General features: G+C 41.3%; 1 protein-coding gene across 1 annotated transcript; it reads left to right on the top strand.

Annotated features, from left to right (window-relative positions):
- The first annotated feature begins 92,702 nt into the window (after positions 1–92,702).
- On the top strand, positions 92,703–495,677 carry TMTC2 (transmembrane O-mannosyltransferase targeting cadherins 2). Its single transcript, XM_030548615.1, has 12 exons — positions 92,703–93,206; positions 244,033–244,603; positions 314,967–315,795; positions 339,447–339,561; positions 363,210–363,295; positions 364,425–364,609; positions 366,745–366,823; positions 383,767–383,888; positions 416,290–416,371; positions 442,674–442,788; positions 454,005–454,068; positions 492,820–495,677. The coding sequence occupies exons 1-12, from the start codon at positions 93,124–93,126 to the stop codon at positions 492,997–492,999; spliced, it is 2,511 nt and encodes an 836-aa protein (XP_030404475.1). The 5' UTR covers positions 92,703–93,123; the 3' UTR covers positions 493,000–495,677.
- The last annotated feature ends 18,746 nt before the right edge of the window (positions 495,678–514,423 follow it).

The following is a 514,423-nucleotide window of genomic DNA, read 5'->3' as shown; positions in this document are numbered from 1 at the left end:
TTTGGATCAAAAGCAGGGACCCCTTTTGCCATTCAGGCTGGCCTGTTATACCACAAGCTCTTTCTTTGTCTCCTGGGTGTCTTGCATCCAGTCTGTAGTAGTATATGTAACTCACCTCAGTGGGTGATATTTCTCTGGAGCTATTTACCTGTGCATCCCCCACTGATCTTAGTTCATAGGGGAAGCTTGGTAACGCTGTCCCATGGAGCTAGACTACAATCCCTAATTTCCAAAAATACATATAACACGTATAGTTACAACAGTTTATTACTAATCCTGGTGCCTATGGCGTCTGGCACATCTCACTATATTAGTCTTTTGAAGTTTCCATGCTTCCAAGGTCTTGCCTCCCTCAGAAAATATTATACTTTAATCCCATACTTACTTACTTCCTGAATGCTGCAAAGATCTATTTAAGTGATCCATGTATTACAGCAGATCTTACAAGTCACGATCTTGATTGATACCACATTGTGCTAGGTGCTATGTAGACACATAAGAAGAGACAGCCTCTGCCCCAAAGAGTTTGCAATGCAAATAGAAGAGCTAGACAAAGGGACTATTATTATCTATACTTTTGCAGCTAGGAAACTGAGGCACAGAGAAATTAAGTGACTTGCCTTTGATTGCACAGGGAGTCAGTTGGATATATGAGAACTGGTTTCCTGAGTCTCAGTCCAGTGCTTTAACCACAAGCCTGTTCTCCCTATCTAGGAGACATATCTTCTAATACCACTGATGGCTGACATGAGCAGCATTAAACTGGCCTGAGTCATGTCTGTGATCCAGGCATATTTACCTTCTATGCTGCTTGATTCAAACAAACAATCCTGTATTTTTTCCTATAAGTTAATTCAGGCCAGGTCTGTATTACTAGTGATGCAATTCCCTAAATTATGTTGACCTAAGAATCCTGTGGGGGTTGCTTTACAGGAAATGGGCCAAGTGCAGAACTTAGGTGATTAGATTTAAGTTGTTTTTTTTGATTATTCAAAGTTGTTCTCTGTAGAGCTTTGTCTCACCTAATTTTAAATGCCCAAGTACTGGGCCTTCAATCACTTGGGTCTTCCACTTGCATAGTTTAAGGACAGAGAATCAGGGACCCATCCTGAGGGCTAGACAAGCTGTGGACCAGCAAAGAACCCAATGGAGTGGAGGAAAGATGACCTTTGCACTTCCCTAAGATTGCCAGGGGCCAGTTCACATCTGGTGCAAGTTAAACAGCCTCAGCACTGCTCTAATGCCAGATGGTAACTGTCCCCAGATAGTTATTGTGTTGTGCAGTATTCTTGACACCCTGTACCCCCAAGTTATGCTTGTAGCTCTAAAAGATCGTCGCAGAGGGCCAGGTATGTTGCCTGTACTCCACCAGGGGACTTTCCCAAGGATAATTCTCAGCTGTTCTCTTAGGGTAGCTGTATGGCCCCTTTGTTCCACCAAAGTGGAGTGTATCAGGGGCCATGATCAGTCCTGAATGTGCCGTGTATAAACTGTGACTAAGTTGAATCTTCCCCAAACTCCTCAGGCAGTTGTACTTGGCTGATGAGGCCATTGGCTGCATGTATGGGAACTTATTTGTTGATGTATTTATCTCTGTGGGTTGCCTCATTAAGTTTGCAGATGTACTGTCAATGTTAAATGAGTGAAAATTTTCTATTTTAAGACTGAGTGGCTTTTATTAGAATTTTCTAGTGCACGACACCATATGAGTTTAATATGTTACAGTGCATAAAACACAATTAATTAAATTACCCATATATAAGAGAAATAGACAAACAAACAAATAACAGACTGTAGTATAATAAGTAAAATGAAAGGGGGAATAGGAAAGTGGGAACTGGAGGTTAGGCTGGGTAGAAGTGGGAATAAAGGAAAACTTGCCTGATACTAATCGTTTTTGACAACTGAACCAAATACAGTGACAGCCATAAGAGTGTTTTTAGAGCTGAGAGAAAGTAATCTCAGCTCTGTGTATGTCTGCAAACATTATCTGAATGTGTGAATTAGACAAACCCTCTTAAACCATTCAAAAAAGAAAAATAAGAGGTGTCTTTCCAACAAGCCAAGTCTGTCTTCCATGGTACATATGGGAGAGATGTGAAGGTGTTGTTTGTTCTAGTATTATCTTTAAGCTGTGACTCCCACAGCACATATGATCCTCATTAGGTTTATGGAGTTAATCTGAGCTCCTCATGTTCCTTTTGGTCCCTGGAGTTTCAACCCCTCAGAGCTGCTGAGCACATGCAATTCCCATGGAATTTAATGGGAACTGTAATTGTTCAGAATCTCTCAAGAGCAGGATAAGAAAGAGAAAATGGAGCATTCCACGTGTAAGACTGTATGGGGAGTACTAAGGAACCTAATGAGCTGGTTGATTCCTTCCCCAGAGAGGAGGAATAGAGATGATAAAACTCTTTCTTTCACCTCCTAGCAGCTGGAGGTAAGAAAACAATATTATGTCCAGTATAATTTGTGCTATAAAATAATTGTTGTTGCATCGTGATATTGCATTGTGATGCTGCATCAGTATATGTTGACCAATCATGCTGGTGAAATGTAATGGTGCTGTCATGATCACATCACAATTAACTAGTTCTATATGACTCCTTTCAGAGATGAATTGGTTGTCCCGCTTTTCCAGGCCAAGAAACAGAAACACATGAGATATGTACCCAAACAGGGAACCCACAAATAGTCAATGTCTTGCACTCAAGACTGGTGCTAAAGCTACTACACCAGTGTTAAGAATATCCCGGAAAGGCCAATGTACATTAGACTCAGGAGGCCCAGCCCAATTCAGTGTGAACGGAGTTAAAACTCTACAACGGATGCTGCAAATGTAATTAATTTTGAAAAATTTAATGTGTAAAATTCTGACAAAGTTCCAAGCATAGTTGGTTGTTATATAAAAGGCCATTGGAACTAACTCAGAATAGCAGGCACAATCTCTAACATTAGCCCCAAACAAGGTCTGAATAAATTTTCATGAGCTCCTTATCAACTTCACAGGCTCTTTCAGTAGTCAGGCACTTTGTAGTCTATGCAGACAAGGACGGAGGCAATGTGCTTCTTAGAATAACAACTCTTTCATAAGAATTCTGTCAGATGTTCACAGTCAGAGAGGTCATCAGAAGGTTGATCTCAATACAGTTTTTAAGCTTCAGATACCTGAATACCAAGGAGAGGGGGAAATTTCATTAAGACCATCACGACCATTTTCAAGGATTCTGCCATTAGGAAAACAGTGTCTCACATGTGATGAGATCTTTTCAAGTTTTATTACTGAAAAGATTACAGTGAAAAAATGGCTATTTTCCTTTCGCTGCCACACAATGTGCCATGTTCATTCATATACACTACTTCAAGAACTGTTAGAAATACCTGGTCTTTCTTCCAGTATTTGTCTGTGTGAATCATGGTGCACATGTGCATTGTTTGTGAAGGCATGGAACATCTTGGCTAGTATTGTCCATTGAGGTTCCACCTGAATCCTACCTATCCTTGTGCCCCACCACTCAAGGATATTTGAGTATTGCAATCCCAACAACATCTGAGTTTCCTCTTACTGCCTTTGGCAATGGATCAGAACTCAGAACCCTGCAGTATAAATCTGCGACCTCGTAGCACCTTTCCTCACGGAAAAAAAAAAGATAGTAAGGTTATAACATTATAGTTTTTGTTATAGTTTTGATTAGATATTAGGTACCCTGGATTTTCTGCTATGTGGACAGCCACCCATTCCCCCCCACCCATCTTGGATAGATGACCAGCTGGTTGATGCCCCATGCTTTTTTCTAGATTTCATCTGCCTCTTCCTCAAGGCTGGCTGAGGTCTCTCTGTCAGCCCAGCAGAAATCACATGGACATTCATCTCACAGCCCAGTGATGATGCAGTCCTCCTGGACTGGGAGAGAGCCAGTAACAGTTGGCAAAGGAGTCCTATCTGTTCTCCCCTTCTTATAGGGTCATTAGTGACAGATGCATCCATGCTGGGTTGGGAAGCACAACTAGACCATCTACAGACACAAGGCCCATGGGCTTCCCAAGAATCCATTATCCCCAAAAATGTTCTAGAGCTCAGAGTAATATGGCTATCTTGTAAAGTCTTTTTTCCCCCACTGAAAGGAGTCGCACTTCAGATACTACATCAACAGTCAGGGAGGGGCGTCATCATGCTCTCTGTGTCAGGAAGCAATCACGCTCTGGAAACACCAAAAAACTCTGCCATCTTCCAATTGTAAACAACTATTTAGCAGACTACCTCAGGATACATTATTTGGCTATCATCCTAGAGAGATCTGAATAACTGTCTTGAAACCCATATTCTACAGCTGGGGCTTTCTCCTAATATATCTGTTTGCCATTGACCAAAACAACAGATGCTCATTGTCCATCTCCAGGGGAAGAGGGCAATATTCAAGATACGTTTTTTCCTTTTTTGATCAAAGGTCTTTCTTCAGTATGTCTTTCCACCAGAATCCATGAGTCTCACAATCATCAGGAAGGTCAGACAGAATGCAGCCTCAACAATATGTATAGTTCTATCATGTACATATCAGCATTGTTTCACAGACCTGTTACACCTATCTGAACAACCTCCAATCCTGCTTCCAAATTTCTCAGGATCAAGGATGAATTCTCAACCTCTTAACCCCATATCTCTACACCTGACCAGCTGAATGTTGGCTTGATGAGTGGAACAGCTAGTTCAGTGGAGGTGCAGGATATCCCTATTCAGAACAGAAACCTCCATGAGATCCAGCTACAGAATTAAATGGGAGAGAATACATAAGTTTGACCTTTTGGAAACTCCTGTTCCCAAAATTAGGCTACTTTTTCCATCACAAACAAACAGGCTCAGCATAGTCCAGGTCCATTTGCCTGTGATATCTGCATACTTCCCCTTTCTACAGGTGTATACTGTGTTTTCACACTCCACTATTACTACATTTCTAAGAGGTTCAGTCAGTTCATGTTTATCCCTCATTTCAAGAACTCCCTTCCTCCTGAGATCTCAATGTGCCTGGGACCTCCCTCTACTTTGAACACCTAAAAGATTGCTCCCTCTACCAGTTCTTTCAAGACTGTTCTCCATTAACTCAACAAAGAGGGTTAGTGAGAATCAAAGTCTAATGATAGATTCTCCCTCTACAGTTTCCCATAGGGATAAAGTGGGGCTGTGACCCTATCCCAAATTCCTCTCTACAGTGGTGTGTGATTTCCATCTAATCCAACCTATTAATCACACTGTCTTCTTTCCCAAAGTCCACAGAAACCAAGGGAAACCCAAATTACATATCCCAGATGTCTCAAGGAAACTTTATTACCTAAAATAGGATGAAATGCATCAGGAAATTGCCTGCTTATTTGTTGCTTATGCAGAAGCTATTTCCACTCAAAGATTATCTAAGTAGAGCAGACAGCGCATTAAAGTTTACTAAGAATTAGCAAGCTTGTCCCTTCCTTCAAGTATCAGACCCCACTCTACTAGAGCACAAGCATCTTCTTCAGCATGCCTGAGGAATGTCCACCTACTGAAGATTTGCAGAGCAGATACATGAAACTCAGTCCACTTCTTAAAAAACATAATGTCCTAGACCTGATTTCATGGCCTTATGTTAACTTCAGGCAAGCAGTTCTGCAATTTCTCTTTAGCTAGGACTCCTCAGGCCCTCTCCAGTCTATCAGGGAACTGCTAGCTAATTTTCCTGAGTGGCTTCACATGAATAAATACCCAAGGGATCAAGAACTGTTACTGATCTTACAATACATGTGGTTCTGAGATGTCTTATCTGTGTGGATCCTCCATCCTGTTTCTTTGGAGACCAGCCCTCTGCTGAGATTCTGGAATAGCAAGGGAACTGAAATTGGGGTTGCACAACCTTATATACCTTGCCTATGGGAGAGGGGAGGATCAGACGGAAGTGCAGGGTACAGGTATACCCCCACAGATATTGATGGCCAAAATTTTTGGAGCCTGCAGACACAAACACCATGAGGAATGTCCCCATGGACAAAACATTTCAAAGTACCCCATCTATCATAAAGTAAGTCACCATTTTTATCAGTTGTTGAAAAAAGTCTACTAGTTCACTGGAAACACCAGATGGGAAAGTATGAACTTCCTGCAAGTAGCATGGAGGTCAATATTTTTAAATGGCCCAGCAATCTAGAAACCAGTTGCAAAAGTGAAGAGATTTTTAGGTCTACAATCCAATTTCCTATTAAACCCAGGAAATCAATTTATTTTCCACTTAGTATTTATTATTTCTTAACTTCTAATAATCTATTGTTTCGTCTTTTACTGCACTTTTTGATTGCTTGATAGGTTTATCATTCAATTACAGACTTTCAGGCTTGTATCATTACCCTAGGATTAGTCACAGACTAGGACAGCAAATACATAATAAGTAAGGGACTTCCATTTTCCTAACTATGGGGCATGTGCCATAAATTTTAAAGCAAAATTCTCCATTTATTTCAGTGGACAGTTCAGTTTAAACAACGATGGTGCAATTCTGCTCTAAGAATGTTCAAAGGTAGTAGTCTACTTTTAAACTACTAAACAACTGCAAAACAAACCATTACACATTTGTAAATTACATGTGTAGTGCAAACTCTTAACTTAATTGGAATCAAACTCTTCTCAGTTTTTAACTAAATCTTTGCACCCAAACTATGTTTTTTATGTTGATAAAGGTATTGTCAGGGCAAAGGTATTGGGTTTCACATGGAATTTATCAAGCAAGTCAAGACACAGTAAATCTACCCAGTTAACAAATCAGGTTGTTAGACGGAAACTCAAATTGCATTAACATACAAGCCGACAACTCTTTCACAAATCAAGGATGAAAAGAGTAGTTGTCTCCTTATTGAATAACTCAGTAGTGTCTGGCATCGAAAGAGGCAATTCCAAATCAGAAGAAGTAATGATCACCTCTTCTGATTATTTAAATCTTCACAAACAATAATTAAAATGTACAGTTATAAATCTACACTGTTTATTACCTCCACTATTATTAGAGCCACAAATGAAAACTGACAGTGCAAGCTGCCATGCTGGTTTTTTAACTATAAATTCTATATTCAGTTGTTAAACTTGAAAAGGCTGAAGTCATCAAGAGGACACACAGATGTTAGAATGTATAAAACACAGTAAGAGCTGCACGTTATTCAGATGAATGTGTCAGTTGTTATCCATTCAATTCTCCAATGCATCGCTCAAAGAACAGACCTCAGAAGACATTAAGGAGATGACATATAAACCTAATTTTGTTAATTTCAAGCTCTTGGACTGTAGACCAAGAGCTGACTGGCTAATGTTATAATAAAAAGGTATGACTTCATGAAAGTGGTGATATCAACAAAATTGTTGCCATGTTATTAAGAAAAAAAAACATACACACATGCACCAAAAAGTGTTGAATAAAAAAAATTTAAAAAAAATTGTATAATGCAATGTAGTTGTAGCTTAGAATACATGCTAACTACTTATGCTAAACAATCTGATCCACTTTCCTTTTGCTGTGATGCTGGGAGTACCTTTCCCAACCCCGAAGAAGAGCTCTGTGTTTCTCGAAAGCTTTTCTTTCACCGACAGAAGTTGGTCCCATAAAAGACATTACCTCACCCACCTCGTCTCCCTTTCCAAAAATTATAATTCCTCCCTTGTCTCTACAACCTTAGTTTTGATTTATTTAAGATCAAGAAGAAAGAACCTTTTTTTCCAAAGTAGTACCCTTAGTAGTGTGTGTTATTCAGATTATTCACAGACTGGGTCAGGTTAACTAATTATTTTCTGGCCAGAAAATCATTAGAGAATTCATTATTTGTTTTCTGTACAGTTGTCCTTTCACTTTTTTTTCTGACGGCTTTAGGCCTGACAGCACTGTGGTCCTTGATTAAGCAAATTTTCATTGAGCTTCTTTTTAAAATAATGTTTTCAAATGAAAATTTTTGACCAGCTTCAGTATGAACGTACTCATCTTTGTAGACAAATCTATAGAGATGGAGTCTAAGAAGTGTTTGAAAGAACAGCTTTTGGATGGGCATTCCAAGTATATGGGTCAAGCAGGAATTGAGATAGTTGAGGTTGAGAGTTGGCAGGAAGACAGATAAACCTCAGTTATCCAAATCCCTGCTATCTAAATTTCAAGTGATCTGAAAACAATTTTATCTCCTAAATCTGCAATTCAAATAGAAATCAAAATTCAACGCGGATTAACAAGTTTTCTAATGTTTACAGAAATTGGGGTTTATCTGTAGCTGAAAAGTGGAAAATTCCAGACTTTCAGCATTATACAGCATCATACTGTGCAAAAAGCTCATAGGGGAGGCTTTGGAAGCATAGCTGAATATTAATCAGAGGCATTTTATTATAGATGGTTATGTAGGATGGGCCTGACTCTGCCTTATTTAAGTCCATGGGAAAACATTCAAGTGATTTATATGTGAGCAGGATTGGGTTCTGAGGAATTTTTTTTTAAAGAAAAGCAATGGGATTATTAATGTATAGTTGTACCTAATAAAGTAAAATTTCCATTTGTGAAGAAAAGGAAGGGTTTTGAAAATTTTATTTCTTGGTATTTTGGGTTACATATAATAAGACATTACAATTATTTCGTCTTTACACATATAGGTACCTATCTTAGTGTAGAATTAACAATATTAAGAAACATATTATATATTGAACATATCTTGTTTTATCATTAACATTTCCCATTTATTTTTCAGAATTATATAAACACAACCTTTATATTAATAGGTGGAGAGTTAGGGAGGTAGGGTGTGTGTGTGTGTGTGTGTGTGTGTGTGTGTGCGTGTGTGTGTGTGTGTGTGTGTGTGAATAGACAGAAAGATAAGTGGAGAAGGGGGAATTTAATTCAGTTATTATCCTCTGTGTATCTCCTTCTTGACTGTCCTATAAGTATAGGATTACCATTCTGTATCAAAGCATCTCGATGATTTCAGTAAAGAAGAGGGTGTTGTGTACTCTTCTCCTTTTTTCCATATGGAAGCTGAGTGGTATATCTGTTCCTGTGAGCTGTGGCTTAGTCACTGAAATATTTTTCAAATACACTGTGGCAAGCTTCGGGCAGTATTTTGTTTGGGTTTTTTTCTTATTACTGGTAGCATCTTTTTAAACCCTTCCGAGTCTTTTGCTTCTGTTTCCTACTCAGTCTTTTACCAATAATTAGAGGCATTCAGTGTTTTTAAGAATAAATTAAATGAAAATATTAAGCACCACAAGCTGTGCCTGATTCCACTGAAAGCAACAGCAAAATGCCCATCAACTTCAGTCTGATTATTCTCAGGAATAAAGCAAGCAGGATTTGACCATAGTTCTTAAAAACTAACTTCTGTTGAAGTCATTTCCTCTCAAACACCATCAAACTGAGAATTGACTTCTATCTTGTATAAATGGTGTGATCTTCCCCCTATTCACCATCTCTATCAGCCCTTGGAAGGCAACATGTCTCTTATTTATGACCTTATATGGTAAAGTAAGAGAAAATAACATTACAAATACCTACTTTATGCACAGACCAAGAATTCAATCCAGAACCCATAAACATAGAAAATGAGCCATAAATTTTCATTGATTTTAAAATTCCATTTAAGTCACTACTGCTCAGATGGATTCCCAGGGAAAATATTTTAAAATATCGTTTTATTGAAAATTGTTTCCATGAGGACTTGAAAGTTATATACTTGGAGGTAGATTTTCAGTGAAATGCCTGAGAAATTAAAATGATATTTCAGGTTCTCAGTATGAAAAGATTTTGAATTTTTTTCATTATGATGATGTATTATTTTAGTTTACAACAAACTTAATTGTCACAGATTTATCAGAAATATTAATTTACCTCTACTGTCTTACTGAAATGTTTCTATTTTATAGGCTGCTCATTTATTTTTCTTTAGTTATACTGTACATAAGGTTCAGCAAAGGTGCTTTGTTAGCCTAGGAACATTAATGTTTTTACAAAGTAATTTTATTGAATGAAATATAAGTATTGTGAGATGGTAGGTTAAGTCATGTGATGTGTTAGTTCTCCATTAAAATATATTCACTATAGCTGTTTCAAATATGGTTCAGCCAAAATAAATTCTTTCTAACACATGCGGTAAGAGATCATAGAATATCAGGGTTGGAAGAGACCTCAGGAGGTCATCTAGTCCAACACCTGCTCAAAGCAGGAGCAACACCAACTATCATCCCAGCCAGGGCTTTGTCAAGCCAGGCCTTAAAAACCTCTAAGGAAGGAGATTCCACCACCTCCCTAGGTAACCCATTCCAGTGCTTCACCATCCTCCTAGTGAAATAGTGTTTCCTAATATCCATCCTAAACCTCCCCCACTGCAATTTGAGACCATTGCTTCTTGTTCTGCCATCTGCCACCACTGAGAACAGCCGAGCTTCATCCTCTTTGGAACCCCCCTTCAGGTAGTTGAAGGTTGTTGTCAAATCCCCTCTCACTCTTCTCTTCTGCATACTAAATAACCACAAGTCCCTCAGCCTCACCTCATAAGTCATGTGCCACAGCCCCCTAAGTATTTTCGTTACCCTTTGCTGGACTCTCTCCAATTTGACCACATCCCTTCTTTAGTGGGGGGACCAAAACTGGACATAATACTCCAGGTGTGGCCTCACCAGTGCCAAATACAGGGAAATAATCACTTCCCTCAATCTGCTGGCAATGCTTCTACTAATGCAGCCCAATATGCCAATGGCCTTCTTGGCAACAAGGGCACACTGCTGACTCACATCCAGCTTCTTATGCACTGTAATCCCCAGTTCCTTTTCTGCAGAACTGCCGCTTAGCCAGTCCGTCCCCAGCCTGTAGCAGTGCATGGGATTCTTTCTTCCTAAGTGCAGGACTCTGCACGTGTCCTTGTTGAACCTCATCAGATTTCTTTTGGCCCAATCCTCCAATTTGTCTAGGTCACTCTGGACCCTATCCCTATCCTCCAGCATATCTACTTCTCCCCCTAGCTTAGTGTCATCTGAGAACTTGCTGAGGTTGCAATTCATCCCATCATCCAGATCATTAAAAAAGCTGTTGAACAAAATTAGCCCCAGGACCGACCCCCTGGTGCACCCCGCTTGATACCAGCTGCCAACGGGACATCAAGCCGTTGACTACTACCCATTGAGCCTGACAATCTAGCCAGATTTCTATCCACCTTATAGTCGACTCATTGAATCCATACTTCTTTAACTTGCTGGCAAGAATACTGTGGGAGACTGTATCAAAAGTTTTGCTAAAGTCAAGATATATCACATCCACCACTTTCCTCATATTCACAGAGCCAGTTATCTCATCACAGAAGGCAATCACATTGGTCATGCATGACTTGACCTCGGTGAATCCATGTTGACTGTTCCTGATCACCTTCCTCTCCTCCAAGTGCTTTAAAATGGATTCCTTGAGGACCTGCTCCATGATTTTGCCGGGGACTGAAGTGAGGCTGAGCAGTCTGCAGTTCCCCAGGTTCTCTTTCTTCTCTTTTTTAAATATGGGCACTATATTTGCCTTTTTCCAATCATCTGGGACCTCCCAGGATCAACATGGATTTTCAAAGATAATGGCTAATGGCTCTTCAATAACATCAGCCAACTCCCTCAGCTGATGTATTAGATCTGGACTTGTGCATGTCCATCTTTTCTAAATAGTCCTTAATCTGTTCTTTCACCACTGAGATTATAATTCCCAGCATGCACTTAATTTGTATATCAAACTAGCACCAGGACTGGGTGATAGCTTAATTCACTGCCTTGTACCAAACTGTAAAACCAGCAAAGAATCCTGTGGCACTTTATAGACTAACAGACATTTTGGAGCATGAGCTTTCATGGGTGACTACCCCCTTCGTCAGAATACGCACTTTGTGCATCTGACGAAGTGGGTATTCACCCACGAAAGCTCATGCTCCAAAACGTCTGTTAGTCTATAAGGTGCCACAGGATTCTTTGCTGCTTTTACAGATCCAGACTAACATGGCTACCCCTCTGATACTTGTACCAAACTAGGGTTTTTGAGCAATTTCAGGGTCCTTACTGTCCAGTTCTAGAAAGGGAGTTTGAGGTGCTGGACTGGGACTCAGGTGATTTGAGTTTAGTTCCCAGCGCTGCCACAGATTTTTGAGTTTGAGTTTGAAGCACTGGAATGGGTTACCTTGGAAGGTGGTGGAATCTCCTTCCTCAGAGGCTTTTTAAGGCTTGACAAAGCCCTGGCTGGGATGATTTAGTTAGAGATTAGATCCTGCTTTGAGCAGGGGGTTGGACTAAATGACCTCCTGAGGTCCCTTCCAATCTTGATATTCTATGGTTCTATAATTCTATGATTTAATCTCTCTGAGCCTCAGTTCTTCATGTGTCAAATGGGGTTTGTAATTCATTCTTTCACTCACCTTTTGTTTGCCTTGGCTATTTGGACCGAAAGTTTTCTCAGACAGGGCTGTTTTACTATGTGTATGTTTGGCACTTGGCAAAAGGGAGCTCCAGTTCTGGCTGGGGCATGCAAGCAATACTGTAAAACGAATAATAACCAATAATCCATTGGCTAAATCCTGCTTATCTTTCTTAGGTGACTTTAGTAGAACTACTCTCTTGGGCCAGGTAAAAAGATTCAGCTCCAATGGCCAAAACAACAACAACAAAACACTATTCTAATCAAATAACTTCCTTTGTCTTGCTGAGGAGATATATTGTATTTTATTATTATTTCTTCCAAGTATATATGGGAGGTGATAGGGTTGGTAAACCCTGCCAGCAAAGCCAGTCTCAATAGGGGCTTCTAAGCATTCCTATTGCTGCTCTCATTTCCTTGTAGCGCTCCTGAATTTCCCTCCTCCATGTTGGTTTCTGCTGCACTTATCCCCCTGGAGGGTTAATCCCCTTTGGATTATCATGACCACTGCTATGTCAGGAGTTGGGAGAAAAAGTCACTGTTTGTAAATGTGAAGCTCCTGAATCCAGGACTGCAGGCTCTGGGGTTACTGCCACTTCCATAGCACCGCCTGACAGCTCTAGTAGTGACTAGAGAATTGGGAGCCTTAAGGCCTTACACTTCACTAAAGTTACTGACCACAGGGACCTGACTGGAGGAGCTTTCAAGGCCCTGATTGGGCAGGGTACAATATGTATGCCTGAAAAAGACACAGAAAGTTGTCTGGGCTAAAAGGTGGATTCTGGCTTGCTGAGGCTATAGATATCCTGCCATTTGCTACCTGATTCCCAGCCTCATCTGTGATTTTGACCCTGCCCTTTTCCCGCCTCCTGCCTTCAGCCTCGTTCCAGTCCCTGAATCCTGTGGCCCTGGTTTCTGATTGCTCTGGCTCTAAATCCTAGGCCTTGGCCCTTTAGCTTCCAATTTAGTGCTGAACCTTGGTTTGGTTCCTATTTTCTATCTGACTCTGGCTCCAGCTTTCATCTCCAACGCTTGGATCTTGTCTTTGGACTGACCCATTGGCTTCTGGTTCCTGAATATGATGCTGACCACCACACCAGACTGCCCCCCCTCCTGCCTGCTGGTATCAGTCTTTCAGAGACCCTGCTAGTAAAGCAGTTTGACATTCTCAGATGAAAGAAACTCCAGAAAGGCAACATATTATTTATTCACTAGTAATTTATTACTAACAATTAAGAGACGTGTGTGGAGTGGCTGTCACTGTGCAAAGATCTTGGTGTGGCTGCAGACACCACAGCTGATTCTCCATTTTGGAAGGCAGGCTCTGGACTGCAGAGGGTAGACTGGGGTGCAGGTCCTGCTTTCTGTGCTCTGTAATGCTTTAAATCAAAATAATACAGTTGTTAAATGCAACATCTAATTGGTTTAATCTGCAGAACAACACACATTGAATTCCAGCTGTTCAGTTAAGGGACACCCAAACCATTAAGACGCTTGTCAGCCCTCTTCCTCTTTTCATAATAACTATTTTATTGTACCAGAGAATCGCCTGCAATCTGGCAGTAGATGTTTTCAGCTGCAAGGAGTAGAACATCTTTCATTTGCTCCATTTGTTTTTTCCTTCCTTCCTGAGGAAGTCAGTATGCGACTGCACTTTGTCTCCTAGGAAATGTACAGTGAGCTTTGGATCAGGCCCTAATTGCTGTGCTTAGTATTCCCCAGCGTACTGACTGGCTTTCAACTGAACTGCAGTGACCGCTCCTTAGTCTGATAATCCGTACTATTGTCCCTCAGGGGACTAGAGAACACTCTACAGACAAAGAAACAGTATGCATTCAGAAAGCTGCTCTAGATATTGTAGATGGATATGTAAAATCATAAATATGCCTACCTATTAGTGGAAAAGCCCCTTAGCTGTACACTGTCTGCACTATCACTGCATTTCTATTCTGATATGGTACTTCTCAACTCTGAGTGTTCTTAAAAATGCTGAGAGGTTGACCTTAGCTCTCAAAGATCTCCTCAGGCAAGCTACCCTATTGTACTAAAAAGACAATCTTTTATCCTTAATGTTTAATTTCCCATGTACTTGACTTCACTAAGCTTTACCCCTGGGGTTTGTTTTCCAGTGGTTATACTGAACAATGGAGCTGTGGGGAGATTGTACCATTTTACAACTGAAATAAAAGTTTGAGACTAACATTTTCATGTAAATTAAATAAGAAAGCTACAGTCTGGACCTTCTTACAGAGCACTAATTTGTCATCCTTATATGAATGCTGGAAATGTGCCTGACTATTCTGAGTAGCTTTTTAGTGGTAAAATTCCAATGACCCACCAGTATTATTCATACACTCTGTCATCTCAGTTCTGGCGGCATGGCCTATGAACAATGCACAGAATAGCATGATTTGCAGGGGCCACCACGCACTCCTACAAACTGAAGAAAATGACAGGTAATTTTATATAAAACAAAAACTTGGTCATATTCTGGGAAATTTAACAATTTCAGAAATTGACATTATTTTAATTTTACATTTTATCAACGAATACTTTGTTAAAAGTTAGTTTTTTATATAATGTTGCCATCTAGCTTCTGAAAAGCTGTTTATGTGGCCATGGTCTCAAAATGTCAGTTTTGCATCTAGTATCAGAGGGTAGCCGTGTTAGTCTGGATCTGTAAAAGCAGCAAAGAATCCTGTGGCACCTTATAGACTAACAGACGTTTTGGAGCATGAGCTTTCGTGGGTGAATACCCACTTCCTCAGATGCATGTAATGGAAATATCCAGGGGCAGGTATATATATGTGTGCTAGCAAGCAAGCTAGAGATAACGAGGTCAGTTCAATCAGGGAGGATGAGGCCCTGTTCTAGCAGTTGAGGTGTGAAAACCAAGAGAGGAGAAACTGGTTCTGTAATTGGCAAGCCATTCACAGTCTTTGTTCAATCCTGAGCTGATGGTGTCAAATTTGCAGATGAACTGAAGCTCAGCAGTTTCTCTTTGAAGTCTGGTCCTGAAGTTTTTTTGCTGCAGGATGGCCACCTTAAGGTCTGCTATAGTGTGGCCAGGGAGGTTGAAGTGCTCTCCTACAGGTTTTTGTATATTGCCATTCCTAATGTCTGATTTGTGTCCATTTATCCTTTTCCGTAGAGACTGTCCAGTTTGGCCGATGTACATAGCAGAGGGGCATTGCTGGCATATGATGGCGTATATTACATTGGTGGATGTGCAGGTGAATGAACCAGTGATGGTGTGGCTGATCTGGTTAGGTCCTGTGATGGTGTCGCTGGTGTAGATATGTGGGCAGAGTTGGCATCGAGGTTTGTTGCATGGATTGGGCACCCGCATGGCCCCACAATATGCCAATATCTTCATGGCCGACCTGGAACAACGCTTCCTCAGCTCTCGTCCACTCACACCCCTTCTCTATCTACGCTACATTGATGACATCTTCATCATCTGGACCCATGGGAAGGAGACTCTGGAAAAATTCCACCATGATTTCAACAGCTTCCACCCCACCATCAACCTCAGCCTGGACCAATCTACACGGGAAGTCCACTTTCTTGACACCACGGTGCAAATAAGTGATGGTCACATTAACACCACCCTATATCGAAAACCCACCGACCGCTATGCCTACCTTCATGCCTCCAGCTTCCATCCCGGGCACATCACACGATCCATTGTCTACAGCCAAGCACTGAGGTACAACCGCATCTGCTCTAACCCCTCAGACAGAGACCAACACCTACAAAATCTCCACCAAGCATTCTCAAAACTACAATACCCGCATGAGGAAATAAGGAAACAGATCAACAGAGCCAGACGTGTACCCAGAAGCCTCCTACTGCAAGACAAACCCAAGAGAGAAACCAACAGGACTCCACTGGCCATCACATACAGCCCCCAGCTAAAACCCCTCCAAAGCATCATCAAGGATCTACAACCCATCCTGGACAATGATCCCACACTTTCACAGGCCTTGGGTGGCAGGCCAATCCTTGCCCACAGACAACCTGCCAACCTGAAACATATTCTCACCAGTAACTCCACACCACACCACACCATAATAACTCTAGCTCAGGAACCAATCCATGCAACAAACCTCGATGCCAACTCTGCCCACATATCTACACCAGCGACACCATCACAGGACCTAACCAGATCAGCCACACCATCACTGGTTCATTCACCTGCACATCCACCAATGTAATATACGCCATCATATGCCAGCAATGCCCCTCTGCTATGTACATCGGCCAAACTGGACAGTCTCTACGGAAAAGGATAAATGGACACAAATCAGACATTAGGAATGGCAATATACAAAAACCTGTAGGAGAGCACTTCAACCTCCCTGGCCACACTATAGCAGACCTTAAGGTGGCCATCCTGCAGCAAAAAAACTTCTGGACCAGACTTCAAAGAGAAACTGCTGAGCTTCAGTTCATCTGCAAATTTGACACCATCAGCTCAGGATTGAACAAAGACTGTGAATGGCTTGCCAATTACAGAACCAGTTTCTCCTCTCTTGGTTTTCACACCTCAACTGCTAGAACAGGGCCTCATCCTCCCTGATTGAACTGACCTCGTTATCTCTAGCTTGCTTGCTAGCACACATATATATACCTGCCCCTGGATATTTCCATTACATGCATCTGAGGAAGTGGGTATTCACCCACGAAAGCTCATGCTCCAAAACGTCTGTTAGTCTATAAGGTGCCACAGGATTCTTTGCTAGTTTTGCATCTCTGCAGTTTGTTGCGATGAAAATGCCCAAGATACACACAAGGCAACAAGTTGCCTGTTATAACAGAAAAAGGAATGTCAGAGTAATCATTGTCATCTGTAAAAGAAAAATAAGATTCTCACCCTCTGTAGTGGATGTCATTTCTTCTGCAGAAACAGTATCTTTTATCCAACATGTCAGTGCCTATCACAAGAGCAGGAAAAATCTTGTGACAAATACTTTGCTTAAGTTGTCTTCTTAGTCAATTTGGATAAAATTCACCACTGTGCAGAGGATGCAGACACCACTTAAGTCCAATTTAAGCCTTACTTTAAGGACCTTAGCTGACCTTAAGTTTGATGGTGGCTCTTTAGCTAGTGGTGAGTTTCACTGTTTCTGAATTATTTAATAGCAGATCTTACTTTTTTTTCAAATGTGTGAGTTGTTCAAAAACCTTCACGAATTTCTTCAGGGAATAATTCTTGGCGTACAGACTGTTCACAAACAGTTTATAGCAAATACTTAATTTTTCCATTGCTTTGTATCCTGATTGGATGACTAATTTAACTAACTGGGACCCCAGTCCTGCAAACAGTTAAGCACATGCTTGCCTTTACTACCGTGAGTTGTCCTACTAAAGCCAATGGGACTGGTTATGATAGTAAAGCTAAATGAATATGTATTTGCAGGTTTGGGGCGCAATGCAATACAAACTGAAAATTGAAAAGGAGGAATTTGATGGCAGAATGTAATATATGAAACTTGTTTTAGACACATATTCAAGCATTTGATCAAAATTAACTTTTGTAAATATCCTCTAATAAGGATAACTTGCTAGAAGACATATGGAAAGTAGACACAAGCGGCAGAAGCACCCCAAATGTATATTTGCGGTACATATTTTTGTAGTATTTCTCCAGGACACTTTTTATGTATGTTTAAACACAATTAATATTTATATTTGTACCGTGACTGAATTAGTAAGCCATAAACCAAGGACAGAGATGAAAAAAATTGATGCCAGCTACTATATACAGAGATGCACAGAATGAGCATAAACACATGAAAAATAGCCCGAATACGGTGGATCAGACATACCACAAGATGTTTTGGAAACATAGAAACATGAAAACTTTTTATACTCTATTTAACTAAAGCAGAAAACAAATTAATTGATGAAAAAAAGATGCTGACCGTTTTAAACAAAGCAAGCTTTGACCACAATAATTGAATAGAATGCAAACAAGAATCACTTCCAGTTAAAGTAGTTACTTTTACACGCAATATGTTCTATACAGTGTTTTATAAATAGTTGTCCATAATGGGGAAAGTCTAAGCCAGGGGTGGCCAACATGAGCCAGAGAAGGAGCCAGTATTTACCAGTGTACATTGCCAAAGAGCCACAGTAATATGTCAACAGCCTCCCCATCAGCTCCCCACATCCCACCCCCGATGCCTCCCACCTGCTGGCAGCCCCACCAATCAGCGCCTCCCTCTCCCTCCCCATGCCTCCCGTCCACCTCGATCAGCTGTTTCACAGAGTGTGGGAGACTCTGGGAGGGAAGGGGGAGGAGTGAAGGCATGGCAGGCTCTGGGGAAGGGGCAGGGGCCTTGGGGGAAGAGATGTAGTGGGGTCAGGACCTGGGGCAGAGCCAGGGGTTGAGCGTGAGCACCACTGGCACATTTGGAAAGTTAGCAGCTGCAGCTCCAGCCCTGGAGTCAGCACCTATGCAAGGAACCACATATTAACTTCTGAAGAACAGCATACGGCTCTGGAGCCACAGGTTGGACATCCCTGGTCTAAGCTAAATAAATGGATGTTAAAGGCTTGAGGCAACTTGCTAGATAGTGGTGGGATAGAGCTATTCCTTATACAAAAATGATCATGGTTGTTCTATCAATATATACTAATCTTATTACTGGGTACTTTTATCAGCAGTGAGATGCTCTTTTTTTCTTTTTCCTTTCCTTCCCCCCACCCCCCACCTTCAGGACCAGATGATATAAATTTCCGATTGAACTTGTCAAAATTTTCCAAAATGTAATTGAATTTTTTGATTAAATTTTAAATTTAGCTAAAGATAACATTAACAGAATGTTCATGAACCTTTTAAAATGTTTTCTGACCAGCTCCAGAGTTGGTTAAATAAATTATATTTCAATAATTTCTCCCTAAATGTTGATAATTTTTTACTCCAAATTCAAATTTTCACTTTTGTTTTGCATTTTCAAATTACTTCTCATTTCAAACTTCATATGAATCCATGGCCCATGAAACCCTGATGTTTATATGCAAGGAATAGCTTGGGGCTGATGGTGTGGTGTTACAATCAATGCTATAGAGCTAAGCATCATTATGCAATAGCTTTGCTTTTTCCCACAGTTTTAGCACCAAGAAGATTAAAGAAAGGACATTCTGAAATCTCATTTTAGGCTTTGCTAGAAGTTCTCTTGTGTCTGTTGTTGTTCCTTAGAGCTCCTTTAATAAATCAAGGGGCAAACTGTGAACGCACCTTCAGTGGCTGTGCAGAAGAGAAGCTGTATGAGGATACCTCCCACAGTCACTCCATTATGTGCCTCTGAAAAGCCACACACAATGGAAATGTCTGTGTGCAGGGATTGCTTGCCTCGACCCCACCCACACCCACACCATTGCCAAGTACAGCTAGTCAAAAGTCATGAATCAGGCTTTAAAAATCATGGGACTAAAAGGTGCTGTGTCCTTTTCAAACATCTCCACAAACATGAGGGCTAGAAAAGTAGTGTGTTTTTGTGTGTAAACAGTCTCCCAATCACTTGACTCCAGGTGTTTAAGAATAACACCAAGTATTATGAGACTTTTGATAAAATCATGAGGTTTGGAAACACTGCTTCTCAGAAGGCAAATCATATGCACAGGGGCTGCGAGCAGGTAGGGTTGGCATCTCTGACATACACACAAACCACTATGAGGCCACTCCCCACCAACAAAAAAGTCTTGCTGCAGACTATGGCTAATTATTACTAAAATATTTTAGAGTACCGTTTTACACACACACAAAATTACCCACAATGTGTGTATTTTTCGGGTTGTTTTTTTTTAATCTCATCCTAGCATAGTGCTGCAGTCCAAACTACAGGGTTGTGAACTGAAGGTCACTTTAATGTGTCCAATGTGAAAAAACAACAACAAAATACAGCACATGAAGTCTTTAAACTAGGGCAGACTAGTTCAAAAACCTACTAGGATGGTGAAAATCCAGCCACGTGGCAGCCCTTAGAATAGGTCATGACCTTATACCTCTGCACTTCCTTGTGCAACAACCCCTGTGCACTGGACGGCCCAAGATGCACCTTTCAAATGGATGGAGCAAAGTGCACTGGGGAACTGGAAGAGACTGTAACTTCTGAGGCACAGGTAATCCTGCAGGGAAGGGCAGCTTTGCATTGCCCCCTACGCAGGCCTCTGTGCAAAATGCTATCTTGCTCCAAATGTGTGCTTGCATAGCTGCAAGGGCCTTTCTTAGGCCATGGCTACACTTAGGCCATGGCTACACTTACAGTTCTGCAGCGCTGGTAGTTACAGCTGTGTTCGTACAGCTGTGTAGGGCCAGCCCTGCAGTGTGACCACACTGACAGCTACCAGCGCTGCAGTGTGGCCACATTTGCAGCACTTGCAGCGCTGTTGGGAGTGGTGCATTGTGGGCAGCTATCCCACAGAGCGCCTCATCCCATTTTGGCGCTGTGGCTTGTGGGAAGGGGAAGGAAGTGTGCGGGTCTTTCCGCTTCCTGTTCCAACGCCCCGTGGTGCTTTGCTGCACATTCCAAGCAGTTTGGCGGCATTGTGAGTCTGCAGCGCGATTTCTGAGATTTCTGTTACAAATGGAGCCTGAGCTGCTGAGGACCTTGCTGATGAACGTTGCCAGCACATCACTCATGGCAGCGGAGCTATTCCTTCAGCTGCAAAGTGACAGTGAGGAGTCAGACGATGATATTGAAACGCCTGACGCTCAAGACACTCAATTGCTTGTGGCAGTAACAGACGTGCTCAGCACCATGGAACGGCGCCTTTGGGCTCGGGAAACCAGCACTGAGTGGTGGGATCACATTGTCCTGCAAGTCTGGGATGACGAGCAGTGGCTGCAGAACTTTCGGATAAGAAAAGCCACTTTCATGGGACTGTGTGCTGAGCTCGCCCCTACCCTGCAGCGCAGGGACACGAGATTGAGAGCTGCCCTGCCAGTGGAGAAGCGGGTGGCTATTGCAATCTGGAAGCTGGCAACTCCAGACAGCTACCGATCGGTGGCGAACCAGTTTGGAGTGGGAAAGTCCACCGTTGGAATGATGCTGATGCAAGTTTGCACAGCCATTAATCGCACGCTGCTAAGAAGAACTGTGACTCTGGGGAACGTGCAGGACATTGTGGATGGCTTTGCACAAATGGGTTTCCCTAACTGTGGAGGGGCAATAGATGGGACGCATATTCCTATTCTGTCACCACCCCACCTGGCATCAGAGTACATTAATCGCAAGGGGTATTTCTCTATGGTTCTGCAAGCGCTTGTGGATCACCGTGGGTGTTGCACTGACATTTACTCAGGATGGCCTGGAAAGGTGCATGATGCACGCATCTTTCAGAACAGTGCCCTGTTCAGGAAGCTGAGGGCCGGGACTTTTTTCCCAGACTGCAAGATCACAGTAGGGGACTTCGAAATGCCCATTGTGATCCTTGGAGACCCCACTTACCCCTTAATGCCTTGGCTCATGAAACCGTATACAGGGAAGCTTGACAGGAGCAAGGACCAGTTCTACTACAGGTTGAGCCGGTGCAGAATGACTGTGGAGTGTGCTTTTGGCCGTTTGAAAGCCTGCTGGAGGTGTCTTTATGGGAAGCTAGATTTGGGGGAAAGCAGCATCTCCACTGTTATATCCGCATGCTGTACCCTCCATAATATTTGTGAAGGGAAGGGTGAAAGATTCAGTGAGGAATGGACCTCCGAGGTTCAACGCCTAGAGGCTGAATTTGCACAGCCAGAGAGCACGGCTACTAGAGAGGCCCAGGAAAGGGCTTCAAGGATTAGGGATGCCTTAAGGGAGCAATTTGATGCTGAGAGCCAACAGTAATGTTTGGTGCCTTTGCTGTGCTCCTTTCTACCTTGGGGTACAGTATTTACCTCTTTCTGCAATAATAAAAAGTATTGTAAAAGCCATAAAATCCTTTATTCAAAGTACAGTACATAAAAGGCCAGGGGGATTAGGGTGGTGGACTGTACATTCAGAGGTTTGAATATGTCCTGTTTGGATTGCTGTTCAATGTCTGCTGCACTTCAGGATTACTATGCGGCAGAGTAATGGGGGTGGAGTGCACAGGGTAAGGATTGTAGTTATCAGGGCTGGTAGGTGATCGTACAGGTGTTGGGGGCAGCTGGGGGTAATAAGAAACTGGCTGCTGGAGAAAGGTGTTTTGTGCAAATACTGGGGAACAAGAAAGAGACCTTTGGGAGGGTTGTGGGTTACCATGGTACAGATCTGCCTGCATGGCTACGAGAGACTCCAAAGAGTCAGTTTGGCAAGCCAGGAGGCTTATCATGTGCTTTGAGGTTTTTTTGGTAGCCAATTCCTTTCTCCTGCTTTGCGTTTGCCTCCACTCATACATTTTCTCTCTCCATTCCTGCGTCTTCCTACTTTCTCTGTTGTAGTGATTCATAACTGCTTTGATCAATTCTTCTTTTGATTTTCGCGGATTTTTTCTCAAGTTCTGCAACCGACGTGAGGCCGGTGATCCAGCTGCATTAGTCAAGGTCACTAAAAAAACCATAAATAGAAACATGTAATACACAGAGGCTACATTGTTTATTATCACACAGTGAAGGAGTTTGTAGACTTTTTGTAGCATCATTCCCACATACCTAACATAACACAGAGAGGCCAGGGAAGCGAAGGCATGGCGAGCAATGGGGTGAGTGTTTCTGCCCCGACTTCACCTGGGAGGGGGAACTGACTGATGGCTCACTGGGGTTTATCTGCACTGGGTAGAGGAGGTAGCTGGTGGCCTGCACAGGGGACAGTAGGGAACATGAAGCTGGCAACCTGCTGGCGGGGGGGCGCGGTCCGCGGAACTGCCGGCCTGCTGGGGAGTGGGGGGGCGGAACACACAGCAGTGCTGGCTACCTGCTGGCTGGGGGGTGGGGAGACCGGAACGCACGTGGTGCTGGCTACCTGCTGGAGGGGGCGGGAGGGGAGACCGGAAGGCATCACTTTGCTGGCTACCTGCTGGCAGGGGGGTGGGGAGACCGGAACGCACCGCGGTGCTGGCTACCTGCTGGCAGGGGGGTGGGGAGACCGGAATGCACCGTGGTTCTGGCTACCTGCTGGTGTGGGGGGGGGGGGCGGAACGCAACGCAGCGCTCGCGACCTGCTGGCGGGGGGGGGGGACCACGAACCTGGCGCCCTGCACTGAGTAGTATCCCTAAATTCTCAACAGGGTTTCCTACTGCCAGAAATATCACTGCTGCGTGTTACCTGGGAAGAGAGAGAGGGTCTTCTACAGCAATGTGGATTCCACCCTGGCCCCTATGCAGCTTGCCTGGGTGCAGCCATGGTCCCCCCACCCCTCGCTGCACAGTGGATTGGACGATTTAGCCTGACCGGGACAAGGACCACAGTGGCTCTCCCTATAAACTTGCGAAAGCACATTGCCCACGCTTTGGCTGCAACTTTTCAAGAGATTACCGAGGTCGATTACAGAGACGTGATAGAGCAAATCAATGGGCTATTCCACGTTTAAGCATGCATGCAGGCAGCCATAACCCAAACCATCCTCTCCCAAAACATAAAATCTGCTTACCCCGAGCACACTCCTCTGCTCCTTCTTCACCAGGAACTTCCCGCTGCTGCGACTGGCTATCCTCCTCCTGGCTTGAGAAGAGCTCCTGGCTGCATGCCTCCTGGGACTCCGGAGTGTCTCCCTCCACCCTAGTAGCCTCACTCTCGGCTTCCTCTACACCCTCCCCCACTTCTCCCTGCTCTGAACTCTCCATCGTGCTCCTAGGATTGGCAGTGGGGTCACACCCAAGTATGGCATCCAGCTCCTTGTAAAAACGGCAGGTCATGGAGGCAGCTCCTGAGCGGCGATTTCCCTCACGGGCTTTGCAATAAGCACTGCGCAGCTCCTTAATTTTTACCCTGCACTGCAACGCATCCCGTTCATGGCCCCTTATCAGCAAGGACTGTGATATCTGCCCATAGGTATCATAATTTCTCCAGCTGGAGCGCAGCTGTGCTTGCAGAGTTTCCTCATCCCAAACACTGATGAGGTCCTGCAGCTCGGAACTGTTCCATGCTGGGGCTCGTCTGGGGCGTGGAGGCATGGTCGCTGATTGATTGATTGATTGCACTCCACACCTGGCTGAGCAAACAGGAAGGGGATTTTTAAAATTCCCGGGGCATTTAAAGGTGGGATCAGCTGAGCCCAGGGCAGTGGAGTGTGCAGGATTACCAGAGAGGCTTAAAAGGTATGCTGGGATACCTCCTTATACCCCGGAGGTCAATAAAAGCGCTGGTGGGGTCCACACTTGCTGACCAGCACTGGATCACCAGCGCTGGAATCGCTACACCCGAGGCACGACCGGGTGTACAGCCAGCACTGCAACCAGGGAGTTGCAGCGCTGGCCGTGCTTTGCAAGTGTGGCCACATCCTAAGTTGCAAAGCTGTAACCCCCTCACCAGCGCTGCAACTCTCTAGTGTAGCCATGGCCTTATTTCATTTGGGAATGTAGGTAGCAAGAAAGTTGAATTCCTTAATTCAGTTGCATCCTGCAGTTGGATAATTGCAGTGATAGCAGTTTTAGAAGCATGGAAACATTTATTTTAGGTAATTATTTTCATATTCCTCTTAATGAGTTCTCTATAGTTCTCTCTAAATATTCTTAGCTTTTCCTGTGTTAGGGTAAGACTAACCACCAACAAAATGAAGTTCACAAAATAAGACCTACATTGTTTGTATTCCTATTTGCCTGGGGCTTCTCAGCAAAGCCAATGCACAAAGAAGGAGTAAAAGTCTGGTTGAGTTGTTGCCTGAATCCAGCTCAGCGTGTTGTGGTAGGATCCCCACTGACCTGTTGGCAGAACCCTCCGCCATTATTAGCACCCTGGTCTGGGACCCAGTGGAGTAGGTTGGGACCAGGTCCCCCTACCCTCTGCTGCCAACCTCACCCCTGGGTAACAGCCACTCCACCTTAGACCAAGAGGCCTACGTTTGTCTGCCCACTGCCAGAGCCAGGATGTCAGACTATATGTTGTTTGCTCTGCCCTGCCTGGAGCTTAAGCTCCTAGTATCTTTTTTGGCTCCACCCTACCTGAGAATTTAAGCCTTAAGACTCTTTGTTGGCTCTGCCCTGTCTGAGGGCTGAAACGCTAATCCCTGATAGGGGGCAGCACCCCAGAGATGTAGTGAGACAGAGTGGCCTCCCACTGAGCTGGAGGGGGAAGGACTGCCGTTAACCCACTACAGCATGCAGTAAGGACACCAGTGATTATTTTCCTATTATAAAGCTGGCTATTAGCATTTTCCTCCTACACTTTCCAAGAAAGTTAAAATAAAGAATACAATTATTGATTGCAAATGTTTTTTCTTTATTGTAATAAGTGAAAGGTAGAAAATCATCCCTTTGGCCCAGCTGGCTTTTCAATCTATGAAAAAAATAAATGTGTAATGTCAACACATCAAGCCTATCAGGCAGAAACCACTGAAGTGGTCACCCCACATTAACTATATGTTACTTTTGTTCTAGAATAAATGCAGGATTCCTACCTCAGTCAAGTAAAGAACCGTATATTCTATATGTTAAGGTTTTTATGACATTTGTGTGTCTATGTGTGACTGTGTGTGGGATTATACATTTTTATATATATATTTTTTAAAGTCCTATCTCAATTTTGAAAATCTTACTGTAAAAGAAACTTAATTGCAAACTGTTGAACTAATACTCACACTTTGGAAATTTTGTTCAAATTCACTCTCAAGATTCAGGAAGCCCATTAATACATCCTGAGCTTGCTCCCAGTTCAAAGAACTGTCTATAATTTTACAGTCTTCACTTAAATTGCAGTGCTCAACACAGATGTGACAGTATCTTGGTATGAATTCCTACCCCCCGCCCCCGAGAAAACTTAGATCAGGTAGGTCCGCAGCAATTGTAGACTCCACAAATCTTTCCTCTTTGGCAGTATGACAGCATTGTCTTGCCAGTCATCTGGCAAGTTTGTAGTCTTCCATGCTAAAGACCTTGCGAATCCATTTAGCTTCCTACAAAATATAGATTTTAGGATCTGTGGGTGGATTTAGTCCATAACTAGGAAGCTTCCTGTTCACAGAGACAAAAATCCTCTCTCCAACACCCAGCCAGAATAACTATGCTAGGTGCTGAGGAACATTGCAGAACTCTGCTGTGATATTAGGGGATAAATATCCCCACCTCTCCATCTCCCTCTGCCATGATGTGGAGGGAAAACAGCTGTTCTGTGACTGTTAATTGGATCAGGGGGAAGGATCTTTGCAATGGTGGCTAATTCAACATGAGCCCCACCCCTCCTCCATCTCACCTCTTCCCCTTCTTGGCCCATCTGGATTATCCCATAGAGATCTCTCATGGAGCAGCATGTCCCCCTGCAAGACCTGCTCCAAATCCTATTCACAGTAAAATCTCAGCAGCATAATATCTGAGCACCTCATAAACATTAATGAGCTGAGTCTCACAGCCACTTGGATAAAAAAATCTGCTGGGCTGTGAACTGAGTATGAATATGATATGTGATAAACACTGTTCTCAGTTAACTGGATGTAAGTCTGGAGTTACTTATTAGACTTCCAGTATAGTTTTCCTGATTTTTTTTTTTAAATTTGCAACAGCAGCCCCATGAGAGGGAGTTAGCACTGGAACTGTAAGATGTACTGTAGGCATTTGTCACCATGCCTCAGTGGGTCACAGCTGAGAATACCAGATTCAGGACAAACTGCTGAGAAATAGGGCAGCCTCACCCCAAACTGGTGGTTATTCTTCCATAAGATATACCAAGCCAAACTTTTGTCTCACCACACTGGTTAAAAAGAAGTAAACAAAGCAGTTTCCTTAGGCATTATCACCCAGACTCTAGACTACATGATGAGTGGTTAAAGAAAATCAATTTAATCAAACCAAAGGGTTCTTCTGCTCTCAAGAGATCAGCCGCATACCCAAGTCAATATGTAACTCAGATCTTACCCAATAATCATGCTGGTGCCACTCATTTAATAGTTAAAATTTAAAGTTTTATTTTTAAGAGAAAAGAGAGTTAAAATGGTTAATAGCTCGTTTACAAACAATCATTGCAAAATTTTTGTATCAAATTTGAAGCAGTGACGGAATAAACTGCTAGTTTGCAAAAGTCTCTCTGGAAATTACCCAGACAGCTTGGAGGTCATCAGTCCTTGTGTATAGCGGCCTTGTTAGAAATCCAGTCCAGAGAAATGAAGCAAGAAATGAAGACAAAATGGAGATGTTTCCAGGGTCTTTTATACCCTCTCCCATGTGGATGGAATTTTACTGTCCCAAACAAAGCTCTGAGACTCATTTTGTGGAAAATCATAGGCACAAGATGGAGTCCAGGGTCACATGAACGAGTTACATGCCCTTACATTGCTTTGATGACGCACCAGAGAAGTCATTGCCCACTTGGAGGTTAAGGTGGCCCCAGTAAGACATTAAGTCCCTTTTTGAGGGCCTGTCCCAGCCATCTCGACTTTTTTTTTTGACATAACTGGGCATTTGGCTTGTTGGCTCTTGATCATCAATTGGCAAGAGACTGGACAAATGCCCAGTTTGTCAAAAAAGTGGGGTGGGCCCCCCAGCAGGGCATGGAGGAATGGGTTGGGGATGGGGTGAGTGGCAACGCCAGCACTGTGCTAGAGGCATGCCCCACGTGCAGGGGGGAGAGAGGGGCCTTAGACGGCTCTGCACATGGGCGTGCAGCAAGGAGGGTTGGACCACCAGTCCCAAGCGTGGGCGTGCGGTGAGGGGGTTTGGATCACCAGACCTGCACATGAGGAGGAGAAGAGAACGTTCAGACCAGCCTTACACTCAGGGGGAAGAAAGGAGTCACGGTGGGGAGGGGAGTGACAGGGGCTGGCAGGTGTCTCGAGTGGCCTCACGCTTGGGAGGGTGGCAGGAGGGGAGGAGGAATTCAGCCCAGCCCCATGCTGACAAGAGGCAGGGAAGTCTTGGGCCAGCCCCATGCCAGGGGAGAGGAGGGAGGCATCAGGTGTCACCCTAACTCTGACCCTCTGCAGGTGACTGGGGTCAGATTATAAAGTCTAGTGCCCTACCAGCACTCCTGTGTTTCACACTAATATTAGGACATCATGCAGAAGGATAAGGTGTTTCCACTGATTGCTAATAGGAGAATTCCAAAGCTTTATCTAAAGTAAAGAAAATACACAAATATTTGACAAATGCTATGTGTTAATTTAGAAATAATCTCAAATGCACAATCTAAATGTAGCTCCTACCAATGTTTTTTGACAAAGGCTTTCCTCCTTTCCCACTCTCCCCAGTAAAATTAAGGAATTATCTGGCTAAATTAATAATCACTCCTCCATTCAACAGTTTACCGTACATGATCTTGGTTGATTTCAATGGAAGGGCATAGAAACATATGACCCCTCCACTGTTACAAAAATATTTATCCTTAGCCTGACTTTAAGAGTAGCATAAGAGTTAGATTTTGCTTGTGATACAAGCCATGGATCTTTTATTTAAAAAAGAAAAATGTTTAAGAGCCCGTGGCCAGTCCAATTTTCACTGTGGGGAAGCCCAGAGAGCTGAATCTACGGAACACTTAATTTAATTTTGTGAAGGATTTCAGAAATAATCATTGTCTCCTGCTCTGACACATCCCATTCAAAATAAAACCCAAGTGAGTTATGTTTCAAAAGCTTCACTTTTTATGTTCAGGTTGGAAAAAGTAATCTTCACTCTGGCAGACCTTTTATAGCTTCCCAGTCCCTTTGCAGAGCATTTCTGACTTCTTCTGCACTATCTGAGGAAAAAGTGAAGCTGGAAGATAGTGCCAAGATAGCTGACCGTATGGATGACCCATTTGAAGTTGCTTCTTCCTAGCTTCTGGCCCTAGGCATAGGTATTTCCCCTCTAAAATGTGTTTCCAAACATGCTTTTTAATGAGAGAACCAATGCAAGTGTAATATGCTGTGGTCAGTAGAAGAAAGCTGAACCAAATCCTGCCTTCCATATATTTTGTTCACTTTGAAGATATCTATCTTTCTGTTTTCATGAAAGTCTCTTGCAAATAAAACATTCTTTCGTTCATCCATTTTCCTCTCCCTTCTTTGCAGCAATTACTTCATAAACAGAAACTACTACAATGTAAACTAAAACACTCATCACTGTATCTTATGACAAGGAGGGGGTAAATCATTAATGTTTAAAGAGTCTCTTTAATATTATAATTTAACAAAATTAGCCCCTGGACAGAAAGCAGCCATCTACCCAGTGTGAGTAGACAGGTCAAGACACAAGAAATGCACCCTGTTAATTTCAGAAAACACAGGAAGCTTCAAAAGTTGTTAAAGGTAAGAGATATTTTTTCCAAATCAGTGTATAATTTAGCTGTCTCAGTCACTGCTGTTCCCTTTCAAAGTATAAAGAGCTAAACACCTTTTTAAAAGGACCTTTCAATTTCTCTTAATTATTTTATCCTTGTCAACAATTATTTTTATCTTTAACAAGAACTTAGTAGTTTAAAACTGAAGCTCCCCTCTGTTAAACTGCTTTTGCAAAATAATTCTTTATTGCTTTCTATGGCTCCTGTATCTGATTTGTGAGCACAGAATGCATGCTTCATTAGCCCTTTTCACAGGCTAAGTATCTGTTGTTCCAAATATAATGTAAAGCAAATCACTTTTTAATGGTCAAGTTGACTAGATAGGAAATGTCATAGCTCTAACAAAAGCTTGCAGTTAATTAAGCCAATTAGCATTTGATATAGGTACCTCTGGAAAGCTAAAACCTAGGAATAGCTCTCAGGAGATGGCAGGAGATTTTTTTGTAGACAGAAATGTTATGGAAGGGAAGGGAAACAGGAAGAAGTTTAAAGAGTGTCAGAGTGTTTTAAAATGTGTTCACTCTTTTTCTAGCATACATCAGTCTAAAATTGCACTTCTGTGTTTAGAAACAAAAACCAAAACATAGTATGTCTTTGTTTGAGAAGACAAAGCTGGACTTTTAACTCAGAAGACTAGGAATAAGACTTCTACCAAGATCCTGCTGATCTTGTGAAATTAACTGAACTGTTAATTGCACTTTTGACTGCCTTCCAAAAGAAGATTTTTGACTGCATGACACTGTTAAGACATAGCAATTCATTCTATTCTCTACTGACCTTTCAGCAGAGTGCAAAAAAAGAAAAAACGTTTCTTGAGCCTTCAGAATGGAAAAGCACCAGATTGTCTCTACAGTCAGTTTCCCAAAGAAATGAGTAGCCCTGGGATTTAACCATGTGATAGCCCATGAGATATACAAGGTATACACAGTCTCAGAGCAGAAGTTGTTCCAGTTTTCCAGAGGTTCTACTAAACTTGGTTCATTCCTGTGTATTTAATGAGACACGATGTATCTGTTATAATACTTATTTATTTCAGTCTACATGATATTTGGCTTTCATTTGTGAGGAATTTCTGAATGTTTTATAAAGATGAAATAATAAATCCTTTACAGTCAGTCTTTACATATATTTGGACTTTAGCACTTGTTTACCATATACTTGTTCTGTGTTTTTTTGTTTTTGTTTTTTTAACTCTGAAGTGGAAAGTTACTCTCATTGATCCAAATAAAGTAGATTTAGATTATCACAGTGACTTATATAATGTCTATCAAAAGTGATTTTCTTTTATTTAAAAACAAAGAGCATATGCATGTAGGGGTGAAGTGGGATGGTGTCCAACCTACTGAGAGAAAATTAAACAAATGGGAAGGGGCTTTTTGGCTCTATTCTTCCTTTTGTGCTCACACTGGGAAATAACTAACTACAAATGAAAAGTTCAGTCTAGAAAATTAACATCCTTTTCACTGTTTTTTCATTTCCCTCCTCATGGATATGTTGCAATCTTTTCATTGGTGTTCATGCCCTGTATATTGCTCTATCCCTCCCTCGGCTGGTTTCAGAAAGCAAAATTTAGGCCCTGATCCTGCAGTCAGCTCTGCAGGGCTGGATCCTTGTATCCTCATGGACTCTCATTTATTTCAGTGGGGCTATGGATGAGTGCAAAGGTCCACATGCATTAACACCACCTGTGGGGCAGGGAAGGAGCTTCTATCTACTTGATCCCTTACATGGGGCTTTGTGTGGGGAAAAGGAAAGAATATGGCTTTTACTTTCATTAGAAAGGACCCTTCGCTCCCCACGAGGAGGTCTGAAGCCTTGAAATTGTTGTATATGTTTATATTGTAAAAGTCATAGTCTACAATAACACGCTTAAAACAACAAGAGAACATCATAAAACTCAATAACTATACAGGAGAGAACCTTGCTAATTCTCACTTCACATATCTAAATGCTTGATAACTCTCTCCAAAAAATGTGGACACTTTCATGAACTTCTAAGTATAGAAGTCACAGCAGGGAGTTCTAATGAGTTCTCGTATTATTAAGACTTCATTACTTTAGCAAAATATTCTACAGCCCAAGTACTAAGGATGAAATCCTGGCTCCCCTGAAATCAATGACTTTATTAGGGTCAGGATTTCACCTTTGTAGGTAGTATTATAAGTAATTTAAAATGAGCGACACGTCAAAATAAATAAAGTTCATATTGTGATGCTGTATGTTTATCTTAGGGGGGGTTTCTTCACAAATGACTAAGTTCTGCAAAGTGCTAAATACCCTCAACTTCTATTATCTACATCTGTCTGTTGACTGTTGCCTTAAACTTGGACTGTAAGCTCCTAGGGGCATGAAATCTCTTTTTTTGTGTTGTGTTTGTACCGTACCTAGCAATCTTTGTCCATGTCTGGGTCTCCTAGGCACTATCATTATACAGATAAATAATTATAATTAATATTGACTTCAATGGAATTGCAGGCACCCAACATTTTTCAGGATCAGGGCCAAAATTTGGTCATTCATAACTGGTCTCTTAAGCCTTGTTTACAGGCACAAGTGGCACTGGTTTTAGCTAAAATTGTTTATGTTGATTTCATTAAACTGGTGCAAATCCTTGTGTGAACACACTTAAATCAGTTTATAACGGGCTTATATCAAGTTAAATTCAGTAACCGTTCATCAGTAAGAATTAGTGAGGCTCTAATGCACTTTTCATCACTAAGATATCTACAAGATAAAGTCTTCTCATTTTGCAAAGCCTACAAAATACTGAGTTCAAATTCTATTCTCTGATAAGGACTCACACAGTTGTGACTGAGGGCAGAGGTTTTACTCCTGGTGTTTTTGTGTTCCCTTTCTGGCTGCAAAACATGATGCTATAAAAGACTGTCCTCATCGTTGTGCTAACCTCTGATGATGATGGTGCACAAAGATAGACGATTTGGAATGAGAAGGACCTATATGAACCAACATTTTAAAAAAATATCTTCCACGTTAATATTAGCTTCAGTTTAAAATACAGGTAAATAATTAAGGAGGAAGTCAGTAAGGAAGAAAATATTTCAAGCTACCGAGTGGGAAAATAGAATCAATACAAAGTAAAAAACAAACAAACAACCCACATATGTTAAAAACTTTTACTTATTTATTTTAACTCTATTGCACATTTACTCCATTGTTTGCTGCTTCTAATACCACCTACTCTCATTCCCTATTGTCCTAGACTATTGTGCAGCTGCTTTACATCTGGATCTGTTGCATGTTAAGGATCCTATTTGGCAGGTATAGGGAGGGTAGATGGGTTTATCCCTATGGATTTGCCTCTATTTGCTTCCTTGCCAGCCTCAAAGGCCCTACATTGCAGTGATACTACTGATCGTCTGAGGAGGAACCCATCCACACCACTTTGAGCATCAGCCAGAGGGAAACTGCTCAAGAATTTTGTGCAATAGCCCTTGGGAACTGGTGCCCCAGGACTCCCAACACCTGTTGCTTTGTGGGAGCTTGGAGGCTGAATTTGGATGGCTCTTCTGCACAGCAGTGCTAACACCGCTGTGCTGCCATTAAATTACTGGCTCTCTTTTCATATTGACTGACTTTAGAGGTCAAAGGTTGAAATGAACAAATGTTTCATTCCATTGTGGCTTACACCATTATGTTATCTTTATTTCCAGATGTCTGGATTTTCTAAAGCTTCCCATCTGCCATGAATCTTTTTATCCAGCTTTCCAACTGAAGGGGATTTGAGTCAATCTAAAATGTGGATGCAACAAGATAACTGGGGCTCTGCTGCTGTTCATATCATATAGTTCTACCTATTAATGAATGTATATTGTGTGGTGGAGGAACACTTAAGGGCCAAGAGAAGACATAATATTCCATCAAGGCCTACCTATCTTATCTGCACAGGGATTGAGATGGGCTAATTTTGGAATATGATGCAGAAGTTTTGTTTTATTTAAAGTTTGTTTAAACACGTTGGCAACATCCTTAATTCAAACAGAGGGGGCCCTTTTAAAAATGCCTTAATGTTTATTCCAAATGAAGGAGTCTCCCTCCAGATGAGTTTGACTCGAATGGTCTTCTGACTGCAGGATTTCATGGTGGACCACAGTAAAGCAAGGCATGATTTTAATTGAAAACATCCAAGGTGGTAATTTTATCACATTAACACACATCATCATGCAATACAATTACAATGATCTCATTACCCTAATGGACATTACATACTGTCTTTATGTCTACTCAAATGTCGTTGCAGAGGATTGTGTTCTACAGTGTTATTTTTGTCAGGTACTTCACGAAACATTCATCTACAGTACATCATAATTCCACTTTTTTCATGTCCATTGAATCCTTGAGCTCCCTGAACTCCGAGCCAAGAAGCGTGCCAGTTAAGACGCCTCCTGGGAATTTGACCTGAGACTACCAACTCAATTCAGGTAGGCTATTAAATTGCTGTAAAACGGTAACAAAGTTAGGGCTGAATTTTAACTCTTCCTTGACCTCTCTGAATGACTCTCTAAGGTTAGAGACCTGAAACATCAAACTCTTGGTGGTGGACAATTAATATTCTAGACCAGACTGTCTGCCATCTGGCTGAGATTTAACATGCATTTATATATACTATAACATTTTTTTAAGTCAAAGAAAGCGAAGCAATGGGGAACAGGAAAAGATTTTTTGGAATCCAGTTTCTGCACACGGATATGGAGTAGAGGATATCTACAAATTACTAGAGAAGGGACAACATCTAGAAGAGAATGTATTGGTAATTAATAGTGCTGCAGATTTGTCATGACATTTTGTGTCAAAAATATCACAAAGCAGTCACATTAAAAATAGCAGGTTTTGGGGAAATCGTGTGCAAAATCACAGCATCACCATTTAAAGTGTGTGGGGCACATGGGAAGGGGAATCTTTTCCTGTCCCTGGGTGTGAGACTCTGAGGAGGGCAAGGGGGAGAGGGTTGCAGTACAAGCCCTCCCTGCACTCACCCCATACCCTCAGCTCCTGTGCCATAGGGCTGTCCTGGCTCTGTTGGCTTCTACCACAGTGGACAGGTAGGGCTTTTCTCCTAGGATGCTTGAAACCTCCCCTTCCTCACCCCAATGCAGCTGGATCACCTGTCTTGAGCTGGGCTGTGTTGGCAAAAGTGGTTAGACATGGCCTGGGTGAGCCCCACCCCCCAACTCTGTAGCCTATGCGATCACAGACACAAAGAGAGAGCTGCAGCTGTAGTACTGTAGTGTAGAAATTTATTACAGCAATGAAAGGAGTTCTTCCATCATTATAGTAAATCCACCTCTTTGGCCTGTGATCTAGGAAGGAGTTAAGCTAACATACAGAAAGGAGAATGTAACAGCAATTGTACACAATTTGATCAGTAGCCTCGCACAGCAGGGTTTCTCCTTTGCCTCAGCATTTTTCCCTTGGGTGGCGGGGAGCCTGGAGTAAATCTGTCTGACTCTGGAGGATTTTTCCTCTTCACTCAGGTTTTATTTTTCGGTATTTATATGGTGGGCCTCAGGGTAGGCCCAAGACATTCTTTTAAGCAAAACACCCACACTTCAAACTCAGAACACAAACAGAAAATTTTTTCCCTGCACCCATTCCAGGGTCTTACCCTAGTATGCTGGCTCCTAGTTGCCAGTCCTTCCCCAAGCAATTGTTAACTTGGGGCAGGTCTACACTAGAAGCACTACATCATCACAACTGCTCCACTGCAGCTTCACTATTGTGGTGTGTCTGGTGAAGACACTTTAAGCCAATGGAAGAGTGCTCTCCCATCAGCATAATTACTCCACCTCCACAAGAGGCGGAAGCTGTGTGGATGCTCTCCCACCAACATAGCGCCCGTGTGGACAGCGCTTAGGTGACTGTAACTTGCATCATTGGGGGGAGGGAGGGTGACTTTTTCAAACCCCTGAGTGATGCAAGTTAGATTGATTTAAGCAGCAGTGTAGATCTCCCTTAGTTTCTTTCAGTGCAGGGAGGGAGGACAGCCTTCCTCCCAGTGGAAGCCTTTCCTTCCTGCTGCTACCACCCCTGCAATAGCTTGTTTCTCATCTCTCTCCTCCTCTCTCACACCAGAAGGTGTTTTTTTTTAAAAGGTCACTGGCAGCCCTTAAGTGCTTTAGGTGTCTCTAGTTTACCAGAGGTAACCTTTTTTCAGCTCATAGGGAACAGAGCCGTCATCATGCTAGGGCTGACGTATTTGCCCACCACCACTCTTATATTTGTCAGTTCTAACTGTCAGACTGGTTATAATTACATTATTGCATCCTATTCTCCACCTCTAACCCTCCACGTTCAAAGTAAATATAAGTTAATACTGCAGTGAACCACTTTAACTTCTGCTTTTCTGCAGTGACTGTTGCCATGGGAGCATTTCATGATCATTTTCTTCCCAGTTGTGCCACTGCTCCAATCCAACATGTCCTTCCCACATTCTTCTCAAAACCCAGGCACTAGAGATCCCAAGTGTGCAGTGTCTATATGTCTATGTGTGAGCCCAGAGCAGGAAGGAACACAACAAAAGCACTACCTCCTTCCTCCTCTACCCACTTTATGAGGTTTGGGGTCATTCCATCCCATTTTGCCAAAGAAATATTTCATTTTATTTCAAAATGTGAAATTCCTCCACCCCGCCATTACTCTGTCTCAAGGCCCGGGACCTGTGTATAAATACTGTCGCCTTTTTTTGACATATGCAGCTAGTCAAAACTTTGGGCCATGTGGATGTTCCAGTTGGGAGTAGAAATTGGTAGTAGTCAGGTATTTCTTTGATTCAGTTTTATTTATTTACAATGAACATTCAAAGTATGCTTGCTCACCTCAGATGCTAAAATGTCCTAGTTACGGCTAAAGTAATAGTAATATTTGGAGATATACCAATCTCCTAGAACTGAAAGGGACCTTGAAATGTCATGGAGTCTAGCCCCCTACCTTCACTAGCAGGACCAAGTACTGATTTTTGCCCCAGATTCCTAAATGGCCCCTTCAAGGACTGAGCTCACAATCCTGGGTTTAGCAGGCTAATGCTCAAACCACTGAGCTATCCCTCCCACAAGCTCTGCCAAGAACATGCTTTTCAGTCTACACTCCTGATCCAAGAACATCTTCCAAGGTTTCAGCTGTTCCTTCAGGCTATCTGGCTGCCTCTCAGTCTCTCTCCATTTCTGTCCGTTCTGCCTACACACACATCCCTGGTCATGACTCCATTTCCAGTCAAACCCTGTACCCACAACATGGTGTTAGTTAAATTCCTAGGCAGACTGTATTAGGCCTTGTTTTAGATATGGCCCTGTGACTGTGGGGGCTTGTCATAGTATAATTCCCAATTCTGAACCTTAGCATCTGAAATATGGGTACTAGTATGAATTCCCCTAAGCTTAATTACCAGCTTAGATCCTGTAGTGCTGCCGCCAATCAGGACTTAGAGTAGAGTGCCTGATAAACTCTGGTCTCCCCCAAAACCTTCCCTGGGGACCCCCAAGACCCAAATTCCTTGAGTCTCACAACATAGGGGAATAAACCATTTCCCTCCCCTTCTCCTCCCCTCCAGGTGTTCCCTCCCTGGGCTTCTAGAGAGATATACAGATTCAAGCTCCGTGAATCTAAACAAAGGGATTCCCCCTTCTCCTTTCTTCCTCCCAGATCTTTCCCGCCCCAGGTACACTAGGAGATCACCGTGATTCAAACTCCTTGAATCACAACACAGAGAAATCAGGTGGGTTCCCTCTCCTTTCTCTCCCCCTCCCTTCTCCTTCCCTGTTAAGTACAGACTCAATTCCCTTGAGCCTTAACAAGGGGAAAAAATCAGACAGGTCTTAAAAAGCAAAACTTTTAATAAAAGAAAAAAAGAATAAAGAAAATGACTGTAAATTCAAGATGTAATATTACAGGGTCTGTCAGCTTATAGAAACTGGAAAAAAAGCCTCCTCCAGCAGAAATACAATTTAAAATACTTCCAGCCAAATACACATATGCAAATAAATAAAAACAAATAAAAAGACTATACCGCCTTTCTACCTTTGTACTTACAAAATTGGAATAGAAGATTAGAGAGCCTGTAGGTACACGTGGTCACTCTCAGAGTCCAGAGAGAACAAAGCAAAACCCAAAAAACACAAACAAAGGCTTCCCTCCACCAAGATTTGAAAGTATCTTGCCTCCTGATTGGTCCCCTGGTCAGGTGTTTGGTTCCCTGTTTGTTAACCCTTTACAGGTAAAAGAGACATTAAACCTTAACTATCTGTTTATGACAGGGCTCTGTTCACCATTAGGACAGCACCATCTCCTAGCAGTTCTGAGTTAGCTTACCAAGGCTGCCACCTCTTCCTGTGGTTGTACTCCGCCACACTGTCTCTTTTGCCATCTGCAGCCCCTCTCCCACTCCAGGAGCCTCTGCCTCCTCTTTGTGACTCGGTCCTCCAGCCAAGTCATTCAATGTGTTTTCCTTTCCTGGGATGTCAAAGTCTTCCAGCACGAATTGTCCCTGACAGTCTGCTTTCCTGGCACTTCTGATCTGTGCCACTTCCCCAGTGGCTTTTAGGGGAACCCGGGCCCACCTTCTACTCTGGGTTCCAGCTCACTTCAGCAGCCAAGGTCTGCCCTATCCTCTGCTGCTTTTCCTCTGAGCCTTTCCTACCTTTCAAGCTCTCCCCCCATTCTGGGTTTGCCATCCTAAACTCTCTACCTCCAGGAAGTAATTATAGGCTACCCTCCAGAGTCTCAAAGACACCTCCCTTCTCCCAGAGAGTGACTGCAGACTACCTCCCTGCTGTCCCCTGTGACACTGCACCCCATGTTCTTCATAATGATATTATTATGATATGATTATGACATAACTATGATGTATTTTATGCAAGATATGACATCTCAAATGACTTTGGAAAGGTTATGATTTGCTGAATATGATCATCCTATTTGTATGCATGTATCACTTTTGTATCTGAAGTTATGAATATTAACTATATATCTGTATTTCACATGTAGTTACACCTGGGTAATGTGCACTAGTCAAGATGTTTTCATTCTAGACAGGGGGTGGGGAATGGGCCATTAGGAAAACAATAGGCCTTAGAAAAAGCTTATCTCCCATCTGCGGAGCCTTCCTGTGCTACGGACAAACTCAGAGTAACAGCTGATATGACTCTATAAAGTCATGTGATGTAATCACATCTCTAAACTCCATTTTGGGATGTCAGTGATTTTCTACAGACTGGTCTGAGAACCAAACATTGAAGCAAAGGGTTCCTGCCATATGCCAAAGCTATATAAGGCAGGGAGTGGCATCATCTGGTGTTCTTTGCTCCCTGCCCAAGAAGACTCCTGGAAACACTTAAGGAACAAAGACTGAACTGGGGGAAGTGCTGGACCCAGGCTAAAGGGATTTTTAGCCTGTGAATGGAACACCTGGGGATTCCAAGCTGTAAGCAAATGCAGCTTGCCCTTAAGAATCTGCAACCTGCTTGTATCATCACTTAGAGTGAGTATCTGCTATTCATATCAATCTATTTAGTATATTAAGTTTAGTTTGCATTTTTTGTTTATTTGCTAGGTAATCTGCTTTAATCTGTTCGCTATCACTTATAATCACTGTGATACAGCATGGCCAGAGGGCAGCAGAAGAGGGTTAGACGGGATCATTATTCCCTGTAGAGGGAAGAAAGTTTGCTATAGATTAATTAAAACATCTGAAGCCAGTCACCTAATTAAAAAAACCCTGCTTCAATCAGACAAGGGGAGGAGAACAGTTTGGAGAAGTGCTGTGGTGGGCTAAGAAGACCAAGACCCTAGGTAAAGGGACACCTGGCTTGTGCAGAAGGAGGGCAGGAAGCCCCCACTAACTGAAGGGCAGGAGAGGTAAGTAGCCCTGGGGAAGGAACTGCTAGCTCAAGTGGTTTACCGCTATCCCTAGGGCCCCTGGGCTGGGACCTGGAGTAGAGAGTGGGCCCGGGTCTCTCCCTCTCCATTCCCCTCCTCTGGGACACTAGTGGGACAGTTAATATCCCAGTTCAGGGGCAAGAAATGGTGCCCTGAACCCCTCCTTCCCCCAAGAAGAGAAAGCATGAGACCCATCATAGTAGTGCTGATAATTTGCCACATCACTTGAAATCTCTTTTGTAGTTAATACACTTATTTTTGCTTTATCTAAACCTGTGTGTGTGTGAATCATAATGCAGGGGCAGAAGGCTGATGCATATTCCTCTCCACATTGAGGGAGGGGTAAATTTTATGAGCTTACATTGTATACTTCCCTGTGCATCATAATTTTGGGTTTATACTCCAAAGGTGGTGCTTGCCTGAGGAGCTGGCTGTTGCACTAGCTGTCACCTTCCTATGCAGGCACTCGTCAAAGCACCTGCATATAACTGCAGCTGGGTTTGTCCCCATCCCTACCTGTATCTATGCTGGTGAAAGTGCAGGCTGAAGCGTGGAGGGCTTTGCAGCTTGTCATAGCAGTACAGTGTAAAAGGGAGCCCAGACTGGTGAGTTGGGGGGGCTCTATGATAACCCAGTGGGCAGAGGCAGCTCTAGACATTTCACCACCCCAAGCACGGCGGCATGATGGGGGGAGGGGGAGGCCTCTGCCAGTTGCCGGTCCCGCAGCTCCGGTGGACCTCCCGCAGGCTTGCCTGCAGAGGGTCCACTGGTCCCACGGCTTCGGTAGACCTCCCGCAGGTGGACCTCCACCGGAGCCGTGGGACCAGCGGACACTCTGCAGGCATGCCTGTGGGAGGTCCACTGGAGCCGCAGGACCAGGGGACCCTCCTCAGGCAAGCCGCCAAAGGCGGCCTGCCTGCCGCCCTCCCAGCGACCGGCAGAGAGCCCCCCGTAGCATGTCGCCCCAAGCACGCGCTTGACGTGCTGGGGCCTGGAACTGCCCCTGCCAGTGGGGAACCCTCACCTCCCACATTGATTCAATCCCTGCTCTCTGGCTCCTCCTCCAGGTGCAGCCTGGGGAGTTAACTGGCCCATCTGACCACCTTAACCCCTTCAAGTCTTGTGTGGGGCAGACACCCCATCAGGCCCTTTAAGTATTTCTTATAACTGTCTTAAGTGAAGGGTATGTTCGGACACCAGTTTGAGCTAGGTTTTAACCCAGCTCATAACAGCACAATGGAGATTCTGTCTGTGGGTCCCCAAGCTGTCTGAGCCTGCTGGGAAAAGCTCAGAACTAGCATCTATTCCAGATAGCACCTTCTATCATTGACTGGAATTTAAAGCAGCAGTGTGTCTGGGGAGGGTGGCAGTGATACTAGTGCCTGTCTTGATCAGGATGAATTTCTGCTCTCTACTACCCTGTCCCTGCAGGCACAAAGAGGTGAAAATTGCAGCTATGTATCTGGAAATCTGGCCCATTATATCACCTCCCAGATTTGTATTGACTATTGTTTTGTCTTATCTCAAAATTGGAAAGTTATTTTCTTTGGGCTTTCATAGATTTGTGGATTAACATTCCGCTACATTTTGATATTTCTTTATTTAAAATGTTTTGATCAGACTTATTTAAAAGTACACACAAACACTCTGTCTCTCTCTCACAGACACACAACTCCCCCCTACTTTCCAATGTATATCGGAATCTTTGAACATTTTAACCTTATGAAATTTAGAATTAAAAGTGATAGTAAATAGATGTAATATTTTTGCTAAAGAAATAAATTGCAGATACCATAGTTCTACAGCATATTCCAAGTTTTGTCTCCATAAATATCTGAAGCAGACAAACATCTGGGGTTACAATAGAGACAGCATTTTAGCTGAAATTATATAGTGTCATTTATAAATCTTTGAACGAGACACACACTTTGATACGCAGTATTATTTCTTGAAGTAAGGGTATTATTGTGTGTGTAAGCAGCTGGTTAAGAGACTGTCTGTAACTAGTACTAGCTACCACTTCTAAAACAATACCCTTTTGTTCATAACTCCACCATAAACTACATAATATATGGAGTAATTGCAATGCTTTACTTTGTTGAAACTGTTGTTTGCTATAGCATGAAACAAGCAGTAGAGGTCACTATCGCCCATGTTCCATCAACTTCCAAAACGATCCAACTAGGAGATTGACTGGATAACAGTTCAGATAAAACAGATTTAAACCAAAGCAAAACATCATGAGTTGTTGGTAGTAAATGGCTGTGTTTGGGTAAAAGCATATTAATAGCACATATTAATGTAATGCTTCAGAGAAAAGAATACAAATACAAATAATCCTGATGAACTAATCAGTTCAAGATGTTTGATATTACTTTAAAAGGGGCATTTCTTAAACTCTATGCAAACTCTCTCTGCTTGTTTCAGTACCCTTTGCTAGTCCCTATATTATTCCATTACCAGTGAAAGAAACAATCTTAGTGTATTATGGATGATCAACACCCCAAAAGCCACATAGTCCCTTAATGGAAATTGAACTCCTAATTTTTAGACATTCAGTAAAGCCTGGTCTCCACTATGGAATATTACTGTATCTGAACATGGTTATGAACAATAGTGTGAACTGACATGGCACTGAACACAGCGTAACAGTCAGTGACGACCAGAGTAAGCCATGATGTCAGCTAACAGCCATTAAACCTCATGGCTTGTCCTGATCTATGCTAACCACTAAGCTGCATTCAGACATGGTAAAAATTGTTTAGCTGTTCTGTCAAATAAAATAGAGTGGACTAGGCATAGCAGTGAGCTTAAGACCTACAATACGGTGCAAAGCTACTGGTTAACTGCACTAGTGCATGCCTTCCATCATACAGTACGGTTTAAGATACTATGTGATATCCTAAATAATGCAATAAACATATAAATTAATGAATTATACCTATAGGGTGAAATCCTGGCCCCACTCTAGTCAATGGAAACTTTACCATTGACTTCAATGAGGCCAAGATTTCACCTTACTCTCTGTATGGATATGCATCTGTAAAAAATCATTCTTCTTCTACTGTCATTATGGCAGTGTCTTTGTTTCCCTAAATGGATGGAAAAAATATGCTCCATATATCTGACTAAGTCTTGGCATAGGAATGAATTCACCCCTCCACCCCCAAATAGATAAAATAATTTTGGCCATGTTTTAAGCAATAAGACTACACAATAATTTGTAAAGGTTAAGCCATTACAGAAGCTTTTCTAATTCTCTCTGTCTTATATGTAATACACAAAATGCCTGTTTCTGAAATTATGCCAGTTATTAGTCTATAGCAGGGGTAGGCAACCTATGGCACTCATGCCAAAGGTGGCACCCGAGCTGATTTGCAGTGGCAGTCGTACTACCTGGGTCCTGGCCACCGGTCCGGGGGGCTCTGCATTTTCATTTAATTTTAAATGAAGCTTCTTAAACATTTTTAAAACCTTATTTACTTTACATACAACAATAGTTTAGTTATGTATTATAAACTTGTAGAAAGAGACCTTCTAAAAACATTAAAATGTATTACTGGCAGGTGAAACCTTAAATTAGAGTGAACAAATGAAGACTCGGCAACCACTTCTGAAAGGTTGCCAACCCATGGTCTACAGTGTGCAATGTATTCCTTTCATTATGGTCTGTTGAAAAAAAAGGATTGTTTGTTAAATGATCACAACCTGATTTAAATAATGGCAGTAATGGTTGTGAAGACATTGCATTGTTTAAGTAGTATTCTAAAGCTTGTGTAAGTTAAAAGCATTTTACGTGTGATCTCTGCTACCATTCACTTATATTAAAGGGTCTTTATTTTTTAAATCAAGCTTAAAATAAGAACAAGAAAAATCAGACTCAACAGTTAGTCAAGGTGTGGCTTCAACTGATAAAAATGAGGAGATTTAAAGTTAAGGCTGGAACTCTGTCCTTAGATCATGTTATGCTTAGACGCTGATACAGCCTTCATGCAGCAACCAGGGCCCCTGAGAACAAGGAATGACCCTTTGAGCATCCATAGCAAGACTTAAGGTGACTGAAGGGCTACATTTCAGCCTTAATTCTGCTAATTATAGCAGCCTTAATTCTTAATTTTACGGATGCTATAATCTGAAACAGACCCTTACAGATATTTAAACATCATTTGGATGTGTGATTTTTTTAAAATTATAAATAGTGACTTTTATATTTGTATTGTTAGAGAGCAAAAGGATGCAAAGATGAGAACAGTTCACTTTCAAACACTGAGATCCACACCTCCCTAAACGCTTCTATTTTGCTGTTACAAAAACCTTATTTTTCACTCTACTGGAGTGTTCCTTTCAGTGAAAGTTAAAGCTAGTACCAGTGTAGAATCTGTTAATAAACATTTTATATTTGTAGTAAACAACTGGTGAGATCCTTCTCTCCAGAATTAAAGCTAGAGGCATGTCCAGAAGGGTCCCTAGATCATGCACAAGGGGACCATCCAGACATGCACTTCCTTCCTCCCAAAATGAAAGGTCTGTCCCCCACCTCTCTTGCTTGGGTCTTAGGAGGAGGTGGTGGTGTGGGTCCTAGATGGGAGAAGGAGTAGAGATGGATGGGTGAGGGGACAGCAAGAGTGGTGGGGTGGGGTTTGGGGAGCACACATGATCACTCATTCATTCCTGCAGATTCTCAGGAGGGCAGCCTGGGGCCATATGAGTTTTTAATTCTGAACCCCCCTGGAGGTCTTAGGGTCAACCGGAGGGAATCCCAGGTAGCACAGCTACAATAGAGCCATGCTGCCAAGGACCACAGTTTATCTGGGGCTAGAGCCAATGAGGCTAAACCAGATCTGCTGCAAATTTCCAGGAATCTACAATGAACTCATGGATGATATTGTGTCCTTTTTTGCATGGGAGCTTACCCTGCCCTTCCTGTGTGTGTGTGTGTGTGTGTGTGTGTGTACACACAATATCTTCATAGAGATTTTTTCCACTAGGACCCTCTCCCATGGGCTTTATCACAAGAGGCGATGATCTAGCCCAGCAGTTGTAAAATACTGCCTTCTAAAAATAAGTCCTTTTGAATTTAATAGGAACAAATCTAATGGGATACTATTGAAATTAAACAGGCTTCTATCAAAATTACTCTTTAACATCAATTATTGGAATAATTTCCACAGAATTTTTACATCAACCTCTAGGTTTTAATAGAGAAATGTATCAATGCTGTTAAAAAAAATCTTTATTAAATTCAGTATGGCTTTTCCATAAAGGGAGAAGAAAGGTAATTCACTTCTGAAATGATACAATCATGCTTCAGCATGATGACAATGTTGATAATTATTTAAATTTTTTCCAGGAATGGACCTCGTACCCTCAAACCAGTCAATATTAATATATTCTATGTGTTCACTGATATGTAAGTATGTATGTGCATATGCTGTATTCCCCTAACATTCTAAAGTTTCAAAGTCAACAAAGAGAAACAAAAGTAGTGACATAGTAAAGATTAAAAAGAAGATGCAAATTCCATACAGAAAACTGTAAAATTTTACACCTCACAGCTGCCAGTTATAATCTACAAGGAGCCAGAGTTCTTAGCTATTCATTGCAGGAATATAGACTGGGCTCTCTTTTAACAAGCATTCTTGTCCCCTTCAATTTAATAAACCCTCAGATGTAGAAAACTTCATGCTGCCTGCTGAAGAATTATTTCGTTCTTGTGTTTGAAAGGATTGTAGTGGCTTGATTAGATCTCTTCAGATTACATTTTGCTTGTTATTACAGTTTTTATATATAAAGTCTGAAATGTATCATGGAGTGTAAGGCAGACTAAGCCTGTGTCTGACTGGATTTCTATAATGTGGAGTTTACATTAGAAAAGGATAAGATGAGGTTTTTGGTTCTTTGTAATTTAAATCACATTATCTTCTAGTTAGCACTATTATTTAAAGCATGTTTCATTACTAAAATAAATTATATTATTAAAAATATAAAAAAATGCATTTTACAAAACTGGAAAAAAAAAAGTCCCTGTTAAATTTTAAGGAATTAACAATTTAAACAGTTGCAGCACTACAATTAAGATTGCCCCAGTCACAATCAACAGCCTGTGTTATACTGAGGCTACAAAGACTTCTGAATATACAGGTAAATCTGACACATACCAGGAGTTGAGCAGTAACACTACTTTCTTGAGGCTGTTCGGTGTGGCAGCCCACTTCCGTTTAGGCAAAATTAAGTCACAATTAAATGTGGTAAGTGGGAAAAAATTGAAAACCTCTGCACAAGGACTAGACCTCATACAAGCTTGGGCAGTGCCAGCGGTTTCTAGGAGTCTGATGACCAATGGAATGGTGAGAGTTGGTATGACTGCAGCACTTGTGGGGAGGAGGGGAGTGTAAGAGAGAGACAGACAGACATAGAGAGAAGAAACAGCAGACAAGCTGACAAAGAAGTGTTAGAGAGCCAAAGAGACAATCAGAACAAGCATTGTGAATGTGCCCCTGAGAAAAAGCCTAGAAAGAGAGTGCTTTGGGGGCTGACTTCTGGCTGAAGGGGGCTTGAAACTATAAGCAAAGAAACTGTCTCTTGCTGTTTGAGACAGGGCTTTATGTACCTTCTTTGGTCATGTCACTGGATTTACTCAGTTGAGTACAGTCAACCGAGATGGACCACACGTGCTGGGATGTGTTCTAGAGTCAACTTGCACACACCAGAAATTCCATCTTATTTACTTTCTTTGTTAAAAGATAATATAAAAACACTTAAGCAGAGTGAAGTGAAAAATAAATCCATCCACTTATCTGATATAGAACACTGTTTTGTCACACTGCAGATCCAGATTTAAGAGCCAAGACTTAAACGTTTTGCCTGAATGGGAACTGAGTAACAGCTGAGGACCACATTCTTATCTATCTCAGCAGTGTGACCCCATGATGTCAGTAGAATTCATCTGGATTTAAACTGACATAACTCAGGCTCAGCTCTTCTGCCCAGTCTGTGGTCTTTTCCACAACTGCACCCCTTTCCTGCACTCTCTGACTTCTTTCAAGATGCAAATAGCTTGTGAGTAAGACTGTACTTGTGCAGAGAAGGTGCATGCTCTCTGAACAGTCCACTTGTCTGACAGAACCACATCAGCTCTGCAGCCAGGAAAGCCTTCACACCTGCAATGGAGTGGCTGCCCATCAGAGCAGAATTTGATATAAAATATTGCTGGAAGGACACCAAGTCTATTCAGAGTGCCATGCTATATGATGCCCAACACTGCAGGTAAAGTTCCACTGTTGAAGTGCAGTAGCAGTTCTTTTCAGAAAACAGATTTTTATACTTGTTTCCATTATTCCCAAGAGTTTTGCCTAATGTGGATGCTAAAATAGATTGTACAAATAATAGGGGGGGAAGAGGGATAGTTCAATTTATCAATGTACCTTTCCCTAGAAAAAGTTCATTTAAAAGAAACCATCTGTCAAAACATCATTTGACTCGTATGTTAAGGCTGACTGCTCAGAAGGAAGAATCTTCTGACAACAGTGGAAATAGATTCAGCCCAGAACCCAAATCTATACCTGAAATTCTGAAAGAGTTCAGAATGCTTGTGCTCCTCGAATTTTAATCTTTTCTGACACAATAGGGGAAAAAAGAATGCCTTTCAATGTTGAATTTTCCATGACAGGAAAACTGTATACAGCACACTCTTTGTCCTATAACCAGAATATTACATCACCTGTGGAGGTACTTTAAAGTGCAGCCATTTGTACAATAAGCAATTTTTCCACTTATTCATCCACTGGAGTAAGCTTAGGAAATTGTTTAAACCATTTCTCTTTGAAATCATTTTTTGATAAGAAGTTATTTATGTTTTATAGAACCCATTTTCCAACAAATTAACTCGAGTTGTGAGGGCTTTGGAAAACAGGCTTTTCTTAATGTTTGCCAAGCTTGCTAGTTTAGGGAGAGCTAAATATGTTGTTGCTTTAATAAACGACCACTCCTGCTTCATTGTGCTGTCAAAGAGGGAAAAATGTAACATGCTTCAAAATGCATTCTGTCCGTTGGAAACACAGGATCCTTTATTATCTCAGTCAGCACAAATATACATAAAACCCTTATAACATAGGGCAGAGACTCAGAAGTCTGCACAAAAACAGAGTCCAAAACAAAATATCCACCACCCCCATACTACAGAAACCCCAGCCAGCAAGGGCAAGGAGTGTCTAAAAATTACCACCTCTGGGTAACAAAGTGTGTGTGTAGGAGGAGGGATGTTGAAAAATTTAACTGTGCACTCCCTTCAGGGTAGGCTTTACATGCCTCCCTGGCAGGATTATGTAGTGTCCCAGCATTTCCAGCATCACAGGTAAGTCTTGTTTGGTTGTACTGCTTTTATTTGGTTCCAACATGAATTAAATTTTGTCCTATCCAGGGACCAAGACTTTTGGTGTCTTCGGTTTGATTTTGCATCACAAACTTATTGTGTAATGACTGAGATACACCTATATTTCAAATTAACCATTTAACTATGACAAGATCTCTTAAGCAATTCATTCTAGCATATATACCATTGGACCTAAGTTCATAGGCACTAAATATTCTGATAACTGGTACACTGGAGACACAGCCTCAGGGGGACTAACCAAAATGCTCTTTGGGTTCTTATGCTGGTAATTTGGGGTCCCAAAATAATCATTTGTGAACTTCCTCCATTCTTTCCTCGTACTGATGGGCTGATGGCTGTTAGTGTTTGCCTGTTCCAGTACTAGCACTGATTCCTTTGACCCATATCCATGTGATCCCTCAGCACCTCTTTAGAATCACCAGCAGTCCGGGAGCCATTTTTAATAGTAAGTCAATAAGCAGCAGTTTTCGGATTTAGTGAGCTGGTTATTATAGGTTGGCTGCCCTCCAGATGTTGTTCACCCATGTTAACAGGCACAGTTTTATTCTGAGGCTTAAAGAATTGAATCTGTATGTCGCCGTCTGAATTGTCAGAGTCTTGTTTCTGGGAAATTGGAGAACACGTGTCACTATTTTCACTTTTCTTGAGTTTCTTACTGTTGTTGAGCTATCAATAGGAAAGTAATCACGGGGTATTAAGATATTGCAAAGTAATACCCTTGCTTTTCCCTGCTGATTCTCTTGAACCACGTTGTACACTGGATGACTCCCCATTTTTCTGGTAACAATGTGGATCTACTTTTCCCAGCAGCCTTTTAATTTTGCTGGTCCCCCATGCTCTGACAAATTCTGGACAGGGACCCAATATCCTGGGAAGAGAAGGGCGCTTGTTTCTGGCAGCTGATTTCCTGGAGTTTTCAGTGACTAAATCAAAACCTTCTCTCATCTGCAGTGATTATGTGAAAAAGTAGAAAGCACAGTTCTCCACCGATTCCTGATTCCCCATTAAACTATATATAAAGTCAATTGGCAAGCCAAGAGATTTCCCATACCAAAGGTAAAATGGAGAAAATCCTGTTGTTTCATTACCTGTACAGTTATAAGCATATATGAGCTTGTTTAAAGACTCTTTCCAATTAGATTTCTAGTCTTCAGGGAGAGTTTTCAGCATTCCTAGTAGTATTCTATTAAACCGTTCAGTTTGCCCTTTTCCCTTGGGATAATATGAGGTTGTTTTCAACTCTGCAATCTGGCAGTACTGCTGCAACCTATGGAACAGCTGGTTTTCACATTCACCACCTTGGTCATGATGAATTTGTTTACATTTTAAAACAAAATAATTAAAAATGTCAGTTGCAGTTTCCCAGATTTATTCCTTGTGGGCTAAGCCTGTGCAAACCGGGTACAGTGGTCCATAATAATCAGGATATACTTATACATCCCACTGCTTTTTTCAAGATGAAGAAAATCAATTGAGACTAGTTCAAATGGTTCTGTGATGTTGATAGGATGTAACTGGGCTTTGGTATGTTGGTTCAGTCTCCTCCATTTCAGACACCAATAGATCTGAGTTACATAGTGTTCAATATCTTCCATATGGGGCCAATAGAATCTGCCTGTAGCAAAGTCAATAACTTGGTCAGCACCTAGGTGACCCATGTTTTGAGATGACTGCATAGACTAGTCTGTGGTACCTTTCAGGTACTACCAATTGACTATGAGTAGTGATTTTGTGATAAGACACCATTCTTGTCAAGGTACAGTTTAACACACTCATGCCATAAAGCAGAAACCTGTTTAGGGCCTGTAGCTTTTCCTTCCTGGTGGCCCTGATCCTTTAGCCTTTGCTTCAAGAATTGCTTCCTAAGGGTTGGGTATAGGTGATGAAGATGGATTTATTAGCTCAGCTCCTATGTAGCAGCATCCACCCCCTTCAAAATACACATTCCCCCCCATTAGTTAAGCATGCTGCTTTGGTGTCAATGAACAATTACCTTCTAGCAGTAAGGCTCAGTGGACCTAGAACACAACCCTTTACAGCTTCTAGGCAGTCGACTTCTCCATGCTGCCACCCAGTAGCACTTGTAACTAGTTTGCACTCCACTACCCATGATCCGATGTAGACACAGCCCATAGACTCATAGGGTTAGAATGGACCGCAAGTTCCACCACATGGGATCTGACAGGCAGCAGCCTCATGGCTCCTGATTGGCTCCCCAAAGGGTCATTCCAAGAAGACTCCAGGCAATGGTGTGGATTTTCTATTGCTGCCAAGATCATCCCTGCTCCTGAACCCTGGGCCTTCACCTCAGCTTAATTTTGACTTTGCCTCCTGACCTGGACTCCGACCTTTGGTAATACCATGACTTGGAACCTGACTACACACTCCAACTACTTCCAGCCTCAGATTTGACCCTGCTCTGACCCTTGCTCCTGACTGCTCTTGTTATGATCCTGTCAGTATCCCTTCAATATTATAATTATGCTCAGAATTTCTATTTCTCTGTTCAAGTAAATCTATACAAGATTTTAACATGTCTAGTTGAACTAATCCCATGGATTTCTCAATTTCTTGGTGTGTGGTGTTTTTTTAAAAATTATTTATTTTATTTTATTTTTGTTTGTTGGCAACTGTCTCTCTGTGGGACCTTTGGGGCTGGTGGGTCATTTGAGATCCCTTTGGACTGACTAGGTGTAGTTTCCCTTCTGGCCCATTCCTTGGGGCATCCTGATGAAATGACGTCTAGACTGGTAGTATTCTTCACTCCCACGCCAAAAAAAAAAAATGATGCTAATATCACCTTTTGTCCTCCAGGACATCCTCACCTCTAAGGAGCTCTCTGTGGGCTGGATTGGAGTTGTTTCCTTCCATCATGGTGGGGTTCCCTCAGAACTTCTCTGATAGGACCATTTTTAGCTCTTTTATTTCTGCTTAACTTGTCTTCAGTTCTCCAATCTCATTCATCAGGTTTATTCCACATAAGAAGTTTCTTCTTTTTGGTGCTGTTACCTCGTCAGTCTCTGGCTCACCAATAACAGGAGTCTGTAACATGACATTAAGTTTTGCAGCTTTTTCTCATGTCTTCTTGTTTTTTTGTGCTGTTTTTCTGTTTCCCAGTCAGTTACAATGTTCAGTCTCTCTAACAGAGTTTCATCTGTGACTGAGCTACCTCAAAGATAGGTCGATATCACATTTTGAACATTATCACTTTGTAGACCAGAAGAGATTAAATGGAGGAACATATTTTGCACTGAGAGTGGATTGTAACTTCAGATTGGAATCACCCTGCCATGACACAAACAGTACTTTTTGTCACAAATCCAATGCACATACCAGAAAATTTCCAGGTGTTTCTTTGGGACTCTGGACTGTTCTGGCAAGATTATGATACAGTTCAGTTGCATCCTTCACTGGATAGGAGGATCTCAAAATTCTCTAAGCTTCAGTAATGTCATGGTATTATTTTCTTCTGTCTAGCTCTGCATACTCCTTCCAGAGCAATTTGCTTTAATGCCTCCATTACTTCAGGTTCTAATTAGCCACTTTATAGCAGGTGTGTAGCCATGGCCCACCCACTTAGCATCCAGGCCCATGCCAGCAGCCCCAGCTCTGCTCCTGTCCTAGCGCTTGGTTCGCTCTGCAGGCACTCCAGCCAGGGAGCAGAGGTCAGGGGCTTGCCCCGCTCAGCCCGCTCTACCCGGCACTCCAGCCAAGGAGTGAGGTCAGGGGCCTACCCCACTCTGCCCGCTCGGCACTCCATCTGGGGAGTGGGATCTTGCCCCACTTTGCCCACCTGGCACTCCAGCTGGGGAGCAGGGTTGGGGCACAGGGGCTTGCCCTGCTCTGCCCGCCCGACATCCCTGCTGGGATGTGGGGTTGAGGACTCACCTTGTTCCTGCCTGCCTGCCCCGCACTTCAGACAGGGAGTGGGGTCAGAGCACAGGGGCTTACCCCGTCCTGGCACACCTGGCACTCCAGCTGGGGAGTGGGGTTGAGAACTCACCTCGCTCCACCCACCTGGCATTCTAACTGGGGAGCAGGGTTTGGGCACAGGGGCTTGTCCATCTGCAAGCCTCTGCACCCCAACCCACTCTCTGGCTGGAGCTCTGGGTGGGCGGGCAGAGTGGGACAAGCCCCCATGCCCCAACCCCGCTCCTCGGGTGCACAGCTGGGCACTGGGGGGACCCTGGTCAGCATGTCCATTGCCCTCCTGCAAGACCAGCAGAAGAGGGTGGGAAGGAAGCGGCCCCAATACCTTCTGTCCCCACTCTCCTACCCCCATCATTGCCCACCCACCCGAAGTTGAGGCCCACCCAAGTGTCCTATCCTGGCCACTGCTTTACAGTTCTGTTTCCATCTGATGGACCAGTCCATTCTTCCGGTTCAAACCTCCAAACTGTCCTGTCACTTCAAAATCCTTCTTCAGCAGGGATGCACTATACAAAACTCGTACTGCTGCTGTTTCTCTCACTGGGATTGTAGTCTCTCCTGTCTTCATCCCTAGTGCTGAATTGGTTATCTGCCCCATCCTGTTCCTTAGATCCAGCAACAGAAAGATACTCTAATCTTCCATACTAGCAACATCTTCACCGTTTAAGTGCTGATTAATTACCTAATTAGAGCTAACCAGGTCTTTCCTATAACTTTGCTTCAGTTCTCTCCTTAAATCTTCAAATGATCACAAATAATGTGATCTTTACTCGTTGGTAAAACTGCCCCCTAACTGTATGTGTAAATTTTTCCAGCTCAGCATCAGGCATCTTTGTTTCCTGCATTCAGTATCCTCCCCTCCCCACACACACACCACTCACAAGTGCAGCTGCAGGGGTTGTTTTCCAGTTTCAGGGACCAGCAGTTCACAACGCCACTCCCCCCCCCGGCTGGCTCGCCAAATATAATATGCTTCAAAACAGGGATCCTGTCCTCCAAAAACCCAGAATTCTTCATTTTATCAGTCACTGCATAGGTACCGCACACACTCCTATCACAGAACAGAGACTCAGGGGTCTGTGGAAAAAAGCTCCAAAGAAGCATCTACCCTTTCCATAACACTGTAACCCCAGCCACCAAAGGTGGGGAGTGTCTAACAATTACCATCGCTGGGGAACACAATGAGGGGTTGTCCAAAAAGTTCAACCACTATTCACTCCCTTTTGTGTCACTGTGCACTCCTTTTTGTGTATACCATAAAGAAGGTCATTATATTTCAATTCTCGTACCTTCTGTCTCTCAAATGCAAAATTATATCTCAATCCGTGTTTAATAAATTGATTTATATTTATTTATTTATTTATTCGCATTCTAGAAATGTCTAGAAGTCTCAACCAGGATTGGGGCCCCATTAATCAAGGCCTTATCCCTGCCACAAGGGGCTTACAATCTAAATAGACAAAAGAGATGAAGGGTGTGGAGGAGGAAGAAGTAACATGAAAACAGAGTGTTTGGAGTGATGGGTTGGAAACATTTTTTCCATTAATATTTATTACTTTATGTGATAAATATATAATTTAGGGCTAAATCTGGTCAAATAGTGCTTCCCTTTTGTCTGGCCCCTTTGAAACATAATCTCATCCCAAATGTTTTAAATTTAGCAGCAATAAAAAGCTTTACAAATATTCTGGTCTTATTTTCCAGATCCCTGAAAACTGATTTAACCATGAAACCTCAACAAAATTAATCTAGTTCACATAAATAATTTATCGCATATGTACTATTATGCACATAACCATGCCATCTATTTCATATCTTCTAGTCATTGTTGATGAAGAAAACAATATTAAGGAGGTGAGGAATAACATGGAATTTCACAATGGTGAACATGAGAGGGAAATTGCAAAAAGGACATGAGACCCTAGAGAAAAAGGGGCTCAGAGTTGGCTCTCTACCCTGTTAAATGATCTTTTCCAAGGATTCCCAAAATGTGATTGCCTTCTTCATCCATGAAGTTGAGTATGTTTTCAGGTGAATTTGAGAATACGATCCTTTCTTTCACCTTTCCCAAGGTTTCTTCCTCAGTATTTTGAGAGATTGCCCTGTCTTTTTCAGTTTATTTTATAACTCAGTGGAACAGACTGCTCTAATTGGTTTCAGGAGATTTGCAGGATGATCATACATTCGTTTTCACAGTCCTGAACACTTCCACAACTGGGCACAGTCAGCTCAGGGATAACATAGCTCGCATGTCTATCATGGACATCTCCCCTTTCTGTGGTTCTGGGTCTCCATTCTCAGCCCTGCCATGATCTGACATTTGCAGCTCCATAACTCTTTTTTTGCTTCTTTTTCACCATGTATCATTTCCAAATGCTTCACAGATATGCTGCGCAATCTTTCTTTTTTTGACACTTATTGCATTCAGCTTCTTAGGCTACGCACGTTTTCTATAGCACTGGGGTGTTTTATAGTATCTTCCACACTTAATTTCCCCCCTCGTTTTCACCTGTCCCCAAAGTCTTCAGCCACAGTGGCTCAAGCATCCTTCTTCAAGATGTTTTTGTGGAGGTTCATTACACAGAAATTTGTATCCTTATGTATGTTCTCCTTTGATATTTTCTCCTGGGTGGGAAGGGTTCCCAATGGAATGAACTCCAAAGAGTTTGTTTAATGTTTCAGATATATTTTGTGGAGGACGATATGAGAGAGAGGTCCTGGAAATGAACTTTAAGTAACTTGTGAAAAGTCTTTAGGCTGCTCCAGTTTTATCCTCTAGGGGAAAAAAGGGCAGTTAGAAGCACTGTTACAGCTGGAAAGGAGAACTTCAGGGTCTACTTATGTGGATGATGTAAATGAGAAAGGTTTAGACACTTTTCTATAGCCCACAGACATTATTACATCCTTTTCACCACCCAGGCTCTTTTTAAAAAAATCACTTTCCTACTCTACTCTTCTCTCCCTCTCTTCCATTTCAGTGAGAGCTTAATTCTCATTTACACTAAGGCCTCTTTACGCTGGTCTGACAGAGTGTGAATGAAAATCAGGTGATGAATGAATGTGAATGGAAGAGAGAAGGAGAGAGATAAGTAAAGATAAAGATGGGGAGGAGAGAGAGAGAGGAGGAGGAGAGAGAGATAAGTAAAGATAAAGATGAGCAAAAGAGAGAGAAAGCATGCAGGACATGGGAAAGTGGGAGCCTTGTAAACATTTTCTGCTTCCACTTAGCTGATGGCATGGCATTGGAAGAGGGAGCTTTGGAATACTGCCTGCTGGCTGAAGGCACTGGAAATGGTCTCAGGAAGGGAGAGTCCTGGAATTCATATCCCACTGGCTGGTAGCACTGGAAGACAGGTGCCCTGCATCCTGCTATCTGCTGTGCATGCTAGTAGGATGTGCCACCAGACAATTTAAAGGAACTCTGGAGTACTGTGCCTCTCCTGCTATGATGTGTTCAGCTCTAGTTCCCCCATCTCAATGAAGACATAGCTGAATGTGGTGTATTACCCCGTTAAGGGACAGCCTGAGGCTTACCACCAACACAATCTGAGCATAAATAAGAAGCAACCCAACACACCCTTGAGACTGGATTATATAAGCAAGAAAAGGAAACTGGGCAAGAGAAAGGAAATGAAAAGTTTTGCTGGTGGCTGAGGATGCTTTTGTGTAAAAGAGTTTCATATAATTAATATGATAGATCTATCCTATTATTCTGCTATTAGGGTGGAACATTAAAAAATGAAATATATTTTTTAAAGGAAAATGCAGAAGGCTATACTGGATTTAGATACACTAATTCTGTTCTATAGATACTTGTATTGTTCAGTTTAATTACAAGTGATGAGTCTGCTAATTTTGTTTTGTTAAACAATTTGCACTGCATAAATCTGGAGAGATACTAATGAAAACGTTCCTTTCCCACCAGAAACAAAGTCTGTAATCAAGAGACTTTTCAAAAGACTTTTTTTTGAGGGGTTGAGTCATCTAAGAAGAAGCAAATAAAAAGAAATGATGATCTAGAAGCCATATTTTATTAATTCCCAAAGGAACCATAATCTTCTTCACATTGTCTTCCTTTCCTTTGCATATGTGAAAGTGTAGATCTTCTGAATTAGACACGCTCAGGATGCAAAGCAAGCAGTGCATGGTAACATAACATATTGTTATGGACATATACAATAGGGAGAAAAGCTTTAAATTATATGTGTGGAACAATGTTTTAAAATATCAAACAGCAAGACTCCAACCTTAAACAATGACTGGGAACACTCTTTTATGTCCCCCTCTCCCCCAGCAAAAAGCAGCCCTATGGTATAAGAAGCCAGAGGAGGATGCCACAGGAAAGTGGTAGCCTTGGAAACGCTTTCTGACTCCATACAAGTGGTGGCATCAAATGGGATGCCTGGGGAACCTTGGATTACATCCCAACTGGCTGGAGGCAATGGAAATAGTCAGGAGAATGAAAAGCCCTGGAGCTCTGTGACCCAGGGAAGCCCTCAGAACCAACTGGCAAAGGGTACACCATACCACAACTCACATCAGGCATGATGCACTAATTGCCCCAACTCACTGTCATAATCTGTATTTAAAAGTTGTTATGTAAGGTACCATATGCAAACTAGTAGCATGCAGGGCATTAATATTATTGTATGATCTGTGTACAGGAGGTGTAAAGAGAATTATAGATGTGTTCTGGAAATATATTTTTAAAAAGTGTTTGTCAAGCAGTGCATACCCCCATCAGGCCCTAGACAAAGGATTGTTAAAAGTGCCTAAAAACAATCAGAATAAATAATGAAATTCCTAATTCATATGCTGGTCTTTCTTCTATCCAGTGAAGAAATAATTAAGGATTCTAGAGAGCCTCTGGGCCACAATGAGATGTAGGGGAGGGGGGCGAAATGCTTAAGTACAGAATCACATATGGATCTATGCCTATAGATGAAACACTGATAATGTCTGAAAGAAGCAACTGTAGGATAATCCTTCCCTCTAATCAAATCTGCACAGGAGTTTGGAAACAAAAAGATAGAATTTATCATACTTCCTGCAGTGTTTGCTGTGAGCTGAGACTCACCAGCATATGGAAAGTATGCACACAAAGCATCCAAACAGTAATAATCCAGCTCTGAACAATGCAAGTAATAGTGAAAGCCAACTTTTACTAATTAAAACAGGTTTCACTTTTGAAGTAATCAGCACAAAGGTAGAGTAATTCCACTCAGCTATTCCACTGGACAACATGAACGTGATGTGTGATAGCTGAATAAGATGTTCATACTAGGTGCAAGTGACAGCCACAACAGGCATGATGGCAGATTGAGAGCTCTTGAAGATCTCAACAGGAGGGTCAATTTATTAAGGGCTTCACTACCTCCAGCTGTTACATGTCAGCTGATCTGCTTTGTTAATAGACACTGTGGTACTTTCTGTGATTTTGTTACTTTGTCTTTACATTTTTGCATGTCAGGTTGATGAGGTACTGGGAAGATAGTTGAAAAGCTTCCTGTAATGTAGAAACTTAGCAGTGACCTCAACTGACATGTTGCTGTACAATTTTCTGTTCTTGTCATTCGTACTGGGGCAAATCCTCTCCCTGGTGTCACCTCTGTAGGCTGAGCAAGAGGAAGGCTTCATGAGGAAGGGTCAATGAGGAGGCTGTATATTCGTGTGGTATTACAGAGTCCCCATTCCACATGAACTCCCTGTGCAACAGTGATCAGAGGCAGGAGGGAGTTGGACAGGACTTGGGTGGGCTGCTTCATGAATCCTCCTGTCCTGGATGGCTGTGTAAGGATTTGGGGCAGCTACGCCAGCCACCAGGTTGGTGTAGTCTCCGGGGAGTAAAACCATAGGTGGGCTGCTGCATGAATCTGCTTGTCTTCCCTTGGGATGTCGCCTTGTCAGGTTCCAGGGAAGCTTCCAGCCCCTGGGCTGTATCAGTCTCAGGGCAGTAGTTTTGCAGCCTTGAGGGGATGAGCTTCCAACCACAGAACACTTGAAAAGTGCCTGGCCCAGTAATTTGGGCTAGGTGCTGGGCAAAGCACTTTCTTCATGGTGGTTAACTAAACTGTTCTTAGTAAAATTTAGCCGTAGCAACCACGGCACAAGAGCTAGTGTAGTGTGAGCGTGACACTGTAGCAACTGATGCAAAATTGGCTTTTAAAGTCATTTTAGCTCAGAGTATCTTTCTACTGCAATGCCACTTTTTATTTTTAATGAAACGAGTGCTCAAGGCGAAGGATACAAAATCCCCTCAGCCACCATGTTGTGTAATCCCTCAACTACTCCTATTAAAAAGCAGCAGTTCATAATTAGGTCTGGATCTGCAATCCTTGCTCCTGGGGGTAATTGACATCACTAGGAGTACTCACAGCGGTAAGGATTACTCTTGAAAGATGCAAGGGGTGCAAAATTAGGCGCTTATGCAGGTATCAAAGAGGCACTAAGTTTGTAACATCTCTAATGAATGGGAAGAATTACTATTTTATATTTTTATTTTTACGGAAGCAAGAACCCTAGAAGCAGGCACATTAGAGGACCAAAATAAGCTTGTTATGTATGAGGACATGAGAAAAGTTACAACCATTGGCACAGTGCTGGACCATCTTCATCTCAGTCTCTCCGCTGTGGGCATTGGTTCTTAGCTTTGTCTCTGGCCTCCAAGAAGCATTTATACAGCAAGTCACTCATGGTTAAACAGGAAACAATTTTACAGGAACTGCAGTACATAATAGAGTCCTTTCTCTTTTGTTTCAAAAATTTATTTCTTCTGGGAAGGAAGTGTTTCTGTTTTTCCATGCACAAAGAGCAATCCTACACTTTCAGTCTGAATGGCTTCAGGCTCATTTGTGCTATTTACACATGGAACAGCACTGAAGGGTGGTGCAGAGATGTCTCATCCTGCCTCAAAGACAATATAAAAGAGGCAAATAGTATCCTGTAGCTCCTAAGTGCTGCACAGCCACTGCACAGCCACTGCTACACACACACACACACACAACCCCGATATGAGAAACCTTCCTATTCCATTTTGTGCCTCTCCAGTTCTGTCATCCTATGCATAGAGGGAGGGAAGAGAGCCAGAGTCATGCCTCTGGATCTAGTGCCTCAAATTCCCCTTGGCCATTAGCTAAATCTTTAAAACAGGAAAGGCAGAGGGAAGTGGTGGCTGCTCCCCTGCCTATAGTGTATTTGTAGACAGGGCCCCTTTAATCTGAGCATTAAGGAAACAAAACAAGAAAGAACAAAAGAAAACTCTCCAGGAGACAGCACACTGTGGGTCTCTTCTAGTGTGCTGCATCCCCTTGAACTTCCACATAGAGGTCCTCAGCACAGACACGCAAGCAGACTGCTTAGAATGATCAAGGTGCAGCATATAAAAACCATCCTAGTTGCATAGCTTTATATACAACAGTAAAAATTAGAACATAGTTGTCATGATTCTGCCAGCCCTTTGTGTACAGAACTCCCATGACTTCAGAGGGAGTTCTGCACAAGAGATCAGGCCCCATATGTTGTTATGCTTTCCATGTTGATGATGGAAGTAGGTGTAACAAAGGAATATGCACAAGACCTGCTTTCTCTTCTTTGTAATGTATAAAATGTCTATTAACTGAAGACAATAGGACCACACGTGTGTAAAGTCCATGCACACGTGTTTGTTTTAGTTACTTTTTAAGGGCCTGATCCAGAAAACATACTAGGTACATTTTTCCAAAGCAACTTAATGAATGGATTAGGGTCTAAATTTAAATTTCAGAAATGACTTAGGCACTTAGTTACCTATGTCTCATCAAAAGTCAATGGGACAAAGGTTCCAAAGGGTCTAAGGCTCTTTTGAAAATGAGATTTAGGCTTCTAAATCATTTAGCTGGTTTTGAAATTTTACCCATGCTGTCTTTTCCAAAAAATCTGACTGTTAGCACTTGTGTGAGTTTAAATATGCTTAATAGGGCTGAGTATAGCCAGTGTAATTGTGGTTCAGAGTATCTGAGTCTATTTTGTTAGGCTTGCAAAGTCCACCAATCTTTGCTTTCATACTGAAACCATGTTCTTGCACAATGATTCTATTTAAAATCCCCTTTCTAGCTAAAGTGATGCTTGTGCTATGTTAGAGATAGAAGGACAGTCTCCCAAAACTAGACTGGTACAAATGGATGCTGCATATAAATAAATATGGTATTTTTAATAGATTTTTTTTTAAATCTCTGCCCATCTCTTCTCTTTTTTTGATAAGCTCTGTTAAGTTGAATGGGAAACCAGATAAAGCCAGGAACTTTCAAACACAAAGTGGTATGGTTGAAATTAAGCAGAATGAGTTCACCCATCCTTAATGTTATGCGCCTTTTCAATGTCTAGTAGACAGCTTCGCTTTTATAAAACTTGAGGTTTTGTCAACAGTGAGAGTAGAGTATAACTGAGTCACAGTCATTGTTGCTTGTTTTAAGGACCTATTTACTGTGCATGTCCATGCACAAGACTTTTCCAAACAAAATGTCAAGTATTTGTTTTATGTTGATCCAGGGATCTCTTCTAATCTCAAACTAATCTCCAACTGTGCACAAGCAGAGCAGAAGTTCCTGAATGGACTGTGTACAGTGATCCACGCCTGCACGTCTGACATTAGAATAATGCACTTTGGGTTGGATCCAGCAGAAAGTGGCCTCTGTGACCGATGACTCCTGGAAGTTTCATGGGCCTCCTGGCTCTATAGTAAAGAAGGCTACTTTTGATTCTGATGGGAAAAAAACTTTCCTTCTTCTACAGCTGCAGAATGTCAAACGCTGCATCCCATGCTGATGCCCCTTTCCTGACTGGCACCATGTAGCAGAGAGAGTTGTGGATTTCACTCTTCATCGCTAGAGCCAACTTGGTGTGAAAGATTAATAAGTAGATGACTCAGAAGTGAACATAAGGTTTCCATAAGGAAATGTATACAAGAAGAGAGCTGTTGAATGTTTTCCCTTTGTGTACAGTAAATCAGAAAACTGGTACCAGGCATTTGTTCAAGGGCTTTTGTTTTCCCGTAAATCACCCCTGCAATATTTGAAAATGAAATTGGCCATGGCAAGCCAACTTTTTGAGAATGACACTGAGTGGACTCCAGTAAGCATGCTCAACAATGACATTGTTATCCTACCCTGGCCATTGCAGTCAGCCAGGGACGAAGTCTGAAGGAAAACTACAGTGGAATAAAACAGTTTCCATGCACATGATTAATGTAAAACATGACTAAAACTGTAATAATTACTTATTAATAACACCATGTATATTAAAGGAAAATTACTTAAATGAAGTGGAAAGGGAACATATTGTCAGCCTCATGACATACATCAAAATAGGAAGGTCATATCTGCAGCCAGAGACTAAGGGTATGTCTACACAGCAAAGAAAAACCCACAGTTGGCCTATGCCAACCAATTCAGGCTTGTGGGGCTCTGGCTGTGGGGCTGTGTCATAGCCATGCAGGGTCCTAGAGCCTAGGCTCCAACCTGAGCCTGGAAATCTATACACCAATGAAACAGCCCCGCAGCCCAAGCCCTGCAAGCTGGAGTCAGCTGGCACTGGCCAGCTGCAGGTTTTTCTTTGCTGTGTAGACATACCCCCCGGAAAGAGCAAGGAATTTCCATACTTTGCAGATACCCCCAATGCTGCTGATCCAGGTATAGATTAGGGTTCTGATTCAGTGAAACACTTAAACAGGTGTTTTAGCCTCCATAAATTCAAAGAGACTTAAGCAAGTACTTAACTTTAAGTATATGCTTTACTGAATCTATGGCCTTGATCCTACTCCCACAAAAATCAATGGTAAAACTCCCATGGCTTTCCATGATGCAGGATCATACCCTTAGTCAAGATCCACAGATTTACTGTATTAGTCAGATCTCTGAACTTTGACCAAGTTTGGATCCAAGGATCCATGCTGGACAGTGGGAACACTGCCATGTCAACAATGTGTGTATTGAAACAGCAGCAAGATATTCAATAAACTACTGGGTCCAAAACAGGCTCTTTAGAAATCTTCCAAATTGATTAATATGTTATCTCCTGAAGAAAGATAGGTCCTGATTCAGCAAAGCACTTAAGCTTGTGCCTGACTATAGGTAGGCACGTAGTCCCATTAAAGTTGATGGGGCTGAAACGCATGCTTTGCTGCACAAGGATATGATTATTCATGGGCTTTAAATTAAACCCAGTTAAGTGCTTTGCTGAATCAGGACCAGAAGGAGGGAAATCTCCAGTATTGCCAGTACAGCTTGCTCCCCCGATCCTAGCTGCCACTCTGCTGTCTGCTGATTCTTTTGTAAATATACACTGTAGGTTATTATATTAATTAATAAGACCAAATGGTCCATATGTTATAGCCCTCACTTAGAGAAAATTTCCATTAATTTGAATGCAATATTTGACCACAGTCTGTCTCTTTTTCTCACACACACACACACACACACACACACACACACACACACACACACACACACACACACACACACACACACACACACACACACACAATCATGCAGGAGGGGGGAAAAAGTGATTTCAGAATGTATCACATAGAGCCATGACTGTATCACTCTATATTGCCCTAAACAAATTGGTGTGAAAGATTAATCTGCAGATGATTTGAAAGCAGGAATAACATGTCTATGGGGAAACATGCAGTAGAAACCTTTTCTGTGCGTTTTCTTCTGTGTACAGTAAAGCAGTTAACTTGTCAAATCCTTTATCAGGAATTGATTGAAAATTTTTTGTTTTACCTTAAAAAAGTCTCATAGCATCTAACAAAATGGCATACAGTTGTGCACAGCAGATCTCTTATTAACAGATTTGTTCATTTAATGAGTATGGTAATAATTATTAATCTGATTAATCACACAAAAGACTTGTGGCCACATCAAATTATTTCCTCCATTTAAAAATAAAAAATGCAAGTTATAGTGTGGAATCTCTGTGTGAAGCAGGAAAAATGTCATATGCTTGTATTTGACACAAAAGAACCAATCACATGATTAGGATCTGGAATTCATGGCACATAAATTCTACAAATCATCATTGTTTTTTATATTCCCCCAGCAGCTTCGAACTGATGTTACTGAGATATAGACAGCATTTTTTTTAAAAGTATTTGATTCTTTCTCCCTCTTGTGTGCAGATCTTGCTAAGAAATAACCAATATTATATGTGAAAGTGACTTGCACATGGGGCATACTGTAATTAAAAATTTAAGAGTCAGCGCTTTGTATTTATTTTTGTAAGTTCTAAAGATATGATTGTCATGGTATAATTCCCCACTCTGAACCTTAGCGTCCAAAAAGATGGGGTAGCAGCATGAATTCCTCTAAGCTCAATTACCAGCTTAGTACTTGTAGTGTTGCCACCAACCAGGAATTCCAGTGCCTGGTACACTCTGGTCCCCCAAAACCTTGCCCGGGGACCCCCCAAACCCAGTCCCTCTGGATCTTAACAGAAGGAAAGTAAACCCTTTCCCTCACCATTGCCTCTCCCAGGCTTCCCCTCCCTGGGTTACCCTGGAAGATCACTGTGATTCAAACTCCTTGAATCTTAAAACAGAGAGGAAAATTCACCTTCCCCCCTCCTTCTCTCTCCCCCTCCCAGACTCTTCCTGATAGAGACAGTAATCCTAACACAGAGAGAAAATTAACCTTTCTCTCCCGCTTCCCTCCTTCCTCCCCACCAATTCCCTGGTGGATCCAGACCCAGTCCCCTGGGGTCTCACCAGAATAAAAAAAAATCAGGTTCTTAAGAAAAACTTATAATTAAAGAAAGAAAAAACAGTAACAGGGTCTTTCAGCTATAGACACTGGGAATACCCTCCCAGCCTAAGTATACAAGTACAAATAAAAATCCTTTCAGCAAAATACACATTTGAACTCCTTCCAGCCAATACACATTTGCAAATAAAGAAAACAAACATAAGCCTAACTTGCTTTATCTACCTAGTACTCACTATTCTGAACTGATAAGACCCGGTATCAGAGAGATTGGAGAGAAACCTGGTTCTACGTCTGGTTCCTCTGAGCCAGAGTGAACAACAAACAAAAACTAACAGCACACGCATAAACTTCCCTCCCTCAAGATTTTAAAGTATCCTGATTGGTCCTCTGGTCAGGTGACAGCCTGGCTCACTGATCTTGTTAACCCTTTACAGCAAAAGAGATATGAAGTACTTCTGTTCCATTAACTCAACTATCCGTTTATGACAATGATGCACTGATAAGACATAGTTGACTGAGAGTTTTAAAGTATATTTTATTCATTGTTTGATACACATGGGCATTTGATCTTGGTAATTGAAGAAGTCAGACCAGAACAGACAAAATCTGATTTTTTTTTTTTTACAATTTTTAAAAAATTTAAACAAAAATAGTTTAGAAAGATTTTAATAGTGAGTAATATGTGTTGTCTAGTAGTTAAATCACGGGATTGAATCAGGAATCCTGAATTCTTTTTGAGACGCTATATAACTTACCTGCTTCTCTGGTTGTCCAGCTTGAAAATGGTATACTACTGCTTGCTTTCTCCATAATAGTGTTATAAGACTTAATTAGAAGTCGTAAAGTGTTTGGACATCTTCAGTGAAAAGTTCTCAGGGTTCTAATAACCCAAAGTTTACCAGTGAATAATTATGTAGCCATCAGCAAACCATATAAAGTCTCTCATTAATGCTTGCAGAGCTTGTGTCAATAGGTACACCTCAGCTACTTGATTATGCAGTTTGTTAACAGCATATTATATGGAGATATACCTATCTCATGGAACTGGAAGGACCCCTGAAAGATCATCGAGTCCAGCCCCCTTTCTTCACTAGCAGGACCAAGTACTGATTTTGCCCCAGATCCCTCAGTGGCCCCCTCAAGTATTGAGCTTACAAAGCTGGATTTAATAGGCCAATGCTCAAACCACTGAGCTATCCCTCCCCAAAGGTACAAATGAACACTAGGGCTGAACTTTTATAAACCTGGCCCTGGTTGGTCCATGCACAGGACATGCAATGGACTGAACTCAGGTGTCTCAGAACTGCAGCCTCCAAGACACCCTATATCCCCCTCTATCACCAAGACAGCCTCCATCTGCCATCTCCTCACCTGTAGAAAAACCCTCCTCATTGAGCCCTTGATTCCCTCCCTAAGGTCTGCTGGGGGGGTCCCTGTCTTCCTTCAAGGGAGATTAACCAGGCAGGGACAAAGACACCTCTTACACACTCTATAATGGGTGTTATCAAGATTAGGAGGCATCCTGGCCAACCATAACAGGAAATCTGAGCAGCAGCTGTGCTGTAGCCTTGTGCTACACAAGGGTCAGGGGCAGTAATGTCCTAATAGCCATAGGATACATATACACTGAAGTTCAAGGTGTGATTGCAGCACAGGTAGACATATCACCTCTAGTTTTACCCATAGCTAAAAATAGCAGTATAGATGCTTCAGCACCAGCTAACAATGTGAGTACATACCCAGGGTACACGGTGTGCTTCTACAGCCTGCGCTGAAACCCACACTTCCTTGTCTTCACTGCTATTTTTAGTCCTGCTAGCAGAGGTAAAGCTAACATGGGTATGTCTAGTTGTGCAGTCACACCTTGGACTGCAGTGTAGACATAGACTCATAGACTTTAGGGTCAGAAGGGACCAATATGATCATCTAGTCTGACCTCCTGCACAAAGCAGGCCACAGAATCTTACCCATCCACTTCTATAACAAACCCCTAACCTATGTCCGAGTTATTGAAGTCTTCAAATTGTGGTTTGAAGACCTCAAGCAGAGAATCCACCAGCATACCATCCATGTGACTGCTAGGGAATGTTGCCCTTCTATCCCTGCATCCCAACCCCTTTGTATAGACATTTTCATGTAATGTATTGCTTGGGAAAATTGCCAGACTGATACCGTAGGAGACCAAAAAGGTCTGTCTCCAGAACAGGCACAGCAGCAGTACAACCATCTTCATTTTGCCCTAACATGTGCCTCAGTCCTGATCTGGAAATGTCTCCTCTAGGGGTGAGGGAGGGAGGTTATTCAGACTAGATAAGATTTTCTAAGTCCCTTGACTAGCACTGTAAAGATTGAGGACACCACTGATCAATATTTCATACTGGAATGTGAGAAAGTGTGATTAATGGAACTGTTATATTCTTTTGCTTCTAGCAAGGACCTGAAGCTGCATTTTCGCAATATTAAATTTTTTATCCAGTGGAAGTATGCTCCTTAATTTTGTTAGGAACTTTTACCCTAGATTTGCATAGGCATAGTAGAAAACTGTGTCATATTGTCAGCAAAATTGTTTGACTATGATCTTGTATTCACATATCTTGTGGCACTGAGGCCCTGACTCACCAAAACACTTAAGCATGTGCTGAATTTTAACCAAGTGCTATGTCTATTCTTATTCAGCAAAGCACTGAGGCACACGCTTAAATGCTTAACTGCTTTTCTGAATCAGGGCGTTAGAAAGCATGCAAAGACGTTTGGTGCTTATCTAGGAGTGATCCTGAGTGATTAATACCATTAGAGAGAAATTTTAGTTATCACCACAAAATACTCTATATTTTGATAATAATAATAAGAGGAGGAAAGGGAGCTTTTTATCCCAAACCCCATGCTTTTTAAGTATCATGCAGTTTTCAAACTGAAGTACACTATTCTCTTTCTCAAGCTCATTTTCATTTTTTGGTAGTTCAGTAAAATGAACATGTAAATATTTTTCAGTGTATTCCTGCATTTTCCCCTCAGATCAATAATTTTCAGCATCCTGTGTTAGGGCCTGAACCAATTCCCATTATAAAATCAATTGAAAGATGCCCATTGACTTTAAAAGGAGTTGGATAAGGCCCTTGATGAGTCATTCAAAGCATTGCATGCAGGTAGAAAGAGCAAGATACATGCTGATGCACTGCTCATCACTTGATGATTACCTGTTCTGTTCATTCCCTCTGGGGCACCTGGCACTGGCCACTGTTGGCAGACAGGATACTGGGTTAGACGGACCTTTGGTCTGACCCAGTAGACCCATTCTTATGGAAGGGCACAAACTTTCTTTCTTCACCCCTATAATGCAAGCAGCAGGTCAAGATCTCTCACTAGAGGCTTAAGAAAAACCTAGACAGGGAAAACCACTTCCTTGCTAGTCCTCATACCATGGACCTAAAGGGATATGCAGATCATGGCATTTGTCTATTCCTCTTATCAGACAGTGCTCACACTGTGATCAGCAGCATGTGCTAGTTGGGAGGAAGAGGGTCTCAGGTCTTGCCTGACATCAGTCCACAATGCCCACCTTGCCCTGGCAAGTGGTAGACCTGGACACAAGGGGCATCTGCCAGAATCTCTGCTTGCCTCAGCAATGCTGACCAGCAGATGATTTACCCCCACCGCCTTTTGTTATATTATTTGTGTATCAGTCTGTTCAACATACTAAATGGACTGTCTCAACAATTAATTAGCTGCTTTACCTGCAATACCCTGTACTATTTAACTCCTACTATGACTTATTAACAAACATAATGGAAAATTGATTCCCCCCCCCGCTTTAAGGAGAGGGGGAAAAATCAGTGCTGATTAAGAACAGGGTAAACAGGGTAGAAGTGAAGAAATCAGAATGCTATACACAAATTCCACTGGACCAGAGAGAAAAAGCAACACTATGTATCCTAAACTGTGAGGACATACAGTCTTTCTAAAGCCTCCTAAGTCTTTGAATTAGTAGACTAATCCCTTGCTTAAACTCTAAAGCAGATTTAAAAGATAAATGGTATGTCTATAGATGTGAAGGGAGACAGTTGCATCTCCACACCTGTTAAGGAACACGGTCTCTTTTTGTTATGAAGTGTCTGGAACTTAAAATACTGTCTCAAATTAGAACCCCATCAATTCATTAAAATATTCTTTACAAGCATTTTGGAGCTATCACTAAATTAGCCATTTTATTGTAGCTGCTTATCTGTGGTTTTGGCAGAGAGAATGTTTGCTACAAAATGTTCTTTTAAATAAGTTAGTCCCTTTCAAAGCTCCTATCCTTTAAAGAAAACAGTAGGAGACATTATGCTTCTCGTTCTGGGCACACTGTACTGTTTACATACCGAGCAGGATTCAACATTGTAGCACTGTCGTATTGGGAGGAAGGGGGTAGCACTGCCCATCGGGGGCTGTAGAAGGCATTGTATTAAACTAATTGTTCAATCTTGTATTTGGCTGTGGCACTCTCAGTACCTTTCCCTGACCTGATGAAGAGCTCTGTGTAGCTCAAAAGCTTGTCTCTCTCTCACCAGTGGAAGTTGGTCCAATAAAAAGTGCCTCACTCATCTTGTCTCTCTGTGCTCCTTAGGACAGTTCATTGTGCACTGCCCTCTATGCCTGATTTGTCCTATTGGCTAATGCAGAGAACAGACATTCATGCCCCCTCCTCTTCCCAGACCCTTTCTCCCTCTTTGCAAAGGTTAGCACTGACAGCAATGCTAGCCCTACTGAGTCTTTGTGGTATTTATGCTCCTTTCGCTCCTAGGATATAGACAAATATTCTTCTTTTTGAAGTTATGTAATCACTTCTGCTTGTTCCCAGTCTCAAAAACAATGGGATCTAATCAGTGCAGATCCAAGAGCAGCTCACCACCCACTGAAGGACACTTGAGTGTATAAGTGTTTCATCATGAATTGTTGGTCATGGCATCTGGCTCTGCAACTATTCTCAGAACACCCTCCACCACCTTGCCACAGCCATCTCACAACATCTTCTGCAAAACTACAGCACAATCATTTCTTAGTCGGGTAAGTATTCCACCTGGCTTCCATTTTGAGAACAGAACTAAGAAATGGTGCCATAGTTTCGCTGGGCTCCCCATAGGAATTCAGAAACCTGTTCAAAATCTCCCAGAAACCATTGCTACAGCAAGCTGAGAGGGGAACTTTGGGATTGGTCTCCAAATAGCAGTGCTGCTCTGGAGTACAGGCTATTATTTGGACACAGGACAAAACTGCAGCTGGTCTTCACTGAAACAGTGTGAGTAGTGTGGACATACAGAACCACTGGCACTTACACTGCAGCTCTCTTCTGTTATCATTGAGTCAGGTCTCTGGTGTGTACAAGGCACCAGTTTCTTTATTTATATGTGTTGTCTGATACCCTTTCTGGGATTTTTTTTTGTATTCGTCCATTGATGACAAAGTTAGAAAATCAAAGAAACTTTAGATAATTCTATAAACTCCATCTAAAACATTCAACTTGAAAAAGTTCAGTAAAAAAAACCCCAATCAGTAGAGAGTATGAGCCAGATAAATATGACCCTTTGATGAGCAGTAATTTATTTGTATTTTTATAGGGAAACAAACTTATTTTTGCATGTTCTTTGCCCCTAAAGGTTGGTATTTGAAAATGTTCTTCATAAAAAAGAATGAGAATCTTTCTCTAAACACTAGTTCAAACATAACATGACAATAAAGAATCAGAAAAAATGTTTATTTCTCTTTTGCATAAATAACTTTAAAGCAACATTCCCAAGAAGAGCTGGGCAAATAGTGGGAGATGAAAATACTTGCCAATATCATGGGCCAGCTCCTCAGCTGAGATAAATCAACATAGTGCCAGATCCATATAAGTCAATGGTGCTAAGCTGATTTATGCAAGTTGAGGAACTGGTCCTGTGTTCACAAAAATAAGATTCATAATTCAACCCAACCTTGCTGTTGCCTTTTATTAAACAGATATTTTTTGACTAGTTCTTGTTTGCATGAATTTCTGGGGAGCAGCTGTTATTTGTATGAATACAGGTATTCATGCCCAAATGAGCATATACATGCCAAAAGTGCTCTCCTGCCCAGCACTCATAAACTGCTCTGTGTGCTGGGGAGAAACATTAGGCATATTGCACAGCATTTTAAAATCAATGGCTTTCTCAGACAAAATAAATACAACGTCAGCATGTGCAGCAGTGAGGAATGAAGGGAAGAAAGGGGGTAAATGCTCAAGTAGTGGGAAAAGATCCATTGCCTGGAGACACTTGGAACATGTGTCCTTCCCTGGAACAAGTGTCTGTAGTGTGGCTGGGAGGGAGTCAGATGGAGAGGGTGGAATAGTGGGAAACTCCTGGCAAGAAGGTTGGCATTAATGCATTTAGTATGAGACAAAATGGATATGGGAACTCCCCCATTGCAAACAGCACTACACATTTGCATGTGTTTAGTGGCTGTGAAGTAACAGCCTGATGCAAAATGAAGATCAGTGGATTCAAAGCAAACTTTTGGAAGGTATAGGAAAGAGTGTTCAGTGTTACACAGGGGATGAAAAAATGCACAGAAGCTCCCTGAAACTTGGTCAGAGCATGATCATCAGAATCTGGTTGCAGCCTTGCATGATTAGGACCATGCATATGCACATATGCACACAGTTACATGGTATGATTGTAATAAGAGAAAATTAAGTATAAAATCTTTCAGAAAGCCAATAATCTTGGTTTATATCTTTCTCTCTCCACGAGGCAGAAAGAAGGTGGCTTTTTAAAAATAATCTGGGATCCATTTACATAGCCAAATGTAATGCTCTTACTTGCAAAAATAGGGCAGTAAAACATTTAAAATGTCTCAACATTCCCTAAAGTAGGCCGGCAGGTCTCAAAATGTAATTGTAAATAGGGATTCATCATTAAGCATGTGTGTTTCTAGTGGAGTTCTGCAGGAATCGATTCTTGGCCTTATGCTATTAAATATTATCAGTGCCCTGAAGAAAACAAAATCATTACTGATAAAATTTGCAGATGGCACAAAGACTGAGGATGTAGTAAATAGATAGGACAAGTCACTGATACAGAGAGCTCTAGATCATTTGGTAAGCAGGGTACAAGCAAGCAATATATGTTTTAATATAGCCAAATGTAAATGTATACATCCAGGAACAAAGAACATAGACCATACTTCAGGATGGAAGTCTCTATCCTGGGGAGCAGCGATTCTGAAAAAGACATCGGAGTCATAGTTGAAAACACAAGCTCCCAGTGTGATATTGTGGCCAAAAGGGCTAATACAATTCTTGGATGTGGCGAGATTCAATCGAGCAAAAGTAGGGAAGTTAGATTACCTCTATTTAGTATTGGTGCAGCTGCTCCTGGAATACTGTGTCTAGTTCTATTGTCTACCATTTGAGAAGGATGTTGATAAATTGGAGATGATTAAGAGAAGAACCATGATAAATGAAAAAAGGGTTGGATATGCTCTAGGTTCTATAATTAATTCTTGATACTAAACATGATTTGCACTCGTCAATGCTGAGCGGTCAGTCATGGTCAGCATCATATTAGCTAATCTGACTCTTCACAACCAGGTTTGTACAAAACAAAATTTTGTAACATAGGCAAGACTACTGTAGTCTCCCTCCTTCATACAGGAGAGCCATACCAGTTCCACTGCAAGGCCAGGAAAACATCATGCTTGTGCCAGAGGAAGGCAGGATTTGCACCCAGGTAAAGGAGTGATATAGGCCAGGGATCGGCAACCTTTGGCACATGGCCCATCAGGGAAATCTGTTGGCGGGCCAGGATGGTTTGTTTACCTGCAGCGTCCGCAGGTTCGGCCAATCACAGCTCCTACTGGCCACAGTTCGCTGTTCCAGGCCAATGGGGGCTGTTTGAAGGGACATGGTCTGAGGGATGTGCTGGCCAGTGGGAGCTGTGATTGGCCGAACCTGGGGATGCTGCAGGTAAACAAACTGTCCTGGCCCACCAGCAGATTTCCCTGATGGGCCACGTGCCAAAGGTTGCCGATCCTTGATATAGGCTATTCCAGGGAGAAGGATGAGAAGATGCAGATCCTGTAGACTTTCTCTTAGAAGGTCTCCAAAGAGTCAGATGGAAATTATACTTGGATCTTTGGCTGGTTTTGTTTTTCTGGGCGCTGAAGATTACAAGCATGCTGCCATGGGAATGAATCATTATACTTCCTGAGCCACATGTTCAAGGGAAAGATGCAGTAGAAATGAACAGACATGGACTGGAATTAAGCTGTCTTTCAATCTGCATCACAATGGAAATGCTACTGATTCGGTTCCCTGAAAAGCACAGGGCTGATTGACAGCATGATGACTCAGTTGTTTTGCTGGGATGGGAAGTGACAAGAAACAGACTCAAGTTGTTGCTAAAACTCTTCCATCTACTGGACAACACAACTGCCATGAAATGATGAGAGACAGGGTATGATATACACACACACATACTCTCTGTCCCTCCACTTGCATGACAGCCAGACTACACACCATAGATTTGTTGATACTGTTGTGGGAAGCCATCTCTTGTGTCAGGGTACCATTAAAAGCAACTAAATATAAAAATCCTAAAATGGAGACATCCCTCAGATTACATTCACAGGAAAATTTCTAATTAAGTTTCTTTGCGATGATTCACAAACAAAACTGAAATTTGAATGAAAAAACCTATGTTTAAAGATGACATATTGATATTAAAGAATCATCATGTTTTTCATAACTCCCGATCTAATTGATTAAAGATAGCACAGAATAACATATGCTGACATACCAAACTTTTAAATATAAAATGAAGACTTGTCAATGATAAAATTAAGAGCTTTAATAGCTATATTTTAATAATTTGTAATTATGACTAGTGGATGGGTACAGATAAGGTAACACAGGCTAAGCCTCTGGTGGCATGTGTGGTTTTGCCAATTCTTCTTTTACACAGAATTCTAACTGCTTAAAATGTGTTTGCTGATAGAACAAAGGTAACATATCATGATGGAAGATGTAAGTAAATGATAAATAAGACCCTCCCCCACATCCTTTTTCTGGGAAGACCCAGGGCAGGGTGACACAAAACAACATGACCCAGAAACTGCAAAACTAACAGGAAAAATACTGAAGTTGGGTAACTGAAGTTTGTGAATGTGTAATATCTGGGTTACCTAAAATCCAAAGGGTTGATATGCTATAAACCAATTGGATAAAGATTAATCTGTAATGTAGATATATATAAAAGACCAAAGTGAACATGGGCCCAAACTGGAGAAACACCAGATCAGAAACAGAAGAATGGGATTGAAGGACCAAGGGATCAGAGACGTCAATGACTATCATGGAAGGTAGAAGAATTTCCTGATCCTCCAGAACGTAGTAACAAGGGCCCCTTTACCGATTCTGTCTTGTCTGTTATTTGTCTGGCATAAATATATCTCAAGACACTATACATGAAAATTATTCTTTCTGAATTTGTATAGATAAGGCAAACGTTGATTAAGCCTAAATTAGGTGGACTTGTGACTCAGTTTCCCAGCTTAACCAAAATGTTGGTGCGTCAAGCCCACCCAGGGACACCATTTTGGGAGGTTATGTTCTTGATATTTAGTTACTTTCAATAGTTCCCCAACAATTGTGTAGGGACCATCTTAGAATGAAACTGCTAGGACAGATTCATCCCTGAGTGAACTCCACTGTGGTTTGTGAAAGGGAAATGCCAATTACTATGTGTGTAAGGATGATACTATAACGAAAAAAATATGACTAGGAGTCACAGGCAGAAGATGCAGATTCTGCTTCTACTGTGCCACAGACTAATGTGTGATTTAGAAAATTCTCTTTACCACTGTGTCTCAGTTCCCACTATGAGAAATAGGTCTAGTACTTTCCTACAGCCCAGGAGTGTGGTAAGCATTAATCAATTCATGTTTGTAAAGTGTTTTGAGATTCTTGGAGGAAAGGTACTACAGAAAACTGTTATTATTATTTGGTTAGCGTAAATAATAAACTAAGGGTGTGAAGAACTTAGGGTCACCAGATGTCCCAATTTTATAGGGACAGTACTGATTTTGAGGTCTTTTTCATACATAGGCTCCTATTATCTCCCACCCCCATCCTGATTTTTCACATTTGCTGTCTGGTCACCCTAGAACAGTGTTTCCCAAACTTTGGATGCCGTTTATTTAGGGAAAGACCCTGGCGAGCCGGGCCAGTTTGTTTACCTGCTACGTCTGTGGGTCCAGCCGATCGCGGCTCCCACTGGCTGCGGTTCGCTGATCCAAGCCAATGGGAGCTGCTGGAAGCAGAGCAGGCCCCACTCCAGGCCAATGGGAGCTGCTGGAAGTGACGGACAGAATGTCCCTAGGCCCATGCCGCTTCCAGCAGCTCCCATTGGCCCGGAGCAGCAAACAGTGGCCAGTGGGAGCCGCGATCGGCTGGACCTGTGGACACGACAGGTAAACAAACCGGCCTGGCCCACCGGGGGCTTTCCCTAAACAAGCGACTTCCCAAGTTTAGGAAACACTGCCCTAGAAGAACTACATCATTTGTGAGGTGACAGATTGATATATCTGTGTAATGAAGTTGCCATTCAACACCGACTTGCCTTCTTGGGTCTAGGTCAGGGACTGTAGCTCTTGCTGCATTGGTTGCTCTCTTGCTGCTTGTTCCTCACTCTGCAATAACTTTTCTTCTGGTAATTTGGCCTTCTGGCTGGGTCACCATTTAGTTCTTCCCTTCTGGGGTTACAAAATCCAACAGGACAACTGTTCAAATGCTGCATTCAGCTTAAGGGACTTGCCACAGCACCCAGGTGCCCACTTCCCTTAGAGTGAAGATCCAAAGATATATTGTCTTGTGCCGTATAGAAGAATCTGCACAGTGCAAGCTCATAAAAATTTGCCTTCTTCCTCACTATGGAGAGATATGCATCCCTTCTTGCCCCCCTCCCACCAGTTAGAAATTACAGAAACTGGGTTTAATAATAAACAAAACAAATTTTATTAACTATAAAAGGCAGGTTTTAAGTGTTTAAAGGGATAGCAAACAGAACAAAGCAGATTACTAAGCAAATAAAACAAAACACTCAAACTAAGCTTGATTCACTAAAGAAACAGGTTGCAGAATGTAATTTCTCACCTTAAGTGTTGAAATAGGTAGGATGCAGTTTCTGTAGCTCAGGGTTCTAGTTATTTCTTCTTATAGACTGGATCCCTGTCTCAGTTTGGACTCTCCCCTGCCTTTCCCTTCAGGTTAGTTCTTTTGTCCCTTCAGGTCATTTCAGCAGTCCTTCTTCTAGGATAGGGAATGGAGGAGAGTCCCGTTTGCCTTCCACCCTGCCCTTAAATAAGATTTACATAAGGAGGGAATCATTTCTTTCCCAAACTTGACCCCCCTCTCCTTTTAGTGGAAAGTTACAAGAAGTCAAAGATAATGTTTAGTATCAGGTGACAAGATCACCTGACCTAGTAGTGTCACAGCTATATCCCAGGATGCCTCCCAGGAAGGAGAGAGATTAGTATCTTCACTGTCTTGTTGTTTCTTCTTAATGGCCCATCAAATCTGATGACCTGTTATCTGATGGGTGTCTTCCCAATACACACCCAGTTGTAATTGTTACATACTCCATATTCCTAACTTTAGATACAGAAATGATACATGCACACAAATTGGATAATCACATTCAGTAAATCATAACCTTTTCAATTACATCTTACATGAGCCATCTTGCACAAAACATACCTTAGTTATGTCATATTCATATCATAAGCATATTTTCATAAATACTATGGAGTGCAACATCACACCACCATGGAAGTGAGTTTTTATTTTGGGGGTATTTCAATATCCTAAGTATGGTTACAGTAACTGCTGCTATTAATCCCTTTATTAAATTGACATTGAAATTCTCTCTGTCATCACTCACACTATGATTATTCACAAATTCAGTACATTTACTTGCAAATAGGTCCCAGTCAGCTTTCTTAAAATTCCAGTTGGGTAATTTTCCATTACCTTCAACTTTACCTTTCTCTTGAACCGTAATAAGTAAAGGGAAATGTTCACTCCCCTTCCTTCTTCCTTATATATTTCTCAGTTGCATTTATTTGCAATATCGGCTGTTTTAATTCCCAGATGAAAACAGGAAAAAATACTATTTGTTGCATTAAATCTAGTTGGGGTGTCCTCATTTAAAACCACTAGATTATTTTCATCTATTAACTTTTCTAAGCATGTACCATTTTTATCAGTTTTCTTACTTCCTCACAATTTATTATGACAATTTAGGTCATGGCATATAATATATGGTCTTTTAGCATTCTTCATTATTCATAGTAGCACCAAACTTTCTTGTTTTCCAAATAAGTTATAGATATTATAAATCCTGAAAGAAATATTACTCTTCTGAATTGGGATCTCGACAGCATTATATTCTAGACTTACTTCTTCATTCTCTACTGCGATATAGTTTGCCTCCTCCTCTTCCTAGTTTTCAGTCTTGCCTAAAGGCAATATAACATGGAATTTTAAAAGTGAGCTTTTCAATCAGCCATGTTTCCTGGATAGATGTCATCTGGCTTAGTTTTCATTTCTAGGATATTTTCTTTTAGTTCTTGACCACGTGCTATCAGACTGTGCTTATTCCAACAGAAGACTAAGATCCCCATACTAGTCAGATTCCTCCATTAACTTCATTCCAAATTGCATGAATACTTTCCACTGACAAGTTGCTAATGTACAAGTAGTTTTCCACTGCCCTCGCTTCAATTTTCATTTTTTTCTGATTTTTTCCCAGTTTGTGATGTATAATGTATCACTTCAATCATAAATGCAATAAACCTTTCTTTTTTCATTACCAGTATATCATCACCTATTCCTTCTGCAGTGTTCTTTATAGAATGAGGTTATATCTACAGGTCCCCTTTTCCTGTTCTGATTGTCTCTTCCCTCTCCACCTGATCCTTTGAGAGTCTCCTTACAGCTTCCACGTAAGATATAACAAATTTTGTCATCTGTATCTCTTTAGCTTGCCTTGCAGCAATACACCCTCTATATGCCAAACTGTGATTACCATCACAGTTACTACTTTGATCTTATCCCTTCTACACAATTTTTATAGGAATGCTCTCCCCACAACATTTACCACATCTTTTCCCTCTGCATGTGTCATAACTCTCCTACTCAGAGCTGAACCTTAGAGTTCAGAACATGAGAAGCTAGCATGAAACCTCCAAACTTAATTACCAGCTCGGATCTGATATCGCTGCCACCAGCCAGAGAATTCCAGTGTCTGGCTCACTCTGGTCTCCCCAAAACCTTCCCTGGGGAACCCCAAGACTCAGATGCCCTGAATCTCACCACAAAGGGAAATAACCCTCTTCCCTTCCCCCTCTTTACCTCCTCCCAGATTTCCCCGCCCTGGGTACTCTAGGAGATTCCCTGCTTCAAGTCCTTGAAACACCACACCGAGAAATCAAATATTTCTCTCCCCTCACCCAGAGGTTATGCAAATTCAGGCTTAGTAAATCTAACACAAAGAGATTCTCTCTTCCCCCCGTCTTCTTCCTCCCACCAATTCCCTGGTGAGCTGCAGACTCAATCCCTTTGAGCCCCCACTAAAAAAAAAATCCAACAGGTCTTAAAAAGAAAACTTTATATAAAAAGAAAGAAAAAGACATAAAATTGGTCTCTGTATCAAGATGACAATATACATGGTCAATTGCTTAAAAGAAAAAATGAATAAACCGCCTTATCCAAAAAGAATACAATTTAACACATTCCAGCAACTACACACATGTAAATACAAAAAAAAAAACAATATAAACCTATTGTCTTACTATCCTTGTACTTACAACTTGGAAACAGAAGATTAGAAAGCCTGGAGATAGAGAGATTACTCTCAGAGCCGAGAGGGTCACCGATCCAAGACAAAGAACAAAGAACTTACACCCAAACTTCCCTCCACCCAGTTTTGAAAGTATTTTGTCTCCTGATTGGTCCTCTGGTCAGGTGTTTCAGGTCACTGTTTGTTAACCCTTTTATAGATGAAAGAGACATTAACCCTTAGCTAACTGTTTATGACACACACCCCAAATTGCAGACAGTGGGGAACCTCACTGGCGGCAATTTCTTCCTAGAACTTTAAAATAAACAGATTAATACAACACATGCACCTTTACATATACCACTAAGTATATAACTACCAGACTTTTACATTTTATGAACACTTTTTAACTACTGGATTCTGGGAAACTTTCACGAGAGAGTGCATCAGCTACTTTGTTAGAGGCCCCTGAAATGTGCTGAATTTCAAAATCAAAATCTTGGAGAGCTAAACTCCAACGAAGAAGTTTCTTGTTGTTTCCCTTTGCAGTATGAAGCCACTTTAGCGCAGCATGGTCAGTTTGTAGCGGGAACCGCCGTCCCCAAACATATGGGCGTAGCTTTTCCAGGGCGTACACAATGGCATAGCATTCCTTTTCACTGACTGACCAGTGACTTTCCCTCTCAGACAGTTTCTTGCTGAGAAACACGACAGGATGGAAGTTGTGATCTGTTGCTTCCTGCATGAGAACTGCTCCTATACCACACTCAGATGCATCTGTGGTTACTAGGAATGGTTTGTCAAAGTCCGGGGCCCTGAGCACAGGGTCAGACATGAGCGTTGCTTTAAGCTGGGTAAAGGCTTTTTGACACTCATCAGTCCACTTAACTGCATTCGGCTGGGTCTTTTTGGTCAGGTCGGTCACTGGGGCAGCGATTTGGCTGTAGTGTGGTACAAATCACCTGTAGTATCCGGCCAAGCCTAAGAAGGATTGGACCTGTTTCTTTGACCTTGGGACAGGCCACTTTTGGATAGCATCCACCTTGGCCTGTAGGGGGTTTATGGTTCCTCGACCCACCTGGTGCCCCAGGTAAGTCACTCTGTTTTGGCCTATTTGACACTTTTTGGCCTTAACAGTTAGTCCGGCCTGCCTGATGCGCTCAAAGACCTTTTCCTGGTGTTCTAGTGTTCGGGCCAGGAATCAGAAAAAATGGCCACATCATCAAGGTAGGCAACTGCATATTTGCCCAGTCCTGCTAGTAGACCATCTACCAGCCTCTGGAAGGTGGCAGGTGCATTTCAAAGCCTGAAAGGAAGGACATTTAATTCATACACCCCCGCATGGGTGATGAATGCTGACCTTTCCTTGGCAGGTTCATCTAGCGGTACTTCCTAGTACCCCTTGGTTAAGTCTATTGTAGAGATGAACTGGGCACATCCCAACTTCTCCAATAGCTCATCGGTGCGTGGCATTGGATAGTTGTCCGGACGAGTTACCGCATTTAGCTTACAGTAGTCCACGCAAAAGCGTATTTCCCCATCTGGTTTGGGTACCAGAACCACTGGAGATGCCCATGCACTGGTAGATGAGCATATTATACCCATCTGTAGCATGTTTTGGATCTCCCATTCTATAGCAGCTTGGGCATGAGGAGACACCCGGTAGGGTGGGGTTCTAATTGGGTGAGCATTACCTGTGTCAATGGAGTGGTATGCCCGTTCAGTCCGTCCTGGGGTGGCTGAGAACAATGGGGCGAAGCTAGTGCACAGCTCCTTGATTTGTTGCCGCTGCAGACGTTCCAGGGTTGTGGAGAGGTTCACCTCTTCCACGCCACCGTCTTTTTTCCCTTCATAGTAGACACCTTCAGGCCACTCAGCATCATCTTCCTGGACTGTAAACTGACAAACCTGTAAGTCTCTGGAATAGAAAGGCTTGAGAGAATTAACATGGTACACTCTGGGTTTTAGAGAAGAATTGGGAAATGCTATGAGGTAGTTAACAGCTCCCAGGCGCTATTGGACCGTGAATGGTCCTTCCCATGATGCTTCCATCTTATGGGCCTGTTGCACCTTCAAGACCATAACCTGGTCTCCTACCTTGAAGGAACATTCTCTGGTATGTTTTTCATACCAGGCCTTTTGCTCTTTCTGAGCATTCTTTAGGTTTTCTTTAGCAAGCGCTAAAGAGTGTCGGAGCATGCTCTGTAGGTTGCTTACAAAGTCCAGAATATTAGTTCCTGGAGAAGGTGTAAACCCCTCCCATTGCTGCTTCACCAACTGTAATGGCCCCTTAACCTCATGACCATACACAAGTTCAAATGGTGAAAACCCTAAACTGGGATGTGGTACAGCCCTGTAGGCAAAAAGCAACTGCTGCAACACTAGGTCCCAATTATTGGAGTGTTCGTTGACGAATTTATGTATCATGGCCCCCAAAGTTCCATTAAACCTTTCGACCAGGCCATTGGTTTGATGGTGGTACGGGGTGGCAACCAAGTGGTTCACCCCATGAGTTTCCCATAGTTCTTTCATGGTCCCTGCCAGGAAATTAGATCCTGAATCTGTAAGGATGTTGGAGGGCCAACCTACCCTGGCAAAAATGTCAGTTAGGGCCTGGCACACAGCTTTAGCCCTGCTGTTGCCTAAACCTACTGCTTCCGGCCATCTGGTAGCAAAGTCCACGAAAGTCAGTACGTAGTGCTTTCCTCTGGGTGTCTTTTTTGGGAAAGGACCCAGAATATTCACAGCTACTCACTGAAATGGGACCTCAATTATGGGGACTGACTGGAGCGGGGCTTTGACCTGGTCTTGGGGCTTTCCCACTCTTTGGCATACCTCACAAGACCGGACATACTTGGCAACGTCCTTGCCCATCCCCTCCCAGTGGAAGGACTTCCTCAACCGGTCCTTGGTTCTGTTCACCCAGCATGGCCACTGGGATGATCATGGGCTAAGCTTAAGAGCTTTTCCCTGTACTTAGTTGGAACCACCAACTGTTTTTGTGGATGCCAGTCTTCCTGGTGTCCACCAGAAAGAGTCTCCTTGTATAAAAGTCCTTGTTCTACAACAAACTGGGATTGATTAGAAGAGCTGAGAGGCGGTGGGGTGCTCCGTGCCACCGCCCAAGCTTTCTGAAGGCTGTCATCTGCTTCCTGCTCTGTCTGGAACTGGTCCCTTGATGCTGGAGACACCAGTTCTCCCTTAGATGTGGACTTGGGTTGGTCCCTCTGGAAGCGATGTAGGTGATGGGGTTGTTTCTGTTGCTGGTGAACCGCTCTCCGCTGGTGCACCAGGGGGTATTTCAGGCTCTGGCTGAGCCTCTTGGGTGTGGTTGTTTGCTGCTTCTGCCAGTTCAGGCTCGCTGGCACCCTTTGGCATTGGGGTTGAAGATGGATTTGCAAGCACTGTCGTAAGTGCTGGCACTGGTTCTGGTGCTGGCTGCTTTTTCAGTTCCTGGTCTGGGACTGGAAGCACTGTGGCTGTTTCCATTGTTGGCATGGGATCCGGGTCCACTACCTCTGTCTGGGTCTCTGGTAACACAGACGGGGCCTCAGTGGACGGCTCAGGAACAGGAATGGGTCGGGAAGCTTGCCTGGTTTGGCTGTGTGTAACCATTCCCACCCTCTTGGTCCGCTTCATCTGGTTGGCCAAGTCTTCCCCCAGTAGCATGGGGATGGAATAATTGTCATAGACTGCAAAAGTCCACCTTCCTGACCAGCTTTTGTACTGGACAGGCAGTTCAGCTGTAGGCAAGTCTACAGCTTGTGACATGAAGGGGTAAATTGTCACTTGGGCCTTTGGGTTGATGAATTTGGGGTCAACGAAGGTTTGGTGGATAGCTGACACTTGTGCCCCCGTGTCTCTCCATGCAGTAACCTTCTTTCCGCCCACTCTCAAATTTTCCCTTCGCTCCAAGGGTATTTGAGAGGCATCTGGGCCTGGTGATCTTTTAGGTGATGGTGGTGTAATGACTTGCACCCAGCTAGGGTTCTTTGGGCAGTTGGCCTTTATATGTCCCAGTTCATTACACTTGAAGCATCTTCCAGCTGACTGGTCACTGGGTCGAGGTGAGTTACTGGAGACAGGTGAGGTGGAAGAATAGGGTGTCTGTGGCTTTCCTTGGGTTGTAGGTGGGGTCTTGGGTTGCCCTCGGTTGTAGGATTTATTGTTGGTGTGCCCTCTGGGGTATTCATTCCCCTTGACAGTAGCTTTCTTGCTTTCTGCCACTTCCATCCATTTGGCTCCAATCTCCCCCGCCTCGGTGAGATTTTTGGGTTTTCCATCTAGTATGTACCGTGTTATGTTCTCAGGAACACCATCCAAGAATTGCTCCATTTGTATGAGGAGGTGCAGTTCATCCAAGGATTTAACATTGTTTCCTGATATCCAGGTCTCATAATTTTTCCCAGTGTAGTAGGCGGGTCTGGGAAATGACACATCTGGTTTCCACTTTTGGGTTCTGAAACGCCGACGGGCATGATCCGGGGTTATCCCCATTCTGAATCTGGCCTTGGTTTGAAACAGTTTATAATCATTCATTCTGTCCTTTGGCATTTCAGCCGCCACCTCTGCTAAGGGTCCACTGAGCTGTGACCTCAGCTTTACCATGTACTGGTCTTCAGGGATGCTGTACCCAAGAGAGGCTCTTTCAAAATTTTCTAAGAAGGCCTCAGTGTCATCACCTGCCTTGTAGGTGGGAAATTTCCTGTGATGTGGAACAATCATTGGCGCAGGATTGTTAGGATTGGCTGGAGCATCCTGCCTGGCCCGCACCAAGCCCATTTCATGCTTTCTCTCTTTTTCCCTCTCTTCACTCTGTTTTTGTTGTTTTCCCAGTTCTTGTTGGTGGGCTGCATCTTTGGCTTCTTGTTCTCTTTTATGGTCTGCCAGTTTGATGTTTTCTTCCCTTTCTTTCAGCTCCACCTCTTTTTCTCTTTTTTCCATTTGTCGCCTGTGGTCTGCTTCTTTGATTTGTGTCTCTGCATCCATTTTTGCCTGGAAGTCATGGTTCCTGTTTTCTTGTGTTGGGGTGCCCTCTGGTGTTTACTGTTGGAAATGCTGGCTCTGTGTTGTCTCCTGGGGTCAGCCTAGCAACAGTGCCTTTTTTTTCCCTCTCTAGCTAATCTTTTAAATGTAAAGTAAACCAGAAAAACCACTTTATTTGCATGTGTGTTGTGCTGGGTACTTGACTCTCAATCGGAGAGCTATAGTTTAACAAAAGACCCTTTGTCAATCTTAATAGTTCCTTGCTCAATATGCAAGCCAAACTGCAACCAAAGAACAGAAAAAAAAATTCTCTCTGGCTCTTTTTAAAACCATCCTTTCTCTCTGCATAAAAGCCCTAGCAGAGAAAAAGAAAATAATATTCCTACTGGCTTCTGGATCTTATCTTTCCACACCGCTGCCAACCATGTCATAACTCTCCTACTCAGATCTGAACCTTAGAGTTCAGAACATGAGAAGCTAGTATGAAACCTCCAGGAGACTCTGGAAAAATTCCACCATGATTTCAACAGCTTCCACCCCACCATCAACCTCAGCCTGGACCAATCTACACGGGAAGTCCACTTTCTTGACACCACGGTGCAAATAAGTGATGGTCACATTAACACCACCCTATATCGAAAACCCACCGACCGCTATGCCTACCTTCATGCCTCCAGCTTCCATCCCGGGCACATCACACGATCCATTGTCTACAGCCAAGCACTGAGGTACAACCGCATCTGCTCTAACCCCTCAGACAGAGACCAACACCTACAAAATCTCCACCAAGCATTCTCAAAACTACAATACCCGCATGAGGAAATAAGGAAACAGATCAACAGAGCCAGACGTGTACCCAGAAGCCTCCTACTGCAAGACAAACCCAAGAGAGAAACCAACAGGACTCCACTGGTCATCACATACAGCCCCCAGCTAAAACCCCTCCAACGCATCATCAAGGATCTACAACCCATCCTGGACAATGATCCCACACTTTCACAGGCCTTGGGTGGCAGGCCAGTCCTTGCCCACAGACAACCTGCCAACCTGAAACATATTCTCACCAGTAACTGCACACCACACCATAATAACTCTAGCTCAGGAACCAATCCATGCAACAAACCTCGATGCCAACTCTGCCCACATATCTACACCAGCGACACCATCACAGGACCTAACCAGATCAGCCACACCATCACTGGTTCATTCACCTGCACATCCACCAATGTAATATACGCCATCATATGCCAGCAATGCCCCTCTGCTATGTACATCGGCCAAACTGGACAGTCTCTACGGAAAAGGATAAATGGACACAAATCAGACATTAGGAATGGCAATATACAAAAACCTGTAGGACAGCACTTCAACCTCCCTGGCCACACTATAGCAGACCTTAAGGTGGCCATCCTGCAGCAAAAAAACTTCAGGACCAGACTTCAAAGAGAAACTGCTGAGCTTCAGTTCATCTGCAAATTTGACACCATCAGCTCAGGATTGAACAAAGATTGTGAATGGCTTGCCAATTACAGAACCAGTTTCTCCTCTCTTGGTTTTCACACCTCAACTGCTAGAACAGGGCCTCATCCTCCCTGACTGAACTGACCTCGTTATCTCTAGCTTGCTTGCTAGCACACATATATATACCTGCCCCTGGATATTTCCATTACATGCATCTGAGGAAGTGGGTATTCACCCACGAAAGCTCATGCTCCAAAACGTCTGTTAGTCTATAAGGTGCCACAGGATTCTTTGCTGCTTTTAATAATCTCATGTACTCTGTCCGGCTTTATGAGATGCCACAGCAGCTGCCTCCTCATAGCATTGCAAACCTCTAGGCATCAGCCCCAGAAATCAATTTACCAATATCAAACTGGTTCGTTATTGACCAGTAGTAATCAGTGGTGGTGAACTTCTGGATGGTGATGGCACCATGCTTCTCCATGCTGAAGGAAACTCTCATGCTTGTGTTTGGCCAGGATGAACTCTGTGTAGATTTCTAGGAAAGTGGCCTTTGTCATCCTGCAGTTCTGCTGTCGCTGCTGGTCATCCCAGTTCTACATCACTGCTCTGTCCCATCACTCTCTGCTAGTTGACCAAGCTTAGAAACAAATAAAGCTGCTCTAGATAAATGCTTTGTAAAACTAACTGTTCAGTTGCCTCTTCCTCCATTAGCTATGCTGCCACTGTATAAAAAGGCCTATGGAACCACCAAGCCAAATCCATCTGCCTGTGTGACTGCAAAAGACATATGCATCATTCTGTTTGTATTGATGACTGTCATGATCACAGATCACAGAAGTGTGTTCCCTATACTGCCTGACAGCAGTTCAAAAATGGCATTAGCAAAGTTAATGGATGCCAAGAGAGAAATCATGGAAGTTTGCTAGTTTGGCAGATTTTCTGTAGTTCCCAAAGTGCACTTTGAGAAAAATCACAGAGAACAGAGCTTAGCAGTAGAGTATTGCACCATGGTATATCTGCCCTGAATGCTGAGTGGTTACTTTGAACAAGTGGAGGGCTGTATGGATGCAATGATTAATAAGGAAAGTTCCTTAAGCTGGCAAAGCAAAGTGGTATGGATGCACTTCAGTTTGATATAGTTAAATCACTCAACTGAGAGAGAACAAACAAATTGGTGTAATATCCTTGTGTGGACATGAACTATGTGAGGATAGTGAGCGTAGTGAACTTGAGAGTCATGTGAGTATCAACAGGCCCCAAATGCTACATTCTCTCCTATGAGTGTTCACACCAAAAATATATGCATTCGGAGAGGCATGATTCCTCCAAGGGGAAGTAATCTGCTACTTGCTCATGCCACTAGCAGATTAGCAGTCCTACTGCTTCATCTCAGCCTTGGTTCTATGCCTTCTCTATACCCACATCTGTGGAATGGAAGCACTGAGCATGCCACCGCTGCTTCTGCCTCTATGTGTGCAGCAGAAATGTGAGGAGGCCACACCAGCTTTTGAGGATGAATGTCTTAGCCCCCCTTATGCTTAGACCAGGCCAGGATGTAGCTTTTAATAATTTTACCCCACCTTGGAGTATCTCCTAAATCCACACAGTCTTCCTGAATTCTCAGAACAATCCTTTATTTAAATATGCTAATTAAAGCTGTTAGTTCAAATTTAGGCTATGATCTTGCCCTTCATTTTCTCTCCATTGACTAGTTAGACTATGCATGTGAGTGGAGTAAGTTTCAAGATTAAGCCAATGGCTGAGAAGATATTTTAAGTGACTCAATTGTAAGGACTTCCTGAAAATTGTATTTCCTTCTGCATGTTATAACTAGATCAAAAGGGATAGATTCCCAGGTGTGGTGAAACTTTAGAGTACTTCAGTCAAGAATCCTTGGTACATAGGATCATGTGGTTTACACATGGTCTAGCGTAATTTTGAGACGGCTAAATAATTAGAAATAGCACATTTCTGAGGATATAAAGTATATTGAGAAAGGGAAATATCCTCACCCAGATTTTAGCTCTCTGTGTTAAAATATCTTCAGGTTGTATTGTGTTGTAGCTATTAGAATGAAATAAATAGCTAATCAAAAAGAAAAGCTGACACATGAATTATTTAGAATTTTCAAACTGAGAAACTTACTAGGGTTGCAGCAAATAAGGCCCAGACCCACAAAGGTGGATAAATCTTGGGCGTAGGTGTCTAAGTCCCAGTTTCAGCTCCGCTACAAACCACAAAACTCCTGCCAAACCCTACAGATGCCTAAACTCATGCAGCACCTAAGTTTTCAAAGTAAAAATTTGTTAGGTGCCTATTTTTCCATCTCTGGGCATGTGCTCTGCTGCCTGTTTTTGGGCATCTGGATGCCTATTTCCCATTTAAACGTCAGAAAGATTCACAAATTGAGGAAGATAGGTGTATGGCCACCTACATTGTGTGTAGGGCCCAATCCAGTAGGTATGCTACTGGATCAGATTCCATTCAAAATCATGTCAGAAAAGGAGGTGACAGTGTTGACCTTATAACTTTTACATCAGTGCTTAGCTCACTTGCCTGGGAAGTGGGAGACCCAGGTTCAATTCTCCCCTTTCTGCCGGGGGAGGGAAAAAAAGATTTGAATGAAGGTCTCCCACTTCTCAGGAGAGAGCACTAACCACTGAGCTATGGGATATTTTGATGTGGGCTTTCCTTGGTCTCTCATGTTGAAGCTATTCCACTGTGGATTGGATTGGGGGAACTGGACACAGGGTCTCAAACCTCCCATGGGAGGGCCTTAAACACTAGAGTCATTCTCTCTCTCTCACTCTCTTTGGCCCAATGGCTGTACTGGTCCTGTGCTTGGTTCCTGTTTGTGGATCACAAGTAGAGATAGATATCTCCCTGCTACCTGGATGTAGGTCAGTACCTGGCTCTGAGAGAGGGGCAGGGCTTAGCACACAATCCTCTGGTAGGCATCTCCCATTGGTTAATTTAGGTGGCTGCACACCCAGTGTGCTGTCTTTTGTGGATCACATTCTTAGGTACCTATCTCTCCTCACTCATTGTATAGGGAGCTAAAACATCTAACTCAACTTTGTGGATCACAGTGTTGTTTCTGTGATTTTCTGGGTGCTTAAAAGTTAGGTACACTCAGCATTGCAACACCTAAGTCCCTTTGTGAATCCCAGCCTAAGTTCCTATTTTTCAGTAAAATAGCTACTCATTTTTCTTCATAGTTGTTAAGAGCTAAAACTTCTGGATTATGGATTGATCATCTAATCTAATCTATTATCTATCTGTCTATCTATCTATCTCTAAAGAGGCAGAAACCTGCCTTTACCACTGTTGGTTCTTACCAGAGAGGGCAGAGTGAAGCTGCATGATTGTGTGTAATTACATTATCTAAAGCTAAAAATATTTTTTCTCTCTCTTCTTCCATGAATGTATCAATTCTGCAGCAATACTCTAGCTCCACTGACTGATCTAAAGAAGGAATTGGTGTCTCCAGGAAATATGCTTCCTATAAAAGTTACTCTATTGAAATCCTTGCTGAATCTCTTTCTGTTATTAATATAAGTTCATTACATGTTTTGTTTATATAGATGGCAATTTACACTGTCCTTTTTCTTACAGATTTCCACTGATTTTACTGTTTTATTGTTGTGAAATGGATTTGCTTTTCTTAATAATTTTATTATTACTATTACAGAACGGTTAAAAGAAGAAAGACAATGAAGTTGATTCCTTTGAGAATGAATGGGATCCTGTCAACATGTCAGGAAGCCACATGCTAAGACATGCCTCCCCCCGAAAAAAAAAGTCCATAAAATTAAGCAGCTCTATATCTGTGAACCCCTGAGTGATTTTGAGAAAGGTATTTGATTAAAACTGTTTTCCACACTCCATCTTTTTCTGTAGGTAAATTAAGGGCCAGATCATGAATCTGTCGCTCACCTCAATAAACAATTTCTGACAAAAGTAATTCCATTGGTGTTAATGCAATTGCTTGTGAAGTGTTCACAATCTGGTCCTAAATTTTGATTATAGTAAGTTTAGCAGTCCCTCATCTTACTTGATCTAGCTAATTTGTATAGCGTTGTAATTTTTCAGTATATTCACTCCCCAATTAGCCAATCAATGGGGGGAAAAGGTATTTTATAAATCCCTAAAATGATTAATTCCATTGTGTGAAATGTAAAGAGATTTTTAGAACTATTACTCAAAACATAACCAATAAATGGTTTATTTGATTTGGACCACAACTGCCCAGAAATATAAATCTACTTCTTTATCAATGGATGGAATGACTGAAAGGGGAGTTGTGAAGGTTGGGAAGATGTACTACTTATTTGCACATGAGACACAAATTTCAGACATGTTTGTACCTGAATACTTGGATGCTAATATCTAAACCGTATCCTTAAATTTATTGACCCAAATTTGGGTTATTGCTGATTATGCACTATATGTATCTTATGACTTTAAAAACAAACTTTGTATTTGTGGATAAACTAAGCACTATACCCAGATGTACAGACACTCTTTTCTTAACCTGTGTACTATATATATTTTTTAACATTAGCTTTAATGAGAGAGAATTACAAAAACATTAAATGATTTACTGACAGTGTTCCAAACTTCCCAGTACACTCCTTCACTTAAGTGTTCCAATTAATGTGGTTACTTTTTTTAGAACAATCTATTTATCATTGATGTTAAATGGTAATAACACAGCTGAGTGGTATGCAAACTACACTGTTGTTCAGAATTATGCATAATATGTTGCAGCACCTAATTGTCTGTGCATGGGTGTAACAACTGATAAAATACGGATGTAGACACATTTTGACAATATTTGTATTGTCGTTTAATACTTCAACTTTTCCATTAAATGCAAAATCATTAGAACTTTTCAGGGCTCAGTCTTTCTATTCTTTCTCTGCCCCAAAGGAATTGGCACAGATATTTTCTGAAAGCCATTGTTCAGCATGTTGTGTAGACTCAGAAGTGTCTATTCAAATCTTTCTTTCGTTTTATACCACACTCATCACCATGGTATCAAAGTCAGTGACCAAATAACCAAATCTGTCACTGCGACAGGCTTGTGCTTTTCTACATGCTGTGCCCCAGCTTTATCTTCCAGGCATGGTTTAGGTGAAATATATTGAAACACAATGGCCCAGAATCTTTTTACATTTTATCGGAAGACAAGATTTCCACATTGGTGCTAAAGCTGTTAAATTAATTGTGCTCAACTGTATTCACAATAAAACATATAAATGTGCCTACTAAGCTATACAATAGAGTATTTTTTAGGTTACATAACTCATCTTCACAATTACTGTTATTAATATGTGTTGTTACAACCTTCTTCTTCTCTTCCCCATGATAGCAGAGTCTGTGACAATGTGAATTTCTTGAAAAAAAAAAGTTATTTTGGAAGTGGCTGCTTGGTGTCAGAAGTGAATTCCTAAATTACCTTGCCAGATACCTTTTGATTATCATGTCACATAGTAAGCCTACTGTGAGTCAGAATGAATTATCTGACATTTCCTGATCATATGGTAAAATATATCAGAATGTAATTAATAACATCAGTGCATTCACTATTTTTAACCAACTCTCCTAGCACTCTATCCACACTATTTCTCTTCCTCAGGGTTATTTCCTGAGTTAGGCAAAGAGCCTATGTCTTCAAGTAGAGTCTTGTAGAGCCCTGTAGCAAAGTCACTGCCCCGGCTGCTTCATCTGCTGGGCCACAGCATTTTCTTGTGTGTGGAATCCTGTAGCTGACATGACATGTAAAGCTTCAGGTGTCAGACACATTCAGCTGTGTGATTGTGTTAATCACATTTCACTCAGCTAAGAAAACTCTTTACGATGGTCCTTGTCCTTTATTGGTACAATGGTGCTGTGGAAAAGCAAAATGCCTTCCAGTTGCACAGAGAAGGTGGGTGAGGTAATATCTTTTATTGGACCAACTTCTGTTGGTGAGAGAGACAAGCTTTAGAGCTACACAAGACCTGAAGAAGAGCTCTGTGTAGCTCCAAAGCTAGTCTCTCTCACTAACAGAAGTTGGTCCAATAAAAGATATCAGGGGGTAGCCATGTTAGTCTGTATCCTCAAAAACAACAAGGAGTCAGGTGGCACCTTAAAGACTAAACAGATTTATTTGGGCATAAACTTTCGTGGTAAAAACCCCACTTCACGAAAGCTTATGCCCAAATAAATCTGTTAGTCTTTAAGGTGCCACCTGACTCCTTGTTGTTTTTATGGATACACACTAACACGGCTACTGGTGCCACTGGATTTCTTGTTGTTTTTATGAAAGATAGTACCTCACCCACCTTCTCTTAATACCCTGGCACCCACACAAGTACTGCACTGCATTCCAGTTGCATAGGCATCATACGTCCTTGTAAGTGCAGTGGGGGGAGGGATAGCTCACTAAACACAGGGTTGTGAGTTTAATCCTTAAGGGGGCCATTTAGGGATCTGGGGCAAAAAGCTGTCTGAGGATTGGCCTTGCTTTGAGCAGGGTGTTGGACTACATGACCTCCTGATGTCCCTTCCAATTCCACTCCTGCTAAGTAGGGGATGAAACCTATAAAATCTCAGCGGGAAACTGTGCACTTTCAGGACAGATGCAGCCTACTCAAAGGTTGGCAGCTTTTTATGCTCCTTCTGCCACTGAATTATCCAGGCTGTAGCTTTAGTAGTAACTCAAATAAAAATTAGAGATCAACCTCAGCAAAACTTTGTTTCCAGGCTTGGTTGTTCCCAGGGTTTCCTTGCAGGACCTCCTCTCTTCCAGCCAATAGTCCTCCCTGCCTCTTTGGCAAAAAATCCCACCATTCATATATCCTTCCTGGATGGAGTTGACATGATGTTTCTGCTCTTATGGCCCAGCAGCCATTACCTTGTCTTTTATGCAGGATTTGTTGGAATGGTTCACAGAGGAGCTGGGTCTGAACTCAATCATCTTGTTACAGAGGTATACTATGTAGAGCTGACCAGGATTGTCTGGGCAGGTATATAAAACAGGTTCCCAGATGAGTTTTGAAGGCAAGGTTCTTGCTGGCAGCTGAGCATGCAAGATCTATCCTAGGAATAGGCAACCTATGGCAAGCATGCAAAAGGTGACCAGGGGCGGCTCCAGGCCCCAGCACGACAAGCACATGCTTGGGGTGGCAAACTGCGGGGGGCGCTCTGTCGGCACCGCGAGGGCACCAGGCAGTCTGCCTTCCGTGGCTTCCCTGCGGAGGATCCGCTGGTCCCGCGGCTTCAGCGGACCTTCCGCAGGCACGCCTGCAGCAGGTCCGCCAAAGCCACGGGACCAGCGGATCCTCCGCAGGCAAACCGCCACAGGCAGCCTGTCTGCCGTGCTTGGGGCGGCAAAATCCATAGAGCTGCCCCTGAAGGTGGCACACGAGCTGATTTTTAGTGGCACTCTCACTGCCCAGGTCCTTTGTTTATTTTATATATAACAATAGTTTAGTTATATATTATAGACTAAAGAGACCTTTTAAAAACATTAAAATGTATTATTAACAGGCAAAACTTTAAATTAGAGTGAAAAAAAGGACTCCTCACGCCACTTCTGAAAGGTTGCTGACCCCTGATCGAGGTGCTGTACTCTGAGGGGCAGTTGGACCTCTAATCCCTGGTAGCTCCCAGTAGTGAGTTCAATAAGGCCCGCTCAACGCTTTAATATGCTGTACGGCGCGCAGCATACCCTCACGTCTGCAATGACTGCTCCCGGTGGTACCGACACGCCTGCAGCGAAGCCGTAGGGATGTTTGAGACACAGCGGTAGGCTTCACAAGAACACCTCAAGCACAGCCTCTGAGAAGTGTTAATGGACTTAATCCATTGGGAGGCTGGAGAGAACTGCGTAAAACAATGACAGAGGGGGAATAAAACTTGTTCAAAGCTCCCCAACATATTGCATACGGCTGGATGTGCAGCTTCCCAGTCCTCAGGGACCGCCTGATGTGCCACTTCCTGGAAACCTTTCAGAAACACACTGAAACGGGGGATCGATCGGTGTCAAACAGAGGCAACGTTAGCAAACCCTATGCAGACCCGCACCCTTTTCATGTTGCCATCGCTCCCTGTTCCGTGAATGATTGAAGAGCGTTTCCGTGCATGACTTCTTGCCCCCCGCCCCCCGCCGGGTTCCCCGCACAGCTAATGTCTGATTTCCACTCCCGCCGCACCCCTCCACACGTGCGCGCAGCCTGCTAGGGGACTTTCTCTAGGGCCATCATTGTTTTGCAGTTTTAACGACAAGCAGAGCGTGCCGCTAAACGTTACCCGCACACAGCGCAACCCCGAGCGCAGGCTCCTGGGTGCATCCCGGAGACCCAAGTCAGGCCGGTGAAAGCTAAAGGATCCGCCTTCACTTCCCCCACAAACGGCCCAGGCTCGCTTTCTATTGTTGCATTTCCAGCTTATTTATACTGCAGGGTGCGGGAGGTTGTGGCAAGCTTGTACCAGCCGAGCCAGCCTCTCGCCCTAGACGCTCCGCCAGCCGCGCCCTCGCTGTCTCAGCGTCTCCCAATGCGAAACTGAAGGTGAAAGGAGAGTGGGGCGGGCAGGGGAGAGAGGCGGGGAGGGGGCGGGCCGGAGGAGGGGAGCACGCACGCGCGGTGGGAGCTGGGGGAGAACCCCACGCGGGTGCTCCCGGAGCCTCGGCAGCGGCTCTCGCAGTTCAGCAGCGAGGGGGGCTTTGGCTGGAGCCAATGAAGAGTCACTGAGCTGCGCCCGGGTTGGCGGCACAGGCACTCCGGGCGGAGGAAGAGCAGCGGCCGCTCCGGTTCCCGCTCCCCGAACTGCCATGGGTTAAAGGGAGAAGCGGAGAGCGAGGAACAATAAACCTGCGGCTGCCGCCGGTGCGGAGCGCGGCTCCAGCTGCTGCCCGAGGGCGAGGCGGAGAAGGAGGATGCCGGGCGCGCCGAGCTGAGCCCGGAGCCGAGAAGTGGCCTGAGCCTGGCGGGGAGGAGGAAGAAGTGAGGCGAGCGAGGGGTAGGGGGGGTGGATGCTTTTTGTCGCTGCCCCGGTGCCGGAGCAGCAGCAGCAGCGGCGGCGGCGGCTGCAGGGGAAGGAGGCGGAGGAGAGATGATCGCAGAGTTGGTGAGCGGCGCCCTGGGGCTCGTCCTGTATCTCAACACCCTGGGGGCGGATTTCTGCTACGATGACAGGTAGGTGATGCGGGGGGAGCCGTGCAGCCTGGCCGCGCCGGGAGCCCCGGGAGAGCGCGGGGGGTCTGGGAACAACTTGGGCAGCAGCCCCCGCGGCTCAGCACTGGCGGAGCCTCCTCTGCTTCCAAGCGCCTTCCGCGGGCGCGGACACGGCTCCTGTCCGGGCTCCCCGGCGGGGATGAAGCGGAGGGGACGCGCTCACCTGTTGATGGAAGATCCTTAGTCGGCGGCATCTTCAGAGTTAAATGCATCCCTCGCCACTCTTTTGCCTAGCTAGCATTGCTCGGTGCCTGCCATAGACCAGCCCTCCAATGCCCAAGCTGCCCCGCTGTCAGGACTCGTGTAGATCAAGTTTGTTTATTCTAAACAGGGAATTAAACAGCAGCAAGAAGAGAGAACAGAAAAGCGGTGCGGGCGGCGGGCGAGGCGAGTTGCTGTGTGTCCAAACCACTGCTACTTTCTGTGCTCCCGGTTTGCAAGCGCTTAAGTTTTGGGGAACGGAAATCTCTGTTCGGTGGGCATTGAGTGCATGAACGTTGTGTGTGTGTGTGTGTGTGTGTGTGTGTGTGTGTGTGTGTGTTTGCATGTGTGTGTATATAGTTTGCTTAGTATAACAAAAACCCATTAAACGATGTAGCGTCTTGGCTGGATTCACCCCCCAGGTCTCCGTAATAGATCTCTTCCCTCCAGTGATTCCTGTTGTTTCTGTGACAGTCTGATTTCCGGAGCATATGACAGTTCACACACACACACACACACACGCAGAATAGAAATCGCTGCTTTAACTTTGCACTGTACTTATTGCAAGTGCATACTGCGTGTGTGTACAGTGCCTGCTGAAGATCTGATGAGCAGCTCTTCTAAACGCATTTAGTTTTCATTTTCATTGTTCAGCTTTAGTTTGTGTGTTCAACATTCCTTTATGCTAATTAGCAAAGATGAAGTCCCTGGGGCTTGAAGTTGTCTTTTGCATTCGGGTTAGTTTGGGCAGCTAATGAGACCTGAACTGTGTTGTCAAAGAAACTGTATCGATTGCTGGAAAATGTCATGGTTGTGCTAGTGTCTCTACCTATTTCTTTCCTAAATGTACTTGTGTTTAGAAACTGATGAAAAGCTCCATTAGCAATTAGGGAATATTCCAGTTTGTGCCTTTTCCGGTGACTTAATTTGATTACAATTAAAACACATGCATAATTAAAATATATTAGGGAGAACAGCATGCCTCGCTAAACTTATTAACTGTCCTGGGGTGTTTCATGCTCCATTGAAATTGAACCATCCAAAAAGTGAGCATAGATTTACTTTGACAGCTTTTCATCAGCCTCTCTCTGCTTTGGAAAGTGAATTAATCCTCAGGGTTAGGGTGAGCTGGTGATTGGGATTCTGCAGAGTGGATTTATGTGGAAGCAATGCCACTTGAATCCTCCTATCTAGTAGTAACTGGCCACTGCAGTATGTCTGAGTCCTAGCCAAACTTAAAAAGTGAATATGTGTGTATATAACGAATAGGTCAGAGATTCATGTTTCATATGCACATTGAGTGGCAACAAACATTTCTAGCTGGAGTCTAAGGGTATTAATCTTTTGGAGCTTTCAGTTAGCTAGGGTGTGTGAGGGGCAAGATTGAGAGGGGGAAATGACTAAGGCAGAGCTATTGCTAGATAACTTGTTCCAAACTTTCAGGCACATTAATGGGAAAGGAAAGGATCAGTCATGGCTTTGATTAGTCAACTGCCTTGGGAAATAGTCTCTGTACTGGAGTCAATTAATTACTGAATTTGGAATTTTCTTGCATTCTCTTACGCAGTGTAACAGTGCACCTGCCATAGCTAAGATCTACCACGGTTTCCAGAATAAACCCCCTTTTTTTTTTTTGAGGTTTCTTAGTATTCTATTGAAACTGAATGCCAAGTTTCAATTGTGATCCAGCATCTTAGCCCTGGAAAAGTTTACTTTACAGTTTGACTGTAAGCATTCAAACTTTAATCCTTCAAGTCAATTACATGTATTTGAAGAAGGTATGTGAGGTAGTTAAAATATTCTAGTTTGTCAGCCCTCCAGTTTTATATAGTGCTTCTTGTTTGTTTTAAAATGCCTTTAAAAAAAACACACAGAAGAAAAATCTTCTATTTTAAAATGTAAGGTCTGATTTAGATCAACTGAAAATGGGGACACACTGACACTATCTGAACCCATCTTGTTACACTTAAGAACTGTAGGAATTTTGGAATAGTGTATTTATGTGAACTTAAGTAGCATGTATTACAAAACTGTATTGTTTAAGGACGTGGTATAAATCTTTGCTTCTACTGGCTAGTCCAAATTAGCTAAGATTGCAATGTCATTTGAAATACTACTTAGCATTATTGATGTGGTGGTCATGGTCTCTTGATCCTACCATAATTGTGCCTTAATACCATTAGAAAATATTAGTGATGTTTAATCGCAGGCCATCTCTGAAAGAATGGAAAAGATAATCACATGGTATCCTCTTAACATTAATCTCACACTGTTTAAATTAAATTCTAAAATACAGGATTGTTTATGTCTTTAGCTTTTAAATAAATTAAACACTTTTCTAGTAGTTGTAACTAAAAAATAACAATTCACTGGGGTGCACTGAACTGCAATTAATGACATTTCTGTACAATAGATCATCTAATTAGCACATTTACAACTACCACACTGAAAGGGACAGGAAAAACAAGTGTTGCAAGATAGTAATAGCTTTTCCTAGCTCATCAACATGTTTAAAAATGGGATTCTCAGACCTAAAATTTTCTTTTAACTGTAATCGCAGAATGGTACTGCCCTACAGGAGCCTTCTTGAAAAGTAACACTAATAAGGAGGTCAGTGCTGGAACCCCATGTGGGAGATGGATCATGCTTCTAACTTTAAGTGAATCAAGATTGTGCATTTAAGCTTGGAAACTGTAATGTTTGTTTCAGGAGGGCATCATGTTACCGTAACTTTTTCTATTTCCTTTTCCACTACTTTGAAATTATATCAGAATCTGTTCTTTATATATTATAATGATCAAGCTTACTATATAAAAGGTGTCTGTATTTTCTTTCTGTATTTTTTTAATGTAGGTTGGTTAAGATTAAGTGGCATCGTAAAAACTTCTTATAGCAAAATCAATTTCCCTGTGGTAAAACTTAATATTTTAGAGACTTCATGGCACCATATTGAAAACTGTGCATGATGGAGATATAACAAACTTACCTAGTCTAAGCTTTGTTTTATATCAAAGGGCTCAATATTTCTATTTTTCTCTCCCTCACTCCATTCATCCAGTTAAATTGAAATGGATTTAATTTAAAGTCTTTGGTTAAGAAATATAATAAGAAAATCTGTACATCCCATCCTTTAATCATAAATCCATATGATTTATGTGAGGTGTACTTGAAAGCTATACTTGTCTGTGGAATATTAATAAGGAGAAGGAACACGTGTTGGGTTTCTTATGGTTCAGACTGTGTATTGAAAACTTTGAATTAAGTAGGGGCAACTAAACCAAAGTTCAGTATAATGGAGGGAGTCCCACCATTTTTCTGTTTCCCTCTAAGCCCAGAAATTTCAAATGATGCGTACAGAATTTACAAAAGCAAGTTTTTTTTCCTCCCCTCTGCTGTAATTTTCCTAAAGGGTCTTGATGTTTCTATATTGTATGCTGAGATCATGTGGAAAGATTCCCTCTCTTCATCTAGAAAACAAGGTAAATATTTTTTCCAATTATCTCCCTATTTGGACAGATGATCATTGGAAGATAGTAAGAAAATTATATGAAAGAACAAGTTAAATAGGGAGTATAATACTTAAATGTTTGTGATATACCGCATTGAGCTGACATTCCTGGTTAACACAGGTTTAGCTGAGCAAAATCAGTTGGAACTGATACAGCTGTATTGGAGGAATGTAATTTCCATGACTGGGCTGTGTTGAAGATTTTCTTGCTGTTTGTTGCCATGTGTTAAATCCAATTTCTTTCCCAATTAAGGGGGCTAATTTCCAGTCATGTACATGAAATTCTTATTCACGGTAATGAGAACTGCACTTATGTACCAGTATGACAGAGAAGATGTCTGCTGCTGTAGTTAGACTATCACACTTGCACAATTGCTTTTGCTTGTCCACTTGTGCTTGACTTTAAATTGCAGTTTTTGTTTAACTGGCTATTGGGTGCTTTGTTGTGATGGTGTAGTCCTTGGTGTAACTTGTGCTAGGTCACTGTCAGTGTACAACTAGGGTTTGCAAGATTTAGTGCTTCTGGTACCTATGCACCAGAAGGGGAAGGAGGGGTACCTCAGTGGTTTGTGCATTGGCCTGCCAAACCCAGGGTTGTGAGTTCAATCTTTGAGGGGGCCATTTAGGGATACAGGACAAAAATCTGTTGGATGATTTAATTGGGGATTGGTCCTGCTTTGAGCAGGGGGTTGGACTAGATGATCTCCTGAGGTCTGTTCCAACCTTGATATTCTATGATGCCTGAGATCATACATAGCCTAAAGTGACCATCTCAAAAACACCTCCTCCACTGAAGTATTTTTGCTCTTCTACCAAGTACTGGAAGAAAGGCTAATTTTAAGATAGTATTAGTATGACATTTTGACATTAGTGATAATCCTGTAGACCCTTCATAAAACTGATGCATTTGAAAATGCCTACAATTTTTTTTTAAATAGATGTCCTTTGCATAGACAGATGGAATTCCATTGTTCACCCTTACTGACCGTAGTTCTCATAGACAAATGTAGACTGCAAGCTATTACCAAGTTTTACAATCTTGATTTATAAATTAAGAAGTTAAAGTGAATTACATGAGAAGAAATTATTTGTGAGGTAACCTTTTTATGAACTAATCGCTTGGGGAAAACAGCAATTTATATGAATAATAGAAGGTGTTTCCCACCTTTATTGCGTAGGAGGTTTATTCAATCAAATAAAATACAATAGACCATATTTTTAGTGTTTGCTCTATTCTGTTTAGTAAGCACAAACTGAACTGCCCTGCTGATGGGAAATGATTTCAAATAGCTCTCTTCCATAGTTTTCTGCTTAATGCTCCAACCTGTGTCAAATCTGAGTACACATTTAAGATATTTATTATCTGAAACTATTGCTCAGTTTAAAATTATGTTGAATCCATACACTGTTGCACTGTACCTCTGTTGGGCTTGCCACATGAGATTTAATCTAGCAAGTGACCCAAATACATGCACAGGAAGAACAAGTATAAGTACACTGGGGAAAACTGCTTGCCATCTGTGTCTTAGTTGATCTTTATGATATTTGATTATTAATTTACATTTATGATTTTTAAAGTCCTTTATCTTGTCATCTACACTTAATTTTTCAGTTCTAATGCACTTTCCTGGAAGCACTGAGGTTCCTGCTGTTATAATTGTCAAATTGGTGAAACCTGTCATATTCCAACAGTGGGATTAAGACATGGGAAGTTGTATAGTTTATCTTCCTAACCCCTTCTTTTCTCCCTGCTGCTTGGCATTCTAAATGTACTTAATTTAAAATGGTCATGATGATAGCAGTTATTTGAACACATTGATAGAGGAGAAAGTACTCCAGAACAGATGCCTGCATAATCTCAGCTAAGGAGGCTAACTATTTTCAAGCAGTATAATTAAAAGCAACCAAGCAAACAAAATACCTGATCACGAAGCTTGATGAATCTACTGCATTGACATTTCTCATGTTATTCCATTTCCCAATGCAAACACACAGTGGGTGCCATTGTAATACTTCTTGTTTGTTTGTTTTTCAAGCATTATGCATTGAATGAGTCAGCTTTTGTTGCTTAATCAATATAGATATTCTTCATCCAGAAGAATGACATTCGTGACTCTTTAGTAGGAATGCCATAGTATAGACTCAGAAAGTCGATTTCTGTTTGGCATTCCTATACATCACAATGTAAGAGGCAAACTTTCAGGTTCTCAATGAATGTACAGAAGTCAAGTAAAGCATGAATCCTGTCCCCCTCTAATGTCTAGTCCACAGTGGATAACTATTTGTTTCTAGAGTTGATAAGACTCTCTGTATTGGAGTCATTGGCTAGTTACCTGGATCACTTTATTATTACCTGTTCTGTTAATTCCTTCTGAAGCGCCTGGCACTGGCCACTGTCAGAAGGCAGGATACTGAGCTAAATGGACTGACCCAGTATGGCCATTCTTATGGTCTTACGTCATCTTCGGGAAGCTCATCCTGCTCATGATAGATTTCCAAATTCAAGTGCTTTATGGAATATTAACATCATATTAGCTTACCAGAGTGGAAGCCATTCATAAGGCTCAGAAATCCCCTCTATTTCTTGAACATCTGATTTATCTGTAAGAAAGGAGTGCCAATTTAGAACTACCTGTGCCACTTCTCCTTCCCCACCTTTCTCTTTTATTCCTCTTCTAACTTTGAGGTCTCTGAGGTTGTTTTGAGGGTAAGATTTGTTACGGATTAATGGAATTATGTCTCTTTCTTACATGTGCTTGCTGCTGAAGCTCTGGGTTCAGTGCACTTGATAACTTGTGGTAGTGATTGTTACAAACATACAATCAAACTTCAAGTAGCAGGTAAAATAATTTTCAACATGGAGGAAGCTCTTTCACTTGTTTAACTCGTGCATCATTTGCTTAAAGCATGCTGACACCCATTAAAAGTCAAATCCCTACTTTGGTAGCATGGTCATTGAGCTTGTTAGCTTTGCATTTCCCCATTATATGTGTTTTACAGATTTGTCTGAATTTTTATCCCTTAACATATAAAAAGTATCTATATATCTGCCTATGTTTTCAGTTTCCCTCAGTATTTAGAATACTTGTATCTTTATGTGGAGTTCAGATTTTATATTGGTTGTCCTACATTTTTGGTCATGGACATCCTGGCCTCTAGCATGCTGAAATGGTTTTGGAATGCTTCTTGATTGTTGATCTCTATTGCTGGCCTTTGCGGTTTGGCAACCTTTTGAACGGCTTGTGCTCTCTTAACTTGCATCATGAATGGTCACATGTATTCTGCTTATCTGCCTTCAAAGATCTGAGCACATTCTGCGGGTGAGTTGTTTATGTCAACAAGACACCATGCAGTGCTGCAAGGTATCAGTCCACCTCTAGATGTTCAGATTTTCACGTCACATTTGTTTGGCCCTTGCATGGTCCTTTAAGGTTAAAGAAAGTAGTTCATATTTTCAGTTTTTCATGAATGGATCAGGTGGTATCTATACAGGTTGCAGCATGTTTAACTAAAAATGGTTGAGCTGACAAATGGTATCACTGTGCCTTATGTTGATGCTTCAGCACATTTGATGTAGTGATTGAGATGCTGATACTCCTGTCTGATCTGATGAACATGTAGCTTATTAGGAAAAAAGCAACATCTGAGGACTGTAGGGATGGCAAAGGATAGGAACAAGCAGACCTAAGTCTGGCCTTCACATGGAGGATCTCAGTATTCTATTACTGCTTTTTGTTTTACACATTGAGCAAATCTGTACTTAAAATCCAGAAAAACTGTTGGGTATTCCTGTTCCTTAACTATGACCTCTACTCACTGTATCTGGTATTCACGGCACTCCAGGGTCTCGTGTTGTTTTCCAATACAGAGAGAAGGAAAAGTAGTGAGGAAATCCTGAATTCTAATCCTGGCTTTGACATCTTTCTGTGGCCATGTGCAAATTACTTAATCTTTCTATCTTAGTTTTTCCATCTGTAACATGGGGCTAATTGACAGCAAGATAAATCACCATGTAAATGATGAGTATTATCTCTTAGTGCTCACTCACCTCCTTTATGATCATCCCCTTACATTATATTCTCAGTTCTTGACATTTGTTTGTGTTCGCTGGCATCAAAATTACTTATTTTGACTGAGCTCTATATTTTCAGTTTATTTGCTCTTCAGTGGCTTGACCACAAATGGCTCATATTTATGTTTTAACACCCTTTCAAAATCAGTGTAATATTTAAAAGCGTGTGTGTGTGTGTGTGTGTATAGTATAGTATATGAGTACAATAAAATAAAATATAGATGTTTTCCTTACTGCCCACCTTTTAACTTTTTCTCCATAATACCTCAAACATGAGACCATGTGCTTTGGCGTCTGCCATTCCAGCAGAGAAATGGATGAACCTCCCTTTGAAACCAGTCTATGTGGCTCCTTAATTCATCTGTAAGGGTCATTGTTGAGTGACTCAAAGCACTTCCTCCTCCCCAGGAGCCAAGACCATTGCCTCAGGAATGCTTTCAGTCCCAGCTGGTCCAGGAACCCCGAGACTGACAGGTAATTGAAGCAGGATTTTCCGCATGGCAGTACAAAGCATTGGCACTACACAACTGGTCTGGTCTGTGGGATTCCCTTTTTATTTATAGACCTGTCTAATAGACAAAAGGAAGCTTGAGCTTTTGACCCACAGCTCAAGCGAGAGGAGACAATCTTGCCTTCAGCACTACAGGTTTACGAAAGTTCTTTGCTTTTTGAATTTAACAATGTAAATCTTGGCAGTTGTGGTCAGAAGAATCTGGTGTGGTTTTAACTCTGAAGTCCTCTCACTTCAGTTAGCTAGTACAGTACTAACTTGGTCAGAGAGCAACAAAAGCACTGCACATAAGAAGGCCTTTTTATAAATTATGTACCCGTGTCTCTGAGATGTAATCTTCACATAGTGGCTAACTTAAGTGCTTACTTCCATGCAGAAGCATTGCTCATTTGTCGTTCTTGAAATAGCACTTAGGCTCTTCCCAATAACTTTCTAAGAATGATACTCATTATTTAGTTTGGCATCAAAAAGTCACAGTCCATTGTTTGGGATTCCAGGTGTGGGCAGCAAAAAGCGCTGAAAAATGCATCTTTTTCTGAATTCATCTACTGAGACTACACATTAAATGGTTTTAAAATGGAGGAATGATTTGATGGGAAAGTGAGGGAGAAAAGACAGTTGTAATCACAAAATCTTATCTTTTTTAAAAGGTAGGGTTTGTCTACACTGCAGATGCTACAGTGGTGCAGCCATAGTGTTGTAATGTAGACACTACAACGATGGAATGTTCTTTTCCATCCACTCCCATTAATCCACCCTCTCGAGAGGTGGTAGCTAGGTTGCCAGAAGAATTCCATTGACTTAGATGTCTATACTAGGGTTTAAGTAACTTTAATTACATCTCTCAAAGATAACAGGTTTGGTATAAGTTTTAAGTGTAGACCAGGCCTTAGTGTCTGCAACAAGAAAATAAGTAGGGTGACACATGAAAGTAAACAAGGAACTTCCCTTCACATAGGGTTCAACCAACCTTATAGCTTATGAGTATTTGCTAGGTTAGGCATAGGTATAGGTTAAGGCTGTAACATAATGAGCCTGTAAGTGTGAAGGCTTGTAAGACAATAGCTTAGCTGAACTAAACCAGGACTAAAGCCCACCAAAGCCTTCATGTAAACAGCTAGCCAGGAGGAACCCTAGATCATAAGATATCACGAGATTAAATGCGGTAACAAACAAGAAAGATTAAACTGCTGACAAGTAACCAGAAGATGCCAGTTGCTATCAGCTTTAGCTATTTTAAGATGGGAACATCAGCAGATGAGTGATGGCAAGAATGACTGGTAACTAATTGGTATATATGCTAATAAACTTGAGGTAAAAGGTCTAGTAACCTATGGGAGACAAGCACCCCAACATTAGTAGGGTGAGGAAATATAGATAAAGAAGAGAAGCAGAACCCCCTACTTAATATACATTAGGCATAGTGGATGTCAGTGTTTCAAAAGCATTCCCTTTTATCTGTCTCTCAAATAGACACTTGACCTGATCTAGATCTCATTAGTCAATGGAAAGATTCACATTGCCTCTCTCTAATGGAGTCCAGATCAGGTCCATAGTTCTTCCTCCAACCATTTGTGCAAAGGGGATAACAGAGTTGAAGTTGTTTACTGGGAGCTAGGTAATGCTTCCTCAGTACCTGTCACTGACTAATGTCTTAAACATTTTTAAACTCTGCTCTGATCTCATCTCTTATTTTAGAGCCATTAATTGTGATAGTGCTGGTTTCCTTTTCCTATCACTAACTTCCAGCATAGTGTTGACTCCAGCTATTGTAGCCATTTTAGGTGTGATTCTGCCAAACTGTACTTTGTTGTATTTTTATTATATTGTGTTCTTAGACTGCCCCCATCCCTAGGGTCTCTGTTCAAATTCTTATACAGTGATCAAACACCTGACTTGTGTCATAGTCAAGTTCATCATAATTTTCATGCATGTATGTGTATTTCTCATAAATTAAATGTCTTATCTGCAGGCATGGATTTCTTATATTGTTATAAGACAAAACACACACGACCTGGAATGGGGAGGTAGAGGTTCAGATTTAAAATCTGGACTAATATTTTCAGAACCGATTAGTGATTTTGGGTGCCCAATTTGACAACTTAAGGAGGCCTAATTTTCTCCCCCCCTCCCTCAGAAACTTGCATCCTCTGAAAGTCAAGCAAATAAAATCACTAGCTACTTTTGAAAATATTTGCCTTGCTCTTTTGGAGTATGTCTACACAGCAAAGAAAAACCTGCTGCTGGCTCGTGCCAGATGTCTCAGGCTATAGGCTGTTCCATTGCTGTGTAGATTTCTGAGCCAGAGCCTGGGCTCTGGGACCCTCCTACCCTCAGAGTTCTAGAGCCTGAGTCTGGAAGTCTATGCTGCAGTGAAATAGCTGACAACCAGAGCTCCTTGAGTTCGGGGTTTTCCTTGCTGTGTAGACATACCCCATGTTCTACCATAGGACTCCAATGGTATTTCTATTTTGTGTTTGTCTTATGAGTGCTATCACTTAACTGGTGGCAATAGAAGATCGTTTACGCTGCCTGTGGGCTGGCCCCTCAAGGGTGATACCAGTGACTCAAACACAACAAACTAGCACACTAAATAATACTCTACTGCACAAACACTTGAGGAAAACTGCTTCTTAAAGTGCACTACACATATGCCTTCAGTCTGGTCTGCACCATATCAACTCCCCTTCTGTCCTGTGCATACTTGAAGCCTTTTGATGGTATCATAAAACCAAATTAGGCACATGGCATTATACACCGTAACAACGCTCAAGGGCTACAACAAGTTAAATTTGTGACTAATTGGCCCGTCTGATGCAATGGATCTGTGAAATGAATATGTACTTTAAAAGTGTGATTCTACTCTGAAATTGTAATAAAGATGGCTTAGTGAGGTTATAATTGTTTCTCAATGCATTTGTATTGGGGTTGTCTCATTGACAATTACATTTTTTTTCCTAACTGCTGTTCATGCAATGCTGCAGCAGTGCCACTGTCGTGCTTGTAGTGTAGACATACCCTAACAGATTAAACCTCTTAACCCTGCTGAAGTTTTAGTCTCACAGATGGAGACACTAGGTGAAAACCTCGTGCCAGTTGAAGTCAGTGGGAATTTTGCTATTGACTTTTGTAGGGCCAGGATTTCACCAATAGCTGTGTGGCCTTGGGCGAGTCCCTGAAAGCAGTGACAGAGCCAGGACTGGATCTCTGGTTCCTAGTCCTGTGCTTGGTTCACTGCTCTGTGCTGCCTCTCAAACACCCCTCCCCCCCCAAATTTATTTTCACATACATGATCTGACTTCTAAGATTTGGTCTAGTCTGGAAAATCTTCTATTACAATCTAAGATCCTTGTCATAGATAAATTTCATAAACATTTATTTAGGCCCTAATCCTGCCATATGGAGCAGTTGGATTCATGTGAGGTCTGACTGTGGATCTAATTGTAGGATCAAGGCCTTAATATGTAAATGAATAATAATGCTAATTAATAATTACAGGTGAGTCTTGGTAACATCAGTCTTAAATTAAGTCTCAGCATTTATGTACTTGTACAAGAGGAAATTTTTAAAGGTGATATTTTTGGGGAAGGAGGTGTGTGTTTTACAAGTTAACTTCAGTTGCAGTAGGAATTGTGGAAAGTGTTTTTTCATTTAAGCAATTAACTGTTCTTTAACTAAACTTGCTGATCTTCTTTTACAGTTTTTTAATTAAAAAAAACAAACCCAAACCTCTCCCACAAATAAACATTAATTCAGATCAAAGACCATTTTTTCCCTAGTAGCTAAATAAATAAATAACTAACAAAAATATCATCTAAACACTGCTTGGCTGCATGTGATGAAATTTGCAATAAGAATGAGTGCTAAGCCAATGCTGAAAAAAACTTAATCAGGCAAAATGGTATTTTTATGTGTAGTAGTTAGTTTTTCATAAAAGTTCCATTTATTTATAGCTTATTTGTAACACCAATGTATCTGAATGCATTTTGTATGCTTTATATGAAAAGGTATAGCTGTATGGGATACCTCACATCATTGTAAATGATTATTCTTCTATATCAAAATCATTCAGAACACTAAACTCCCCCAAACTCACCATTCTTTTTTTTTTTTTTTTTTTGCTTAAGTGAAATCTTCACTTTGAGAATATTTTATGTAGATGTTAATGTTTTAGGAGTAAGGTTAAAATAAGGCAAAAGACCAATGAGAATAAGCTATGATTTTATTTCATACTCACCCTTGGCTTAAAAAACAAAAAAGAAAATTATTCCAGAGAGGCAAGTTGGTTCAGTGCAATGGACTGGGGCTTGACAAACTATATCTACTATATCTGGCTCTGCCATTGACTGGTTGGGTGACCTTGGACAAATGACTACGTCTCTTGGCTTCTGTTTCCCCTCCCACCCTTCGTCTGTCTTGTCTTTTTTGACTGTAAACTCCTTGGGGTAGGGATTACACTGGTCTACAATTTTTGAGAAGTCGTCTGCTTCAGAGATAAAATGTGGTATTTATTATGTATTTTGATGTGCTGAATTCAAATATGACAATTAAAACAACTGTTTGGCTGCTGTTTCTAAGATAGTTAAGTTTTTACATTTTATGTCTATGTATATTGTGTAGATAGTAGAGTTTTAATCATAAATTGTAAACCTAGGTCTTTTCATGTGTTTATGGTTGCTTTACATGATAATATTTCACCTGTCCTGTTTATGTAACACTTTAAAAATCAGCAAAAGGGTTATATAAATAAAATTTATTATGAAACAAAAGTCAAAAAACTATTATGTACATAGTTTAGTCCTATTCAGTGTCTACTCGGCGCTTCTTGGCTTGTCTCTTGTATTCATTAAATGGAGCATCTCTTGTCACTGTCCAGCAATAGTCTGCAAGCACTGATGGGCTCCATTTGCCCTGACAGCCTGCCAGGAGATTCCACTGCTGTAGTCTGGAGCCCAACAGCTCTGCCTTCCTCTTGGGTAGCTCCAAATCCCTGACAAGGTCATTCAGTTCACCTTGTGTTATGAGGTGTGGTTCAGAGGAGGAGGATGGGAGAAAACGTGGGTCCTGTGACATTGATGGTTCAAGACCAGAAGTTTCATCCTCTTCCTCTTCCTTTTCCTCATCTGACTCAAGTGAGAATGATTCTGGTGAATCAGGAACCGGCAGTCCTTCTCTGTAGGGTACTGGGCATATAGCTGATGGAATGTTTGGATAATGCACAGTCCACTTTTTCTTCTTCTTCCACACCTTTCCCACCTGGAGGCACCATGCAGAATTAACAATAGCTGGTATGATCTGTTGGCTCTCTCCAAATCATTGGCACTGCAAAAGGCATAGATTTCCTTTTCCTGTTCAACCACTGGCGAAGATTTGTTGCACAAGTGTTGAAGCATATGTGTGCGGCCCACCTCTTGTCCTGATCTCCAAGTTTGCAGCCAAAATAAAGGTGATAGGCTTTCTTAACCATAGTGGTTATACTGCACTTTTGTGATGCAGAAGTCACTTCACCACAAACATAGCAGAAGTTATCTGCACTCTTCACACAAGTACGAGGCATCTCTGCTCACTTTGGCTAAACAGAAATGTGTTCCTTTGCAAAATCAAACACTGACAACAACTAAGAGAGTGTGACACTGTATGATTTCTAGAGCTGATATAGGGCAATTTGTTCAGCAGAGTGATGTAAGCTTCGTTATGATTGCATCATCCATGACTTCTAGGAATAACATGATGCAATTCATATCATGTATGATGCAATACCAGCTTCAGATTGCATCATTCATTGTTTTGCCTCAAAAGCAAGTACTGTCCAAACCCAGTCATAGATTTATTCCTAGATCCAGTCAAAGATGTATTTCAGTCATTTCTGGTTTAAATTGAGATCCCTTCCCTTTATAACTCACTTATCCTCTGCCATTCCCAAGTCAAGAGTCGTATATACCGACCCAATAGCATATCTTGAAAACTAGAGCCAATCAACAATTTTAAGCATCATTTTCGTTCTCAGTGACCTAGAATTAGTAAAGTTGGACTACATTTATTTCAGAAGCTTTTTGGCTGTAGAGCAGTGTTATTTTAGGCTATACACCTTCTTATAGATTCCTACATGTGCAAACATATTGCTGTCAGCTGTGTTCAACTCTTAATGTCATTATTTTAGCTTGAGTTGAACCAGTAGGTTTGCAGATATTCTGGCATTGCATGGTTGTCTTAAGATAGCCTCAAATAGCTGGAGCGTCATACCCCATAAATAGAGTTAAAAAACAATAAAAAAAAGTTTAAATGTATGAAGGCAACAAGCTGCTTTCTGTCTTCTAGAAATTAAAGGTCCAGTTGCAGGGCTCTTGCTAAAATGAAGAAAATAACCTTCAGTTTAGACATACTAATAAAAAAGTAGATATCCCTGGCCAAAAACAATCAATTGGCTGAGGTATGATGTATTTGTTAGAGCAATTATGCAGGAAGCCCTTCACCTTTAGGGGACTGGCAGCTCCTTCCTTAATCTTCTCTAAATATTTCAGTCACATTCCTTTATATAAGATCCTTTCCAAGTATGCTCTTCTGACTGCAGCTGATTCTTCCAGCATTCCTGGACAGGGTCTTGTATAAAAAGAGAATAGTATCCCAAACAGACAAACATCTCTTGGTTGCTTTGTCTGTGCCTAATCCACTAGCCTGCAGTGCCGCCGAGGCAAGTTGCTTTATCTTCTTTGCCTGTTTTCCACATTTGTAAAATGAGGATAACACCAACCCCATAGTGCTTTTGTCCGGTGTACGCCATTTACTGGCATTCTGACTGGTTGACTTGGAAATGGGTTCAGTTTAGTGTGTGGGCGCTGGTGGCCTCTGAGCAGTGCTTAATTTGTGCCAGGCTTGCCAGGGATGAGCCCCAGCACCTCTAGGCTTGGTGGCTCATAGCCCCAGCACCTCTGGGCTCCTGGCCAGCAGGTGACACTCTCCGGCCGCCCAGCCGATGCTTAATTTGTGCCAGGGCTAGGCCCGATACCTCTTTCATTATAAATTAAGCAATGTCAGACGTACAAGAGGTTAGACTAGATGATCTGCTGGCCCCTTCTGGCCTTAATCTCTGACTCTAAATATGTAAGAGAGTTTGTTCATTGCTAAAGAAATGTGAATGCGTTGAGGGTTTTCACACTACAATAGCTCTGTCAGTGGGTTACCTTTTAGGGAGAAAACTTGTCTAAAGAGAATTGGTGAGTAGTACAGATCTGCACGTAGCACTGTGAGCTTGATATAAATACCTTGAAAGATTGTGCTGCAATAGTTTCAAGCAGGGTACTTCCCTGCACATGTACAGTTTCCAGAAATTTCACACTACATATGATATTTAAAACTACTACATGGACTCTACGCTTGTTCTGTGCATCTCATGCAGACTAAACTTTGTAAATATTGGTGAGGATTATTGTACTGTAGTTTATTATAGATAAAATAGATTAAAAATTCTAGTTTGTAGTACTTCATATACTGTATTAACTGGCAAATCTATAATTGCATAAGTGACCTGGTGTGTATATATACAGCACAAGTATTAAGGTCAAACTTGGAAATGTAAGGGACTGAGGGAGCCCAACACTTCTCAGGATTAGTTTCTAAATGAGTAAAATGGCTCAAAAGTATGCAAGTAAAAATGTTATACTTACAGGTAAATATATAGGAACTGAAAGATATAAAATGTCTTGCTTATATTGATATGTTGCCAAACTCATAATATATTGGAATTTTCAAACATAACTGGGATTAAGATCAGCTTGTTGAGTGATTAATTTTCTCCAGCTCTAATGTAACCTGAACAATGCCTCTTATGAGTATAACTTATATTTTACCTTCTCTGTGCGGGGAAGAGGCATAAGGACATTTGTTCACTAAGTAGCAGAGTGGGAGTAAAGATTGAGAATTTCTGTTAAAGAAGTGCTCTGAGAGCACTCTTCTAATCCTTAAAATGGTATGCAAAGTAAACTTGGGGAAATGGTAATGCATGGAGTAAGGTACTACGTGGCTTCTGTACAAATGGCAGACTTGGACTTTAAATTTGATCATATTGTATTGTGTGGTCAGGAGAAAGAGATACTGGGGCAGGGTGGAGGGGACCTCATTCATCTATTTTCACTAGGTTTATTGTTGACTTTACCTGCCACCTCCTGACTTCTCATGGACTAAAATCCCACACAGAATTGCTAAGGGTGGCAGAAATGGTCTCATAAGGCAGCAAATGTTGCCAGACAAGAGGCAACGGAATATCAAATTGTTTATAGTGCAAAAAGATACTGAAATCTCATGAGTTATGCAGAATCTTTTATCAGGGGTAGAAGACACATGTTTGGAGGGTAAGATCATCAGGACCTAGAGTATGTCAAATACTATGCTTGTACACTGCCTGGCACAAAGGAATCCTGGTCGTGTCTGGGCTGCTTCCAGTGATTTAAATCTTTGATTACAGTAATAATCATGGATGTTCTTTTGTTCACTTAACCCTACTTCCAATGCACCAGTTACATCAATTAGTACAGTGATTGGGGATTGGGAGGGAGCGCTAGTTAGAGGGGTGTATGACCAAGGGGGGAAGCTTCCAAAAGAGCAATTAAGTTTAATGTGAAATTGAACTGACTATATTTGTGTGCCCTTAGAAATCTGTAAGCAGTACACAGTAGTTGTCTGTTTCCTACTAGCCTTAATTTATTTAGTTATTGCTCCAAAATTCAGGCAATGTGTCAGAATCCACCTCCTCAGATGAAAAAGCACTTTCAAAGTGTTTACATACAGTGTGTTGGGTGATGGCTCTACCTGATAAAAGCAAAGTGGCTGATTCAGCAGTCCCCAATGCGGTGCCCATGGGCACCATGGCGCTCGCCGAGGCGTCTATCTGCACCCGCTTACTGGCTGGAGGACAAGCATCCTCTAAAATGCCACCGAAAAGCAGCAACATCAAGAGGGGTTGCCGCTTCTCGTCGGCTTTTTGGCGGATGCTTGTCCGCCGGCCATGGTCCTCGGTGGCTTATCGTCTGGTGCCCACCACATGAAAAAGGTTGGGGACCACTGGGCTGAATGATTTAGTCTAATGACATCATTTTGAAGTCTGAAAATAGTTTTGAAATGGTGCAAAAAACCCCAACCCATGAACCTTAGACTCAGCCAACAAAATGAGCTATGTTAGCGTCTGATAGGGATGCTGCAGAAGTGATCATGTAAAGGGTATTGTGGTGTCTAGAAATGTCTCACTTTTCTCCTCAGCCCTGCCCAGAACTCTTGTAGTGTCTGTGCACACCTGATGTTGGACACAGCTGTCTTAATCCTATTCCCAAAAACCTGGTCATCTCTGACTTCATTAAAAGTTCAAACTCTCATTGCCACTGATAATGCATCACTGACAATATTAGTTATTCTACCACAACTACTTTGCTGTTGATTTTTCTGACAGAAGGGATCTAAATTTCATAATTGCTAAATGTGGGAAATCAAATACTCTCTCTTGTGCTATGCATTCTCTGAAGGACTTAAAATGAGTCTGCTGGTGTAGAGGCAGCATTTCAGCTATTGTATCAATCAGTGACTAAGCCTTCCTTTAATTCAGTTTAATTTAGAATTAATTGGTCCTTGCTACTGTTGTAATTAAAGAAAAATATACTTGAAATGAACTGTACTGTATAGATTAGTAAGTGGCCTAACGTATAAGCAGAGGCACTGTGTGTTCTCAAGTCGGGAATATCTTAACTTTAGGTTATTCAAGTGTTGGATTCTAAATCTATGTTGGGGAGGATGGTGGCTCACCTCGTAGCTTCCAAGAAGTGGTTTCCAAATAAGATGTAGTAATCTTTGCTGGTTGCCATCTCATTAGACACTGATGTCATTCGGGTCAAGATTTAAGGAAATTGTTCTGTAGTTGCTGAGTGTGAGTCTGGAAAGAGAGAACATGGCAGCCTGTGCCTTGACACCATAAGCAGTTAGGCATACGTCCAACTTCTCTCACGTTAGTACTCCCACTGGGTGAAATTCTGGTCTCACTGATGTCAACGACAGTAATCGTACTGACTTAAATAAGAGCACGATTTCACCAACTGCATTAGGTGGGACTGTTTGGTGCTTAAAGTTAGGCACATTGCTAATTGTTTGCAAGACTGAGGCCCTGCAAGGAAAGAATAAGATTCATTTTGAAGTCTGACCTGAGTTGCTATTGCATGACTGATAGCCAAGGTGGGGAAACTAATGAATCTTCTGCCCACAAGCAAATACAATACAGTATGTTAAACATAAATAACTACGATTCATAAAATGTTTGGCTTGTCCTAAATAATGAAGTAGGGAAAATGTTTGTGGTCTGTGCTTGTTCTTGTAATATTTTTTTTAATTATTTTTGGCACAAAGGCACACTAGGAATTAGTATGAATATTGTCATCTTTTATTGTTCAAAAGAAGTCAGTAATGTGATTCTTCTTTTAAAAAAACCTCCAAAAATCTAAACAGAAGCCATAGGCAAAAAAAATAGTGTCTGTTTCTGAATCCTTAGTGTAATAAACTAACAAGTTTCCTACTGCGCTTTAAAGTAAAAAGCCCTGGGGCATATCCTCAACTTGTAAAAAAATTGTCACTGGCACGTAAAATTTAATAAAAATGAATGCAATATACTGAGCTGTTTGACAGATTGATCTATTAAAACATATATATGTGGCACATGTACAGCTAGCTTTGCAGAGCCCAGTTTCGTGTTTCTTGGCTAGAAATATCACTTGAACTAATGCCTTCTTAATCCCATGAGATTTAGATAAACACAATTCCCCACATTTTTAAGGAATCTTATTAAATATAAATTAATACTCTAACCAAGCAGTTAGCACAAAGTCCTCCTGCAAGCTGACAATCCTTTGTGTGACTAAGCAAACTGCTACACAGTACTGCCTGTGCAAACAATGTTATTAATTGACATTTATGACAAACTTGGTAAAAATGGCAGAATGTATAAGAGCTGCAGTTTTAGCCTGCTCTCTTGTAAGATGAACTTTCATAAAGTGGCAAACATTGAGGGCTTGTTAAGAAAATAATGGCTGCTGGAGTTTACTTTCAAACGACTTTACTTTGGGATACATTTTAAGGCTCTATCCTGCTCTGTCCTGAGGAAAGCAGTTTTAAAGGCTGGTATCTCCCCCAGTTTGCCAGATTACATGGATATTCTCTGATGCATTCTGCCTCTCCCCTTAGAGCTTCACTATACCAGTTAAGCTGTGTGAACTTGAAATCCTTGGTTTACAAGACCAGTGCTCTAACCCCTGAGCTACTGAGCCAGGTTCCAGGTCCCCTCAGCAAGAAGTGGAGGTTGGTTCTGCCCGACGAACGAGTGTCCGATGAATGGGCGACGAGACTACAGGCCCAGCCAGAAACTGCTACTCATGCCCCAGTGAGATTTTAAAAGACTGTCTCCTTTCCAAAGGTGGTGTCAGCCTCTGCCCTCATTTCTTGCAGGGATGGAGGGGGAAGACACGCTAACTTCTTCAGTCTCCTTCAGACTGTTTAACCACATTGGTGTGAGGGTGGAGGAGCATGGACAGGGATAAGCTAGAGTTGCGGAACTTGGGGAATTAAGTGACAGTATGAGCTCCTGTGCTGATCAGCAAATCTTGTGTGCTCAAGTTTTCCTTCCCTGGGACAGTATATCTCTTAACGTCTCATGCAACATTTGCTGCTGCTGCAGTTTGTGTGTGTGGCACTTCATCCTACACAGAATACTAGAGATAAATCCATCCCTGATAAAGTTCCATTGACTTCAGTTGATTTGCACCCACTATACATTGTTACATAACCTCAGAGTCTCCTTTATTGGTGGGTTTGAACAGTCGTGCAGAGTCCTTGGAATAATACTGGCATGAGTTCAGCTTGCCAACAGAACATCTATTTATTACCGAAAGAGGGTGCAGAAGTATGTTCTCTTGCTGCTGTTGGTTCAGATAGCTTACGTCTCTCCAAAGTAGGAAGCAAACACTCTTTTTTGTTTCATTTCAGGGTGACTTCATGAGATGGGGATATTTTGGGTCTGCCACACTCCTTAGGGGCTGTCTGTGGGTGTGTTACATTCACAGTCCCAGCCAGCATAGTAACTCAATTACAATATATGCATGTTTACCTGAAGCTGAAGAAGGAAATAATTTACAAATCCAATGAAACAATAAATGCAGAGGCAGTTACCTAAGGATTTGAACGGTACTGTAGGTTGTTACAATGCAATGTTGCTAAACACAGCTGGAGGTCAAGGTAGTGCTCTGATGGAACAATTCAAGTGATGTTTCATATAATGGTAGAGTATCTCAAGGACAATAATAATAAACTATTTTATGTGAAGATGAAAGCATGTGCTTTGACCATGCAGGAAAGGCTAATGGCTTTTTTTAGTAGTATCTTTTCATAGCTCACTTTAGTGTCATAGTTGGAATGCTGTTGCCATACCAGCTAAGGTAGCTATTATTAAGGAGAGTCCAATCCAACTTTTAAGAAATAGTCCCTGTGCTAGGCCTTGTCACAAGTCAATAATTTAAAAAATAAACTATTTCTTTTGCATTGGCATTTTAAGCAAAGACTATGTTCCTTCAAATGTATTACCTTACCTTTAGGATCCAGGCCCAGGTGTCCTAGAGATTATACAAACACTTTATTAGTCCCTTCCGAAAATTGCTTGTAAATTCAGAATCTTGAACTTCAAATGCTTATGCACATATTTAACTTTACATTTATAAATACAGTAGTTCTGTTGACGTCAGTGAGGGTACTCACATGTGTAAAGTTGGGCAAGTGTGCATTTGGAGAATCATGGCCTTTTTTGGGGTGGAGAGAAAAAGTATAAAAAGTTAATGAAAGACTTTACTTGTTTTTCATTTTTAATGACTTGGTGCTGTGGATACTGACAGAGAAATAGAAGTATAGAACTGGGATGTTGGCTTCGGGAAAACAATATTTTGATGGAAAACATCATATGTACTAGAACTACTCATTAGAACTCCATGGTTAGGTGTCTTAACATTGGAAGAAATTAGTATGTAAACCCTAATTAGGAGAGCAACAACTAAAATGTAATTAAAACATGCAACTCTGCCTAATTCAGAATAGTATCTAATTACAGTAATGTTTAAAAGAGCAGTAAATAACAAAGCATTTAAAGTGTACCTGAATCTCCACCTTTCAATTTTCTCTCTATAATTCAAAAAGCCTTGGGAAGAATCTATTTTATATCTCATCAAAGTACTTGCCTTTAGGGAGGCTGAGGAGTTAAAATTTTCATTCTCAGGCCTGTGCCTTTTACTTTTCTAGGTGTAAAGAAGACATGAAATGTGCTGGTTAAAATTTCCTATTGCTTATCTTTACCTTTATAATGATCAGGAATGTCAAACTTAAGACTTGCACACACTAACGTTTACTTCAGTATAATTTCAGGGGTGTGAAAAGCAACCCCCCTGAGCGACATAAGTTACATCGTCCTAAGTACCGGTGTGGACAGTGCTACATCGGCAGGAGAAGCTCTCCCACTGACATAGCTACTGCCGCTTAGGGAGGTGGAGGAATTATGCCAACAGGAGAGTTCTCTCCCATTGTCATAAGGCATCTTTGCTAGCAGCGCTACAGCGGCACAGCTACATCAGTACAGCTGCGCCACTGTAGCAATTCTAGTGTAAACTAAATGCCCTGGAATTGCTTGAGGAGTCTTTCAAAGTTGGAAGGGCGTTTACTATGAGTCCTGGCACCATAATCGAAGGGATGGGGGTGTTTGCACCTTTTATTAAAGAACTCACTTATCCACAGAAGTTAAATAGGCTTTTCTTCCTTTAAAAGAGTTCTAAACAGTTTGACTAACAATTGCTTCCCCTTCTCAGTCACTCAGCTTTGCCTATTGACTCTTCACTGTAGTCATTTCACTGTTTCTTTAGTCTTAACCTTTTAGTGCCAGCAAGATTGAATTTTTAATGTTAAAAAAGCAGAAAAGAACTCTCTATAGACAAAACCAAAAAAAAATATCGTCATTATGAATCCTAAAGAAGCACAAAAAAGGCACAAGCCTAACTTACTTTTTTGCTTTGTATATCACCATTAAATTTTACCACCATCTTTTTTTTTTCTTAAAAAGACCTCTTTTGAATCTGATCTTTCTTCCTGTAACTGCCTTTCCTGCCATCTGCCTATAATAGCTGGTTGATAACAAAGCTAATAAGCTGCTTTGGTGAATCCAAGGACCAACAGTTTCTGTTTCACATTACACAGACATTCATACACACCCAAAATTTAAAAAATGAGACAACCCATGGACAGCAACAATGCTTGTATAAAATACATGTTATTAGTGGACTGAACAGATATAATCTCCATAGTAAGTTGGAGGTGCAGAGTTAATATAACCTTACCCTGTCAGTAATAAAGTAATGGATCTCTTTAGATTCCATGGCTGAGCATTGCTACAGAGACTTTGTTAGCTTTACCAAGAGCAGCTCCATGCTGATATGGTGGGGGCTTATGCCCCAGCATGATCAATAAAATGTAAGGGCTGTAGCCTTGTTTCAAATATTTCAAAGTATTTGTTTCAAATAACTGCAGAGTATCGGCCTTTGTGGCTAAGGGATAAAGTGACATTTGCCCATTGGCCCACTGGGAATGTGATATCATCTGTACCAATGCTGTACTTGGAGCTCCAGAAAATATAGTACGGATTAATGATATTGAATTGCACCTTAGAGTTACATTTATTTTCCAGACATGAGTGCAAGAAGGAGGAAAAAGTGCTTGTTTGTAGAGGGGCTTAGGCTTGGATTTGACTGTGACTCTAACTGTGCCTTGGTGGTGAATTGCAATGAGTATCTTCAGTGGGTGTGTGGGGAAGAATCAGACTAGTCAACAGCAGGACTAATAATGTAGAACTGGCAGGCTGGTCTTCTGCATTGCAGGAATGGTGGGCAGGCTTTTATGGAACATCTTGTGTTTTAAATGATGCCTTACTGTCCAGGAAACATTTTGTTTAAAAGTTCTTAAGATTTTTGGCTCCCTGTTGGATTTTTGAACCATCCTTTTTCTATAAATAAAAATGTTTTCTTTTATGTAGTTCAGTATCTTCAGAAAAACCAGTACTTGCATTTATAATATGCATTTTCCACTTCAGCTGTGAATAATGATGACCTTAATTATGGATTTTAGATTGGGCATGTGACTATGATCCAGAATCAGTTTATTACACAAAGTGCATTGTTGGAAGGATGAAGAAGGCTGTATTTCTGATAATTAAAACAGCTGTCCTGCAGTATTTTCTAGATATTGATAGTCAGCTTAGTACTTACCCTTTCAAAAATACCCCCTTCTCCCTGGATTAATTGCATTCCTAATGCAGGTCTAGCTGAATATCTGATGTAACTGTTTTTCTTTAAAGATGTTCTCTGCACCCACCTCTCTAAAATGAAAACTAAAAATGGAAATTCAGATGCTTGCTTGTAAATTCCTTTTACTATTTTTTAAAGGGCTTTCTCCTCCTACACCCTTTTTCATTTTGGTATTAGCAGCTTGGAGACTGTGTCAGTCTCCACCAGATGAATAAAACTTATACATTTACCTTAAAGTCCGGTATGTTGAGATTTAGGAAAGAGAAGTAATTCTTGAGGGTAGGATTGCTGATTTCCACAACCTGATAGTGATTATTAAACAGTCTTGCTCTAGTGCCTAGAAATCTTGAAAAAAGGCATAAACTCTCCCTCTCACCCACTCTTTTGGCCTGTGGAGCGTCAACTTTAGTTCAAAAGGTGGAGCTTGACTTTTTTAAACAAATTGTGTTAGTCCTTGGTTAAAGTCCCAACAGAGATAACATGGTGTGTGGAGTGTGATGTGTATGGATACATTTGGCATCTGGCCTGACTGTACCATAATGAGATTTATTTTAACTCTGTAATCCATGTCATTTCTGTATATTTCCTACACATGACTGAGATACCTAGGTACCTGCTGTATTATATATTTGAGGTAAGATCTGCATAAGCCCCTATGTGACTTTGGGAGAGGCCCTCTTGAAAATGTGATTTAGGCTCCTAAGTCGCATAGGTGCTTTTTGAAAATTTTACCCTTGATTCTAAAATGATTGGTTTCGTATTCTAACCATTAAAATCTCACAGATCAATTAGTTTGGACTTTCTTTAATAATGATTTTTAATGAATTCAGTCCTGTAATGTGTTGAGCACCTTAAACGACTGTTGGAATTCAGTGGGTGTTAAGTGCTTACAGGACTCGCCCTATTGATAATGGCATTGGATAAAACTCTTCTGTAAATATTTAACAACTTTGATGTCCTTGTGTCTTTTAGGCAGAGTGGGAGAATTATTTGCCTGCATGCCAAAAAAAAAAATGTGGCCATGGAAACTCACTTTCAGTTGTTCGAATTGATCATATGTAGTGTAAGAGTTAGTGCATAAAACTCTGCACCAGGATGTTTATGGGTAGCCCTCATATTGCAGCATTGAAAAAGCAAAATGAGAAGTCTTCAGCTTTACAAAGGCTTTCACAGTTACTCTTACTCCTTTTTATCTCTTGCTTTCCTTGCACAAATGTGACTCTTTAAGTCCTTTATCTTTTTATAAAATATCGGAAACATGTATTTATATAGTAAGGAGAATAAATTTCATGATCAGTTAAGTATTTAAAGGTTGAAAGTAAAATGAGGGACCTTATAAGAACAGAGGAGTACTGCAGATGTCACTCTGAGGGCTAGGGAGCGGTCTCACTTGCTGCACTTAAACTTCAAAGTCAATTTTTTTTTCAAGCCTTGATTAAACAAATGAAGAAAAACACTTTAATGAAATTCTTGCAAACTTTTGTCCTGTGTTTGGATGAGGCCTCATCCAAAGCCTACTGAACCCAGTGAAAGGACAGTGTGCGCTTTGTGTCTGGACTTTATGCATAACATAATGTGTAACCTTCAAGTCTTACCATGCTGTAACTGAATATTATAGTAAAATAGCTTCTTCCAGTTCTTATTGTCCTTAGCAAATATTTTTTTACTTGTTTAATCATTTTTTCTTCTTGCATATTGTCATTGCAGTTTAGGGTTTAATCCAAACCAGTGAGGGGTTGTCACCTTCTGCGCTGTAACCCTGGGTGCCGGTCAGTGATTTGCTGCTGTAGCTCCGAACCTGGGCCACTCTCAATCAACCTGCTAGCATGCAGGCCACACCCTGAGTGTCTGTGTGCTAGACAACCCTGGTTCGGCAGCTGTAACCTTAGCAGCCTGTCTGAAGCTCCACTCTGTCTTCCATCAGCCTTGGTTACTACTTGCATGGTGACTCCAATACACTTCCAGTTCCGAATCTTCCCCAAACTGTCTGCTCTGTCATGTCCAGCCCTCTCTTGGACAGTTCAGAGAAATAATAAGCTTTGTTTGTTCCTCTAAAGACCCAAACACACATCACAGTAAACACCCTTCCATCTAAACACAGCAATGAGTTGGTTTATGTTAATAGTAAAACAAATTTATTAACAAAATATACATAGGATTAAGTGATGCCATGTAAAAGGAATAAAGTTAGAAAGGGTTACAGGCAAACACAAGTAAAAACACATCTAAAAGTCTAAAATTTGATTTAGCAAGATACAGGCTTTGTTCCAAGATGATTTCTCACCAGTCATTCTTCTTCCTAGCCATGTCTAATTTTCTCTGAGACAGAAACTTCCACAAAAGCACACGGGGCAGGTTTCCCTTCTTTCTAGGTGAAAAATCTTTTGCCTTGGCAGGTTTCTCACCTATATTCAGTTCCAGAGACTTCAACCCTGGGGTTGAAGGACCCATATTTCTCAGCTTGCAAGAGCTCTGTAATCTGTCTAATGAATGCCAAAGATGGCTTCTCTCCTTTCTTATATCTTCCAAAGTTCAATGAATGTGTTTCAAGAAGCAGGATGACCTCATGCTGTTCTTTCTGTCCTGTGGGCTTCCCATTCCCCTTTATAATTTCTATGTAAATAGGGCTTCCATTATTTAATTCCTCTATGGTTAATTTACATAGGAGACAGGTAGGTAGATGTAACATTCCCTCCTATCTGGGGAACTGTACAGCCTAATATTGAGTATCCACAATTCCTTATATAGTGTTAATACATACAGTTCACGCTGATATTTAATCATCAGCATGTCATTAGCTTTCAGAAAAGACGTCACTCGATACACTTTTATAATATAGTTATATTGTATATAATCAGCTGATTCAGTTGCTTATCACTTGAGGTTCAGGCCTCTGTCTCTATGGACCAGTAAACCTTTGCAATGTATTCTTTGAAAAGTAAAACCTAGACCAGGCTTCTCTCTCCTGCTGGGTGTAGACACCATATTGTCTTCTTCCCCATGTGTTAGTGTGATGTTTGCTCCACACCTTGTTAGCTCAGTGGGTCTGTTCATGCAATATGTAGATACATTCTCATTGTCTTTCATAGCACTTTTCCCAGGTTGGAACACATTCGTTTGTCTAGTTCAGACCAGTTTACCAACTCATCCTGATATTCTGGTTTACGCTTGAGTTGTAATTTCAGCAGATAGTCATAACTCTTAATATCCACCAAGTGCATACATCATACAAGAATATTAATGATCAGTGAGTTAATAGTTTTCAAATGACCCCTTACAAGGCATATTTTGTATAATTATTAAAATAGTGTGTAGTGTGTGAATGTAGACATGCTTAGTGTAGCGTGTGATGAAGAAGTTTACTCTGGAAATTATCTCTGAGCATTGTTGTAAAAAGCTGCACAAAAGGCTTTGTAAATGTAGCAAGTATAAGATAGCTACCAGTAAAGCCCTATGGTGGTGAATTTTGAACACTTGTACACCTTCTTGAACAGTGCCTTATTTGTAAATTCCTTGTATGTTCAGACTGGTGGTTCAACCTTTTTCTAGTGTTGCTTATAGATTCATACTAGTCACTTGCACTGCAAATTTCTCTCCTCAATCATCCAGTTTCTCTCTGGGGGCAGATTTAAAGGTCAGAGCATGGTCAGCAAACATGCAGCATGGGCCCAAGGGTCACGTCACTTGAGGCTTTTTTAAAGATGAAAATTTGAATAAATAAAAAAAATCACAGGCCTAATGGAAATTGGAATCTCACCCAACTGGCATTGGCTTGCATATTTCCAATTATTGGAACATCGTACCACAGCAACACTTTTCCTTTTCAAATTGTTCTGTGATGCTGTTCAGCTCCAATCTTGCTGTTTTTTGTTTTTCTCAACTGCAAGGAGAGCAAGGTCACTTAGTGGTGTCTGTGATAGTGTTGAATGCATGTAGTTTTTGACATGCCTTAAAAAGTCAGCACAGTTCCATTTCTGGTAAAACATCAAGAGAACTTGACACTAAAATAGCTCTGGATTCCAAGTTATGCAATGAACATCTCCATGTCCTCTGTAAATAATACATCTTGAAATACATAATTTTGTGAACCAAGTCCAAAGATAATTGAGTGTTTACCCCCATGAGTTTAAAAAGTCCCGCCTTTAGAAGAGTCAAAGTTAGATTTTGAAGTTGCCTGGGATGGAGGAAACCAAATAGAGTAGATACCTCTTGAAATTCCTCTCACTGAGATTTTAGTTTTGCCAGTCATATTGTTTGAGACATTGAATGTTTCCTTTGATGGTTATCCTTTGCTTTTAACACAGAATTTTGTGAAAATTCATCATCCATGCACCATACATGTCTCTTCTTGTGGCTTGGATAGTTTGCATTTTCCAAACCCATTGCTTCCCACCTTCTCTGAGATGCTTTTGTAATTTCCTCATACTTGTCTTCAGATCTGAGTTCACCTGAGTTCATTCACTGTGCACTCAAATATCCAGCGGACTTGGAACAGGTTAATTTTCTTTGACTGAAGGATTTCAGAGGCTGCAGCCATGATAACTAAGATCCTATCCACCATAATAGATTGAGAAAAAACATTCAAGCCATCAAAGACAGGTTGCTTTTCAATTATACTCTTAAAATTTACTAGCATTGCCTTGGTGGTTTTCATTCAAGCTGCCCATCTAGTCTTGCAGCATACCTTTGGATTTAAAGGTCTCCTTCGTTCTTCAGAAGCCATTTAGATTTCATCGGCTGCATCAATCCTGTCAAATTCTTCAGGGGCCTGAAGAGCATCATCAAGTTCTTCTTCGCTTTGCAAAACTGTTCTGTCTCTCGAGCAAGAGTTTGAAGATAAATTATTTTTAAACGTAATCATTAGTTTTTCCCATTGATGGTGAGAAGTGGTAAAATATATATGCTTCCCACAAATTTGTGAAGAAATTTGAACTGGTCTTCATCAGCATGCACCAAAACTAGGACAGAGAAGCAAGTCCCTGAGCTTCAGAAACTTTCCTAGTTGAATTGCATGAATTTCCCAAACAGGCCAGCACTTGTAATGCCAACCCACAAGGGGGGGTGTCAGCAGCTGGGATCAAACCTGGGGCCTCCGGAATCAATGCAGGAGTTTCAAGACATCTCCGTTAGCTAAGGCTATAACAGGCTTACCCATCTCTAGTTGGCTTAGCCATCACTAGAGCGGGACAGAGTGCCACTCCGAGTTAGCAGGGGTTACAAGTGCACACACTGTCTCCCTTGCCTGAAAGATATTCTCCCATTTTTGCTTGCAATCCTTGATGAGGTCTCGCCATAACATTGGCTCCACCATATCCCTATCCAGACAAGTATTTGGAGTCTAATCTATACTTGTAGATGAAAACATTAGTTAACTGATTCTTCACTGAGATATTATGATGTGACTATGGCATAACTAAGATGTATTATGTGCAAGAAAAGGCATGTGAGATATTATTGGAAAGATGATTTACTGAATATGATTATCCTATTTGTATGCATGTATAATTTCTGTATCTGAAGTTAGGAATATTGACTGTGTATCAGTTACAAGTGTGTTTACACCCGAGGAATGCCCAGCAGACAGAATGCAATCAGTCTAAATGGCTCGCTGTGAGGAAGAGCCATTAGAGAGAACGGTAGGTCTCAGAAGATGTTTATCACCTGCAGAGAAGCTTTCCTGGAGATGCTGCAAACAGACTTTGAGTTATGGCTGCAGGATCATGTGGTACTGGAATCCATCTTGGAATACCAGTGTTTTTCCACTGACTAGCATGAACTAAATTTGGAAGCAAAGGGTTCCCACCATATGCAAAATCTATTTAAGGCAAGGGAGTGACCTCAATGTAGTTCATTCTTCACTGAACCCCTTCCTCGGATGACTACTGAGAACATCTAAAACAAAGACAAAGGCGAGGGGTGAGAAGGATTGAGCCCAGGTTGGAAGGGTGTCTATCTTGTGAATGAAATGTCTGAAGTTTTTAGCTGCAGGTCAGTGCAGCTGGCCTTCAAGAATCTCTTCAATCTGCCTAAAACAACATTTAGTGTGAGGAATTACTACTTATAACGGGTTTCTTTATTATCTAAGATGAGATTGCATGTTTGTTTTTATTTACCAAGTAATCTGCTTTGATCTGTTGTTTGCTATCCCTTATAGTCACTTAAAATCTACCTTTTGTAGTTAATAAACTTGTTTTCGTTTTCTCTAAAACCAGTTTATAGAATTCATAACTGGGGTGGGGGGGCTGGGAGAAAAGCTGTGCATATCATCCTCCACATTGAAGGAGGGGACAAATTTCAGTGAGCTTACGCTGTACAGTACTCTGTGCAGTGCAAGATGGTATAATTTTGGATTTCCACTCCAGAGGGTGGTGTGCACTTGAGTATCTGGGCAGTTCCTTGGCTGAAGCCTTCCCATGCAGGGGCTAGTCAGAAAGCCTGTTTGCATGTTACAACAGCTGGGTATGTCCCTACCTATGTGTGTGCTGGTAAAGTGCAGTCTGAAGCCTGAGGGCTTGGCTGGCTTGCCTCAGCAATACAGTGTGAAAGGAGCCAACGCTGGTGGGACAGGTAGGCTCAGTGGCACTCCAGGGGAACCTATCACAACAGTCACACAAGGATGCAGCATCTGCCTCACTTATTGCCCAAAGCTAACAAAATGTCCTTTATATATACTCGTCCTTCAATGTGATCAATATTAACAAAGCAAAGTAAAATAGCCATTTGATCAACATGGCTAATATCTGTGGTTGCATCTGCAATGACGACAGTAAAAAAACAAAACAAAACTTAGCTTCTTTGCAACTATTAAGTATACGCCTCCTGAATAAAAGACATACTTGAACAAGACAGTTATATATTTGATTCTCTTGATATCACTGATACGTTGTGCAAACGTTGTATTATGTCTGGCAATTAACTTACTTATGCTCAAATAAATACCACAGTTGTTACTCTCCAGCACTTCATAGTGGCTGTGGAAGGGGACCTAAAGCAGCTGAAGTTTTGACTGTCCAGTAATATTTTTAGTACTATTGCTATTTCTTGGAGGGCCCCTGCAGGTTCAGGGCTGCTTGGCCACACAGTACATGCTCAGCGCCAACTGCTGCCATTGTTTGTGGTCTGGTGGAACTTCTAGGAAGAGCAATGCGCTAGTTCCCACCACCCACTGAATGGACCTCCAATATGGTGGCTCTGCCATAAATTCTGATTAGTGGGACTGCCACATGGCAGAGCCTCCTCTTCCATTGCCAGAGCAAATTCAGATGTGGGCAGCAGGAACAGCCATGCTGCTTTCCGTAGAGGTTCTGACTCTAGCTCTGGTGGTAGCAGCTGTGGTGCAGGGCCTGGGTCAGGGGGAGCAGACATCATGGCTAGAGCCCTGCAAATCTGTGGATATCCTTGGAGCACGTTTGCAGATCCCAGATCAGATGCAGATACAAATTTTGTATCCACACAGGGCTCTAGTCACATCATGGAGCTGGGGGATGGGGAGCAGAGCAGGGGTGCAAAGAGAGGATCGAGTGTTGGGGTGAGGGAAGCGTGAGTTGATTTGAATGTGATGGTATGATAAGGTCCTCAATAAAAACCTGCACTGGGGCCCACTTTTTGTTCCTCTGTCATTGGAGATGCCCAGTCAGCATTTACTGACCTTGGTGACTGTTAAAATTTGCTCCTGCTTTTTCCTTTGTGTTTGCCTGCACCAGTCCTTTGTGTTATCTCTTAATGGGAGAAGAGGCCTCTGTCTTTGCCCCATATGACCGAGGCCATGAATGGTGGGGAAGGTTAAGCTTTAGAAAAACCTCTTGCCTTTTCTATATCTCCTTAAAGGTTGAAGGACGTTGCTTTTTTGGGGAGGGGGCCGTCTGCTAGTCACAAAATTATGCTTAAAAACAAGATTTATGAATGAGGTATCTGCTAACTGTGTTTTGGGGTATATGCCATCATACTGGAACCTCTCCAGCTTGCAGAGAGCTTGGTTCTACACAGCAGTTTTGTAGCCAAACGACTCATGTTGTTTAGATGGAAGAGCAGAGGGCCTCCAGGGACAGAAGCTTGAAACAGCGACTTAGCTGACCTGTCTGATACAGAATGGGTAATGTTTCTCAGAAGAGGGAAAACCTGAATAGATTAGGTCTGACTTTTTAGAAATCTTTGATTTAATTTCTGGCAGATGTGGCTGCCCTTTTCCCCCTCCTTGCCCTCCTCCTTCCTTTTCTTTCCCTTCCTTCCCTCCCCATGACCATCCTTTTTTTAAAAACAATTTCCCCTTATTTTTGGGAATGGAAAATTTTTGAATACTCCCCCTCCCAGATTTATTAAAAATAGAGAGAACAGCAGATTGAAATAAAAGATGGGGTTTGCATGCCATACCTCATCTGGACAGTCTGCTAAGCCCACTGAAGTAGACTCCTCTTAGCTTAATTAGAGGGTGGGAAATCCTTGAAATCAAATCCTCCTCTGACTATCCTATGGTCAGCCTGACCAGCTTCACCCTGCTGTGTCCAGAGATTTCCTTTTGCTTCCTCCTGGATCCATTGATTAAATCTCTTGATCCAGGGCAGCTTCCAGGTGTTGGAGTTCATTATATCCCAGCCATCTGAAGATAAGTACACAATACCTACCAAGGCTGGTAAGCCTTTGTATTCCTCTACACTCCAGAGGACTGTCAAGGGTGGGGATATTAAATAGCTGCCTTAAAATGATTCACTACTGGCTCAAGTACTGTATTTTGCAGATCATTTTGCCTGCCTGGGTCTAACTCATTTAGGCCTCCCAAATAGGCAGACTGGATTTTCCTCCAAATGTGTCTCATCCCCCTTCACCTCCTTTTAAATGAAATACAGATTCCATCCCTTTGGTCAGAGTACTATTGAATGTGACACTGGAGCACCATAGATTATTTTGCCACTACTGTGAAAGCTGTAATGGCGCTAAGGACTGCTTTGCTTGAGAGCTCATACCTCTGTGGATATCCTGGTGTCAGGACACTGATGTCTGTAATCAGAACAAATCCCCAGTGTAGGCACGTCTTTAGTCAGCAGACAATCTATACATACCTACTTCAAGGGCAATATTTTTTTCACATTCTAGAGCCAGTCTGCTTCTGTCTATTTTGCACAAATTGCCCCTCTGGCTTGACCTTCAATAACCTCTGCCTTATTTATTGGAGGGGAGAGGAATTTATTGTTTGCAGTGCACAGCCTCTCAATGAACTGCTCTGATTAAGTTGCAAAGTCCTTTGGTTAATACTTGAATAGTCATATGTGCAGGATTAACCTTCTGTGGAGCTGTTCCACAATTTATTTTTTTTTTTGCTTACCAAAGCAACACTTTAAACACTAATACTAGCCTTGTGCATTCAAACATGCCAAATGAATACACAGATGGAGAAAACCTGTTTTTTTTTTTTTCTTTTTTCTAGGCTTCAAAGTAGGTGTCCTCACAGTGCAGATGTGTGAGAGCAGCAGAGGAGATATTTGCATGATCAATTCCAGCTTTTCTTCTCATGTTCTGTTTTTTGGTTAATATTAAAGGAACCAGTTCTTTTCCAGCTCTTCTGGGCTTCTGCTGTAAATAAGTGGGTAGAAGGCACAAGAAGTGAACTAAAAAGTTTTAGAGAAATGTAACACTCTTAACTGACTGAAATGTGTTTTTAAATTGCATCTAATCTATTCTGCTTTTCAAGCAGATTTTTTTTAACGGGATGCTCAGATAGTGCATCCTAATTATAAACTATTGTAAAACAGTTACAGTCCAGTGGGGAATATCTCCTCTGCATTCTACATCTTTCCATTAAAAATCTTCTTCACTGTCAGAGAAGTTCAACACTGACTATAATGTACGACCCACAGTTTCACTAACAATCCCTTTCCTCAGAATGCAGCTGACCTTGTTACAATGTTGAGGGGATGATGTAAAAATTAAGGACCCTCATTTAAAAATTTGGCAGAATTGAAATTCAAGAAGAAAACCCACTCTCTGTCTCTTCTTAGGGGAACATAGAAAGTAATCTCCTACACAGATCTGAGTAGAAACAGCTTACAGTTTCTCTCTTATTTTTCTGTGATGTTTAAAGGGGCTTCCCAGCAGCTAAAATGGCCTGACTTCCACAGTGAAGTGAGAAGTTTGGAGCTGTCCTTGACCCACTCTCAAAATTTACCGTCTTTCCTCGGGCAACAACTTAGTCACTTATTTTTTGGGGGGGTAGGTGAGGGGATGTCCACCCTTGTACCTGCCTCCCATTTGTTCTACTGTGGTTGTGTGTGGCGGGGTAGCACTTAATTTTTTTTCCACTTTGCTCTTATGTGTGTACTTAAGAGGGATAATGGGGAGAAAATGGCATTGGTTCCTGTCCTGGTGTGTGCCTGCATCCTTACTTGTTAATCCAGAATTTGGGCATCTACACACACCTCACCTATTGGCCTAGAGTGTGTGTGTTATGTGGGAGTATAGTTGGTCTGCTGTCTTGCGGAATTGGGTGTCCTGGTCCCTTCCCCTTCCCACTCAGTTAATTGATCTAGAGATAAGTGCTCTTTGGAATGGCCATGATGCTGCCTACCCTATGATGACACTTGCTGACAAATTTCACTCTGGGAGTTAGGTTGCCCCGGGGATGCCACTTCCTAGTGTGATGTCTTTGTAATGGGGCTTCTGTGAGAACTAAACTATGGCTAAATACAGGCCCATTCTTGGGCACCTGTTGGCCCTGAAAAAGTGAGGGCATCCATATTTTAACCGTTGTTTCTCCTCCTCAGTCTATTTCAGAGAAATGGCAGATGTGATGAAGAGCACAGTCAACATTTTCTTCACACTTTTTGAAATCATAAAATTGATGGTTACTCATAACTCAGTAAAGCTCTTATAACTGGAAGAAATCAAAGAGGCTGTCTGGGCTTCAAGGAACTGTGTCTTCATTGACACTGAATGTGGTGCATGTTCACAGGCATGTGAGTTGTTTTGTACCAAATACTACAAATTCTGACCCTGTGGGTGAAACAAGAACATTCTAAGATATTGACAGGCATCACTGGGGTTTACATAAATGTTTCTGTGCCAATGAATATGAAACCTTCATGTCCTGAGAGTTGCTGAGGGGCACCAACTCCTGATGAGGCCAACAAGAAGTCATTTGGGTACCCTCCTGTGCAGATCACCTCTAACTGAAGACTTGGGCTAAGATTTGTGCCGTATAGAGTAGCATAGGCTGTTTCACTAAGAAACTTTGGTAATTAATCTGCTTCCAAAGAGCTGAGTGCTTACTGCTTTTCATAGACTCATAGACTCTAGGACTGGAAGGGACCTCGAGAGGTCATCAAGTCCAGTCCCCTGCCCTCATGGTAGGACCAAATACTGTCTAGACCATCCCTGACAGACATTTATCTAACCTATTCTTAAATATCTCCAGAGATGGAGATTCCACAACTTCCCTATGCAATCTATTCCAGTGTTTAACTACCCTGACAGTTAGGAACTTTTTCCTAATGTCCAACCTAAATCTTCCTTGCTGCAATTTAAGCCCATTGCTTCTTGTTCTATCATTGGAGGCTAAGGTGAACAAGTTTTCTCCCTCCTCCTGATGACACCCTTTTAGATACCTGAAAACTGCTATCATGTCCCCTCTCAGTCTTCTCTTTTCCAAACTAAACAAACCCAATTCCTTCAGCCTTCCTTCATAGGTCATGTTCTCAAGACCTTTAATCATTCGCGTTGCTCTTCTCTGGACCCTCTCCAGTTTCTCCACATCTTTCTTGAAATGCGGTGCCCAGAACTGGACACAATACTCCAGCACAGAGTAAAGCGGAAGAATGACTTCTCGTGTCTTGTTTACAACACACCTGTTAATGCATCCCAGAATCACGTTTTCTTTTCTTGCAACAGTATCACACTGTTGACTCATATTAAGCTTGTGGTCTACTATGACCCCTAGATCTCTTTCTGCCATACTCCTTCCTAGACAGTCTCTTCCCATTCTGTGTGTGTGAAACTGATTGTTCCTTCCTAAGTGGAGCACTTTGCATTTGTCTTTATTGAACTTCATCCTGTTTACCTCAGACCATTTCTCCAATTTGTCCAGATCATTTTGAATTTGACCCTGTCCTCCAAAGCAGTTGCAATCCCTCCCAGTTTGGTATCATCCGCAAACTTAATAAGCATACTTTCTATGCCAACATCTGAATCGTTGATGAAGATATTGAACAGAGCTGGTCCCAAAACAGACCCCAGCGGAACCCCACTTGTTATACCTTTCCAGCAGGATTGGGAGCCATTAATAACTACTCTCTGAGTACGGTTATCCAGCCAGTTATGCACCCACCTTATAGTAGCCCCATCTAAATTGTACTTTCCTAGTTTATCTATAAGAATATCATGCGAGACTGTATCAAATGCCTTACTAAAGTCTAGATATATCACATCCACCGCTTCTCCCTTATCCACAAGGCTCGTTATCCTATCAAAGAATGCTATCAGATTAGTTTGACATGATTTGTTCTTTACAAATCCATGCTGGCTATTCCCTATCACCTTACCACCTTCCAAGTGTTTGCAGATGATTTCTTTAATTACCTGCTCCATTATCTTCCCTGGCACAGAAGTTAAACTAAGTGGTCTGTAGTTTCCTGGGTTGTTTTTATTTCCCTTTTTATAGATGGGCACTATATTTGCCCCCTTCCAGTCTTCTGGAATCTCCCCCGTCTCCCATGATTTCCCAGAGATAATAGCTAGAGGCTCAGATACCTCATCTATTAACTCCTTGAGTATTCTAGGATGCATTTCATCAGGCCCTGGTGACTTGCAGGCATCTAACTTTTCTAAGTGATTTTTTTACTTGCTCTTTTTTTATTTTATCTTCTAAACCTACCCTCTTCCCGTAAGCATTCACTATACTAGACATTCCTTCAGACTTCTCAGTGAAGACCGAAACAAAGAAGTTATTAAGCATCTCTGCCATTTCCAAGTCTCCCGTTACTGTTTCCCCCTCGTCACTGAGCAGTGAGCCTACCCTGTCCTTGGTCTTCCTCTTGCTTCTAAAGTATTGATAAAAAGTCTTCTTGTTTCCCTTTATTCCCATAGCTAGTTTGAGCTCATTTTGTGCCTTTGCCTTTCTAATCTTGCCTCTGCATTCCTGTGTTATTTGCCTATATTCGTCCTTTGTAATCTGACCTAGTTTCCATTTTTTATATGATGCCTTTTTATTTTGTAGGTCATGCAAGATCTCGTGGTTAAGCCACGGTGGTCTTTTGCCACATTTTCTATCTTTCCTAACCATCGGAATAGTTTGATTTTGGGCCCTTAATAGCATCCCTTTGAAAAACTGCCAACTCTCCTCAGTTGTTTTTCCCCTCAGTCTTGATTCCCATGGGACCTTACCTATCAGCTCTCTGAGCTTACCAAAATCCGCCTTCCTGAAATCCATTGTCTCTATTTTGCTGTACTCCCTTCTACCCTTCCTTAGAATTGCAAACTCTATGATTTCATGATCACTTTCACCCAAGCTTCCTTCTACTTTCAAATTCTCAACGAGTTCCTCCCTATTTGTTAAGATCAAGTCTAGAACAGCTTCCTCCCTAGTAGCTTTTTCAACTTTCTGAAATAAAAAGTTGTCTGCAATGCAGTCCAGGAACTTATTGGATAGTCTGTGCCCCGCGGTGGTATTTTCCCAGCATATATCTGGATAGTTGAAGTCCCCCATCACCACCAAATCTTGGGCTTTGGATGATTTTGTTAGTTGTTTGAAAAAAGCCTCATCCACCTCTTCCACCTGATTAGGTGGCCTGTAGTAGACTCCCAGCACGACATCACCCGTGTTTTTTACCCCTTTTAGCCTAACCCAGAGACTCTCAACACTTCCATCTCCTATGTCCATGTCCACCTCAGTCCAAATGTGTACATTTTTAAAATATAAGGCAACACCTCCTCCCTTTTTCCCCTTTCTATCCTTCCAGAGAAAACTATACTCATCCACACCAACATTCCAGTCGTGTGTATTATCCCACCAAGTTTCAGTAATGCCAACAATGTCATAGTTGTATTTATTTATTAGCACTTCCAGTTCTTCCTGCTTATTTCCCATACTTCTTGCATTTGTATATAGGCATCTAAGATACTGGTTTGATCTTGCCTCACAGCTTTGCCCTGACCCTCCTTTCTCTCTGCCATTATAGCCCATGCTCCCTCCTGTATCCAACCCATCTCCCAGGTCTTGTTCCCCACTTACTGTGGGGTTTGCTCATCTGTCCCCGTCGAACCTAGTTTAAAGCCCTCCTTACTAGGTTAGCCAGTCTGTGCGCAAATAAGGCCTTTCTCCTCCTCGAAAGGTGAACGCCATCTGTGCCTAGCAGTCCTTCCTCCTTTCAGGAGTAGGCCTTTAGTTTTGGTGACCAAGGAAAAGGCCCAGAACTGTCTAAATGTGTTACTGATGTAGAACCTGTCAGAATAAAATCTTATTTTGTAGTTTGAAAATCTTTTCTTTCCCTCTTGTGACTAGAGCAGGACAGTATTTTTTTGCTGTATGGTACACAAACAAACATTAATGGCGACTTGCTGTTTAAACAGAAGTAAAAGTGCTACTGCTCTAAATGCCAGTGTATTTGGGACCTACATGCTTTTTATAAGGATAGCTTTAAGGAGTCTTAGTTTAAAAAAGAAAATATTGGGAATTGATTTTGAGATCTAAAGAAACTTTATGTTTATAAAAGCAAGCAAATCAATTCTATTGATTTTGGGCCAGACCTTTGACTGGTATAAATTAGAATAGCTTCATTGACTTCAGTGGAATTATGTCGACATATTAGCTGGGGATCTGGTCCTATTTTTAACTTTTGTGGTAGAACAATAGTGGGTTCATTTTGGTGGTTGTTACAATTATGAAGAAATATTGAAGGGTCATAGTGTGTTAGATGTGAAAAACATGCAGGTTTGTATTTGCACAATAAGGTTGTTTTTGTGTCTTAACGCAATACTTGAAGTAAATGACCTCAAAATTTACTTAGAAGAAATTGAAATTGGTGAATTAATTAAGAAAAGGTAGTGGATCTTAGGTGCTAATAGGATGAGGGTGTTCATATATGAACATTTTAAATAATATAAGAATCTGTGGGAGTACCTGTAGGAAAGCAGTGAGTAGGAGAAGAGAAATGGGTCTATGTGAATGATAGCAATTTCAATCTCTTTCTTCCCCCTTACGAAGCTCTTCAGAAGTGGTAAATTAGCAGCACATCACTTTTTAAGATTACAAGCTTTCCCACCGTGCTCTCTGCATGCTTTTAAAAAAATGTTTCACATTCCTAAAAGGACCATGATATGATTTAAAATGTCAATATAAAAACCTAAAAAGTATTGCGATGCCTTAAAGGTTGATGTGATTCATTTGGGTAGATCCAGTCAATTGAAAACCATTCTGAAGTTCACTGCCTCAGTACAAAAAAAAAATTACACTCCTACAATATTAATCCTCCATTGTGCTCTTAATTTAACCATCAGGAAGGAGATAGCCATTGACTGTAAATGTATTGTCTTTGCATACAAACAAGCATGATAGCTGAAGTGACATCAGGATAATACATTCAAAAAAATCTAATGAACACTCATGCTAGCACTCATTTTGTAAATCAACTGCCGTGTGTTTGCCTAATGGAGATGTGGAGTTGTATATGAATGTCAATATTTTTTCCTCTCCGAATGTGTCGTTAACAGCCTAACTGAATTCGATCTTCAAAATGTGAAGGGGTTGGGAAGAAGAAATGTGAACAAATGGAATACATATTTATTTATGATGAGCCAGAACTGAAGGGTATTGCTGCAAGGCAACTGTGCAATACAGCGTATATAACACAGCAAACAAACCAGGGCCGCCCAGGGGGGGGGGGGCAAGAGGGGCAATTTGCCCCAGGCCCCGGGCTCCGCAGGGGCCCCCACGAGAGTTTTTCGGGGCCCCTGGAGTGGGGTCCTTCACTTGCTCGGGGGCCCCAGAAAACTCTTGCGGGGCCGGGCCCCGGAGCTTCTTCCCCTCCCGGTCTTCGCTGGCGGGGGAGTCCTTCCGCTCCGGGCAGACCCCCGCCATCGCATTACCGCCGAAGCGGGACCTGCCGCTGAAGTGCAACCCGGTCTTCGGCGGTAATTCGGCGGCGAGGGGCCCTTCCGTTCGGGGACCTGCCGCCGAAGTGCCCCGAAGACCCACGGCAGGGGGCCCCCTGCCGCCGAAGAGCGGGCTGCACTTTGACGGCGGGTCCCGTTTTGGCAGTAATTTGCCGGCGGGGGGCCCCCGCCACGGGTCTTCGGGGCACTTTAGCGGCGGGTCCCAGAACGGAAGGGCCCCCCGCCACCGAACAGGGCCGGCTCTAGACATTTCGCTGCGCGGGGGGCCCCCTGCCGCTTGCTGGTCCCGCGGCTCCGGTGGACCTCCCGCAGGCACACCTGCGGGAGGTCCACCGGAGCCGCAGGACCAGCGTACCCTCCGCAGGCACGCCTGCGGGAGGTCCACCGGAGCCACCTGCCGCCGATGGCCCCAGACCCCCGGAATCCTCTGTGCGGCCCTGAAACAAACTGCCTGTTTATACCTATCCTCACTTTTTAAAAGATGACTGTGTCTCACTCTGTAGTCTGAGGAATCATCTGTTACATTTATTGACAGGTTTGGGAACCAAAAGTCAAGATTAAATTATAATGATTAAAAACTTACTTCCAATGACACTACAGCTCTCTAGGCATATTAAATAAACTTGATCAGGTTGTCCCGTGCTGCCCATGCTGTCCAGACAACTGGTTCACGATTGGACATACATTTATTTGTATACTTATGCTTTCTGGCATGAAGGGGGAGGTGAAGGAAGCTGTACCATTGGTAAAGAATTATTTAGCATTCCTTTGATTCATTTGGTTTTTAGGAGATAGTTGGTGTCAAGACTGAATCCCCACTCTGTCACTCTAAGTGCAGAAAGTGGGGTCCCGCAAGGAACCTGAAAATTAATACTTGCCACTCCAGGGTCGTATTAAACTCCCAAGGTTACAGCTTTTCTCTGACCTTCGCTTGGTAAATGCTGCTACCACCCAAATACAAAAAACAAACAAACAAAAAATCCTTGAATCCAGGAAGGGGCACTTGGGAATTCCTCCCTGTGGCGTACCCTCCAGGCCTTTCTCCTCCCCCCCCAGGGAAGAGTGGAGAAATAAAATAAAACAAAGGAAATTAGCTGTTCCCCCCAGCTAATCAAACAGCATACACACATACCTCTTAAGACACCAAAAATCCAATCCTGTTCTTATAAAAGGTAATTTTTATTAAAAACAAAAAGAAAGAAAATACATCTGGATCTTAGGCTTTTTGCTAGATTTTAAAAGAAACAATTACAAAAATTAAGCACCCAAAATAGCTTTCTTGGGGGTTCAGCTTCAAGGTTACAAGGAAACAAAAGCATCGGGTTAGCACAGAGGAGATCCACAAGTCAGAATAAGAAATAAACCTGATAGTGTTTAACTAAACTTTCCATATCCAAATTATTTCTTCTAGGTATGGAAGATACTTTTTCATACCTGGTTCAAACCTTGCACAGCATTCTTGCTTATAGCATTCCTGTTCCATGTCCCTGAAGCCCCGGGAACAACAGACAAAGGGAAAGTCTCCCCCCTTCCCCATTTTAAAAAGTTCTACCTTCCCATTGGCAGTTTTGGTCAGGGGCCCACTTCTTTTCTTTTACCTGTGGGCTTGTTAACCCTTTACAGGTAAAGCAAGCAGAGAAGAGACCAAGAGGGATTTTACAGCTAACTGGCTATCTGGATCCATCAAAGGGAGCTACTCCGTACCTCCCTTCATGTATCAGCTATTGGTATTAGCAGTGGTAACTGTGCCTCGATATGTTGGAAGGAGATTGCTTATTTAATTAAAACCTTAATTTGTTTTTTATGGGGAAATACCAGAAGCAGTAGCAATTATACTTGTAAGATTGGGAGAAAAGATGCTTCGATGAAAACCTTGCAAATGAGATTGTTACTACACATTTAGTCATTCCTTTGTGAATCATCTTGAGGTGAATTTGCATGATTACAGCAGATCCAGAAAACCTTTTACAACAATTATCAAATGATGCCACCATATTATGTGCTGGAGATAATGTGTACATTATCCCCAAACCTCTCACTGCTGATTCTGCCCTCTTAAATCCACATCCTTTCCCTCCATTACCCTTAAAAGTGACCTACAGTTCTCCAGAGAAAATACTGAGGGACTGCATTCTTGTAATGCACATGTCAAAAGGGCCTCTCATTTAAGCTCAGATCCTGCTACCACTGAAATCAGTGGGAGTTTTTGCTACAGGTTTAGGGTTCAACTTTGCAAGGCACACAGCACCCACAGCTTCGACTGAAGTCAGTGGGAGCTGCAGGAAGTGCTTAACACATCTCAAGGTCAAGCGCTCATTTGGAAGCAGGATTGATCCCTTATACCTTATACCAGGGATTGGCAACCTTTGGCACGTGGCCAGCCAGGCATCCAGCACATCCCTCAGCCCGCGCTGCTTCCCGCAGCCCCCATTGGCCTGGGATGGCGAATGGTAGCCCGTGGGAGACGCAGTCGGCCGAACCTGTGGATGCGGCAGGTAAACAAACAGGCCCAGCCCACCAGGGGGCTTACCCTGGCGGGCCATGTGCCAAAGGTTGCCAGTCCCTGCCTTATATCTTGCACAGGAAAATGTGAACAACCTGGATAATTGGAAGTCAGAGACCTGCATATAGTTCTCTACATCTCACCTGGTTCCTCTTAAAAAAAATCACAAACCAAAATCCACTCTGACCTATCAGAGTGCCTTCTGAAGGTAATGGTGTAGAAAGCTGAAACTTGAGCTTTATTAACTAAGGGAGTCTCCGCCTTGCAATTAATATTGTTAGAGAAAAGTACTCCTGCAGTCGATAGAGAATTTATTGAGACTGGCTCAAGGAAAATTGCTCTAAGAAAATCTGAAATTGCACTGTAGGCCTTTTCTTTGTGGAGGTGGAAGGGCGTTGAGGGAAATCAGTAAAGTTCCATGGCACAATGTAATTTTTCTTTCAGCTTGTGGAAGTGGTTAGCAGCTGCTCATTGCCCTTAGCATTTTGTTTTTAATTGACAAGTTTTCCATCCCCAGAGCTTTGAGTTGCACAGTGCTGTCTCACTAGGCTAGACTGGATATGTGTAGTTAGTCTTGGAAGGATTAGATTTTTATCAGTGAATGTTGATAAATGTTGATTTCATCATACAAACATCAATGGATAAAAATATTTCCATAGATGATAATAGAAATTTACAGGAAGGCAAAGTAAGAAAAATGCTGCTTGGAGTTTGATTTAAAACTGCAACCAAAGCCTCAGATATTCCGAGGTAAAAGGTAAGTATTAAAGTGTTATGTAAGAGACACTGTTTTTCCTGAAACATAAATTATTAAAGCAGCTATAGGCCTCAATAATACTTGTATAATAAAGGAATATTGAATTACCATTGTTGAAGAGAAATAAAACACTTAAGTGAAAGAACACATGTTTTGAAACAAGCTGTATCACCACAACTTGATTTACTTTTGCCTTATTTCACATGTATTTCATAGTCTCACACACTGCATTTTTTTCTTTTTGTAACATATATTGCCGGAGGGGAAAAATGCAGAAAATATGCAATATCCAATACCAGCACCAGTTTAAAAGGTGGTGGTATTGGACTAGATTGTCTGCTCCATGCATAGATGTAACTTAAGGATGTACCTTTTTATTTTTTTCTTACATATATAGGGCTGTCTTCTGAAGTTTTAATGTGGTTCAAAGCAGCTATTGTGCTCAACTGACTTGATGCATAGGATTTGACACCTCTAACAGAATATTGATGAAAGTATCCTAGCAGTATGTTTGCAGTGATGACTAAAATGAATTTGATATTTTTTACAACAATTTATATACAGTTGAAGCGTATTTTTGAAAATAACATTGCTGATAAATTTGTGGTGGCTGAACTAAAAATAAGAGGGACTTTAAAAGGAAATACTACAGAAACTTGCATTTCAAAGAAAACTTTGTTGTATGTTTCTTCAAAAATGTTGGTGTTTTAACATGTCAGGGCAACCCAGGATCTACCCCAGCCCTTCCTCGAGGCCCTGCTCCTTCCCCAAAGTCCCCCCCACTCACTCCATCTCTTCCTCTCTCTTTCACTCTCTCTTCCCCTCCCTCGTTCACTTTGACTGGCTGGGTTAGGGGTTTGGGAGGAGATGTGGAGCTGAGGGGTTTGCAATGTGAGAGGGAGCTCTGGGCTGATCCTGGGGCAGGGGGTTGGGTTGCAGGAGGGGTGAAGGGTGCAAGCTCTGGGAGGGAGTTGGGGTGCAGGGGGGTCTCTGGGCTGGGACACAGTGTTGGGGTGCAGGAGGAGGTAGGGGGTGCTGGCTCTGGAAGGAGGCTCAGGGCTGGGGCTTGGAGTGTGGCCTCCCGCTGGGCAGCACTTACCTCTGGTGGCTCCCAGTCGGCGGTGCAGCATGGTTGCCGCTAAGGCAGGATCCCTGCCTAACCTGGCCCCATGCCCCTCTCTAAAGGGGCTAATGTGCCCGGTGGAAGGCGAGCGGCATGTGACTCTGCACATTGCCCCTCTCTTCAAGCACCACCCTCACAGCTCATATTGGCCACAGCTCCCCATTCCCGGCCACTGGGAGCTGCGAGGGCGGTGCTTGCAGGCAGGAGCAGCACACAGAGGGAGACCCCTGCCCTCCTGTCCCCAGGGCTGGGATGGCTGGTTCTGGAGCGGTATGGGGTCATGGCAGGCAGGGAGCCTGTCTTAGCGGCCGTCTCACTGTGCTGTCGGAATTCATGATCAACTGGGAGATCCTGTAGGATCGACTAGATGATTGCGGTCAACCGGTTGGTGACCACTGTGTTAACCCATGTTCCTACATGCAAGTTTTAACCAGTTTTTAATCCTTTGTTTCCCCCTCTACTCTCTGTGGATAAAATGCCACAGTGTGGGTAAAAGGCCAATCCATACTACTTTATAAACCTAAGCGAGAGTGGATTTTGCATTGTTTCGCTTCAGAAACTACTTGTTATCCCTTTCTAAGAAAATGTGCCTCTATACTCCCCAAGGAGGCAAAAATGTGGATAAGAGAGCATGTGTGCTGGCTGAAGACTCCAGTCTTCCCTCAGCACAGTGCCCTAGGATGTGGCCTGCTATGGGTACAGGAGAGGTGGGGAAAGGAACTTTCAATTCTGTTGTGAAAGTAAAGGATGGTTGTGATATTACCTGAGGAAAATGTTTGAATGATGTTAACAAATTAGGGCTTGTTAAGCGATTAAAAAAATTAATCGCATTTAATTGCATGATTAATTGCACTGTTAATAATAGAATACCATTTATTTAAACATTTTTGGATGTTTTCCAAATTTTCAAATATATTAATTTCAATTACCAAACAGAATACAAAGTGTACAGTGCTCACTCTGACACTTTATATTTATTTTTATTACAATTATTTGCATTTAAAAACCCAAAATAAATAGCATTTTTCAGTTCTTCTAATACAAGTATTGTAGTGCAGTCTCTTTATCATGAAAGTTGAACTTACAAATGCAGAATTATGTACCAAAAAAAACCTGCACGAAAAAATGTAAAAATTTTAGAGTCTGCAGGTCTACTCAGTCCTTCTTCTTGTTCAGCCAATCTCCCAGACAAACAAGTGTGTTTACATTTACAAGAGATAATGCTGCTTGCTTCTTATTTACAGTGTCACCAGAAAGTAAGAACAGGTATTTGCATAGCACTGTTGTAGTCAGCACTGCAAGGTATTTACATGCCAGATATGCTAAACATTTGTATGCCCCTTCATGCTTCAACCACCATGCCAGGGGACACGCATCCATGCTGATGACAGGTTCTGCTTGATAACGATCCAAGGTAGTGTGGACCAACTCATGTTAATTTTCACTATCTGAGTTAGATGCCACCAGTCAGATTGGCTGAACAAGAAGTAGGACTGAGTGGACTTGTAGGCTCTGAAGTTTTACATTGTTTTGTTTTTGAGTGCAGTTGTGTGACACAAAAAGTCTACATTTGTAAGTAGCACTTTTAAAACAAAGAGATTGCACTACAGGACTTGTATGAGGTGAATTGAAAAACACTATTTTATCATTTTTACAGTGCAAATATTTGTAATAAAAATAATATACACTTTGATTTAAATTACAACACAGAATGCAATTTAAATGAAAATATAGAAGAACATCCAAAATATTTAATACATTTCAATTGCTATTCTATTGTTTTAATGGTGCGATTAAAACTGTGATTAATCGCCATTAATTTTTTTTTAATTAATCGCATGACTTAACTACAATTAATCGACAGCCTTATAACAAATGAATAGAAGTGTAGCCCGGATGGAGGGAGGGGCTAAGTTATCACCTGAGTTCTTATGTAGCGTCTTGGATGGGACTGTACTCAGGGTGGCTATTGCCTCCCGCCACTGCGGCTACGCAATATTTTTAGCACACCAGCTCAGTCAGAGCTAGTGCAGGTATGTCTCCTTAAGCTGAAACTGACACCTCTGGCTTGAAGTGTAGACGTACCCCTTGTTTGTGTTGCTCCCTCTTGAAGTTTTGTTTCCACTGTGAAATTTGTTTGGCTGTATAATTTATTAATAGCCAAGACTGGGATCCCAATATGTAATTAATATGTACATTGCATAACCTTGATAGCGATTTAGAACTAATATAAAAAACTGTATAGGTGGATCTCAGTTTAATTTTCAGTCTTTTCCAATGTGGTGGCTAGTGTGAATGTTACCTGTGCTGGATGGAAAATCAGATCTGCACAACTGTTGGTGACCATGTCTCTACCTTCTGGGCCGCAGCGGTGAACTTGGGCATCCTAACTTAGGATCAGAAAGTCAAGCTTGCTTCTTTTTGTATGCATTGTCACCAGTAATAAAGAGCATGCAGGACAAATTATGTACTTGTTTACACGTGTGTGAGCCTGTTGCCTTCAGCATGTCTGGTATTTGGGACTTAGTGATGCACAAGAAGGAATAGACTCTATCTGTCTCATAGCTGTATGGGCTGTGCAGAGGAGTTAAAAAGCAGGAAAATCATTCTTCAGTCCAAGTGAATAGCTAGAACTCTGTATACACACAAGGAACTGATTTGTTGAATATGAAGCTATCACTTTTTGCATAGTGGCATTTTTGCACTTCAGAATGAATAGACTTGGGAAGCCCTTCATCTTAATTAAATCTTTCTTTCCCACAGAGTAAGAGGTAGTTCTGACTATCCTATTGAGATCTTATTTAATATTTGATAACGGAGGAATTCTATGTAGAGCATGTAATTGAGAAGATTTGTGGATAAACAGATTCCAAGACATTTCTGTGCATTTTCTTCCACTTAAATCTCCAATTGTTTCTGCTATTTTGAATATTTTCAGCACATTATAACTGAGGTTTTACCTTTTATCAGCATGTACCTGAAACCTGGACCACTTTCTCAATTTAATACATACTCTTCAGGATTAGGAAGCAGCTTTTAAAAAAGTACTATGTAATAGACTATCAACTTTATAAATTAGCTTCCAATTGACCAATGGGTGTACCTCTAATCCTACTGTCAATATGGATGAGATGATTATACTAGTGAAACACATAAAAGGATGAGCTCATTCCTGCAGAGACTGTGTTCCCAGTTTAGTTAGTCAAAGACAATATTAGTTACCACTTATAAGTTAGTATTCTTGACATACAGTAGCAGTGTTCTCCATTATATATGCTTCCAGTTCCAACAACTTCAGCAGAATGGTTAATTGATGTGTCTGGATTCACAAAACTTTATCCTGTTTGAATTGTGTGTGTCTGATAAACACACTTTCTGCGACTTTTCCACTTTGGGAACACTCATAGTTTGTTATCCTAATAACGTGTTATTGAATAGAAATTGCATCTGTAATATGCCAATGGATAATCTGTATAGTTTAACATGGAGAGCTAAAAAAACGTTCTTTTGGTGTCTGGAAGAACTCTGTCTCTTGAAATGAGACCTTGACATTTGAGAATTTTAATAACTTTTAAGGGTCTTTCACTCAGAAATGCATGAATCAGTCGTAGTGATCATGCAGATTTCATCAGGAGAAGATATTACTCTTCTTAGATGCTGAAAGCTATTCACAGTCATTGAGCAATGAGATGTAATCACTCTGCCCTAAAAAACATTGGGGTGGGGGCTGCCTTGAGTATCATGAGGTCTAACAATAGATACCAGCTAAGGAAAATATTGGTTCCCCAATTGCGTCTGAGTACCCTCAAGGAAACTAACTAGAATGTGTTTTGGTTAATAATTTAACTTTAATGCTTTTCCTGAAACCAGTCTCAGAATTGTTGAACTCCTGCACTCAGAGGATAAGCATTTGTGACCTAAAGGAGTGCGTGTGGAAGGTGAGGTGGGAGAAGATGAAACCAGCAGATAAAAAAGACCTTCAGGACCCAGGAATACCCTGTCCCACAGGGTAGATCATAGGAAATGTTCCTTCCCTCCTCCCCTCTCTTGACTGCACAAGAGAAGTTAGGTTCAGAGAGAAGCAACTATCCTGTGAGAGGGCAATGACTTGTGCCTAAGAGTGGTAGTATGCACTGTAACCGAGTCAATTGTGCCCTCCCAGAATAAGACTGGAACCAGGGAAAGGAGTACTTGAAAGTACCCCTGTGTGCTTCCCTCACAAATATTCTGGTGCAGGAGATGGTTGCCTCCCATAGAAGAGGCAGCAGGTGTAGTCCACAAACACTTAGCCTCCCTCAAGAGCCATGCATATCTTGAGGAATCCTTTAGAAACTAGTGCCTAGCTGTTAGCTGCCTCTGAAACTCTGAACTGTATGTTGGGTAATTGTGGCATGAGGTGTGGGGGTAGGAGAGGCAAAATCATCCTAAAAATTGGGGGTGGGGGTATGGCCCTCTGACTTCCCTCCATTCTGGCTCCCCTGGTGTGAGAGTAGAAATGATTTTTAGTTTTGATTTTAAAGCTGCTGATAGCTTTTCAGGAGAGCTTGCTAAGTACTGGGGAGGGTAACAGTTATCATCCCACGAGGTCCATCACTCTCCACATGTGAATTCTTGATTCTAAGGAATCACCTTAGAAGTATGGAGGAGGTGGGTAAGGAAGGAGAGAGACCATGCCATAGAAGCTCCTAACTCCTTTTATCAATGGGGAATCAGCTCTCTTCTTCCCTCCCATGTCTATGTATATCTCTCAGAATCTCTTCATAGCTATCTTGACGGGAATTCTAATGTTCAATATTGGTTTAATTTGATTTCTCTGCTCTAACATCAAACTTGTATTTTAGTTGATCTAATTTGAATTAGATCAGTGTCTTGTATTTGGGGAAAATATGACTTGGTATTTTTGAGTCTGCCTTTCCTTGCAAAGCCTTTAATATCAAAGTTAACTGCTTGCTGAGCTTTGCATTGATAAGCAATCCAAATTCTTGTCATTGTATTGTATTGCATTGCTGCCATATTACACAAAAGTGTCTGAAAATGTCTAGCTGGGAATTGGCTAGAATGCTCCAATGTCTTGGTAATCCTCTTCTTCTTTTTAAGGGAAATTGTGCTTATTAAGTATAACAACATTTTCAGTAAGCATAAATAACATGCTGTCAGGAAATAACTTAAGAAAAGTGTATAGTAGGCCATGTTCAAATTGTAGAGGAAAGGAAATTCTTGGCGAGAAATTTTGGAATGTTTCCATTTATGACTTTCTGTAAACATTTTTTTAAAGGCAAAATAATTCATGCACTTATTTGCTTCTCAAGTTATTAAATATCTTACAGTCCTTTTTTGTAAATTATCAGATTTTATTTTTGTTGACTTTAAACCCAATAAATGTGGGATCTGGCAAAGACCTTGTCTGTTTTGGATACATTACTTTGGGTTACTTTGGTTACTGTGTGTACTCCATCCACATGGCTTGAGGCACAGTCAGGAGTTCCTATCAGACAAACCAACAAATGAAGAGATAAGGCTATGCTTAACAAATATGTAAAGTAAATGACTGTGGACTCATTTATCTGACTGCTCTTGTACATGTGCATTTAAGTACATAATGAATAGCTGCACCATGGGTTCATGTAAGGTTTAACATTCTTAAGTTATTTTTTTCATCCAAAGAATGAATAACTTTTATCTGTATAAATCAAAAGATTAGTTTGTGCATGTAGCATAAAGGAAAATGCTTGAATCCCCCTATGGCTAGTCCACAGATAATAACCTACTATTTCTGGCAGATAATGAAATTAATCTTTTAGTGGTAGAGAGGTATGCTTTTTTGCTTAACCCCAACCAACCCTTATGTATGAGCTGTGGTGTAGGGGTCATTACATTAGTACATGCATGTGGGGGTTCTATATGAGTAGAACACACTGCATCCCTGACAATGACTGCCAATATATTGATTACAATTAAATTGACTGCATCAGGCAAAAGGGAGACAATGTAACTGATTGCTTTATCAGTTATGCTTGAAATCGGGACATACCTGGAAAAGCCTGAGTCCACTAAGGTAGAAATTAGGTGTGTAGGTAAGGGAAAACATCTGGAAGATGTGGAAGGATTGTTTTCCATTTGTTATTCGAGTTATCATTTTTAGGATCTGGTGAGATTCCCAGCTACTCTTTGATTAACAAACAGAGATAGCTAGGATGGCTTCCTCCCAGCCTCATCAATTCTTGGCAGGGAGCTATTGACAAGATGTTTCAGATGTTGACTTCACAATGGGGATCCATCTAGATTAGACCACTGCAGTGTGATTTTTTTTTTAATAGGGCTGCATGTTAGATCCATTTGGAGACTGAAGCTGGCACAAATGCAGTGACCTACTTGCTATATGGTGTTTCCCACCATTGCTTTGGGATCTTCACTGCTATGTCTGGGTTTGAAGATGGAGCTTAAGGGGTGTGTGTGATAAAGCTCTAAATAGTGTGGGACCTGCCAACCTGAGAGACCACCAGAGTCTCTGTGTGCTGTAGCTGTGATCAGAGGTAGTGCTCAAATTGAAGTTCCATCTGTTTGAAAGAAGAGGGGGCTACTATCAGAGATTTTGATGAGGGCCCCATGTCTTTTGGAATTTACATGGTCTTCCTTCCTCCTTCCCTGGGCTGGACTAGTCTGAATCTTTAAATTTTGGGGGATATGCTGCAAAGGCCATGCATTCTCTTTGGGTAGGGAGGGATGTGTCTCTCTTGCTCTCTTTAAACTTGGTTTTCATCCATGGTCAGTGGGCGTTTCACATGCATTTTGTTTTTAAATGAAACCATTTAAAAACAGAGAAAATTGATTTCAAATAAAACATGCATACCATCTCTCTATTCCCCCCCCCATCCAGTCCTTGTGCCCTGAATGTCATGATACCACAGGGACATGGGGCATTATAAATATCCAAATAAGACATTCAGCTCTCTGCACAGTGCTGCCAGCCCTTGATTTTGCAGCACCATCTGCCTCTTTTTCAGAACAGTAAATGAACAAAATCAGGAATGAGGGATCTCATGCCATCTTAGTATGACTTTCATGTGAGCGAGCACTACACTGCTGCAGGGAAAGTATGGAATCATATCCTAGAACCTCAATATTGAGAAGCGAGGCCACGATGTGAAGAAGTCTGAGAACTGACTAATCAATATTGGCAGGCTTTCTACTGAGCTGATTGGCTTCAGAGTCTAGTGACTAATAGTGTGCTTCCTGACCTTGAACAGGATGGTAGACTATCTGTTTTCTTTCTAGACAGTGATTTCATTTTGATTTTTGTCTTCATTGTAGCGAACCAGGAGAAGTATGATTAGCAGGAAAACCTGTTGGGGAAACATGCATAATATATTTGACTCTAAAAAATATTTCCTTTAGCGTTTTTCTTCTCTGTGCAGTAATTGTGCACATACTCATAAAAAATAGCATGTTCTTCTGTCCAAAAGATGTAGTTTAGAAAACAGTAAGCTTCATTTATTTAAAGGAGTATGCTTAAAATTTCAGTAACATCGAAGTTTTTAGGTTCTGATTGGTAAGATATTTCATCAGAAAATCCAGCAATTCAGATTCAGTCTATTCATTTCTTTTGGCAATGGGTACTGTTTTTTTGCAGGCTTGACCACATTGGGAACTCAGCTAACATAGCTCTGTAGCACAGTTTTAAAAAGAGATTCCCATGGTGGTTTTACCTTTGTGCAAATTGTAACTAACTAGGAGGTAGACTCTTTGTACAGAGCTGAGCAAGCTCTCAGCGCTTAATATGCCGATGAGCTGGTAAAGAAAAAGGAAACACGCTAAAAAAGCCTTATGTAATTTGAGCTCCTTTGGAAAGGTAGCATTAAAGCAAGGTGCCACATGAAGAATAAAGCAGATTTAAACTATTAAAGTTGTGGCTTTTGGGGGGGGGTGGCGGGGACTGAACTAAATTGAGCATGCCCAAGTTTTGGAGGTTTATTCAAAACTTATACACAATTACCTAAAAGTTGTCTCTCACACATTTATAAGCCGCATATATCTTTTCTTCTAGATCCTTTCTGATTTGGTGAAGCCACAAACTAATGAACTTGAAGAGGTTGTCAGTTTAACTTTTTTTTTCCCCTTTGGTGCTTTTAGTGGTAATATAGAGCACGATGCTGCATTCACATAAAACCACGTAGTGTGAAATAGAAAGCAATGAGTTTTGCTAAGTTCCAAATTCAGACTGTGTGTCGAATTCAAGGCATTGAGCTGATAGTGGTCTAGCTTCTCACAACAATTTGAGCTAGACATCTTATTGTGTTCTCCCCTCATGCTCATTTAGCTGAAATTTGTTATCAGTGTAGGTCACCCTTATGAAGACTCACCCTCAAACCCTTTGGATTTTTGTGGTATCTCTATAATACAGAGTCCAGCATGGGAATTGGTAGCAGCTAAGAAGTTAAAAGCTGATATTTGTGTTAATGCAAATTACCTGGCTGGCAGGGAGAAGAAAGACTTGCTAATAGCTGTGAGCACAGAGAGCCCACTCCATCAGCCAGTGAATTTGGTTAAGCAAGAGAAATCAGGGTTTAATCCTGCAGGACAAGGAGAAAAGAGAAAACTGAATTTTGCAAAGGAAAGCCAAAAGTTAACCCTAAAATTCCTAAACTCCAATGGTATTAATCCAAAGGTGTGGCATGACAAACATGATTGTAGATGGACACTTGCAATGAATTTGTTGTTATTGCTAATGGCGATTTTTGTAACTAATGTGTTGCTATTATCAAGAACTGTAAGAATGTACAATGTGCCCAGTCCTTTGGAAAGTCCCTTGAACGTGTTGAAAGCAATACATGAGAACACACTTTATGTTAAAAGGCCTTGCTATACTAATGTTTCTCAGTTAATGCCTGTAAACAGCATTAAAACTTTTCACAGGGGAAAAGACATTCCAGACCTGATGTGCAGTAGGAAAGGGGAAACTGAGGTACACTACCCTATGGCTTTCATGGTCCCTGCCAGGAAATTAGTTCCTGAATCTGTAAGGATGTCAGAGGGCCAACCTATCCTGGCAAAAATGTCTGTTAGGGCCTGGCACACAGTTTTAGCCAGTCAAGGTATTTTTCCCCCAGTTTGAACGTTAGTGTCCAAAAAGTGGGGACCTGCTTGGACCCATCTAAGCTTAATTTCTAGCTTAGATCTGATAGCGCTGCCACCAGCCAAAATATAGTGTTTGGCACACTTTCTGTTCCCCCAAACCTCTTGGGTCTTAAAACAAGGAGAAATAAACCATCCCCCCTCCTTTCTCCCTCCCAGACTTTCCCCTCCCTGGGTTACCCTGAGAGGCTACACTGATCCAAACTTGTTGGATCTCAAAACAGAGAGGAATTAACCTTCCCCCTCCTCCTCCTCCCCCCCCCAATCCCTGGTGAGTTCAGACCCAATCCCCTTTGGTCTTAACCAAGGGTAAAAAGTCAATCAGGTTCTTAAAAAGAAAGCTTTTAATTCAAGAAAGAAAAAATAAAAATTATCTCTGTAAAATCAGGATGGAAAATGTTTACAGGGTATTCAGATTCATACAGGGTGTTCAGATTCATATAGCCTAGAGGGACTCCCTTCCCCCTAGCCTGAGATTCAAAGTTACAGCAAACAGAGGTAAAAATCCTTCCAGCAAAATACACATTCACAATTTAAGAAAACAAAAATAAGACTAATCCGCCTTTTCTAGCTAGTACTTACTGTTTTGAACATGAGAGAATGTTTCAGAAAGATTGGAGAAAGACCTGGTTGCACGTCTGGTCCCTCTTCGCCCCAAGAACGAACAACGAACAAAACAAAGAGCACAAATAAAGACTTCCCTCCACCAAGATTTGAAAGTATCTTGTCCCCCCATTGGTCCTTTGGTCAGGTGTCAGCCAGGTTCACTGAGCTTCTTAACCCTTTACAGGTAAAAGAGACATTAACCCTTAACCATCTGTTTATGACAACATCTTATTTTGTTCTCCCCTCCATGCTCATTTAGCTGAAATTTGTTATCAGTGTAGGTCACCCTTATGAAGACAAGGCCCCCTAGCAAACATTGCAGTGGTAATTCTCCAATGGTGTAGCTCCACATGTGGTAAAATTGGGCAGAAGCTATATTATAGACAGGACTTGGGTATTTTGATCACTAAGTTGTCTAACTCTAATTTCTATGCTTTGTTGCTCCATTGCACTTGGGAAAGCACTACAAGGCTTTGTAGTAGAAGGCTCTATCAGGGAAGATATGCCTACCATCTGAACCTGTGTATGCAGTGGGAGAGATTGGGTGAAATAAGGAAAGGGGCTATAAAACTGAAGCAACTGTATCTCTCAATTAAAATTGTGAGAAAGAAAATTGTGAGTTCAGGTTGAGCCACCTGTAGTTACATTGGGTTGGCAACCTGTGGCACGTGTGCCAAAGGTGCCACGCGGGCTGATTTTTAGTGGTAGGCTGCTGACAGCTGGGGTCCTGGCTGCTGGCTCCGCTCCGCTGCTAGCCTGGATGGATGGAACCTGGGCTGGCAGCGGGCTGGCAGGGACCGGCGGATGGAACCCCAGACCGGCAGAGGGATGAGCTGCTCAGCCCGCTGCTGGTCTGGGGTCCTGGCTGCTGGCCCTGGCTAGCCAGGGTCCCAGCCGCTGGCCCCACTCAGGCTGCTGCCGACCTGGATGGCCGGAACCCAGGCTGGCAGCGGGCCGAGGTGGGGAGCTGGGACCCCAGACCAGCAGCGGGATGAGCCACTCAGCCCGCTGCCGGTCTGGGGTCCTGGCCTCTGGCTCCTTGCCAGCTGGGGTTCCGGCTGCTGACCCTGCTCAGCCCTCTGCTGGCCTGGATGGACGGAACCTGGCCAGCAGTTGGCTGAGTGAGGCCGGCAGCCGGGACACTGGCTGGCAGGGACCGGCGGTTGGAACCCCAGACCGGCAGAGGGATGAGCCGCTCAGCCCGCTGCCAGTCTGGGGTTCCATCTGCTGCCTACATTGCCTGTCTGGCATGTGAAACCTTTTACTGGCATGTGAAACCTTAAATTAATGAAGACTTGGCACACCACTTCTCAAAGGTTGCTGACCCCTGAGTTACATTAATGCCTGCTTAGTGCAATCTCTTAGAAAGCTGTGATTCCACTCTGATCACTCCTGGTTCTGAGTTAACAGCAGTTTTCAGCCCTCAGCTACTTTCCATAATTAATTCCTAGCCCAACTTCCCTTCTCTTTCCGGGGGCAGTCACCATTGCAGCAATGTCCTCTAATGTATTAGCAAACAGTTAAGGTCCTGAGATGTAGGACAACATATACCAATGGAATTTGGAAGGACTGTGCTGAATATCAACAGCTGTTTGTGTCTGAAACCCAGAGGAAATTAGACTTTGTGGATGTAAATCAGAGTTTCTCAAACAGGGCTCGCCACTTGTGTAGGGAAAGCCCCTGGCGGGCTGGGCCGGTGTGTTTACCTGCCCCGTCCACAGGTCCGGCCGATCGCGGCTCTCACTGGCCACGGATTACTGCTCCAGGTCAATGGGAGCTGCTCTGGGCCAATGGGAGCAGCGAGCCGCGGCCAGTGGGAGCCGCGATCGGCCGGACATGCGGACGGGGCAGGTAAACACACTGGCCCAGCCTGTCAGGGGCTTTCCCTGCACAAGTGGCGACCCCTGTTTGAGAAACCCTGATGTAAATGAACCCACAATACTATGGGTTCAGCTATATGCAATACTATGTGTTTAGCTACTGGGTATTTTGTTGTTGGGGCCTGAATAATAAAACCTTTACCTATGTGGCTTCAGTGGAATTCTCACATGGAGAATCAGGTGCTTAGGCAGGAGGTACAAGGCTGGGGTTGCCAACTGTGTAATCACAAAACCCCAAACACCCTTGCCCCACCCCCCCTCCATGCCCCTTCTCAGAGGCCCTGCCCTGCTCACTCCATCCCCCCTCCCTCCATTGCTCACTGTCTCCCACCCTCACTTTCACCGGGCGAGGGGTTGGTGTGGGAGGGGGCTCCGGGGTGAGGCTGGGGCAGGGGGTTGGGGTGCAGGAGGGATTGCGAGGTGCAAGCTCTGGGAGAGAGTTTGGGTGCAGGGGGAGGGGCTGAGATGGGGTAGGGGTGCAGGACTGGATTTGGAGTGCTGGCCCTGGGAGGGAGTTTGGATGTGGGAGAGGGCTCTGGGCTGGGATAGGGGGTTGGGGTGCAGAAGACGGTGTGGGGTGCAGGCTGCAGCCGGGAGGCGCTTACCTGGGGTGGCTTTCCGTTGGTGGTAAAGTGGGGCTATGGCCGGCTCCCTGCTTGCCCTGGCTCCGCACGGCTCTCAGAAGCAGCTGGCATGTGCCTGCAGCCCCTGGGTGGGGCAGCAGGCTACGCATACTGCTTACTGCCTTAAGTGCTGCCCTCGCAGTTTCCGGCCAATAGGCGCAGCGGAGTCAGCGTTCGGGGTGGTGGCAGCGTGCAGACCCCCACATACCTCAGTGACGTGCTAGCCAATTCTGGGAGCAGCACAGAGCCAGGACACGTAGGGAGCCTGCCTTAGCCCCAGTGTGCTGCTGGACTTTTGTCAGCCTAAAATCTCATGGTTTGGCTACAGTAGCCTCTGGGAGATAGGGCCTGATTCTGGGAGGCTCCTGGTGAAACTGGGAGGGTTGGCAACCCTACGACCGAGTAACTAATGTACACTAGAATGTATCTGTACTACTGACTGCACAGTTTGGAGAGCAGTTGAATATTTAACAGCCTTACTCTCACACCTAAACTACTCACTTCTCCCTCCTCCCTGGGCAGCAATCCTACTCTTCCCACCTCTCACCTTCCATTTCAGTCATTTGTGTCTCCTACTTTGTCACGCTTGCATACTGCCCTGTCTCCCTCTCTCATGTCTCCACAGTCCCGGCACATACCTCACTCTGTCCATCCCCACTAAAAAATGTTTACTTGGAACTACTAAGTTATATTCATAGGAATAATATTTGTAATTACCCTGTGGAACCACATGACAGTATTGCTGTTACCTTTGTCCATCTTCTCCTTACTGATAAACGCATTTGTTGTGTCTCTTCTCAAATCACTTTGTAAGTGCATTGGGGCAAGGACCATACTTTGCTGTGCTTGTACAGCACCTGACGCAGTCGGGCACTGGTATTGAGTTGGGGGTTTTAGCTTCTGGTGCCATGCAAATAAGCTATGAATGAATGTGGTTAACTATATACCATTTTTTAACTTAATCATACTATTATTCAAATGATCATTAACAACTCTGAAAGGACCTAGGATGTTGAGGATTGTAAGACATGAATGGCCTGACTCCTTTTCAAAGGCTCTAGCCATGCTTTCAGCTCCTGCTGATTTCTGTGGGATTCCTGTGTGCTTGGTAATTCTAGAAAATCAGGCCACTTGTCTTTTAATTGGAAAGTATCAGTCAGTGTTCCTCTTTCCTCCACTCTCTGTTAAATCTTTGAATTGTGCTTGGGTTGAAGCTGCTCTCTCAAGAAAAAACTATTCTTTAAAAACAAACGAATTCTCTTCTAAACTGATTAAGTTAAAACACTGCTTTGAGCAGAAAAGTGTTTTGTTAAAATAAATATTAAAATAAAACTTACTGTTCTTTTAAATGTTCATAGCACAGTATCAAAGAATTTGACATGTATTGAAAACCAATCATATAGAAGTTGTGTGAAGAAAGGCCTTGATATAAAGGAAAACTCCATATACTCACAGTAATAGTCAAAAACATAATACTAAACTTTATCTTGAGGAGATTTACACCTGATAGGTAACCACTAAGCACTATATGGAGCACAAGTATGCCACCTTTAGAATAGGTAATAAATCCAGGTGGGATAATGCCTGAAGACACACCAGAATTACAATAGCCAGCCAAAAGTATGTGGGGGATACACTGTCAGAACAACTCCAGCATCCCAAACTGACTGATTCATGATGAAATCCAACAAACAATGGTGCTTAGAACTTGGCATTCAGTGTTGCTCTTTATTTCTTTTCTTAAGTTGCCCTTTATCATTTAATACTGTTTTGTGTTTAAATGTAACTCTTGGGGAGTATGGGAAGTAGGATATAGGGAAGAGACTATGTCCTGAGTTTTATTCCTTTGCATTGGCATATTTGTGCCTGTTTAGATTTTTTGTCATTAACCTTTCTGTCCCACGAAGTGGAATTTCTGATGTTAAGATATATTTTTATTATGGCAAGTCAGTCATGTGACTCCCACTGAGATTAACAATGCTGATACAGTTTAAAAGCATTACTTTAACAACAGTGGGGCTTGTAGAGCAAGATTTCTTTGCTCCATGCTGCAGATCTAATCCAGCACTAATTCCCAGTTAAATCAGGGGATAACAGCCCTTCTACCTTTCTCTTCCATCTCCTCCCTCCAACTAAAGAATGTAGGTGTGAATAAAGGCCTATAGCTTACATGAAAGAAAATTCTCAATGGGCACGTGTCCTTAGTAGTCATGGGATTTAAAGTGGTTGTCTGCTGAGGTAGAAAACTCTCTATCAAATCTATCATTACTGCTTCAAATACTAATATGCCCAAGGTGGTAGTAATTATTTAATTAGCAGCCTATCAATCAACTGATGCCTTTAAGAACCTCACATAATTAAAATGTAAAAATAGATCAGTATGGGCTTCCTGAAATAAGAAAATCTAAAATAGCTAGACCTACGGGGAAGAGTAGGAGAGCCAGACAGCAGAGCCAAAGGGAGTGGCTGCATTGCCATGTATCAGGGTGTGGTTTTAACACTACTTCCCAGCCCAGTCCCATTTCTATGGAATAGATGGTGAGACTTTAACTGTGGCCCTGATCCATGGATATATATCCCACATCACAAAAATATTTTGGCCCGTGAAGAAAAGAATTTCCCACCCAAACTATGCTAAAAATTATCTATGACATGAAGCTATGTCGCAGTTGGGTCCCCTGATATCATTTTAGTAACTGTCTGTGCCTATCTTGCATGCTTCTCAGAGTCTGTATTGATGGAACTGAGAACAAGATGGTGGGAAGCTGTTTAACAGGTGTGGGATGCTTTTCACAAATGGCAGTGCAAACTTACCCACAGTAATAAAGATCTCTACTGAGGATGAATTCTCTTGTAGCATTTTAAGAAAAAAGAATCAAGACCAATCTTCGGAGGTGTATTTTCAATTCTTCCACCCTACTCCTAAGTGACTTAGTTTATTAACTTGTTTTATAGGGACCCCTATGCAGTTAACATTATAGCCCTGGTAGATATGACAATGGATATTTTAAATATGTGCTCTTGTACTAAAATGACGCTAATATGAGAGTAATACTAATAATTAGGCTTTGTGTGAAATACAGTTTTGAAGTTGATATACATCCACATTCAATTAAGGCAGTGCTGCTCTGGAATGCCATAACTTGATATACAGCTTTTGAATTAGCAGCTAAACAGGGAGCTTTTAAAAATAGCAACACTATCATTTCCGTAGAAGAACAAAACAAAAACTCATCCTAACCTACATAAGAAGCAGGAAGCAGATGCTACTATAGCTGCTCATCTCAAGTAAAGGGTAGCTTCAGACTAGTTACACTTTCATATTAGCATCAGTTCAAACTAGGATAAAGAATGCAGCCAGAACTGGATGATTTCTGTACTTCGAAAGGTCACCATTCTACATTTTAGTTTGCAGAGTTGTCAGATACTTTTAAACACAAGCTGCTTGTCACACTGCTGATGAGATGGCTGCACTGGTGGATCAGGTTCTGCTTTCAGTTGTACAGATGTAAAGCAGGAGTAACTTTGGAGATGCCTTGGATTTACGCTTAGAGCAGACTCTGTTCTACTGTTTGTTACTATTTCTAACGTCACAAACTGTTCACCTTTGGAAGAATCCTGTCATTCTGTAACTCCCCAAATGCCATTTTCTGGAAGGAGATCATTGACAGACGCTGAAGAGCTTTTCTTGGAGTAACTGTGCTAAAGGTACTAAGTCCAGGTATTATGTCATAGGCAACTGCAGTGTGAGTAAAAAGGGAAGGCAAGTACGCTTGTGCCTGTGCATTTTACTAGAACATATCGCTGATTTGTTAAACTGAAGCAGATTTTTCAAAGCTAAATAAAGTTGGTCTAAAATAACCAAATGTGAGTAAAAATTATTCTTTCTATAGTTTTCATAGAGTTGAAGGCCAGAAGGGACTATTAGATCATCTGGTCCAGGGGTGGGCAAACTATGGCCTGTGGGCCGGCTCTGGCTTCTCAGGGCTTTTGATCTGGCCTGTGGGATTGACCCCCATGGTGCCGTGGTCCCCGCGCCACTCTCAGAAGCGGCTGGCACCACTTCCCTGCTTCCTCCAGGTGGGAGGGCAGAGGGCTCCGTGCATTGCCCTTACCCTCAGGCACCGCCCGCCCCTCCACAGCTCCCATTGGCTGGGATCGGGAAACTGCGGCCAATGGGAGCTTCAGGGGAGGTATTTGGAGGTGCAGCAAAGGCAGCGCATGCGGAGCCCTCCACCCCTCTCCCAGGGGCTGCAGAGCTTCCTGGAGCCACGCGGCATGGGGCCAGGGCAGGCATTGAGGGAGCCTGCCCTGCCCCGGTGCACGCTGCTGCCACCCCAGAGCCGCTTGAGTCCAAACCCTGCCTGCACCCCGTCCCCCAATTCCCTGCTCTAAACGCCCTGCCTGCACCTCATACCCCTCCTGCACCCTAACTCCTTGCCCAAGCCCCCATGTACATCCCACACTCCTCCTGCACTCCACCCCCTGCCCTGAGCTCCCTGCTGCACCCCTGTGCACCCCAACCCCCTGCCCTGAGTCCCCTGCTGCACCCCGCACTTCTTCTACACCCCAGCTCCCTGCTCTGAGCCCCCTGCTGCACCCCACACTCCTCCTGCACTCCAACCCCCTGCCCTGAGCCCCCTCCCGCAGTCTGCACCCCTGCCCTGAGCCCCTTCCCTCAGTCTGCACCCCTCCTGCACCCCAACCCCCTTCTCTGAGCCCCCTCATATACCCCGCACCCCTCTCTGCCCCAGTTACCTGCCCTGAGCTCCTTCCTGCACACCTCACCTGCTCCCACACCCTGCACTCCCTCCTGCAGCCCAACCCCCTGCCCTGGCCCTGCATACAATTTCCCTACCCAGATGTGGTCCTTGGCCCAAAAAGTTTGCCCACTCCTGATCTAGTCTTATCTCCTGTTTATCACATGCCACTACATTTCACCCACTCACCCCTGTTTTGAGCCCAATAACTTGTATTTGGCTAGGGCTAACTTGTGTTTGGCTACTTTTTACTGCTGGATTATTTTTTAAAATTTATTACCAAACATAGTCTTGAATTTGCAAGGTTCCTAGAAAAACTAGGTAAGACATGTTTCCTCCCTCCCAGATGGTGTATAATCTAAGTAACTGATACAGTTGTGGTCAGAGGAGATACATGAGCTGAAAGCCCTTTGATGTAAGACAGGGCAAATTGCCCCAGGAAATTGCAACAAGATGTGGCCCCAGAATAAGGGGGAATGGGTTGCTGGGACAGGTTCTGGGTCTGGTAGTGTTTGAAGAGGTGGGCCTAGCTCAGCAAGCTCATGCTCTGTCTCCCGTTCTTCCTCAAGAGTGCACAGATAACTAACGCCATGTACTGAGACCCAATCTAGTTCGTTCTTCCACTGCTTTCCCTTCACTTTCCTGTACAGCGGTTCCAGCAGCTCTTCTGGGTGTGCCCAGTGTGAAAATATTTTTATAATGGAAAGTGTTAGGCATCCTAAATATAGGGTTCCCTTCCAGTTCCCCCTCTAATAGATAAAACACAGGGAGTCAGCAAAGAAGGTAAGAGCATGGGATTGACTGAATGTAAACACAAAAGTATATTTTAATCTCTTCCTTAATTCTCAGTTGTTGGCACTTTCTCCGTATTGACCATAACTGTCTTTTGCTTAGTGAGTGTGAGAATTCCTCCCTTGTACCTTCTGGCCACATGGAAGTTGTTGTATCTGCTTTGTTTCCATTGTGGTGATGACATGCAAGTGGCTGGATTTCTCATCCATCTGCTGCTTAAAGTAAAATTTTGTAGTTAAATTCTGTAGCCAGCAGCAGGACCACCAGGCTGTATTCAAGATTCAAATCACCTGGCAGACCTGATCAAAATCTTGGTGGGGTATATGCTGGTTATATTGCCTAATAAGTACAATGGGCTTCTCCATTTAAGAAGGCTGGAATTAGCATTTTAGTATCTTTTGCACGAACAAGAATGAAAACCCCTTTACTACATTTCCAGGAAACGTTTAGAGCAGTGCCATCAATAGGCAAGACTTCAGTCTACATATTAGGATTGTGAATTTAGCACGACAATTAATAAAGTGACCACAGTCTACATAAAATGATTCAATTTACTGTGTATATTTGTGGTTTACCTGTTACCATAATGTATACCCTACCATATTTTGTGATCTGCAGAATGGTGTCAGAATCACAACACGCTTGTATGTGGCACAGTAGCACCTAAAAATGTAACTGCTCACAGTTTCATTAGTACCCTATCCACTTGCATTAATCCAACCCATTTCTAAACTCTTAAGGAGCAACTACTTAAAAATCACACTTCTGTTACAGGAATAAAAATTATAATAGTAATAATTATTATTACTGTAGTGCCCAGGAGCCCTAATTATGAACCAGGACCCCAGTGTGTTGTGTGCTTTACAAATACACAATAATAATATGTAACATTTCTAATTTTTGTAACAGAAAAGAAAAATTTTTATTTTCCCAAGTTTATTCTGTGATTTTTGACACCACTTTGTGCATAGTCAATTACTCTATTTCTTCTTATAGTCAGTCAGTTTCCTTGTTGTTCATATGTGTGTGTTGGCAGAATATTTTTTTTTAAATGTGAAAATGTGATTATAAAACCACTCAAATTGCCAGAGGAAATCAAAGGCAGGTGTATTAGCTGGAATAACTGCGAACTCCATTTTAAAAAAAAACCACAATCTGGGTTTCAAGTTCAGTGTCTCTTTAAAACACAAAGGGAATCTTTCAGCAATGAGATTTAGTATTGCTGTATAAACCGTGACTGCAGTGGGGTTTTTTGTCTTGTTTTTACTACGTTTCCCTATGATTGCTGACTAGTCCTCGCTTTTATTCACACAGGGAAAAGGGCACATCAAACACTCCACAATAGAAAGGCGGAAAAATAAGATTGAAAAAATCATATTGAAGACCAAAGCCATCTACAAAGGATGTGTCTTCCCATATTTGTTTGGCCACATAATACTACCTAATTCTTTGTAGCACCTTTTATTACAAAAGTTCTCAGAATGCTTTGTCACTTAATACAGGATGTTGAAAACTTGAAGTCAGTGTCACTTCTCGTTTTCTCTGCTTTTGCTAAGAGTTTGCTGAAATCATTATCATTTTTAGGCCAGGCTTGGAAGATCTATTTTTAGTATGGCTTTGTGCCACAAGCAAGTCTGTTGTGGAGCACAGTAATCCGTTGCTGAAATTTTTTGTCTAATGCAAAATTATTTCAAAATATTGAGTAAAGTTGAAAAACTCTGTATTTTTCAAAGCACAAAGGAGAATATTTGCATGTCCCGGTGTATCCCCACCTTTACTATGCTTCCAGGTTATCCAAAATATAAAATGGATGGAAAATGACAACCTTATGTCAATTCACTCATTGGTTGAAGCCATTTATTTCCTGTTATTCAGTGTTCCCTCTAATTTTTTACATGCATATATGGAAAGAATTTTGTTATGTGCACCAATATGGAGGTGATGTGTGGTTGGGGCGGGGCTGAAGGGTTCACAGTGTAGGAGGGAGGGGGCTCAGGCTGGGTCAGAGGGTTGGGGTTAAGGGGGTGAGGGCTCTGGTTGAGGGTGCGGGCTCTGGGGTGGGGCTGGGGATGAGGGACTTGGGGTGTGGGACGGGGCTCAGGACCAGGAGGTTGGAGTGTGGCGGGGTGAGCGCTCTGGCTGGGGGTGTGCGCTCTGGGGTAGGGCCATGGATGAGGGGTTTAGGTGCAGGCTGCCCCAGCGCTGCGGCAGGGAGAGAGGACTCCCCCCAGCCCTCTCTCACCACAGGAGCCCGGGACCAGGGGAAAGGCGCCTCTTCCCCGGCTGTGGCAGCTCCCAGGCTGTGGGAAGGGGAGAGGTGCCTCTCCCCATCTGCGCAGCCCTTGATAGCCTACCGCGTGGCCACGCAGCTTAGGCTGTAACTGCTTGTCATCCGAAGGACTCTTGGCATGATGTTCTAGGTGGGTTACTCTTTTATTATTATTGTTGTTTGTTGTTGTTGTTTCCAACCCATCATTAGCCTCAAGAACTTCACTAGATCTTACTGATCACATTTTAGACAGTGACTTGCATAATAGTCATACAATGCAACTGGTTATTCACTGGAAATGGGTGCCTGAGCTCAAGAAAAGCATCTACTCAGGGCATTAGCTCCATCAAAACCCAAATCTACAAGGCCACTGAGATCCACTCATATGATTTGCAGGTCAGTCAACACCTTCTCTACTTTCTCTTCCAGTCATGTGACTGGCTTCAGTGAGCTAGAGGAAGTGCTCTATGATGACACTGTTGTGCAAGTACAGTACTTAAAAATAGTCTTCCGGCCCTGCAGTCTCTCTGGTGCATTGTTTAATTTGCTGTCAAACTTCTATGTCTTTGGATAGTTTATTTTTTTTCTTATCCACTAGACTCAGTATTTAGAAGTAATTTTGTTTGTATGGTCTGCATTTTCTTGAAATTGTATTCTAGATGGTTATCCAACACCTTGTCACCTGCATTAACCCTCCCTCCCCCAACTCTCATTGAAGGTTCCATCATCCTGAGGTAAGCCATTCTCAAAGGCAGCACAAAATGCTGCTCTGCAACATCCAAGTATTACTTATTTGCTCATACTCAGAATCATCTTATTCCTCTCAGTCTCACTGCAAGTGATTTGGGTAAGCTGACTGCAAATATCAGATCCTCCATTAGAGCCCACTAGGAAGTTCCTTTCTAGCAGTGTATTCTCTTCTATGATATTCAGTTTTGTTGTGATTTCAGCATACATTCAGCTCTTTAGTGAAGATCTTCAAGGGATTTTTCACTATTATCTACAACTCTTGTAGATGCCATCCACATTCCTGTTGCCCCAAACTACCTTTTGCACAACAGATGAAACTGTCTAATCATGTCAGTGATCAAGATTCCATTTCTCTGTCGTCTCCAACATTTCTGATGCATTGATCATAATATAGGGTGTGATCTGGCACCTGTGTTTATAGCAAACCGTCTGTTTTCTTTATCACTAATTCTGGTGTCCATAAACAGTCCAATATCCCCTGAAAAGGAGGACTACAGGCCTGTGTATCGGGGAAAGGCTCATCAAGAACTTTCAGTGCTGGTTCTAGAGCAGGTATGGATGCAGTGAGAAAAGAACAGAGTTTAGTTGCTCACAGTGGAGGAAATGGTGGAGTTGGTGAATGATGAAATGGCATCAGTATTGAAATGCTTGAAGACAGGATTATTTAAAAAGAAAATTCACATGTAGACCGAGGAGCAGATGTCACTAGATATAGCTTATCTGGTCTTTTGGATGTCTATATCATAACATGTGCGCAGGCTTGTCAGTAAGCCTGTCCTGTGAAGTGCAATGTTTGTCTTAATTGCTTGTAATAAGGAGGTGACAATTTGGTGCAGGCAGCATTACTTTGAGAGAGAGTATATATGTATTCTCTATAAGCTACAATACTAGTTTGGCTCAGCCACATTTTCAGTTATCTTTCAGAAAAACATATTGATGCTCTTGTTCTAAAAAATGAAAAATCCTGCTGGAAAAATGTAATTTCCCTTTTTACAGCTTACTCTTGAGAATGTGTCAGTCCTGAATGCTTTATGGATGTGCAGAACCATTTTACTCACCCTGTCACCCAGACCAACTGTGTTGTAGGAGGGAAGGAGAATCTATTTAGAAAAGAGTGCTAGGAGGACAAGGGGTGCACCATGGAGATCTCTAGCATCTGCCCCAATTAGAGAGACAAGATAATTCATTCTGTGGCTGCTTTGTTTTGTGACTCTTTGCTTTCAGATTGAAGGAGGAGGGATAGTTCTAGATAATACTTAGTGTATGAGCAGAGTTCAGCAGGATACAGTTCCACCTGGCTACCCTAATAGCCAGACACATTTTCTCTTAAAAAGAAGGTGGCTAAACACAGTATTGTTGTGAGTTGGGTTAAACCTGGTTGAAACTGGTGAGTGTAACAGCTGCCCTTCATTACTGATAAATGTAAGAAGCAACTAAGCTTCTTTATTGAACCAGAGAGCTGAAATAATAGCAACCTCCGCTGAAACACAGGCACAGGTAGGCAGAGGGGTTTTGCTGGTTTGTGTTTGGGGGAATATGTGTCTGCTGTTACTTCTGCATCTCTCATAGACAGAGACTCTGAGAGAGAAGCAGCAGAAAGCCAGGGACTCAGCCAGAACTAGCATTGGGAAGTGGTCTTGAGAAAAGCCTAAAGAGAATGTGTTTGAGTTAAGAGCTAGCTGTAGAGTGGTTTGGACCTGTGAGCAAAGAAAATATATGCTGTGTTCAGGGAACTGGGGCTTTGTATGTTCTTAACAAGGTTGCATAAAAAATAGCTGACTCCATCAATTCCTCCTGCTCACCTAAACAACCCACTTGACCCCAAATTTTGGCTAAGCACTCAGGTCAAAAAGTGGTAAGAGTATATCTTGTTTGGGAAAGGCGAAAAAATCCCAGTAAAGGAAAACGTTTGCTCGTACAACATGCCAGGTTTTCAGGCTGACTGCGGGATAGTGTCCAAAACAACTGGTGGGGCTCCCCATCGCTATTTCCATCCCCCTCCCTCTCCACCATTGCTCCCTTGCAGGACTCCCATGGGAGTGTTGAGAGTCTCTGGGTTAGGCTAAAAGGGGTAAAAAACATGGGTGATGTCGTGCTGGGAGTCTACTACAGGCCACCTAATCAGGTGGAAGAGGTGGATGAGGCTTTTTTCAAACAACTAACAAAATCATCCAAAGCCCAAGATTTGGTGGTGATGGGGGACTTCAGCTATCCAGATACATGTTGGGAAAATACCACCGCGGGGCACAGACTATCCAATAAGTTCCTGGACTGCATTGCAGACAACTTTTTATTTCAGAAAGTTGAAAAAGCTGCTGGGGGGAAGCTGTTCCAGACTTGATTTTAACAAATAGGGAAGAACTCGTTGAGAATTTCCAAGTAGAAGGAAGCTTGGGTGAAAGTGATCATGAAATCATAGAGTTTGCAATTCTAAGGAAGGGTAGAAGGAAGTACAGCAAAATAGAGACAATGGATTTCAGGAAGGTGGATTTTGGTAAGCTCAGAGAGCTGATAGGTAAGGTCCCATGGGAATCAAGACTGAGGGGAAAAACAACTGAGGAGAGTTGGCAGTTTTTCAAAGGGACGCTATTAAGGGCCCAAAAGCAAGCTATTCTGATGGTTAGGAAAGATAGAAAATGTGGCAAAAGACCACCATGGCTTAACCACAAGATCTTGCATGACCTACAAAATAAAAAGGCGTCATATAAAAAATGGAAACTAGGTCAGATTACAAAGGACGAATATAGGCAAATAACACAGGAATGCAGAGGCAAGATTAGAAAGGCAAAGGCACAAAATGAGCTCTGTCAATAACCTAGTCCCAGATTTGGACCTTAGAGTCCAAAATATGGGGGTTAGCCTGAAAACCTCCAAGCTTAGTTACCAGCTTGGACCTGGTACTGATGCCACCACCCAAAAAATTAGAGTGTTTTGGGGCACTCTGGTCCCCACAAAAACCTTCCCTGGGGACCCCAAGACCCAAATCCCTTGAGTCTCACAACAAAGGGGAATAAACCTTTTTCCTTCCCCCCTCCAGGTGTTCCTGGAGAGAGACACAGACACAAGCTCCGTGAATCTAAACAGAGGGAGTCCACCCTCTCTAATTCCAGTCCTGGAAACAAAAGCACTTCCCTCTTCACCCAGAGGGAATGCAAAGTCAGGCTAGTAAATCTAACACACACAGATCTCCCCCTGACTTCTTCCTCCCACCAATTCCCTGGTGAGCTGCAGACTCAATTCCCTGGAGTTCCTCACTAAAGAAAAACTCCAACAGGTCTTAAAAGAAAGCTCTATATAAAAAAGAAAGAAAAATACATACAAATGGTCTCTCTGTATTAAGGTGACAAATACAGGGTCAATTGCTTAAAAGAATATTGAATAAACAGCCTTATTCAATAAGAATACAATTCAAAGCACTCCAGCAACTACAGACATGTAAATACAAAAGAACATATAAATCCCTATCTGATCTTTGGTACTTACAACTGGGAAACAGAAGATTAGAAAGCAGGAAACAGAAATCACTTCTCATCCGAGAGAGCATACAGGCAGAAGAACCAAGAACAAAGGACTCACACACAAACTTCCCTCCACCCAGAGTTGAAAAAATCCTGTTTCCTGATTGGTCCTCTGGTCAGGTGCTTCAGGTGAAAGAGACATTAACCCTTAGCTATCTGTTTATGACAAGCTCAAACTAGCTATGGGAATAAAGGGAAACAAGAAGACTTTTTATCAATACATTAGAAGCAAGAGGAAGACCAAGGACAGGGTAGGCCCACTGCTCAGTGAGGAGGGGGAAACAGTAACGGGAGACTTGGAAATGGCAGAGATGCTTAATGACTTCTTTATTTCAGTCTTCACTGAGAAGTCTGAAGGAATGTCTAATATAGTGAATGCTTACGGGAAGAGGGTAGGTTTAGAAGATAAAATAAAAAAAGAGCAAGTAAAAAATCACTTAGAAAAGTTAGATGCCTGCAAGTCACCAGGGCCTGATGAAATGCATCCTAGAATACTCAAGGAGTTAATAGAGGAGGTATCTGAGCCTCTAGCTATTATCTTTGGGAAATCATGGGAGACGGGGGAGATTCCAGAAGACTGGAAGGGGGCAAATATAGTGCCCATCTATAAAAAGGGAAATAAAAACAACCCAGGAAACTACAGACCAGTTAGTTTAACTTCTGTTCCAGGGAAGATAATGGAGCAAGTAATTAAAGAAATCATCTGCAAACACTTGGAAGGTGGTAAGGTGATAGGGAATAGCCAGCATGGATTTGTAAAGAACAAATCGTGTCAAACTAATCTGATAGCATTCTTTGATAGGATAACGAGCCTTGTGGATAAGGGAGAAGCGGTGGATGTGATATACCTAGACTTTAGTAAGGCATTTGATACGGTCTCGCATGATATTCTTATAGATAAACTAGGAAAGTACAATTTAGATGGGGCTACTATAAGGTGGGTGCATAACTGGCTGGATAACCGTACTCAGAGAGTAATTATTAATGGCTCCAAATCCTGCTGGAAAGGTATAAAAAGTGGGGTTCCACAGGAGTCTGTTTTGGGACCGGCTCTGTTCAATATCTTCATCAACGATTTAGATGTTGGCATAGAAAGTACGCTTATTAAGTTTGCGGACGATACCAAACTGGGAGGGATTGCAACTGCTTTGGAGGACCGGGTCAAAATTCAAAACGATCTGGACAAATTGGAGAAATGGTCTGAGGTAAACAGGATGAAGTTCAATAAAGACAAATGCAAAGTGCTCCACTTAGGAAGGAACAATCAGTTTCACACATACAGAATTGGAAGAGACTGTCTAGGAAGGAGTATGGCATAAAGAGATCTAGGGGTCATAGTAGACCACAAGCTTAATATGAGTCAACAGTGTGATACTATTGCAAAAAAAGCAAATGTGATTCTGGGATGCATTAACAGGTGTGTTGTAAACAAGGCACGAGAAGTCATTCTTCCGCTTTACTCTGCGCTGGTTAGGCCTGAACTGGAGTATTGTGTCCAGTTCTGGGCACCGCATTTCAAGAAAGATGTGGAGAAATTGGAGAGGGTCCAGAGAAGAGCAACGCGGATGATTAAAGGTCTTGAGAACATGACCTACGAAGGAAGGCTGAAGGAATTGGGTTTGTTTAGTTTGGAAAAGAGAAGACTGAGAGGGGACATGATAGCAGTTTTCAGGTATCTAAAAGGGTGTCATCAGGAGGAGGGAGAAAACTTGTTCACCTTAGCCTCCAATGATAGAACAAGAAGCAATGGGCTTAAACTGCAGCAAGGGAGATTTAGGTTGGACATTAGGAAAAAGTTCCTAACTGTCAGGGTAGTTAAACACTGGAATAGATTGCCTAGGGAAGTTGTGGAATCTCCATCTCTGGAGATATTTAAGAGTAGGTTAGATAAATGTGTATTAGGGATGGTCTAGACAGTATTTGGTCCTGCCGTGAGGGCAGGGGACTGGACTCGATGACCTCTTGAGGTCTCTTCCAGTCCTAGAGTCTATGAGTCTATGAGACTACATCATATTATCAAAGTGGGAAAACTGGGATGCTTTACAGAAAAGGGAAGGATGGGAGAAACCAGTATTGATCCATTTGTGACTCACCTTAAAGGTCTCCCATAGGCCTAATCTTTCTCCTCCAGTCTACCTCTTACCCTACTGTCTTTCTTGGATGTGATCTACCCACCTACCCATTTATCCCTTCCCAGCTGAAATTCCATGAACCCCCTTCACTCTCTTCATTCTACCCCCCAACTATCGCTAAGGCTGAGAATTCTGGTTCCCTCTTTCTGATCTCATCACAACTCAGAACCACTCCTTTGGCTCTGAAACCTCTCCCAACAGGTGCTCACTGGCTTAGAATATGTGCATCGCCCACCCCCCATATTCAGAACATTTCCTCTTCCTTTCTAACATTCACTACACCAGTCTCTGGACCTCCCTACACTTGTGGCTGGATGTGGAAAAGCAGGAGCAGAGGCAGCAGGAGACACCCTTGTGTGGTCTGAAATAGCTTTATAGAGCCTGTATTCTTTGCTCTCTGCTTCATCCCTCTGCCGCTTGCAGATGATGTGGTACAGAGACTCCAGGAGGTGAAAGTTGCAGGGATCATTTGCAGACTGCACTGTGCCCTGCATCTTGTGAAGATTCTTCTGTGGAATGTGAGGCGAGCCTTTTAAAGCAGCTTCATGTGGCCTGTGCTTAGAAACTAATTATGGTGTACAGTCTGCCTTGAGATGAACACTGGGAAAGTATTGGAATCCTCACAGTACCTCTTCTCTGCAGATATCTTGAAGTTTATGCTTTTGAAACATATTGGCACTCTAAGTGGTCCTCCAAAGAGAGTGCTCAGAGTTAACACACCATTGAGAAGAGTGTTAGGGTTGGGGGTTCGCTCCCTGACATCTATTGTTGCAGCCTCTGTTTCTGCAACAGAATTAGTTTGCCCTTTGATCATGTTTATGACCATTAGGGCTAGCATTTAACTCAAATAATTAAGCTTAGATTCTGATTGATCTATGTTAGGGAAGGACAGCCTCTCCAATTATTTGATCAAGTTTTTACGCGATGTGTCTGTCTCAGGGTATGTCAACATTTAAAACGCTACAGTGCCACAGCTGCATGGCTGTAGCACTTCAGGGTAGACACTTACTACAGTAACTGAATGTGTTCTCCTGTCACTGTCCCTGAGAGACAGTAGCTAGGTCAATAGAAGAATTCTTCCCCATCAACATAGCACTGTCTACATTGGGAGCTAGGTTGGCATAGCTTAATCTCTCAGGAGTCTGTATTTCACTCCCCTGCGAGATGTAGCTATGCCAATTGTAAGTTTTCAGTGTAAACTGGCTGTCATACCATCCTTCCTCTTTCTTTTTAATATCATTAGGACTGTTCGATTTAATCTGAATTTGAAATATGTTCAAGCTACAATTTTCTGTTGAGGAGAAAAATAAAACTGATTTCTAAGGGCTGATCAGACCACAAATTTATAAGTGATGCAATTTAGATTAAAAAGCTCATAACCGATTAATTAATAAGGAATAGCAATGTGTGTCCTATATGTACTTTATAATAAATATCATAGCCACAAATACATATTTCGAATTTTTCCATATATGCCTATTTACTCTTACTGGCAAAGTCTGTAAATATCCAATTCCAGGGAGACAAATAGTTTTAGACAGAATTAATATAAAAAAAGATTGGTGAGCCTTTCAGACTCTTGTAGGGAATTGTAGTTCCTGGAGGTTGTATCTGTTTTACCTGATTTTTGTTTTGTTGGGCCAAATGCCATTTCAGCCATTGTTTGGTACTGTGGGACTGTCAGCAGAGCACTAGCTCCACCTACCATGTGCTCTTTGCCTGTATATGTGGTGGTGGTGGTGATGGTGGAGGAGGAGGAGGAGGGGAAGGGTACGGAAGGTCAGCTGGGAAAGATGCAGTGAGCTGGAAGATATAGCTGGAGCAAAGGGCATTTTTCCCTGTAATGGGAATCAAAGTGAGGACACTAGATACTGAGCTGTTTTTTCAAGATGATTTGTATTGATCACCTCTGTTGGCTTTGTTGCATACATATTTACATTATTATATTGCCTAATAATTACTGCAGGGTTTTTGGTCTTAAATTGATGTTAGTGTAAAGTTTGCCAATAGTTGTGTATTTATTTTGGTTCTAACACTATGTGCTTCTTTATAACAAGTATCTTACCATATATAGCTATAGTTTTAGCATATGTAAGAACAGAGCAAATCCAGAGGATGTATTGTTTTTCAGCCAGGAAGCCAGGATAATAGTTTTGCTCTAGTAGCATTTAATCAATATAGAATAAAGAGCTATAGTTAGCAGCTTGAGAAATTTGACAGATATTCCCCCATTATTACAATGTGTGACCTTTTCATCTTCTCATCCTGTAAACAGGCTAAGTAACCTTGAATTAGTAGAAACAAGCAATGCTATGCAACTTCTGATGGCATATTTCATCTGGTTATGTCAAAGATGGCCAGATAAGATTTGTCATAGGAAATCTTTTTGCATAGTCTACAAGAGAGAAGGTTGTAGCCAAGGATACTGTAGCTTCCTCTTGAAATGAGCGATAAGAAAGACATGGACTGTAAAGCTGATACATCTTGAAAACCTTAGAGAAACCTTGAATACATGTTTGAAATATAGTAATAATACAAGAGCAGATCTCCTTAAGGGAAACTTTATCACCAGTGTCATCATGATGCAAATGGTGATAAGAAGGTATTAAATGGTGATATGAATTTTAGCTAAATTTAGGCTATTAAGAAGCTGCAGTTTAAAAGCTTAAAATACTTTAGTGTTAAAACACTGCCCAAAGCAAATATAATAAATAATACTTTTCAGTTTGTCTAGTACAACTAAAATGACAACATTGTTCGTCAATATTTGTCATGATTATCCAGTCTGAAGTTAAATTAGATCAAGGTTCGTCTCATACAAAACCTAATCTAGGATTAATAAAGATATAGGTTCAGTAACCTCATCTGTGTACTCATCCCCTCCCACTTAACTTTGTGAACCTTTTCTAAAAAGTTTTAATCTGCTGTTAGCCAAGATGCTTGGCAATTCCTTTTAGAGTGATAGCCGTGTTAGTCTGTATCAGCAAAAAGAACAAGCAGTACTTGTGACACCTTAGAGACTAACACATTTATTTGGGCATAAGCTTTCGTGGGCTAGAACCCTTACTCTGGATGGCAGAAAGAGCTGTTCCCCTTACTTGTGCAAGTAAAGCATTTGGCTTTAACAGGACTTCTTGCATGAATAAAATGTGCAAGATTTTTTTTCTGAAGAACGCTTCCTCATAGCTTCACTAAGGGCTTGTCTACACTGGCAATTTACAGCGCTGCAACTTTCTCGCTCAGCGGTGTGAAAAAACCTCATGGAGGTGGGTTTTTAGAGCACTGGGAGAGCTCTCTCCCAGCGCTGCGCCGTGACCACACAAGGCACGTTAAAGCACTGCCACAGCCACGCTTTAGCATAGCCAGTGTAGACTAGCCCTTAGTCAATGTAGTTATTCAGAAATAAAAAAAAAGCCTCTCAAATGATTTCATGAAGCTGCTAAATAGATTAAATGGAGACACTTTCCTTTTAAATTTTTGTTGGAGAGCTGTGCCACATTCAGCAGAATAATGCAATGCCTATATTTTGACTAAAGAGTGCTACCTAATTAGTTAAGATGTCAGAATTTTTGCTAATAAACTGAGTGTTAAATTAGGTTAAGGCAATAGTTCCCAAACTTGTTCTGCTGCTTGTGCAGGGAAAGCCACTGGCGGGCTGGGCCGGTTTGTTTACCTGCCGTGTCCGCAGGTTGGCCAATCGCGGCTCCCAGTGGCCGTGATTCGCTGCTCCAGGCCAATGGGAGCTGCTGGAAGTGGCAGCCAGTACGTCCCTCAGCCAGGAGTGGCGCGAGGGTTTCTGAAGCCCTAGGCGGACGGCCATTTCGCCGCTCCCCACAGCCCCAGTGGACCTACCGCAGTCATGCCGGCGGACGGTCCGCTGCTGGAAAGGCTCCAGAGGAGCTGCCGCAGTGATGCCGGTGGGCGGTCCACTGGTCTAAAGGCTCCGGTGGACCTGCCACAGGCATGACTGCGGTAGGTCCGCCGGAGTCTTTAGACCAGTGCACCGTCCGCTGAAATGACTGTGGCAGCTCCACCGGAGCCTTTCCAGCAGCGGACCGTCCGCCGGCATGACTGTGGTAGGTCCACTGGACCCACGTGCCACTCCCCCGCAAAGTAGCACCCCCCCCCCAAATTCTGGCGCCCTAGGCCATTGCTCAGCCCACGCCGCTTCCGGCTGACCCAACCCTCCCTCAGTTCCTTTTTACTGTCTGTGAGGGCATTGGAAGAGCTCTCTATCTCTCACTTGTGAGTGTCCCTTAGCATAGCTATCAGTATTTAGCAGTTATGAGTAGTTAGTGGTTATCCATAATTAGCACTTCTCAATAGTAGATAGTTAAGTCTCCTTTGTCCTAGGTGTTTGGAAATTGTTTCCAACCCAACCCTGGGCTGTGGGGTATGCCACAGATCCAAGGCTTTAAGGCTTGTGCCAGGTGCCGCAAGTCTATGCCTGTTAGTGATTCCCATGACTCGTGTCTCTGCTGCCTGGAGGAATCACATCAAACTGAACACTGCAAGATCTGTAAGGCTTTTAAGCCAAGGACAAAGAAAGAAAGAGACTTTTGCCTCAAGCAGCTACTCATGGAGGCCGCGCTGCAACCTTCGGCCTCAGACCATCCGGCCTCGGCACCTGCATCCTCGGTGTGGAGTGCCCTGACGTCACTTTGCAATCTGACGCCGGTGGGGCACTGCAAGCATACCACACTGAGGCAACAAGACAGGCCCCAGCACCATTTGACCTCACTGGCACAGTCGAAAGGCCAGCCTAAAAGCCGGGGCGCTCCCCGCATAAGAAGGTGGCATCGCGAAAGGAACCGAGCACCCAAAAGGGCAGTGCTGCCCCAGGACATGCCCCGGCACTGGTGGCTCCAGTGTGTAAGAGCCCTGGGTTAAGTGCCTTGAGTGTGGAGGAAGGGCTGGAGGAGCTCCTAGTATAGCCCTCCACACCAGACACCTTTGAGATGGCAGGGGACCTCATCGAGTTGTTGGTGGCAAGCCCCCTCCCTACCAATGGAAAGCCTCTGTCACCATCACCAAGAGTGCCATCTAGAGGCAAGCCGGCAATGGTGCACCGGTTGAGGTCACCATCCCAGCACCACTCCCGACGTCAGTTCCGGTCAAGCTCAGTCTCTGTGGATTCCCAGTTGCCCCTGATCCAGTGGGACTTGAGGGCACCGGATCCCAGCCAGCATGTGGCACCAGCCCCGCCAATGCATCGCTCCCTGGCGCCATCACCGAGTCGGCACTGAGGCAATACAAGACCGAAGTCCCCGGACCCGAGCAGAAGCCAACGATCCCGGTCCCTGGAGTATCGGTCCCAGTCCCAGACCCGGTTCTGGTCGGCAAGGAGCCGTTCTCCACACCTCCCAGCAGCACCGTTCCAACGGCACTGCCTTGGCCTTCAAGGTCAGCATCATCGGAATCCGAGGTGGATTCAGGACTCAAGCTATGCTTGCAAGGCACTGGGTAGTAGGGAACCCCAAGCCCAATGGCATCCACAATGGGGCCCACCAGGACAGTGGCCGTTTTGGACACCACGGGCCTATCACCAACAGGAAGGGCCCTCCTCCAGAGCCTCGAGATCTGGCTATTCGGGGCATAGGTCCCTGTCCGTGCACAGGCACCCCTCTGTGTCCAAGGAGGCCACAGTGTCCAGGCCACCAGACGTTTCTCTGGAACACAGGAGAGCAGAAGCTGCACCGAGTCCAATGCCGTCCTGGGGGCAGCCAGGCTGGCAGGACCCAGATGAACCCCAGCATGCGAGGAAGGGCAAGAAGGACTGGAGGATGAGACGCAGAAGGCCCTCACCTCTGTCATCCCCAGATGAAGCTGTGGCAGGCACCATGGTGTCGGGACCTCCTCTGATTGATCATGGAGTGCACCAGGAGCTGCTCCACAGGGTAGCCCAGAACTTGGGCCTACAGGAGGAAGAAGCGGTAGAGCAGGAGGACCCTATAGTGGATATCTTAAGCTCTGAAGGCCCCTCCAGAATTGCACTCCTGCTTATAAAGACAATCCAAACCAACTACAAGATAGTTTGGCAAACTCCAGCCTCTAGTGTGCCAACAGCAAAGGGCATAGAGTGGAAGTACTTTGCCCCTTCCAGGGGATACAACTTCCAATTTTGTCACCCAGCTCCCTGCTCGCTGGTTGTCTCAGCGGTGAATGAACGTGAACGACCTGGTCAACAAGCCCCAGCTCCCAAGGCCAAGGAGGCAAAATTGCTGGACCTATTAGGCAGAAAGGTCTATTCCTCTGCGAGCCTCCAATTGAGGATTGCGAACCAGCAGGCGATCCTGAACCGACACAATTTTAATTCCTGGGCTGGAGTTTCCAAATTTAAAGACTCCTTGCCCCAGGGCTCCCAAGCTGAGTTTATGGCCCTCATGGATGAAGGAAAGGTGGTAGCCAAGACCTCACTGCAGGCCACTCTTGACTCAATGAATGCAGCAGCCAGAACAATCACATCAGGAGTGGTGATGAAATGCTCGGCATGACTTCAGGCTTCAGGCCTTCCGCCAGAGGTCCAAAATACCCTTCAAGACCTCCCCTTCAAAGGATCTGGTCTCTTTTTGGACCAAACAGATGCCAGGCTGCATAGCCTCAAAGACTCCTGGGCTACCCTCAAGTCGTTGGGGGTGCACACCCCGGTGACACCGAGGAAACCCTTCAAGTCCCAGCCACCTCAGCAAAGGCAATACCAGCCTCCCCCTAGGCAGGATCCGTATCTCAGGAGAGACAGAGACAACAGGCTCAGGCGGAACAACACGCCTAGCCAAGACCAGGGCCAGGGCAAGCCACAACCCGGCAACAAGCAGGGGTTTTGAAGGTGAGCTCCAGGACAGCATACCGACCCAGTTACCGATCTTTCCCTCTGTTTCTTGAACCGCTTATCCCACTTCTACTATGTGTGGTCCTGTATAACTTCAGACCGCTGGGTCTTATGCACGGTACAAGTGGGATACACGCTTCAGTTCTCCTCCTTCCCTCCCCCGTCCCTCTTCAGGGCCCCTCTCACAGGTAACTCCTTATGCAGGAGGTACAAACGCTCCTCGAGCTGGGGGCAGTGGAAGAGGTCCCTCGGGATCTAAGGGGGAAGGGATTTTACTCCTGTTATTTTCTCATCCCCAAAGCAAAAGGGGGTTTTCAACCCTTTTTAGATCTGCGTGGGCTCAACAAATTCTTAGCCAAGGTCCATTTCCGCATGGTCTCCCTAGGCACTATTATTCTGTCCCTGGATCCAGGGGATTGGTAAGCTCCCCTCAATATGAAAGATGTGTACTTTCACGTCGCTATTTATCCTGCTCACCGGCTGTTCCTGTGGTTCACCCTAAACCAGCACCATTACCAGTTTATGATTCTACCCTTCGGTCTGGCAGCAGCCCCCCGTGTGTTCACAAAATGCATGTCAGTGGTGGCAGCCTTTCTACGAAAAAGGAGAATTTAAGTATACCCTTACCTAGATGACTGGCTCCTGGCAGGTCGGTCCAAGGAGGAGGTTGGTTCCCAAGTGGTGGTAGCATTGGATGTATTCTGCAGGCTAGGTCTTCTAGTCAATGTGCCCAAGTCCTCCTTGATACCCACGCAAAGTCTGGAATTCATTGGGGCAGTCCTGGACTTGGTACAGGTGTGGGCGAGCCTCCCAGAGTCCAGATTACTGGCCATCCAGCTTGCCATGGACTCAGTGCTGAGGTTCCCCATAACAATGGCCAGATGCTGCCTGCAGCTCCTAGGGCACATGGTGGCGTGCACTCACATGGTCAAACACACTTGCCTGCAACTCAGGTCTTTGCAATTGTGGCTAGCCTAGTTGTATCGCCACGGCAGAGACCCCTTGGACCTTGTAGAGAGAATCTCTGCCCAGATGTTGGACTCCCTGCACTAGTGGCTCAATCAGCAGGTAGTTTGCGAGGGGATCCCCTTTGCCGCACTGCAGCCCACTCTGACCCTGGTAACAGACACGTCAGACCTCAGCTGGGGAGCACACTTGAGGGACTTACGGACGCAAGGCTTATGTTCCAGGGACGAAATGCTGCTCCACATCAATGTGAAGGTGCTCAGGGCGGTTTGTCTGGCCTGCCAAACCTTTCATGCTACTTTAGAAGGTCACAGTGTGAAAGTTCTGACAGACAACAGCACCGCCATGTTCTGTATAAACAAGCAAGGTGGAGCCCGATCCTCTCCCCTCTGCCGAGAGGCCCTTCTCCTATGGGACTTTTGTATAGCCCACTCAGTACATCTCGTAGCGTCATACCTCCTGGGGGAGTGAAACGAGCCGGCGGACCACCTCAGCAGCTTGTACCACATGCACGAATGGTCAGTGAGATTGGACATCCTGTAATCGATCTTCCAGAAGTGGGGATTTCCCCAAATGGACCTCTTTGCGACCAAGGACAACAGTCAATACCTGCAGTTTTGCTCATTCCAAAACCACAGTCTGAGCTCAGTCGCAGATGCCTTCGCGATCCCTTGGAGTGGGAGTCTGCAGTATGCCTTTCCTCCACTCCCGCTCATCCACAGAGTTCTCCTCAAAGTTCACAAATACAAGGCGGTAATGATTCTCATCGTCGCAGCTTGGCCCCGCCAACATTGGTTTACGACTTTGCTGGAGCTCTCAGTGGCCGCCCTGATTGCCCTGTCCCTGCACTGAGATCTCATCATGCAGCACTGAGGGCGCCTGTTCCACTCGAACCTGCAGTCCCTGCATCTCATGGCGTGGAAACTCTGTGGTTGAATGCTATGGCGAGTCAGTGCTCTCTTCAGGTATGACACATTCTCCTTGGCAGTAGGAAGCCTTCCACTAGGACGACATATCTCGCTAAGTGGAAGAGATTCTCATGCTGGTGTGAACCAAAAAATATACAGCCGCTCCAGGCCTCCATTCCAGTCATACCTGCTGCACCTCAAGCATCAAGATCTTGCTCCCGCCTTGATTAGAGTGCATCTGCCTGCCATTTTGGCATTCCACCCTGGGGAGTCTGAGCATTCTGTGTTTTCCAACCCTATGGTAGCCTGCTTCCTCAAGGACTGGAGAGGGTGTTTCCCTGCTCACGCCCACCAGTCCTTCTCTGGAACCTTAACCTGGTCCTGACCAAGCTCATGGGATCCCCTTTCAAGCCCCTAGCCTCTTGCTCTTTCACTCACCTCTCCTGGAAGGTAGTGTTTTTGGTAGCCATTATGTCCACAAGGTGGGTGTCCAAGTTGAGGGCCTTCACCTCAGAGCCCCTTATACAGTTTTTAGGCCACACCCTAAATTCTGCCCTAAAGTAATCTCGTAATTTCATATGGGGCAGGGCATTTGTTTGCCAGTGTTCTTTCCCAAACCACACACGGACCTGAGACACCGCAGCCTGCATACTCTGGATGTCCGTAGGGCCCTGGCGTTCTATCTGGAGTGGACTAGACCTTTCCGCAAGTTGACACAGTTGTTCATTGCCATTGTGGAAAGAATGAAAGGACTTCCTGTCTCGGCACAACGGATATCATTGTGGATTGCATCCGCATGTGCTGTGAGCTTGCCAAGGTGCCAGCCCCGGCAATCACGGCTCACTCGACTAGGGCTCAAGTGTCCTCAGCAGCTTTTCTGGCGCAAGTTCCGCTCCAGATCTGTAAAACAGCCACCTGGTCATTGGTGCACACTTTTACAGCCCACTATGCAGTCCATCCTCAGGCCAGAGAGGACGTGGCGGTCGGCAGGGCTGTGCTTCAATCAGTTGTTCCATGACTCCTACCCTCCTCCTATGGAAAGCTTGTGAGTCACCTAATTTGTAATGAATGAACAATCACGCGAAGAAGAAAAAACGGTTACCTACCTTTTCGTAACTGTTGTTCTTCCAGATGTGTTGTTCACATCCATTACACTTCCCACCCCCTTCCCTTCTGTCGGAGTCTCTAGCAAGAAGGAACTGAAGGGGGGTCAGGTTGGCAGGGGTACATATGCACCAGCATGAGATGCCACTCTGGCAGGGGCCTCCCTGCCAGCCCGACGGGAGCTGCTAAGGGAAGAAGTTTCCGACGTCCGTGTACGCGGCACACGCACACCTAATGTGTAATGGATGTGAACAACACATCTTGAAGAACAAGAGTTACGAAAAGGTAGGTAACCATTGGTTTTTTTTTTTTGGCCAGTGCTATTACCTTAGCCACAATAAATGCAAATGACCTGTGGGTAGTTGACAGTTACTGAATGGGTTGTATAAAGAAAATAAATTGTAGCCACACAGTGTACTAGTGATCTGAAAATGCCATGGTTACTGAAGTATGAAAGTTTAATCACTTAATGCAAAATGCAGTGATACTGAAATACAAAGAAAGGAACTACTGAAGTGTATGATATTGGCCAACAGAATTACTGACTTTGAATATTTTTCATGGTATTCAGTGAATCAAAACAGGTAGTTTGTTTCTGTTACAAGCAGTGTGCAGTAATTTCACCAAAGAGATAAAATTATGAATGTTTTACATCTTTTACATTGCAGTTCTTTGACAATTGGCCTGAATAAGCATTTTGCTTGCTATCTCTGTTTCCTAAAGGGATCCTGACTCCAGACTAGTATTTTCCATTTTTCCAAAGACTAAATGTCCTACCAGAGACCTGTCTTTAATGTGCCTCTTAAGAAGAAAAATAACCAGGATGAGGGTCGTAAGTTTCCTATGGGTGTACTAACTCTTTTGGCCATTGGGATGGGAAGAGACTGAGCAGTGTTCACTTGGGCGGAGTCCCTTTGAGGACGGGGAGTGGGGTTGGGACATAGGGAAAGGTGGCTCAGAGAATCCAATCTTTCAGCATAGAAGCTTCTTTATAATAAATGTTCCCAGAGATGAAGTAGACAGGATTACAGTTAAAGAATAGGTTTAACTGTGTGTTTGAAAAGTTTCCCAGTGGAAAGGTGAAGATTGGCTGCTATGTTTGTTGTGGCATCTTAAGACTGTGGCCTCAAATCTTTTTGTTTAGTTTTGTAATTCCTTGTTTTGAAAAACAGTTTTGTTTAAAGTAGGAGAGAACTGAGTGCGTATACTTAAATGCTAGATATATGTGACAAGTGCTCCATAAAGGTACTTGTAGTAATAATAAAGGATTTAAAATAAATAAAATATTTCAGAAGTTTGACATTAGAATGCACATTGCCCTTGAATAATGTCTCTTCACCCTTTTTTACAGAAAGCATCTCTGATTCTTTGCAATTCATGTTTGAAGTGGAAACAATCAGTATCCAATCCAGAGACCTGCTATATGAGATCAGATTTTATTTTTAAGGTTTTTGCTGGTAGTTTAGGGAACTGGAGTTAAAAAGGGTTTACCATATATTTTTTTTACAGTTTGGCCAGTTGTAAAATGTTAAGGCAAAATATATTTTAATGTTCCTTTTGAGTCTTTTTTATTGTAAATTATGTAGTGACTTTATTCAGAAGTTAATTACATTATAAAGTAATGTTATTCACATCATACACTTGGTGTAAACATGAGATTTTAACATTCCAATCCAAGGTCATAGGAAAGAATAGATCAAAATAGAATTAAGATTTTATTTAAAGCATCTTTCCTCCCAAAACAACCATTTTGCATTCTTTTTTTGTGACAACATATCATTATGTTGGCACAAGTTATTTAGGACCACTCCTTTATACCTAGAGATGTTCTTATTTGAGCAGGTCATTCATTGGAATTGACTTTAGAAGTAAAGAGGAAGTACTTGTTTCTGGGGTGGAATGTAATGGGACATACAATGCTGGTGTGTAAAAAATACACTAGCAAAAGAGTTCAAAGGAGCCACTTGCTCTGTGTATTTCTAAAAGTGAACATTGAGCTAAGAATGGTGCCTGAGATCATTTAGCATGCCTCTGTGGAATCTTCTTGGTACTTCCTTCTTCAGTGAAGCTATCCCAGAATGTATGTGTTGATATTACAAATACCAGGAATTGCAATGAAATTTCTGATATCTAATATTCTTGGTTAACATCCGTGCACAGGGAAATACCAAGTGGATATTGAAAGAGAAAAAGGGTTAACACTTTTTTTGGACTGAATTCCATACGTCCTTTACCCCAGTTTAGATGAGCTATGCTGGTTAACTTTAAAGATTTTGGTACAAGAACAAACCTTTTCCAAAAGTGAGCTAGCATAGACTATGGCAGCTACTCAGAACTATCACTTAAGTTGCTTATGTTTTACCCGAATTTTAATGATCAGTATTCCCAATGCCAAACATCCTGGAAGAGCACAAGCTAAGGCTGGGTATTGACAGGTGACAGAGAACTGAGGTAGGTCCACTTCATGAATCCACACTATCATCTGTAAGGTGGGGGAGGGATAGCCTAGTGGTTTGAGTGTTGGCTTGCTAAATGCAGGGTTGTGAGTTCAGTCTTTGAGGGGGCCACTTAGAGATCTGGGGCAAAATCAGTACTTGGTCCTGCTAGTGAAGGCAGGGGGCTGGACTTGATGACCTTTCAGGGTCCCTTCCAGTTCTAGGAGATAGGTATATCTCCATATATATTTATTTATTTTATACTGAGGAAAAATACTGTCACTGAGCTATATGGGTACTGCACCTCACTGTTCTTGGCCTGAACTCTTTGGCATATATTTCTGTTACAGAGTTGGTCTCAGCATGGCCTGGATAATGAGTGAATGGAGGCTGCTTTTTGTCTTTCCACAGAAGAACATGGAGCCCTACTAGCATATATAACTTGCGAAAATCAAATATAGATAGAACAAAAGTAGCTGGAATGCTTTTCTCTATCAATTGTCTTCAGTTACTGTTTAGGGTTGCCAACACTGTAATATTTAAAAACCTTCACGCACAGTAACCGGACTTTGGGTGTCTGGCCAATAGATTGGACTCAACACTGTCAGGCTCCCTTTTTAACCGGACTTTCTCGTCGAAAACCAGACCATGGGCACTCTATTACTGTTGGTAATTGATGCGGCTAGAAGCAACTGAAATGTTTGCTACAAGTGACTTACAGCTCATAAGTACTTCAGTTTTAGTTCTATGAAATCTTCACATTTTATACTATTAACTATGCAAGTCCAAGATACCAAACTAAAGATCGTTCAGTGGAGTCACTTGTTTTGGCTTCCAACACCTGTTTAAAATAATAATAATAATAATTAATAAAAAAAGAGAGAGAAATTCTGAAAGTCACTTCAATCGGGGAGGTTGGGGGGGGAGGGAGATAGTGGGACAAGCTCTGGCAGTGAGGAGCTGCTGGAACCTTTCCCTGCTGCTTCTAGCTGCCAGAGTCTTTCCCTGCAGTGGGAAAAGACCTCAGCAGCACGGAGGCAGTGGAACAGTACAATATTTAAAATAGCAATGTAGATGTAGGAGTTTCTACTGTACTTGCCTAGAGCAGTGCCTTGTCGACTATATCACTGTTTATACCCATGCTGGGGGTGTATGTGTGTGCAGTGTATGTATTCTACACACAACTGTAAGTGTAGACATAGTCTTAGGTTAGCAAACCCCAACATACCTCATTGCAATGAGAAGGTGGTGAATCAGTTACCTGCTGAAGTCAGTTTTCCTCAAACAGGTTGCTTGACCTATTGGTGAATTCTTACGCAGTTCCCCCAGCATCTTCCTCAAACAGTAATTCTAATATTATGCATTTGAGCACACAAAATAGCAAAGGATTCCTAGGATATCGCTATCACTAAAAAAAACCTGTATTTTTATTTCTAGTGGCCAGAATCTGCTTTAATCTTCTGCTAAGATACAGATAAGCGTGAAAATTAGTCTTCTGGTGAGCTGAACTCTGGACTTCCTCCAGCTCAGGCTTTGAGGAAAATGCTATTTGTCCATTGTTATAGCTTCTTTATGGCAAGATCCTGCTGTGGTACTTTCACAGCGTTTTCTTTCATTGGCTCCTAAGTATAAAAACAAATAGCTAATTAACTAGGGGAGCTAATTTTAAAGTTGCTAGTTTCCCACAGCATGTGATTTTCTTATAAAATTTTGAACTGATTAATGTTTTGAGCTTCTTCGTTTAACTTTGTTTGCTCATAAAGCTTTCATACTAGTCCCAGAGTAACGTTTAAAATATATGTAAACTAATTGTTGCTGAATATTGAACTGATAGTAAGTAGATTTTGTTTCTTGAATATGAGATGAGCTTCATAGGTATAAGCAGGCTTCTTTTGTCTGCAACAGATTGTGCACAGTTCACATGATTTAATGTGCCTTCCACAAACTATAAGAGGAGTTGCCCATTGGGTTTCAAATAAAATTAGCTTTCCACAGCTGTTGGCCTTTCAGTGCCAGGAGGCCATAGATGGAAATTCTGTTTTGTTTCTTTTATGAATAAAGAACCCCAAATACATTTGTGAGTTTTGCAAAATTAATCCTTGAAGTGCGTTGGAGTAAGTGTGATCTTCTGGATGAATTCTGTTGTTTTGGTTTTAGTGATTCAAAGATTAGGGTTATCAATTATATGTAAAGTAAATAAATTCTCTGTTAAATTTGCAGCACTATCACAATTAACTATTTATTTATTTCCACTAATGTTCACCCCATTTTTTTAGCGTTGTCCCTTTCGTACATTTATTGAATTTAGGATGAGCAAGAGTTCACTTGTAATAAGAGCTGATACCCATCACTTAAGCAGAAGCCAAACTTCTTGAGGCTTGGATCTGGTTTGGTTGGCTTTTCCTGTTCCTTTTTGTGAGTAGAATTTTAAAACCACGGGATAACTTGGTGTGCATTGATTGTGTCCTTCTGGAGATCACTGCAGCTTTAACATATAGCTCTGTGGCTTATTTAACTACAGTTTTTTCCCCTTCCGGATAATTGCACGAGAACTGGGATGATTATGATGAGAGAAGAATTAAAAAAAAAAAGAAAAAAAAAAGCATGCACATGCAAAAAAGCAACCAAAAGCTATATTCAGTTTTGAGCTATTTATATTTTATTTTACTGCTGCATTCAGGCGAAGAAACCTGTCCTCTTATAAGCTGTCTTCTTATAGCAGAATACGATCTTAATTTGATGTACTGCAAAAAAGATGTTTGGTTCTTTACTTTTTAAAACCTGTCTCTATCTCTCTTTGGATGGATTATTTTAATACTCTTCATTTAGGAGGTGGGGAAAGAAGCCTTATTTAATACAGTTGACCCTCTCTAATGAGGTTGACAGCCAAAGAATTTGCATGCTGTAATGAGGTGCTTGTGTACAGTATTTTTTAAAAGAGGAATGTATAATAAGTTGTAATGGAAAAGGGTATGATGGGAGCAAATAATATTGCAAGTGTGCAGCCTATAATTGTTTTTAAAATCTTTCTTGATTGAAAGAGTACAATAGAGAGATTCTACTTAAAAACAACAACAACAACAAAAAACCTTCCTAAAATTTTGATTTTTTTTTTGGTAATCTAGTTAGTGACATCTTCTGAGAGAGATCTGTTCACGTTTCTCTACTACTTGCCCTGTGAAGATTGAATGTTTAACACTGATCAAGTGTTCTTACAGCAAATTGAATGAGGTAAAGTAGGACTCTGCCTGTCTATTCCATGTTTTGACAGGGATGCAGTGCTGACCTTCAGCTTCTCCCTAACACTATATATTCAGATTCAAAAGGAGAGCATGTGAGGCTACACGTTCCTTTATAGTGTGGTGTGGTTCAGCAGTGGCTCTGCCTTGGATTCCTTCCTGGTCTTCTGCTGCTCTGCTTAGCCTCTGACACCTGAGCTGAGAGGACATGTAACAGTTTCACCTCTCTAGGGTTACCCAAGTCCATAATCAACACACACAATGTGCTCTTTCCTTCCCTAAGGGAGGCCCTGAGAAGCAGCCGCCTTCCCTTATTCCTGGCCCCTGCTACCAGCCTTCTCGCCAACACTGAGAACTCAAGATCTGTTCTCCCTCCCATCCAGGCAACTCCTGAATTGGGCTGTCCCTTTTTAGCTCCTCCCTTGAAGCAGGGCACCTGCTTCATGTGTTATGAGGTGGGGCTGTCTGTGCCTGTAGCAGCCCGACAGCCCTTTCCTGACTTTTGTGTGGGGTTTGTACACCCCACCACAGCCTGGCATGACAATGGGTAGAAACACTATCACAGTGGTATTGAAGCTTACCACTGTTGGCCTCTACAGAGTTTCTCAAGGAATGGATGGGCATGGAGCTAAAGGGTTAATGACCTTAATGTGTATACACATGGGCTAAGAGTTCCTGTTGGCTGCAAGTGCTTGGCTAGAGGTGTGGGCTTTCTAGACCAGAATTAGGGTAGACTAGGTAGTATGCAAGATGCTTAAATGTCCCTGCTGTGGCTAATATTTTAGCCTTTGGGGTGCAACTGCAAAGGCTGTCTTTTCTCTTTGGCTTATGGAAGGAGTTAAAGGATGAGGCTCAGGAGCTGTAGGAGAGGGCACTGTGGTAGAGATTTTGTTGTTAGATTTTAGATGATACAGCTAAATAACTCACTTGTCAAGATGTCATAGGAATTCTGGGTATGCTCTGGAGAATTAACTGCTAACTTTTTCTTTAATTCACTTTGTACTAACTTTGATATGCATCCTGGTAGGCCAGACTTCTAAGAAACAATGCCAACTAATCTTGCATCTTGGGAAAAGTTGCTCCCTCCAAACTGTGCATCTGATTTTTTTTTCTCATTAGCTTCTTCCTAATTATGTCCTTCTACTCTGAACCCTCAGTTTGACAGGGTGAAAAATGGAAACAGTGGCTCCATTCGTGGTGACTGGCCTCATTCAGTTAGATGGCTTTGGTTCCTGTAATTCTGGTAGCCCTTAATTAAATGTAATTAAAATCAAGTAGCATCAGGTCAGTTCAGGACCTCTCCTTTGCAAACAGCTCTTCTGGAGTAGGGTTTAAAAAACACAATGGTGTACCATACGCAATCAAAATTTTTCCATTTCCTCTAAAGGTGTCTCTGCATGTGAAACCAACTTGGCCTCAGTGCCAGTGTTCCCTCCAAAATTTCTCTTAAAAAACACAAAACAACTCTTCTTGCCACATCAGATAGCACAGAGCAATGCTGGCCCCTGTGGGGGGAAATTCCAGGACAAGAGCAGCCAGTAGAGGTTCCAGAGCTTGGGCACCCTGGAAAAATAGACCCCTACATCTTTCCCACCTCAGAGTTTTGGACGAGGCTACTCAAGTTCTTTTTCAGCGTGTGTCTGAATTTCATTAAAAAAGTACCCCTGAACAATTTATTAGAGTAGACTGCTATTAAAATGTACCATTAAAAGTCCAGTTATGACTTAAACTTGAGTTTTCTTAGGAAGTAATAAACCTTTCAGCCTTTGAAGTTTTCCATAAAACGTAATATTGCATTACCAGCAAAATACACATGGTAAAATAATAATAAAAAATGTGTTTTTGATGAATTTTTCATTTGAGGTGGGTCTTCTGCTCATTATTTACAAGGTCAATGGCAGATTTGGGGATCATATTGGACCATAAGCTAAACATGAGTCAACAGTGTAACACTGTTGCAAAAAAAGCAAACATCATTCTGGGATGTATTAGCAGGAGTGTTGTAAGCAAGACACGAGAAGTAATTCTTTCACTTCATACTGATTAGGCCTCAATTGCAGTATTATGTGCAGTTCTGGGCACCACACTTCAGGAAAGATGTGGACAAATTGGAGAAAGGCGAGAGAAGAGCAGCAAAAATGATTAAAGGTCTAGAAAACATGACTTATGAGAGAAGAATGAAAAAACTGGGTTTGTTTAGTCTGGAGAAGAGAAGACTGAGAGGGAACATAACAGTTTTCAAGTACATAAAAGGTGGTTACAAGGAGGAGTGAGAAAAATTGTTCTTCCTAACGTCTGAGAATAGGACAAGAAGCAATGGGCTTAAATTGCAGCAAGAGAGGTTTAGGTTGGACATTAGGAAAAACTTCATAACTGTCAGAGTGGTTAAGCACTGGAATAAATTGCCTAGGGAGGTTGTGGAATCTCCATCATTGGAGATTTTTAAGAGCAGGTGGAAAAACGCCTGTCAGGGATGGCCTAGATAATACTTAGTCCTGCCATGAGTGAAGGGAAATGGATTACATCCCTTCCAGTCCTGAGATTCTATTCTCTGCACAGCATGTCATGTTCTTAACAGCTATTTGGGGGAGACATGGGGGAGCTGCATAATATTTAAGCAATGTCACTATTGGAGAGGTTTGCAACAAGTTACAGGCCATGCTTGCGGTGGGACAGCCAGAAGATATTACACTGTAATCCCTTCAGGGCAGGGTTTGTCTCTTGTGTGTATTTTACAGTACCCAGTGCAATGGGACTCGAGTCTCAGTTGTGGCTTTTGGGTGCTACCTCAATATAAATACTTGCTATTAAGGAGAGAGCTAGGGAATGCTGTTGACTTAGAAAATCAGTTTTAACAGCATTTATCATATGTTTCCTTCCATCACGCGTCTTTTCTTTTGTCAGTAATGTAGAACCCCACTGTTCCAACTGTGTGCTGGTGGCTTAACATTTATCATCCAGTTGATTCAGAGTAGTAGGTCTCTTGTATGCTAGTAGGTTTTGCAGAAACATTTGGTGGTTTTTGTGGTATGGAACATTGTTATAGTGTCTGAGCAGAGGCCAACAGATTTGTTTAAACTTTAACCAGAGGCTGATTCAAACCAATTACCCCAGAGAATGAATCCTGGCACCTTGCATCAATGCTGCATGCAGATACTATTAAAGAGACCAAGAAGGTGTCCACATATTCATTTAGTTTTAAGGAATAGTATTGTTGATGACTAGAGGCAGTCTTGTTCCTTCAGCATTCTGGCCAGAGGAAAGGTGTAGACTATCTTCATAGGTGAGTTGGGGAAACAGTTTGAATGAAAGCACTGAACACATGAACACAACAAACATATACAGATTCCTCTACAGATTTTTGTCTCTTGCTGTTTTGAATGCTTTGTATTTGAACTAAATATTGTGCATGTATTTTTTTCGTTTTCAAACCTCTAGGGAAAACTGAACTTAACTAAGAGAAACAAATGTTTGCACATGCATTGATGGTTTAGAAATCTATTGCTTTTAAGTATTTTCCCTCAATTGTGTTTTTAGAATACATGTAGTCTGCTGGTCACATCCGTATTGAACAGTATCAGTCGTTGATTCTAGATTCCTTTTCCCTAACAATTTAAGCATTTTAAGCCTCAATCCTGGAAGCTGTTCTTCACAGTTAAGCTCCTATCCCTGATCCAGAACAGCTTGTAGAATGCAGACTTTAATGTCTAATGAAATGGTCCATTTGGTCTCTCTCTTTTCCATCTTTTTTCACACCTATACTCCTGGGATTTAAAATCAGTCAGTGATGTTAGAATTCCTCATTCACATTACACTTCCATGGCCGGTGTTCTTTTGGCTACATTATACTATAGCTGTAATCTTGCCAACTCTCTCAATTTTTATCAGGAGTCCCAGTTCATGGAGTCCTGTAATTACATGAGAATCTGAGCTTTTATTTATTAAAAAAGAAAAGTAAGTTTGTATCCCTTATAGTTGCAGAATAAAGCTGGAAAACTCTAAAGACTAAAACACCAGATGGCAAAAAAGACCCCATATGTAACATTTCTAGAAATGTCACGTTTTTGACTATTCATGTTTAAACACTTATAGTTGGCAATGCTGTAGCTGCATTTTTTGGTGATAACATGCCTGATTAGTTGTTCTCTGTCTGAATAGAAATTCATATCCCAGGAGCTGAGGAATATTACTGTTCTGTGGAACTTTATCCTTGCTGCCACTTCATAGGAAGTCTCTTATCACAAAGGTGTTTGCTAATACTTATAGTTCATTGTACTAATCTTGGAGTGAAGTATAATTCCAAATTTTAAAATTAATTTTTACAACAGCAAAACTCTTTAATGCCACGTACAATGCCTAGCTAAAAGGAGGCCTTTTCTATATATCTCTTCTGTTGAATTTTCCCCTCTTAATGCAATGGGACAATGGGGTAGGATCCCTTAGACTTATAAACATTTAAATCTTAAACCTCCTGTGTTAAAATGCTTTAATTCACTGAAGATGCATAGGGGCCTCATAACAATGGGCAAACTAGAGAGGCTGCCAGATGCAGAAGAGATGCTAGCCAGAAGTGTCCTTTGGGCCTGCAAAACCATGGTTCCCTATGTCCTTCTGGGCCCTAGAAATGTAGGGGAGAGGGATAGCTCAGTAGTTTGAGTATTGGCCTGCTAAAACCAGGGTTGTGAGCTCAATCCTTGAGGGGCCCACTTAGGCATCTGGGGCAAAAATCAATACTTGGTCCTGCTAGTGAAGGTAGGGGGCTGGATTCAATGACCTTTCAGGATCTCTTCTAGTTCCATGAGATAGGTACACCTCCATATGTTTGATTTCAGTGCTCATTTTTCAAAAGTTTGTCCTCTTTCTTGTAAAAAACATTGTTGAAAACATAAACTAATCTGTAGGGTTGAAAGCTTCTCATAGTTCTTCCCTGTTCAGTTGTTTTGGCTTTTACAACATCCTCTGGCAATTGACTGTGCATTATGTGACTGTGCACTGTGTGAAGATGTGCTTGTTTTTGTGTTTTTTTTTTTTAAACCTGCTACTTATTAATTTCATCAGGTGACTCCTGGTTCTTGTGTTATGTGAAGGGTAAATAACACATCCCTGTTCACTTTCTCCATTCCATTCATGATTTTATAGCTCCCCAACATATTCCCCTTTAATAGTCTCTTTTCCAAGATGAACAGTGTCTTTTTAATCTCTCCTCGTGTGGAAGTTGTTCCAGACCCTTACTCAGTTTTGTTGTCCTTCTCTGCACGTTTTCCAGTTCTAATATATCTTTTTTGAGATGGGGTGATTGGCTGCATGCAATATTCAAGGTGCGAGTTTACTATGGATTTATGTAGTGGCATTAAGATATTTTCTGTCTTCTTATCTATCCCTTTCCTAATAGTTCCTAATATTGTTCACTTTTTTGACTGCCACTGCACATCGGGGTGATGTTTTCAGAGAACTATTCACAGTGACTCCAAGATCTCTTTCTTGAGTGGTAACAGCTAATTTGGACCCCATCATTTAGTGTGTATAGTCGGGATTATGTTTTCCTGTGTGCATTACTTTGCATTTATCATCATTGAATTTCATCTGGCATTTTGTTGCCCAGCCACAAAGTTTTGTGAGGTTTCTTTGTAATTCTTTGCAGTCTGCTTTGGATTTAACCATCCTGAGTAATTTAGTACTCTCTGCAAACTTTGCCACCTCACTGTTTACCCCTTTTTCCAAATCATTCATGAATATGTTGAAGAGCACTGGTCCCAGTACAGTTCTTTGGGGGACCCTACTATTTACCTCTCTTCACTGTGAAAACTGGCCATTTATTCCTACCCTTTGTTTCCTGTCTCAGAACCTGTTACTGATCTGTGAGAGCCCCTTAAGCCCACACTTCATGGTTAATGGAGCTACTCAGGAGCTTAAAGTTAAGGACATGTGCAAATGGTTTGCTGGATCAGGATTTATAAGAATAAGATGCAATACGTAAGGGGGAGAGAAGACGGCTAATGGGGTGTAAAACTTGCTTTAAAATAAGTCTTCTCTGAATCAAAGTTAGGAAACTTAATACATACACCAATAGCTCCCCCTTTTCTGCTAATCCACTGAGCAATGAATCTTTTATCTTAAGAAGTGTTGCTCCTAAAAGATCATCATCTGAGCCTATCTCTGATATTTGATTATTTTGTAAACTTGTCTTCTCTTGAAAATATAGAAATCTTTTTGAAGATAAAAGGAGCACAATTTAGCCTCTCTTACAATACTACAGGCTAATACTTTATTAGCATTATTTAAAAAGGAAAACAAATCCCTCCCTGCTCCCTCAGCTCGTATTTCTGCCTGGTTTCATTATGAAACAGTGCTGAAGATTAGGGCAAAGAATGCTCTTGCTCTCGCTCCAGTTTTTTAACAATGAGAACAGCTGCCTTTTTATTTTATTTTGTATTTTATTTTAAAGATGTGTATTCTGGCTTGGATCACAAGTGAAACTGAGTTTATTTGATCCATCCTATTCCCTAGTGGACATTTCTCCACATCAGAGAAACATCCCACATTATCACAGTATTGGCAGCCTTTCCTCCATAGAGGTTTAACGCTGGAATAGAAGGGTAATTGTATATCAGGAGTGAGGCATATTGGCAGAGCTTTGACGCTTACATAGCACCTGCGTTCACTATGCCTTGATGTGTCCTGTGCTGTTGGTTTATTATTTTAATACTACAGTAACCAAATTCACACACTGTTGGGCATGAGAGAGAGAAAAGAATTGCATAGATTATTAAAGTAGTGATTGTAAATTCAGATACCAAACTCCCACTGATGAGTTATATGGTCAGACCCCTATGTACCTCACTGGAAATATAAGTATCCGACTGAATATGTTCTAGTGGTAGCTTTAAAAAAAATGACACAGCAAAGTGAACATTCAAAACAAGTTTATAAATGCCATCTAGCGATCCCTTTCCCCCTCATCTATCACTATCAGACTTCGTTAAAGGAATAATTCTGTGACAGAGTATTTTTATCTATTAAAGTGGGACAACACTCTGTCTCTGGGAGACAGGCTATCCCTGCAGTAAGTGAGCACCGACGATACATTGTGTGTTGCTGTAGGTGTGCCAGTATGCTTTAGAAGAATACATTTTCTATTCTATATAGATTTTCCTATAGCGCTGATCATGGTAGTATCGGAAGGTATGTCTACACCACAGTGAAACACCAGTGATTGGCTTGTGTCAACTGACTCAGGCTTGAACAGCTCACGCTTTGGAGTTGTAAAATTGCAGTGTAGACTCTCAGGCTGGACCCCAGGCTCTGGGACCTTCCCACCTCAAGGAGTCCCAGAGCCTGGACTCCACCTGAAGCCCAAACAGCTACACCTCAATTTTACGGCCTTACATTCTAAGTCCCACTAGCCCGAATCAGCTGATATTGGCTAGCCACATATGTTTAATTGAATTATAGACATACCCAGTGCCTTCCAATAGTCAGTAGTGCATTGAGCAGCGTGACTACACATTGTTGAATAGGATTGATAGGTCAGAAAATTGCCTGGAGGGGTGGTTTTGCATTCATTTGGATACCTTATTCAGAAGTTCAAGATCCTGTTTTGTGAATCTTTTACTACAAAAGATCTTCAGAGTTCTATTTTTAACAAATAAATTTAAACTAACCTTCTCCCTTTAGATATTCTTACTAAGGCTGTCTTCACTCTGGTTTGCAACTTGATTCAATCACATTCTGTTTTTGCTCTTTTAAAGGTTTGGTTTCTCTACAGTGTGATTTTTAGCAACTGTCAGAATCCTCCATGGACTGTTGAACAATAGGGGAGAGAGAGACAAACCATTGGCAGCTCCACACAGATTGAAGCCTGCACTTCAGAATCTGCTTGGCTGTAACATATCCATCCAGCTTTTAGGTCCTGATTGCTCAGTACTGGGAATAGCATCAGATTCCAGCCAGTCATGATCTGCCAGGTCAAAATTAAACTGTTTAGTTTGGGAACGAAGAAGGAAAAATAATTGAAAAAGTCCACATTCTGTAATCTTTGGAAAAGACAGGAATCCTATAATTATTTGGGCATGCTATTTTGGTCACTTTTGATTTAGGCTGTGTCTGCACTAGCACTTTTGTCAGCAAAACAGTTCTTGATCAGGGGGGTGAAAAAAACACCCCCTGACAGACATCAATTTGACTGACAAAAGCTCTGGTGTGGACATCGCTATGTCGGCGGGAGACGCTCTCCCATCACTTGTTAGGGATGGTTTAATTATACCATTGGGAGAGCTCTCTCTCACCAGCATACAATGGCTACACAGGAGACCTTACAGCAGTGCAGCTGTGCTGCTGTAAGGTCCATAGCGTAGACAGTTGAGGTTGGTCCTGCTTTGAGTAGGGGATTGGACTAGATGACCCTAATATTCTATGATTCTATGTCATAGTCTTAATGCTACAGAGCTCTCTTACACTGATGTCAGTGGGAGTTCAAAGGTGCTTGGCACCTTCCAGAATCAAGCCGATGTTACAGAAATCCGTGTGATGGTGCCTATAGTTGCAAAACAAGGATGCCAAAATATTCAGGACCCAGATAGTGCCTCCTCTCCCCCCAGCCATGTGGCCTTCAGTGAAAGCTGCAGAGAGGTGTCAACCAGAGTCTTCAGCTGGCGGGGCAGAGCAGCCAACGCAGGGTCTTTGGGACATTCAGAGAACTTTCCACAGTTTTGACTGGACTTTATCTGCCTTGTGCTGATTGGCTATTTGCTCTAACTTTCTCCTTCCCCTCTGTCTTTTTGTCTCCTCTTCACTCCATACCTGCCCCTCTTTACCCTTTTTCCCCCTGCCCTTTCCTTTTCTTTCCCTTTATTTTATACTCCTCCTAAGGAAATCCACCCCCAAATAGCTCCCAGACCCATGCTGTTTGTTACCATCACATTCTTCACTTTGCTTGTGATCTACCCCTCCCACCCCTGTGTCTGTCTTGTCTATTTAGATTGTAAGCTCTCTGGGGGCAGAGACAGTCTCCTGCTCTGTACACTGCTTATCACAATGGGGCCTCATTGCTGGCTGGCCCTTAGGCACTACTGTAATAAAAATGATTAATATAATTAGGTCCCTAAAGCTAGATCCCTAAATACATTTAATCAGGCTGGATTTTTCAAAGGGGCTTAAGAGAGTTAGGCACCTAGCTACCATTAAATGTCAGTGAGAGTTGAGTGCCTTGCACACAAGTTCATTTGATAGTCCCAGTCCTAAACAAGTGGCCAGTATTTTTTTTCCGAAAGTGATTTGAACACAGCTGCTCTCTTTGACTTCTTTGGGAGCTGCTAGACACTCCGAACTTTAGAAAATCGGGCCTTAAATATGGATCTGCGATCCTAACCGTAGACACTCAGTTTTGAAAATGCGGCTTGTCATCTCCAGAATAATAAAGAAGTTGTATCTTTTCTTCTGTGATTAAGAGGGGAAAATAAAGCATAAAGTTCTCATTACTCTGCTGTAGATGAAGCAATTTATGTTAACCACTTGTTGCAGCATATAGAGCAGGCAAGTTTTAAACAGATCCTTCTCAAGTATATGAATGAGTGGAGAAAATCTTTGTGGCCATCTTATCTGATGAAAGCCTGTTAAACATATAAAATGCAATTCAAGTCTATAATCTTTTTTTCTTCTATTACTACTACAGGAGAAAGAAACAATGCTCTTAGCCTACCATGAACTAGTCATTAGTTTGTTGGGGTTTTTAAACTCTTAAACTCTTTTCAGTTCAAACTGCTGTCTCTGATATGAACTTACTGATGTGAACAGCATTGCTGTGAAGATGACAGGGAGGCTTTTAAGTGGTTATGAACTGACATTAAAACACGTTGTTTTATGAATGTTTTGAGGGTATATCCTGCTGACTTGTTCAATAATACTATAACTACCCAATGCAACTTTTTGGCATTGATAACTTAAAGAAAAATCCTTTTGATTTTAATTCACAGCTTTATTTCTCAAATTATTTTCAAATCTCAGATATCTTCTCTTAAACACAACAAGGGCTATTAATTTCAAAGTTGCTAATGAATTGAGTAATCCACACAATGTGTAATATATTCTTGTTACCTGCTCCTTAAACTCTTTGCCTTGAATATTTAACCTAAAAGTGCTCCTTGCTTACCATGGGTAAAGTTACACAGAATGAAATGCTTGTTGTTTTCCTTCTCAGCTGTGGTTAGCTTTCAAGTCTGAGCATGGTGTCTTTTTTTTTTTTTTTTTTTTTTTTTTAAGTTTCAAAGAAATTCGGTAAGTGTCTACCTTTAAAAAAACAACAACAAATATTTAGTGATGGTATTGGAGAAGGAGAAACTAGATGCCCCAAATTCCCTTTTTTTCCTCTCTAATGATGCCGCATGTAAATGATGCTTAATAATAATAATTATAAGTAAAAATATATATATATATATTTGCAGTTACCATTCAAACTGCTCCTTTTGGGCCTTAGCAAAATTCTTTTCATGATATTAAAAATGTTACCTCTCAGGAGAGGAGAATGTAATCCAAAGTCCGAGCTGTTAGTGACATTTAAGCTTTTTCTCTCAGTGCAGATGGCAGAAAGGGGAACTGGTATGAGTTCTACATCTTGCTTATAATTTTAATTTAATTAACAAATAGACCCTGTTAACATGTAAGGAGTAAAGTTAATCAAATTAATATTTACTTTTTTGTTTTGAGTAACGACATCCTGGTGTTAACTAAATAGAGTAAAGCCTGAATTTGACTGAGCTGAATATTTTAATGAAAGCTTCACTGCACTACTACTGTATTAACAGTGAAATCTACTTAGATGAACACCTTTAAGTGCATGTCTACATGAGGATGCTCAGGAAAGTTAAGGCAGGTCAGCTAAAAGTCTGAAGTCAATGCTCATAAGACAAAAAGCACATTAACCCCCATGTAGATGCTTTCATTCAGAAGTAAAGTGGCTTCCAAGGAGGATTAAGTTACAGTGAACTACGATCACTTTACTTCTGAATGAACGTATCCACACATGGTTTAATATGCTTTAACTTATGCAAATTGCCCTCACACCTCTTATTGATTTGCCTTAACTTTTGGCATGTATAGACATGCCCTAAGAGAGATTACCTATAGGCAGAAATCCATCTGCAGGCAAACATATACCTGTAACCAGTTTTTTAATGTAGTTCAACTTGTGTGTAAGAAGTTTATGAAATATATCAGTTTATTCACTAAACTGGTTTTCACACAGGAAGAGACCTATTGCATTGTTCTGTATGGCAGGGTTATTATTTCCTTTTATCTGTAAACAAGGCTGAAATATGGAAGACCTGATTTTTGTAAAATGTTGAGCCACTATTTCTGACCTATATTATTCCTGAATATCTGTTGCCTTGAATTTTTAATATTATAGAGTCAGATTCTGATTTGTTTTGTCCTGAGGTTTTAAGTTGTTGGTTGAATTAATAGATGGGGAAAAGTTTCAGAAATGCCTAAGATTTTGGCTCTGTGCTCTCAATACCTCAATGGGAGTTTAATGGTTAAATCCCGACATGGTATGTTGAAAATTGGCCACCTACGTATTGTTGCCAACATTCCATGAGAATCATTAAGCTATCATGATGAACTAAGGTTGTTTCCTGAAAATCATGCCTGTGTGCGAACAGGCAGTAGCTCCTGAGAACTCAGAAATGAGAATATGGACCAAAAATAAGAAAAGTGAGCCAAAAAATGAGAGATTTTTCTCCAAAATAGATTTTTAATTTTTTAATTCAAGCTCATGATTTATTTTGGTCAGTCTTATGGATGTTCTGCTTGCAGGCAAGGCAGTGCTGCATATTGTTCCTCACATGAGTCTTGTGATTTGTTTTGCAGCTTACCCAATTTTTATCAAGACTGCTCTTCATTTTAAGAGGATGACTGGACTCAGGGTATTTTATTGGAATCTAACTTACTATGGCCAGGATTAAGTGATGAAGATCAAAAGTGATGAGTGATTTTTGGCTGCCATATTTCTTCTTTCCCTTCTCAGTCTTTCTTCTTGCTGCCACGATGTTTCTTCTCTGTTTCCCTTTGGTCTTCTGCTGTCTCAGTTCTTTGTCTTGGCGTCTCCTTCCCCCTGCCCTCATGTCTTTTTTTCTTTTCTCAGTTTCCCTTTCTGCTCTCCAGGCTTGTTTGTTTGCTCCTGTTTCCCTTTATTATTTCCTGCCTGGCTTACATACAGTAAATAGTAGGGCAGCTTGTTTATAGTTAGTTATAGGAGTTAGATCTTAAAAAGACAACCTCAAACCCCAATGCACCCCTCCCCCTGTTTCCAAAAAAACACCACCAACAACAAACAAACATGAACAGGGTAGCATGACCGATGATTACATTCCCTTACAATGGAACTTCTTTATTCCTTTCTAGTGGGAGATGCCAGGATGTTGTGGGAGAATATAGCTGCCAGTCTTAATACTCTGTGCTGCTAATTGGATCCTGCATTTTATGTATATAATTATTTTTTGCTGGCTACCAATTGACCTCTATTTATTTGTTGTACTCAGAAAAGAATAACTGCTAATTAGTGATCGCACTACACTGACAAGAGAGCCATTTGATTTTGTTTTTCCCTTTTGAAAGGAGTGGGAGAGAGTAGAAGTAAGAGAGGAGTGGAGGGCTTCGGGATCTTAGTGTTATTTGCTGTCTACGTGTATGGGATGCTTCAACGCTTTGCATGGTTACCCTGCGTATTGTCCCACAGAGTTTTGGTAGCTTGACCTCCCCTTCAGTCTGTTGACCCGTGTCTTTCTGTTCAAGCTTGGGCCTGTCTGATGCTAATTAGGGTGCTGTTCACAGCTGTGTTCTCTTGAAAGCAGGACCCTGTCTAAAGACCACACTGGTGGTCCTGAACAGACCAATGAAAAAGTTTGGTTGCAGCAATCTCCCTCCTCACTTTGGGTGTTTGAGTATTTAGTACATATTTTGTAGTTAGGACCTGTTGCTGTCTAAACCTCTTCATTTATCACAAGAGCTCAAATACTGCATTGATGAGGGCAATATATGTATCTGGATAGCACATTAGTAAGGAACAAATTGGGTGTCCTCTGTGTCTTCAGTCAAGTGCAGTGTTAATTCTTTTAATCAGAGCTGTCAGTTCAAAACATACTAATGAGAGAATTAGATAAAGGGCTGTTACATCAGAAGCACAGACAATGAAGGACCTTTTGTTTCATACCACTATTGTGTTTCTAATAAATGTAATATAGGGAAAATAACAGGCATTGGGTTTCAGTGCTTCAGAGACTAAGGTTTTGTGGCAGCTAGGGCAAAGACCTTTTCATGATCACTATATAATTGTTGCTTTTTAAGGTTTTGATTTCCACCCCCCTCCCATGTTGCCATCTTCCACTATGGACTCAATTAAAAGTATGAATCTTGCTGATAGATTTCTCAACTACATTTCTAGCCACCTACTGTGGAATTATTACTCTAGGACCAATTGACAGATCAATTAGCCAATCTTGCCTGTAGCTATGGCCATGTCAAATACTTTGTAGTAGGAAAGCAATTTGCCCTTGGCCAGTTTTATAAAATCATACTTACATCTTTGTTACACGCACACACTGAGTGGGGGGGAAATGATTTGAAATATATATTTTCAGTAGTTCTTTGGCTTTTTCCTTTTGCGCATGACTCTGAAAGAGATCCCTTATGGTGTGTTTTAATCAGAGCCTCTTAACTCTTCACTTTCTTTTTGGTGGTCTCCCCCTAGACCTCTGGAAAAAGCTCTGTGGTACCAAGTTATTGTTTCATCATAGTTTCAGAAACACTTTTGTATGAGTCAATTTTTCTTGTATTCTGAAGTAAGGCAAAAAAAAGAAAAGAAAGGGGCAGGGTTTGAGATGAACAGATCTTCAGTTTTTTGGTAGATCAAACTATATATGTATGCATGAGGTGAACAAATCCTAAAGAACTCATGTCCTAAATCGGCTTAACCTGAGTTATAGACCATTTATTAGGTGGAGAGAATTTGTCTTGGTCAAGGAAATCTATCATGCAGGACCTTGGACATCAGAGAATTTCTTCTACAGCCTTTCCTGGTGAGATCTAAGTGCTTTTGCAAATGAACCTTTTGAGTGAAGAGGACTGCACACAGTTCCTATTAATTGGGAGCTATGGGCCTTATTACTAGGAGTCTATCAGTCAATGATAAAAGATCTGGTCAGCTGAGAGGAGAAACTTTCTTGCTTGCCAATTATTCTTGCAAATCAGTCATAACTACAGTAGAACCTCAGAGTTGTGGACACCTCAGGAATGGACGTAATTCTGAAATGTTTGTAACTGTGAACAAAGCACAGTACAGGCTCCAGATCCAGCAACTGATACTCCAGGACAGGTGTCAACAGCAGCTGAGCTCCCTACTCAGTGCTGGCATGAGTTTGCAAGCTTGTTCCCCTACCCACGGAGTGTGTGTGTGTATGTTTGTCCTACCTTCAGTGATGATGGAGAACAACTGATCACTGTGCTCTTTATAATAGCCCTTAACATATCTGAAGACTGTTATCAGGTCCTCTCTGTCTCTTTTCTGAAGACTAAATATGACCAGTTTTTTTTAACCTTTCCAATAGGTCAGGTTTTTGTAAATCTTTATCATTTTTGTTGTTCTCCTTTGGACTCGCTCCAATTTGTTCACATCTCTTTCTAAAGTGTGGTGCCCAGAACTGGACACACTTCTTCAGCTGAGGTTTCACCAGTACTAAGTAGAGTGGGACAGTTACTTCCCATATCTTACTTATGACACTCCAGATAATACACTCCAGAATGATATTGGCATTTTTTGCAACTGCATCACATTGCTGACTCACATTAAATATGTGATCCACCATATACCCAAGATCCTCTTCAACAGTACTACCATCTAGTCAGTTACTCTCCGTTTTGTAGTTGTGCATTTGATTTTTTCCTTCCAAGGTATAGTACTTTGCAATTCTCTTTATTGAATTTCATCATGTTGATTTCAGACCAATTCCCTAATTTGTCAAGGTCATTTTGTATTCTAATCCTGTCCTCCAAAGTGCTTGTAACCTCTCCCAGCTTGGTGTCATCTGCAAATTTTCTAAGCAAATGGACCCAGGACTCAACTCTCAGCAGGACCCCATTAGGTACGCTCTCTCAATTTGACAACAAACCATTAACAACTACTTTTTGAGATGGTCTTTCAAAGAGTTGTGCACCTGCCTTATAGAAATTTAATCTAGGCCACATTTTCCCTAGTTTGCTTCTGAGAATGTCATGTGGGACTGTGTCTGAAGGCTTAGTAAAATCAAAATATGTCATGTTTACAGCTTCTCACCTATCCACAAGGCCAGTAAACCTGTCAAAGGTAGTAATTAGGTTGTTTTGGCGTCTTTTGTTCTTGACAAATTCATTCTGGCTATTCCTTATAACACTGTTATCCTATAGGTGCTTACAAATTGATTGTTTAATAATGTTCTTCCAGTATCTTTCCAGGTAAAAGTTAGGCTAACTGGTCTATAATTTCCTGAGTCTTCTTTGTTCCACTTTTTTAGCGATATCTATTATATTTACCTTCTCCAATCCTCTGGGACCTCGCTCATCTTCCATGAGTTCTCAGAGATAATTGCTAACGGTATGTGTGTATCTGTAAATTTAAACTAGGAATGTGTGTATATTGTATTTTGTTTTAAATCTCCCTCTATGCTGTGAACTATTACTGCTGATCATTCTGTGATCACATCACAGTCCCAAACTGCTTTGAAACAAGAAAGCTGTCAGTTTTTTTAAAAACTGAGATTTTTGGCTAAGACATTTTGCTCATACCTAAGCTGTAGCTACAGTTATAAGATACTTTGTTACAAAGCAAACAGGAACGTCTATAGTACAGGAAAATGTCATGACCTTAAGGTCTCTTCAGGTGTTTTCAATAATAATGTTTCCTTCCTCTTATTAACCCAAGAGTTTCAAATCTGCTTGAAGCTTCCTCTCCTGTTTCAACACTCTAAGGCAGTTTTTCCCAAACTTGGGACACCACTTGTGTAGGGAAAGTCCTTGGTGGGCCAGGCTGGTTTGTTTACCTGCCCCATCCACAGGTTTGTCCGATTGTGGTTCCCACTGGCTGTGGTTCTCTGCTCCTGGCCAGGGGGGCTGCGGGAAGTGGCGTGGGCTGAGGGATGTGCTGGTCGCCACTTCCAGCAGCTCCCATTGGCCAGTGGGAGCCGCAATTGGCCAAACCTGTGGAAGGGGCAGGTAAACAAACTGGCCTGGCCCGCCAGGGTTTTTCCCTACACAAGCAGCATCCCAAGTTTGGGAAGCACTGCTCTAAGGTTTACTGTTACCTTCCTGAATTACTTTACTACTTAACTCTATAGATTCCTTATAACACAGAGATAAGTTCCTCCTTCTCTGATGGAGAGCCCTGTAGAGCAAGGAGTCCTGTACACATTTTTTTTTAAGTTTTTGTCTTCTGGTATCCTGTTGGGTGGAATTTCGGTTCAGCGTTGGTCACAAAATCAATAACTGATGTCAGCTGGATAAACTGATGCTTTGATAGTCAATTTTGTAATTGTTCAACATATGTCCTCAGTACTCAGGAATTTCTCCATTTGAAAAGGCCACACATCAATCCAATCCAGTTTTGTGTCCAAAAGCTACAAGCCAAGAACTTCTGAGGAAGGTATTGGAAACTTTGTAATACACCTGATTGTGCAATAACATATCATAAGGTTCATCCATCTGGTGGTTGGCTGATGGGCTGAAGCTTGAGGAATGATAGCCTTGTAATTGTATCCAATCTAATTTAATTTCAGCTGTCATTCTTATTCATTTCACAGATCCTTTTTAATCATTAGAACATAAGAACGGCTGTACTGGGTCAGACCAATGGTCCATCTAGCCCAGTATCCTGTCTACCAACAGTGGCCAATGCCAGGTGCCCGAGAGGGAGTGAACCTAACAGGTAATGATGAAGTGATCTCTCTCCTGCCATCCATCCCCACTCTCTAACAAACAGAGGCTAGGGACACCATTTCTTACCCATCCTGGCTAATAGCCATTAATGGACTTAACCTCCATGAATTTATCCAGTTCTCTTTTAAATGCTGTTATAGTTCTAGCCTTCACAGCTTCCTCAGGCAAAGAGTTCCACACGTTGACTGTGCGCTGTATGAAGAAGAACTTCCTTTTATTTGTTCTAAACCTGCTGCCCATTAATTTCATTTGGTGGCCCCTAGTTCTTGTATTATGGGAATAAGTAAGTAACTTTTCCTTATCTACTTTCTCCACATCATTCATGATTTTATACACCTCTATCATATCCCCGCTTAGTCTCCTCTTTTCCAAGCTGAAAAATCCTAGCCTCTTTAATCTCTTCTCATATGGGACGCGTTCCAAACCCCTAATCATTTTAGTTGCCCTTCTCTGAACCTTTTCTAGTGCCAGTATATCTCTTTTTGAGATGAGGAGACCATATCTGTATGCAGTATTTGAGATGTGGGAGTACCATCGATTCATATAAGGGCAATAAGATATTCTCAGTCTTATTCTCTGTCCCCTTTTTAATGATTCCTAACATCCTGTTTGCTTTTTTGACTGCCTCTGCACACTGCGTGGACATCTTCAGAGAACTATCCGTGATGACTCCAAGATCTTTTTCCTGATTTGTTGTAGCTAAATTAGCCCCCATCATATTGTATGTATAGTTGGGGTTATTTTTTCCAATGTGCATTACTTTACATTTATCCACATTAAATTTCATTTGCCATTTTGTTGCCCAATCACTTAGTTTTGTGAGATCTTTTTGAAGTTCTTCACAGTCTGCTTTGGTCTTAACTATCCTGAGCAGTTTAGTATCATCTGCAAACTTCGCCACCTCATTTTTTACCCCTTTCTCCAGATCATTTATGAATAAGTTGAATAGGATTGGTCCTAGGACAGACCCCTGGGGACACCACTAGTTACCCCTCTCCATTCTGAGAATTTACCATTTATTCCTACCCTTTGTTCCCTCTCTTTTAACCAGTTCTTAATCCACGAAAGGACCCTCCCTTTTATCCCATGACAACTTAAAATATGCAAGAGCCTTTGGTGAGGGACCTTGTCAAAGGCTTTCCGGAAATCTGAGTACACTATGTCCACTGGATCCCCCTTTTCCACATGTTTGTTGACCCCTTCAAATAACTCTAATAGATTAGTAAGACATGATTTCCCTTTACAGAAACCATGTTGACTTTTGTCCAACAATTGATGTTCTTCTATGTGTCTGACAATTTTATTCTTTACTGTTTTGATTAATTTGCCCGGTACTGACGTTAGACTTACCGGTTTGTAATTGCCAGGATCTCCTCTAGAGCCCTTTTTAAATGTTGGCATTACATTAGCTATCTTCCAGTCATTGGATACAGAAGCCGATTTAAAGGACAGGTTACAAACCCTAATTAATAGTTCCTCAACTTCACATTGAGTTCTTTCAGAACTCTTTGGTGAATGCCATCTGGTCCTGGTGACTTGTTACTGTTAAGTTTATCAATTAATTCCAAAACCTCCTCTAGTGACACTTTAGTCTGTGACAGTTCCTCAGATTTATTACCTACAAAAGCCGGCTCAGGTTTGGGAATCTCCCTAACATCCTCAGCTGTGAAGACTGAAGCAAAAAATTTATTTAGTTTCTCCGCAGTGACTTTTTCGTCTTTAACCGCTCCTTTTGTATCTCGATCATCCAGGGGCCCCACTGATTGTTTAGCAGGCTTCCTGCTTCTGATGTACTTCATTTTGTTATTACCTTTTGAGTTTTTGGCTAGCCGTTCTTCAAACTCCTCTTTTCTTTTTTATTTCTTTTCTTATTATATTTTTGCACTTTATTTGGCAGTGTTTATGCTCCTTTCTATTTACCTCACTAGGATTTGACTTCCACTTTTTAAAAGATGCCTTTTTATCTCTCATTACTTCTTTTACATGGTTGTTAAGCCACGGTGGCTCTTTTTTAGTTCTTTTACTGTGTTTCTTAATTTGGAGTATACATTGAAGTTGGGCCTCTATTATGGTGTCTTTAAAAAGTGTCCATGCAACTTGCAGGGATTTCACTCTACTCACTGTACCTTTTAATTTCTGTTTAACTAACCCCCTCATTTTTGCATAGTTCCCCTTTTTAAAATTAAATGCCACAGTGTTGGGCTGTTGAGATGTTCTTCCCACCACAGGGATGTTGAATGCTATTGTATTATGGTCACTATTTCCAAGCGGTCCTGCTATAGTTACCTCTTGGACCAGCTCCTGCGCTCTACGCAGGATTAAATCTAGAGTTGCCTCTCCCCTTGTGGGTTCCCGTACCAGCTGCTCCATGAAGCAATCATTTAAAGTATCGAGACATTTTGTCTCTGCATTTCATCCTGAGCTGACATGTTCCCAGTCAATATGGGGATAATTGAAATCCACCACTGTTATTGAATTCTTAATTTTGATAGCCTCTTTAATTTCCCTTAGCATTTCATCATCACTATCACTATCCTGGTCACATGGTCGATAATTGATCCCTAATTTTATATTCTTATTAGAGCATGAAATTACTATCCATAGAGATTCTATGGAACGTGGATTCACTTAAGATTTTTACATTCTAAACCATTTGTCTCAATATCTTTCAGGAATGAACCCCACTCATTAATTATGTTTTTACTTCTCCCTCTTCCACCTCAAAACCCCTTTTTATTTCTGTTGGAGTGTCTCTTCCTCCCTCCCCCCAGTTTTTATTTGATTAGTTAGAAGATTTTATACTATATATTTTCTCAGTGAAGTGTGGCTGGAGTCATTAACTAAATAATCAAGCCTTTTACATCCTGTTTTAGTTAGAGAGAGGGCTGGATACTGTGTTGCTCTACATTTTGTGTACTTAGTTACACCAGTGCAAAGTGGGTACAATATGCTACCATTCTAGTGGTTTACACCACCTCTGTACTCAATGAGTCCTGCTGTAATTTCCCTACGCAAGGTGGGGGGCAAGGGAGAGTAAGGCCCAAGTGCAGTGGAGCACCAATTGTCCTTTTCTATGTAATGCTGTTTAGTGAACAGATAGAAGATGTGTATCTACAGTACTTGCTGTTTTAAGTCATTGACTGATAACACTTACCACCCAGGGATGTTTAAGTATTTGTTTATTTACATATATTGTAGCCTCAGTCATGGACTAGAGCCCCAACTGTGCACTGACACAGCACTAGGCAAAATCTGACTTTTCAATGGCCATTTTACATAGCCCTCATACTATCTTCCTTGTACCTTTTCTAAGTTTCAAGTATTAAATGGTAATATTTCTAAACTCTCCCTTTGGGGAGATTTCTACCATTTTGCCACTTCCACTTCTCCAATCATTTTCACTGCCCTTCTCTAATCCTCTTCTCTTTGTGCTATAATTCCTTTTAGATGAAGTGACCAAAGCTGAATGCATGAAGATGAAAGCGTACCATTGATTTAGTAAATGGGACTATAATACTTTTTGTATTTTCTGATCCTTTAATTTAGGCTAACATCTTACCTGTTGCTTTAGTCCTAACTGTATTGAGTGGATACATTGGAAATGACTCTCCTTTCACATACTCAGTTTTTACACTAATGACTTTATTTATTTCAACAGTTTTACAGATCAATTCAAGTGAGAGCAGAATCAGGTCTTTTGATGGTACCATATGCAAGATGGCCAGACCTTTTGACTGAAAGGTTACTACTAACTGGTAGCACATCACTGTGCACAAGCAGTTTAAATTGCTCTTCCAATGTACATGTATTTGATTTGCCTAGGTAAAATGTATTTGCTTTCAAATGTAGGTTTTCCTAGGTGCTTTAAGAGACCCATGCAATCCTCCCTAGTCTTGACTAACCCTAAATAATTCTGTGACATCAGCATTTTTCCATCTCCTCCAGATCATTAATAAATGCATTGAACAACATAAATCCTAGCACAGCTCCCTGGGGCACCCCACTATTAATGTCTTTCCATGCTGAAAATTGGCCTCTCATTCTTTCATTTTCTATCTGTTGGCCAGCTTTCAGGCCATGACAGGACTTTACTTTTTACCCTGTGGGTATCAAGATTTTTTTAATGGCCTCTTGTGCAGGACTTTTAAGCTATATTCACTAATTCTTCTTTATCCACTATTTTCTTAACTCTCTGAGTTCTAACGACTTAGGCAATATTTCACTTGCAGGAGCTGTACTACTTTTTAAAATCAGTGTAATACTTATCAAAATGTTATATATCTCCATGTACTATATATCTCATGGTCCTCAACACATAGTTATTTTTCACTTGTAAGTGTACTGCATCTTAAGCTGTAATATGAAAGGGTAAGCAGAAATCGTAAATCAAATAGCAGCGGTCTGGGAGTGAATGATGCAACTGGAATTTTTCTGGTGAACATGTAACACTGATGTTCTTTTACTCTATATAATGATCAGTGGCCAAGGTGGGCTAGGGGACAGTCCAGAGCAGCAGTCAGGTGTGCACAGGTGGTCTGGTAGTGAGGAGGTCGATTGGTATCAGAGTCAGTCATGGCAGTGGCCAGAGTCCTCACAGGAGTTAGCAGCTGGAAGATCCAATCCAAGGAACTGGGTCTGTGGGTTAGGGAGGTAAAGTCAGACAAGGCAGCAGAACAACAACATAGGGTCAGGTGACGTGTCTGGGCAAGACAGTCTAGGCAGCAACCAGCAGGCACTCGTTCCTCTTCTAGTTGAGTTTTTATATAGTCCAGATACCCAATGAGAGTGCTGCCTGTCCATCCAATCAGAGGCCTGGGGTGTGGCTGCTGCAGGCGTTTAGCACTAAGGCTGTTGGTCAGGATCAGTGGTCTGCTGTAGATGCTGCCTAGGACTTCCTGGGCCTCAGTTCAGTATCAGGGTCCTGACACTCTAGTTAGTACACAGGAGAAAAAAATTGTGAAACTTTTATGTGTCTAGTTCTTCAGTCACAATTCTACAAGCCAAATAAGTAGCAGTTAAGTGAAAGAGGATTGAAATTTCCCCCTGAAGGTAACTTAGTGCATATAAATTATCCATGAATTAAGCCCCACCTACATCTCGGGTAATCAAACACACTGGATGCAATAAAATAGTGTGTTTTTTAGAATATACTGCAATAGTTCATAATGTGTGTTTTCAGTGTAGCAGTCCTGTTGCTATGTCATCCACCTAGAGCACAATATGACCTCTCATATTAATTCCTTTAATAGCTAACCAATGTTTTTGAGATATTGCACCTTATTCTTGTAACTCTTTTTGATTTGCTCAGGTGTGAGATCAGAATAGGACTTCTTTTCTGGCTTATCTAGATTATAATTTAAAAGGAAGCTTTCTGTGTGAAAAGGAATCTCTTTATAATTGGGGTGTAAATATAATAAGTTCCAGAGCTGGTATGCAGGAAAAAAAAGTATTCAACTTTAAAATGGATCCATTTAAAAAGGAGTCTTTTTTCATTGCTTTAGAGAACCGTGTTAAAAATGTTTCAGCAATGTTGCCATTTTTGCTATTTAAGAAATGTCAGGTGTGTGCCTCAAATATATTCTGACTTAAATCAAACCATGTTTTCCCCATGTTTTCCTGTGGTGTGTATCATCATATAAAATGCCCCACAGTGTGCTAGGTGCTTAATTCATAGAGAAAGTCTCAGTCGTTGTCTCAGATGGCTTACTATCTACGCCTACACTAGACATGATGAGAGGAGGAAATAAAGGATGGGAAGAAAATGAAATGAAGGAATATGAAGGGTAATGTCAATAAGATCTTGCAGTTACTCAGTTTAGTTAAGTGTAATTTTTGGTTCTACATATGTGTCACCCAATAGCTGTGGCTGGTGGATGCTGTGCACCCACTATTTTTTTTTTCTATGGAGTCAGCATCTATGTCTCAGCCAGTCTGACATGGGGGAAGATTCCTTCCTGACACCAAATATGGCAATCAGTTAGACCCTGAACATGTGGACAAGACCCACCAGACAGATACCTGGGAAAGAATTCTCTGTAGTTGTCATAAACAGATAGCTAAGGGTTAATGTCTCTTACACCTGGAAAGAAGTACCTGAAACACCTGACCAGAGGACCAATCAGGAAACCAGACTTTTTCAGATCTGGGTGGAGGGAAGTTTGTGTGTGAGTCCTTTGTTCTTTGGTCTTCTGCCTGTCTCTTTCTCGGCTATGAGAAGTGATTTTTTCTGTCTTCTGCCTTTCCAATCTTCTGTTTCCCAGTTGTAAGTACAAAAGATCAGATTTATATGTGATTTATATGTTTTTTTTGTATTTACATGTCTATAGTTGCTGGAGTGCTTTGAATTGTATTCTTTTTGAATAAGGCTGTTTATTCATATTTCTTTTAAGCAATTGACCCTGTATTTGTCACCTTAATACAGAGAGACCATTTTTATGTACTTTTTCTTTCTTTTTATATAAAGCTTTCTTTTTAAGACCTGTTGGAGTTTTTCTTTAGTGGGGAACTCCAGGGAATTGAGTCTGTACTCACCAGGGAATTGGTGGGAGGAAGAAGTCAGGGGGAAATCTGTGTGTGTTAGATTTAGTAGCCTGACTTTGCATTCCCTCTGGGTGAGAGGGGAAGAGAGATATACTCTCGGTAATTCTGTTTTCCAGGACTGGGAACGGGGAGGGTGGAGTCCCTCTGTTTAGATTCACGGAGCTTGCTTCTGTGTCTCTCTCCAGGAACACCTGGAGGGGGGAAGGGAAAAGGTTTATTTCCCTTTGTTGTGAGGCTCAAGGGATTTGGGTCTTGGGGTCCCCAGGGAAGGTCTGGGGGGACCAGAGTGCCCCAAAACACTCTAATTTTTTGGGTGGTGGCAGCTTTACCAGGTCCAAGCTGGTAACTAAGCTTGGAGGTTTTCATGCTAACCCCCATATTTTGGACGCTAAGGTCCAAATCTGGGACTAGGTTATGATAGTAGTAACTCACAGCTATCCGCAACTAGTGTCCTTTCTCCAGCAGTTGGGGATTTTTGCTACTGGCAGTCGTTGATGGGCTACGTGCCATTGTAGGCAGTTCCATCATACCATCCCCTCATGCCATACCTTATCAATCTCAGTCTTGAAGACCGTTAAGTTTTTTGCCCCCACTGCTTCCTTTGGAAGGCTGTTCCAGAACTTCACTCCTCCATATAAAAGCAGCAAAGAATCCTGTGGCACCTTATAGACTAACAGACGTTTTGGAGCATGAGCTTTCGTGGGTGAATACCCACTTCGTCAGATGCATGTGACAAAGTGGGTATTCACCCACGAAAGCTCATGCTCCAAAACGTTTGTTAGTCTATAAGGTGCCACAGGATTCTTTACTGCTTTTACAGATCCAGGCTAACACGGCTACCCCTCTGATACTTGACTCCTCCATGTGTTACTGACTGTTCAAAAAGTTGCAAATGGTACTATGTTTTAAACCACAGATTCTAGGTGTGTAGTCCTCTGCAATCTTCATTATGTCTCTAGACCAGTTGTGGGCAACCTGTGGCCCGTGAGCCACACGCAGCCCATCAGGCTAATCCACTGGTGGGCCACAGGACAGTTTGTTTACATTTGCACGGCCCCCCGCAGTTCCCAGTGGCCCCAGTTCACCGTTCCCGGCAAACGGAAGCTGCGGGAAGCAGCGCAGGATGCAGGGACATGCTTGCTGCCGCTTCCTGCAGATTTCATTGGCCTGGAACGGTGAACTGCAGCCACTGGGAGCTGTGGGCAGCTGTGCAAATGTAAACAAACTGTCTGGCAGCCCACCAGCGGATTATCCTGATTACCAAGGGCCGCAGGTTGCCCAGCACTACTCTAAACCGTGTCCACATGAGTGAAAGCAGTGCTGTGCTGTAAATGTTTTAGCTTTTTGAAAAAATTAACCATCTACCAGGAGAGTGTGGGCTTTCACAGGAGCAGTATGGTTTTTCCCTTCCCATTGGAAATTTTTGTGTGTTGGCTCCCAGTGTGTGAAGAGAGTGGAGCACTGTGTTGTGCTTGTGAATTCAGTGCAAGGAGAGGGTGGTGACTTCACAGGAGGCCTTATGCAGGGAGCATCCTTCTCCAGAAGAGAGAGAGAGTGAGTGTGTGTGTGTGTGTGTGTGTGTGTGTGTGTGTGTGTGTGTGTGTGTGTGTGTGTGTGTGTGTGTGTGTAAAAATCTAAAATTTGGAGCTTGGTCCATTCCAAAGTCTGTTACTACTTCAGAAGCTGGGCCATTCAGCAGAGTGGAGGGAGGGATGTAGCCCATCAGAGAGAGGGAAATCTTCCTTGCTTAATAGCAGGATTCTAATAATAGGCCCCAAGAATCCCCTTAGACACCCACGGGCTGAACTGAAACAAATGAGTGGTAACTGCTGAAGTGATTAGCATAGTTCACAATGTGCTTCATAACAAGCTTGGAAGAGATTTTAATCCTTGTGCTTCCTTTATCAGGATAAGAATCTGTCTCCTCTGTTTTTATCTCCAGTTTAACATGGAAGAATTTAGTGTATTTTTTTTTAAGCTTTCTGTGCTTTATCTCCATCATCATGGCTTTATGGTTGCAGGAGGCGGTATTGCAGGTCTTTTCACTTGTCAGCCACTGTCCCTGTTGAAGAGAGATAATTGAGCACATATGACTCCAGGGCTCAGTGACAGCGTAACAGCTTGAGCTGGTGTGTGGGGCAGGGCACATCCCCTCATTTGTTAAGCTATTACAAGTTCCCTGGACATGCACTCTCTCCACAAAGCCTTTGTGTGCCCGTGTTCACTGGCTGTCACTGAAATTTGCCTACCCTTTATTTCTGTTGAAAGCTACAAATGAGGCACATTTCCCCCACCCAGCCCTCCCACATCCTCTGCAAAAAATAGTTCTGTATCACCTCATCAAAAACTGTATTTAGGTGGACTATTCACTAGAAGGTGACATTTTATAGGTTAGGGCAGAAAAAGAGCTACTGACCTATGCTGTTCTGAACCCATATAGTATCTCTTGTAGGCCAGAATGCATTTTGTTTATTTAAAAGTACTTTGGCGAAAGAGTTTCACCTCTCTGTTCTGTGGTATTGACCAGAGGGAAGAAAGCTTGCTACTTATTCATGGAATTGTTAATTATCAGCTTGTTCTAAATTGTGGCTGAAGAGGCAGGGAACAAACCCTGAAACAAACAAACAAACAAACAAAAATTAAATAAACGTAGAGAGAGTTTTCTCATTTGAAAAAGGAACCTGCAGAAATAGTTACAGAAATAGTTTTAGCGGATTACTCAAAAAGCTTGTTCTGTGTGCTACCCATAGCCTCTGATTTACAAGCTTCTGCTTACAAATGCAAATTGGCTGTAAAGGTCTCTCTCTCAATGCTCTCTGTATTGCATTGAGTGCATTTTAATTCTGATGACACTGAAAGTTAGTTTTAGCTTTCCTCTACCTGCCTCCTTTTTACAGAGACCGTCAAGAGTCCTATGTAAAAAATACAGTGTATCAGAAGCATCTTGCTCAGTGTTTAAACAAGATATAGTGTAAGAGCTAATGTAGGCTGCCATTAAAAACATTAGTGGCTTGGCAAGGTGGGCTCCTGGTTATATTTCATAAGCAAGGAGATCTGGTTTGTCAGATGGCTGGAATGGAACACGGAGACAAGATTAGTTCAATGTTGTTAATAATATCTTAATGTTAAGTAAACTTTTGTATAATGGAAATTTAGATCTCATAGCTTCTGGAAATGCTGGGAAAATGCTGGAAAAAGTGGTATGCATTTCAAAGGCACCAATAATATTTGTGAATATAGTTGATACCACACAATCAGTGTACAGTTCTTCTATTGTAGGCAAAGGCTCCAATCCTGTGAGGTGCTGTGACTGACTCAAGGTACCATGCATCTACCCCAGGGTGCTGAGTTCCAGTCAACTCCTACCAAATACAGTGGGAGTTGAAGGCACTCTGCACCCTTCAAATGGTGCATTACTGCACAAGATAGTGTCTAATCAATCCTAAAGCCCCTAACTCATTTTGCAATGGCTAATTATATTGAGCAGATGATATTTTGAATGGAGAAATGTGTTCAAAGCCTAGCTGATTGCTGATCTAGCTGATTTGTTATCATACTATTAGTAATAGTCAGCTAGGGCCAGGTCTTAATCCAGTTCCAAGTCAGTGTCAAAATCCCATTGGCTTCAGTGACATTAGGATATGGCCCTTGTTAAGGCAGCCTCAGGACTTCCACTTAGACGTTAAAAAGAAAAGTAACCTTTCATATAATGTGAGAAGTGAAAACATTGCCACGATATTTCTCTCTCCTGACAAAACCAAATTGTCTTTCACTGTTTTGATTTGTGATTTCTTGCTGCAATGCTTTTCATATTGCTTTAGTTCATTTTGAATAGATAATTTTACCTGTACATCTCAGATATTTCTATGGTCACAGTATCTGAGCACCTCACATTCTTCAGTGTTGTAAGGTAAGGAAATACTGTTTATCCCCGTTTTACAGATGGGGAATTAAGAGCCTAAGTGACTTGTTCAAGGTCATACAAGAAGTATTTTTGGCAAAGAAGGAACTCAAACACAGGTCTTCTAAATCTTAGGGAAATGCCCTAATGAGCAGATTTTGTAATCTGAAGCTGATAAGTAGGGATTAATTGTGCAGAGACCTGGGCAATGACATCACCCAAACTAATGCAGAGAAGATATGCTGTGCAGCATTATGCTAAGACAAGCTGAGTGCTATTAAAATAATGTTGCAGAAAATAGCAGACGGTAAATTTATGCATAGAAAACCTAATGGGTCAAATTTTCTCTAAAGTAAAAATATACCCATCTTCTCAACCAGTAATAAGTTACATCCCTTTCTACTTAATGTGCATCATAGTGATTAGGCATTGAAGGAAATTAGGTACGTTCTTCCTGTTTTGTCGCTTTCCTGGGTTTTTATTTTTGGTTGCAACCATATTTAAAATACCCGTAATGTGTTTTTTCTTCTCCCTGTGTTATGTAATAAAGAGTTACCCACATTATTCATTCTGTCCGTAATTTACTGGGCTTTTGGTTACCTGGTGGGATCTCTGCTTATTTAAGTATTCTGTACAAGCTGCTGAAAGGACTTCTGATTCGGGAAAGCTAGGACTAAATTACCTTGTATCAATCAAGGAAAATAAAATAATAATAAAATGTCTGAAGGTTGCTATTTGTAGAGAGAGCTCTTGCATAAAGCAGAAGTATTTGAGCTTTTATAACTGTTGTATTACCAATATGATTTGATAAATTAAAAATGCATATAACTCAAAATGCAGTGATCACCTAGAGTAGTTTAAATGTGATTTAAATGATATTGTAAGTTGAGTCTATGTTATGCCAAAAGAACCATGGGATTGATGCGGCATAGATAACCAACTTTGGGTCCCTGACATTTTTTTCTAAGGTATTTTTTAAGGTGTCTTTTTTATCCCTTTTAATGATGTGTGCATGAATGACCAGCTAAACGAAACCATGAAATTGGGATTGCACCGTCTCCTTTAACCTCAGCCAACCATAATCATTCCCTGATCTTTTTTCCACCTACCAAACAACATAGGTCAGCAACTCACTTGGTCCTCTTCAGAGAAGAAAAGCTTTCATCTGAAAGGGAACCTAACTTTCTCTTTCATGTTGTCTTCAGTGATGCCTTTCTGTGCCATATGTCACCCTCAGTCAGGGCTGGCACTAGACCAAATGGCTCCACAGGCAAGGAGAGTCTTCGGGGGCCCCCCTCCATTTGTTAGATTTTTAATGCCTTTTTTTTTATTGCATTTGTAGCCCATTTCACAACATTGATGCATTATTTGTATGCATGATTTATCCCTGTCATATAAAATGATACATTTGCATGCTAGGATCTGTAATCTGTATTATTCATGCCATATAAGCAAATAGAAAATTTAGCTTTCTCTAAGCTTATAGAAACTTTTTAATTTTAAGAATAACTTGAAATGTACGAACATCAAGAAATTGAACTGTGCACCAATATTAAATAGTGTTACAAATAGGTGACAGCCTTAGAATGTTAACCCTAGTCCTTAAGCTCAAAAGGTTGTTTTTCTTATCTTTGCCATCATGAACTGAAGCACAGTGTTAGAGAGATCCAAAGACTGGCCAATGGCATTTTCAAGTGATAAAATAGCAAGCGATATCTGTGTCTCGTGGCTATTGTCAATCAAATATGTTTTAATGAGCCTGAGCTTAGAAAAGCTGCACACACCACTCGTGACAGCATGAGCAGACTCCTCAAGGCCATCCACACATTAGAAAAAGTGTCCTTCAGCTGTGCATCATAAATGAATTGGAGAACTTGGAGTGGAGCATGCCTCCTGTGTAGCAAAATGTGACTGACATTGTACAATTTGACATAGAAGTTGTCTTCTTTGATGTATGAACATTCCCCATGTGTCAGCATGTAGTGAAGGTCTGTATGATTGTTCAAGAGTTTTTTCTTGTCCACCAGCAGCTTACTAAGGTCATACAGAAACCTCCAGGTCTTTTCGTGAGGCATCATTTGCCCAGACCTCTCTTCGATAGACAGATGCTCACGCATGACATTGTCGTATTTTCCAAGGAGCGCTACCAAACCAAGAAAATTACCCTTATGTTCTGGGGATCAACTTATCTGATGATCCCCAGAAAGCCAAATTATTATTTGCAAGGAAGAGGGTAATTTAGATGAGACGCATAAACATGTTCCTCCAATGCTGAGTGTCTACATTAATAATGCACTGTTTTTTTGCATTTGTTCAGCTTGAGCCTGAACTCAACTCCATCCATTTGGAATAAGCCATAAAAGGCCAGGTGACTTTTTAGGTTGCTTTAGAGCATCAGCTAAGTTATGCCAGTAATTGTACCTGGAAAGCACAAGCAACTATTTGGCATTCTTGTCAAATATTTTCCAACAAAAACAGAACACTTTGTCAGTTGATTTTGAGTAAACTAGCCAATGGCGATTCAGTTTCTCTCATTCCTGAGCACTCTTTTGTAGTGTGACTTTGATAAGTGTCGCTTCTGCTCATTTACTGGAAACATCATAAACTTGATTTTTTGCTCAGTCTGTTCAAAATTGTATGATCATTATTGGCAGAGCTTAGGATCACCACCTATAAAGCAGGATCTGATGTATTGATTTGTGGTGTGCAATTTTTCTCTGCTGATTCTTCTTTATCGTTTCTCTCCTTTTCATGTGAACCAGATTTTTCTGGTGGTGTTCTACTTTTCATGTGAGCCACATTCTTCTTTATCACATTCTCCATCACTTTCCTCACATTTCCATTACTTATCTTCAGGCAAATCTGCTAATTCCTTAGTTAATAGGACTTCTGTCATTTACGCTTCACTCCTCAGTTTCTTCTGCACAGGGGTAATAGACTGGGTTTTAGGCAGTAGCATTGTTCTGTTTCAGATATTTTCCCATCAAATTTGCCCCTTTCTGCAAACTAGATTACAATTGAGCTTTTCACTTCCTATACTGAGCTCCTGAAGTCTTCTCTGGGGGTATCATTTGTTTTCTATGTGGGAAAACAGATAGACTTTTGCTGTCCCTAATATTATGTTCTACAGTCAGAAGGTAATCAAACATTATGTTATAAACATGCCAAAAGAAGTAACAGCATTTCTTTTATATTGTTGCATAGATAGGAGTTCGATAGATATATCTGGCATCTCATTAAATATGTCCTTTATTAGTCACTACTTACACTCTTCAAGTCTTAAAACACAAGTTCATTTTCACAATTACCCAGTAAAGCAAGGTTCACAATATCACAGCTGGGCTGTCACTTCACTTCGGTTCTTTCTTATATCGCACTAACTGGCAACACCCCACCCTTCAAATACCTGCGATGGCATGGCTGACATTCTAGGAGGTTCAAGGAAAATGTAGTTCTCAGAAAGTCTGAAAGGTTCCATGAGACTCTACAAAGGTTCAGAACATTCTAGAAGGTTTCTGAAAAATGAATCCACATATGGAATACCCGAAACATTTTACTTTAAACATTCTATTTTCCCTTTGGTTGATAACAAAAATTGCAAAAATTGCTCCTCAGGTAGTCACCTGGGTTGCCTGCCACTAAATCTGGCCCTGCTCTCAGTCCATTGCAGTGGTAACACTTCTAGAAAGCTGCTATGGTTGCTGACATGAAATTTGGAAGGCTAGTAGAGATTCACAAGTGCTGATTACTTGTGACCAAGCAGAAATCGTAGTACTCTTTTTGTAGCCAGCATAAGATGGGCAAGAAACTCTGTGAATGGAGAGGAGCATCTTAGCAATGACCTACTGGTGAGTGACCACAGAAGTCCCAAATGTGTTCAGATGTCCTTCAGATTGCAACCTGAAATGCGGTGTAAGGGTGCTTCGTTGGTGGAGGAAAAAGAGTAGTAGCTCTTTTAAGGGTCCCCGAGACACCTCTTCTCCTAAATCCTGAGGCAGTGGAGGGATGCATTATCTAAGCTCATGGTGATGGCCAGAAGGTCTCAGATAAGCCATCGGCTGGTGCACACCAGAGGGAGGGTAAATAAAGCCTGTCCCTCCATCCTGAACCCCATTCACACTTGAGGCAGCCAAGCTAACTGCTTGTGCCTCTTTGTGGCAGGTGTCCAGTGCAGGGACTCCTTCCCTATGGGATTTGGTTCCCTGATAAAGTTGAGTAGGAAGTGGATTTTGGAGAAGAAGTCATCCTCTAAAGTAGCTGGGAAATGGGATTGGGGCACCTGATGTCTGGTACAGTAAAGAGAAAACTTCCTTTTCCCAATTCCTTCACCCTCATATGAGTGGAGGACTATGGAGTCCCAGCAACAGATGGGGCCCAGCTATAGAAGAATGGGGATTTAATGGCAACCCTCCATCAGGTGGAAATGATTAAGGAAGGAATCATGACCAGCACTGTACCAATTACTGACAGATAGTTCACAGTGAGTTAAGTTAATAAGGTCGTGGCCTAATTAAACCACATCCCATGTATCTTGTCTTTCTTTCTGCATCTCATAAGAACATAAGAATGGCCATACTGGTCAGACCAACATCTCCTGGCAAAGAATTCCACAGGTTGACTGTGTATTGTATGAAGAAGTACTTCCTTTTGTTTGTTTTAAACCTGCTGCCTATTAATTTCATTGGGTAGCCCCAAGTTCTTGTGTTATGCGAAGGAATAAGTAACATTTCCTTATTCACTTTCTCCACACCGGTCAAGATTTTATAGACCTCTATCATATCCCTCCGTAGTTGTCTCTTCAAAGTTGAAAAATCCCAATCTTTTTAATCTCTCCTCAGACAGAAGATGTTCATACCCCAATCATTTTAGCTGCCCTTCTCTGTACCTTTTCCAATTCTAAAATATCTTTTTTGAAATGAGGCGATCATACCTGCTCACAGTATTCAAGATGTAGGTGTACCATGGTTTTATATAGAACAGTGATGGGAAACCTGTGGCCTGCGGGCTGCACGCGGCCCGTCAGGATAGTCAGCTGGTAGCCCATGAGACAGCGTTTATGTTGACCATCCACAGGCATGGCTGCCCACAGCTCCCACTGGTTGTGGTTCACCGTTCCTGGCCAATGGGAGCTGCAGGAAGCACAGATTTTAAATTAATTAGATTTTAAATTAGAGTGAATACAATGGCAGGAAGTAATTATCCTCTTCAGTGGTCCACATTTTGGTGCAAAGTTAAGGCAACTGTGCCTTTTTAGTGGCTACATTATTGTGGCAGAGAGGGTTTAGAAAAGCTGCCATAATTTGTGGGGACATGGAGTCCTTTTGATTTCTCCTTGTGGTTATTGGGGAGCCTTGGCAGTCCAGGCCACTGAGAAAGTGCAGTCCAGGATTGTAGCATTTCATATCTGTCCCATTGACTGTACCAGTTTACATTTCTGACAGTTCTGGATACTGGCTGATAGTGATTCTCTTTAATTCTGTTCAGTGTAAGGCTCATGACAGATTTACTACCATCCTTGATTTGATTATGAATGAGACCTGTGTCTTTGCATAAAAACCTCTCAGGTATTTAGGTTGAGATATGTCCCAGTGATAGCTGAGTTGTGCTTGGGGCGACAAATGCAAAGGCTCATTTACTTGTTCCAGCTGGTTTCTGTCATTTGAAGTCCTGGAGATGCTGGGTATTTGCACAGTGCAATCTGAAAGATCCGTGCTCCTCTTGGCTGGAGAACACCAGTGGGGGAGGTGGTAGAACTGTTCCTGGAGTTGACTTTCTGTGAATGGCTTTTCTCTCTACAGATACATTTGCAAGCAGTGATGGTGCAAGCCTTCTCACAACCCAACTAATATTAATCATCTCTCCTCTAGATATTGTTTAGAGTCTGATCCAAAGTCCATCTGATCCCAGTGCCATCAATGAGTTTCAGATGTGCCCTTATAAAGAGAGATTTGATCTAATTGCCCTCTTATATAAGGAACATAATTTCACATAGATCTTGGCCCACTGTCAAATGTTCACTACAAAGTAACTTCAACAAGATTTTGGACCCGTTACCAGTAGGAGCGAGTTGCTCCATCTCAATATTATATCATCCAGTGACCTAGTAACATGAGTGTGTGTTAGACTTTTAGGTATACTGTTCCCTTTTAAAAACTTTAAGTGCTTACCATTCAGCCTGGTGAGCAGGGATTTAGCTAAATAATTTACATGAACGCTGACTGGATGTCCTTAGTATTTACCTGGTATTTTACATGTTCAAAGGACTATACAAACGTTAATTAATTTTCACAACACTCCTATATGGTGAGTAGTTGTTTGGCTAAATCCCTATCCACCATAGTGGAAATATACCCACAAGGGTATAACAAACTGCCAAAACAAGAACAGTCTACACTAAACTGTAATCTTTTTTCCATTGCCCAGTTCACAGAGCACAAATATTGCTGTACATAGAACAGTAGGTGATTGTGTATGCTCTTAAGATTCCTTCCGTTCCTATGCATAACCAGAGGGTAGAGTGTAATTATTGATCCCAAATTTCCTAATTTTTCACTTTAACCTCTCCTAAGTGTTTTTCACAAGTATAATGAGTGAGTGTATTGGTCCCGAGGCGCACACATTTGGACCTGTTATGTTCATGTTAGTTTGTTTTTTTAAATATGCCATCAGTGACAGTAAAATAAGTGTCAGATCTTTATAAGTTCTTAGCACCCACAATTGGGCCCATGTTTTCAGGACTCAGCAGCCTGCAGCACTCAATGTGACACTTAAGAGCCAAAGTTTTTAAAAGTACACGACTTCCAGTATACTGTGTTCTTTGAAATTCTGGTAATTTATTTGGGAACTTTACCAAATGTTTTGGCACCTGGACTCCATATTAGGCCAAAACTTCAAAAAGGAACCTTGGTAATGGTGCTTTGTGAGAAAACTGCATTGCATCAGGCTAGCATTGCCCACTTCTGTCATCACCAAGAAAAAAAATTAGTTTCTCATAAATTGCCCTAATAATCCGGGCAGGAAATCAGTCTGTAAAAAAAAATAAAAATAAAAATAAAAAAACCCAGTAAACCAGCAACGAGTATGTTACTCTCAAAAGTAGATATAGTGAGGTAAATAAAAACTGAATAACCCTTTAGCCATACTATAAAGCCTTCAGATATTAAACAGGAGGTTGGGGAAAGAGAGAAGAACACACTGTTCTTCAAGCAAAAAAGAAATCTCCAGTAAGTAGTTTCAACCAGTCTTACGTTAATTCTAGAGAGTGAATACTGTAAAACTAACACTTCAATATCTGATGAACATTTAAAAGTTACTCTACTTGTAAAGTTGTCTTATCTGTACAATGTATAATATTTGAAAATGCATTCAGCATTGTATAATGATTATTCCAGTTAATTTTTAATTAAGATGTCATTTTAGATGTACGGTATGTTTTGTCTCTTATTTTTTTTTACTAGTGTTACAATTAAAATACCAACCTATAATATCTTCTGAGTGAAATAGTCACAGTAGAGAAGTGCAGTCAAATCACAGCAGTGTTGCTCAAACAACAATCCTTTTGCAATTTTATTACTGTAATAAGATTACTGGTAGATGACAATAGACGAACCAGTGGTCTGATCAGATGTGGCAACCACTGGTGGTTCTACTATGGCAGAGGTGGGCAAACTATGGCCTGAAGGCCACATCTGGCCCACCAGCCATTTTAATCCGGCCCTCGAGCTGTTGCTGTGGAGCGGGGTCTGGGGCTTGTCGCACTCCAGCAAGGGAGCAGGGTCGGCGGCCACTCCATGCAGCTCCCAGTAGCAGCAGGATGGCCTCGCTCCGGCACTCCAGCTGGGTATGACGGGTTCAGTCACAGAGACCCCGTTGGGACTGTCACCTGATGTGCTGGGATTACCTCTGAGTGGCTCCCGGAAGCAGTGGCATGCCCCGGCTCCGGCTTCTACACATAGGGCGGCCAAGGGTCTTCACAGTGCACCCACCCAAAGCGCTGCCCCCACAGCTCCCATTGGCGGGAACCACAGCCAATGGGAGCTGAAGTGGTGGTGCGTGCGGATGGGGCAGCATGCAGAACTGTCTGGCAGAGATGCCTGGCCGCGCCTCTGCTTAGGAGCTGGAGAAGGGACATGCTGCTGCTTCCAGGAGCCACTTATGATAAGCACCGCCCAGAACCTGCATCCCTGAGCCTCTCCCCATATCTCAACCCCCTGTTCCAGCCCCGATACCCCTCCTTCTGAACTCCTTGATCCTAGCCTGGAGCACCCTCCTACACCCCAAACTCCTCATCACATGCACCCCCAGCCAGAGCCCTCACTCCCCCAGCCCGGAGCCCCCTCCCAGACCCTGAACTCCTCATTTCTGGCCACACCCCTGCCCACACCCCAACCTCAATTTTGTGAGCTTTCATGGGCTGCCATACAATTTCTATTCTCAGATGTGGCCCTCAAGCCAAAAAGTTTGCCCACCCCTGTACTATGGTGTCTTGCTCTCACCAGTGGCCATCACTAACAATCACTTTAGAAAAGTTGAATTCCCCAATAACTTTCTACTTTGTGCCTTCCCTGAGAGGACTCCTAACTTGAACAACATCAATGTAGCTCACCTGGTACAAAGACCTAATGTAGAGACAGTGTATTGGTGCACTTTCTCCCAGGTAAACTGTGGTATGGGTTATCAGCTGAGCTGAACTTCAGACCTTCGGCATAGGCTTCTGCCATATGAGCTAAAGTAGCATTAGCTGGTGGTAGTATTTTCTATCTTATCTAATATGTGAAATACCTGTGAATGAGGAGGAGCAATATACTTATCCAGCATATTACATTTACATTTCTTTTGCACTTTGTTTTTGTCATTTCTGTATCCAAAACTTCACTAGATGTCTTCACTAGTTTGTGGTGCTAGGATATTGCTGTCAGTGAGAGCCAATTATTGCTTTTCTGTGTTCATACAATAGTGTAGATCACCTGACACATTTTAGCATATTCTTCTACCTTAATTTGGTCAGTTCTTATCCTATTAAATACATCTTCAGATACATATACAAAGATGACATTTTAGAGAGAGCAGGTTAGTCATAACAACAAAGACCAAATATGGTTATGCAGCAATATTTTATGGCTTGACTTATACTTATTTGGCTTTGTTGTGGGGGGAAGTCATTGTTTTATTTCCCAGGAAGAGGATTTTCATCACATAAGTCATGTCTGTTCCTTCACAGCTGGTCTCTGACTCCCTCATCCTCTTCCTCCTCTGTCTCTAAAGCCTTTTCATCTGTTTCAAGGGCATGAAGTGACGTCATTCTTTTGACTAAATGGAAGTTTACACTTCTGATTATTTTCTAAATATCTTCAGACAGGACAAAAAAAATAGGAAGGAACATTGTTTGCGCACCTTATTTTCAAAACTGTGTAGGCTCGCTGATTAGAGTCTGATGTTCGATGTTCTGGGACCCAGGTAGACTAAACTCAGAATTGGTGTACACTGGAAGAAATGTCTGTCTTTTTTTTTTTTTTAAACCAGAAACATATTGAAGCTACTGTAGTTCATTCAACAGATCCATTGATGCTAAAGTGAATTGGAAATCTTATTTTTAAAGAAATAATCATTTCTAAAACAAGAGTGGATAGAGTTGATGTTTCTAGTGAGAAACTTTGTAGATTTGTCTTGGAATTTCACTTTTCAAATAGATCAGATTTTCTAGTGTGCCATTTTTGTTTTTTTTAGATATCCTAGGTTGTCCTAAATTATAAATGATTAAAATGGGCAAACACAGAAACCAAAAGGAAAAAGCAGAAGGGGATGGGGAAAGTACTTTATAATTAATCTCATATGGGGATTGGGGGGAGGGGGCGGAGGGAAGAAAGCAAAAGGATTTGGGTACTTAAAGCAGAACATATCTGAAATGTTACAACTGCAATATATTTTAGGACTCAGAAACTATAATTCTACAAATTACAGTGCTGAAACCCACTGTGTGCAATTACAGTATTGAATGTTGTGCATGAAGGGACCATTTATATAGAAAAACATTACTTAATGTTAGATTCCTGCTAGAGACATACGTTTATCTCAGTGTAGTTACCTTGCAATCAGCCAATAAAGAAAGCATCAGTCTTGTAAAGCAGTTCTTTGTCATAGATCAGGATATGTTTCTGAGGATGCCTGGAAACTTTTGAAATCTATTTACCTTTTGAATATTCACTCTCGCGTTTGCCACTGTATCTCACTGGCTAAAACCTTCCAGAAGCCAGATCAATTGTACTTGTTCTCCTGGATGTTGGTGTCTAGCTGGTTTGTAGGACTATTTCTCAAGAAGTCAGAGCATATAGGAAATTGATTAGTGAGTCTACTTGTTTGCTTACTCCCAGAAGATGCATCTAAAAATTCTTGAAGAAAAGATGCCAACTTTTTAAAATAAGTAATAAACAACTGGGTTCTGGGAGGGTTGGTGAGGTGATGGAAGCTAAGGGCTTGTCTACATCAGAAAGTTGCAGCGCTGGTGAGGGAGTTACAGCGCTGCAACTTTGAAGGTGTACACATCTGCAGGGCACCACCAGTGCTGCAACTCCCTGTTTGCAGCGCTGGCCGTACTCCCGTTTTGTCTCGGGTGTAGAGGATCCAGCGCTGGTGATCCAGCGCTGGTAATCCAATGTAGACAGTTACCAGCGCTTTTCTTGACCTCCGTGGAAGGAGGAAGCCTCTGGTAATCAAGCTGGTTTCCTTTCCCGGTTTGCTCTCTCGGTCCCGGAGCCAGCCAGCAAACCGCAGGGAAGGAGACCTGCTTGCTCGGGGTTCCGGGACCGAGAGAGCAAACCGGGAAAGGAGACCAGCTTCGCCGCGGTTTGCTCTCGCGTTCCCGGAGCCACCCAGCAAACCGCAGGGAAGGAGACCTGCTTGCTCGGGGTTCCGGGACCGAGAGAGCAAACCGGGAACGCCGCGGTTTGCTCTCTCGGTCCCGGAGCCACCCAGCAAACCGCAGGGAAGGAGACCTGCTTGCTCGGGGTTCCGGGACCGAGAGAGCAAACCGGGAAAGGAAACCAGCTTCGCCGCGGTTTGCTCTCTTGGTCCCGGAACCCCGAGCAAGCAGGTCTCCTTCCCTGCGGTTTGCTGGGTGGCTCCGGGACCGAGAGAGCAAACCGCGGCGTTCCCGGTTTGCTCTCTTGGTCCCGGAACCCCGAGCAAGCAGGTCTCCTTCCCTGCGGTTTGCTGGCTGGCTCCGGGACCGAGAGAGCAAACCGCGGCGAAGCTGGTTTCCTTTCCCGGTTTGCTCTCTCGTCCCGGAACCCCCCTTGAAGCCGCCCAACAGCGCTGCAGTGTGGCCACATCTAACACCACTTGCAGCGCTGGTTGCTGTAAGTGTGGCCACTCTGCAGCGCTGGCCCTATACAGCTGTACTAATACAGCTGTAACAACCAGCGCTGCAAAATTTTAGATGTAGACATGGCCTAAGATTCACTTGGCAGCAAAAATAACATTGAAGGTTAGGATGAGATTTCTATTATAAACCCTTTTTGGTGCCAACTTCTGTCCTCCTCTGTTTCCCGAAGGAAATGAAAGGGTTGTGCAAATTTAACTTATTTGTTACTAGTTAATTAAATATCCAAGGAGTCTGCTTGTCTGATGCAAAGCTCTCCTTTTTGCTTAGCTTTTGGGCTCTGCTATCTCATGGAGACTTGATATTTGGTGAGTCTTGTTCTGTTGGATTACATAATATAAAGGCATTCAGCCTGAAAAATGTTTAGTGTTGTAGGCATATAAGACATAACTATGGTTAGAGTTAACCCACAGAATCTTTACCAGTGATGATGTGTGAACCACAAAGAGTACAGCTTTTGATCTGCAGCGCTCAGGTTGACTTTTAGGGCTAATATTTAGTTTAAAAGTAGAGTTTTTTTTTTCCTCAGCACAGTGGATCTGCATTAAGAGACAGTAAACCTAGAACAGTCACTTTTCCAAAGGGAAGCACTCTTCCAGTCCTAGATAAATGATATTGGATTAAATAGTTGTGACACTTCGAGGAATAGGTCTGTGTCCAATTATGAATTACTCTTTGTTTTATGAAGAGCATTTACGATTGTTACCATCAATGTGGTTTAGAACTTCCATTTTTGTAGCAGAAAACGGACTGTGTCTGGGGAAGTGAAACAGGGCCATCAAGGAGTTATCAACATTGAATAGCTCTGCCCTGGTAAAACAATGGGGTTGGAGACTTCTAACAAATCTTCACCAGTAATCCCATATGGGGTGGCAGCATGGAAAATTACATCAGGACAGCAATAAAGAAAAGGTTTATTAGACTGCTCTTTAAAAGTGACATGCTCTCTAAGCAAGGGGAGCCATTTCCTCACTGGAACTAGGAGATTGAGCAGGAGGAGTGGAGGCAGGAATGACCTGGCTTGCCTTGAATTAAACCCAGTGATTCACAACAGGGGCAGAAGATGAGACTAAACTAAAGGGGATTGCCTTCAGCAGTTTGTTTTTCCCCGTAGAGCTCATGCTGTCTGAGTAAAGTGTGTGTGCTTAAGAAATTGCTTTGCAAAGCGTGAGTGTTCCTTACTTTAACACCACGGAATTCCTGAAGAGTTAAACTATAATCTGGACTGCCTAAAGGGATGATTGCTGGTGACAGTGTGCATAGACTTCTGGGGAGGCTTGGGAGGTTCAGCACTGGTCTCAGGGCCTAGGGCAGATGGACTGAGAGGTGCCAGACAGGAAGTCTGCACCCTGGAAAAGTGCCTGAGGGGCTGGAGCTAGAGACAGTGTCTGGATTCTGCCTAGATCAGAGGTGGGCTAGATGCAGCCCTCCAACTGTTTTAATCTGACCCTCAAGCTCTCACTGAGGAGCAGGATCTGGGGCTTGCCCTGCTCCAGCACTCCTGCCAGGGAGCAGGATCGGGGGTCGCTCCTCACGGCTCCCAGAAGCAGCAGCATGACCCTCCTCTGGCTCCTATGCAGAGGCGCAGCCAGGTGGTTCTGCTGTACACTGCCCCTGCCCCAAGCACTGCCCCTGCAGCTCCCATTGGCTGGGAACCACGGCCAATGGGAGCTGCAGGGGTGGCACCTGCAGACAAGGCAGTGCACAGCAGAGCCGCCTGGTCATGCCTCTGCGTAGGAGCTGAAGGGGGAACATGCTGCTGCTGCTTCCAGGCACCATTTGAGGTAAGTGCTGACCGGAGCCTGCACCTGAGCCATTCTGCACCCTGACCTCATTTCTGGCCCCAGAGCCCGCACCGTCAGCCAGAGCCCTCAACCCCTCCCGCACCCCAACCCCAATTTTGTGAGCATTCATGGCCTGCCACACAATTTTTATACCCAGATGTGGCCCTTGGGCCAAAATGTTTGTCCATCTCTGGCCTAGATCCAGCTGTCTGGAAGCATGTGGGTCCAAACAGACTGGCCAAAACTCCTGGTATGTGAGGGAGACTCCTGTTTACAAGTAAAATAATCCAGACTCCTGATTATGAATATCTCCTGCAATAGGAATACTCCTCTCCTGCTTGGCCCCAGACACTCCCATTCCTTTCTGATGGGTCTGTAACTTTGGACTTGGAGGGGAAAGTGGAATGATCAGTGTGCTCCATTCTCTGTCTGTTGGGTGTGTGGGTGTGCACATGTAACCCACACATGTAACACACACCTTCTGGGTGTGGTGTTTTGTGCCATCTAGAGGCACTGAGACCAATTAGAGAGAGAAAATGAGTCTGCTCTACAACTCTAACTGGCAGGTGGCTTTTAGCTCATGCCGTAGCGGTTCATGCACTAAGCTCCAGAGGTCCCTGGTTTGATCCTGCCCGCTGATGACTGGGGTCTGTCGGCATTACACACAGGCATGGCCCAGGCAGCTTGTTCCACTCCTGGCAGCAGAAGGCAAGCGTGCACATGCACTGGCTGTTCAGGCGGTCCCACTTGGACTCTGCTGTGAGTGGGTGGGGCAGGCAGATGTTGATGGTCTCCAAGATGATGCCAGGAATCTCTATGCTGCTCTCAGACAAGACCATCACCGCTGTGCACATTCAGCAGAGGTGCACCGAGAGGTGAGTGCCATGTGCCTCTGCGCTGCTGAGGGGTCCAGGAAAGGCAGTGATGCCCAACTCCACCTGGATATTGTGTGTCTATTCAGATAGGCTTTATATGCAAATTAAGTACCACCACAAATTTCCCTGAAATTAATTTGAAAATGTTGGTCGATATGGATCCAAATGTTGGGTCTAGTGCTGCAGATTGGTAATGGTTCACAAGGGAGGACTTGGCTATAGCTGTTAGAATAGCCTTGCCTGTTTTATTAACTGTAATAAATGAATAATTGAATCAATTAGAACAAACAGTTTCCTAATAAGCTAGCTGCTTAAAATTCTCCATTTTTTAGGAAATACTTTATACTGTAATTACTACTTCACCCTCTCAATTAATCGTGCTCAAACATACAAATATAATCATCTTTGATTTGTCTGGCAACTCAGGGATTTGTATTTATAACTCCTTCTGTGTTTAAACTGAAACATGTAAATCCTTGCCCATTAGGAGCATAATTTTAAGTCTCTTGATTTTTAGTGCATTGTATCTTAATTTCTCTGATTTAGAATAATTTGTATACTGGCATGTAGGTGGCTACATTTGAAGTAGTTTGCCTACTGCTATAAATGAGGTTTCTGGCATAGATATAAACTAGTAATGCAACCCTGGCTAATGCAAATAACTGAGACTAGTTAATTATTAAATAAAATCAAAAGAAACACTTCCTCTCCTCCCCCAACTTGCATTGTAAAATAAAGTGGTGGATCATAAAGGTTTTCCCTTTGCTGTGTGTACTGATCCCAGAAATGTGGGAATTCAGCGGAGATCAGTATTTGAGATTATGGATTTATGGCCTAATCATTATAATGGTCTAAACACAAAGTAAAAATCAATTTTTATCCTAAAAGCCAAATAATAATTTGCCTAAATATGAGCACCTAGAGCCAGATTCCTTCGTATCTGTACAACCCTTTCCTCCAGTGGACTGAAAGGAGTAAGAAAATTAACCCCCCCCAAAATCATAAAAAATATAGAAACCTAAACCCCAAAAGTTTTATTTATAATTAATAGTAAATGTTTTCTGAGAAGATAGTGCCAGTGATTTGCATAAGTTCTCATTAAGGTGTATAATATATTCTTCAAGACCCATTAAACAAGCTTTAGTCAGTTAAGCTTGAAAAACATCACCATGAAACTTCAGTTTAAAAGTCATTATTCAGTATCTAAAATAAGTTCTGAATTATTACATAAATACATCCAAGACACATCAACATCCTTCAGACAGAGAAGCCATGTAAATAAATACCTGGAGGAAGAGGTGGATTGTTGTTGCTGGCTTTAACTTAATTCCATGAAGACAAAATATGCACAATAAAAAGGGAAGCTACAATTGGGTATGCTATAATCAGTTGCTCTGCAAGCTTATCCTCACATCTTCAATACCAAAAAACTAGAAAATCAGCATATACAGTACTTATTACTGTAGTTGCAAGCTTCACTTTCTTTTTACCTTCTTTTATTTTTATGTTTATTTCTGTACCCTCACAGAATAAAAATATCCAGATCCCATCCCCATTCTTGGTTAGTCCTTTTTATGCCACTCTGCTGATGTATATTTGTAGAAGTGAGTCCAATACCAGTTGAGCTCAAGGAATGGGAGCAAGGGAGGATTGTTACTTGAGAGGAAAATTAGGAGGGATTATAAATTGGTAGTTTGGGGATTATGACTGTTACTACTTCGTTGTCAGTTTGTTTGTCCTATCTTTTACAATTGTAAAGTCTTCAGGACAGGGGACCATCTTTCATTCTGTGTTTGCACAGTGACTTGCAGGATGGGGGCCCCTTCCTGATTGGGACTCCTGTGATACAAATAAATAATAATTTGTTTATATTCTGTTTTTTTCCCACCTGAAACTGACTTTGTACTCTTATAGGAATAATATGTGGCAAGACAGCTTTTATGGTAAAATGCATTGCCATTGGCAACAGAATAGAACAATAACTATATCTTTGTATTTACCATCAGTAGCTTGTCTGATCAGATTTTTCCATTGTCCCTCATTAGACAGAACACTCCTCTTCCTGAACCTGTCTGATTCCTTAGTGAAAGCCATACTAATGGAGATTGTAATAAGAGAAACTAATGCTTCAGTTTCTCTTAATATGGAACTCCTCTATTTCTAAACAAACCTGGTGTTAATTGGAAGGCGCTGATCAATTTTATTGCTCTGAATCTGGGATTTAAATGCTGAGTTTTTAGTGGGGTATCCATAAGATTAGTAGCATATGGTAGTCATTCCTGGACATTGAAATTGACCTTTGAGGCAATGGGAATTTGTGATTTCAGTGTCCCCAGTCCATTGTGGCATTTATTGTTTTTGATTAACCAGCACAGCTCTTTTTGCACCTTGGAAAAGGAAATGAGCAAGAGGTCCTATGATTTCCAGATATCATAGAGCACAATGCCCTCATGTACTTCTTTGTTCTGTGATAGTTATTGGCGCTATCTCTCATCTTTTCATAATGTTTGACAGCTCCACATTTTAGTCATATATTTTCTTTGACTTACTCAGAGACCTTTATGTTCTTTATCTTATTCTTGTAATTAAATAGTATCAGAAATGTTGGGTGACTCAGCCATAGAGAAAATGTACATAAAAACACCTCTAGATAACTTGGTGTTTCATGTTAAAGTAATTTTTTTCTTGGCTTCCCTTTTTGATCCTTTGTATCTCACCTAAAAAAAGCTAATGTTCCACATCAGAGTGTGAGTATGTTGTTAGTATTTGGCTGAGTAGCTTCTTTTTGATTAGCATGGGCCATCTGTAATTGATAGGTGATCCTGACTCCAAGCAGCTCAGATAAACGCACAAGGCAAAGTTTGTCTAACATCTTTAACTCTTTGCAGGAGCTTGGCTATGTGCCACCAACTCTGACCTAATGGAATTGCTGATTTCAGGGTTGCCCAGGGCCACAACCACAAATATGCACATCTCTGAGGTCATTGGACCCAAGGTTTATTTTATATTTTTATAGCTATTGGAAATAAGTCACCTGACTTGATTTATATATAAACCTCTAAAACATCAGCCCACAGAAGTAAACTTTTAATTTAGACTCTCATCTGTGTGTTGGCATGTGGCTTTAAAATAACAACTAAAACCAGCTCGTGTATCTAAGGCCTTGTCTACACTAAAGGGAAAAATCAATCTAAGCTATGCAATTTGAGTTACATTAATAGGGTAACTCAAATGAACGTAGTTTAGATCTACTTATCACAGGGTCCACACTATGGGAGGTCAATGGGAGATGCTCTCTTGTGGGCTCTCCTTACTTTTCTCAATCTGGTGGAGTATTAGAGTCGACAGGAGAGCGATCTGCAGTTGGTTTACCGGGTCGCAGTTGATTTACCAGGTCTTTACTAGATCAGCTAAATTGACCATCGATGCATTGATCTCTGAGTGTCGATTCCCCGGTAAGTGTAGACAAGCCCTCAGATCTCCATTGCAATTAACATAACAGTTGACTGATAGTAAGTTACATATTCTGATGATCTGAAATGTTGGAATTCAAGTTAGTTCTTTTATGCCTGGACCCTTCTGATTATTAGATTTAATGTATGGAGACTTCAAACTTTTAGAACCAAGAGGTTTAATGATGAGCTAGACTGCTGGTTTCTGGAGAACTACCAGTGCCTGTCTCCATATAGTCCCAGGGATTGCTTGTGCTACCCAGTCTTATTTACTTCTGCAGGTTCTATCTCACAAACTAGAAAATCTCATGTTCTGTTTCATTGTAGAGAGTGCACAGATGAATGGGAAATGAGAGATGCTGCTTAGCACAACCAAGATTTTGGTTTGGCAGACACTCCAAAATGATTGCATACCGAATGCTGGTAAACTCATATGTCTTTAACACTTGTCAAACTAGTTCTCTTAGCAATGGATCAAATTAATATGCATGCAAATGACCATTCATACCACATTTTTTAGTAGGTGATATGTGAGATTCCTCCTGAGGATAACATCCTCTTGGGCTTGTGCATCAAAGCCTTATGCAGTTACTACGAGATGGTAGAATTCACCCTTCGGTACCTTTTGCTGTATTGCAATATACTAGAAGTCTGGGGAATTTATGGAAGCATACACAGCTTTTTTATTATTGCAAACAACTAATTTTCTATGAGAGAAATAAATCTGTAAAATTTCAAACAACTATGTAGTGAGATTAATAGTGAGTTGCAGAAAGAGACATAAGTCTTGGAGTGCAAAAGCTGTTTATTTCTTCTGTTGCTCCAAGTTGGTTTTAATATGAAGAAATGCATCCTGCTGTTTTACACACCCTGACAGATTATAATTTTCTTCATTAAACTTTTGATGACCTGTAATGTTATGGGAGAGAGTGAAGACACATTGAAGCCTCCACAATGCAGCCTTCCCTAGCTCTGCAGGTAATAAGTTTGTACTTCGGTTTATATCAAGATTCATCTGGGGGGAGGGGGCGGGGCTTGCTAGCCACTTAAACAAAAGTAGGGGTTTGCTCTTCTCACACTTTAATTATGTGTATTATATGCCTCTTGCTCTCTAGGGGGAAATAATCTCTCCAGTCAAGGTCAGATATTATATCCCATTGTCACTTCACTTTTAGCTCATGGGACAGTGGTTCCCCCTATGATCCTTGACTGCAATTAATGACTGCACCGCACCATAAACTGGGCTGCTGTTGCCTGACTTGCTGGGGGAAATGGTATACTGCTTTAAGGAAGGATGGAGAGGGTGGTAGTGGTAGAGAGCCATGGATGTGACTGCAGAAGCAGAGCAGGTCTGCTATTGAGGTCTATATCTTACCATGGTTACAGGGCTAGCTGCACCTCTGTCCCCTTTCATGTCTCTGAGTGCAACTCCTCATCTGTTAAGCTTTGAGCCTTTACCTTCCCCAGGGTAGAATGTCCCAGTTCTCTCAGTGTTAGATTGGACCCTAGGTTACAGTACTCTGTTTATCAGTTGTGCTTACCCTGAGTTCTGGAACCTGTGGTTCTTTCTTTTGGATGTCTGTGACCAGTGGTATATAATGAAACAATCCTCTTAAACCAAAAGAATGGTTTGTTTTAACAGTAGGAACAAAGCATTGGAGAAAAAGGATTTTAAAACAGTCTATGCCAGGGGTCGGCAACCTCTGGCACGCGGCTCGGCAGGGTAAGCACCCTGGTGGACCGGGCTAGTTTGTTTACATGCCGAGTCTGCAGGTTCGGTCGATCGCGGCTCGCACTGGCTGTGGTTTGACGCTCCAGGCCAATGGGAGCAGCAGGAAGCAGAGACCAGCGCATCCCTCAGCCCACGCCGCTTCCCACTGCCCCCATTGGCCTGGGATGGCGAACCACAGCCAGTGGGAGCCACGATCGGCCAAACCTGCAGATGCGGCAGGTAAACAAACTGGCCTGGTCCACCAGGGTGCTTACCCTGGTGAGCTGCATGCCAGAGATTGCCGACTCCTGGTCTATATACATATCTATCTTGCCTGAAGGTTTACCATTCTCTGATAGTAACCTAGGTAGGCCTAAATTCTTCAGACAAATCCAGTGGGTCCCTGTGACTTTCTCTGTTACCCCAAACTACACCTCTACCTTGATATAATGCTGTCTTCGGGAGCCAAAAAATCTTACAGCATTATAGATGAAACTGCATTATATGGAACTTGCTTTGATCCACCAGAGTGCGCAGCCCCACCCCCCGGAGCACTGCTTTACCTCCTTATATCCGAATTTGTGTTATATCGGAGTGAGGTGTATTATTTTGCTCTTGAAAGCATATTCCTTTGTAAATCTTCCAGTGTTCCTTTGACCTCATCCGTTTGCAGGCTTTTTCTTGTCCTGCTCAAAACCAGTTTTATGGTTAGCTAGAGGGCATGGGTGGCAAAATTTTCAAAGCTAATATTCCTGGCATTGTCTCTTAACATCTCTCAAGTGTTTGCAGAGACTTGGCTAGTTTTGAACCATTCTTTTCTTTCCTGCCTGTTTTTCTGCTGTTGATTTAGACCAATATATCCATACAGAAAACACCCAAATGAAACTAGTAGATTATTAGAGAAGTTCCCAATCCACCACATGTATGTAGCAGAGCATCCCAGCATGCTATTTTCCTGCATATTTGAAGACTTTTGTTGAATACATTTCTGAAGCTTTTGATAATTGTGTAAGGTTTTGTGTCATCCTATTTGGCCACTTTATCTGCAGAACTTACTGCTGTTGGTGTTGAGAGGACTAGAATCTTGATATAGCATATTTTGAAGCACTGTGATACTTCAACTGCCAGAGAAAGATACAGTACTCTTGGTGTGCTGCTGTTGTGAAAGGTGGATATACTTTAATGTAGCACTAGGGAGCTGAGCCAAAGAGTTTGCAAATGGGTCTGGCTTTTAGTAGAATTGCAAAAGGAGCTTCATGTTTCAGTTAGATACTCCTTAGGAAAAGCTGAACTTGCTGAAAAGTAGCTGTTAATTTTTGTATAGCATCCGAGTTACTACCAGAGAGAAGGTGATAACTGCAAACTGAAGGCTGGCTCTGAGTTGTGGATAGGCAAAAGGGAAGATGGAGTTTCAGCTTCTGAAAACCATGTTGCAACAGGTTTTATGTTAGGACAGCATATTAAACTAAGGTAAGATGTTACAGGAAGATTAATGCTTTATTTCTGTTTCTATAGTTTTGGGCAGGTGTAAATTTGGGGAGAGGAAGACGATGAGAGAGAGAAAGCTTTAAGAGCAACATCTGTAGACATGTGAATTTATAATATGGAGTATTCACCAAATTTGTCTAGTCTCTAAATGTATGCTACAGTGGGGCAGAGACTGATTCCAAAACAAACGAGCAACAGAAACAAAGCTCATGCCTAAAGATGAAAGAGATGAGCATGAACTTTCAAACTAACAAACCTAGGCAACTGGACTTGTGCACAACAAATCTAACCTGAACTAGGTGAATTTAGAACATCCCTGTGGTCACGTAACCAGTACAGAAATATATATCCAATCAACTGCTCCAGCATGGAATCAGATAGGCTTGTTTCAGAAATCTGCTACTGTGACAGATTAGATCACAGAAACCCTCTTGGGAGCTGCCACCCAGTGTGCCAAGACTACTTCTGCCTCTGCTTTCCCTGCCAGCTCAGAATTCCAGCACCATGTCTTGCTGAGCCAGACATGCCCATCTGCTCCAACAAAGACCCAGGGTCTGAATTACTTGCCTCAAAGCTGAAGACTTAACTGAAAGCAACTTACAGAACTGTTCCTGCCTTTAACACTCAAATGCCCAGCTCCCAATGGGGTCTAAACCCAAATAAATCCATTTTGTCCTGTATAAAACTTATACAGGGTAAACTCATAAATTGTTTGCCCTCTATATAACACTGATAGAGAGAGATGCACAGCTGTTTTCCCACCTGGGTATTAATACATACTCTGAGTTAATTAATAAGTAAAAGGTGATTTTATTAAATACAGAAAGTAGGATTTAAGTGGTTCCAGGTAGTAACAGACAGAACAAAGTAAGTCACCAAGCAAAATAAAATAAAATGTGCAAATACATGTCTAATCAAACTGAATACAGATAATCTGACCTTTAGAGGTGCTTCAGTAAGTTTTTTCCTCAGACTGGACACCTTCCAGGCCTGGGCACAATTCTTTCCCCTGGTACAGCTCTTGTTCCAGCTCAGGTGGTAGCTAGGAGATTCTTCACGATGGTTCTCAGAGTTATATTTCATATTTCTAGTTTTAGATACAAGAGTGGTACATTTATAGAAATAGGATGAACACAGTCAATAGATTATAAGATTTGTAACGATCCCTTACAAGAGACCTTTTGCATGAAGCATATTCTAGTTACATTATATTCACTCATGAGCATATTTTTATAAAACATATAGACTGCAACGTCACAGCTACAGTCTCAGATCTGTGCTAATTCATCTCAACTTTGTGCAGTTGCAGTGTTATAGCCATTGAATAGGGTTGCCAGGCATCCAGTTTTCAACTGGAACATCCAGTTTTTGACTGGAACACCCAGTCGAAAAGGGAACCTGGTGGCTATGGTCGGCACCGCTGACTGGGCTGTTTAAAGTCCGAGAGGTGATGCACTGGGGGTCCCTAGTGCTGGCTCCACAGCTCCCAATGGCTGAGAACCACGAGCAATGGGAGCTGCGGGGGCGGTGCCTGTGGGTGCGAGGGCAGTGCATGGAGCTTCCCTGGCTGCCCATGCACTAGGGACTGCACTACAGGGACCAGGCAGCCACTTCCTGGGAGCTGCTGGGACCCCACACCCTGAACCCCCCCCCACTCTAACCCTCTGCCACAGCCAAGAGCCCCCTTCTTCACCCCAGACCCCACACCCCGAGCCCCCCCCTGCACTCTGAACCCCTCGACCCCAACCCAGAGCCCCCTCCTGCACCCCAAACCTCTCATCCCTGGCCCCATCCCAGAGCCTGCACCCCCAGTTGGAGTCCTCACACCTCCTCCGCACCCCAGTGCCCTAGCCCAGCCTCAGGCCCTCTTCCGCACTCATAACCCCTCATTTCTGGTTCCACCCCAGAGCTCACACCCCCAGTTGGAGTCCTCACCCCTCCTGTACTCCAACCTCCTGTCCCAGCCCAGTGAAAATGAGTGAGGGTGGGGGAGAGTGAGCAACAGAGGGAGCTGAGTTGGGGCCTCGAGAAAAGGCAGGGGGCTGGGCAGGGGTGTTTGGTTTTGTGAGATTAGAAAGTTGGCAACCCTACCAGTAAGGTTGATTTGAGGTATGATTTCTGCTAATAGCTCTCAAGGTGAACTGAAACTATCTTCCTTTTGTTCACCATCCATAGCTTTTCTAAAAATTTAGGAAGGAATATTTTCAGATTGACCTGTTTTATGCTTGGAAATCTAAAAATTCTGCTGAAAGACTGAACATTTGCTCCAAGTAAAGTTGGTTGCAAACTCCTATGGCTTCACAGGATCAACCCCTAAACTTTGGCTATAGCTGTGTTTTAGCTTATCCCTTCCATAAATACCCAGTGCTAGATTCTGATCTCTATGACATTAATGTAGATCAGGGATTATTACAATGTTAATCTGGATTTGCACTAACATAATTGAAATCAGAATTTAGCCTTATGTGGTCTGATAACCTTTTTTCATTGCATGGCTTTTAATCTAATCTTCATGTACAACAGCATCCTATAAAAGCCTTTTGAATGCCCTCCAATGAAAACTTAAATATAAAAGTAGTTATTTAGCCTATATTTTCTAACTTTTACACACTAGTTAAGAACATAAGAATGGTCCTACTGGGTCAGACCAAAGGTCCATCTAGCCCAGTATCTTGTCTTCCGACTGGCCAGTACCAGGTGCCCCAGAGGGAATGAACAGAACAGGTAATCATTAAGTTACCAGCTTCTGGCAAACAGAGGCTAGGGACACCATTCCTTCCAGTTGTGACTTGAATAATTTTTTGTTCCTTTGTGCCACCACCAAACTTGTCCCTTTTTCCTGTGGTTGAGCTTTCTCAGGAAGAAATTAAGTTCAGGCTTTGTTCTCCTAAATTCTTCCCCTAATGCCTCCTCAGGCATACACTCGAACTGCCCATTTGTTATGTAAGACCAAATAAGAAATTTAAAATGCTTCAATACTACTTGGTGTGTAGAATTTTTTCATAGAGCAATTTAAACCTAAGATAAACTGAAATGTTGTAACTTAAAAAAAGTTATTTTATCACACTAAATTGGCTTTGTTTTCCCTGCTTGAGTGTCATTCTTTGAGGTTTTCCCTGTTTCCACAGACTCTTCCATTGGAAGTACAGAATGGTTTGTGTGCAGTTTAACTTTGGGTCTGAGGTCTTAATCAGGTATTTTCTTGCCCTCCTTTCTCCCGTGTCTTACTGGAAATAACCACTAACAGTCTACTCCCTTGTATCTCTCTACAAGAGAAATTAGGAATTTGGATTATGAAGATTGGGCAGTGGTAATTTTGAAGATTGGTATCAACTGGTTTTCTGGTTCACTAGTCACTTCTATATTAGGTGACTTAGAAAGCTTGAAACTGTGGCTGTCCAGTGCTTACACTAGATGCAGTAATATGGGAAAATCACCATAATTAATATCCCTTGAAAATATTAAAATAAAAAAACCCATAAACCTTTTTAAGCCCATAAAAGACAAGCATTTTGGTATCCTAGCAAATATTTTCAAGGGGAAGGGAGCAACTACCAAAAAGAGAAAGAGGGAAGTAATTTTCTGCATGTTGCCTGCAAACATCTTCCAGCTATGGGGGTGGGGGAAATCGTCCCATTATTGTTACCACTACCTCCTACATTTGTTTATTTAACCACCCAGGTAAGTCTTTTTCTAAATTCATATTGTAAGCTCTTGGGTAAGGACTGTGCTTGATATTGCTACCCTGTATCTAGCACTCTGAGGTCATGACTTGGTTGGGAACTCAAAGTACAACTGTAATTCTGCTATTTTCACTACTACTAGTCATAAGCTTTGCAAAACATTTTTTAGGAGGGGAGTGAAGAAATAAGACATGACTTACAGTGTTTGACTTTCAGAAATGCTTGGTTTTAAATTTAGTTTTGTAAGTTAGCCAGACAAACATACATAGAATGTCTGGAATATATTTGTATCTCCAAATTCAGAATAAGCATTAAAATTAATTTCTGATTCATGTACTTAAGGTTATGCGAGTGCTTATGTATACTGCTGAACTGGGTGCTTTTTGATTTTATCGTAAAGCCTAAATCCCATTTTCCAAAGTGAGGTAGGCATTTAGGAGTCTGGATCATGCCTAAAACTTAGGTCAACCTAACTACATAGTGCAGAGCTGTGTCCTGTGTGACGTAGTTAGGTTGACATAATCCCTGCCGTAGATGCCGCTAGGTGGACAGAATTGTTCTGCTGACCTAGCTACTGCCTGTTAAGATGGTGGATTTAGTACAGTGACAGAAATAACAAAAACCCTCTGTCACTGTAGCAAGTGTCTGCAGACTATAGCACTACAGTGGCGTGGCTGCCGTGCGGCAGCTGTGCCGATATTGTGCTTGTAGTGTATACGCACCCTATGTTTTGATATTATGAAGTTTGTCTGGCTTTTGTTCTTGACTTACATAATGTTTGATGATGATTAAGGTTAAGATTTTTATAACATATTTTCAGTAAAAGTCATGGACAGGTCACGGGCAATAAAGAAAAATTCACAGAAGCTCGTGACCTGTCCGTGACTTTTACTAAAAATATCCATTGCAAAATGAGTAGGGAGAAGGGTCCAGCACACAATGGTTCTGGGGTTCCTGCTACCTGTAGGCAGTGGAGCAGCTGCAGGGTTCCCACACCACCCGTGACAGCTGGGAAGCTGAGGGGGCCCCAGCTCGGAGCTTCAGAATCCTCTTGCCACTTGCGGCGGCTGAAAAATTGCGCCCCCCTACGGCGACTGGGAGCTGTGGTGTTCCAGCTGACAGCTCCAGCCCTGCCGCCTCGGGGCTGAAGTCATGGAAGCCTCTGGAAATCATAGATTCCATGACTTCTGCGATGCCGTGACAGAATCATAGCATTAATGATCATTTCACTTGAGCAATATGAACTGGTGCATTTTTGTAGGTAGACCAGGTCTTCCAGGCACAACCTAACCAAATGTAAGCCAGGTTTAAATTCACAAAGAGAGTGCAACTTTGTGTGTGCAGAGATTTTACTACATTGGTTTAAATGAACATCTTTATTTGAACAGTACAACTTGGTGTGTAGACCAGGCCTTGGTAATGAAGTGTGTTTGGGCACATAAATACAAGGTTTGAGGAAAGGAGGTTATTTTCTGTAAGTAAGCACTTTTTATTCTATTTGAACTAAGGTTAAGTAGACTATGTCTGTGTCCTTGTTGTGCTTTGAGAAGTTTCCTCTGTTCATCTCTACCTCTGTAAGCTCCCATGCATCTCTCCTTGACTAGGAATCAAATCCAGATTTTAATATCTTTGGGACGTCTGTAGAACAACCTATTTTAAGCCTTAACTGACTGAGTGGCAGAGGCTAGTATTTAGAAACAATTATTTACGATATTCAAGATTTCTGGAATTTAGTTGCAGCGAAAACTGCAAAACTTTTTGTACAAAAAAGGTAACTAACATTAGGTTTTAAAAATTAGTGACTGACACAAATGTATATAAGAGAAACCCCTTTTTCTTAAAAACAAACAAACAACTCCTCCCACAGTATACTCAAAAGAAACAGAAACGTGTGAATGAGTGACTATTGCTGCATGAATAGCACAGCAAACCTAAACTGTCTCAGCTATTCCTCAGATTTATTTACTTGTTTCAAGATTGGATGTTTTATTTATGTATAGTCAGTAGGATGCTTGTAAAACAAGGAATTTCTTCATGCCCATTTTATGAATCTAGGTAAGAGAGTCAGCATTTCTTTGTCTGTATCCCTTTAATTGCTGTAGCTATTACATTTTGGAGCCTTGAAATGCCTCGTATTTTCTTTAGTATTTTCTGTTGTTCTGAGTTATTGTATGTAGATGTGGTAAAGTTATTTATTTTATTTTTTTCTGAACAAAAATAGGGAAGAGAAATAGTGTAGTGTCATGTTCCACCATAGAACAGTAAATCTAATAAGGCCTGCTGGGCCCACTTTTATCAACTAAAAGAGATTTGAAAGGTCAGCGGAAGTTCTAACTGTGAATTCTGGCCATGTATCAGAAGCTGACATTAAATTTTATATCAAAACCTTGAGCTATTTCCAAACTACTGGCTGGCCTGCAAAATGTTGCAAAAGAGTAACCTAAGTGCTCATCATGCAAGAGCTTAATATCTCAGCAGAACAGAATTAGCCATAAAGTATTGTTTGGGGTAAACCCCATGATGAACTGACAGAGAGGAGCACAACACATTTTTCTGGTTTAAGAATTTAAATGTCTGTTTCAACAAGGTTTCTTAGAGAAAGATTGTGCACAGTAAGTGATTGTGTCTGCTCCCTGAGTTTCTCTAAGCCATTCTTCTCCTTACCTTACCTGTATCTGCTCCTCCTGAGAGCAGATTGACAATACCTAGCATCAGAAGATATTTAGTTCTCCCACTACTCCAAATTCAGTTCCCCCCCCCCCAATCTCTGGATACTAAAGCAGTGCTGTGCAACGCTATGCAGTAGTCTTAATTAGGGCTTCAGATTTCATGTAGTCCTGTGTGGGTGTGTTTTGAGGATGGTTTTTGTATCTGGTTAAAAAACAGAGGATATTTCAGACACATCAAAGGTTACTGCTGATGCCTCTTCAGTATATGGGCTCAGACTCAGAAATGGAATTTAGGATAGAGTGTACCTGAGCTTTCAGAAAGCCTTTGACAAGGTCCCTCACCAAAGTCTCTTAAGCAAAGTAAGCAGTCACAGGATAAGAGGGAAGGTCCTCTCATTGATCAGTTACTGGCTAAAAGATAGGAAACAAAGGGTAGGAATAAATGGACAGTTTTCACAGAGGAGAGAGGTAAATAGTGGGATCCTCCCATGAACCAGTGTTCTTAAACTTATTCATAAATGATCTGGAAAAGGGGGTGAACAATGAGGTGGCAAAGTTTGCAGAAGATATAAAATTACTCAAGATAGTTAAGTCCAAAGCAGACTGTGAAGAATTACAAAGGAATTTCAATTAAGTGGGTGATTGGGCAGGAAAATGATAGATGAAATTGAGTGTTGATAAATTCAAAGTAATGCACATTGGAAAACATAATCCAAGCTAAACATTCTAAATGACAGGGTTTAAATTGGCTATTACCACTCAAGAAAGAGATCTTGGAGTCATTGTGGATAGTTCTCTGAAAACTTCTGATCAATGTGCAGCAACAGTCAAGAAAGCTAACAGAATGTTAAGAACCATTAGAAAAGGGATAGATAATAAGACAGGAAATATCATAATGCCAGTATATAAATTCATAGTATGTCCTCAACTTGAATATTGTATGCAGTTCTGGTTGCCTCATCTCAAAAAAAGATATATTAGAATTGGAAAAAAGTACAGAGAAGGTAACAAAAATGATTAAGGGTATAGTACAGTTTTCATATGAGGAGACAGGGCTGCCCGGAGGGGGCGGCGGGCAAGTGGGGCAATTTTCCCCAGACCCCACAGGGGCCCCGACAAGAATATAGTATTCTATAATATTGCAACTTTTTTTTTTATGGAAGGGGCCCCCGAAATTGCTTTTCCCTAGGCCCCCTGAATCCTCTCAGCGGCCCTGTGAGAAGAGATTAAAAAGACTGGGACTGTTCAACACATAGTCAATTTGTGGAACTTGTTGCCAGGGAGTGTTGTGAAGGTCAAAAGTATAACTGGGTTCAAAAAATAATTAACCATGTTCAGGTAGGATAGGTCCATCAGTGGCTATTAGCCAAGATGGTCAAGGACCCAATCCGGAGTGTCTTTAAAACGCTGACTGCTAGAAGCTGGAACTGGATGGTAAGAGACGGATCACTCAATAAATTGCCCTGTTCAGTTCACTCCTTCTGAAGCATCTTGCATGGCCACTGTGGGAAGACAGGATACTGGGCTACATAGACTATTGGTCTGATCTAGTGTGCTTATTCTTATGTTCATAAGATTATTTTCTTATGGTATGATGCAAGAGAAGGAAATGTCTGAACACCTCAAAATTAGCTATTGAAAGGACCATATTTGAAGAGGATAATATTTTACAGAGTATCTCAATCTCTCATTTTTAACCTTTAGTTATTTAAAGCTTTCAAAGCCTTTTAGTCAAAGAAAATCAATAAACTGCTGCACACTTCTTTAGTGAAATCCAGCTAGTGCCCAGCAGCATTCCAGTGTTGTACACTACTGTTTCTGTCACTCCTAAGCCATCTTCCTTGTTTGGAATAATTCAGAGAGAATTCTTCATTCAAAAAATTATTTGGGGTTTAGAAACTGGCAATTAATAAGCTACTGGTTATCACCTTACATAGTGGTAATAAAAAAATCAAAGCACAGTTTTTAGAATTCTCAGGTCCATGTATTTGACTGCAATTTTCATTAATTGCAATTTTTTTTCACATTCTGGGAATGTTACGTCACTCTGAAAGATAATTCTCTTTTCCCCAGTGGCTTTGGCCCAATGACCGTTAGAAAAAAAATATGGGGTATGATCCCTGGGACTTGGAGTATAAGAGGAGCAGCAGCATCACCACCACCTCCTTCTCAACTACCACCCATTTTGTGACTGGTGCCCAAATCTAGTGTGAAGAAATGGAAATATATTATTTTGGAAATATCAAAATTAATCGTTTTGACATGTATGGATTTTTTCATAGAATGAAACAATTAGCTGAAATAGACACGGATTCACAAAAGTTTCAGTTGACCTGACTCTGCGTTTTTGGTAACAACTTTCAGATTAAAAATTTGCCCATCTCAGTTTAAGCCTGTGGTTAAGTGCTTTGCTGATCTGTGGCTGTTTCTGAGTAAGAATGACCTTAAAGGCCCATTACATGTTGTTTTTTTCAGTTACTGCACTAAGATAACAAGGTTTGGTATGGAAATACTGTTACTGATGGTCCAGGGCTTATCAATACTATAACCATTTTTTACATCTTATTCCGGGGCCCATATACCAGCAACATATTCAGTGCATAGTTCTTACTTCCTATGTTACATTACACAAGATAAATGATTTCCCCCTTCAGTGTAAGAATCCTCAGTGTGACATGGGTAAATTTGTTTATACTCATATAAAAGATCCATAGTATTGGCAGAAGTTTACTAGGCACAGTATAAAGCAGTAGACTTGATACTGACTTAATTTTTCTCTATTGTAACTTTTTCCTTTTAATCGGATACAAGTATATCTTCGTGAGAAGGGAGAGGTTTAGTACACGCACCCCTTGTCAGTATCTCCGATGAGCTAGGTTTGGCGGCTCCCTGTCTACTGTGCTTGCTTTTATGGATCTCTGTCTAAGGGACCTATCAGTCCCCATTCATTGTATAGGGAGCCTAGGCGCCTAACTCAGGCTTTGTGAATCATAGTGTTCTTGTAATTTTCTAGGTGCCTAAAGGTTAGGTATTGTATCACAATACCTAACTCCTTTTGAGCATTCAGGCCTAAATCCTTAGTGCTTTGAGGTACTTAAAAATTTGAATGACTCAAGTTTTAATGTGTTGATGCTGGGCTAAGCTGTTAAGACATCAGCACTATGCACTTAGAAAATGTTTCTGACTTTGCAGAGTATCAATAACTCTTGCTAGTGGTTTTAGTGGCGGCGGTCTGACTTACAGGATTCCAGAAGGATCTCAGAATAAAGAAATGGAGCTTTACCAGTGCAGAAGCAGAATGTTGCTAGACTTTTTGTCTGTTTGACATGAACCCAAGTGGGACAACAGCCTCTTGCATGTATTTAGGTGTTTTCCTTTTGGTAAAAATATGCTCTGTACTTCAAATACTGATGTTCATTTTAAACATGTGGGGACCATTAGCAATGTTAAAGCTGGACACATAGTTTCATGTGTTAAATCATTTTAAAATATCACATCTGGTTTTTACTCTAGTGATAACACCTGGATCAGTTTAGCACTAGCATATACATTTAGGACATATATAGCTGTTAATTTCAAAAACATCTGTTGATTTTTGTGAGTGTGAACTATTGGATCTTTCACATTCTTGGAGTTTGTTGAAACAGGCTTGCTTGTGCTCCTAGGTGTGCACAGATACAGCCAAATAAATATTCTATGGCTGGTGCGAGAGATTTTTTCGGTTTGGATGGGGAGATAGGAATTGTTTTGCCATCAGAGCTTTTGTCTTGATCAGACTTCCGTTTTCAGATGCGTTGATGGCTGACTATAAGAATTTTTTTTTCAAAACCAATCCATTTTGATACTATGAGTAAGACATCCCACTCTCCTGGGACGTCTGAAATGGGCAGGCATTAAAAATTGAAGAAAGTAGGTTCTCTAACAAGTCTGCAAATCTTCTCTGTGGCTGGCTGAAAGTAAAAATGCCAGTTGTGTTGGAGCTTTGAAAAATGACTTCCCCTGTGACCTGCTGCCTTTTAGAGAGAATAGAGTTTAGAGTTATTTTTCAGAGTGGTGAATGCCTTTGGAGTTTCTCTTATTATGCCCATTAGCAAAATTGGACCAATCTGCAGGATATAACCCAAAGGAAAACTATTAGTACGAGAGGGGGAAAAGACAGTGCTAATGTGGCATTTTGTAGTTTCTTTTATCCCAGAATCTTTCCCAGAGCCAACAATTAATAATGCTTTCTATCTGTGCAGAACTCAGAATGTTGTGAGTGCAGGAACCATTATAGGGAACATGTCAGCAGTGCTTTCTAAGGTGTTAAGAAGACTGCTCTTAAAATTGCTCTTGAATTGGTTACTCAGTGAGGGTAGCAAAAATAAGTTATTTCTTTGCTTCCTAATTTAATACAAATAACAATTAATTTTCAAATAACAAAACAAATAAATGAAAAATCTTGCTTATTAGTCTTTTTTAGGGTTTTTTTATTTGGGGGAATTCATAAGATATTTAATGCGAACTATACATGTAAGTATGAGGGGAACTGGTATAATGAATGCCCTTGCAGCTCGGTCCTACAGTGGTGATCTTAGGTGCTGTAGTTTTTGTCCACTTGTCCTTTTTGGCACGTGCTATGATGTTTATTTGTATGTACCCTATTGACTTAAAATGGGAATTAATGAGAATATTTAGAAAGAAGAATAAATCTGTAGAATTGTGTTTCTCCTTTCCTTTTGCCCATTTTTGAATTTGGGGACATGTGTTTTCAGGCCTCTGAGTGAGAATTATAATCTCTTCCTTTATTTAAGTTTGTTCATTTCCCCCATTCTTTCTTTTGCTGTCCTCTTCTTGCTAGTGAGTTCCTGTTATGATCCCTCACTTTTTATCACTTGCACCTTTTAATAGGAGTTTAAGAGAAGCAGCTTTCTCTGAGAATATCATTAATGCCATTCCATTAAATAATTATACCTGTAGTGTAAGAGCCATAGACCTTCAACTCTTTCTTCAGCTGTGTTCAGGTTTAAGTTATCATCTGCAAAATGTCTCTTTTCTAATGAGTAGACTGTTTAGGTAACCCAGACCCTACCATCACTGGGGTCTGGATTGCCTTACTGTATAATTATTAAGTCCGAGCAAGTGATTGTTCTGAATTGTGCAGTTGAAAGAAATCTGGTAAACTTCCAGAACAGTCAGACAAGATCAACTGATGAAAAAGTAAATTTTTCTTGGTTTAAGGAGTTGCCTCTTGAAACCTTACTAAGCTATTATGAGGTGAACTGATTATTTTCTTTCCGAGGATTGAGAGTCCATACGTCTGTTTCATGGCAGCACGGAAAGTCACTGCCACTTCATGGAACATTTTTTTTAAATACTTCAGCTTAGTTTAAAATTAACATTTCTTTCTCATTTTCCTTTACCAATTCTCCTTTTAGAGGCTGGTATTGGAAAATACTTTCTCAACGAGCTCTGGGGATTATGTACTCTGCGGATGTTTGTGTAGTATGGTCTATCTTTAGACAGCAATAGTGAAACTTCCTATTCCTTGCTTTTTAAAATTTGAAGTTTGCAATATGCCTTAGTACTGCCTGGTTCTTCTGATGTTTATATGAAAATTTTTTTCCTGCATCCTTTTGTGCAATGAATGACAAAAATGTTGGCCACGAATGTTTTTTATTAGATTGCATAATATGAAACAGTAGTAGCTGAATGCTAGCCAGCGGCTTATAGGAAACTGCCTCTTTGCTGCAGGACACTGAACTTTTGTTTAATTGTGTTTTCTCGCACTCCAGAGCATGAACAGAGTCCTCTTTACTTGTAAACAGTTCAGAAAAAATAATCAGAGGGAACAAATTTTTGTCAGTACTATGGATTTTGGAGCAGAGAGGAGACAGACTGTGATGTGACTTAAACCATCAAGTAAATGCTATGGAACAAAGCAAGTTCTGTTTTGTTTTTTTTTGTAGGGTGGGGGAGAGGGCAGGTTATGACATTTACTTGAAAATGCAAGAATATCTTATCTTGCTTGCATGCACTGCAGTCTCCTGAAACTTCAGAAATGTCAGGTAGATTTTATACCTAAGCAGAGTGTAATCAATACTGTACATAAAATTTTAAATCCAGGCTTGCAAATAAAGAGCTCTAAACTGGAAAAGGTTAGAGTTATGACAGATTTGTTGCTAGGTCTGTAAAGAATATTTGAGTGACAGTAGTTTTGGACTGCACACTAGGTGCTTCTTTGCAAATATGAGACAGGTATGGTTAGCTTCTGGAGGGAAGGAGCATATGAGTGACATGTCTAGTTGCGAAGGGAGGTCTTTAAAAGAAGTATGAATTTGTACCGTATTTCACTCCCTATTAAATGGAGCTGGTCTATCAGGAAAGTACTGTGTTGAACGAGGTTGTTATTCCTGTGTATTGATGATAATCATCATTTAATGACTCTGATATTTAAAACGTACTTATATAGTTTTAATAATGGTGTTTATCATTGTTTTCAGAAAAAATGACCAAACCCACACACACACACACATTCTGCCTGAGTTAGGGCAGTGGCAGTTGCACTGTCACTTTATCCTTTGGGGTTTCTGCCTAGGAGAATATATTTAACTTTTAAAGGGGGGGCTTCCATACTACATCAGTGTATCTTGCAGTCACTCTTAGCCAGTGGTTCTCAAACTAAGGCCACCGCTTGTTCAGGGAAAGCCCCTGGCAGACCAGGCCAGTTTGTTTACCTGCCGGGTCCACGGGTTTGGCCAATTGTGGCTCCCACTGTTTGCGGTTCGCAGCTCCAGGCCAATGGGGGCTGCGGAAGCAGCGTAGGACAAGGGATTTGCTGGCTGCCGCTTCCCACAGCCCCCATTCACCTGGAACAGCAAACCGTGGCCAGTGGGAGCCGTGATCGGCCGAACCTGTGGACCTGGCAGGTAGACAAACCAGCTTGGCCCGCTGGGGGCTTTCCCTGAATAAGTAGCAGCCCTAGTTTGAGAACCACTGCTCTTAGCCATGCTCACTGGGATTTATCTGTGCCAGTGCTGCCATCCCCGTATAATCTATATGTCAGCCGAGGCCTTGAACTTTGTTATCCCAAAGAATAGTTGTAATTCTGTGCAGTATCTAGCACCAAACCTGCTCCAGTCTCACGTGAATTTCTGTTCCTCTGTTGGTTGCTCTCAAAGCAGTTATCACCAACTGTGAAATCATAGAGGATCTATTAAGATTTCTGAAAAGGAGTAAAGAGAGGAGCAGATAAAAGCTTTAAAAACAAAAATTATCCCCTCCCTTTCCCAATCCCCCAAAATAAGAAAAAAATTCCTCTACTAGTAGTAGTGAAAGGAAAAAGTGTTTGTGAGGTTGGGAAAACAAACACAGACAACCTGATTCATGGTAGAAACAGAATTCAAAATGAAAAATGTAATGTGTTTTAAGAGGCATCACCAGATCTTTAAAGGATTTATGGCGACCTCTTCATAACCTCCATACGTGCAGAGACAAAAGGACATGCAGACCGTAAGCATGTCTACTAGAAACATTAGAGGAATGTGCTTTAGACAGTGGAACTGCTGAGCTACATGGCATTTAGAGTATTTGCATGGAGTTGCTATGTTTTAGCATATAAGCATTTTTTATTAAAGAAATGTGTCACTCTCATACACAAGTCCCTTAAAATAATGGCATAAAAAATAAGATGGCCTAGATGAGACTCTTGAGACCACTTTTTATATTTTTCCAGCTAATGTTTCTGTCTATACTTTCTCGTGCAGAAAAGGACTTCAGCTTTAACATTTACTTTCAGATCTGAATTTCAGGCCTTTCCTCTCCCCTGTCTAAATTTAAAGACTTGATTTTGGCTCGTCTCTCTAGTGCGTGTACATGTATGGCCATGTGGAAGAGTGAATATGGAAAAACATGTTGTATCTCTGTGTTCCATGTTGAAGAAGAACCTTCTTGTCATAGTGTTCTGGTAACTCTTCTCTCAACATATCGGGTAGAATCCTGGCCCCTTGGAATTCAGTGGGAATTTGTCCATCAACTTCACAGATTCATAGATTATAAAACCAGATGGGACCTTTGTAATCATCTGACCTCCTGCATAACACAGGCCATAGGACTTCCCTGAATTAAATCTGGTTTGAACTAAAGCATATCTTTTTAGAAAAAAATCCAGACTTGATTTAAAAGTTTCTTGTGATGGAGAATCCATCACAGTCCTTAAGTTGTTCCAGTGATTAATTACCCTCACTGTTAAAATGTACATCTTATTTCCAGTCTGAATTTATCTAGCTTCAATTTCCAGCCACTGAATCTTGTTTTACCTTTGTCTGCAAGACTGAAGATACCTCTTATCAAATTTCTGCTCTTCGGTACTTACAGACTGTGATCAAGTCACCCCTTAAGTTTCTCTTTGTTAAGCTAAATAGATTGAGCTCCCTTAGGCTCTCACTATAAGGCATGTTTTCCAATTCTTTAACAATTCTCTTGGTTCTTCTTTGAACCCTCTCCAATTAATCAACATCTTTCTTGAATTGTGGACACCAGAACTGGACACAGTATTCCAGTAGTGGTCAGACCTGTGCCAAATAGAGGTTTTATAACCTGTCTACTCCTTCTTGATATTCCCCTGTTTATACTTCCAAGCACCTCACTAGATCTTTAGGCCACAGCATCACATTGGGAGCCCATGACCCCCAAGTCTTTTTCAGGGTCACTGCTTCCCAGAATAGAGTTCTCCATCCCGTTAACTATGGCTGTTAAATAAGAGTACAGTGGCGCGAGGATTCCATCCCTTCTCTTTAGAGAGCAAGGCACTCTAAAAATGGGTTTTTACAAATTGTGAAGCGTGTCAGTGAAGTAAAAGGCATATCCATCTGTTCCTTTGCTCTGGGGCATTCTCTAACTGTGCCATGTCACTGGAAAGAACTGTGAAGTGATTTTTCAGTTCACTGGTGCACGTGTTTTCTACAATATATTGCAGCCTCTTGGTAAAAAATAAATGTGATTTGGCTAATGAATTGCCTTAGCTGTGACCTCATCTTGCCACATGATGTTTTTGGTAAATGCCTGGGCTTATCTGTTGTATTTAGTTCCAGTTGGGAAGGTAGGCCCTAACACAGATGGCTCTGTAACTAGCAAATCTGAACTCAGAGAGATTATCACTGACTACATGTTTGTATAGCTCCTAGTACAATGAAGCTTTGGCCTGATTAGACTCTAGGTGCTACTGTAATGTAAATGTTTAGTAATAATAATAACAGTGTCCATTCTGTGTTTAGTAGTTAGAACAAGGCATCTTGAAACAAAAATTTTACAAAGATTGTTTTACATATGGGGGCAAACTGTTACTTGAACACTGGACATCTATTTAAGCTGTGTGGGTCTAAAACCTTCTTCCATATTGTGATTTGTAAATACAGATTATAGGATTTGTAAGAATAAGTAGTTTTGCACATATCATGGTGGACAGGTTTCAACTGAGCTGAATGTAGACGTGGAGACCGCAAACGGATAAAACTGAGCTCTTACACTAAGTTTTATTTTTATAGTAAGGTGGTTACAGTGTAGAATTCATAGAGTAGTACATCTTAAAATGTAAAATATAAATCTTTCATAAATTTAAAATATTCAGAGAAAGGGTGGAATTTTATCCTTAACATACTCTGTCTTCTGGCCACACCTATGGCATTCTCTGAGAATTCAATGTCAGACAAAATATATACAGGAACATCTATGGATGGGCCAATGTAGCAGCACAAAGTATGCATATGTCTAGTGACTTCATGTAGTTATTGTTCATCCATGACAGTCAGAATAATTCTAACATCTAAATTAAAATTTGAGTATGAAAGGCCAGCTCGGGTTTTAGTTCTGAATTGCTCGAGGATCAGTTGTTTCAACAATGTTTGTCAGTTTGTCAGTTTTTCATATTTCTTTTACATTTTAATTATAACCCATCAAATCTTAAGTGATTGCTCATGGGCTAGACTCAGATGAATGTCATCGAAGGGTGTTTTATTTAATGGCTTCAGCATAACATCTGTTTCTAATGTTTTAAAAGCCAATTTATATGGAAATTTATTTTAGAAAAAGTCAATAGATAGACACTTTTAACACCTCTTGTACTCTAGTAAAAATTCAGAACTCAGAGTAAAATAGCATTGACATAATGCTGTTTTCTTGCTTGCACAACATAAAGAATAATGACATAAGGACCTTTTTGCATTGACATAGCAATGATTATATCTTCTCAGTTGTCTTTTTAACTGTTTGATTAATTGCTTTGTTTTTATTTTTTTAATAGCCGAGCCATCAAGACAAACCAGGATCTTCTGCCAGAAACCCCCTGGACTCACATATTCTACAATGATTTTTGGGGAACTCTCCTAACCCACAGCGGGAGTCACAAGTCCTACCGTCCTCTCTGCACACTCTCCTTTCGCATTAACCATGCCATTGGAGGCATGGATCCTTGGAGCTACCACCTTGTAAATGTCCTGTTACACACTGCAGTCACTGGGCTTTTCACAAACTTCTCCAGAATCTTGTTTGGGGATGGATATTGGACCTTAATCGCAGGCCTGCTGTTTGCGTCTCATCCCATCCACACCGAAGCAGTGGCAGGAATTGTGGGGAGGGCTGACGTTGGAGCCTGCTTTTTTTTTCTGCTCTCATTGATGTGTTACGTTAAACATTGCTCTACAAGAAGCTACTCAACCAGCACTTGGGGCTGGATCTTGGGGACAGGACTCTGTGCTGGCTGCAGCATGTTGTGGAAGGAGCAAGGAGTGACTGTTCTAGCAGTTTCAGCAGTTTATGATGTCTTTGTGTTTCACAGGCTGAAAATGAACCAAATCATTCCTTCTATATATAAAGTAAGTGACTCTGCCCACCTGAGTTATTTGTTTTATAAAGCAGCAATCACTAAATTAATCAGATGCCAACTTTATCTTCTGGTATGGCTTAGTAGGGATGTCAGCCCTGTGCGAAATAAACACAGATGCCTTATACTGAAAGTACAATTAAAACCATTCAGTAAATTTTTTTTTTGTATTAGTTCCTGGCATTTGAACCATGTGGTATTACTCATCTTTTCAGGCTGGGGATCTTTTATTCATTTGTTCTCATGTCTTTCAACTCTGTTTACCATCGCCTGCTAACCCCAGGGTTGTAAGTTCAATCCTTAAGGGAGCCATTTAGGGAACTGGGGTAAAGATGTGTCTGAGAATTGATCCTGCTTTGAGCAGGGGGCTGGACTAGGTGACCTCCTGAGGTCCCTTCCAACCCTGATATTCTATGATTATTTAGCTCCTTTTTGCATGTTATCTCCATGTATCTTGCCAATTCAGCTTACTGTGGTTGAGTATGCAAGTGCATCAGCTGATATAAATCTACAAGCCTCCCTGAAGCAAAGACAGAGCACTTAATGTTCAGGTTCAACAGAAATGCACAGGACTTGAATTTAAGGCTCTGGCATACTTTTCCCCCTAGTAGGAGCTGCTATGCAGATCTGTTACAACCTCCTCCAGAATAAATATTTCTCAAAATGGAACTAGTGGCTCACAAGCAAAACAGAGAAGTCTCCTCTGTTGTTTGCATTACAGCAGTGCCTAGAAGTCCCATCTGAGACCAGGGCTCCGTTGTGCTTGACACTGTACAGAGTAAGAGAAAAGATGCCCAATTTTTTTCTGATGGATCAATTTCCCATTGGAAAATGTAGATTTGAAATATCAAAATGTTTCATGAGAACATACTAGTTTCACCATTTTTGATGGTAAATTATCAAAATGTTTAGTTCTATGAGGTTAAAGCACTTTGTTTTGACATCTGATATTACAAAAGTCTAAATGAAGCCCTTCACCCTGTTGAAATTAATTACTTTGGAAATTTGGTTTTGCGGGAAATTTTGAAATTTCAACTTTTTGTTCCATTCAAGACAAAAAGAAATTATGAAATGCGTGAATTTCCCACAGAATGGACATTCCAAGTTTTAATCAGCTCAGTTTAAGAGACAAATCCCAGCCTTGATGAGTTTATGATGACATGGCAGACAACAGGTAGTCCCCCAGCAGTCTTCTGTTAAACTAGTGTCGACTTACTAACGAATGCCAACTTACATTAAGCACTTTGTTTAATCAGGTGTCTGTCTGAGACTGTAAGAACACTTCTGAGCACAGTTGCCAACTTTCACGTGGTAAATAAGCAACTCGACTTTCATAATAAGCCAAAAATCAAGCTAATGCCATTTCAAGACAAGGCCAAAATAAATCAATCCCTAAAAACCCCAACACTCTGACTAGATCCCCCTGGACAGTGGTGAGCCCACTGTGTACCCTGACTCTCTTTCCCCCTGCCTTGCCCCTGCTTGCCAGGAGCTGATCATAAAAGAAGAAGCAACAAACTACAAGCCAAAAACTAGCCAATAAGCAACTCACAAGCCCGTTAAGCCAAAAACAAGCCCAGTTTTTGTATTGTTTTTTTCCCCATGGGTTTGGCATGTCTGCTTCTGAGAGCCAATGAACAAACATCATGAGTACACTGAATAGTGACTTGTGTGGAAAAAGAAAATGTGTATGTGTATTTAACTGCAATTTGTGTTTTAAAGTTATATGATGGTATTTTTCAAACATTTGGTACATAATTCTGTAGCCATATTTGAAAATCTCACTCATTATCCATAAAAGAAAATGAGGGATAAAACTCTATTTTTATTCCTACTGTGTACATATTTCCTAATAAGTGAAATTTGAAATATATTTTGTTGGTCTTCTTATCTAAACTAAACTACAAACCCTCTTCTCTTCTTATGATCAAAATCCTCTCATGGATCCTTCTCCAAATTCTGTCTTCATCCCTGGACTGAAGGCAAGGAGTTGATGTTTGGTTCCATGGAATAAATAACATTAGGACAGTCATGAAAAGTCAAGATGGAAACAAATACAGTTTTAGGAAGGGGATTTGCTGCTCAATTCTATCCCATCCACTCCATCTTTGTATCTGTGCTATTTATTTCCCTGAGTGGAGGATTTCATATTTACCATAGAGGTATCAAGTCTTTTTTGTTTGTTTGTTAAATTTATATTATTTTTTTTTTGGCAAACAACATCGAGGCTGTTTTTGTTTTTGAAGATTTACACCACATGGACAGGGACCATGGTTCATAGCAGCACTTCTTAGGAATGCAGAAGGCCAGGGCTGGGTTGCTGCTATGTACAGGGCTTTGTCAGGAACACACGAGGAAATAAATCTGTATTATGCGATGCTCAGGCCTGAATCCAATCCTTCTTAAAACCTGTGTGTTTGGGGACAGGTCCACCACCACCCACATTCTTCATCCTGTGTATTGGATGGGATGTCCCTCCAGCAGCCTTGCTTTTCTGAGTCAACTCTTATATCTATAGAGTGTGAGAGTTGTCATGTCCTTACCATGCTGGTGCAAATGAACAGAAAGCACTCTGATGCATTGCCAAACTTGCTCTGTCAGCATCTGAATTATCATCTGAAATAAATCTATAAAACTAGATAAATATACATGTGACTTTGAGGTGTCCAGTGTGATAATAATAATAGAACTATTGACTTTTCATAAATATGGTTAAGTTGTCACTGTCCTAAAACTTATTCTTCCTTCATTGTCTTCGATCCATAATATCTGGTCTTCTTTGATGTTTGGGTCTCTCTTCCTGTGTACTTGCATCTCTTTTGGTGTCATTAGCAAATTCAGTCAGGGATTAATCTAGACTAAAACTCCAGGCAAAGGATTGAAGCAGCAGTACTGGTTTCAGGGAGAAACTTGGGTATTTTGTGTACTTTTGTGTTTCAAAAAAGTCTCTGGACTTCACACACTTATCCTGAACTGGGTGACAACTATTAGGCAGTACCACTGTTGGAAGATTAAATGCTTCTTGATTTCAAATCTCAAAGTGGAACATGATTTGAATGAAAGTGATCATGAAATGATGGATTACACGAGGAAGGAAAAGAGTGTGAGAAGCAGAATAAGGACAATGGACTTTAGAAAAGCATATTTTAACAAACTTAGAGAATTGGTTGCTTAGTCAGGTCCCATGGGAAGAAAATCTAAGGGATAATGGAGTTGAGGAGTGCTGGCAGTTTCTCAATGAGAATATTAAATACACAACTACAAACTAACCCAGTTCAAAGGAAAGATAGGAAGAATGGTAAGAGGCCAATAAAATTCCATCAGGAGCTCTTTAATGACCTGAAAATCAAAAAGAAAACCTAAAAAAAAAAAAAGTGGAAACATGGACAAATTGCTAAGGAGTAGTACAAAAGTATAACACAAGTTTATAGGGACAAGATCAGAAAGGCAAAGACACAAAATGAGTAACACCTAGCAAGGGCCATAAAAAGCAATGAGAAGAGGTTCTTTAAATACATTAGGTGCAAGAGAAAGACAGGAAAATATAGGTCCCCTGCTTAGCTTGGAAGGAGAGCTAATAACTGATGACATCTAAAAAAGTCGGAGCTGTTTAATATCTGTTTTGCTTATCTTCTCTAGAAAGGTATATTGTGACCAAATACTTAACACAATTAATATTAACAATGAGGGAGAAGGAACAAGTCAAAAGAGAGAAAGAACAGGTTAAAGAATATTTAGGTGAGTCAATTATATTCAAGTTAGCAGGCCCTGATGAAATTCATCCCAGGGTATATAAGGAACTAGCTGAAGCAATCTTGGAACTGTAAGCAATTATTTTTGAGAATTCATGGAGGATTGATGAGGTCCCGGATGACTGGAGAAAGGCAAAATATTTTTTAAAAAGGGGAAAAAAGAGGACCTTCGATACTTGGAAAGGTATTGGAACAAATTTATTAAGCAATCAATTTGCGAGTTCCTAGGGTTATAAGGAATAGCCAGCATGGATTTGTCAGGAACAAGTCATGCCAAACCAACCTAAATTCCTTCTTGGACAGGGTTATGGGCCAAGTGGATGGGGCCTGGGAGTGGGGAGGAGCAGAAGATGTGTTAGTTCTTGATTTTTAGTAAGGCTTTTTACACATGACATTCTCAGAAGCAAACTAGGGAAATATGGCCTAGGTGAAATTACGATAAGGTGCATGCCCAACTGGTTGAAAGACCATAAAATAACCTTAAGAGTAATTGTCAATGGATCACTGTCAAACTGGGAGGGCTATCTAGTGTAGTCCCTTTGGGGGTCAGTCATAGGTCCGGCACTATTAAATATTTTTCATTGATGATTTGGATAATGGAGTGAAGACTATGCTTATTAAATTTACATATAACACCATGCTGGAAGAGGTTGCAAGCACTTTGAGGACATGATTAGAATTCATAATGACTTTGACAAATTTAGAGAATTGGTCTGAAATCAATAAGATGAAATTCAGTAGAGACAAGTGCAAAATACTACACTTATGAAGAAAAAATCAAATGCACAAATACAAAATGGAGAATAACTGGCATGGTGATGGTGGTGGTGGAGGTGCAGTAAAGGATCTGGGAGTTATAGTGAATCAGAAACTGAATATGAACCAAGAATATGATGCAGTTGCAAAAAAAGACTAATGTCATTCTGGAGTTTATTAACGGGAGTGTTATATGTCAGACATGAGAGGTAGTTGTCCTGCTCTATTTTGGCACTGGTGAGGCCTCAGCTGGATTGTGTCCTATTCTGGGCACCACACTTTAGGAAAGATGTGGACAAATTGGAGACAGTTCAGAGGAGCGCAATAATAAATCTGACCTATAAAGAAATGTTTAAAAAAAACCTTGGTATGTTTAATCTTCAGAAAAGAAGATTGAGAAGGGATTTAATACATCTTCAAATATGTTAAGGGCTGTTCCAAAAGGATGGTGATCAGTTGTTCTCCATGTGCACTGAAGGTAGGACAAGAAGTAATGAGCTTAATCTGTAGCAGGGGAGATTTAGGTTAGATATTAGGAAAAACTTTCTAACTATAAGAAGCTCTGGAATAGGTTTCCAGAGGAGATTGTGGAATCTCCCTCATTGGAGATTGTTAAGAACAATTTGGACAAGTTCCTGTCAGGGATGATTTAGATATTCTTGGTCCTGTCTCAGCTCACTAGTCTGGACAAGATGATTGGTTGAGGTCCCTTCCCGCCATACATTACTATGTAATTGTAAAGAAGTAGAAGCAGCTCTCCATACTACTACTTGGAAGCTCCCCAGAGAGAGCAGAGTTTGATAACTATTGATTGATTTTATTTCCATTTTGTTTGGCATCTCTGGACTCAGATATAGAATGTATTTATTGATAGTTTGCAGTAACCATATTGAGGTAATGTCAAAACTCTCCCATATAGGTCCCAAACCAAAACTTTCCTACAGATCTCTCATGCACTTCTAAATGTTAAAGAAAAAAAAAGTCTATCTATCTATGTATTTATCTGGATCCCATCACTATGAAGCACTCAAATACTCCAATCTTGAATGAATTTCAAGCATCTCCAAGAGAAAAGGTAAATAAGGAGCTGAACCATGGAGAGACTAAGTAATTTACTCAGGATCACATGAGCAGTCAGTAGGAAAACGTGAAATGGAATCTTGGTCTCCTGAGTCTCCATCCCATGCCTTAAACAACAAGATCATCCTTTAGGTCACAGAACTGGAAGTCAGGAAATCTGGCTTCTTTTCCCTTTGCCTTGAACTTCCTATGACTTGGGTTAAGCCAACAAATCTCTGTGCCTCAGTTTCCCAGCAGTAAAAGGTGGAAAGTACTTCCCTGTTTGACAGTGGTGCTGATTAGAAATCCATGGCTTCAGCAGAGCACAGATACTATTATGAGTGCCATAGAAATGTATACAAATAAATAAAAATAAAACAAAACCAAACCATTTGAATGCTGTGTAAAAAAAATGCACGTGTTCCTTCTCTAATATCCTCACGTATTTTTTTAAGCAGCTCTGCTTTGTGTCCCTCTCTTCAGGAAGATTGCTGCTTGAGCAGCAGCTTCCTCAGCACCAGGAGAAACTTCCCTTCAGCCACCTGAACTCCCAAGTGGGCTCCTCAACAGCTAATATCCCTGTTTCTCCAGAGAGGCTTAAATTAGAGACACTTTCTATTTACCTTTCAGGGTTTTAATTTCTTTTTTTATAAACAACTTGCATTTTATAAGAATACATTGTCATGGAAGGTGAATGGCATGTCATGGATATTGGGAGTATCTCCTCAGGCTTAAGCAGCAGCTGCCTTTTATCTTCTGGAAGCTGTCAGTCTCCTCAGCTGCTGTTTGATAGCTTATCTGTGCTCTTCTGCTCGCCAGTTCTGGAGCAGGGGCTTCACTTCTGTTGAAGGCCAGCAGGGCCCTCTAGTTCTGGTTCCTGAGCGCTGTATGGGAGTTAGGGTATGTCTACATTGCATGGGGTGTGTGATTGCAGTATGTGTGGATATACCTGAACTGGCTTTAATCTATCTAGCTCAGGTGCTGATAGCAGTGCAGCTCTGGCTTCAGTGTGACCTAGCTGCCTGAGTGAGTATCCAGGGTTCCAGGCAGGCTTGTACAGCCCATGCTGAAGCTTTGCAGCCACGTCTTCACTGCTGTCGTTACCTGAGATAGCTAGATCAAAGCTAGCATGAGTACGTCTACACGAGCTGCAGTCATTCCCCCCATTGAAATGTAGGCATATCCCTAGACAGGTGAAATTTAATTCCCCTCTGCAAGGGAGAAGTTATTGAATTTAGAGAAGAAAATGTAAAGTTAAAAGAAGACAGAGTGATAGATTTAAAAGCTAAGTTAAAGCAAACAAGTCACCTTTATCTAAAGGTCCACTGTGCTGTGCTCACTCTAATGTTATACAACCCAGACCTGCATAACAGCATTAGAAGACATTTCTCAACCTTTTTGTATTTCAGAGTGCACTTTGAGCCTTACCATTAACCCTGTGGTGAGATTGAAATACTGCTCCGCTGGAGAGCTGGAAATAATTTTCTAGGCATGCTGCAAAGCCTGTTCATTGGCTATTTGGGAATAGCTGAGGCACTTTGGATATGGGGCTTGTTGTGGGTTCTGATTTGTAATTTGTTTGCTGACCAGATGTTGGCATTAAGGGGTTTGGGATGGAGGGAAGGGCAAGAAAGCTGCTGCTGTTTTGGTTTGAAATGATTTTTCTGTGTATCTTCTAAAGTAATATCAAGGATGACTATAGCCCAGGATAAGTGTTCTTAACAAGAAATCCTGGCCCACTGGCATCAAAGGCAAAGCTTCTATTGACATCAGTGGGGCCAGGATTTTACCTCTTACTTTTTATTTAAATTTAGTATATAAATAAATTTATCATTTAAGGCTTCCTAAGGTATTGACACTGAATTTAGCAAAGAATAAAAGAATATATTAGACACAGTGACCAACCATAAGCTTCCCTATGGGATGTGACAAAACGAGTTAGACAAACAAAAATGGAGACAGTTTGAGATTTCTCAGTAATCTCTGAATTGTGGATTTATTTTTAACTTATTTATTTTACCTCTTGGTTTACCATTGTTATGGGCTCTGGACAATATTCCCTAGGCAAGGATTGAAAATATCCCCAAGTCATCACTTTCTGTACAATCCAAGTTTTTATTGAGTTATTTATTTTAAAGTTTCTAACTCTTGTGATTGAAAAGCTGACTATCCCCCATCTGAATTGAGTATGATGAAAATAGTGATACAGGCTGCAGACAAACCACTTCAGTGTCTCTACTGCTGCTCACAGCTTTCCCAGGCTGGAATATAATGAAAACAGACCAATGTCTTGTCAGTTCTTCACAGTTGCTGCTCAGAACACTGTGGATATCATAGAAGTAGTGGATCAATTTCATTGTGCTATCCTATTTGGGGAAACTCTGTGTATGCAATGAACGGAAAGAGAAGGGAAGTTGAAGAAAAGAGGAAACAGACATGGAAGAGGACAATTCAGGAAAAGTTAGGTGCTTAGGGTGTTAGCCTGGGACTTGGGAGACCTGGATTGAATTCCTTGCTTTCCCACTGGCTTCCTGTGTAGCTGTAGGCAAGTCACTTCATCTCTCTGTGCCTCAGTTCCCCATTTGTAAAATAGGGGATAGTAGCAAGTCTTGACCTCACAGAAGTGTTGAGAGTAAATACATTAAAAGCTGGCAGGTGCTCAGATATTATGGCAATGGGTGCCTTTAAAAGTACCTAAAACAGATAGGGAATGTGGCGTTGGGAAGTGTCAGAATGGTATTTTTCACCTTAGTTTTAGTCCTTGGACTTGTTGGTGTCAGGTAAATTTTCCAAGCCTAGTCCCAGATAAAAGTGGTACTGTTCTATTGCAGAACAACTATAACCTGTACACTGGGCATACTCCTGTTATCATGATTGTGTGACTAGCTGTATTGCTGCTTTGCCATAACAAACACATCAGAACATTACACTGTGAATTTACTGGAATACCAAGGATTCAAAATGCTGCTGTGGTGTGGTAGCTGCAAAGCAGGACCACCAGCAAAACAGATACAATCTCTTACTTAGCATCTATTTTTATGCATTTACAGTTTTTCAAATGTACAATGAAATATTTTTTCCCCATAGCTGTCTATTAAAATCTAAATTCTACCCTCTGACCCACAGGAAAGGATCTCATTGGTTTCCATGGGAGATGCATATACACATTAATGGGTAGAATTTGGCCCTAAGGGTTTTCCTTCCTTTCGCCAAATGTTGCTGCATCCCAGTCTGGATGTGACATGCAGACCCCTTTGGGTAGTTGAAAAGTCTGTCTGAAGCCCAATTTGATTTGGTTAGCTATATTATGACTAACCATTCATTTCCTGACTTCTTCTTCAAATGCAATATAAGAGCATGTGTACAGTTAAATCCAGCATCTCTTGATGGAAGTGTACTTTGACACATCTGTAAATAAATCTATGAAAGTGAGAACAGTCAAAAATCTGACTGAGTGGGGACAATGCATCAATTTGTTTCATGTATGTATGGAAGAAAGGTGTTTTGTTTCATTGACAACATTTTTAGACCTTAAGTCTTTCACTCTAAGTCAAATAGAATGCAGATTGATTGATTTGTCATGTATCATATGTATGAAATGATTCTGCATGACCTGCGTAAGTTAAACCACCACAAAATATGAAAAAAACCCAGTACGGGAGAGAGCTGTGATGAAGCTTGTAATTATATAAACTATGCAAATACACAGAGGCCTTATTCTTTTGTACTAGCAATCCCCAGCCTCAGAGCAAGGCTATTAATCAACTTTGCAGTGTGCAGTCTTCTGTCCAATTAGTAGTATAAAGCTAATTTAAAAAAGTAGGGATTGGAGCAAGGCAGTGTTAGTGGTTAAAAAGAGAGAGAGGAAGCAGTAACGTTACTTCTTGGTTGGACCATAAAATAATATAAGAAAATATGTATCACTTAGAGATTTATATATACAGATACTAACTAATCCAAATGTACATCACATGTGTATTCCAGTGGTTCAGTATAGTAATATTTTTCTAGATCAACATATTGTTAATACAAGGGACTGGTATATTGAACCAAGGAAACGTCTCTTCTCCTGGGAGGCCTGTCTCACATACGGAATTAGTTACTGGTATCTATAGATTGATATGAACCACAAATGGAATCACAGGATGCATTATATAACCTTTTGTGCTGTTACCTTCATTGCTATAGTGTTTCTTTTTTTAAAAAATGGAGGCTTACATTCCATTTAAGGTAACCATGCAAACCCACTGCTCCATGAATGACATGGTTAACCGCCAAATAGAACATTACTCACACTTATGGTCAGGAGCAACCTTTGCTGTGGTTGGTTTGCGCTACGTTCATTTGAAATGGAGCTTTCTGTGCATTAAATAAAACCTAATGATTTTTCAGAAGGCTTGAAAATGAAAAACAGAACCATATTTTGTGGTTGGGTACGCTATGGTCAGCATTCTTATTTTACTGTTTAAAATAGCTACATTCTGAAGGACATTGAAATTACCTTCAGGATTCAATCTCAAAATAAAACACCTCCTCTGATTTAAACTTGTAGTTTATTTTTCTCTTTTGAGGAGATTCAAACCACAGCTGTTAGAAAGGTCAACCTTAGGTTTTTTGTTTTTTTTTTCCTCTCTGGCTTCTGTCATTTTGCATCATTGCCTTGGCATCATTTAAAATATAGCCGTTACTGATCTAAATAAATAATAATAAAAAATTCCTCAGATTTAATAAAATATGTTACTCAGTCCTTGTTTCTGCAAACTTCATGTTGGTGGACTCTTGGGCTTGCATTGACCCCACTACAGGTCAGGGACTGTATTGTGTAATCATAAATTTAGAACACATGCTTTTTGATAGTGAAAATCCGTTCCAAGCTACCCCATTACATGCAGTGAATGACTTTTAGTTGTAAAATGTTGCCAGACCTCTTGCCAAATCTTTTAATCTAAACAAAAACTGCACATGGAAGTCAATAAACTGTGATACGCAAGCTTTGTGTGCTACGTAGGCTTTTGTGTTTGCAGAAGTAAACAAAAGATCCGGAGCACTACTGTCAACTGGGGATTTGCATAGTCCCTTGATGTACCTTGTATTCAGAGCTAGTCAGCTAGGAATTAATTTTTCCAGAAGTTATAAACCTGTACAAAACTCTGAAAGCGCTGAAACAAATGCATTCAGATGTATACTGCATGCATTTCCCGATGCTGCAGCCCTTCTCCTGACTCACCACTCCTCTGGGTGGAAGCAGTAGGGGACCTGCTATCTCCTCTCACTTGTAAATAGATGCTTCTTTGTCCTCTTCACTTCCAAGTGGCTGGTACTGGTGTTCCCCAAACCTCCCAGGTCCCCTTCTTCTTACAAACCCTGAGTGAGAACAGGAGGATTGGGACCTATTGGCCTGCTTTTGGGAGCTGCTGATCCTGTAGCTCCGTTTTGATTTCAGTGGGACTTGCAGGGTGCTCAATGCTTTTGAAAATGAGACCATATTCAGTACCTATTGTGTTATGTGTGGAGCTTTCAAAAGTTGACACAATTACAGGTATGGCAGAAACAGATCTCTTAATGCCAATTTAATAACAGTGTGGGTTTTTAAAAGAAGATTAAGCTCTCACAGTGCAAAGTTGTAAGTTTTTTTTGGATAAAGTTTTTTTTTTAATACAAAATCCTTATTACATTTGCTGTAATTGCTGCTGAGTTGTGCATTGCTTTGTCTTCTCACTTGCAAGTTCAAATTAATATTTTGGAGGTGGGAAAAAGGAAACAACTCCTTTGATAAGCTAGTAATCAAATCTATAACGAGAGATGTATTTTTGATCTGAGCAGAGGATGCGCAGAAACGAGACGTTTCAGTTTAACAAAGTGGTCAGTTTGCTGGATGATGGTTGTTCCTATCTTTGGCATTAAAGAAGTTTTGTACTGTGTGTGTTAAGATGCAAAACTATGGCGTGTTCTCTCACTCCTGCCGTTGGCTAGGGATCTCTTTTGAAGCATGGGGTAAGAATATACTTTCAGGGGATTTGCACAGTTGATATTAATTCTTATTTTTCATTCTGAGTTTATATACCAACTACCAATATTAAAAACAGTGTGGCTTTTTTCAGTCTTGTTTAATGTGTAGGGTATTGCTGGACTGGCTACTTGTCACAGACATTCAAATAAACTTGGTTTTCTTCATAATAAAGTGTATGTAACATTTTTAAATTGATGATGTATAATATTTTTGTCATTGCCAAACTCCTGAGAGCAGTACTAATGGTGGGATAATATGACTTCAGTAGCTTTTGGTGTTCCCCTGATGCTTGAAAAATATTTAACAATTCAACTAGCTAGTGTTCATCACCAAACTTATTGAAAGATTAAACAGCTATGTTTTAGCATGTTTTAAGAACATATTAGATGGCATTTACTATCTAAGTAAACACTTTATTTGCATAACGGAAAAGGCCTTTTAAACTTCTTAGAATTTTGAAATCTGGGAATTTCCTTGTGCAAAATGTTTGTAATTAAATATTATTTATATTTTGTATGTTTGTGAAGGAAATCTCAGGCCACTAAGTGTTTCATAATGAAAGTAGGAGAGGGTCAGATGAGTAGCTATATACTTTTACAGGGGCATAAAACAATATTTACCTTTTACAGATATACTGCTGTTAAGGTTTCAATTCTAAATTTGTTCATGAAATAAAAAAGTCACCCAGGGGACCAGTCCTCTTGCTATGGGTCACAAAAGAAAACAACAGCACGGGATTAAGAATGTAATGGGTTAAAGTTATCCCTGGTATAACTCCTCTGAAGTAAGTGGAGTTGCGTCAGAGATGAATTCAGTGCTGTGTGTGTAAGATTTTGTCTTAGTATTTTGCCTAAAATGCATATACTTCTCTTCATAAATGATTCTACTGTTTGTATTAAATGCTAAGCAGCAAATCATGGATTTTTATGCCTATCCTCTCCATCCAAAAGATCTTTTTTACCAATATTTTCAAACACGAATACCTAATATTAATCTCTTGATGTTGTATTTAGGCCTGTTTATAAAAAGTGCTGAGTAGAGCTGATCAAAATATTTTGACTAAACATTTGTCTGTTGAAAAATGCCATTTTTGTCAAAACTGAAATATTTTGTGGAAATATATCTGGTCCAGGATCTGGCTGGACAAGAGACTGATTCTGTAGCTTAGTGGAGTAGTTGGGGCTCTGGCTTAGGAATGTAGAAGATCCAGATTCAAGTGCCTATTTTGAACCAAACAGGGACTTGACCCTAAGTTTCACAGATTCCTAGTCTAGGGTCCTAACCATCAGGCCCTAGAATCTCTCATATTTCACGATTTCTTTTGCAAGGTCTCATTGACGTTCTGCATCAAAATGAAAACAAATTGTGAAACCTCAAAGTTATTTTCCAGCCTGCCTGAATGCTGAATACTCACATCTCCCTCTGCATTGGACCCTTGCACCATTGTAAGTTACAGATAACTAAAGAGGCCAGGCATAGTTTGTCTTCCAGAGGCCAATGTAGTTGGCAACAGAATCAGAAGAACAAAAAAGCAAGTATACTAGAGACCAGATTGCTTGCATATATGTATGGCACTTTGTTCAAACGAGATCTGAATAAAGCTCAGGTGAGTGGGGTGCAGTGTTCTGCTAATCTTTCTATGGATCCTTCTGATCCACCCAGAATACCACATCTTGGATGGATGATCTTTTTCTGCCTTGTGTGCTTCTGCCATCAGCTTTCCCATCTAGCGTGTTTCTGGGTACATTACCTGCTGAAACTTTTAAAATGTGCAATGCAATTCAAACCTTTCTTTTAATAAGATCTCTGACTAGTGTTTGATGCATTCTCATACTTTTTAGCTGGTTACGTGATGTATCCAGGATATTTTCAGAATTCTTCTATCATACCATAATTCAAAGGCTTGTAGTTTCTTTATTGTTGATCGTTGGATTGTCCGTGTTTCACAGCCATAATTTAACACAGACCGATTTCAAGTTGGGACATAAACTAAATTCTGACTCTTCTCGTGAGATGTTTATTCTTCCAGAATATGTGTTTCATTCTTACTATTCTGGTGTTGACTTCAGTATCTGATCTTCCATCTTCTGTAATGAAGCTTCCTAAGTAGCAATAATTTCTCACTTGCTGTATGGCTGAGCTGTTCATTGGCATCTTGTATGTTTTTCCCAGGATCTTGGCATACCATCATTTTTTGTCTTGTCCACATTTAACTCCAGACAATATTCTTTGCCATGTTCATATATGATGTCCACTAACTTCATCAGACCGTCTTCTGAATCAGCCCAACAACACTGTCATCTGCATGCTGCAAATGTTATTCACCCATTTCCCATTCATCTTAATATTTATCTTCTGTTCTTCAATTAATTTAATCAAATACTTACTATAAATGCTGAATAAAGTTGGTGACATTATATAACCTTGTCTCCATCCTCTCCTGATCTCTATTAGATTTTTATTTTCATATCCCATTATAATTGCCTTCTGATTCCAATATAATTGTTTTATTACTTGGCGTTCTTATCCATCAGTCCCTACAGAGCTTAATATGTTGAGCAACTTGTAGTGGTAGATATGCTTTTTGAAAGTCAATGAAATGCAAGTATACTGATTTCCTCATTTCAACTGATTTTTTTAATATGACCTTCAAGTTCATAATGGCGTTTATTGTGCCCTTTCCATGTTTGAAGCCAGAATGATGTTTGCTTATTTCCTTATCAGTCTTTCCTGGTATTTGGTCTTGAAGAACTTGCAAAAGTATCTTAGACGCATAAGATACCAGGCTGATGGTTCTGTTGTCTTTACAATCCATAGAATTGTTCCTTTTGGGGGATTTGGATAAATAGTGAGTTTGTAACATCTTCTGGAAATCCTTCTGTTTTAAACATTCTTCATTACCTCTGACAAGGTTTCCAAGTTTTCATCCTCTATGCCTTTTAACAATTCAGCTGGTATTCTGTCACATCACAGAGCCATGATTTCTTCATCCATTATTGGTGGGCTTACTTGATTAGTATCTAGTGCAGGTTTTTCAGGCCTATCATCACCAAGCAGTTCCTTGATATATTTTCACCGTCTTTAGGGCCTGTCAAATACTGTCCATTTTTGTCCTTAAGGGTTGTATTGATCATGTTTCTTCTGCAATTGAAAGCCCTTATCTTTTGATTAATCTTACTTGGTTCTCTTTATCCAGTTCAATTTCTTGCATTTCTCATTCAGACTTTGTTAATCTGCATTTATTGTTTATTTTATTTCATCTTTGATATTCCTTTTTTCTCTGTTGTCAGTCTTTGTGTTCTTTACTTTCTTTTGACTGTCAGAGTAATAATTTAATCTATTATCCAGAGTTTTTTCTTAGGCAGTAACATCTTCCCTACGTATTTATCTGCAGCTTTTTTGATAGCATCTTACAGATGTTTCCAAACCATGTGGTCTTTGTTTTCATTAATGATCCACAACACTACTTCTTGGTAGTGAATCATGAGATACAAGTCTTCAGCACTTCAAGGTTCCATCTCTCTGTAACTTTTACAGTTTGATATTCAGTCTCATCAATATCAGTCAATGATCTGATCCACAATCCTCACTTGGCATAACCTTAACTGTCCAAACACCATTTCTATTCCTATGATTGAACATGATAAAAATCAATTTGGTTTTTATACATTCCCCCTTGGTGATTCTCATGTATGCCTTGTGCTTCTCTTTTGTTCAGAATAAGTATTGCAGATAATGAGGTAATGTTTATTGCAGAATTATATGAATCTTTCTCTTCTATCATTTCTTTCAGCAAGGCCAAATGGGCCAACTGCCAAACATATTTCCTTTCCTACTTTTGCGTTCCGGTCTCCCATAAGAATTACCACTCTTTTTCTTTCCACCACTGATTTCTATTGCCTCCTCAGTGTTTTCTTAGATTTTTTTGATATCCTCATCAGAATCTACAGGTGTTGGAGCATAAACTTGAATAATCATTTTATCCATTGGACCTGCTTTTTTCACTATTATCATTACATGTCAGATGATAGATTCTCTTGTTAGTCCTTCCAGCTATAGTTCTATCTACTAAAATTACCACTCCATTCCTATTTTGACATCCACCTGTACTAATAACTCTGTATTCTGTGCTGCTTGGAAGACTTGTGACAAAGTCCAGAACATCTCACTTAGTCCCATTATTTTAAAGTCTAGCTTTATCATTTCTTTGCACACGTTTTTGGCTTGCTTCCTGGTTTGCAAATTCCACATGTCCGGCCATGTGGGGCATCAGTTTGACATGCAATCTGATTTACCCTTATTGCAGTTGAGTCTAGGTCGGGTTATGGTATAACTTTGAAGCTAATACTCCATAAAGGCCCCAAGACTCAAGTGCAGCCAGATTTTTTTTCGGATTGGAACCCTAGCCTTTAGCCAAAAGGTTTAACCTACAAGGCAGCAAGGATTTCCCCCAAAGTACGTTGAATGATCTGTGGTGCTGATTCCCATCGTCGAGCATTGCGACAGTTAGCAAAATTCTTCCATTAACTCCAATTAGAGTTTATGGTGCTCAGAGCATCTGAAACCGAGACCACTTATTTAAGTGCCTAACTTCAGGCAGTCAAGTTTCAGTATGTTGATGTTTGATTCTTAGTAGCCTATGTTAAGATTATAACATAATCAGATTCCAAATTATGGCTGGTATTCCATCTATAATGCATGCAACTCTGCCTTTTTTACATAATTACATGTTCTACAGATGGATTGCATACAGAGTTGTGGGAACTAACTGAGGTGTGGGGGGTAGTGGGGAGCATGTCCAAACCTCAGACCATGAGGGCATGATCCAGGATCTTTTAAAAATTTGGCCATCAACAATATTGGTGTTGGGTTTTTTTTTGAATTTCCTGGCTTCTGCTCATTTTGTTTTCCAGCTGTAATGCTACATGATTACATACACACTTTTCATGGCTTGGCAATTCTAAACATTAACTTATTTGGACAGTTGTATTTTTTTCTTTACAATATTACAACTGTGTGTTGGCTTTGTATTGAACCAGTGAATTGTGATCTAAAGTGGCAGGCATTAACTGCATGAACAGAACAGTATTAGCATATATACTTTTATTTCTTTTCCCAGCTGCAATCTGAGTTGAGTGGGGGAGAAAGGGAAATATACCTGCGGACCTGAAGCTGGCTACTTTTTTTTGGGTCAGTTGTCAAGAGGTAATTTTCTTAGCTTATCACCTTATGTCCTTTTAAAACAAACAACCTCCCTGATGCTTCTATAGGCAGGCAGGCTGTACAGATGGAGAAGAGGAGCATTCTCTGTATTTTTGTTCAGGCTTATAGAAAACTAATTAAAAATGCATTTGGGGAAATGGTGGTAAATAAAACTTGCCAGAAGGATACATATTTTCATTGAATTTGTTCACTTTGTGCTCCTAAATGTCAGAGAGAGCTTACGTACTACTTATGATAGAAACTTTAAGGCTTGTATAGACATATGCAGTCCACCTTATAAGCCTGTGGGCTTGATTGTGTTGTGCAAAAGAAAGCTTCAGTGACACCAAAGATCTTGCTTCTCTCCTCCCTATAAAGTTTAAAAATAGATTCCCACAATAACAAACCCTTAGAAGTAAGTGGAAAGGAATATTAATGTAATAAAGGAACTAAGCAGAGGAAAAGGTCTCCGTAAATTCTCTCCCTCTCTGAAAAAAAAACCTTTTTTTTCTTTTACCCTGTATGTGTGTTAATCTCTGGACTCTTGTGCTATTGCAGAGCACAATGAGACATGCATCAGGAGCAATTACATTTTGTTAGCAAGACTGTTTATTTTTAAATGTTGATATAAATTATAGCTCCATCTGACTTGGAGACTCTTCTCTTAAAAAGCATTATTAAAAGTGTCAAAACACTACCAAAGAACAGCTCTTGTGAGTTTTAAAATAATAGTAATGCCAGGTTCAGTCTTCTCCTAGGTACAGTGTTTGCTTCTTTAGACTACTTTATCTCTAAAATCTGGTTTCTTATAACTAGAAGTCTAGGGGAAACTCAGCGTTAGCAATTTTGTAGTCTTTTACTGTTTAATTCATTTACGATGCACAGATACTCTGTTCATTATTATTATTGTTTTACATTACAGCAGCACCTGCAATCCCCTAAAAGGTTTGGGATCCATTATGCTCAGTGCTGCACAAACAGACACAAACAAAATGTGTATGTGTACATAAATACACATCACATCCTTTTTCCAAAGAGCTTGCAATCTAAGATGACCAGTGCGATGTGAAGGGTCATAAGAAAAGGATAAACCTTGTACATTTTATTTATCTTCTAAATTACAAATTCTCTTATTATAAATAGAGGTCTAACTGTTCCCATCTGCCCTCCACGTTGGTGTAGTTCCCTGATCCATGTAAACAAACAGGGTAGTACAGACGTATTAATATTAGTATTGCAACCCCAAACACACCAAATTCATAAATCAGGCCCCCCAAAATTCTGAGATTGGCTTAAAAAATCAAATTTAAAAAATAATAATGTTGAGCTCTTTGTTTTATTTTTTTTCTGTTTTTTGAGCCTGTAGAGTACATGTGATATTAAACTTTAATCCACTCGTGTGAGGGCTAGAAACTTTTAAATAAAAAAAGTTGAACTTCTCATGTAATGTTGAGCTTGTCTCCAGGGGCTGTGGCGTGAAGAAAAACATCCAATATTGTAAGACTGAAGATAAAATTGTACGAGCTGGCAACACCGTTGACCCATATTTCTTCACTTAAAACAAACCAAACAACCACAATCCACTTTTAACTTACACATTGGAATCTTTTCCAAAGCACCTAATTTCCTAATCAATTGATTGTCCTGTCAGTTCAGTGCTGGCTGCTGTGAGGATCCTGCAGGCCATGCCGCTTAAATCCCTCACCTTATGGCACAGAAATATAGACACCTGCACTATTGGTCTCAAATAACTTTCTGTGAAGGAATCACCCTGCTAAGAGTGAGAAAAGAGGAAAAAAAAAACCCAGCATGGCTGCAAGGATTGCTCATCAGCAGTCTGGAACTGCTGTGTAGCAGTAGAAAGGTTGGCATGTCCTTACTCTGAATTTAGTCTCCAATGCTCTGCCGTACCCAGATGGCTTCTCTATGGTCTGCTGGACTGATTATAACTCCTGCTATCAAGTGACATAATGGGGGGAGAGATAGCTCAGTGGTTTGAGCATTGGCCTGCTAAATCCAGGGTTGTGAGCTCAATCCTTGAGGGGGCTATTTGGGGATTGGTCCTGCTTTGAGCAGGGGGTTAGACTAGATGATCTCTTGAGGTCCCTTCCAACCCACATAATCTATGATTCTATGTAGATACAGGTGTTAGTGTAGTTTCTGCACTAATACCTGCCAGGTTCATGCCCATGACTGCAGATCTGCTTCCAGTATATAAGCAATGTAGCAGATAAATTAATGTCTCTTTTATTTGGTTACGTCCTGGCTTCCAATTTCAAGAAAGTTGGTATGAAGTAAGAAAGGCATTCCAAGGTAGCTGTAATGTATGTATGTTAGTGAAATCATGTATGTTAATAAAAACAATACTCTTCGGTATATTCCTGAGTGTTTCACTTACGCTTTTAGTTTCAGAGATACCTGTGTGTAGTAAAGCTGCTATTTGTATTATTATTTTTTTAAATAAAAACAATCTCTCTTTACATTTGATTAAGAAAAAACTCTTATGGGGAAAAGAATTGGAATACATCCCTAACTTTAGCCAGTGACTAGTATTGTAAAGTATGAGGAAGATGGGGGCAATGCAGCAATAATTAGAAAAAATCAAGAAGCCTTTTATACTGATTGAAAAGCTGAGCATGTGATTTGAAAGCCAGAAATTTGGGACCTATCCAGGATAACCGTTGCAATATTAATCAGCAGAGCAATGTAAATCTCCTGTTACAGTAGCTGTTGAACCTGCCCCCTACCCCAATTGTATGCAGTCTTTGTGCGTGTCCTTATAAGTTTTGACAGTTTAATGAAAAATGAAATATCTGAAAATCTTATTTGATATGTGACCTTGCATTCTGCGGCACTGGGTGGTTAGCAACCAATGTACTGCCTCAAAGGGATAATACATTCATGTCTTAATGCATTTGTTTGTTTTACTTGTGGCAAGGCAGACAGTTTCAAACCCTAAGAGGGACTTTCTTTTAGTCAATTTGTCAGAAGGAATGTACTATGCTACTTCGTCCTTTGGGCTTTGGTACATTATTTTCATTAAATGTCACAATATAGTGATACACAAACCACTTGAAATGAACAAATTTGGTCAAAAGAGACATTAATTTAAAATATTATTGCTTATGTGAAATGCACATCACTGCTGGATTAATCCAAAAGCCATCTTGCTTTACATCAGTTGACCTCTGCTTCCAAGTCTGCCCACTTGAGAATGTATAGGAAAACACAGAAAGGGGGCCTTACAATAAAACTTGAGGCTTTTATTTAACCACATAGTTTTGTGATTTCGAGGAAATCATAGGATTGCATAGCTTTTCATTGAATGTTTCTGGGAAACTCAATTTGCTGAACATTCAAACAGAAATATATAAAGCTATATTTTCCCCACTTATTCTTTCTGCTAGTAATGTTGGCGGCTGGAGAAGTTAAGTGCATCACATTTTCTATTTATAGTTTGTTGGCATAAAATAGTAGGTTAATATATTCTGCCATTAATTGACTAGTTGCAATAATTACAAGTTATATGAACTACTAGGAAAATGTAGCCTACTTTTGAAAACCTAGTCATATGTACTGTAAACATCTTGCTGATGTAATCACAATTTTAGCAAATGCTGTGTTCCTCTTCTCTGGTGGACCTTAAGGCTGAAGGCAGGGCTTTTTAATGAGGGACCCCATTTTCTAAATGTTATTCTACTGTGGAGGAAAATATTCTGAAATCAGTTATACTCTTCCTATCTAAGAACTCAGTTCCATTTAAATCCAAATCTGACCAGGTCAATACCAAACTTCTTTAATTAAAAAAGCAACACTTGACTGTAAGTGAAAAGAGTTTGTAGGCTGATCTTGTTAGTTCTTGGCTAAAGTTTGCATCACAAAATATGCTTCAATCATTATCTGATCTCTGTTCTCAGTGTTTAGTACAGGAATCAATGGAATAAATGGAAAAAATGGAATAAAGGAAGAGAGTATCTGGAGGAGAGCAAAAATAACTGTTGCAAAAAAGAGTAGGCTGATTAATCAAGTATTATACTTAAACTGTCAATGCAGCAACAAAGAAGGGTTGTTGTTTTCTGACATGATAATGCATGCTCTTCAGTGTCCACTCTTCAGATCGGAAAACTAGTGACCATAGTAGAAGGGAGAATATGAGTGTATTTTTAGGTATTTTTTTTCCTTACATGTAAAGAGGGAGACTTTTTCAGCTGTAGTAGTCACAGGAAAAATAAATAAAACAAACCTGGACTGTTAGGAAATGTGACTTCCTCACTAATCAACTTCCACATTAAATACAGTGATTGGGAGACCATAAGAACTTCTCTTTTCCCATTTTACTGATACATCAGGTTCTTCCTCTTTTCCTGATTGTCCATACATGTTTACTTTATTATTCTTGTTAAAGGGATATTAGTAGGATTCAGTATCTCAGACATTTTTGAATCCTTAAATTTCATCCCCTTTCTTGCTGTCTCTCCAGTATTTCTTTCTCCCTATTTAGGTTTTTAAGAGGCCTTCTCAGTAGCCAAACTCTTGGGCACCCCTCTATTCATTCTGCCTGTCACTGCCTTATCTTTCCTTTAGAAGTCTTATCTGACAGTTACATTTTGTGTTTCCAGTGCAGGTTCCCCTCCACACCCCCAGGAAATTAACATGCCATTGTAGCCCATTAAAATTAGTTTACAATTGCAATATTATTATTATTGAAAGTGTTGGTTAACTTCAAGAGAAGAAGTCTTCAGTTGGGCAGAAAAAATGTGCTTCATGGTCCCTCCACTCTATACATTGACACACATTGTTATTTCCCATTCTAGCAGCCCCAGAAAGACCCTGTACTTTCTCTTGTGACATGTCAAAACTGAACTGCCTGTCAGAAACATCTAAATAGGCTATGGTAGTTAAGTAGCTGTGATTCAGCAGTATACCTTTTGGATCCAGATCAATCATTTCAATGTGATCATCGTCCAAATAATTTTCTCTGCATGCTTTGGAAGACATCACAGCTTTTAAGAGAAGAAAGAAAAGTTAAAACACAAATGCATTAAATCTCATAACATATATACAGTAACTCCTCACTTAACATTGTAGTTATGTTCCTGAAAAATGTGGCTTTAAGCGCAACGATGTTAAGCGCACACACACACACACACACACACACACACACACACACACACACACACACACACACACACACACACACACACACACACTATAAGTTTTAAACAATTTAATACTGTTCACAGCTATGATTGTGAAGCCTGGTTGAGGTGGTGAAGTTAGAGGGTGGAAGAGAATGGGATATTTCCCAGGGAATGTCTTGCTGCTAAATCAGTGGTTTGCAAACTGTTGTACTGGTGACCCATTTCGCATAGTAAGCCTCTGAGTGTGACCCCCCCATATACCTTAAAAATACTTTTTAGAATATTTAACACTATTATAAATGCTGGAGGCAAAGCAGGGTTTGGAGGCTGACAGCTCATGACCCCCCATGTAATAACCTCATGATCCCCTGAGGGGTCCTGACCCCCAGTTTGAGAACCCCTGTGCTAAATGAGGAACTATTACTTGGCTGAGCCCTCAAGGGTTAATACATTGTTGTTAATGTAGCCTCACATTCTACAAGGCAGCAGGAATGGAGGGGAGGGGAGATATACGCCTTGTGTGTGGGAGAGAAAGAAAGAGATGCACACTGCCCCTTTAAGTAAGCTGACCCACTCTTAAGAGCATTGTCTGTTTACGTGAATCAGGAAGTTGAGAGAGCAGCCGCTGCCCCAGGCTCTTTGTCTCTCTCCTTCTGGCAGCTGCTGCACAGGGAATTTAGGGGAGCGGGGAGCTGATGAGGGGTTGCCGGTCCACTCTGGTTCCAAGCCCCCGCCAGCTAACTGCAACAGGCTGCTCTTCCTGCAAGCAGTGGACAAAGCAGGCGGCTGCCAAAGGACCTTAGAGGGGAGCATTGCACAACTTTAAAGGAGCATGTTCCCTAACTGATCAGCAATGTAACAAGGAAACAACTTTAACCGGGACGACTTTAAGTGAGGAGTTACTGTAAATCAAACATCTCTCTGAGATCTGAATAAGGATATGTTGTGTAATAACAATGTTAAGCAAATAATTCCATCTGAACCTGATTGCTTTGTGTTGAGGTAGAATTACAGGATTAGGAGATGAAAGGAAAGTTGTTGTCAGTTACTTTGTTTAATTTTGAACATATTTGAACATTTTGGGTTCAAATGTTCAATTCCAGCTCAAATGTCATTGGGATTATGTTCATCTGGGAGAGGCAATGGCAGCACAGGCCTACGTGTACACACACAAAGAGAGTAGACCGGCCATCCACTTAAAACCTGGCTAAATGACAAAGGAAGCACAATGATAAATGGCATTGTATCCAGTCAGGGCTGTAACAAAGAAGGATGCCATAGAGAGTGGTGCTGGGTCTGGCCTATTTAATAATTCTGTTAATGATTTTTAAAAAGGGAATAAAATGGTTAATAGAATTCATAGAACATTTTAAAATGGGAGGCATTGAAGATGCCAACAGGGACAGAGAAATAATAAAAACAGTAGCTCTCAAACTGACAAATATCAGCTTTGGGGGCCTTTTGAAACTCCTTTGCTGATGACAAAGATGAAGTATCTGGATAGTGTCTTGCTGTCTTTTTATTTCAATCCAGGATCTTAAGAGAGGGACTTTCTTGTTTTTGTCCAGGAAACACAAAAAACCGAGTGCCTCTGTGCACCTTGCATATCTACTTCATATTTGGTTTTGCCAAGTGTTTCATTAGTGTGCAGTCTATTGTATACAAATGAAACCAAAAATTGAAAGGGTACCAAAAACAAATGAGGACAATATCAAATTGCAAGGCAACTTGAAAAATGTAGCAGTTTTGGCTGCAGGCAAGAGCTGCTCAGTGTTAATGAACATACAGATTTACAATATTAAATAGAAAATAAAGACAACACCAAGTAGCCTTACCTAACATAGCTCAAGTGGCTTTTCATCTGATCTCTTTAACGCTGTTATATTACTACTTGTATGTTAACCAAATGCTATTTGCAGGTATGTATGACATTAGGATTGAGAGGTTAAGGAAGTAGTTCACTTGAGGTTCTTTAATTTATGGTCCCTAATATAACCATTTTAGAACTACTGACCTAGATGGATTAGAAACACAGGTGGAAAGTAACAAAATGTGATTCCTCTTGGAAAAATGTCAGCAAATATAGAGCATTGGGGGAAATACAAAACATATGTTCAAAGGAAAGGAAGAATTTAGGGAAGCAATAATATTGAAAGAGGAATACACTTAGGGATGATCGTGGACAGTGAATTAGACATGAATTTACAATGTGATATAGTAGCAAAAATGTCCATTACAAATATGTGTTCCATATACTAAATCATTTTGTTATGGAGCAAGGAGGTGCTCAATCTTTATTGTATGGCTCTTGTACCACTAGACCAGGAAAATTATATTCACTTCTGGGAGCCTCATGGGAAAGTTGCAGAAAAACTGTAGGGAGACCAGAGAAGAGCAACAAAAATGATCATGGGCTAGAGGGATTGATTTGATGAAGACTGGCAAATAGCTGAAAGTGTGTACAGTAATTCCATTTATTAACTTATTGCTTCCCCTCAAGAAGTTGCTATTATCCAAAAGTTGCCAATAAATGGGAGGCACTGTTTTTAGGAGGTTACATAGAAATACAAGTGCGGAACAATGATACGTTGTACAGGACAGTGGTTATGAATTGTTTAACTTTCAGTTGAATACAATGTACTAAAGAAGTAAAAACAATGTGACACAATATATTGGATACACTACACAATGCTTAGAGCAAATTTAGGAAATCTCAGCTTATTTGTCTCAGACTACAGCAGCACACAATTTTATGAAGAAAAAGCATTTAAAAAGCAGCAAAGAAAACTTATAAAACACTTACATTGCAATGTCTCTGTACAGTGAACAGTACTAAGAGCTCCTCATGAGTCCCAGGTATGTCTACACTATCTGCTGGATTGATGGGTAGTAATCGATCTATGGGGGATCAATTTATTGCATCTCGTCTAGACATGATAAATAGATCCCCGAACGCGCTCCCTGTCGACTCCGGAACTCCACTGCTGCAAGAGGTGGAAGCGGAGTCAACGGGGGAGTGGCAGCCATCGATCCTGCGCCGCCAGGACGCGAAGTAGACTCATAGACTCAGACTCAGACTCTAGGATTGGAAGGGACCTCGAGAGGTCATCGAGTCCAGTCCCCTGCCCTCACGGCAGGACCAAATACTGTCTAGACCATCCCTAATACACATTTATCTAATCTACTCTTAAATATCTCCAGAGATGGAGATTCCACGACTTCCCTAGGCAATCTATTCCAGTGTTTAACTACCCTGACAGTTAGGAACTTTTTCCTAAGGTCCAACCTAAATCTCCCTTGCTGCAGTTTAAGCCCATTGCTTCTTGTTCTGTCATTGGAGGCTAAGGTGAACAAGTTTTCTCCCTCCTCCTGATGACACCCTTTTAGATACCTGAAAACTGCTATCATGTCCCCTCTCAGTCTTCTCTTTTCCAAACTAAACAAACCCAATTCCTTCAGCTTTCCTTCATAGGTCATGTTCTCAAGACCTTCAATCATTCTCGTTGCTCTTCTCTGGACCCTCTCCAATTTCTCCACATCTTTCTTGAAATGCGGTGCCCAGAACTGGACACAATACTCCAGCACAGAGTAAAGCGGAAGAATGACTTCTCGTGTCTTGTTTACAACACACCTGTTAATGCATCCCAGAATTACGTTTGCTTTTTTTGCAACAGTATCACACTGTTGACTCATATTAAGCTTGTGATCTACTATGACCCCTAGATCTCTTTCTGCCATGCTCCTTCCTAGACAGTCTCTTCCCATTCTGTATGTGTGAAACTGATTGTTCCTTCCTAAGTGGAGCAATTTGCATTTATCTTTATTGAACTTCATCCTGTTTACCTCAGACCATTTCTCCAATTTGTCCAGATCATTTTGAATTTTGACCCTGTCCTCCAAAGCAGTTGCAATCCCTCCCAGTTTGGTATCGTCTGCAAACTTAATAAGCGTACTTTCTATGCCAACCTCTAAATCGTTGAAGATATTGAACAGAGCTGGTCCCAAAACAGACCCCTGTGGAACCCCTCTTGTTATACCTTTCCAGCAGGATTTGGAGCCATTAATAGCTACTCTCTGAGTACGGTTATCCAGCCAGTTATGCACCCACCTTATAGTAGCCCTATCTAAATTGTACTTTCCTAGTTTATCTATAAGAATATCATGCGAGACCGTATCAAATGCCTTACTAAAGTCTAGGTATATCACATCCACTGCTTCTCCCTTATCCACAAGGCTCGTTATCCCATCAAAGAATGCTATCAGATTAGTTTGACATGATTTGTTCTTTACAAATCCATGCTGGCTATTCCCTATCACCTTACCACCTTCCAAGTGTTTGCAGATGATTTCTTTAATTACTTGCTCCATTATCTTCCCTGGCACAGAAGTTAAACTAACTGGTCTGTGGTTTCCCGGGTTCTTTTTATTTCCCTTTTTATAGATGGGCACTATATTTGCCCTTTTCCAGTCTTCTGGAATCTCCCCCGTCTCCCATGATTTCCCAAAGATAATAGCTAGAGGCTCAGATACCTCCTCTATTAACTCCTTGAGTATTCTAGGATGCATTTCATCAGGCCCTGGTGACTTGCAGGCATCTAACTTTTCTAAGTGATTTTTTACTTGCTCTTTTTTTATTTTATCTTCTAAACCTACCCTCTTCCCGTAAGCATTCACTATATTAGACATTCCTTCAGACTTCTCAGTGAAGACTGAAATAAAGAAGTCATTAAGCATCTCTGCCATTTCCAAGTCTCCCGTTACTGTTTCCCCCTCCTCACTGAGCAGTGGGCCTACCCTGTCCTTGGTCTTCCTCTTCCTTCTAATGTATTGATAAAAAGTCTTCTTGTTTCCCTTTATTCCCATAGCTAGTTTGAGCTCATTTTGTGCCTTTGCCTTTCTAATCTTGCCTCTGCATTCCTGTTTTATTTGCCTATATTCGTCCTTTGTAATCTGACTTAGTTTCCATTTTTTATATGACGCCTTTTTATTTTGTAGGTCACGCAAGATCTCGTGGTTAAGCCAAGGTGGTCTTTTGCCACATTTTCTATCTTTCCTAACCATTGGAATAGCTTGCTTTTGGGCCCTTAATAGCGACCCTTTGAAAAACTGCCAACTCTCCTCAGTTGTTTTTCCCCTCAGTCTTGATTCCCATGGGACCTTACCTATCAGCTCTCTGAGCTTACCAAAATCCGCCTTCCTGAAATCCATTGCCTCTATTTTGCTGTACTCCCTTCTACCCTTCCTTAGAATTGCAAACTCTATGATTTCATGATCACTTTCACCCAAGCTTCCTTCTACTTTCAAATTCTCAACGAGTTCCTCCCTATTTGTTAAAATCAAGTCTAAAACAGCTTCCTCCCTAGTAGTTTTTTCAACTTTCTGAAATAAAAAGTTGTCTGCAATGCAGTCCAGGAACTTATTGGATAATCTGTGCCCCGCGGTGGTATTTTCCCAGCATATATCTGGATAGTTGAAGTCCCCCATCACCACCAAATCTTGGGCTTTGGATGATTTTGTTAGTTGTTTGAAAAAAGCCTCATCCACTTCTTCCACCTGATTAGGTGGCCTGTAGTAGACTCCCAGCACGACATCACCCGTGTTTTTTCCCCCCTTTTAGCCTAACCCAGAGACTCTCAACACCTCCATCTCCTACGTCCATCTCCACCTCAGTCCAAGTGTGTACATTTTTAATATATAAGGCAACACCTCCTCCCTTTTTCCCCTGTCTATCCTTCCGGAGCAAACTATACCCATCCACACCAACATTCCAGTCGTGTGTATTATCCTACCAAGTTTCAGTAATGCCAACAATGTCATAGTTGTATTTATTTATTAGCACTTCCAGTTCTTCCTGCTTATTACCCCTACTTCTTGCGTTTGTATATAGGCATCTAAGATACTGGTTTGATCTTGCCTCCCAGCTTTGCCCTGACCCTCCTTTCTCTCTGCCATTATAGCCCGTGCTCCCTCCTGTTTCCGACCCATCTCCCTGGTCTTGTTCCCCATTTACATGTGGGGTTTGCTCACTTGTTCCCGTCGAACCTAGTTTAAAGCCCTCCTTACTAGGTTAGCCAGTCTGTGTGCAAATAAGGCCTTTCCCCTCCTCAAAAGGTGAAGGCCATCTCTGCCTAGCAGTCCTTCCTTGAATAGCATCCCGTGGTCGAGGAAGCCAAAGCCGTCCTGGCGCCACCATCTTCGCAGCCAGGCATTCACCTCCACGATGCATCTGTCTCTGTCCGGGCCCCTAACTTCGACAGGAAGAATCGAAGAGAATACCACCTGCGCTCCAAACTCCTTAACCCGTACTCCCAGAGCCCTGTAGTCACTCTTGATCTGCTCAGTGTCACACCTCACAGTATCATTTGTGCCCACATGGATGAGTAGCATGGGTAGTAGTCAGAAGGCCGGATAATCCTCGACAATGCCTCTGTAACATCTCGGATACGGGCCCCTGGCAGGCAGCATGCCTCCCGGGATGAACGGTCAGGGCGACAGATGGGTGTCTCCGTCCCCCTCAGCAGAGAGTCTCCAACCACCACTACCCTACGTTTCTTATTATCAATGGCGGCAGCAGACCTCCCAGCCTTAGGGGTATGAGGCTTCCCCTCCTTAACTATTGGGGGTGATTCCTTCTCTCCTGTATCAAGAAGAGCATAATGGTTATCTATTACCACAGGAGGAGGGTTCGCAGCAGTGGTGGAGCACTGCCTGCTGCCAGAAGTAACCAGCTGCCAGTGTCCACCCTGAGCCATCTCCTCCTCCACTGGTGTGTCAATAGTCCTGTGAACTGGGACAGCTACGTCAGCTGTCTCCACATGGATACTGTCCAGGAATTGCTCATGGATGCGGATGTTCCTCAGCCCAGCCACCTCCTCCTGTAACTCTCCCACCTGCTGCCTGAGAGATTCCACCAGTAGGCACCTTTCACATTGGATGCCACCCCCAGCCTGGATATCAGTAAGTGGAAATTGCAAGTTACAGTCTTCGCAAACCCACACGAGAATCTGGGTAAAAGCATCCATGCTTTGGTGCTCTGTCTGGCTACAGACGCAGTAAGTATGTCAATTTAAGTCTATTTAAGATACGTCGACTTCAGCCTCGCTATTCTCATAGCTGAAGTTGTGGATCTTAGATCGATTTCTCTCCCCTGCCAGTGTAGACCAGACTCTGCAGAGTAAAGCAGCATAAGATCCCCCCCCCCTTGTTTAAAAAAACTGTAAGAATAAAATTTGTCCACTGTTGTCTGTTTTTTACAGTTTGCCACCTCCATATGTAAATCCGTCTCAGTTTTGCACACAGTCCCATAACTCTTCTCAAAGTCAGAATTCTGGAATAGCCTGTGGAAAATGTCCACTCTACGAGCTGTTCTGTAAGCAAAGGTTCAGTGCACTATCCTCTTGTGACTCACAAGCCTATAAGTGTTTTACAGCCACTACCGTCTCCAGAAGTTCAGCATCAGAGTTCCCCTTAAGTCTCTAAATAACTGTCAAACTCAACAATGGTCTCAAATTCCTCTGCTGTTAGATTTTCTTGAAATTGAAACATTGGCCAACACATCAGTGTTCACAAGGCCAGCACTTGTTGGTGAAAACCCTCCCTTTTTGAAGTAGTTTGAAATAAGTCTTTGAGAATAGCAGCCCATACTTCCTTAGTGAGATGAAGTGCATCAATCTAAATTGCGTTTTTGGTAACATCCACTGCTTGTAGGTGTGGTTCAGCATCCAGAGAGGGGTTGGTGGGTGCATTAAGATGAGCATGATCTTTGAAGTTTTTGGTCACACTCATGTCCACTGGCTGCATGACTGAAGTTGTGTTTGAAGTAGGGCTGTCTATTAATCTATTAATTGCAGTTTTAATCACACTGTTAAACAATAATAGAATACCAGTTTAAATGTATTATACATATTTTGGATGTTTTTCTACATTTTCATGTATATGGATTTCAGTTACAACATAGACTACAAAGTATACAGTGCTCACTTTATATTATTTTTGATGACAAATATTTGCACTATAAACAAGATAAACAAAATATATAGTATGAGGTAAACTGAAAAATACAGGCATTATAGTGCAATCTATTTGCTGTTAAAGTACAACTTATAAGTGTACATTTTGTTTTCTTGTTGAGTGGAGTTATGTTAAAAAAATAAAACTTTAGAGCCTACAAGTTGAAACATGAAAGGGCATACGAATGTTTAGCATATCTGGCAAGTAAATACCTTGCAACACCAGTTCTCACTTTCAGGTGACATAAATAAGAAGCAGAGAGCATTATCTCCCGTAAATGTAAACAAACTTGTTTGTCTTAGGGATTGGCTGAACAAGAAGTAGGACAGAGTGCACTTACATGAGGTGAATTGAATGGAGAACAATCATATCTCCTTTCAATCTTTATTTTGCCGTACTAAAAAACCCAAGGTGTTTTAGTCTCCTCTTGTATTTCCCTGATCATCCTAGTAGTCTTTCTTTGCACCCGTTCCAGGTTTACATTTAGCTTTCTTAAACGTGGGTGACCAGAAACATACACAGTATTCCAAAGGAGGTCTTACCAGTTGTCAGTTACTTGGCATTAATACTTCTCTATCTCCATTGGAAATTCCTCACCTGATACATTATTAGAATACTCTTGCACGGTACAAATTTAAAACAGCCATTTCCACCTGCACTCCTGAAGCGTCATTTAAAACAACAAAACATGAAGTGGAGCATCTTCTGGAGTGTTATGGGACGTGACTGCTTTTGTTCACTTTTTTTAACATGAATGGTGACATTGTAAGAATGAAAATTTCAGAAAGTTGTCCGAATATTTAATAGCTATTAATATTTCAGTATTGGGGGGGAAAAGGTATGAAAAGCAGTCTTTCAAATTGGCTATGTACCCCTACTGAGTCTGATAAACTGTGAGATGCTTTGCTGATTAAACTGAATGCTTTGTGTGTCTTGTCTCATGGAGCAATGGAAACTTTTGGTACAAAGAATCATTTGAAAAAAACCCATTCAATTCATCACATTTTTATTGTTGCCTATTATTTAGCTAAATGTTATAGCAGCAATTGATTGGGAAAGTGTAGGCGTCTCTAAGTGCCACCAGACTTTGGAGTTTCTAGAGTAAGATGTAGAGCTTTCAGCATATTTTAACATCTTCACTATGTGTCTCTGGAAAAATGCCAGCTGTCTGGAGGATGAACTGCCATTCTCTTCCTCTCTTATCTTCCCCCTCCCCCCCACACACAGTTAAGGGTCTTCATAAAATTATATGGGGGAAGCAGAACTTGCATTGGAAAACTAGGAATTCCTCCTTCCTTTTCCCCCACCATGCACACTTCAAAGGGAAAATGTCCTTCCAAAAGAATAAATTTGCTTTGCATTTTTAACAGTCTGTCTCTTGACAGGTATTTTTATGTATTGCAGTTTGTATGAAACCACTTAAAATCAAACTTGTCAGTCAAAAGATAAAAGTACTAATGAAAGTCATTTGATCAGTACACCTCTACCCTGATATAACTCTGTCTTCGGGAGCCAAAAAATCTTACCCCATTATAGGTGAAACCGCATTATATTGAACTTGCTTTGATCCACCGGAGTGCGCAGCTCCACCCCCCTGGAGCACTGCTTTACCGCATTATATCCGAATTTGTGTTATGTCGGGTCACGTTATATTGGAGTAGAGGTGTATATTGATAAAGCAGTCTTCATACCCTAGTGCTTTTCAGTTACAAAACAACAGTAAAACTCCTTGTGACCCACATCACTAAGATGGCTTAGGAAAAAGCTAATGTAAAAAGATGAGGCTTAAATGTTAATGGTGTCAGCTTAAGACTTAACTGAACAGATGTCTGCTAGAAGCACATTCCAGTCTTGAACCAATAAAACTACAATCTCTTCTGTCCAGTATTTCCAGTACCTGAATAACTGTCAGAACTGTGGTGTAATAGATTGTAGAGCCCACTTAGGAAACATAGCAGTGGATAAGGCTCACACAACTATGGATGGGGGAAGGGGGGAAACAGAAGGCTGTGAAAGGGACCAATAAATTTTTAAAATTGTAGTTCATGGTAGCCAGCAATGAGACTCATGAATTGGGAGTGGTGTAGAAAAAGACCTCTAGGTGATAATCATGGCAGTTACAGCCACCCAAAGGGGTCCCCATGAGAATTTTTAGGGGCCCCTGGAGCAGGGTCCTTCACTCGCTCCGGGGACCCCAGAAAACTCTTGCGGGGCCCATGCCCCCGGAGCTTCTTCTGCTCTGGGTCTTTGGCGGCAATTTGGCGGCACGGGGCCCCTGCCGTGGACCTTCGGGGCACTTCGGTGGTGGGTCCCGGAGCGGAAGGACCCCCCGCTGCCGAATTACTGCCGAAGCAGGGGGCCCCCCACCGCCGAAGACCCCAAAGCCCCTGAATCCTCTGGGTGGCCCTGGTTACAGCAGCATGGATATTTTGGTTAAACTTCAGCCAAAGTCAAACAAAGATTTAATAAAATATTTGCAGGTAGGCAAATAACTTAAACTAGGTAAAGAAGGTAAAACTTAAACTTTGCACCTTGAAAATGGAAATGATGCAAAATGAGTGCTCATGAAATCTCTGCCAGTTACAATAGTACAGTAGGTTAGTGCCACTAGTTTTCTTCTTCGTATATTTGAGTTCAAATTCCATTTTATGTTATGAACAAAAATTAATTTAATCTGTTCTTATTAGTATTATTTTGGGTATTATACATCATAACCTTACACATTTTAGTATGATTAGTTGTCTTGGGACTCGAAACTCAATTGAAATAAGAAAATATTGTTAATAAATCCCCCCTAGAAGTAACTTGAATAAACAGAGCATGACTCCCAAGAACAACTTGTTTCTAGAGTTTACAACTCTAAAAATTGTCTGGGAGGAAATTTAGTGCATGTATATAGCACATTTTTTTTTTTAGAAGAAATGTAAAATAAGTTTGGTGTTCTTAAATTACATGTGTAGAATTATCAAGTTAACTGGCTTTTGGCTGTGTGATGCTATAAACTAGGGGGGTTTATTTATTATTTTTTATATTGCTAAATGTCCCTTCCCTCTTCACACTCTTTATCCGTAGATTGGGGCATACTTTTACATGTTCACACTTCCAGGACAATGGCACACAGAAATCTCTAAGTACGCTCTAGACAGCCACTGGGATTTTAAAATAGGATTTCAGAGAGTCAAATTTTCCCCCTTTCTTACTCTCTCTCTGTGTGAGAAATACTTCTGAATGGGGCAGAATACCAGCTCATTTGCATACCTCCCTGCACACACAAAAACTTAGATTCACATGGATCACCTTCCTGGGAAGACAGGTTTTCTTCTCTGAACCTTCTTACAGTACTCTGTAAAGGACCAGATAAACAAGAGTTGCTAACATAGTAATGCAACCTGAGTGGGCTGTAAGACACTGTTCTCCCTGACCATATCAAAGAATGGGAGAATTCTCCAGAGAATTAGACCCTAATCTTGCACATGAAGATGAATTTTGCTGATGCAAAATCATAGAACCAGGTGGCTTTTTCAGGAGTGTTCATTATGTACACTAATTATTTTCAGCTAAAACCAAAAGGAGACCAATGTTTTAATGGTCTAAAAATTCGCTCTCTGCTCTGCTGACTTTGGCATTTTAGATCTGTAATATGCAAATACATTCTAATAGATTCTGTATTAATATCTACACAGATGTCTGGCAAGGAGCTTTTAAGGGGTTAATGTCAAGAATGATGCACAACTGATTCTGTTTCCTACACTGCTTTTAGTAGTCAATACAGTTTGTGCTGGTGAGAACAATAGGGCAAATAAATGAACTATGGTTCAACACAACATGCACTAAATATCTCCATTAGACCATTTAGTTTTTTTTTCCAATAGCTCATCGCTTACCCATTTGTTTTGTCTGCTTTGGTTGCAAAAATTTTAGAGCAGGGACCATTTCTTCTTGTTTTGTTTGTGTGTGCAGTGCCTGGATCACTGAGGAATGCTATGCTAGTAAAACCAGCTATATTTTAACATAAAGTGAGTGGTGGCAAAGTGCTATCAAATTATTTCAATTCTTCTCTAGTTAGCAGCTAAAGTCTTAGAAATATTACTGTATCCATTTTAAACATCCTCAGCTTTAGCATTTATTAACCAGTAGCAGCAAGTGATCATTCTTCTTTTTTATTTATAGTGCTAGAGTCCTCCTTGAGGAGTGAACCTAACTAGTATATCTAATCATCTTTCCACATGCCTATCTAAATGTTTATCTTGACGAAGTCTTTCATGTTTTTTCAGTTCTGGAAGTGTGAACTGCTGTTTGACCATGCAGCCAATTATCTCAATTAATCACTTAAAACTAATCTGATCAAGATTAGGTTTGTAGGCTTTCCAAAACTGTTTATAGAGCTTCATAAAGCTGGTAACATTGTTTAAAATTTTCTTTAAAGAAAAATGGCCTCTGATGTGAACAATTTAATTCTTTAAGTTCCAGGTTTCTGACCAAGTAACCTCCATTTTTTGTTTTGTTTCTGAAACTCAAAACAATAAAAACTTTTAAAATCTGGGTTGATGCTTTTTGTAGGAAATCATTATTGAAATGTTTTACTGTTTTCCATGTTTTATAAGGGAGGCATAATATGCTAGGTTTATAAAATGATATAACATGTTATTGCAAATACGCTGTAGTCATAACAGGGAGTAGCATGTATATTTTACTAGTTCGTGGATATTTGTGTATTTTGGATGACAGTCTGAACTTTGGCACAAAAATCTGGCAATCTCTCTGCTTTGGACTCGCAGGAATACCAGTTAACATTTTATGTTACTCAAATCTACCCTTCAATACAAGTTTATCAGTATATTAATTTCTCAGTCACTGTGCATTTAGAAGGAGTAAGGTGTCTTGGGATCCAGGAACTGGACTCTGACACACAGTCTGTGTGACCTTGAGAAAATCACTTAGTCTCTCTATGCCTCAGTTCCTCCCTATCTGTCAAATAAGGATAATAGTTCTTTCTTGGAAGGAAAGATGATTTTATGGTTAAGACAGTGGAATAGGACTCAGGAAATCAGAGGTCAGTTCTAGCCCTGAGACAGATTCCCTGTGTGGCCTTGGCAAATCACTTTTTGTGCCTCAGTTCTTCATCTGTAAAATGGGTATAATACATCCCTGTCTGTAGAATGAGGGGAGAGGACTTGTCCAGAGAGATTATTTTCCAGTGGTCATGTTAGCATAAATTTACTAGTATTTGAGACACACCAATATTACAGCCACAGGACCTACAGGTATATCAATTTCTAGTGTGAGAAGTGGAAAGAAGCAGGACTGTCAGTGAATGGAAATGTAGTATAAAATTTTGCATTTGGAAGTAATGGTTGGGCAGTTGTTCAGGGGGAATAGTATAGTTTTCAAGATGCTATCAATTTTGAAAATCCTTTTAATTAGACCTTGAATTGTAGGTTTTCCAAGTGAGTTTTAAAGGAAAGAAAGAACATATGGAATATCAACCTTCACATGTTTAAGAATCTGCATCACGAACAGAGTCCAGCAGTTTTTGAATACAACTGTCAACTAAACATAAGTGATGCACTTCTCCCTCTTGGTTTTATAATGGATGTTAAATGTATTGAACTTTAATCAGCACTGTCAAAAAAATCACAGTAAAGAAGAAGGTTGCAGTCTAGTATGTTGCAGTATGTACCCACAAATATATCATTGTAAAAAGTGCAACTACCACTGAGTCATTAGTAAAGTTTAGTGAGAAAACAATAGTGGTGTTAACATATAGATTTCATAACTTAGGGAAGAGATTGCTGCACTATTAAATGATAATGAGGTCACTGCTTTCATGCATGGTCTGCAGGGCCAGATGTCATGGCAGCACCTATACCCATTTTATGCGAATAACACTATTAACATGTCCTGAAGTTGGTACAGACAGTTCACTGCTGCAAAGCTAGTTTGGCACAAGAGAGAATTTCTCTTAACTATAGTTTTCAAAGTGGTAGCCATGTTAGTCTGTATCAGCAAAAAGAATGAGGAATATTTGTGGCACCTTGGAGACTAACAAATTTATTTGGGCAGAAGCTTTTATGAGTTTTAGCCCATGGAATCTTATGCCCAGATAAATTTGTTAGTATCTAAGGTGCCACAAGTCCACCTCTACCCCAATGTAACATGACCTGATATAACACAAATTCGGATATAACACAGTAAAGCAGCGCTTGGGGAGGGGGCAGAGCTGAACACTCCCGCAGATCAAAGCAAGTTCGATATAACACGGTTTCACCTATAATGTGGTAAGATTTTTTTGCTCCCAAGGACAGCGTTATGTAGGGGTAGAGGTGTACTTCTCATACTTTTTGCTTAACTATAGTGTCATTTCCTAGCTGTACAGTCTTCGTTACCAACCTGTACAGTCTTGGGCTTCTCACGTTTACCCATTCTGCCAGATGTGTGATCCATTAGGTGGTGAATTGAACTCTCCACAATTCTGTAATGAAGAGTTTTTATAAAATAGCATGACTGTTGGTCACTTGGGACAAAGCCAGACTCAGATGAGATGCCTGAAGCAAAAGGTTAGATTCCATTGATTTACTCAGCACCAAGCCTGCTGGGTCCCCCCCGTGCACTCAGTACAATCTGTACACCTGATAAAGCAATGCCCACCATTTCCCAGCAGGATCACGAGTGCTGAAAGTCTGTCAGTAAATGATTGACAGCTTGATAAAAGTACTTCAGCCAGATCATGTGGTTAAACAAGACAGAATGCCCATTGGACACATACTTCTAGGAATTAATACAATTATTGTGATCTATAAGACAATCTACATGTCTAATCTCATGAGCTTGCCTACTGGAGAAGAGAGGGGGGCATGTGGTATCTTTGAGTGTTAGCATTGTCAGCATAATTAGCACACACCAGTGATTTGCAATGAAGACCATCTTAGGTCAGAAGATTGCTCTAAAGTATTACTGGGAGCTGTTTGTTAAGCTTTTCTAGGCTTTCACACTGGGCTCACGGGAAGTGCTTGTTATATGATGCTGAAACAAAGGGAGAAAGAATTGTGCACATTAACTGAAGATTATTCAACCTATAAATAAATAACAGGGGAGAAAATAAAAGGTCAACCGTTACCAATGTGACAGCAACTTTTGGGATGTAGAACAACTGCTGTGTAATTTATCATGTATTTTGTGGAACACTTGCTTAGAAATAACACTTAAAGTAGGAAAGCCTTATGATACCTGTTTGTCTGTTACTTTGTAATCCCTCTGTAGGCCCCCATCTTCCATCCTGATGACCATGATGTTCTCCTCATTATCTTCCAACATCCACATAGTTTCTTTCCCCTCTGTTCAGTACACGGCCATTAACATCATCATTTCACTGCATCACTCTAATGGCCCTTGGAATACATCCACTGGCTCATTGTTCTTCAAGAATAAACTTCTTGTCATTATCTTGAAGGCTCTGTATAACCATAGACGCAGTTTCACTTCTATTTTGGGGGTGGGGAAGACAGCTCCAGTCAGACCAACAGTGCTGCGTGTGTGTGGGGGGGATGACTGATTCCATGTTTGCCCACAATTTCAGATGGGGTGGGGGGGGAGGGGAGGGAGGAGAGATTATGATTCCAGGGACTATTTAGGCAACTGACAACTCTAGTGTTTTTTTAGATAATAACTTAGAAATATCTGACAGGAACATTGTATCTAATTCCTATATCAAGAAACAAAATGAAATAAACATTAGACTCACTCAGCTCTAATACTAACATGTTCTGACATCTTGTGGCAAGTCACTTATGGGACACTGGTCAAGTTTAAAATTGTAATGTATATTCATACTCAGATACTCTTACTAAAGTCAGAAGGAACCATCGTGATCATCTAGTCTGACCTCCTGCACATTGCAGGCCACAGAACCTCACCCACCCACTTCTGTAAAAGACCCTAACCTCTGGCTGAGTTACTGAAGTCCTCAAATCATGATTTAAAGACTTCACATTACAGAGAATCTATCATTTACACTCCCAGTGACCCCATGCCACAGAGGAAAGTGAACATCCTAAAGGTCTCAGCCAATTTGACCTGGGGGAAAATTCCTTCCTGATCCCAAATATGGCCATCAGTTAGACCTTGAGCTTGTGGGAAAGACCCACTAGGCAGATAGCTGGGAAAAACTTCTCTGTAGTAACTCAGAGCCCTCCTGTCCAGTGTCCTGTGTCCAGAAGTTGGGGATTTTTGCTACTGGCAGTTGTCGATGGGCCACATCCCCTCCATAAACTTCAGGGGTCCACATTGATGCTTAACTTAAATAACTCCTCTCCATCCCTGGTATTTATCCCTCTGATATATTTATACAAAGCAATTATATCTCCTCTCAGCCTTCTATTGGTTACACTAAACAAGCCAAGCTCTTTGAGTCTCTTCTCATAAGACAGGTTTTCTATTCCTCAGACCATCCTAGTAGCCCTTCTCTGTACCTGTTTTAGTTTAAATTCATCTTTCTTAAACACTGGACACCAGAATTTCACACAATATTCTAGATGAGGTCATTGCCTGGTATAACATTACTAACAGTTTCCTGTCTCTACTGAAAATATCTCACCTGGTACATCCTAGGACTATATTAGCCTTTTTCACAGCCTCATCACATTGGTGGCTCATAGTCATCCTGTGATCAACGAATCCACCCAGGTCTTTCTCCTCCACTGTAACTTCCAAATAATACGTCCCCAACTTGTAGCAAAGATGGCACTTTTCAGCTTGGAAAAGAGATAACTAAGGGAGGATGTGATTATGATTGGTGTGGAGAAAGTAAATAAGGAAGTGTTATTTATTCATAACACATAAACTAGGGGTCACCAAATGAAATTAATAGGCAGCAGGTTTAAAACAAACAACAGGAAGTATTTCTTCACAAATGCACAGTCAATCTGTGGAATTCTTTGCCAGAGGATGTTGTGAAGGTCAAGATTATAGCAGCGTTAAAAAAAGAACTAGATAAATTCATGGAGAATAGGTCCATCAATGGCTATTAACCAGGATGGGCAGAGATGGTGTCCCTAGCTTCTGTTTGCCAGAAGCTTGGAATGGGCGACAGGATGGATCACTTGATGATTACCTGTTCTGTTCATCCCCTCTGGGGCACCAGACACTCGGTACTGTCGGAAGACAGGATATCGGGCTAGATGGAGCTTTGGTCTGACCGGGTACGTCTGTTCTTATGCCCATATGTTAAAAATTCTTCTTGGTAGTCCCTAAGTGCATGACCTTGCACTTTGCATTATTAAATGTCATCCCATTTTTATTACTCCAGTTTACAAGGTCATCCAGATCTTCTTGTATGGTATTCTGGTCCTCCTTGGTATTGGCAATATCTTCCAATTTTGTGTCATCTGCAAATTTTATTAGCACACTCCAACTTTTTGTGCCAAGGTCAATAATAAAAATGTTAAATAAGTTTTTGGTCCCAAGATTGAGGAACTCCACTATTAGCCTTTCTTCCGACTGACCGTTCACCTTTCAGTATGACCTGTTGTAGTCTCCCCTTCAACCAATTCCTTATCCACCTTTTCATTCTCATAATAATCCCATTTTCTCCAGTTTAACTAATAATTTCTCATGTGGAACTGTATCAGATGCCTTACTGACATCCAGGCAGATCAGATCTACTGCATTTCCTTTGTGTAAAAAATCAGTTATCTTCTCAAAGAAAGATATAGTAATTTTGTTACCACCTCTTGAATAAAACAAATGAAACAATTGTAAAAAAATATAAAATTATTTTCTGTCATTTAGGCTACTTACTTTTTACAGTTCATCAAGCTTGGAAGAGATCATTTAACTTTAGGAAACATTCTAACAGCCCTTTTTTATCTTAATTATCTGTTAATCACTCTGCTTATAAACAATATTCTGGGGTGCAAGCTGGGAGCAGCACTCTCCTCTGCAGAACTCATTGATTGCATTGCACATTCAGGCTGCCTGACTGAGGCTGGCAGTTTGCCCCATCCTCTCCTCCCCACTCCCCAACTCAACCTATGTGTATAATTCTGTCTCTCCCTACCTGTTTTCCCTTCTCTTAGTACAGTGGTTCCCAAACTTGTTCCGCTGCTTGTGCAGGGAAAGCCCCTGGCGGGCCAGGCCGGTTTGTTTACCTGCCGTGTCCGCAGGTTTGGCCGATCGTGGCTCCCAGTGGCTGCGGGTTCACTGTTCCAGGCCAATGAGTGCTGCTGCAAATGGCGCAGGCTGAGGGACGTTCTGGCCTCTGCTTCCAGCAGCTCCCATTGGCCTGGGGCAGCGATCTGCGTCCACTGGGAGCCATGATCGGCCGAACCTGCGGACGCGACAGGTAAACAAACCAGCCCAGCCTGCCAAGGGCTTTCCCTGAACAAGCGGTGGAACAAGTTTGGGAACCACTGTCTTAGTACATCACCCATCTCACTGAAGGGTGCCAGAGCCTTCCCCAAAGTGGGAGGGGATGAGGGGCCTTGCCCCCTAAAACCCTGGCCAAGCCAGAAGCTGGAGCTGTGCTCGAGAGCCCGCCCACTGCCCGGCTCCGACTGGGGAGTGAGGCCTTGAAGCCACAGCCTTGCCCCCAGGTCCCTTGCCCAGGGCAGGTGGAGGGACCCAGGCTCCCTACAGCTGCCGGCACAGCTTTCCCCGACCTGGCTCCGCCCCGGGGGCGGGGGATGCAAGGCCTTGGAGCTGCAGCCTGGCCATTGTATGAGCCAGGCAGACAGCTGTGGGAAGCCACGGTGGACCCTCCACCTGCCTGTGATGCGGGAGGCCCACCAAGGGCAGCCCTCGGCCCGTGTCCCCGCTCCCGGTCCCTCTCGCCCAAGGCAGGTGGTGGATCCGTGGCTCCCCACAGCTGTCTGCATGACTCTTACCAGGGATGGGCTGTGGCTTCAAGGCCTCACTCCCCAGTCGGAGCTGGGTTGGGGAGAGCCGCGCAGGGAGCCAGCATGGAGTCTCATATCTGCCCAGGCTCCACGCTGGTCTGACTGGAGGATCAGGCCTCGAAAGAAAGAGGAGGGGACAGGAGGCCCCAGGTGAAAAGTGGACAGGCCAGGTCCATCCACTTTCAAAAAGTGTGAGGACTATGCTCCCTCCCCCGCCCGGTTCCAGTGCCCCTGCTCTCACCCCTATTCTGCCAGTGGTGCCAGTCTCAGCATCCCCCATTGTTTACTTTTCCCACACTGATCTTTGGTCTTTGATCAGTGCCACTCCTGGCACATGGAACTCCCTTCCTGAGCTGTTCTACAAAGCCACTACCCTCTCTTCATTTAAATAACTCCTTCAGTGCTTACAAGAAACTTGCTGACTTGCACATTTTCATCTCCGCTGGCAAGCTATTTGTGTTAGGGAGTGTCATCTTCTTCACTTTTTGAAAACACCTAGCAGATTTTGAGTGCGCCCACAGTCTAAATAATAACTGTGTAGATTGTTTAGAGTGAAGAGATGCACGGTTCCAGATATATAGCTAAAGAAATGTTACTCTTGGGAGTTAAATGTTACTCTTGGGAGTTGGCATGCATTTGAAGAGTGTCCAAGATACATGTATGTCGTAAGCTTTCGAGTCTGACATTTTTAAAGTGAGGTCATTATGTTGCTGAAACAGGTTGCAAAGGATATAAAAGCATATTGCTGAGTCCAAATAAACCATTTTTACTACCATCTAGTTCTGTCTCGGAGAAAAGGGTTAGAACATCAGGTTTTCTTTGTTTTAGCTATAGAAAGTTGATTGAGTTCAGAATGAGAGACTGTTAGATTTTTGTGAAGTCTTAACTTGGTCACAATGGGCTGATCTGGGCTACAAGTGACTTTATTATCTGAAAACTCATTCTGTGAGGAGGGAAATTATTTACAAAATGATTTTTTAAAGAGGATTTATAGGACATCGCCCAGCATCTTCTGTCCTCCTCCACAGAAAAGAAAAGTTTTCTTCACACACTCATGCAGATTCCTTTTCTTCTGAAATCAATAATTCTTCCTTTTATTTATTTATTTTTTTTAAAACAAACTGGAACAGTATCCCCTTCTTACTCTCCTTTTCTACTATCCTCCCCTCCCAACCTTTTCCCTTCAGTAAGTTACACGGAACTGAACAGAACAGCTACAAAGTGCCACTCAGTATGTGTTACTTTAAAGGCCAGTACTTAAACAGTGAAGTGGCTCAGACTTACTCGGGCCAGAAAAGGCTTCCAGGTCATATGTTTGACACTCTTCTCTTAAATCATGTGTATAACTGAAGAGGACAAGCTCAAGTATTTCAAAAGCAACTTAATACATTTTAAATCTTATATCAGCCAATACATGATATTATCAAAGAGCTGTTGATACGTCACAGGCAACTGTTTAGAAACTCCAGTATGCACTACTTGTCAGTTTTGTTAAAGCAGTGATATTTGCATGAAAACAGAATCTGTGTGGTGATGCGAGTTACCTTGAGAGTTAGCTAGATGGCACTGGAACACACTTGTGTTGCTTTTTTAAAGAGACTGTTGTTTGGAATACAATCCTTGTTGGCTAGAAGTTCAGAAATAAAGAATCTGTTAAATGTTTCTCTTTTCTAACCATATACAAACAATTAATCAGCATGCCCTGCTTTTTTTCAAACTAATGTTTCTGATGATGCAAGCATCTCCAAATCAACCAATTGTGGTATTAGAGGATAATAAAATGAGATAAATAACGCTGGAACATTTATAAACTCTTAATCGGTTTGGTTTTCTTTTAATTCTAAAACTCCATAATTTTGACATTACTGGCACTCCTTTCTCCCCTCAGTGACTGTCAATGAGTCTGTGACCCACATTCAATGGCACAGCTGTAGTGGGACGATGTGCTTAGCACTATTGACTTTTGATCCATATTTCACACAAATAGCAACTGTGGGATAACAGGAGAACAAATCATAATGCAAGCCATTTAATAAATGCTACCAGCAGCACTAGCTGCAGCATCAGTATTAAAGTGAGACTTCCCAGCCTGGGTTCCTGTTCCTGTTAATGAGCACTTCCCAGCACTGGCAAGTTAAAAGTAGGACACTGCTCACAAGTTGCTGCAAGAGCAAATCTGAGCAAATCGTAGCATAAAAAAGCAAAACTCACACAACTTCATCTTCTACCACACATACAAAATACCCAACCAACCAAGAACCTTATTCTTTGCAGAATCCTTGAACTCTCAGGCATCACGCACCAGTCCGCTGTCATTCAAGCTGACCAAAATGTCTTCTCACTAGATGCACTTCTCTCCTTACATGGCTGCTGCTGGCACTGTCATCCTGCAGCATAACAATTGTGTTTCCAGAGCGAATCTTTTGATGCATCCAAACTTTCACAAACAACTGCCATTTGCATTGACTCCAGGTTCTCTTTAGTCATGATGTTTTAAAACATATGGTTGGAAAAGCATGGATGGGATTTAGTCATCGTCATCTTCTTGTCCCAGAAGAAAATTTTAAATAGACACTATGGAAGCCCTCCTCCTTGTCCTCGAAGGAGAAAACCAAAGCAATCCAAGTTTCTTTATACATTGTCAAAACTCAGACCTGGCAATGGAGAAGCTGAACTGCTTCCAGCAATGTTAAAAACTGAACTGATCTCTGCCTTTTAACTAGTCTAGCTTGGATTGCAGGGAAACTAACAAGCCACAGCTGTTCCAGAGCTCCATCTTTTAATTCTTGCTTCCCTATCATGGAGTCAAAAGTCTTCCCACCTTGGCCACACTCTTGGACGATCCCAGGCCTCTAACAGATGATAGCACACAGAGCTTTTGCCATTATAATTCATATCTTTACAGCAGCCTAAACTCAAAGTTAATGTGCCAGGCATGGGGCTATGTCTTAAATCCACTTGGAAAATTAAGTTAGTGCAAAAAGCGGTGATGCACTCACCAAGTTGAGTTTCTTATTGTGAATGCAAAAGATCAGTCCTCTGTGATTTGCAATGTCTGCCTGTAAGTTTCTGGGCAGTGTTTAAGATGTCATTTTGACCTATAAAATCCTGCATGTATCAGGACCTGATTATCTGAGAGACTGCCTTTCTCCTTGTCTGCTGCATTTGTGCTTGACCTGTAGCACTCTTGCCTGAATAGAGAATGAGTTACTGGAAAGTCTTTTTCTGTGAAGGGCCTATGACTCTGAATTCACTTACTCTCTTTTCTGTCCTCCTTACACAGTTCACAGCAGTGTTCCCAATTCTCACAATGTTATCACAAGTCTCATAATACTTACTGTTCATATTAAAGCTCCAGTTCCTGGAGTCCTGTGATTGTGAGAAACTCAGCTTTTGTTTAAAATAAAAAATACATTTTCAGTCTTTGGGGGTATACAGAAAGGTTTGAAAATGTGAACCGTAAAGGCTCAAAATGTAGAAGGCAAATAAAAAGAACTTAAAATGTATTTTAAAATGCACTTGATTTTTAAACTAGTTTTGTGAGGTGTGTTGAATCTGACTCGTTGCAATACTGAAAACTCGGCAGCCTAAACTAAGGGTTTTTTTCCTGAAGGAGGGGAGAGATTAATTTGGGCAATGGTGTATTGCAGGTGCATTGTGAGCTGGATCAGTGGCTACAGTAGAGGCCCTTTGTATTCTCACTTCTGGGTTCAGGAAATTGCTGTGTTTTACTTCTGTGTATGTATTTTTAATATATGTGAAAGGCTCATAGAGCCTTTGGACAGGCACTTAATGTTTTTTTTTCTAGAAATCAAAATAAAAGACCAAAATAAAAGTCCAGAATAAATATCTAGTAATATTAATTCGTATTAGTATCTAAAATAGCTGGCTTCCAGAGAGCACAAATGCCGGTGCAGAGAGATCTCTTGGCCGTTTACATTTTGCTGTCAGGGATTCCCTGCTGTGCGAGTGAATGAATAGTGAGTGCTGGAATTTTTAATGACTAGAAGAGAAGATTATCTCCCTTCAGGCTGAGTCCTGGCAACCTTAGTAGTCTCATTCCAACTCTTTATTTTTATCAATATTATTTTAATCCTCATATAACTTTTAACTATTTCAAAAACTTCTTCCTTTTCTAAATTAGGACATGATGAGCCACTGTCATAACATTTCTTCCCAGATCTGGACCTTAGCGTCCAAAATATGGGTGTTAGCATGAAAACCTCCAAGCTTAGTTACCAGCTTGGACCTGGTATCGCTGCCACCAGCTAGGAATTATACAGTGCCTAGCTCACTGTGGTCTCCCCAAAACCTTCCCTGGGGGACCCCCAGACTCAGATGCCTTGAGTCTTACAACAAAGGGAAATAACCCCCTCCCCTTGTTTCCTTGTTACTTCCTCCCAGGCTCCCCTCCCTGGACGACCCTAGGAGATTCCCTGCTTCCAGTCCTGGAAACACAAGTACTGAGAGATCTAATCTCTCTTCCCCCTCACCCAGAGGGTATGCAAAGTCAGGCTTAGTAAATCTAACACAAAGAGATTTTCCCCCTGACTTCTTCCTCCGACCAATTCCCTGGTGAGCTGCAGACTCAATTCCCTGGAGTCCCCACTAAAGAAAAACTCCAACAGGTTTAAAAAGAAAGCTTTATACAAAAAAGAAAGAAAAAGACATTAAAATAGGCTCTGTATTAAGGTGACAATATACAGGGTCAATTGCTTAAAGGAAAAAAATGAATAAACAGCCTTATCCAAAAAGAATACAATTTAACACATTCCAGCAACTACACACATGTAAATACAAAAAAACAATATAAACCTATTGTCTTACTATCCTTGTACTTACAACTTGGAAACAGAAGATTAGAAAGGCTGGAGATAGAAAAATCACTCTCATAGCCGAGAGGGTCACCGAACCAAGACAAAGAACAAAGAACTCACACCCAAAACTTCTCTCCACCCAGATTTGAAAAAGTCTTGTTTCCTGATTGGTCCTCTGGTCAGGTGTTTGGTTCCCTGTGTTAATGCTTTACAGGTAAAAGAACTTTGACCCTTAGCTATCTGTTTACGACAGCCACAGCTACATGAAGTTCTAAAAAAAATGCTTGCTTCATGCACCAAATTTTGTACACCAAGACTTAGATGATCTGTCAAGTACATGTATAATAAAAGAATATTTGTTTCAAAGGTTACCTGAATTTCCTCTCTTAAATTAGGTAAGTGAAGCGAGAGATGCTTAATTCCTTGAATGGTAAAGTTAAGAGGGGCATCAGTGACATAAAACCTATTGTATCTCTCCTTTTTTTTTTCTCTCTCAAAGGTTTTCCAAAGTCATGTCTGACTGGTTCTTGTTCTACTATGAGGCCTCAGGTTGCACCATACTACAATGTCACAGCTACCGGGTTATGTCTTTGCGGAGCCTACAACTACAGCCAAAAAAATATGTTTAGAACTGATTATGTGGAAAATACTCCACTTTAACTGGAACCAACACCCTTATGGGGATGTGCATAGTTAAGACAGTTGCAGAATGATTTCAAGGGCTGGGTCTTCTGATACCCTGAGATTTTGTGAGCATGGAGGTTTTCCAGCTCCCAGAAGACGCTGTGTGCATTTTAGTGAATATTTAATTGTATTCTTCTTCTGAAGGGCCGAACAACATATATCCTGAAATCCAGCAGAATAGGCCACCACCATCTGATGGGTAGAAACTTGAGGACTCTCAGTCCCCTGGCTTCTTTGAAAAATGTTACTTTAATTACTGTCCCAAACCTACCCCTTCCTGTTCTGTCTTCCCCTGCCTTTCCTCACCCAGCTCTCTACACATACCTCCACATACACAGAGGGCTCTCCTACCCCCTATATTGGGACTGACCACTGCTTATATGCCCTAGAGCCAGTATTCCTAGACCCTGTGTGGTCTAGTGTGGTGGTATTTTCCTGCTGAATTGGCGCTTTCCACTGGGAGCTGAAGGAGAGAGGTGGCTGGTAGTAAGGGGATCTAAGCATGTACGTGCTACAGCTGTTTGTACTGCACACTCCCAGGATGTTGTACTGGACTGAAATTACTGGGTCTAATGTAAAAGAGGGATAGTCCTAGCCAAATTAAATTGTTGGTAGCCACTGTGCATATGGGAAGCCCTGCATGGGAAAACATTAAAATGCTGGAACAAAAAAAGAAATTCGCAAACAATGAAGGTTGCCTTTCTGGGTTTCATTCTCTTACTCAGACTGTTTGATCTCTTCTTTTTCTTCATCACCACTAATATTGTGTTTTAACTGCTTCATTTTTAATTCTCTTCCTATTCAATTTTCCTTTTCCCTTGGGGGAGGGAGGGATAAAAAGAATTCCACCTTGTCTTTTCTCTCATCCCACCACACCATTCTTATTCTTGTGTCCCAGTGTCTCCCCTTCCCTGTAGTTCTGTTTTTTGTCATCCTCTTCCTCTTTTTCTACATTATCTACCTCCCCACTGCTCCTGAGCCTTCCCCTGCCATTCCAGGACCTCCCCTCACTACAGCAAGGAAGCGTCTCTGAAGTTCTCACTGATATAAAGGGAGGGAGAATTCCAAGCTTGTATCTGACATTTTTGTGTGGGGTAAAGTAGTCAAAGTAGGGTTACTGGATTACCCAGAGTATTATGGCATGGAGTCAATTGAGCACCATCCTTCTTTTACTCCCTGTTTTAGTCAGTGGGAGTCCCCTACCTCCCTCAAACTCTGTTGTGATGCAGTTAAATAAATTAGCAAGTTGCCAGCCTGGAGTTTTGCAAGTAGTCTTATTTCTATTGCACTGAGCTGTTCATTTATAAAACAGGTGTGGAAAATTTCTCTAATACAAGAGTACTGGTGGAATCACTATATGCTAAAATGGGTGCAAATTCGGAGTTCAGTTGAAAAACACCCTGAATATTTAGCCCAGGTCTACTGATACACTCCTTTCTAATCTGCACACTGTTATAAGTTGAAGTTGTGGGTGACAGCTGGAAGAGGGCTTTCTATAACCTTGCTGACAGCTGTGACCTACCATTCTCTATCAGCTAAAATTGCCTTGGCTAATCTCATGGACTATCCACTCCAGGTTTTCCTTTTTTTCCTCCAGGAAGAACTATTAAGACTCCCCCATCATCTTGCTCAATGAGATTCTGGCAAATAAAGTGACTGATGATTAACATTCCAACCTGACTGCTTCCTTAGCATCGATCACGCCTGGAAAGATTAATTGTTGAAATTGTCAGGAAAATGCTACAACCCTGCTTCAACTAGAGTCGCTGCATAGCTGTGTTAAGGGACAAATTAAAGTTTTGGAATAATAATCACCATGTACTATTTATATTTAAGTGATACCTGGAGACCCCACACAGAATCATGCCTCTATTTTCCTAGGTGCTATACAGATATAAAGGGTGACACAGTTCTTGCCCCAAAGAGGTGACAATGTAATTTAATGCAAACAAAATGGAATAAGTGGCTGTATTAAACAGTAGGTGGAAATGAGAATGGGGAAGTATGAGGATAGCTGGTTGTAAATGTATGTAGGCAAGCCTACATGTACAACAGCTGTGTGTTTGGAGACTGTCTACTGTGAACATCACTATAAAAGGGATCATTATTATCCACTCTTTCATTTGTGTCCTAGGCAGTGGGCACCAAGAGAGATCAGGGCCCCACTGTGTACTGTGCAAGCACATGAGAAACACTCCCTGCCTTGAATAACTTAAAATCTAACTTTTATGAGGGAAAACAGAAGCACAGAGAGGGGGAAGTGGCTTTCTCAAAGTCACACAGTGGGTCAGTGAGAGAGCTGTAATAGAAGCCAAGTCTCCTGCATCTCAGTCCAGTGCCCCTTTCACTGGCCATGCTATTAGTGGGGATTTAGAATAGTTCGTAGTGCCTTTCAGACTAGCTTGAGAAGGATGAAAGAAGTGGCATGGAAAAAGTCACAAAGACTCTTGTGGGAAAAATGGACAATCGTGTGGCAGAAGGGGCAGGCTGTGTTGTCAGAAAGGATGAGGTGGAAGGTGACAATTTACTTTCCAGCATAGCAGAGAGTTGATCAGAAAGAAAAGGGAAAGAAGATATGCAATGCCCCCATCCTCCAACTTGTTGGAAGTAGGCAAATGTTCTGTGATTTAATTGGGGCTCCTTCTACATAGAGCAAATTGCAGGATTAGGCTCAAAGTTAGGTGCTGTCCTGCTTGATACCCTGAGTGCTTGGGAGTTAAAGTTTATAAGGAATTAAGAGAGTTGGCTCCAAGAAGTCTCTTCTTGAAAGATTAATGAGTTTGGTCTATTAGTCCACTAATAATATGAACATCTTTCAGACAGTCTGGATCATTAAGAGATACAGTTTATGTAAAACCTTTTGCAGGGCATGAAATAGCCTTAAAAATGCCATTGCCCAATGTTGACATGTTATTAGTTAACAATAAATCATTAGTGATCACTAAGGCTTCGTTTTAATCACAGGTATTTTTAGTAGAAGTCATGGACAGGTCATGGGCAGTAAACAAAAATGTATGGCCTATGCCCTGTCCATGACTTTTACTAAAAATACCTGTGACTAAAACTTGGGTGGTGGGCTGTGAGTGCTCGGGGGAGGTCCGGGAATGCTGGAGGAAGGGGCCTAAGACCCCGTTGGTCCTCGGGAGGAGGGCCAGGCTATGATGCGCGGCCTGGGATCCCCACTGGTGCTGTATGGGGGAGGGTTGGTGGGGCTGGCAGTAGCTCCCTAACCGGCTCTGCATCCCTGTAGCTCTTAGGTGGCGGAGGGGCACAAGCGCCGGCTGCCACAGTTCCCATTGGCTGAGAACCGCAGCCAGTGGGGGCTGCAGGGGTGCGGCCTGTGGGTAGTGTGTAGTGCAGAGCCACCCTCTGACCCCTCCACTGCCTGAGAGCTGCAGGGCCATGCCAGTGGGAGCCCTGCACCCCAAGTCTCTAGCTCTGAGCCCCCTCCCATACACCCAAACTGCTGGTGCTGGCCCAGGGGCTGCCTGGCTTGGGGAGCACCTGAGCCAGCACCAGCCACTGCAGAAGTCACAGAGGTCATGAAAAGTCACGGAATCCGTGACTTCTGTGACCTCCGTGACAGACTTGCAGTCTTAGTGATCACATATCAAAGGAGGATAATGCAATTAATCACAGAATCATAGAACTGGAAGGGACCTCAAGAAGTCATTAGTCCAGTCCCCTGCATCCAAGGCAGGACTAAGTATTATCTAGACTATCCCTGACAGGTGTTTGTCCAACTTGCTTTTAAAAATCCCCCATGATGGAGATTCCACACGTCCCTAGGCAATTTATTCCAGTGCATAACCACTCTGACAGTTATGAAGTTTTTCCTAATGTCCAACCTAAACCTCCGTTGCTGCAATTTAAGCCCAATGCTTCTTGTCCTATCCTCAGAGGTGAAGAAGAACATTTTTTTCTCCCTCTTCCTTGTAACAACTGTTTATGTACTTGAAAACTTTTATCATGTCCCATCTCATTCTTCTCTTCTCCAGACTAAACAAACCCATTTTTTTCAATCTTCCCTCATAGGTCATGTTTTCTAGACCTTTATTCATTTTTGTGGGTCTTCTCTGGATTTTCTCCAGTTTGACCACATCTTTCTTGAAATGTGGCACCCAGAATTACACACAATACTCCAGTTGAGTCCTAATCAACACTAACTTGATTAAGTTGGTGTTGGTCCTGCTTTGAGCAGGGGATTGTACTAAATGACCCCCTGAGGTCTCTTCCAACCCTAATATTCTGTTGTTCTAACCAGCCTGGAGAAGAGCAGAATAATTACTTCTTGTGTCTTGCTTACAATACTCCTGCTAGTACATCCCACAATGATTTTTTTTTCAACAGTGTTACACCATTGATTCATACTTAGATTGTGATCTACTATGGCCCCTGGATCCCTTTCCACAGTACTCCTTCCTAGGCAGTAATTTCCCATTTTGTATGTGTGCAACTGATTGTTCCTTCCTAAGTGGACTACTTTGCATATGCCCCTATTGAATTTCATCTTATTTACTTCAGACCGTTTCTCCAGTTTGTCTAGATCATTTTGAATTCTAATCCTATCCTCCAAAGCACTTGCAACCCCTCCAGGCTTGGTATCATCTGCAAACTTTATAAGTGTACTCTGTATGCCATTATCTAAATCATTAGTGAAGATATTGAACAGAACCAGATTCAGAACAGATCCCACTTGTTATGCCCTTCCAGCATGACTGTGAACCACTGATAACTACTCTATGGGAACAATTTTCCAACCAGTTATTCACTCACCTTATAGTAGCTCCATCTAGGCTGTATTTCCCTAGTTTATTTATGACAAGGTCATGTGAGACAGTATCAAAAGCCTTACTAAAGTCAAGATATACCACATCTGCTTCCCCCCATCCACAAGGCTTGTTACCCTGTTAAAGAAAGCTATCAGATTGGTTTGACACAATTTGTTCTGGACAAATCCATGCTGACTATTATTTATCATCTTTTTGTCTTCTAGAGATGTTTGCAAATTGATTGCTTAATTATTGCTCCATTATCTTTCCGGTTACAGAAGTTAAACTGACTGATCTGTAATTCCCTGGGTTGTCCTTATTTCCCTTTTTTTGATGGGCATTATATTTGCCCTTTTCCAGTCTTCTGGAATGTCTCCCATCTTCCATGGTTTTTCAGAGATAATTGCTAATGGCTCAGATATCTTCTCAGTAAGCTCCTTGAGTATTATAGGATGCATTTCATCGGGCGCTGGTGATTTGAAGACATCTAACTTGTCTAAGTAATTTTTTTTTACTTTTTCTTTCCCTATTTTAGACTCTGATCCTACCTCATTTTCACTGACATTCACTATTTTAGACATTCCATCGCCACCAACCTGCTTGGTGAAAACCGAAACAAAGAAGTCATTAAGCACCTTTGCCATTTCCACATTTTCTATTATTGTCTATAGTAACAGGCCTACTCTCCTTGGTCTTCCTCTTGCTTCTAATGTATTTGCAGAATGTTTTCTTATTTCCTTTTATGTTCTGGGCTAGTTTGATCTCATTTTGTGCCTTGGCTTTTCTAATTTTGTTCCTACATATTTGTGTTATTTGTGTTATTCATCCTTTGTAATTTGACTTCGTAATTTTTGTAGGACTCTTTTGAGTTTTCATAGTATCATAGAGGATTAGGGTTGGAAGAGACCTCACGCGGTCATCTAGTCTAATCCCCTGCTCAAAGATGAGCAACATCAACTAAATCATCCCAGCCAGGGCTTTGTCAAGCCGGGCCTTACAAACCTCTAAAGATGGAGATTCCACCACTTCCTATCTTTCCTGTTCAGTGGGATAGTTTGCTTTTGTGCCCTTAATAATGTCTCTTTGAAAAACAGCCAACTGTCTTTGATTGTTTTTCCCCTTAGACTTGCTTCTCATGGGATTTTTACCTACCAACTCCCTGAGTTTGCTAAAGTCTGCCTTCTTGAAATCCACTGTCTTTATTGTGCTGGTCTCCCTCCCACCATTCCTTAGAATCTTGAACTCTACCACTTCACGATCACTTTCACCAAAGTTGCCTTCCACTTTTAATTTCTCAACCAGTTCCTCCCTATTTGTGAAAATCAAATCTAGAACAACTTCCCCCCAGTAGCTTTCATCACCTTCTGAAATAAAAAAAAAAAGTCTCCAATACAGTCCAAGAACTTGTTAGATAATCTGGGTCCTGCTGTGATATTTTCCCAATGGATGTCTGGGTAGTTCATGTTCCCCATCACCACCAAGTCCTGTGCTTTGGATGATTTTGTTAGTTGTTTAAAAAAACACCTCATCCTCTTCTTCTTCCTGGTTTGGTGGTCTGTAGTAGACCCCTGCCATGACATCACCCTTGTTTTTTTTTTACCGCTTATCCTTTTTGCCCCTTTATCTTTACCCAGTCACTTACAACAATTCTGTCTCTTATTTCTATCTCAACCTCAGTCCAAGTGTATACATTTTTAATATATAAGGCAACACCTTCTCCCCTTTTTACCCTGCCTGTCCTTCCTAAGCAAGCTGTATCCTTCTATACCAATATTCCAGTCATATTCCACCAAGTCTCTCTGGTGCCAACTATGTCATAAGTGTGTTTATTTACTAGCATTTCGAGTTCTTCCTGCTTATTCCCCTGCAAATCAACTTGGGTTTATGGACAATGGATCCTGTCAAACTAACCTGATATCTTTTTTTCCTCGATATATAAAAATATATTTAAAAAATATATATAATGAGATTGCAAGTTTGGTTGATAAAAGTAATAGTGCTGATGTAATATACTTAGACTTCTGTAAAGCGTTTGACTTGGTACCACATGTATTTTGATTAGAAAACCAGAATGATATAAAATTAACATGACACACATTAAATGGATCAAAAACTGTATGATAGATCTCTAAATGTAAATGACAGATTGTATTGAATGGGTGTATTTCTAGTGAGGATTGGGTTTTGGCCCTACACTATTTAACATTTTTTCAATGACCTGGAAGAAGACATAAAATCATCGCTGATAAAGTTTATACATGACACAAAATTTGGAGAACTGGTAAATAATGAGGAGGACAGGTCACTGATTCAGAGCAATCTGCATCGCTTGGTAATTTGGGCGCAAGCAGACAATAAGCATTTTAATATGGCTAAATGTAAATGTATGCATCTGAGAACAAAGAGTGCAGGCCATACTTACAGGATGGTGTACTCTATCCTGGGGAGAAGTGTGTCTGATAAAGATTTGTGGGTTGTGGTGGATAATCAGCTGAATGTGAGCTCCCAGTGTGGTGCTGTAGCCAAAAGCAGTCTTGGGATGCATAAGCAGGAGAATCTCAAGTAGGAATAGAGAGGTTATTTTACTGTTATATTTGGCACTGGTGTGACTGCTGCTCCTGTTCAGTTCTAGGGTCACATTTCAAGAAGGATGTTGAAAAAGTTGAGAGGCATCAGAGAAGACCTACAAGAATGATTAAATGATTAGAAAACATGCCTTATAATGACAGACTCAAAGAGTGCAGTGTGTTTAACTTAACTTATTTACATGGGGGACAAGAATGATTAAATGATTAGAAAACATGCCTTATAATGACAAACTCAAAGAGTGCTGCAGTGTGTTTAACTTAACTTATTTACATGGGGGACAAATATTTAATAATGGGCTGTTCAATCTAGCAGAGAAAGGACAACATGATCCAATGGCTGCATGTTGAATTTAGACAAATTCATACTGGAAATGAGGCATACTATTTTATTAGGGAGAGTAATTAGCCATTGGGACAACTTATTAAATGTTATGGTGAAGTCTCCGTCACTGACCACTTCTAAACCAAGATTGGAATTTTTTCTAAAAGTTGTGCTCTAAGAATTATTTTGGGGCAGATCTATCGCCTGTGTTTCTCAGGGGGTCAGAGTAGAGGTTCATACTCATCCCTGCTTGCCTTGGAATCTGTAAGTCTATTAATATTTAAATATACATAACGTTTGTCATCTTTATTTTGGTCAGGGCACTCAGATGAGGAAGACGGGATGTGTATGTGTATTAATACAGTTGGTAGTAGGAAAGCAGGTGTCAAGGTCTTATTCCCACTTTGAACCTTAGCGTCCAGAAAGTGGGGACCTGCATGTACTCCTCTAAACTTAATTCCTAGCTTAGATCTGATAACGCTGCCACCAACCAAAATATAGCGTTTGGTACACTTTCTGTCCCCCAAAAACCTTCCCTGGGGAACCCAAGACCCATATCCCTTGGGTCTAAAAACAAAGAGGAATAAACCATTCCCCCTCCCTCCCCCTCCCAGATTTTCCCCTCCCTGGGTTACCCTGAGATATACACTGATCCAAACTCCTGGGATCCTAAAAGACAGAGGAATTAACCTTTCCCGCCCCCCCTCCTTTCCCTCCACCTATTCCTGGTGAGTTCAGACCCAATCCCCTTGGGTCTTACACAGGGGAAAAATAATCAATCAGGTTCTTAAAAAGAAAAACTTTTAATTAAAGAAAGAAAAAGTAAAAATTATCTCTGTAAAATCAAGATGGAAAATGTTTACGGGGTCTCAGCTTTACATAGACCAGAGGGACTTCCTCTCCCCGAGCCTAAGTATAAGTTACAGCAAACAAAGGTAAAATATCCTTCCAGCAAAATACACATTTGCAAATAAAGAAAACAAACAAAAAGACTGTTCTGCCTTCTAGCTATTACTTACTATTTTGGACATGAGAGACTGTTTCAGAAAGATTGGAGAAAACTGGTTGCACGACTTAATCCCAAGAGAGAACAAAGAACAACCCAAAAAGCACAAACAAAGAAAGACTTCCCTCCACCAAGATTTGAAAGTATCTTGTCCCCCGATTGGTCCTTTGCTCAAGTGTCAGTCAGGTTCACTGAGCTTGTTAACCCTTTACAAGTAAAAGAGACATTAACCCGTAACTATCTGTTTATGACAGCAGAGTATATCCTTACAGGGATAATAGCCCCATGGCATGGCTGCGGCTGGCCTGGATCAGCTGACTTGGGCTCATGGGACTTGGGCTGTGGGATTAAAAAATTGCTGTGTAGACACTTCAGCTGGAGCCCAGTCTCTGGAACCCTCCAGTTACACAAGGTCTCAGAGATGAGGGATAGCAATTTTTCAGCCCACGAGCCTGAGCACTGCGGTGGGCCTGACTCAGCTGACCCGGGTCAGCAGTGGTTGTTTTTGTTTTTGTTTTTTTTTACCCTCATGTAGACATACCCGTAAATGTCAAGGTGATGTAATCTGAATTTACCAATTGAGGGATACAGTAGAACCTCAGAATTATGAACACCAGAGTTATGAACTGACCAGACAACCACACACCTCGTTTGCACTTAGAAGTATGCAATCAGGCAATAGTAGAGACCAAAAAAAAAAAAAAAAAAAAAAAGGAGGGCTCTCAAACGATTAAAAACATTAATTGCAATTAAATGCATGATTAATTCCACTGTTAATAACAGAATACCTTTTATTTAAATCTTTTTGGATGTTTCCTACATTTTCAAATATATTGATTTCAATTACAGTACAGAATACAAAGTGTACAGAGCTAACTTTATATTTATTTTTTGATTATAAATGTTTGCACTGTAAAAAAAACAAAAGAAATTGTATTTTTCAGTTCACCTAATACAAGTACTGTAATGCAATCTCTTTATCATGAAAGTTGAACTTGCAGATGTAGAATTATGTATAAAAAACTGTATTCAAAAATAAAACAATGTAAAATTTCAGAGCCTGCAAGTCAGCTCAGTCCTACTTCTTGTTCAGCCAATCACTCAGACAGACAAGTTTGTTTACATTTGCAGGAGATGTCACCTGAAAGTGAGAACAGGCATTCTCATGACACTGTTGTAGCTGATGTCGCAAGATATTTAGTGCCAGTTGCGCTAAAAATTCATATGTCCCTTCATGCTTCGATAACAATTCCAGAGGACATGCATTCATGCTGAATACGGGTTCTTCTTGATAACAGTCCAAAGCAGTGCAGACTGACGCATGTTCATTTTCATTATCTGAGTCACAAGCAGAAGGTTGATTTTCTTTTTTGGTGGTTTGAGTTCAGTAGTTTCCTCATGGAGTGTTGCTCTTTTAAGAGTTCTGAAAGCATAATCAACACCTCGTCCCTCTCAGATTTTAGAAGTCACTTCAGATTCTTAAACCTTGGGTCAAGTGCTGTAGCTATCTTTAGAAATCTCACATTGGTACCTTCTTCGTATTTTGTGAAATCTACAGTCAAAGTGTTCTTAAAATGAACAACATGTGCTGGGTCATCATCGGAGGCTGCTAAAACATGAAATATGTGGCAGAATGTGGGTAAAACTGAGAAGGGGACATACTATTCTCCCCCAAGGAATTCAGTTACAAATTCAGTTAACACATTATTTTCTTAACAAGCCTCATCAGCATGGGAGCATATCCTCTGTAATGGTGGCCAAAGTGTGAACGGGCAAACAAATGTCTAGCATATCTGGCATGTAAATACCTTTCAGTGCTGGCTACAAAAGTGCCATGCAAATGCCTGTTCTCACTTTCTGGTGACGTTGTAAATAAGAGGGCAGCATTATCTTCTGTAAATGTAAATAACCTTGTTTGTCTTAGCGATTGGCTGAACAAGAAGTAAGACTTACAGGCTCTGAAGTTTTACGTTGTTTTGTTTTTTAATTCAGTTATGTAACAAAAAAATCTACGTTTGTAAGTTGCACTTTCATGACAAAGAGGTTGCATTTCTATTTCTTTTATCATTTTTACAGTGCAAATATTTGTTATAAAAATAATATACACTTTGATTTCAATTACAGCACAGAATACTATATATATGAAAACATAGAAAAACATCCACAATATTTAATAAATTTCAGTTGGTTGTCTATTGTTTAACAGTGCAATTAAAACTGTGATTAACTCAAAAAAAATAATCACAATTAATCACGTGATTTAACTGTGATTACTTGACATTCCTAAAAAAAAGCATATACAGTACTGTGTTAAACATAAACTACTAAAAAAAGGAAAAGCAGCATTTTTGTTCTGCATAGTAAAGTTTCAAAGTTGTATTAAGTCAATGTTTAGTTGTAAACTTTCGAAAGAACAACCCCAATGTTGTGTTCAGAGTTATGAGCATTTCAGAGTTATGAATAACCTCCATTCCGAAGATGTTTGTAACTGTGAGGTTCTACTGTACTGTGTAATTTAGTGGCTAGTGAAGATAGACTTGTTGTGGTGACACTGCAGACCCTGACACAATACCTTGCTCGCTCTTTCCACCGATTATTAGCAAACCAAATTCAAAAATCAGAAAACTAGAAATCATGAGCTGTCTTTCCAACATGTGATGCAAATAAGTGCCCTATCCCATGAAAGTGTATTATGGTATCTGTGCCATTAATATCATTTGGTAAAAAGAGCAGGAAGTTGTCAGCGGACTGTTCTGAGGGTGGAGTTTGTTAATGTGGGACTTTGTATTTTCTCTGTGGAGTAATGTTACTTCCCATTGTTATGTCGTTGTCCATTTGCCCGTCACCATCCTGCCTCAGAGCACAATTTGCTTTGTTTATACTTGGTGGTGCCTGAACTTGGGCAACCCAGTTCACTTGCTTTGTTCTCCTGAATTATGTAAACCTGCTAGTCTGTACCAATCTGTGTTTTATATCAGAAAGCACTTATTAAATATAAATAAAAAGCCCACATTAGGAATACTGTGAGGGCAATTAAAGGATTTTTGTTTTAATGTTTTTACTCAGTGATGTGAGTGTCTGTGTAATATATCCTCTTCTAAGTCCTGTCTTTTTGAAAGTCCCTATGAAATCCCACACTCATTAAACAGCTTTCTATTATGATAACTTGGAGAGGTGACTGCTGTACCTCAGCCTTCCCACTGACTGAAGTCTCATTAAAAATTGTCTCTTTGTTTTCAAAATGCTCAGCTCCCAAGCTCAACTCCTTAATGAGATTGGAATGTATTTCATAGTGGCTGGTTTGCTGCACCAAAGCCACACAGAATTTTGCAGTTTTGTTCACTGATGCTGGAAACACATTAGCAATGCAATAGGCCTGCTAAGGGGAGATCGATTGAAAGGAATCTCTTTTCCTTTTTCCAAATTCAATTACTTTTGCACCATCTTTAATTTCTCCTTCTGTTAGATTTTTTTCCCCTTCAGGTGTGGAGAAAACTATATATTAAATTCAAAATTATTTGGCTAATGTAACTTTATTTTCTCCAAAAAAATGCTTTCTTCACATTTCCTTCACAAAGTCTGGATTGTTTCACAGCTAAACTGATTTGACTACAGTGCATTGCCTGGTGGGAAGTGTTAAACCTCTTATTTTAAGCTGAACAAGATTACTGTGAAAGCTGGCATTCAGGTAGTTGTTAATGTAATGGATTAGGGGCTCCAGTACCCCCTTGCAGTTCCAATAATTGAAATCTTTAGGTACTTCAGCTTCTAATAGTTTGCTTTGGAAGTAGCTTGCCATCGATATCCATGAGATTATTAACTGCTTGATTTCCTCACATTAGCTTAATGAAGAAGAATGAGTCCCCATGCCAACTATAATACTATGAAATGGAGTTAAGTCTTGCTATCCATTCTCTTTACTTACCATTTCCCATTCTAATCCTGCGGTACTGAAGAAAATAGGAGCTTCGCTACTAACTTGGGCTATGGATCAGACCATAATAATGCATTTTATGTTTTTAAAAGTATTCAGTGCTGTATTAGCCTCCTAGGAAAATGCTTTCAACTTAACTCTAATATAGTTCAGTCTTGTAGCATTTATACTTCATGGGTAAAATGGCAAAAGTAAATGAGACCACTTGGTATGGAATGTATCATTTTTCCTAACTTGCTGCTCAAATCTTATGAATTTTCAGTGGTGGCTAAACATTTTTGTTTTATGCACTTTTACTGTGGTATATCTTTGCAGCATTCTTTGTACAATCAGTGTTGAAGACCTTCCACTGCTATTTGCATTCTTTCTGATTTACTTCTACTCTGTTGCAGGGAATGACTTCTGACCTTTTGGAATGTAATTCCTCATTTGTTTGCAAATAAAGTGCTTCATATATGAAGAGCAATTATTAATATATTCTCAAAGTAAAACTGTGACTAACAACGTGATTTTGGGAAACCCTTGCTTTATAATATGAAGATCTTCTGGAATGATAACTGGCTTTTGTCATTTCTGAGTCCTGGCTATTATATCAAGATTGTATTGACTTTGTGTATGTGAGTGCATGTGCACACAAATTTTCCCTTTCTGGAAGGGTGACAGGGTGCTGGTAGAAGCAAAAGAATTGTCTGATGTGGTAGGTATAGTAAGAATCTGAACTTTAGGGGTAACATCCTTTGTTGCCCCACCCCCCTTCATATTTTGTCTTAAAGGTGGAGGTGACAATCCTGACTCTTAAAGGTGCAGCTGAAAACCCATACACACACTATAAAATGTCACTCTTCTTCAATATAGAAATGCTAACTACAAGGATGACTGATAGGTACTTCAGCTGATTGGATTTCTGTTATATCTGGATAGCTTATTCTATCAATCCATTTATACCATCAACAGAATTTGATATTGATGACTTTCTCAGTAATGGAATGCTAAAACTACCTAGTCCTTACCAGAGATTTCATTTGGGATTAAATAACACTTGTGTTCATAAAATGCATTTATATTAGTTCATTGCAAACTGTGTCCCTTGAAGTTTTTTAATGTCTTACGGAATTTACATATTTATTTCACTGAAAATAAAACATGCTCCTTGGCTTTACTTTTCTTTAGCAGGGTACTATTTACCAGAGCATAGAACAAATGTCAAATTTGGCAAAATAATTCTTGACAATAGAGTTTTTTTGGATGATGTAATTATGGTGAGAGCTAGAAGATCATGTGTTGCTTCCACATCAAATGCCCATGTATGCATTGTAAAGTAGAACAAATCTTTTGTTGAAGAGAAATACATATCCATCAGTTCCGGTGATGTGGCTCTCAATAAGTCATGGAATGCAACCATTGGCATCTCTTGGCCCGCACTGCTTCCCGCAGCCCTCATTTGCCTGGAGCGGCGAACCGCAGCCAGTGAGAGGTGTAATTGGCTGAACCTGTGGACGTGGCAGCTAAACAAACTGGCCTGGCCTGCCTGGGGGATTACCCTGGCGGGCCATATGCCAGAGGTTGCCGATCCCTGCAATAAATTGTCAGTGGCTTTTTGTCTTCATCTTTTACTGTATGAACATATGTGTTCTGTGATGTAAAGACCTTGTCAAGTTAAAAATCACTGGTCAGATTTATGGAACATGGCGCAGAGAGGTGTAAATTACACTTCTCTGCATCAGCCTGGCTCTGTGGCCAAGGGTGCGTTCATATCAGCAGAGAGCAAGCCCGGTGATACAACAACTTGCCCTACCTCAGCTTTAATTTCATGGACTCTGTAGCAGAACTGCTGCCAAGCTGCTTAGAGGATATTGTTAAAGCATGCTGACTCTGTGACCAACACCGTTCGCTGTGATGTGATGTGCTGTGCTGGTTCCTGGTGGGCCTCCAGGCATAGCTGAGCTGTAGCTAATTTGTGCCACTGGAATTCACCCTTGGTTGACTTTGAACCTAGAAATAGGCCTGCAAAAGTTACTGAGCTAGGCCACATAGTTATGTTTTTCTGAAAGTTAATTCCTCTGCATGCCATGCCGATAATATTATTTTTTATAAACTTGGAAGAATTTCAAATATTTAATCTCCATTTCATCGTTTATGCTATTAGCTTTTTGAAGCTCTATGCTTGGATTAGTTGCTTTCAATAATGTTTCTAGTTAGTTAAGCTTTTTGTTTGTGTACTTGCAACAGGCTGCAACATTGCTGTGTCAAACTGTTGTTTCTATTGTTATTTCTATACAGATGCTGTGTGTGTGTGTGAGAGAGAGATTGTGTGTGTGTGTGAGAGAGAGAGAGAGAGAAACATAGCCACATCCTCAGCTGGTGTCAATGGAGTGATGCTGATTTACTACAATGGATCTATACCGATTTATACCAGCTGAAAACCTATATTATTTTTACAATAACCAGAAATGTGCATTTCACATGAGACATCGCAAGACATGGTTCCTGCTCTAAATCACCATCATTCTAAATTTTTGATGTTACAAAATGTGTATGAGTGAGTTGTGGGAAGGGATGGGGCAAAAAGAGGTGTGGATTGCAATAATGCAATAATTTGATCGAATTAGGAACGTGTACCTCTTGGTGGTTCTGCTGATTTGCTGTTCTTGTTAAATATAGAAAGATAAAGAAAAGAGATGAATATCACTTACTCATTCCTTTAGGATGTTACGGAAGATTTTCCAGGAAGATCAAAGTACGCAGTGCATTTTATGCATAGGAAGTGGCATAAAAAAGTGCCAGAGATAATCAAGGGAAAAGGGGATAAATGGGGTACTAAGTCGAATATCATTAGTGAGTGGGAGAGGGAGGACACCACAAGCTAAGAAAGAAGGTCAAATAAGCATAGGAATGGATTTTTATAATTTAAATTTGATAGGCTGGAGAGGAGTGGAGCCATTGGAGAGATTCCAAGGGTAGTGGTGTGATTGGACAGAAGGGCTAGGAAAGTGTTTTTAACCATCACTCTTTGGATCAGCTGGAGGGAAGCAATATGAGTGTCAGTAAGGCAAAATAAAAAGAGGTTGCAGAAATCAAGAAGGAAGTGTTAAGGCATGGATGAGAGTTATATCTGTCAGGGCAGAAAAGATGTGAATGTTTCTACAAAGCATGCATTTGGTTTTGGTAAAGGGGTGAGAGGGGTTTCTGCAATCAAAAACACTAAAGATGCCTCTGGATAGCAGGCAGAGGAGACATTAAACCTGATCCAAATCAGTGTTCATTTTCTTTTCCCAGATGAAAATGACTGCTTATGAAAGGTTAGAGGATTTATGAGGGTGTTAAAATTTATGGCAGATGGGCTGGATTAGGACTCAGAAATAGTGTAATCCAAATCTTTACTGTCAAGCATTACAGCAGTCTCCTCCTGCTGGGCTACACTTAATACACAGTCAGAAGGAGCAAGCGCTGTGGAGACTGAGAAGAATGAGTTGCTAGTGGAACTGCTTAGTCCGGCAGAAGTAGCTGAAAAACTGAATTTCATTTTCTGCAAACACTTTTAGGCGGAAACTATTCATTTATTTTAGGGAAAATGCATCAACAGACTTTTCTGGTCACCTATAGAAAATAGTTTGGAAAATGCTGATAAAACTTTTTGGTTTGGGTCAAAAAGTTTTAGACTGCAAATTTCTGACCAGCGCTGACTGTATTATCATGAAGAGGAAAGGCCCTATGTTTGTCCCAGAAGTCAAGAAGTCAGATGGTTCACGGAAGTAAAAGTTTCTGTTCTGAACTAACACTGGGATAAAATTGGTCGATCCTTCTAATTTGTGGGATGTAGCGTTAGAGGATCTTAGTGCTGGATCTTAGTGCAGCATTGTAAATCTACAGTAGTGCCGCTGAAATCAATGACAGTTATGGTAGATTTCTGTGGGATAACCCCGGCTACCAATCTGATATATATGTGACGTTGCTAAAAAGTTTGCCAACTTTTGAGAAGATCCAGGATGGAGTAGCACAGCAAAATAGTCTCTGGAAAGGAGTTCAGAAAGAAAATATGTCTCTGAGGCAGTAGTGAGCTGCCTTTTAAGTATAATTGTTTTTTCCCCAACCCCTGTCCTTCAGTTTTCTGATTTCTCCTTATTTTAATTGTCCTTTCTCTTTCTTCAGGTTATATGTCTCATTTTGCCCTGTCATTCTTCCCACAAAACAGCTAGAAGAAACTGTAAAATGTTTGCTATACAAGAATCCAGTCTTCTATGATTAATTTATGTATTCTTTGCCTCTTTTTTATACAAAATTATTTTTTTCTTCAAAATATGAGGCAAGAAGGAGAAAATATATATTACTTGACCTTTAAAACACAGCCACATTACTATTTGTTCACTGTTACTAAAGTTGTAAAGAGCACAATTGTAAAACAAGCACAGTTTGCAATATGTATATATGGCACCGTTTAATATTCGTAGTGTTAGACGGAATGTTCCTTGGCTTAAATGTCCATGCCCTCTCCTTCCCTCCCCCCACCTTTAATTTAAACTTTTTACATTAGTCTGGATTATTATACATAAACCACTTAGTTTTCTCCTTTTTCAGTAAGCTGTTTCTTTCTCTACTTCATCTCTTGTTCCATCCAATCCCAACCTCCACAATTTCTGTGAGTTCTATCAACCTTCCCATTGTTAATTCTACCACACTATTGATGTTTCTCTCCCTTGTCCTTTCTGTTGTCTCTTCTCAAACACTTCCCAGTACTAAAGACTTTTTTTCTTTTTTTCTGTCATTTAAAAAAACCTTCTTTATCTTTAAATATTATCAAGTAGATTTAATGTACAGGGCTGGGATTGGTGAACCGCGGCCACCGCGAGCTGCGAGCAGCCGTACCTCCGGATGCTCAGGTAAACATAGCGTCTCGCGGCCCGCCAGGGGCTTACCCTGAACAAGCCGCAAACCAAGTCTGGGAACTCTTGACTTAAGCATATAAGTACTGTGCAGTGGATGCATACAGTTTGTGGGGGGGCTAAGCCCTCAGGTAAATAGTGCCCTAAATTCATTACACAATAGTAGAAATAGTAGTAGTTTGTTTTTATACAGTGATTGGCTTTACAAATGTTAATAGTTATCAGGTTTATTGTAGTAATGTCTAAGGGCCAACCAAGAATGGGGCCCCATTGTACTAGGCACTGCACACATACTAAGAGCTAATTAGACAAGATAGACATGGTGGGGAAGGGGGCAGAACACACCAACAGAGTGAGCAACATAATGGCAGCAGACGGCATGTTAGTTTTATGACTTCTTTTATTTGTGGATTTGTGTAGAAGAGAATAAGATAAATTGGGGGGAAAGGGATGGGAAAGGGTGAGGGCGGCAGGGCAGGAGAGAAGAGGGTAAGAGGCCTAGGTGTGGAATGAAGCTGAGGTGAAGAGAGGGTTAGAGCAAACAGCCTGTCAGCACAGGACAGAGAAAGTCTAGTCAAAACTATAAAAAGTTCTCAATAGATTCATAGACTTTAAGGTCAGAAGAGATCATCGTGATCATCTAGTCTGACCTCCAGCACATTGCAGGACACAGAACCTTACCCATCAACTCCTCTAATAGACCTGTAAACTCTGGCTGAGTTACTGAAGTACTAAAATAATTAAAGACTTTAACTTACAAAGAGAATCCACCATTTACTTTAGTTTAAACCAGCAAGTGATCCTGATCTCATGCTGCAGAAGAAGGCAACCTCCCCTCCAGGGTCTCTGCCAATCTGACCCAGGGGGAAATTCCTTCAATTTGGTAATCAGTTGATCTTTGATCATGTTGGCATGACCCACCAGCCAGACACCTGGAAAAGAATTTTCTGTGGTAACTCACAGTCCTCCCCATTTAATGTCCCATCTCCAACTGTTGGGGATTTTTGCTACTCGTAGTCAGAAATGGGCCACATGCCATTGTATGCAATCTTATCGTATCATCCTCTCCATAAATGTATCAGGCTCAATCCTGAAGACAGTTGGGCTTTTTTTGCCCCCTCTGCTCCCCTTCAAAGGCTGTTCCTGAACTTCATTACTCTGATGGTTAGAAACCTTCATCTAATTTAATTCCTAAACCTGTTCATGGCCAGATTATAGCCATTTGTTCTTGTGTCAACATCAGCATTTAACTTCAATAACTCCTCTCCCTCCCTGGTATTTATCCCTATGATGTATTTATAGAGAGCAATCATATCTCCCCTCAGCCTTCAGTTGGTTAGGCTAAACAAGCCAATCTCCTTGCGTCTCCTCTTGTAAGGAAGGTTTTCCATTCCTCTGATCTTCCTAGTAGCCCTTGTCTGCACCTGTTTGAATTAATCTTTCTTAAACATGAGAGACAAGAATTGCACATGGTTCAGGATGAAGTCTGAGTGCCCAAAAGTCCCTGCTTTGGCTGCTTCTTCTCCTACCTGCTGGAGTCTGTGGCTGACTCCTCTGCAGTTTTCCCCCAAGACTGAAAGATGGTAGTGGTGGCAGAAGGGAGGCATGTGACTCCTACAATACGAGCTCTGTCCTTGCACAGTTCTGTGTTGGGGGGTGCCTGGAGGGAGAGATGCCCCCCCTCCCTTAGTAGGAGACATTGCACAAACAGCATGTAGTTATCCTAAAAGTATTCACAGAATAGTTTAGACTAGGGCTGTCAAATGATTAAAAAAATTAATCGTGATTAATCGCACTGTTAACAGTGAATGCCATTTATTTTAAATATTTTAGACGTTTACTACATATAATTAATTTCAATTACAACAGAATACAAAGGGTGCAGGGTTCACTTTATATTTATTTTTTATTACAAATATCTGCACTGTAAAAATAATTGTATTTTTCAATTCACCTCATATAAGTACTGTAGTGCTCTGTCTTCATCTTGAAAGTTTAACTTACAAATGTAGAATTATATAACAAAACAAAACAAAACCTGCATTCAAAAATAAAACAATGAAAATCTTTAGAGCCTACAAGTCAACTCAGTCTTACTTCTTGGTCAGCCAATCACTCAGACAAACAAGGTTGGTTACAATTTGCAGGAGATAATGCTGCCTGCTTCTTGTTTACAATGTCACCTGAAAGTGAGAACAGGCATTCATTCACATGGCACTGTTGTAGCTGGCGTTGCAAGATATTTACATGCCAGATGCACTAAAGATTCATATGTCCCTTCATGCTTCAACTACCATTCCAGAGGACATACTTCCAGGCTGATGATGGGTTCTGCTTGATAGCGATCCAAAGCAGTGTGGACTGATGCATATTCATTTTCATCATCTGTGCCAGAAGCCACCAGCAGAAGGTTGATTTTCTTTCTTGGTGGTTTGAGTTCTGTAGTTTCCGCGTTGGAGTGTTGCTCTTTTAAGACTTGTAAAAACATGCTCCACACATTGTCCTTCTCAGATTTTGGATGGCACTTCAGATTCTTAAACCTTGGGTCGAGTGCTGTAGCTATTTTTTAGAAATCTCATATCACTACCTTCTTTGCGTTTTGTCAAATTAGCTGTGAAAATGTTCATAAAATGAACGTGTACTTATCATCTGAGACTGCTATAAAATGAAATATATGCAGAATGTGGGTAAAACAGAGCAAGAGACGTACAGTTCTCCCCCAAAGGGGTACAATCACAAATTTGACACACTTTTTTTTAACGTGTATGATCAGCGTGGAAGCATGTCTTGTGGAATGGTGGCCGAAGCATAGAAGGGGCATACACATATTTATCATATCTGGCATATAAATATCTTGCAATGCTGGCTACAAAATTCCATGTGAATGCCTGTCACTTTCCGCTGACATTGTAAATAAGAAGCAGGCAGCATTATCTCCTGCAAATTGTAACCAACTTTGTTTGTCTTAGCGATTGGCAGAATAAGAAGTAGGACTGAGTGGACTTGTAGGCTGTAAAGTTTTACACTGTTTTGTTTTTGAATGCAGTTATGTAAGAAAAAAAAACTCCAAACCCTGCATTTGTAAATTACACTTTCACTATAAAGAGATTGCACTTCAGTACTTGTATGAGGTGAATTGAAAAATACTGTTTCTTTTGTTTATCATTTTTACAGTGCATATATTTGTAACAAAAAATAATACAAAGTGAGCACTGTGCTCACTGTATTCTGTGCTCATTATATTCTGTAATTGAAATCAATATTGAAAATGTAGAAAAACATCAAAAAATATTTAATAAATTTCAATTGATATTCTATAGTTATAAGTGGAATTAATTACAATTAATTTTTTTGAGTTAATTGCGTGAGTTAACTGTGATTATTTTGACAGCCCTAGTTTAGATGTACAAAATAGAGTTTAGAGGAAGGGAGACTTTTTGCACTCTTGCTGTTTTGTGATATATGAATAAGACCTGAAAGGTTTTTTTGAGGTGGCGGGTGCTTCTCTTGTCTTTTAGACATAAAGAATTTCACTGGTTTTTACTAGTTTGTTTGGGGTGGGGGAGGGAGAGTTGTCTCAGAACTTTGGACTTAACTGAAGGGGGTCAGTTGTGAGACTTTTAAGTGAGATTTCCCCTCAGTTGTTTTAGTTAAATTGGTATTAACAAAATAAACAATACAACAAAGCCGTCCTAAAAATCTGAAAAAGCTAATTTCCACTCTCAATCAAGTTTCACTAGCTTAGTACCTGGGATGTCTTAATCTTGCTAGTTCTTTAGTCTTCCGTATAGACATGACCTGAATTTCTAATTCAAAAATAAGCAGTGCACCCTCCTGTTCCAGCCTTTTCTTTTCTTTTCTTTTCTTTTCTTTTCTTTAATGCAAAGCCTTTCAGTCCTCCTTTATGTCTCATAAGAGAGCAAAAAGGGCACAAACCCAATTTACTTTCCCCTTTTGTGGGTCGCTTTAAGAATTGAGAGTAGGCTGTGCACACAGTCGATAGAAAGCATTCCAACATATCTGAGACCAAGGAGGAAAAGTATGTGGTTTAACTGAAGGAAATGATAGTGGATGAAAGGACAAATCAGAAGCTGAACACCCAATTACAAGTTAGGGGCATAAATTAAAGCACCACCCTGTAAATGTAACAGAGCTGGGGTTTGAATAACTTTATTGATAAGATATAGACTCAATGCTCAGTTGTAGTGATAACCAGTCCAGTCACCTAAATAGAGGCATAACATGAGTGCTAAGAGGGTAACATTCTGCTACTCATTTTATGTGTTATCTAGATTGCAAATAAAAAGTAGGCTATTACAGTAGGCTAGCCTGGGAATAAATAAATCATAAAGTATAGACCTATATTATGACCTCTGCTGAACTTGCTGATTTCTAGAGAGATTAAATAGATAAAATCTAATAATATATCCAGGATGAACAGGGAGACATATGGACTCAAAAGAGACTTTGGAATTCTTCAGAGTTCAAGTAGTATTTTTAGTGGGAGTAACTGATCTCAAATACAGGAACTAATGTGGTGTAAAATAATCTGCTTATTCCCTGCTAAAGCCTCCATTTCCTCCCTCGGTGAATTTATCTACATTACATGAAATATTCTTGGATAGGCATTCTTGGATTGGCAACCTAAATAAATCTTTAAAAAGAAATAAAAATCTGCATGTGATTAGCAGATACATAATGATGATCAAAACCATGTCATATAAGAAGGGGTCCAGTACACTGTAGAAATACAGAAACTGTAAACAATAGGCCCCTGAGCCCTGCAAATACCTATGGTTCATGAGATCAAGGGAACATTTCCCCAGAAAGAACAAGAGTGAACTATTTGAAAGAGATAAGACAACGTGAGATCCTGAGTACCAAACAGGCAGGGAACAACGAGGTTATGAATGCATAGCTTAAATACGGAGAGTACGTTCTAACAAAATTAAAATGACATTATTATAGTCATGGAAAATGACATCAAAATCTCTACAGAACATCTGGAATTATTTGGCTAAAAGAAGTTCCGTTAAAAAGACTGAGAATTAGAGCTGCACGAATAACAGATTTTTTGGTTCAGTGTAATAAATAAATAAATAGTTTGGTTTGGATTGATTTAAAATGAAAATCTTTTTTGACTTTTTTGTCACCTAAAAAGATAAAATTTCATTTTGGGTTGAATGCAGCATTTTATTTTTCCTGAAATTAAATGTTTTGTTTCATTTTTTGGGGGTTTTTACTTTCTAAAATGAAATTGAAGTAAAATTCAGAACAAAGTAATTTTGAATCAAAATTGAAATGTTTCATTTCACAGATATAAAAATGAAACATTTTTACTTTTCCAGGTTGCTTTGGGGAGTTTTGAAGAACAGTTTAGTCTGAAAATTTTTGCCTACCTAGTTCTTGTTATAAATAGATCAATATTCTATTTATAATTATTAAAATTCATTTATTTTAGCTGTGTTGAATACCCTAAGAGCTCCATCTTGCTTTCTGGGGCGATACTACTCTTATCCCATACACTCCACGTGGCTCACATTTCTAAGCAGCGAAGTGGGCAGTTCCAAATGACCTTTCATTAAATCATTTCCACTGAGTGATCAGCCCTAAACACAAACTGATATGTGTCAAACTCGTAATGTGTCTTGTTACATTGGTTTTGTGCCACAGTAACTCCATTGAAGAAGATGGAACTGCACCAGCATAAAATCAATATAAACAAGTAGAGAGTCATCTAAAGATATGGCAAAATCTGGCTGATAACATACTCGAGTGGGTTAGGGAATTGGGAACAGTTGAATCATTCAGACTTATTTGCCTTTTACTACACTAATTTGAATGCTGTGCGCTTCATCTAGTGACTGTTAGGTGTGAGTTGGTGACTTCAATTCATTTCCTAAAACACTCCACATGTGGCAGTCTCAGCTGAGACACCAAATAGGAAATCTGAGACTAGTTTAATCTCTCATCTCCTTGTAAAGTCCCTTCACTTTCCAGATGAAGTACACCAGGGAAACTTGCACTGGATAAACTTTCAATTTCCAGTGCTGTTGAGATAGCACCTTTCAATAGCTGTAAATTCAATTATTATCACTAATGAAGACAGCACAGTAAATATTCTGCCACAAACAGAGGCAAAGAATGACTAAAAAATAAGTAAACTTGAATCCCATAGAATACTTCTCCAGAGTAGGATAATCAAGTGTAACACAACAACTCTGAGTGGGTCATTGGTAATCAGGATTTAACTCATCGCCTCTGGATCTAAAAGTATGAGCCTCTACTGACTGAGTTAAAAAAAATCCAGCTCTTGATAGCTTACACACTGTAGCAGACTCACAAATCTCTGTGGGCCATATGCTACAAAAACAAAGAGGGCCCCATGGTGCACACAAAGAATAATCCCAACTCTATAATATGTCATATTCTCTTTATACTTTACAAAGTGGTTCCTGCACTCATCATTATGAATTAAAGTCTATGATGTTAATTTGTACTGATGAATCTTTCTTTATTTTTGGTTTCAGAGGAAGAATTTGTCCCTTTTCTTCAGCATTGGTTTATTGACTTTCTGGGGGACTGCACTGCTGGGTGTCCGCTTGTACTGGATGGGCAACAAGCCACCAAGCTTTTCCAACTCTGACAACCCAGCAGCTGACTCAGACAGTTTTCTTACACGCACTCTGACCTTTTTTTACTTACCGACCAAGAACCTCTGGCTGTTGCTGTGCCCGGACACCCTCAGCTTTGATTGGTCTATGGATGCTGTACCTCTTCTTAAAACAGCCAGTGACTGGAGGAATCTACACACTGTGGCCTTCTATGCTGGACTCCTCCTCCTTGCCTACTCTAGCTTGAAGAGTTCCAGTAATAAGAGAGAATGCAATGGGAAAACTGTAATGAATGGCAAGCAGAATACTAATGGGCATAGCTGCCACTCTGACATGGAGTACAAGAGTTTGGAGCTGAAGTCCAGCTTTGCCTCAAAAGAAGAGAATGGCATAAAAAAACGTGTAATTCAGAGACCTCAGCTTCCTTCAACTGAGAACATTGTACTTCTGTCTCTGTCTTTGTTAATAGTGCCCTTTGTTCCTGCCACAAACCTATTTTTCTATGTAGGCTTTGTAATAGCAGAGCGTGTACTCTATATTCCTAGTATGGGCTTCTGCCTGCTGATTACAGTGGGTGCCAGGTCCCTTTATGTCAAAGCCCAAAAGCGCTTTCTAAAGAACTTTATTTTTTGTGCCACTGCTGCATTAATTCTTTTCTATGGACTCAAGACTGTTGTCAGGAACGAGGACTGGCAGAATGAGGAGATGCTGTATAGGTCAGGGATAAAAGTAAACCCAGCTAAAGGTAATACGCTTCCCATGTTGAATGTTTTGTTCCTGCCTGTCTGTGTCTGTCTTTTCTTTCTAGGTTTATCCGCTGTGTTTAGAGAAGATACATTTCAGAAATGTATATTAGGTGCAGTAATGCACACATTGGTACAGGAAAAAGAAGGCAAAGCAGGAATACATTTTGATTAGGTATCACAGATTTAATATTAACATGCAGAAAATTGGGGAAAAAACAAGGTAAGAAGATACTTTATTTAATAATCTATGTTCTGTTTTTTTTTTAATTAAAGATGAAACATTGGCATTACAGTAATTTCCATTACCTGGTATCTGTTCTCCCTGATGAACTTCCTTTAGTGACTTTGCTATTGGATATAAATAGAAAATATGAGAAATAATCAAAGAGAAGTTGAAGTAAGCCCTGTCTTTTACATTTCAAATTATGTAGGTAACAGTGATACCACATAATAAAGCTGGGTTTGAGCTATTCAAACTGGCAGGTGATTGAAGCCCATATTTCCAAGCATTATGCGGGGTTTTAGCCAAACAGGCATACCTTAATGTGTTAATGCATTAACGGCATTACGTGGTAGACAAGATGGGTGAGGAAACATCTTTTATTGGGCCAACTTCTGTTGGTGAGAGAGACACACTTTTGAGCTTACAGAGAGTAGTTCTTCAGCTCTGAGTAAGCTCGAAAGCTTGTGTCTCTGACCAAAAGAAGTTTGTCCAATATATTACCTCACCCTTCTTGTCTCTCTAATATCTTGGACCAGCACGACTACAACATTGAAGCGGTGAAGCATAAGTGTCAGATATTTGAAGCAAGAGCAACGTACCTGACACTAAGCCTGCTTTATTTACAGGCCAGTGGAACTAGAAGGGGTCTATTGATTGATTTTTATGTCTGTTATGAAAAAAAATTAAACAGCATTTTAACTTTTTGCACTTAGTAGTGTCCTAGAGTACTCTGCTCAGCAGTCATCACATGACGCTGAATCAGTAGTTGATGCTGACCAAACTGTTCTTTGGGTAAAGGTAATAGTGCTTTACCACAGTCTAGCTACTATGATAATAAATGGTAAGTGCAGATGTTAGTGTACGCTGAAAGTCGGGGGAGAATAAAAGCAGTGTGATTTACAGATAATATGCCTGGCTAAACAGTATTAAAGTTACTTGTAATTTGTCAGCCTAATTTTCTAATGATTTCTTCATATTTCTGTAGCCTCGGAGTAAACTATATAAAGTTATACAGTAAATGACTTTGTGTTAACAGTGTCAATGACAAGCACATCCCATTTTCTAACTTTATTTTGAAAAACTGGTTCATAGATGCAACAGACAGTGAAGAAAAATAAAGTAGGTGAATGGCCAGATAGTAAATATCCTCATTGCAGTGCATATAAAAACCAGTGTGGTGGTTGTCAATATAAGATACACAGCAAATAGTAGTCTTCCTTGAAATGAAAAGAATATGTCTTCATTTGACAAGGTGATTTCTGATGCTCTTATATCTCATTGTTAGTTCTGTCCCTAAAGGAGTTTTCCTAAATGTCAGTGATTGTGTAGTAGCTATCCCTTAGTCTTGGACTAGTTTCTCTGATGAGGTTTTCCTTGCCACTCTTAAGTGCTGCCCCAATGAGAAGCTTGGTTGGTAGAGGAGATGCCTAGAAATGGTGCATTTGGCAGTTCCCGAAGACAAACTATGCTAATTTTATTATTCACCTTTGTACTGGGAGATAGACTTTTAGAGTATATCCTCACTACAGCTGGTGGCTTGAACTCCTGGCCTGGATAGACAGACTCATGCTAGTTCCGCTCAAGCTAGAGCACAAAAATAGGAGTGTGGATGTTTCAGCACGGACAGCAGCTCAAACTAACTGCCTGAATCCAAGCCTTCCCAAACCCTTTGATCTGAGCTCAGGTGGCTAGCCTGAGCTTTCACAAGATCCACACTGATATTTTAAGGGTGCTATCTTGAGCATGTGTCTGTCTAGCATGAGTCTGTCTGTTCACGCCAGGCCTTATCCTCTGGGATTTAAGCCTGTATGACTACCTGGTTTCTAACCTTACAAGCAGACTTCATTTTCACATATTTTAGAAGATACTAGGAGACAGTTCACCAATTTAGTAATCTAGACATGGTGGAACTGATTGGAAGTCTCCCTAAAATAGCCATGTACTAAATATTTACTAGTCCATATGTATCATAAAGCACATCATTTACTGAAAACTCCCAGAAACTATGCCATAACGCCCAAGCTCTGTTCATTGTATTGAAAAATTCCTAGACTGTCCCAGTCTTGAACTATTCTAATTTATCTGATATTTCTCATGCTATTCAGGCAATCAAGACTGGGCTGGACTGCCAACGCAAAGAACTCCATAACCCAAAGAGATCAAGAATCCAAACTCCTTCCCATTATTTAATGACTGACATAAAATATGCTTTATTATTGCCTGTCTGATATTTTTTTTTGAAAAAACTATTAGGACAAAATTGTAATATTCAAATTGAAAGAGGCAAATAAATGTTGTGGCGGTGATAAGGGAGTCCCTTCTTTCTCTCCTGGCTGTTGGAAAGAGGATACCACTTAATCTCCTTTCCCACAGTCAGACCATCACTATCTCACTTCTCCCTCAACTCCAATAGCTTTGCTTTCCAAGGAAACATTTTTTCTAGGACGTTCTACCATCTTTCCCCTTCTGCCCCAAATCCTGTATAGATCACCTGATATAGATCAGGCTAACAAGGGAACAGGAATCGCTAAAAAGACTATTCCTGAGAGAACTGACAAAATAGGCAGAGGCCCTGCAAAGAGAGCCCTTTTGCTACAGACTGATGTTACTAAAGCCGTTCCCTCTTTTGCCATCATGGGGTTTTGAGACAATTTCAAATGCCCCTTTTGCCTCGCCATTAAAGGGAGAAGAGAATGTTAGTGACATGTCTGTTTTACCTCTGCCCACCCTCTCTGGCACTCCTCTTCTCCATGGGTTCTTGTTGCTGTGTTAAGTGCAAGCAAAGCAAGTAGAATTCTGCCTTAGCATAGAGAGGGTGTGAAAGCTCCCACTCTTCCAGGCTGCAGCAACCTTACCATGATTTACAGTTCTTCCATACTGTTCTTGTCAATGACGAATGGTATGAAAAAGCCAGTTAAAAGCCTGGCCCATCCTTCTACTTGTCTCCCTCATCCTTTCCTCCTGCTCCCCCCCACCAAATGCCCCAAGAGAATCAGGTGATTGGAATCTTCTAAGGCTGCCTTAAAGCCATCACACACACAGTCTGTTCTGTTTGACCCAGTGTACAGCAGGCATCTGCCAGTCATTAGCTGATGGAATTGAAGTGTGGTTTTGGGATTCCTTATCTGCATCAGTTAGCATGTTTGTTCATTTGCCATTTTGACAGAAGTAGTGGCTTTTTCATAACTAGTGTTTTAAGTAATTCCAAGATGAGCTGAGTCTTGCCTCATTATAGTTTGTCAGGACTCGAGAGGAAAACGAACAGGATTGATTAACGTAGTTTATAGATTCTGAAATGCCTGCATACATGTCAACAACAGGTAGAGATGGGGAGAAATGTCTCTCTGACTACCTTCAATGTAATGAACAATCTAACTATTAAGCAGTGGTTTCCCTCACTTGAATGAAGCTCCTTTTTTTTCCTTTTGAAGTTTTAAAAATTGTTACAGTATTTACCAGTTCTGCTGAAAGTTGACAGTCACTGTCTCTCTGTGGTACCAATTACCCTGAATTTAATATAAAATTATAATTATACACAAAGTAATTTTACTCACTCTGTCTTAGTGTTTATCTCTGTTTTTACTATGTAGTCCCAATAGCTCGGGTTCATGGAGCAGATTTTTTTTTTTTGTGAAATGCTATCTAAGGTCATTTTGAACTTTAGGAAATAACTCAACTAATTTGGATCTTCAGATATATGCCTTCTGATGAAGTAGATGACGTCAAAATAGTAAATTAATAATTAAAAACTATAATTGAAAGCGGTTGGGTATTTACTGTAATGAGGATTGAGTCTTTATTTGGCTATGTTCACTGATTTTGCTGCCATTTTTAGCTTTAAACCTGTAGATTATTGTTGATGCGACTCCTTAACTTGTTAGAGCTGGTTGACCAAACTGATATTATGGAAAGCACTCAAGATAGTGCTTAAAGTAAAGCACTTGAATAAATCCCATTGATGTCAATGGAACAGCATGTGCTCAAATTCAATGGGACTTCAGCGTGTGCTTCAGTTCTTTCCTGAATCAGGGCCTCAGAACATCCTTGATTTAGAACTAGTGTTACTTTTTACATGCACTGCCCCTGCCTGGCATATCAGTTTCTTATGTTACTCTGTGGAATCATTAAGTCAGGAGCACAGCCAGCAGCAAGGCCACTATGTGTTAGCTCTAACTGGTGTGTGAAAAGTTATTGGGCACAGAAAGTCTAGGCCTAACTATGTTTTGTCCCTCTCTTTCCAGTCTTGATCTTTAGCAGTTGCCTTGTGATTCCAGCAGGGAGTAAGAAAACTTTCTAAAATAGAAAACTGAAAGAGTTAAAGAAATTTCTTTCTCTGGTCAGCATAGTCATTTTCCAGCAGGATGAATCACTTATCATTATATTCATGCCTGCAGGAAGGTTTTAAAACTAGTCCAATTATTTTTGGATTTTGCATTTGTCATCCTTTGCTAAAATAGTATTCAGCTTTGGTCATTTCTGACCTATTTCTAGCTTTCTTCACAACTGTGGTGGGTTTATTTTAGAAGATTTCCCACTATGGCTTTGAGCTGGTAAGGAGCAGCTGTATAAAATGTATATGAATGTCAAGATCTGAATATGCAATGCAGATCAATGCATAGATAAGTACAATGGTTGTTGTATGATCATTTAATGGTTTGTGTTTTGCTTTTTGTTTTTACACTCACAGGAAAACATGGTACTTGCATGAGTGTATATATATTGTAAAAGTCTATTTGTGGTTTAATTAACTTACTACTAACATATCTGTTTTACCTGAAGGAATTCATAGAATCTAACTTTAGAATTCAGTTTATTTTGCATCATTTGTTTACTTTTTGCATCCCTCTGTTTGAACAATGAAAGTCTATGACACTTGCTTCATTTTTTTAAATAGCAAGTTTCATTTTATGGTTATCCAGGTGCTGTACAATCTGTAATGTTAAATTCCCCTCTAGTTTCCCATTACGAACACAGTGTGAGAATGTTTTTGTTTAAAAATTGTTTTATTTAGTAGGTACTATGACCGAAAAAAACCAAACCCAACAACCTCACAGACAAATGTGTTTATGTTTTGAGACCTATAAATACTTTACTTGATTCCTGCAAAATTAAAGTTTGAGCTCCAATTCGAGTCAACACAGTATCTATCCTTTCTGCAAACCTGGTACCTGTAATAAGTGTTTTGTATGCCATGTCTCCAGTGACGGTGTACACTTTGATAGACGTGAATACCATAAGTTGTTTCCATCTGATCTGACAGCCTGTTCTCATTGGCTTTATCTATGTAGATAAATGATCAGTGGCTGACAGTTTTTGTCATCAGTGTGTTCGTTCCCCCTTCCATGCCCATTCAATGGGCACTGAAAATGTAATAACTGATAGGGTAAATAGGACAAAACAGTTTTCAGCACCTTTGTAGTAAACAATGTGGTCTCAGTCATAGACACTGCAAAGCAGCTAGGCTTACTGTGAGGGGAAAGGACGGAACAAACCAAGATTGTGCACAACAGTCAAACCTTTTCCATGCTAGTCAATTGAGGAAAAGGAGGAGGCCCACTGATGACGGTAGTTTTCAGCAATGTGTCTTTCTCCTGGTATAGACAGAGCCACTGTTAACAATTGAAACTTTGCCAACAATGGGCTAGGAATCTCTTGAAACAGCTCTATGGCTTTGTTTTCAATAGCTAAGGGTCCTACACATTCCACGGTTGCTCTATGAAGAACACGGCTTGTTGCATACCACACATTCTGTTTACATTCCTAGTGAATTGCAGCATAATGTAGTGTGTTTGAGTTGGCAACCAAACGGCACTTTTGTATCTTGGGCATTTGGAATATACTTTGCCCATTTTGTACATAATAATATTGCACAATTTAACATTCTCCATATGTCTCACTCACTATTAAAAAGGTTAACTTCTCTGTCAATCACGGCATCAGTAGTTTTTTGTGCTTCTCTGATATTTCCTTTATATTCACCAATAGTGACAGCACTTTAAAGATATGTCTACACCTACGGCAGCATGTAGAGTACAGACAAAGCACGTCAACCTAGCATGGGTATAAATAGCAGTGAGACACTGCTTAGGCAAATAGAGTGCGGACACACTGTACCTTTCCCCACCACAGGGAGCTGCTGGAGCCTTTCCCTGCTGCAGAGGGTGGCAGAAGGGAAAGGCTCAGGTAGCTCCCTGCTGCCATAATCTTTCCATGCTGGAGGTAAAAGCTCCAGCAGTGGGGAAAGGCCCTGGCAGAGGGGATGCTGGAGGAGTGGCTCTTCTCTGCCAAAACCTTTCCCCGCAGTCTCCCCGCTGCGAGAGCCTTTCGCTGCCATGTGTAGCTATGCACAGCAGTATGGACGCAGCTTTCACTGTGATGTGTAGCTACACATAGCCTGCATGCCGCTACAAGAGTAGACAAAGCCTAAGACTAGTACAGGTTATTTGAATACCACTAATGTGGGCAGGTGCTCCAAGTTTGTATAATCTTTGGTGGTGCCCAGAATGGGTCCAAGTCCTGCCCCCTCCACCCCCAGCCACACAGACACCCCTGCCTAAAGCTCTGGGAGGGAGTTTGGGTGCAGGCTCTGGGAGGACGTTTGGGTATGGGAGGGGTGCAGGCTGTGGGCTGGGGTTGGGGATTGGGGTGCAGGAGGGGGTTTATGGTGCTGGGTGCTGGCTCGGGGAGGGGGGTTGGGTGCTGGGTGCAGGCTCTGGGCTGGGACAGAGGGTTGAGGTGTGGGAGGGGGTGCAGGGCATGGGGCTGGGGCCTGGGATGAGTCTGGGGAGCAGCAGGCAGGCTGCCTTGGGGCTAGGGCCTGGGACCAGGGAGGAGGACTCCCCCCAGCCCTCTCCCTGCTGGCAGCAGTGAGCTCCGGGGGAAAGGGCCCCCCTCAGCGTGACACTCACCCAAGATCCCCCCAGGCTGTTGCTCAGGAGGTCCAGCCAGGATAAGCCCCCCCTTCCTCCGAGTGGACTTGAAGTTGCCTGCTGCTGTTGGAGGGGGGGGTGGGTTGCCATGTACCACCTCCCCTCCTCTGGCGCAGCTGCCTCAGCCTGCCCTCGGTGCTGCTCCCAGCGAAGGAGCGCAGCAGGGTCCTGCTGCCCAGAGCACAAGGTGGAAGGCAGGGCTGAGTGATGCGCCGGGGAGACGCATGGGGGGCAGCAGCCGGGGCCGGGGGAGAAATGTGGCCCCAATCATTGGTGGAGCCGGGCCCCCAGGGCCCTGAATTTTCTGGAGCCCAGGCACCATGGACCCATACAACTTGCCACCCCTGAATGTGGGTACTGGGGAATGATTCCCATGAAAATTAAGGCTTAACACAGAGAGTCATTTTGGTTCATTGACTACCACACGTATGGAATAAGAGATAACACCACTTAGTAATTTTACATACCTTAATGTTTAGCACATTTTCCCCTTTTAAGACAGAGGAGTGGTTTGAGCCTAGTCCTGGGAGCCAGGGACTCCTGATTTCTAATATTCGTTTTGCCACTGCCTCCTTTTATGGCCTTGGGTGAGTCAGTTAACTTCTCAGCTTCCAGTTCTCCTCCTCTAAAATTACAAAAATATTTACCTATATTATTGTTGTTATATGAAATATCTCATGGTAGAGTTGAGACTTAATTCAATATTATATAAAAACAGTACTTAATAGTTCAGTATTGGTAATACTGTGGTCAGTCTGACACTATGACTTAGATAAACAGAAGAGGCTACTTCATCATTAATAGAGATATTTATTCTTAGTATTAGGTATTGCCTAGAGACCCCAGTCATGACTGAAGCCCTGTTGAGCTAAGTGCCGTATAAACACGTGCCCTTGCACCACAGTGCTTACAATATAAACAAATAAAACAAGTGACATACAAAAGGTAGGAGACAGGAACAAAACCTAAAAGTACAATGGCTAGGGTGATGTTAGACATGTTTCTTTTATTTATAAAAAATATAAGTATAGGTGGAACAGTATAGAAAGGCTTATATTTAAGGTTGCCTAACACTTTCCATCATAGCCTACTCTTTCCAGTTGCTTATAACTCTCAATATTTACCTTTAAGAATGAACTTTTTCATGCTTTAGCTCCATCTGAGGTTTTGTTTTTTTAAAGTTTGGTCAAAAATAGTTCAGTTATTTTGAGCATAAAGTTAGTGAGGGGAGAGGAAGAAAACATATTTGTCAGTATTACAAAATGTTTCCGGCTGGTAACATATCCTACCCTACAGTAACTCCTGGATAGGAAATGCTGCCAATACTAAAGTTAACTTATTTATCTAAGGCAAGGGTCAGCAACCTTTCAGAAGGTCTCGTGCCAGTAATACATTTTAACATTTTTAGGTCTCTTTCTGTAAGTCTATAATATATAACTAAACTATTGTTGTATGTAAAGTAAATAAGGTTTTTTATATGTTTAAGAAGCTTCATTTAAAATTAAATTAAAATGCGGAGCCCCCCAGACAGTTGGCCAGGACCTGGACAGTGTGAGTGCCACTGAAAATCAGCTGGCGTGCCGTATTTGGCCCCCGTGCCATAGGTTGCCTACCCCTGATGTAAGGCAAAGATTTAAGGGGGAATCACTGTATATTTTTAACGAGATAAGTTACAGCCTGTGTTATACAGGAGGTTAGACTAGATTATCATAATAGTCTCTTCTGGCCTTAGAATGTATGGATTAATAATAGCCATGCATGGCTACATCAATCTTCACTCTCCTAATAGTATGAATTGTATAGGAAATTACTGACATAAATGTATCTGTTCATCTAAGGCAAATTTGGCTAGTTTGAAAGAGCAGACGCTGTAAAGAATACTTAAATTAGAGTTCTTGAAATAAATTGAAAAATCTTTGCCTGTCCATCAATCACACAGGGCATAACTGTTTTAAAAAGAGAAAGCTCAGCTCAGTAAGTCTGAACTATAGAATTGTCTGAAGGTTAAATAAAATTGCTACCTTCAGAAAATAGTTCAGGGCTCTATATGTGGACACTGCCACTGCCCTGAATAGTTGACGGATATGGAGGGCATGACCACTAGCAAGTTATTTGTGGGAGAGCTGTAGGCACCCTATGTAGTTGAGAATCCTACATGTAGCCCAGCCTCAGTAAAACAGTCTGGATATGTTAATTATGTTGGAAAGTGGAAGGGAAGTGGCTTGCTCTTCACTTCAAAGAGCTAAATTTATTCCCCAATGTCAGTGTTCTTGTCTGAGTTCTCGTACTGTCTTTGCTTTTGAAACCTAAGTCACTGTTGGATCTCTGTTTCTCTTTCAAAAGAACACTAGAAAGCCCAATATTCATCCTTTATGAATTTATAAGGCTGGGAAAGAGTATATATATTTTCTCTGGATAAGGACCAATTTCACTTCCAATCAGAGAATCATAAAGAGGACGAAAAAATTTACCATTAATCACCACATACAGTTAAATGCTTAGATTTCTTTGCATGGCCTAATGAAGAAAAAAGACTGCTTTGTGAGCTGCTGCCACTTATTTGTGGAATATTGGAGTCATTCAGAGGTAGCTGTAGCATTTTTGGTGATGCTTATTCACCTTGAATTCCAATCCTAAACACCTGTTGACTGCAATCACCCCAATACAGAGGCAGGTTGATGGTCTTCGGAAGGGGTACAAAGATGGTTCTTTATAAACCCCCAATTTAACAGATAAAATGGGTGCTTGAAGTTAGGTACCTAGATCCATATTTAAGTATCCTATATAGCTACCTTTTTTTTTTCCCCAGAAGTGATGAATTATTAGTAGTGGAAGGAAAAATAAGACCATTCTGATTTGTTCTTCATCTGAATATATTTAAACAAGTATGTTAAAGCTAGTCATTTCAAGAGCGTCCATCACGGTGCCTTTTATACATTACCTATGAGAAAGCTTGTCTTTGCTTACTGATACTCAGGATGCAGTGATTGCCTGCCTTTTTCCATTCCGGACTTCTAGTGAGACTCATTCTCATGTACACAAAGGCCCCTTTCTACTGCTCTGGCAGTGCAAATGGTTTGTAAAATGGGTATAACAGTAATTTACGCCCACTACCAGAGGGTGTAAAAGCAGATTAGCACAAATGATATTCAGACCTCATGTCTTTATGTGGCTTTCCATTTGCCCTCCCTTCTATCTCAATAAGACACAAACTCCCCCCTTTCCACCCACCATGGTGGAAACAAATGAAGTGATGACTGATGTGATTGCAATATTTGTCTATAATGAGTTTCCAAAACAATTATTTTCAATTATTTATAAGGTTACAAAATGAGGAGCAATACGGGGCAGAATTTTCAGTCTTCCAGTTCTATGGCTATACTGTGAATGTGAAGAAGCCCTTTAGCTTAATCAGCTTTTTTCTTTAACTGGATGCTCTTAAGGGAACACTTTTCTTCTAGCTCTCTGAGTACAGGTCTGCAGGACGAGCTGTCATTTATTTTAGTTTTCACAATTCTCTACAGGCAAAAAGGTTAGGTAGATCATTTATGACATTTTTCTTTGGCAGAGTTCTTCTTTCCTTTTTAGTTAAAACATTGGATACCTGTTGACCGAAACAAACCAAGTTATCTCACAAGATACATCTTTTTCTAATGTGAAATGATGAAAAGACTTCGAGAGATCAATTATTTTCTAGTAATACCTATTGCACAGTTAAAATGTTTGCCTTTTTGAATAATATTGATTTGGGAGCGATTGTGTATATATAACCTGGGAAAACCACTAGAACAAGTCAGATCTTTGTAAAAGACAATCAGGCATTTACATTGTCCTCACTGCACCCCAGAGGACAGGGTCAAGTCTGTTGTCCTCACAGTACTCAGAATACACAGTGCTCAGTACTCAGAGTCTGTATCTTTTCATTTAAATACCCATTGTGAAAAAGGACTGTGCAGTAGAGCTGAACAGATTTTTGAGTACCCCAGTTGTTCAGGAGGTTTTCCCTTTGTTGATACCCAATGGAAACTGTCTTAACGATGTGATCTTTATTGCTAAGGCTACAGTGACGAGGCCTTAATCACACAATAGTGTATATATTAATGTGATTAGTTCCGCTAAAACCAGTGGGACCACTTAAGTGAGTAAGTACTCCCTAGGGTAAGTAAAAGCTCCACAGTCTGAGCTGAAATGAGTGAAGTTGTGAGTGCTAAAAGTAATTCCATTTTGTAAGTCATTCAAGGCCTACACTCCGTTTGATTAGGCTGATAGAACTGCCTTGGAGAAACACTGGAAAGTCAACTTTTTTTTTCCAGCCTAACATGTAATACACCAAGAGAATTGGGAGTATTAAGCCCTCATGATGAAAACAATGAGAAATATCTATGAATAAATGCAAAAACTACATATCTGAATTGCAAACCTTGGAGACAAGGTTGAATCAGTCTTCCAAAATTCTTCAGTTGCTTCAGCAACCACGCTGACGCAGAAATGGATGGCTGTCTGCTACGTATATATTCCTCCATTCCTCTGGGCAATCATTCCCAAAGTCTTTGACTAGATCAGCAATGAAGGGCTGAACAAACAATATAAATGGCACTCTTAGTGGGGAAAAAATAAATTATGGATGATGAGTCACCAGTATTAGAGTGGATTTGAGCATTAGTGGATGTTGGCTTATATGAAAATTCAGTATATAAAATACATGAAAAAGTTATGAGCGTACAGAAACAATTCATTAATCACATTAAGAAGTAAGAAACAGAATGTTTTTGTTGGCAAGTAACCAACGTGTGCTGACGAGTTGATCTGAATGTATAAACTAACACATTTTTTTAGAACAATTATAGTACCAATAATTGATGTTATGGATACTTTTACAATACATTTTGAGAAATGTTATTTGCATTTGGAATTCTGTGGAAAACAGAAATATCCAAGACAAATGAAAATGTTCTGTGTTACATTTCTGAAGTAGATTATGTGAAAAACATTAAACCCCCAAAGTACTTTGGTACTTATGTATCCATTTTCATAATCAAAGTGCTTTACAAACATTATCTAATTAGTCTTCAGAACACCTTTACGAGGTATCATTGGTAAGGGTGATGTAAAATTATTTAAAATGTGGAACAATAATTACTCATTTCCATATTGACTCAGTTCAAGAATTTGTACATTTCTGCTGAGAAATTTTTTTGACCTTTCTATTCATAAAAGTGGTTTTCTCTCTGGAACTAAATAATTGGTTCTAATAAACTGTGAGTGCTTAAAATCAGGGCTTGAAAAATCCATTCTCCTTTATCAAGTAGTAAGGTATCCTTGAAAGGAAAGGGCCATCAACTGAAGAATCTAACCTTTCAATTAAAAGAAGAACAAAAAAAATCTTACCGTGTGGCTCTGAATATAACCTAAATGTGAACCGTGTAACTAGTGCATTGTTCTCTCCTTTCTGCAAAAAGAACTCCTCCTTGGGTCCCAGCAGCCATGTGACACCATATTGAACTCCATAGATCCTGAGGATAATCACCGTCCCCAGTGGTTTTTCCTACAGTGTGGGAGCCTCAGTCTAAAGACACGCTCATCTAGGCTATATCTACACAGCACACAACCTGTGGCAGCATGTAGACTATCTGTACCTACATGCTGCAGTGAAAAGCTGGCTGTGTTGACACTATGGTGTTTAGCTACACACTGCAGTGAAAGGCTTTGGCTTCACTTCCTGTGATGGGGAAAGGCTTTGGCAGTTCCCTGATGCAGGAATTTTCCCCTGCAGTGAGGAAAGGCTCTGGCAGCAGGAAACTGCTGGAGCCTTTCCTCGCTGCCTTCACCCAGGACACTACACACTTAAAAATAGCAGTGTAGACAAGGAGGCACTGCTTGGGGGAGTAGAGAGCCATGCAGAGTACATACCTGAGTATATACCCATACGGTTCAAGCATGTCTTTACTCTGCCCACCTAAGCAGTGCTACACTGTTAAATTGCTATTTATACCCATGCTTTAGGGGCATGTAGCGTACACCCCCCCAAAAGGAGTGTGCACTGTAGATGTGCCTCTAGTGTAGTTGTTTGTGCTCAGACTTTTAACAAGCTACAGTAGAGGGAAAATTCCCCAGAGACTTGTAAGCTTTTACTACTGCTTTTCATAATGTATACTACCCCAGCCCCATCTGAGCGAGGGGGATGCTCCTCCAACAGCGATTAGGCTACATAGGTATCTAGACAGATAACAGCAGAGGTGCAGGCACTGGTATGATTCATCTAGCTGAAATAAAGGACTAAGCTATAACTAGACTAGCTTTTTTGGATCTCATGTTACAGTACTATCTGTGCCTGCCACTTATATTGCTTTAACCTTCTCTCCTCTATTTCAAAAAGAGTGTTCATCTCCAGCCCATCATAGGTCATAATCATAAATTATATATATTTGGGTGTATAAAGAGTACATATTTCACTATGTGTATTTCAGTAATATCTAGAGGCCCCATACTGCTGGGCGCTGTACAAAGATGTAGCAAGAACCAACCCCTAACCAAAAAAGCTGACAATCAAAATAGCAAAAACAAAGGATGTGAAGAAAAACAAGAGGTACAGACAGTTCAAGTGACTTTTTCAAGGTCACATAATAGATCAGTAGCAAAACTGTGAATACCAGTCTAGTGCCTTATCTGTAAGCCCCTTCATTTTCATTTTATGTGAAAAAATCTTGGGTTTTATAAAAAGTAATATTTTTTTTCTGATTTTTCACCCTACTTTTATATCATTCAGATATTTAAACAATAACTTGTTTTATTAGGAAAATACAACACATTGCATGAGATATATATGTATTACAAGAATACATTAGTCTGTGTGTATATGCAAAGCTGCCTCTTGAAGTAAGGCTATGGATTAGTCTAGAAGATACCCACAGTAAACAAAACAGTCACGCACACAAGCTCTGCAATGTACTGATGACTGTCTTGCCCACCATGTACACATTTCACACTGTTGGCAGATAACAGTTTAAAGGTCTGATACACTAAAATGGGAAGAAAGCAAAAATCTGTATCAGAACATGTTTCAGAACACAAGTATTAGAAGTCAAAAAAAAAAAAAGGGGGAGAAAAAGGTGATGTTGAATGTATGCGCTGCAAAGGTATGGCCCAAGTATTAAATGTCAATATTTATTTGTGAATAATTCTAAGTCTACAACAGTAAACTCTTTATTCAAATGAAAGTTTTATTTGGGGATTAGATATATTGTTTTCTTAAACTCACTTTGTTTTGAGTTTTTGTTTTAGTTCTACAGCAAACCACATTGAATTTCATTTATCAAAGCATTAATTTATCAAATATTTTCCCCATAGTCCTTTCATCCTCCAAAATAAAGTCTGATATTCACCCACAAAATTTGTTAATAACTGATTTTCACCTGTTTTTGTTGTTGTAGCAATAAACACTGATAAATTCCCAGGAAAAATTAAATAAAATAACAGCTGAAAAGGAAGGGCCCTACTTATGTTAGACGGCACTCACATTATAAGAGTGGATGTTCAGTCTGTTGTGGAATAATTGAAATGTACAGATGAGAAAAAAGTGAAGCTTTCTGCACTGGCTACTGACTAGAGTAACTGTTTACCTTTATTGATGCCTACTGTACTGTCAGCTTTATTCTATTAATTTTCATTATAACCTTCCAAATAAGTTTCCAATGGTATTCTAATGGACTATCTAAGGTGAAGTACATTTTTTCTAACCTTTTCATAGACAATTTCAGAGAAATAGTAAAGTGGACATTTTGGTTCATTTTAAATATCATGAAATAGTCAGTCTAGAAAAATACTGAGGATCAATGGAAAAATATAATTAAACCAAAACTTCTTGCATTTGTTGTACTTTACTTGTCATGTTTTTCATTGTGACAGAGTTCAGAGCAGTAGCCGTATTAGTCTATATCAGCAAAACAATGAGGAGTCCTTGTGGCACCTTAGAGACTAACAAATTTATTTGGGCATAACTTTTCGTGGCTACTTCCACCTTAATTGAGTTGGCTCGTTAGCACTGATCCCCCACTTGGTAAGGCAACTCTCATTTCATGTGCTGGAATATATATTCTGCTTACTGTATTTTTCACTTCATGCATCTGATGAATGGGTTTTAGCCCATGGAAGCTTATGCCCAAATAAATTTGCTAATCTGTAGGGTGCCACAGGGACTCCTAGTTGTTTTTATTGTGGTGATACTGCCACAACCTGTAAAGTGCTATTTATTACTACTGTACAATTATAATTTACAGTGCAGTGTGTAAAGGTGTTAAGAATAGATGGTAAAAAATTGACATACATTTGAATTTTAGACTGTCATGCTCTAGGAATTCAGTGCACATAAAAGTTAATAGCAAAGAAGAAATGGTTTTTTTTTTGTTTAGTTTTTTGTATTTTATACTTCAAAATTTTCTAAATGAATTTAGTACTCACCTAAGATGCAGGGTTGATAGCCCTATAAACTGTACTTTTAGAACAGACATAAAATGGGCAGGGCCAGTGTGAGCTTCCCCAACACTGACCTGGATTGGTCAGCCTGCAGTCATGCACTATATTGATCACCAATGTGTCTGTGTTGAAACAACCAGCTGGGTACTATCTAACAGTTATGATAGAATGCTTTTTCAACTATTGACCCCATGCTACTAAGAACTGGATGGAGACAACTAATTTCAGAAAAGCCACTGACTAATCCAGTGGATGGTGCCAACGCTTACTCACTACCAGCCAGGGTGAGATTTGAACCCAAGAGAACCTCCCATTTCCCAATTCATCCCAAAGCATTTAATTAACATACCAATATGTAAACTATACCAAGCAATAATTCTATCTACCACTGAAATGCTGTCACCTCTGGAGCTAGACAGGCTGTTTAACAGTTCACAGGAGCAATACTTTAGGACAGGAAGAATAGCACATCCAATTGAAACTACAGGGGGAATTTTGTTCAGTTTCCATGCACCAGGATTAAAAGGTGCCATGCTTTCTTACAAAACCTGTCATGAGGTTCTAAAATTCTCAAGTGCCTAAGACATAAGAAAAAATATATCTAAAAGATAATACCTGCAGCTACAGCGTTCTTCTTTAATACCATTTTTCTGCATCAGTTCAGATTTGACTTGGAAGAGTTCCACCTACTGAATCAACATTAGCACAGATTCTTTTGGTTTAGTTGCATCCTTTAAGGTATAAAATGATAGATTTTGTATCATGTTGCAAAGGCACCTTTTTTGCTTTTATTCTCTTACATAACAGGTTCCAAATACAGTAAAACTACAAACTTTGGAACTCCTAAAATGTAAACATCTGCTCCGGTAGAGAAAGTACATCTTGGCCAACCTTAGATAATTTATTAGTGCATGTTGTGCAGAGTAATTTAATTTCCAAAATGTATATGTCTCAGATCTACCAAGGGCTAGTTTACAGTTCAATTTTGGAAAGAAAACCAAATGTAAGATCAATTTAAACAGCGTTGTAAAAACCTGAAACAGGTATCTGTACAGGAAAAGGATTAAAAAAAACCATTCCATTAAACTTGCAACAATAGCTCATGCTATGTAACCACTAGCAACAGAGATAACAGCTTCTTGAAGGTTTGTTTTTTTTTAATAATTCAAATGGGATTATACATCACAAGGGTTGGGAATTTTTCAACAAAACTGTCTTTGGGAAATGCAGACTCATCAAAATTGAAACTGTGGAAATTTGCCAGGGTTGATAAAACTTTAGCGAAAGAATATTCCCTACCCCAATGGCTGTTCTGAGGTGGGTCTCTCTCAGTCTCTCCTGTTGGAGCTGTTACACTTGGCATAAATAATTAAATAAGGGTTAACAAACAGTAACCTGAAACACCTGACCAGAGGACCAATCAGGAAACAAGACTTTTTCAAATCTGGGTGGAGGGAAGTTTTGGGTGTGAGTTCGTTGTTCTTTGTCTTGTGTCTGTGCCTTCTTGGCTCTGAGAGTGATTTTTCTATCTCCAGGCTTTCTAATCTTCTGTTTCCAAGTTGTAAGTACAAGGATAGTAAGACAATAGGTTTATATTGGTTTTTTTTTATTTACATGTGTGTAGTTGCTGGAATGTGTTAAATTGTATTCTTTTTGGATAAGGCTGTTTATTCATTTTTTTCCTTTAAGCAATTGACCCTGTATATTGTCACCTTAATACAGAGCCTATTTTAATGTCTTTTTCTTTCTTTTTTATATAAAGCTTTCTTCTTAAGACCTGTTGGAGTTTTTCTTTAGTGGGGACTCCAGGGAACTGAGTCTGCAGCTCACCAGGGAATTGGTGGGAGGAAGAAGTCAAGGGGAAAATCTCTTTGTGTTAGATTTACTAAGCCTGACTTTGCATACCCTCTGGGTGAGGGGGAAGAGAGATTAGATCTCTCGGTACTTGTGTTTCCAGGACTGGAAGCAGGGAATCTCCTAGGGTCGTCCAGGGAGGGGAGCCTGGGAGGAAGTAACAAGGAAACAAGGGGAGGGGGTTATTTCCCTTTGTTGTAAGACTCAAGGCATCTGAGTCTTGGGGTCCCCCAGGGAAGGTTTTGGAGAGACCACAGTGAGCTAGGCACTGTATAATTCCTAGCTGGTAGCAGCAATTACCAGGTCCAAGCTGGTAACTAAGCTTGGAGGTTTTCATGCTAACACCCATATTTTGGACGCTAAGGTCCAGATCTGGGAAGAAATGTTATGACAGCAGTCATCTGGGATGTGAGAGGCACAGATTCAAGTCCCCTTTATTTAAGCCTAATTTAATGGTTTCCATTTTGCAAATTAATTCCAATTCAGCAATCTCTCGTTGGAGTCTGTTTTTCAAGTTTTTTTATTGTAATATTGCAACTTTTAGGTCTGTGATTGAGTGTCCAGGGAGATTGAAGTGTTATCTGAATGTCTCCCCAGAACCTCCTTTTTTTTTTTGCTCACACTTTCCTATCTAGAAGCAGTTTTGAGGACAGGAAACTATTGGCTAAATTTCAAAAATTAGTAGTTGTGCTGTCATCACCAAAAATTACGGACTTTTATTTGGCCTACAAAGTGCAATATGCTGTCATCTCTGAAATTTGTTATGAAAATGCAAAGTCAAAGTCCACAATGGCATTGTATTCACTTCATTTCTTGAAGACTGGTAAGGAGAGCTGGTGGTATAGAGAATAGGAACAGGAGAGAATCTAACCCCAAACAGTAACTATTAATTTCACAAATTAAAAGCAAGTCAGAAAGGCACAAAACTGGAACATCTGTTTAGAAATGTACTTGTGCCAATTTAATTTTTTCTCCATGAAGCAGAGTTCTTAGTTTGATGGACTGCTGAGAGGATGATCTATTACAAACTTCTACGACTGTTCTTTAATTAGTTTGGTTACTTTTGGGGCAATTTATCAGTGTCATCCAAGCAGTAATCTAGCTCACGTTTTTGTCATTTTCATCAATTTCTGCACTGAAACATATTTTATGAATGACTCTAGTATCCATAAGGTCAGACTAACACAGAATAAAATATTAGTAAATTCTGGATGTGCATGTGCATATAGATGATTACTTTTAATGTTAGGTCTTTCAGTGCTATCTATTATTGATGTAAAAATATTTTTTTTATCCCTTCTGATTATCAAAATGTAGAATCTGGCCTGTGGTTTAATGCATTCTGAAAAGCAGTATTTTCTCAGCTGTATTACCACAAACAGTATACCAGTCTGCTTCATTGTCACATCCTAAATTTTGTTTTATTCCCTTCCTCCTTTCTGTAGAAGTAGTTTGATGAGATTCTAATTTGTGCCAAGAAGCTATACGTTCTAAAAAGATTTCAGTAACAACTAGTCAACCATCTCTTTATCTCAGCTGTTCTAATGCAGATTTACTTGCGAATCCTCATTTCTACTGTCGGTTAGCTCCTTTGTCATGAATATTTTCTAAGAATCTTTTTTAATAAGACAACTGAATCTGAATCAGCTGGTTTAAATGTATTATTTTGTAGATTGCTTTTCTCTGAAATTTTAGTTTTGTTCCTTGGTTATTCTCATTTTGCTGGACTAATAATGCAAATGTAACTGGCAATACAGAAGAAAGAAAAAGGGTTGTTGATGGAAGATATTTAACCTGCATTTGAATTATGCAAGAAAGAAATGAAATGAAAATCCAATTCTGTGATTTATTTTGTAAAATATGCTTCTTGAATTCTGGCTCATTAGTTACAGCTAAATCAAATTTTGCCATCATATGTTCTTTCCAGAGAAAACCAGAGTAATTGACATGTATAGGCCTTTTCCAGAATAGTTAGCCCTGGATCCTTGAGTTTGAAGGGACTACTTACTCATACACAAAGTTAAGCACGTTCATAAATTTTCAGGATTAGTTCTGAACTTGGTAAATATTTTCATCTTCAAACTGAAATTTCCCATGTTTGTTTTTCAGTCTGAGAGCAATTTTAAAAAATAAAGAAAATTTGACCAAAATCATACCTCCATTTTAATGTATGAAGAGAACTGAAAAATCCTTTTGGTGTTTTTTTAAGGCGCAGTTGTAGCACATGAGCTATTTGGGGTCAACACTATGCAAGTTTGTTATGAATGTTGTTGCTAGGTTACACATATGTCATTTTGTGGTCTATTTAAAATCTATTTTGATTTGGCCAAATTGTATGCATTTTTAAAAATTGTATTCCCTTTGGGGGCACAGTTTTTCTAAATGCTTTTTAAATAACCTGGCAATGGTTTATTGGCTCAGAATGCATACAGATGTAAGTTGAATGGAAATTCTTGTTCAAAATATTATTTCTCAAACTTCTTTTGGCTCTGTGTGTCAATGTGTGTTGAACATGATCTGAGAATATCTGTATGCAGTGAGGCAGAACTTTGAATACTCTGTGTGAAGATGTGTATAATACATGACTGTAACTGCCTCTTTTATGTGTATGCATAATAGCATGTTAATATGCTATTTTTTCTACAAGATGCTACCTGTTTCAGTGCAGGGTTCCAGTGAGGGGTTGGTCCACAGTGAATGGACAAGGGGACCATACACTGAAGAATTAGGATAAAAAAGTAAATATTTAAACAGTTTCCTCATTCTCTGCACACCATTCAATCCCTGCACTGAACAAGGAAAGGCTCCTACGGGAAAATGCCATCTTGTAATTAAAGAGTGAATCATAACATATACGCACTTCAGCACCTCCTGAATTTTGAGTGTTTTATTGTGCAATGCTAATTTTCCTTTATTATTTTGCATTATAAAAGTTACTAGAATAAAGTTCATTTACCAATTTAAAACTTCAGAGTCATTAATCCAATTGCCTTCACATTTAATATGAGGACTCTTCCTCTTTGAATTCTAGCCAAGTTTGAAGTTGAATGCCAAAAAGAAGTTCAGAGCCACAGAGAAATTTGTGTATAGTCACATGTATGTGTGCAATTAATTAACTTTTGTTTCTCAACCTTGTGTACTCAAATAGTTTAACTGATTTTCTTACAACTTTGCAAAAAAAATTGTGTGGATACAAAGCATAAAAAGTTGAGTGAATAAAAATGTGGTTTAGACTGTAAATACCCTAACAATTGTTAGTGTGGGTTGTACTAGTTACCTGAATGTTATGTTTTGCTATACCTTTGTTACATTTCCAGTTCCCTAGACATAGAGAGAGTGGAAATTCTAGGGGAATTGTTGTCACTCTTCTCCATATCATGGCCTCTCTTCCATCTAATCTAAGGGCTTGTCTACGCTACCCACCTTATCGGCGGGCAGCGATCAATCCAGTGGGGGTCGATTTATCATGTCTCGTATAGATGCGATAAATCAACTGCTGAGCGCTCTCCCGTCGACTCCAGTACTCCACCAAAATGAGGAGCGCAAGCGGAGTCAACAGGAGAGCATCAGCCATCAATTTGCTGCAGTGAAGACACTATGGTAAGTAGATCAAAGTACGTCAACTTTAGCTACGCTATTCACATAGCTGAAGTTATGTATCTTAGATCGACCCTGCGTGGTAGTCAACCTCCTTCCCTGATCATTTGCTAACATAGGAATAATAGGCCCTGACTGATACCTGTTCATAACCCTCTGGGAGTCTGACCTCCAGGGTAAGGACCCATGTCCTAAGGCATCATCTCTGTTACTTAAATGTACATACTGAGCCACCAGATCATAGAATATCAGGGTTGGAAGGGACCTCAGGAGGTCATCTAGTCCAACCCCCTGCTCAAAGCAGGACAAATACCCCAGTTCCCTAAGTGGCCCCCTCAAGGATTGAACTCACAACCCTGGATTTAGCAGGCCAATGCTTAAACCAGATCATGTTCAACTAGTTTTGTATGTAAAATGCAGTAAACATTTATGGGAAAAAATACCGTATTCAATATTCCATTGCAAAAGTAAAATAAAAATTGGGACTCCATTCCCCATTTGTGTTGCTTGTAAGATTCATTTTTTCTCGGTCCCATCGTTGCCCCACTCCATCACATTATGTTAACTTGATGATAGTTAGCATTTAATGATAGTTCTTCAACAGCAAATAATGCAAAAGACAAAGTGTGCTAAGTATAAAAATAAAACAATTGTCAAGCAGAGACCCAGATTTTGACCTATGTTAAAAACCTGGGGATTCTAACTCTGTATGTTTTAATATGCATATTGGCTTGCTTAAAAGCAATAAATTGCTCTCTGCTACTATTCATGTAGTACAATGGGGCACAATCAAAGGCGCTGTTTAATGCCTGTGCAATTCCCCTTAGGCAAAGTTGATATTGGTTTCAGTATTTGCCAATTTTAAAACCCTTATACAAAGAAGCTATAACAGTGGAACATGCGTAAATTTATTAGCTGGATTATTTCCCTCTGTATAGGGACAGTTGTTGGGGTGGTTAGGCAGAAGATCTTTCTGTTTGGCAGGATGTTGTTTTTCTCATAATCTCATGATAAATTAGTCTATTACTCTGCTATGGGAGAATTAGGGGAGGAAAATCTAGATACCATTTATGTAGGACCTACAACTTCTGCAATGCAGAGCCAAGCATCAAGAGACAGTATATTAACAAGTCTTGTTCTCTGTGTTCTGCTGACATCAGTAATGTTTGGTATATAGTAAAGCGATAAACCAGTCAGGGCCACAAATGTCTTGTACTTCTTAAATGTTTATCAAGTGTAAAAAGACATGTCGTGTAGGGAACGAAATTGTACTGTCAGGCGCCTGAAATATATACATAGAGTAAAAACCAAAACTTAAGGGAGAGTAGGGGGAATATTTTAGCACATACGTTTTGTTAGAGAATGATGGTGCTTTTGCAGTTTTAGTAGTTCTAGTTACTTAGGAGATAAAAAAGATTTGTTGTGTTAATGCTCTTTAAATGAAATGCCAAGCAAAAACGAAGTAACACATGAAGGAGAGCGTCTCCCTTCTCAGAGAAATATCCATTTTTGTTTTGGCACCTGTATAAAAAGCTATATGTGCAATTGGGGAGACAGCAATTGTGGTTTTGTTTTCATGGATGCCTTTAGATTTTCCTCCTTTAGTGGTTCACAGCAGTGATGTTATGCATACTGCTGCTAAGTTTATTCTGCTGAGAGGAAAATGCTGTGTTTGCTGCTGTTTTCATCTTTGGCTGGGTACTTTTGCAGCAGATCTCAACAGCTTGACATCAATGTACTTTATTTAAAAAAAAAATATCTGCCATAATTACTAGTTTCTTTATTTGTGCTATGTGAAAACTGTATTGCAATATTGGCTATGAAAGATGCCTACAGTACCAGAATTAGTTGTACTGCTTAGGTATCAGAGGTGCTAAGTGAAATATTGTTGTGGGGGTAGGGGGAGCTACACTTCCAAATGACTGTCTGCAGAGCTTCAAATACATTGTACTTCAAAATATTTTACGATGGGATATAAAAGCCCATTGTGTAGTATAAAATTTTGTGAGGTAAAGAACCACATGTTCCTCTCAACTAGAAAATACTTTTAACCAATCTGTGTAGCATGTTAGAATCATATGGTATGCCTCTGATCTTGTTAGTTGCCTAACCTTCACTTCAATTGCTGTGTCATTTATCAGCTTTCATATTCTAGGGAGATCTGTGTTTAGAGTAGGTAGGTATACAACAAGCTTCAACCATGAAGGCCCCTTGGCCATACACATAAACTGAGAGGGTTATTATTTTAGGATGATTTCATATAAAATGTCCCTTGCCGTCCAGTAGAGCAAGCCCTTTTAGTAAAGATTTGTGATACAATTTATTTTTGAACACCATCTTTCTTCAAATGTGACAATTATACCGAATTCGTGAAGATCATTGCTATTGAACTTGTCTCCCAGTAAGATGAAATGATAGAGTAACGGAAAACATTTCTAACACACATGCATGCACGCACACACACAAAGATTATCTGTGGGTTTTCTCTCCCTATGGAACTTTCTGATGTTCAAATACTATGGCATGTATAATTCAATTGTAACTGTTTCTGAATACTGCTTTCTCCTCTTGGCAGCTTGGGGTAACCTTGGAAATGTTCTCAAGAGCCAGAGCAAGATTTCAGAAGCTGAAAGCGCCTATAGAAATGCCTTGTACTACCGCAGCAACATGGCTGATATGCTTTATAATTTGTAAGTATGCATGGCTTTTCCTGGGTTGGTTCATCTGTGAAACCTGCTGTGAAGGGGGCTATTGATTTAATTATTGGAAATGGAGATGATGGTAGCTCTGGCTTTTTTGTAACCCTTTTAATTAATCTTGCTCCTTAAACTATGGGTGGAGATGGCTGCTTTTTGTTTTCATCCATATTATCAGATATCCATGTACTGGGGCTCTGTTTTGATGGGAGCAAGTATAGAAACTGGGGATCCATGTAGCCTAAACACATGGCTCTGGTCTGAAGAAAAATATACAAATCTGTGTGCTCACTGGAAATCCACTGAGCAAGGTTCTGATATTGAAGTCAGTAATGCCAGTATCATATCCAAATTTCTGATCTCCACTAAAATATAAACACACTGATCCACACTTGTGGGGTCTTTTTTTTTGGTTTGTTTGGGTTTTCTTTTCTTTTTTTTTTTTAAATATTGCTATGAGATCAAGATCTGGACATTGTCTCATATAAACCAACGATATCTGGTCACAGTCTGAGGAGTCTGCTGTGTCAAAGTAGCTTAGTATTTTCTTGTCCCTAAATGATTGATATGGATAGCAGCACACACATGCAGAAAGGTCCCCTATTCCAATTTGTATGTGTTGGTATGTGTATCGGAGTATAAATAAAATGAAAAGTTGAATGACAGCAATATGGCAGAGAGGTTATTTCTGACTCATTAATCCTTTTAGATAATAAACAGCCTCACCATAGTACAAGCTTATTAGGTAACATCTTGAGCAACTGAAGTGTGATCATACTGTGTAACGTGGCAGTGAAAATATGGCATTGTGGAGGTTCTATGTTTGTGTCTCATGTACTTCCAGCTCAAATTTGCTCAGTACACAAGCTTACTTATTTTTTTTTAAAACTGCCAATGTATCCTGCTATCTCAAAGTCAAGCTGAATATTGTCTTGTGCATCATCACAATACTGAAGGTCAGCTATTCAGTTTCACTGTGCATGAGGCAGATCAGAATCCAGCTAATGCCATTGACTACATAGCATGAACAGGAGTGAAAAAATAACTTGTTTAAATCAGAAAAATAGTAGGTGAGAACAAGAATACACACAAGAAGCAAATCTGAATAAGGAGGTCCTTTTTGTACAAAAGCATTGTTCTGACTATAACTGTACTTAAAAAAAAAAATTACAAAGCTCAGTAATCTCATTCCCACAAAATTTTAGTCCACTGATTCACTAAAAGTAAACTTGCCAATTGCCAGGATAAATACAATGGAAACTTAGCTCCACTTTTTCAAAATAGGTTAGTGAGGTCCTGGTATTGCTATAATTTATGTACCAAAATTAAGCATGATTTTCTTCTAATTGTAGGCTGTTCATGTAATGTGGGTGGAGTTAAGGTTGCACAAGAATTCTCAAAGGGTCATTTTCAGATGCTTCTAACTTCGTCCAGTATATGCCTTTTTGGCTGAAGCTTAGCATATTTGTTCTCAGCAAAAACAAGAATTTTTATTTATTTATTTATCTATTTATACCGGGAGTTTGAGCAAACATAGTTCATCCATTTTTAAGAAGAAGCAAATGGAAGAAAATATACTAACCTTTCTTATCACTTTTTAAAGAAATAGCTCCTGCATCTGAGCAGGAGAAATTTGGCAAGGATGATGGTCCCTAACTTGCAGACATATCTTTTGGTGGTTGGGTGAAAATTGGTTTTGCTTGGATTGAATTATGATTTTTACAACCATATTTGTTCACGTGTACTGTTTTTTCCTATTCAATTGACACTCTTCCAGCACATGCATCCGACGAAGTGGGTATTCACCCACAAACGCTCATGCTCCAAACGTCTGTTAGTCTGTAAGGTGCCACAGGATTCTTTGCTGCCCTTCCAGCACAATATAGGTAGTGAAGTACATGCGTATGTAAGTTGAATAGAGATTTCCAGTTTCTTGGTATTCCATTGGATTGACGTGTGTGTAAGAAAGTGAACTGAAATTTCAGTTTCAATATGTAGGACTGTGCAAGTAGAAGAAGGAAAAGCTCATCTGGAGCACAGCCTTCCTTCATACAGTGCCTATATGTGCATGTGCAAGGCCACTAAGGCCAACAAGTGAGGATTTTACTGCTGTTTAGCATACAGTTACACGCGAAGGAATCCTTTTTTGTCTTTATTTTCTTTAAAAAAAGAAAACAAATAAAACACATGCAATTCCATACAAAAATAACTTTCATTAAAGTTAAAGATTGCAGAGGGAAGCATTAAAGTGGAATATAAAGCATGAATATTCCTGGGCAAAGTTAATTCTCTCTCCTTTTGTGTGTTCTGGTAGCCTTTGGTCACATAAGTCTCATAATCTAATTTGTTAGACATCTTCTTCATTCAGTGTGCAAGTTGGACCATGAATGAGGCACGAGTTCACAAACAGAACAATGAGGTTAAGCATAAATACTGAACAGCAGCCTCATTCCCTGAGTACATTCCGGTTATGAAATTAGTCAGGAACTTTATAGGGGAAATACTCTGTAGTCCAGTAATTGAAGGCTTTTGAGTACTTCCCTTTACAATCATAACGTTCTTTTAATGTAGCTTTTGATAGAATTAAACTACAACCTGGCCATTACAGATTTCCAATGGATTATGAATGGAGGGAGTAGATTCAATACATTAAGTAAAACACCTTGACAGAGTGTGTCTATTTAAAATAATTAAATTTTAAAACATATTGTATTACCTGGCAATTATCTTTTTACAGGTTAAAACCGAAGGAATTTAGAAAAATGGCTTTCTAATAAATAAAAGATAAAAATTTGCAGCTTCTGAAACTGTTATGTCATAATATTGCCATAGGCAGTAGCACTTTTGCAATCCACTGGGCAGAAAAGAAAGAAACCTCAAATTTCTAAAGCCTGTAACATTTCAGTATTACTTACACAAATTTATAAAACAGTAAACTGAATTTCCAGGTAAGAGCGGAAACACATTTTATTAGATGAATATTATAGGTTGTGTCTTGGTAAATACCACTGAATGAGGCATCATACTTAAGAGAAATTTGTTCCTCACTAATTTAGAGTTTATAGTAATTATATCATCCTCATTCAAAGCCTTGACTAATTCTGAGTGTGTCATTTGCTCTATGGCGTCTGCAGTTGATTGAACAGCATAGTTATATAACTCTTGAATAATTTCTAAACTGTTAACGAACAGCTGACTACTTACTTTGAACATATAACAATATATTCTCTTTTATTACTACTTTTATGGAATTATATGGGAGTGAGCATGGAGCAAGGTGGGGAAATTAGTATCCACTACAAGTCACATTTGTTGCAGAGCCCCAATTATTTCAATAAGTGAACAGAGCTTGCCAAATTGCAGTTTACAGGTTGGATATCTTCACTGTCCTACCCACCACTATATGAGCCTTCATATTACTAGGAATACATTCGGTTGGGAGCACTCAACTTTTACTCCTGTAACCCTCCTTTCTTCCCTGGGTTACTCGGGAGCAGGCAACACTCACCTGTATAGCTCGGCTTCTGATGTTGTTGACATTAAAGGAGATTCTGAATATCTCAAGAGGTGATGATGGATAAGAGGGAATCCTCTATCCACCCCTCTGCAGCAGTCCCTTTATTCCTAAAGGAAGTTAAAACTGTTGGTGCCTCCACCTGGCTGGCCCCTGTACACACTCCATGGCGTGCCTTGGGAACCTCCAAGAATAAACCCCTTCAAATAGTAATAATAATTACCTGTGGCATGGGTCTAACTCAAATACCAATTATAAATAATATACATCCAATATACTTACATTAGAGCTAACATTCCTTTACTTAACAATTTAAAAAACAAGGTATAACAGACTAAGATTAAATGTCACTACTAATTTAAATCTACAGGGGCAGCTGAATAAAATCAATTAACAAATATAGTATATAGTAATGGTACACTGCTACCATTCACCCCACCCTGCAGTGAACACTCCTCTGGATTTCAGAGTCCTAGACGCTTGCGTGGGCGCGCTTCAAGATTTGAAGCTGGAGACAGCATTCTGTTGGGTCCCGTGTATCAGTCCAGCCAAGGCAACAAGCTGCACAACCCCTCTGAAATTGGAGCTGGCCCCACCAAATGTCAGCTGCTCTGGGTCCTGGGTGGATGGGAAGATCACTCTGCCTCTCCTCAGACTCAGTCCCTCTGCTGTGCCCCTTCCCTTGCAAGTACTTTCCCAAACCAGAGTGGGGGTTACTCTCAGTTCCTTCACTGCAGGCCCACCTCAGTCAGCTCTAGGCACAGCAACAGTCTCCACTCTGGATCCAGTGAAGCCACCAACAGCCTCTGAGGCTCCCTGCTCAATCAAAGCCCCTGCAGGCTCCCAGCAGCAGCTTCTGGCTTCCTAGCAGCAGCTTCTGGTATGGGCAGAGCTCCACAACAGCAGTCTCAGTCCTTTTCCCAAAAATGTAGTCCAGAGCCTGCTCTCCCTGCATGAGGCAATCTCTCCCTCTTTCCCCAAGGCATCATGGGAGTTGTAGTCTCCAACACTAGGTTTCAGCACACAGGCTTTTCCCTTGGAACACTCCCAAAAAAATTCAAAGGCCCCCTCTAGTAAAGGGTTCCTACACAGCCATAGTGAAGCAAATGTTGTTAGGGAGGGTTTTTATAAGAAAAATATATGTGAAAAATTCATAGGATCAAATCCTGACCCCACTGAAGTAAATGGGAGCGTTGCCAGAGACTTCAATGGGACCAAGATTTCATCCATAAGTATTTTGGCATTAATAGAGAATATATTACAATATAATACTTAATGAAGAGTGTTACCTTTCTAAAACACAAACCAAATACTCGTCCTGAGAGAACCTCATATTTAACTTTTTCAGTAAATCTTACAGCTAAATTCTCTACTGACTTGCATGCTGTATGCAGCCACATTGATTTCAGCTGGATTACTTGGGGTATAAATCAGCACAGAATTTAGCCCTTTTTTTATAAACCAAGAATTTGTGATTTATTTTAACACTGGAATTACCAAGATAGTACTACGGGAAAAAATACTATTGTTTCGTCTCCCAATCTGGATAATATTCAGTAGAGCTAAGAGAAGAAACTAATTCTTTCTGGCTTTCCAGTCTTAGTTTTATTAATACAGTTTAAACCTCATATTTTTTTTCTGTTTGACTTTGCTACTCATTACTGCCCAAAGCAGAATTGTGTTACAGTCTACAGAACAGTTTTGTCTATGTAATTTCATTTGTGTTAGGGTTGAGTCATGGTTAGGGTACTCTGTAGGATCTGTACTAGTAATTAGATATCAGCTTGAATATTTCAGCAAGTTTTCAATATATTCAGAAACTCTGACATCTAAAACCTCTGTAAAGTAGACATAGGTAATGAGTATTTAAATGTTGAGCCTTTTCAGTGAAGCTTATACCAATTAAACAGAAACATTACATAAAGTACCATAGGTGAAATCCTGGCCCCATTAGATTCAGTGATAAAACTCCCATTGACTTCAGTGGAGACATATCTTAAAAGATCGAGGAGAACAATTTATTATATAAACAATAGTCTGTATTTTCTAGGTATCATTCTGAAAACTGAATTCCATATTTTTTTTTATTTCTGCTAATATTTGCTATTATTATTCCTCTCTACCTCAACATCTTTTGGTTTTCAAATTTCAAAATTTTCTGTTGGGAAATAAGACTACTATACCCAAGTAGTACGTGAAATTTTGGTTTCTAAACTAGATGAACAAGCATATCAAACAGGTTATTGAGAGAAAGCAGAATCCTGATAAGGAATGGAAGATGGGATAGATCAGCAAAGAGAGCTACCTCTTGGAGGTCAGAAAGTGTAGGGGAAAAGTGAGAACTTCCAAGCAGAGTTGGACCTTTCAAAGGAAATTAAAACCAATGGTAAAAGGTTCTTTAGCCATATAAATAAATAGACAAGTAAAGAAGAAGTGGGGCAGATAAAGTCTGAGGATGGAGTAGAGATTGAAGATAATCTAGGCATGCTCCAGCAACCAAGCAAACACTTTACCTTTTAATAAGGGTAATGAGAAGCTTGAAGGGCAGTGGCAGGATGGCTAATAGGAACAAGGAACTGGAAGTAGAAATGACCACATCCAAGGAAAGGCAGCCAAACTCAAACAGCTCAATGGAACAAAATTGGGGGGCCTGGATAAACTCCATTTGAGGTATTAAAGGAAACAGCACATTAAATTACAAACCCAATAGTAAGTATTTTTAAGTAATCTAAAAACTTGGGGTTTGTATCCTATGGTGGAGAATTGCAACAATGGTACCAGTATTTAAGAAGGGCAGGGGAAGAGATCAGGAAACTACAAGCCTGTTAGTTTGACCTCTGTTGTATGCAGGTCTTAGAACAAATTTTGAAAAAGAGAGTGGTTAAGGATGTAGAAGTAAATGGTAATTGGAATAAAATACAACATGGTTTTCCAAAAGATAGATCATGTCAGACCAAATTGATCTTTTTCTTGAAGAAGATAACTGATTTTCTAGACAAACGAAAGGCAGTAGAGCTAATCTATGTGGATTTCAGAAAAGCATTTGGTATAGCTCCACATGAAAAATTGTTGGTTAAATTGGAGAAGATGGGTATTAATATGAGAATCAAAAGATGAGTAAGGAATTGGTTAAAGGGGAGACTGCAGAGGGTCATACTGAAAGGTGAACTGTCAGACTGGAGGGAGGTTACTAGTGGAGTTCTTCAGGGATCAGTCTTGGGACCAATCTAATTTAATGTTCTCATTAGTGACCTTGGCACAAAAAGTGAGAATGTGCTTATAAAATTTGTGGATGACACAAAGTTGGGAGGTATTGCCAATACAGAGGAGGACCAGAACATCATACAAGAAGATGTGGATGACCTTGAAAACTGGAGTAATAGAAAAGGGTTAAAATTTATTAGTGAATGTGGGAACTAACAAGAATTTTTGCTATAATCTGGGGATGTATCAGTTGGAGATGACAGAGGAGGAGAAAGACCTGGGTGTATTGTCGATCACAAGACAGCTATGAGCCACCACTGTGATACAGCCATGAAAAAGGCTAATGCAATTCTAATATGCATTAGGCAAGGTATTTCCAGAGAGATAGTGAAGTGTTATTACCATTCTACAAGGCATTAGTGAGACTCCATTCAGAATACGGTGTGCAATTCTGGTCTCACACATTTAAGAAAGATTAATTCAAACTGGAAGAGGTGCAGATAAGGACTATTAGGATGGTCAGAGGAATGGAGAACCTACCTTATGAGAAATGATGTAAGGGCATATTTAGTCTATCAAAATGAAGGCTATGAGGAGATACAATTGCTCACTACACATTAATTAGAGGAATAAACATCAGGGAGAGAATTTAAGGACCAATGTTGGTACAAGAACAAATGGCTATAAACTGACCATCAACCAGTTTAGGCTTGAAATTAGATGAAGGTTTCTAACCATTAGAGGATTGAAGTTCTGGAATAGCCTTCCAAGGGGAAGAGTAGGGGCAAAAAACCTAACTGGGTTTTCAGATTGAGATTGATAAATTTATGGAGGTAATAGTATGATGAGTTTTCCTACAATGGCTTATGGCCAATCGGCCACTGCTATTAGCAAATATCTCCAATGACCAGAGATGGGACTCTAGATAGGAAGGGCGCTGAGTTTCTACAGCGAATGTCTGGCTACTGGATCTTGCTGACATACTCAGAGTCTAACAGATCGCCATATTTGGGATCAGGAAAGAATTTTCCCCCAGGTCAGATTGATAGAGATCTTGGAATTTTTTTGCCTGCCTCTGCAGCATGGTGCACGGGTCACTTGCTGGTTTAATTTGAAGTCTTTAAATCATGATTTGAGGACATCAGTAACTCAGCCAAAGACTATGGGCCTACTACAGGAGTGGGTGGTGAGGTTCTGTGGCCTGCGATGGGCAGGAGGTCAGACTAGATGATCACAATGGTTCCTTCTGGCCCATCTAAAGTATATCAGTCTGTGTGTTAGTTTAGTGAAATATTCTAGGATTATCTCTCGCTGTATTTTTTTAAAAAGACTGTCTTAAAAAACTGCTGTGGGAGCCCTCTATGCTGAACTTTAACAATTGAAAAGCACTGAAAGCTACCTAACCTACTAATCAATGCTGAACTGTGTTTGAACCTGGACTGTATAGAGTTGGCACACTCACTGCGTATTCTCATGGAAACTAGATTCAGGGCTGTTTTTTCCTCTTGATAACACAAGTTCTCATGACTCAGGATGTGGGATAATAAGTTTAAATGTAGAAAAGGCTGTCACACTGAAAGGTTCCTCTTTAAAAAAAATTCAGATTTTTTTCAACACTGAGTGCAAACCTGTTAATAACCTATTTGGAATGGAACAGTGCTTTGCCTGCCAGCTCTTCATGTGTAGAAAACCACAATTTAAATGTGTCTCTTAAAGTAATCACAGAAGTTGTCTGTATAAAGTCTCATTGCATTAAGACATTAGCTCTCACTTATAAGAACAACACTGTATTGCTGCAATATATAATTCTGTTCCAGTGGCCTTTCATGAGACCTATATGTTTTTCTCTACTGTATGGGACAGTAATTTTCACAAGTAACACTGAGAACCAGAACATATTTAATGACCTAACCATTCAGCTCCACATTTCAGTCTTTGAAATTAAAGCTTCTGTTTAATAGCACCTGCCCTGGAGCTTTAGCCACAGTCTATTTAAACTTAATTTGCCAAATGCCTCCCTCAGTGTGGGTCCAATCCAGCATACAAATTATGTGGCCTGCTTGTGCACATAAACTGCTCACATATCAGCTCTCTTTATTCAAGGGAAGGTCAGCCCAATGCACAAAGACCAAAAATCAATAGAACCATCCACAGCACCAGGAGGAGTAAAAAAGGGCAAAAGAATAAAAAGCTTCGGCTTCAGCAGGGTGGGGGCCCACTCTTTAGTTTCCGCCCTGGGCCCCAGCAAGTCTAATGCCAGCCCTGTCTGCCCCCTTTTTGTCCACTTATCTGCACTCCCCAAGTGAACATCAGACAAGTAGCATTTGCCCAACATGGCTGAAGTCACAATGCGGAGGGGAGAAAGGAGGCTTTACTTAATGTATGCCAGAGTGGAATCTGTGAAAATCTAACTCTCTGAGTAGTACAATTTGAAATCAATGAGACTACATATAAACAATGGAAATACAATGGAACAAGAGTAAAGGTGGCAGAATCAGGCTGCACCAAATAAGTGTCTTATGTTAACAAGCAAACAGGCTCCAAATAAGTGCCTTAGGATAGCAATCAGTATACAAGAGAGATCAGGCTCATTTGGTAATGTATCAAGATACTGTTAGACTGAAAAGTGTAATGAGTATTTGACAAACATATGTATTTATCTCACTCACAGATGTTCTGCCTTTATTTTGTGCTTGATCAGATTCTGCCCCCTAGGCTCACAATGAGGAGTAGCTTCCTCCTTGAATAATCCCACTGACTTTAATGGAATTACTCAAGAATAAACTACTATGCAACTTCAGTAAAGGTGGCAGAATGTTGACACACTGTTTTGCATTTTAAATTATTTTCTAATGCTGAAGAGTGATGTACCTTTCAATGTTAACAACTTCAAGTTAAGACAAAACAAAAATTAAAAGCAAACAATACAATGCAAAACAAACAAAGGCTTCTAACGTTATGAATTTTATACTGCTAGGTCAAGCAAAGTAGGGGAAGTTTTCTGTTAAGGTTGACAGCTTAAAGATCCATGTACAATATCATTTTGTGTGTATGTTTGTGGAAATAGTTTGCTACACATGTGTACTTTGGTAAGCAGTCTCATACTGTGAACATGTTAATTAAGCTCTCCAGCATAGCTGTATTTAGTGTTGACAGTGCATCTCCATGCATGAATTATCACTTGGAGAGCAGGTACAGAGTAAAGGAAAATTTAACTCCTAAATAACTATTCCACGGGTGAAGTGACAAAGTTTATTCTGACAGTTGTAGTCAGGTAGCCTCTCATTCTGGGCAATTGATTAAAGATTCCTGCAAATATAAGCCTCGTTTAAAAAAAAGTTGCATTGTCCATTCAATTTAGACAATTAACTGAAGAAATCAAAAGTGAATCTCAAAGGGATGTATTGTCACAATACATTCATAAAACTTTCATTTCCTTTTTTATTAATATTTGTTTGGTTTCGTTTTACTGAACAGTGGTACGAAGTTAGTAAAAGGGCCAGAAGTCATTTGTGTGTCTTGGAATGCTTGAACTTGTTCTACTTCATCCAGAAGATTTCAAGTACTTTCATTTCTATGCTCTCAAAGGCAGGTTTGCATTATGAAGAATGAAGTCTTTCTTTCCCTAGGGAAGTAAAAAGAATGGATGCAAATCTAATGCCTGCAAATTGTGCTGTTCTAGCACTGGCTCACAATCTGCTTCGTACTTTGTACTGCAGCTGCTATTCTCCCGTGCACCCTCTCCCACAACATTCTGACTGGTATACAAAGGCTTGATCCACTTGTATCCTGGCCATCTGAGAAACTGCCTTTCTTTCTGTCATCTGTCCCAGCTGCTGTGGGCATATTAGCTAGTGGTAGCGATGAATGAGCTGATGTGCACTGTATTCTGGTTATGGCCTTTAATTCAAGAACTTTCTTCCTCTCACTAAAAATTTACTGATTTAGAGCAAAGATACCTCTCCTTCTCCTTCCTCATGCATTTGCTATAGAGGGTGCAGAGGAAGTGGTTGTGTGGGAGTACATTTAAGAAGAGAAATTAGTTGTTTGTAAGGGGAATGATCTCCCCCCCACAACCACCTTCCATTTCTAAAAGAAAAGGTGAGGAGTGGGAATGATGAGTGGAACTATCTCTGTATTTGTTAAACCTCACACATGAGCCCTGTACTCTTCAGAGGGCATATTTTTAAATATCTGCAATGAAATAAATCATAATAAGTATCCAATCATGACATCAAGCTGACACCCCCTCCGCCGGCCAAGTCAAATCAGAATGGACAAAATTTCCTATATTTAATGGGTTTCCCCTCTGAAAATGGAGAAACAACCTCCTCCACACAATAAAACAGTGTTTAAATAATTCATCAAAACTTAAATAGTCAACCTAATGTTAATCCTTTAGAGGCTTGCTAATTCCTAGTTGTACAGTGTATAGGAACTGGCTATTTTCAAAGGAGTTTGAGTAGCCACTGTAAAAGGACCAATGGACTCAACTTCTACTCCACTGTTGCTGGTTTCTGACCTCTTCTCAGGCTAGGAACCAGGATTGGTTCATCATCGTGTGCTGAGGTCATGGGCAGGAAAGAAATGGCTCGATACCAATCTTCCACAGGAGGCAAGTATACTTAAGCCTGATCTACACTACGCGTTTAAACCGATTTTAGCAGTGTTAAACTGATTTAATGCTGTACCCGTCCACACTACGAGGCCCTTTATATCGATATAAAGGGCTCTTTAAATTGGTTTCTGTACTCCTCCCCGATGAGAGGAGTAGCGCTAAAATCGGCATTACCATATCGGATTAGGGTTAGTGTGGCCACAAATCGATGGTGTTGGCCTCCGGGCAGTATCCCACAGTGCACCACTGTGACCGCTCTGAACAGCAATCTCAATTTGGATGCAGTGGCCAGGTAAACAGGAAAAGCCCAGCGAAATTTTGATTTTCATTTCCTATTTGCGCAGCATGGAGCTCTGATCAGCACAGGTGGCGATGCAGTCCCAAATCCAAAAAGAGCTCCAGCAGGGACCGTATGGGAGATACTGGATCTGATTGCTGTATGGGGAAACAAATCTGTTCTATCAAAGCTCCGTTACAGAAGACGAAATGCCAAACCGTTTGAAAAAAATCTACAGGCTACACAGTGCTGTGTGACAAACGTAATGGGAAGCCAGAGACTCAAATGGACGCTCATCGAGGGAGGGAGGGGGTACTAGGACTCCAGCTATCCCACAGTCCCCAGCAGTCTCCGAAAAGTATTTGCATTCTTGGCTGAGCTCCCAATGCCTGTAGGGTCAAATACATTGTCCAGCGTGGTTCAGGGTATAGCTCATCAATTTACTCCCTCCCGCCACTACCTGAAAGAAAAGGGAAAGAAATTGTTTCTTGACTTTTTTCAATGTCACCCTATGTCTACTGAATGCTGGTGGTAGACACGATGCTGCAGCAGTGAAGAGCAGTATCCGCTCTTCTCCCCTCCCCGGTGGCAGATGGTACAATATGACTGCTATCCATCGTCACCATCAGCCCATGCTTGATAACTGCTGAATACCCCTGGCTGGCCTCAGGGGCACCTGGGTAAAAATAGGAATGATTCCTGGTCATTCCCAGTGGATGGGACAGAACGGCTGGTAACCGTCCTCATCATAGCAACTGGGGGCTGAGCTCCATCACCCCCTCCCTTTCATGTGTAAAAAAAAGATTCTGTACTGCCTGGACTATCATAGCAGCGGCATGCTGTTCTCCTCTCCTCCACACCACTTAATGTCCTGCCTGGACTGTCATAGCACCAGGAGGCTGCTTCCCCCTCATTTTATGTCACTAACAAGTCACTTATCAGAAGGTAGCCGTGTTAGTCTGGATCTGTAAAAGCAGCAAAGAATCCTGTGGCACCTTATAGACTAACAGACATTTTGGAGCATGAGCTTTCATGGGTGAATACCCACTTCCTCAGATGCATGCATCTGAGGAAGTGGGTATTCACCCACGAAAGCTCATGCTCCAAAACGTCTGTTAGTCTATAAGGTGCCACAGGATTCTTTGCTGCTTTAACAAGTCACTGTTTGTTATTCCTGCATTCTTTATAACTTCATGACACAAATGTGGGGGACACTGCCACGGTAGCCCAGGAAAGTTGTTGGAGGAGGGAAGTAACGGGTGGGGTTGTTGCAAGGGCACCCTCCGTGAATGGCATGTACCTCATCATTTCTGCAGGATCTGACACGGAGCAGCTGTGCTCTCTGATACACTGGTTCTCTAGTACACTTGCCCCATATTCTAGGCAGGACTGACTCTATTTTTAGAAACCATAAAGGAGGGATTGACTTGGGGAGTCATTCCCAGTTTTGCTTTTGCGCTCCCGGCCGACCTCAGCCAGGGGCACCCATGATAGCAGCAGACAGCACAGAAGGACAGATAACTGTCATCTCATTGCCAAATTACACTGGCAGCAGATGGTACAGAATGACTGGTAACCATCTCTGCCATCATGCAAAAGCAAATGAATGCTGCTGTGTAGTGCTGGAGTATTGCCTCTGTCTGCGACATCCAGTACACATACGGTGACTGTAAAAAAAAAAAAAAAAAAAAAAAAAGCTGAACGGGCTCCATGGTTGCCATGCTATGGTGTCTGCCAGGGCAATCCAGGGAAAAAGGGCGCGAAATGATTGTCTGCCGTTGCTTTCCCGGAGGAAGGAATGACTGACAACATTTACCCAGAACCACCCGCGACAATGATTTTTGCCCCATCAGCGACTGGGCTCTCAACACAGAATTCTAAGGGGCAGGGGAGACTGCGGGAACTATAGGATAGCTACGGAATAGCTACCCACAGTGCAACGCTCCGGAAATCGACGCTAGCCTTGAACCATGAACGCACACCGCCAAATTAATGTGCTTAGTGTGTCCGCGTGCACTCGACTTTATACAATCTGTTTTATGAAACCGGTTTATGTAAAATCGGAATTATCCCGTAGTGTAGACGTACCTTATTCTCTTGGTTTTAAAAACACTATGAGCCTCAAATTGGATGTGATCTTTGATTGGTGCAGAGCTGAAGGATTCTAGCCTCTACCTCATGGATCTCAGTTTTTCCATATGATGGCTCTGCCCAGGCTCTGTACAGTGGTCTAGGTCCCCATCTTCCCTGGAAGCTTAGTCAGTGGTTGTACTGCTGTTGCTTCCCAGAATCATACTTCACCACAAACATGGCTAATTTCTTAGGAAGGAAAAACTAATAATTCTTTAGTTTGTTGTAGTTCTGTTCCTAGCGCTGCCACTCATGTGCTTTCTTGGAAGTCCCTTCATACCTATCTATCTCACAGGCAGGAATGTTAGGTGGTTTAATTAATCATGGTTTTAAACTGCTTTGAGATACTCTAAAGCAGGGATCAGCAACCTTTGGCACGTGACTCACCAGGGTAAGCACCTTGACGGGACGGGACGGGACGGTTTGTTTACCTACCGCGTCTGCAGGTTCGGCCGATTGCGCCTCCCACTCACCATTCCAAGCCAATGGGGGCTGCAGGAGCCAGCACAGGCCGAGGAATGTGCTGGCCACTGCTTCCCGCCACCCCCATTGACCTGGAGCTGCAAACTGTGGCCAGAGGGAGCTGCGATCGGTCGAACCTGCGGACGCAGCAGGTAAACAAACCGGCCCTGCACCCTGGCGGACCGCATGCCAAAGGTTGCCGATTCCTGCTCTAAAGGAAAATGTTAAATGTCTATTGGAACCTTAATCACAATTATGAATTCTAATTGCAGAAATCCATAGTCACCTGAGTCTTGAAATGATAAGAAGGAACTCGAAAATTAGCTCAGCGGATCCAGATACAGTTAAAAATTTTGCCTTATTTCTAGTCTGAATTTGTTCAGCTTCAGTTTCCAGCCATTGGTTCTTGTTATGATAGCTCCTGTGTGTAAGACAGTTATCATTTGTAATTGATATTCTCTTTAAGAGGAAGCTGGGTGTAAAGCTTTTTACACAGGAGAAATATGTCCTGAATAGTTAGTTTGGGGAAAGCACTTGCTGTCATATTTTGAATTTGTTGGAATCCTAAAGCTTCCCAAAAAAGTTAGAAATCTTTTCTTTAGGCTGGCTTAGTCCAAAATGCACTTGATTATGTGGGGCTAGCAAAGTGTGCAGTGATGTCACTGGAGTATGGCCCTTAGATAAGGTAGTGTTAAGGCCCTGCTTAATTTGCAAAATTGCAGAAATTGTGAATACCACAATATTTGGCTTTTACTGCAATTTTGTCATCCGCACAAGGCTGACAACAGGAGCCCCTGCCATCAACCTCCAGGGTCTCCTGCTGTCAGCCCTGTGAGTTAATAACTGTAATATAGTTGCAGCAAAATGTTTGGTTATCAAAAAAATTAGCATGCATAACATAATACTTGAGTGTTTATAGGTAAAGGTAAAGGTAAAGGTAAATTGACCTATATTAAGGTATATTGACATAAGGTAAATTGACCGTAATAATTACTGCTGTGGTGCATGTCCACACTACCCTTCTTCGGTCAGTGGTGCGCATCCTCACCAGGAGCACTTCCACCAACTTAAGAGGGGCAATATGGGGAGCTGAGATCCTGGGCTACCCCACAAGCTCACAGACTCCCAGTGGGGGCTGCCTCCCACCCTCCGCTCCCCATTCACCACTGGGAGCAGGTGGAAAGCCGCACAGGGCTTCTCCCCTGCCTGTTCCTCACCAGGAGTGTGGGGGAAAACCACCTGGAGCTTCTCGCCTCCCTGTTCTCTGCTGGGAGTGGGGGGAGAGCTGTCCGGACTTCTCAGTCATCCCCTCCCTGCTTCTCACAGGGAGCTGGGCAGCTTTGTCAATTTCACAGCTGGGAATGGGCTCCAGCCTCCTGGGCTTCTCAGCCCTGCACAAAGCTGGGAGTGGGGTCCAGCCGTCCAGTTCTCCAGAGGAGTGGGGAGCAGCTGGGCTCTCTAGCTGTCTGGCTTTCTTGTCAGTTTCATGACTCCTGCGAACAGCCAATATAAGTAACGCTGTCTACACAGACTCTGTGTCGCCCTAACTGCACTGACAGAAGCCCTACGCCTCTCATGGAGGTGGGGCTATTATGTTGGTGTCGTAGGGCACTTACATCGGCGGGAGGAAGGCTGTAGTGTAGACACTGACATAATTAGATCAATGTAAGTTGCTTTATGTCGACCTATGTAATGCTGACCAGCCCTTAAAGAAATCAGTCTTCTCTGGCTTTTCCAAATTACTACAGTTATTAAAGGTCCATTATTCATTTTCCATGTCTTGTCTGCAACTCAGCTGCCATTATTTTACAATCATCCTGCAATTCAAGTAGGGCCTTAAGTAGTGTCAATTTATACTTCTTTAGAAGTATACAAAATATATACCTGCTATTATTGGGAGCAGGTACATGGAAGAAGATACTCAGTGGAGGTCATTCCAGCCCAGTGGTGAAGTAAGCTGCACAGTCCCTTTTGTTCCCCATGCCCTCCCACCACAGAGTGGAAAGACAGGAGAGCCATGGGCCCATCTACCTCCTAAAGGGAGCTTTTCGTGGACCTGAGTTTTGAGGTGCAGAGTGGTGGATAACATCTGCACAGCTGTCAAGAATCCTGCCCCCAATCCTTTTGCAGTAAAACTGCACTGGTTCCATTGCCAAGGGAGCAGCCATATAGTAGCAGATGCAGAGACAGGATTTGTCCCTTAATATAACAGCTGTCCATTCATTCACATAACTATGTCATGGAATACTGGAGCTGCACATATTCTGAATAACAGCAGCATCTCCCACATCTAGTAGAGATGTTTTATGCTCAAAATATAGTATGTTGCACAACTTTGCTCAAATAATTTTAGGAGGTGGAGAGATGATGAGGTAGTGATTAGGATCCTGATCTAGGAGACCCTGGTTCACTTCCCTGATCTATCACAGGCTTCCTGTGGGACCTTTGGTAAAGTCACTTAGTTCCCTACTGCTAAAATATAGACAACAGCACTTCTCTGCTTCACAGGGGTATTGTGACGATAAATCCATTAATGTCTATGAAGCACTCAGATACGATCATGATGAGCACCCTATAAATTCCACAAGGAAATGAACAATACTGCCTTCAGAGTAGGGCTTAATATTGTGCAGTGAATAAGGCCTGGCCCACATATTTAACAATGAGGATAAAACAAACTATTCAGTATTGCTCATTCAGCAAGCGACATCCATCTTGTGACCTAAATGAGGCAGGGACACTGTGGAAAAAATTGTATGTGATCATGTCACTGTACTGTATCATGAAGCATAATCACAAGGGGGTCAGATTAAGGTTCTCCTTCAAGTAATTGGCCATATGCACAGTCCAGCTATTGGTGTGCATGTGCCCCAGGTGCTCAGGACCAGAGACTTTTTGGCCAGCAGTAGGCATGTGCCTGTACCCAGGTGCTCCTTGTGCTCTCCACTGAGGGCATATAAGGGCAGGGAATGCATACCTCCATCAGTTCCTCTCAACCATCTCCTGACATTGTGACAGATCATTGGTGGTCCAGCATGCACATCAGCCTGTTAGAACTCAAGGATGTCAGGAGAGTCTGCAAGGTTTTTATCAGCAACATCAAGGGTCAACACATGTAAATAATGCTGGAAAATACAACCACTATATTCTACAGCAGTGATTCCCAAACTTGTTCCACAGCTTGTGCTGGGAAAGCCCCTGGCAGGCCGGACTGCTTTGTTTACCTGCCGTGTCCTCGGGTTTGGCCAGTTGTGGCTCCCACTGGCTGCAGTTCGCTGCTGCAGGCCAATGGGAGCTGCTGGAAGCATCGTGGGCCAAGGGATGTACTGGCTGCAACTTCCAGCAGCTCCCATTGGCCTGGAGCAGCAAACCGTGGACACTGGGAGCCATGATCAGCCGAACCTGTGGAAGCGGCAGGTAAACAAACTGGCGCGGCCTGCCAGAGGCTTTCCCTGCACAAGCAGCGGAACAAGTTTGGGAACCACTGTTCTACTCCATTCAAAGAGGAGCAAGAGCCTCCTGCTGTATCAAGAAGCAGTGAGATTGTGGAACTGGTCAATCTGACATCAGCCTTCCCTCTCAGCTGTCAACATACCTGGCCTGCAGACCTCCCTAGCAGACAGTCTGAACAGATATATCTCATTGAATCACAAAAGGGAGATCAAGGACCATATTCTTCATCACTTTCAATGAATGGGGCCACACCCTTATAGAATTGTTTGCGACTTATTTTGCCTCAGGAGAAGTTTGAGCTCAAGTTCCCTATCTGATGCTTTTCTTGTTCCATGGATGAGGGACCTTTCATATGCTTTCCTTCACATTCCTCTAATTTCCAGAGTACTTTGCAAGGTCAGACAAGACTCCACCAAACATATTGATAGCCCCAGCCTAGCCAAGGGAGGTTTTGTTTCCAGAAGTCCTAAGGCTGTCCGAGGCCCAACCCTGATACTAGACTTGCTGTCATAGTTCAAAGGGAAGGTGCTGCACCCAGACCTCAAGTCTCTCCACCTCACAGCCTGGCTGCTGGATGGATGTCTAGCCTAGAAGTTTCTCCAGTCAGGAAAGACGCCACCAGACACCCCTCGTGAAATGAATGACATTCTCCCACAGATCTTGGTTGAGGTCACTCCTCCCTCATGAAGCACCTATACCAGTAACGTAGGAGAGCGTGCTAGAGCTGAAATGATCTAATCTCTCTGAGTTCTCTGAGAGTTCACCTGGTGGCAATTTCATCACGTCATCTGCCTGTTGAGGCCAATCTGTCTTCTCTTACAGACCTGAGATTCATAAAGGTTTCACAAGAGACTTTCCGCCTGTTAAGGAGCTCCATTTCACCTTAGGGCTTTAATCTAGTATGTCCCATGCTTATGGGGCTTCTATTCAAACCTTTGGCATTATGACCCCTTTTACATCACTCCACAGAAATCTTCAAAGCAGACCCTCCCAACATACATGATTGTCTTCCCTCTCTTCCTCAGGACTCATCCAAAGTACTTACCCAATGTGGTCATGGAATTCCACCTAAATCAGCAAATCCACCTGTCTGTGTTCTTTACTCATGTGTGTAAGTCAGAAGTGGCCCTCCACCCTTTGAATGTCAGAAAGGCTCCAGTGTTTTATCTACAAAGAAGAAAAAAACATTCTGATCTTCTCCAAGGCTCTTTGTAGCTGATGGACTGAAAGGCAAGATCATGTCTTCACAAATTCAAGGATCTTCTCAAAATGGATTTCAGAATGTGTGAAATCTTGTTATGTATAGGAAAAAGAGACCCACCTGCAGGGTTGAAAGCTCATGTCACTAGAGCCCAGACAGCTTCATTCGCTTCCCTGAACAAAGTCAATCCTAGATGTATGTAAGGCAGCGACCTTGTGCTCTGTTCATACATTTACCAAGCATTGTGCTCTTACAGAAGCCTCCAGCTTAGATGCTGGTTTTATTAATACTGTTCTCCAGTCCCTTCTTTCATAGACATCCAGTAGTGGAATGTGCATATAGACAGCCACTTCAAGGAGAATGAAAAGTTACTTACCTTCGAGGTATGTTGTCCCTATGTACATTTCACAACCCCCTCCTCTATCCTCTTGACCTTGGTGTCCTCTCATTTATATTTTGCGGTTGAGAGGAAACTAATGGCAATAGGCGCACCCTTGCCAGACAGCAAAAAGAGCATCAGAGTGCAAGCTAGCTGTATGGATAAAGCTGGCCAAAAAGTCTACAGACATGAGTGCTAGGGTATATGCACACCAATAGTGGAATGTGTATATGGACAACACATCTCAAACTCCAGTTTCTGAACGCTTTGGAGTGCTTGACTTTGCAACCTGCACATTCTTTTCACATGGCTTTTTGTTTGTAATAATACAGAGGATGGATGAGGGTGTGCATTTGTAACGTGTGTGTATATGCCTGTTTATTTTGTTCGTGCATATGGTTGGAGCGGACTTTTCTATTGGAGACGGAAATAATCCTATCTCTTCAGCTCTACTAATACCAGTGCCATTTCAGGAAGATAGTGATAACTGTGCCATCCTGCAAGTCAAGTGTTTAAATTACTGTTTTCAATTTCATACAAGCATCATTCTCTTAATTTTATCTATTTAATTAAATATTTTATCTTCATTTTTGGCAGTGGTCCAGGCTGGTTATCTTTCAAAAACAGACAAAAAAAAAGTGTGACTTAATTTTATTCAACTAAAAAATTTACTTTTGGAATTTTTCTTTAAATCCTTTCTTGATTTTGTTTAAGCTGAATCTAGAACTAGATGCACATAAATCTACTCAGTCTCATGCTGTCAGAAGCCACAAAGAAAGTAATAAGGTGTCAGAGGTCAATCAGAGCCAATTTCACATAGGAAAAGAAGTAGTTTCATGGCTGATCAAGGTTCTCTAGGTCATATACATCAGTTTTTCATTTTACTGAGACTCATACCAAAACAGAAATAAAAGTCTAATTATTTATTGGAAGTCAATATTCAGTCTTACACCCACACAGCTTGTTGTATCTATATGAACTTTTAAATAGCAAGTGCAACAGCTGCAAAAAGGTGTTTGTGTACTGAATGAGAAAGGGGGGAAAAAGCTGAAACCATATAGCATAAAATAATTAATTCGAAGTGCTATTACTAAAGCATGCAATGAAAACAGGGAATTACTTCAGTAATAATGACAAATAAGTGTGTTTTTAATCCAAATGGTATAAACATCATACCAAAGTAATTCATTATATTCAAATTGAACAATTTTAATCCGTAATTGTCTCACTGTGCAAAAACAATTCATCGAGAATTCATAACAGAGCTTCTTCAAGCAGAGAGGTTTATAAATCCAAGAATTTAGAAATATAGCAAAAGCAGATGCAAAAAGCATTTTGACTTAAGAATTCATAAGAGATCATGTAACACTTGTGTTTGGTGTTGATTTTATATGTTAATAATTATTTCATTGAACTAAAAATCTCATAATAAGAAGAAGTCTGTAAGGACAAGTCCTATATAACCAAAGCTTAACAGGGAACAAAACTAAAATTGTAGGAGATTTATTATCCATGTGTTATATTATCACTACGTAATCTACCTGGAAGTCAGGGGGCATGCTGCTAAACTTAAAAAGTGACCTTGTATTTAATAATAAATAAAAACTTAGAAATAAAAAATCTTTTAGAATTCAAGTCGTATTCATTCCCCCTCCCCCGATGGAACAGAAGTTACCTTTGTAATATCCTTTTTTTGCAACCACTGTGTACCTTTAAACAAACACTAGACGTGACTGTTGCGCTGTCATTGACTCAAACTACAGTATGTGGGAACTACAAATAAGCAGCCTTGATACTGTGAGTAATTTGAGCCACTTAATACTAGATTAGCCTGAAAACAGTAGGGCAAAAGTGAGGCTGCCTGGTGCTGATCAAGAGACAGTAAAGATAAAATGCCAACACAGGGTATATCTTTCTCAGCGAAAATTATGCCCCCTTGTCTAGGATTCAGAATTTAATATTTTCTATCTTAACTTTCATTTAATAAGGAATGCATATATACAGTGGACTTTTATGTTCTTTCTGCAGGGTGCTTTTTCTTTAGTGAGTGCGTGTGTCTTCCAGCTGCAGTGAAAAAGGTTTTGTTGTTGCTTTATTGTTTGTCTGTTTTTTGTTTAAAGAAAGCCCCGGTGTCCTTTCTTTACTCTGGAAAGAGGAAACAGCAAAAGTTTAAAAAAAAATAATCATAATTCTGCTTGAAAAGAGACATATTTTCATGAGAACTGTTAATCTCTTAATACAACTGGCGCCAGAAAGAGGAGGTTGTGTTTATGCCTGTTTGTGTGTAACGTATCAGATATTCAGTATTACCAAAAATAAGTTTCTGTGCTCACAGATGACAGGGAAGTGCAGGTTCTTTCCTGTTTATGCCCTTATTGTCCCTAGGTAAATAGCATCTGAGAATTTTATAGTCCTGAATCTGCAAAGCACATATGCGAGCACTTAAACTTTTAATCACAGGACCATTCACTAAAATGTATTTGTGTAATATGGCAAATTTTAAAACTATTAATTTGAATTTTCTAGTTTTTCTTTTCTTGTGAATTAAATTTTTGCTATGATTTTAAATGTAGTATTTTGGAATGTTCATTTATAAGTCTCTCAGGTAAGGTGTATGTTATAAGTTAGCTGTGCATGTATCTGTTTTCATAAACACTTATAGCTTTAAAGAAACTTCCTGTAATGCATAGTCAGTACCTCATTGTCAGGCAATCAAAACCAAGAAAAAATAGTTGGCCCTAATAAGAAGAGCTTGTCAAAAAATGAAATAACATTTTGAAAAGATTGACTTTTTTATTTTGTATTATAATGTACCATTTTGATGAAACTTTTAAACATTAAAAAAAAACCCTTAGATCCAGTTATAAAGCATATTCGGAAAACACCAATAATGCAAAATAAATATCCAGTATTTTTGTTAAAATCCAAATTCAAAATTTCATCATAAATCTAATAGTAGAAAATTTTGAATAGCTCTGTTAATGAGGATTATGTCCATGATGTCATGCCAAGTTTCAAATTACAGACTTCAGTTACTTTTGCTGCCGGCCTGTATTCAATTCTAGTGATACCTTGAAAATAAAATAAATAAAAAATAGGAAAAAGGTATTTTCCCCCTTATCTGCTGGCTTAACTCAAAAGAGTCTGAATGAATTTTACTCAGGCTGTCATAAGGGGGAAAAAATCCTCTTTGTATAGAGATTAAACATGACTCATCCTAATGTGTTCATTTTGAAAAGTTATGAGAATGTGAAAATGAAGGGAAACAGGAGAAGTGTTCTAAAATGGACAGACTGTTGTGCAGCCTTAACTGTAACAACCACTTCATTAGTGGTTGAATAATGGTTAAATAAGTGGTTGAGTTGTACCAGCAGGGAACATGTCTCAGCAGAACAAGGTCACAATCTTTTTTGTGCTATGCTAATATCAGTAATTAATCATACGATTTTTTTAAAAAAAAATCTTAGTTTTAAACATATGCATCCATTCATTTTAAACATCCTTTTAGATCTGCAGGAATACTGAAAATCTTTGGGGGAACATCCATTTGAATATACAGCTATGAATTCATGTCAATAATATACATGGCACTTTTTCTTAATTTTCCACAAACATTCTGTGTGTGTGTGTGTGGGTATGTGTGTGTGTGTGTATTTAATTCAAAAGAATGTTTTCTGAAAGCAAAACTTCAGTTAATATGCATGTGTGTGTTCCCGAGGAAGTTAGTCCTGAAGGATTCACACATCCGTCTCTTTAATATACTTTCTACTGTTACTAAAGGTTGCCATCCAATCACAAAGTAGAAACAGCATCATGTGAGCTAGGTGACCAGTCACACACAATCATGAATATTCTAACCAAATAGCTCAGACAAACCCATAGGCTGAAATATATATTTTTATAAAGTGGTTGATGATAAATTTTGAATAACAAACACATTTGTAACATTCAGCTGCTTTCCAATCATGAAAAGAAAAAATGAAAGATTTAGTGCAATTAGCTCACCAAGCTCTATCTGCATTAAAAAAAATTTAGCCCTAAAAAATCTTCATGCTCTTAAATATATAAATGAATCACCATTTTCCTAGGAAGCTGATGCTGCTGCATTTTAGTAACCATTTAGCCAAAGGTATATGAATGCACCTGACACCTATGAATTAATCCTATTTTTTTCAACCATAATAATTTTCTCTCTGAAATGTTAGTAGTTGCGAGTAAGCATTTTCTTTATTTATTGCTTCTCTGAAATACAAATCAGTATATTTTCCTTTTGTTACCTTTGTTTTGATTTTAATATTTTCGTTTCCTCTGGGGAGATAGAACACTGCTCTGCTTTTAAGGTAGTCCTTTACAGTACATTTCTATATCTATCAGTAAATTTCTTTTTTTTCCCCCCCGATACAGAGGATTACTGCTGCAGGAAAACAGCAGGTTTTCAGAAGCACTACATTACTATAAAGTGGCAATTGGTAGCAGACCCACATTAGCTTGTAAGTAATTCAGCAGGTTTTTTTTTTACATTTCTTTTCTTCCCTCGTCTCTGAACTATTATAAAGCTAGAATGAGAAGGCTTGGCTTGGCTTGGCTTGGCAGAATTTTTTTATATATATATAATTTCAATGGATAATATCAGTGTTTTATTTTTCAGCATTTCAATTTTTTATCTGTTTTAAATTTTCACAGTTGTTGGAAATAATGGGGGGCTAAGACAGCAATTATTTAATGACAGTAGATGTTGACATTCAAAATATTAAAGCTTTATAACCATTACAACAAGTTTTCAGCATCACACATATCACCATGTAGAAAATAAATAACCTTTTTTATCAACAAAAATCTGATTGTTCCAAGCCTAGATATATTATAAAGTAATATTCCACCAACCACATTTAGTGTGAGAAGTCATGCATATATGGACAGTTGTATTTAAGGAAATTTGTTCTCAATATTAAAATGAGAAGGAGAAATTATTTTACTCTTCAGTGAGCTGCAAAACAATCACTTCGTTGTTCAACATCTGCTCCCTGATAGACAGTGGGCAACAGAACTGAAAACAATGGCACAATCCTGTACCATTCACAAGAATGGGCTAGTGAGCCATGGACACTGGCTCAAATTTATGACATTGATGATTGTTTTCTGACAGCCAGTCTCTGACTTTTAAGGAATATGGTGAGTCAATAATACAAGGTTTTTGGAATTCCTTTTTTTGCCTTTTTCTTAATTGGGACAGTCATCCACTAGTAAGATTTGTTGTTATTGCCAGTGACTGATTCTGGTACCATACCAGTAGACTCTAATTGCAGGTTGTTGAGTCATTTTGGTATCCCCATGATTTGATGTATTAATTTATGTATGTTTTGGAGGCAAGGTGGCTCATATTTTCTTTTACTTAAAAAAAGAAGTCTGCCCAATATTATGTTTCTAAGAAAGCAACAGCCAACTTTCAAGGGAAGTTCTATGGCCTGTGTTGTGCAGGAAGTCAGACTAAATGATCACAGTGGTCCCTTCTGATTTTATAATCTCTGAACATGAATATATTGGTTTAAAATGATAACAGGTATGATGACATAGTGGAACTCCACTAAAACATGTAATATTTGTTTATTCCCTGAACAGCTGCCTATTTAAATACTGGTATTATCCTGATGACTCAAGGAAAGACTGAGGAAGCCAGGAGGACGTTCCTGAAGTGTTCAGAGATCCCTGATGAAAATTTGAAAGATCCTCATGCTCACAAGAGCTCTGTTACCAGTTGCCTTTATAACTTAGGAAAACTCTTTCATGAACAAGGACATTATGAGGTGAGAATGAAATTTTCCCTTCCCATGCAAACATCAACAATACCCCTCCCAACCCTACAAAAAAGTCCTTATAATAAATAATACCCATAATTTATATATAGTAGCACCTTTCATCAACCATGTCAAAATGCTTCACAAATATTAATTGATTAAGCTGTACAAATCCCTGTCGGTGTGGGAAAGTCTTATTCTCCACAATTTATGGAGAGAGAGGCAGAGAATAGCAAGCAGGGGCGGCTCCAGGCACCAGAGCTCCAAGCACGTGCCTGGGGCAGCAAGCCACGGGGGGTGCTCTGCCGGTTGCCGCTAGGGCGGCAGGCAGGGTGCCTTAGGCAGCTTGCCTGCGGAGGGTCCGCTGGTCCCGCGGCTTCGGTGGACCTCCTGCAGGCATGCCTGCGGGAGGTCCGCTGAAGCTGCGGGACCAGCGGACCCTCCGTGCTTGGGGCGGCAAAATGTCTAGAGCCATCCCTGATAGCAAGATAGTGTTAGAACCAGAATGAAAACTTGTCAAATCTCGGACTTTTTGCTTTCTGAAGTTTGGTCTCTTTCATGAGATTGTTGTCATAAATGGCTGAAGTATATCTGTAAGCCACTGGGGAGTGTGTATTACTGGTTGGCCTCTGTGCCTGAATAGCAGAAGATGAGAATCTGTTACAGCCCCAAATAGGGAGTCCATGGCTCTTTAACTCAATCTGGCTAGCTCATGCTTTTAGCCCTGGAGGTTCCCACTAGTTCACCACTGGTGAGTCAGCAAAGATAGCAGCCATCATATATACAGATGAGAAGACCTCTGTTAAGTATTTTGTCTATTGGAGTTATACTGAAGGCCTGGTTGGGTGGGTTTTTTTTGTTTGTTTTTGTTATGCTGTCCAGCCAAACATACTTCAGAATGATAGTTGCACGAACTGTGATCCATGTAACTTTTTTCTGACTGCAACATGTGAACTCTGCTGCTTACGATTAAGTACACACATGCAGTTCAGAGTCCCCTATATTTAGCTTCCTTTTTCAGCTCTCTCAAATGGCAGCGATTAATATGTTAGATTTTTTATCTGCATTTTAACCAATCTGTAAAGATAAGAGAGCAGCAACATACTGTATGGGTCTGCTGTGACTGCACTTAGAGTGCTGTGTTGTTTATACAAAGGGCTGGTCTACACTACGGGGGAAAATCTATCTTAGATACGCAACTTCAGCTACGTGAATAATGTAGCTGAAGTTGAAGTATCTAAGATTGAATTACTCACCGTCCTCATGGCACGGGATCGATGTCCGCGGCTCCCCCTGTCGATTCCACAACTCCGTTCGGGTTGGTGGAGTTACGGAATCGATATAAGTGCGTTCGGGGATTGATATATTGCATCTAGATGAGACACGATATATCGATCCCCGAGCAATCGATTGCTACCCGCCGATATGGCGGGTAGTGAAGACGTAGCCAAAGCCATGGATTGGCATGGTTTTCAAAGGTTAAATAAATGACAGGTGTCTTCCTGGGGTACTTACCTTCTAAAATGGACTTTACAGGGTCATGCAGTTATGTTTTGCAAAGGACTCTTACTACTCAATAAGTGTAAAGTGAATGAAAATAACTATTGAGCTTCATTCACTTTACATCTCCAGCCTGCCTGCTGAATGAAACATTAGTATGCGATCATGAAATTCAAGTATATCACATCATGCATATGCACAAGACCACACAGGAATCTTAATTTTGGCATTTCCCAACTCCTGAGTGCTCCTCCTTTCATTCTTTATCCACGTTCTTTCCCATGGAGCAAAGATTCAATAATAGGATCTGGATTCTATTGTTAGGTGATAGTAGGCAATGATACTTTATTATTAGGGTGCTTATTGTAACAATCTCATATCAATCTGGGCACTGTCAGTCCACGGAATTTTTAATCGGTATCTAGACACACACACACTAATGGAAATCATTCAATCTAGTGTTAAGGAACTTCACATCACTTGTTGATTGTTTTATAAATGAGGAATCTGAACTTCCTAGTGTATTGGTAATGAAGATATGTATTTCTTTTCTTCATTCTGGGAGCGTAGCTAGTACCTAATTCACATGTGAAAAAGTGCTGTTGAAAATGGTGCCTTAGTAATGTTTTTCTTTCCTGTTTCAGGATGCCCTTATGGTTTACAAGGAAGCAATACAGAAAATGCCAAGGCAGTTTGCACCACAAAGCTTATACAATATGATGGGTAAGAGCAATTTTAATATTACAGAGTGACACTCAAGGAGGCAGGGTGAAACTAGAGTATTTAGTCATGCAACTGGAGCTCAAGTGATTCAGTTAATTAATAAAACCAAATTAATTTCCTCCAATAGATCTTAACCATAAGTAGGTTCCAATTTCAGAGTTCAAGTAACAGCAGTAGATTTTCTTGACAAACCCTAGTAGATGATTATACAGGTATATTCTGGGTCTCTTTCTTAGTGTTCCCACAGCTCTTAAATACACATCATACTGATTGCAGTGGTGCCCACCTATAGAATTTCCTACCTAATAGCTAAGAAGCTTTATGTGTACTATTTAGTGTGGCTAGTGGAATTTTTCATTCACTAAGTCACCTCTCTTCCCCCATTCAATTACCATTGCAGCCAATGGGAGTGTTTTCAACACAAAATGGATTAAGTAGTGAATCACTAAGATTATTACATGAGGAATATTTAGATTTTATTATTAAATAGCATGTCTCAGTGGGCTCACAATCCAATTTGGATGCTTTATATCAAGAGTGAACATAAGAACGACCGTACTGGGTCAGACCAAAGATCCATCTAGCCCCGTATCCTGTCTACCGACAGTGGCCAATGCCAGGTGCCCCAGAGGGAGTGAACCTAACAGGTAATGATCAAGTGATCTGTCTCCTGCCATCCATCCTCACCCTCTGACAAACAGAGGCTAGGGATACCATTCCTTATGCATCCTGGCTAATAGCCATTAATGGACTTAACCTCCATGAATTTATCCAGTTCTCTTTTAAACACTGTTATAGTCCTAGCCTTCACAACCTTCTCAGGTAAGGAGTTCCACAAATTGACTGAGCACTGTATGAAGAAGAACTTCTTTTTATTTGTTTTAAACCTGCTGGCAAACAAAGGGTGGAGAAAAGATTAAGTAAAGTGAAGTCTACAATAAGAGAATCCAATAGTCCCTCTGGGTCCAGCTGACCTGCCCTTCAAAATGTTGAAGGCAGCCTCAGTGCATTAAATTGTGAGTTTTGGTTTCTTTTCTTAAAAAGCTAAATTATTTTTTCTCTTGTTTTTCAAAATATAAATATAAGAGGATAGAAATTTGAGTTGGATAAATCACTTGATTTAAAACCTGATATAACCAGGTGGCAGGTCCTAATATCCTGCATAGAGATACAAAAGTCTTTAAGTAGGACCCTGCACAGAAATGCACCTGTTTCTGCTGACTCATCTTAATGTCTGAATTATGGTGGGGTTCAGAGAGTCCTGTGAGATCCAATCTAAGATAAGAAAGGGGTTGAGTGTTTTTCTGAAGTAAAGAGAACTAGGGTAATTGTCAGAGAAAAAGCTCTAGGAACAACGAAGATCAAGAGAAAGGTCAGCAGGGATTGGGATTATTTTTCTTTTAAAATAACAATAAAGGAAAAGCCCAGGAAAGGAATAAGTTTGAACTATATCCCTTATGAATGTGTGTGGGCGTGCTGAATCCAGTGGGACTTAGTTTTCACCAATACTTATTTCACCAGAAAATGTAGATTCAGGCTGAACAAAACATTTAGCAAATTCAACAAATTGTTATGGTAAAAGAAAAACTAACTAAATCCAAAATATTATAAACATTTGTTTTGAACGTTTCAAAATGTTTATTTTTTCTATTTGAAGCAACTTTGTTTTGAATTTACTTCAATTTTATTTAAAAAGAGATAAAAACTTGAAAATGAAACATTTTGATCTGAAACGACCATTGAATTTTATTTTTCTCATTTTTTTTATTTTTGTTTTTCACTTCTTGATTTTCAAAAAATGTTTAAAATTTTCATTTTGGGTCAACTCTATGTTTGTTTTCGGTATGACCAGTGAACCAAAAAAATCAGCTATTTGCACTGCTCTAGTGGAGAATCATTGGAGGTACCTTAGAGATGAATATGGTCCAGTAGAATCAGATAACTTTTCATTTGGACAGGCTATTAAGAGTAATGCCTTTCGATGTATACTGTGCAGTGTATGTTCCTGTCAATGAACATGACTCTCACTTACACTAAGGGGAGTTTAACACATTCATTGAATCAAGATTCTGATGCTCGCTCCCCAAGTTACTTGTTTTGTGTGTGTAGTTTCTCTCCCTTTAACAAGATACGTTAAGTATTTGATGATGAAACAATTATTCTAAAACTGCAATTTGATCTGGTGCTTTTTTAAAGTCTATGTCTTAAAACAGTTAAGGATGTAAATTCAGAATTAAAATATTTGTATTGCCATGGTGATAGCATTGCTTGTTTTTGATTCTTTGTAAACCACACTCACTTTGGCAATGCATATTTATTCACTGTTGTCACTTTTCTGGAATACTGAATCTCATCATATCAAATCAGTGGCTAAAAGTCTTGCTTTTGTACTCATTTTTTGTTGATAAATGGTCTAGGTCGTATTACCAATTGATCAGTTTCATTTGTCAGCCTTCACTGATTATCCTATGAAGCTGATCAACAGCCATAGTTTTGTTTTGTGAATTAGACATCTGCTTATTATTATTGCCCTATAGAGACCTTTGGCAGATTGTAGTATTTAGATAGAGCCTGGCAAGTTTGACTCCCCTTTTGTGTGCAAAAGTATAATTTCAAAATCTTGAAAAAAATATGATTTCCAGTAGCAAAAGTTGCAAAATTATAGTCAAAATTATTTGTGGTAAAACAGATTATGTAATATAAAATGGGTGAGTTGCCCTTTCTTCCTTTTTCTTTGAATGGAGTGATCCTATGAAATCATTGCTCCTCATAAGGATTTAATCTGCTGTTTTTAAATAGAAAATAATCCCAAGATTTGGGTAAAATAGATTCTTGACTGAGTACTTTACCTACCCCCTTTCTATATGTAAGGGTTGTGATGCCTTTCCCAACTTGTTTTATATGCACAGTTCTCTGCCACATGTACAAACTCACACTCTTCCTAGGATTTGGATTAATTAGCAAACAAAACAAAAAGATGACACAAAGACCAGCTCAGTCCTGTTCCTAAGATTATTTCATTCATTGCTTTGTCCATGCTCTAGATCCTCTCTCCTTTAAATCATAAAATATCAGGGTTGGAAGGGACCTCAGGAGGTCATCTAGTCCAGCCTCCTCCTCACAGGAGGACTAATCCCCAGACAACTTTTTGCCCCAGATCCCTAAATGGCCCTCTTGAGAATTGAATTTATAACAGAATTGAATTTATTGAGTTTAGCAGGCTAACGCTCAAACCACTGAGCTACCTCCAAGTCAGACCAGCTCCCTTAATAAAAAGTCACCTGCTTCAGAGTCAACAGAGCTCACTTAACACTTTTTCAGAAGGATCAATGCCTGCTAACAAGATTGCAAACAGTGCCAAACTGTTACAGGGCTAAATAGCAAATATAACTTTCCCTAAATTTAGCATTTCTGGATAGATTGCAATGCTAGAGCCAACAGACTAAATACATCCAGCCTACCATTGAATGTACCTCGCAGATCCTATTTATGAATTAGGCAGTGAGATGTTTGTCTGTTTTTGTATGTAAAGTTAAATGAATCAACATGTTAGCTATATAGCTATTGTTTGGATGTATTATTTTAGATAAATTTGCCTGCCTACTTCTTGCAAGGCTTTGTCTGTTAATAAACTTTTCCATTAGGTATACAGTGGGCGACTGTTGGGAGTGAGGTCTGCTAGAACTCACCTGCTTATAACTGCAGGAATTTGACAATCTGAGCTATGCTCACCCAGTTTATGGTGGATATCTGCTCAGTGCTACAGAGGAAGATGGGAGATCCCCGGAATGCCCTCAGTATGTGCAAGAGGAGTCCTTCCCTATCTGTGTGTGACCAGGAATCTCCATAGCTGAATGTATAATCCAAGAATACAGAGGATGTGAGGCCAATCCCTTTCAATTGACTTTGTGATTAAATTTAAGCCTCAACCACTTGCTGTCTTTGATACACAGCATTAATTGCAAGTGTCTGACTTGAGAAAATGTTTCATCTGATTTAATAGCCATTTCCATCTGTCATTCCAGGGATTTAATGGGGCTTTCCTAGTGACTCCCCCCATACAATATATACTCAAAGGAGTATAACCAGAAGGCTCTCATAGCTTATACTGTATTAGGATTTGAACTCCTGATCACCAAATACATAAGCTCACCAGCAGTGTTAAACCTTTGCACTACCTGTTTTCTGTGTTTTGTGTTTCAGTACTTTTCCTGTACTTGCTCCCATTGGCTTTTTTACTCTGGCAAGCCAGTAACTCATTCCTTCAATGTGTCACTTTGACTTCTTGCTTTTTAAAAATTAGAAACTAGTTTGTCTCTTAAATTAAAAGGGACTTTTTGACCCAGAGGATCAAGTTATCCATTTGGCTTTGTGTTTTGCTCATTATATGAAAGGCAGGGCCTGGAGACCCACGTCAGATGTTCAAAGTTCATGTGTATGAAAAGCCACAGTGTAGATTTTCGTACTCTGTCACTGTGATTTATTTTGCCAGGTGTGCAGCAACCAAGCTAAGGAAACCATATGTTTTGTTGGCTGTGTACCAAGAAAAAAATTATTAATTTTTCTTTTCTTAAAAAGAAAAACACAAAACAAACATAAAATTAAAGTCTTTAAACTGGAATAAAAATAATTATTCAATATTCTGTGTGGGGTTGGCTTGGTATAAATTTTCTCTGTGGCATTCATCTTTGATATAATTTAAAAGAACGTACTAAGGTTACAAAGATCAATTTGCTTGGCATTACAACACGCACTACAAAGGCCAGAGTCCAGCTTAGCTGCATTAAATAGGTAATATATTTTGTTTAAAGTTTCAATTAAGACCTAGGGTCAAAAGATATAATGGTCCCCATGGGATCTTGAACACTTTAATGCCAATATTGGGATTGCTTAAGGATCAGGCTTGGGTCTAGATGTCTTTTGCTTTCCTGGAAATATGATAATATACAGTTGATTGTATTACACTGCTTTTAAAACCGCACAGGCCACCTGCTACAGTAATTCATACTTCTGCCAGTTTAGTGGTATGAAAGAGAGGGAAATGAAGTGTTGGAGCCAGGGCCGTAGCAACAAAGAACGTGGCCCCCTCCGAACATATGTCCAGGGCCCCTTGCAATGCAGAAACTGGAATGCGGTATTTATTTTATACAATATACAGGGTTCATATTATGTATACATAGGCCTACAGTGTACATGTATTCCGTATTTACGCAAAGCGCTTCTTTCGAGCCTTGTTCTCCGCAAATTGGTTAATCAATGCGTCGTAGTCCAGAGATCTGGCAATCTTGTTTTTGATTGAGATAACTGCAAGCGCAGAAAGCCTGTCATCTGTCATGGTTGAACGCAGGATATTCTTGATCAGTTTCATTCTGCTGAAGCTCCTTTCAGCACCAGCGACAGTAACTGGTGTGGTCAGAAGAATTCTGATGCAAATGCAAAGATTCGGATATATCTCCTGAAGGCTGTTCTTGTATATGTACGTTAAAAAATTGTTTGCCGTGACAAGTCCTCTCTCTTTCTCGATGACATAAATAAAACGATTCAATTCCATTAAGAGTTCATTGGCATCAATGTCTCCCATTTTTCTTTCAAAATTTTGGCTGTGATTCTCCAGTTCATTTTCTCTGTGACACTGCTTCAGGCTGTTAGTGTTGTACAGAAATCCAAACAACTTATACCACTCCACGAGTTGATCAAATTGCGACGAAACAGAAGATATGGCCTGATCAGTGAGAACAAGAAAGAACTGCGATTTGAATTTTTCTTCGGCAGAAAGACGACTCGAATCATCAGCACATTCGTAATCAAACATTCTCTTCCTACGTCACACCCTGGTTTCTGGAAACACCTGCTCAATACCCATATGCTCTGCTATTTCACGTGCATTTGTGACCACAAAGTTATATCCTGTATTTCGATAGTCTTCCAAAAACTTCATTGTAGCACCGACTTCTGCCTGCAGTACGTCAATTGACACATCTGGTGACTGAATTAATTTGCTGGTTTTATTGACATGAAATAGTATATCGTACCACGTGTACACAAGTAGAACAAAAGGCCACGTAATAACATGGTTTAAAAGCGCACTGGCTTCTGTTGCTCTATTGCCATCTTTCTTTTCAAGTGCATATTCTCGCAAAGATGACAAAGCATTGCACGATTCTTCAAGGTGATAACGCAATGGCTTCACAGCATCAATTCTCGACTCCCAATGAGTGTCCGATAACCCTTTAACAGATATTGGCATATGTTCTTGAAGTATATCCCAACGTGAAGGTGAAGAAGAAAAGATAACGTATATTCTGTTGCTGTGTCTGAGATCACAAGATTCCAAGTGTGAGCTCCACATGGTACATACAAGGCACGGTCATTTATTTCTAGCATGCGGGCTTGAACTCCTTTATTCTTTCCTCTCATATTTGTGCCGTTATCATAAGCTTGGCCTCTCATGTCAGCAATGTCTATTCCTAAGTCGTTTGCCTTTTCAAGAAATGCTTCCAATAAGCCCTCGCCAGTTGTATCATGAACATTAAGAAAACCAACAAACGCTTCACGAATATTGACACCATCTTCACCGTTACATTCAACAAAGCGTAACACCACAGACATCTGTTCTTCATGTGACACATCGGGGTACAGTCCAAAATAACTGAATAATATTTTGCTTTTTTAAGCTGCGCTATGTTGGCCTCTTGAATGTTACTGGCAACAAGTTGAATCAGCTCGTTTTGGATCTGTGGACTGAGATACTGAACATGTGTCTCTGCCTTCTTAATCCTCTGTAAAAGTTCGCTGAGGACAGTATCATACTTTGCAAGCAATTCAAACAGTCCCAAAAAGTTGCCATTTGAAGGATCGCCGAGCTTTTCATTACTTTCTCGAAATGCCAAGTTTCTTTCGGACAAGAAAATAATGACATCAGCCATGCGTTTGACAACATTTCTCCAGAAATCTCTTTCTTTCAGAAAAGCCTGCAATTCAAGTTGGCCAATAGATGTACGGTTTACTATGCCTGACTGAAGGTCAAACCATTTCACCATACAGTCTTGATGACCTTTGCTTGTTTCATGCTGCTGAAGTCTTTTTGACAGTGCTTTCCAAGCAGATGTTCCACGACGTAGCGGTATGTCGCCAGTGCCAAATAATTTACAAGAAAAACAAAAAATGGCATCTTTCTGAACTGAGTACATTAACCATGAACGTCTTATTTTCTCGCCATTTGCCATGGTTCGATAGAAATGAGTACTTGTGAACCTCTGTCTTTCCTTGTTATAAGGAAATTCGTAACTTTCATTCTGTAGCGATGGGCCACGTGCAACAATGTCACATACTTGCCTGTTCGATATTATAGACGGCCCATCTCCTGGATCATCAGTCAGTGATTCAGATTCAGATACTTCTTTCCTGGCAGCAGCTGGAATATCTGTCACAGTATGTTTGGTAGAACAATTGGCTTCACCTTCGACCACACTTGAAGCACTTCTGGATACTTCTGGATACGATTCGTCGCTGCTAGCGCTGTCCGTTTCATGTGCCTGTACCTGTACGTTGGATTGCAGCACAAAATACGTTGACAACTTTGGAATTTTCTCAAGTTCCTTCTCGGCATCTTTTGCTGCCTTTCGTTTACTAGCTCCGCTCTTATACATTCTCTTAGACATCACAAAGCACGCTTCTGCGTTGGAAACGATAAAAAACTAAACAACTAAATTAATAATATTTATCCGCTGACTGCCATTATGAACGCAAATACACATTCTTTGAATGGGTCCAACTAAAATTCGAAACTGACCGACAGACAACTGATGTAGCCAATAGCATTATGATGTCTCATAATGACTTCACGGTTTTGTCAGTAAAACTGACATGGATTGTGCAATAGCGTCAATAAATGTCACTTACCTAGTTATACCTGACATTTTTTTTGCCACTTTTAGGGGCCCCCTTCCTTGCGGGGCCCCCTCTGGTCGGAGGGTACGGAGGGCGCTCACTACGCCTCTGGATGGAGCTTCATGTTAATATTGAGAGATAATGAGAAATATATGGATAATGTTGTTCAACTTATTGAATGGCAATTGCACTTCATCCATCTCTGCCTATTTTTCAAGTGCATTTCTGTTAAGCTTGATAACCATTTTTGATAGAGAGCTTCCTTTGTAACTTACATCCAATACTATGTGCACTGAATAGTATGTGTACACAGTGCAGGTTATGAGGGAAAGTGAGGAGCAGAAAAAGAGGGACATAGGTGGAACTTGTGACTTTTTCGTTGACTTATAGACTTCAAGGCTGGAAAGGACTATCATGATCATCTAGTCCAGGGGTAGGCAACCTATGGCCCGGGTGCTGAAGGCGGCACACAAGCTGATTTTTAGTGGCACTCACACTGCCCAGGTTCTGGCCACCAGTCCTAGGGGCTCTTCATTTTAGTTTAATTTTAAATGAAGCTTCTTAAACATTTTTATAGCCTTATTTACTTTACATACAGCAATAGTTTAGTTATATATTATAGGCTTACAGAAAGAGACCTAAAAATGTTAAAATGTATTACTGGCACACGAAACCTTAAATTAGAGCGAATAAATGAAGACTCAGCACACCACTTCTGAAAGGTTGCCAACCCCTGATCTAGTCTGACCTCCTGCTCATCACAGGCCACAGAACCTCACCCACCCACTTGTGTAATAGATCCATAACCTTTGGCTGAGTTACTAATGTCCTCAAATCATTATTTAAAGACCTCAGTTACAGATAATCCACCATTTAACACTAGTTTAAACCTGCAAGTGACCCAGCCCATGCTGCAGAGTAAGGAAAAAAACCCCAGGATCTCTACCAGTCTGATCCAGGGGAAACTTCCTTCCTGACCCCAACTATGACAGTCAGTTGGACCTTGAGCATTTTGGCAAGACCCACCAGCCAGACACCCGGGAAAGAATTCTCTGTCATACTCAAAGCCCTCCTCATCTAGTATCCCATCATCGGCTTTTGGGGGATGTTTGTTACTTGCAGTTGCAGATCAGCTACATGCCAGTGTAGGCAGTCTCATCATACCATCCCCTCCATAAACTTATCAAGCGCAGTCTTGAAGTGAGTTAGCTTTTTTACCCCACTGCTCCCCTTGGAAGGCTGTTCATACATGAAGTTACCACTGAGTCTCTTTCTCAGTCTTCCCAATTTGCCTCTAGACATGTTGCTCATGTGCAGATGCAGAGCACATGTGCATGGTGAAAGGTTACTATCCATGGCAAATTTTCTTCTTTCAGTCTCTAGAAAGTTAAATGATTTCTCCTTGTTGCTCTGCTACATTATACATGGACAGAAACCAAGCTGTCTTACACCAGTGGAAGCCATGTATAGTACAAGTAGGGGAGCCAGATTTTACATCTGTAATAGAAATAGAGGTTCACATCATGAATATGAAGATTTAGCACAGAGAGAGGCGTTTCTGTGTTGATGGTTATAACATAACTATCACTTTATTTGATTATTCTTTTGGGTGGATGTGGCTATTTGTACAAGCCTGTTAATATTGTTAAGACTCTTTCCCCTTTTGCCCCTTACTCCCAGTAAATGCTTTTCTTATTGAATTGCTTTTAAATATTGTTTAGGGCTCTTTTGTTGGTATAGTCTTACAGTTCAGTTCATGCTGTGCTAGATTTATTTTTTAAGAGCCAGACATGATTGAGCTGTGCAATATGTGTCCCACACCATAACTTATGAAAAACATGATGCCCTGCACTTATGTCGGATTCAATGGTCAAAACATTGGGCATGCTTCTAATGAAGTTTTACTGGGAATTGTTTAATAATGTACATTACAAAACATGTATTTTCTTTAAATATATATTAGCTGAACATGAGGCCTATTTTCTCCTCATGCAAATACTTGATTGTGCTAAAGAGGTGCTAATAATGGAGTTCGCTACTGTGGGAAGAAAAGGTTGTGCTCCCCTACTCCCTTGTTCTTCCATCTCACCCCCAAGTAGGTTACTGTCATTTATATCTGCTCATGCTAAGCTGAATCTGAAACTTTGGGCTGATTGAAACTTCTGGCTGTTTTGTTTTAAGATTCTAATTATTCAAACTGAGTACAAAGATTACAGAAGTGAATTGCTAAGGAGGTTGTGGCTACTACATTTGAGACCATTTTTTTCCAAGTTCCAAAGGTTTTTGTTCACATTTTTCTTCTCCTTTGGACAATCAATCTCTATTCTCCTGTAAAACACTTTAAATTTTTTTATACACACAGTATTCTGGAAAGGCCAAGAGTCTACGAGTTTAATATTTTAACATATTAGAAATGTGGATTAAAAATGAGTGTACCCATTACATTTTCAGACAGAAATATAATCTGATATCTAAACTGGGCTACTGATATAACAATTATACATGGTCCAAATGGTAAGTCCTTTTATCAACAGCACTTTGAAAAGAAATACACTGTTGACACAATGTCAATGTTTACCTCTTCAGCCATGGCTAATTTTTTTTACTATCCACTTACATAAAATGAAAGGTATAAGAGACAAATTATCTTTTCATTTACAAATGCTGAGTCATTCCATTTGTTCTCTCTTTAGTGACTGTGGGTGACACATCTATCTGAAACTAAAAATCAAATAACTATCCCAGCTGAGTTGTTTGTCAATGACTTCTTGTTTCACTGAGGTTTTCAGACTATACTTCTTTAAAGACTGTCCTGTTCTTTATTGAAATTCATTTGCTTTTTATTTTCATCCCTCTCCATCCAGCTATAGGATTTTTTTTTAAAGTTGATTTTCGTTCTAATTAAACCAAAAATCTGAGTCTCCATTGTGATTGGCTGCAAGTGGCCTATAAGAACACAGTCAAATCCATATAAATGGATAATTGACTCCCCTCCAGCAAAAAAGCTTATAAAATGCTGTGTGCTCTGAGAAGTCTTCAAAGAGATTCTTCTATGAAAGAAAAAAATATGCTTGTTCTGTGTACAGTATACTTCATATACATTAAGATCACATGCACCAATAGCTCCAGAGAAGCTCTGTGTGCAGAATATGCTTATTAACAATAATGTGCATGCTGCATTATAGATTAAACATAACTATTAAGCATAGCTATAACAGTGCTTTTAGCTTTGTTATTTGCACACATACCCTAGTAGCTCAGAAAAAGCCATTGCAATATGTTCTGTGAAGGTGTAACAGTACAGTACAATTGATGCAAAACATGTAGTAAATATGCTTATTAAGCATGTGCAATATAATTTTATAAAATATATCTCCTTTTATTCTATCTTGAATTCCATTTTTGTCAGTGCAATGGCCAAGTTTATGTTTTGTAACTCTATACTCTGAGATTTTGTACACCAAGGTTTTGCCATGTTTTTTGTTTGTTTGTTTGTTTTTTGTTTTTTTACATATTACAAACATTTTTAAAACACTTCCTGATAATACTAAGAAGCATATTGCAATGCATCTGTCCTGAGTATAGGTAATATATATCTGTATTTGTCTTTTTGTGTCTTCAGTAACACAGTACTCCAGAAATACGATGCTAATAATAAAAAAAAATCTAAGCACACGGTATCCATAGAGGCATAATGCTAGTACATTCGCAGCTCCATAGTAGTCTTCTCATCAATACATCCAACATGTTCCCCTCAGGGAAATGGCCTTTGCTTGGGGTCTTCAGATTTCAGGATTTCTTAGTGCTGAAAATATAACAACATTATTTGTGGTATGTTTGATTTTTTCTAATATCTGCCCGAGGTAGAAATAATCCAATATGTGAATCCCTCTTGTTTATCAACAAACCGGAAGTAAAGACAGGTAGTGATCCTAATCTAGAACCGCATAACACTGCTTGCCTTCCTGTTCGCACTAAATAGTCCCCTGTTTTGTTCTTTTGCACTATATGAGACATGTTGGAAATTCATAACTCCTTTCTTCCCCTCTTGGGTGATAAACCATATCACAATCCACTCCTTTGCAGTGCAAAGTGGTGAATTTGACTCCTAGAGAAGATAACTCATTGTAGCCACCTAATCTTTTGTTTTTCTTTTTATAACTAATCACTCTTTTCTTATTATCTTTGTTTTTTTAACTGATCATTGTTTTGTCTTGAATTGTTTCACACCTTTTCCACTGCGATGATTTAAGTGTTGTTTTGGTGTTTCTAAGAAGTTTTGAAATGTGTGCCTGTATTGTAAGATTCCCGAGGGTTCTGGTGTTTATAAAAAGAAAACACCTTAGACTGCTTTTGCGATGATAATAGAAGTGTTGCAACTGATTCTTCTCTGTTTTGTGTAGTATATGAATAAAGTAATTTTGAGTTTCAAGGCTTTTGTTGGCATAGGTGTAGTTAAAGGATACATTGTATCCATTATGCTTTCCTTTGTACTAAAGTATTAAATAAAAAGAGTTCTTGGTGAAACAATCTACAAAACACTTTAAATATAGTATCATATATCAATATACTAAGTAAATTACAGCCACAGTGTAATAATGAGATCATCTATCCCATCCCCTTCCCAGTGCAGGATTGCCTTTAAAGCTGGGTAATCTAGAGAATATTAGGTGAATAATTCCTCCCCGAATTTGAAATGTGTTGAATAATTCCAATATTGTGGGGTCCCTCTATGTCCGTCCCCCACATCAGTTGAGCTTTACATTGGTGAGGTGTGTCTTATTTTAGAAGTCCCATTGGATGTGTCTTCCACCAGTTTCAGGTTTAAAGTCCACAGAATACTAAAGATAGGAATCTGTAGATTAATCTTACTGCTGAGAACTCATTTAGCCCTGCAAAATATTGGATGGTCATGTACCTGGGGTGAGCCATCAAAAGCTTTCCTCTTGGTATCTCACTATGGCTTCTATTCAACAGAAGCACTTAAGCACAGGGTTAAGTGCTTTTGCTGAATTGGGGCCTAGATTCCTATACGTTGACTTGTTCTCCTTATGGTGTCTGAGATATCTTTGAAACATTGTGACATATAACAGATTTCCTCCTGTGCCTTTGTGATATAGTTTGTAAAAGTGGAAAAGTGGGATATAAATTCACTAAACTGCATAGATTTGACCGGATACATTGTCAAACTGAATTTGTTATATGGCACCATTTATATTTTTGGTATGAGCACTTTACAAATGAATGTGTTAAATGCTGATACTGTGAAGGTAAATGGAGCAGCCAGTTTGTATTCTGCAGCTACTTTCATATCTCATGTCACTGGGTGCTCTATGAAGGATTTACTGAAAATTAGATCATTCACATTACAAACGTTTGTGTATATATACAGTAGTAACTGTCAAATATCACTAATTCTTTTTTAAACTTTTTGTCCCTGTGCAGATATATATAAAATATCATCCTAAATGACAAAATCCAATCCCTATATGTCTAATCCAATAGAATGGTTGGAAAACATCTCAAACCATAGAAGCTTTTATTTGTTTTGCTTCACTTTAACCAAGAATATGGCCAGATTGATTGAACTGAAATTTTGCAATATTCCCCCTCCCCCCCAATCTGGGACAAACCCCCATCACATCCTTAACCTGAAGTGATTTTTTAATAGCAGGGCTCTAAATCCTTCCAAAACAAATAGTTATAGAGGAAACCCTGATGGACCTTCAGCTGTAGTCACATAATCAAAAGTTGCTATATTACAGACGGTTAGAACCTGGGCTTTACAGGCAGAAATCAAGCTTTCAATAGAAATGCTTGAATATGGCCAGCAAAGGAGAGCAATTTTAAAGTCTTCAGGGGAGCTTTCTGTGTGGACATTTTGATATTTAGGTTACTAAATTCAGAGTTGAATTTTTGGATGCACAATCAACAATACCCTCCAGGAGAAGGTCATTTAATAGGTTTTGCTGTGAAGTACTTGATTTCTAAAACCTTCCTCAATTTAATCTGCCTAGCAGCCTTTCCAGCACATCTGTTTAGCTCTCCAAGTCCTTATATTAGCATCCTGAGAAATATTTGATAAAATTGTGTATCTTCATAAATTTGAACAGTGTACTGTGCATTGTTGGATCTATGAGACTATTATAGATGGGTCTGGCAGCACCACACATTAATGTTGTCTGTCACTTCCAATTATCATTAGCATTGTCATGCATCTGACAAAATGGGTATTCACCCACAAAAGTTTATGCTCCAATACATCTATTAGTCTATAAGGTACCACAGGACTCTTTGTTGCTTTTTACAGATCCAGATTAACACGGCTACCCCTCTAATACTTGACTTCCAGTTATAAGACCCTATTTTCAATTGCTTATAATTTTGCCTAACTATCACCATTCAGGCTGAAATTTTCCATGCCAGAGGTCTGCCTCAGATCTTTTTTGGTGGAGGAATGGGGAATTCTCAGCTAAAAGAGTTCAGCCATTTCTGAGAACGAAGCAAGAGAAAATATGTTGTGCTCATGCTGATTTTTGGTGGCCTGTTCTTTGAATAGCTGTAAGCACCTCATGCTTTGAAGCAGCGACGTGAAAACTATGAGGGTGGGGGTGGTCTTTGTGTCAGGGATATGCCTTTTTCCATCTCTGTGCAAATCTGCCCAAATAGGACTAAGTTATAATTCTTTGAAATATCACCATTTACACATGCTCAATAGAGACTTCTTAGATTTTAGCAACTAAATTCCCTGAAGATTCAATCCACATGGGCATACTACAGCCTGGGACCAAGCAGGGCTTTTCTTGAAATTGTAGCTTTGTGCTACTGCAGGGCATGATGGGTCTCTTAAGTCAGAGACCTAAATTGACTACAGGGAGTAGGTCTCTCCTCTGCTGTCAATGATGCCCTACTGGGCCCAGGCTGTAGAGGAAGCTGACCAATTTGAATGCAGAGGGAACAAGACTTGCAGATGAGAAGCAGAGTAGATTTGGATAGGAAGTCTGGGGAGAGGGAAAGGGAAACTAGGACTAGGAGTTGAGATGGGGATAGAGAGTGGGACTGGCTGAGCAAGGAGATTGGGACTCAGCGCTGAGGAGGGAAATGACCAGTGGGGACTGGGAGTCAGTAGTTGGGGAGGAAACTGAGATAAAATAAGAAGCCAAGAGGGGGATGGATTTGGTGGGGGGGAGCCTGGGACTGGCTGGGCAATTAAACTGTGACTTAGAGCTAGTGATGTGGCAGTAAAGTAATGAAGAAGGAGGAAAGATATATCAGAAGAGGAACTGTGGTGCATGGGGGAAGTAGTGGTGTTACTTGGGCTAAGAGATGAGGACAAGGAGCTGAGGTGGGGGAAACACTGTAACTAGAGGAGAAGCCCAAGGACAGAGATGGGGTTTGGTAGCCAGTGAGGATAGGGAACGTGGACAAGGAGTTCAGAATGTGGACAACTGGAGTTCAGGATGCTGAGAGACCGATTGGAGTGGTAGAGAGAGTGGGAGAACTGGGATTGGGTGGGGAAAGAGACAAGGAATGGGAGGAAAGTCAGGGAACTGTGAAAAGCTGGGCAAAGAGACTGGGAGTTGAGGGAGAGGGCCTTAAGGACAGGGGAGTCCAGAGGAGTGAGACGAGGCTGTGCTAAGCAAGGAGACTGGGACAGGGATAAGAAAACTGAGGAATGGAGACTGGGACTTGGATGGGGAAAAGCCAAGACTCGGACAAGGACAGTTTGGAGTATAAAAGATAGGATGTGATTATGTCATTAAAGACTGTAACATAATGCATATGCACAAGGAGGTGCAAATTCAGGTTGATGAGGCAGCCTTAATTGTGTCATTTTTTAACTTGAGACTGCTTAACTTTGCAACTGTAATCATACTGTTTTGCATGTAGTAGATTATAATTTGATGCCATTCACCTGAGAGTTAGCATAGGTTACTGGACTGAGCATGGGGTTGGAACTCCTGAGGTCTAACCCCATTTATTCTGCTGAATTAGCATGTGGCCTTAGATAAATCACAGTTTATACATATGGGGAAAATAATGTCTGTTAGTTAATAGGTGCAATCCTGACCCTATTAAAGCCATTAGTCTTTTTGCCATGGACTTCGGTGGGGCCAGGATTTCACTAAATGTGTCTATAGGACATTCAAAATGTGCTATGTAAATGCAGAGTAGTAGTATTCTGAAAACTGCCATACTTCATTTTTTAATTAATTGTTTGATCCTGCTTATTTCTGATTAGCTTTGCAAGATTGTTTGATTTTTCCCTTCAAATTGTTTCTTCTACACTACATTAAATGCATTTTCAAAAATGTCAAGATTGCTGCCCCAAAGTGCATTTCTGTCATTACCATCATTCTCCCACTATCCTTGTACCTTTGCTGTCTGAGTTTTTCAGAGCAAGGATTTTACTTTGAGAAGTTTGTCAGATTTTGATCCTTTTTCACATATTGGCTTCCATAATCCTTACAAAGTTCAAATCAGATTAAAGCACTAGTGATGTTATACTGTGATTGCAGGGCGCCACGCTTCGCCAACTGTGGTGTGTTTTGATTTTTTTTCTATGTCCTCCCTCATTATTCTAGCCTTCTTTGGGGACTTTTCTTAACCTACTTCCGTTTTTTTTACCCTCATCTGTGATCTTGATGTGTTTATGGTTAAACACAAATTCATGCTGTATTTTCACTGATACTCCATGCTGTATAATGTGAATTGATTGAAAAGAAATAGCTTTTGCATAGCAGATGTGATGTTAATTTGATTACTTTGGGAATTTTGATTGATACTCCCACTTTCAATTCCTTTCCAACCAGACTTTCATCTCGTTTGTGTTCTTTCATCCTTAATAAGACTGTGCCTTCATCACTAAGGTGTCCATAAAGTTAGTTTGTTTTTTAACTTGCCGGCATTGAAACCAATGCATTGTCTTAGAGGTCTTCGTTCATATATAGGTGAACAGTCACAATGTAGAACTTTTTTTTTATTTTTGCAATTCAAATGATAAATCTATTAAAATGCTATGTCCTCAGACTGGTTATCATTTTACTTCATAGGAGAAGCCTACATGAGACTGAGCAAGTTGCCTGAAGCAGAACATTGGTATATGGAGTCGTTGCGATCCAAGACTGACCACATCCCAGCACATCTCACATACGGGAAACTTCTGGCTCTAACGGTGAGTTAATCCACCATTTCTGAGAGTAAATACTAGAGCTCCCAAAAGAAGTGAGGTAGAGGGATAACCTGGCCTTGTGACATTCTTGGTCTGGAAATTGATTATGATGTTATTAATAAATACTTTGTATTTCAATAGTATCTTCCAACTCAGGAACTAAATATACTGTAAAACATCACCTATATATTTTTTTAACCCCTTGCCCATTAACGAAATGCAGCCACCTCTGAGGAGGAACACAGCAGCTGTAGTATAGCTCACAGTAACCATATACAAGTTTATAACAGGAAATAAAGAATACTATATCCATCTGAAAGATACTTGCATTAAGAATAAGAGTTTGTCTACAGAGTGGGATAATGCATTGTACGGGAGTGTGATCTTTATAAATGTACTAATGTGTTGCACATTAATTGGTCTGTATTGACCCTGCTGGGGTGCACTAAAAGTTCCCTGGTGCGAACTAATGTAATCTGTTTCAAATTGTATCATAGTGCAGTTCCGTGAGGTCAAAGCCATAAGTTACTTTATTATAGTTGATTTAGATGGTGAATGTCCTTATTTTAATATTAAAATATCTTTGTTTGCATGCCACCTTTCATCGAAGGATCCTAAAGCATTTACAGATGGCAGTTGGTCCGTGCAATAATGTGATACATTAAAACATTATCTTTATTTTACAAGGGAAACTGAGGTATTCCTCAATGGTGAAGTGTCTTGCCGAGTCATACAGCACATCGGTAGCAGAGCTGGGACTGTAACCCAGAACGCCCAATTACTTGTTTTATACTCAGCCTGCACACTTCCATCTTTTAATGGTAGCTGTTCCATGATGATTTTCTTGGCCTCATCTTTCAAAGGAAAGGCCTTACATTGCCCTTCTCACATTCTTAGTGCAGGGCTGGCTATACCATGATTTTGCTAGACTTTTTCAACATGCTCATGTTGCCTCCTCAAATTCACTTTCAGATCTGTAAACAGTTGAGCTCATGGCTCCAGCATAAGGTGCCCAAAGATAGTCACAGAAGAGAAGGGAATTACAGTCCCTATTTGGATATCTCATTGCACCAGTAGTGTGCAGCTAACTGTCCCTTGGACATTTTGAAGTTATAAAATGGATTGCCTTTTTTCTTAGTCACTAATTCTTGCTCCCAATTTTGCAGCTGCCATTTTCTTCCCATTTCTTTCTGCTGTGCTGATCACCCCCTCTCTATTTTCTACTTACAATCTTCTTCTTCTCTCCCATACTCTTCTTTATCTTTCAGCCTTTCACTTCCATTGGCATATCTCCTTTGTTTCCCCAGTTGTCATGTGGGTGTGTCTTCACTGAAACACACGCACACATACCCCACCACCACCATCACCAACAACCACCCACCCACCCACCTACCACCAAACAGTGTGTTCTTAACTCTGGTTAAAATAGCAGTGAAGACATGGCAATTTGGCTTTTAGCTTGGGTTAGCATCTCGCTTTCAACCGCAGACTCCCCTCTAGGCTTTAACTGAAGCTACTCACTCAAGTTAAAAGCCGAGTTGCCTTGTCTTCACTGCTATTTTAACCCGAGTCAGCTATCATGGTTTAGCTAACATGAATTAATAACGCACCTATTGATGTGGACACAGCAGCAAAATGAGAACAGACATGTGTGGAATTTAGTGGCAGGCTGCAACTTTTATTAAGTTGTAACGGAGGGGAGGACTGCTACTCACCCATCACCCATCCTCTCCTGTATTAGGCATTGAATTGGTTCCAGCGAGGTGGTTATAGGACTTATTATCATATAACCCATAACATGGGGTAGGACTTCCTCCACTTACCCCAGAATTCAGTTCTCTCTGAGTCCTAGAACCCTTCCCCCATGAAGGAAACAGAGGGTGAACTTGTGTGGGGACCTGGGCCCATGAGGACCACAGGGTCCGATTTCTGTCTGCGAGGGCCACAAGGTTTCACCCTATTACTTTAGCCCAAAGTCCATCACCAAAATCCCAGGTCTCTTACCTCTGGGGACTGTTCATTTTATTCCCTTAGCCACAATGAAAACTGGATACAGGGAGCATCAGCAACTAGCTTGATCGCTCTCCCCACCCAACCATACTGCATGGTATCACAATTCCTGCCCAGTCCATTGCCTCGTATCCTATAGCCATATATCAGCATTTCCATCGGACAAATGTACGTCTTCCTTGCTGGAATGGAGCTGAAAAAGTCTTCACCTGGCTCCTGCTCTGAGCTAAATCCTGGGAACTGGGAAGTGCTGGCAAAACGGCACCCCTCTCTCCCAGCTGGCCAATGGGTGCCAGAGACTCCCGGGGGACGAGCTACCTAGTGTCCCTTGACGAGTGTCTCCATCCCTTGCCATTGGGACTGTCTCTCTTTCACAGCAGGCTCCATCAATTTCCCCCATCCATTGATGAGGATGGTGACATTGTTTGCAGTGAAGACAATACTGTGTGTTGCTCTTACTTGTTCTGCTCCTCAATCCTTTGGCTTCCCTCTGAACACCCTCATCTTCCTTTGTCTCAGCTTCACTATGGCCCCTCTTCTACACAATCTTCTAACAAAGGACTTTTGTGTGCAGGAAAGAAATGTAGAAGAAATACTTTAACGCCACCATATTCTCCATCCTTTCTTCACTTTTGCTTAAAATACATGAATTGCAATGAGAAAAGTTTAGAACAGAAGGACTGAGATGAGAGAAGGAAGTGACAACAACAATTAAAGTGAATTCAACATCTATTTTCAAATGTTAGTAAAAGCTGTCAATTAAAAGGTTTAATAAAACCAGTACAGATTTGAGCTTTCAGTTTGCTATGGAATAATAGTTGAGGTCTGATCATTATCCCACTGTCTGTCAGTTTCAACCTGTGGAACTATAATTTTCCACTCTAATTCCCAATTCCAGTTAAAATTTCTCACATACTGACATACACACGCACTTTTGGGATATATCTATTTAATATTAAACTCCAAGTAGACTACATCATAACATTTCCCTGTTCACCTTCCTCTTCTGGCCCACTTCATTATTTGCACCTGAGGAGTATATTTGAAAGCTTGCATGATTTTTTTTTCTTCCTCATTCTCTTTTTTTTTCTTGAAGAAATATTTTTATGAGACACAGAAGTTCTATTTTACTAGAACATGTGGAAGGGGAAGGAAGGGTTTTCTCAGAATCCAAATCTCTGTTTTTTCCACCCCACACACCTCTTTCTTTATTTAATTTTACATATATTCTTAATTGCTGATTATATGGAATATATGATCTGTTATGGGATTTCTTGTCATTTCCATGAAAAAATAATCGTATAACATTTTTTTAACATCTTAATTATTTCCAAATTATGAGAACTGGCTACAGGAAATTTTAGATTTGTCCTTTAGTCCTGAAATAATTTTATTATATAATTTTGGGTTTCTGAATTGATAACATGCACCTAATTTGGAGGGAGAATGGAGAAGGGTGAAAATGTCCACACAAATTTGTATTAGAATTTAACTGTTTACATTTCTTGAAGGAATTTAAACACAAGATACATATGAAGCAGACATTGCCTTCAGGTTCAGGAAAGAATATATATCATTATCAGAACTGAAAAGAATCTCTATACAACTCTGAGTATTGGACACCACATCATGGTGTTGAACCATAGGCCAATGAAATGCAATATCCCTCCTTTTCCCACACACGCACTCTTTCATGTTTGTCTATTTTCATCAAAAATGATTAAGATGGCCCTAAAATTATCTTTTCTTTTATTTCTGCCAAGTCTTCTCTGTATATATTCGTTGCTGTGCTTATGATATCAATGTGCAATAACAGAAAAATAAGACAGAAGACACAAAAGGAGCATATTTTTGTTTGTTTGTTTTTTACCCTTCCAGAATGTAATTAACATTGTGCTTCAGAACACACCACTATTTAGATGATGATGTGGTAGTGGATATGAAATGCCTATATGTGGTTGTGGTTTGTTGTTGTTGTTTTTAATTATTCGAGTTTGGTCACTGACATTTCAATATTGGGAATGATTTATGACCAATAAATAGGAAAGGAGCAGAATATATTTTATTGGATTTTCTACAGTCATCAGTTTTTTCAGGAGAGCTGAATGGAGCAGGAAATTGGCAGTGGGATATGAAACCTTTGACCTCCAGGTTGATGGTTCAGCCTTGGTCAGTTTTACAGCACAATGGTTGTTCCATGGCATCTGTGAAAGAAGTTTCAAGCAGAGGTATCTTCATCACAAAGGCTTCTTTCAAGACTGGCACTAACTGGCATGCTTGATCAAAGTCTCTACAGATTCTGCTGGGATTGAATGAAGATAGAAACAGGAATAATCTCTCATCTCATCCCTCCAAGCCAGGGTTAGAGTCACGTTGTGATTCATTCTTAATTTGAACTTTGCTATTTAAGTCTATTGAATAGAAATGGACACTGCATAGATGACTGAAAAAAGGCAGGAAGGTATTATAGTGCCTTTGTGATTCTCTCAAATGTTAAGGAGAGACATTTTGGGGTGTCTCCTTTTATGTCACACCAGTCAGTTTGTTTAAATTCAAACTTTTTGCAACTTTTTATTTGAGCTAGAATAAAATGAATGTTGAAACAAGCTTCTGTTAAAAGTTTGACTTGGCTGTTAGCTTATTGTCCAAGGAAGAGTTGGGGCAGTGAGGGGGAGGAGATGAAGAATGAAAATGATAACTGAGCTAGAAAACTTTCCTTGGCCAGGGAGCTAAAAAAAAAAAAAAAATTCTCAGCCAAGCTTCTAGGTCTCAGCCGAAGGCAATTGTACAACATAAACCTAGTTGTAAAATCAAAACTGTAAAGTTCACAAATTCAATAATGTTTTATTTCCTGACTTAAATAGCCCAATTTTAACCCCAGCTTTTCTGCCTCCTTAAGTCTGTTGCCAGTATTAACACCTACTAATAGCACTGAGACTTGGTTCATTTATTCCCCCAGTGCCAAACCTGGCTATTGAACCAGTTTCTTGTACCTTCTAGATTCATCTTCCTCTTGTGAACAACTGTTATGATTGTGGGGAGGACGTAACCTATGCCCAGTCTGTTAAGACTTGCCAAATTGCTGCTAATTGCTGTAGGCTGTGATTTCTCAATTGGCAGTAGGAGCAATTTACAGTTGTATAAACGTAGGAGTAAAAATCAAGCAGAGTGCTAGAGTGCTGAGTTACTAAATGCATTTATATTGTCTGGACTTGGCTCTAACATATCAAACACAACTAATGAAATATGAATGCAGAGAGCATGTTCTTAACCTATGATTTCTTTTATGATTTCCTGATACTTTTTATTTCTTCAATAATTAGTCCTATAAGACTCCTTGAAATAAAGCCACTTTACTGCTCTATCTATACCTGTTTAGGTGTGAAAAGTTAATAAAATCCTCCTTTCTCTTCTTGACCGCTTGGGACAATGACTTCCGCGTCTTGTTCCTTTTCTCAGTCCACTGAAACAAGTTTCTAATTATCATAGTTGCCTTCAGCGATGTAGGATATGAATCAAACTCAAATCTCAAGTGCAATAGAAATTAAAAGCTGACATCAGATCTTGCTGAAAAGAGATTTTTAAACAGAATTTGTTCCTTTTTGAGTGGTTTGCCCTGCTGAAACACAGGATGATATACCCTGTTTTTACAACTGTAAAAAACGGTAAATAAGAATTCATCCTGTACTGAAAAACTTAAAATTATGGTAACTGTATGGTGAATGAATGATATTAATTCATTTAATTTGAAGTTGATTTTTGCAGCTTCAGATCTGCATGCGGCTAATATTACTCCTGTTTTGAAGGGCTGCTTGCATAGAGGGACTTTAAACCTGCATTTTACAAGCAATAAAATGAACAATGGACGGCAGAAAGTCTGATCTAAGCTTTATAATTTTTCTTGTGCTAATTTGCTTGGTTTTTGTATATGCTTAGTATGAGGTTATTTGGAAGCTGCTAACCCACTTCCACCTGTTTCTGCAAAAGAGCAGAAAATACCAGCTTCAGTTTAAAGCACAACATAAAATCTAATTATTTACACACATCCCCAGAAATGAATATTGTTGCAAACCTTTCTACGTTTTGATGTGTTACACACTAGTATTTTGTTTACTTATTTTGATATTACTGTTTCTTTAGAAAAAGTTTAAATTGTGCTTTTTGTTTAAGAACTCTTTGATATAGGAGTAATCATTTTTGTGTGTGGGTCTTGTGAGTGTTTATAATGCTTAGTACAATGAGTCCCAATCTCTGATTGGGCCTTAGACACCCCTGAAATAATAATTCTATTTTGAGCCTACCCAAATAGTGCATTTGTGTGTCTGTGCATGCAATAAAATGATATGGCTTAAACCTTTTAAAAAAACAACTATTCATGAAACAGACAATTGTCTTCCTGGGCAAAATGACTCTTGGTAAAGCTTACTGTCGGAGTATCTGCAAGGATATGTCCATGGAACTCAGAAGACGCTGTCTGTGTTGTAATAAAAGCTGGACATTTAAAGTTACACTGTGTAGACCTCAAAAACATTTTACTTATTGATCTTTTCAATACATTTCATGTAAGTCTATTTATTTGTTCATATGTGACAATACATCTGAGGTCTAATTCTCATTTATACTAATTCTCATTTATACTACAGCAACTTCATTCTCTCTAACGGTATGTCTACACTACCCGCCAGATCAGTAGGCAGTGATCGATCTAGTGGGGGGTCGATTTGTCTAGTCTAGACGCGATAAATCGGCCCCCAAACGCTCTCCTGTTGACTCTTGTGCTCCAGCTAGCTGAGAAGCGCAGGCAGAGTCGACGGGGGAGCGGCAGCAGTCTACTCACCAGGGTGAAGGCATCATGGTAAGTCGATCTAAGTACATCGACTTCAGCTATATTATTCACGTAGCTGAAGTTGCATAACTTTGATCGATCGCCCCCAGTGTAGACCAGGCCTTAGAGTGCAAAGATGCCTTCAAGTGGGAGCAATTTGTATTTTAGACAGTTTAAATACAATTTACTTCCACTTTGAGGCCCCTTTAAACTGATAGAGTAGTGTAAAGAAGCTGAAGTGTAAATGAGACTCAGATCCCTCATTTTTTTTATAGCTGGTTGTTAAATCTTTACCAACATGTGGTCGTTCACTGAATATATAGATACAACCTCATATGTTTTTTGGATGCCATTATATTCACTCAATAGTTATGTTCTAAGTTGAAATTCACTCAGCACTAAACCTGTGTACCACAAAGTGCTCAATTCTGCTTCCTTTGAGGTAGATGGTAAAGCTCTCATTGGCTTATTTGGGAGAAGAGGTAGGCCAACACTGAGCTCTTGGGAAATCCTACACTAAAATTATAAGCTCCCTGTGCTGCTCTATTGTGTAAATATTTGTAATGTCTTTATACCTTTTCTGGGATATGGGAAATGCCAAGAAGAAACAGATAGTGTTCCTGTACATGCAGAAACACTGACAAAACTTGAAATGCTTGAATATTGTGCTCCAAAGGAATGGTGTAATGAATTTGGATCTTCTTACCTAGTATCAACAGTCACAAATATTTGGTGACTCGTACATCAGGTAATGCTGTATGCTCATAGCTAAAAATTATGCTCACTAGGTTACATTTTTTTCAGAATTTGTATAAGAAAAGCTAAATTTAGCGGTTGAAAAGTATGATTAGTAGCTCAGCTAGTAGGCTAACTAGAAAGCAGCCTGTTGGCTAGTGTTTAAGTTCCTAATTTTATTTTATTTATTCATTTCTCAAAAACAGAATTTAGCCATTTGGGTCAGCAGTACCTGAATGTTGTGCATTTTTTAAGTTCTCTTAAGATCTTGCATGCTAAGTTAGATAAATTGTTTGAGAAACCTGCTGGTGAAAGCAACATCTGATCTGACCTCATCAGTCAACTGGAAAACATGGGGTAACAGCCAAAGCACCTGAGCTCTTGCCTTACCTAGGTAATTTATTTCTTCTTCACAAGGAAAAACATAATTCTTATGAAAGGCTTTCAAATTGCAGAACTCCATTTATAAAATTTAATGGAGTCTCTTTGTCAAAAAATGACAGGCCCAGGTGCAGCCTTGAGCATGTACTGTAATTCGCTTTGCATTGTGTGAACAAAGTTTTCAAAGGGAGAAAGTGGCAGTACACATGCTAAGGAAACATCATACATAAGCAGGGTCATTTTTGCATTAGTGTGACTTCAGTAGGCATTCAGCCTAAAGCTTTTGCCTACTGGTGGCTGTCAGTTGGCATATGCTTATACTGGATAAACAGTGATGTTGGATGCACTAATCTCTTTCTAGAAACCTTACTTAGGGGTCATAGATGGAACCAGATTGAAGGTTTCAATTTTATATACCCCAAGTGATTTCTGCTCACATCAAAATGCCCACAATTTGTAATAATACAAATAGTGGTTAGTTTGCTTAAGAAACAGCCCAATAATATAAAATTAGGCAAGATGTAGTTTAGGAATTGTACATTTTGGTGAATCTCTTTGGAGAAACATGAAGTATTGGTTTGCCTTTTACATGGCACCACATAGTGCTATTGATCTCTGTCCCTGCCTGCAGGTATATGGGATCTTGGGGAGCAATTACCACACAGCTGGGGTTCCAATTAATTTCTTTATTAAAGGGAAAAAAAGGAAGTGGTGGGAATTTAATAATGAAATATGATGGGATGGGGTGTATAGGGTGTTTACAATAGACAACGATGTGGGGGGGGTTCTTCTTATTGAACAGTGTAGGGAGTTCTAATAGTGGGCTACAGCAAGTGGGGTTCAGCACAATGGGATACAGCACAGTCAATAAGCAACTCTAGATACAGTGTGGAAATGCAAAGCGTACCCAAAAGAAATGCAAAATAAAATGGTAGCTTCTATATGAGTTAATAGCTAGATACACAATGTAACACAGTGGCATCAATGTAAATACAAAGTATATCAGAAAAGTGGAGGCAACCAATGGGGTGTTATAATTACAAGTAAAATGTGAGTTACAGTACAACAATACAATATCAATATAAAGGCTGGGTCAAGAAACAGGAGGGGGGGTGAGTGATTAGTGGTATGCAGACGAGCGGCTAGAAGCAGCAAGAGACTCTGAAGCCCTGCAGGGTAAGGACAACGGAGTAATGTGATGGTGATCTTCGGTAGGGGAGGGACAGTGGAGAAGTGTAAAGAAGGGCTAGAGAGAGGTTTAAGCAACAAGCGGACACCAAACAGAAAGGTAAAAAAAAACAGCAAAGGGTTTGGGAAGTTTCACAGGGGGAGAAGCAGCAAGGGTTTTGGGAAGTTCGGAGGGTGATGCAGACGCGGAGGGGGGAGCAGCAAGGAGTTGGGAAGTTCAGAGAGAGTGCAGATGCGGGGGAAAAAGCAGCAAAGGGTTATAACAGGGAGACACGGAGGAGCACACAGAGAGGGAGATTGGAGCGGGGGAAAAACAGACACGGGAAAGTTCAGGGAGAGATCGGGACAGCAGGAAGGCGAATTTAAGCAGCAAAAAACCTTATCTATCTTAACCAACGACTAGGCAAAACAACAAATATCACAATTCTAAGCAAAGCTATAACAAGCAACTATACGGAGCAACAAAACAGTAAACTATAACAAAGGCAGTTGAAACTTACAAGCTCTACAATCTTAACAAACTATGACTTATTAAACTAAAAAAAACAAGACCTATGGTGCACCTTATGCTATGGGGAGGTTACAGAGGGCAGAGTGGTATGTGTCCAGGACTCAGCTCCCAAGGAAGCCAAGGGATGGTGGCTACAGCGGTGGATACAGCTGAAAGCAGAGAGCCCCAAGGCAAAGCCCACAGGAGCAGAGCTTAGCAGCGGCACAAACTTATTTTTAGCGGCAAAGAGCCCTGGAGTTTAAGAGAGGTTTTAAGACACAGACCAAGGTTTAGCTTGAGTCTGTGTGCTGGGGAAACAGAGCCAGCAGCTAAAATAATAAAATAAAAGTATAGAAAGTTTTACAGAGGGATTCTTACCAGTCCCCAAGGCAGCAGCAAAGGCAGAAGCAGCAGCAACATCAGAAGAGGCAAGGAGGGCTCGGTACAGTCTCAATAATCAGGAGATCTCTCAGGTAGCAATTCGTTCTTCATAGGGGGGGCATTCAAAAAATGGGGGTATGCTCAAAAGTAAAACGAGAGCGGAGAAAGGACCCTCCAGAACCCCTGGCTGATCAGACCAGGCAGCAATGCAGGAACCTTTCTGAGGTGTGTTTCAAAAATGTCTGGTTTTAAAGGCAAACTTGGGCAGTTTCCCGCCAGTAATCCTGATAAACTCCCTCTGTCACAGGGGAGGGGCCACAGGGAAAAAACTGAAGGTAAGCCCAGAGACATGCCTGGACATAGTCCTGTGCAATAGGTGACTCAAGAGCACATGAGGCCTATGACTCATGCCCAGGATCTTAAAAACACATTAGGTTTTGCAGCTCTGGACATTGCCTGCCCTACACCGAGCCCAGGCTCAACGAGGTGATAACAGGACTAACCCTTTGAACAGAGCAGTGGTCCCACTTAGCACGCAGCACAAGTGGCCCTCCCTTTGAGAAGGGCAGTGGCCCTGGTAAACAACTTAACAGCCAGGGAAGGGCGGCCACAGGAAAACAGAAAACAAAATGGAGTCTGGGGACAGGTGTAAGAAACAAAATGGAATAGGGAATAGCTGTAACAGACATGCCCCCCTTGCCGACCTGAACGGGCTGTGAGGGGGATGTCCCATGCAAAGACCAAAAAAAAAGGGAAAAAAAAGGTTTTACAAGTCTTCGTCTTCGTAGTATGGAGGTGGTGGTTTGCTGCTGTCCAAGGGGATGGAGAAATACCTCACCTGCAAAGGCAGGGCTGATACAACCTTATGAATTAGCTGCTTGACCACTGCTATCCCCAACAGAAAGGCCACAAGAACAATAGCCACAGTAATAAGCCACTGCTTGATGGACTGAGCCCAGGTCCCCAGCCACCAGCTGGACCACTGAGCTTGCCACCAATCCCACTGCTTACGCTCTTCACGAATCTGGACGGCGAGGGAGGATAGTTGGTCAGCCACGGCTGAGACGTTGTTCCACCCAGGCTGAAGGCGCAGGCAACATTGTCCTTTAAAGCGAGGATCGAGGTCCTCCAAGGCAACACAAAAGTCCTTCTGTAGGATGGTCTGGATCAGAAGACGGTTCTGCTCGGCGTAGTTGGCTAGGATAGTGAGGGTGTCGCTGGTTCGACGAAGTCCTTCTGCTGTGATGTTGGCGAGGGCCTCCAGACCAAGCAACAGTCCACGGATTTGCTGTAAAGTTAAACTGTAGGAGAGGGGGTTAAACTGTATGTACCCTCCTATGACCATCTCGGTGGCTGACTTGAGTCGCTCCCATGCGGTGGCTGTTCATCGTTTGCGTGGTGAGGAGAAGAAGGGGCGACGGTGGTGAAAGAGCCCTCCTCCCTTTATGACGAGTTGCCCGATGGCACATACCCCCTTTGGGAATGCGGGTAGAGCAGTCCGGGCAATGTTGTTCCCACAGAGCCACACTTGTCCTGGGGAAGAGGGTAAAAACTGGTCATGGATGGAGCTTCGCTGGAGGGATTTCTGGCCGGGTGGTGTATCGACCTCCATCCATAGTAGGTGGGCGGCTCTGACCTGTCTCAGTTCTACATGGGTCTGAGCTGTGGATAAGTATTGGGTGGGGTTAAACACTCTACTTGTTGAAAGATGATTAATAAACCTGGTGAACTCAGTGCGGTATCTTGAGCTTCCTTTCTTGGGGTTGGTGTTAGGCCGAGGTCCTATGAACCATTGGGTGCAATTGGGATACTGCCCCAGCGGAGTGGGATTGGAGAAGCCAAAGCACACATTGCAGGGGGCTGCTGGGAGTGGTCCTGTCACCGCAACAGGGGCGAATGAGTTGGGTCTTCGGTCGTCGCTGGTGATGTTGCACGTGAACAGAGGCCGATGAACCCAGTCTGGGTTGTTGCAGGCTGAAGCTGGATGCTGTGGAGTCAGGTTCGTGAGGGGGAGGAACTCCCAAAGGAAGGGGGACCCTCCCTCTGAGGCCTTTGGTCTTGTACAGGCAACGCAATCGTGTGATGGGGGGGCATCTGACAGGTTCCCGATGAGGGCCTGTAGGGCTTAGGCTCTCAACCAGGCAACCAGGGGGTTTTCTCGAGGCGGGGCGACAATCATGGCGACTGATTCCTATGGAGACATGAAAGAAAAGTGGCCCATCTAGGGCCTGTTATGACCGAACACTAAGTCAGTTTTGGTGCCCAGGTCAGGCTTGCCCCGTCCATCTATTTGAATATGATAGGTGTTAGGGAACCGGCCAGGTGTGATGATGATGGCTGCTAGTGGAGTGCAGGTTCCCTGGGCATTGGGAATTGAGACCCACACTGGCTGAGAAATACTATAGGCAGGTTTCCAAGGTTCCCGCGGTTTAGGAGCGATCTCTGGCCATCAGCTGTATGCTGTATTAAGGGAAATGAGGGCTTGAGGCAGCACCCGGTCCCACCTCTTGTAATCAGGGGTGCCAAGTATGGCCCGAATTTGGGTCTTCAGCATTCCGATCCGTCTCTCCACGACTCCATTTCTTTGGGGGTGATATGGCAGGTGGGTGTGAAGACGCACCCCCCACTGGGACACCATCTGGTCTATAGCTTTACTGGTGAACAGTGGCCCTCCATCGGTCTGAATCTCTTCGGGTGCCCCCCAGGCAGCAATTACCTGGAGAAGGGCTACAGAAACAGCTGGTGCAGTAGATCGCCTGAGGAGAGAACACATTAACTGACGAGACCCTAGGTCAACTATTACAAGCCCCTTTGGATACTGTTTGGCCCCCAGGAGGGGGCCAATGAGGTCCATCTGCCAGGTTTTACCTGGGCTAAAGTGCTCAGGGCTATAAGCACCATGAGCATAGACAGGCTTGTTAGTGACTCGTGCCTGTTGGCAGCTCAGACACCCTTGGACAGCTTGGGTGCACTGCTGCCTAGACACGCTCGATGTTCGTCTCCCTCGGTCAGTCAACAGCTGATGTAGGGCACGGGCAGGCAGGTGCCCCCACTCTTTATGAAGCCAGGTGATGAAGGGATCACTGCAAGAGATAATGTTAACCTGGGATGTGTTACACTTATATTCTCGGAGTTGTAGATCCAGGCTGGAATGAAGAAGGTTACTGTCAGACCTGTGTGAAGGACAATGAGTAACAAACCATGGCAGCTTGGACTGTCCTGCCAGTTGAGTAATCTGTGCACATATTTCTGCATGAGTGTTGGGCCGTCCTTCTCCCATCAGGATGGACACGCAGTAGCTTGAGTCCACTCCCAGTACCACGTGTGTTTTCGGGTGGGCTGCCACAATGTGAGAGGCTGCCAACAGGACGCCTTCTGCTTCGGCCTTCTGAGCTGAGCTGGAAAAATCTAAGGGTTTAACTTTGAGGGTGTTACAGGTAGCACACAGCATTCCTGCTCGGGGAGAAGGCGATGTGCCCCCATCAGATACAATCCAAGGGACATAGGCACTCAGTTGGGCAATAGCCCCCGGCTCAGTGGGAGCTGCAGTGGAGGAGGACTTGAGGGCCCAATGTCCAAATACCCCTTGGGCCTGGTAAATGAGTCGCTCCCCGGTAGCAGGGGCTCCCTTGCACTGGGGGGCCGGGGTGAAGGTGAGGTATGGGAGAAGCTCCACATGAGGCCCCTTTAGGGTGCCTGTGGCAGATTTACCCTATGGGAGAGCACACTGGACAGCAAGCATGGCAATGCCCACAGGCCCATAACGATATTCGGGTCCTGACAGCTTCCGGGCCTGATTGTGGACGAGGAGGTCCTCTTGGGACACAGTTACGGCCACATGGTCTGAGGACACAGTGAGGGTAATCTCAATAGGGTTGGTGGGATTCCATCGAGCCAAGGTGGGCCCAGAGCCCAACCAGGCAGCCAGGGAAGACACCGCCTGCTCGGCCTCTGGTGTCCAAGGGGTTTTAATGTTCCTGGCATATCGCTGCAAAACAGATAGTTGTGGCAACAAAGCAGCAGGGAGAAACTGTCTGTGATAGTTAATTACACCTAACACATGCTGCACTTCACGTCTGGGGGGAGCTAACCCAAAGGGGAAAGAATTGGTGAGTGGGTGGTAAGTTAAGTGGCATAGCTGTCCCTTTTCTACAGTAAAACCTAAAAACTGAAAGGTAGAAGTAGCAGTGAGGACACTTTTAGGCAAACTGAGGTTCCACCCATCGGTGGATAAAGCGGCCTGAACCTGTTCAGTGACCTTTTGTACTTCAGTTGGTGTGGTGCCAGTTATAAGAATGTCGTCCACGTAATAGACAACATGAATGTTGGGGAGGGATGGTGCCTTCTCTAATGTGTGGGTTAGGGCCTCACTGGCACAGGCACGCGAGTTTTTGTACCCTTGGGGACACGCTTGCCATTGGTACTGGGCTCCCTCGTAAGCGAAGTTTAACAATCCCTTGGGGTCATAGAGGGGGATCTGATAAAACATATCTTTTAGGTCTATTGTACAGGCCCATTGGTTAGTGTCGTCCAGTAGGATGCGTTCTATAGTGGGGATATCCCATTTGGCGGCGAATGCTACTGATCGTATGTGTTTGTTAGCGGCACGATAATCTATAACCATCCTATACTCATTGGTTTTGTGTGGTTTTGGGATTCCCCATGCACTGGACAAATATTTGCTTGCTGACACACGCCGAATCTTGTTATCATTAAGCAGTGTTTCAATGAGCTGGGCAATGTGTGGTTGACCTTCTGGGGCTGTGGGTATGGGTCTGTATTTCCAGGGTGTGGGGTTGAGAAGTTCAGGTTCATGGGGGGCACTGGCACCCGATAGGGTGACTAGTAATGCATCGAGCACGGCTTCGGCCAGTTTAAAACGCCATAGCTCCTGAACCCCATGGAGTGGCATGGGTCCCACTAGGGCCCGAAATGTTACTGGTGTGTGGCCTATGGATGCGTGTACCTTTACTTCTGCACGGGGTTCTGTGCTGTTGAGGCCTTGCACATAAATGGTGTGTTCTGTGGGGGTGTGAGGGATGTGAGGAGTAACAATGGACACCTGTGCCCCCGTGTCCAGCAAAAAGGGGATGACGAGACCCTTGTCAAAAACTAGCGGATAATAGGGGTGGGGGTCCCCTTGCCGGGTGCTGGCCGCCGCCAAGCACCCGGCCATTACCCGTTTTTTGGCTGGGAACGTTCTGGGCGCTCTTCCCATCCCAGAGCTATGGCCAAGGCTCTTTGCTGCTCACTATTGAGCTTACGTACAACCTCCTTAGTGAGGCCCTTGTACAATAAGAACCCAAAAATTTTGCGTTCTGTAAATGAATGCTGTGAGTACTGGGGCCTGGGTTGTGAACTGGTATGTGGGGGGTGTGGACTGGCGTGTGGTGGGGGTGGACTGATGGGTAGAGCTTGGGCTGAGGGCCATCTTATTTTCTCGAGGGCTTCATAGAGTCGCCCAATGGGGCGCCTAGCATACCCCCTTAGCCAAAGAACTGCCCCAGTGTCAGGGGTGGTACTGCTATCCATGGCTAAGTCAATGGCAGCTTCGTCTATGGGTATCTCGGTGGGATCAATAACATGTCTGAAGGCATTGACCTGGTTAATCTGGGCCTGAGTAAGCCCGAGAGGGTGTTGGGTAGGGGACCACAGCATGATGGACCCCCCTGCGATGGCACATGTGAGGGAAGAGATGTCCTTGACGCTTCCTCTGGGGACTTGGATCCCTTGAAGGGAGTGCTGTAAATGGAGGAAGGCCAGCGCTGGGGCGGTCAGGGGCCATGCAGTGTTAGATATTACCAGGCTCCCTGAGAGACCCCTGGACCAGCTACTGGTCCTGGCTAATACTATGCCCTCTTTTCTATCCACTAGCTCTTGTCCGTTTTCCAGAGCCAGGCGGCCTAGCCACAGTAGTGGTGGCTCATTGGCCCCCCTACCGGTGTCCGAGATGAACTCCTTCATCTCTGCTTTGGAGCGGGGTCGGAGTTCTGTCACCTGTGTGGTGTTGCCCTGGTTATCAATCTTTATATGACTGATGGATACTGGCAGGGCTTCACCAGAGGTGACAGTGAGTGCAGGTTCATGGGCTTGGGCCTCTAAAGGGGCTGAAGGTAGGGCTGAGTATAGTGGGGTTTTCTTGAGGGGAGATGAGGCCTCTGGGTGGGTATATGGGGGTGGCTTTTCAGGGGATTTATTGGGACTGGGCAGGCTAGGGGTCAGTGGTGGTCCCTCCTGGCTAGGCTGGCTAGTGGCCTCCTTGGCAGAGGTCATTAGGGCCCCATGGAAAACAGTTAGTTTATCAAGGGCCTGAGCCAGGATCTCATAGGTAACTGTGGCTACCTTTGGGGGCTTATATATGTCATGCCACAGTTTCTTGGGCTTTCGAATTTCATCCAGCTTCTGCACCAGTTCTGTTAATATCTGGTGGGTGGGGGACCCCTGCAAAATTCGAGGTTCAGGGGCGAGCTTAGATGGAGCCCCCCCGCAGACTTTCACAACCCTTCCCACCTCTCTCCAGAGGCGGGTGGGATCTGAATCTGCGGCTGGCTCTCCTGCCTTAGTGCAGACTGGCCGGAGGCTGGAATCAGCAGGGCTGGCCCTGAATGTGGGGTGGCAGGTTAAGAGGCACTCCACATCAGTGAGCCCCAGGTGGGTGGTATACACCCTGGAGCTCTGGCCTTTGCCAATAGTACAGACCCATTCTAGGGCCTCAGGCTGCTGTTTACTTTGCAGCAAGTGGTATTGTAGGTGGTTGGTCTGATCTTCCTCTATCTCAGAGGTCTTGGCCTCTTTCCAGGGACAGGGAGGGCAGTAATTGTTACCCCAAGATCCTGTTCGTGACGCCATGTCCCTGCCTGCAGGTATATGGGATCTTAGGGAGCAATTACCACACAGCTGGGTTTCCAATTAATTTCTTTATTAAAGGAAAAAAAAGGAAGTGGTGGGAATTTAATAATGAAATACGATGGGATGGGGTGTATAGGGTGTTTACAATAGACAACGATGTGGGGGGGTTCTTCTTATTGAACAGTGTAGGGAGTTCTAATAGTGGGCTACAGCAAGTGGTGTTCAGCACAATGGGATACAGTACAGTCAATAAGCAACTCTAGATACAGTGTGGAAATGCAAAGCGTACCCAAAAGAAATGCAAAATAAAATGGTAGCTTCTATATGAGTTAATAGCTAGATACACAATGTAACACAGTGGCATCAATGTAAATACAAAGTATATCAGAAAAGTGGAGGCAACCAATGGGGTGTTATAATTACAAGTAAAACGTGAGTTACAGTACAACAATACAATATCAATATAAAGGCTGGGTCAAGAAACGGGGAGGGGTGAGTGATTAGTGGTATGCAGACGAGCGGCTGGAAGCAGCGAGAGACTCTGAAGCCCTGCAGGGTAAGGACAACGGAGCAGTGTGATGGTGATCTTCGGTAGGGGAGGGGCAGCGGAGAAGTGTAAAGAAGGGCTAGAGAGAGGTTTAAGCAACAAGCGGACACCAAAAACAAAGGTAAAAAAACCAGCAAAGGGTTTGGGAAGTTTCACAGGGGGAGAAGCAGCAAGGGGTTTGGGAAGTTCGGAGGGTGATGCAGACGCGGAGGGGGAAGCAGCAAGGAGTTGGGAAGTTCGGAGAGAGTGCAGATGCGGGGGAAAAGCAGCAAAGGGTTATAACGGGGAGACACGGAGGAGCACACAGAGAGGGAGATTGGAGCGGGGGAAAAACAGACACGGGAAAGTTCAGGGAGAGATCGGGACAGCAGGAAGGCGAATTTAAGCAGCAAAAAACCTTATCTATCTTAACCAACGACTAGGCAAAACAACAAATATCACAATTCTAAGCAAAGCTATAACAAGCAACTATACAGAGCAACTATAACTATAACAAGGCAGTTGAAACTTACAAGCTTTACAATCTTAACAAACTATGACTTATTAAACTAAAAAAAACAAGACCTATGGTGCACCTTATGCTATGGGGAGGTTACAGAGGGCAGAGTGGTATGTGTCCAGGACCCAACTCCCAAGGAAGCCAAGGGATGGTGTCTACAGCGGTGGATACAGCTGAAAGCAGAGAGCCCCAAGGCAAAGCCCACAGGAGCAGAGCTTAGCAGCGGCACAAACTTATTTTTAGCGGCAAAGAGCCCTGGAGTTTAAGAGAGGTTTTAAGACACAGACCAAGGTTTAGCTTGAGTCTGTGTGCTGGGGAAACAGAGCCAGCAGCTAAAATAATAAAATAAAAGTATAGAAAGTTTTACAGAGGGATTCTTACCAGTCCCCAAGGCAGCAGCAAAGGCAGAAGCAGCAGCAACATCAGAAGAGGCAAGGAGGGCTCGGTACAGTCTCAATAATCAGGAGATCTCTCAGGTAGCAATTCGTTCTTCGTGGGGGGGGGCATTCAAAAAATGGGGGTATGCTCAAAAATAAAACGAGAGCGGAGAAAGGACCCCCCAGAACCCCTGGCTGATCAGACCAGGCAGCAATGCAGGAACCTTTCTGAGGTGTGTTTCAAAAATGTCTGGTTTTAAAGGCAAACTTGGGCAGTTTCCCGCCAGTAATCCTGATAAACTCCCTCTGTCACAGGGGAGGGGCCACAGGGAAAAAACTGAAGGTAAGCCCAGAGACATGCCTGGACATAGTCCTGTGCAATAGGTGACTCAAGGGCACATGAGGCCTATGACTCATGCCCAGGATCTTAAAAACACATTAGGTCTTGCAGCTCTGGACATTGCCTACCCTACACCAAGCCCAGGCTCAACGAGGTGATAACAGGACTAATCCTTTGAACAGGGCAGTGGTCCCACTTAGCACGCAGCACAAGTGGCCATCCCTTTGAGAAGGGCAATGGCTCTTGTTAAACAACTTAAGGGGCCCTCCCTTTGAGAAGGGCAGTGGCCCTGGTAAACAACTTAACAGCCAGGGAAGAGCGGCCACAGGAGAACAGAAAACAAAATGGAGTCTGGGGACAGCTGTAAGAAGCAAAATGGAATAGGGGATAGCTGTAACAGACAATCTCTTATTTTTACCAGCTTCATAATTGACCCTTAAATATTAGGGGAAAATAATTTGCTTCATAAAGATTTTGTATTTCACTTCTCAGCCATAGTAAATTCAGTAACAATCATACTAGGTGATTATGATAGTTAAGGACTCTTTTAAATTAAACTCCAAGAAACAAAATAATTTATAAGCCTCTATCCTGTCTTAGAGTAAAAATTAAAGTTAAATCTGATCCCTCACATTTTAAACATATACCCAGTAGGTGGCCAAAATCTTTCCTAGGGTGTTTGCTGCCAGTGTTGCACAACTGACCAGTCAGAAAATTGGAGTTCAAGTTGTCAATGCGCACTAATCCTCAAATTGGATATAAAAAGCCTATTGGGTATCAAACAGCAACAAAGGATCTGACTAAGGGCAGGTCTACACTGCAGGATTAAGTCGACCTAAGTTATACAACTCCAGCTACGTGATTGCTGCAGCATCAATCCACAGTAAATGTAGAGATGCTCTAAGAATCTGTTGTTGCCGAAGTTCCCTTCCTTACCACATTATATATAAGCAATATTAATCAATAATTAGTGCATACCCTGAATGACAGAACAAAACAAAATTAAACAGATATGAGCATGGAAATATTGGGAGAGAGAAAAGGAGAGGATGGGACAAAAGGAAATAAAATGTATAAAGGATCAACTGAGTTTGATCCTTTACTATTCATGATTTGATCAGCCAAGCATGTCCCAATGGTCTGAAAAGAAGAGTAGGAGCCAGAATCTCTAAAGTTCTGTTTGGCAACTCTGACAACGATGTCCTTTCTGGCTGTAGAGGTACTGTGATTTGCCTATCTTCTTTTTCCTCTGTGTAAAATAACAGTAACATTTGCATATTGGTACCAAACAGGAACAGTGAAGATTAGTCACTGAGTTACTGTTCTTTAAAAAAAGTTTTGAAGTTGAAATGCTGAAATATATTCAAGTTATATTCATATATAATGAAGTTGATTGTAATTTTCTGGAGTAGTTTATGGCATTTTACATAGTGATTAGCTGGAAACAGCATAATATAACTATAGTAGAAATAACATTTCTTGGATTGTTTATTAAATGCTTTCAAACTCTAGAAATTTTTCACTTGCATGAAAAGACACACTTTCTAAATGGGCCAACTCAATTAGATGACTGAACTGGTTATATATTTCATATTTGGAGGCTAAATGTCTAGGCGGGTAAAATAGTTCATAGGAGGAATTTTTTAATAAAAGTTGAATTTTCCAGTTTAATTTCCATCATAGCAGAGTATTATGGATATAGGATTCCTGGTAGGTCCATATTCAATTAAATTAAATCCATCATTGACTGACATCCAAAAATGATTAACTGGTTGGCTCTTTAACTGCTGTGTAATAAAATGCCGTTATCACCATTCAAGCGTTTATTGACAAGTCTTAAATTTGAGAACAGTGGCTTATCTTCAGAGTGAAATATGTATATGACATTATTTTCTATTGTATTAAACCCTTTGTGGGGTCCATTTATGATCTAGCCAAAATGAACCAAGCTTGAGACCATGTCATTATTATTAGAGATGGGTCCAAGCCAGAAAGTTTGGACCTAATTCTGAAATTTCCTAAAGTTCAGAGGTGGTTTGGGCCTGGAATTCCAATTTTGGGATCAGTTTTTATATATCAAACATGTATTACATAGTTTCTCATCTTTTTTTTTCTCTCTGAATATGTCTGAATATAAGAGTTACATTGCATTGCTTTATGGCCAATATTCCCCAGTTGCTTTAGGTTTGGTTTATCCAGTATACATGGATACATCTGTGTCTTAAATGACAGGATTTCCTAGCTAGAGATATTTCCATAACTGGCATCTATCAAGGTTGTATTTCCTGAGGTTGGCCATATGTCATAAAACTATATCCATGAATACACTTCTCAATTCCATTAGGACATATTTTTGACTGTATGCCAAAATTCTGTGAGACTAATTATAAAATGAAAGGCTCTCTCGTTGTAAAATAAATTTTAAAAGATATTTAGATTACCGGTTGGTAAATGACATAGTGTCTTGCTCCTGTGAATAGGATAGTGGAAGCCATAAATTGTTCCTACTCATTCACGCAAATTTAAAGCTCATGACTGGAAACAGGGAAGGCAGACACACAATGAACTGTTTTCATGAAAGAAAGAAATCTCTTTATTTTGTTAAATGGTACAATATAGGCCCCCAGTTACCTGTTACTAGTCTACATATAGTAAATTTGACTGTAATCAGAGAAGAATGCGGGATATAGGCCAATTCTCTTCAGTAAGAATTTATAGAATTCAGTGAAAACAATATGTGAGACAGTGAATTTACTGTCATGGAACAGAGGTAGATGTTAATACTCTACTTCATCAAAAATGATAAAAAGTGACTTAGGTCTTGGTGAAAAGGAAAGTGCCTAATATGGGAATTAATTTCACATTCATCCATTCCACTTTCATTACATGGTCAGGATATAATAATAGTCTATAGAATAATGATAGAGATGAATACTCAATACTTTCCGTACAGTAAATATGTGAAGAAGTATGTGAAGAAATCATTTTCTTTACAATTTGCCTAATACTTTTTTACAGCCCTTTTGTGTCTTAATAAAAGTTTATTATTCCTGTTTGGTAAATTCCTCTTAGACCCTAAGGAAGAGCAAAAAACCAAAATACTGAATAAATGATGATTCAAAAAAAAAAAACCCTCTGAAGTAAAATTTGTATGCCATGCTTTTTTTCATATACTGCACTATTTTTTATTTGTACTGATTTCATATAACATGAACAAATGATCTGTTCCAAAGAAATGCAAATGTTGAGATGGGTGAGTGGTGAAAGAAAGACCATATGAGGAATGTGTATTTTAGAGGCATGTTCAAAGTAACACCCACAAACAAAGAATAGAGGGAGTGCAGATTGAGATGATCTGATCATGTAAATCACAGTCCTGACAACTATGTAGGTTACAAGAGTTCAACAGATTTCAAGATTGAACGAAAAAACAGAGGCAGACCCAAGAACAAGTGGTGGGATGTCATAAAAGAGGACATGTTATCATGTAACAAACGTTGTGGATGATGGGAAGTGGTAGATATGGATATATCTTCACTTTATTAAGGCTTTCAATATTATCTCGCATGAGCTTCTCATAAACAAACTAGGGAAATACAGTCTAGATGGAGCTACTGTAAGGTGGGTGCACAAATGAGTGGAAAACCGTTCCCAGAGAGTAGTCAAGCTGGAAGGGCATATCAACTGGGGTCCCACCTGGATCAATGCTGGGTACTGGCTCTGTTCAATATCTTCACCAATGATTTAGATAATGGCATAGAGAATATAGTTTGTGGATGACAGCAGGTGGAAGGGGTTGCAAGTGCTTTGGAGGATAGGATTAAAATTCAGAATGATCTGGATAACCTGGAGAAATTGTCTGAAGAAAACAGGATGAAATTCAATAAGAACAAATGCAAAGTAGTCCACTTTGGAAGGAACAATCAGTTGCACACATACAAAATGGGAAATGACTGCCTAGGAAGGAGTACTGCAGGAAGGGATCTAGGAGTCATTGTGGAACACAAGCTAAATATGTGTCATCAGTGTAACACTTCTGCAAAAAAAGCAATCATTCTGGAATGTATTAGCAGGAATATTGTAAGCAAGACTCGAGAATTAATTCTTCCACTCTACTCCACACTGATTAGGCCTCAACTGGAAAATTGTATTCAGTTCTGGGCGCCACAGTTCTGGAAATATGTGGAAAAATTGGAGAAAGTCCAGAGAAGAGCAACAAAAATGATTGAAAGTGTAGAAAATATGACCTAAGAGTGAGAATTGAAAAAAAAATGGGTTTATTTAGTCTGGAAAAGAGAAGACTGAGAGGGGAAATAATAGTTTTCAAGTACATAAAAGGTTTTTATACAAGGAAGAGGGATAAAAAATGTTCTCCTTAACCTCTGAGGATAGGGCAACCAATGGGCTTAAATTGCAACAAGGACGGTTTAGGTTGGACATTAGGAAAAACTTTGTAACTGTCAGGGTTATTAAGCACTGGAATAAATTACCCAGGAAGATTGTGAAATCTCTGTCATAGATTTTTCACAGCAGGTTAGACAAACACTTGTCAGGGATAGTCTAGATAATACTTAGTGCTGCCATGCGTGCAGGGGACTGGACTAGATGATATGGCATTGAACAGAACACTTTGAAGGGAGGCATGCCTCTCAACAGTTGGTAGGGGCACAAAACTCCTCTGGCCCCAGGATGGCTAGGGAGAGTGGAATCGGTCCAGGTAGGTACTTACATCCCCTTCACCTCCTCAATGTGGGGCTTTATCCAGAGGACTGCTGAGCACTCTCAGCTCTCATTACCTTCAATGGAAGATACAACTGCTTAGTACCTCTCTTTATCCATATCTTCCTGAGTAAAAAGTTTATAAAAATTAGATGATATAATTACTCAATAGGACATGTAAACATCTATGTAGTTGCATTATATTAGTGTTTTTAATTGTCTTGTGCTCAGGCACCGACTTTGTCATTTCCCTGGGAGTTCTCAACCCCTACTTCACCCCAGGCCTTGCCTTCACTGCACCTCTTCCCCCAAGGCCCCACCTCCACCCTGCCTCTTCCTGCCTCATTCTGCCCGCTGCCCCAAGTGCGCCCCACCCCCTCCACCAGTGCCTCCTGCCTGCCACTGAATAGATGATCGCAGCAGGTGGGAGATGCTGGGAGGGAGGGAGAGAAGCTGATTGGCGGGGCTGCCAGTGGGCGCTGAGAACCCACTATTTTTTTCATGTGGGTGCTCCAGCCCCAGAGCACCCATCCATTTTGATAAAGCAAAGAAAGTGGTTCATAGAACCAGTTTCTTTTCCTCCCCCCCCCCAAAAAAAAAACAGAAGCAAAAGTCTTGTCACAGACCCTGTGGCCTCACACACACTTGCCCTTTCTGTTGTTGGGAACATTATCTTTCATACAGGCATTCAGAAGCCTTCTACAATACAAAAGGAGATATGTAAAATACTCAGGTTTCCTCTACTCTCTAGTGTTTGTTGTAGTCACTTTTTTCTACTCAAAAAGTTATGTTAACTGTTTAGTCCTTTTGAAAAAAGTGATTATTCGTAAAGAGGAATCAAGAGGACTGGTCATAGGGAATGACAGTCAGTTTTGCTTGATGCGTAGATGTAATTTTCCACTGTGCCACCAAACTCTCACCAGCATAAGGCTATGCAAAATAGAGACATTTGCTGTTTCACATATTAAAGCCATGTACAATTTCAACTATGGTGGAACTTTGGGGGTGTAATTTTAGGACTGTCTCTCTGTTAAAACTCATCCCCCTAACTATTGCTGCACTTCATGTTTCCAAAATAATATTCAGTACAATTATGTAACTCTCATGGTGCAAATACGTATCTTTGAGGAGTAAAGAGGGAATTCTTAATGTTTTTAATGGACACCTATTTATTAAATGAATGAGGGTGAGGGAGCCACCTAACTGGTAGCTAACAGTGCATATAAATCTGTGCAAGTGCATTATTCAGAACTGCTTAACTGCATTAACCTCTCCCAATCTTATTAGTAGTTTAGGATTTTAAGGTTTCTAGAAGCTTAAAGTACATCAGCTGGCTCAACATGAGCTTTACAAATTCTACCAGCAGAGTGAGGAGAAATTGCTGTTGCTGGCTTTTTCCATTATTTCTGGGTGGGGCAGGGGAGAGTTATTTTCTTTGTCCTAAGTATTTGAGTGTACTAGTCAAGGAAATACACCTCTACCTCGATATAATGCTGTCCTTGGGAGCCAAAAAATCTTACCATGTTATAGGTGAAACCACGTTATATCGAACTTGCTTTGATCCACTGGAGCACGCAGCCCCGCCCCCCCGGAGTATTGCTTTACCGCGTTATATCCGAATTCGTGTTATATCGGGTTGCGTTATATTGAGGTAGAGGTGTACATTCCAGTTGATTTGAACAGATGTCAACTTTCCTTAAATTACTAACTTTTCTCCAGTCACTCCCACAGTCCTGGTAACTTCAAAGCCTTTTACCTGAAGGCCCAATTGAGCACTATGTCTGACAATATTTGTAGGATGAGGCCCATAATCTGGTAGAAATGACAGTTAGGATAAACACTACAGCTAACACTTTCAAAAATGGGTGCCTAGAATTAGGCTCCTGAATCCATATTTAGGTACTTTAAAATGGCTTGCTTGCTGATCACCCAGCTACTCCCATTAAGTCCATGGGAACTGTTGTGACTGAGACATTTTTGAAAGTCAGGTCACCTAGTATAATTTGTGCTTACTAGATTTATATTTTTCATAGAATGCTGGAGTGATAGTAGTGGACATACTCCCATCTTCTGTTTATGCTTGAGCAACATGAGTAAGGAGCCCTTATACTTGGAAGAGTCTCACTGAACTGAATGGGTATTTTGCCTGAATTAGGGACCTCTGGATAAGGGCCAGACAAATATAGCATGGCTAGGAGCAGTACAAGCTTTTTCTAAACTGACTTTCTAATGTGCTTTCACCCCACTTCTGGCTGAATCTCCTCCAGAACTCAGATGATAATGCAATTTTTATGATGTCTGAATCCTTGTTCCCTCACTGACATGCCAATTAGTATCAGTTATGGTGTGTGCCTGTGTGTGTGTGTGAGACAGAGAGAGAGAGAGAGAGAGAGAGAGAGAAGCTGGAGCTTCTCCATTAGAATGTGGGCTAAGACTATCTACTCATTTCTCACAAGCAAAGAAGAAGCTGTCATATGGCACACTTCTGTTCGCTACTGAGTTGGACTGCATATTAACTGGTGACCTGTAGTTTAAAGGCAAGTTTTATCCCATTAGTAATCCTCAGAGCCACTGAGTCCTCCCATTAAAAACTTATGAATAACCATTTTATTTTGGACGTAGGACTCTGTTCTGCAGTTATAAAGCTGTATTTTCACTTTGTGAGATTTCCAAGGCATGTGTGTATACGTATACAACTGCTCACCCTCTCTGTTAAAAATTGAGAGCTTTCCAGTGGTCTTCAATGCCTTCATTTGTGTGGGTCACTGCACATAAAAATAAATATGTACGCAATGTGCCAGTCCACAGCAATTTAATGTTTCAACTATTTTGATAACTAATTATGGATTTCCCTTAAAATTTAGAACCTATCTCCTTCTATCCTGTGTTCTACTTAGCACTGAATCCTTACAATAGAGTGGAGGAAAAGATAGGTGTTGTCCTCTAAACCTGACTATTTCACCACATGCATCCTCTTATGCTAGCAAAGGAATACTTACAGTGGCTAGTAGAAAATGTTGTTGCCTGACATAAGATATAAGTTTGATAAATGCCAAAGTTTAATAGTGATATAGCCTGATTCTGTCAAATGATTGGGGTTTATATCATCTGACACCTAAACAAAGCTTACAAAATGTGTGCTGATATATTGACATTTTAACAGTACACAAATGGCACAGAGGAGAACTCTTTAGATGGAGTGTGATGCAAGTTCCTTCAGAATGTCACTTGAGAGAGAACATTCTTAATCATTTTTTGACAAATATGGATATATTAAAATGACGGCCAACCTGAATAAATGGTTCTGCACTGTTCATTTGCTGGCACTTCAGTTTATGCCTCAGGTGATGTAATATATGACTTTTTTCCTGTTTTTGTTAATGAGCATTTTGGCCTCTCAATAACAATCATTCTATTGATGCTGTGTATATGGGCACCTGTCACCGTTATGTATTCTGTTTCCCTGAATGACTTCAGCTGGGTGAATATTACATTTGGAAAGTGCCAAACAGAATATAGTGGTAACATATTCTGGACAACTGAATAGATGAAAGTAAATTATATTTGACAAATACTTGTGGTCTTATAGACATAGTTCTATAAGCAGAAGATTCATATTTTACGACTGCCTTCAGTGAACTGTTCTTTTTTCGGTAGGAATAGCAACCTGAGTGTGCATAAAACAGAATTCAGTCAGCTAAGACTAATTGTGTTAGTCTGTTACAAGATCAATGATGCACGATCTGTAAATGTTAATTCTGTTGGCATTAGTGATACATGCAGTCTGTGCCCACAATTTTGGATTCTCCAGGCTGGATTTTGTGACATGACCCTTTTTGCCAGAGTAAGGATGTTAACTGAGCATCCTGAACCAATTTGAACTTGAATAATTACCCTGTCTACCTGAATTCCCCTGATAGTTTCAATTGGATATGCCATTCTTCTTCACTCGTTGTGCTGAACTATTGTTGCATGCTGTTTAAAAAGAACTGCTGCCTTACTCCCACAGAGGCAGCTCAGTTTCACTGGTGGAGGAAAGGATCGCTGTACACTTGTACAATATATGTTCCTTTTGAAAAAAAAATTGGGATGAAAGGTGCTTCAGCATCTAAATGTAAAAGAGCCTCATCTATCATGTGATTGCAGTGGTTAGGAGGTAGCAGTCACTTGCATTGTGAGTAATTGGGAAGGATTAATTTTCCAAAATCTGTTCAGGGCTTGACAAAGAGGTCTGAAATATGAGGACTGGAAACTGAGGATAATTTTATTGGACAATAAGGGCCAAAATCTTCCCTTTCAGGAGGGATACCTTATGGATCCCCTGTAGTATAAATGAGGAGGCTTCTGGCAGGGTGTCTTCTGAGAGAGGACCTTAACTTTGGAATTTGTCCCTACCATGTTCACCTGCACTTGTTAACTTTCTGGATTCACTTAAAGCCCCTTTTCTCTTCTCAGTCTGTTGAGGAGGTGTGGGCTGAGGATTTGAGGTAGTGATAGTTATGAGCAATTCTTGTTATTGTTTGAATGTTACATTATGGGATAGATGACCGCAATACAGAATGCATGCAATACTCGATCTGATTAAAATCTGCTTCTTCACCAAGTGATTATAGGGTAGGCTATGTTGAATGTATCTTTAAAATGGCACTCAGGGCAATCCTGAAAATTATAGAGCAAGAAGTCTTACTTCCACATCAGCTGCATTTCATTAAAATACGTGATTTTAATTCTGAGGCGCTCATATCTCATAATACAGACCAACTCACTGCTTGGTACTAGGAATAAACTGCAGTCATTGGTGTGTTATTGCATAATACTTGCTAGTTTCTAAGACAGGATACCAAGGTACAATACATTTTGGCTATTTTCTCCATGAGGAAACAGTAATAAGCCGTAGATTTCCTCTTGTCCCTGGGCTCATTATAGTGCTTGGTTTTAGTGGTTTTGAAGTTCTAAACAATAAAAGGTACTGTTTATTTTTATTAACAAAACTATGGTCTGTTAACTTGACAACTGTTTCTGTATCTTTCTCTTGCCTTTCTCATCATAGCTTTGGTGGTTCACCTAGATCCAACACATTTTCCTTAAAAGATTGGTATCACTTTTATATTTTATATTGACCTGCAAAGTGCTTACTTCCCATGGAATCTTTTTTTTAATATGAGTGTGAAAGAGAGTTGCACTTTAATATCTCTGCAAATAAATGTAGGACCCAAGTATAAGAGATTTTACAAAATCCTGTGTCCACAGTTCTAGGTGATGAAGTCAGTGCACGTGTTTTTAGCATATGAATGTATCTAACATTCATTTTCATACCACAGTTTTGTTTTGGAGTTATACTTATCCTGACTCTTGTCCAGAAGATTAGCTCACAGTGTACCAAGGTCCTTTACAATATTTATTACAATGGATTTCCACCTTTTCCTTAGATCCTGAACATTGATAGTGTTGAACACATTTTTTTCTGTGCCTAGAATCGGCAGCATAAAATAGTCAACCCCAAAACTTGTTGTAACTCTTGAATGTTGTAGCAGCTCTGCTATAGTTAGGGTCAAGATGGGCTTTCTGTTTAAAGCTTGACTCTTGTAAAGGCTCTAAAATCCATATGGTTATTTGGATTGCCTTGAAATTTCGTGTGTCTCAGGGGATGCAGGGTTTGGTCTGTGATCTAAGTTTGGGATCATTTGAACAAGATGTTACTGAGATACGGCCCCTGGGGGAGAAACAGCTTTTCTTAAAGTTGATACATTCTGGCAATGTAGTTTGGCACACAGATAGAGATCAAACCAGGGCTCAGATAATCACAGCATAGTCTCAAACGCCTGAAGGTTATCCCAACAGAGAGCATGACACTAATCAGCCCTCCAGAGGAAGCCAAATTAAAACATTATTAGAAGAAGAGTTTGCTTTTCCAGTTAAGTGTTCCAGCAAGCATGTCTGAGGGATGCACTTAATACATTACACTGCACATATGCAAAAAGGAGCACCCAAGAGTGTTGAGAGGCATCTAAGATTCACAGGATCTAGAAGGCGCTGAGAAACTGTTTCAGCCATTGACTCCAAGTACCAAATAGGCACTGTGAGTTCAAATCTGAAATATTGCTCCAATCTGCTGCTGTGAAAAGAGTGTGGGCTTTTTAAATTATTTTTAGGAAATGGATTTAATCTGAATATAGCAGAATATGTTTGAAACTATTCATGAAAAGAAAATAAATGATACCTGCAAATGCTGGCTGAGGGGGAGGATGATTAGTGCTGGAAGAGTAGTTAGAAATGGGGAGAGAAGGATTTGATGTGTAGTGAGGGGATTATGGAGAGGAGAATAATTGGGGATGGGTGGGTAGGAGAGGCGTTAGAGAGCCAGGAGGGGAGAGATGGTGTGTGGGGGGGGGAGGGGAAGTAGGGGCAGAGGTGCCTGTCAGCCCTACATTGCCCTCCTCTGTGTGTGCCACAATCTGGGAACCCTCAGCCCACCTATGGGAATCTGACCCCTCTCATTTGAGCTGAGATCTGGGAGCCTTGTTCTTCTAACAGGTCTGAGCATACCTCTCTTCCTGCTCCCCCCTGCTATGCACACAGGCTCTGGGGAAGCTCCCCTCTGCATGTGCAACTGAGAACAGCCATACTGGAGCATGCACTGAGAACACACTGCAGACACTGGGGAAGGAGTTGAGAATGGGTATGCTTGTTGCATATCACAGGCTTTCCAGCACTGGGGAGAGGGGAGGAAAACACCTGCTGACATGAGTGGAACCATTCACATATTTCAGAATTATTGTTTCCGGCTCTAGTTATCTCCTTGGGGTGTTCTCATTCAGCTGAAGCATTCAAGTGTAGAAACAGCCAGAGCCTACTCTCCTGCTGGAATGCTTCCACTTCACGCTTACAGGATACCATCTAACCGTGAGCTTTCCCTTACCCTTCAGCACATCTGTAGACAAGTGTCTTATCTCACCTCCCTACTGACAATTCCTAAGGCAAGACCCCCACCCGCCAGGGCCTTGGTACTATAGCAAACAACATATTTTTGTAAATAAATGATGCCGACTAGCTCCTCAAGGTGCACACTCTCCTATCACAATCACAGCCCTGTGATGCTCCTTAAACTAATCCCCATCTCCGAATACACATCTACCAATCTGCTTCCACCATTCAAACCGTTCAGTACAACTACAACTCTCACAGTAAATCCAGCTGTAGTGCATGAAGATAATTGTGGCTATTGCCATCTCCAGAAAGGCAAAAAGAAGATTACTGGGTATGTACCCTAATTTTGTGTTTCCTGGTTTTCTGAAGTTTGAGTGTTGCGGAACTCTATGCCCTGGAAGGGCATAAGCTGTCATCAGAGTACAGAGTTTATTTTACCTGTGTATTTGGCTCTGCTGTGACTACTACTGGAATATTGTGTCCAGTCCTGGTGTCCACAATTCAAGAAGGATGTTGATTAAATTAGAGAAGGTTCAGAGAAGAGCCACAAGAATGATTTAAAGGATTAGAAAACATGTCTTAGAGAGACAGACTCAAGGAGCTCAGGCTACTTAGTTTAATGAAAAGTAGGTTATGGGTGACTTGATTACAGCCTATAACAGGGATCGGCAACCTTTGGCACGCGGCTCACCAGGATAAGCATCCTGGTGGGCCCAGCCGGTTTGTTTACCTGCCGCTTCCCCAGGTTTGGCCAATCACGTCTCCCACTGGCTGCGGTTCACCGCTCCAGGCCAATGGGGGCTGCAGGAAGCGGCATGGGCTGAGGGATGTGCTGGCTGCTGCTTCCCAGTGGGAGCCACGATCAGCTGAATCTGTGAACGTGGCAGGTAAATAAACCAGTGCTTACCCTGGCAGACTGCGTGCCAAAGGTTGCCAATCCCTGGCCTATAAGTACTGTGACAAAGTTCCTCCTCTACTTTGGTGGGTCCTGCTCTTATTTGACAGATTTGCTCACTTCAGTGATCTTCCCCACAGTCTGAGTCAGCTTCTCCTGTGTATGATCAGGAGTTGGGACGTTTGGGGGGAACCCGGGCCCGTCCTCTACTCTGGGTTCCAGCCCAAGGCCCTGTGGATTGCAGATGTCTATAGTGCCTCTTGTAACAGCTGCATGACAGCTACAACTTGCTGGGCTATTTCCCCATGGCCTCCTCCAAACATCTTCTTTATCCTCACCACAGAACCTTCCTCCTGGTGTCTGATAACGCTTGTACTCCTTAGTGCTCCAGCAGCACACCCTCTCACTCTCAGCTCCTTGTGCCTCTTGCTCCCAGCTCCTCACATGCACTTCCTCTCCTCTGACTCCCTCTTCCCTGACTAGAGTGAGCTCCTTTTTAAACCCAGGTGCCCTGTTTATCCTACCTTGATTGGCTCTAGCAGGTTCCTGATTACTCTAGTGCAGCCTCAGCTCTGGTCACTCAGGGAACAGAAAACTACTCATCCAGTGACCAGTATACTTGCCCTCTACCAGACTCCTGTACCTAACTGTCCTGGGTCTGTCACTGTACTTATGTTGGGAACAAAGATTTGATAATGGGCTATTCAGTCTAGTAGACAAAGGTACAACACAATCCAATGGCTGGAAGTCGCAGATTAACAAATTCAGACTGGAAATGAGGAGTATATTTTTTAAAGCAAGAGTAATTAACCATTGGAACAATTTCCTAAGGGTTATGGTAGATTCTCCATGAATGACCATTTTTAAAGTCTTTAAGGTGCCACGGACTCCTTGTAATTTTTAAATTAAGATTTGATTTTTTTTTCAAAAATACCTGCTCTAGGATTTTTTCAGAGAAATTCTATGGCCTGTGTTATACAGGGGGTCAAATTAGATGATCACAGTGGGCCCTTCTGGCCTTGGAATCTATTCATGAGTGGACTTTAAATTTGTTAATGAAGTTTTTTCCCATTTAGTTCCTATTTACTTAAATTGAATCTGACAATAGTAGTAACTGTGTTGCTGTAGTGCCTGGAATTTGGAAAGTGTGGGAGCATGTGGTAGGCTGTACAGGATGACTCCAGAGTGCCTCAGTGTTAAAATAATCCATTTTCTCTCTCCCTCTATCTTTTTTTTTTAAGGGCCGCAAGAGTGAGGCAGAAAAGTACTTCTTGAAGGCTATTCAGCTGGATCCTACCAAAGGCAATGGTTACATGCACTATGGTGAGTTTCTGATAGATCGGTTTCCTTGCATTTTCCAGGCTGGCTGTTAATCTCTCTGAATGATTAAAGATTTAAAAACTGCTACTGGCAAAATACCTCTATTCAAGCAAAAGAAACTAACCTACCATGTAGAACTTCATCTCCATTTCAATTTGTTAATCACAGCAAAGAGAGAGGGGAGGTATTTTCAGATTTTTGCATAATTTTCCTTCTGGGAGGGAAATTTCCAAATTACTGTCTCTCTGTTGGGAAAGGAGGAAGGTGAGTATCACTTTATGTAAAAAGGTTTCATAGACATGTTTGTTATTGTTAACAGCATTGACCTAGCTCTGCTTGCTGCCTCTGGGTGGGCAACTAAAGATTGTCTTAAGTGTGCACCAGGGCAGAACAGCTAAGATTCTGTTTCCTAGTAAGCAGTTATAGGCTGTACATCTGCCTTCCCCCTAGCTTCCTTGTGGCTTGAAACAGACAAGTATTTTAAAAGGCTTTGACAGGTTTGGCTATACCTTTTCAATACTAAGCCAATCATATGCTTAAGTGATGCAAAGCACACAGTTAATTTGAGGGTGATGGTATGATATCTTTAGATAGGTTGTTTTTTCTAGATTTACAAAAAAATATTTCCAGATGTGATTGGTCCCAAGGAACCAAAAATATTTAACTTTATGAGCTGCCTCTTATTCTTGTTTAAAACTGATAATAGAAAAGTCAGAAAATATGAGTTATGTAGTCCCCGTTGGAAAATATAGAGAGCGGAAATAAATGTAATCTTAGTTGGGGAGCATGATGGGGAACCACAGCCGTATGGTACATATATTTTTATATATTGTTTTCATTTCCTCTTTTGGCTCCACTGGGTTTAAGCAAAACAACCACAGGGATGGTGCACAAAAATGGTAATAATAAAAATAGAAGGTATAGTTAACCAGCCATAACTTTATTTGTTTGTATACTTCACTGTGTGGTTTCTAAATCTCAGTTGGTGACATTTTATATTTGATTGGTTCAAATGTAGTGTATAATTTTGTATTTTGAATCCCATGTTTAATTCCTGGATGTTGTTGGAATGCATTCCATTAGTCTGCAATAATGAGGCAGCTATTGCATTGTATATTGTAGCAGTTAATATGGTGGCCCACACTTTTAGAGTGTCTTTAACCTACTTCTCAAATACCTTTATGCCTATGCAGATTAATTTGTATATGCCTGTCTGGTTTGTGCCCACAAATTCAGATGTGGTGATCACAGAAATCTGTGGTTGCAAAGTCAAGGGCAGCTGTCAAAAATCTAACTTTGCAATCAACTTGATTCTGTATGTTTCATGACAGTTCCAGACTTCTGTTTCTCATGACTTTGTGATATTTTCGATGTTTTCCCACATTATTCATTGATTTAGTGTCCCTGCTACACTTGCACAGTTAAAATGCATAGGATTTCTGAAGCCCCTGTAATCCAAAAGCTGTGTGAGGTTACTTCAGGGATCGGCAACCTTTGGCTCGCGGCCCTCCAGGCCCCCTGGCAGGCCAGGCTGGTTTGCTTACCTGCCATGTCCACAGGTTCAGCCCATCGCGGCTACCACTGGCCACGATTTGTCGCTCAGGCCAATGGGGGCTGTGGGAAGCGGCGCGGGCTGAGGGATGTGCTGGCTACCGCTTGCCAAAGGTTGTCGATCCCTGGGTTACTTTGTTCTTCCACAGATTCATGATGCATTGATTTCTGGATTGCTATGTTACAATGCTGAAATTATAAATCCTGGTGTATTAAATTTCATAATTTAAGGTGATCCATTGACAGGGTCTTTTGTTTTTACAGCAAAATAAAAAAGAAAGCATAGTTTCTTAAGGCAGCTAAAGGATAAATCATGTCTCCCATCTCTGCAAGTGGGAGGGTACCTCGCAGTAGAAATGTAATTTTTCTGTGAAAACAGGGGGAGGGGAGCAAGGGTCAGAATTTGGAGAACACTAGGAATATTTTTTGTTTGAGTGGGACTGCTTTCATGCAGAGGATCTGGAGACAGCAGAGGAACTTGAGGGTCCACTGCTACAAAGCATGGGGTCTCCATAGTGAGCTTTATTGATTATGAATCAAATTCTTCTCTTTGAAATATCAGCATGAATCTTGAATAACTTATTGACTCCAATAGCATTAATCCATATTTACATCAAAGTAACCAAGACCAGATGATGGCCCTATGTCAAAGTTCTGTCCCAGCAGGCACTAAACTCATTATCAAACATGAAAAAGATTCTCTGGGCTATTCTTTTCTTTGCTTGTTCCGAAGTCCTGATCAGGAATCTGGAAATATATGTCTAAGGACAATACAGTTATTAATCATGAACCTCTAGTGGACACTTACTCTGTGTGTTTTGTCTCTACACATCATGAATTTGGTTTAGCAACTTTTCATAGGTACACTTCATATCCCGTAAGTCAAATGCTAAATCATAAATCTATACTCCTTCTCATGTAAACCTTAAACATGACGACACTCTGGAAAAAAAAAACAGAGTTGGCACCATCCCTAGAAAATGCACACCTCACTGAGAAGTCAAATCAGAAGGGTGGCCATTGGGGACTCAAAAGCCTGTATGTTAATGGAGCAGCACTGTATGTAGGGACTGCAGATACGCTTTGATGCAGCTATTATATTACTTGTGCTCCCATGATGGGTCCATATATGCCTTCATCTTTGATTGCTGTCTTTGTGGTCTTTTTTGGAGGTATCAGGATGATTTGTCAGTGTGTTCTATCGTGTCGGAGATTTACCCTTGTATTTTCTGTTACTTCTAGTTATGGCCCTGAGCCATTAGTGGTGCAGAATGTGAATCAATGAGGGAAGTACCTTAAATGGCACATAAGACATTTAGGAATGTGTGATGAGTTAGGCAATGGCTTCATGGGTAATGTCACCATGGCACATTTGGCTGGACAACCCACTGGTACCTTGATTTTGCAGTTCCAGATCACTGGCTTGTTACCAGGTGTTTCAATGTTTTGAACAGTGTTTCCCAACCTGAGGGCACCAGACTAGTTCAGGGAGGAGTAAAGGAGTGGATCAGTGTGAGTGGGGTGAGATACAAGGGCTGCAGATCCCTGTCTCCTACACACATTCTGCAAATGTGTTGCCATGTCACTAGGTACAGCAGGAGGTGGCTCACTGAAAGCCATCCACCTTCCCTCCCCATCATAGTGCCTCTTTTGTAACTCGCTATAGGAGCAGCTCACCATTACAGTACCAAGCTGAAAACTCAGGCTGCCAACCAGTCTAGGCTTCTCTTCTACTGTGACATTCAGCTGAACTTTGGGTGAAACCAGTGGATGTCTACTGGATGGAACCAGCGTAGCTCTTAGTGAGGTAGGCAGAGTAGAGCTACCAGCGAGGCTGGAGGGGAGAAGGACTCAAGAGGCAGCAAAAAACTTGTAAAAGAGGAAAAGAGAGAATGTCCATGTGAAAAGAAGGGCATCATGACAGAAAGAAGAAAAAGAGAGAGTGCAAAAACCGAGTGAGGACATGGTGTTGAGGGGAGTACATCAACTAATCCATTCCAAGTGAAAGCTCCAATGCATTTTTTTTTTGGAGAATCATTGACTTAGCTATTGGCCCTTGACATACAGCAAGGAATGGAGTTGGTTTCATTATATTATGTTATGTATTTGTGATAAAATAGGAGGGAACTTGTTGCTATTCATGTATCAAATATTTTTATTTTGTAGGGGGAGATTTTCAAAGGAACAAAGGTGTTTATACCCAGTGATAAGTATTGGGCCACCTGAATTCCATTTGCATCTTTGAAAATCTCCCCATGATGTCTGAAGATTCAGTTAGATGGCAAGTAAGTAGTCAATCAGTGTTAGCTGGCTTAGAGAGGCCCTCTAACATCTAGACTACTGAAAGCTTACCTTAAAATGCGAGAATGCTGAAATACTGAAGGACTGCAAAGATTAAAAACACTAAGCCAGAAGATGGTCCCCACTCCAGTTGCTTTACAGCCATAAATGAGCCACAGTTGGATAGGGAGAAAATTTCCCCATTTTAGGTATAGCAGCTCTATCCTGGCCCCTTCATAAGTTCCCAGCACAGGGGTGTTTGTAGGCCAGAAACATGAGGGGATGTGGTGGTCACAGTGCAAATCACTATGGGGTTATGGGCTTCAGAGCAGTCTCCAGCAGTACTCTATCTTACACCAGGGGTTGTTTCAGCCCTGCAGTAACTCAGAATCTCAGCAATGCAAAAGTGGCATAAAGCGTATTTCTGTCTCCCTGACTCTGACCTGCACGTTCTGTGCTGCATCTCTCAGGAAACATAGCAAAGTAGAGAATCAGCTGTATGTTCAGGATGTCAGAATGATTAGCTTTAATGATAAACTGTCAGGGAAGAACCAGAAACACCAAAATTTGAAACTCTTCAACATTTGTGGTCATTAACCTAGCTTGTTTGGAAATAGGCTGCTTCATTCAAGTGATCACTTCTAAAGGAACTTTGGATTGAGTAGTTATTATAGTGGTCAGGAATTATCTTGTTTTATGTTGTAGGATTGCAGTAGACTCAAGAACATCAGAAAAGGACTTGACTGCTTATGCTTAAAGATGCACACATTTCTTTGTGCCCTAAATATACCACTGCTCTGCTTAAATACTGATTCACATTCACAGCTTCCAATAAGATTCTAAACAAGATTTAAATCAGAATGTTCCTTAATTTATCCTGTTAAGTTTCAGTTTGGGAGTGACACATATCTCATACTACACCAAGAGACTGAAGCTCTTCTTAAATCATAGTTACTGGACACAATTAAGGGGCAGAGAGTTTGGAAACCTAATTAGACCATTATGCTGTCATTTACACACATCTCACTAGAATTATTGTTTTATGTTTAGGAACTCAGAAAAACTATGTTCCTTAAAGTATATTTATTAGTTAATTGTATTATAGCAGTAACTGGAGACCACAATCAGAGATCAAGACTCCATTATGCTAGAAAGAGTACACACAAAGAAAAGACAGATTCTGTCCATAAGAGCTTACATATTGTATGAAAGTTTGTTATTTGAATATGACAGAGAAATGTGTGTTATATTTTTATAACAAGACCGCCATTTCTGCCATAGGTAGTCTTTCTGGAGGTTTCTGCGTGAAATTCTGAGAGCTTCTTGGATAGAGAGATTCCAGGGTTTGGAACAGGAAAGTTGGCAGGGGCTGTGCTGATGCGCATATTGCATCTGTCTAGCTCTGACCACAACTCATTGGAGAATTTAATTTCCCAATATACATCACTATCTAGCATCTGATGTTCCCAGTGGAGCAGACCCATGTGTTTGTTTTGTTTCTCACTCTGTATATACTGCGTTCAGCTAATCCTGCAGTCAGATATAAGTAATTCACAAGAATTGAAAAGTCAATTTTATGTTTTACTGACAAACATAAAAACTGACCTTCCTAGGAACTTGGTGATTTCTCCTCCAACCCCCTAAATAGGTCATAGCATTTTGTTAACAGCTTACAATTGATATGTCTCCTGGTTTCCGTTTTTTGTATTTAATACAATTCTAACTTTTAATTGCATTTCACTGATGGAAGTCCCTTAGTATGAGAATTTAGGATTTGAAATTTTTGGCCAAAATGTTCCTGTAATTCCACTGCTGCCCCATGCTACAGACAAATGTATTTTAAAATGTAAGCTGTGGGAGTTCCTATCCAGTTTCGTCCTTGGACTCAAAACTGAGGATATATTGCAGCTGTTACCTTTGGGGAAATGATGGATACAAAGTGATTTCAGAGAGAGGCTAGAATTTAGAAGTTAAGTAACAAATGTAGCAAGTTAACTATCCCATGTAAGAGACAGCGAGCAGGAAAAAGAGGATTAATGCGGAAAATAATAGAGTAATAGTGGATTTGTAAATGGATAGGGATAGGGAAGTTAAATAACAGTTTAGAAGTTTGTTGCTTTAAGTTCAGAAGTGAAAGATAGGGAACAAAAGATGTCAGAAATCTAGTAAGTACCCAAAAATCACTATTCATCTGTTCTACATCTATCTAAAGATCCATAACCTTAACTTACACGCAACTAACCAGACTGAACTGTGATCTTTAAAAAAATGTGAAAGTGGAACTTCACAGAGAAATTCAATTACAAATTGCCTAATTAAGTTAAAGTATAATTAATCTAATGAGAATAATCCATTTTTATTATAAAAAGGGAATAGTTAAGTGATTTAGAGTTATAAGAGCCCATGTATTATTCAAAAGAAGCTAAATGAAAAGGTCTCAATAGTAATTAATAAGACAGTTAGTTTGAACATCTTGTTGGTTCTGGGCCTCTCCCATTCCAATTAAGTAATTCCCAGTGTGAGGGAAATGGGGTTTCTGTGCACATGCCTACCCTACTGCCTCACTTCCCTCAGCACTTCTCCTACTCGTATACCACCCAAAACAGACCACAAGGGATGCTACAAAAAACTAAGAGTTTAAACCTGGCAGAATCCGTTCTTAAGGATTGACAAAAACATAACCTTGACTTAATTGTCTTTTTACATCAATAGATTATGAAGGAAGAAGTGAAGCCAGGAAAGGGAGGTATTTCTGACATTATAGTACCAACGGATTTTAATTGGAATCCTCTTCTGCCTTCCCCTGAATTTAGGCTCTATATAGTGTTGGGAAATCTATATTCCTGCTGTGTGGTCAATTGGCCAGGTCATCTCTGGGATACTGGCAAGTGATGAGAAGGGGCAATAAGACAGTTTTTAAGGCAGTGAAATCTGGGATCATGATGCTGCAGCACCCACAGGCTTGAAGAAATCTTTCACTGACTTTCATTTTTGAATGGCCTGATGTTGGCAGTAGGGATACAGTCATTGAGAAAAACAGATGAGAGAGGGGAAGATAGCCCACAGAGACAGAATATACAATAGTCCTTAAAGCAAACAGATAGGAGAGCATTTTAAATGTTAAGTAGGATTCAGAGGAAATAAGGGGTGGCAGAGCAGATTTGAGCATTGCCACCATCTCGGGTATTCAGCATAAGCTCTGTTGGCTACCTCTGATACTTCCAGTATGTTCAGTCCAAAACTGGCTTAGAACGCCTTGAAAGCAAAATCCTCAAGCAAACAGGAATCATGCCATCTGGGTATCTACATGCTGAGCTGGTGTTTCTCGCTTTGGCACATGTCACGCATAGCCTGTGAATCTGTTTAGAAACTGGCAGATCAAACAGCTGTGTAAATTTACTTATGTCAGCCCGTCGTGTTGCAGAACTGTACCACCTAAGGAATGTTTGACAGACCCCGGAACAAGGACTTTCCTCTCATTGCCCCCAGAAAGTTCTACTCAAAATATCCATTGGTAGGACTCCATTTATATCCTGTGACATCTGCTCTTAACTGTTGGCAGTGGATGACTGACAGTTTTGGTGGTTCCAGTCTTAATGCTGCTGATGCCAATCAGCCATATTCTGTTCCGAGGGCCCAACAAGGAGTGACTGCTGCTCTCCTTCCATCCTGTTGTTTTGGATGAACCGACGTAACACATGCTGGATTAGGCCAGCCAAAGTTTGATCCCAACAAAGATTCCTCTTGGAACGCTAAGTTCTGTGAATATATCAAAAAAGGACAATTTCAACTGGCACGCCAATGTTGCATATGTTAAAATAATTGAGGTTGTTACTAGCCATAGATTTAATGCAATCAGATTTGATGCTTGATTCTACAACCTTGTAGAATGCCATTTTTACCATAGTGTTGTGTGCCACAGTCTGAGGAAAAAAATATTCCTTTGAGGAGGCTGTGGGGGAATAGTATCCAGACACTGATGGTCAAGAAGACTCTTCTGATACCCAACGTATTTCCACAGAGAAAGAAGAAAATGCCAGTGACTTCCATCTCTAGAGGATCTGATTTTTCCCTCTTATGCAAGGGATAGATAAGGGAGATTCACTTAATTTACAGACAGCCAAGAACACCCAGTCAGGTATGTCAGAACCAGAAATGCAGCTACCTTGTGAAAAAGGTAGCCAATCAAATCCATACTGAGACATTTCAGAGTGATTCCTCTTGTATATACACTCTGGATATGGCAGATGACTACATGTATGCACATCCCAACCACTGGATGTGTCATAGATTCTGATAGGGTACCAATTCAGAGATTAATCTTTTGGGTTGGTGTCAACACTGTTGCTCTGAAAAATTCTTGGCAGTTGTAGGGGTATATTTACACAGAGTGGAGGGATGCATTCTTTTCTCTAACTGAATGATTAGCTGATCAAGGACTTTGACAGAGATCCAGAATTTGTTTTTTCAATCTAAGGGTACTAAAGTCATTTGGTTTTAACCTAAACAACCTAAAGGCTTCTAGTTCATTCCACAAACAACTGGAGTAAACACCTTGCTTCAAAGCTTTATGTCTCAAAGATAGATTCTAAGACATTTTCTGTCTGCCAAAGAGGATTTGCCAGAAGAAGCAGGTTTCAGCAAGGCTGTGGATGTTGGAAATGATGGCTCTGACAGTATTTTTGGTGTCTGTCTGCTTCCACAGTATCAGAGGACACTTGAAGTCTCAGTGGTTACAAACCATACAAAAACACTACTATTGCACCTGATTGAGAGATGACCTGCAAGAACTATTGGATTTTTGGCAGTCCAGTGACAATCAGAAATTGGTAAATGACTTCTGAGCCAAATTGTAGTCACAATAATCCATCCATGCAGAGGTACTTTTACATTGAAGGCAAGTGGTAATCCAGGAACAGTAACTGTACATATATGTTTTTGGAAGGATTGAAATTGTTATGGATTAAGAGGTGTCATAAAACTGGTATCCCAAAAGTTGATTTTAATTCAAATAAACAATCAGGCTACCAAAATTGACATAGTTGGTGAGAGCCAGTCATGACATTTGCAGAAGGAAATCCATGAAAATATGAGACTGGGTAGTGCCCCATAAATCATGACTAGTGGCCAGCAACCTATCGGGTGAAAACCCTGATAATAAATTTAGACAAATACAAGTAGTTCCTGGATCAGGAGCTAGTGGATCAAATCTTCTTTGAAATCAGGACATCTCCCTAAGACTTGTTAGCTATTCAGCCATTCTGCCAACATTCATAAGAATGGCCATCCTGGATCAGACCTATGTTCCATCTGCCCCAGTATCCTGTCTTCTGACAGTGATCAGTGCCAGATGCTTCAGAGGGAATGAACAGAACAGGATAATTTGTTGCGTGATTCATTCCCTGTCATTCAGTCCCAGCATCTGGAGGTCAGAGGTTTAGGAACACACAGATAATGGGGTTACTAATAGCAATTGATGGACCTATCCTCCATGAACTTACTAATTCTTTTTTGAACCTAGTTAGTTTTGGTCTTCACAACATCCCCTAGCAATGAGTTCCACAGATACCACACTAGTCTTCTTATACTGACAAGGCCCTTCTGTTACAAGAAATGTCACTCCTCCCCGACTATAAAGCCTGCACTGCCATGCCCAGTCTTTTCAAAGAGGCTTATTTCTTTAAACAGAGGCTATCAAATAAACAGAAAATCGTATTAACTCTGTGCTTGGCCCAGGCTTCAGGATCACCCCTCCCAGGAGTTTCTGGCATTCCAGCTCCTGGCAACTTCCTAGCCTCAGCCAGCTCCATTCCCCTCATGGAGCAACTTCCCTATGCCCCTGGCCCCTTGTTCCAGGGACCCAGTACAGGAACTAGCTCCACTCCAGTGTGACTTTTCCTCCCCAAGGCTCAGCCTCTCTGTCCTTCCTCCCTCAGCTGCCTACTAGCAGCCCTTTATAGGCACATGGGTAGCCCAGCTCTCTTTAGTTAGGTGGATTGGGCTCACCTGCTCTGGCCCAGGGTAGCTCGGTTTAGTTATCCTCAGGGACCAGGTACCCTGTGACACCTTGTCTATAAGCTTGATGTGAAAAACTCTATAGCCAAAGTTTTTGTGTAGTACAGATACACCCCTGGAAAGTCATCCCAGCTGTTTATTTTGATTCCAATTTAATGGAGCAGGCAGTTTTCAAGAGAACCATAGTCAATATTTTCAGACTTGTGCATATCAAGATAGGAACTGCATTCATATTTAGGCACATGAATACAACAGGCTTGATTTGCAGAGAGTCTAAGCACACCACAGCTTTCATTAACTTCAAACTCCAACATGCACATGCAGATCTTGATTTTGACAGGAGATTGAAAAGCTGCCCTGCAAAGTTATGTTAAAAGCTCATTCAGTCAGATAAATGTCTGCTTCCCCAGCTAGCCTCTGATTAGCTGTCTTCTATTAAGGAGACATTTGTAGGGCAATTCTAGGTTGTTCTCATACCTCTCACAGACATGGTTTGCACTTGGCCTTATGGCAAGAATTTGGGTTTAAAGTGTGTTACGGCCCTGTTTCTAGGCAAGGAGTGTTGCAGCTCCTCCCAGCCCTAGCCATTTAGTTTTACTTTTCAGGCTGGTTTTAATATTTGTCATTTCTTAAGAGATAACTTAGTTCCTAAAGAAAATAATATTGTAGGGAAAAGATATGTTTATGGTAAATAGATGGTCCCACGGTTTTGTTTGTGGGGTATTGTGGTGAAATTTTGCTTGTGCTTGGCTGACTTTGTGAAATAATTGTCATAATTTCAAGTTAACTTTTAAGAGGCTTAATACTAAGTATGGAGAATGGAATTCTACTTATGAGAAAAAGATCCATTAAAGATCCAAAACATAGCTTATAGTTAAGGCTAAGATTTTGTCATGGATATTTTTAGTAAAAGTCACAGACAGGTCATGGTCAATAAACAAAAATTCACAGAAGCCCCGTGACCTGTCCCTGACTTTTAGTAAAAATATCTGTGACAAAATGGGGAGGAAGGAGACTCCTGCTACTGCTCTGGGGTCTCTTGCACCACCCATGGCACTTGAGAGTGCTGGGCCCCCCCGCTGCCCACCTCTCAGGGGCTGAAGCAGAAAATGTCACTCAGGGTTCTGGAAGTCACGAATTCTGTGACCTCCATGACAAACTCTTAGCCTTTCTCATAATAGTGTTACTAAGCTTTTGGGAATATGAAGGGAGAATAGTTATACACATTTTATTACAAAGAGTTTTAGAGAAGCAATGAAAAGAATATGCTTTCAGCCGCTGCAGTAAGAGCAGCTACATCGCTCTATATCATTTTATATAACTATTTTAACTTAGGTAGTTACACTTCTCTGCACTGTCACATCTAAGAAATGTAACAGCGCCTTCACCACTCAAATATGAAGTAATGGATAAATAGGTAAATTCTATATTTCTTCAGAGAGGCCCAATGGATGCTATTTTGGAAGATTCCCCAGTAAGTCATTAGATTTTGGGTGAGGTATTGGTTAGAAATTCTTTCCAATGGTAACATGTACTTTTAATAATTTCTATACAGGAGGTAAAATAAGAGCTGATATATCTGTTTCATCTGTAATTAAGATATCTTTATTTAAAGACATTGCTGTTTGTTTTACCATGTGACCATGGTTACTATGTGACACTGCTGTTTGTTTTGCCCATTAGGATTTGTGTCAGTTACATTCTTTTACTTTCTCTATCAGGATAGTTATAGATATCAAAGAAAAATCCCCCTGTTTGAACTTTAATTTTATTTGGAAGTTAGTTATTTTACAAAATGTGGAAACCAGAAATATGATATTTCTAGAGTTTTGTTTCTAATATCTAGGGATACTTTTTGGTATTAGACAGCTCAAAATAATATGGGTCTGGGGAAACTTTCTCTAACTGAATTGATTGGCCTAATAAAAGGTTGACAATATTTATATTTCATCCACATGGAACTGAAAACTACAAATATATTTTTTCAATCAGAGTTATGTATATTCCAGCAGCTCGCTTTTGGAGCCTTCAATATAAATGTGTATGTTTTTACAGTATTGTATGTCACCACCTCCTGCTGTTGGATACATAAATAGGTCTTCACATGGAAGTGTCTCACTCAGCTGATTTTGTGCTTTTATTCTCTTTTTACAAGGAAGTTTTCATGCCAGCAGTTTAGGACCAGTTTTATTTGTCATTGATCTCCAACTTATGGCCAGTATTTTAAATGTGGTTGCTGTCAATGATCAGTTGTTCAAGCTGGTCTTTAAAGGAATTGCTGTAATGAAAGGCAGTAATCTAGGGCCCAATCCAGCAAACTCTCAAACACACAAGTAGCCCCCCTGAAATCAGCAGAACTGCTTGAATCAGTAAGGGCAGCTCATATTAGTAAGGATTTGTGGGATCAGACTACCACTTAGATTCATAGCTGAATTTGTCCAACTACTGAGTGTGCTCTGAAGTGTTACCATGAAGCCTTTATGTGCACACAAAGGAATACTTCTGTTGCTGCTGTCTATTTTGTTTTCCCTCTGAAGAGACTCCAAAAGGAGAAAAAATAATTTTTTTTTAATCTGCTTCCTCTGATACCTAAACTGCTCTCATGTGGATTTTGGATGAATTTCCTTTTCATTCTCGTTTTCCACATTAGAAGTAATTTTTAAATGTATTCTGTTCTTGAACAATTAGCACAAAAGGAATCACATGACTGATCATGCATGTAGCTATACTGATCAGTCCCAAAGGCAACTGAATATTTTCTGACTTTTTACTATTGAATAACTCAGGGATAGGTGAGTGGATTCACTCAAATTTACAACCAGCACAGCAAAATTAACAAAACTCAGAATTTTCACTTTTAAAGAAAAATATTCCAAGAAATTAGGAGCATCTGAAAAAATAGTTTTATAGGCTACCTGAGGATTCCCCCATTGTAGGGGCATTTCTGGAAAAAAGACTAGCACCCTTCCCACCACCCATGAGTGTTAGGAGAAATCTCACTTCAGCTAAAGTAGACTGTTTGTCTGAAATTTGATTGCCCTGTTGTGGGCCCTGAAAATAGACAATTCTGCAATGACAGTGTTAACTACCAAGAAAAAGCAATAAACTGTAATAGTGGATATAAAAGACAAATCAGACAAACACTTAAAAGACTGAGAGTTAAACTTGCTTACCAGTGGCAGAGGTAAGATTTGATGAGGATGCTTGGGGAGAAGAAGCTATCAGCAGAGGGGTCATAGTGTTAAGCTTAGCTTTTACCACCCTCATGCCTAGGAAATTGAGAGGCCATCCTCCATTCTAGCTGCTAGAAGGGAGAAGATGCTTTTTTGTCTACCCTCCAGAGTCCCCTGGCTGCTCCAAAATAGATAGGAAGGCAGATGTTCTCCACTGCTCTATTCTTCCTCCCTTTACTGGCATCTTTGAGGAAAACAGAAAAGGGAAAAAATTGTCTGCTATTCTACTGCTCTGCCAACCTCTGATTCTTCTAATCTTTTTCCTCATGAGTAACTCCAAGTGCCCACCTCTGCAGAAAACAGCGAAGAAACTTAAATTCCAAACAAATTGATGGCTTATGCGTTCTTGGTCAGCAGGGCCAAAACTTCCCATTCACCTTCAGCAAGTGTGCAAGTGGATTTTTCAAGTCCTACATTAATACAGATACCATAGGATAAGGACACTGAAAATCCCAAAGTCTCTATGGGTTTTTCAGGAAATAGATTTTTATTATTTCCATCTGAAACTCCAATAGGTCAGGGAAGAGCAGATCTTTTCAGAAATGTCTCTGTTTCAGAAAAATGCTGCTTTCACTTTACATTGGCTATTTATTAGAAAAAAGTAGCCATTTGAAAAATACTGGTACACCTGAAAAGACCACTTTCTCCCAGCACCGAAATGGCTGCACTATGGTGATGGCCCACCTAGTCATTCCTTAGGGCTCGTACACACTAGCGCTTAAGTCGGTACAGCTTATGTCGCTCAGGGATATGAATAAGTCACCCCCCGAGCAACGTAATTTAACCAACCTGAGCACCGATGTAGCCAGCATAATGCCGCCTCTCGCAGAGGTGGAGTTATTGTGCCAACGGGAAAACTCTCTCCTGTCAGTATTGAGCATCTTCACCAGATGAGTTACAGAGGTACTCTTCTAGTGTAGACTAGCCGCTAATATATGGTAAAATGCCAGGTTTCCTGGAAGCCCTTATACTCCCTAGGTTCCTTCTGGATTCATATGGTTTGACTAGAATATACATAAAACAGAGAGCAGAAGAAGAATATGAAGAATGCTATTTTAAGCCCCAATCTTGAAAATATACATCGACTTAGCTTTAACACTGTAAATAGTTCCACTGGTTTCATATGATCACAAAATTCATTGACCACAAAAACTAACATACCTTGTACAGTGATTGTGCCTATTCCAGTTTGCTTTAAATCCATAAACAATGAACACAAAGAAACATACCTCAGAAATTCCTGATTAGACAATTGGCACCCTGAGAGTAATCATTTCTCATTCTTCATTATCTTTCCATGTCCCACCAATCATACAAAAATTAAAGTACTTGTATGGGTACGACATACTAGGGTTCAATCTAGATTAATGAGCAGCTGTGCCACCCTTGCCCTGAAACCTTGGATGCCTTACTCACCTTGCTGAAGGAGTTTCCACCTGGGCCACTCACAAACAGCCTTTCAGCATGTACGCCAAACCCTGTGTGTTTGTGTGTAACTGCAACCTCCCAGCCACACTTGGCTCTCACCAAGTGCAGGGTAACCCAACACCCTCCACCTCCCATCTTAGATTTCCCCCCAGAAATGTTTGTCCTGTACTGCCAAGCCCTCTCTTGGACAATACAAGTTTATAAATTCAAAGCAAGATTTTTTCACCGCGTGCTTACAGCAATTGTACTGACTAAATCTCTTAGGTCAGGACCCCTTCTCCAGTCCAGTGGCTGCTTCCTCTGTCCCTTCAGATGCAATGAATAGAGGGGCAGAGTGAGAAAGGAATCCCTTGTGGTGTTTGTTTGTCCCTTCTTTTTTACAGTGTAAGTCCCTCTCTCAAAAAACATTTCCAAATGGAAACCAGGAGGCAAAAAGTCTATGGAGAAGGATGTTCCCTGCTATTTTTCCTCACCCGTTTGAGCTTCCTTCGTTTCCCTTCCTGCTTGATGACTCTGTTTACTGCTTAAATGCAAGTTAAAAAGAGCACACATTCATTTGTTTGAGACAGATCTGTTTTCCAAGCTCAGTTTGGAACAATGTGTTACCACCACCATAAACTGGAATCTTATGCACATGCAGTATTGCTGCACATATTTTATCAGGATGGTACTTACCAGAAAAGTGAGTTTTTAGATACCTTACAATGCTTTGTACAAAGTTTAATACAATAATGTGTAGGGTGTGAATACAGGGGTACCTTCCGTGACAATGGAGAACACCAGAACCAAAGCTACTGTGGTGAAGAAGCTTCTTCATCAACTCTTGATATTGGCGTAAAGCAAGTGTGTGTGTGTGTGTGTGTGTGTGTGTGTGTGTGTGTGTGTGTGTGTGTGTGTGTGTGTGTGTAAGCTATTATAAAAGTAATGCTCTCTGACACACATTTTTAAAACTTCATCTGCAAACTGTACAAGTATGTCTTCCTCACATTTAAAATGCCCCTATACTACAAACATCTACAGCCTTTATAAAATAAGATGAGAGAGGAAAAAATGGAAATATGACACTAAGCACCCCTGTATTCATACCCTGCCCACTGTTGTAATCATCTTTGTACAAAATATTCCTTGTGAGATGTCATTTGAAAATGAATAGCTCACTGATCATTAATATTCATGCAGGATGTATGTACTCAGTGGGTATTAAGAGTTATGGACTTATGCTGGAATAATAGTTAAAATGTGTTCAAACCAGATATGTCAGGGGGAGTTGTTAAACAGGTCTATCCTAAACAAAGGAATGTGTGTTTACATCAGTTTACATATAAACAGTAAGCAGACCCATCAAGCAAACAAGGGGTGAGGCAAATCTCACATCAGCAAGTTTGGGATAAGACAGCTGGCATTTACACCCAGAAGGAAAGAGAAGCTTGGTCCAGATTTTACTTTTCAGAAGAATCCATTTCAAAGATTTACTGGTCTGTAAAGATGGGAAGGAGGTTGAACCTCAAGTGATAAGCAACTCAAACAAATGATTATATCCAATATTACTGCATTATAAAGTTATATAGAGTTGTGTCTTTCCTGAAAGCTAATGACATGCTGGTGATTAATGTAATTGTGAATTGTATGTATTAACCACTATATAAGGAATTCTGGATATTCATTGATATTAGGCTGTACAGCCCGCCCAAACAGGAGTAGATGTCACAACTATTTGTCTACCTGTTTCCTGTGTTTAAAGTGAACTGTTTGGTAACTCCAGTTAAAGTAACACACTGTTAAATATTGACACTTTACAGGGGCATCAAAGCTTAATATCTCAACTGGACATTGTTGAACACGTTTTTGGGAAAATCTAGGACTGAGAATATGTTGGGGGCAGTGTCAGAAACAGATAGTTAAGGGTTAATGTCTCTTTTACCTGTAAAGGATTAACAAACAGGGAACCAAACACCTGACCAGGGGACCAATCAGGAGACAAGATACTTTCAAATCTCGGTGGAGGGAAGCCTTTGTTTGTGTTTTTTGGGTTTGGCGTTGTTCTCTCTGGGATCTGAGAGTGACGGGACGTACTACAGGCTCTAATTTTCTATTCAAATAGTAAGTGCAGGTAGAAAGACGGTTTAGTCTTTTTAATTGGTTTTCTTTATTTGCAAATGTGTATCTGGCTGGTAGAGGTCTAATGTGTATTTGGCTGGAAGTATTTTAAATTGTATTTCTGCTGGAGGAGGCTTTTTCTCCAGTTTCTAGAAGCTGACAGACCTTGTAATATTCCATCTTGAATTTACAGTGATTTCCTTTATTCTTTTTCTTTTATTAAACGTTTTGCTTTTAAGACCTGTCTGATTTTTTCCCCTTGTTGAGGCTCAAGGGAATTGAGTCTGTACTTAACAGGGAGGGAGAAGGGTGGAATCCCTTTGTTTTAGATTCACGGAGCTTGAATCTGTATATCTCTCCAGGAGCCCAGGGAAGGAACACCTGGAGGGGAGGAGAAGGGGAGGGAAATGGTTTATTTGTTGTAAGACTCAAGGAATTTGGGTCTTGGGGTCCCCAGGGAAGGTTTTGGCGGGACCAGAGTGTATCAGGCACTGGAATTCCTGATTGGTGGCAGCTTATCAGATCTAAGCAGGTAATTAAGCTTAGAGGAATTCATGCTAGTACCCCAACTTTTGGACTCTAAGGTTCAGATTGGGGAAAGATACTATGACAGGCAGGCAGTGGCACAATCCCTCTCTGTAAAAGCAGATCCAGACTAATACGGCTACCCCTCTGATACTTGAATCCCTCTCTGGTCTCTGTTGCAAGCCAGAATGTGACAGGGAAGTTTGAATGTATAGTCACTGTACCTAACACCAGTTCTTCCAAATTTAAGATGCATAGATTGCAGACATTTAAAATCCATTGCAAAGTCCTTGATCCAAAAATAACACACTTTGTAAAGTAGATGTGTAAAGACTGTTACAGGGCACAGAATAAAGCTGGTTAGACAGTTTCCCAAGTTTGTTTAACTACCAAGAATTATCCATTTTTCTGGTTCCCTTTATTTTTTATTTTTTTTATTTTATAATTAAAGTGTTCTTGTAAAGTGTTGTTGCCCTTAAGTTATTGCTATGTCTTAGTGTTGACTCGGTTTAATAATTTTTTGTTGTTGAGGTATGCACCAAGCTTTTTGACATCTGCTTTCCAAGACCAACTGGTACTGCTTGGTAAAGGGACAGTCTCCTTATTTTAACCACTTTCCTTAACTGCAAAAACTGTTGTAGGAAACAGAACGGTGTCTTCCATGATTCTCTGAGTAATGCTTTAATAAGTGATAAAATAACAGTTCAGCAAGGGATATGTACACTCTTGTTTTCAGTGAGATATCCTTTACAATTGTAAAATGGAAGGAATATGTTTATTGGTCATTAACCACCACATTAAGCTGAATAAACAGTATTAATTAAAGCTTAATAAAAATGGAAAAGTACTTTGTAGATTCAGAAGATGGAATATTGAAGTAGAACACCTTAACTTTCCCTTGAGTAACATACGGTAGGATGTATGCAGAATACCTAGGTAAAATATCATTTTTAATGGTATGGGGAAATTACAGTCCAGTTGCATCTAAAGCAACTTCTACAAATTGCAGCACATTCAGCAGGTTTTATGTATAGAAATATACATACTGCAAACCGAGCAAATGGAATATGGAATCTATAAAGAGATGCTCTAGTTCAAAAGGAATCATTTTGTGGAAGTAATATGGCCTCTGTTATATTGGAGGTCAGTATAGATGATCACAGTGTCCCTTCTGGCCTTGGATTATATGCATTTATAAATCTAAAGAAGGAATCCAAAGTGTAGACTCTCATGTTGTTTTCTTCTCATCTCGTCTCCATGCTGTCCGTACAAGATTGCAAACCCTTCAGGGACCTAGCTTATGTCCACAGACAGGCCTAGCATACTTGGATGCTATTTAAATAATCATAAATAATGATAATGACAGAAAGAAAGAAAAATTTTTCAACTGAAGAGTTTTGTTGAGTGTGCCTGAGTTTTAATATTGTTGACAAGTGCATCGCAAATCCGGGGTGAGAGCTAAATTTAGCTTGCCTATGCATTTTTGTAAGATTGAAGCTAGGAAATGTTAACGTGGTATGTAGGATAGAAGTAGTCCTAGTAATTCTGGGAAAACTTATGCTGAAAAAAAAAAGTTTACCATTTTCTGTTTGTACCATCTCTAGTTTAGAAAGAATAGCAGTTGGAGAGAAACAGCTGCACATCATTATGATAATTTACCTTACCTTTTCATTTAAATTGCAAAATATACTTTCATGCAAACTTAAGCTGGGCAGTTTACTAAGAAAATACTAGTTTGATTCTTAGAATAACAAGTAGTCAAATTCCAGTTCTTCTGAGATGTCCAAGTTATCTGGAGTATGATGGATGGATTTCTAGAACAAAAAGAAATTGGTTCAGTGATTGAACTCTGTTTTGCTGTCCTAGCCCATTCTCACTGGTCTAACCAACAATCTTATTTTATTTCCTTCAGAGCTTTACAGAATGGCTTTATGTGAGACTAAAAGCTGGGTTTTGAGGGGATGGGAAATTTGGTCCAATTTTTACAGCTTTTCTTATTTTTCAGGATTTTAATGTTGGGATTTATTAGTGTGTAGCCTACATAAGAATAATTGGTACATAATATAAATTAATACATGTGGTCTTGACATATGGAGCTGGATTAAATTTTTCCCACAAACACTTTTTGCCAAAAATGCATATTCAGGTCATTTGAACTAATTCACTAATTTGAGGCTGTCATAACATTTCTTCCCAGATCTGGACCTTAGTGTCCAAAATATGGGTGTTAGCATGAAAACCTCCAAGCTTAGTTACCAGCTTGGACCTGGTAATTGCTGCCACCAGCTAGGAATTATACAGTGCCTAGCTCACTGTGGTCTCCCCAAAACCTTCCCTGGGGGACCCCCAGACTCAGATGCCTTGAGTCTTACAACAAAGGGAAATAACCCCCTCCCCTTGTTTCCTTGTTACTTCCTCCCAGGCTCCCCTCCCTGGACGACCCTAGGAGATTCCCTGCTTCCAGTCCTGGAAACACAAGTACTGAGAGATCTAATCTCTCTTCCCCCTCACCCAGAGGGTATGCAAAGTCAGGCTTAGTAAATCTAGCACAAAGAGATTTTCCCCTTGACTTCTTCCTCCCACCAATTCCCTGGTGAGCTGCAGACTCAGTTCCCTGGAGTCCCCACTAAAGAAAAACTCCAACAGGTCTTAAAAAGAAAGCTTTATATAAAAAAGAAAGAAAAAGATATTAAAAATAGGCTCTGTATTAAGGTGACAATATACAGGGTCAATTGCTTAAAGGAAAAAAATGAATAAACAGCGTTATCCAAAAAGAATACCATTTAACACATTTCAGCAACTACACACATGTAAATACAAAAGAAAACAATATAAACCTATTGTCTTACTATCCTTGTACTTACAACTTGGAAACAGAAGATTAGAAAGCCAGGAGATAGAAAGATCACTCTCAGAGCCGAGAGGGCAGAGACCCAAGACAAAGAACAATGAACTCACACCCAAAACTTCCCTCCACCCAGATTTGAAAAAGTCTTGTTTCCTGATTGGTCCTCTGGTCAGGTGTTTTTTGTTACCCCTTTCCAGGTGAAAGAGACATTAACCCTTAGCTATCTGTTTATGACAGAGGCAATTTCAGCAAATTGTTTTGTTTGGGGTTTTTTTTTTGGGGGGGGAAAGATGTGTGGAAACTGAAATGTGAAAATGGTTCATGTTCTCATTTCTATAACAAAATGTTTTCACTTTTTTCATTTCAGAAAGAGGGTTTCTTTCAGGATTTCCCTCAATTTTGTATCTTTAAAAAGTTAAAAACGTCTTAAAAAATAAACTCTGAAAAACTTTTCAGTAAACACAAATTGAAACTTTATGTTTTAGTTCACTGAAATTTTGAAATATTTGGTTTTGGGTTGACCTATAATGATTTTTTTACATTTTTTCAGACCTGCACCTGAACTGAATATTCAGTTTTTTGTACAGCACTATTAGCATATGCTTGTAAAACATGAGTCTATGATTTTGGAGGGGTTTTTTGTGCGGGGGGGGGCAGGTTTGTAAATAATTACTCCTGGAGGAATTCTGCACCATAGTGCACATGCAGAATTTATGTCCCTGCACAAATTTCTTTGCTTCCCTGCAGAAAAATGACTTTCTGATGGGGAAGCAAAGGGAAACCTCAAGAGCAGTCAAGCGGCCCTCTCCGGCAGAATTCCCCCAAGAGTAAATAATGTCCTCTCCCTCTGTGCGAAATGAACAGTCACTGGGAGTATTGTTTCTGAATGCTGGAGCGCACTGTATCATTTTCTGTTTTTACTGTATGTGTTCTGCGACTATTATAGCTTTTTTGTTACCCACAGTATCTGCCTGCAGTTTTACTATTTATTATGGCATATTAAAGTACAGAACAGCCTGTACAACATGGCCATTTTTCTTTGTTCACTAACTTCTTCGAGATGTGTTGCTCATGTGTATTCCATAGTAGGTGTGCGTGCTTGCCACGTGCACCAGTGCCCGAAGTTTTTCCCATAGCAGTATCCGTACTGAGGGAGCACTACGGCGACCCTTGGAATGGCGCTTGTATACTGCGCTATAAGGGGAGCCGCGCATTCCCCTCACCCTCAGTTCCTTCTTGCCACTAGTGAAGGTAGTCGGAACTTTGTGTTCCAGCTCTGCTGCAGCCTTTTCTTCTCAACTTCAGTGGTACCGTTCGTGGATCATTTCTTCAGTTGTTAGAGTGGGCTTGGGGCATGCCCTGTACACCAGGATTCAAGTCGTGCGACTACTGTTGCCATTCTATGCCTAGGAGTGACCCGCACACTGAGTGTCTCTGCTGCCTGGGTGAGACTCACCTCAGCGACCATTGTAAGATCTGCGGGTCATTCAAGCCGAGGACTAAGAAGGAGAGAGCCATTGGACTTCGAGCTCTCCTGATGGAGTCGGCACTGGCCCCAATGCCGGCGCACCAGGTGGACTCAGCACCAGCTGCCATGTCGTCGGTGCACAGCGAGAACCCTTCAACCAGTCGGCACCACTCTTCCTCCAAAAAGCAAGGGAAGGGCCCTGCCTAGCAGCAGCGCTGTGACAAGGAAAAGGGGGAGGCTGGTCCCACGTTGGACAGCCCTCGGTCCCCCGCTGGCTTAAGACCTCCAACTCGTGTGGAGCAGAGCAGCTCGGGACCATCAGGCCATGCATCCCCACCAGTAAGGATGCTGTTAACGCCAGAGGCAGTGCAGGCTGCAAAGGACATTAGGAGCCTGCCAGTCCTGAGCACGCAGCCAAGCATGGGCCCCAAGTCTCGTGGCAAGCCTCTGTTGGGTGCCCACCAGACCTCTCCAGCCAGCTGCAGTTCCCACTCTGAGGATCACTCCCTGCGCCACTTGGCACACAGTGGCCACTAGTCTTGTAGTCTTGTCTCCCGCCCACCCTCAATGCCGGCCGGACCATCCAGGTCACCGTCAGGACGGGAGTCGATGCCTCCTGCCAGTAAGCGTAGGCACCTAGAGAGGCACCGGGAATGCTCCCCTGCATGGCGTGGGTACCACAGCTGCTCTCGATGGGATAGACACTGTTATTCCCATTCCAGCTCCCGATTAGCTAGACGTCATGCTCAAGACTCCCCTCAGGGTGCCTCGGCACTGGGGCACCAGTCCTCACATCGCCATCATGAGACGGCATCACAGGCACCATTCCTATCTCTCCCGGGGCATTGAGCATTCGTCGGCGACATCGTCCTCAGTGCCCGGCCACCCATCCTCAGTTCACGCTGTTCAGCTGGGACAGATGGTGCCATCAGGCTCTCAGCCGGGTCAATGGCAAGGGTCCCTGTGGCAGGGACAGTGGTGCGAGTGAGCACCATGGCCACCGATGCCAGCTGGGACAGGGGCTTGTTCGGTCACCGGAGCATCTCAAGCTCCATCGGCCTCGTCCAGTGGCCTATGGGACAAGTCGGCAGGTCACAAGTTGGTGGACCCGCACCCGGACTCTGATCTGGGGCTCGACGCCCTGGCACCGACCAAGGCTCTCAGCTCTTTGCAGGCCCTCTCCCCACCACCGGCCGACACCATATCAGCACCTCCGCCCTCAGTCCCACAGGAGGACTTCAAGGCACACCAAGAACTGCTAAAGTGAGTGGCATCCAGCCTCCAGGTGCAGACTGAGGAGATGGAGGGTCTGTCCAATTCCCTCTTCAATTTTCTGTCTCTCTCGGCACCGAGCCACATGGCCCTGCCCCTATCCCAGGGTATTGCCAACATCTCCAACACCCAGTGGAGAATCCCTGCCTCCTTGGCCCCTATGTCCAAGAAGGCAGAGAGGAAATATTTCGTGCTGGCCAAGGACCACGAATACCTCTATTCCCATCCAGCACCCAATTCGCTCATGGTGGAATCGGTAAACCACAGGGAGCGACAGGGCCAGCCCATGCCCACCCCCAAAAATAAGGATGCCAGACGGCTGGACTCCTTTGGGAGAAAGCTTTATTCCTCTGCAAGTTTCCAGCTTAGGGTAGCCAACCACCAGGCCTTACTGAGCAGATATGACTTTAACCTTTGGGAATCTCTGCCTAAGTTCGAGCCCCTCCTCCCAGATCGGGATAGGAAGGACTTCAAGGTGCTGGTGGAAGAGGGGGCTAAAGCAGCCCTGCAAGCCGCGTCGGATGCAGCTGACACTGCAGCCCACTCGATGACCTCCGCGATTTCCATGTGCAGGGAGTCTTGGCTCCTGTTGTCGGGACTGTCAACAGAGGCCCAATCCCTGATGCAGGTCCTCTCGTTCAATGGGAAGATGCTCTTTGCGGACCAGACGCACGTCAGGCTGCATGGGATGAAAGATTCCTGCAGTACCTTGCAGACCTTGGGCCTCTACTTCCCTCCTGCTAAGGATAAGGACAAATCGCTTCCGGTGGCTCAACTTGCATGGAGCAGATATGAGCCCCCATATAAAAGACCCAGAGACCAGAAACGCCCATCTCAGTGGCAGTCCCTCTCTGCCCCGCAGCCTGGGCCCTCCATGGGCAAGAGGCAGGGAAAGAGATGATTTTGACTATTTGCAGGGGGGCACTGGGCCTTTTGCCAGGGATAGCCCCCGTTTAATAAAGTTTGCCTTCTACAACAGGTTGTCTGCCTTCTGCAGGGCGTGGTCCCGCATAATATCGGTACCATTTCCAAGGGCTACATGTTGCAGTTCACCTCGCCCCCGCCAAATCATCCGCCCTCCATGGTGGCCCCGGGGGACCCGGAGCATGTCCGGCTCCTGGGCAGGAGGTGGACTGGCTACTGCACCTGGGGTCGGTGGAAAGGGTACCCGTAGAATTCCAGGGCAAAGGGTTCTACTCCCAGTACTTCCTGATCCTGAAGACCAAAGGCGGCCTCGGGCCCATCCTGGACCTGCAGGACCTAAACCGGTTTCTAGTCCATTCCAAGTTCCGCATGGTGTCCCTGGCCTCTATTATCCCGTCCCTGGTCCTGGGGGACTGGTATGTGGCCCTGGACCTTCAGGACGCTTATTTTCACAGTTTGCGGTCCTCTCGTTTAGCCTATCCACATCAGCCAGGGTCTTTATGAAATGTATGGCTGTGGTAGCAGCCTATCTCAGGCAGGACAGCGTACAGATCTTTCCTTACCTGGACGACTGGCTCCTCAAGGGGGAGTCCTGCACCGAGGTAAAGATCCACTTGGAGCTGCTCCTATCGACATGTGCCAGTCTCTGCCTAGTGGTGAACGAGACCAAATCAACATTAGTTCCTGTTCGGCACACAGAGTTCACTGGGGCCCTGTTGGACTCCTTGAGGGCCACAGCCTCTCTCCCCTTGGACAGGTTCAATACGTTAAGGCTTTCCCAGTGACCACAGCGAGGGCGTGCCTTCAAATTCTGGGGCACATGGAGGTGTGTACGAATGTGGTCCACCACGCCAGACTCCAAATGAGGCCCCTCGAGATCTGGCCCTGCCACCAATCATTAGGACACACTCTACGAGGGCTAAAGCCTCATCAGCGGCCTATGTAGTCCATGTCCCTATCCAAGACATTTGTAGGGCAGCCACTTGGGCCTCAGTTCACACATTTACTTCGTATTACGCGATTGTCTCCCAATCTAGGGATGACGCTGGTTTTGGCAGAGCAGTACTTCGTCCCGAGCTATCGTGAACTCCTACCCACCTCCAGCAGATATTGCTTGGAATCACCTACTGTGGAATACACATGAGCAATCACTCAAAGAATAAAGGACAGTTACCTATTTCGTAACTGGCTTTCTTTGAGATGTGTTGCTCAGGTCTATTCCACATCCCTCCCTCCTTCCCCACTATTGAAGTTGTCCGGCAAGAAGGAACCAAGGGTGGGAGGAGCCCATGGCTCCCCTTATAGCGTGATATACAGGCGCCACTCCAGGAGTTGCCGTGGTGCTCTCCCAGTACGAATACTGCTAAGGGGAAAACTTCCGGCACCGGTGCACGTGGCGAGCACACACACCTACTATGGAATAGACATGAGCCACACATCTCGAAGAATGCCAGTTACCGGAACAGGTAACTGTCCTTTCTCTCCAAAGCAGATCATTAAAAGTGTTTCAGTATTTTTCTTCCTGGTTTTCAGTGTTGTCTTCAGGATGAAAACATTTGATCAGGACTGAAACTCCTATACATGTATAAATATTTTCTCTATTTCTGCCAATAGCTGAGTATTGTGTTTTTCTCCCCCATTTACTTTATGTTTAGTTCAAAAATTATAGAACTGTTGGGCAGTTTTACAACTAAAAAAATGTGCACTATGAATGTATACTGTGAATCTGTATACTCTTTAGTGAATTTGTACATACTGGCTATAGCCATGTAGATGTTTTTAACTCATTTAGTGTTACTTTTCTTAAAAGCAAAGGATAATAAATGTATGGGGTTCTTGTAATAGCATTACTTACGAGAGAAATTAAGAAAACAAAGTTAAAGTAAAAATTCTTCTTTCATTTACACTGTATTTTCATGGTGTTACTCAATTGGTTTCAAAGCAATCACTCCTGGGTTTATAGTAATAATATGAATATAGAATCAGAGAGACAAGGTAGGTGTGGTAATATCTTTTATTGCACCAGCTTTTGTTGGTGAAAGCGACAAGCTTTCAAGTTTCAGGCAACTTGAAGAGCTCTGTGTAAACTCAAAAGCTTGTCTCTCTCACCAGCAGAAATTGGCCTAATAAAAGTTATTACCTCACTCATCTTGTCTCTTTAATATCCTGGGACTGACATGGCGACAAGAACACTGCATACAATGAAGAATGAGAAATTGGACAGCAAGGTGAAGACTTTGGTATCAAAGATTATGTATAGTTGGCTCGTGTTGTGTTGCATGTGCTTCAGAGTCAGGCACAATGCACAACAGGATGCATTAAACAGTGGTAGCCCTGTTTCAGAGTTTAGATTTGTTGGTTTATCAGAAATGTAATGTTACTTAAACATAGGATGGTGAAGATATATTTAATTGACTGTGTGGAAACTCGTATAGATCTCACCTAATAAAAGAAGGGCATCTAGATAGAAATGCTGTGGTTATAATTTATAGCATCTTCTGCTGTTGTACTAGTAACAATACAAAAGACACCCTCCATACAATTTTGTCTCCTTCCAAAACATATTTTCTTTTGAGTCTATGATGTGTGATTTTCAGGTGTGTCACTGTCCAACACACCGTTTGCTTCTTCCCCTTTGAGCTAACTTACATATCCTCCATGCAGGTCAGTTTCTCCTAGAAGAATCCCGCCTGATAGAAGCAGCTGAAATGGCAAAGAAGGCAGCTGAGCTGGACAATACAGAGTTTGATGTTGTCTTCAATGCAGCCCATATGCTCAGGTTAGTTCTCTACCTTATTCTTATTTGGTTTTCTTGCACTCTTTTTTCTCCCCAACCCCGAACTCTGCAGTATTTGCTTACAGCAAGGGTTTTTTTAACCAAATACACCCTTTGAAAGTTTTGTTATAACTAATAAGGAAGAAAAAAAACTTTGGCAGACTCTAGCAGAGTCTGTTTTTAACTTTTCTATATTTTATACGCCTTAATCCCTACCTTGGAAATTTCTGTATTTCACAAGCATGCAATCCTCTGTTTGTATATGAGAACAATATATCTTCTTTTCCTACAGTACCTTCAGCAACATTGCCTTTTAAATTATTTTTAAAGACTTGAGTCACAAAAATAGAGAGACCATAAATAAGAGAATGGAACTCTACTGCTCTGACTGTAACTTGATAGTATTGGAAATACCAAAGAATATCAGATAAATATCATTAGGGAGTAGAAAGCTGATTAGAAGTCTAAATATTGGTCTCAAGGTTATGGAGACATTGAGAAATACAGGCATGATTAATGATATTATCAGAACCCCTTGATTCAGGGGCAGTCTTGTATTTAATTTTGTTCTGCTATCTGAAATTTTAGCGGGCTTCTTCTTCCGCTTAAAATCAATGCACCTTGACTTTCAGCAACTTTGAGCTTCTACCTAAACAATTACATTAAGCCCACATTACTGTATTAGTCTCCAGGATTTATTTCTAGGATAATTGTATGATGATTATGCTTCTTATGTACTTAAAAGGAAGAGCAATGACTGAACACAAATGGTTTGGGTTAGGCTGTATCTCACTTTAGAAAATATACTGTATATAATGTACAAAAATAAGGGAAGGTTTTTTGAGTAAATACATTCAATTAGCACAGGGCAGTCCTTAGAACAGTTATCTTAATAGACTTCTCTTGCTGTGCAATTTATAATTTTAACATCCACAAACACAAAATGAAAAAGAAACTGGCTTGTAAAAGAAAACAGAATAAGCTCTTAGTTGAGTGACCTACTTTCTAAACTGAACTGAAGATTCCTACATCAGGATTTTGAAATAAGCCCCAAAATACCTTTAAAAGATTGTTAGAAAGAGATGGACTCAGTTCTTGTAGATCAGTAAAGGAAACGAAGACAAATGGTACAATTTTTCATCCATTAAATATTACCAACATGGATGGTTTTAAGGATCCTTCTGTTTACCTTGCTCACTTTCTAACATTTAATCCTCCTTAGGAATGGGCATACCCAGAGTCATTCGTCTAAACGTTAGATTAATGAAGAAAACTAGCCTAGGAAGTTAGGCACATAGATGATGAAAATCTCTATAAAATGGAGTTTTGGTTTTATCTTTAAAGTGAAGGAGTGATACTGAGGGACAATGGTGTATCATGAAGGTAGGTTAGTATTGTCAACCTTACAGGACTAGCTGCACCTCTCATCTCTTCATGGCATCTCTAAATGTACCCCCATCAGGTTTGACTTTGCCCTTTACCACCCTGATATAAAATCATGCTATTCTCCTACTCTTAGGCCTGGTCTACATTACAAAGTTTGGTCAACATAAGTCATCTTGTGTCAACACTCAAATTTGTCTCTGGCCAACATAAACGCCCCATTACAGCAAGAAGTAAAACCACCTCCCTGAATGGCATGGAGCCAAGATTGATATACTGGGGTCAACGCAGTGTGAGTGTAGTAGGCTCCACTGCCATGGGGTCATGAACACTGGAAGCCCTCTCCCAAGTTTTTGAAATGCTTTTTCCTGATAGTCTACCTTGGCAAACACATCTCATAGCTCTTCCTTGTTGCATGCAACTACCCAACCAACCATGCCGGCTCCACACAGTAGATGTGCTCCTGCCAGGAGCAGACAAGAGTTAATGGTCTCCTGAACATATGGAAAGAAGAGACTGTGCAAGCAAAAACATGGACATCTATGAACAGATTGCATCGGGTTGCAGGCAGAGGGATATAACAGGGATCAGCAGCAATGCCATGTGAAATTAAAGGAACTTTGCCCAGGATAGTGCAAGGCCAGGGAGGCCAACAATAGATCTAATTGTGTCCTGCAGTTCTGCTGCTTTTACAACAAACTGCATGTCATATGTGGCAGATATCCCACCAGCATCCCTCAGACTAGTGTGGATACCGAGGAGGAAGAGAGGTGGGAAGATGTGGTTGGAAGCTGCAGCCATACCACAAGCCAGGATCTGTTTGAGACTCCATCATACTTGATCCAGTCCTACCAGCCAAGCTAACGAGACAAAAGAGTAGAGTATAACAAACAGAGGTAGAGTTGGCATCTGCTTTTCATTCCGTGTTGGATTAGGCAAAGGGCCGTGCAGGACAGTTTGTTCATGAACATCGGGATGTCCCTTCTATCCTCCTGAGAGAGCTTGATGAAACTTTCATGGAGATACTTTGCAATCCTTTACCAGTGTTTTTAGGGATAACTGCCTTATTTCTTTCTCTGTGGTAGACAGTTTCCCATGTCGCTTCACGATGAGTTCAGCTGGCACCGTTGCAGTAAATAAATTAGCAGCATACAGGCCTGAGCAGCTTTGAGACCCAGTAGCAGCTGTGTACTCGGTGCCTTTGTTGCCCTCAAGATTAAACGATAATCTAAAACTATCACCACATGTGGAAAATAATGCCAGTAGTTGGTGCCATTGCCCTCCACTTGTACCCATGGAATAGGGACCATAATTGTATTGCTTCACATGGAACAGAAACTCCTTCCCTCACCCTATCCCTGGCAGGCCATACTCACCCTGGCAGGACTAGAGAGCCGTGCTGTGCTGAGATGTTCCAAAGAAGAAGTGTCAATAAGAAGAAAGGGAAATATAAGTTTCAAAACTCCCTTCCATTATTCCATCCATGGTTGCTATTCCCTACACCTCTCTTTTCCGCCTCCCCCACCCGCCCCAGCATACTAAGTGTTATCATGGGTCACATCCTTACCCTTACCACTCCAGGCCACAGGACAGCAAGGAGAACCACAGCTTCACATACACTGACTTGTGAGAACCACATTTGAGGTATGTGTAGCCCCAGTGGACTACATTTTTGCACTGAAATGGACAGAAATGTTTGCTGGCTTTCCAATTTGTTAAAAGTTTGCATTACATTACATGTGGGTGTTTTGCATGTTGTTTTTCTGCATTTTTCCCCCATTGAATAAAATTCTAGTTCTATTCTCCAAAAAATCTTTATTAATTTGCAACACATATTGCAGAATGCAATAGTTGAGCGTTGCTCAAAGCAAACATTACTTGTAAATATACAACAAGCACCACATAATTCTTAGCATCAGGAAAATACCTAGTCTCATTTATAAATGTACAGCAAGCACTACTTAGTTCTTAGCAACACCCAAAGCTCCAGGACCAGAGAGCATAGCAGCACAGAAAACTACTATGGATTGCCATTAGTGCTCTTCTAAAGACTTCATCAACTGCATAGCTTCATATTGGGATCTTGTAATGACATTTGTGTCTGGCTGTTCTAAATCAGTAGAAAGCCACTCCACCTTCATCCCTGTGGCAGCTTTTCCCCCTTTGCTTCACACATATTATTTAGGACAGAACAGGCAGCTGTAACTATTGGGATATTTTTCTCACTGACATCCAATCTAGTGAGTAAACACCTCCAGCGTCCCTTCAGTCTATCAAAACCACATTCAACCGTCATTCTGCACCTGCTGTGCCCATTGTTGAATATTTCCTTGATGTTGTCGAGGTGGCCAGTATACAGCTTCATGAGCCAGAGGGAAGCTGGGTCCCCCAGAATCACTATTGGCTTTTCAGTATTGCCACTGGTAATCTCCCAGTTGGGAAAGAATGTTCCTGCTTACAGCTCTCTGAACAGACCTGTGTTCTTAAAGATGCACGTGTCATACACCTTCCCTGGCCAGCCCACACTGACATCAGTGAAGTGTCCCCAGTGATCCACCAGTGCATGCATAACCATAGAAAAGTAGCCTTTTTTGTTGATGTACTCTGTGGGAAGGTAGGTTAGTGCCCAACAACAGTTCAGGAACCCCATTGCTGTAAATCTATCCACTGTGTCACATTGCTGAGAGTCAAAGTCCTGTGTAGCAAGAGACAATTAACAGCCCTGCACACTTGAATGACAAAAGCCCCTAATGTGGATTTTCCCAACTTCATAAGGATTTCCCGCTGACTGGTGGCAATCTGGCATTCCAGGCTTCCGGAGTGCCATCACCACTCACTTCCTTACTGTCAGTGCAGCTCTCATTCTAGTGTCCCTGGGCTTGGATGACATCAGCACATAGATTCAGGAATGTGGCCTTTCACATCCAAAAGTTCTGCACCTCCTACTTGTCATCCCAAATCTCCATTACGATGTGATCTCACCAGTCAGTGCTCATTTCTCTTGCCTTGAAGCAGCACTCCAACATCTGCAGCTTCTCCATGAACACCAGCAACAACCGTGAATAGTTTTTCACTGTGTTCCTCAGCAAACTGTCCTTGAAGAAACTGTAATGTCCTTCATTGTTATGGTACTTCCTACAGGTCTGGAAATAGAGGAGATTCATGTGATCTGTGTTTGCAACATTCATGAGAACAGTGCAGAGTTCTACAAGTTCTGTGCTTTTATCAGAGATGGCAGACACTGAAAAGTGCTGCACGGCTTTGTGGGTTTTTTTAAAAATGATGTACAAATTGTGGGATATATCTGGCATTATGGGATGGAGAAAGTTGCATACTGGAAACTTGAGCCCTGTGTGAGTCATGCCTATCCAACAACATTGCAAAAAATTTCCCAAAAGTTGTTATGACAGATGGCAGCAAGTGGCAATCTACCTATGGTTCACCACAGTTTGCATCAAGAGAAGCACTTATGGTGAGTAAGCACAGGGCTGATTCAAGCAGCAGTATTTGCACGCACCCACATGATATACAAACTTTGATGGCTGTATGGCAACGTAACTTGCATTAACCAAAGTTTGCATTGTAGACATGGCCTTAGACTGGGTCCCAGGCTAACACTCTGGGTTCACTTTCTCTCTCCCTTTCTCTGGAGTGTGTCAAAGTCCAGACCCAAGTCCTACTGTTTTCTGAGTCTGGTTAAATTGGTGTGGCTGGCTTAGCAGGAGTCCAGGAAGCAACATTAAAGTCAACAGTCCTGGGTGTTTGCTGAGAGGTTATTAGCTGGTCTGTTACCTCCTTCCTGCCTACATTTCTTGACAATCCTGCTAGTGAATTCACTCAATATTTGTGTACAGTAATTTGTACACCAACAAATAACAGTCAGACTAACAGAATATATATTTGTAAGTTATTGTAACAACTCCAAATCCATCCCAAAGTGTTTGTGGGATTTTTGGAGGAGGTGGGTTTTCAGAATGAATTTGAATGACAGAGAACTGATATGGTTCGAGGCAGTTGGATTAGAAGGAAAGAGGGTGTAGAGATATGGGTGAGAAGGAAAGGAAGTGAATGGTTATAAACAGAGCGTTAAAGGTGGTAAGGTGGGATGCAACAACAAACCAGAACAGAGAGGTAAGTGAGTGCTGCCTTGAAAGCAAAGCTGAGAATTTTAAACAGCATAGCAGGCAATGGTAGATAATGGAATGGCCCAGAGGAATTGTGCAGGCTGATTGTCAAGTGAGAGAGATGATTTTAGATGCTAGATGGACTGGAGGATTGTGAGGTAGAAAATGTTAGATTAGTGGTGTTAACGGGATGAACTTTGTAGCTATCGTTACAGAGAAGAAGAGATGGATTTAAAATAAATTGTTTATTAAAAAACAACAGGATTTGTGTTGGCCTGGATGTAGAACAAGAGATTCAAAATGACAGGAAGGTAATAACAACAATACATGATAGCAGTATGATTTTTGAGGTAAAGGCCAGTTTTTGTAAAGCCAAAAATATAAAATTACTTACATTTTTTAGAGCAGCGGTGAACAACCTCCAGCCTGCGGGCCACATCAGGGTAATCTACTGGCAGGCTTCCAGACAGTTTTGCATTTGCACGGCCACTCATAGCTTCCAGTGGCTGCAGTTCGCCGTTCCTGGACAATGGGAGCTACCGGAAGCCTCAGCCAGCACATTCCTGTGGCACATGCCACTTCCTGCAACTCCCATTGGTGGAAACGATGAACCATGGCCACTGGGAGCTGCAGGTAGCCGTACAAATGTAAACAAACTGTCTGGTGGCGCACCAGTGGATTACGCTGACGGGCTGCAGGTTGCCCACCACTGTTTTAGAGAGACAAGATGGGTGAAGAAATACCTTTTTTTAGACTTTGAATTTTCACCAAGAAAAGTTGATTCAATAAAAGATATTACCTCAACCACCTGGTCTCTCTAACCAGCATGGGACCCACATGGCTACAACAACACTACAAACACTATTAAAAAAATTTAGTAGCTTTTGCATTTAAAGTGTCTTTTATTTTAGTGAGCAACTTTTCTTGCACCTTTTTCCCATAAACATTAACTCAGAGTAGAATAAATGTTTAACTACAAACATCCACATTCATTCCTCTGAGCAATATAAACATTCCTACATAACAGGAATAAGTGGCATTTAAATAATTAACAAAGTTACTCTTTGTACTCATAAGAGGAGCAAATCCTTTTTGCTTGCCGTGGCTTGCTCAGGCAGTCCCACTATTTCAGTGGGATGACTCTGGTCAGCAAGGAAAGCAGGATCTGAAAATGTTATCACTCGTCAATACAGAATTAGGAAATCCAGTTTACTTATAATTGCCTAAACTCAAATATTGAACTGTCGTGCTTATCTTGTATATTTCTTTGACTACTGCCTTGTTTTATTGAAATATATTAATGTAAACTCAAATATTTACAGAAATACAATTTATCATTTAGCTTTTGTGAAATAGACTAATTATAGAGAAATTCCTTAATATTAATAAAGCAAGCAGTCAATTTGATATTTCCTAACAAAGACCCTGTACTTGCAATGAGCTCTGTAATAGGTAAGGTTTCTGGATTTCAGAGACATAGGTGTGCCTATCTGAGGCTCATTGCAGGTTCAGGGCCTTTGGGAGTCAATGTGAGTTGTAGGTCCTCTGCAGCTTTCCAATTTTGTGCCTGTGTGTCCAAAACAAACTTCAGCCTAAGGCCTGATGCTCAGCATGCAAAATGTAGTCCAAATACTTGAAGTTTGGCAAACTTATAAGAAACTGAAAACAGGGTGGAGGGTGATTGAGTGACATAAATAAAAATAGGATGAAGGTTGAAATGTTTACTGTCTGATCATGATTTTATTATAGCATCAAAAGTTTCATTTAAGAATTAAGAATTGGTGCCAAATTCTGGCTTTCTAGATTATTTTTACTTACATAGAAGTTCCTGGTTTTCTTTGGTCGGGCAGGTGCCAGATTCTCACTTAATACCAGGAGCTTTCAATTCAGGGCTTTATAACACAGCTGATGCCAAGTTGACGTAGGTTAACAATCCTTCTTCCCACTGAAATATTTGCATGTCTAGACAAGTAGAATGTAATCACTACTTTATTTTTATTTTTAAATGCTGATTAGCAACATAAGAATTTAAATGAATCAGTCTTGAATTGTTTATCTTTTATTTGGGGTGTCCATGGAACTTAGGAATCATACTTACTCAAGTCCAATTGTGAGATTCGAGGTGGTCAATTGACACTATATGGGGAGGGCTCTGAGTTACTACAGGTAACTCCTTCCCAGGTGTCTGGTTGGTGGGTTTTGGGGTCAGGAAGGAATTTTCCCCCAGGTTAGATTGGCAGAGACCCTGGAGGTTTTTTGCCTTCCTCTGCAGCATGGCATACGAGTGACTTGCTGGTTTGAACTAGAGTATTCTCTGTAACTTAAGTCTTTTAATCATGATTTGAGGACTTCAGTAACTCAGCCAGAGGTTATGGGTCTATTACAGGAGTGAGCGGGTGACACTCTGCGGTGTGCAATGTTCAGGAGGTCAGACTAGATATGGGGTGGGCAAACTTTTTGGCCTGAGGGCCACATCGGGTTTCTAAAATTGTATTGAGGGCCTTTCAGCAGAGGCTGTGCCTCCCAGACAGCCAGGCATGGCCTGGTCCCACCCCCATCTGACTCCTCCTGCTTCTCGCCCTGACGCCCCCTCCCAGGATTCCTGCCCCATCCAATTCCCTGTCCCCGACAGCCCTCAGAATCCCTGCCACCCCAATCCCTCCTCTCATTCCTGACTGCCCCCCCCCCCCATCCAAACACTTCTCCCTGTTCCCTGACCACCACCGGAATCCCTGCCTCTGACTTCCCCCTGCTGCCCCATCCAACCCTGATCTCATTCCTGGCCACCCACCGGGGACCCCTTCCTCATCCAACCATCCCTTCTCCCTGTCCCCTGATCGCCCCTGGAACCTCAGCCCCAACTGCCCCCTGCCGCCTCATCCATCCCCCCCTCCTTCCTGACTTCCCCCTGGAGACCCCGCCCCCATTCACACCCTCGCCCCCTGACCACCACCCCGAACTCCCCTGCCCTCTATCCAACTCCCCCCTGCTCCCTAACCCCTTAACACGCTGCCTGGAGCACCAGTGGCTGGTTGCACTACAGCCGTGCCACCCAGAGCATCAGGACAAGCAGCCGCGCCGCCCGGCTGGAGCCAACCACGCCACTGTGCAGCACAGAGCACTGGGTCAGGCCCCAGTTCTGCAGCTGCGCTGCCCCAGGAGCTCACAGGCTCGCCGCTCAGAGCATTGTGCTAGTGGCAGAGCAAGCTGAGGCTGCGGGCGAGGGGGAACAGCAGGGGAGGGGGCAGGGGTAGCCTCCCAGGGCAGGAGCTCAGGGGCTGGGCAGGAGGGTCCCGTGGACCGGATGTGGCCTGCGGGCTGTAGTTTGCACACCTCTGGACTAGATAATCACAATGGTCCCTTCTGGTGTTAAAGTCTGGGTCAGTGAGTCTGTGAGACATACATAAGGATAAGAGCCGGTGGGTTTAGACCAGTGATACTCAGACCTCAGTGGTTCAGGAGCCACATTACATTTATTATATCACACAGTGTTTTAATATCATGTGCTGCGAAGAGCCACAGGAGACACATTAAATGGCCACTTGCCACTCCTGAGTCTCAGTCTGAGTATCACTGGTCTAGAGGCTTAGTTTAAGGGCTGCTTCTGACCAGAATCTAAATGCTAGTCAGCAAGTTATGTTGTGGAAGAGGGCAGATATTTGTACTTAAGCATTGGGAGTCAAGCAGCAGAAATCAGGTCTGCTTTCAAGGTCACACCATAGAAAGCCTAGGATATAGTTCAGAATGATTGAAAGCAGTCTTTCTTCTCTAGCTATTCCCCAGTTTCTCCTGGCTTCCTTTCCCTTGCTTGAATTTTATTCTTATCAGTGTTGTATCTAATATTTTTCTCTAAGTTATGCATCCTCCAGTGGAACCCTTCCATTGTTTGACATTGATCCAGAGCCATTTGCTGCTTAGTGGCATAGGGTTACTGCAATTTCCTACCTCCATGTCTTTTTTTTTTCTCAAGGGGAAACCATTCCAGGGCTTAACATAATGAATTCTAGTTTAGATTTCCAGTGAGAATGTGAATCAGAACTCTACTGTACCTTAGCTGAAGAAACGATTTATGAATGCCTCAATAATAGAACTTGCATTTTCCTCACAAGATTAGTTTGGATTGAATGCATTTATAAAAACAATTTTTAATAAGGAACTATAAATTCAAATTGACTTCAACTTGAAAAGGAATGGTCCATGTTTCAAGATATATTTGAGGAAGGAAAGAGAGTAATGTATTTCCAATTAGCTAGAGGGGACATAAATTTCAATCCATTCCATGTTCGTATGCAAGCAATTCTTTCCTAAGGAAAATGTGCCTTTTTTCTTTACCTCCTGAGCAAGGCACATTGTTTGTACATAAATTTGCTGCATTTAGGATTGTTGTATTTCCTGACCTTCTGTGAAATGAAAGCTCCCTGACACATTCATTTGTACTTGTATTTTACTAAGTTGTGAAATTTAGCTTTTTGGCTCAGGAGCTTTAAGTGCCACAACATCCCTTTGACTATAACAGCAGGAATGTTTCAGAAGTGTGCTAAACAAATATTTTTAGACACTCACTTCTAACCGCTCAACCACTGAGCTGATAAATGTGCAGAGTAATTTAAAACAGTTGATGGGTATAAACTGGGTTTCCTGTGGCAAACTGCTTGTCAGGAAATGGTTTCAACTTGCTTGAAAACTGTGTGAAACTTCAAAAGGATTTTCCTTCCTCCATATTACTCCAAAGACCAATAACTGTCTATCAAAATGCATTGATTGGAATGAATTGCCAACAGCACATTGTGTGGTTAATTTTCAAAACTCCAGTGGAAAGTTGAATGGAGGTTTAACACTTGCAATCTATGATCCTGAACGATAAACAGTTTAAAAAAACCTCTTAGGTAAAACCTGCAGATCCCAGTGTTCTGGAAATGATACTTACAAGTCTTCTGAAAATCTGGAAAAAATGATGAAATCTGAGTTTTGTTATGCTTTTTTCCCCACCTCTTCCATCCTCTAAAAGCTACAAGACAATGTGCCACAGGATAAGAATATGAACTTAACAAAGAATGCATCTTTAACCCCCCTAACAGACAAATGTGCCAAGAGTCGCCTGCCAAGAGTGAGAATTCTACAGATGACACATGGGCTCCTTTTTAACTTCCTCCTGGTACAGGAAACCATACTACATTTGACCTTCTGTTTGGTTTAAGCATTGTAATAAGCAAAATATTAATAATAGTGGAAGGTGTAACCTACCTGGCATCCCTTCAGTTTATTTGGTTGTTCTTGTGCGTATGCCAGCATCCTTATGACAGTGTTATTGAAAGGGAATAAAGACATGAGTTGCTTTGTTACAACCCAAACTTTGACATATATAATACTTGAAGATATGGCTAATTTTGTAAATATTTTACCAGATCTTCAGCTGGTGTAATCTGGCAAAGGGCCATAAACTTGCATCAGCTGTTTCACTGTATCTGGCCCACTGTATTTCTTTGCAATGTACACAGAAATCCTATTATAACTAAAATGTGACTAAGACTAAAAAGAGCATTTCATTGTAGAGAACTGATATTCAGAGCTATAAAAATAATATTTATATTAGCATTTGATAATAGGATATTTTTAAATGGGGGAAGCAAATACAGTTGTTCATCTGTACATTTTCCATGTTTACCTAAGAAAAGCTGAGTGTAGTTTTATTTTTTTTCCCTGTACCAATAGGCAAGCCAGTCTCAATGAAGCAGCGGAGAAGTATTATGAAATGGCAGCAGGATTGAGACCTAATGTAAGTGTTTTTTTTTTCCCTTTATGGCATGTGCTATTCAAAACGATGAACTCAGATGTGTTCAATCCTGTGGTGCTTTGAGGAAAAACTAATCGTAGGAGTGTTTGATCTCAGAGCCTGTACTTTGAATACTTTTAATGAATAATTTGATAGTAGTAGAAATCAAGTAAAGCTTTTCATTTGTCAAACTAATCACTATATTTTTTTCCATTCTTCTTGGTATAAAGTTCCAAAAACAAGTAGAAGATTGATTATTACTGTGTTTTAAATGAGTTGGGGCAGTGGCCGGGGGAGGGGGCAGGGCCGGGGGGGGGGGGAGGGTTTGGCTTAGATGTACTTATGCAAAGTCAAATGTGTTACATTTTGGGGGTTCTCCTAATGCCAGACTTTTTCATCAGAGAATGGAAAGATTGTCTGAGTTCCAGATACTAGATAAGAAATTTTAAACAATATTCAGCCTTTTTCTCTGTAATGAAAGTTTTGTTCTTATACAATCCCAAAATTGTTGTTATCTCAGATATAACTTCATCCTGTTATGCACCATAGGCAAAGTAACTACTTTTTTTACTTTGAAGAGAAGGTAGAAAGGAGTGTGGAGGGAGGGATGGAGGAGACTGGAGGGGAACATGCACATGGGTTTATCCACAGCCCTTTAAAAAAAAACCAACCTGTTTCTACATCACTAAACTTGATAATTGTTTCTTTAGAATGTTCCGATAAGCATCACTCATGTGGAATTAGGACTTCAAGAAATAATTCACACTCAATAAAAAAAATAAAAGTAATTAAGACAGCTTTTTCTTTTTGTCAATTACTTACCCCGTATTGTATATTTTGTGTGATTACCTTCCCAATTTAGAAATAAGACATGAAATCCTGAAGTCAATGATAAAACACCCATTGACATCACTGTGGCCAGGATCTCACCCAAGATGTTTAACACCTGGGGCTATCTAATGAAGTAAATCTAGAAAACATATTCCCAGACAAAAATACTTTTCTGAGCTCATAGACTCATAGACTTTAGGGTCACAAGGGACCAATATGATCATCTAGTCTGACCTCCTGTACAAAGCAGGCCACAGAATCCTACCCATCCACTTCTATAACAACCCCCCAACCTATGTCTGAGTTATTGAAGTCTTCAGATTATGGTTTGAAGACCTCAAGCTGCAGAGAATCCACCAACAAGTGACCCATGCCCCACGCTGCAGAGGAAGGTGAAAAACCTCCAGGGCCTCCACCAATCTGCCCCGGAGGAACATGCCTTCCCGACCCCAGATATGGCGATCAGCTAAACCCTGAACATGTGGGCAAGACTCACCAGCCAGCACTCAGGAAAGAATTCTCTGCAGTAACTCAGATCCCATCCCATCTAACATCCCATCACAGACCACTGGGCATACTTACCTGCTGATAATCAAAGATCAATTGCCAAAATTAAGCTATCCCATCATACCATCCCTTCCATAAACTTATCAAGTTTAGTCTTAAAGCCAGATATGTCTTTCGTCCCCACTACTCCCCTTGGAAGGCTGTTCCAGAACTTCACTCTTCTAATGGTTAGAAACCTTCGTCTAATTTCAAGTCTAAACTTTCTAGTGTCCAGTTTATACCCATTCATTCTTGTGTCTACATTGGTACTAAGCTTAAATAATTCCTCTCCCTCCCTAATATTAATCCCTCTGATATATTTATAAAGAGCAAGCATATCCCCCCTCAACCTTCTTTTGGTTAGGCTAAACAAGCCAAGCTCTTTGAGTCTCCTTTCATAAGACAGGTTTTCCATTCCTCGGATCATCCTAGTAGCCCGTCTCTGAACCTGTCCCAGTTTGAATTCATCCTTCTTAAACATGGGAAACCAGAACTGCACACAGTATTCCAGATGAGGTCTCACCAGTGCCTTATATAATGGTACTAACACCTCCTTATCTTTGCTGGAAATACCTCGCCTAATACGTCCTAAAACTGCATTAGCTTTTTTAACGGCCATATCACATTGGCGGCTCATAGTCATCCTGTGATCAACCAATACTCCAAGGTCCTTCTCCTCCTCTGTTGCTTCCAACTGATGTGTCCCCAATGTATAACTAAAATTCTTATTATTAATCCCTAAATGCATGACCTTCCACTTTTCACTATTAAATTTCATCCTATTACTATTACTCCACTTTACAAGGTCATCCAGATCTTCCTGTATGATATCCCGGTCCTTCTCTGTGTTAGCAATACCTCCCAGCTTTGTGTCATCCGCAAACTTTATTAGCACATTCCCGCTTTTTGTGCCAAGGTCAGTAATAAAAAGATTAAATAAGATTGGTCCCAAAACTGATCCTTGAGGAACTCCACTAGTAACCTCCTTCCAGCCTGACAGTTCACCCTGCAGTACGACCCCTTGGAGTCTCCCCTTTAACCAGTTCCTTATCCACCTTTCAATTTTCATATTGATCCCCATCTTTTCCAATTTAACTAATAATTCCCCATGTGGAGCCATGTCAAATGCCTTACTGAAATCGAGGTAAATTAGATCTACTGCATTTCCTTTGTCTAAATAATCTGTCACCTTCCAAAAGAAGGAGATCAGGTTGGTTTGGCACCGTCTACCTTTTGTAAAACCATGTTGTAATTTGTCCCAATTACCATTGACCTCAATGTCCTTAACTACTTTCTCCTTCAAAATTTTTTCCAAGACCTTACATACTACAGATGTCAAACTAACAGGCCTATAGTTACTCGGATCACTTTTTTTCCCTTTCTTAAAGATAGGAACTATGTTAGCAATTCTCCAGTCGTATGGTACAACCCCTGAGTTTACTGATTCATTAAACATTCTTGCTAATGGGCTTGCAATTTCATGTGCCAGTTCCTTTAATATTCTTGGATGAAGATTATCTGGGCCCTCCGATTTTGTCCCATTAAGCTTTTCAAGTTTGGCTTCTGCCTCAGATGTGGTAATATCTACCTCCATATCTTCATTCCCATTTGTCATCATTCCATTATCCCTAAGCTCCTCATTAGCCTTATTAAAGACTGAGGCAAAGTATTTATTTAGATATTGGGCCATGCCTAGGTTATCCTTAACCTCCATTCCATCCTCAGTGTTTAGCGGTCCCACTTCTTCTTTCTTTGTTTTCTTCTTATTTATATGGCTATAAAACCTTTTACTATTGGTTTTAATTCCCTTCGCAGGTCCAACTCTACATGGCTTTTAGCCTCTCTCACTTTATCTCTACATGTTCTGACCTCACTAAGGTAGCTTTCCTTGCTAATCCCATCCTTCTTTCACTCCTTGTAGGCTTTCTGCTTTTTCTTAATCACCTCTCTGAGATGCTTGCTCATCCAGCTTGGTCTACAACTCCTGCCTATGGTTTTTTTCCCCTTTCTTGGGATGCAGGCTTCTGATAGTTTCTGCAGCTTCGACTTAAAGTAATTCCGTGCCTCCTCCGCATTTAGATCCACAAGTTCTTCAGTCCAATCCACTTCCCTAACTAATTTCCTTAATTCTTTAAAGTTAGCCCTTGAGAAGTCAAAAACCCTAGTCCCAGATCTATTTTTGTTTATCCTTCCGTCTAGTTTGAACTGAATTAGCTCATGATCACTCGAACCAAGGTTGTCCCCTACAACCATTTCTTCTGTGAGGTCCTCACTACTCACCAAAACCAAATCTAAAATGGCATCCCCTCTTGTTTGTTCTTCAGCTACTTGGTGAAGAAATCCATCAGCTATCACATCCAGAAAAATCTGAGCCCTATTATTCTTACTAGCACTTGTCCTCCAGTCTATATCTGGGAAGTTAGTCTCCCATGATCACACAATTCCCATTAGTGTTTACTTCATTAAAAACATTAAAGAGGTCTCTATCCATATCCAAATCACATCCCGGCGGTCTGTAGCACACCCCAAGCACTAGCTCAGGGGAGGCTCTAGTAGCTTTCTTTCCCAGTGTGATTTTTGCCCAGACAGACTCTGTCTTATCCATTCCATCACTTCTTATTTCTTTACAGTTAACCTCATCATTGATATACAATGCTACTCCACCACCTTTGCCTTTATTTCTGTCTTTTCTAAACAGCACATAGCCTTCAATACCTGTACTCCAGTCATGACTACTATTCCACCATGTTTCTGTTATCCCTATAATACCCGGTTTCACTTCCTGCACCAGTAGCTCTAGTTCCTCCATTTTGTTCCCTAGGCTCCTCGCATTAGTGTACAGACATCTTAATTTTTGCCATTTGGCTTCACTGACATTCTTTACCCTGTTAGGCACAGACATTCTACCACCAGCATCACCTGTTAGACTGGTATATACACTACCCTTCCTCCTTATGTCAATTCTTCTGTCCATGGCTGTATCCCCTCTTATTTTGTTTTCTTCCCTCTCAAGGTTAAATTCCAGCGTGGAGATAACCTGGACATCTCCCAACCATCTCCCCCAAATTCCTAGTTTAAAGCTCTCTTAATCAGTTGGGCGAGCCTCCATCCTAGAAGTCTATTTCCCTCCTTACTCAGGTGAAGTCCATCCCAAGAGAACAGTCTTCTGTCCCTAAATGCTTCCCAGTGGCCGTACATCCAAAAGCCCTCCTTATAGCACCACTGGCTGAGCCATCTGTTGATCGCCATAATCTTGTCACACCTTTGTTGCCCTTCTCTAGGAACCAGCAGAATCCCACTGAAGATCACCTGAGCCTTGATTTCCTTAAGCATCTTCCCCAGTCTGGCATAGTCTCCCTTGATACATTCCAGCGAGAATCTAGCCGTATCATTCGTTCTCACATGAAGGACAATCATCGGATTCTTTCCCGCTCCCATTAGAATCCTTTTCAGCCTCAGGTCCACATCCCATATCTTAGCCCCCAGCAGACAGCACACCCTTCTGTTCTCTGGATCAGCTCTAGTTACAGGCCTGTCTATTCTTCTCAGTAAGGAGTCCCCAATCACGTAGACCTGCCTTTTCCTGGTGACAGTGTGATTCTCCGGTCTATCCCCTGCACCCACTGGCTGCAAGTCCTCTCGATTCCTATTCCCCCTTGCAATCCTCCTGGGGCTCATATTTGATGTTGCCTCCATTGACTCCTCCCCTCTGCCTGTAGGACTAACAGCTCTTCTCTTTTTCCTTGCCCTCTCTCCTTCAGCAACCACCTGCTGTGCCCCTTCTTCATTTTCCAACTCTGTAAACCTGTTCCTGAGCTCTATTTCTCCCTCACTGGCCCGTCTTTTCCTCTGCCTGGTTCTCTTAGTCACATGCTTCCACTGTCCACTTTCCTCACCCAGCAGTCTCCCCTCAGAGTTCTTTGGTCCTGCTTCCATCTGCAAGTCTGAGCTTATCCCTTCAGCCTCCTCATGTCTTTGCTCCATCATCCACTCAACCCCCCTTCTAAACTCGACCAGAGTTTCCACCTGCATCTCCAATCCTCAGATCTTTTCTTCCAACAGCTCTATCAGGCGGCACTTCATGCAGACGAAACTCTTTCCAGGTACCCCCTCCAGGATCATGTACATGCCGCAGGTTCCACATCCAGTCATCCTCATTGTGTCTTTCACTGCTGCCTCTGTATCAGTCATAGCCTTCTCACCTAAAACCTGGTAGTCCAAGAAACACAACATAACACAAACCCCCAACAGACACCAGAACACTGGCAGACCACCACCCACTCCCTTAACTAGCCTGTCGGTTCCTTTGCCTAGTTCTCTTATTCTCCCCCACACCTCCCCCTGTAAAATCCCTCTGAAACTCCCCTGTTTAGAGCTCTGTTTGCTGGCTGCTGTACCGCTGCAGCTGTCTATGCCGCTGGCTGGCTACTTTTATAGGACCCCTAAGCAGATAAGCCCCGCCCCCTAAACAGGGCTCAGCTTCTCTCCCAGCACACTGCCCCTAGCAGCCTCCACACATACAAACTACACAATACAATACACAAAATACAAAAACCTGCTCCTCCAAGAGAACTCCCTCTGAAACTCCCCTGTTTACAGCTCTGTTTGCTGGCTGCTGTGCCGCTGCAGCCGTCTGTTGTTGCAGCTGAGCTCTTGTTGAAAATATATTTCAGTAACTTTATAATAAAACAACATCAACAAAATTCCTAAAAAAATATAGTAGATTTAAAAACAAATTGAGGAAAATTCAGACTCAAAAGTAAAAATACATGAAAAAAAACAGATGGTCTGAAATTATGAAATGCTTAGTTTAAATATGCAAAAATCCTTAGCTAACTTTCTGTAGCAATGACAGCTTTCCATATTCCATTCTTTGTTTTTTTCATACCCACTTTGTAAGTTTCCATTTGGAGAACTGAAGAATTTTCTGTATGCTTTTAAGAAGTCCTCATACTTTTTTTGACTAAGGGACATCTTAAATGTTGGAAAGCAACTCAAATGGTACATAGTTGGTACAACCACTATTCTTAAATTTTCAGTTAATCATTTTACTCTCAAAAGGTCTTTTAGTAATCTGCTGTTTATTTCTGTAGTCATCTGAAATTTGGAGAATATAGTACAGTTTGAGGATAGAGTATCAAAGGTATTCCACTGAGCACTGGCTTTATTCCAATGATATGGTGCTTCATCACCAGAATAACTTCTGTTCTCTCTTCAGGTAACTTCTAGAGGTTTATTTTGAAGGGGGGGGTGGGTTGGCAGAGTGTTGGAACTCAGATCATTTACTTAAGAAGGAAAATAAATTAGAAGCATGTAATCTTTTCAGTTTAATTTGAGTAACCATCTTTATTTTCAACCATTTACTGCCAATTAATTCGGGGGGAGGGGAGGCGAGAAAAGGGTTATGCAAATAATACTTTATCCAAATAATTTAATGAGCTATGTTGCATATGTGCAGCAATTTATACATAACCTTAAGACTCCAGCTTTAAACAATTTATGTGGATTTAATATCAAGCAGTCCTGATGAAGGAACTATTTATCTACAGAGGAGCAACAGTGAAAGCTTTCCAAACACTGCCCTGCCAGCATTCCCCAGCTCTGATGTGGAGGAAAATCATCTAGGGCAGCGGTTCTCAAACTGTGGGTCGGGATCCCAGAGTGGGTCGTAACCCTCTTTGAACGGGGTTGCCAGGGTTTGCTTAGACTTGCTGGGGCCCAGGGCTGAATCCCGAGCGCCACTGCCCAAGGCCGAAGCCAAAGCCTGAGGGCTTCAGCCCTGGGCTGCGGGGCTCAGGTTGCAGGCCCCCTGCCTGGGGCTGAAGCCCTAGAGTTTCAGCTTTAGCCCCCCTGCCCAAAGCGGTGAGGCTCAGACTTTGGGCCCCACACCCGGGGCAGTGGGCAGGCTCAGGCTTCGGTCCCCCCTCCTGGGTTGTGAAGTAATTTTTGGTGTTAGAAGGAGATTGCGGTGCAATGAAGTTTGAGAACCCCTGGTCTAGTGCAACAGGGGCAGCTCATTTTCCAAAGTCCATGAAGTTCTTGGCCTCTCTGTTACATCTGACAATTGTGCAAAGTATGTTGCTGCATTTGTACTACAGCAGCTGGAATTAAGACCCACCAAACTCATTGCATATAAGGGCCACCAAACCTGCATTAATGGGACACAACTTCATTCCTACTGAGTTTGGATGGATTCATACTGGTGACCTATGGGCAAAAGGCTCTGAAGCTTATTAAGCAATGTTCTGAGCCTCCTAATAAATGCTAATACTATACCTTCAGGCATGAAGATTGCTTTCTGGAAAGCAACACACTGCTCTGTCTTCCTCATACAAGCCCATCCGTGGCACCTTGTTCTTAATGGGACCATTCCCATTAACCAAAATACAAAAACTAAAAATATATCAATAAAACCAGTATTGACAGAATGTCCAAATTAACCTCTAACTATATTTTTTTGCATTATAAAGTCATTTCAACAATTATTCCAGGTTCCACACACTAACTTAAATAGATTTTCCTCCAACATGGATCAGCTACTGTGTTTGAATGCACAACCATCAGATGCACAGCATAGACCACTGCCACATCTGCTATTGGAGGAACTGTCTGGGAAGACATGGTATTATCCTCTGTGAGGGCAATACAATTATTTGTGAACTACCTGGTTCTCAGGACTCCTGACTCTGGGAGTAGAGTATGATTAGTGGTAAGAGACTACACAGACAAGTGTAACAGCATCCCTGTTTGGGTCATCTAAAGCAGTTGTGGGCAACCTGCAGCCCACAGGCAACATGTGGCCCATCAGGGTAATCCGCTGGCAGGCCGCAAGACAGTTTGTTTACATTGACCATCCACAGTCACAGCCATCTGCAGCTCCCAGTGGCTGCGGTTTGCTGTTCTCGGCCAATGGAAGTGCGGGAAGCGGCGCAGGCCACAGGGATGTGCTGGCTGCCGCTTCCTGCAGCTCCCATTGGCCAGGAACAGTGAACTGCAGCCACTGGGAGCTGCAGGCAGCTGTGCCTGCAGACAGTCAGTGTACACAAAGCACCTTATAGACTAACAGACGTTTTGGAGCATGAGCTTTCGTGGGTGAATACCCACTTCGTCGGATGCCACGAAAGCTCATGCTCCAAAATGTCTGTTAGTCTACAAGGTGCCACAGGACTCTTTGCTGCTTTTACAGATCCAGACTAACATGACTACCCCTCTGATACTTGATATAGTGTTAACAAACTGTCTAACGGCTCGCCAGCAGATTACCCTGACGAGCTGTGTGCAGGTTGCCCACCACTGATCTAAAGCAACTGAACCTGGGATCTCTTGATCTAAAAGTATGAACACCTACCACTTCAACTAATGGATCAGTCCCATTATTATGGATGCAGTAACAAAATCATTAATCTCTATATATGTTCTAGCCACTTGAGAGCAACCAAGACCCACGCGGTTGGCAGGGGTTACACAAAGAGATCATTTAGCCCATTTCACCTGGAAAGGCACTGTAGCAAAGTGGATGAGGGCCCGGGTCTGTCATTGTAGACAGCTGGTTTGTTACCAGCTCTGCCTGACATGACCTTGTCCAATCTCTGTTGGCAGTGGGCGGGAGGTGCTGGGGGAAGGGGGAGAAGCAGCGGCTGGAAGAGGCAGAGCGAGGGCAGGAGCATGCTTGGGGGGAAGGGGCGGAGCGGGGACGGGAAGAGGCAGATGGGGGCTAGAAGATGTGTTGGGGATGGAGTGGGGACGAAAAGAGGCAAAGCGAAGATGAGGACTTGGGGGAAGGGTTGAAGGAGGTGGGTTTTCAGGATGGAGTACCCCCAGGGAAAGCTGAAAGTTGGCGCCTGTGATGCAGGTATGCATCCACCCTACAAGGTGCATGACACTTGACAGATACCATTCCCTAATTCTTACACAGATTAAACTTTTTCATATCAGTTTACTTTGTTTTTGTCTCAGTTCTACTCACCTTTCCATACCTTACCGTTTTATTCATAACTTTTAATTATTCACTCTAGACTAGGGTACATCTACACTGCTAACTGAGGGGTGATTATAGCATGAGTAGGCATACCCATGCTAACTTTAACAAGCATGGGTAACAATAGTAGTGAAGATGTGACGGCGTGGACTTAAACACAGGTAAGCTGCCCCAGCAGAAGATTGTAAAGGATGCTGGGTACAGGAGTTAATTCAGGGAAGATCAATGACCTGAATTATACAGAAGGTCAGACAAGATGATCACAGTGGTCCGTTCTGGCTTTATAGTCTGTTCAGTCTGCAGGATAAGCAAAGATTCAAGCCAGTTCTTGTTTTGTGAAAATTGATTCAGCTATCTGTAGCAATGAATAGATAGTCTCACGTTGTATGACGTTCACCCAGAATTACTCACTTGACTAATACTGTACTTTTTGTAGACAGAGTATTTCATCCCTGTTGGAGCATTTGTGTCTTGCACATCTATTCTGTTTTGTACATTGCCATGAGGTTAGGACACAGCTGTAAGCAGCAGAGGCTACAGCAATAAAATTCTTCATCCTGAGCCACCTTGCACTCTGCTGCTGAACTAATTCATTTTTACTGTAGTAGTTGTAAAAAGGCTCCATTCTCAGAGTGAGGGGGAAAAAGTGTTTGGTGGCAAGAGGAGAAACACTCAATCTGAAATAGACAAACTAATACAGTAATAGAATTATGTTTTAAAAATCAGGTTGATGTACAATGAAATTCTTCAAAAATCAGCACTGAATAAACTTGTGATTGTAAGATGTTTCTGTTAGGTCTCCCTGGGGTCTGTCCTGAGTCCAGGACTGGTAAATATTTTCATTAATGACTTGGATAATGGAGTGAAGGGTATGGTTATAAAATTTCCAGTTTGGGAGGGGTTGTAAGTTCTTTGGAGGATAGGACTAGAATTCAAAAGGATCTTGATAAATTGGATAATTGGTTTGAAATCAACAAGATGAAATTCAACAAGGACAAGTGCAAAGTACTTCAGTTGGGAAGGACAAATTGAAGAAATACAAAACGAGGAATAACTGTCTAAGCCGGGGTAGGCAACCTATGGCACGGGTGCCAAAGGCTGCACGCAAGCTGATTTTCAGTGGCACTCACACTGCCCTGGTCCTGGCCACCAGTCCGGGGGACTGCATTTTAATTTATTTTTAAAAGAAGCTTCTTAAACATTTAAAAAACCTTATTTACTTTACATACAACAATAGTTAAGTTATATGTTATGGACTTTTAAAAAGAGACCTTCTAAAAACGTTAAAATGTATTACTGGCACGCGAAACCTTAAATTAGAGTGAATAAATGAAGACTCGGCACAGCTCTTCTGAAAGGTTGCCAAACCCTGGTCTAGGCAGTAGTACTACTGAACAAAATCTGCGGGTTATAGTGGATCACAAATGGAAGATGAGCCAACAATGTGGTGCAGTTGCAAAAAAAAAAAGGCTAAAAGTGTTTATGTAAGTCATGGGAGGTAACTGCAGCTCTGCTCAGCACTGGTGAGTCTTCAGCTCGAGTACTGTGTCCAGTTTTGGGCACCACGCTTTAAGAAAGATATTCATGAATTGGAGGGAGTCCAGAGGAGAACAAAAAGATGATAAAAAGTTTAGAAAGCCTCACCTATGAGGAAAGATTAAAAAACTAGTCATATTTAGTCTTGAGAAAAGAAGACTGAGGAGCAACCTGTTAACTATCTTCAGATATCTTAAAGCCTGTTACAAAGAAGAGGTTAATCAATTAGATATTAGGAAAAACTTTCTAACTATAAAGATAGTTAAATTCTGGAATAGATTACCAAATGAGATTGTGGAATCCCCATCACTGGAGGTTTTTAAGAATAGGTTGGACACATACCCATCAGGGAGTGTGGGTCCCTCATCAGCATGGGAAGGAGGACTTTATGACCTCTTTAGGTCCCTTCCAACCCTACATATTTTATGATTCTATGATTGTATTGAAAAATATTGGAAATGCTATATTTTCCTACTGTAGTTGCCTCCAAAAATGTTGCATTTTTTTCTCTGAAGTGGGAGTGGTCTTGAATTCAGCACAGGTGAGTTTTATATATATAAATGCTCCTGGACTACAAGAATTATGACAATGCAGCCCAACAGCAGTAGAATATGATGTACAACCATGAAGCAGGGAGAAAACATTCTGCCTGTTATTAGTTCCATCTTAATAATATTCATGTGTCAGCCCTTTTATCAACAGAGATATGCTAATATCACTTATAACAATTTTCATCCAATGAGATTTCAGGGGAGCATGAACTTCTGTCAACTATAGTAATCACTACAAAAATGCAATGCTGTTTTTGTTTTAATTGTATTTTTAAATGAGGTTCACACATCAGCCTACTTATGTTCTTTTCTGTCACAAGGCTGATGCGTGAACAATACATTCTTATTTTATTTATCTTTATTTGCCATGGGTAAATCGGGGCCGCCCTCCTAGGAGAAACATGCTTCCTTATAGTCATTGTTGCTAATGTTTTTTAATTTATGACAACAGTTCCTATAAAACAGAATAGGTAGCTTCTATAGTATTATAAATTTAACTTTTGTCTTTCTCTTTTTATAATGAAAACTTGAATTTCGATTTTGCATTTCATCTACATGGGTAAATCGGGGCCGCTCCAGGCACCAGCATGCCAAGCGCGTGCTTGGGGCGGCAAGCCACTGGGGGCACACTGCCGGTCGCCGTGGGGGCAGCAGGCAGGCTGCCTTTGGTGGCTTGCCTGCAGAGGGTTCGCTGGTCCCACCGAAGCCGCGGGACCAGCAGACCCTCCGCAGGCAAGCCGCCGAAGGCAGCCTGCCTGCCGTGCTTGGGACGGCAAAATGCCTGGAGCTGCCCCTGGGGTAAATCCTATTAGATCCTTCTCAATCACTACAAATATGTGTTAATTCTGGCAATGTTATTCTCAATGAGTGTTAACTGGGAAAATGTTAATCCAGCCTGGTAATAACAAATACCACTGCACAAGTATGGAACTGTATTCCAAGATATACAGGAAGAGAATTTATAGACATTTAGCTATTTCCCCATAATTATATAAATGGGAATATTACTGAGAAAGATCTGTGCTTAGAGATGATTTCTACTTATCACTCCTTTGTGATGTTCCAAAACCAGAAAATTCTTTGGGTATGTTATTAGGCACTTCAAAAATGTGTTTCAAGCTATTTTTGTTGTGGAAAAATCAGTGATCTAGGAACTTGTTTAATCTGATGTCATTTTCCAGAACATAAGATATTGATTAAACCTTAACTTTTATTTATTTGTTGGGACACCATTTGTGTAATAGTGTAGCATTCCTAATTTCTTAAAGTCTGAACTTGGACAACATAGCCCGCAAAAGCTCCTCCACATCTGGCCATCACTCTTGAAAAGAAGGGGCACTTTGAAGAATGGCCTATGGAGTGTTAAATGAAAGCTCACCAGATCTTTGAGACTTTGAGCCACTACCTTGAACTGATTGGTTTAGATACATTCCTCTTGAAGATGCCATGAGCTGCAAGCCACTACCCTCCTAGTGCTGCTTGCAGTCTGCATCTCTTGACAGTTTTAAGCCCCATGTCATCATCACGTTGTCAGAGACAGCTGTTTCCACTCTTCCACTTCAAAGGGGTTTGATTAAATATCTTACTGTAACAACATACACAAAGACACACACACAGAATGAGTGGGTAAGGAGAGCTGCACCTTTAGGTAAAGCAAATACAATCTCTGCTGGATAGCTTAATCACGTTGTGGAAAACTAAAGCATTTCTTGACTTGAAGGGTTGATATAAATGGCTAGTGCAATACAAGATGTAAACAATTCTAAAAAGTGCAGTATGCCATGTTTTTCCAAATGCTTGTGATATGGATTTCATGACCAACATCATACATGCAGAATTAATTGCAATATCAGAGCCTTCATGATGAAATCAAACCTCTACTAAGTATGGAACTGCCTAATTGTTGAAAGTAGATTGTCTGTCTTCCTAGATTCCTGGAAATCCCTACCATTTACTGTATTATTTTTACTTAGCCCTCCTAGGAGAAACATGCTTCCTTATAGTCATTGTTGCTAATGTTTTTTAATTTATGACAACAGTTCCTATAAAACAGAATAGGTAGCTTCTATAGTATTATAAATTTAACTTTTGTCTTTCTCTTTTTATAATGAAAACTTGAATTTCGATTTTGCATTTCATCTACATTGGCTTTGCTTTTGCTTCTGACTGAGGGCGCGATGTTAAGGCAGTTCTTATAGAGGGGAAGCATCGGTGGGAATGAGAATCTAACACTCCACCTACCTCCTGGTTGTCAATCCTGGGTGAGGATCAAGGTGCTACTCTCTGACTCATCCAGAATTGCTGCAACTATGCACTGGATTAGCCTCTTCATGCTGTGACTGTGGGGCAGCGTTGCAGATAATAACTCTTGTGGTGGAAGAGTGCCCAACTCAACATATGAAGGGTGGTATACAGTACTTACCTTCTCTTGATAGTAGGGCTATTGTCTGGTTACTGAACCTGGACATTGAGCTCTGATATCTGCATACAACAAGAAGAAATTTAGAATAATGAATAGTAAATGTCAGATCTTCTTTCCACCATGTATCTCTGTCCAGCCTGAAAATCCCAGGCAAACATATATAATCAAAATTTGCTTTAGCATGTAAATTCTTCCTTGTGCTGCACATACACCAGATTTCCATATTTGCCTCACTCCTGAATCTTTGGCAGCCCTTTCAACTATCCTGGTAGGAACAATGACTACAGCAGAGGTGAGTCCATGGAAGATGACTGAATCTTAAGCAATTCAGTCTGATCATCTTCATTGAAGACCAGTCCCTATTTGCTGAAGTCAATCTTCATAAACTAAGTGACAGCTTCCAATATGTCAGTTCTAGCACTAAGGGCAGGAGTGGATTCTATAGCATTCCTTCTGCCACTCTGAAACCCCTCACTTTCTTTGCTTACGCAAAATCAATACTATGTGGGTTACCATGTGACCCATTTTTGGTCCTGCATCCAGTAAAATGTGGAATGAACATAAATGTATACTTCCAAATCTGTCCCCATACTTGCTTCTGAAGGTCCAGAAAATACAAAGGTAAGCTGTTTCATGGTGTTGAAACTCCTACTGCTTGCTTGAGCTGCCAGGATCATGTGCATCATATGCATATCTGCCAGTTCCCTGATACCAACACCATCTGCCTGTGAGACTTCCCCACACCATCCCACTTCAGCAGTGAAAAGAGCTGCTGCAGATTCCTCTCACCATCTCCTGGACAGGCCTAACCATGATGCCTCCTATCCTGTCTCCTGCTTATGGTGGTAGGGCAGGGAAAATTGCACAGTTCTTGCACCTGCTGTTCTCTTGACTGGGTCACCTTTAACCCAAGTGCTGATCCTCTCTCTGGCCCCTGCTTAGAGTCATTTTCCCAGGGTACAGCCTACTTCCCTTCAGCTATTAGGTGATGGTTCATTACAACTCCTATTAAATATTTTTAAACTGTATCAGTAGCTTGTACACAATTGCCTGCCTGAAGATCCCAAAGATTGGTGCTTGCTGGTGTGCTTGATCTTGAAGAGATGCCTCTCTCTTGTCTTTATTCAAATATCCCCCCTCATAACCATCTCTGCCTGGGGACAAGGTACCTCTCAGAAGAAAAGTTCTTGGAAAGATTATATTTAAAAATGGATATTTACCAGCCATACTGAAGTGGAATATCCGGATGAATTGTTTGATTTGAAAAGCACGTTCAGCTATGGAAAACATTGAATTTCCTTTGGGAAATACATGAAAATATTTTACAGTCATCTCCTATGATGCTTTGCACATACACCTCTACTGTGATATAATGCGACCCAATATAACACAAATTTGGATATAACACGGTAAAGCAGTGCTCCTGGGGGGCGGGTCTGTGCACTCCGGTGGATCAAAGCAAGTTTGATATAACGTGGTTTCACCTATAACTCAGTAAGAATTTTTGGCTCCTGAGGACAGCGTTATGTCAGGGAGAGATGTACTCAGGAGCAGCGCCAGGGTTTTTGGCGCCCTAGGCGGGGGTCCTTCCATGCTCCTGGTTGGCGGGAATTCTGCGGAGTGGGGGTCCTTTCGTGCTCCCGGTCTTCTGGGCACTTCAGCGGCAGGTCCCAGAGCGAGTGAAGGACCTGTCGCAAAATTGCCGCCGAAGACCCGGAGCGCAGAAGGACCCCCCCCCAACTGCTGCCAAATTGCCGCCGAGGGCTGCCCTCCCAAATCCTGGTGTCCTAGGCTACCGCTTAGGTCGCCTAAATGGAAGCACTGGCCCTGGGTGTACTCATGCCGGCTAGCAGCTCTGTAAAAGCAAAGGCTTTAAAACTGAACTCAGTATTCCGTACTATGGAATGCTTAGATCCTTACCCTAACATTCATGTGTTCCAACTTCATATGCGAGCTGTGACTCTGGGAGGTTTCAAACCACAATATTACCATTCTGAGCTTTAATTTAAGAGAACAAAAATAGACAAAGAAAACAGACGCACACTCTTTTCATTTACAAAGAAATCTTTCTGTGACACTCTTGTCTAGTTAAGAGTGAAAACAGTTAAATTCAAATTCTGAAACTATTTCAAGCAATCACCAGAACCCTGTTGTGAGGACATTAGGGCTTGGTTAAGAGATGTCCCCTAATTTAGTATTTCCTATTTTAAGAGGATACACTGGCTGGATGTCACACTTGAGTAACCGTAACTACTTTGAAATAAAATCTAAAATGTACAAAAAAAAGTGTATTGCCTGCACACACACTAAATTGCACAAGTTCAGTTGACCATTTTGGACCTGATCTTTCATGTACATGAATGTCACATTGTTAGCACCATTGGAGTTACTCACGATTTACCTCCCTGTTGAAAGAAAATCAAACCCTTTAATTACTGGTACTCTTTTAAACATATAAGGCAAAGTATGAGACAATAATTATGAGAGTTATTTTTCAAAGAGCAAAATTGTTTATACAGAAATACTCTGCAGAGCAGAGGGAGGGAGACTTGGTTTTGTGAGATTTGTTTTGTTAAAGTAATATGATAGCGGCGGTGCTTTACTTTTCATTTTTCATCTATTAAAATTTTTGCCCTTTTACCCTATATATTAAATCTTTTTCATCCTAATTATTGCTAGAATGCATATATTGTGTATCTAATCTCTGTAGGCTGTATAAACTATAGCATTTGTATAATGTTAATTGACAGGGAGTTTAATGAGGGAATCAAGGAATTAGAAAATAATCTGACTGTTTAATTTGATATTAATTAACCCTTTGCTCATCAGGAAATCATCCATCAATTAATCTTAATAATTTAAAAAATAGTAATTTAGTGCTTTAAGTTAATTAGACGGAGCATCTTTCTGATCACTGATCTATTGGGTAATATGTTTTCAGACAGTATATAGCTCATAGCAAGGACGTAATACATATAATGAAAATCTTTGGGTTGTCCTATTATGTGTAAGTGGTACAGTAGAGTAGATTTCCTTAGAACTTCATAAAAAAGTATTTTTCTGTCAAAAAACCTGTGTATGTAAAACAAAACATTTGGGGGTAAATTTCCCAATACATACTACCATAGTATGCAAAATCTGCTTGTGTGAATAAATGAATGTACATAAAAGGTCAAAATTGCACAAAACTATGCATGATTTTTATTACCATTGTTACACATATTCTAAGGTACTTATCACAATACTACTTAGCTACCAGGAAATTTTGCTTTAAGGACTCCTTATTTGGGATTAGAATGCAGGATTTGTCATAAAATTTCACAGTTGAGTAATTATTTTGAATTGTACTTTCAAGACCACAGTTCAGAAGATAGTTAGGCACATGCCAAACTTTAAGCACAGATACCTTGCTGAATGGAGGCCTAGGTAACCACAGATTTATAAATCAACCATTTTTTAGTTTGGATATATATATTAATGTCTTCATGTTCAATGTCTGGATATGCCCTGTGCATAAGCAAAATTAGAGACGGAAAAAAATCATGATGTCATCTAGGTCTGTCTCTGTAATAGCAGGTTTGTTTCTTATAGTAAATTATCCAGGACTTTATAGATAGATTCCCAAGATTATTGTGCAGGATGGGAATGCAGAATAACTGTAAAATGGCTTTGTCTGTACTAAAGTGTATAACTCATTTAATGAATAATTAAAAAAGCAGGTCTATGAAACTAATTAATGAAATGTCACTTTCTAGATTTCTAATACTGATTTATATTAAAGGGATCATCATGCTTTAGAGGTGATGGGAGGCAGTAGTCAGTTAAGCTATATTTTGTTGGACTCCTCAAATTAGGAAAAGATGCATCACAGACAGACCTGTGCACTTGATTGTGTTTCACTGTCCTGTAGTAATACAACAGTGAGTGCAGAGCTGCTGACCTCACTTCCTACACCTTGTGCATGTAGCCCTCAGTGTCAATCAAAAATAAAGTGCCTTGAAATATAGAACTCTCAGCAGTAGATTAGCATTTCAGAAATTAAGCCAGCTGTTTGAACTCAATTAAAAAAATCTATCAAGGTTTTCTCCTAATAGAGTATTCCAGTGCTGATTCTGGAAACAATGCAATGAATTTATCATCCAATTAGAGCTGAGAAGGACATGGATTTAAATGCTCATTAAATAAATTTAGCAATTCTACATACCCAAAAGGGTATTTTGCAATAAATAACTTCCTAATTTTCCGTCTATCCTACAGTGCTGATGTATTTTCCACTCTAGGAGTGATTTCTAGAGGCAGGTTGCTATATCTATTTGGATATTTCTCCTTGAGCTCTATATCTTTATTGCCATAGTGCTAAGGGGCTAGATGGAGTTTGTTCGGAGCAATAAAGATCTCCTACTGTGCCACTAATAACATTATTCTGACAACTATTATGTGCTGTATCTGTCCAGTATTTTTGACTTGGCCCTTTTGACACAGCAGTTTCTTATAGAATATCTAAGTGGCTGCATTCAGGAAAAACACCTTAACATGGGCTGTATTGTGCCTGCTGAGATCTGCATATGGAGTTCCTCTCTGCTTATATCAAGATCCACACAGGGGAAGTGGATGGGCTGGAGCTAGATAAGTGTGTGGGAGGGGACACACATCATCCTAGGGAACTTGTTAAAAGTTACTGTAGTCCCAGGCTATATTAACTTCTTTTTGAGGGGTGCTAAAGCCAGATGTGGCACATCTCCTGGTGATGTGATAAGGAGGGAGGAACTCTCATTTCCCTATTAGAAAGTCCCCTTCCATGTGACAATCTGGACCAGTGTCTATGAGAAGTTGAAACACATGATGCCATTGTCAGCTGTAGTGGACCACAAAGCATACATTTAAATGGATATTCCTTCTATTTTTGTAATATATTCTCAAAATGGAGAGCAAGCAGCTATAATTACTAAGATGAGACAGTTCCACTAATTCTTAGGTACATCAGTATATAATTGTCTTCAGTTCTGGAACTGTAAGTAACTGTATTTAACCTGACGTATTGGCTTGCAGCAGAGCCCTTTCTTCAATAGCTCACTACCTTACACTAATTTAAAACAATCCCAATATTAAAGAAAAGATCTCTTAAGATAAAAACAAAAAATATGGCACCCCATAATAAAAATTTGAAATGAGTTCACATACAGGTACATTGAGTACCTCTCAGACATTTTATCTGAATTATTGTTATTTCTAGGGAGATGTGGGTTACCAGAGCAGAAGTTGAACTCTTCTCCACCTCTGTGTATTGTAACTTCATATATATTAGACCCATGAATATATTTAAACCTTTCTGTTGAGATTTTTGGAAGATCAGTAGCTCTTTTGTCCTTTAGTTCTGTTCGGAAATCTTGGTTTTGGCAGGTGTATTTTTGATGGTTCACAGATTTGACACTGTACTTTTACCCTTAATAGAGGAAGAAAACACTTTGTGCACATAGAATATGAAATTTTGCTTTTTTGGAATAAACACGGGCTCCAAGGAGAAGCTACTAAGTATTACTGGGAAATAATTTCAACATGACCTGGTGTTGGGTGAGGAAGCTCAGGTTCTATGATGGCAGAGTGCATATTGTAGTGTCATGGCAACACCGCTATGGTTAAGTTTGCTTCACAAGGTTTGTTTAAAGGTTGACCTTTCTAAGTCCTCTAAAATCAACATGCATAGTTGGATTCTGTTGAAATTTGTGTCTCAGGAGGATACAGGGTAGGATTGTTATCCACATTTAAGGTCTTCTGAGCTAGGGGTTGTAGAGATATAAGTGCTGAAAAAAGTAGCCATTTCCAAAAACTTGGTACGTTTTTTGTTTTGTTTTTTTGCACAGAGCCAGAGATGGAACTGTCGCTGTGATGCAGGACACAGCGGTCTCTGGTGGTACTGAACCTATATCTCTTGATTCCCAGTCTAGTGCCTTTGGCAGAAGGTCAACTTTCCTCATGCATGTTTTAAAAAGAGCAAATTTTAAAGAGAAGACATTGGTGATAGGATGACAGCACCCTGTAATCGTATTAGCTTTAGACAGAGTGATATGAAGGCTCTACAAAGCTAATATTCATTAGCTACTATTTAGTGATAAGTAACAATTAGAAACAAACTTTCAAAGTAGTATGTGGCTCTAATGTTCTACACAATACTTTAAAATGTACCCCTTATGGTTATTAATATTGATTATTTACATAGTACTACAAATGTATACGACACCGTATAACAGATCAATTGTGTCAAATAAGACAGCACTGGCAGGGGCAAGTCATAACTTTTTAAAGATGTGTGGCAAGTGGCCAGCGCCTCGTAGACTGACCCCCATTTGTCCGGGGGCCGCAGTTTGGGAACTGCTGCCTTAATAAATCTTCAAACACCAAGTATCAAAATAAAATAGTCACACTTAACCCGTAAGTCCATAATTTTAACTTGCAGTGTTGATTTATTTGCTGAATACTACACTGAAAATACCTGCAGGTTACACACTGCCAAGTGAGACATTAATTCATATGTATTACATGGAAAACTGTATTTCACAGAATTCCTAGGAGGACTATCAGTGTGCCATATTCCTTACTGCCCACTGCTCCACTGCCCCCCATGGATGAAAATGAGTGCAGGACAGAATTTAGGCAAAACAGTTCAGTCTAGTAGTACAGATGAAAGGAACTGGATGATCTTGAGAGGGGGCACAGCAAAGAGAGGGAAAGAAAAACAAATCACGTCTAGAATTACACTTTGCAGATCATAAGAAAACAAATATTTATGCCATAGGTGCCTCCTGACAACTTCACTAGTGTCTCTCTGTTGGCAAAAATATTATTTGCACTGTAGGTCATCTTAAAGGTATATTTATTTATTAATAAGATTGTGGAGGGTTTTTTAATCTAGCTTTGGTTTAGGATTGCCTTGGTGACTCTGTGCTGCACAATTTACAGCAAAGTGAAGTTATTTTTCCTAGTGTTTTGGAGCTGTGTTTAGATATTATTGATCAACATCTAAAGTACTGAAATCATTTTAACTTCACTTGATAAACTGTGCATTTATTTTCCTTCCAGCGCCACTGTAGAATCGTGAATTGTTGGAATTGCTTCGTAGTGTTGCCAACAGTGAGCTGTAAAAGTAAACTGTAAATGGGAAGCCCAAAATTTAGCTTAAACATTCCTCCTGCAATTAATAAATCTCATTTGTGGCCAGCTTGTTTGTTTTCCCGGTTTTGCTTAGATTCTTATACGAGACCCATTACCCTAGTGCTTGTGACTGTGTTTTAACCAATGATTGTATCATGTTCTCTATGTTATTATGCATCCCTATACAATTAATGCAGTATGTTGGGAGATTCTGACTGCTTGTTATCAGAATTCAAAGTGACTATATCCCCCCCACCAAAAGCATGACAAACCAATCAAAATAATATAAAAGTAGCTTATCACCAAAACCTCTAGTGTCTAAATATTGGAAATCTTCTGAGGTCAAGCTTTCTGATAGAACTTATTCAGATTTTCTGGACCAAAGGTGCCACATGAACACTTTTTTCCAGAGAAATTCAGTAGTTTGTTGTGATTCCACCCACAATTATCAAATGGTGAGACTGGTCTATATCTGCTTATGCATATACATTACTGCATGAACCTATTGAGTGGTTATACATAGATCAGAGTGCTGTTTCCACTTCCCCCTTCTCCAAGAGTATGTAAAATTGCAGCTTTTTCCTCTCTTCTCTCCTGCATTTTAATAAAATGTTCTGGAGTCAGGGTGGGGAGGATTGGTTGCTCCTTTTATCATTATTGTTGCAATGGAAAGCTGCAGCAAAGATGATGGGTGTCTAACTCTGTTTTAAAGATGCTAAGGTTTATGGGCAGCCTCTTTTGTTTTTTGAATGAGTGGGGAGTTCCTCAGCTGTGGGCCTACTGCTGAGAAGACAGCGTCTCCTGCTTCTGCTGGCCTCACCCCAATCATTGAGAGTTCCATTACCGACGAGGGTTTCAGCAGCCTTGGGAAGCCTTGGTACTCCAGTGGGAGTCAGTCTGTAAATAGCTCATTCTTAGTCCTCTGACATCTGTGAAGGTCACAACTGGTACTTTAAACTTGATCTGATGCTTGATTGGAAAATTGGAGAGTTCTGATCAACCCATGTTTGTCAGGCAGAGACACTGCACTACTATGAGGCTTTTCCCCCTTCAATGTCTGTGTGAAAATTGGGGGCGAGAAATGTAAACAAAACAACATTGGTGTCTATGTTAATGAGAAGAGGAATGGGGAACAGAGATAAGATCAGGAAGGGAAATCATACACAATTTCAATCTGATGAAATTTCTCTGCAAACATGTTTAATTTAGTATTTATTGAGTCGAAGTAAAAGGCCTCTGTTAGTTTTATACAAATGGGTTTCCTCAGCGCTAACTATAAGTATTCCCTTTCAACAATTATTGGCTCTTGTTACTGTTTACCGCAAGATATTTAATCTTTTTTACAACAGTAGAAAAAGGGGTGATTTCAAACTAGTCAGATTTCATCATTTTATGAATCTTGATCAAGTGATTGCTAGAGATCCAAATATGCAAAAATTAGAATTTCAAAGCTACCTTTCACTCCTCAGCATAACTCATTTTCAGTGAATCAGGCACATCTTTTCACTGGGGGAGAGAGGGCTTAAAAAGCATGATTTTTTTCCCTGCAGAATGGACCCATTTGCAGATTCACAATGAAAAATATAAAAAAAATCAAGTAGTTTTTGACTGTTTTACAGACCTCTACTGCCTTTACACGATGACATAGGATATGGTAGCGTGATAGACGCAAGAAGGTCTATCGCCCATGTACATGAATCTGTTCCTTCAAGAATAATATTCACTTCCCTCTGCTTACTGTTATTCTTCTCTCCTTATGATCTGTTGTCATTATTTGTGGCTTTGTCTGCCTTATTTAGATTGCAAGGATCAGTAACTTGTCTTGGATCTCTCAGTGACACAGTGAAATTCTTTGTGGTTTCAGAGAAATTGTACTAGATTGTAAAAACTGCAATTTTTTTAAGTTTATGGGACTTGCAGTCATATATTAAGAGTGAACCTAAATGCATAACTATCAATTATCACTAAATTAGTGTTCTTTTAGAGACCAACCAGTTTTGATTGCATTCATAGGCATACCCATTCTGTTCAGCCTTGCGTATATGTTCTGCCAGACTAAGCAGACCGTGTCATATCTTCTTAACACACCTCACATTTCTGATCAATTAAGTATGTTCTTGTTGTTTTCCCCCAGAGAATAACAGTAAACTGTTTTTCTTCTTCCCAATAAAAAGCGGAAAAGCTCATTCCCATGTTGAGAAATACAGTGTTGATATTGAGCAAGGGCACATTTAGGCCATGTTCTTAATGAGACAGAATATTGGTTCTGAAAGATCCTATACAATTACAGTTTGTCACTACAGACAACACTTCCAGTTATCAGACCTCTCATTTGCTTGAAATGTAGGCTTTCTAATTAATACATGGACTATTCTTGTTAGATAAGCTTAATAAGTCGTACTTCTTAAACTGCAATCTTTGTTAGGCATTAAAACGATCATATTGCAGACATTAGAATCTAGCTTGATTTCTGTAAACAACAATCAAGTCATTTGAAGATATTTGTATGAAATTCTAAAGTGCTAAGAAAATGAGATATTATTGCATGCTGTACAATACTGAAAATATTTGGGGTGGAAATCAAGAGGAGTTTCTAATTAAACACTTTGTGAGATCTGGAAAACTCATTTAGTGATTTTTAAAAAAATATATAACCATAATATTAAATACTCATAATGTATGTTCCTGTTTAGCATCATTTCATTACTGCTAATAAAAGCTATCTAAAATGTTCATCATGATTTCCATATGGATTGAAAGAATGATTATTGAGAGGTTATTTTAAATTTGTTGTACCAAAGCAATTCATCCATAGCTATTAGGGGAAAATATCTAGAACTACTCAAATTACAAATGTCCTTTTGGGATTCTCAAGCTGTCAATATGATCTACAGCACTTCATAGTTGTAATTTGTTCATTCATAACTTGCCAATATGTAGTACAGTATGCTATGACTTTATATAAATGTCTGTGACAGATATCTTTCACCAACTAATACAATATATATGTTCAGTTTTGAATGATTTTCTGTTCTTTTCCAAATTGGATATTTTTCTGAAGGTTGATGTGGAAAAGAGATTGACTGAGAGCTCACTGCTAAGAAGTTGTCCCTTGTGGAGGTGGTAATTGAGACATGAAGTAGACTACAGTACTTTGTGTTCCCATTTTCATGTCAAATTCCAGAACTCTTCTCCAGGTCACAGCTACAATTTCCTTAATGAAGCCAGTGTCCAAAAAGTTTGGAGTGTGCTTGAAAGTTCCTCTCCCCGCCATGGAAATGGAAGGCCATCCTTATTTTTGTTTAAAATGTTGTAGTGTGTAGATTTAGAAGTACACAGCTAAGGACTTTCAAAAGCACTTTAGGGTCATACACATATAAACAAAAATGTCATACTGTACATATTCTGGAACTGGACATTAAGGAGCAGGTCCTCTGACGTCAGTGAAGTAAATGGAGTTTTGACACTTTACACCAGCTGAAGATGTGCCCCAGTATGTGCATTTTATTTTCAGCTGTTAGGGTGACCCAGTTGTTTGCTTATGCTGCTCTTTGCTCTTGTCATTTACAACTTGGTGTGTTGAAACTATTAATTTATGAGACTAAACTGCACAAATGATGCATTTTGCCTCACCATGTTCTTTTTTGGGTGGTGGGAGGGGGGTGGAGGGTGTTTTTATTTTGTATAAAAATTGTTTATTTTGTTGTTTGTATTTATTTGCTACCTCCAGAAGTTATTAATTTGTGACATTGTTTGAAAATATATGACAAGTATGTTATGCTGTGAGAGGCTTTTCATCCATTAATGACAGATTGCAGAATACAGGCTAAAGTCTTCCTGAATATCACAGTTACCTTAATATTATAGCTGAGCCTGAGTAATGGAGATTGTATCCAAATCTGCATTTCCACAGAGTTCAGGCTTGTTATTTGGATTTGGCCAGCTGTATATATTGGCCAGAGTCATGACATTTAGGTTTAGAGCCAGGCGTCCCCAATGTTTAATCTGTTTGAGCCCATTTCTGTTTAATGCCGTCTAGGAAGTTTTGCTAATTGGAGCACACATTTGGTCAAATTAGAACTGCAGGAACTTCCCCCCATCCACTACATTCTCACTTATTTTATCTAATCCCTTACTTTTAAATATCAGAGGGGTAGCCGTGTTAGTCTGGATCTATAAAAGCAGCAAAGAGTTCTGTGGCACCTTATAGACTAACAGACGTATTGGAGCATGAGCTTTTGTGGATGAATACCCACTTCACCCATGAAAGCTCATGCTCCAATACATTTGTTAGTCTATAAGGTGCCACAGGACTCTTTGCCCCTTACTTTTAGTCACTCCCTTTCTCATTCCACCTCTCCATCTCATCTACTTCTTTCATCTCACTTCTCTAACTCTCCTTCTCCTGCACCTCTCTTTCTGTAGACCATCCATTGTATGTAGCTCTGATACCATCACAGACTACTCATGTTTGTGATTAGTGTTCTGCCTGATGAATATAATTCAGACATAGCTTGGAGTGGAATACTGGTTAGAGACACTGCAAGAGTCAGGAATAGATCAGGGGTTCAGGAGCAACATATGTAGCGCTCCTATATAGGAAGGCAGATGGGAAGTGGGAGTTTATATTTGAGAGTGAGACTATCACTTGCATATAGGGACATGTGGCAACTCTAGGATTCCATCCTGTAAATAAATCCACATGCCTGCACCTTTCCTTCTGTGTGGATTCCTGTTGACGTAAGTGAGACTCCATGTAGGAAGAAGGATCAGTTTGCAGAATCCAGTGCCACATTAAAGTAGTGTCATTGAAACATGAGGACAACTTCTAGATCACAGTCTAACTTTAGAAGTAACATTTTGGAGTTTGTCAAAAATAAATGCCACATTTGAAATAATTCAGTTGTGCACAGTTATCTTTAGCTCTAATAATAAAAACAGAGCTGTTGACATTTTGATTGCCTTAGAAAATAGCACACTGCACTATGGCAATGACACCAGTAATAGAGTTCAAATGAAAATCCTTGTCACTGCTGTAGGAGGATAAAAATTCATGACAGCACATTATAACATGGTCTTTGACATGATGAAACAGCTCACCATGCTTAGTTTTCATATTTAAAAGTGATCAGTACAACTAAATTTGTTTATTTTCTGTTTTATCACTTGGGCTTTATCAAGCTACTCTGTATGTTTTCAATTATGAAGCTGAAATATCTGAATACTTCAGCAACATCTAACCAAGAAGGCTTAAGATAAAATATTTGCATGCAGCATCTCTGTATCTTTTCAAAGGATGCAGTTCTGACAGGAAGGCTTAAAAGAATAACTTAAGATGCCTTAAAAGCACTTTAAAAATAAAACACCTCGCTATGCACCCCTGAAGCTAAGGAACCATTCTTCAATCAGTCTCGGAAGGTCAATGGATTTGATTACTCTGTAAAAGCAGTGATGTCATCAACTTTAGTTTGGCCATGCTGATTGCAACATTTGGTAAACAATTTTTATATCATTTTTAAATATAAAGAACATAATTATACTGCCAAAATTCATTAAAGGCAGGCACAATAGGGGAGCAGGAGGAATACTCAGTGAATTTTTTACATGGAGGAAGATAAAAATCAGTGCAGTGCAATCAATGCAGAGGTGAACCAGATCATGAATTTATTGAAGTGCACATTAGGATATTTTTTTAAACAAGGCATTTAATTTGAAACTCAGAAGCTATACCATCTCCGGCTGTGGGGTCAGTAGCTAAACAGTGGAAGCTGGACAGAGTTTCCATTGAAGAAACAAAACAAGGGCTCTAATTTTCACTCCTGTCTTCAAACTGTTGATTAGTGCTGTTGTCTGCATCACCCAGAAGTAGCTGTGTTTTAGTGGTAGATGAAGTAATCCTATATTATTTAAAACGAGGCCGGGCGGGGAGCAATAACTCCCTTTTATGGACCCAGCCAGCCAGTTAGCTATAAAATCCCTCTTAGTAGCTGTTCTCTACTTGCTTTACCTGTAAAGGGTTAAAAGTCATTGTGATGCACAGGTAAAAGGAAGTGAGTGGGCACCTGGCCAAAAGAGCCAGTGAGAAGGCTAGAACTTTTAAAAATTGAAACAAGAACATTACATAAGAACATAAGTGATCTCTCTCCTGCCATCCATCTCCACCCTTTGACAAACAGAGGCTAGGGACACCATTCCTTACCCATCCTGGCTAATAGCCATTTATGGACTTAACCACCACGAATTTATCCAGTTCTCTTTTAAACGCTGTTATAGTCCTAGCCATCACAGTCTTCTCAGGTAAGGAGTTCCACAAGTTGACTGTGTACTGCGTGAAGAAGAACTTCCTTTTATTTGTTTTAAACCTGATGCCTATTAATTTCATTTGGTGACACCTAGTTCTTGTATTATGGGAATAAGTAAATAACTTTTCCTTATCCACTTTCTCCACACCACTCATGATTTTATATACCTCTATCCTATCCCCCCTTAGTCTCCTCTTTTCCAAGCTGAAGAGTCCTAACCTCTTTAATCTTTCCTCATATGGGACCTGTTCCAAACCCATAATCATTGTAGTTGCCCTTTTCTGAACCTTTTCTTGTGCCAGTATATCTTTTTTGAGATGAAGAGACCACATCTGTATTCAGTATTCAAGATGTGGGCGTACCATGGATTTATATTGTGACAGACCCAGACTAGTAGGGTACAGGAGTCTGGTAGAGGGCAAATATATTGGTCACTGGATGAGTAGTTTTCTGTTCCCTGAGGGACCAGAGCAGGGGCTGCACTAGAGTAATCAGGAACCTGCTAGAACCAATTAAGGCAGACAGGATGATTAGAGCACCTGCAGCCAATCAAGGCAGGCTAATCAGGGTGTCATAAACAGATAGTTAAGGGTTAATGTCTCTTTTACCTGTAAAGGGTTAACAAACAGGGACCCAAACACCTGACCAGAGGACCAATCAGGAAACAAGATACTTTCAAATCTGGGTGGAGAGAAGCCTTTGTTTGTGGGTTTTGGGTTTGTGTGTTATTCTCTCGGGGTCCTGGACAGGATTAGAGGTGCAACCAGGTTTCTGCCAATCTCCCTGCTACAGTCTTCTATCTATTCAGAATAGTTAGTAAGTAAAAAGGTGGTTATAGTCTTTTAACTTGTTTTTCTTATTTGCAGATTTGTACTTGCTGGAAGTAGCTTAAATTGTGTTTCTGCTGGAGAAAGCTTCTTTCTATTGTCTATAAGCTAAAAAACCCTGTATATGTACCATCTTGATTACAGAGACAGTTTTTATGTTTTTTCCTTCTTTATTAAAGTTTTCCTCTTTTTTTTAGAATCTAATTGATTTTTTGGTTATCTTTTGTAAGACTCCAGGGAAGAGAGTCTGCACTCACCAGGGAATTGGTGGGGGAAAGGAAAGGGAGGAGGGAAGAAAAACCTGCTCTCTGCGTTTATCTCTGTATCTCTCTCCGGGGAAGAGGGAGGAGGAAGGGGTGATTCAAGGAGTTGAATCACGGTGGTCTCCTAGTGTACCCAGGGCAGGAAAGAGCTGAGAGGAAGAAAAGGAGGGGGAAGGGAAATGGTTCATTCCACTTTGTTGTGAGACTCAAGGAATCTGGGTCTTGGGGGTCCCCAGGGAAAGGTTTGGGGAGACCAGAGTTTATCAGGTACTCAGAATCCTGATTGGTGGCAGCCTATCAGATCTAAGCTGGTAATTAAGCTTAGGGGAATTCATGCTAGTACCCATATTTTGGACGCTAAGGCCCAGATTTGGGAATTATACTATGACACAGGGCACCTGGGTTTAAAAAGGAGCTCACTCCAGTCAGGCGAGGGGGAGCCAGAGGAGAGGGGAGTGCGTGTGAGGAGCTGAGAGCAAAAGGTGCAAGTTGCTGTGAGTGAGAGGGTGTGCTGCTGGAGGACTAAGGAGTCCAAGCGTTATCAGACACCAGGAGGAAGGTCCTGTGATGAGGATAAAGAAGGTGTTTGGAGGAGGCCATGGGGAAGTAGCCCAGGGAGTTGTAGCTGTCAGGCAGCTGTTACAAGAGGCACTATAGACATCTGCAATCCAAAGGGCCCTGGGCTGGAACCCGGAGTAGAGGGCGGGCCCAGGTTCCCCCCAAACCTCCCCACTCCTGATCAGACAGGAGAAGTTGACCAAGACTGTGGGTCAGATCACTGAAGAGAGCAAATCTGCCAATAAATGCAGGACCTGCCAAGGTAGAGGAGGAACTTTATCACAACTGGTGTCATGGGTGGGATTTGGTGTGCACAGCATGGCAGAAGGATGGTGATTTAAAAAAAAAAAGGGGGGGGTAATTTTTTTTTCACCACAATGGATGACTTAGTGTGGGCACTGATACAAGCTACAATGACCCAGCAGGAGGCTACCCGTGTCCAGGCAGCTGCCCAACAGGAGGCAGTGCAGCAGCAGCAAGAGACTAATCGCCTACTGATGGACCAGGCTTCTCAAGACCGAGCTATGTTGTAGGAAGTGGTAAACCAGGTAAAGACCCTTACAGAGCTGAACCGCGGACATGATGGGACGCAGATCATACGGGCCAGCCACTGGCTGCAGAAAATGATGCGGGAGGATGATGTAGAGGCATACCATCTGGTCTTTGAGAGGACAGCCCTATGGGAGGCCTGGCCTCGAAATCAATGATCTGGCATCCTTGCCCCATTCCTGTTTGGGAAGGCCCAGAAGGCCTGCTATGATCTGCCTGAACAGGCTGCAGCAGACTACCCCCAGCTGAAAGCAGAGATCCTGGCCAGATCTGGGGTAACAACCGCAGTGTGGGCCTAGTGGTATCACGAGTGGAGATACCAGGAATACAAAACCCCGCGGTCCCAATTGTATGACCTCATCCATCTCGCACGAAAGTCGTTGCGAACAGAGTCCCGGAGTCCGGAACAGATACTAGAGGTTCTGGTCATCGACCGATATATGAGGGGACTTCCACCAGACCTTCATGCCTGGGTAAGCCAGAAAGAACCCTCCACCTATGATGACGTTGTCGCACTGGTTGAGAGGGAAAGGACATCAAGGGAGCTGACCCGACTAGTTAAGGAAGAGGCACCCCAGGTTAAACTAGCAGCACCAAGGCCTAGAGCTCGGGTGACTGGGCAACCAGGAGATCACATGTGGAAAAAGAGAGGGGCCGAAGGCCCACCAGAAGCCACAAAGAGTCGGAGCACTGAGGTGGAAGAAAATCGTGATGTTAGACTACCGAAACCAAGAGACCGGGGGATTCCTAGGGCCCCATACAGATGTTATGCCCATGGGGAGTGGGGACATATAGCTGCACAGTGTCCCAATATGGAGGAACCTATACAGTGTAACCTGGGGAACTGGGCAGATCCATGCTCCCTAATTCACCCTGTTGGGGTCTCACTAACCCCACATATGTACACCAGACCAGTAAAGCTAAATGGGGTAGAGACCACGGCACTGGTTGATTCAGGGAGCACTATCACGCTTGTCTCGGGGAAGCTAGTGAAGTGTAGTCAGCTACCACGGGCTAAGAGTACGGAGATAACATGTGTCCATGGGACAGTTGGTTATTACCCCACAATCCCAGTAAAAATTGAGATTCAGGGGAACACTACTGAGGTAGCAACAGGTGTAGTCCCTAAACTCCCATACCCGGTGCTCATAGGGAGGGATTTCCCACGGTTTGGAAACTTACTCCCAGTAGGAGGATTGGAGAAAGAACCCTGCAATTAGTGAGATATCCGCAGTAGACTGTCAACCCCTAGTCTTCTCTGAAATATCCCCAGATTTATTTTTCATACCCAGACAGGGTAGAAAGTTGAAAAGGGAAAGGAGGGTAGCTAAGGCCTTGGGAACCGGAATACAGACTCAAAGCCAGAGGCTCGCTCTCGTAGGTAGGCGGACCCGAGCAGCTGAAAAAGAGGCCACCCAGGAGGAAGAAGCACCTGAGTCTGACTCCAACTGTAATGCTTCTGAACCAGTAGAGGCAACAGAAACTGGGCCCCTAGTTCTTGGGCAGATTAGCCCTGGGAGAGGAAATTTTGGATGAAACCAGGCTGAAGACCCAAGGTACGACAACATTAGGAAAGAGGTGACTGAAATAGATGGGATACCCGTAGAAGGGAAAACCCAGGGACCAGGACCCTACTTCATAATGAAGAAGAATCTCTTATACCGAGTTGCACCAGTACAGGGGCAGAAGGTACAGCAGATCCTAGTACCTCAAAAACACCAGAATGCTGTATTAAGTCTTGCTCATTGTCATCTTTTGGGGGGACATTTGGGGGTAGAGAAGACCCTGACACGAATCCTACGATGATTCTTCTGGCCCAGAGTACATGAAGAAGTCTGGAGGTACTGTGCTTCCTAACCAGAGTGTCAGCTGCACAGTCCCCATCCCCACCTGAGGGCACCTTTAGTACCCCTTCCCATCATAGAGGTCCCCTTTGAGCGAATAGCCATGGACCTAGTGAGACCCCTGGAGAAGATGGCTCGGGGTCACCAATATATACTTGTAGTTTTGGACTATGCTACTCGCTGCCCAGAAGCCATCCCCCTGCGGAACACAGCCTCTAAAACGATAGCCAAAAAGCTGGTGGGGATCTTTGCCCAAGTGGGGCTACCAAAGGAGATATTAACAGACCAAGAATCCCATTTATATCAAAGCTAATGGAGGACCTCTGTACGCTGCTCCATATACATACCCTGAGAACTTCACTCTACCATCTGCAGACTGATGGGCTGGTAGAAAGGTTTAACCGAACCCTAAAGGCTATGATACGGAAGGTGGTAAGTCGGAGCGGGAAGGATTGAGACACCCTACAACCCTATCTTATGTTCACTATCCGGGAGGTACCTCAGGCCTCAACTGGGTTTTCCCCCTTTGAGTTATTATATGGGCATCACCCCCGTGGCATACTAGATATCGCCAAAGAGATCTGAGAAGAGGAACCCAATGAGGGGAGAAATATAATAGAACATGTAATACAGACGCAAGACCGGATAGCCCGGGTCACTCCTGTTGTACGGGAACATTTGGAAAAGGCACAGGAGGCCCAGAGAACCCACTACAATCGCCAGGCAAAAGTCCGACAGTTCCAGCCAGGGGATCGGGTGATGGTGTTGGTACCCACTGCAGAAAGCAAGTTTCTAGCCCAATGGCAGGGACCCTGTGAGGTGGTTGAACCCGTGGAGGAAGTAACCTACAAGGTTCGGCAGCCAGGACGCCGAAAACAAGAACCGATTTATCACATCAACCTTCTGAAACCCTGGCATGCACAAGAGGCGTGCATAACTGTCCAAAAAGACCTAACCCAGGAAAACAAGCCTTCCAAACAGGTGAGAGTGTCTCCCGATTTAACACCAGACCAGAAGAATGAGGTATCTGAGATGATCTTCCGGAACCAAGATGTGTTCTCGACAAAACCAGGTCGAACAACTGAGGTATATCACCACATCATCATGAACCCTAGGGTCAGAATAACTATGAGGCCCTATCGTGTACCAGCGGCCAAAAGGGAGGAAATAAAAGCAGAAGTAAAAAAAATGCTGGAGTTGGGGATCATCGAAGAATCCCACAGTCAGTGGTCCAGCCCAATCGTGCTGGTGCCCAAACCTGATGGCACCACAAGGTTTTGCAACGACTTCCAGCGACTAAATGAAGTATCCCAGTTCGATGCATACCCCATACCTCGCATAGATGAGCTAGTGGACCATCTGGGTGATGCCCGGTACTTGACTACCCTAGACTTGACAAAGGAGTACTGGCAGATTCCTCTTGCAGAAGACACAAAGGAAAAGACTGCGTTCTCTACATCAGAGGGTCATTTTTCAATGTACTGTCCTCCATTTTGGACTACATGAGGCCCCAACTACTTTCCAGCGCCTCATGGACAAGCTATTACGCCCGCATAACAGTTATGCTGCTGCCTACTTGGACGATTTGGTCATTCATACCCCAGACTGGGAAACCCACTTAGAGAAGGTGGAGGCAGTCCTTGATACCTTCAGGCGAGCTGGCCTTACAGCAAACCCTGCCAAGTGTGCCGTGGGGTTTACGGAGGCCAAATATCTTGGCTATATTGTGGGAAAAGGTCTTGCAAAACCCCAATTGAACGAGTTGGAAGCCATCCAAAATTGGCCCCAACCACATCGCAAGAAACAAGTCTGGGCATTTCTATGTGTAGTTATGTATTACTGACGATTTATCCCCCACTTTGCCCCAAGGGCAAACCCCTGACAGACCTAGTAAAAGCCCATGGACCTGATCTGATGAGATGGTCTGACACAGCAGAGAAAGCATTCACAGACCTAAGGACTGCACTCTGCAGTAACCCCATACTGATAGCCCCTGATTTCACCAAGGAATTTATCCTACAGACAGATGCATCGGAAGTAGGGTTGGTGTCCGTTCTATCACAGATGGTCGGGGAAGAGGAACACCCGATTCTCTACCTCAGTAGGAAACTCCTTCCAAGGGAACAAAAATATGCAGTGGTGGAGAGAGAGTGCCTCACCGTAAAATGGGCCATGGAAGCATTGCGCTACTACTTGCTCGGGCGCAGATTTGTCCTCGTGACCGACCATGCCCCTCTTCAGTGGATGCAGCGGAACAAGGAGATGAACACAAGGGTGACCAGGTGGTTCTTATCCCTCCAACCTTTCCAGTTCCGTGTGCAACACAGAGCAGGGAGCCGTCATAGCAATGCTGATGGCTTGTCACGTGTGCACTGTCTGGCATCCCAAGCTGCCCAATCCCTTGGTGTTGAGCAAGGGGGAGGGATATGTGACAGACCCAGGCCAGTAGGGTACAGGAGTCTGGTAGAGGGCAAATATACTAGTCACTGGATGAGTAGTTTTCTATTCCCTGAGTGACCAGAGCAGGGGTTGCACTAGAGTAATCAGGAACCTACTAGAACCAATTAAGGCAGACAGGCTGATTAGATCACCTGCAGCTCATCAAGGCAGGCTAATCCGGGCACTTGGGTTTAAAAAGGAGCTCACTCCAGTCAGGCTAGGGGGAGCCAGAGGAGAGGAAGTGCGTGTGAGGAGCTGGGAGCAAAAGGTGCAAGGAGCTGAGTGTAAGAGGGTGTGCTGCTGGAGGACTAAGAAGTATAAGCGTTATCAGACATCCAGGAGGATAAAGTAGGTGTTTGGAGGAGGTCATGGGGAAGTAGCCCAGGGAGTTGTAGCTGTCATGCAGCTGTTACAGGAGGCACTATAGACAGTTGCAATCCACAGGGCCCTGGGCTGGATCCCGGAGTAGAGGGCGGGCCTGGGTTCCCCCCAAACCTCCTAACTCCTGATCAGACACAGGAGAAGTTGACCGAGACTGTGGGAAAGATCACTGAGGTGAGCAAATCTGCCAATAAGCGCAGGACCCACCAAGGTAGAGAAGTAAGTTTGTCACAATATATATATATATGTAAAGGTTTTTAACTTATATCTGCACAAGCTAACTAATTCTATTTGGAGCTAGATATATGTGTATGGAGTGAACATGAATTAACAAATAAAAAATCTGGGGCATCTATCAGATAATTGTTAATGTTGTATATATCTGATAGATGCCCCAGATTTTTTGTTTTTTGATATATATATATAGGGCCAAAATCTTCTCTTGGTTATATTCGTGTAAATATGAAGCAAGTGCATGAAATTTACTGGAAACAGTTTGGATATCCATACTGTCTTTCAGAGAAGAGTTTAGTTGATGGTGGTGTTTTTGTATGTTACAGACCATTGTGGAGGAGGTTTGGAAGAATTGTCACCAACATAAACAATACCCAATGCAAAAAAAACCATGATTTTTTTTTTGTTATTCATTAGTTACTTTGTTAGTTTCCAAAGAGCTAAGAAAAAAAATACACCGCAAGAAAAAACACTAGTAAGGGGGATCATTCCCAACAGACCATAAAAGACACCATTAATAACTCTGATAGAACTGCCAGTCAGCTCTTTTGATATAAAGCATCTGTCTCGTAAAGGAAACGAAGGAAGGCTTGTTTCTCCTTTCAAGTCTCTGAATTAGTAGGTAGTGTCATTTATTGTACAGAGATACAAGCCCGTATTATTGGAGTGGTAGCTGCAAACTGCCTTTGTTAACATGCTGAAAGGTTTCATCAGCTGTCTTCAATAAAAGACAATCTATCCAAGGAAAAAACTATAGTGATTATTCCTGGTTCTCTGTTCACAGCCCATCAGTTACAGCTGGCAGGTGTGATGACACTGATGTATAATCAATCAGTCGGTCACCTAGAAATTCCTGAGTTTGTTGTAATAAACCGCTGATGCCTCGATACTGCAGTGATTGGTACTCTATAAATCCAGTAGGTGGGTAGGTAGTCAGCACTTAGTCTCTTTTAAGAAGCCTGCAGATTTTCTTATTTATAATATTAGAGGATTTGGCATGATTTTTCAGCTCCCTTCTGAATTACTTCATACTCATTTTACATTGATAAATATATTTATTTACCCAAAATATTAATAGGCTAAACCTATTGGGTCATTTGCTGGAATTTCAGGGGGAAATTAATTTCAAATTCCATCAGAGAGAGCAGACAAAGAAAAATCAGTAATTTTTTAGTCTGCTACAGCACAATCATTTCGCAAAATTAAAAGGAAAGTGGCATAAGAAGGATTTTCTCATCTGTGTATGGAAATAAAACTTTTACTCTTAAAGCCCTAGATATCTTGCCACATAAATAAATCGAATTACGCATTTGTGGAGGAGAAAGAGTGGAGAGCAATACTTGAACTAGTACAAGAAAAAAATGTCTACTTCCCAGACACACTTTTGATGGATGCTTTAGAATTTTATACCATGGGGAGTGTGTTTGGATTGAGAACATAATGTGCTCCACAAGAGTTTCTCTGATATCTTTTCTATCAGATGGAGCATGTGGAAATTTAGCAGGTTTCTGGATTGCTGACCCATATCTGTTGACTTTTCTGTCTACTTGCTCTGTCTCTAAGCTCACTTTCTGATGTATCAATTTATAAGACACATATTGCTTTGACACTGAAGCTCAGGTAACATCTTAAAACAAAACTTGAGCCATTAAAAAGAGATCATAGTGCCAGATCCTGTAATTAGTTGGACCCTTGCAGACAGACCCTTGCATCTGCACAGAGTCCAGATGAAGATAATAGACTCCACATAGACACAAGGATTTGCCCACATGCAACAAGTTGTAGTATCGAGGTCCCTTTCATTACCATACAATTGGATTTTTTTTTTAAAGAAATGTACAGATAGCTTATGTTTGACAGAATTGTCTATTCACAATGCAGCTGTTCAGCTGTTGTTCTGCTGCATCATTCTTGTCATTATCCAAAATATACTTACTTATAAAGAGTTTATTACAGTTCCTTTAATTTCAGTATAATTGATTCTGTAGGCTGGTGGAGCATGGGATAGTAATGAGGAGGTTGATATATATTATGCATAAACAAGATTGCTTCAGAAGCTCAAATATCAGTTTCCCTTCTCCAAACTGAGCATGAATGGAACTATAATAGTTGGAGATGCTTCACAAATAGCAGAATTTCCTGCTATGGCTGGCATTTAATATAGACCTGGGCAAGTGATTCAGGGGCAAAAATAACTTGTCATGTTTGAGCAAGAAAACCCAAACCCAGAAGTAGTTAGATTAGCATCATGATGTTTACATTGTTTTGCTTAATTTTGAACACACTGAAACCCTAATGGCTCTGAAAGATTGACTCATACTTGAGTATATGTGGGATTGTTTTCTTAACCGATGAGAGTAAGCAGGAAGGAACGGAAGAGGCAAACATAGAGCATAATATATACAAATGTAGAATGTATTTCAGAGAATGGTCTTCTATTTCAGTTTCCTAGTGCAAGCGTTGCTTTAGATTGAATTTAAAATACTTTTTCTATCTCCTAGTGGAGAGGAGAGGTTTAAGTTTCAGGTGAAAAAATTTAAATTACAGGTACTTTGGTGAATCTGAATAGTTGTGTGGGAAGTATGTAAAATCTAATTACAATGCCATCCCATTATCACAGCATCCTGGGAAGGCTTGCACTCTGGGAGACCAACACTGGTATGTAGCAAGTAGAAGAGAGACAGCTGTCTCTTCTGTCTCTTCTCTCCGTTAGAGAGACAAAGTGCGTGAGGTAATAGCTTTTATTGGACCAACTTCTGTTGGTGAGAGAGACAAGCTTTTGAGCCACACAGAGCTGAAGAAGAGCTTCAAAAGCTTCTCTCTGACCAGCAGAAGTTGGTCCAATAAAAGCTATTATGTCACGAACCTTGTCTCTAATATCCTGAGACCGACGTAGCTACAACTATACTCTTACCTTCCTTATTATTTCTGATGTCCATCTTATTAGCAAGCATCTAGTGTGTATAAATACTGTAACTGCAAGAGATGGCTGAAACTGAGTTTCCAGTTAACTTTACACATTTTTGAATGCAGATGGGGAGTGTTGATGAGTGGTGTCCTGAACCACTTGCTCCTCAGGATATGTCTACACAACAGCTGGGAGGGTGCTTCCTAGCAGAGTTAGATTGATACACTAGTTCTGCTCAAGCTGGTGCACTAAAAATAGCAGTGTGGCACAGTGGCTCAGACTATTCCTCCCAGGTTACACACTTGGACAGCTAGCCCAAGCTGTTGCCTGTGCCACCGTGGCCACACGACTATTTTTAGCACACTAGCTCAAGCAGAGCTAGTGCATCTGTCTACCCATGTGTAGATGTAACCTCAGAGACAAAACTTAGCCATCTTTGCTCCAATCTGCATAATTTGGGAAGCAAGCGTTGCTGAGGCTGATCCAAAAAGTGGGTGATCTGGACAACTTGTGTTGAACTTTGTCTAGTATCTGTTTTTACTTTAAAATCAAGAGTTATTGTTGTGGTAAATGAAATGACTATGCTTCCACTGAAATGTAATGCGTTACTGGTACTTGCACATTCTCCCAGGTGCCCAGGGATGCCTCCAGTGGTCTAGGGGATGAAGAAGGTAGGGTTCCCTGTGGAGGAAACTGGAGGGAGCTGCTCGCCTGTCTTGGGTGCCTGTCAGGCCCATTTACACGTGGGTGGCTGCTGGTAGTTTTGGGTGATTCTCTGTACCTGTGGTGGGGAGGATAGGATCCCAGAGCTTGTTAATTTATTGTTTTATGCATTCTTGACATCATTGTCATTAGTTTTGCCAGTGGCAATTTTAAGGTTATCCAACTATTCATAAAGAAAGACTTTTCGAAGTCTGGCATAACACTGAGTGCATATGAAGAAGAATCTAAAAGGGGTATCCTTGAAATTTGTATGTCTGTCTTTAGAATCTGAAGATACATTTTTATTGAAAAGAGGGGCAGGCATTCCAATGTGTTAGCCATTCCCACTGATTATAAACTCTTTATTGGCATTAGGTCGAATTAAAATTAAATTCCTCTCTTCAATCTGCTGTTGGACCACTTTAATTTTCTCTTGGAAACTACGGTATGCTGACGTTACCACATGTAAAGCTTTTATGGGATCTGTGTTTTCTCATTAAAGAAAGAAGCCTATGCATGTAGACACCAGAGCCTGTCCTGCTTAAAGCACAAAGTACACAGTTAGCAGCTGTTCAAAAACTTTTTCTTGTTATCTCTATTTGTTTAAATTGCTAAATTGCTTCCATAAAATGCCTGCAAACATAAGGAAATAATTTGTTTAAGTGGATCAAGACTGTCTGAAAAAAAACCTCTGAAAATACACTCAATATTTTTCCTCCCTTCTCTTGTTCCAGTATCCGGCTGCCCTGATGAATCTTGGAGCCATTCTTCATCTCAATGGTAAACTCAGAGATGCTGAAGCAAACTACCTCCGTGCTCTCCAATTTAAGCCAGATGATGTCATCACACAGTCAAATCTTCGCAAACTGTGGAATATCATGGAAAAACAAGGTTTAAAGACGTCTAAAACATGACAAAGAAAAAATTTCTTTTTCTTTAAATTGACTCAAATCCAGAACAAAACTTCCAGAAAGTTATCTGATCAAAGCTCTCATTGGACTTGACTGCAAGGGTCAGGGGATCTTATTTGCTGCTAGCAGAACCTATTCTGGTTTTTGGCATAACTTTTGTTGCCAGAAAAATAAAGGGAGATTCTTTGGATGGTTCACAAAGGACTCAACTATTACAAAAAATAAAATAAAAAATAAAACCATAGCACTTAAAGGAGGGTATTTTGGCATAACTTGACAAGTTATCACAGTTAATCCCATATTACTCTTTTTAATTTGAGTTCTTGAAAATTATACTGTCCTGAAAACACTAAGGGAGAACTGTATAGCATACACCCAGCCACATGGGAGTAAAAAAGATAATACTAGCTTAAAGTATTTGCTGAGACTGTAACTCATTAAAATGTATGCTAAATCCAATGTGTTTGCAGTTTGTCTTAATGCTGCTGTATCTCTCTTTAGGACCACCTGCTTATCAATTTCAGACTGACACAAGCATTTTTTTTAAATACCTGTCACTTGCGATTAGATGACAGTATTGACAGTTGTTTACTGACAAGTGCACGATTGTCTCCGACTGTTAAGAGTTTTGATGTAGTTTACTTCAGATACTCAGTTGAGTATGATTTGCTTTGCCTGTCCTAGACGGAACAAGCAAGGACCAGTTCAGTGTGTGACATTGGACCAGTATAAAAGAATCTGGAAGCTGTCACTAATGTCATGAATTATCCATATTTACACAGAAAACATGTTTGCCCTGATATCAGAAAAGTGCGGTCAGGCTGTAACCTTAAAAAGAAATTCTTTTTGACCTTATAGAACACTGTGTTTTACTCCTTTCACGTTACTGTCAGATAAGTCCTGTTTTCAACTGAACATCTAGATGCTGTTCAGCTTGCATTATTTTTGCAAGAATTTAACCAGAGTGAGTTTGGAAGTGTTGTTACTTAGAAATGGTACAAATGAAGCTTATCAGAATTTTTTTTTAAAAACAGAGCTTTTTGTAATGTGCTGCCAAGACAGCAACTAGTTAAAGGGACTGACTTTGAGAAGCTAGCGGAGAATCTGGACAACATTGTAGACTAACAGGAGTGTGTAACGATGGTTGCCAATTATTCTGAGTATTTTTGACAATAGTGTTCATTTTTAAAACTATTTTCTACTTGGAGTCTAACCAAATATTATGAATCCATTTTGTTTTCTGACATGCACAGTTACAACACAGTTGTTACATATCTAGCTTTTTTATTATTTTTATTTGGGATCATTATTGTTTTATTCTTCATAAAAATAATTATAAAATAATTTATTTTAAGCTACAGCCTATTGAAGCTTTAGTCTATGTTTTCCCAAACCATCTGGTAACTGCTTTCTTTTGTTGGAAAAAAGTACAAGAATTTACTTTTTCATTTAATGACCTGTTGATATCTGCTTCAATGTTCATTTCACAAGTGGTAAATATCACATTATGTGATGGAGCACCTTTAACTGAAGCAACTTCTTCAGGCTCTGTTAAAACCTTTTATCATGAAAAATCCTTTTTTCTTTTTTAACTGTAGAGCACCATTCCATTGCTGTGTACTTCTGGGAGAATAGTTTGCTGTATGGTATTTATTTATTTATTATTCAACTGCAGCAGCATTTTCTTTCATTAAGCCAGTAGTCTGCAACTGTTGCTATCTTCTTCATTTGGCTTTTGCTGCATTTTTTTGTGGGTAGCATGTGTACTTAAAGGGAAATGTGACAACTGCATTTATTGTACATTCTCCCCATACACACTGCAGTTTTAGATCTGTATTAAAGGATATTGAGGAGTAACTATTTCGAAGTTGGTATAGTCACAATTTGTTATAGTGTTTTGTCTTTTTCTCTCCAGTTAGCAATGCTATGTTTTAATGACTAGGTTCACAATGGGGATGCCAAAAGGGCTGCATTTTTTTTCTTAAGAAAGTGTCAAACCTTTTGTCAAATAACGATATGGCTGTGAAAGCAACATGGAATGCTTAGAAGTTGAATTTCAGCTTTTTCATCATCGCCCGTTGAAGCCAATGGTAAAAATAAAATGGTATCTGGAATTTATTCTCCACCTTTCACTGCGTTTCTGAAAAATTGTAAAAATAAATTAGATATTAGGCTCTGACTGAATTCAGTATATAACTGTGGTATTCTGCAGCTTTATTTATTTCAAGTCATCAAACTTTGGTGATCATAACTTGTCACTATATTCTTTGTCTCTCCCTTTTTAACATGTGTTCATTCTTGTTTAGTGGTTATTCATTGCACAACAGAGTGACACTCATAGGTGATATATTTTCATGGTAGCATTGATAACTGTCTGTTTAAAAAAAAACACTAAAAGAGAACTAATGGAAGTTTAACAAGAATGTCCCTGAACACATTTCAATATAGGGCCTAACTTTCTTCTTTTGGAATCATTTAAAAATGTATTTAAAATATGTGTCTCTGCTCAGGGATTTATGGTGGATTATTGCAGACAGTGCTAAAAAAATAAAAGAGCACAAGGGAAGTTTACTCAATTAAATTTTTATTTTTTGAAAAACTGTTATTTGTATAAATTATCAAGATTTGTAGGCTTTCCTTTTTGTAGAAATAATTGTTTGTGCCAGCTAAGAGAATTTCAATTTTGATTTCAATAATAAAGCATTGATAACAAATACATATTGTGCAATCCTCTATCTGTTACTAGAATATAACTTATATTAACTGCATTTTTAATGAATGTAATTAACAACATAGTGGCTGTATGCTTTTTGATACAAAATTAGATAGGATTGCAGCAGCGTAAAAGTCCATTGGATCTAGGCATTCTACTACACTGTACTGACTTTTTAAAAGATAATCAAACAGGTCACAAATGGCACAGTTGGTGAATGTGTCAGTGTTCACATGAAGTGAAATCGTGGTCCCAAACTGAGCATATGGCCTTGCGCGGAGGAGGCAATCATAATTGTCCTCCATGGCATGGTTTCACCAATACCGCAGCTGCTACTATAGCCTGAGGACAGCAACAGGTCCTAAAGGCGCTGCTGCTCCCCTACATGGGAGACTTTACCAGTGGATATAGTCCACCAAGTGTGCCAAAAACCTATTCATTCAGGCAGCCTCTGCAGAGCTGGGCTCCTTGGTGCAGTGGGCATCAGCTTTCCCACTTCCCGGGTCTGCAGTATTCAGGGTCTTATGAACCAACAGATGGATGAGGGCAGGATTTCCTCTATAGTCTGAAAAGTGTTCAGTAATGTGGCCTGGTTATACTGGATGGTGAGTCAGTGGTTGTCAGCGGTTCATTTTACCATCATGCCTCACTTTTATCTGAGCAACTCAGGCCTCACCTTCAGGTGAGTTAGAGACAATGGACACTTTGCCTATATAGGTTTCAGTGAGGCAGCAAAGCTTATTTCTCTGCACATAGGTTGTCCAGATGACTCAAACTGGAAACTAACCTCAGAGTCATAAAGTAGAACCTCCGTGGCCCTTAGTCTGTACATACCCTGCTTCTGAGTTCCTGAATTCCCAGCTTTTCACCTCATCATTCCCCCTTGTCCCATCAACTTGACACCCCACACATTGAGCCCCCAAATAGGCACCTACTCTCCCTGCTTGCAAGCTTTTGAGGCAGCAGGTTACTAGACGTTGCCTCCTCCTCGCTCTCCTCACACAATTGCTGGACAAAGAGATCACAGGGTGAAGGTAGCGAGAGAGTCTTCTGGCCCTCAAAACAAGAACCACAGCCATGCCTGGCAACTGGGAAGAGACACTACAGGGCAACCTCTGCTCAATCACTGCAGCCTTTGTGAGATGCATGAAAGAGAATTTAACCAGGAACTAGTAAACAGGAAATCCAAAGAGAATCCCAAGTAGCAATTTAAATTTGTTCCCTCTTTTCACTTAACAATCTTGAAAATTAGATAAGATTGAGACCTTACTCAGACATTGTCCAGGTCCCACCAACTGGTTGCTCCCACAGCTCGAGAAAGCCTGCCTTAGTTCAAACTGATGATGAATGTTTAATCACTCTGAGATGTGGTAATATAATGATAAAAAGCTGTGTCATAAGGAATCAAATATGTGCTGTTCCTGGTGTATGTCTGGATGGCATGCTGATTGCTGTAGTCACATGAGAATGGGTAGGGAATCACAGAGAGTCACTTTCTTCCAAAACCAGTGAAAAAACTTTATTATAATTCTCAGACACACACACAAAAAAAACCCCACAACCTAGGCTCTGAGTACGTAGTTGTAAATTAAGGGAAAAACATTACAGAGATGTTGTAATTATCCAAAACCCAAGCATTACAGATCCAGGAAATTCAGACTTCATGAAAAGAAATTGAAACATCTTAACATGGATGGAAATACACAGTGAAAGCACAAAACAACCTTAACTGTGCCCTGAGATGATGCCATGCAATGGCCAAAGGCTTATGGTTAAGGCAATTTAGTGTTTGTGGTCCCAAGTCAGATGAAACTGAGCTTTAAAGATGCATGAGATTTTTTTTTTTCAATATTTTCCTCTTATGGTGCATCAACTCATTGGTTTATTACTGTATTATTCTTGAGTTCAGGGTTACAGACATGTTTAAGAGTAAAAGTTGAATGAAGCATTTTTTGGGATTGTAAAATCCATGTCAACAGAAGAGCACTATAAGAAAAATGTTAGATAGCATGTAGGACCTGCCTTTTCAGGGTTATTTATATTCCGAGAGTTTTACTTTAAATATATTTCCATTTGCAGCCTTTAAAAACACCTTAAAAGTAAATACATTTTAAATGTTAAGTATTTTAAACAATGGCTTTAGTGAGCATTTTCATAGAAGGCTTCTTAGTTTTTCATATAACTCTGTGTGTGCATGCTTGTGCACATGCTCATGGCTATGTTTAAGGGCTCCAGATGGAAAGACATGGGTTCACATTTTGCCTCTAAAGTCATGTTAAACGCTCCATGTAAAGAGTTTCATGCTAGAAGCCATTTGCAATGCACAACAATGACAACCTGGGGTCTTAGAGAACCTAGGAACAATTTAGTATTTTCTTGAGCGCCATCTACTGGAACACTATCTATTAACTGGTTTCAGAGTAGCAGCAGTGTTAGTCTGTATCCGCAAAAAGAACAGGAGTACTTGTGGCACCTGTGACAAAGTTCCTCCTCTACCTTGGTGGGTCCTGTGCTTATTGGCAGATTTGCTCACCTCAGTGATCTTCCCCCACAGTTTGGATCAACTCCTCCTGTGTCTGATCGGGAGTTGGGAGCTTTGGAGGGAACCCGGGCCTGCCTTCTACTCTGGGTTCCAGCCCAGGACCCTGTGGATTCAGCTGTCTATAGTGCCTCCTGTAACAGCTGCATGACAGCTACAATTCCCTGGGCTACTTCCCCATGGCCTCCTCCAAACACCTTCTATAACCTCACCACAGGACCTTCCTCCTGGTGTCTGATAACACTTGTACTCCTCAGTCCACCAGCAGCAAACCCTCTCACTCTCAGCTCCTTGCGCCTCTTGCTCCCAGCTCCTCACACGCACTTCCTCTCCTCTGGCTCCTCCCCATCTGACTGGAGTGAGCTCATTTTTAAACCCAGGTGCCCTGATTAGCCTGCCTTGATTGGCTGCAGGTGATCTAATCAGCCTGTCTGCCTTAATTGGTTCTAGCAGGTTCCTGATTATTCTAGTGAAGCCCCTGCTTTGGTCACTCAGGGAACAGAAAACTACTCATCCAGTGACTAGTATACTTGCCCTCTACCAGACTTCTGTACCCCACTGGTCTGGGACTGTCACATATCCCTCCCCCCTACTCAACACCAACGGGTTGGGCAGCTTGGGAAGCCAGACAGTGCACACGTGACAAGCCATCAGCATTGCCGTGACGGTTCCCTGCTCTGTGTTGCACACGGAACTGGAAAGGTTGGAGGGATAAGAGCCACCTGGTCACCCTTGTGTTCGTCTCCTTATTCCGCTGCATCCATTGAAGAGGGGCATGGTCAGTCATGAGGACAAATATGCACCCGAGCAAGTAGCAGCGCAATTTTTCCATGGCCCATTTTACGGCAAGGCACTCTCTCTCCACCACTGCATATTTTTGTTCCCTTGGAAGGAGTTTCCTACTGAGGTAGAGAATTGGGTGTTCCTCTTCCCCGACCATCTGTGATAGAACGGCCACCAACCCTGCTTCCGATGCATCTGTCTGCAGGATAAATTCCTTGGTGAAATCAGGGGCTATCAGTACGGGGTTACTGCAGAGGGAAGTCCGTAGGTCTGTGAATGCTTCCTCTGTTGCGTCAGACCATCTCACCAGATCAGGTCCATAGGCTTTCACTAGGTCTGTCAGGGGGCTTGCCCTTGTGGTAAAGTGGGAGATAAATCATCGGTAATACCCCACTACGCCCGGACTTGTTTCTTGCTACATGGTCTGGGCCAATTTTGGATGGCCTCCAACTTGTTCACTTGGGGTTTTATCAGACCTTTTCCCACAACGTAGCTAAAATATTTGGCCTCTGTAAACCCTACAGTGCACTTGGCAGGGTTTGCTGTAAGGCCAGCTCACCTGAAGGTATCAAGGCTCACCTTCTCTAGGTGGGTTTCCCAGTCTGGGGTATGATTGACCACATCGTCCAAGTAGGTAGCAGCATAACTGTTATGCAGGTGTAATAGCTTGTCCATGAGGCGCTGGAAAATAGCTGGGGCCCCATGTAGTCCAAAAGGGAGAACAGTATATTGAAAAAGACCCTCTGGTGCAGAGAAAGCAGTCTTTTCCTTTGTGTCTTCCGCAAGGGGAATCTGCCAGTATCCCTTTGTCAAGTCTAGAGTAGTCAAATACCGGGCATTACCCAGACGGTCCACTAGCTCATCTATGCGAGGTATGCGGTATGCATCAAACTGGGATACTTTGTTTAGTAGCCGGAAGTCGTTGCAAAACCTTGTGGTGCCATCAGGTTTGGGCACCAGCATGATTGGGCTGGATCACTGACTATGGGATTCTTCAATGATCCCCAACTCCAGCATTTTTTTTACTTCTGCTTTTATTTCCTCCCTTTTGGCCGCTGGTACACGATAGGGCCTCATAGTTATTCTGGCCCCAGGGTTCGTGACAATGTGGTGATATGTCTCGGTTGTTTGACCTGGTTTTGTCGAGAATACATCTTGGTTCCGGAAGATCATCTCAGACACCTCATTCTTCTGGTTTGGTGTTAAATAGGGAGACACTCTCACCTGTTTGGAAGGCTTGTTTTCCTGGGTTAGGTCTTTTTGGACAGTTATGCACGCCTCTTGTGCATGCCAGGGATTCAGAAGGTTGATGTGATAAATCTGTTCTTGTTTTCGGCGTCCTGGCTGCCACACCTTGTAGGTTACTTCCCCCACGGGTTCAACCACCTCATAGGGCCCCTGCCATTGGGACAGAAGCTTACTTTCTGCAGTGGGTACCAACACCATCACCCGATCCCCTGATTGGAACTGTCAGACTCTTGCCTGGCAATTGTATTGGCTCTCTGGGCCTCCTGTGCCTTTTCCAAATGTTCCCGTACAATAGGGGTGACCCGGGCTATCCGGTCTCACATCTGTATTACATGTTCTATTATATTTCTCCCCTCATTGAGTTCCTCTTCCCAGATCTCTTTGGCGATATCTAGTATTCCACAGGGGGGACGCCTGTATAATAACTCGAAGGGGGAAAACCCAGTTGAGGCCTGAGGTACTTCCCGGATAGTGAACATAAGATAGGGTAGTAGGGTATCCCAATCCTTCCCGCCCCGACTTACCACCTTCCGTATCATAGCCTTTAGGGTTCGGTTAAACCTTTCTACCAGCCCATCAGTCTGCGGATGGTAGAGTGAAGTTCTCAGGGTATGTATATGGAGCAGCATACAGAGGTCCTTCATTAGCTATGACATAAATGGAGTTCCTTGGTCTGTGAATATCTCCTTTGGTAGCCTCACTCGGGCAAAGATCCCCACCAGCTTTTTGGCTATCGTTTTAGAGGCTGTGTTCCGCAGGGGGATAGCTTCTGGGTAGCGAGTAGCATAGTTCAAAATAACAAGTATATATTGGTGGCCCCGAGCCGTCTTCTCCAGGGGTCCCACTAGGTCCATGGCTATTTGCTCAAAGGGTACTTCTATGATACGAAGGGGTACTAAAAGTGCCCTCAGGTGGGGACGGGGACTGTGCAGCTGACACTCCGGGCAGGATGCACAGTACCTCCGCACTTCTTCATGTACTCTGGGCCAGAAGAACCATCGTAGGACTAGTGCCAGGGTCTTCTCTACCCCCAAATGCCCCCCAAAAAGATGACTATGAGCAAGACTTAATACAGCGTTCTGGTGTTTTTGAGGTACTAGGATCTGCTGTACCTTCTGCCCCTGTACTGGTGCAACCCGGTATAAGAGATTCTTCTTCATTATGAAGTAGGGTCCTGGTCCCTGGGTTTTTCCTTCCACGGGGACTCCATCTATTTCAGTCACTTCCTTCCTAATGTTGTCGTATCTTGGGTCTTCAGCCTGATCTCGTCCAAAATTTCCTCTCCCGGGGCTAATCTGCCCAAGATCTAGGGGCCCAGTCTCTGTTGCCTCTAGTGATTCAGAAGCGTTAGGGTGGGGTTCAGACTCGGGTGCTTCTCCTTCCTGGGTGGCCTCCTTTTCAGCTGCTTGGGTCTGCCTACCTACGAAAGCGACCCTCTGGCTTTGAGTCAGTATTCGGGTTCCCAAGGCCTTAGCTGCCCTCCTTTCCCTTTTCGACTTTCTACCCTGTCTGGAAATGCAAAATAAATCTGGGGATATTTCAGAGAAGACTGGGGGTTGACAGTACTGTGGATGCCTCACTAACTTCAGAGTTCCCCTTTTCCTCCAATCCTCCTACTGGGAGTAAGTTTCCAAACCCTGGGAAATCCCTCCCTATTTGCACCGGATATGGGAGTTTAGGGGCTACACCTGCTGCTACCTCAGTAGTGTTCCCCTGAATCTCGAGTTTTACTGGGATGGTAAATACTGGGGTAATAACCAACTGTCCCATAGACGCATTTTATCCCTGTACACTTAGCCCACAGCAGCTGACTACACTTGATGAGCTTCCCCGAGAGAAGCATGATAGCACTCCCCGAATGAACAAGTGCCGTGGTCTCTACCTCATTTAGTTTCACTGGTCTGGTGTACATATATGGAGTTAGTGAGACCCCCACAAGGTGGATTAGGGAGCATGGGTCTTCCCAGTTTCCCAGGTTGCACTGCATCGGCTCCTCAGCATTGGAACACTGTGCCGCTGTATGTCCCCACATCTGGCATAACATCTGTATGGAGCCCTAGACATTCCCCTGTCTTTTGGTTTGGGCAATGTAACATCATGATCCTCTTCTCCCTCCATGCTCTGACTCTTTGTGGCCTTTGGTGAGCCTTCAGCCCCTTTCTTTTTCCACCTGGGCCCTCCTTGTGGCCCAGTCACCCGAGCTGCTGCTAGTTTAACCCAGGGTGCCTCTTTCTTAACTGGTCGGGTCAGCTGCCTTGCCATCCTTCACCTCTCTACCAGTGCAACAACCTCATCATAGGTGGAGTTTTCGTTCTGGCTTACCCAGGCACGAAGGTCTGACGGTAGTCCCCTAATGTATCGGTCAATGACCAGAACCTCTAGTATCTGTTCCGGACTCCGGGACAGTGTTCGCAACCACTTTCATGCGAGATGGATAAGGTCATACAATTGGGACCGTTGGGTTTTGTTTTCCTGGTACCTCCTCTCATGATACCATTGGGCCCGCACTGCGGTCTTTACCCTAGATCTGGCCAGGATCTCTGCTTTCAGCTGGGGGTAGTCTGCTGCAGCCTGTTCAGGCAGATCATAGTAGGCCTTCTGGGCATCCCCATACAGGAATGGGGCAAGGATGCCAGATCACTGATCTCGAGGCCAGGCCTCCCATAGGGCTGTCCTCTCAAAGACCAGAAGGTATGCCTCTACATCATCCTCCCGCATCATTTTCTGCAGCCAATGGCTGGCCTGTATGATCTGCATCCCATCATGTCCGCAGTTCAGCTCTGTAAGGGTCTTTACCTGGTTTACCAGTTCCCGCAACATAGCTCGGTCTTGAGAAGCAGGTCCATTAGCAGGCGATTGTCTCTTGCTGCAGCCGCATTGCCTCCTGTTGGGCAACTGCCTGGACACGGGTAGCCTCCTGCTGGGATGCCGTAGCTTGTATCAATGCCCGTACTAAGTCATCTATTGTGGTGGGAAAAAAATAAACCCTCTACCTTCTTTTTTTTTAAATCACCCTCCTTCTGCCATTCTGTGCACACCAAATCCCACCCCTGACACCAGTTGTGACAAAATTCCTCCTCTACCTTGGTGGGTCCTATGCTTACTGGCAGATTTGCTCACCTCAGTGATCTTCCCCCACAGTCTGGATCAACTCCTCCTGTGTCTGATTGGGAGTTGGGAGCTTTGGGGGAAACCCGGTCCCGCCCTCTACTCTGGGTTCCAGCCTAGGGCCCTGTGAATTGCAGCTGTCTATAGTGCCTCTTGTAACAGCTGCATGACAGCTACAACTCCCTGGGCTACTTCCCCATGGCCTCCTCCAAAGACCTTCTTTATCCTCACCACAGGATCTTCCTCCTGGTGTCTGATAACGCTTGTACTCCTTAGTCTTCCAGTAGCACACCCTCTCACTCTCAGCTCCTTGTGCATCTTACTACCAGCTCCTCACATGCACTTCCTCTCCTCTGGCTTCTCCCCGCCTGACTGGAGTGAGCTCCTTTTTAAACCCAGGTGCCCTGATTAGCCTGCCTTGATTGGCCGCAGGTGATCTAATCAATCTGTCTGCCTTAATTGGTTCTGGCAGGTTCCTCATTACTCTAGTGAAGCCCCTGCTCTGGTCACTGGATGAGTAGTTTTCTGTTCCCTGAGTGACCAGAGCAGGATATATTTGCCCTCTAGCAGACTCCTGTACCCCACTGGTCTGGGTCGTCACACACCTTAGAGACTAACAAATTTATTTCAGCATAAGCTTTCGTGGGCTACAGCTCACTTCTTCAGATGCTAACTTTCTACATACAGAGAGAGCCATCTCTTTCATGGAGCACTCTTGGAACCTTTTTGTGTGTAAACTTTGTATTCATGGAAGTGAGGGTTTAGTAGCTTGAGCCAGAAGGTACTACAGTTTTGTAATATGCACAAATGGGAATTAGGATAAGACAGTCAAACATGAATTTGAATAATAATTTAAACCAAGCTGTAAAGATCTGAAAAGCAAATAATGCCATAGCTTGCTGTACCAAGAATTCCCAGGAAGTAAGATTGTTTGAAGAGTCTTTTGTTTATTTCTTTGTTATGTTATTAATGTTCAGGAATTACTTGGACACAGAGAATTTTTTCCTTTCACTCATTTTTTTTTAATAATTTTCTGGAGAGAGAGATTTTATTTGCTCTCTGATTTTCTTGGGAACTTTGTTTTTACAAGTCCAAATTTTTATTTATTGAATGAGAAATTAATTTTAAATGCAACAATATCCTTTTTTTTTGACATTGATGTTTACAATACCACAGTAAGATTTCCTAAAATATGTCAGTGACTAAATTAATACTATATATTGCTTCTTTAATTGTACAAAAGTGTTCTTCTTTCCCTTTTCTGGTTTATATCCAAAGCCTCCAGTCCTAGAAAATCTAAAACTGCTCTGCATAGCCACAAATAGTGGAGGTTCTTCTCTGGTTGTTAGGACTTGTACATTGCATATTAATGCATTTTGTGTGTGGAGGAGGAAAGGGATGCCAGGAAGACTTACCCTTGCTGTGGGGTGTATGGTGAAACTTGTCAATATCTTAAAATGACACACTGAATCTTGTTTTTTTTTTTAAAATTCCTAAACAAAAAAATAATAGGTTATGGTTATGTTTGGCAATGTGCTAGCTAAGAAGTATTCCACAATGTATGCTACAAGGGATATTGTCTCTGCAGGTGTGCTGGGAAGCATAAATGCATTTCTCCTTTCCTGTGGCACTATGGTCGGAGGAATAACGTCAGTTGACATCAATAGGATGTCAAGCCTGCAGCAGAAGAAGGTGCCTGCTGTGGCGATGCTCATTGTCAATGATCGGCTGTGCTCTTAAAAGAATATTTATGGGTGTGGAGTGAGAATGATATCTGGTATTTCTCTGGCACTCGTCACCAGACTGTTTTACAAACCTTAAGTAACAATCTCCTCACCCTTACAAGGAAGCTACTTCATGTACATAGAGAAACTATTTTGCCCAGTAGCAGAGCTTGAAATAGCAGCTAAGAATTCTGATTCCATTTGTTTCCCTAAGAAGTAAATAGCATTGCCTTTCACACAGGCAGGGAGGGAAGCAAGTGATACAGTGTTTACACAAGAGAACCTTTTCTGCTGACCATGGCTTTAGGACTCAGGGCCAGAGTTACATGAACAAGGTGAACTGGAATTACTCCAAGGCCTCAGTTTTGGGGGACAAGGCTGATCCTACATAGATTTCAGCTGTTCTCTCTGGATACATCTGCATGGGAGTAAAAGCCCTGAAGTATGGCCATGGCTGGCCTTGCTGAGTTGACTTGTTCTCATGAGGCTGCAGCTGTGGGACTAAAAGTTCCTTTGTAGATATTTGGCTTTGGGCTGGAGCCCAAGCTCTGAGACCCTCTAACCTCCCGTCTGAGCTGAATGTCTATACAGCAATTTTTCAGCCCTAGAGTCTGAACCACAAGCCTGAATCAGCTGACCTGGCCAGCTGCAAATTTTGTACCCCCGCGTAGACATACCCTGCGAGAAGAGAGCAGGGCAAACTGAGAACTGTAGCAGCCATAACAATCCTAACTTGTGACAAGGCCTGATAGGAAATAGAGTATGTATATAAATTGCATACAACTGGCAGGCCAGGAGTAGATATCAAGAGGAGTCAGGCTGCTTAGGCAGGCTCTCCTAGAAGCAATGAGCAAATGATCCCATTTTTCTTCTGTTGCATGTTGTGATCATGTTTTCACTGTAAGAACTATGGGAAGACTAAGTAGTATAAAGCCTGAGACCATATACTGTTCTGGTCTCTTTGGAGATAACTTAAAATAAAGTGACCGTGATAAAGGGACATTTCTTTGGCCTGTTGCAAGCCTTATACATAGGGTCCATTTTGGTCAATTTTACAGGTCATAGGATTTTTAAAATAATAAAAAATACGTAAATCTGAAATTTCATGGAGTAGTAACTGTGTGGGGTCCTGACTCAAAAGGGGATAATGGGGGGATCACAAGTTTATTGGGGGGGGTCATGGTATTGCCACCCTCACTTCTACACTGCTACTGGTGGTGGCACTACCTTCAGAGATGGGGGGCCAGAGAGCAGCAGCTGCTGGCTGGGAGCCCAGCTCTGAGGGCAGCACCACTCCAGCAATGGCACAGAAGTAAGGGTGGCAATACCATACCATACCATGCCATCCCTACTTCTGCACTGCTGCCTTCAGAGCTGGGTTCTTGGCCAGCAGCCGCCACTCTCCAGCTGCCCAACTCTGAAGGCAGTGGCACAGAAGTAAGGATGGCAAGGTATGATATTGCCACCCTTACTTCTGCACTGCTTCTGGAGGTGTTCCTTTCAGAGCTAGGCACTTTGCCAGCAGCCGCTGTTCTCCAGCCACCCACCTCTGAAGGCTGTGCGGACGTAGGGATGGCAATACTATGACCCCCTACAACAATTTTGCAAACCACCCTCTCCCCTTCTCACCCCCCCTGCAGTCCCCTTTTGGGTCAGGACCCCCAATTTGAGAACTGCTGGTCTCCCCCATGAAATCTGTATAGTATAGGCAAAAATACAAAAAAAGACTCGATTTCCCAGTGGAGACCAGATTTCATGGTCTGTGATGCATTTTTCAAGGCTCTGAATTTGGTGGGGCCCTACTTGTACACTAAAGTGTCACAATATCCTTCCTCAGAAGCCCAATTTCCCCCCTTCCTCACATGCCCATGTAACTTTTCCCCCTCAACAACGCTTCTGCTCCCTCATCCCCATACCAAAGAGCAATTCAAAACCACAGCATGTTCTTTTGCTATTTTTTTAACCCAAACAATGGGATGAAATTCATACTATTTTGGACAAATGTGTTCCTGTACCAATGAAAGAATGTATAGAACCATAGATTTTAAGGCCAGCAGGACCTACGGTCCCCTAGCCTGACCTCCTGCATATCGCAGGCTATAGATTTCACTCGCTGAAAAAACTGAGGCAATGCCAGGAATCAAAGCAGATTTCCTGACACTTAGAACTGTGCTTCAACTACAGTATCATCCTTCCTACTTACCTGAATCCCTTTCTCAATGAAAAAGGAGCTAACATATTGTGTTCCTTCATTAAATATGATTGAAATAAAATGCCAGATGACAGCAAAAATATTTCAAAAGCACCTTGTAAAAGGATAAGTTGCAGATTAACAGGCCTGACATTTTGCTTCATATAATCAGTAATGCTTTTTCAACCAATTGCTTCATTATAGACCAAACTTATTTCAGCATCTGCTTTTCCATCTGCTGGACATTTTGTTTTTCAAAACACAGTGCTAATTCTGCAAAAAATATAATGAGATAATTGACATTACCATGGGTCAAAAAACACCCTCAAACCTGCCATTACTGAAAATTACCTTTCCAAATGAGTTTGTGAAGTTTGCAGCAGGAGAGCAGAAATAATTTTGATACAAGTTTATGCTAATTGGCTTACCTCGAAAAATGATCATAATGTAGCAATGCATACTGTTAAAGTTGAAGTTCAGCATGAGAAGCAGTTAGGTATTGTAATTCAATTGAAAAATAAAGGAGTGGATTTTTTTTAAGTCACATAACACAAGAACCAGTGATCACCTAATGAAATTAATAGGCAGCAGGTTTAAAACTAACCAAAGGAAGTACTTCTTCACATAACGCAGTCAACCTGTGAAACCCATTGCCAGGGGAATGCCATGAAGGCCAAAACTATAACTGGATTCAAAAAAGAATAATGGAGGATAGGTCTATCAATGGCTATTAGCCCAGATGGTCAGGAATGCAGCCCCATGCCATGGGTGTCTCTAAGCCTCTGACTGACAGATGCTGGGACTGGATGACAGGGGATGGATCATTTGGTAATTGTCCTATTCTCATCATTCCCTTTGAAGCATCTGGCACTGGTCACTGTAGGAGCATCAGATACTGGGCTAGATCAGCCATTGGTCTCACTCAGTGTGACCATTCTTATGTTCTTAAATCACTCTCTGGAAGAAGTAAATGGACACAAATCTGACATCAGGAATTATAAAATTCAAAAACCAGTGGAACACTCTCTGGTCACTAAATAATCTCTCTGGTCACTAAATAACAGACCTCAAAGTGGAAATTCTTCAACAAAAAAACTTCAATAACAGACTCCAATGTGAAGCTGCAGAACTGGAATTAATTTGCAAACTACATACCATCAGATTAGGCCTGAATAAAGACTGGGAGTGGTTGGGTCATTACAAAACCTAAACTTAATTTCTCCAATCCTAATTTCTCTCTATTGTTGCTCAAACCTTCTTGTCAACTGACTGTAATGGGCCACTCTCTTACCAATTCAAAAGTTATTTTTCCTCCCTTGGTATCCTGTGTTAATTGATTTATCTTGTTAGGCTGACTTAACACTTGGTAAAGCACATCACATCCTTTCATGTATTTATACCTGCTCCTGTGTCCTTTACTTCATACATCTGATGAAGTGGATTCTAGCCCATGAAAGTTTATGCCCAAATAAATTTGTTAGTCTCCAAGGTGCCAGAAGGACTCCTCGGTTTTTTTGCTGATACAGACTAACATGGCTACCACTGAAACCTGATTTACAACTGATTGCATAGTTGATTTCACTTTGCTTCCTTATTATAAAAGAAATAAAGGATAGCTGGATCTTCTGGAATTCTAGCTAAATGGAAATGACAGTACTGGGTAAACCCCAAAATTGTCAGGTATAAGTTGATTACTACCTATTTGAAAACTGGAACTTAGGTTATAGAAGGGAGAAAGATTATTTATTCATCTTGTCACTTTTGGCCATGTCTACACTAGCACTTAGGTTGGCAAAACTTTTGTCGCTCGGGGAAGGGAGTGAAAAAAATCACACACACCCCCAAGCCACTTAAGATTTGCTGGCATAAGCACTCGTTTGCCCAGCACTAGGTCTGCAAGAGACACGCTACCACTGCTCATGGAAGTGGTTTTATTATGTTGATGGGAGAGTTCTCTCCTGTCGAAATAACACGGCTAATGAGAGCTCTTACAGCAGAACAGCTGTATCAGTACAGCTGTGTCACTGTCAGCTTGTAAGTGTAGACATGGCTTTTGTCTTCACATAACCCCTGTTCTATCTGTGGCTATTTTCACCTTTTGCTCTGTTACAACCATTTTAGCTAGTGGTATGGTCCTGAAAGTACTAATTTATTTCTTGTAGTTATCTGTAAGGCATCCTGCACTCTTATGGTACTATATAAATAAAAATAATTAGCTTTTATGTCTCATGCACAAACTGTAAGTAATACAGGGGAGCCCCAGTCTAAGTACTGAATAAATGACTTGCACTGTTAATACATTTTTACTATGTACCTTTCTTTTTACCACTTAACTGACTAGAAGGCAGTGATAACTTAAATGTAAGAAAATGTAAATTCCCTCATACACCCATGATCAGAGAAATTCAGAAAGTTGTAGCAATGGTAGGCTGCTTTACACAGGATAAGCAGCATCACTTGCTGTTGGATTTCTGCTTTTAAATCAACATTGGGAATAATATAACCATACTCCATTTCTTCAAGGGGAATTGTAGAGGTTCCAGCCATCTGCTAAATTAAGCAACAGTGATTATTATGAACATGTACAAGAGACCTGCTACAAAGGAGATAATAACTTTGTTCACATAACTAAGCCCTTGGAGGTTGCTGGATTCTCAAAGATGGATACCAAATTTAATGGAGCAGAAGGTTTTTTTGTTTTGTTTTGTTTTGTTTTAGCGTAAGTCTCATTCATTGCAAAGCTTTAATGGTAGGGATAGTTTGCCCTAATTCTTCTACATGTAGCTGCAGCATACTCTCAGTTTGGGGAAATGATGTGCTGGAAAATGTCTGGATGACTAAGATAGTTAAATAAATATCCTGCTGTGCTGACAATTTTCATGTTCTCATTTTCTCTTACCAGCAAACTCTGGCTAGTGGTATTTTGAGAAAGTTGAATGCAATAGCGCAGATTCTGACAGATAAAACTGTGGTAACATGGCTGAGACACAGGGAGACAATAACACTGACTGTGACAAACCTTGAAAGATACAATAATGATACCTCAAGGAGGAGGTTTCACAATGGTCCTTCCACTTATAGGTCTGTTTCGTTAAATTGACAGACCTGGTTGCCTCATTGGCCACAAAGTTTTTCCAAGTGATCTGTCTCTATTTTATATCAACTTAGCTCGTAAGGATGAAATCTGGACCCCACCGAAGTTGATGACTTCAGAGGGGCCAAGACTTCATTGTAAATTCTTTGGGAAAGGGGGATCTTTTTGTTATGGTTGTATAGTGTCAGGCACAATAGGGTCCCCAATGATTTACTCAGATCTTAGGTGTTACCACAATAGACCATTTTCGGTAGTCTCACACTGCATATATACAGGGTGTTTTACATAAAGGGAAGTTCAAGTTCCCAAGTGTACTTTTTTTTTCCATGAGGCTTTACTGCCTTACACAGGCGAAGTATTTACTGAAAGCACAGAGACAGTAAAGCTGTTCTAAAACGTCTACACTGGAGTGGGGCCAGCACTGGTCACTAATCCAGTGAGTGTGTTGTTTTTACAGTACAAGGTCACATTATCAGATAATAACAGGGCCTCATTGCAAGGGAAATTTCTTTCATATGTTCAGAAAAATACAATTTACTGGAAGATATTTCCCCTCTGAATGCCAGGAGAGCTTCTGTTAGTGGTGTTACAGTATCCAATTGACAGCTAATTTATGTTTCGGTTTGTCAAGTGCACAGTTATAATTATTTTAGTGCGGTACTGAAAGTATGCTAATGCCTGATAAGGAGATGATCTTTCTGCTGTTCCCCAGCAGACACACCCACCATCTGCAAAAAGCATTATTTCTAGTCATTTTCAGTATAACATCTCTCGTGACGCTCTTTAACTGCACTGCACAGTCTACTGAGCACTGTGGTTTGAAAATTGATTAAAAGCCCTAATTATTGTAACAGAACTATAATCATGATTGATAGGACAAAGCTAAGTAATCAAGGAAAAAGAAACCTGTGCTAAAACTTCTTTTGCTACAATCAAAGTCTGTAATTGATGGAAGTGAAGTTGTCTGAAGTGTGTTCAAGCTCAAAATAAGGTGGGGGTGTGGGGAGTGCTAGGCCCCACTGGAGCCCCTCCAGTGTTCCAGACCCCCCCCAAGGGGTCTCGCTTTTCCTTAAGGTTAGGCCACATGGCCTCCAAGGCTCCAATATTGAGCATCTGAGATTCAGCACCCCGTTTCACATTGTGAGCTCTGCTCAGCTAGTCCAACTGAGACAGACTCCTGGTCAGAGACTTTTACACTCTTCAAGGACCAATGCACCTCAGCAAGTATTTGCAGTGACATCAGGCAGCCTTTTCAAAACAGAGTAGAGTTTATTAGTCAACTGGGACACAGCATAGGGAAGGCCTTAGGTTAGCATGGAGAAGCAAAGCTTAAGACATAGTCCTTCCTGGCCAAATCAGAGTTTCACTTAGTCAAGTTGCCAGGGAACTGTCTCTTTCTCAGTCCCAAGTGAAAGCTCTGTCTCTTTCCGAAAGCCAGCTCTTATCACCTCCTGCTGACCTCTGCTGAGTTCACATGATCCACCTGCCGGAGATTCCTGTTATGAGTTGGTTGGTTTCAGCTAGTCCTTTAATGACCCATTCATACCACTCCATGCAGTTATGCCACACACACAACCCATGTCTCCTGCTCTGCCCCATGAGTATTTTAATCCTTTTGCATCTCTAGTCAAGTAAGTCACTGCCATGCGTATCATTCATAAAAATATCACAGACAATTCCCACTTCATCATAGGGAGGTGAAAGCTATGAATTGCGAGTATTTTAATTTTAGGGTGATTTTAGGGTCAGAATTCTCAGCTGGGGTAAAGCTGAAAATCTAGCCCCATATGTTTTACAGAATGGGGATCAGAGAACAATGGAAATCTAGCCTTAATTGTGAATTCCTTTTCTTTTGTTGATTCAAGTTACATTATGAGTTTATTATAATAGATAGGTAATTAGTTTGCTCTCTCAAAGCAACTTCTTCTAGTTAACCGACAGAAGTTCTCAGACTCAGTGCAATGACTGATGAACAGTTACGGTTTCTCCTTGAAAAGATTGCTGAGTACTAACAAGCTGCTATTGCTGAAGCTGGAATTTAGTGTGATAGGATTCCAATTAATAGACCAAAGGCCCAATGTTTTATTACATGATCTGGAATGGAAGCCATTCAGCCCTATATTTGACATTTACGTAGTTTAGATAACATCTTTCTCCTGGAGTTGTGAATTGAAATAAGGCAACACAGGAGGTCCATTGACCTGGTAGCATCATATTGTTGGGTACTGGGAAGATCTCATTTTGGGTGTGAGCATGGCACACCTACTACTTTGACGATGGAGGAATTTCAGAAACAAATCCACTGCCATTGAACGGCAATACACTCCATCACCTGCAGTTTGTCTTCATAAGGAAATAGAAATTGGTGATGGGGCTGGGATGGAGGGGCTCAAAAGGTATTGGATCTGATTCCAAAATGAAGTCATAAAAATGAGGAGGGTAAAGGCAGAGGAGGAACTCACAGAAAAAAAAATGACACTTAGTATATGTATATTTTTTTAAAACAGTTACAGAATGATGGAATTGGCACCACAGCTGGGTGAAGAATGGATTTTTTGATTTGCTAGCAATTCTGACCCCCAAAAAGCTTTCATTTTGGGTAGAACCCCCAAAAGACATTTTGCCAACTACAAAACCAGTTTCTCCTCCCTTGGTTTTCATACCTCAACTTCTAGAACAGGGCCTCCTCCTCCCTGATTGAACCAACCTCATTATCTGTAGCTTGCCTGCATATATATACCTGCCCCTGGAAATTTCCACTACATGCATCTGACGAAGTGGGTATTCACCCACGAAAGCTCATGCTCCAAAACATCTGTTAGTCTATAAGGTGCCACAGGATTCTTTGCTGCTTTTACAGATCCAGACTAACACGGCTACCCCTCTGATACATTAAAATACAAATTGTTAACATCACACAACCTTAAAAAAACCCTCTACATTCTCAAGAAGCATTTTATTTTACTTTGCCTATCCGTACATGATGCAAATATTTTTTCATAGATTTATGTGTGTAGTGAAATTTATGTTTACTGATACTTCGCAAAATTGAATTCTTCCAAGCCAACCCATGCTGCAGGATATTGCCTTTCCAGTGGGCTATGGGATATTCTCTAATGGGGCTGTCTTCCAATATTACCTCTTGAAGTTGTTCCACTTTTTTATGAAATAATAATAGAATGGGATCAGGGACTTAAACTTGTGTCCCCTTAAACTTGGGGACTTAAACTTGGGTCCCCTTAAACTTGGGTGAGTGCCCTAACTACCAGGTTGTAGAGTCACTCTCATGCTCTGACTCAATGACTAGCCAATGCTCTAAAGACTATTGAATTATTTATTCAACTTTTTTTGCTTCAGTTGAAAGCATTTGGCTAACTTGTCATGAATTCACAAATAGTTTCAGTCAACCCAAAATGACACTTTTCATGAATAAACTAATTTTATGAAAAATTTTGCCCAGCTGTAATTGGCTCTGCTTACAACAAAACTTTTGTGTACATGTTGCACTCTTAAAATGCTAATGTTGCAACTGGCATGTGTATTGTTAATATTTGAGAAAAGAAAAAATACATCTCAAAATAGTCCTCAGTCATCCTGCACAGTTCAAGAAGTACCTCTACAGTACATGACAGTAAAGTTCATTTATTCCATCTTCATTTTGCCTCTCATTTCAAGTTGATTGGATTTTCATGGCTACTTTTCTGTCAAAGGTATAATAACCAATGTCTCTCTTGTTACAGAGTTGATTTTCTTCTGCTAAAAATATCACATTTGAGATAGTGTGTGTGACAGTTTGACTTTTCTGAAAGACTCATCTGCTTGGTCTTCAAAAAATTCAAGTTTTTCCCAACACTAAAACCTTTTTATAAGTTTGCAAAAGAGGTGGTACTATATAGTACCCAAGACAGCAAAGAAATATCTAAGCAATTGGTGGATTCCACTTTTGCAGGCAGGACTGCTGAGAGCGGGTTCGGGCCCCAGTGAAAATTTTTTTTCGGGCCCCTCAGCAAGGACGGACTGGCTAAAT

The sequence above is a fragment of the Gopherus evgoodei genome, chromosome 1, assembly GCF_007399415.2.
Source record: "Gopherus evgoodei ecotype Sinaloan lineage chromosome 1, rGopEvg1_v1.p, whole genome shotgun sequence".
Classification (NCBI taxonomy): domain Eukaryota; kingdom Metazoa; phylum Chordata; order Testudines; family Testudinidae; genus Gopherus; species Gopherus evgoodei.
Note: the sequence above shows the minus strand (reverse complement) of the source record. Positions and strands in the feature narration are given on the sequence as shown.

What these genes read in the sequence shown, in the direction of transcription:
- TMTC2 (XM_030548615.1), top strand. Translation starts at nt 93,124, where the DNA reads ATGATCGCAGAGTTGGTGAGCGGCGCCCTGGGGCTCGTCCTGTATCTC. An exon ending in AAGCTTATACAATATGATGG is followed by an intron (nt 366,824 to 383,766) that starts GTAAGAGCAATT and finishes TTTACTTCATAG; the next exon opens with GAGAAGCCTACATGAGACTG. An exon ending in GGAAACTTCTGGCTCTAACG is followed by an intron (nt 383,889 to 416,289) that starts GTGAGTTAATCC and finishes TTTTTTTTTAAG; the next exon opens with GGCCGCAAGAGTGAGGCAGA.